General features: G+C 44.1%; 3 protein-coding genes and 1 pseudogene across 10 annotated transcripts; 2 read left to right on the top strand and 2 right to left on the bottom strand.

Moving 5' to 3' along the window:
- Positions 1-5,317: 5,317 nt before the first annotated feature.
- Positions 5,318-252,988, bottom strand: LOC137095714 (protein argonaute-1-like). 6 transcript variants are annotated; one of them, XM_067462512.1, is made up of 19 exons: positions 252,831-252,918; positions 181,756-181,945; positions 159,994-160,114; positions 158,263-158,444; positions 157,658-157,794; positions 153,815-153,949; positions 144,801-144,888; positions 116,409-116,556; positions 104,678-104,797; positions 97,267-97,389; positions 90,998-91,131; positions 82,092-82,276; positions 71,716-71,875; positions 63,266-63,356; positions 23,920-24,114; positions 18,014-18,148; positions 17,144-17,245; positions 14,082-14,281; positions 5,318-5,740 (listed from the first exon to the last, which is right to left on the bottom strand). In XM_067462512.1, the coding sequence occupies exons 1-19, from the start codon at positions 252,853-252,855 to the stop codon at positions 5,632-5,634; spliced, it is 2,580 nt and encodes an 859-aa protein (XP_067318613.1). In that variant the 5' UTR covers positions 252,856-252,918; the 3' UTR covers positions 5,318-5,631. The 6 variants fall into 6 exon arrangements, with proteins under 6 accessions (XP_067318613.1, XP_067318614.1, XP_067318618.1 ...); XM_067462513.1 differs by having other exon boundaries at positions 181,756-181,942; XM_067462517.1 differs by lacking the exon at positions 181,756-181,945 and having other exon boundaries at positions 252,831-252,988.
- A 37,592-nt stretch (positions 252,989-290,580) lies between these two features.
- LOC137095149 (WD and tetratricopeptide repeats protein 1-like) lies at positions 290,581-385,208 on the bottom strand. Of its 3 annotated transcripts, XM_067461458.1 has the most exons (17): positions 384,900-385,207; positions 378,073-378,208; positions 375,554-375,702; positions 373,580-373,663; positions 372,918-372,964; positions 371,160-371,271; positions 352,381-352,568; positions 339,072-339,254; positions 336,854-336,948; positions 336,196-336,311; positions 331,949-332,024; positions 302,828-302,924; positions 300,438-300,611; positions 299,201-299,436; positions 295,582-295,750; positions 292,433-292,625; positions 290,581-291,564 (listed from the first exon to the last, which is right to left on the bottom strand). In XM_067461458.1, exons 3-17 carry the CDS (start codon positions 375,674-375,676, stop codon positions 291,364-291,366), a joined length of 2,094 nt encoding a protein of 697 aa, XP_067317559.1. In that variant the 5' UTR covers positions 375,677-375,702; positions 378,073-378,208; positions 384,900-385,207; the 3' UTR covers positions 290,581-291,363. The 3 variants fall into 3 exon arrangements, with proteins under 3 accessions (XP_067317559.1, XP_067317560.1, XP_067317558.1); XM_067461459.1 differs by lacking the exon at positions 378,073-378,208 and having other exon boundaries at positions 295,582-295,747; positions 384,900-385,208; XM_067461457.1 differs by lacking the exon at positions 378,073-378,208.
- Positions 385,209-391,294: 6,086 nt separating this feature from the next.
- LOC137095484 (small ribosomal subunit protein uS19 pseudogene) lies at positions 391,295-391,923 on the top strand (annotated as a pseudogene).
- Positions 391,924-441,423: 49,500 nt separating this feature from the next.
- Positions 441,424-484,043, top strand: LOC137095377 (terminal nucleotidyltransferase 5B-like). The gene is made up of 2 exons (XM_067461979.1): positions 441,424-441,925; positions 482,917-484,043. Exons 1-2 carry the CDS (start codon positions 441,707-441,709, stop codon positions 483,934-483,936), a joined length of 1,239 nt encoding a protein of 412 aa, XP_067318080.1. The 5' UTR covers positions 441,424-441,706; the 3' UTR covers positions 483,937-484,043.
- The last annotated feature ends 3,544 nt before the right edge of the window (positions 484,044-487,587 follow it).

The following is a 487,587-nucleotide window of genomic DNA, read 5'->3' as shown; positions in this document are numbered from 1 at the left end:
ACGGGGAACATTTAAATGCAAGACCTTTGGCAAAGCTGATGAACTTCTTCTTATCCAGGTTTTACATTTGTATTGCCCTCAATATTGCTCAAGAAGCATGACCTAGCATTCATAGACCCCCTCCACATCTCTTTCAAGCCTTCTCCAACCTGTATTGTCGAAGACTTTCATGGCTGGAATCACTGGGTTGTTGTGAGTTTTCCAGACTGTATGGCCATGTTACAGAAGCATTCTCTCCTGAAGTTTCACCTGCATCTATGGCAGGCATCCTCAGAGGTTGTGAGGTTTGTTGGAAACCTAGGAAAATTGGGTTTATATATCTGTGGAATGTCAAGGGTGGGAGAAAAAACTCTTTGTCTGTTTGAGGTAGGTTAATGTTTCACTTGACCACCTTGGTTAGCATTTAATGGCATAGCATTTTCAAGGTGTGCCTTCTCACTGCCTAGGGGAATCCTTTGTTGGGAGATGACTAGCTGGCCCTGAATGCTTCTTGTCTGGAATTCTCCTGCTTTTGAGTGTTATTCTTTATTTACTGTTATCATTTTAAGAGCTTTTTAATACTGGTAGTCACATTTTGTTCATTTTCATGGTTTCTTCCTTTCTGTTGAAATTGTCCACATACTTGTGGATTTCAATGACTTCTCTGTGTAGTCTGCAATGGTGGTTGTGAGAGTGGTCCAGCATTTCTGTGTTCTCAAATAATATGCTGTGTCCAGGTTGGTTCATCAGGTGCTCTGCTATGGCTGACTTCTCTGGTTGAAGTAGTCTGCAGTGCCTTTCATGTTCCTTGATTAGTGTTTGGGCTATGCTGCATTTGGTGGTCCCTATGTGGACTTGCCCACAGTCGCATGGTAATATGCAGGACACAGCATATTATTTAAGAACACAGAAATGTGAGCCACTCTAACTATCATGCCAGACTACACAGACAAGAAACATTCAGGGCCAGATAATCAAGTCCCAACAAAGAATTCCCCCAGGCAGTGAGAAGCCACACCTTGAAAATGCTACGCCATTATATACTAATCAAGGTGGCCAAGTGGAATATTCATACCTACCTCAAACAGACAAGAATTCTTTCTCCCACCCTGGACATTACACAGTTATATAAATCCATTTTTTCTAGTTTCCAACAGACCTCACAACCTCTGAGGATAACTGCCATAGATGCAGGAGAGAAACATCAGGAGAGAATGCTTCTGGAACATGGCCAACCAGACCGGAAAACTCACAACAACCCACTTTTCCAACCCGGTTTCCTCCAGGTGCATTGGACTACAATGCCTATCGCCCCATCCAGAAATAGCCTGGACTACATTTCCAAATCCTCCCAGTCAGTATGTTCGCCAGCTCTGTAGCCTGGAGGTGATGTGGTTTGGGTATTCCAACACATCCGGAGGGAAAGTAGGTTGGGAAAGATTCTTTTTCTTTGTTCAAACCCAAGCATTAAATTGGAACTAGCAGCAGTGCAGGTAAAACATATTATTAATAAGCCAACAACAGCTACATCATTTTGCTGCCTCCCATCTCAACCGCTCGCACACACGCAGGCACACACAAACATACTCATACACTCTTTGGGAATTTGGCAACGTTTCAGCTGCGGAAGGAAAGAGAGGCACGGTGACAAAATACAGACTAAGGTGCAAGGTGGAAGGTCTCGTACAGAGCCTTGCAGCAGCCAGAAGCACAAAAGAAAACAAAGGAAAGGACGGCTCCTCTCTTATGTGCTCTCTCTAACTATCAAGAAAACAGGACACACAGTTTTGCCAAAGCTAAACAGGGAAAACTGGGAAGCCTCCATTATACAGAACATGCAGGTAGGTCTAGCCCATTTATTAGAACATCTAAACAAAAAACAAAAAACAAACAAAAAAGGAGAAATACCCCAAAGCCCAGAAACTTTGTTCCATAGAGAGTGCAGCAATGACATCATTTACGGCACTTCATGAAGACTCTGCATGCACCAGGTGGGAGGGAGGGAAGGAGGGGGAAGACGGGGGCCCAGAAAGCACTTTAAAAGGTATGCATGTCCCCTAGCTGCTCATGTCATGCCAAGCACCTCCTCTGCTCAAAGCAACAATCTAATGACCAGAGTGCAAAAGTCTGGGGAAAAAATAGAGTGCACTGGTAACAGTTCAAATCCTAGAGGTTTGCATTTGTTTTAAAGCAATTTGTACAAAGCTGCCAGCTTCATCTAGATGCAGTGGTATATTTTGCTTCCCCCTCGCCTTTTCCTTGTTCTACAAATGCTTCAGAAGCCACTCGTTTTGGCTCAAAGCGCTTCAGAATGCGAGAGCAAATGTGTCGATTGACATGCTGATGGAACTAAGAATCCCACTCCGAGAAGAAAAGAAGAAAAGAAAGAGGCAATCAATGTGAAGAAATGCCCCAAAAATATATTATCTCAAAATGTCATTTTGACAACAAGAATAATATGAATTTATTCTTGCTCAATAGTTTCCTTTTGGTGGGGGCAGTGATTATAAATTGGATTCTTGCTGTGGAAGATGTTGGATGTGTTACCCAGGCAGGCACTTGGTTAAGCAACTGTGGCTCTTCTGCATTGATGCTATTGCCCAGTAAACTGTGCCGAGTGAAAACTAAAAAGATATGTTTGTATTTTTTTTTGGGGGGGGGGGGGGGGGGGCTAAGGAGAAAAAAAAGGCAAAGATCGAAAGAACTACATAACACACAATATAGCCGACAGTACCTTGGACCTGTGTTTCACAAAGCAGGCAAATGCAGCATGCCTCCCTCACCTTCAAGTGCTGCCGAGGAAGCCTTAAAAGTTTTTTGGAATTTGAAATGGGACTTAGAAGCTCCAAGCCAGGAATCCTACCAGCTGTGCGCAAGATATTGGTGCCTGTTTTGGATCTTGGCTATAAAGAAACCTAATGCCCAGGCTGTGCCAAAGACTATAATGCTCCATTCGGAGTGGTAATATTTTCTTTGCATAGCATTGTGATGGGTTAACATTCTGTATCAAAGTGGCATTTGGGAGGACATGTCAACATGAGGGGGAAGGATTTATAGAAAAGGAGATCTTTGACTTGATCTTGGTAGTTATAAGAGCTGCTCAGCATTTCCTTTTGGAATAGTTAGTTTTGCAAGATGTGCTTACAAAAAGTAGTCACAACTAGTCATGGGTCTGAAATTTGTCTCATCTGTTTGAGTCGTATTTCCATTTTGTTCCGTCCATTGGGATGGCATGAAATGGACTTGAAATGAAAGGAAGGCGGGAGCGGGTATCGGCTCCAAGCCTGCTTTTCAGATCGATTGCCGTGCGCATAGGCCCAAAGCGCCGGGGCCTGGCAGGGCTTGCAGCCGAGTGGCAAGTAAGGAGTGCACCTTACTCAGAACTCAGCTGCAGGCTCCCCACAGCTTTGGACCTACAGCCGAGTGGCGAGTAAGGACCACTCTTTGGGCTGAATGAAAATGGTTCGGCCCAAAAAACAAAAAATGAAAATCTGACCTCCCAATTTCGGGAGGCTCAGACAAAATAGATCGGGTTCCCCACCAAAAGCTGGAAAAATGCATGTGGTCTGAGTACACAAGGCATTTTCTTCTCTTGCAATGTCTGCTTTTGTACTAAAACAGAAAAAAACTTTCCTGTTTTTCCACTCTGAGATGCTTACTGCTCAAGAGAGAACTTGAAAATCAATGTTACAGAAGAAAATATATCTTTTGACAACACAAAATCAAACCTAATTTCTATATTGTTGTAAAGTGCATTTTCATATTCTGATATAAAAATGAAGCTGCTGGGTTTATAGAGCAGAGTATAAAGCAGGCATGGGCAAACTTCAGCCCTCCAGATGTTTTGGACTTCAATTCTTACAATTCCTAACAACCTCAGGCCCCTTCCTTTTCCCCCTCTGGCGCTAAAGCTCAGATCTGTTTCTGACCTTGCTTCCCTAGCAAACCGCCTTCAGACACAGACTGCTCATTTTCAGGGCTTAAAATATCTTGCTGGCTCTCCTGCTTAAGCAGCTGAGAGGGAAAAGGAAACTGGCTGGGGCTGTTAGGAATTGTGGGAATTGAAGTCCAAACCACCTGGAGAGTTCAAGTTTGCCCATGCCTGGTATAAAGGGACAATTCCAAGATCACACATAATGCTATATCTGTATGTAGTGCAAAAAGAACCATAGAATATGAAGATGCCAATCTGTGGGTTGGTAAACTAATACTCTAAGACATATAATAAGAATTCGGTGGGCTGCTGTGACTTTTGGACAAGCCAACTAATCATTATGACAAAAAAAAAAATATTTCATTCCAACGTTTGTCTATGTGTCAACCAAAAAAGCACCAAAAATGTACCTCATGTGCTTTACAAACAGGCCAAAGGCAAGCTCGGGACAGCAGGGAGACACAATGAAAGAAATACGACGAGTATGATTTGAGAGGTTTTGGCAACAAACTTGGTCATTGTACAAAAATAACACTTGATAATAAAAAAAATCATCAGTAGATATTAAAAAATCAGGACCTCTGATGGGGTTCTCTTTTTTGTGCTTACACGGCAGGCAAACGTTCGTTCTCTGACATACTCTATTTTGTCAGAAGTGTAAAAAATTATAGAGGGGAAGTAATAAGAAAAAAAAGCCTTCGGGTGATAGCAGCTCTCCAATGTCTTAATGTCTAGCTAAAAGGGCACAGAATTTTAACCCATCATGAGGCTATGAGCGAATATGAGGTGGGTAAGTGTTGTGAACCTTCCAAAGGCCTCCTGACACCAGATTGAGGCCACCATTGAGACAGCTTGCTTTGTTTTGGCTTCATTCGTAAGGTGAACAGATATCAAGGTTTTGCAGCATTGCAGTAAGGCACTTGCCCACAGTTAAGTATGCGACTGACCGTTGCATCGAAAGGGCAGCAGCTAACCCACTTTCAAAACAGATGGAAGACAAATTATTCTTCTCAGCTTCATGGTAAGTGCTGGGGGTGCCTTACATTATTTATATTATATATTTAATGGGGAGAAAATTATTATTTTTCTTTAATGGGGAGGAGTAAACAGTGTTAAAATTAATCTATATACTACTGGTTTATTTTCTTTTTTTCTCTTCACCAATTAAAGTATTTTGTATCCTAAAATATTAGTTTTTATAAATCTAGTCATCTGTTTTAAGGCTCTACAAGTCCCATTGTCCCATAATCCCACCCACCCGCCCCCAAATAACAAGGAAACAAAACCTGACCATCATTTGATTTGGCATCAGAGGACCCAAGCGTTCCACAGTCCAATGTCTACTATTGCGTTTCCACTCTCCCTCCCCCCAGTCCCGTCCCCCCCCCCGCCCCGCCCCCAAAAACCTGTTCCGTTTGGAATTGGAAGTTGGATCCCTTCTGTGGCCATGTTTGGTCAGGGAATTGGAACGCCCAAAAAACAAAGTCTCTTTTGCGATACTGAAGAAGGTGTGTCCATCCGGTCGGGCGAGCAACTCTCTTGCATTTGCCCCGGAGGGTGCTGGTTTCCTGCCTCCAACGCTGTTGGCGCCCTGCAGTGATTTCTCATGGGATGCCCCAAGGTGCTTCCAATTCTTCCTTTATTTTATTTTTAAAAATATTTTGTATGGCTCCTACAAATCTGAAAGCTTTCTGGAGTGAGGTAAACAATTTCAGCTTTCAAGCAAAGTACATAGTACGTAAAGTGTCCTGATGAACCTGCACGGCCTTGGCAAGAGCCTGAGGGTCTCGGCCATTGCTTTGGCCAGATATGTGACTGCCTTCTCCGCTGGAAGGGGAAAGGGAAGGGACGAGGGACAAAACAGCGCATTGAGTTGGTAATGCTTCCTGTGTTGCAACAATATGGGTACAAGTTCCAGTATTTCTATATTACATAGGAAAAATGGAGCATCATTACCTTCCTGAAGAAGCAATACGTATTGATCTTCTCACATTTGCATGTTTTTGAACTGCTAGGTTGGCGGAATCTGGGGCTAACGGAGGGAGGTCACCCGCTCCCCAGATTCAAACTACCAAGCTTTCTGTCAGCAAGTTCAGCAGCTCAGCAGTTTAACCCGCTGCGCCACCAGGGAGGGGGGCTTTAGAAAATGCCTGGAGGGGACATTTTTAAACACCAAATGCAGGTTAATGAAACAATTTCCATGTTAGTAGAAGTAAAGGTAAAGTTTTCCACTTGACATTATGTCTAGTCGTTTCCGACTCTGGGGGGTGATGCTCATTTCTATTTCTAAGACGAAGAGCCGGTGTTGTCCATAGACGCCTCCAAGGTCATGTGGTCAGCATGACAGCATGACCTTATCGCTGAAGCAATCCCTATTGATCTACTCACATTTGCATGTTTTTGAACTGCTAGGCTCACAGAAGCTGGGGCTAACAGCAGGAGCTCACCCTGCTCTCTGGATTCGAACTGCCAACCTTTCTGTCAGCAAGTTCAGCAGCTCAGTGGTTTAAACCACTGTGCTACCAGGGGCTCCAGCACATAACATATTACTCATGTTATCAGATTTTTGTTTACCAAAATACAGACATCTTTAGTAGAGCTCCCTTGAAGTGTACTTCCTCCACCAAACCACTATTTGCCTTATTATCCATGACTATTCTCATGTGGTTCCAGTCTCCTATTTCTCCTCGCTTCCTCCAACATAATTTCGAAATTCCATTGATAATTTTGTGTAATTTCAGTAGATAATGGTACCATGTGTGCCTAATTTTCAAAGTATTTTCTCCAAGTTGTGCTGATTTGGTAAACAAAGATTTTATGTGCCTTATATACTCGAGTACAAGCCAAGTTTTATAGCCCCTTTTTAAGGCTGGAAAAGCCCCCCCCCCCCCAGCTTATACTCAAATCAAGATTATTTATCATTTTACTCGTTGTTGTTGTTGTTGTTGTTATTATTATTATTATTATTATTATTATTATTATTACATTTTAACTTTATTATTATATTAATTATTTTACACCATTATTGTTATTACATTGAGATTATTCTACTCTATTATTATTATTATTACATTTATTATTTTACTCTATTATTATTATTATTATTATTGCATTTAATATTTTACTCTCTTTATTATTATTGGAAGGATATGTAAGCACATTTACATTGAAGAAGGTTAGAATAATGATTTAATCAGAGTTGTTACAAATCATAATGCAAATATCTGACGTGCAAGATGCATTTCATGCACTGGAGAAAATATGGCACAAATATCCGATACATCCGAATTTGCGTAATGGAGGGGTTAGGGGGGAATTGATTTTGTCATTTGGGAGTTCTGGTTTCTGGGATTTATAGTTCACCTACAATCAACAAGCATTCTGAACTCCACCAACTTGGCACACAGAACTCGCACGACTAACAGAAAATAATGGAAGAGTTTGGTGGGCACTAAGCTTGCGTTTTGAAGTTGTAGTTCACCTACCGAGGGCACTGTGGACTCAAGCTATGATGGATCTGGACCAAACTTGGCACGAATATTCAATGTGCCCAGATGTGAACACTGGTGGAGTTTGGGGAAAATAGACCTTGACATTTGGGAGTGGTAGTTGCTGGGATTTATAGTTCACCTACAATCAAAGAGCATTTTGAACCCCACCAACAATAGAATTGGGCCAAACTTCCCACACAGAACCCCCATGACCAACAGAAAATACATACTGTTTTCTGATAGTCTTTGGCAACTCCTCTGACACCCCTTACAACCCCCGCCCCCAGGGGTCCAAGTTGAGAAACTATGCTCTATTTGTTATTATTATTTCATTTATTATTTTATTCTATTATCACTGTTATTATTACATTTCCATTATTTTACTCCATTATTATTATTTTATTACATTTCTTATTTTACTCTATTATTATTGGAAGGATACGTAAGCACATTTACATAGAAGAAGGTGAGAATAATAAATTAATCAGAGTTTGACAGTCTTAAATCAGACATTTATGTAATAATAATAATAATAATAATAATAATAATAATAATTTGATCAGTCATATGGCCATTTCAAAACAGAACATGAGTAAAAAACAAGGCAAAAAGGTGAGGACAGCAGCTGACCTTCTATTTATAGTCAGAATCTTGTTTTCCTGGTTCTTCTTTCAGGAAATCTGCTCTTTTCTTAATAGCTTTCAGAATAAAAAGGCTTACTCTGATTATGCTGGATCTTTCCTGCCCTTGCAAGAGGGATGTCAGAATATCATTTCTGTTGGGGGACCTGCAGTTGGATAATATTGGATGTAAATATCTGCCTCACAGTTCAGTATATACTGGACAGTCAATTAAGAAATGTTCAATGCCTTCCACTGTTTGTTCTCCCCAGACGCAGAATCTCTCATTTCTTGGGATGTTACAATAGCGCCCGGTTTGCTCCATAGTACCGAGTTGTTCAAACCTAGCCCTAGTATATATTCTTCTTAAGGGTAGTGGAAGTGGAATAGTTAGGTAGTGCTCTAAATGAGTATTCCTTTTGTGGGAAGCTAAAAACCTTGTGGCTGAAGACCTACCTAAGCTCTCTAGGTCCAGATGTGCATAGACATCCCGAATGCACCGCTTGAGCACTTGCCTTGCCCCCGGACCCAAAACATCCAGAAATTGCAAAGGCAAACCGAATCCAGCCAACTCATTATTCAGAGCTGCCATCCACGATGACTTCTGGTCATGCTGGACTTGATCCTCTAGACATAGGCGAGGAAGTCTACTGGGATCCATAGAGTTTACTTTTGACCAGTAATTAAACTGTCTCATTAAGATTTGAGCTTTTACTGGGAGTATTCCTAGCTTAGCCCTTACTGCCACCGTCAGCGTTGTTCTGGAGAGGCCTAGGAAGGTGCGAAGGTGCTTAACTTGGAAGGCTTCGATCTTGGCCAAATTGATGTGCTCCCAAATTTCAGCCCCAAATATAACTGCTGGCATTATTTTTGTTTTAAAGACTTCCAAGGCAGGTCTGATTGTGCCTGGGTATCTATGATGGTACAACTTATAAATGGAACCGGCTGCTTTCATTGCTCTTTGTATACTATGAGTAATGTGGTTAGCCCAAGCACCAGATGAAGAGAACATAATGCCTAGATATTTGTAGCAATTAATTTGTTCCAAATGTACGCCTTTCAGGGACCACGTGTACCGTTTCCTGATTTTTCCAAAGACTATAATTTTGGATTTATCCTTATTCATAATGAGTGAATTTAGCTCACAGTACAAATTGAATTTTGCCAGGGATCTTCTTAGTCCCACTGGAGATGTTACCATAATCACCATGTCATCAGTGTAAAGGAGGATGTTAACAGTTCTGGACAAAACTTTAGGACCATGTAGACTGTCAGAGGATAATGTATTTACGATGTCACTTATATAGAAGTTAAAGAGAAAAGGGGCTAAAATGCACCCTTGTCTCACCCCAGTTGATGTCTTGATTTCATTGCTCAGGGCTCCACTGGGTCCAAGTCTAACTTTCAATACGGTGTCAGAGTACAGCATAATAATTAAAGTAAGTGATCTTTTGTCAATGTTTGTGGCAGCCAGCTTTTCCCATAGTATGTTACAGCAAATTGTGTCGAACGCTGAAGACAAGCCTATAAATGCTGAATACAGACACATCCACCTTGAATTATACTTTTGAGTTATGTGCTGCAGGACAAAGCAATTATCTATGGTTGAACGTCCCTGTCGGAAGCCTGATTGTTCTTCACAGAGAATATTGTTTTCATTGGACCATTGCTCAATTTTGATCCAAAGATATTTTGCATAGATTTTTGCTGTGATATCAATCAGGCTTATAGGCCAATAGTTCTTTGGATTGTTTCTTTCTCCATTCTTATGAATGGGGACGATAATACTAATCTGCCAGCCTCTAGGTATGCTGCATGAATTGTTAATGTGAGAGAAGAGCCCTGCTAAAAGTTGAGCCCACCAATCACTGTTGTTCTTGAAAAGTTCAGCCGGCAAAAAATCCTCCCCTGGTGCTTTGTTGTTTTGAAGTACGTTGATAATAGGTATTACTTCATGTGGCTTGACTGGTGGCCAGGCCGGGAGGGTGGCAGGACTGCAATAAGTTGTTACATGTTTTACATTGTTTGAATTGCCTGCCTTATTAAAGAGATCACCATAAAAGGTTTCCCAATGAGATGCAGGGATTGGAGAGTCTATTGAGAATCTGATTTGTCTCCGTTTTGAAGAAACTAATTGCCAGAAGACTGCTGAATTCTTCAAATGTAAGGCAGAGTCCAGTTCATGCCAAATTTTTGTGTTATATTGGGACTTCTTATGGGACATCAGTTTTTTGTATGTCCTTCTCAGGGTTAACATTATTATGCAGATCTTTATTAGGGTAACATATAGCTCTTCTCATACTCTTTCTTAGTGACTTCCTCAGTTTTTTACAGTCCTGGTCAATAGAGCCTTTTCTTGTATTGCTTGGTGAATATGTAAGCAGGCTTTTGTTCTGTCAATAGAGCCTTTTCTTGTATTGCTTGGTGAATATGTAAGCAGGCTTTTGAGGTTAGAGCACAGAACGGTGAAAGTTTGAAGAACCTGGTTAGGGTTGGATGAAGAGGCTTTTATCACTTCACTACATGTGACAGCTTGCGGGTTACGTAGATATTCATCAATGGCTGTTAAATTGACTGCCTGTCATTTTAATCTCTTACATTGAAGATTAGACATGGAGGGTATAAATTTCACATCTGTGGGATTTGTTGAACGTATATCAGAGTGACTGAAAATAACTGTTGACAAGGGTTGGTAGTCACTGTCTTCTCTTGGTTTGTCTGTAACCTCAGAGAAGAACTCACTGAATTCCTTAGAGACACATATATAGTCCAGGGTGCTACTGGCTCTTGCTGAATGGTAGGTAAAGGGGTAACAGTATTTCTTACTTTCCCCACTTAGTATGTAAAGATTGAACTTGTATAGAACAGAAAACAGCTCAATCCCTGCTTTATTTCTAATCATGTCTCTAGAGTTCCAATCAGCATTGAAGGGTGGGTCTCCCTTGGGGATGCTGAATAGCTCTGTCAGTTTATTTGCTGAGCTTCCCAGTCTCGCGTTGAAATCCCCAAGTAAAATTATTAATGCTGATGGTTATTCAAAAATAACTTCTTCTAGAGCTCTTTCAAGAGATGCCCATGTAGAGTATTGAGCAAATCTAGATGGCACAGGAGGCATGTATATGTTTATAATGACCACGATAGAAGGAATGGTTTTTCTCTTTTGGGGTAGCCTCATAGTTGAAAATTTTACTTCAAGAACATTTGTTTGCTCCGGGAGATCTTTAAAAATAATTTCTTCTCCTGCCCAGCCTAGTTCACCCTTCACCAAAGTGCTAGGCCTCCACTTGGTCTACCGTATTTTGCAATTTTAATTGCAGGCTTTGTCCATCCTACAAAATCCAGAATTTGGATTGGTTGGTCTGAAGCAAGTAGCCAAGTTTCCTGCAGGGCAACAATTGAGTTTTCAGTCAAAAAATCTTGAAGTTGTGGACAGTTAGCTTTTCCTGCCCACCCTGCTAAGTTCCATGTAAGCAAATTGGGGAATAGATTATTATTGCATTTTAGTTAGTCTTCCAGCGTAGTTATTTTATCAGGTTCCCAGCGGATGCTACCATTGTTGTTGTGCTTAAGAGAGAGGCTAGGCTTGATGTCAGATATGCGTAGGGTAGTATCATTTTGGCCAAATTCATCAGATTGTAAGTATCGAAAGTTCAAATATTCTTATCCGGACTAGTTTTTTTATTTTTAATTCTCTGGCTGTTAATTTATTTTTTGATTTATTGTCTTCATTGTGAGATTGTGTGCAGGGCTCACTTGGTTTACTGATCAATTTTCCCACCATTCTTTGAAGCGGTGTTTGTTCACTTGGGGTTATTGTGTTTGGATTACTGGGGCCAGTCTGTTTTTCTGGGTTGAAGAAAGAATCTATTTTCCTCTGCTGCATCTTTTGGAATTTAAGGCAGTTTTCACTAGGACCGTTGGCAGATTTGGTTACTCTTGATATTTCCTGGCTGGGTGTTGGGATTTGTACTGCAGGTGCTGGGGATGTTGGTAAATTCAAGGGATTGTTTAGTGTATTAAGTAAGTCACCTAAGCATTCAGTTATTATTGTTTGCTCTTCCTTGTTTAGTTTTTGGAATGTTTTAAAAAGGGCAAGTTCATCTTCATCCCAGATTTTTTTAGTTCTGGTAACAGGTGGTACAGCTCTCTCAGAATTTGATTCAGATATTCTGGTTTTAATGTTGTAGGTCTGTTTCTTCCAATTAAAGTGTTTAGGAGAATATGACTGATGTATTTTCTCTGAGGAATTTATCTGAGACTTAGAGGGGCAGTTTGTAATGATGGGAATTGGCCCACTTTTTGGTATTTGATTTCCGATAAGAGGCATTGTTCCATTCTCCTCGAACACTCTGTTTATGAAAATTCCAAATTTATGATGTAAATGTGAATGCATAGAGAGTAACAACTGTGAAATTGAAGAACTGCTAAAATCTAAAATAAATCTTTTATGGAACTGTCTTTTTGGGAGCCAAATCAATGAATGGAGATTTATCTGTCTTATTGGAACATTTAACAGAAGACTTAGAGAGAAGAGTACATGATTTTTGTTACCCCATCTATTTCAGTTTATGGAGTTCGGTGAAATACAAAATTCCAATTGGCAAGGATTGAATTTAAGATGCTTTGTTTCAGAATGGCAAGATTCTGTTATCCTTGTGTTACTTCTTTTGTTTACAATTGGGTGTCGCATGAATAATTGGTCTTGCCTAATTACAGGCTGTGTCTTATCTATTTCTTCGTGATTCTGTTTTGGCATTATTTCAATTGTGGGATTCAGAGACTCAACAGAATTAAAATTAGTACATTCTAGTTTCTTCTGGATATATTCTAGCTCGGAGCATATCAAGTTTAGAGTATCCAGAGTTAAGAATATTTGTTTAGCAAACAATTCATAAACAGAAATAGAATCCTTATGTTCTGTGGGCTTAATCACACTGCTGCTTTCAGGATCTATTTTCCCCTTGTCTTCAGTTATCACCTCAAGGCAGCTATCAGTTGAGTTGTTTTGAAGTAACTCATACTTATTTCTGCAAAAAAGGTCATATATAGAATCCTCCTTTGGAGAAGCCTTTCCATTCTTTAGCAGTTTGCTTGCTTTACCATTCTGTTTGTCTGGAAGAGTTCGTTCTCTCTTCCTTTTCCCCATTACAAATTAAAAGAGAGAGAACCAATAAGCCTTGTCAGTGATTAAAAACTGCAATCAAAATAATAATAGAATATGGGTAAAAATATAAATGCGTAAAATATTCTTGTCTCTGTGTTTCTTGTTTGTAGAAGGAAAGGACCATCCAGTAAAGAAGGGGGGGGGGGGGAGGCTTTACCTTGCAATAGATATCCGTAGAAAAACAACTCAAGAGAAACACCGAGTCTTCTGATAAAAGAGTTCTTCAGGGTTTTAAATTAGTTTAGATAAATTGTCACTCCCTTTTTGTAGAAGTCAGCAAATTATCTTGTTAGCATGCCAGGCCTTCAGTCTGTTTAGGTTTCTTAACTTTAGTTTTAGTTTTTAGAAGTTCTTAGTAAGAAACCCACAGAGCGACGTTATCAGGGTGTTTCAGTCTCCACCAAGTTTGCATTTTATTTATCGACTTTTATGTAAATATTCAAAAATATTTAACCTACAGATGCCTCAATAAATGGAATTTTATTCGTATCTATTTTTATTTTGAACTTTACCAGTAGCTGAGGCATTTCCCATCCTTGGCTTATACTCAAGTCAATACATTACCCCGTGTTTTTTGTGGTAAATTTGGGTGCCTTGGCTTATATTCGGGTCAGCTTATAACTGAGTATATATGGTAATCTCCAAAATCTTTTACTATATCCTGGTTTTGACCTAGAAAGCCCTATACAGTTCAGGCCTGGCCTAATTGAAGAATCATACTGGCAAGTTTCTTCTTTCTGTGTCATCAACTTTTCAGGTACATTCCCCACTAAGAATGCACTACAAAGTGACTGTGACAAAGCAGGCAGTGGATGAAAACTTACCTCTGGGGGTGGAGGAATGTTCAAAAGAGAAGACAAGCATTATTGCGTGATTATCAACCAGTTGCTCACCTGTCATGCTCTTTGTCTACAAGGTGATATCGTGCCCGAAAGGCCACCAAGCGGGCATAATATGCTGGTGCTGGGATAGAGACAGAGCGGGTGCAGCGGACGTACGTGTGGCAAAGCTGGTAGGTGAGAATTTGGAGCTCGTCTGCTGTAAACCGGTTGTCATCCCACAGAACGTAGTAATGAGACGGTCTGCTCGTACCCTGGTGAGAAGAGGAAAAAATTATTGTGTATATTGTGGTGACGGTTTCATCGAGATGCTGTTCTCCTGGAAGAGCTCTAGGGGAAATATAGAAAGCAGTCCATGAAATAAAAGATATCTCAAATATTGTTACACATTTGATAATGTCCTTAAGAAAAATCCTCATTATAAAGCAGCCCAGAACCAGAAAAGGCCAAGATTTTTTTTCCTATCATATAACTCAACTTGGACATTGCTATTTATTTATTTATTTATTTATTTAGAACATTTTTACCCCGCCCTTCTCAACCCCTGGGGTGGACTCAGGGCAGCTTACAATTGGCAAGGGTTCAATGCTGCATCATAAAATACAGAATAACAAATATAACAATTAAACATGAACATTAATAAATAAAGATTAAAACAGTATACTTACACTCTGATTAGCTATTGCCCGTCTGGTGACTGTTTAGCTAGCCATCTACTAATGATTACTCTGCTTAAGTTATCCAAATACTCTTCCATGCCATAGGTAAACATTATCAATTGTCCTTTAACCTGATGCCTGAAGGCGAACAAATTGAAACTGAATCCAGACAAGACAGAGGTACTCCTGGTTAGTCGTAAGGCTGAACAGGGTATAGGGTTACAGCCTGTGTTGGATGGGGTCGCACTCCTCCTGAAGACGCAGGTTCGCAGTTTGAGTATGATCCTGGACTCATCGCTGAGCCTGGAACCTCACATTTCAGCGGTGACCAGGGGAGCATTCACACAGTTAAAACTCGTACGCCAACTGCGCCCATACCTTGGGAAGTCTGACTAGGCCACAGTAGTCCACGCTCTGGTTACATCCCGTTTAGACTACTGCAATGCTCTCTACGTGGGGTTGCCTTTGAAGACGGCTCGGAAGCTCCAACTAGTCCAACGCTCGGCAGCCATGATACTAACAGAAGCGGAGCGCAGGGAGCATACAACTCCTCTGCTGCACCAGCTCCACTGGCTGCTGATTTGCTACCGGGCTCAATTCAAAGTGCTGGCGCTGGCCTATAAAGCCCTAAACGGTTCTGGCCCAAGCTACCTATCCGAACGTATCTCTGCCTAGCAGCCCACCAGGACCCTAAGATCTTCTGGGGAGGCCCTGCTCGCTATCCCACCTGCTTCACAGGTGCGGCTGGCGGGAACGAGAGACAGGGCCTTTTCTGTGGTGGCCCCTTGGCTGTGGAAACCTTTACCCACTCTGCCAAACCCCCTTTGGCTTCTTTTATCAACCAGGATGGGCAGGGGTCTAGGATGCATCTCACCTCTCCAAGGATCCTGTCCACATCCTCACCCTGAACCAATTGAAATGAATCCAATAAAACCGGTCAAGCAGGTGCTCTCGTCACATCCTCAGAGATTGCTGTTAATGTGGAATCGAACTTGGAACGAATCAGCGCAACTTTATCCGCAAAGAGCTGAGCAAATGCTTCACAGCGAGACACCGAGTCGTCAGGGATCTCACTTTTTGGCGGATTTAACAGCCCTCTGACAACTTGGCCTTAAGAAATTACTTCTGTGCCACCTTTATTGCTGCCTCATAGGACCTTAAGAAGGTGTCTAGACGTGTTTGCACTGATTTGGACTTTTTCCGACGCCACAACCACTCTAGCCACCTCTTCTTTCACTTCATCGCTGCCAGCTCCTCAGTAAACCAAGGGGCTGGTTTAGCTTGGTTGCTTGAGAGGGGCGTTCTGGGGCGATTGTGTCAGTTGCCCTCATTGTGTCCGTTGCCCTAGTCATCTCACTATTCCAGCAGAAGACCAAGGTATTGACAGAGTCACCTGCCAAGGAGGCGGGAAAATCCCCAAGAGACGTCAGGAATCCATTCGGATCCATAAGTCTCCTGGGGCGGACCATTTTAATAGGTCCACCACCCCTGCGGAGGTTAAGAGACCCCTCACTTACCAAAGAGATAAGAGAATAATGTTGGTGACACATATTTTAGACATATAATTTTCATGATATCTGCCACTACAGATAAGTAAAACAAGCAAAACATCTTTACTGTAAGCTGTTTTGAGAGAAAAAGTGGAGTATAAATAACAACAGTAAGGTAAAGGTAAAGGTAGTCCCCTGACATTAAGTCCAGTCATGTCTGACTCTGGGGTGTGGTAACATAATCAATACATACAAAGAGAACAGCATGAACATAAAATTAACAAGACAAAATAAGCATTAAAAACCGCTATAGCACATATATTTAAATAATCCTGCCTGTTCAAGGCAGTTTAAAAGGCCGGACCGGACTAGTGCAATTTTAGAGGGCCCAGGAAATTAGGTAGAGTCTATGGCTGTACATTTCCAGGGCCCAATAGAAGAACGTTACCTGGATAATTGGTAGGAAAAGCTATGGCAAATTTCTACAGTATCTGGGGCAGAGCTAGAACTAGTCGTTCTCAAAGGTTTGTTTAAACCACCAGGCCTTCAGGCTCTTACGAAAAGAAAGGAGGGATGGGGCCTGAGAAGGCCCTCTCTCTCGTCCCCACCAACTGTGCTTGTAACGGTGGTGGGAGCGAAAGGAGGGCCTCCCCAGAAGATCTTAAAGTTCGCGGCAGTTCATAGAGGGAGATGCAATCGCGAAGATAGTCTGCCCTAGGCCCTGAAGGGTTAATACTGGCCATTATGCCATGTTCTGGGGTCTCCCTCATTTTTTGTAGATCTTCATTCAAGCTGTGCAACACACAAGAATTGACCAGCGCAGAATCTCCTATCACTTTTGAGCAGGTCAGGAAGATGGCTATTCCTGAGCTATTGGAGGGACTGGCAAAACCAAAATATGTTCTGTTCCTCTCTAAGAAACACACACACATTCCTTTTTCATGAAAGGCTATTCAAAACATAGTACCTGAATGCCAGCGTGACTGCACAGGTAGAAATCAAACTCAAAGGGATGAGTGATGTTTGTGTCCACAGTTGTTCCCGCAGGGATGTTTCCACTTTTGCCAATCTGCAGAGTTTGTTATGAAAAAAAGAAGAGAAAGGGTTGCAGGGAAAGCAGTTTCTTAGACTGATGGATAAGGTGCAGCTTCTTTCTGTTTCCCCCCGGTAAAGCTATATTTAGGGGATCTGAAAATAAGCCGCTTCACAAAGACCATTTACAAATTCAGTATTGAAGTTTTATGAGCACAACCAATTGTCCATCTGTTTGTGGGTCAAATTGTCCTTTGCTGTATAAACAGACAGCATTGGAGGATAGGTGAAGATTCAGGTGGGATCTCAAAGTTTTGACTTACCTATGTGACACCATCAATTTAATGATCACATATTCACAAGGTATTCTGGAATTAACCCATCTATTTTAAGAAATCTGCATATTTAATAATAATAATAATAATAATAATAATAATAATAATAATAACAATAACTATTATTATTTATATTCCACCCTATCTCCCCGAGGGGACTCAGGGCGGATGTCCATATTGTCCCCCAACCACAACTTCTAAGTGCTATTTGTGGTGCCATCATGGTTTGACCATCAATTCACAAGCTTCTCCACTCTTTTCGTAAGAACTAAAAACTTTGGCAGGCACATGCTGGTATCCCGTTTCCTGCTCATATAAGGGTGTATCTTCCTTGTAGTATTAATGCAGTTTGACACCACTTTAGCTTTATAAGTTAAGACACAACCCATTTTAGTAATCAGGGCAAGAACATTGAACTGTCTATATGCAAGAGAGATATCAAAATACAGTACCCCATCTTTGAGCCTCACCCTTTCATTCTTGTCAGCACAGAAAAGGCGGGTGTGATGACGTTTCTGTACAACAATGTAGGTGATGCCTGGCTGGTAGTCCTTCTCCAGTTTGATGCAGGCATCACGGATGGCCAGAAGCTCGTAGTGAAGGATCTAGAAGGAAAAAGCAGCCAAAATGCTTTGAAGAGGAGGAGGCTATGAGGAAGCAATGTCAAATCCTTTTCTGTACCAAGAAAGAGAACAGGGACAGTGCAACTCTAAATCCAGCTCAATCCAGGATATTCTCATTTGCTCTATGTGAATATGCTTTCCTCTTTCTCCCTCCCAATACCATATCTGTATTGTTCCAACTGTTCACCTGAGGCCCTGGACTATCTCAGTGTCATTCTATTCTGGTAGCCTTTTTGAAATGGAATTACAAATAAAATTTCCAATAAATAAATGAAATTAATAAGGATAACTTTTAGTGCAGCCTTTAAATGGCTTTGTAGAAATCTCGTTTATCAGAGGGGTTTTTTTGGTGGGGGATGATGACAACTAAAGATGAATAATAATTATAGTATTGGTTTAGAGCAGGGGTCCTCAAACTTTTTAAACAGAGGGCCAGGTCACAGTCCCTTAACCTGTTGGAGGGCTGAATTATAATTTGAAAAAAAACATGAACTCCTATGCACACTGCACATATCTTATTTGTAGTGTAAAAAACACTTTAAAACAATAGAATAATTAAAATGAAGGACAATTTTAACAAATATGAACTTGTTAGTATTTTAATGGGAAGTGTGGGCCTGTTTTTGGCTGATGAGATAGGATTGTTGTTGTTGTTGTTGAGTGATTTCAAATCAGTTCAGACTTAGGTTGACCCTGAGCAAGGGCTGGGTAAATGAACTTGGAGGGCTGTATCCGGCCCCTGGGCCTTAGTTTGATGATGACCCCTGGTTTAGAGAGACCCATGACTATATTCCCATCTGAATCTTAAAGCTTCTTGGGTGACCATGGCCCACTCACATACACTCTTCTCAAGTTCACCACTAGAAATGTTGTAAGGCAGTGTTTCTCAACATGGAGGTCAAGGCCCCGGGGGGGGGGGGGGGCGCAAGGGGTGTGTCAGATAGTTCAGCAAAGACCACCAGAAAACACATATTTCTGATAGTCATAGAATCATAGAATCATAGAATCAAAGAGTTGGAAGAGACTTCATGGGCCATCCAGTCCAACCCCCTGCCAAGAAGCAGAAATATTGCATTCAAATCACCCCTGACAGATGGCCATCCAGCCTCTGTTTAAAAGCTTCCAAAGAAGGAGCCTCCACCACACTCCGGGGCAGAGAGTTCCACTGCTGAACGGCTCTCACAGTCAGGAAGTTCTTCCTCATGTTCAAATGGAATCTCCTCTCTTGTAGTTTGAAGCTATTGTTCCGCGTCCTAGTCTCCAGGGAAGCAGAAAACAAGCTTGCTCCCTCCTCTCTGTGGCTTCCTCTCACATATTTATACATGGCTATCATATCCCTCTCAGCCTTCTCTTCTTCAGGCTAAACATGTCCAGCTCCTTTTGCCGCTCCTCATAGGGCTTGTTCTCCAGACCTTTTATCATTTTAGTCGCTCTCCTCTGGACACATTCCAGCTTGTCAATATCTCTCTTGAATTGTGGTGCCCAGAATTGGACACAATATTCCAGGTGTGGTCTAACCAAAGCAGAATAGAGGGGTAGCATGACTTTCCTAGATCTAGACACTATGCTCCTATTGATGCAGGCCAAAATCCTACTGGCTTTTTTTTGCCACCTCATCACATTGTTGGCTCATGTTTAACTTGTTGTCCACGAGGACTCCAAGATCTTTTTCACACATACTGCTCTCGAGCCAGACATCCCCCATTCTGTATCTATGCATTTCGTTTTTCCTGCCAAAGTGGAGTATCTTGCATTTGTCACTGTTGAACTTCATTTTGTTAATTTTGGCCCATCTCTCTAATCTGTCAAGATCGTTTTGAATCCTGCTCTTGTCCTCTGGAGTATTGGCTATCCCTCCCAATTTTGTGTCGTCTGCAAACTTGATGATCCTGCCTTCTAACCCTTCATCTAAGTCATTAATAAAGATGTTGAACAGGACCGGGCCCAGGACGGAACCCTGCGGCACTCCGCTCGTCACTTCTTTCCAGGATGAAGAGGAAGCATTGGTGAGCACCCTCTGGGTTCGTCCATTTAACCAATTACAGATCCACCTCACCGTAGTTTTGCCTATCCCACATTGGACTAGTTTCCTTGCCAGAAGGTCATGGGGGACCTTGTCGAAAGCCTTATTTATTTATTTATTTATTTGCTTTACTTCTATACCACCTTTCTCAGCCGAAATGGTGACTCAAGGCGGTTTACACAGTAAAGGTTATCACAACAGTATCAAAAAGACAATTAAAAACACATTATACAAAATATACCAAATCAAAACAATCATTATCATAAGCCTCAGCAAACAAATCAGAATCCAGAATCAGAATCAGAATCAGCAAACAAATCAGAATCCAGAATCAGAATCAGAATCCAGGTACGCTACATCCACGGCATTCCCCGCATCTACCCAGCTTGTAACTCTATCAAAAAAAGAGATCAGATTAGTCTGGCATGACTTGTTTTTGATAAATCCATGTTGACTATTAGCAATGACCGCATTTGTTTCTAAGTGTTTGCAGACCACTTCCTTAACAATCTTTTCCAGAATCTTGCCTGGTATCGACATGAGGCTGACCGGACGGTAGTTGTTTGGGTCGTCCTTTTTTCCCTTCTTGAAGATTGGGACCACATTGGCCCTCCTCCAATCTGCTGGAACTTCTGTTCTCCAAGAACTCTCAAAGATGGTTGCCAATGGTTCCGAAATGACTTCCGCTAGTTCCTTCAATACTCTTGGGTGTAGTTGATCTGGCCCTGGGGACTTGAACTCATTTAGAGCGGCCAGGTATTCCTGTATGACTTGTTTCCCAATTTGGAGTTGGATGTCCTCAAATCCCTCATCCACTCCGTCCTGAGAGGTTGAAGATGACTTTCTTTTTGTGAGAAGACCGAGGCAAAGAAGGTATTTAGTAGTTCTGCCTTTTCCCTATCCACTGTCAGCATTGCCCCATCTTCTCTTCGAAGAGGCCCTATCGCCTCCTTGTTTTTCCTTTTTCTACTGACATAAGAAAAGAATCCCTTTTTATTGTTTTTAATGTCCCTGGCAAGCCTGAGCTCGTTTTGTGCTTTACCCTTGTGAACCTTTTCCCTACAGGTGTTGGCTATTTGTTTGAATTCTTCTTTGGTGATTTCTCCCTTTTTCCAGTTCTTGTGCATGTCTCCTTTGTGTCTCAGCACAGTTAGAAGTTCTTTGGACATCCATTCTGGCTTCTTTGCACTTGTCCAATTGTTTTTTTGTTGGCACAGTTTGCAACTGCGCCTTGAGTATTTCACTATTGAGAAACTCCTATCCATCCGTAACTCCCTTGTCTTTTAGTATCTGTGTCCATGGAATGGTGCTCAGTGTTTCCTACATTTTTTGGAAATCAGCTCTCCTAAAGTCCAAAATGCGGGTTTGACTTGTCTTCGTTTCGGTCTTCTTTTGTACCTCAAATTGCAGGAGCACATGGTCACTTGCCCCTAAGGATCCTACCACTTCAACCGCATCGATCAGGTCCTCCGCATTTGTTAGGATGAGATCAAGAGTAGTCAATCCCCTTGTTGCCTCTTCTACTTTCTGGACCATGAAATTGTCTGCAAGGCAAGCGAGGAATTTGTTGGACTTTGTACTCTTGGCCGAGTTTGTTTTCCAGCAAATATCAGGATAGTTGAAATCGCCCATGACTACTACATCTCTTCTCTGTGTCTGTTTGGTCAACTGTTGGCAGAAGACTTCATCAAGTTCTTCCTCCTGGCTTGGAGGTCTGTAGTAGACTCCTACAACAAGATCTTTTTGAGTTCCAGTTCCCTTGATTCTTATCCAGATGCTTTCAAGCTGGTTTCCCGGATTGCTATCATGCATTTCTTCTGCAGCATAAGAGTTTTTGACATATAAGGCTACTCCGCCTCCTCTCCCCTTTGTTCGGTTTCTGTGAAAGAGTTTATAGCCCTCGATGTCTACATTCCAGCGATAGGAGTCATCCCACCAGGTTTCAGTGATGCCTATGATATCATATTTGTGGTGTTGTGCTAAAAGCTGGAGTTCGTCATGTTTATTTCCCATGCTCTGTGCATTAGTGTAAAGACATGTGAGCCCCTGAGATCTTCCCCTGAGCTGTTTAATTGGGATTATTGTGCTTTTGGTACTTGGTCCTTTTTGTGTTTGTGCAGCCCTCCGTTTAGCCTTCTGGCGGTTCCCTGACATTGTGGGTAAAGTAGTGTTCGCAAGGCTGTTGTCCCCCTCCCCCAGTGGGCCTAGTTTAAAGTGCGCCTAATGAGGTTTGCGAGTTTGTGAGCAAAAAGGTGTTTTCCTACTTGTGTGAGATGTGCCCCATCCCTTGCCGGTAGGCCATCCTCCTGGAAAAGCAGGCCATGGTCAAGGAAGCCAAAGTGTTCCTCCTGACACCATTTTCTAAGCCAGTTATTGACCTGTACTATTTTTCTGGCCCTTGTAGGACCGTGTTTTATGACTGGGAGGAGGGATGAAAAGACCACCTGTACATTACATTGCTTTAGCTTTGTTCCTAAAGCTCGAAAATCATTTGTGATCTTTTGAAAAGTATGCCTAGCAGTATCATTGGTTCCTACATGAATCAATATGAGGGGAGGACGGTGATGGGGCTTGAGGAGCTTGGTGAGCCTCTGAGTGATATGGTGTATTTTTGCCCCCGGTAGGCAGCATATTTCTCGAGCTCAGCCCCTTTGGCAGAGAAGGCTGAAGATCTCTCTGCATGTCATTCTTTTCCTTTTTGGAAACAGATGGCAAACCCTCCCACTAAAAGCCCTCCTCTTGCTGTGATTGACCGGCCTCTCGGCCAAGGGGAGGGCCGTTTCTGAAACTCCAAGTGGGAAGGGGAGTGGCAGTGTGGTTCGTAAGTGTGAGCAAGGGAGACTGTGCGAGGCTGGACGGAGGCTCATACCTTTTGTTTTTTATTAATATTCCCATTAGGAAATGCATAAGGATATGGGTGAACTACAACTCCCAAAATCGTGGGTCAATCCTCCCCAAATCCCACCAATTTTCACAGTTGGCCATGTTGGGCCTGTGTGCCCAGTTTGGTCTAGTTTGGTCCAGATCCATCATTGTTTGAGTCTACAGTGCTCTCTGGAATAAGGGGAACTACAACTCCCAAACTCAAGATCAATGCCAACCAAACCCTTTCAGTATTTTCTATTGGTAATGGGAGTTCTGTGTGCCAAGTTTGGTTCAATTCCATCATTGCTGGAGTTCAGAATGCTCTTTGATTTTAGGTTAACTATAAATCCTAGCAACTACAACTCCCAAATGACAAAACAAATCCCTCCCCAACCACACCAATATTCAAATTTTGGAATTATCTGGTATTTGTGCCAAATTTAGTTTAATGAATGAAAATACACCCTGCATATGAGATATTTACATTATGATTCATAATAGTAGCAAAATTACAGTGATGAAATAGCAACGGAAATAATTTTATGGTTGGGGGTCATCATAGCATGAAGAACTGTATTAAGGGGTCGCAGCATAAGAAAGGTTGAGAACCACGATTGTAAGGGAACATTCAGATCCCATTTATCTCTGAAAACCCATAGTTGATAGAAGAGCATGGAGGGCTGGCATCACAAGGCCCTGCCCCAAGGCTTCCCCAAAACAACAAAATGGGATTGGAATATTATTTTAATCTTTGTTTGAATTGATCTAAGGTGGAATAAAGGTAGGCATAAATATAGCTAACAAGAGATTCCCTTTTTGGCAGCTAACATCCTGCAAGCTGCTCTTAGGAAGCTGGGGCCCTCACCTGAGGGAGCTGTCCTTCTGGAACTCCGTCGCGGTAGAATATGATGCGGGTAGGCTTGAATCGGGTGGACTTGTAAAACTGGATGAGGAGTTCCCTGACCATGTATGAAAGGTCCTCAATGATTTCTTGCCGGGGGCGCTGGACCCGCACCGTCGCACAGTAACGACTCGGATGGGCATCCATGCTTCCCACCACCTGCAATCAATAAAGAGCAAAAGTGTGGATTCACCATTCTTCCCAAGAGGAATGGATATGACTTTGATTCTCTTTTCCTTTACTTCAGTCCCCCCGTCACTTTCGTCATGTTTGGAGGAGCAATGGTGACAGAAATGGAAAGCTGTCTACTGGTGAGGAGTAAAACTAGCTGAGAGGAACATTGCTTTTGATTTTAGAGACAGTCCCTGGCCCCCTGGGGTGCTGCTGCTCCTGCTGATGTTCAGGCCATGACCATCAAAATTGCAGAAGACACAAAAGCATCGGAAACTGGGGCAAGCTCCACAAGAATAGCTGCTGTGCAGATCCTTCCTGGATACTCTTTATATTCCCCAAGACAAAAGAGATGACAGCTATGGGCCAAGGATCAGTGGTGTGGTGAGACGAGACAAGGCACAGCAATGGATAGAGAGAAAAAGAGCAAATGAATGCCAGGAAAGCAACAGCAAACAAAAACCTAGCTATGGGAAATGCATAACAGTCACAGTGTGGGAACATTTATTTGGACAACAACTTCAAGAATCCCAGAACAAGCCTGGGATCATCCCCCAAACTAACTTTTTTTATACATGTTGTTATATGTTATTATACATGTTGGGTATCCCTTCTCCCAAATGCCTGGTTGGGATTTTGGGAGGGAGTGGGATTTTGGAATATCTGTATTTGCATACACAACATTTCTTTATGCTTCTTATACACATTGCCTGGATTCAATATCACGTGCATTCAGGCCCGTAGTGATTCGGGGGGGGGGGGGGGGTTGAGGATCTTTTGTTTCATTATCCCAATTCCCCCATGCATATGGGATATATTGAGCATGGTGATCAGATCATGATATGAATAAACACAACAGTTTAAATAATGTACCAGTAAGCCCTTCTCATGGACCACCCTGAGAATTCCGGGGGGGGGGGGGGGTTAAGCCCCTTAAGCCCCCCCCCTCCGCTACATGCCTGCATGCATTAAACAAAGTTTGTTGGGGAAGTGGCCTGATTAACAAAAGATTCTACTCATAAATTCACAGCAGAGTAACTTATCAGCAGCAGCGTGGCCCAGCATCAGTAGCCCAAAGTGATAAAATTATAGGTTGCTTACGTGTAACCATAGTTCCCTGAGTAGTCACCTGTGAATTTGCATATATGGTAATTACTGTGCCTGCGCAGAACAGCTTTCGGAACCTTTCGGAACCTTCAGAAAAAGGAGGGCAGAGAATTATTAAACATTTTTGGCGGTAGCCTCGCCCACTCTCTCCCGTGAGCATAAATAGCCAGTAGGGGGGCTACAGCCTCCAGTTCTCTTCCGCCGCAAAATGCAGCCAGAAGGAGGAGGTATGACAAGCGGGGAGGATGGGCGGGGATGTGCAAATTCACAGTTCAGGGAACTATGGTTACAGATAAGCAACCTATAATTCCCTGTCGTAGTCCCTGTGAATCGCACATATGGTAGATTAGCGAGCTACTATACTTGGATGGCGGGCGTCATGCCACCGCATATAAAAGGATTGCTTTTCCGAATTCAGCATCCCTCCTGGAGACCACGTCCAGTTTGTAGTGGGACACAAAGGTAAATGGAGTAGACTAGGTAGTGGTACGGCACACAGTGTCAGTGGAATGCCCCTCATGAAGGCCACAGATGTAGACACCGATCTCGTGGAATGGCCTCATAGCTGTTGAGGTGGATCTCTTCCAGCCAGGTGATATGACAAGCAGATTGCCAACACAATCCAAAAGACAAATAATGAGAAGGCCACTGGCATCCTTCCCGTGCTTGACAAAAAAACTTTGGGGAATTCCCTCAAACCCCGCAGTCCTAACAATATAAAAAGTTAAAGCCCTAAAATCGTCTAGGAGGTGCAAACTCTGTTCTAGTGGTGTGGTCGGGTTGTGGGAAAAAACTGGCAAAACCAACTATTGCAACATGTGAAAAATGAGTTGACGCCTTCGGTAAAAAGAAAATATCTGCATGTAACAAACTGAATCCATCTGAGGATTTATAAATTGCTTACCTGTAACTGTAGTTTCCTGAGTAGTCACCTGTGAATCGTACATTTGGTATCTCTGCACCTGTGCAGTACAGCTTTCGGAACCTTCTAGAAATAAAATAGACACTTTTAGACCCGGCTAACCCCCCCCCCCCCGTCGAGTATAAGTAGCCCGTGGGAGGAGCTAGCCAGCAGTTCTCTTCCGCCGCAAAGCAGCCAGAAGGCGTGGCATGACTCAAGGGGAGGACGGGCAGGTATGTATGAATTCACAGGTGACTCAGAAAACTACAGTTACAGGTAAGCAACTTATAATTTCCTGTCGTAGTCACTGTGAATCGTACATTTGGTAGATTAGCAAACTGCTGACCTTGGATGGCGGGCATCATGCCACTGCCGAGAATAGCACAGCTCTACCAAACTGAGCATCCCTCCTCGAAGTGATGTCTAGTTTATAATGAGAGACGAAGGAAAGGGGTGAAGCCCAAGTGGCCGCTCGACAAATGACATCCAGTGGGACACCCTTCCCAAAGCCGATCGACGTGGAGACCGATCTCGTCGAGTGTCCCCTGACAGGAAGTGGAAGTTCCTTGCCAGCCATACAGTAAGAAAGATATATCGTTGACACGATCCAGGAGGATAGCCTCTGTGAGGAAACAGGTAAGCCTAACACATCAGAACGATATTTAACAAACAATTTGGGAGATCTCTGAGAGGAGAGGTCCTATCCAGCCAGAGCTCTTCTGACATCGAGCAAATGCAAATTCTTCTCCAAGGGGGTAGTAGGGTTCTGGAAAAAGGAGGGCAAAATTATATCTTGAGAAATATGGAAGCGTGTGGCGACCTTTGGCAAAAAGGCTATGTCAGTCCTCAACACAGCTTTGTCTCTGTGAAATTTAAGGTATGGAGGGTCTGCCCTAAGGGCGCAAAGTTCACTAGCCCGTCTGGCCAATGTAATGGCCACTAAGAAGACGGTCTTCCAGGAAAGGTGTGTAAGACTAACGGTTGCTAATGGCTCAAATGGCGGTTTCATTAAGGAATTCAGTACAATTTCCAAGCTCCATGATGGAGTAACAGGGGTCCCGGGGGCCTAACGTTCATGATTCCCTTCAGAAAGGTCTTAACCAGGGGATCAGCAAAACAGGAAGACCGACCCGCTTTCCTCCTGAACCAGGAGATGGCCGCCAAATAACATTTCAAAGAGGCATAGACCAGTCCCGAATCTGACAAGGACACCAAAAAGTCTAAGATAAGGGAAATCGGGGCAGCTTCTGGATTCACTCCTCGGGACCTTGACAAGGAGGAAAAATGGGGCCACTTGTAGAGGTAGGAGCGTCTAGTGGATGTCCTGTGAGCCACCTCAATAATTCTCAGCACCGGAGGAGATAAGTCTGAGAAGGGGATTAAGCGGTGGGTAGGATCTGCCAGGCAGTTAATCTCAGTTTGTGTACCTCTGGGTACAACACTAGACCTTGTTGTGAGGTCAGTAGGTCTGTCCTGGGCAGAAAGCGAAAGAAGATCCCCTGTGCCAGTTGGTTGAGGAGGGAGAACCACAGAAAGATTTCTGGGTTCAGTGGTATATTTATTTTAAGTATTTTCTGTAATTTTTGCTGTATCTTTTTCCAGTATGTTCTGGCTTTACTACACTGCCACCACATGTGGCAGTATGACCCTTCTACTTCTCCACATTTCCAGCATTTGTTGTTAAGATTTTTATAATATATTCCTAATTTCTTCGGCATCATGTGCCATCTATATAGCATTTTTAGCCTGTTTTCTTTCAGGTTGTATGCCTTTGTGTATTTCAATTTTCTAGTCCATATATTCTCCCATTCTGATAGAGATATTGATCTTCCAATATCTCTTGCTCATCTTATCATTCCTTCTTTGATCCTTTCTTCTTCAGTGCTCCACTCTAAAAGTTTTTTGTATAATGCTGATATTGTTTTCTTTTGTGACCTAATTATTTTGTTTCAGGTGTTTTCTTCCATCCTAAATCCTAACATTTTGTCTTTTTTATAGTATTCTTGTATTTGCCTGTATTGAAGCCAGGTCAAGTTCGTATAGTCTTGTTTTATCTTCTCTTGTGACTTTAGTTGGTATTCTCGTCCTATCTTTTCTAGTATTTCCTTGTAGTTAGGCGATTTCCTCCATCCTGCTTCTCTCCTTTGGCAGGCTTCCATAGGTAAGACCCATAACGGGGTCCGAGTATAAATTCTGTCTTTATATTTTTTCCACGGTTTTATGATGGCCGCCCTAATGAAATGATTGCCGAAAATTTTCTCTATCTTTTTTTCATACCAAATGTAGGCGTGCCATCCCCTTCTCAAATTGAAACCCTCGAGTTCTAATAATTTTTTGTTTTTTAGTTTAATCCAATCAAAAAACCAGGTTAGTGCACAAGCCTCCGCATATAAACCTAAGTTTGGCATGGCCAAGCCTCCTCTTTTTTTTTTTTTTTCATCTGTCATGTTTTTAAATTTTATTCTGGGTTTTTTGTTTTGCCAAATGAATTTTCTAATGTCTTTGTTCTATTCCCTAATTCCTTTTTGATTTCTTATTATTGGAAGGTTTTGAAATAAGAACAGCATCTTAGGAAGAATGTTCATTTTGACACATGCTATTCTGCCCAATAGCGATAATTCCAGGTGTTTCCACTTCTCTAAGTCTTTCTTTATCTCCTTCCACTTCGTTATGTAATTGTTTTGTAGAAGTTGCGCATTCTTCGATGTTATAATAATTCCTAAGTACTTTAGTTTTGATGCAATCTTTATATTCCATTTTTCTTTCATCTTTTCTATGTTTTTCTTTGATATATTTTTTGTTATTGCCTCTGTTTTATCCAAATTTATTTTGAAGCCTGCCAGTCTGCCAAATTCGTTGATTTTCTCCAGCAATTTTCCTAAATTCTTATTCGGCTCTTCTATAATACAAATAATGTAGTCAGCAAATGCTCGACATTTGTATGTGTTGTTTCTAATTTTTGCTCCTTTTAATTCATCCGTTTCTTGAATTGTTTCTAATAGTACTCCAGTGTTAATATAAATATTAATGGGGAAAGGGGGCATCCTTGCCTTGTCCCTTTTTTATTTCAATTGTTTTACTTTCATTTCCATTGATTACGATCTTTGCTTCTTGTAGATTGCTTCGATTGAATTTTGGAAGTAGAAGCCCATGTGCATTTCTTTGATTAATAATTTGAAAAAATTCCAATTGATGTTGTTGAATGCCTTTTCGGCATCTAGAGCCAGGAACATGACTTCTTTTTGTATATTTCTTTCTTCTTTTTTTTCAAATATATTTATTGCAATTTTCATATATATACAAACAGTAGAGATATTGGGGGGGGGGGGGTTCAGAGGTAAAAGGGAAAGGAAAGAAGAAGAGATAGGGGAAGGGTGTGAGGACGTGTAGGTAGGGTAGAAAGGGATAAGGAAAGAGGGTGTATGAGTGCAATAAAAGTGACAGTTAAAAGAAAAGATCCAAGATATTTCATTCTTCAATCCGCTTGACTTCCAGGATTCTTCCAGGGAGGTCTTTTCTTTTCTTTCCTTTCCTCTTCCCTCATCTCTCTAATTCTCCACCTCCTTTGTCGACTAGTTTATGGTTTCTGTCCTTCTCCTTGTCCGTCCTTTTCTTTTAATTTTTTTCCTTCCTTTTCTTCATTCTCTCCTCTATCTGGCTTCTATCTTTTTATTGTGCACTCATAGTTTTAGTTATGTAAATTTAAATATTCTTTAAACTTTGTCCAATCTGTTTCAGTTTCCATTATTCCTTTGCTTCTTTGCATAATAAAACTCAGGCTGTCCATATTTCTAACTTCCATCATTTTTCTTCTCCAATCCTCTAACCTAGGTATTTCTTTCTTTCTCCATAGTTTAGCAAAACACATCCTAGCCGCTGTTGTTGCTAGGAATAATAATTTCTCCTTGTCTTTGTCCATCTTTAAGTTTGTTGTGATGCCTAATAGAAATATTTCCGCTTTTTTAAAAATGTTTATTGTGCAGTTTTTTCTGTGATACATAATTTAAAAAAAGAGAGAGAGAAAAAAAGAAACTGCCTAAAAGATCCCCGTGCCGCCCCCATCTGTCTCCTCCCTCCTCCTCCCCCCCCCCCCCCCCCCCATGTGAAGGACTTCCCAAAGTCTTCAAAGAGAACCTTCCCCTTCTGGTATGGTTCTCATCCAAATTTCTTTCATTTTTCCGGCGTTGTCTCCATCTGTTAATTTCCTTCAGAGACTGGAAATGTCTATTATCATAGTCAGTTTTTCCCTTTTAATGAAGTCTTCAAGACCTCCCCAATTTGTCCTCTTCGTAATGTTGTTAAGACGCTGAGATAAACAGTCAATTTGTACTATGTCCAGTATTTTTATAAACCAGTCTTCTAATGTTGGGGTTTCCTTCTGTTTCCACATTTTGGCAAGTTGAATTCCGGCTGCTGTGCTCATCAGGAAGAAGACTTTGTCTTGATTTTTATTGAATTTGGGATAGGATATACCTAATAAATACATTTCTGGGAGTTGTGGAAAATTTGTTTTTAGAATTTTTTGTGTTGCTAAATGTATTTCTCTCCAGTACTTCCTGATTCTTTTACATCCCCACCATTGATGGTAGTATGTCCCTATTTCTTTTTGGCACTTCCAGCATTTGTTTGATATTGATTTACTAAACTTTGCAATTTTCTCTGGGGAATAGTGCCACCTGAAAAACATCTTGTGCCAATTTTCTTTTAGGTCCGTAGCTACCGTTTATTTTAACTTTGTGTTCCAAATTTCCTCCCATTGTTTTGTAAGTATGTTGTGACCCAAGTCTTTTGCCCATTTTACCTGACAGTCCTTAATTTGCTCTTCTTCGGTTGCCCACCCCAGTAACTGCTTATATATTATTCTGATTAATTTCTTCTCCTTCTGCATTACTATGTCCCAGATATTTTGTTCCTGGCAGAATCCTTGCTTCTCATCATCTTTAAAACTTCGGTATAGTTGGTGATATTGCATCCATGTAAAATTGGTGTGTTGTTGTTTAATCTCCTCTATCGTTTTTATGGTTAAGTGTTTCTCAGCTGTGGTTTTTAAAATTTGTTTGTATGTCAACCAATTATCTCTCCCTAGTTCTCTTTTATGTTTCGCTTCTATTGGCGAGATCCATAGTGGTACTTTAGTAAATAGTCTTGACTTATACTTATCCCAAGTTTTGATTATGGCCGCCCTTATGTAGTGATTGTTGAAATTTTTTTCTACTTTTCTCTTATCGTACCACAAGTACCCATGCCAGCCAAATCTTAGGTCGAAGCCCTCTAAGGTTAGTAATTTTTCATTTTTTAATGTTGACCACTCTTTTATTGCCAGTAAATTACAGGCTTCGTAATATAATTTGAGATCCGGGAGGCCTAATCCTCCCCGCTTTCTTTCATCTGTGAGTATTTTAAAGTTAATGCGTGCTTTTTTGTTTTTCCATATAAATTTAATTAAATCTGTGTTCCATTTTTTGAACATGTAATCATTCCTTATAATTGGCAAGGTTTGAAAAAGAAAAAGGAGCTTAGGTAAAATATCCATCTTAATTGTTGCTATTCTGCCTAGCAAGGAGAGGTTTTGGTGTTTCCACCTGTCCAAATCTTTTTGTACGCCTTTCCAGAGTGTCTCGTAATTGTTTTTTAAGAGATTTATGTTGTTTGAGGTTATGATCACCCCCAAATATTTTACTTTATTTTCTATTTTTAGGCCTGGTTTTTCCTGGAGTAGTTCTTTAGATTCCTTATTCATGTTTTTAACTAGCATCTTGGTCTTTTGCTTGTTAAGTTTGAAACCGGCTAATTTCCCAAAAGTTTGAATTTTTTCTAACCAACCGTTTATGTTTGTTAAGGGGTCTTCTACAATGCATACCACGTCATCCGCGTATACTTTAAGTTTGTATTGTTGATTCCGAATTTTTAATCCTTGTAATTTCTGGTCGTCGTTTATGTTCTTTATCAGCGTTTCCATTACTAATATAAATAATAGTGGGGAAAGGGGGCAACCTTGATGAGTTCCTTGACTTATTTGTATTGGTGTTTTAGATTCCTGCCCATTAATGATTAGTGTAGCTTCCTGTCTGGTGTAAATGGCTTCTACTGCGTTACGCTTTCTCCGCGTCGATAAATAATAAAGCCAATTGTTTTTCATTATGTCTTTCGTAGTATTCGATGGTGTCTATGATTGTCCTTGTATTATCCTTTAACTGTCTATTTGGTAGAAAACCTGTTTGTTCTTGCGAAATCCAATTCTTTAGAAAAGTTTTTAATCTTTCGGCCATTATACTTGTAAATATTTTATAATCATTGTTTAGTAATGATATAGGGCGGAAATTTTTGATATCTGTTTGGTCTGTACCTTCTTTATGTATCAGGCTTATATTTGCTTTTTCCCAAGATTTAGGGATTATTTTGTTTTCTAATATATTATTTAATATCTGTAATAGTAGTGGGCCTAATTCATTTCTGAATTTTTTGTAGAAAATAGCAGTGAAGCCACCTGGGCCTGGGGCTTTATTATTTTTCATTTTTTGTATTGCTGCATCTATTTCTGCTGTTGTGATAGGTCCGTTTATTAAGTCTCTTTGTTCATCTGATAGCCTGGGAAGTTTTGAATGACATATGTATTTGGTGACCTCTTCTTTAGAGATATTACTTGCTTTATACAGTTCTTTATAAAATTTAGTAAACTTATTTATAATCTCATTGCCCTCAGTGTAGATCTTCCCTTCCGATTGTATCTTAGTTATGAGCTGTTTTTGTTTGCGTTCTTTTAATTTTTTCGCCAACCACTTGCCCACTTTGTTAGCATTTTGGAAGTAGTTTACTTTCATATATTTCATTTGTGTGTCCAGTTTTTCAGTTTCTAGTAATGCTAGTTGTTTTTTTAGTATCTCTAAATTTAGTTTTGTTTTTTTATCATTGGGTTTAGATTTTAGAATTTGCTCCCCCTTCTCTAATTCCTCCCAAATTTTTTTGATTTCTTTATTTTTAAGTGACTTTTTAATAGATTCTTGTTGTATTAGATAACCCCTCATTACGGCCTTCATAGCCTCCCATTGTGTAGTTTTCGAAGTTTCATCGCCTTTGTTTAGTTGTAAGTATTCCACTAGTAATTTCCTGTTTTTTTCTACGTCTTTTTCTGCTGTCAGTAGGTGGTCTTTAAGTCTCCATCTGAAAGAGGTTTCTCTTCCTCTGATTGTTATCTCTAAAGCACAGTGATCAGAGTGGACTCTGGCTATCGTTTTTATGTCTTTTATTCTTAAGCCTAGGGATTTTGTGGCCCACGCCATATCTATACGGGACCACGTTTGGTGTCTTCCCGAATAGTAGGTGTAGTCTATCTCAGGGCCTTTAATGTGTCTCCACACATCTATCAGATTTAAGTCCTCTAAATGCTTCAAGAATTTTTTTGGTAGTTGGCTAGATTGTTTAGATTGACTAGATTTATTCCTATCTTGGTTTTTTTTCTTTTTGGATTTTGATTTATCTAGGTCCAAATTCACTACGCCGTTAAAGTCTCCTAGCAGCAGGAGCTCATCATATTCATGATTGTCTATCGTTCTTTTTAGTTCTTTCATATATTTTAATTTGGGACCATTGGGGAAATAACTATTACAAACAAGAATGCTTTGATTATTTATTTCGATTTTTATTCCCACGAATCTGCCTTCAATGTCTTTTAGAATTAATTTTGGATTCAACCACTCTTTGGCGTAAATTACCACCCCCCTTTTCTTCTCATTTCCCGAAGAATAGAAGTATTTGCCTAATTTCTTGTTTTCAAGGTGCTTCACATGTTTTCCTGCTATATGCGTTTCCTGTAATGCTATGACGTCGTAGTTCTTTTGTTTTAAATTGTTGAAAACTTTTTTTCTCTTGCTTTGGGAGTTCAAGCCATTGGAGTTATTCGAGTATATTTTAATGTTTTTATTCATTATTGTTTTCTTGCATCTCCCATTGTGTAATCTCCTGCGGAAGCAACAATTTATAATTCTCAGGAGAGAATTCTCTTAGCCTTTTATTTTCTCTTTCTTTATGTTCCATCTTGGCTTTGTCATCTATGTTGAATTCTTCCTCATCCTCTCCTTCGGGTCCTTTTCCTTTCTTAGATATAGTTGTATTCTCTTTGGCTTGTTCCTCGGTTTTGTTACCTTGAAATTTTCTTTGTGCATATTCTTCTTTCGGGTTTTTTATATGGTCATTGTAGAAGGCTCTGGCTTTATCTTCAGAATTTAGCCAGAACCTTGTGTCATTTAATGTCACTGTTATTCCCTCTATTTTCCCCCATCTGAATTTTATTTTTTTTTATAAGTTCTTCTGTCAGAAAGGCGTATTTCCTACGTTTGGTTAGAGTTTGTTGTGTGACTTCCTTCATTATTATTATTCTTTTATCCTTGTAGAAAATCGGTTTTCTGGCATTTTCTTTCAGAATTTCATCCCGAGTACTTTTTCTACAGAAGCTTACCACTATGTCTCTGGGAGTCTTGTTTTTTTTTGCGTATCCAGAGGGTACCCGGTATGTTCTATCTACGTCTTGTCCGATGATTTTGTCACTTACATTGAGGAGCTCCGCCAATAAATTAATTATTGTCCCTTTTAGATTTTCTCCTTTTTCTTCCTCTAAATTTCTTATTCTTAATTGATATTCAAGCTCTCTATTTTCCAGAAGATCGATTCGCTGTTGAAATTTTTGGTTCATATCTTCCAGTTTGTTTATTTTGTATTCCCATTTTCCTTGTGATTTAATTATTTTTTGGTTTTCTTTCTTCACATTATCTACATCCATTCGCAGTTTGCTTATATCTTCTTTTAAGTCTGTCTTTATTTTTTGGATTTCTTTTTGTAATTCTTGATGCTGTGTGTCTTGTTTAGTGGATAAGCTTTTAATTTCTGCAAGGATTACTTTAAGTATCGATTCCTCTGAAATTGAGTCTTTTTTTGTTTGTGTTGGAGTTTGTGGTTGCGCCTTAGCGGCTTGCGTTGCCTTTCCTTTTGGGTTTGTTGTTGCCATATCTCTCACTCCTTGTATCTTTGCTTACTGTCCTTCCTCTCAAAATCTGTTGTCCTTTTTTGTTTCCTGTTCTTTTGTCCCTTTGCTTGTGCTCTGCAGCTCCTTCTTCTTTCCTATTGCCTTTTGTCCTTGTTCTCTCTGTATTCTGTCGTTGATCTCTCTTCTTCTTCTTATTCTGTGTAGTCTTCCTCTTCCTTACTAATTTGTTAATTTATTTGTTTCTATATTTGTGTGTATGTGTGTGTGTGTTTTTGATTAATTAATTTTTAATATTTATTATTTTATTTTTATTATTATTATTTTTATTGTTATTGTTGTTTTATTTTCTTATTACTAATTGCTGTTAATATTTCGATTTATTTTTATTTGTTTTAGGAGTCTTTATTTGTTCAGTTCCCCTCTCTCGCTATTTTCTATATGTTTTTAGCTCTATGGTCTTCTTCTTCCTTCTCTGAGTTTGCTACTCACGTTTGACTTCTCGCGAGATTTGCTTCTTCTCCCTCTTCTCACGATGAGTCTACAGGCACTCTTTCTGCGTGCGCATGCGCGTCTGCGTGCGCATGCGCGTCTGCGTGCGCATGCGCGCCGCTGCTCCACGAGGCGTCCTTCTCCTCCTCTTCTTCTCCCCACCCTTGTCGCCTGCTTTTGTGTTTGTTTTGATTGTCGCTTGGCCTTGATCACAAGGCCAGACTCCTTGAAATATTGAAATATTGAAATATTTCCGCTTTTAGGGGGATTTTAATTTTCAATAGTTTTTGCAGTATTTTTTGTATTTCCAACCAATATCCTCTCGTTTTTTTTGCACTGCCACCACATATGATACATCGTTCCCTCTACTGTTCCACATTTCCAACATTTTAAATTTGCCTTTTTGTAGTATTTATTTATTTTAGCAGGTGTCATATACCATCTGAAGAAAATTTTAAACCAATTTTCTCTCATATCGTATGCCTTTAAATACTTTAGTTTTTTCTTCCAAATTGTCTCCCATTCCTCTGTTCCAATTGTTCTTCCTATATTTCTCGCCCATTTCACCATACAATCCTTGACTTCTTCTTCGGTATTCCAACGGAGTAGTCCTTTGTATATTTTGGCTACTTTTTTCTTCTCTGATTCCCAAATTCTATCCCATTTGTTCCCTTTTTTTTCAAATCCTACTTTCTTATCCTTTCCAAAGAATTCTTGTATTTTTCTATATTGGAGCCAGGTCGTGTTGGGATAAGCTATTTTTATTTCTGATAGTGGCTTTAAGACTATTTCCTTTTTTTCATCTCTTATTAATTCTTTATAACAGGGCCATTTAATCCAGCCTAGTTCTTTTCTCTGGCATTATTCTAATGGGGAGAGCCAGGTCGGTGTTTTGCTATACATCCGATTTTTATATTTGTTCCAGGTTCTTATGATTGCTGCTCTTATATAATGGTTTCCGATTTTTTTTTCTATTTTTACTTTCTCATATCCCAAGTAGGCATGCCACCCCCTACGGAGGTCGAAACTTTCCAGGTTTAAGATTTTTTCTTTCTTTAATCTTATCCAATCTGCTGCCCAGGCCAATGCACAAGCTTCTAGATATAACCCCAGGCTTCTAGATATAACCCCCATTTTTTGTTATTGCTTCTGTTTTTTCTAAATTTAGCTTAAAACCAGCTACTTTTCCGAATTCTTCAATTGTTTCCAGCCATTTATTTAGATTTTTATTGGGTTCTTCAATAATACAGATTAGATCATCCGCGAACGCCCTACATTTGTATGAGTATCCATTTATCCTTGCCCCCCTTAGCTCTGTATTTTCTCTTATACTATTTAGTAGTACTTCTAGGGTTATTATAAATATCAAAGTCGATAGCGGGCAGCCTTGTCTTGTTCCTTTTCTTATTTCAATTTCCTTACTTCCTTGACCGTTTATTATTATTTTTGCAAATTGTGTTTTATAGATTCCCTCAATTGAATTTGTTACATAAAATCTTAGATCCATTTCCCTAAAAAGTAATTTGAAAAAGTTCCAATTTATTTTATCGAACGCCTTTTCTGCGTCGATTGCAAGAAACATCACCTCCTTTTGTATATTTTTCTCGTAATACTCGATAAGATCTAATATTGCTCTCACATGTTTATTTTGATTTCTGCCTGGTAAGAAACCTGTTTGTTCCTCCTTAATCCAATTTACCAGAAATTTTTAAAATCTATCTGCTAATATGTAACTGAACAATGTATAATCTAGATTTAACAGCGAGATTGGCCTGTAGTTTTCTATTTTCTTGGGGTCTTTATTTTCCTTCGGTATCACGCATATATTGGCTTGTTTCCAGGTGGATGGTATTTCTTTGGTTTCTCTTATTTCGTTCATTACTTTTTTAAAGAATGGTATTATTTCTTTTTGCATTTTCTTATAATATATTGCTGTATACCCATCTGGTCCGGGTGCCTTATTTGTTCTTAAATTCCTTATGGCTGTTTGTATTTCCATCTCTGATATCTCTCTATTTAATGCCTCTTTCTTTTTCTGAGATCTTTTGAATTTTTCTCTTGGCTATATAGTTCATGATCTTTTCATTTTTTATTTGCTCGTCTTGATATAACGTCTTATAATAGTTTTCAAATTGCCTTCTTACTTCCCCTTCTTCGGTTATTGTCTTTTCTTTTGTTCTTATTCTTGTTATGATTCTTGATTCTCTCTTCTTTCTTAATCTTCTTGCAAGCCAGATCCCTGGCTTGTTGGCATTTTGGAAATAATCAGCCTTTATGTATCTCAGGTTTTTTGCCCTCTCCTCTAGCTCTAGGTATTCTTTCTCTTTCTTCAATTTTATGATATTTTCTAGTGTCTTCTTGTTTTTCGGTTTCTTTTTCAGCTTCTTTTCTTCCATCTCTATTTTATCTACTATCTCCTCCTGTTTTTGTAGTTTTTCCCTCTTTTTCCTTGCTTTTTGTTGTATAAAAAATCCACGCATAACAGCTTTACTCGCTTCCCATAGAGTAAATATTCTTGTATCTTCTGTATCGTTTTTTTTCAAAATATTCCCTCAGTTTTTCTTTGCATTTCTCGGTATCTTCTTCCTTTAATAATAGATTATCTTCTAATTTCCATCTCCACTCCTTTCTTCCTTCTCTAATTATCATCTCTAATGGGCAATGATCCGATTCTGTCCTAGCTAGAATTTTATACTTTTTATCTTGGGAAGAAGAGAAGCCGAAGCCCATATCATATCTATTCTCGACCAGGACTTATGTCTGGCCGAGAAATACGTATAGTCTCCTCCTCATTGTTGTGTCTCCAGACATCTTTCATGTTCATGTCTTGTAATAGATTTAGTAAAGTCTTTGGGATGTTTCCCGTTGTTTTCTTCTCTTTTTCAGATTTTTTTGTATCCTGAGTTCCAGTTGTTTTATCTCTTTTCCCGTCCATTACACAATTAAAATCTCCTAGGATTATTATTTTATCAAATTCTTGCTTTATTATATTTGCTTCTAAGACTTTAAGAAATTTTGATTTTGCCTCATTGGGCATATACACGTTACAGACCAATATTTTAGAATTTTGCCAATTAATAAGGACCCCCAGCATTCTTCCCTCCAGGTCTTTGAAAGCTAGTTCTGAGTTTATTTCCTCTTTTATATATGTTGCTACTCCCCGCTTTTTTTCTGATACCGAAGCATAATATACTTTGCCTAACTTTTTGTTTTCCAAATATGCTACGTGTTTATGGGAAATGTGTGTTTCCTGTAAGGCAATTATCTGGCACTTTCTTTTTCTTAAATTGTCAAAAACTTTATTTCTTTTATTTCCCTAATTCAATCCATTAATATTATTACAGTAAATTTTTAAAATAGCATTCATGTTCAACAGTTACTTTCTTGTTGGTCTTCTGTCTCTCTTTCTTCTTCCTGTTGTTGTCCCACTTCTTCTTCTCCCTCCTCTTCTCCTTTTTCTGTGTTTCCCTGGTCTTCTTCTACAATTGGTTCCTGTTCTTGAGCTGTTTCTGTTGTCCTTCTCAGGTTTAATCTATAATTTTTTTGGGTCCAGTTCTTCCTTTTGTGGTGATATCGTACGTTGCCTCTTTGTCTGTTTTCCTTCTTGTTGTCTTTCTTCTGGTCCTCTCTCTCTCTCTTCCACTATACTGTCATAAAATTGTCTCGCCTTTTCCACCGTTTTGATCCAGTATCTTTGTCCTTTGTAAGTCGTCATCAACCCTTCTTCCTTTTCCCAACGGTATCTCATGTTTTGTCTTTTCAATTCTTCTGTGAGGAAATTGTATTTTCTTCTATTACTTATTACTGGTCCTGGAAATTCCTTTAATATCACCACTCTTCTATCCTTGTAACAAATTACTCTTTTGTTACTCGCCTTCAGTATTTCATCTCTTGTGACTTTCCTTGTGAATTGTACTATTGTGTCTCGGTCAGTCTTGTTTCTTCTTGCAAAGTTTGTATTTACTCGGAAGACTCTGTCCATCTGGTCCTCTATGTATTGTTCTGTACATTGTAGCAATTCTGCTAAGATCTCTGTTACTTTTTCTCTTATGTCCTCTTCCTTTTCTTCTCTTATACTCCTTAGTCTCAGCTGGTACTTTGTCTCCTTCCTCTCTAGAGCCTCTTGTCTAGACGACAATTTCTGGTTCATCAATTCCAGTGTCTTCACTTTATGATGTGTTATATTCTGTTTCTCTTCTTTTTCCTTGTTCTTTATTTGCAAAATCTTTATTTCTTCTTTCATTAAGTTCGCATCCCTCTTCATCGTTCCCAGTTCTTCTTTGATTTCTCTTTACAGTTCTGCCTTCTGTTCTTGGGCTACTTTTTGGTAGGCATCTTGTTTTTCATTCATCTCAGTTAGTTCTTTTCCGATCGCTTTGATTTCCTTCAGAAGTTCTTTTAATCTTAGATCTTCTCCAAATGAAAGTCTTCTTCCTAAATTAGGTATGTTGGAGATGTTACTCATGCTTCCCGTGGTGCTTGTGGTCTCTTTTGAATTCAACTTCTCCTTGTCTTTGTTTGTTTTTTTTTACCTTCCTTCATTTCTTTCCCTGTCTTTAATGCTTGAGGTGTTCCCTCTTTTCCGTTTTTTATCTTCATGGTTGTTGTTGCCATTTGGGTGTGGGTTTCTCTCTGCAAATAGTTTGTAAATAATTTGTACACAGTTTGCATGCATCCTTCCTCTTTCTCTTCCTCAGACACCCCTCTCTTTTGTATCTGTATCTATTTTTTCTTATTTATTTCTTATTTTATTTTAAACTATTTATCTTTATATTTTATTTTTATTTATTTATTTTTATTATTATTACTTGGTTTATTTATTTATTATTCGCTTACTTATTTATTTTTAAAATTTAATGGCTTTACTAAGACTTTGTTCGATTACCTTTCTCTGCACTTCCCTTGTCTTCACTTATTCCTTACCCTCTCTCTCTGTCGTTCCTTGTCTTCCCTCTGTCCGTCACTCTGTCCGCCCTCTTTCTCTTTCTCGCTGCTCCACGCCTCCGCACCGTTCTTCGTTTCCTCTGTCCTGCTTCTTTGCTTTGCCTCTCTGACCGCGCCTCTTACAATTCCCTTCCGGTTCCTTTATGATTTTCCTCGGTCCGCGTGCGTGTTACCTTGTTTATCTTCCCTCTTTCCACTTTCTGTCCTTTGCTTCCTGCTTCCTGTTGTGTCTTCTCGTTTCTTCTTCCTTCTTCTCGTGCACGTTTCTCTTCTCGCGATCTTTTCTTCTTCCGGCGCGAGATCGCGATCCCTTCTCGCGTGGTCTCCTCCTCTCGTCCCTCAACTCTCAACTCTCGCCTCAACTCTTGCCTCTCAACTCTCGCGGTGGTTCCTTCAGCTTCCCCTTATCTTGCCATCAGCTCCGCAGACACAACAATCCCTTCAAGGTCAGTCACTTTGGCTTTGGTGTTGAATATTTAATTATTTAATTCCTTTCTCTATACTTTTCTTTCTCTCTTCAAAATAAACTGTGCGCCCTTTTAGTAAGTTTCCTTACTCTCGGCCGTTTTCACTCTTCTCTTTTTCCCCTCTTAATTCTCGTTACTCTCCCTCCTTCTCCAAGTTGGAGAGTTTCCAAGGGAGATCTTCTTTTGTTCGTCCTTTCTCCTTTTCCTTATTTGTCGTACTCTTTCTGTCTTTCCTTCCTTCCCTTTACCTTGTGGAAGGAGCTCCCCACCTCCCTCTCCAAATCCTTATGTTTCCGTACTCACTTTTCGATTCTGCTCTTGCTTCTTTTCATTAAAATACACGTGGTAGAGGATGAATCGGGCTCGATGCCCTCTCGCCCAGCCGCGACCCACCGTACCTCGGGTGCCTTGCCGGGTTTTTTTGGTGGTCCCCTCTTGAGGAAGGGACCCCCCTTTAGACCATCGGCGGCCACCCCGGTTCTGCTGTTCCCCCCCTGTATCAATCCACGCTGGGGAAGGGAGCTATTGCTCTACCCGATCGCTTGGCCAGGGCTGACACAAGCCGGAGCTCTAATGTGTCTGTCTCCTCTCCATCTTCGTGCACCGGAAGTCTTGTATATTTCTTTCTTAATATTCTATCAGGTTGATGATGGTTCTCACATTTTCTCTTTGGTGTTGGTTGGGTAAAAATCCCGCTTGTTCTTCTTTTATCCTTTTTGTTAGTACAGTTTTAAGTCTCTCCGCTAATATGGTGGTGAATATTTTATAATCGATGTTTAATAACGAAATCGGCCTGTAGTTTTTAATTTATTCTAAATCTTTATTTTCTTTTGGGATCACACAGATTGTAGCTTGTTTCCATGTAATTGGGATCCTCTGATTTACTCTAATTTCGTTCATTACCTTCCACAATATTGATGTTAGCATGTCTTGCAAGGTCTTATAATATATAGCCGTTAGCCCGTCCGGGCCAGGGGCCTTATTTCCTTTCAAATTTTTAATTGCCAGTAATATCTCCTTTTCTGATATTTCTTTGTTTAAAGTTTCTCTATCTTCTTCTGATATTCTTTGTATTTTCTTTTTCCTAAGTATTGTAGAATGTCTTCCTTCTTGATTTGTTCATCTTGGTATAGCTTTTTGTAGAATTTTTCAAATTGGTTCCTAATTTCTGTTTCTTGTGTGTAGACTTTCTCTTTCTCTTTTATTTTCGTTATGAAACTTTTTACTTTTTTCTTAGTTTTAATGCTAGCCACCTCCCTGGCTTATTTGCGTTTTGAAAATGATCTGCTTTGATGAACTTCAATTGCTTTGCTTTTTCTTCTAGTTCTAAGTATTATCTTCTTTTCTGTAATACCTTTATTTTTTTTGCCATTTCCTTATGTTTTGGATCTCTTTTTAGTTCTATTTCTTCTTTCTCTATTTACTCCATAATTTTTTAAATTTTCTTTGTTTTCTCCTTCTTCCTCTGCGATTTCCATTGTATGAAATGTCCTCTCAGGACCGCTTTACTTGCTTCCCACACTGTAAATATATCCATGTCCGGAGTTTCATTAATATTAAAGTACTCTTTCAGTATCTCTTTGTTTCTTTCTATATCTTCCGATTTCCTTAACAAATTCTCGTCTAGTTTCCGTCTCCAATTTTTTCCTTCATTTCTTATTTCCATTTCGATAGGGCAATGGTCGGATACTGTTTTTGCTATTATTTTTATCTTGGTTGTCCATGACGTTAATGATTGTGAGGCCCATATCATGTCAATCCTTGACCAGGTTTGATGCCTGGCCGAGAAGAATGTGTAATCCTTAACATTTTCATTTTTGTTTCTCCATACATCCTCCATTTTTAAATATTTTTATATTTGTTAGGAGTTTTGGGAGTACCCCAGCTGTTTTGTCTTGTTTTTTTCATGTGGTTCTGTCTAAGTCTTTGTCCAGCACCCCATTGAAATCCCCTAATATTATGATCTTATCAAAAGTTTGGTTTAATATGTATGTTTCTAAATTTTTGGCAAATGTTGATTTTGTGTTGTTGGAGGCATATATATTACATATTAATATTTTTGTATTTTTCCAATTTATCAGTACTCCTACCATCCTCCCTTCTTGATTTTAAAGGCTAGTTCAGATTCTATTTCCTCACTGATATAGGTGACTACACCTCTTTTTTTTCTATTGCCAATGAGTAATAGGTTTTACCCAATTTCTTGTTTTCTAAGTGTGCCAACATGTCTGCTGGCTATGTGAGTGTCCTGAAGAGTAATTATTTGAAACTTCTTTTTCTTTAAATCATTGAAAATTTTATTTCTTTTATTAGGTGAATTAAAACCATTAATATTGTTACAGTGTATTCTTAAATTGGTCATGTTTTAATCAGTAATTTCCAAATCTTCATCTTGTCTTTCTTCTTCCTCTTGTCCTTCCTGTGTTTCCTCTTCCCTTTCCTCTCCTTCTTCATCTTCTTCATTTGTTACCATCTCTTCTTGATTTACTTGATTGTCTGCTGCTTTCGCTGCTATTACTTTTGTTATTCTCTGTTCCATATTATATTTGCAACTTTCCAACTCTTCTTTTCTTGGAGATATGAATCTTTGTCTCTTACTCTGTTTTCTCTTAATGTCATAGTCTCGTTCTTCTTCATCTGTATCTTCTGATTTTATTCCTTCATAGTATTGTCTGGCTTTCTCCACCGATTTCACCCAGTCCTTTGTACGTCGTCATCAGTCCTTCATCCTTCTCCCATCTGAACCTCATGTTCTGTCTTTTCAGTTCATCTGTCAAGAATGTATATTTCCTTCGATTTTTTTATGATGGAGGTCGGGCATTCCTTTAGGATCACAATTCTTTTTTCTTTATAAAATGCTGATTTCTTGCTCCCAGTTTTCAATATCTCGTCCCTCATCACTTTCCTTGTAAGTTGTATTATTACGTCTCTGTCTTATGTTTTCTTGCATAATTTGTATTGATTCTGTAGGTCCTGTCAATTTGTTCTTCAATATATTCTTTTGTTCTCTGTAGTAATTCCGCCAAGATCTCTGTTACTTTCTCTCCTATATTTTCCTCTTTCTCTTCGTGGATGTTTCTCAGTCTCAATTGGTATTCTGTCTCTCTTCTTTCTAAGTATTCTTGTCTTTGTGTAACTCTTTGATTAAGTATTTCCAAATTTTTCATTCTTTCTTGTGTCCTATCCTGGGCCTCTTCCTGTTTTTGTTTTACTTTCTTCAGACTTTCTATGTCTTCTTTTATTGCTTAAGTCTCTTTCTTCATTCCCTTTATCTCCTTTTTTAATTCTTCCTTTATTTCTGCCATCTGTTCTTGTGATACCTTTTGGAAGGCTTCTTGTTTTTCATTCATTGATTTCAATTCTTTTCCATTTTTTTATTTCTTTCAGGAGTTCCTTCAATCTTCCATCTTCCCCTATTGAGAATCTACTTCCTGTTTGGATTAATTCTTTATTTATCTCTTTATTTCCTTCTTTATTTGTTTCTTTTGGTGTTTCTTTGGCTTCCTTTATTTCTTCAGTCTCCTTTGTTTCCTTTGTTTCTTTAAATTCTTTTGCATTCTTGCCTCTATTGGAGGCCATCTCTTCTTCCTGGTTATGCTGTCTTTTCTGAAATAAATTCAAATTCTTTAGATCTGCCCACATCTATTTTATTCGCTCTTATTATTTTTACTAATAATATAAAATTTTGAACTTTGTATTACATTCTTTCCTCCTTGCCTAATTCTTGGTAATTCTTTAAATGTTTCTATAATTTTGTCTGTTTTTGTTGATTATTTTTTTTAAAATTTATTTATTTTCTTTATTTACTATTATTATTTTTATTATTATTATTTATTTTAATTTATTTTATTTTATTTATTCTTATCCTTCTGATTCCTCTACTCACATTTTTCTTCTTGATATGGCTTTCCCTCTTTCTCAATGTCCTCTGGTTTCTCTCTTTTTGCGTTTCGTTCTTATTTGCCCGCTTTTGGCTTCATTTGGTCTTTATTTCCTTCTCTTGGCTTTGGGCTCTCTCTTCCTTTATTGCTGTAATTCTCCCCGCTCAGCTTCTGGTGTTTCTATGGCTCTTTCTCTCACTCCTCTGACCGGTTTGCTGCCCTTCCGTATTTGTATTCTTTCTTTCCGCCCTTCTTGAAGCGCTTCCGCCCTTTCTTCACCCCTTTACTTCCGCCTTCTCCCTTTCTACTTCAAATCTTGTTCTTGCTCTCACGTTACTTCATCCTCCCACTCTTTCTCTCTCGCTATTTCGTGCTTTGCAAATCTCGTGCTGCACTTCCGGCTTCTCCGGCCCCTCCCTCCGATGTTAAGCGAGAGCTGGGAGGCTGGCAGTAGGGCAGCGTCTTCTCTCCCTTCCCAGCTAAGAGCCAAAGCCCGCCCTTCTTGCCGCAGACACAACAATGGATCGGCTCAAGGTCAATTCGTGTTCGGTTTTCTTAGAAAGTCTTTGAGTAATTATTTATTTAATTTTTGGTTATCTGCTCCTTGAATATTTAGTATTGGAGTTTAATCGCCAATAAATTTTATCCTCCAAAATGTTCTTTTTATAATTGAAAGGTCTCTGGGTTCCCAATTTGTAACTTTGTCTGTTCTTCCTGCTTCCTTTTAATGTCTTTAATATCTTTTGATGTCTTGTTATTATTATTATTATTATTATTATTATTATTATTCTCTTTCACTCACTTTCTCACTTCTTCTGTCCTTTCCCTTGTGGCCAAATGTCTGACTTTTATTCCTCCTCCCTTCAAGAGAGGGATCTTTTACCTTCTCTCCCAAACATCCTTTTCACTTACTTCTGATTTCTTTGTCTTCTGTTCCCTTAATTAAAATGTGCGTGGTCAGAGATGGTTCAGGAGTGTCCTGAGCACCCTGTCACGACTCGCTGTACCATGGGCCCCTTGCCGGACCTATCTGGCGACACCCTCTTGAGGAGGGAGCCTCCTTTTAGGTCATCGGCGGGACCCTCGGTTCCGCTGTTCCCCCCTCTTCTATCCGTGGGTGGGAAGGGAGCTGTTGCTCTACCCAGTCGTTCGGCAGGGCTGGCACATTCAGCCGAGCTCTAGAGTGCCTGTCTCTCCGCCATTCTCGTGCACCGCAAGTCTCCAAACGGTAATACATTGAAACAGTAAGACTGACCTTTAACTCTAAACGCGAGAAACCTGCGATGGTGTGGGGCAATAGAAATGTGGAAATACGCATGTTTAAGGTTGATTGTAGCAAACCAGGCATCTCCCGATAGGAGGGGGGTTATGGAAGCAAGAGTCACCATATGAAATCTTTTGGGCTTGATATGTTTATTTAGCGCCCTGAGATCTAGGATGGGGCGCAGCCCACCACCTTTCTTAGAAAGTATCGCGAATAGAAACAGAATGGAACAATATTGGGGTCAACAACGGAAACAGCCCTTTTTCAATAGCATGTCAATTTCTTGCATTAGCTCTGGGGAGGTCCGGGTGTCCCTGAAAAGTCCAACCCTTTGGAGATCCTCAAACTCGAGTATCCCCCTGAAATAATGGACAACACCCAAGTGTCTGAAGTGATTTCTTCCCATTCTGGGTAGAAGGGGAAGAGCCTGTCCTTGAAACTGGGCAGAGGCCCTGTGGTGGGGCCCGAGACGGAGTCAACTAGGCAGTGGGGAGACAGGATCCTAAAAGGTGGATCTACTTGGGAAGGGCACTGAACCTGTGGGGGTTGTAGCTCGGGCCTTAAAGGAGGGACGTCAAAGGAGCTTCTTGGAGGCACCTAGAGGTTTTGGTTTTCCTTGGAAGGGTTGTGCCCTTGCTTTCTGAAAGTACGGAGTCCTCCTTCCTCCGGGAAATCTCGATTGGCCGCCCGGGCGATTTCTAAAGGGGCCGGAAAAGGAGCCCCCGAAGGGCTTCTGGTAAGTAGAGGTAGACGATTGCCACCTGCCCTTTTGCTGTTGATATGGTTGCCACGTGAAACCAAATTTGAAAGCAGATTGTCTAACGTCCTGTTTTTGTTTGAGGTGGTCATGAGTATTATGGTTGAATAACCCCTCCCATGAAAGGGGAAGTCCTCGGCGAGGGCGTTCCCTTCCTCAGAGAGATTGGAGGCCTGTAACCATGCATGCCTCCTGATGGACGTGACGGTGGCAAACAGATTACCAGGTGTTTCTGTCATGTGCTTAGTGAAGACCTTTTGAAGCTTGGACAACGCTAGTGCCTCGGTTTGCAACACTCTAGTAAGGCGTTGGTCATCCGCAGGCAGAGACTCGATGTAGTACCCTACATTGAGTTCGGTTCCAGAGGATGCGTATGTTGCATAGTGCGACATACGAGTAAACAGACTAGCAGAAAGGTAAGAGCTGCCGCAAACTAGGCTCCTGTGGGAGCAAACCTTGCCAGCACGTCCCTGACGTCATGAGGCTGCGCCTCTCGCCCCGCCCCTTTCCCAGCCTCTTTCTCCATGCCAGAGTGGTTTTTCCTTTGCTAGGGCAGCATTGCCAGCGTACTCTCTCAGTTGGCAGAATTCAACTGAGAGAGTATGTGGGCAATGCTGCCCTAGCAAAGGAAAAACCACTCTGGCACAGAGAAAGAGGCTAAGAAAGGGGTGGGGTGAGAACCAAGGGGCGTTGAACCAAGAGAGGGCGCTCCGGAGCAATCGTGTCTATTGCCCTAGTCAGCTCCCTATTCCAGTGAGCGACCAGGGCATCAACAGAACCACCATCCAAGGCAGTGGAAACATCCCCAAGAGCCATCAGGAATCCTTCTGGATCCATAAGCCTCCTGGGGCGGACCATCTTAATGGGTCCACCACCCCTGCGGAGGTTAGATGTTGCAATGAGTCTAAACCTGATCAGATGGTGGTCGGTCCATGGCAAAGGAGAAATTGACAACTCCTCCACACCGCCACCTTCTTCCCAGCCCTGACAGAAGACCAGGTCAAGTGTGTGTCCAGCACAGTGGGTGGGGCCAGATACTAGTTGGGACAGCCTCATAGTTGCCATGGTGGCCATGAAGTCCTGAGCCACTCCAGAAAGAATGGACTCCGCATGTACATTGAAGTCCCCCAGCACAACAAGCTGCTGGGACTCCAATGCCAGACCTGAGACCACTAAGACTAAACATCCCAAGAATTCCCTGACACCACCCCCCGATAGAGAAGGTAGAAAACTGGACACACTGGGGAAGAAGGCTTAGACCTGTCGCAAACTAGGCTCCTGCGGGAGATTCGTCAGGGGGTGCCCAGGGGGCACTGTCCACTGTCCTTCTAAGCCACTGTCCTTCTAAGGCACTTAAAGCAACTGGAAGAAGGATAATGGAAGAACATTGAAAAATACAGGTTCCCATTGCTCCCTTCCATAATAAGTCATGGGCCTCCCCGCAATAGGGAGGGAAAGCCGGTGTTTTGCAACGATAGCACACTAATGGGCAACAACAAAATTTGATGGGCTAAAAAGACTCTCAATGACCATGCATCTAGGACAGACCGGTGGTCCAAAACCACCACAGACAACCCAACAACATTCTCCACACAGGAGGTCATTAAGGGGTGCTCAAAAATCCAGCATGAAAAGGAACACACCAAATCCAAGTAGAGGAGAACAGGAATGTTGAGGATATAATCTTGGGCATCCCAGGGTCAAGGTGAAATACCAATTTGTGGGCCATCTGATGCATGTGCTATCAATTTTTCAACAGTAGTATGAACGCCGTAAGACAGGTCAGAAGAACACAGCCAAGCATGTCTGCGAATCGGTGTAGGTGTGGCAATTTCACCAGATTTGGGGCCTCTATCTGAGAGGTCTTAACTAGACGTTGTTCCTCCCTAGGTAGGTGGTCACAATAAGAGGCAGCTGGTGGAGCTAAAGCGAACAAAGAGATGGCTAGAGAGCGTGTGGAGGAAAGAGCCCAGCGAGCCAAACCGAACACGTCTACGCCTTTATCTAAGGGCGTATGGCGCGACAATAGAGGCCGCACAAGATGCTTTCTATTTGGCCAATATTGCGTCCGCAAGGAACCGTCTGGCAGAACCGTTTCGAGTAGTCAGAGGGTTGTTGAATCCCACCTCGAGTGGGTCCCCTGATGACTCGGCAGCGCGCTGTGAAGCATTTGCTCAGTACTTTGCGGACAAAGTCGCTTTGATCCGCGCGGGCTTTGACACCACATTAACTGTGGTCTCTGAGGATGTAACTCAAGCATCTGCTTGTTTCAATCTGTTCAACTCGACGAGGTCATCAGGGTTCTAGGAGAGGTGAGACCTACCACATGCATCCTAGGCCCCTGCCCTTCCTGGCTGGTAAAAGAAGCCAGGGTGGGTTTGGCAGAGTGGGTAAAGGTGGTGGTTAATGCCTCCCTTCGGGAAGGCAAGATTCCAGCCAGCCTAAAACAAGCTGTAATTAAACCGCTGTTGAAAAAACCATCACTAGACCCCACTCAATTCGTCAACTTTTGGCCAGTTTCCAATCTCCCCTATTTGGGCAAAGTCTTGGAACGTGTGGTGGCCTCGCAACTCCGGGAATTCCTGGTGGACACGGACTATCTAGATCCGGCACAGTCGGGCTTTAGGCCGGGACATGGTACTGAGACAGCCTTGGTCGCCTTTGTTGATGATCTGCGCCGGGAACTGGACAGGGGGAGTGTGTCCCTGTTGGTTCTACTGGACCTCTCTTTGGCCTTCGATACCATCGACCACAGTATCCTTCTGGGACGCCTCGCGGTAATGGGTCTTGGGGGTACTGCCTTGCAGTGGCTCCGGTCCTTTCTCGAGGGTCGCTCCCAGAAGGTGTCACTAGGGGACTCCTGCTCGACTCCTCGGCCGTTGCACTGTGGAGTCCCGCAGGGCTCAATACTGTCCCCTATGTTGTTTAACATTTACATGAAGCCGCTAGGAGAGATCATCCGGAGTTTTGGGGTGCGATGTCATCTGTACGCAGATGATGTCCAACTCTATCACTCTTTTCCACCTACCACTAAGGAGGCTGTTCAGGTCATGAACCGGTGCTTGGCCGCTGTCTCGGACTGGATGAGGGACAACAGATTGAAACTAAATCCAGACAAGACAGAGGTACTCCTGGTCAGTCGTAAGACCGAACAGGGTACGGGGTTACAGCCTGTGCTGGACGGGGTCACACTCCCCCTAAAAGCTCAGGTACGCAGTCTGGGAGTTCTCCTGGATTCATCGCTGAGCCTGGAACCGCAGGTCTCAGCGGTAGTCAGGGGAGCTTTCGCACAATTAAAACGTGTGCGCCAGCTGCGTCCGTACCTTGGGAGGGCTGACTTGGCCACGGTAGTACACGCTTTGGTTACATCCCGCTTAGATTACTGCAATGCTCTCTACGTGGGGTTGCCTTTGAAGACTGCCCGGAAGCTGCAGCAAGTCCAACGCGCGGCAGCCAGATTACTAACGGGGGCTGGATACAGGGAGCACACCACTCCGCTGTTACGCCAGCTTCACTGGCTGCCAATTAGCTTCCGAGCACAATTCAAAGTGCTGGTGTTGACCTATAAAGCCCTAAACGACTCTGGCCCTGTTTACCTCTCCGAACGTATTCTCACCTATGAACCATCAAGATTATTAAGACCATCTGGAGAGGCCCTGCTCTAGGTCCCACCAGACTCGCAAGCGCGGCTGGTGGGGACGAGGGTCAGGGCCTTCTCGGTGGTGGCCCCACGACTCTGGAACTCTCTCCCTCTGGAGGCCAGAACCGCCCCATCCATCCTAACATTTAGGAAACGGGTGAAGACGTGGCTGTGGAGTCAGGCCTTCGAGGAATGAGACAACACCATAGGACTCTGGATGGAAGTGGATATAGATCCATCTTAATAGGACAACTGACCACTGTAGTTTTATATTTAGTGTTTTTAAAGTTGTTTTGTAATTTGTGATATATGATATTTTAATGAATGTATATGTTTTTATGGCTGTAAACCAGGCTGAGTCCCTCATCGAGGTTGAGAAGCTCGGTATACAAAACGGTTAAATAAATAAATAAATAAGGTTTTCTCACTGCTGCTTCAACGGCAGATGAAGAGAACTGGAGGCTGTAGCCCCCCCCCCCTCCGTCTATTTATACTCACGGGAGAGATTGGGCGGGGCTACCGCCAAAAATGTTTAATAATTCTCTAGAACGTTCCGAAAGCTGTCTGCACAGGCGCAGGAATTACCATATATGCATTACAGAAACCTGGATATGAGAAGGAGATAATATTCCCTCATATGAACTAACACCTTCAAGTTTCCAGATACTTCAAAGATCTCGAAAGGGGGGGTCGAGGAGGGGGGTGGAAATAGTAGCCCATGATCATTTCCCCATCAGAACTATCCCTACCCCAGATATTATGGGTATCGAATGTATAGGCTTTCGTTCAGGTCATGGGACAGAGACTGTCTTGGTAGCTATTACTGACGAAATTCGTCGTCAGTTAGACCGAGGCAGATCAGTACTCTTGGACCTCACAGCTGCATTTGACAGTGTGGACCATGACTTGCTGATTCATCGATTGGCTTTGGCTGGTGTACGAGGTTTAGCCCTCAAATGGTTCAATTCATTCCTCCGGGACCGGAGACAGAGGGTGGAGTGGTCAGGCCAAAGCTCTGAGAGCTCCTATCTTTGCTGTGGAGCTCCCCAGGGTGCTATCCTCTCGCCCCTGTTATTTAACATCTACGTCCGACCACTTGCTGGACTGGTGCAGAGCTTTGGCATAGAGTGCTACCAGTATGCAGATGACATCCAGCTACTCTTGCATCTCAAACCTGGGACAACCGTGATTCCTGAGAACTTTAAGCTGTGTTTGGAAGCAGTGATGAGTTGGCTACGAGCAAGCAGACTAAAAGTCAATCCTGCAAAAACTGAGATACTTGGCCCGGCCAGCCGCCAGAATTAACCCAGTCTCTGCCTGATTTCAATGGGGAAGCTCTGGTTCCGTCTGCCACTGTTAAAAGCCTTGGGTTTGTGTTGGACTCATCGCTGACAATGGAGGCCCAGATCACTGTCATAAGTAAGCAGGCCTTTTTTAATCTTCGCCAGGCAAGGAAATTGGCATCCTACCTTTCGGTAAAAGCATTGTGTGACGATGTGTAACTTTTATTCTTATGGTTATGGGGTGTTTAAACAGTAGTTAATAAATGGTAAGTATGTAGGATTATATTTTGTTAGAGATGGTGGCTGGTGGCTTGAGCTGAGTTGCCATAGCAATGGGGGCAGAGCCAACTATCACTTCACGGCGCAGCTCTTTGAAAGTGGCAGTCTGTAAGCCGGTGAGCTACAGGGAAACACTTGTATACCGCTAATATCTCAGCCTAAAACGGCGACTCATCGCGGTTTACAACACTTAAAAACAACAATATTCAGCTTAAAAACATAAAACAGATATACAATACACAGTATTGGGCCACCAATACAGACCAATGCATCTCTTAACTAAAAATCATAATCCAATTTCATCGTCTGTGATTACCAGTCCTTGATCATCAACTTCATCGCACCGGATTAGCCGAATGCTTGTTCAAACATCCATGTCTTCAGACTTTTTCTAAATACCATCAGCGAGGAGGCTGATCTTATCTCTATAGGGAGGGCATTCCAAAGCCAAGGGGCCACCACAGAAAAGGCTCTGTCTCTCATTCCCACCAGCCGCACCTGTGAAGCAGGTGGGATGGAGAGCAGGGCCTCCCCCGAAGATCTTAGGGTCCTGGTGGGCTGATAGGCCGAGATACGTTCGGATAGATATGCTGGGCCAGAACCGTTTAGGGCTTTAAAGGCCAACGCCAGCACTTTGAATTGGGCCTGGTAGCAGATCGGCAGCCAGTGGATCTGTTAGGCTGGTTCAACGGGACAGCAAAACTCTAAAAAAACCCCAACGAAACTGCACCAAAATTGCTATGCCCATGACACAACTCACAAGGTACAAACGTATCTACTCAAAATGAAAAACAACACAACAACACATACACAAAACGGCAAAACAAAACTCTAAAAACCCCAATGTAACTTAACCAAAATTCCCATGCCCATAACACAACCCACAAGGTACAAACATATCTACTCAAAATAAAAAAGAACACGACAACACACAAAACGGCAAAACAACAAAACTCAAAAACCCCCAATGAAACTTAACTAAAATCCCCATGCCCATAACACAACCCACAAGGTACAAACATATCTACTCAAAATGAAAAACAACACACTCACAAAATGGCAAAACAACAAAACTAAAAAAAAAACCCAATGAAACTTAACCAAAATTCCCTTGCCCATAATACAACCCACAAGGTACAAACATATCTACTGAAAATGAAAAACAACACAACAATACACTCACAAAATGACAAAACAACTGAGCATGTGCATTGGCGCCCAGCTGCAAGTTCCCTGGTGCGCGAACACAGCCTCCCGGCCAACATTCCCTCTGCGGAAGCCATGCCCACTCCAAGCCCCACCGCGCTGCTTCCCGCACACACACACCCCCAGCCACACGCACACACACAACCCCACGCTCCATCACTCCCCCCGCCGCCACACACACACACGCAACCCCACACTCCATCACTCCCCGCCGCTGCACAAACACACGCAACCCCACGGACCATCACTTCCCCACCATCGCACACACACGCAACCCCACGCTCCATCACTCCCCCACCGCCGCACACACACACGCAACCCAACTCCCGCCGCCGCCGCACACACACATGCAACCCCAGGCTGCATCACTCCCCCCGCCGCCGCACACACACACGCAACCCCACGCTCCATCACTCCCCCCGCTGCCGCACACACACGCAACCCCACACTCCATCACTCCCCCGCCGCCGCACAAACACACACAACCCCACTCGCCCCACCGCCGCACACACACACGCAGCCCCACGCTCCATCACTCCCCCCCGCCACCACACACACATGCAACCCCACGCAACCCCACTCCCCCTGCCGCCGCACACACACACACGCAGCCCCACGCTTCATCACTCCCCCCACCACCGCACACACGCACGCAACCCCACGCTCCATCACTCCCCCGCCACCGCACACACACAAGCAACCCCACTCCCCCTGCCGCCGCACACACACATGCAACCCTACGCTCCATCACTCCCCCCACCGCCACACACACACGCAACCCCACGCTTCATCACTCCCCCTGCCGCCGCACACACAAACGCAGCCCCACGCTCCAATCACTCCCCCGCTGCCGCACACACACACACAATCCCACACTCCATCGCTCCCCCGCCGCCGCACACACATGCAACCCCACTCCCCCTGCCGCCGCACACACACATGCAACCTCACGCTCCATCACTCTCCCCGCCGCCGCACAAACACGCAGCCCCACGCTCCATCACTCCCCCCGCCGCCGCACACACACGCAACCCCACGCAACCCCGCCACCGCACACACACACGCAGCCCCACGCTCCATCACTCCCCCCGCTGCCGCACACTCACACGCAACCCCACGCTCCATCACTCCCCCCGCTGCGGCACACACACACGCAACCCCACGCTCCATCACTCCCCCCACCGCCGCACACACACACACAACCACACGCTCCTTCACTCCCGTGCCCCAATCTTACCTCCTTTTACTTCACGCCACCTCCAAACCCCACCCCGCCCCTTCCCGCCCTGTCAAAATCCAGGAAAGACAGGAAGGAAGGAAAGAAGGAAGAAAGAGAAAGAGAAAGAGACGTAAAGAAAAAGGGGGAAAGAAGGAAAGTTAGAGAAAGTAGGAAGAAGAAAAGGAAAGAAAAGGAAAGATGGAAGGAAAGAAAAGAGAGACAACAGAAGAGAAAGAAAAAGTGGGAAGGAAGGAAAGAGGTAGAGAAGGAAGAAATGAGAGACAGAGGGAGGGAAAGAAAAAGGGGGAAGGAAGGAAGGAGAGAAGGAAAGAAAAAAGAGAATGAAGGAAGGAAAGAGGGAGTGAAGGAAGGGCGAAGATGTAGAGAAAGAGGGAGGGAAGGAAAGAAGGAAAGAGAGAAGGAAGAAAAGAGACCAGAAGAGAAAGAAAAAGGGGGAAGGAAGGAGATAGAGAAGGAAGAGGAGAAGGAAAGATGGGTGGGAAGGAAGGAAGGAAGGAGGGAAAGAAGGAGAGAAAGAGGGAAGGTTGGCCTCAGCAACACGTGGCGGGTAAAGGTTGTTATTTCTATTATTATTATGCTATTATTCCTATTAGACCCTGGGGGAATGGGAGAGGTGTCAGGTCCCAGAGGCAATGCATTGCATTATTGTTATTGTTATGATGGTGGTGAAATAAAAGGAAATAAAAAGAGAAAGAAGGGAGCAAACAGGGAGGGAAGAAAGGCAAAGGAAGAAAGGGGGAGGGAATGAAGAAAGAGAGAAGGATGAAACCAAGTAGTGAAAGAAGGAAAGAAAGAGGTAGAGAAGGAAGAAAGGGGGAGGAAAAGGGGGAAGGAATAGGTAGGTACCTCTCCTTCATAATAGTCCAGATATCTACCTCAACTTTGATAAGTTTTACTATAGGCCACAGCAACGCGTGGCAGGGCACAGCTAGTTTGTTTTATTGGGGCAATTGTCCAGAAGAGATACATCTGCTTATAGAAACCTCTTGGAAGTCTGTGCCTGAGGTTACTCATGAAACCTTACTAATGTAACCAACCAAGATTCGTGCCTCTTGTGAAGAAACAATTAAACATGTTATACTCCTGTTAAAATAAAATTGTTACTGTTTTCCTCAAGCCTTGCCTGATACAGTTTCTCTTAAGTCAAACAGCCTGCATAAGAAGTAAAGTAAAGCCAGGGACAGTAAATGCTACGCTATCAATATTTCTGTAAATAATATTCCCTTTATAAACCAGCTCATAAGCTGATATTGATCATTGCCCGGCTTTCCTCACAGATTAGGTGGCAGTAGTTTTACCCTCCTTCACACATTGGCAATGGTAATCCACGCAACAGTCACCACTAGGTTGGACTATTGCAACGCCTTATATGCTGGCCTTCTGAAGTCAACGACCCAGAAGATTCGGATGGTCCAAAATGCGGCAGCCAAGCTGCTAGCGGGATCATCTATAAGATCCCATATTACACCGATTCTGCAACAACTGCATTGGCTACCAATAGAACATCAGATCTCTTACAAGATACTGATCCTGACATTTAGAGCTCAAAATGGCCAAGGACCTTTATATCTTAGGGACCACCTCATTCCTTTTCCCCATCAGTGGTCACCTTGATCCACCCAGGAAAATCTCCTATACATACCAGGTCCTAGGAAGGCACATTTGGAAGCTACAAGGCGTAGAGCTTTTTTTATCTATCCTCCAATTCTGTGGAACTCATTGCCTCCATATATTAGAGCAATGTCGGAGTTGCAACCTTTTACAAAGGCGCTCAAGACTTGGCTGTTTGGTTGTGCATTTAAGTAACCGGATCAAATTTTGCCATAGTCACTGCTGAATGTTTTTATGTTTAATGTTTTGTGCTGAATGTTTTTATATTGAATGTTTTATATTGTGTATAAACTGTTTTAAATCGTGAGTCGCTCGGAGCACCTTGGTGGAGAACGACTAATTAAGAAATAAAGTGATGATGATGATGATATGTGCGATTCACAGGGACTACGACAAGGAACAGTTTAAATAATGTACCAGTAAGGCCTTCTCACAGACTATCCTGAGAATTCCGGGGGGGGGGGGGCTGAAGCCCCTAAAGCCCCCCCCCCCCTCAGCTACGTGTTTGTTGGGGAAGTGGCCTGATTAACAAAAGAATCTCCTCATAAATTCACAGCAGAGTAACTTAGCAGCTGCGTGGCCCCGCACCAGTAGCCCAATGTGATAAAAAGAACAAAAACACACAGACCAATGTTATCTCTTCCATCTCTTTTTCTTTATAGCAAAAATAATATAGCAAAAATAATATGGATGCACTATTTACAAGAACAAGGTTTCCATGATACAAATGAAGTTCAACCTTCACATTGGAGCTTCACACATTAGGCCTTCTCGTACTCTGATGCCTTCCCACAGACCTCAAAAGGAGGCTTCTCTCACAAACTAAGGCCCACTTCACATTGTGAGGCCTTGTTCTGGTTTCAGCTTTCCACTTTCTAGGTATAAGTCATCTATATTGATGATCATGCCATCACCACCCAAGCAGGGAGCTTTGAAGTGGTTGAACAGAAGCTCTCTGAAGCTTTAGGTGATCTTACTGTTTATTACAGGGAAAACCAGCTGATTCCTAATCTAGCTTCTTGGCAGGGGGTTGGACTGGATGGCCCATGAGGTCTCTTCCAACTCTTTCATTCTATGATTCTATCTAAAACAGACATATGCTTTTCATCTCAAGAACAGACAAGCATCTTAAGCTCTGATGATGACCTGGGAAGGAATCCTACTGGGGCATTGCAGCACACCCAAATACCTGTGAGTCACTCTGAACAGTGCTCTGACTTACAAGAAGCTCTGCTTTGATATTAAGCAAAAAATAGATGCTAGAAACAATATCATACGAAAGCTGACTGGCACAACCTGAGGATCGCAATCAGACACAGTGAAGACATCTGCCCTTGTGCTTTGCTACTCTGCTGCTGAATATGCACACCTAGTGTGGAATACATCGCACCATGTTAAAACAGTGGATGTAGTTCTTAATGAGACATGCCACATTATCACAGAATGTCTATGCTCTACATCACTGAAGAAATTATACTGTTTAGCTGGTACTGAACCACCTGACATGTTGGCAAGCAGCAGCCAATAATGAAAGGACCAAGGCAGTGACATCTCCAGCCCATCCTCTGTTCAGATATCAGCCAACATGGCAACACCTTAAATCAAGAAACAGTTTCCTAAGATCATGAGATCTTAGGAAGCGGAGCGGAGCGGAGCGACGAACAGCAACCAGGGACACCCTCCCCGCCGGGAGTGGCGAGGAACGGCGAGCCGCCAGAGCCGAGAAGCCGCGGCTGGAAACATCTTCCCCGCTCGGGGAGCAGGCTGGGCTGCTGCCGCTCGGTTGTAGCCGCGGCCTAGGATGCCCCCCCGCTGCGGCCTGCGGACTGGCTCTCGAGTGGTTCCCAACAAGATCATTGCGAAAGGCCTGGCTGCAACCGGGTGCGGCCTGTGGCAAAACAGCCTCAACTAAGACCTCTGCTGCATGGGCTTCCGAAGCCGCCACCGCCGCCGCCGCGAGCGCCGCCCCAGCCAAGATCTTTGCTGCCTGGGCCTGCCACGTAGGCTGCTGTGCTGTGAGCGTCATCCGGCTGGGCCTACCATCAGACCTTTCCAGCTGGGCCTCTCCATCTGGCCTGCATAAGGCTAGGCCGCTACCACCAAGGCCCCGCGAGTGGGCCGTTGCATCGCAAGGACTACTGGAACGGGGCCCTGGGCTACTTGAGCCGGACCCTAGCCATCTGGCCGTCTACCATCTTCCACCATCTGGGCCCCCACTAGCTGGGCAATCAATGTGTAGATCTCTTTGTGCTGACCTTCTGTGTTGACCGACATTGTGTAGACCTTCTTGTGCTGTCCTTTCTCTGTGTTGATCGATATTGTGATAGACCAATTGTGCTGACCACTACCGTGTCGACCATCTCCGGAAGATTGAAGACTCATCCGCTTTTCTACATCAACCGTCCAGAGATTACACCTGGAATCATAATAACCTTATCTGATTTTTATCACTGACATCCTCTTAATAGTGTGTTTACATATTACTAACATAAATCGTTCCTTGGTTGTCTTTTGCTGCTAATCTGGTATAAGAACACAATATAGCACTCTAAGGCGCCTGCCTATTTGCTGCTAAACTGTACTAGCACTTACGCCCCCTTCCCTATCCCTCTATGCCGCACTTTAGTTAGCGTTGAGAGCCAGATTTGGGTATTGCTGCACTTCAGATCTTTGCACTTTATGAGTTTACCCCAACGGCACGCAGTTGTGTTGTTGACTTGTGTTGTTGACTATGCTGCACTTTAAGACTCTTGCACTTTATGAACTATCTAACTGTCGTGGCTGGAATGCTTATCACCATCTGAATCTATTATTATCCATGTGGTTCCCCATCCCCCTGTTTGTACTGTCCCTGTTATTATTGACCAGTGGAAGGGGCAAGGGAGGAAGTGGGCTGGAGCCTGTGAACAACAATGAGGCGGGGAGGGGGGAGAAAGGGAAGCAAGGGAGTTGGCAAGGGCCAACAAACCAAACAACTAGCGAAACAGAAATTAAGACCTTGGTTTCAGACTGCGGCATGGAGGAGGGGAGGTGTTCCACTAGCCGAGGGGCCCCCATAGAGGTCGTGGTGGGGAGGGGGAGATGCGGAAAAAGGAGACCTCAAATTCGGCCTAATTCGTACCGCTTATCTACATTAATAATCCCAAACCGGTCTCCTAAGGTAAATTGGTGTAACCAGGTGAGCGGGCCCTCTGGATTGAAGGTGGTGCTGTTGAATGCCAGATCTGTCAACGGAAAAACGACCTTTATCCAGGATTTAATCCTGGATGAGCGGGCAGATCTGGCGTGCATCACGGAGACCTGGCTGGATGAAGCTGGAGGCGTAAATCTTACCCAGCTTTGTCCTCCAGGTTTCTCCGTACAGCACCAACCGAGATCCGGAGGACGGAGAGGCGGGGTCGCAGTGGTCTATAGAGATTCCATCCATCTGACCAGGAGTCCCATCCCGCAGACCACAAATTTTGAATGCGTCCACCTGAGGGTGGGTGACCGGGACAGAATAGGGATTCTGCTAATGTACCGTCCACCTCGCTGCATTACAGTCTCCCTACCTGAGCTAGCAGGGGTAGTCTCGAGCCTGGCGTTGGAGTCTCAACGGCTTCTTGTGCTGGGGGACTTCAATATCCATGCCGAGGCGACCCTCACAGGAGTGGCTCAGGACTTCATGTCTGCCATGGCAACCATGGGGCTGTCCCAACAAATATCTGGCCCCACTCACTGTGCTGGACATACATTGGACTTGGTTTTCTGCCAGGGATGGGAGCAGGGTGGCGGTGTGGAGTTGTCCATCTCTCCGTTGCCATGGACCGACCACTTCCTGATCAGATTTAGGCTCACTGCGCCCCCTAACCTCCGCAAAGGTGGAGGACCCATTAAGATGGTCCGCCCCAGGAGGCTTATGGATCCGAATGGATTCCTGATGGCTCTTGGGGACTTTCCCGCCACCTCGGTAGGTGATCACGTCGAGGCCTTGGTCGCTCTCTGGAATGGGGAGATGACCAGGGCAATTGACATGATCGCTCCGGAACGTCCCCTCTCAAGTAGCCGAGCTAAACCAGCTCCTTGGTTTACTGAGGAGCTGGCAGTGATGAAGCGAAGGAAGAGGGAACTAGAGAGCGTGTGGCGCTCAGACCCAAGCGAGTCAAATCGAGCATGGTTTGTGTCCTTTCTAAGGGCATATGCCGCGGCAATAAAAGCCGCAAAGAAAACTTTCTTTGCGGCCACTATTGCGTCTGCAAAAAAACGTCCAGCGTAGTTGTTTCGGATTGTCAGAGGTCTTTTAACTCCCACCACCTCAGGCGGGAGCCCTGACAATTCGGTCACGCGCTGTGAAGCATTTGCTCAGTTCTTCGCAGACAAAGTCGCCTTGATCCGCTCTGGGCTGGACACCATGTTAAATGCAGTCTCTGAGGATGTGACACAAGCACCTGCTTGTCCTATTTTGATGGATTCTTTTCAGTTTGTGAAGCCCGAGGATGTGGACAAGATACTTGGAGGAATGAGGCCCACCACGTCCATCCTAGACCCCTGCCCATCCTGGCTTCTGAAGGAGGCCAGAGGGGGATTGGCTGAGTGGGTAACGGTGGTGGTTAATGCCTCCCTTCGGGAAGGCAAGATTCCAGCGAGCTTAAAACAAGCTATTATAAAACCGCTGTTGAAAAAAACCATCATTGGACCAGACTAAATTCGACAACTTTCGGCCTGTTTCCAATCTCCCCTTCTTGGGCAAAGTCATGGAAAGCGTGGTGGCCTCACAACTCCAGGTATTCTTGAGAGACATGGATTATCTGGATTCAGCACAGTCTGGTTTCAGACCGAGACATGGAACCGAGACGGTCTTGGTCGCCTTAGTGGATGATCTGCGCCGGGAGCTAGACAGGGGGAGTGTGTCCCTGTTGGTGCTCCTGGACCTCTCAGCGGCCTTCGATACCATCAACCACGGTATCCTTCTGGGGCGCCTTGCGGAAATGGGTCTTGGGGGCACTGCTTTGCAGTGGCTCCAGTCATTTCTGGAGGGCCATACCCAGAAGGTGTTATTGGGGGACTCCTGTTCAACACCACAGCCTTTGACTTGTGGGGTTCCACAGGGCTCTATATTGTCCCCCATGTTGTTTAATATCTACATGAAGCCGCTGGGTGAGATCATCCGGAGTTTCGGGGTGCGGTGTCATCTGTACGCAGATGATGTCCAACTCTGTCACTCCTTCCCACCTGCTACTAAGGAGGCTGTCGAGGTCCTGAACAGGTGCCTGGCCGCTGTAATGGTCTGGATGAGGGCGAACAAACTGAAATTAAATCCAGACAAGACAGAGGTACTCCTGGTCAGTCGCAAGGCCGAACAGGGTATAGGGTTACAGCCTGTGCTGGATGGGGTCGCACTCCCCTTGAAGGCGCAGGTTCGCAGCTTGGGTGTGATCCTGGATTCATCGTTGAGCCTGGATCCCCAGGTTTCAGCGGTGATCAGGGGAGCATTTGCACAGCTTAGGCTCGTGCGCCAGCTGCGCCCGTACCTCGGGAAGTCTGACTTGGCCACGGTGGTACACGCTCTGGTCACATCCCGCCTTGACTACTGCAACGCTCTCTATGTGGGGCTGCCTTTGAAGACGGCCCGGAAGCTTCAGCTAGTCCAGCACGCTGCAGCCATGTTACTAACAGGAGCGGGACGCAGGGAGCATACAACGCCCTTGTTGTTCCAGCTCCACTGGCTGCCGATCTGCTACCGGGCCCAATTTAAGGTGCTGGTGTTATCCTACAAAGCCCTAAACGGTTCCGGCCCAAAATACCTTTCGGACCGCATCTCGGCCTATGAGCCTACGAGGGCCTTGAGATCATCTGGGGAGGCCCTTCTCTCGATCCCGCCTGCTTCACAGGCACGTCTGGCCGGGACGAGAGAGAGGGCCTTCTCGGTGGTGGCCCCCCGGCTGTGGAACACCCTCCCTGTTGACATCAGACAGGCGCCCTCCCTTATGTCTTTCCGTAAGAGCCTAAAGACATGGCTATTTGAGAAGGCATTTAACTGAGTGCTACATTAACTGGTAATGACAACTGGAACGGTATATGGATTACGAGATTGGTTATGATTCTACGATAAGACGGAGCGGATTATTTTAGTGTAATTATATTATTGTGTACTAGTGATATGTTGATTTTTCGTTATTGCTTTATTGTAAATTGTCTTTTATATGTTGTACACCGCCGTGAGTCGCCCTAGGGCTGAGAACAGCGGTCAACAAATGCAGCAATAAATAAATGAGAGATACTCGCAGGAACACCTCAGCAAGTGAGAATCCAAAAGTAGCAAGTTGAAACTCAGCACTTTAATTAGTGTCTGAGATTGGATGAGAAATTCTCTCTTGGCACACAGAAGATCAGACGACCTGGAAGGTGCTGAACAGACTACGCTTTGGAACCAGGAGATGCAGAGCCAACCTTAAGAAATGGAACTACAAAATGGAGTCTACAAGATGCGAGTGTGGAGAAGAGCAAACCACAGACCACTTACTACAATGCAAACTGAGTTCCGCCACATGAACAGCAGAGGACTTTCCCACAAAGACACCAAAGGCGCTTCAAGTGGCCAGCTTCTGGTCAAAGGACAAGTTTTTAAAACGTTGTTTGTGTTTTTAAATACATTCTAACTGTACCCTCAACGCTTCTGACATGATAAAAAAATTAATAAGTAGAGATACAAACTACATAGGTGAACACCATTATCAGCAACTTGTACAATAATATAACTATTGTAAAATGTATGAATGAAAGAGGTGTGCTGATGGGTGAATCTTAGGCTCCATCTACACTCCAATATAATCCAGTTTCAGAATGCAGGTTAGCTGTATTGAACTGGATTATATGACAGTGTAGACTCATATAATCCACTTTAAAGTGGTTAAATCTGCATTATATCAGTGACCATCATAATGCAGTTCAAACTGTATGTAGAAGGAGCCTCAGATGCTCACTACGTCCTGGTCTGCAGGTACAAGTTCATGGGACAGACTGGCAATCCGTTTTTCAAGAATCAAGACTAAACCTGCCTCCATCTTTCACAAGACCATCACAACAACAATTTTTGAGAAGTAAAACTTACGGCTGTTATAGAGGGCTTCTTTCCATCTCCTGCCGGCGGATGAGTCACATCAGCTCCCAGAAATATAACTGGCTGTTGAAAGACTGCAGAGCTGGGAAAAAGACAGAAGTGAAGGTGTATGACAAGAAAGATACCACCAGAATCCTGTTTCCCCACAGAGCGCAGCTCTGGAAGGGAAAAAAGCTTTGCCTCCTCCCGCCAGGGAAGATAACCAAGCCCAAAGTAGTTCTAACTGGAACTATTTTGGGGGCGGAGCCTGGAGGGCAATAGCCGCTCTCCAGCTCAGCCTTTGCCTGACGGCGAGGAAGACGGATGCTCGGCTCAGGTCTGTAAGGTGGGCTTGCGGGGGCTGAGAGGTCAACCCGCTACCCAGCCATGATTTTAAGACATCTTTTTGTGCTCCCGCGTTTGGAGCGCGGAAAAACCATTCGGACAGCTGGAAAAACCTTTTTGGCTCCAGGCCCAGTGTCCACGAAAATCAGAAGTCGCATGGCGTAGGGGGGTAAGATGCGAACGTGCGGGGGCAGGCCTTGGCCTCTTCCCCCTGAGGCCCGCTCAACGAACCTATGCCTGGTGTGGCTGAGGGCCCATCGGGCGAGCTCCAGATGGGTCCTCTTTAAGACTTGTTTTTGGGGCTGTTTCCGGCCGAATCCCCTACAGGCCTGCTGGAGCCGTTGCTCCCCAATGCCGTTGGGCGGCGTGGCGTGTTAGCGCGCTGGGCTGCTGCCTATGCAGGGCGCTCTCGACCCTGCATTTTTATGGGTTCACCCTGTTCACGCATCCTCTCAGGGTTGTTGGGGCATGGTTGTGGCTCCATGCCCTTGGTCCAAGGCAGCAGACTTTACCCTGCAGCCTCGTGTGCTACAAAAGGGTTTGGGACAGTTTTACCTGACACTAAACATCAGACTGCTAGTTGTTGCACATAGACGTTGTCAGTCTATTTTTTTTTTTCTTATAGCTAACAACCCAACCCTCCCCGACCACAGGTTGTTATAGGATTGCATAGGTTTAGTTTTAATTTCCTGCTTATGTTTGTTTGGCCCCCCCTTTGAACACTCCCATTGCTTCCAAACAGTCAGGTCTTTTGGGCCCCCATCGGAGCTTCTCTGAGCCTAATTGACTCTCAATATTCATTTGGTTAGGTGGGTCTGTGTGTTTATATATGTATTTGTCTATGGATGTATGATATATATTGTATGAGACTAAAATGAGGGCCTCCCTCATGGTCGGCAGCCATGTTAACTCTACTTCGTGGCCAGCGGCCATTTTGTAATTCACTGATAGCTATGTCACCCCATGAACCGGCAGCCATCTTGGATTATTAAACAGATTGGAGCCGGTTTGCTAATTAAATTACCTTGCCAGAAGATGCTATCAACAGCTTCCTGGATAGCAGAGTTTTGCTGTTCCAGAGGCATTCGGTTTTAACCCCCTCAGGGTACAATAATAATAATAATAAAAACAATAATTCAAAATATTGATAATAGCAATAATAAATGAAAATAATAATATAATAATAATATATTTCGCCCTTTATGAAAAGGTTATTAATCACCACAACTATACCTGTACATGTGTATGCGTGTGGGTGTGTGTGCGTTTGTGTATATATAGATAGATATATTTAACAAATAATTATAAGCATTCACTGATCCTTCACTCCCCCCGCTGCACACACACAAACATCCCAACGCTCCTTCACTCCCCCCACTGCACACACACACAACCCAATGCTCCTTCACACCCCCCTGCTGCACACACACACATAACCCAACGCTCCTTCACTCCCCCCTACTGCACACACACACATAACCCAATGCTCCTTCACTCCCCCCACTGCGCACACACACACAACCCAATGCTCCTTCACTCCCCCCCGCTGCACACACACACACAACCCAATGCTCCTTCACTCCCCCCCGCTGCACACACACACAGCCCAACGCTCCTTCACTCCCCCCCGCTGCACACACACACACACACACACACACAACCCATGTTCCTTCAGCCCCCCGCCGTGCACACACACACACAACCCAACACTCCTTCACTCCCCCCCGCTGCACACACACACAACCGAACACTCCTTCACTCCCCCCTGCTGCACACACACACACACACACAATCCAACGCTCCTTCACTCCCCCCACTGCATACACACACACACAACCCAACGCTCCTTCACTCCCCCCCCGCTGCACACACACACACCACCCAACGCTCCTTCACTCCCTCCCCGCTGCACACACACAACCCAACGCTCCTTCACTCTCCCCTGCCGCCCACTCTAAGCCTCGCCACGCCACTTCCCGTCCTCCCCCTCCTTCATTTTACCCCGCCCACGCCAACTGCACTCCTCCTCCTCCTCCCACCCCCCTCCGCTGACGCCCCGCCCACACCCACCGACACCCGCCCCCACACTCCTCCTCCTCCTCCCACCCCCTCCATTGTAGCTGCTGGGATTTATAGTTTACCTATAATCAAAGGATTCTGAACTCCACCAACGACGGAAATAAACCAAACGTGTCACACAGGACTCCCATGACCCAACAGAAAGTACGAGAAGGGTTTGGTAAGCATTGGGAATGAAGAAAGGAAGGAGGGAAGGCAGGAAAGAAAGAGGTACCAAAGGGAAAAAAAAGAGAAAGTAGAAAGGAAAAAAAAAATAAATGGAAGGAAAGGCAGGAAAGAGGTAAAGAAGGAGAAAAGAAAATAAAAAGTGAAAGAAGGAAGGAAACAGGGAGGGAAGAAAGGAGGCAAAGGAAGAAAGGGGGAGGGAATGAAGGAAAGAGAGAAGGATGAAACCAAGGAGCAAAAGAAGGAAAGAAAGAAAGAAAGAAAGAGGAGAGAAAGGGGGAGAAAAAGGGGGAAGGAATAGGTACCTCTCTATCATAATACTCCAGATATCTACCTCTACTTTGAAAAGATTTACTATAGGCCACAGCAACGCATGGCAGGGTACAGCTAGTTTTATATATATTACAGTAAATAATAACTCTGAAAATACCAAAATAGCATGGAAATAAGCCAAGAGATCAGTTGTTAAGAAATTTTTTCACTTTTATACAATGCATAGATGTTTTCAGATCTCCTCAAGTTCCAGTTTAAATACTCGTTATTTTGGCATCTCACTAATAGATTAGTGATGGATGCTAATAGTATGTGATAAATTCTTACACCTATATCATTATACCAACATAGCCCCCAGATAACTACCTTAACTTTTGGCCAAAGAGTCATCCCATAAATATCAGTGGGCACTTGATGAGGTTTAAGAGTTAATGGTCATTGAACTGACTTTACAAGTTTTTATGGCAAAGCTGTGTTATATTCGACAATTTAGCCTGCCATACTTATAAACCTGGAGAGATACCAGAGATGGTGATGTTGCGCAACTAAAATTATGAAGAGTGCAGGCTGCACTCATTAAACGTGTGATGTTATTTGGCACAACATGCTAGACAACCATATTGTGGCGCGAGTTCCATCTGGCAGCGACTCTCCTGCATCCTGGCTGGGCTTTGCACGTCTTGAGGGTGGTTCTCTGCGCCTCCATTTTGGCGCCTCCATTGCGCTTCCACCTCCAGCGGAGGCCCGGGTGCGACCCAGCTGGGTTCCTCCGCACTCTTGCCCCCCAGCAGAAGCCTATAGGCATAGGCAGACTGCAGCTTGCGGCTTGCTGGCTGTTGGGTTGCCAGTTCGGGCCTTGACACGGCTGTTGCGGTGGCCCCCCTGCGCCCAGGAGGCAGGATTCTCTGTGCCTCCTACTTGGCACCTCCTCAGCGTCTCCCCGCATGGTGGAGGTGGAGGCCCGGGCACGGCCTAGCCTTTTAGCGGAGGCCCGGGCGCAGCCTAGTAGTTCGGTGCGGCTTAGCAGTTGGCACCTCCTCCCCATCTCCACCTCTGGCAGAGGCCCGAGCGCAGCCTGCAGAGACATCGCGGCCGCAGCTGCTGGATCATCAATTGCAGCCACTGACTGTGTTGCCCAATTCTTGTGGGGACTGATTGTGCTGACCAACCACCTGTGCTGACCGACTGTGCTGCCCGATTCTTGTGCCGACTCTTGTGCCGCCCAACCACCTGTGCTGACCGACTGTGCTGCCCAACTCTTGTGTGGACCGACTGTGCTGACCAACCATCTGTGCTGACCGACGCTGGTGCTCGACTCCTTGTGCTGACCGACGATGCTGGCCGACCACCTGTGCTGACCGACGGTGCTGTTCGACTCTTTCTGCTGACCGACTTGCTTTCCGACCACCTGTACCGACTGCACCCTGAGAACAGTGCTGTGTGCTGATTGCTGCCGTGTATGTGACGCCCTCCATCGTGTCCATTATTACTACCCCTGGAAGGACTAACAGCAACCATTCACCGATTTACATCTGTCATCCATTGATTTACATCTGTAAATTACAATCAATCTTTACCAATAACAACTGTGCCTAAGTGGAATTTGGTGAGCTTAGGGAACAATTGCACTACCAATTGCACTGAACTGTCTGCGAATTTGCCTAGCATAGCACCTTATTATACCTTCCCTGTATCAATTTTGCTGCTAATTATCCAACTTGAGCACTTACCAATCCCTCCATGCCGCACTTTAACTAGCACTTTAGTTATATATCTGCTGCACCCTTGCACTTTAAGAACTCGCTTCATCCTGCACGGAATACGACTAGTTATTGCACTTTTTGATTGGTAAAACTCTACACCTATATCATGTCTTAACAGCCACTACCCATGTGGCCCCCTATCCCTGTGTATTTACTATTCTTATTGTTAGTTAATTGTGGGGAAATTAGTTAATTGTTAGTTAATAGTGGGGAAGGGGAGATGCGGGAAAAGGAGACCATTAATTCAGCCTAGGGATCATGTAACAACATTAGTAATTCCAAACCGGTCTCCTGATATGGTAAACTGGTGTAACCAGGATGGCAGTCCCTCTGGATTGAAGGTGGTGCTGTTGAACGCCAGATCTGTCAATGGAAAAACAACTTTCATCCAGGACTTAATCCTGGATGAGCAGGCAGATCTGGCATGCATTACGGATTCCTGGTTGGATGAAGTGGGAGGCGTGAATTAGACCCAGCTTTACCTACCAGGTTTTTCCATGCAGCACCAGCTGAGATCCGGAGGGCGGGGAGGCGGCTTGGCCGCTGTGATGGTCTGGATGAGGGTGAACAAACTGAAATTGAATCCAGACAAGACAGAGGTACTCCTGGTCAGTCACAAGGCCGAACAGGGCATAGGGTTACTGCCTGTGTTGGATGGGGTCGCATTCCCCCTGAAGACGCAGGTTCGCAGCTTGGGTGTGACCCTGGACTCATCGCTAAGCCTGGAACCCCAGGTTTCGGCGGTGACCAGGGGAGCATTTGCACAGCTTAGGCTTGTGCGCCAGCTGCGCCCGTACCTTGGGAAGTCTGACTTGGCCACGGTAGTCCACACTCTGGTTACATCCCATTTAGACTACTGCAACGCTCTCTATGTGGGGTTGCCTTTGAAGACAGCTCGGAAGCTCCAACTACTCCAACGCTTGGCAGCCATGATTTTAAGAGGAACGGAGCGCAGGGAGCCTACAAACCCCCTGTTGCGCCAACTCCACTGGCTACCGATCTGCTACCGGGCTGAATTCAAAGTGCTGCCGTTGGCCTTTAAAGCCCTAAACGGTTCTGGCCCAAGCTACCTATCCGACCGCATCTCTGCCTATGAACCCACCAGGACTTTAAGATCTTCTGGGGAGGCCCTGCTCTCGATCCCGCCTGCTTCTCAAGCACGGCTGGCGGGGACGAGAGATAGGGCCTTCTCGGTGTTGGCTCCTCGGCTGTGGAATGCCCTTCCTACGGACATTAGACTAGCACCATCTCTAATGGTATTCCGCAAAAAAGTGAAGACCTGGCTGTTTGAGAGGCGTTCAAATAATTAGTGGAATGATTGGTTAATGAACACTGGAATGGAACAATGGATGACGAATCTGGAACATGTTTTTGATGATGAGACGACAGTGAATGGGTATTGTAGTAACTGTTTATTAATTGTGTAATGTGTTAGGTTGTTAACTGTTTTTATACTCTAGCACTGAATTTTTGCTGTTCGTATTTGTTGTGAACCGCTGTGAGTCGCCTTCCAGCTGAGAACAGCAGTATATATAAGTAAGGTAAATAAATAATGGATAAGCATCATAAATAATGGTCTGACCCGATGGGTCATGGTGGATGTCGGCTGTGAGACCGATATATCGCAGGTGCAGCCTGTTGATATACAACCTGACTTGGTGGGACAGAGTGGTACAATGCCCTCTATCCCTTTGTTTTGATCTTTGTTTGAGTCTTACAGCCTCAGTTTGGTGACATATGGATGGCTGACCCGATGAACCCCAGGGTCAGGGAGATGGAATCATGTCTCCGACAATTGCTACTATGGCCAACAACGGAGCCCTGCCGACTCTGATACCAGCAATGAAAGGCGGAGGTGGTTCGTTGGGACTATGATCCCCAGTTGATGGGGTTATCCTTGTTATGATTGCTGAAAGCTTTATATTGTAACCCCCAGCCTCAGACGTACAACATCATCATACACGCTGACAATGCCATGATGCAAAAACAATATTGAGATATGGTCTAGGTGGTGACAACGTTAACACAGTCATCATACAAATTGAGGTCACAACATTTAACAACGGTCAACATAAGTGACAAGGTGTTGATCTTTGCTCACGCAGGCATACCGGAGCAGCTTTGTTACAAATTAGGCTAGCAGTTGGTTAAGAGCTGTTTTAAGGGGTGGGGGGATGGAGCTAAGTAGACACTTGCCCTCATTCTGTGGCGGAAAAACAGCTAGAAAAGAAATACATTTGGTGTGCACCCAAAACATCCACTTTTGGAAGAAAGCCATTAACGAAAAACATCACCGGTTGTTACTTTAACCGAGGTGACTACTGGATAAATGCCTTTCAAATGGGGAGGATCTTACCTCAACATCCTTGGGGAAGATTCCTCCAACATTGGCTAATAGGGCTAAATAGGGCGAAGCACCCGGTTTTATGTCACACGGGAACCGGGTGCTTCGCCCTATTTAGCTGAGGGGTAGGCCGAGAAGGGGCACCACCTCGGCTTTAGACATTCCATGTTCATGCTAGTCTGATTATGATATTCAGTTATTGAGTTAATTGTTGTTGTTCATTCGTTCAGTCATCTCCGACTCTTCGTGACCTCATGGACCAGCCCACGCCAGAGCTCCCTGTCAGCCGTCACCACCCCCAGCTCCTTCAAGGTCAGTCCAGTCACTTCAAGGATGCCATCCATCCATCTTAATTAGGTAACTATTAATAAAGTTGCCCAGTTTTAAACCCATAACTGTTGTGTTGTGTCTTCATTTGGTGGGTTGGCAGGCAATGTCTGTCTATGAGTTTTGGGGAAGAAATATTATCTCTTTGTAAAGGCTAACTCCCCAACTTTGTTACAGAATGGGGTCCTGGATCTTGTCTTTTCTTGCTTAAGCTACACAGTCCTCACATTCCGCCTACCCCCATAAGTCCTAAAATTATTTATTTATACCATGCCTTTCTCCCAGGATACAACCCAATTCAAATTCCTCCCCAGAAACTTCAAAATATTTTGTTTAAAATAAATACTGTTAATACCTGCAAGCATAGATATACCGATATAATTTGGTATACAGTACAGCCCCTGCATCCATGGAGGACACATTTCTGAACTTACTGTGGAAACTAATTGCCAGGAATATTAAAAATTAACTAGATATTTTAAATGTGAGTTAAGTACTGAAAGGGTTAAATGGATGTAATGACTCATCAAAAGCTGCGGTTTTATATAAGCAGGTGTGCCTGTAGCTTAGTAGCCCTCTGTGAGAGATTTCTGTGTGAGAGAGGCGTCAGTCTGAGAGAGCCCTCAGTGCTACACTCAAGAATATCAAGCTTATGGATATAACTCTGAAAAGGCTTCTACAGTCTGGTTTTTTATTGTACCTTAGTGATTGCTTAGTCTGCTCATTTTGGAATGACTTTTGGATTACTCTCTACTCAATTTTGAAACTGCTTTTTCTATTATATACTCTTTTTTTAATTAGCTTATTACTTATTGGTGAACTGTGTGGTATTTGGGTGAAAAGTTGTCATGCAGGCAGTTGGGCTGCAACACGTGTTGGGTAAGGTATGACTTCACATCCCTCCATCTCCATCCCTTGATTCAAACCAGAACGTCTCCTTACTATGACTAAAACACCCCCATTCCCCACCATAATAGGTTTAATACCCAAAGAACACCACTTTTTCAAAACCACAAGTAAACCACTGCATTTTAGGTGGTCTGTGCAACTTTCAGAAGCCTCAGGGACAGAAAATTGCCCCCCACACCCTCTACAGTCTGCTTGAATCAGGGCACCAAAGGGATACAAAGGATACCCCTGTCATTCAGTTCCAGCAGCCCACATACCGTTGGTGGGGCACCAAGATGTTGTTGATCCCTCCCAGCTTGACGTTGATCTTGAGGCAGAGGTTGGACAAAGTCTGCGGAGACGTCTTCACGACATTCTTCACCTGCACGCACTGAGTGGCCATACCAAGGAGTGTGTCTCCAACGCGCTTCACCTCCGCTGGAGATGGGATGACAGGATGCTTTTAAGTGCCTTAAAATGACTGGCAGAAAGACTGGGATTCGAAAAGAATTTCCTCTGAGATACAGGGAGAGAAGGCAGTAGTCCCAAGCTGGACTAAGAACTCTAGAGCCAATTCAAATGTGCAAGAGAAATTCTGTATGCATGTTAAATCAGCACCATATCATTTAAAACTGCAATTAGCAGAAGGAGCAACTATCTACCACATCTTTGATTACTGTTTGCATTTAAGTAACTTGCTTCCAAGCTACAGAAATTAACATGCTCTCAGTGGGCCTATCTTTAAAAGCACTTTAGAAATTCAATAACTACAGAGTACTGCTCAATAATTACAGCAATGCCAGATCGCTAACAGGAAACAAGAATTAGAACTGCATCATTCCTGGTCTCAAACAATCTTGCGGATTTCATGTACACTTTTATGCTCAGTTCCAAGAAGTGACATTTAAACAAAAGAGTGGAGATCTGGTTATCTAATGGTATTCCTTAAGATCTCAAATTTCCTTGGTTCCTTCCACAGGTTGAAGTAAGAGCAGGAAAAAGCATGCCTTTGCTGATTCCTATTTTGCTTCCATCTTTTTGCCAAGCAAAGCTGTGTTACATCTCACCAGGCTTTGAACATACTCTAAATATTTTGTGATGTTTGCGTGAAATGTTTTGGCACTTTGCTGCTGTTCTATTCTCCTCATAACTGCTGGCTGATGGTGTGATATTTCCAATTACATATTTCCATGGAATGCTGACTAGTACTAAAGGTGTAGGATATCAATTTTGTCCTAAAATAGGATAAAAAAGAAGAAAAATAAGAAGCCAGGGATAGTCTGTTGAGCAAGCTTTACATGTCAAGCTTGTATATCATCCTCATCATCATTATCATGGATGATACGCCAATGATGAGCCTCTTCCAGAAAGTACAGAGTATCATCTATGCTGATATCAATTTTGTCCTAAAATAGGATAAAAAAGAAAAATAAGAAGCCAGGGATTACGCCATCACCCCCATGCAGGGAGCTTTGAAATTGTTGAACAGAATCTCTCTGAAGCTTTAGGTGCTCTTATTGCCAACTACAGGGAAAACCAGCTGATTCTTTTCACGTTAAGGACAGTTAAGCATCTTGAGCTTTATAAGTTTCTTACCTGTAACTGTAGTTTCCTGAGTAGTCACCTGTGAATCTGCACATATGGTATTTCCTGCGCCTGTGCAGTACAGCTTCGGAACCTTTCAGAATTAAAAGCAGACATTTTATGTCAAGCCTGGCCCCGCCCCCTCCCCCTCCCCTCTCGAGTATATATGGCCCAACGCGGGGCCAGGCCCTCAGTTCTCTTCCACCGCAAAGCAGCCAGAAGGCGGGGCATGACACTCAAGGGGAGGAAGGGTGGGACCGTGCAGATTCACAGGTGACTACTCAGGAAACTACAGTTACAGGTAAGCAACTTATAATTTCCTGTCGTAGTCACTGTGAATCTGCACATATGGTAGACTAGCAAGCTAATAACCCCGGATGGCGGGCGTCATGCCACCGCTGAAAACAGGACTGCTCTTCCAAACTCTGATGCCCTCCTGGACACAACATCCATCTTATAGTGCGACACAAAGGTAAGTGGGGTCGTCCATATGGCAGCTTTACAAATGACGTCCAAAGGAACACCTCGCAAGAACGCGGCAGACGTGGAGAACGATCTGGTTGAGTGGCCTTTAACCTGCAAAGATAAGTCTTTCCCCGACAATTGATAACATAACCGAATAAGAGACACTATCCAAGAGGAAAAATGCTGTGAAGACAGTGGCAACCCCTTCGCATCTTCACGGTATTTAACGAAAAACCGAGGGGTTTTCCTAATCCCAGATGTTCTATCAACATAAAACGCCACAGCTCTATGGACATCCAGTAGATGTAAGCCACGTTCTAACGGGGAAACAGGGTTTTGAAAAAATGCAGGGAGCACTATCTCCTGCGACATATGAAACCTGGTAGTTACTTTGGGTAGAAAAGCAATGTCTGTACGCAGGAAAACTTTATCTTTGTGAAACTTAAGGTAGGGCAAGTCCACCCTAAGTGCACACAGTTCACTGGCTCGCCGCGCTGACGTAATAGCCATTAAAAAGGCCACCTTCCAGGAGAGGTAATTGAAACCCACCGTAGCTAAGGGTTCGAATGGGGGTTTCATTAATGCCAAAAGTACCAGTTCTAAACTCCAGGAAGGGGCAACTGGGGATACACAAGCTCTAGTATTCACCAGACCACGTAGAAAAGCTTTGACTAATGGGTCTAAAAAACAGGATGGGAGGCCAGCCTTTCTCCTGAACCACGAGATGGCGGCTAAATAACATTTTAACAAAGAACTAGAGAGGCCCGCCTCCAACAATGAGACCAAAAAGTCTAAAATCAACGGAATGGGAGCTGCTTCTGGGGCAATGCCTTTTTGCACCATAAACTTAGTGAACCTGACCCATTTGTATAAATAAGACCTCTTGGTCGAAGGTCTGTGCGCGGCCTCAATAATGGAAAGAACCGGCTGAGATAATTCTGATAGAGTAACTACAGCCTCGGTATAATGTGCCACGCCGTGAGCTTGAGATGTTGTACCTCTGGGTACAACACTTGGTCTTGCTGGGACGTCAATAGATCAGGTCTGCATTGAAATTGAAGAAAACCGTCCCCGGTCATTTGAAGGAGGGGGGCAAACCAGGGTTGTCGAGGCCACCAGGGAGCCACCAGAATGCAATGGGCATTATCCTTCTTGATCTTTGCGATCACCCTCACCAGTAGTGGGAACGGAGGGAAGGCGTAGACTAGAGTGTCCTCCCAATTGAGTAGAAATGAATCTCCCAAGCAGCCCATCCTTGGGTCTGGTTGGCAACGGGCACAAAAAAGTCGGCACTTGCTGTTCAAGCGAGTTGCGAACAGGTCTCTCTCTGGGAACCCCCATCGTCTGAACAGGTCTAAGGCTATTTCCTGGTTCAACGACCACTCGTGGTGGGCCATGGGGTTCCTGCTGAGTGTGTTTGCGAGACTGTTGTCCACCCCAGGATGATGCGTGACCAGAAGATGAATGCCTCTGGCAATGCACCAATTCCATATCTGTATGCATAGGGCTAGCAAGGGTCCTGAGTGAGTTCCGCCCTGCTTGTTTCGGTAGTACATCACCGTGGTGTTGTCGGTGAGCACCTGAATGACCTTTCCTGACACCACTCTTTCGAAAGATTTTAGGGCCCTGTCTACTGCTAGGAGCTCGAGCATGTTTATGTGCATGACGGCTTCTTCTTCTGACCACATGCCGTGAATCATCAAGCCTTGGGAGTGAGCACCCCACCCCGTAAGGGACGAGTCTGTAGTTATAGATCTGACCGGGCATGGGGGCTGGAACGGAAGACCCGAGCACACCCATTGCTCGTCCCTCCAACCCAAAAGGGATTGGCGGATATCGTGCGGGATGGTCAATTTGATGGAAGATTTGTCCCTGAGTGGGTTGAACACTGAGAGAAACCAGAACTGCAGGGGCCGCATTCTCAACCGGGAATAAGGGGTAACTGATATGGTGGACGCCATATGCCCCAGCAAAACCTGTATCTGTCTCGCCACGATCCTGGGAGCTATTATAGCCTCCTCGACCAACTCCAACAGCTTGGCAAACCGGTCCAGAGGAAGGTAGACCCTCTGGGAGACTGAGTCCAGCAGTGCCCTGATGAACTGGTTACGCCTGGATGGTGTAAGGGAGGACTTCTCCAAGTTTATGACCAAACCCAAAGACTGGAGCAAAGACAAAATCACAGAGATGTGCCATTTAAGCAGGTCAGGCAAGCTGCCCACAATAAGCCAGTCGTCAATATAGGGGTACACCGTTATTCCCCTGGTGCGGAGGTGTGCCGCCACTACTGGAGGCCGTTGAGAGGCCGAAAGGTAAGGCATTATAACAATAATCCAGGTGCCCCACCATAAAGGTTAGGAACCTACGGTGGTGGGGAACTATAGAAATGTGGAAATAAGCATCTTTTAAATCCACTGTGGCGAACCAGGTGCCCTGAAATGACAGAGGCATAATGGTAGTCAAAGTAACCATGCGAAATCTTTTTGGCAAACTATGTTTATTGAGGGATCTGAGATCCATAATAGCCTGAAAACCTCCACCTCGTTTATTAACAAGAAAATAGCATGAGAAAAAACAGAACAGAAACATCGATGGATCAACAGGGGAAATGGCCCCTTTAGATAACAAACTTTGAACCTCCTGTGACAAGGGTAATGACACAGGTGTGGACACTGCCCAACCCGTAGGAGGGACATCTTCAAACTCAATTCTATAACCATTTTTTATTATAGACAACACCCACTTATCACAAGTGATGCGGCTCCAAGCATCGTAAAACGGTAATAACCTTTCATAAAACAGTGGAGGATAACTGACAGTAGGTGGACCAGTCGACAAACAACAGGAAGCTGGCCCCGAAGAGTCAACAATAACCGGTCGACTACTTAAGAGATCAGTGCAAGTGTCAAACACGCTTCTTAGAGGTGGGCTGGGATCTGGGCTTGTTTTGGAAGGATTGGAATCTAGACTTGGGCATATAAGGGGATTTTCGACCCGTTTGGAATCTAGAAAAAAATTGAATTGCAATTTCTATAAGGTCCCGCAAAGCTGTTGGAGTAATTTTTGCGGAACCCAGAAGAATTCTGCTGCCACCTTGGCTTGGCCTGGTAGTTAGATTGCCAGGTATATCCAAATTTACTTGCCGCATGGTGAACCTCTTGTTTACTTTTTAACTTTTCATCAATATCTGGGTTAAAAAGTCCCTCCACATGAAGTGGAAGGTCTTCCGCCAGGGCTTTTTCCTCATCCGAAAGATTAGCAGCTCTGAGCCACGCATGCCTCCTGATTGAGGTGGCGGCGACGAAGAGGTTGCCGGCTGTTTCTGCCAAGTGCTTGGCGAAATCTTTCTGAAGACATGATAGGGCAATAGCCTCCGCTTGCAGAGCCCTGGGCAAGCGCTGTTCCTCAGCTGGTAACAAATCAAGGTAAGGCAGGATCTTTGACCACAAAAAATTCTGATAGCCGCTCATATAAGTTGCAAAATGAGCCATTCTTGTGACTAATCCTGAAGAGATGTGGGCCTTCCTGCCTAGAGAGTCTATTTTCCTGCCCTCTCTATCAGGGGGTGCCGTCAAAGATCCCTTCTGACGCTTGGTTTTGGCCATTTCGGCCACTACCGTGTTTGGCCTACGAGGGTTGGTCACCCATTTTGCGGAGGACAAATCAATCCTATACATTGCATCGACCTTCCTAGGTATCGCTGCCACCATAGGGGGGGGCAGTGTCGGAGATCCTGGCTAACTTCAACAAGTAAGGCAACGGAGGCACTGAAGTGGACACTACATTCTGTTCGTCTGAAGGGAACATAGGGTCCTCCACATGTTCAGATGGTTTAGGGTCAGGCAAATCCAGAGCCTTGATCATCCTGCTCACAAGAGAGGCAAACTTATTAAATTCAGGGGATCTGTCCATAGTATCGTCTGCAGTCCCTGCTACTCGGGCCGAGTCAGGGGAGTCAGAAGCGGACTCAGAGTCCCCCTTGTCTACCGCTCTATGGTCAGCCATATCCTGTCCCTCTTCACCCATAGGATCAACGATAGTAAGCTGCAACTCCACGCTAGGCCTCACAGGGGCTGTTGGGGTCGCCATGAGAGAAGGTAGAGGTAAAGAGGTACCTCCCATACCTGGCAAGGCAGCAGGTCCTGGAACTAGCTGTTGAGGAGGAACAGGGTTCACCGGATAAGTGTTGAAAGGCCCCTGGGGAGGGGGAGGGGCAACCGGTGGGGCGCTCCCCTGCATCGGGATGTGGATGGCTGGGGTCGACGACAGCTGCAATGAGGTCTGAGAAGACCCAGGAGTGGGCACAAACACATACTGGCCCGCTGGGGAAAGTTGCCAAAAGCCCTGCAAAGGCATAGGAGCAGGAGCTGGAGCAGGCCTGTAGGGACCCCGTCGACAGGAGGATCGGGACCATCTTGACCGGCGTTGTCTCCTTGAGTCCCCCGAAGAGGAAGACGAAGACGAAGAGGAAGAAGATGAAAGGTATCGCCGGTGTCTAGAGGCCCTAGAAGACCGCGACGGAGAGCGTGCACATCTTGCCCTGCCCGAGCCGCGCGGCCGCAGATCCCGGGGTCAGTCCATGCCTCCCTCAGTGCTGTCAAGTCGCCCAGGCGCCGATGATGAGGAAGAAGCGGCCAGCTGGGAAGAAGCCTCTCCAGGAACAGGGGGCGGGGCCTGTTAGCTGAGGGGAAGCTAAGGCCACGCCCCCTACCGGGATCGCGCCCGGCGCCGGCAGGAACAACTGTTCAAGTGGGATGGTGTGACGATGTGTAAGTTTTATTCCTTTGGTTATGTGTAGTTTGGACAATGGTTTAGGGATGGTAAGTATGGGAGATTATGTTTTGTTGGAGAGAGTGGCTTGATGTTAGCTAAGTTGCCATAGCAACAGGGGCGGAGCCAACCGCCTCTTCAGAGGCAGCTGTGTTTTAAAAAGTCAGTCAGTGGCCGGAGAGCTACTGAGAGGACACTGAATCTTTTAGTGGAGATTCAGAGAATGTGTCTGTAGCCAGTGTGCTATAGGGAAAAACTGAATCTCTTGGAGATTCAGGGAAGCAATTGGTGACCAAAGTGGTTGCAGAGAAGGACCCGGTACAGGGGGTTGATTCTAAATTAAGAATCAAGGTTTGGCTGGGTTTAAGCCTGTTGTGCCAGCTGTGAAACCTTATGAAGTGTTTGCCTGAGTTTACTCATGAAACCTTTCCAATGTATCCATCAAGATTTGTACCTCTTTTGAAGAACAGTTATACATTGTTATACTCCTGTTAAAATAAACTTGTTACTTTTTCCTCAAGCCTTGCCTGATACAGTTCCTTATAAGCTGAACAGCCTGGAATAGTAAAGTCAGGCCAGGAAAGTAAATGCTACGCTATCACTGAAACAAAACCTTCTGTAATTAACAGTTCCTTTGTAAAGTAGTTCCTAGGCTAATATTGATCGTTGCCCAGCTTCCCTCGTCGATTAGGTGGCAGTGGGTGTTTTACCACGCGCGCCTTCACATTTGGTGGCATTCGGTGGCATTAATACAGTCTTCTTTACAATTGGTGGCAGCAGTTTAATAACGACTTCCTCACAGATGGTCTCTACGTCCCGAAGGGACGCCTCTTCCGCACAGCCTGCTGTTTCCCCCGGCGTCGGGGGAGTGAGAGCAGGCATCGGGAGCAAAGGTGAGTCGCTCCTTCTTCCCACAGAGGGCTGAGACAGTGTCGAGACCTCGGCCTGCGTCTCCCTGCTGTGCGCCGCCGCCGGCAGGCTTGCACGTGTTGCAGGCTGAGTCGGAGCCGCGGTAACGGGCTGCAGTTGAAGTTCAGGTGCCGCTAGGGGGAGCGCCTGCTCTCCCTGATGCTGCGAGGCTGGGAGGTGTGTGGGACGGGAGAAGAGAGCCGGCAAGCTTCCCGCCCTTTTGGAAGGGCTACTTGGCCATGAAGAGACCCGTCCGCCATCTTGGCGCGCAACCTCCTTTGTCTTTTTCGCCTTTTTCTTTGCGAGACCGCCAGGTTGGGAGGTTTTTGGCCCAGGTAAGTCCAAAGACTTGGCGGGCTGGCTTGCCACGGCTGGAGGAAGAAGGGCCCGTTCGTAGAGGGTCGCCTTCAGTCTAGAAACCCTATTCTTGCGGGTTTGGGGGGTGAAGGCCTGGCAAATCTTGCAGGGTTGCGAGAGATGGGCCTCACCCAAGCACGTTCGACATAATGAATGCCCATCACTGTCTGGGAGTGTATTCGGGCACTGAGTGCACTTCTTAAATGAAGTAGTCGCCATTAGATGATGTGGAGACAATCACCTCCCAGAACACGCTAGCGGAGCAACCGAATACAGAATCAAGTGAGAAGAAGAGTGGTCAAAGGGCAGTCCGGGTCAGGAGTACAGAGTAGAGAAACGTAGTCAGTCCAAAGTCAGAATGAGAAGTCAACCAACGAGATAAAACTCACGAGGAAGGTTCTCTAGCTGAGTCGCAAGGCGGATCAAGAGAACTGAGGGCCTGGCCCCGCGTTGGGCCATATATACTCGAGAGGGGAGGGGGGGGGGGGCGGGGCCAGGCTTGACATAAAATGTCTGTTTTTAATTCTGAAAGGTTCCGAAGCTGTACTGCGCAGGCGCAGGGAATACCATATGTGCAGATTCACAGTGACTACGACAGGAAACTGAGGATTACTTGGGAAAGAATCACACTGGAGCATTGCAGCACACCCAAATACTTACCGTGGACCGTGCTCTGTTACCTTATTTATTTATTTTATTTCACTTACTTATACCCCGCCCTTCTCACCCTGGGGGAGGGGGGACTCAGGGCGGCTTACAGGAGGAGGCACAATTAGATGCCCAAATCAATTGACAAACAATACAAAATACCAAAACAATCAACAGTGCTCTGACTTACAAGAAACACTGGTTGACTATCAAGCAAAAAGTGGGAACTAGAAATAATATCATACGAAGCTGACTGGCACAACTTGGGTTCACAACCAGACAAAGTGAAGACATCTGCCCTTGCGCTTTGCTACTGTGTTGCTGAATATACAGGAACACATCTCACCACATTAAAACAGTGGATGTATTTATGTAGTTATTTATAATGTTTCTACCCTGCCTTCCTCACCCCAGAGGTTACTCAAGGCAGCTTTACATACAGGCAACAATTTTATGCCCTAAAACACAATGCACACTTAAATAAATATTAAAACAGAATTAAAAAGTACATTAAAACAATTAAAACATTTAAAAACAATACATTCAGAGTTAAATATGTAATCCACTAACGTAATCTGGGTTGTTCCAATGGTCACAGCATATTGTTCCAAGTCTATCTATTGAACCAGTTCTCCAAAGGCTTGGTCACTCTCTTGCAGAAGGCCAAGAGGGAGGGGGCTGATCTAACATCGCTGGGGAGGGAGTTCCACAGCCGAGGTGCCAGGACTGAGAAGGTCTCTAGTCTCCAGGGAAGTAGAAAACAAGCTAGCTCCCTCCTCCCTGTGGCTTCCTCTCACATATTTATACATGGCCATTATGTATAAATATGTGAGAGGAAGCTTGTTTTCTGCTTCCCTGGAGACTAGGACGCGAAACAATGGCTTCAAACTACAAGAAAGGAGATTCCATCTGAACATGAGGAAGAACTTCCTGACTGTGAGAGCCATTCAGCAGTGGAACTCTCTGCCCCGGAGTGTGGTGGAGGCTCCTTCTTTGGAAGCTTTTAAACAGAGGCTGGATGGCCATCTGTCAGGGGTGATTTGAATGCAATATTCCTGCTTCTTGACAGGGGGTTGGACTAGATGGCCCATGAGGTCTCTTCCAACTCTATGATTCTATGATTCTCATGTCTGCCAATTGTGCCTGCAAGGGAGGCGGACTGAGAGCAGAGCCTCTCCAGATGATCTTAAACTCTGTGGTGGTTCTTAGAGGTTCATAGGTGTAGATCTTAATGAAACATGTCGCATTAGCACAGGATGTCTACGCCTCACACCACTGAAGAAATTATACTGTTTAGCCTGTGTTGTACCACCTGACATCCACCGAGAAGTAGCAGACAATAATGCAAGGACCATGGCAGTGACTCTCCAGCCCATTCCCTGTTCGGATATCAACCAGTACGCCAATGCCTTAAATCAAGTAATAGTTTTCTAAAATCTACAGAGATGCTCGCATGAACATCTCAGCAAGCGAGAGTAAAAAGGTGACAGGCTAAAACCCAGAATGTCAAGCCATGGCTGAGACCGAATGAGAGACTCCCTCCTGGGCACACAGAAGTCTGGGCAACTTGGAAGACACTGAACAGACTGCACTTTGGGCCGAGATGTAGAACCCACCTTAAGAAATGGGGCCACGAAGTGGAGTCCATGACATACAAGTGCGGAGAAGAGCAAACCACAGAGCACCTATTACAATGCAACCTGAGCACTGCCACATGCACAGCAGAGGACTTTCTCACAAAGACACCAGAGGTACTCCAAGTGGCCAGCTACTGATCAAAGGACATTTAGTATAATACCAAGTTTCAAAACTTTGTTTCTATTTTTAAATACATTATAACTGTACCCTCAGTTCGCTTCTGACATGATAAATAAATCATGAATAATTAAGACATCTCCCAGCACCTTTCCTGTCAACATACCATACACTGGTGTTTTCCCCGGCAGGATGACGATGATGAGCTGGAGTCCTGAGTAGGTGTTCTTAAGATGCCGGAACATGGGCTCCACACTGTCTGCTCCTTGTGCATATTTGCAGAAACAGGGCTGACCCTGGATTGGCATCCCCGCATCCTTGGATATCTTGCGCAATTGGTCTGTGAAGTTTCTGCAACAACGGGAGATAAAAAAGCAACGAATGCAGAAAAGTCTCCCTTGTATTTGACTAAAAACCATTACAAATCCGATAAAATATGAACACTTGATTGCTTTCCTTACCATCAAGCAAAGCAAAAAACCATGTCAGGACTACTCTTGAATCAGAGTCCAACCCAGGGCCTTAAACTTTAATGTCACAGAGCTACTGCTTGTCAGAAATATTAAAATTTAACTGAAGGGGTGAATAGAGCTTATTAGGTGAAGAGATGTTAGAAAATGCTGAAATGCCAACCTAAGAGAGAGGGTTGTCCTTTGGCCTACAAAAAGAGCAAGAGAAAAGAGAGATAAAGTATTTGGAAAACAGGATGCTGAGTGGTTCAAGGATATAGGGCAAGCTGACATCCAAGAATCTGAAGTCATAACATGTATGTTTGTTCTAAGTGTGTAGAAGGTTATCAGTTTTGTCGGCGCTGAAGAAGACGAAGGTGAAAGAACATGTTTTTGAAAGGATGTTTGGAAGAGGGTGGATATGTTTCAGGACACGGCAGGAAGACAATCCAAGGACCAAAGTGAGTTCAACAGACAGGTCTTCCAGGTGCAAGGCTAGGCAAGGCGCACGCCAGCGAGCGGGCGAGGACGCCGGCTGCTATTTTAAATTTTGCAACAGTACAGCTAAACAACAGAATTGGGTTTGAAGAAAAAAGGACAAACCAGGTCAGCACAGAGGACAATGGTCACCAAACCAAACCAAACAAAGGACAGAGAAAACAAAGAAAAAATAAGAAATAAGAGAAGAAAATAGAGAAAATACAAAATAACCCAAACAAAGAGATTTGGAAAAGTCGTGGCAATCCAGTTCAAGGAGGCAAGAAGAACTGAAAGCCAAGAGAGTGTGAGTAAAAAATACCAGGCTCCATTTCTACCCCACAACCTCACTCCAATATCATATAATTTCCTCCCTCACTAACTCCCTTTCCACTGGAACCCCTCTTCCTCTACCAGCCCAAAAGTACTGGGAATTGTTTCCCACTCAAGTAATCCTATCAGCCCCTCCATCCCAACTCCTCAATCCTCCTCTCAACTCAAATTAGTCAAAGCCACTCTACTCCCGAAAAGCCCTCCCCGAAGCCTCAAGCTCCATCCCCGCAACTCCTTACCCTTGAGGAATCCATCCCCCGCCATCCTCCACAAGGACAACAGACCGCAAGGCCACTGCGAGGAATGCGCAAGGGAGCGCGCGGGCAGAGCTACTCCCGCGCGCAACTCTCGCGTGCAACTCGTAGTTCGCGTGCGCAACTCTCGCGAGACAAATAGAATTCTCGCGAGAAGAAAAGAGAAGAAGCGAGGAAAGCCGAGATTTAGAAGGGGGAAGTAAAGAAAGAACGTGGAATAAGGAGCAAAGAATCTAAAAGAAGAGGGAACGAGTCCGCGGGGAGAGAAGAGCGGCAAAGACTAGGAAGACGGGAAGGAACAAAGAAGAGGCGGGCCGAGAGGAGAGTGAAGTGGAGTAGGAAATAAAGAGGGGAGAAGCGGGGTGGAAAGGGAGGAGGAAATAAAAACAGAAGAATAAGTGCAAGAAGGAGAAAAGGAAAGAACTGTCCTATTTAAAAAAGGGGGGGGAGAGAAGGAGTAAAGTGATTGGAACAATAGGAAAAGCGAACAAAAGCTTTGCAGCCAGGAAGGAGAGAAGAGAGAAGAAATAGAGATAAGTAGAGGAAGAATAAAATAAAAGTGTCTGAGTTCAAGTTGAAGCTACCACCACAAGAAGAGATAATGACTACTAAAAACAAAAGGAAAAAGGAAAAAGGAAAAGAAAGGAACAGGAAAAAAGACTATTACTGAGGAACTGGGTTTAAAGACATTATGACAATGCTATTGAACATGCAAGCAGAAATTACAAAGGTACAAGAGAATCAAGACAAACAAAACATTATACTCAAAGAGGAAATGAAGGGAATGAAGAGAGACATGAAAGAAGAATTACAACAAGCTTTAAAGAAAGAATTAACAGAAGAACTGATGTGGACAAATTGAAACAGGAAAATAGTGACTTAATGAAAGAGAACAAAATCTTAAAACAACAACAAGCAGATCTAAAAAAAAAGAATTAACACCTTGGAGGAAACCATAACAATGACAAAACAAACCATAACAATAACAAAAGAAAGACAAGAGACCTACGAAGTAAAAGAAAAAGAGTACCAATTAAGATTTTGCAATATAGAAGAAGAGAACGAAAAAATTAGAGAGGTAATAATAGAACTGGTGACACAGCTATGGAAGAAGCCCAAAGATATAACTGAAGCCAATATAGACCAAGTTTTCAGAATACATTCAAGCTGCGCTAAAAAAAAAAAACAAGGTACCTAGAGATGTGATGGTTACCTTTGGAAGAAAATGTATAAGGGACAAAATTTTAAAAGAAAATGCTACATCACATGTTCATTACAAAGGCAACAAAGTAGTAATCCTAAAGGAAATGCCTATATCTATCCTGGAATGACGTAGAAAATATTTCTTCCTGGTGGACGAAATGAGAAAAAGGAACATACGGTTTAAATGGGAGAAAAAAGAGGGCCTAATGGCCACATGGCGAGACACAAAGTACTGGATAACATCTGAAGCAAAAGCTAAAGTGTTCCTTGGAAAAATACAGGAGAAAAAAAGATGAATGCCACCAAGGCAAAAGTGAAGAAAATAAAAATATGTCAACCCCCCAAATGAATCCTAGCGATGAAGAGGCCAGTGAAGAAGAAGAAAACCAATCAGGTCAAATAGAAGGAAGGAAAAGAAGAAAGAGATGAAGGAAAAAATCTCCAAGGATGTATGCATCATACTCTGACTCGGCCAGAGCAAACTCAGAGACTGAAAAGGATAAAGGAAACACTTATGACTCAGAAAATTAGGATAATATCAAATAATATTAATGGATTAAACACACCGAATAAAAGAAAAAAATTGGCACTATCTCAAAAAAGGGAAGTATGATGTTGTTTCTTTACAGGAGACCCATATCACGCAAAAACATAACATGCTTTTAGAAAATAAGGGCCTAGGGAAACTATATTATTCCTCAAGTACTGACAAAAAACGGGGTGTAGCAACCTATGTAAAGGAAAAATTACCCTCCAAACTAGCCTTCAGGGATCAGGAAGGCAGAATATTGGGCGTATTAGTAGAAATAAAAGAAAGTAAAGTATTGATTTGTAATATCTATGCGCCAAATGGAGGTAAAGGGGGATTTGTAGAAAAATTAAGATAGAAAATTCTAGATCAACAATTTGATGAATTAATAATAATGGGCGATTTTAATGGTGTGATGGACAAAAAGGAGTATAAATCCCCAAAACCGGGGGGAGGACCCCAAAAAGTGGCTGGGGAATTACCAAATAATTTTAAGAAAATGTTAGATGACCTTGACTTACTGGATTTGTGGAGACACCAACATAAAAAGGAAAAGGACTATACCTTCTTTTCCAACCAACACAGTGTCTGGTCACGAATCGATATGATTTGGGGTACAAAGACAATAGCAACGAAAGTACTAAAAACAAAAATTCTCCCAATGGTGACATCAGACCATGCCCCGATAGAAATAATAATAGAAGAGAGGGGAAACCAGGACATTTCAATGGAGACTGAATGACTCCTTAATAAGAGGAGAAAAGGGACAGGAAAAAATACAGTTACTAAAGGAATACTTTCAATTCAATAAAGAAGAAGACTCAGAAATAGAAATAATCTGGGACGCATGTAAAGCTTACATGCGAGGACAATTAACAGAACAAAACTCTCGACTGCTCAAAAAAAGGAAGATAGAAAATAGTAAGTTGGAAAGAAATTTAGAAACATTAGAGAGCCAATCGAAACAGGATCCCACAAACAAAAAGATTCTCCACCAGATTGAAATAATAAAAAAACAAATGCACACAGTCAATTTAGAGGAGATGGAGAAAAAAATTAAATATGCCAAGCAGAACCATTTTGAAAATGCCAATAAGGTAGGGAGGTGGCTAGCAAGGAAAATAGCAGCAAGAAAAGCCTCACGACACATAACAAAAATAGTAGAGGGTGACAAAAGCTACTATAACACAAATGAGATTACGAAAAGGTTTGAAGATTTTTACGGTAAATTATACCAGGCCGACAACATCCCCATAGAAAAGGTAGTACAATACACAGGGAAACAGAAAATAATAAGACTGACAGAGGCCCAAAGAGAAAGATTAAATAAAGAAATAACAAAAGACGAAATAAGGAAGACGATACAAAATCTATCAATAAACAAGGCACCGGGACCGGATGGTTTTTCTCCCTTGTATTACAAGATTTTCCAGGACAATTTAATAACGCCCCCGTATAAAGTAATGAACAAAGCTATGGAGGAGGGTAGAATACCAGAGTCCTGGAGATCTGCGACACTAACAATGTTACATAAAGAAAGTACCAATAGCACACAGGTTAAAAACTACCGACCTATTTCTCTGTTAAATGTCGATTATAAAATCTTTAGTTGCATCTTGGCTAATCGATTAAAAGAGTTACTAAACGAAAGAATCGGGGAGGAGCAAACAGGGTTTTTACCCAGAAGACAAATTAGAGATAACATCAGAACTATTCTGAATGCAATAGAATACTATGATCAAAATATTAAGGAAGAGGCAGCATTTTTGTTTTTAGACGCAGAGAAGGCTTTTTATAAAGTCAACTGGAACCTAATCAAAGCCGTATTAAAAGAGATGGATGCAGGACACAGTTTCACAAAGGCAATAGATTCCATTTATTCTAAACAATATGCAAAAATTAAAATTAATGGCCAATTGTCGAGTAACATAGAAATAAGCAAGGGGACAAGGCAGGGATGTCCGCTCCCCCCCCCCCTTGTTTATCTTAACATTAGAGTTGCTTTTGACAAATATAAGAGAAAATCCAGAACTGAAAGGTATAAGAACTAATAAATTTTCTTACAAAATAAGCGCCTTTGCGGATGATCTGGTGTGCATAATCGAGGAACCATTAGAGAATATGGGAAAATGGTTTAAAGAAATAGAGACCTACGGAGAGGTGGCAGGACTGAAAATAAATAAAGACAAAATGCAAATCCTAACTGTGACGATGTGTAGATTTTATTCCTTTGGTTATGTGTAGTTTAGACAGTGGTTTAGGAATGGTAAGTATGGGAGATTATGTTTTGTAGGAGATGGTGGCTGAGTTGCCATAGCAACAGGGGCGGAGCCAACAGCCTCTTCAGGAGGCAGCTGTTTTAAAAAGCCAGTTGTAAGCCAGTGAGCTACAGGAAGGGACTAATTTCTCTAGTGGGAGAAACAGGGAATTAGTCAGTACGCCAGCGAGCTACTGAGTGGACTGAATCTTTTGGTGGAGATTCAGGGAATGTGTCTGTAGCCACTGTGCTATAGGGAAAGACTGAATCTCTTGGTGGAGATTCAGGGAATCAATTGGTGACCAAGTGGTTGCAGAGAAGGACCCGGTACAGGGTTGTTGATTCTGAATTAAGAATCAAGGTTTGGCTGGGTTTAAGCCTGTTGTGCCAGCTGTGAAACCTTATGAAGTGTTTGCCTGAGTTTACTCATGAAACCTTTCCAATGTATCCATCAAGATTTGTGCCTCTTTTGAAGAACAGTTATACATTGTTATACTCCTGTTAAAATAAGCTTGTTACTGTTTTCCTCAAGCCTTGCCTGATACAGTTTCTCCTAAGTTGAACAGCCTGCAATAGTAAAGTCAAGCCAAGAAAGTAAATGCTACGCTATCAAGTGAATAAAGTCTTCTGTAATTAACAGTCCCTTTATAAAATAGCTCCTAGGTTGATATTGATCGTTGCCCGGCTTCCCTCATAGATTAGGTGGCAGTGGGTGCTTTACCACATGCACCTTCACAATTGGTGGCATTCGGTGGCATTAAAACGGTCATCGTTACAATTGGTGGCAGCAGTTTAACAACGCCTTCACACTAACAAAAAATATAACAATAGAAAGGAAAGAAATATTACAAGAATTAGGAGGAATCAAAATAACCACCAAGGTAAGATACCTGGGAATTATATTAACACCAAACAACATACAATTCCTAAAAAATAATTATGAGAAAGAATGGACGGAAATTAAAGAAAAGATGAAAAAATGGGAAACACAAAATCACTCCCTTTTAGGTAGAATTGCCGTGATAAAAATGAACGTACTACCGGAGGTACTATATCTCGTTCAGACCATACCGATAGTCAAAACAATGTCGATTTTCAAACTCTGGCATAGAGACATAGCAAAATTTATCTGGAAGGGAGGAAAAAATAGGATCAGTTTTACAAACCTTTGTGATGATATGAAAAGAGGAGGCTTAGGCCTCCCAAATCTACAAATTTATTATGAATCAGCAGCCCTATGCTGGATCAAAGATTGGGCGACTCTAGAGAAAAGGAAACTTCTAGCACTTGAAGGATATAATCTGGCTCATGGTTGGCATAAATACATGTGGAGGGAAAAAACTAAGTTGGAGAGGAACTTTAACAACCATTTTATAAGATCTGCACTTTTAAGAATTTGGATAAAATACAAGGTCAACTTTAACCACCACATCCCGCTTTGGTTCTCCCCAATTGAAGCAGACCATAGAAGAGAAATCCCAAGAGATAAATGGATCTCATACAGACAATTAATAATAAGAAGGGGTAGAGAAATTACACTAAAATCACAAGAAGAAATAAAACAAATGGATCCGACAATTTCTTGGTTTCACTTCTTCCAAATCAGAGAGAATTTTGAAAAAGATAAAAAAAATTGGTTTTGAACTAGAAGAAAAATTTTGGGATAAAATAATGAAAACAGAGTCAAAATTAATAAGAAAAATATACCAAAAAGTGCTAGTCTGGTCAATGGAAGACGAACAAGTTAAAGAGACAATGATTAGATGGGCGAAAGACATTGGTCGTTCTATTAATTTCTCCGAATGGGAAGAGATTTGGTTAAAAAAACAAAAATTTACATATTCCACCGAGCTAAAAGAAAACTAGCTAAAACTTTTCCACAGGTGATATATGACACCAGCACAAATAGCAAAGTTCGACAAAGGAAGAAGTACAGGTAACTGTTGGAAGTGTGGTAAAAAGAGAGGAGATTTTATCCACATGTGATTGAAGTAAAGTAAAGTAGTGAAGTCCTTTTGGCACCAGATACATAAAAAAATAGAATCAATCCTACAAATAGAGTTCGATTTAAAACTGGAGTACTTTCTATTGGGTATAACAGATTTTGACACAGACGACAACACAAATAATTTTTTTTTCATTTAGCCACAGCAGCAAGAATCAAGTTGGCACAATTCTGGAAAAATAAAGAAATACCTTCGATAGAACAGTGGCTACTAAAATCCTTAGATGTAATGAACATGGACTTATTAACGCAGAGGATGTCGCAATACAAAATCAAATCGAGGGAAACAAATTGGGACAAATTAATAAAATATATTGAAAGAGAAAACAAGGAAATAAATATTGTAAATGTGAAACAATACGATTAAGTACAATTGAAAATAAGTAAGACCAGCGTCCCTTCTATGGGAAGATAAAAAGACTCATAAAGATAAAAAGACTCATAAAGGAAAGTAAAGAAGGAGGAAGGGAAAAAAATGGGATGAACTCTGATCTGGAATCCTGGAAGTGTTTCCATCGGCACGAGGCCAAACTCATGGCCTCCCACAGATTTTCCCTTGCCCTCTCTGCCCTCCCCCCTTCCATCCCCCCCCCACTCTTCCCCTTTCACCCACTGTCCTATCATATAATTGTTCCCCTACTTTCCATGTCAACGATGCTTATATTTCTTTTTAATGTAAAAAAAATGACTCTAGTCTTTCCTAACACGCTCTACTCTAAGAGCACATATTCTAAATAAAAAGATATACAAAAAAATGGCGGTCCGTCTCACTCAGTACAGTCTACACTGAGCAGCAGTGGCTCTTCAGGATTAAATATAGGAGATTTGTTGCTACTAGGGGTTTGCAATGGGGCTTTTTTAAGTCCTAGAAAGGATCAGGGTTTTTTATGTTGCAGCTGTTACGAGTTAATTCAGTGTGATGTTGTTTCCTGTATATAGTAAGGCACCAAGTGTTTGTAAACTTTGAGCATTGCATTCTAAGCTTTGCTTGAGGGCTCGTTTTGAGCTTGTTTGGTGCCGGGAGCAGTTCTGCGGCGTCCTGAAAATAAAGTTTGTTTACGGTAAGACAAGGTCACTCTACAGACAATTGCGTAAGAGAGACTGTATATTATTCTGTTACATGTCTGCATATCGCCGTTGAATGAAGAGGACTCACCGAAGATATTGTTTTTGTTACGTTTTGGTGAGAGCAATTCTTCTATCTTGTTTTGTATACAGTGAATAGAACTTAATTTTATTTCTACTTAAAGTGAAAGATTCATGTGTTATTTTTAGAGTTAAAAAGGGCTGTCATTATGTGGGCTACTAACGCTAACGCTGACAAGCTTTTCCTCCAGTGTGTTAGGCAAAGTCAATCCAGCCTGGGACCCTCAGTCTCAGTGTGATCATCTCTGCCTCCCATATACACACAAAGCCACATACTAAAATAGACCACTTCAGAGAACAGTCTTTCCCAGAACCACCTGGAAAATCCAGGAATTCAACCTGGGACCCATGTTGTGAACTTCAAGGTAATGCTATGGCTCTGTTGTAGTCTTACATCTCCCAGCAAAGCCCCCACTTACTTCAGAACTTCCTCCCTGCACTGCTTCTGTGGGGCAAAGCAGGCAATGGCCCAGACTTTGATCTCAATGCCATTGTAAAACTGCTTTCCTCTCATGTCCCAGACCCCCTGGTTTGGTGTGGCGATGGCACGGTTCTGTGGAGAAAGCAAGACATTTAATTCCAAAATAAGCTACACCTCTCAGGCCATACTCCAAAAGCATTATGGAATTCAATTCACATGAAGATAATCATTTGAGAAGGATGTCGTCGTTAACTGCCATCAAAATGACTTTGACTAATGAATGAGGAGTCTCCAAGTCATACTGCGGGCAAACTCAGGGCTGCTATGGCTTCCTTGGAATATGGCCTTCCCCTTTTCCTTTTGCCTTCTATCTTACCAAGCATTATTGTTTTTTTCTAGTGAGTTATATCTTCTTATGATATCGACAGAATATGCTAGTTTCAGTTCAGATATTTGGCTTCTAGCCAAATAGTTCAGGATTCGTTCGTCTTTTAAGCCATCTACCATATCCATAAAAGTTCGGCCAGTCAACAATCTGCCATCAATTCTGACATGTAATGCTTAATTTAATTTCTCATGCCACATCAAGAACAGCAACTTCTGCCAAAAAATATTTGGAACTGACCTAGCGAGAACACTTCCCTGAGCACTGCCAGGTCCTCAAGCACTGGTCTACAGTACTCAAATATCCCAGTTCTCTGAGATACTATGGTTGCTTACCTGTAACTGTGGTTCTCTGAATGGTCATCCGTGGAATCCACAAAAGTGGTAGTCTGATGCATGTGTGCAGCAACCCCAGAATCTGTATAAGCAATAACATCAGTTAATAGCCCCTCCCCCTCCCCCGGAGGTACTGAGACCACGTGGTGCTACTGCTCAGTTCCCCACCATCGCAGCAGCAGGAGAAAGGCAGGACCATGCGCGGGGAGGAAGGGTGGGGATGTGTGGATTCCATGGATGACCACTCAGAGAACCACGGTTACAGGTAAGCAACCATAGTTTCCTCTTCAAGTGCTAGAGTCGCAAGCTACTCACAGTAGAGGAGGGCATCATGGGAGTGCTGAAGAGAGGATTGCCCTGCCAAAGGCTGCCTGGCGCCTGGAGAGGAGGTCGACTTTGTAATAGGTAACGAAGGTCTGGGGCGTAGACCAGATGGCCACCTTGCAGATGTCCTCAAGGGGAATGCCCCTGGAGAAGGCAGTTGAAGTGGAGACCGCTCGAGTGGAGTGAGGCTTGATGCCAGGGGGGGCTCCTCACCAGCTAGCTGGTAGGCCAGGCAGATGGTCGAGAGGACCCACTAGGAAAGGCATTGAGAGGAGACCGGAAGGCCCTTGGTGTCCTGGCAATACTGGAGGAAGAGGCGAGGGGATTTCCAGAGAGGTTTGGTGCGGTCGAGATAGTAAAGGAGCGCCCGGCGAACATCAAGGAGGTGTAAGGCACGTTCAAGGGAGGTCAAAGGATTCTGAAAAAATGCAGGTAGGATAATATATTGTGCGGAGTGAAAGAGAGAGGAAATTTTAGGAAGGAAAGAGATGTCGGTGCGGAGCACAACCTTGTCCTTGTGGACTCAGACGTAGGGCTCGTCTGCACGGAGGGCGCAGAGTTCAGATGTGCGGCAAGCTGTTGTCATGGCAACGAGGAAAGAGGTCTTCCACGAGAGATGGGAGAGATCGGCGGTGTGCAGTGGCTTGAATGGCGGCTTGGTGAGGGCAGAAATGACCAGCAGCAGCCGCCACAGTGGAGGAGGAAGGAGGCAGGGTGGGAAGGCGTTCCGGTATCCCTGGAGAAAGAACTGGGCCATGGGGTCTGTAAAACAAGATGGGAGGCCCCGGAGCTTCCTGTACATGGAGATCGCCAACAGGTAGCACTTCACTGAGGAGAAGGAAAGGCCATGGTGAGCTAAAGAGGCAAGGAAGTCCAAAAGAAGAGGTGTGGGAGCGGAGAGTGGATCAGACTCCCGCTCCTCCGTGAAGTGGGAGAACTTGGCCCATTTGTGGTCATAGGAGCGTCTGCTGGACGGGCGGTAGACAGCGGCAAGGATGTCAAGGACAGCCGTGGAGAATGGTTGGGGTGGATTCTCCATGCTGTTAGGTGGAGCCAGGGGACATCCGGATGGCGGAGGGCGCCGCGGTGACAGGTGAGAACGTCCGGGCGGAGAGGCAAGGGAAGGCGGTGAGGGCTCACCACTGCTGTGAGGAGGGCAAACCAGGGCTGTTGGGGCCAATAGGGGGCTACGACGATGGCATTGGAGTTGTCATGGTAGAGCTTGGCTATCACCTTGGGGAGGAGCGGGATGGGTGGGAAGACATAGAGGGGTCCTGTCCACCGAAAGAGGAAAGCATTGCCCAAGCAGCCCGCCAGGGTCGGTTCTGCGCCCCAGGCGCAGAAGTTTGGGCACTTGGTGTTGTCCGGGGCTGCGAAGAGGTCAATCGTCGGAGTGCCCCATTGATGGAAGAGGCTGTTGGTGACCTCGAGATAGGGGGGCCACTCGTGGGCAGGAGTGAGAGACCTGCTGAGGAGCTCAGCTAGCTGGTTGGTCAGCCCCGGGATGCGAGGAGCTGGATGTCATGGTCGATACACCAGTTCCAAAGAGCGATGGTCAGTTGTAGGAGGGTACGGGAGCGGGTGCTGCCCTGCTTGTTGACGTACCAGACTACGGTGGTGTTGTCTATACAGACTTGAACAGTACAATGTTGTCCTGGAAGGCCTGAAGTGCCTTGAAGAGTGCCAGCATCTCGAGGAAGTTGATGTGGTGGAGCCGCTCCACAGGCGACCAGTGGCCCTGGACAGAGTGACGGCCGGAGTGTGCTCCCCAGCCCACCATGGAGGCAACCGTCGTGAGCATGCAGGAGGGGTCAGCGGGGCAGAATGGCATACCCGTACATACGTTCTCCCGTCAAAGCCACCAGCTGAGGGAGGAGCAAACCGCAGTTGGAAGGACGAGCGGAAGAGCCGCCTGGAAGCGGCCCTTGTAGAGTAACGTCTTCTGGGTAACGGAGTTGATGGTTGCACCAATGAACTAGATGTGGGTCGTTGGCTGCAGGTTGGACTTGGAATGGTTGGTCACCAGGCTGAAGTCCTGTATGAGGGAAAGAGTAAATTGGATGTCACGGAGGAGAAGCTGATGGGAGTGTGATAGGAGCAGCCAATCATCAATGTAAGGAAAAACAGTGATGCCCCGAGTGCGAAGGTAGGCCGCAACAGCGGCCATGCATTTTGTAAACACCCTGGGCACGGTCACAATCCCGAAGGGAAGGACCCGAAAACAAAAGGCCTGATCACCAATCAGGAAGGCCAGGAACCTGTGGTGCCCACAGGTGATGGCGATATGAAAACAGGCATTCCGGAGGTCAATGGTTGCAAACCAGGCGCCTGCCGGGATGAGTGGGAGGATGGTTGGAAGCGTTACCATCAGAAAAGTGGGAGACCAAATATGTTCATTAAGGGCCCTTGGGTCCAGTATTGGCTGTAGGCCACCCCCTTTTTTGGAAACTAAAAAATATTGTGAAAAAACGCTTGAGAAAAAAATCAGGGTGCAGGGGAACAATCGCCCTCTTTGACAACAACGATTGGACCCCATCCCACAATGTTTCTGACGGAGGGGTGGTCCTAAGGGAGTCGTTCTGCGGCTGGGTGTGAAAGTATATGGCATAGCCATGGTGGACCACATTCAAAACCCACCTATAGGTGGTTATTGATTGCCAGGTGGAGAGAAACTGCTAAGTGGGAACCAAACTTAAAATGCACCCCGGGGAGAAGTTGTCGCTTCTCAAGTGTAGAAAGGATAACTGAAAACGTTGAGGCAACACCGTGCCCTGAAGGGGAACCACCAGGGGTGGGAGGTGGTAGCGTAGAAACGGAGGCAGGAGAGGCCACACTAAAGCCAGCGCCTAGGCTTGGCCTGGTAGCAGGGCTTATCCTGTTGTCGTGACCTACCCTGTTGTAGTTGTCTGGAGGCTTGGGGTGTAGAGGCCAGAGAGAAAGGCCTGTAGCCCGTTGGGTAGGCCATAGGGTAGGTGCGGCGAGGGTACGTCACAGCTGGAGCGAACCCGCGGTCAGCGGAACGATAGGGCCGTTGCGCTGGGTAGCCAAATTTGTGAGCGGATTGCCGGACCTCCTGCTTGCTTTGGAGCTGTGTATCCGTCTCTGGATTAAAGAGCCCCGTATTGTGGGGAGGGAGATGTTCGACAAGTGCTTTGCCCTCATCTGACAGGGTTGAGGCGAGGAGCCAGGCATGGCGGCGAATGGACGTTGAGACTGCCAGGAGACATCCAGCGGTGTCGGCTGCATGCTTGGCCATGTCCTTCTGATAGCAGGAGAGGAGTGCCTCTTGATGGATGGCCGTGGCAAATGGCCAGTGCTGGTCAGGAAGGTATTGGAGGTAGGTGGCCCTCCTAGTCCATAGGTACGTCTAGTAGGAGGACATGTAGGCCTGAGAATTGGCAAAACGCGTAGCGAAGGAGGCAGAGGCATGGACTTTCTTCCTCATTGTGTCTATCTTCTTGCCCTCTCTATTCGACGAAGCAGTTTGAGGCTTAAACTTATTCCCCAAGGTCATGTTGGCGATGACCATGTTGGGGGTTGGAGGTTTCACGACCCAGGGAGCAGTGGAGAGGTCAATCTTGTAGAGGAGGTCATTGCAGCGGGACACGGGCGATACAAGGGAAGGAGAGGAGTCGGGCAGTTTTGCCAACTGGAGTAAGTATGGAATAGATGGGAGGACCGTGGATGGCATGGGAGCTTGCTGTTGCTCATCTGAGGGGAAGAGGAAATCATCCACCGGTTGCTTCGGGGATGGCATTGGCACCTTCAGTGCTCTAGACAAGCGAATAAGCATGGCAGAGAGCCCCGCTGCGTCAGGCAGGTGGGGGGGGGGGCTTGGGCTTGGTTGTCGTCATCATCCCCAATCACAGAATGGGAAGAGTGGGATCCAAAGTTGAAGGAGTGCTCCGGGTTGGCAGGAGCCGCATAAGATCCCTGTGGAGTCATGGAGGCCTGGGTGTGATGGGGAGAGGGAGGAGGTGGAGACCGAAGTTGGTGTTCAGGAACTAGAACTAGGCCAAAGACATAGGCCCTGCCACCCGGCGAGCAGTGAATGAACTGATCAGCCGGAGGTCCATGGCCTGGTGTGCCTGCCCAGGTAATGAAGTTCCCCGAGACCCTCGCAGAAGGAGGGGGGAGGTAAAGGCAGGGGGCCAATACTGGGACTGGCTGTGGGTCCAAAAACGGGAGAGGAAGGCCAGGTCCACAGGCAGCTCTCGAGACACGCAGCCCTCCAAGGCCATTGGGGATCGAGAACGCTCCGAGTGGCTGTGCGGCCCCACCCCCACAGCATCAGGATGGCGCTGCTCGGGCCCGAGCCTGTGCCTGGCCTCCAGAGAGGCAGACGAAAGTAAGGGCACCAGGCCCGATGGTTGGTCCCGGTGGCGGGTGGATGCCCCTGCATCGGGGGGGGGGGGCAAGCCACTCCCGCGTCGCGGCCTGGAGTTGGCAGCGGCGGGCCCAGCATGCCCAAGGACCTCTGCGCCAGCGTGGGCGAGTCCAAGGATTGGGGAGGCTGGGCCGGCTGCGACGGCCGCGGGGGGGGGGGTGGCCAACGGCCATGCATCCCTCTTCTTTTTCTTCTTTGGTTTCTGAGCTGCAGACTCCTGTTCTTGGGAGCGTGGCCGCTTGGAGGGAGGAGGCCCGGACGAAGTAGGTACCGGAGTGGGCGGGTCTGCATCAAAGGAGGAGCAGACGGAGACGGGGAAGTGGTTGGGGGGAAACGGCTCTCTTGTAGAGAAGAGCCTTTAGGCATGTCTCTCTCCACTTGCGGGCCTGGGGAGTCAGTGACTTACAGGCAGAGCAAGAGTGGACAACGTGCGCTTCCCCCAGGCAAAGAAGGCAGTGGTCATGGCCATCCGTCTCCGGTAGAGTACTCCCGCACACAGAGCACTTCTTAAAGCCCGGAGGCATCAAGAAAGGAAGGTAATGAGTCAGGTCGAGGAAGAGCGAGGTCGGAGAGGTGCTGCTGTGAACGCGGAAAAAAGGAACTGAGCAGTAGCACCACATGATCTCAGTACCTCCAGGGGAGGGGGCAGTGCTACTAATTGATGTTATTATTTATACAGATTCCGGGGTTGCTGCACACATGCATCAGACTACCACTTATGTGCATTCCACGGACATCACGAAGAGGAATTAAGGTCAGTATCACTTCTCTAAATAGTTCCATACTACCAACTGATAAATGAAGAAACAGCGGTCAAGAATCTCTGTGTCACTCACCCGGCCTCCATATTGTAAGATTGGAGCTGGCAAGACACGTCCCATCACCTCTGTCATATCGTCCTTCACTTTAATGCCAAACTCCTGTATGTATGGGTCCAGGTTATAACTGGCATTCTTCATCTGTAAAAGAAAGAGAGAGATGCAGTCCTCCAAACAGACCAGAATTTCAAGCAAGCTTTGCCCCTTTGGCCTGTGGACCTGTATCTGAGGATGCGAATAATAAGGTTTGCCAATAAATTATTACTGTTGTTATATTTATTTATACTCCACTGTATCTCCCCCGAAGGGGAAGGCTTAATATAAAGAGCATTAGCACAAAATTTAAAAATATACAAGTATACAAATGTTAAAACAGAATTAAAAATAAAGTGTTTTTTTAAAAAAAATTAATGACGGAGATATCTGCATAAGTAATAGGAAGAGCCTATCACTTCTTTAATAGTTCCCCAAGAGGATTTTGATGGATTCATGTCAAACATCTAACACATCTGCTGATGTCCAGAGGCAGGCATGTAGCTGGGGGGGGGGGGGGGGAGGCCTTGGGGGGCTTCAGCCCCCCCCCAAATTCTCATGGCGGTCCGCGAGAAGGCCTTACTGGTGCATTATTTAAACTGTTATGTTTATTCATATCATGATCTGATCACCATACTCAATATATCCCATATGCATGCGGGTATAACCCCCCCCGAATCAAACTCAGCTCCCCCCCCCCCCCGAAACAAAATCCTGGCTACGGACCTGTCTAGAGGCATAAGAAAACCCACATGTCCACTCTACAATCCTAGGTTTTCAGTGACAGCCACAGGTAAGATAGATAGATAGATACTGTATATACTCGAGTATATACAGTATATACAGCTGAGTTTTTCAGCACATTTTTAGGCTGAAAAAAACCCGTTCAGCTTATACTCAAGTCAAAATTATTTGTCATTTTACTCTGTTGGAGTAGTAGTAATTTTTATTATTATTACATTTACATTATTTACTCTCTTATGATGATGATTAGATTTATTCTTTTACTCTATTGTTACATTTATTATTTTATTCTATTATTATTATTATTATTATTATTTATTCTTTTATACTATTATTAAAAATATAAATAAATAACTAAATTAAATATTATTTTACTCTATTTAGTACTATTAAATTTCCCTTATTTTACTCTATTATTATTATTTTATTACATTTATTATTTTAATCTATTATTATGAGTACATTTCCATTATTTTACTCTATTTATTGTTATTTTACTGACACAAAACACAGTATATCACAGCAAATAAGACCTACACTTCCCAAGCATCTAGGACTGTGTGATGTATTTTTAAATGATGTGTGCAGATCCAAGTAATGTGGCCTTTATTATTATTATTATTATTATTATTATTATTATTATTATTATATTATTGACACAAAAGTACAGTATGTCACAGCAAAAGAGATCTATATGCTGGATTTCATATCACAAAATCACAAGTTGAACACTTCCCAAGCCTCTAGAACTGTGTGATGTATTTTTGAATGTGTGCAGATCCAAGTAAGGTTGCCTTTTGCAGATCGTGATTTTGTCGATGTTTATTGGTTCCAAATGCCAGCTGAGATCTTTTGGCACGGCACTGTATTGCCTTTGTTTTCTCCATATTAATTTTAAAGCCTGAGACTTTGCCGAATTCTTTTATTGCTTTTATCCATTCCCCTAAATTATTCTTTGGATCTTCGATAACACAAATCACATCATCTGCGTATGCGCGAAATTTATATTCCTGGCCTTGTATCTTCGCTCCTACCAATTTCTTTTCCTCTCTTATTTTATTTAATAATACTTCCAAAGTGAGAATGAAGATTAATGGTGATAAGGGACACCCCTGTCTTGTTCCTTTTCTTATTTCAATACTGTCTGTTTCTTTCCCATTTACCACTATTTTTGCTTCTTGCTTTTCGTAAATCGCCTCAATTGCATTTTGGAAATAAAATCCTAAATCCATCTCCTTCATTATAATTTTAAAGAACTTCCAATTTACATTATCGAACGCTTTCTCCGCGTCTAATGCTAATAACATTATGTTGATGTTTGTTTTCATAGTACTCAATTAAATCTATAATTGTCCTTACATTTTCACTTTGATATCTGTTGGGCAGGAAGCCAGCTTGGTCTTCTTTTATATCTTCATCCAGTACATATTTAAATCTCTCGGCCATTATTAGACTAAAAAATTTATAATCAACATTCAGCAAAGAAATCGGTCTGTAATTTTTAACTTGTTCTTCATCTGAGTTTTCCTTATGTATCAGGCAGATGTTTGCTTGCTTATCCTGTTCATCATTTCTTTTAGATACGGTAAAAGTTCTTGTTGAAAGGTCTTATAGTAAATTGCCGAAATCCCATCCGGACCTGGCGCTTTGTTTGGCTTCAATTTATTTATTGCTGCTTTAATTTCTTTCTCTGATATTTCTTTATTCAGATTTTCTCTCTGCCTCTCTGAAATTTTTCGATCTTATGGTTGGCTAGATATTGATAGATCTTCTCTTCCTCTATATTTTCATCTTGGTATAATTTCTTGTAGAATTTGTAAAACTGTTCCCTGATCTCCTCTTCCTGCGTTATAGTCTTTTCTTTGTCTTTCAATTTTGTAATAAATGTTGCTTCCTTTCTGCTCCTTATTCTATTTGCCAACCAATGCCCAGGTTTATTTGCGTTCATGAAATAATTCTGCTTTATGTATTTTAACTCTTTTCCCCTTTCTTCCGTTTCTAAGAATTCTCTCTGTTTGTGTAGATGTTCTAGCCTTTGCTTTGCTTCCTTGTTTTGTGGATTTGCTTTAAGATTTCCTTCCTCTTCTTCGATTGCTCTGAGTAACTCATTCATTTTATTCCTTTTTTCCTTGTTCTTTCTGCTCTTTTGTTGTATAAAATTTCCTCTCATAACGGCCTTGCTCGCCTCCCATAATGTGAAAACTTGTACCTCTGGTCCATCATTTATTTCAAAATACTCTTTTAATAATTTCCTGTTTCTTTCTATATCTTCTTTCTTTTTCAGTAGATTATCATCCAGCCGCCATCTTCTTGTTTTCTCCGTTGTTTTTATCTCCAATTCCATTGCACAATGATCCAAATTTATTCTGGGCAAGATTAGCACATTTGACACGTTTATTTGTAATGATGATGTTATCCAAATCATGTCTATTCTTGACCAATTTTGGTGTCTCGATGAGTAATATGTGTAATCCCTTTTCCTTTCATTTCTGATTCTCTATATATCCACCAAACATAATTTCTGCATATTTATCATTGATTTTGGTAAATCTCCCTTCTCCTCCTCATTCTGCCCTCCTTTTTTCTTTGTTACACTTCTATCCATCGCTCTCTTTAATACACCATTAAAGTCTCCTAGAATTATCATCTGTTCAAATTCCTGTTCTTCTATGTTCCTCTTCAATCTCTCTACAAATTTCGTCTTGGCATTATTCGGTGCATATATATTGCATATAAGTATTTTTTTATTTTGAAGCCAAATACTCACCCCTAAAAAAGGTTCCCTCTTTGTCTTTGAAAGCCAATTCTGCTGTTATGCTCTTATCTATATATGTTACTAGACCCCTTTTTTTCTCTTGTATCGCCGTATAAAATGCCTGCCCCAATTTTTTATTTTCCAAATGTTTTGTATGCCTGCCCATAATATGTGTTTCCTGCAATGCAATGATATGATAACTCTTTTTCTTTAATCCATTAAATATTTTATTTCTTTTATTTGGAGAATTCAGGCCGTTGACGTTATTCGAGTAGATTCTCAGATCCTTCAGCATGTCACTCTTTCCTCCTCTTTTTCTCTTGTTGTCCATTCCTCCTCTTCTATTTCCTCTTGTCCTTCTTCTTGTCTCTCTTCCTCTCTTATTTCTTCCTCACTTTCTTGTTCCTCCTCTGAGTCACTTAAGTCCAGTATTCCCGCACCTTCCTCCGAGATCCTCCTCATTTTCAGTTTCTTCTTCCTCTAGCGAGTCTGTGCATTTTTCTTCTTTGTTCCTCCCTTTGTATGTTCTCCTTTTTCTCTCTCTCTTTCCATCATAATTCTATTTAAAAACTCTTTCACTCTTTCCTCACTCTTAAGCCAATATCTTTGTTCTTTGTATGTCAACATCAGTCCTCTTTCCCATCTAAACCGTATCTTCTGTCTCTTTAATTCCTCCGTCAACGGAGCATATTTTCTCCTTCTTTTCAGCACTATTCCTGGGAATTCCTTTAAAATAACCACTTTCTTTCCTTTATAATATATCTTTCTTCTGTTATTTAGTCTCAGAACGTCCTCTCGTTGTCTTCTTTACAAAGTTAACGATTACATCTCATGGCGTCTTATTTCTTTTTGCAAAATTTGTGTTAATTCTGTATATTCTATCTGTCCGTTCCTGCATTTCTTGTCCAGAACATTCCAATAACTCTGCCAATATTTCGATTACGTTCTATTATATTCTCATTGACGTCTTCCTGAATGTTCCTTAGTCTCAGCTGAAATTCCATTTCCTTTGCCTCTAATTCTTCCTGTTTAGTCTCCATTCTAATGCTTTTTACTTCTATGTTCTTCATTTTTGTTTGTATTTCCTCTTGTTCTTTCTTCATCCCTTTCTCCTCCTTCTTTAATTCTTTCATTTCCTGTTGTATTGTTGACATCTCCATTTTCAGTTTCCCTAATTCCTCTCTTATGTCCTTTTTCAGGTCTGACATCTGTTCCTGCGCAATTTTTTGATATATGTCTTGCTTTTCTTTTATTATCTGTATCTCCGTCTTCATTGTCTGAATTTCTGTCAATACTTCCATCATCATTTCTTTCATCATTTCCTTTAGATTCAGCTCTTCCGTTACTGACAGTTTCCTTGGTGTCCCTTTTGTTTCCTTCACGTCTTTCTCTCCTTTCAGCTTATTTGCCGCCATTTTGTAATTCCTTATTTTTTCCACCACTTTATGCTAGACAACTCATAATATTTTTTCTATAGTTGTCAGCTTTCTTCCCTCTTTAGTACTTTGGTGTCTTTATCCTTTTGTTTCTTTCTGTTTTGTTCCTTTGTCTCTGTTATTAAAGAATTTGAGTTATGTCACATTCCTTAATTTTTTTTATCACATTCAATATTATTTTCCCTCTTCCAGGTGTCTTCCCGCTTCCCCCCCCCCTTCCTCCAAACCTTTTTTCCTTTTATTTTTTTGTTTTGAATTATTTCATTTATCTCCAGTTATTTTGATTATTTTTTTCCAATTTTTCTTGTCTATTTTTCTTGTTATTATTTGTTTATTTATTTATTTCTTTATTCTTTCTTTATTCTTTATTTCTTTTTCCCTCTCCGTCTTTCCCCTTCCCGCTTCATATAATAAATAATTATTTTATTATTTATTTTCCTTTGTTTTGCTCACCTTCGTTTCGTCTCCTCTTCTTCCTCCGTCTATTTTTTGTTATTATTTATAATTATTTTCTTTCTTTGTCCCCCCCCCCCTCCGTTTGGCTTACCGCGTCTTCTCTCTCCCCTCCCTTTTCTCTTCCGACCTTCTTTCCTCTATTATGACCTTGCTTTGCCCTTCTTCCTGGTTCCCACTTCTACTCTTGCAAGATTACCTTCACGCAATACTATCTCCTTCTTTCCAAATCTCATATTTCCCGCGAGATTTCCCTTCTACTGTGTTCTCTTGAAGTCTCGCATTGTTTCTGGCGTTGTCTGTGCTGGTTTCCTGTTTAGTGTCACTTCCTGTCTTCTTGCCTTCTCTCCTCCACGTGCATCCTCTCCGTCCTCCCTCCTTCACCGCGCCGCCCTCTGCTCCACACTCACCACGCCGTAGACAAAACAATTCAACTCAAGGTCAGTCCACCCCTTCTGTTATCTTATCTTCCCGTCTTCCTCTTTCTTCTCTTATTGAATTTTGATTTATTTATTTATTTATTATTCAACTTTTATTCAACTTTAGCTTGTATTATATTATATTATATATTATATATTGTTAGATCTTGATTATGTTGCTTATGTTAAAATTCCTCCCGACGTTTTCCTTTCCTACCCCTCTGCCTACCCCTTCTGGGGTTCCTTTTACTCTTTATTCTTTTCTATCCTTTTCTGTCCTTCTAGTCATGAATCTTTTTGCCGCTTGCTGCTTGCCTGCTTTCTCTCTTCCCTGCTTCTTTAATTCCCTTGCTTATTTATTCCTCCCTTTATTCCCTCTAAATATTCTTTTCTTTCTTCTTTCTTCTTCTTTCTTGTGCTTTTCTTAATTCTCTATTATTTCCTCCTTCCTGTTGCTGATTGCTGATGGCTAATGGCTAATGAACAAATCGATTTCTCTCCACTTTCCAATCCTTTCTCTCCTCTTTCCTATCACTTCTAGGGATCCTTATCCAAACTTCCTTCCTTCTCTTTTGAGAAGATCTTTAAAGCCTCCTTCCAACCCTCTTTTCTCCCAGTTTTTGTTCTTCTTTGCCTCCTTACCTCCTTACTCTTCAGTTAAAAATGCAGTCGGTCGGAGATTTGCAGGCTTTCGCCTGCCACGATCAGGGTGACCCACCGTACCTTGGGGACCATGTACCGGGTCCTTTCAGGGACCTCCTCTTGAGGAGAAGACCCCCTTTCAGACCATCGGTTGGTCCCCCCTGGTTCCGCAGTTCCCCCTACTTTGATCCACAGGTGGAAGGGAGCTGTTGCTCTACCCGGTCTCCCTGTCGTGCACACACTTTGCGGAGCTCTCAGTGTGTGCTGCTCCCCGCCATATTCCTGCACCAGAAGTCCCCCCGACTGAGATCTTTTAGCACGGCACCCAGTGTGATGATGACCACTGGGATCAACTGTACTGGTTTATGCCAGAGCCTTTGCAGTTTGATTTTGAGGTCCTGATAGCGGCTGAGTTTTCCTGTTGTTTTTCCTCAATGCGACTGCCACCTGGTATTGCGACATCAATAATCCAGACTTTTTTCTTTTCCACAATCGTGATGTCTGGCGTGTTGTGTTCCAAAACCTTTGTCAGTCTGGATTCGAAAGTCCCACAGTATTTTTGCATGTTCATTTTCCATGACCTTTGCAGGTTTATGATCCCACCAATTCATTATTATTATTACATTTATTATTTTACTCTATTATTATTTTTGTCTTATACTCAAGTATATACAGAAGATGATTGAAAGTTTTAAAGTAACAATTATGGTATTTGTAATCCTATCTTTTCCCATCTTCTCATTTATCATACCTTTCACACATGCAGAAACATAAGGACAACAGGCTTACTGGGGGGGGGGGGGGGCGGAAACATTACATTTCAACTTTTCATAGTTCAGCCACTAACCAATGGAGCTATCCCACTGGTTACAGAACCTAAATTATCAGCCGCAAGAACCCAAACCCTGATTCCTTCCCAACAAAGCGAAGGGAGAAGAGGCACCTACCAGCCGGCTGATTTCCTCCTGTCTGTCTGGAGCGGACCTTGCTGTTGCTTTGATCATGGTGGAAGTTTGATTGTCCGTCAACTTTTTGATGCACCGCTGGCCAGCCACAATGTTACATACCTAGCAGGATGGACAGAGATACAAACATTTGCATAGTTTTATTTGGTCCAAAACAGGGTGCCTCAATGGCACTGTGACGCACACACATAGGTCTACACAAATGTATGCTAAGGGCAAATATCTACTTCTTTCAACAACGCGTATGAAGATAATTTTTTGAAGGGGGTTAACTTCCAGTAGGCCCTCTCTGTGAAGTAGGGTCATTTCTTTGTAAAACGGTACTATTGCTATCCAATTTCACAAGGAGTTTAAATAGCCCAGTAGATAGCTAGGCTCAGGTATCAATAAGACTGAAGCTCAGTGGAAAAGCAACAGCCTTGCATATTTTGAAACACCTCTGACTGGCCCCTTATTAAAGAAAGTCATTTCAAATCATAATATTTATTTATTATTTATTTACATCACTTATATCCCGCCCATATCAGCCCGCAGGCGACTCAGGGCGGTCTACATATTGGCACAATTCAATGCCATCAGTACAATACAAAAGCAAAAACAAATAAGTGCATTTAGACAAAAAAGACAGTGCAATAACAATTTAAAAAGAGCTATATCCTCTCATTCCAATCCTCATCCGTTTCATCATCCTGGCCGTTCCTGGGTCATTCTCCATCTCAAACTTGACTATTCCGGGGTTCCGAAGGCCTGCTCGAAGAGCCAGGTTTTCACTCTCTTACAAAAGGTCAGGAGGGAGGGGGCTGATCTAATATCCCTAGGCATGGAGTTCCACAGCCGAGGGGCCACCACAGAGAAGGCCCTGTCTCTCGCCCCCGCCAAGTGTGCTTGCAAAGCAAACGGGATCGAGAGCAGGGCCTCCTCAGATGATCTTAACTTCCTGGAGGGTTCGTAGGAAGAGATGTGTTTGGATAGGTAGGCTGGGCCAGAACCGTTTAGGGCTTTATAGGCTAAAGCCAGCACTTTGAATTGGGCCCGGTAGCAAACTGGCAGCCAGTGCAGCTGATGCAGCAGAGGAGTTGTGTGCTCCCTGAGCCCCGCTCCAGTTAGCAACCTGGCTGCTGCATGATGGACCATTTAAAGCTTCCGGGCCATCTTCAAAGGCAACCCCACGTAGAGCACGTTGCAGTAATCTATGTGGGATGTAATCAGAGCGTGGACTATCATGGCCAAGTCAAACTTCCCAAGGTACGGGCGCAGCTGGCACACAAGTTTTAATTGTGCAAATGCTCCCCTGGTCACCGCCGACACCTGGGGTTCCAGGCTCAGCGATGAATCCAGGATCACACCCAAGCTGCGAACCTGCATCTTCAGGGGGAGTGTAACCCCAACTAACACAGGCTGTAACCCTATGCCCTGTTCACCCTTTCAACTGACCAGGAGTGCCTCTGTCTTCTCTGGATTCAGTTTCAATTTGTTAGCCCTCATCCAGTCTGATACAGCAGCCAAGCACCAGTTCAGGACCTGAGCAGCCTCCTTAGTAGCAGGTGGGAAGGAGTAACAGAGTTGGACATCATCTGCGTACAGATAACACCGCACCCCGAAACTCCGGATGATCTCCCCCATGTAGATGTTAAACAACATGGGGGACAGTATAGAACCCTGCAAGACAATGGTTGAGAGGTCGAGCAGTTGTCCCCCAGCAACACCTTCTGGGTACGATCCTCTAGGAAGGACCTGAGCCACTGCAAAACAGTGCCACCAAGGCCCATTCCCGCGAGGCGTCCCAGAAGGATACCGTGGTCGACGGTATCGAAGGCCGCTGAGAGGTCCAGCAGCACCAACAGGGACACACTCCCCCTGTCTAGCTCCCAGCGAAGATCATCCACTAAGGCGACCAAGGCTGTCTCGGTACCATGTCCCGGCCTAAAGCCAGACTGTGCCGGATCCAGATAATCCGTGTCTACCAAGAATGCCTGGAGTTGTGAGGCCACCACACGTTTCAGGACTTTGCCCAAAAAGGGGAGACTGGAAACAGGCCGATAGTTGACGAATTGAGTGGGGTCCAGTGATGGTTTTTTCAACAGTGGTTTTATTACAGCTTGTTTTAAGCTCGCTGGAATTTTGCCTTCCCGAAGGGAGGCATTAACCACCACCTTCACCCACTCGGCCAATCCCCCTCTGGCCTCCTTTAGAAGCCAGGATGGGCAGGGGTCTAGGATGCATGTATGTCCACACAAATGTATGCTAAGGGCAAATATCTACTTCTTTCAACAACGCGTATGAAGATAACTTTTTGAAGGGAGTTAACTTCCAACTTGCCCTCATTCCTCCAAGCATCTTGTCCACATCCTCGGGTTTCACCAACTGAAATGAATCCATCAAAATCGGACAAGTAGGTGCTAGTGTTACATCCTCAGAGACCGCCGTTAACATGGTATCAAGGCCAGAACGGATCAAAGCGACTTTGTCCGCAAAGAACCGAGCAAATGCTTCACAGCGGTCCATCGAGTTGTCAGGGTTCCCATCCGGAATGGTGGGATTTAATAGACCTCTGACAACTCAAAACAACTCAGCCGGACAGTTCTTTGCGGATGCAATATTGGCCGCAAAGAAAGGTTTCTTTGCCGCCTTTATTGCCGCGGCATATGCCCTTAGAAGGGCAACAAACCGTGTTCGATTTGACTCACTCAGGTCCGAACGCCACACGCGCTCTAGTCTCCTCTTACTTTGCTTTATCGCTGCCAGCTCCTCGTTGAACCAAAGAGCTGGTTTAGCTCGGCTACTTGAGCGGGGACGTTTCGGAGCAATCGTGTCTACTGGCCTAGTCATCTCCTCGTTCCAGAGGGACACTAGGGTATCAACCGGATCACCAACTGAGGTGGCGGGAAAATCCCCAAGAGCCATCAGGAATCCATCCGGATCCATAAGTCTCCTAGGGCGGACCTTCTTAATGGGTCCTCCACCCCTACAGAGGTTATGGGGTGCAGTGAGTCTAAACCTGATCAGGTGATGGTCGGTCCATGGCAACGGAGTAATAGATAACTCCTGAATACCACCACTGTCCTCCCATCCCTGACAGAAATCCAAATCCAAGGTGTGTCCTGCACTGTGAGTAGGGCCAGATACCATTTGGGACAGCCCCATGGTTGCCATGGAAGACATGAAGTCCTGAGCCACTCCTGATAGGGTGGCCTCGGCATGGATGTTGAAGTCCCCCAGCTCAATAAGCCATTGAGACTCCAACACCAGGCTCGAGACCAACCCAGCTAGCTCAGATAAGGAGTCTGTAGAGCAGCGAGGTGGACGGTATGCGAACAGAATCCCTATTCTGTCCTGGTCACCTACTCTCAGGTAGACACATTCAAAAATGGTTGACTGCGGGATGGGGCACCTGGTCAGGGAGATGGAATCCCTATAGACCACTGCAACCCCGCCTCCCCGTCCTCCAGGTCTCGGCTGGTGCTGTACGGAAAAACCTGGTGGGCACAGCTGGGTTAGATTCACTCCTCCAGTCTTATCCAACCAGGTCTCCGTAATGCATGCCAGGTCTTCCCGTTCTTCCAAGATTAAGTCCTGGATGAAAGTTGTTTTACCATTGACAGACCTGGCGTTCAACAGCACCACCTTTTACCCGGAGGAAACGCCATCCTTGGTACCCAAACTTACCTTATCAGGAAACCGCTTCGGTTTTACTAATATATTATCTCGTTCCCTAGGCCGAATTAAATGTCTCCCTTTACGCATCTCCTCCTCCTCCCCCTTATTACTTCAATCCCCCCCCCCCCCCGGCTAGTAGCACTCCCCCTCCCTCCAATCCAACAATTGTTCCTCTTCCTCTTTGTAGCATGGAGGTAGTTAATTGTGGAAGGAGGCTGCTGGCTTGTTGATACCTTGAACTCCCAGCAGGTGGCTACAGGCCTTAGAGGCCAGCTGAACCACCATATGGTGACTCAGCAGAATCGGCAGTGATGGAAACGCTGACAAGCCTCCAAAATGGCGACGATGATTACTTGGGGAAAAACAACCTGGGTCTCGGGGTCCACTGACTCAGCAACAAGAGAGGGGATGCTCACAGCAGCAGCAGCAGGCATAATGGTAGGTTACATACCTGTGACCATCTTTCTTCGAGTGGTGCTCTGTGAATTCACACTTGTGGAGAGACTGCGCCTGCGCGGGCTCCAACGGAAACTTCTCTAGTTTTAAACTTTTAAGTTTTGGCGGTAACCCCGCCCAGCCCCGCCAGGGCATAAAAGGGCGCCCCGCGAGTACCCTTGCAATTCCTACGCCGCAAAGGCATGGAGAAAATTGGAGGTTTGCTTGCGGGGAGGCCGGGTGGGTTAGTGTGAATTCACAGAGCACCACTCAAAGAAAGATGGTCACAGGTATGTAACCTACCATTTTTCTTCGTGGTCTCTGTGAATGCACACTTGTGGAGACTAGCAAGCTGAGGTCCCGGAGGCGGGAAGAAGGCAAACTGACCATCAAATCAAGGAACCAAACAATTTTATTAAGTGCAAATAAGAAAAACAATAAGCCGTATTAAGCACACAAAGTACACGGCAGGTAAACATACGGGAGTACGTGATCCTCCCAGGCCAAACGTGGATGGCCGATTCACAGTAAAAAACACACTCATCAAGATGACGGCACCTTAAACAGTTACATAAACATATGCAAAATGAAACATGGTATAAGGCACGATAGTGAGCCCAGAAAGCAACTCACGTTCAAGTCGAATAGGAAAAACATTCACCTGTCAAACAGGCCATGCAGCCTTCTTGTTAACAAGTGCAAGTACATCTTAATAACTCTAGTGACAAGCTCTATTTGAGCAACCCGTAGGCACAACAGAAAATAATAGTGCAAACAGTACCGATATCCAGAAACATGACACGGTATCGGTAACATAACATGGTATCAAGGAGAATTAAGGCGGACACGATGCCAGAACTGCCCTCCCAAAGGCCATGTCAGGTCTATGCCTGGTTTCTAGTCTGTAATGGGACACAAATGTCTGAGGATTTTTCCAAATTGCAGCTTTACAGATAGCGTCTAGGGAAATCCCCTTTAGAAAAGCAGTTGAGGCTGCTACCGCCCTGGTTGATCAGGCCCGAACAACCGGCAGGGGGTGTTGTCGAGCCAGCTGGTAACACAGCTCGATAGTCGAAGCAATCCAGTGGGAGAGGCGCTGTGCAGAGATTGAAAGGCCCAGTTTATCCTGGGCATAAGACACAAAAAGTCTTTGAGTTTTTCGAGACTGGGAAGTCCTGTCCCTATAGAACAACAACGCTCTCCTCACATCGAGTAGATGAAGTCTCCTTTCTACAGGGGTAGAGGGAGACTGAAAAAAGGGAGAACAATGTCTTCATTAACATGGAAGGGGGAAACAACTTTGGGGAGAAAGGACACATCCGTGCGGAGAACCGCTCTGTCCGCATGAAATATCAAGTAAGGTTCATCAACCCTTAGCGCGGCCAGTTCCGACGGCCTGCGGGCTGAGGTGATCGCTACCAAAAAGGCCACCTTCCAGGAGAGGAGCCGCAGGTCCACTGTCGCTAGGGGTTCGAAGGGAGATCACACAAGTTGTGTGAGCACTAAGTCGAGGTTCCATCCAGGAGTAGGGGGACGAACTGGCGGGTGAAGATTGTTGAACCCTTTCAGGAAAGATCTCACCGAGCTGTCTTTGAAAAGAGAGATACCCCCTCTCTGTTGGGACTGCCATGAGATGGCGGCCAGATGGGATTTCAAGGATGACAAGGACAGTCCCCATTTGGTAAGGGACAACAAAAACAGAAGGACTGACGGTATCGAGGGTTGAGGATCGTCGATTCCCTTCTCGGAAAGGAAAGATTGAAAACGGCTGAGGCAGGCCGAATAACACTTTTTCGTCGCTGGTTTGTGCGCTGCAGCCAAGATGGGAAGGACACCTGGACAGAGTGCCCTTAGAACTGGATCCTCCATACCGAGAGGTGAAGAGATGGGAGGTCGGGGTGGAGCAGCTGGCCATCTTCCCTGGAGAGGAGATCTTGTCGAAGTGGAAGGCGTTGTATGCGATCTCCGGAAAGCTGGAGGAGGACTGGAAACCACGGTTGTCGTGGCCATTCCGGAGCAATCAGGTTACAGTCTGCTTGCGCCACCTGGATCCTCTCGATCACCTTCGATATGAGTGGGAAGGGTGGGAAGAGATAGAGTAGGTGCTTCGACCAATCTAGGAGAAAAGCATCCCCGAGGCATCCCGGTACCATGCCGGGAGCCGGTCGGGCTCCAAACTGTGGCAGTTGAGCATTCAGGGGAGACGCGAAGAGGTCGGCTGCTGGAAGTCCCCAGTTGTTGAAGATCTTGGTCAGCTCTTGGGGGTTCAGCCTCCATTCGTGTGAGGTTGACTTCGTTCTGCTGAGTGCGTCCGCCTCGGTGTTGGCCTCGCCTGGGAGGTGCAGGGCCGTTATCGACACCGACCTGACTACACCCCATTCCCATAGTTCTAGGGATAGCTTGAGCAGCTTCCTCGAACCCGTGCCTCCCTGTTTGTTGACATAAAACATCGCCACCATATTGTCCGTAAGGATTTGGACGGATCTTCCGGCGACGAGCAGGGCAAAGGCTCTCAGGGCTTTGAAAATCGCCAGTAGTTCCAAATAGTTTATATGGCACTGTCTTTCCTCTGGGAACCACAGGTCATGGACCGAGAGTTCTCCTGTATGGCATCCCCATGCGAACATCGACGCATCCGTTGTGATGGTAATGGATGGAGGGTCGGGATGGAAAGGGATGCCTCTGCAGACATGGTGCTCGTCCATCCACCAGCTCAGAGACTGTTTCACCGAGCGCGGGACCAGCAGACGCTTCGAGGCTTTGTCCCTCATGGGGTTGAAGGAATCCAGAAACCATCTTTGAAGGGGACGGAAGCGGAGTCTCGCCAACGGGGTCACCATCACCGTGGAGGCCATATGTCCGAGGAGGACTTGTATCTGTCTTGCCGGGACCATGTGGGACCAAAGAACTCTGAGGGTCTCGGTGCGGAGGGCTTTGAACCTTTCCTCCGGAAGGTAAACAGACTGGGACAGAGAATCGAACATGGCGCCGATAAACTTTATGCGTGTGGTGGGCTCCAAGTGGGATTTTTCCCTGTTCAGCTGGAGACCCAGGTTGTCGAGAAGGGAAAGTGTTCTTGCAACCTGGTATCGTAGCAGGCTCGGGGAATGAGCCAACAACAGCCAGTCGTCTAAGTATCTGGAGAAAAAGGCCTGATCGTTGAGATAGTCCGGGAGGGGAGAAATGGCCCCTTTCAGCAGCAGGGTATCCACCTCCGAGAGAATTGCCGATGATGGTTCGGTATCAACAATTTGTCCTATTGGGGGAAGTTCTTCAAACTCCAATGCATAGCCTTCGTCTACAACTTTTAAGACCCATGCATCTGAGGTGATATCTTGCCATGCAGGGAAGAATCTTGTTAGGCGGTCGCCAAAAGGTGTGAGGCCTGGTAGAGAATCGAGGTCGGAGTTTGATGGGAGGGGAATGGGAACGGCATCGGTACCGGATCTGTAGACGGTATCGTCCATTAGGGCGTCAAACACGGCACCTGGCCTGGTTACCCCCTGACGGTTGGCGAGACCTCGAATGCTGCTGTTGAGGTTGCTGTCTCCGCTGTTGAGACTGTTGAGGGTGGGTTTGCTGGGACGATTGCAGGGGTCGAAAGGACTAGAGGTACTGCGTCGTTTGGTATGGGACTCCGTGCCGACGCTTGTACTGGAACCACCTTGTCCTTTGTGCTTGCGTCTGGTTTTCAATGCTGCACTTGGTAGCCAAAATCTTAAAGTCCTGGTTTGACTTAAGTTTATCATCCGTTCCCGCATTGAAGAGACCAAGGGCATCAAATGGGAGGTCTTCGATGACCTGCCGTGACGATGTCGAAAGGCCTAAGGAACGGAGCCAAGCATGCCTTCTAATGGCAACCGCATGCGCGATCATCTTCCCTGCGGTATCTCCCGTGTGTTTGGCCATTTGCATCTGGTGATGCACTAAAGAGTTCGCTTCTTGGGCCAGAGTGGAGAGGACAGTACGATCTTCCTCCGACATTCTCTGGAAGAAGGGCGTTGCTTTTTCCCAGAGTATTTGCTGATATGCCCCCATGCACGCGCCATAGTTAGCCATCCTGGCCAACAAGAGGGCACCAGAGTAGAGGTTTCTGCCTACGGCGTCGAACCTCTTTCCTTCTCGGTCTGAAGGTGTTGACAATTGTCTTCCAAACGCCTGGGCAGCTTTAACGACTACAGAGTTAGCCATCCTGGCCAACAAGAGGGCACCAGAGTAGAGTTTTCTGCCTACGGCGTCGAACCTCTTTCTCGGTCTGAAGGTGTTGACGATTGTCTTCCAAACGCCTGGGCAGCTTTAACGACTACAGAGTTTGGATCGGGATGGCATTTGATCCACTCCAAACCCTCATCGTCCGTCCTGTACCATACCTCGATCTTCTTAGATGTGGGTGGGATGGAGGAAGGGGTCTTCCAGGAACTCTGAATGACCTCGAGAAGGTAGGGTAGGAAGGGAAGGAAGGGAGCAGGCGGGGGTTTCTGACTGCACCCTTTTGAATACTGGATCCGCTACTGCCTTAGAAGTCTGCTTCACCTCTAGGCCTAGAGTATCTGCCATGCGGGCCATTTGATCTGCAAAGGCGTGCACATTGTCTGTAGGGGATGGCGGTCAACCTCATACGCTTCGTGGGTAGGTGATCTCTCGATCCCGAGAGACAATACTGAGCCCAAGGGGACCGATCCCGGTATCTCGCCATCTTCCTCCTCTTCCTCGGCTGTCACCGACTGAGGGGGAGGGGATGAAGAAACGTCCTGTAACGGTTGCGCCGGCAGGGCGGTCGAAGGACACTTCGATGCTGAAGCCTGTACGGCACGCGCCAGCCTCGTGGTCTGTCTGCCCCTTTCTGGTGTTTCCATCACCGGGAGTATCTCCTGTCGGGCCGTCACAGTGGAAAGGGACTCCTGTCTGGCTGTCACAGTCGGGAAAAGCTCCTGTTTGGCAGTCACAAGACGAACGGGTGCCTCAATCACCGTGTCCACTGAAATCACAGGGGATCCTGGTCGCTCTACGGGTACCTCTGCCGACCGATGTTTCTCCTGAGTAGGTTGAGGAATGAGCTCAGGTTGGGCCGACTGTATCCGCGAAGACCTCGATGACGAGGTGGCTGAGGAGGCTGTAGTTGGCCGTCGAGAAGAAGAAGACGAGGAAGGAGGCAGCATCATCTTCTTCTTTGCCGGAGGCTTTGCTGACTTGGAAAGAGACTTGCCCGGGGTGGGTGGAACGGAGGGAGAGGCCGAGGCACGCAGAGACTCTTCTTGCGCCCGGCGAAAAGCGATACGAACCGCCGTAGAGGATGGCGGGGTCGCCGACGTCGATCTCGTGGATCTAATCGATCTCACTGATGCAATCGAACTGGCCGAAGAGTGTTTGAATGCGTACGGTTTCGGTGGTAACCGTGCATGGTTTTGCGGCCTGTTTTGCCGGCCTCGTGGCTTTGGAAGTTGTCGACATAGCTGCCCTCGGCCTTTTCTGCGCTACCTTCTTCGCCCTTGTCTGGCGAGGTGCGGCCTGGGGTGGGGGATCGACAGATTGTGAGGTCGACGCCCCTGCTGAAGTCGACGGTCGAGATGCCGCAGACCGCGCTGCCCTCGACGTCGATGCCGATGGCCGAGACACCGAAGTTGATGTCGACGCCGGAGTCGATGTCGATGGTACTGGAGCCAATGTTTGTTGGTAAAGTAGGTATAGAAGACGATGGACCTGATTTTTATGGGATTGTGCCGTCAGTGCTTGACAATGGCGGCACGAAGAAGTAATGTGTGCCTCGCCGAGACACAAAGGACAAAGGGAATGTTATCGGAGTCAGGAATCTTCTTCGAACAATTCGTGCATTTTTTAAATCTGGTTGTTGACATCTCAGAAGAGCCGAAGTGAGCCGTGCGGCGGAAAAAAGGAATTGCAAGGGTACTTGCGGGGCGCCCTTTTATGCCCTGGCGGGGCTGGGCGGGGTTACCGCCAAAACTTAAAAGTTTAAAACTAGAGAAGTTTCCATTGGAGCCCGCGCAGGCGCAGTCTCTCCACAAGTGTGCATTCACAGAGACCACGAAGAAAAAAGGAACCACTCCAGCCTCCTCTAAGGAACAGCCTCCAACAGCAACGGCAGGAATTGGCGACACAAATCCACAGACTCACTCACAGCAGTGCTTTCTGGCAGTGGTGTTCCCTCAACAGCGATAACACCTGTTCCCAGCCAGGCGGCATCCTCCGCCAAGCCTCCAGTGATGGAAACAGGGCAACAGCAGCAACAGCAGCAGAACCTTTAGTTGCAGCATTCCCTAGCAGTCCTCCAGCAGCAGCAGCATCCGCCCGCAGCCCGCAGCCGGCAACAGCAACAGCAACAGCAACAGGAGGTTTTTGGGCCTCGAAGGGCCCCACGGAGCCAGAGCAGAGCAAAGCCGGTAGGCACTGCAGATTTTCCTATGTCTGTTGCTGGTCCGGTGAACACTCCAAGGACAAGCCTCTTTCCGGTAGGGCGATGACAAGGCCCGCCGCTTAGAAGGTAAAACATGCCTCAAAAAAGGATGGGTGGATGGAAATAAATAACCCCAGGCAGCAACAGCGGCATCAAAGATCAGTGATGGCGAGGGCAGGACGGTAGTTAGCTCAGTTTTTACCAGGGAAGGGGGAGGGAGTCAGCCACGTTGGAATGGCGGCGCTTCACCTCTCTGTCTTCTGTTCCTCCTCGTTCCTCCTCGTTTATTCTGCTGGAATCGCAGTAATCCTACCTCCCAGAGGCTCCTCCAAGTCCCCAGACGGTCGGATGGTGTTCAAAGTTTCTGAAGGAGATCTCCATCAGAGGATTCAAACGGATTGAGTTTTTTCCCTTCCAAAGCTATCAAAGAGTCCTTATTGCCTCTCCACCATCATACCGGATAATAGAGAATAATGAGCTACACAGGGATCTTGGGAATGCAAAAGTCTACATACATCTCCCAGAATCTGCTGGCAGCATCATCTGAATCAGTGTTTTTCAACCTTCCTAAAGCCACGATTCCTTAATACAGTTCCTCATGTTGTGGTGACCCCCAACCATAACATTATTTTCGTTGCTACTTCCATAACTGTAATTTTGCTACTAATATGAATCATAATGTACATATTATTATGTTCATTCACTGGACCAAATTTGGCATAAATATATACATGGCCAAATTTGAATAGGAGGGGGGGGGGTTGGGGGGCTGATTTTGTCATTTGGGAGATATAGTTGCTGGGATTTATAGTTCACCTACAATCAAAGAGCATTCTGAACACCAACAACAGAATTGAACCAAACTTGACACACAGAACTCTCATGACCAACAGAAAATACTGGAAGGGTTTGGTGGGCATGGACCTTGAACTTTGGAATTGTAGTTCCCCTACATCCAGACAGCACTGTGGACTAACACAATGATAGATCTGGACAAAATTGGCATGAATATTCAATATGCCCAAATATGTCGCTGGTGGAGTTTGGGGAAAATAGATCTTGACATCTGGGAATTATAATTGCTGGGATTTATAGTTCACCTAAATTCAAAAAGCATTCTGAACTCCACCAACAACAGAATCGCGGCATTAGGTTGAAAAAAACTGGTTTACACAATCATGTATCCCATTCCAGAAGACAAGCTTTCACCTCCAGAGGCAGATATGTGTGTTTCTGTTCTTGACCAACTTGCAGACATGGCAAATGAGGGTACTTCAGCTGAAGGTTGTATTTCTGCTTGAAGTATTGTGTGACTGTGCATTCCACCGTCTGACCGCTCTCCAACTGCAGGGGGAACCTACGCAAACAGAAATGAAGTGATTTTAGGGGCTTAGGGGAAAGAACCATTGCCACTTATTCCTGAATGGTGAGTACTCCAACTAGGTGACTATACTGACCAATAATTTTTGCATATTGTTATTTTGCATATTTTATTATTCATAGACTTAATTGAAAAGTTCCCTCTAAGAATCTCTCGGTCCTCTAGGGCAACCCTAAGGTCAACTTCCAGGGGAGATGTTATCTCACATTTTAAAAATAACAATTTTTAATTCATGTTTTTTCACTTTCATGTAGGGGGGTCTTTGTCAGAAATATTAAAAATCAACTATGTATTTTAAATTACAGAAATGTGAGTCGGGCACTGAAAGGGTTGGATGGATGCAGTGACTCAGCAAAAGCTGGAGTTCAGTATGGGCAGGTATGCCTGATGCTTAGTAATGCCTCATTCTGAGGTAAACCTCAGTGGGAGAAAGGTCTCAGTCTGTGAGTAGGCCTCAGTCTGTGAGTAGGCCTCAGTCTGTATAAGACTGTTTTACGTTTATTTTTCCGCCAGAAGACACACTATGGCTTATTTTTAGGGATCTTATTTTTATTAAGTATGGAACAACAATCTGCATTTATGGGATGATCTCTCTGGGCTCAGTAGTAGACTGTTTGCTGAAGCTTTCCCCCTAACCCCTGGTGTTTGTGTGGGTGAGTGAGACCACAGACTGTTACTGGTCAGTGCTGGGGAGCACCAGCTTTACTGGTGTTTGTGGGGGTGAGATTGACCCAGACTATTGCTGGTTGGTGCTGGGGGAAACAAGACCCACAGTTTTGGGTAAAACGGCAACAACAGCTTTACTTTTTTCCCCTGAGGACACACAATACCAAAAGCAGAGCGTCCTGCTCCTCACTGCATTGAGAAGACATTTACTTTCATTTCTATGTCTCCCTCTATGCCTCAGCTTGAAGCATTCACAAAATGACTGGTACCTGACAGGGGGAGCTGACCTTGTACACTGCATAGCCATGCCTATCATTACGTCTTATTTTAGGGGTATATCTTGCGCAAATGCTTAGAAATCCTGCTATGGCTTATTTTATGAGTATCTCTTATTTTTGGGGAAACAGGGTAGGCCTTAGTCTATGAGTGTCGAGTGTGAGAAAGCCTGGTGTGAGAAGCCCCAGGTTGAAGGCCTTGTGTGTAAAATTATTGTGTAAAGCTCTTTTGTAAGTTCAATGTGAGAGGAGGCTCTGTGAGAGCGAAGCTAGAAGCTGTTTATCTGCATAAGAAAGAAGCCCAGTGTGGAAGCAATGAAGGAAGTGTAAAGAATAGGGCTGGGCGGTTTCGTTTCGTTAATTCGTAATTCGTTAAAAATTCGTTATTTTTTTTTGTTAACAAAGCGATAACGAACCATTCTGGAGCAACTTAAAAACGAAATGAATTTTTCAATTCGTTTCGTAAATGCTTCGTATTTTGTTATGTATTCTTTTCGTTATTGGTTTGAGGTCGTTTCGTTATTATTTCCGCATGTCTGGGGCAAGTTTTATAGTTGTTTTTTGTTAATTAGTGAAAAAAAAATATAATATCACACCAACAGTCAACAACAGAGGGAGAGGGAAGCTTCAGAAGTTCCCCCTGTCCCATTTGGAGGTTTTTTAGCGTATTGCGCGGTCGCGTCTGCCATTAACGAATCGATTCGTTATTGTTTCGTTACTGTTTTGTAATTTTTTTACCATTTACTAAATTTCGTAAATATCGAACTTTTTAAAAAAAAAATCGGAATTCTTTTAAATATCGAAATGCAAAAAACCCCAAAAAAATGAATCGATTTTAGAAACAAATTTTTCCGTTGTTACCCAGGCCTAGTAAAGAACTTTATTTGTGTTATGGAAACCTTTAGTATAACCATATTATTTTACTACAAAGAAAAACCTCCTAAGAAAGAGATAACATTGATCTGTGTGGTTTTGTTCTTTTTATTGGTTTGGGCTACTGGTGCTGGGTCATGCTGATGCTAATAAGTTACTCTGCTGTGCGTTTATGAGAAGGATCTTTCGTTGATAAGCCCACTCACCTAACAGTCTTGCATGCCTAATCTCAGCAAATGTGGAAATCAGATTGTTACTAAGATCAGAATGACAATTGCACCCCTTCTTCCCCTTGTTCAAAGCAGGTGGCTAGGTCATCTTCAGCACTGAATGCAACGGAAGCATTCAGATTTCTTCAGAATTAGATGCCAGTCATGCAACAATGTGAGTCACTGCACTGGGCAGACAATGGGTTTTCTGGAAAACTCTGAAGTAGAAGAGCTCCCTGCCCATATCAATGGAGATATTACTTAACATATATTTAGTAATGACGGTCTTAGATCATCCATTATTATTATTATCATCTTTAATTATATCCCATTTTTGTCCAAGACTGAGACTTGTGGCAGCTTATGTGTTTAAAGTGATTATAATATAATTTTAAAAATCCACATTAAAATACAGTAGTTCTATGGGTAGTTCTATGCACAATAGCTCTATGCACATGGGTAAACATCATTGGAAATTGTAAAGGGAACACTACACTGCTCCCACAATCTCTTTGTGAGGAAGTTAACAATGGTGCCTGTGCTGAAACTGCACAAGTCTCAGTTCCTTTTGTCAGGCTGCCTCACCCCCAGTTTTAGAATAATCACTTTTCTGTTAGTTTTATAAGGATGGAATTTAAGAAAACTCTTCCTGGTTTTATTAAGTTTGCCCACCCCTTTGCCTGAGGAAAAGGAACCATTTTAGATTAGTATTATATTAGATTTTAGATTAGGGCCAGGCTTTAACACAGCGAGTAAATCAGCAGCAATGATAAGATCTATCAACCGAAAAGTTGCAAGTTCAAAGCCCCGGGTCAGCATGAGCCCCTGACTGTCAGCCCAGCTCACTGTTTACCTAAGAAGTTCAAAAACAGCTTAGAGCTGTAAGTAGAGAAATTAGGTACTGCTAAAAGTGGGGGAGGTATTTTACGACACCATAAAGAAGTTCAGAAAATGCCCAGTGACCAAAAGGGAGGAGGAAGTCCTGATGACTCTTTGTCATAGAGGATGGAGCGATAGCACCTGCTGTGGCTAAATTTGAACACAACCTACAAGGCGCCAAAAAGCTGGACATCAACACAACTCCTTTTTGTTCTGTCTGTCCATGTCCTGTGTGTCCAAAATGGCACTGAATGTTTGCTATGTATGCGTACTGTGATCCACTCTGAGTTCCCTTGGGGAGATAGGGCAAAATATAAATAAAGTATTATTATTATTATTATTATTATTATTATTATTATTATTAACATTATTATTACCACCACCACCATCACCACCACCAGGGAATCTTGGATGTAAGATATGTCTGCAGAATCAGACTTGGACAAGCCATCTCAAGTAAAGTTGAAAGCTCCCCCATTTCCCCCAGCACCAACTTCCGTGCTGGGGCCAGAATAAAGAAGGGGAGCCAGGAAGACAGTTCCAACATGTCTCCTGGGTCATCAAAGCTCCTCCGCCAGCAACAATATAGTAATATATAATACCAATATTGTACTGTGTTTATAATGTATTATATATACATATAATACATATTATGTTGATAATATAATAATGTAATACAATATAATACTACTAATAATATGATATAACAACTATACATGTTATATTATATGTTCTATTACTAATAATATTACAGTATAATCGTACTGTACACTATGGTAATATAATACTATTATTGTACTATTCTAATAATATAATATATTGTATGTACATATAACTTGTAAGCTGCTGAATCCCCTTCAGGCACAGAAGGGTGGCATATAAATGATGTAAATCCCTATCTATCTCTCTATCTCTATCTCTATCATCTCTATCTCTATCTCTATCTCTATCTTATCTCTATCTATATCTCTATCTATATCTATCTATCTGTATCTCTATCTAGAGATAATATAATATATTGTATGTACATATAACTTGTAAGCTGCTGAATCCCCCTCAGGCACAGAAGGGTGGCATATAAATGATGTAAATCCCTATCTATCTCTCTATCTCTATCTCTATCTCTATCTCTATCTTATCTCTATCTATATCTCTATCTATATCTATCTATCTGTATCTATTAGGGCTCGGCGGTTTCATTCGTTAATTTCGTAATTTGTTATTAATTCGTATTTAAATTAGCGTACGATCCGATATTGAGCCATGCAGGAATAGTGTAAGGAGTAATTAAAAATCGAAACAATTTTTCCAATTTATTTTGTATTGTTTCGTAATTGGTTCAAAATTGTTTCAAAACTGTTTCGTAATTGTTTTGTAATTATTTCTGTATGTCTGGTGCAAGTTTTATAGTTGTTGTTTGTTTTATCAGTGATAAAAAATAAATTATCACACCAACAGTCAACAACAGAGAGAGAGGGAAGCTTCAGAAGTTCCCCCTATCCCATTTGGAGGGTTTTTTTTAACATACTGCGCAATCGCGTCCGCCATTAACGAATCGATTTGAAATTAACGAAATTTCGTAAATAATGAAATTTTGAAATCTCAACATTTCGGAAGTATTTAGAATTTGGAAACGCTAGCGCCCCCTGGAAATCAATCGAGTTTAGAAACTAATTTTTCCGTGGTTACCCAGCGCTAATATCTATCTATATATATAAATCTGTTAGGCGAGTCCAACGGGACAGCAAAACTCTAAAAAACCCCAACGAAACTTAACCAAAATTCCAATGCCCATAACACAACCCACAAGGTACAAACATATCTACTCAAAATGAAAAACAACACAACAACACACTCACAAAACGGCAAAACAAAACTCAAAAAAACCCCAACGAAACTTAACCAAAATTCCCATGCCCACAACACAACCCACAAGGTACAAACATATCTACTCAAAATGAAAAACAACACAACAACACACTCACAAAATGGCAAAACAACAAAACTCAACCACCACCCCCCCACAAAACTTAACCAAAATTCCCATGCCCATAACACAACCCACAAGGTACAAACATATCTACTCCAAAAGAAAAACAACAAAACAAACTCACAAAACGGCAAAACAACAAAACTCAAAAAAACCCAATGAAACTTAACCAAAATTCCCATGCCCATAACACAATCCACAAGGTACAAACATATCTACTCAAAATGAAAAACAACACAACAACACACTCACAAAACGGCAAAACAAAACTCAAAAAAACCAGAACAAACTTAACCAAAATTCCCATGCCCATAACACAACCCACAAGGTACAAACATATCTACTCAAAATGAAAAACAACACAACAACACAATCACAAAACGGCAAAACAACTGAGCATGCGCATTGGCGCCCAGCTGCAAGTTTCCTGGCGTGTGCACACAGCCTTCCGGCGAAAGTTTCCTCTGCAGAAGCTATGCCCACTCCAAGCCCCGCCTCGCCGCTTCCCGCACACACACACACCCTGCCACACGCACACACACAACCCCACGCTCCATCACTCCCCCCACTGCCACACACACACACACAACCCCATGCTGCATCACTCCCCCCGCCGCCGCACACACACACGCAACCCCACACTCCATCACTCCCCCCGCCGCCGCACACACACGCAATCCCACGCTCCATCACTCCCCGCCGCCGCACACACACGCAACCCCACGCTCCATCACTCCCCCGCCGCCGCACACACACACAACCCCACTCCCCCCGCCACCGCACACACACATGCAACCCCACTCTCCATCACTCCCCCCCCGCCACCACACACACACACACAACCCCACACTCCATCAGTCCCCCCGCCGCCACACACACACATGCAACCCCACGCTCCATCACTCCCCCCACTGCAGCACACACATACACAACCCCATGCTCCATCACTCCCCCCACCGCCGCACACACACACACAATCCCACTCCCCCGCCGCCGCAAACACACACGCAACCCCACGCTCCATCATTCCCCCCGCCTCCGCACACACACACACAACCCCACGCTCCATCACTCCCCTTCCCCAATCTTACCTCCTTTTACTTCACGCCACACCCCGCCCCTTCCCACCCTGTCAAAATACAGGAAAGATAGGAAGGAAGGAAAGAAGGAAGAAAGAGAAAGGAAGGTAAAGAAAAAGGGGGAAGGAAGGAAAGTTAGAGAAAGAAGGAAGATGAAAAGGAAAGGAAAGATGGAAGGGAAGAAAAGAGAGACAGCAGAAGGGAAAGAAAAAGGGGGAAGGAAGGAAAGAGGTAGAGAAGGAAGAAATGAGAGACAGAGGGAGGGAAAGAAAAAGGGGGAAGGAAGGAAGGGGAGAAGGAAAGAAAAAAGGGAATGAAGGAAGGAAAGAGGGAGTGAAGGAAGGGCGAAGATGTAGAGAAAGAGGGAGGGAAGGAAAGAAGGAAAGAGAGAAGGAAGAAAAGAGACCAGAAGAGAAAGAAAAAGGGGGAAGGAAGGAAAGAGATAGAGAAGGAAGAGGAGAAGGAAAGATGGGAGGGAAGGAAGGAGGGAGAGAAGGAGAGAAAGAGGGAAGGTGGGCCACAGCAACACGTGGTGGGTAAAGGATGTTATTTCTATTATTATTATGCTATTATTCCTATTTGACCCTGGGGGAATGGGAGAGTTGTCAGGTCCCAGAGGCAATGCATTGCATTATTGTTATTGTTATGATGGTGGTGAAATAAAAGGAAATAAAAAGTGAAAGAAGGAAGCAAACAGGGAGGGAAGAAAGGCAAAAGAAGAAAGGGGGAGGGAATGAAGGAAAGAGAGAAGGATGAAACCAAGTAGTGAAAGAAGGAAAGAAAGAAAGAGGTAGAGAAGGAAGAAAGGAAAGAAAGGGGGAGGAAAAGGGGGAAGGAATAGGTAGGTACCTCTCTTTCATAATAGTCCAGATATCTACCTCAACTTTGATAAGTTTTACTATAGGGCACAGCAACGCGTGGCAGGGCACAGCTAGTGTATATAATAAAAGTCAAAGTTTGTATGCGGAGGACAAAAGTGTGGCGGTGTGGCGGTGTATGTGCCAGCATTCTGATTGGCCAGCCTGAAAGTTCCAAGATTCTGATTGGCTGCCGCGGTAGTGTTATTTGCATATGGTCTCTGATTGGCCAGCTTTACAGAAGCCCCTGGTGGAGAAAAGGGTTCATGACAGAAACGGAGACATGAGAGAAAGAGATTTGCATATGGTCTCTGATTGGCCAGCCTCAATTCCAAGATTCCGAGATGACAAAGAGAGGAAAGGAAAAGGCAGGGGCTCTGTCAGAAAATTACCAATACAGAACAAACTTGGCACACAAAGCCCCATGACCCACTCTACATCCTACTACAGTTTGGAGGAGGATGAACCATGGATGATGGGACTTGCGGTACCATCACTCACATTCTGAGACCGCTGTTAACTTCATCCAATGACTGATCAGAACCAAATTTGGCACATAGACCTCTCATGACCCACTTTACGTCCTGGTGTGGTTTGGCTGGGCATGGATTATGGGACTTGCAGTACCTTTGCTCAATTCCTGAGACCACTGCAACCCTCATCCAATTACCGAAAAAGACCAAACTTAGCACACGGAGTCTCCATAATGCACCCTACATCCTGGTGCTGCTTGGAGGAGGATGGAACATGGATGACGGGACTTGCAGTACATTCACTCAAGTTCTGAGACCTCTGCAAACCTCATCCAATGACTGATGAACACCAAACTTGGAATATAGACCTCTCATGACCTACTTTACGTCTTGGTGTCATTTGGAAAAATTTGGAGATGGATGATGGGACTTGCAGTAACTTCACTCACTTTCTGAGACCCCTGAGACCCTCGCCAATGAATAAACAAGACCAAATTTGGCACACGGAGCCCCAATGACCCATTCTACATCCTGGTGCACTTTCGAGGAGGACAGACCATGGATGATGGGACTTCAAGTACCTCCACTCCCATCCCAAGACTGCTGCAACCCTCATCTAATGACCAATCAAGATCAAACTTGGCACACAGAGCCCAAATGACCCACCCTACATCCCGGTGCTGTTTGGAGGAGGATGGACCACAGATGATAGGGACTCGCAGTACCTTCACTAACTTCCTGAGACCACTGCAAGCCATATAAATAACTGATAAAGACCAACCTTGATACAAAACTCCTTTCTCCAATAACCCGGGCAGCGCCGGGTCCCTAAGCTAGTATGTAATAAAAGTCAAAGTTTGTATGCGGAGGACAAAGTTGTGGCGGTGTGGCGGTGTATGTGCCAGCATTCTGATTGGACAGCCTGAAAGTTCCAAGATTCTGATTGGCTGCCGCTGTGGTGCTATTTGCATATGGTCTCTGATTGGCCAGCTTTACAGGAGCTGCTGGTGGAGAAAAGGGTTCATGACAGAAATGGAGACATGAAAGAAGGAAATTTGCATATGGTCTCTAAGACCTTCCTAAGACCATTACAACTGCCAACAATGATGGATCAGGACCACAATTTACACTGATAGCCCGCATGACCCACTCTACATCCTGTTGCAGTTTGGAAGAATTTGGCAATGGATGATGGGACTTGCAATCATTTCACTCACTTCCAGAGATCACTGCGACCCTCACCAATGACTGATCAAGACCAAACTTGGCACACAGAGTCCCCATGACCCACTCTACATCCTGGTGCACTTTCAAGGAGGACAGACCATGGATGATGGGACTTGAAGTACCTCCACTCCCTTCCCAAGACTGCTGCAACCCTCATCTAATGACCAATCAAGATCAAACTTGGCACACAGAACCCCAATGACCCACCCTACATCCCGGTGCTCTTTGGAGGAGGATGGACCACAGATGATGGGACTCGCAGTACCTTCACTAACTTCCTGAGACCACTGCAAGCCATATAAATAACTGATAAAGACCAACCTTGATACACAACTCCTTTCTCCAATAACCCTCATCTAATGTTCGATCAAATCCAAACATGGCACACAGAGCCCCCATGACTCAACATCACCAAACGTGGCACATAGACCTCTCATGGCCCACTTTATGTCCTGGTGTGGTTTGACTGTGGATCGAGCATGGATTATGGAACTTGCAGTACCTTCACTCAATTCCTGAGACCCCTGCAACCATCATCCAATTTCCGATAAGGACCAAACATGGCACACCGGGTCTCCATGATGCACTCTACATCGTGGTGCAGTTTGGAGGATGATGCACCATGGACAATGGGACTTGCAGTACGTTCACTCACTCAGTGAAACCAGTGAGACCCTCATCCAATGACTGATGAAGACCAAACTTGGCACACAGAGCCCCCATGGCCAACTCAACATTCTGGTGAGGTTTGGGGGAGAACAGACTTTGGATGATGGGACTTTAAGTACCTCCGCTCACTTCCCAAGACTGCTGCAACCCTCATCTAATGACCAATGAAGACCAAACTTGGCACACAGAGCCCCCATGAATGACTCTACATTCTGGTGCTGTTTGGAGGAGGATGGACAATGAATGATGGGACTTGCAGTACCTTCACTCACTTTCCAAGACTGCTGCAACACTTACCTAATGACTAATCAAGACCAAACTTGGCACTCAGAGCCCCCTTGACCCACTCTACATCCCGATGCTCTTTGGAGACGGAGGGACGATGGATGATGGGACTTCCAGTGCAGTTCAGGGTAGGATGGGCCACTAATGATGGGATTTGTAGTACCTTCACCCAACTCACTTCCCACAGAACATTGTAGCCCCTACAAATAACAGACAAGGCCCAAACTTGGCACAAAGAGTACTCATGGCCCACTCTACATCCTGATGCAGGTCTAAGGGGGGATGGACTATGGAAGATGGGACTTGCGGTATCTTTACTCACTTACTGAAACCACTGCGACCCTCATCCAATGACCAATCAAGGCCAAATTGCCACACAGAGCCCCCATAACCCACTCTACATCCTGGTGCACTTTCGAGGACAGACCATGGATGATTGGACTTCAAGTACCTCCACTCCCTTCCCAAGATAGCTACAACCCTCATCTAATGACCAATCAAGACCAAACCTGCTGCACAGAGCCCCCATGACCCACTATACATTCTGCTGCAGCTTGGAGGAGGGTTGACCATGGATGATGGGACTTGCAGTACCTTCGCTCACTTACTGAAACCACTGCGACCATGAACCAATGACTGATCACTACCAAACTTGGCACACAGAGCCCCCATGACCCACACTATATCCTACTGCTGTTTGGAGGAGGGTGGACGATGGATGATGGGACTTGCAGTACCTTCACTAATTTCCTGAAAACAATGCAGCCGTTATCCAATGAACAATAAAGACCAAACTTGGCATACAGAACCGGCATTACCCACTTTCTCAACCCGGGCAGCGCCGGGTCCCCAAGCTAGTCTATATATCTATATCTATATACATATAATAAAAGTAAAAGTTTGTATGTGGCGAACATGTGGCGGTGCAACCGGGTATGTGCCAGCTTTCTGATTGGCTGCCGCTGTGGTGCTATTTGCATATGATCTCTGATTGGCCAGCTTTAAGAGGAGCCCCTGGTGGAGAAAAGGGTTCATGACAGAAACAGAGACATGAGAGAAGGAAATTTGCATATGGTCTCTGCTTGGCCAGCCACAATTCCAAGATTCCGAGATGACAAAGAGAGGAAAGGTAAAGGCCAGGGGCATATTCTGAAAATTACCAATACAGACCAAACTTGGAACACAGAGCCTGCAAGACCCACTTGACATCCTACTGGAGTTTGGAGGAGGATGAACCATGGATGATGGGACTTGCAATACCTGCATTCCCTTCCTAAGACCATTACAAGGGTCAACAATGTGTTCAGTAATCTTCTTCTCTGAATCTACAATTTGATGATGGATCTGGCCATTTTAGGTTTTTACCCTGTTTCCCCTTCCCTTCTGCTCTCTCACCCATATTGTGTTTCAGTCATTATATTTATATTTTTAATGTAGCAAACATACCAAGTTTGTATGAAAATGTGACTATTTTCTGTGCTGGTCAATGACCGAAATAAATGATTTGATTTGATTTGAATACAGACCAAACTTGGCACACAGAGCCTGCAAGACCCACTTGACATCCTACTGCAGTTTGGAGGAGGATGAACCATGGATGATGGGACTTGCAGTACCATCACTCACATTCTGAGACCACTGTTAACCTCATCCAATGACTGATCAGAACAAAACTTGGCACATATACCTCTCATGACCCACTTTACATCCTGGTGTGGTTTGGCCAGGGATGAACCATGGATTATGGTTTGCTCAATTCTTGAGACCACTGTAACCCTCATCCAATTAGCAATAAAGACCAAACTTGGCACACTGAGTCTCCATGATGCACTCTACATCCTGCTATGGTTTGGAGGAGGATGCACCACAGATGATGGGACTCGCAGTACCTTCACAAACTTTCTGAGACCACTGCGACCCATATAAATAACTGATAAAGACCAACCTTGATATACAATTCCTTTCTCTAATAACCCGGGCAGCGCCAGGTCCCCAAGCTAGGGGACAGAACATGGATGATGGGACTTCAAGTACCTCCACTCCCTTCCCAAGATTTCTGCAACTTTCATCTAATGACCAATCAAGACCAAACTTGGCACACAGAACCCCCATGACCCAATCTACATCCTGCTGCAGTTTTGGAGGAGGGTTGACCATGGATGATGGGACTTGCAGTACATTTACTCACTTACTGAAACCACTGCAACCCTGAACCAATGACTGATTGAGACCAAACTTAGCACACAGAGCCCCATGATCCACTTTACATCCTGCTGCAGTTTGAAGGATGGACTTTGGATGATGGGACTTGCAGTACCTTCACTCACTGAAACCACTGCCACCTCATCCAATTACTGATAAAAGACCAAATTTGGCACACAGAGCCCCATGACCCACTCTATATCCTACTGCTGTTTGGAGGAGAGTGGACCATGGATGATGGGGCTTCAAGTACCTTCACTCAATTCCTGTAAAAAATGCAGCTGTTATCAAATGATCAATAAAGACCAAACTTGGCATACAGAACCAACATTATCCACTTTCTCTAATAACCCCGGCAGCGCTGGATCACCATGCTAGTCTATAACTATATCTATATCTATATCTATCTATACATATAATAAAAGTCAAAGTTTGTATGCGGAGGAAAAAAGTGTGGCGGTGCGACGGGAAAAGTATGTGCCAGCGTTCTGATTGGCTGCCGCTGTGGTGCTATTTGCATATGGTCTCTGATTGGCCAGCTTCAATGGGAGCCCCTGGTGGAGAAAAGAGTTCATGACAGAAACGGGGACATGAGAAGGAAATTTGCATATGGTCTCTGATTGGCCAGCCTCAATTCCAAGATTCCGAGATGACAAAAAGAGAAAGGAAAAGGCCAGAGGGGCTGGGTCAGACAATTACCAATACAGACCACACTTGGCACACAGAGCCCCCATGACCCACTCTACATCCTACTGTGGTTTAGAGTAGGGCCTACCAAGGATTATGGGACTTGAAGTACCTCTACTTGCTTTCTGAGACTGCTGCGACCCTCAACAATGACTGAACAACACCAAACGTGGCACATAGACCGCTCATGACCCACTTTACGCCCTGGTGTGGTTTGACTGTGGATCAAGCATGGATTATAGGACTTGGAGTACCTTCGCTCAATTCCTGAGACCACTGCAACCGTCATCCAATTTCTGATAAGGACCAAACTTGGCACACCGGGTCTCCATGATTCACTCTACATCCTGGTGTGGTTTGGAGGATGATGCACCATGGATGATGGGACTTGCAGTAACTTCACTCACTTAGTGAAACCACTGAGACACTCATCCAATGACTGATGAAGACCAAACTTGGCACACAGAGCCCCCATGGCGAACTCAACGTTCTGGTGAGGTTTGGGGGAGAACAGACTATGGATGATGGGACTTCAAGTACCTCCACTCACTTCCCAAGACTGCTGCAACCCACATCTTATGACCCCCATGACCCACTCCTACTGCGGTTTGGAGTAGGGCATACCAAACTTGGCACACAGAGCCCCCATGACCCACTCTACATCCTGGTGCTGTTTGGAGGAGGACAGACAATGGATGATGGGACCTGCAGTACCTTCACTCACTTCCTGAAACCACAGCGATACTCATCCAAATACCAATAAAGACCAAACTTGGCACAGAGAGCCCCCATGGCCAACACAACATTCTGGTGATGTTTGAGGGAGACTATCGATGATGGGACTTGCAGTAACTTAAGCTAGTCTATACATATAATAAAAGTCAAAGTTTGTATGTGGAGGACAAAAGTGTGGCGGTGCGATGGGAGGAGTATGTGCCAGCGTTCTGATTGGCTGCCGCTGTGGTGCTATTTGCATATGGTCTCTGATTGGCCAGCTTCAATAGGAGCCCCTGGTGGAGAAGAGGGTTCATGACAGAAACAGGGACATGAAAAGGAAATTTGCATATGGTCTTTGATTGGCCAGCCTCAATTCCAAGATTCCGAGATGACAAAGAGAGGAAAGGAAAAGGCCAGAGGGGGCGGAGTCCGAAAATTACCAATACAGACCAAACTTGGCACACAGAGCCTGCAAGACCCAATCTACATCCTACTGCAGTTTGGAGGAAGATGAACCATGGATGATGGGACTTGCAGTAACATCACTTACATTCTGAGACCGCTGTGAACGTCATCCAATGACAGATTAGGAGCAAACTTGGCACATAAACCTCTCATGACCCACTTTACATCCTGGAGAGGTTTGGCTGGGGATGGACAATGGATTATGGGACTTGCGGTACCTTTGCTCAATTCTTGAGACCACTGCAACCCTCATTCAATTATCGATAAAGACCAAACTTGGCACACTGAGTCTCCATGATGCACTCTACATCCTGGTGCAATTTGGTGGAGGATGCACCATGAACGATGGGACTTGCAATACCTGCACTCCCTTCCTAAGAACATTACAACTGCCAACAATGATGGATCAGGACCACAATTTACATAGAAAGCCCGCATGACCCACTCTACATCCTGGTGCAGTTTGGAAGACTTTGGCAATGGATGATGGGACTTGCAGTCACTTCACTCACTTCCTGAGACCACTGAGACCCTCGCCAATGGCTGATCAAGACCAAACTTGGCACACAGAGTCCCCCTACATCCTGGTACACTTTTGAGGAGGTCAGACCATCGATGATGGCAATTCAAGTACCTCCACTCCCTTCCAAGAAAGACCAAACTTGGCACAAGGAGGCCCCTTGGCAATCTCAACATTCTGGTGTGGTTTGGGGGAGAACAGACTATGGATGATGGGACTTGACTACCTAACTCATTTTTGAGACCACTGTGACCCTCATAGAATGACTGATCAAGATCGAACTTGGCACACAGAGCCCCCATGACCCACTCTCCATCCTGGTGCAGTTTGGAGGAGGATGGACCACAGATGATGGGACTCGCAGTACCTTCACTAACTTCCTGAGACCACTGCGAGCCATATAAATAAGTGATAAAGTCCAAGCTTGATATACAATTCCTTTCTCAAATAAGACAGGCAGCACCAGGTCCCAAAACTACTATATAATAAAAATGAATGTTTGTTTTTATGCATGCGGAGGGCGGACGGGCAGAAATGTATGTGGCAGCTTTCTGACTGGCTGCCACTTTCACAGGCCTCTGTGAGCAACACGGTGATGCACCTAAACCAAACTTGGCACACATAACACCCATGAACCCCTTTAGATCCTGGTACGGTTTGGGTGAGGTAGACCACAGATTATGGGATTTGTAGTACTTTCAAACGGTTTGGTTCCCAGGGAGCAGTGTGACCCTAGCAAAGATAAATAAAGACCAAACTTGGCACACCGAGCCCCCATTACCCACTCTACATCCTTCTGTGCTTTGGAACAGGGTGGACCATGGATGATGAGACTTGAAGTACCTCCACTTGCTTTCCGAGAGAGCTGTGATACTCATCCAATGATTGAACAGGACCAAACTTGGCACACATAACCCCAATGGCCCCTTTTACATCCTGGTGAGGTTTGGGGGAGGATGGAAAATTGATGATGGGATTTGTAGTACTTTCCAACACTTCGGTCCCCACAGAGCACTGTGGCCCCTAACAATGACACATAAAGACCAAACTTGGCACAAAGAGCACCCATGACCCATTCTACATCCTACTGCAATTTGGAGGAGGATGGACCATGAATGATGGGACTTGGAGTACCTACACTCATTTCCCAAGACCGCTATGACTCTCATCCAATGACTGATCAAGATCAAACTTGGCACACAGAGCCCCCATGACCCCTTTTACATCCTGGTGAGGTTTGGGGGAGGGTGGACAATGGATGATGGGATTTATAGTATATTCCAACACTTCGGTTCCCACAGAACACTGCGGCCCCTAACAATGACCAATAAAGACCAAACTTGGTACACAGAGCCTCCATGACCCACTCTACATCCTGCTGCAGTTTGAAGGAGGATGGACCATCGAAGATGGAACTTTCAGTACCTTCCCTAACTTACTGACACCACTGCGACCCTCATCCAATGACCGATAAAGACCAAACTTGCCATACAGAACCGCCATTACCCACTATCTCAAATAACCCGAGCACCACCGGGACCCCAAGCTAGTATATAATAAAAGAGAGTGTTTGTATGTATGGGGCGGAAGTGTATGCGGCAGCTTTTTAATTGACTGCCACTGCGGTGCTATTTGCATATGGTCTCTGATTGGCCAGCCTCAACAGGACCCCCTGGTGGAAAAAAAAAGGGTTAATGAGAAAAGCAGGGACATGAGAGAAAGAAATTTGCATATGTTCTCTTGATTGGCCAGCCTGAAAGTTCCAAGATTCTTTTTTTTTAATTTTTACTGAGTTTTTTTACAGTCATGTAATTAAAACTAAGAGGTTTGGGGTCGGGAAGGGGGGGTCGGGAAGTGAGGGTGCGGGGACGGTCCTAGCTTAGTGTTGGCTGTGGAGGGGTTTGCATGTGTTAGGGGAAGAAGAAAGGTATTTGGGGAGGGAAGGGGGGAGGGGGCGAAGATTGTGAAAGAGGTTTTTTGGCCTCCTCAATCTTTTCTCTGGATCCATGTTTTTTACATCTGTCTTCTAGAATTGCTTCTTCCTCTTCTTTTGTGTCGTGTCTAGTTTTGTATGCTAGTAGGCATTCTTCAAAGAATTTCCAGTCTGTTTTTTTCATTGGTCTTCCATATGAGTCCTTTAATGTAAAGGTCAGTTTGTCCATATTTTTAATTTCAATGATTTTATTTATCCATTCTTCCCTGGAGGCTACTTCTCTCTGTTTCCATTTTTTTACCAAAAGTATTCTTGCTGTGGTAATACAATAATTGAACAGGATATCATTATTCTGGTTTAATTCCATTTCTTCATCTATTATTCCCAGTAAAAAAATACTCTGGTTTCATCTGAATTTTTATTTCTAACATCTTTTCACATTCTTGTAGTATCATTTTCCAAAATGCACTGACCACTGGGCAGGTCCACCAGGCATGGTAAAAAGTTCCTATTTGTAATTCACATTTGTTTCTAACATTGCCATATATTATACCTAATTTTTGTGGCATCATATACTACCTATAAAATATTTTAAGCCAATTTTCTTGTAGGTCCGTCGAATAAGTGTATTTGATCTTTTTTGTCCAAATTTGTTCCCGTTCTTTATATTGTATTGGTCTGCCAATATTTTTTGCTCATTTAATCATGCACTCTTTTATTACTTCTGTTTCAGTAGCCCACTCTAGTAACTTATTATAAATTATTGTTATATTTTTTTCTTTTTCCCCAGAATTTGATCCCATATATCTTCTTTTCCCATGAAGCCTAATTTTTTGTCCAAATTATAGTATTCTTTGAGCTGTAAATATTGAAACCATGATACATTTACGAATTGAATGTTTATCTCTTGTCTTCAGTTGTAGGTCATTACCTTTCTTCAATAATACCTCTTTATATGTCGACCATTTGGACCATCCTAATAATCTTCTTTGCCTTGCTTCCAATGGTGATGCCCATAATGGTGTCTTTGGATACATTTTTATTCTATATTTATTCCAAATTTTTATCAATGCTGCCCTAATAGAATGATTGTTGATTTTTTTTTCTTTTGAAATTTGATTGTACCAAAGGTACGAGTGCCAGCCGAATCTTAAATCAAAACCTTCTAATGTTAATATTATTTCTTTCTTAAGTGAAATCCATTCTTTTACCCAGGAAAGTCCACTTGCCTCATAATAGAGTTTTAAATCTGGGAGTCCCAATCCCCCTCTATTTCTTTGGTCTATCATATTTGTATATTTAATCCTTGGTTTTTTACCGTTCCAGATAAATTTTGAGATTTCTTTATTCCAGATATTGAATAATTTGTTATTTCTGATTATAGGTATATTCTGGAACAAATATATCAATTTCGGCAAGACATTCATTTTAATTGTGGCAATTCTTCCTAGGATTGACAAATTTAGGTGTTTCCAATTGATTTTTTTTTTAATCTCTGTCCATTTTGCTTCATAATTATTCTTTAATAATTGAGCGTTTTTTGCAGTCAGCCATACTCCTAAGTATTTTATCTTTGTACAAGTTTGTATTCCCATCATCTCTTCCAGGATCTTTTGATTTTTCTTTGACATATTCTTTGTTAAGATCTTCGTCTTCAACTTGGTCATTTTAAAGCCTGCCAACTTTCCATATTCTTGGATCACATTTAATGAACTTAGACTGTTTTCCCTGGGATCTTCCATTATACATATTAGATCGTCTGCGTACGCCCTGTACTTGTATTTCTGTTTTCCAACATTCAATCCTAATAGCTGCTTATTTTCTTTAATATTCCTCAGTAGTATTTCTAATGTCATAATAAATATGAGAGGTGACAATGGAAAATGTCTCTCTTAATAAAAATTTCTTTTGATGGAATACCATTTACCCAAATTGTCGCACTTTGTTCATTGTAGATTGCTTCAATTGCATTTGGGAAATTGTAGCCAATATCTAATTCTTTAAATAATATTTGGAAAGTGAGTGATAGGACTGCAAGTCCCATAATCCATGGTTCATCCTCCTCCAAACTGCAGTAGGATGCAGAGTGGGCCATGGGGCTCTGTGTGCCAAGTTTGGTCTTTATTGGTAATTGGATAAATGTTTCTGTCATCTCAGGAAGTGAGTGATGGTACTGCAAGTCCCATCATCCATGGTCCATTTGCCTCCAAACAGCACTAGGATGTAGAGTAGGTCTTGTGGGCTCTGTGTGCCAGGTTTGGTCTTGATCAGTCAAAGGATGAGGTTCGCATGGGTCTCAGAAAGTAAGTGATGGTACTGCTAGTCCCATCATCCATGGTCCATCCTTCTGCAGTAGGATGTAGAGTGGGTCATGGGGGCTCTGAGGGCAAAGTTTGGTCTGTATTGGTAATTTTCTAATACAGCCTAAGGCCTTTTTCTCTCCTCTCTTGTCACCTCAGACCCTCGCCAATGACTGATCAAGACCAAACAATGGCACACAGAGCCCCCATGACCCACTCTACATCCTGGTGCACTTTCGAGGAGGACAGACCATGGATGATGTGACTTCAAGTACCTCCACTCACTTCCAAAGACTGCTGCAACCCTCATCTAATAACCAATCAAGACCAAACTTGGCACACGGAGACCCCATGACCCATCCTACATGCTGGTGCCTTCTGAAGGAGGACGGACAATGGATGATGGGACTTGCAATACCTTCACTCCCTGAAACCACAGTGACACTCATCCAAATAACAATAAAGACCAAACTTGGCACAAAGAGTCCCATGGCCAACTCAATATTCTGGTGAGGTTTGGGGAGAACAGAGTATGGATGATGGGACTACAAGTACCACTCACTTCTCAAGATTTCTGCAACACTCATCTAATGGCAAATCAAGACCAAACTTGGCACACAGAGCCCCCATGACCCACTCTCCATCCTGGAGCAGTTTGGAGGAGGATAGACCACAGATGATGGGACTCACAGTATATCTATATCTATATCTATATCTATATCTATATCTATATCTGTATATATAAGAAAGAAGAGTGTTTGTTTGTATAGGACAGAGGGAGGGCGGAGGGAGGGCGGAAGTGTATGTGGCAGCGTTCTGATTGGCTGCCGCTGTGGTGCTATTTGCATATGGTCTTTGATTGGCCAGCTTCAATAGGAGCCCCTGGTGGAGAAGAGGGTTCATGGCAGAAATGGGGCATGACAGAAGGAAATTTGCATATGGTCTCTGATTGGCCAGCCTCAAATCCAACATTCCGAGATGAGAAAGAGAGGAAACGAAAGGCCAAACGGGGCTGGGTCAGAACACTCCCAATACAGACCGAAATAGGCACACAGAGCCCCCATCACCCACTCGACATCCTACTGCAGTTTGGAGGAGGATGAACCATGGATGATGGGACTTGCAGTACCACCACTCACATTCTGAGACTGCTGTTAACCTCATCCAATGACTGATCAGGACCAAACTTGGCACATAGACCTCTCATGCCCCACTTTACGTCCTGGTGTGGTTTGGCTGGGGATGGACCGTGGATTATGGGACTTGCAGTACCATTGCTCAATTCTTCAGACCACTGCAACCCTCATCCAATTACCGATAAAGACCAAACTTGGCACACTGAGTCTCCATGATGCACTCTACATCCAGGTGCAGTTTGAAGGAGGATGCACCATGGACGATGGGACTTACAATACCTGCACTCCCTTCCTAAGACCATTACAACTGCCAACAATTATGGACCAGGACCACAATTTACACTGAGAGCCTGCATGACCCACTCTACATCCTGGTGCGGTTTGGAAGAATTTGGCAATGGATGATGGGACTTGCAATCATTTCACTCACTTCCTGAGATCACTGCGACCCTCACCAATGACTGATCAAGACCAAACTTGGCAAACAGAGTCCCCATGACCCACTCTACATCCTGGTGCACTTTCGAGGAGGACAGACCATGGATGATGGGACTTGAAGTACCTCCACTCCCTTCCCAAGACTGCTGCAACCCTCATCTAATGTCCAAACAAAACCAAACTTGGCACACAGAGCGCCCATGACCCACTCTACATCCTAATATGGTTTGGAGTAGGGCATGCCATGGATGATGGGACTTGAAGTACCTCTACTTGCTTTCCGAGACTGCTGCGACCCTCAACAATGACTGAACAACACCAAACTTGGCACATAGACCTCTCATGACCCACTTTATGCCCTGGTGAGGTTTGACTGTGGATCGTGCATGGATTTTGGGACTTGCAGTACCTTCGCTCAATTCCTGAGACCACTGCAAAACATCATCCAATTTCCGATAAGGACCAAACTTGGCACACCGGGTCTCCATGATGCACCCTACATCCTGGTACGGTTTGGAGGATGATGCACCATGGACGATGGGACTTAGAGTACCTTCACTCAGTGAAACCACTGAGACCCTCATCCAATGACTGATGAAGACCAAACTTGGCACACAGAGCCCCCATGGCCAACTCAACATTCTGGTGAGGTTTGGGGGAGAACAGACTATGGATGATGAGACTTCAAGTACCTCCACTCACTTCCCAAGTCTGGTGCAACCCTCATCTAATGACCAATCAAGACCAAACTTGGCACACAGAGCCCCCATGAGCGACTCTACATCCTGGTGCTGTTTGGAGGAGGACGGACAATGGATGATGGGACTTGCAGTACCTTCACTCACTTCCTGAAACCACAGTGACACTCATCCAAATACCAAGAAAGACCAAACTTGGCACAGAGAGCCCCCATGGCCAACTCAACATTCTGGTGATGTTTGAGGGAGACTATGGATTATGGGACTTGCAGTACCATAACTCATGTTCTGAGACTGCTGTGATCCTCATCCAATGACTGATCAAGACCAAACTTAGCACACAGAGCCCCCATGACCCACTTTATGTCCTGCTGCAGTTTGAAAGGGGATGCACTTTGGGTGATGGGACTTGCAGTACCTTCACTCACTTACTGACACCACTGCCATCCTCATCTAATGACTGATAAAGACCAAACTTGGCACACAGAGCCCCCATGACCCACTCTATATCCTGCTGCTGTTTGTAGGAGGATGGCCCATGGATGATGGGACTTCAAGTAACTTCACTCACTTCCTGAAAATAATGCAGCCGTTATCCAAAGACCAATAAAGACCAAACTTGGCATACAGAACCGCCATTACCCACTTTCTCTAATAACCCGGGCAACGCCGGGTCCCCAAGCTAGTATATAATAAAGAAGAGTGTTTGTTTGTATCGGACAGAGGAAGGGCGGAGGGCGGAAGGGCGGAAGGGGTATGTGGCAGCGTTCTGATTGGCCAGCCTGAAAGTTCCAACATTCGGATTGGCTGCCGCTGTGGTGCTATTTGCATATGGTCTCTGATTGGCCAGCTTCAATAGGAGCCCCTGGTGGAGAAGAGGGTTCATGGCAGAAACGGGGCATGACAGAAGGAAATTTGCATATGGTCTCTGATTGGCCAGCCTCATTTCCAACATTCCGAGATGACAAAGAGAGGAAAGGAAAGGCCGGGGGCTGGGTCAGAACACTCCCAATATAGACCGAAATAGGCACACAGAGCCCCCATCACCCACTCTACATCCTACTGCAGTTTGGAGGAGTATTAACCATGGATGATGGGACTTGCAGTACCACTACTCACATTCTGAGACCGCTGTTAACCTCATCCAATGACTGATCAGGACCAAACTTCGCACAGAGACCTCTCATGACCCACTGTACGTCCTGGTGTGGTTTGGCCGGGGATGGATCGTGGATTATGGGACTTGCAGTACCATTGCTCAATTCTTCAGACCACTGCAACCCTCATCCAATTACCGATAAATACCAAACTTGGCACACTGAGTCTCCATGACGCACTCTACATCCAGGTGCAGTTTGAAGGAGGATGCACCATGGACGATGGGGCTTGCAATACCTGCACTCCCTTCCTAAGACCATTACAGCTGCCAACGATGATGGATCAGGACCACAATTTACACAGAGACCCAGCATGACCCACTCTACATCCTGGTGCAGTTTGGAAGGATTTAACAATGGATGATGGGACTTGCAGTACCTCTGCTCACTTCCTCAGACCACTGAGACCCTCGCCAATGACTAATCAAGACTACACTTGGCACATGGAGCTCCAATGACCCACTCTACATCCTGGTGCAGTTTGGAGGAGGACAGACCATGGATGATGAGACTTCAAGTACCTCAAGTACCTCATTCCGAAGATTGCTGCAACCCTCTTCTAATGACCAATCAAGACCACACTTGGCACACAGAGCCCCCATGATCCACTCTACATCCTGCTGCAGTTTGAAAGGGGATGGACTTTGGATGATGGGACTTGCACTACCTTCACTCACTTACTGACACCACTGCCACCCTCATCTAATGACCGATAAAGACCAAACTTGGCACACAGAGCCCCCATGACCCACTCTATATCCTGCTGCTGTTTGTAGGAGGATGGCCCATGGATGATGGGACTTCAAGTACCTTCACTCACTTCCTGAAAATAATGCAGCCGTTATCCAAAGACCAATAAAGACCAAACTTGGCATACAGAATCGCCATTACCCACTTTCTCTAATAACCCGGGCAACGCCGGGCCCCCAAGCTAGTATATAATAAAGAAGAGTGTTTGTATGGGAAGGACAGAGGAAGTGTGGAGGGCGGAAGTGTATGTGGCAGCTTTCTGATTGGCTGCCACTGTGGTGCTATTTGCATATGGTCTCTGATTGGGCAGCTTCAACAGGAGCCCCTGGTGGAGAAGAGGGTTCATGACAGAAACAGGGACATGACAGAAGGAAATTTGCATATGGTCTCTGATTGGCCAGCCTCAAATCCAAGATTCCGAGATGACAGAAAAGGAAAAGGCCAAAAAAGGGCTGGGTCAGAACATTACCAATACAGACCAAAACTGGCACACAAAGCCCCCATCACCCACTCTACAACCTACTGCAGTTTGGAGGACGATGAACCATGGACGATGGGACTTGCAGTACCACCACTCACATTCTGAGACCGCTGTTAACGTCATCCAATGACTGATCAGGACCAAACTTCGCACATAGACCTCTCATGACCCACTTTACGTCCTGGTGTGGTTTGGTCAAGAATGGACCGTGGATTATGGGACTTGCAGTACCTTTGCTCAATTCTTGAGACCACTGCAACCCTCATCCAATTACCGATAAAGACCAAACTTGGCACACTGAGTCTCCATGACGCACTCTACATCCTGGTGCGGCTTGGAGGACAATGCACTTCCTGAGACCACAGCAACCATCATCCAATTTCCGATAAGGACCAAACTTGGCACACTGGGTCTCCATGATGCACTCTACATCCTGGTGCGGTTTAGAGGATGATGCACCATGGACGATAGGACTTGCAGTTCCTTCACTCACTTAGTGAAACTACTGAGACCCTCATCCAATGACTGATGAAGACCAAACTTGGCACACAGGACCCCCATTACCCACTTTCTCTAATAACCCGGGCAGCGTCGGGTCCCCAAGCTAGTACATATAATAAAAGTCAAAACTTGTATGTGGCGGATGTGTGGCGGTGTGGTGGGAGGAGTATGTGCCAGCGTTTTGATTGGCCAGCCTGAAAGTTCCAACATTCGGATTGGCTCCGCAGTGGTGCTATTTGCATATGGTCTCTGATTGGCCAGCTTCAAGAGGAGCCCCTGGTGGAGAAAAGAGTTCATGGAAGAAACGGGGACATGAGAAGGAAATTTGCATATGGTCTCTGATTGGCCAGCCTCAAACCCAACATTCCGAGATGACAAAGAGAGGAAAGGAAAGGCCAAAGGGGCTGAGTCAGAACACTCCCAATACAGACCGAAATAGGCACACAGAGCCCCCATCACCCACTCGACATCCTACTGCAGTTTGGAGGAGGATGAACCATGGATGATGGGACTTGCGGTACCATCACTCACATTCTGAGACCGCTGTTAACCTCATCCAATGACTGATCAGGACCAAACTTGGCACATAGACCTCTCATGCCCCACTTTATGTCCTGGTGTGGTTTGGTCAGGGATAGACCTTGGATTATGGGACTTGCAGTACCTTTGCTCAATTCTCGAGACCACTGCAACCCTCATGCAATTACCGATAAAGACCAAACTTTGCACACTGAGTCTCAATGACACACTCTACATCCTGGTGCGGTTTGGGGGAGGATGCACCATGGACGATGGGACTTGCAATACCTGCGCTCCCTTCCTGAGACCATTACAACTGCCAACAGTGATGGATCAGGATCACAATTCGCACAGAGAGCCCACATGACCCACTCTACATCCTGGTGCAGTTTGGAAAAATATGGAAATGGATGATGGGACTTGAAGTCACTTCACTCACTTCCTGAGACCACTGAGACCCTCGCCAATGACGGATCAAGACCAAACTTGGCACACAGAGTCCCCATGACCCACTCTACATCCTGGTGCACGTTTGAGGAGGACAGACCATGGATGATGGGACTTGAAGTACCTCCACTCCCTTCCCAAGACTGCTGCAACCCTCATCTAATGTCCGAACAAAACCAAACTTGGCACACAGAGCGCCCATGACCCACTCTACATGCTACTGCGGTTTGGAGTAGGGCATACCATGGATGCTGGAACTTGAAGTACCTCTACTCGCTTTCCAAGACTGCTGCGACCCTCAACAATGACTGAACAACACCAAACTTGGCACATAGACCTCTCATGACCCACTTTATGCCATGGTGTGGTTTGACTGTGGATCGAGCATGGATTATGGGACTTGCAGTATCTTTGCTCAATTCCTGAGACCACTGCAACCATCATCCAATTTCCGATAAGGACCAAACTTGGCACACCGGGTCTCCATGATGCACTCTACATCCTGGTGCGGTTTGGAGGATGATGCACCATGGACGATGGGACTTGCAGTTCCTTCACTCACTTAGTGAAACTACTGAGACCCTCATCCAATGACTGATGAAGACCAAACTTGGCACACAGAACCCCCATGGCCAACTCAACATTCTGGTGAGGTTTGGGGGAGAACAGACTATGAATTATGGGATTTCAAGGACCTCCACTCACTTCCCAAGACTGCTGCAAACCTCATCTAATGACCAATCAAGACCAAACTTGGCACACAGAGCCCCCATGAGAGACTCAACATCCTGGTGCTGTTTGGAGGAGGACGGACAATGGATGATGGGACTTGCAGTACCTTCACTTACTTCCTGAAACCAGTGACATTCATCCAAATACCAATAAAGACCAAACTTGGCACAGAGAGCCCCCATGGCCAACTCAACATTCTGGTGATGTTTGAGGGAGACTATGGATGATGGGACTTGCAGTACCTTAACTCACTTTCTGAGACTGCTGTGACCCTCATCCAATGACTGATCAAGACCAAACTTCTCCATCCTGGTGCAGTTTGGAGGACGATGGGACTCACAGTACCTTCACTAACTTCCTGAGACCACTGCGAGCCATATAAATAACTGATAAACACCAGACTTGATATACAATTCCTTTCTCTCATAACCCGGGCAGCGCCGGGTCCCCAAGCTAGTATATAATAAAAGTTAAAGTTAGTATGCGGCGGACAGAAGTGTGGCAATGTATGTGCCAGCTTTCTGATTGGCTGCCACTGTGGTGCTATTTGCATATGGTCTCTGATTGGCCAGCGGGTCCCCAAGCTAGTATATAATAAAAGTCAAATTTTGTATGCGGAGGACGGGACGTTTATGTGGCAGCGTTCTGATTAGCTGCCACTGTGGTTCAATTTGCATATGGTCTCTGATTGGCCAGCCTGAAAACCAATATCCTCAAGTGGCTGAGAGGGGAAAAGAAATGTGCATATGGTTTCTGATTGGCCAGCCTCAACAGGAGCCCGTGGTGGTGAAGAGGGTTAATGAGAGAAGCGGGGACATGAGAGAAGGAAATTTGCATACGGCTGCCACTGTGGTGCTATTTGCATATTGTTTCTGATTGGCCAGCCTCAATTTCAATATTCCAAGATGACAAAGAGAGGAAAGGAAAAGGCCAGAGACTGTGTCAGAAAATTACCAATACAGACCAAACTTGGCACACAGAGTCCGCAAGACCCACTCTACATCCTACTGCAGTTTGGAGGAGGATGTACCATGGATGATGGGACTTGCAGTACCATCACTCACTTTCAGAGACCGCTTTGACCTTCATCCAATGTTTCATCTAGACCAAACTTGGCACATAGACCTCTAATGATCCACTTTATGCCCTGGTGTGGTTTGGCTGGGGAGGGACCATGGGTTATGGGACTTGCAGTACCTTCGCTCAGTTCCTGACACCACTGCAACCCTCATCCAATTACAGAAAAAGACAAACTTGGCACACTGAGTGTCCATGATGCACTCTACATCCTGCTGCGGTTTGGAGGAGGATGCACCATGGACGATGGGACTTGCAATACCTGCACTCCCTTCCTGAGACTATTAGAACTGCCAACAATGATGAATAAGGATCACAATTCAAAAAGGGAGCCCGCATGACCCACTCTACATCCTGCTGTGGTTTGGAGATGGATTATGGGACATGCAGTATCTTCACTCACTTCCTGAGACCATTGAGACTCTCGCCAATGACTGATCAATGGATGTTAAAAGTGTATGATGTCATGAATATGGACCTATTGACAGAAAGATTAACAGCTAATAGTGACAAGAGGAAAAACACAGACTGGAGTAACTTTATAGACTATATAGAGAAGAAGAATTTAGACCTAAAGAAGCTGTAACACACCTCGATTTTTGTTATGCTAAACAAAAAATGATGTTGTATAATAGAAGTAACACCTCTCTGTTCTAAAAAAAAAAAAAAAGATCAAACTTGGCACACAGTAGACCCATGACCCACTCTACATCCTGATACACTTTTGAGGAGGATAGACCGTGGAAGATAGGACTTCAAGTATCTCCATTCCCTTCCCAAAACTGCTGCAACCCTCATCTAATGACCAATCAAGATAAAACTTGGCACACAGAGCCCCCATGACCCACCCTACATGCCGGTGCTGTTCTGAGGAGGACGGACAATGGATGATGGGACTTGCAGTACCTTCATTCACTTCCTGAAACCACAGTGATACTCATCCAAATACCAATAAAGACCAAACATGGCACAGAGAGCCCCCTTGGCCAACTCAACATTCTGGTGATGTTTGAGGGAGAACCTTAACTGCAGTATCTTAACTCACTTTCTGAGACCACTGCAACCCTCATCCAATGACTGATCAAGACCAAACTTGGCACACAGAGCCCCCATGAGCCACTCTACATCCTGGAGCAGTTTGGAGGAGGATGGACCACAGATGATGGGACTTGCAGTACCTTCACTAACTTTCTCAGACCACTGTGGGCCATATAAATAACTGATAAAGACCAGCCTTGATACACAATTCCTTTCTCAAATAACCCGGGCAGCGCCGGGTCCCCAAGCTAGTAAGAAAATAAATAACAAACCAATAATTAGCTAACCAATAACAAATTAACACCTTGGGCATTGGGTGCCCCAGAGGCCGCTATACCAGAGACAGTGAGCAAGGAAAACTTTCATTGTGTTGTCGAAGGTTTTCATGGCTGAAATCACTGGGTTTCTGTGAGTTTTCCAGGCTGTATGACCATGTTCCAGAAGATTTCTCTCCTGGCATTTCGCCCACATCTATGGCAGGCATCCTCACATACCTCACAACCTCTGAGGATGCCTCAGGAATTTTCTCAGGAATCTTCAATGACCGGCAGTTTCAAGAGCAATCAGTTACCTTCAAATTATAGGTATGGACTTTTTTGTGAGGAAATCTGGTTAGCATCTGGGTGGAGATAGACCCAGTCAATACATCGTTACAATTTCATGAAAGCAATATCATGGACATTGATTCTGTGGGGTTCACTGCTCAAACACAAAGGCAATCTGGCATCCTCCAAGCTGATAGAACGTTAGGATATGTTAAAGCTAAAGACACTTAAAGCAGCTTGAGTGCGATATCACAGTGCCCCTTATCTATTCCCTTGTATAAATTCTTCATGATCACAGCAGTGATGCAGGACTTTTGGGTCCATGCCATCAGGACCCCTCCTCCCCAAATTCTAAGCCCCAATACTACTCTCCCCTTCTTTCACTCCTGCCTTACGTTTGGTGGCTAGCTGGCCGCCGGGTAACGTTACACACACGGTATTTCCTCTTCATCTGCCCACAGTGTGTCACTTCCACTTTCAAACCTAATGAGGGGAAAGAGAGAAAGTGGCTTAACACTGAACTACACGAAAGAAGCACATGCACTCATGAAGGTTATGCAGATTGCCATCAGAATTTCCTACAAAAAACGCGATTAGGATTATATGAGAACAACATCTGAAGTTCACAGTGTAGTGGTCAGCGTAAGAAAATGATTATAAAAATGTATTGAAAATGAATATAGGAAAACTTACCTTCTAATGTTGAACGAGGCAAAGGGAAATTCAATAGAGAAGTGAAGTGTTCAAAAGATGAAAGTAAATGATTGACTGAACGGGCTTCATGGAGTCAAGGAAGTTAAATATTAACTGGGACATGACATTTGGGAAACAATAGTAAGTGATATGTTTGTCGTCAAAGGGAATTTTCTTGGCAGCTAGACAAGAACACCTGCGTAAGTAATTGATCTAAGATCGGAACACCTAAAAGGTAAGATAGCGCCATCTTGCGCTGCGTTGATGTAAATAAGCAGGCAAGATCAGATGCATTTTCTAAAGGAATCAATTCTAGTGAATTACGAGTATGGGAATAATTAAGATTTGAAACAATTAGAAGTACGTCAATATAACACGTCATCTTGGTGTACGTAAAGGCCTCTGTTAATGATTACAACTGTGTAAATGTCAAGACAGTTCTACGCATGTCTAGACCAGTGGACTTCTGCTATAAATATTGTACTTCCAGTACGCTTCAGATCTTGTTTCTGAGCGTCCTATCAACTTGATAGTAAATTTGCCTGGAATCAAAATTGCTGTCTCCGTCTCTTCCCTGCTTGATTGTGCTCTAAATGATCTCGGGTAAAGTATGTGCCGCAACAAATGGGGGCTCGTTCCGGGACCTGAGCCAACAAGGAGAGGAACAGAGATGAAGCCTCTTGAGGGCTTGATTGCCTCCACTCAGCAGGTCAGGTAAGACGATGATCAGAAGGGGCGATACGGGTACCCACTGAGAGAAACGACCCGGCTGATCCTCGCCTTCCCTGCCTCCAGACTGGGGTACATTGAGAATTAACAGCTTTTATTCCATGGCACAGGTAAGGGGAAAGGCCTTAAAGGGAAAAGGTACATGGGAAGTACCTGGGGAATATTTCACTGTAAGATTACTGCAGAAATCAAGTGGAAACCCTCCGAGTGATTGTTTTCGCTACAGAAATCACACTCACACGTTGGAGGAATACCCTTTCAGGGGGAAAGTGATAAGTCTGTTTTGTGTTTTGTGGTTGTCTTGGCTGATGTTGTTTGTGTCCATATGCTTTACCCCTTCTTGCTGCTTTGCAACCCTATGCACACATTTGTGTATCAATGCCTGTTTTTGTTGTGAATGTGTATAATGAAAAGTATGGTTTCAGGCTTCTGGGAAAAAGCCAAGATGGAAAAGGAAAAGAAAAATGAAAAATGAGAAAAATGAGGGGGGGGGGGGAAGGAAACATTATGTGTAATGTGGTGAAATGGTGCCTGTCTTTTGGGACAAGGAGAAAATGTTCGTTTACATTTTCTGGACAACTTGAATGTATGTGGATGGCTAGCCAAAAAAGGAATGTGTGGAAACTGTTTGTGTTGGGAAAAAATAATCTTTACAGGTTTCAAATAAAAAGGAAAAAGAGGATAAATTCAGGAAAAACCTGGAAAAATACACATGACGATGGGAAATGCCAAGTTTATATGTTTTCATGTGGGTAAGCAAAACCAAGAAGAAAGTTAAAGGTATGTTAAAGTTAAAGGAAAGTTAAAAGTCAGAATAAGAGAATAGGGTCAATCACAGGAGAAAAACTAATATGTGTAATTGCCTAGGACAGGGTAGAATTGAAATGAGAATATAGAGAAAGTGATACAGTGGTGATGGAATGACAGGAAGAGAAATGTTTAGCATTTGCTTAATAATAGAAACCTGAAATGTTGAGATGTGAATGAATAGATTCCCTTTTTGAAAGTTTAGATAAATGTGTGGCAATGTTGCAGTTTAGAATAAGTGAATGCATGTATGAAAACAGATTTGGATGCATCAAGACTGTTATGTGAGGTTAATTATGTTTAATTATTATATGTTTAAACATTTGATGGGTTAAAAAGAGAAATTAATTATTATGTGTTGAGAATATTCAAGAATGGCCACTTGAATGCTCTCACCAAGGGAAAGGAAAAATTGGAAACTTTTTGAAAAAGAAAAATTGGAAACTAGTTTTGAAACTGTACCATACAGGAGAAAAGTGGTGACAATTTGAGATACATTTAAATTTAGAAGATTTTGTGGGAAGAGCAGTGACAAATTGAATGTTATGAAGATATTTGCTAATATATTTTATTAATTGACATGTACACCCCCTCTTAAAAGTCCAAAAATGTCGGCAACTGAATTGATAGGTGAATGAAGATAGAAGAGGGTAATCTGATGTGGAAGTGAAGGGGAATTAAGCATTAAGAAGTACAAATTTTGGAAATGTTAATGATTCTACATTGGCCTGTTATAGTACCCCCTGTTGTGTCAGAAGACCCAGAGTGGCTGGAAAATTTTTGGAACTGTGATCCCTGTGATTAAAAAAAAGTGGAAAGGGTCTACTGCTTGATGAATTTCCTACTGCTACGAGGAAGTGCCAAACTGCGGATGAATTAAGCCTGCTTAAAAAGGAGACCATACAGTGACGGGCTCTGACTTACAATTTAGGAGTTGATCAACTGTATAAAGAACTAATTACATCGTACATCAATAAGAAGATATTTCAAGGACTTAAAATATAAGAGGATAAAAGTTGCTCTGAATAAGAGAGAAAGCCAACATCTGAAAGCTGTAAGAAGAAAGAAGAAAGAAGTTTGGACTTTCAGGGTTAGGAGTGTGTTATTGTGGGACTCCTTATTATCTCGGGGTTGGTGTGGTTGTGTTACAATTATAGGCATGTTTTTGGGGAAAAGCGTATTCACGTAGGCATGTGGTATATTTATTACCTGATTAAGTTGAGTGTACTCATCCCAAAGGTAGTACAGGGGGGATGGGAACAAAACATATTCCATCAGATGATTCAGGATATAGCAAAGGAGACAGAAGTTACTGAGTGTTGGATTTGTAGTCATGGGCCTACTTCCCAGCGTGAGGGATGGCCTCTAATGGTGGGAACATTATTAAGTCAAAAAGGATGGAGCACCTTACAACCTCAAAATTATGAGATGATTGAAATCTTACTTGATCCAGAACAAGTTATAGTGACACATAAAGGGATCTCACCGGAGGCCCCAGCATGTATCACTTGGGAAAGAGATGAGAGGTGGACAAGATCAGGAAAACCCTCTCCATACTCACCAAATAGAACTTGGTCATTATCCCAATTGCAATCTCCTTCTCCAGGTATTTAAAACAGAGGCTTCCGAGGACATTAGCCTCTTAGCCCGTTTAGAACATTCTAAAAGGGTAAAAAGATTTGATGGTGTTGTTTTACTGGAACTGGGTACCCACATTAAACAGGCCCAAGCAAAAGCTGCCAGCGAAAGCCATGACCAACCAAGGACCCCCAGCAGGGAGGTACCGCAGGGTCAAGGGGAACCCCCCTTTAAGAGACCACCAAATGAAAGATCACAGCAGAGTCGAGGGGAACCAAATCCTGCCAGAGTGGTAAAGGAGGTGGAAACCCGTCAGGCTGTGCTAAAATCTCTGGTAACAAAGGGAAGGTTACCCCCCCCCCCCCCCCCGGGCTGTATCGGATTTGCGGGCAGTGGGCAGGAAAGATTTTGCCACCTTTTTGGGTTGGAACATGCACGATAGGTACCCTAATGCTAGCAGATGTGACAATATATAGAACAACCATCCTAAATGACTTGGAAAAGAGAACAACGTTTAGAAAGAGCTTATGATGAAGAGGTTGGATATGATCCAGACAGAACTTATTTAAATGAAGGAGAAAGGTTGGGAGCCATCTTGTTCCCTGCTATGGGCTTAGCTTCGAATATAAGACAGATTTGGAAAACTCTCAGCTCAAGTTGGAAGGTTGGGGAAAAAACTGTGGCTGGAATAAGGGCTTTGCAGCTATAATGATAAGACCTCGTTATGAAGTTACAAAGGGGGGTGAAAGGGAACCATTTAATTGGACCCCCAAATGTGCCCAAACATTTGCATAGTTAAAAGCAAGCTTTGATGCAAGCATCGGCTTTGGGCTTGTTTGAATTGAAGATGCCATTCATACTTTATGTTGGTGAACGAGATGGAATAGCAGGAGGGGTGCATACCCAGCTATTAGGAACATGGCCGAGACCAGTAGCTTACTTGTCTAAGCAAATTGACTATGTAGCAAAAGGATGGCCAACTTGTCTATGTGCTGTAGCTGCTACGGCCCTGCTGACTCAAGAAACTGATAAATTGACTTTAGGACAAGAGTTGATAGTTAGAACCCCTCATTCAGTAACGGCTATCATGGACTATAGAGGATATCATTGGTTCACAAATAGCCGTATGCAAAAAAACCAGATTTTATTATGTGAAAACTCTTAAATCAAGTTACAGATTTGCAGTACATTAAATCCTGCTTCACTCCTGCCTGTTGAAGGGGAAATGCTTCAACATGATTGTTTAGAAACTATGGATGAAATATATTCCAGTAGGCCTGATATAAAAGATTAACCATGGCCTGAGGTGGATGCCACTCTTTTTTACAGATGGAAGCAGTTTAGTTGAAAAAGGGAAAAAGATATGCTGGATATGCAATAATAACTGCAACTACTGTGTGGGAAGCAGAACCACTTCCTCTAAATACCTCAGCTCAAAAGGCAGAACCGATAGCACTAATTAGAGCTCTGGAGTTATCAGAAGGAAAAGTAGTCAACATGTATACAGATTCTTAATATGCGTTCACTACCTTATATGCATATGGAGCATTATATAAAGAAAAGGGACTACTAAATTCTGCTGGGAGATAAATATAACATAGTGAGACTATTCTGAGATTGTTAGATGCTGTCTGGGTTCCTGCATTAGTAGCAGTAATGCATTGCAAAGGACATTAATGTGAAGAGGAACGTGTGACCTATGGAAACTGGTATGTTGACACCACAGCAAAGGCTGCGACCCGAAAGGGACGAGGAAAGAGCTGGTCATGACTCCTTTGCAGGTAAGAGACTGGATACATTATACTAGAATAAAGAAGGCATCACCTGAATGGACTGCGACTCTTGATCCAAAAGAATCCCCTTGAGACTTCGTATCATCAAACCAACAGTGCCATGAGACTCAGAAAGAGGACTACGGCTCTGGTTTTGACCACATACCTGAAAGCTGGTTAAATACATCAGACAGAAGATTGAGGAGCACTGTGAAAATGCCAACGTGTATGGAACATTCTTCAATAACTGTGATAAATGATTGTGTAAAATGTTATTTTTTCTAAGAATGTAATTGCGTGAGTTTGCGAGGCTACTGTAGAACATTCGCTCACAAAAAGGGGGGAATGTAGTGGTCAGCGGAAGAAAATGATTATAAAAATGTATTGAAAATGAATATAGGAAAACTTACCTTCTAATGCTGAACGAGGCAAAGGGAAATTCAATAGAGAAGTGAAGTGTTCAAAAGATGAAAGTAAATGATTGACTGAACGGGCTTCATGGAGTCAAGGAAGTTAAATATTAACTGGGACATGACATTTGGGAAACAATAGTAAGTGATATGTTTGTCGTCAAAGGGAATTTTCTTGGCAGTTAGACAAGAACACCTGCGTAAGTAATTGATCTAAGATCGGAACACCTAAAAGGTAAGATAGCGCCATCTTGCGCTGCGTTGATGTAAATAAGCAGGCAAGATCAGATGCATTTTCTAAAGGAATCAATTCTAGTGAATTACGAGTATGGGAATAATTAAGATTTGAAACAATTAGAAGTACGTCAATATAACACGTCATCTTGGTGTACGTAAAGGCTTCTGTTAATGATTACAACTGTGTAAATGTCAAGACAGTTCTACGCATGTCTAGACCAGTGGACTTCTGCTATAAATATTGTAACCTGACTGACTTCCAGTACGCTTCAGATCTTGTTTCTGAGCGTCCTATCAACTTGATAGTAAATTTGCCTGGAATCAAAATTGCTGTCTCCGTCTCTTCCCTGCTTGATTGTGCTCTAAATGATCTCGGGTAAAGTATGTGCCGCAACAACAGGTTGTCTAATATACACTACCTTTCTGTCTCTTTCACATATAAGGTCTTTCTTTTCCTCTTTCTCTCATCCTCCTGTACTTCTTTATTCCAATCAGTTTAAAGAGGCTTAGACTGAAGATGGGTTTTTGATCACGACTAAGGAGCCTCTGGTGGCGTAGTGAGTTAAACCACTGAGCTGCTGAACTTGCTGACTGGAAGGTTGGCAGTTCAGATCCATGGAGCAGGGTGAGCTTCCGCTGTTAGGCCCAGCTCCTGCCAACCTAGCAGTTCAAAAACATGCAAATGTGAGATCTATAGGTACCGCTCCGGCGGGAAGGTAACGGTGCTCCACGCAGTCATGCCGGCCAGATGACCTTGGAGGTGTCTATGGACAATGCCAATTCTTCGGCTTAGAAATGGAGATGAGCACCACTTCCCAGAGTCGGACATGACTGGACTTAATGTCAGGGAAAAACCTTTACCTACCTAACTGCAGCATATAAATTGATAAGAAAAGGAACATCTGTTTAAGTTTTAAAGAGAATAAATAACAATGAATGAATAAATAACACGCTCCAACTTTCTTTTGGAAGTGGGGGATTCACTCTTTGTGGGATTTATGAGCTAGTAGTATGTTATTAAATGTACAAGTGTGACTATATAATATTTCTTAAAGGGAGTAGATTTGCAGTTAGAACTAAAAAAAACAGCAGACAGAAAGTGAGAGGTCTGTAAACTAGTCTTTATTTTGTTAGTTTGTTTTAGTATATATGTCAACTACCATATATACTCAAAGATAAGCCAGATTTTTCAGACATTTTTATGGGCCTCAAAGGCCTCCCTTGGCTTATAAATAGGGTCAAGCCGACCAGCGGAGTCTGGGGGCCATTACTTGCAATATATGATGTATTTCTCTCTCATTTTCCCCTCCCTAAACAGTGTTTTTTTTCTTTTCTGCTTCTGCTCTGCTTCTCCTCCCAGGCTGGAATGTTTTGAAAAGGAAAAAGAGGGGGAGAGAAGCCCTTGCAAGTAAGGAATGTCCATTAGACTTATTAAAGCATGTTCCCCCGAAATATTTATTAATCTCTCCCACAGATATATAGGCATTTCCCCCTGAAAGCCTTTGCAATCCCTATGTACTTATATATCTATATGTATACATTGTTTTATATGTGATTTTCCCCTCACATGTTTGTAAGTTTCTACAAATCCTATATAGATATTGATAAATATATAGAGGTACCTATATATCTGTATATCTCTGTGTGTGCATGTATATGTGTACATATATAAATAATTTTATATATGAAAAGAGGATAAATAAATGTTTCAGGGGGAAATTCATATGTGAAATTAGTATATATAATGCACAATGGAAGACCTTCTTGCAGCAACACCAGAGGCACTCCAAGTGGCCAGATACTGGTCAAAGGACATTTAATCAACTACCAAGTTTGCAAAATTTGTGTTTTTTTATGTGTTTGTTTGTTTTGTTCTGTTAGAAATGTAATACAATGGTCTGGTTGCTGATGACACGATAAATAAAAATAAATAAGTATATATAATTATAGATCTTTATCTAGCTCTGCACTGTTTATATAGGCATTGAATGTTTCCCTGTTACTATGTTGGAAGTCTGTCTGAGTTGCCATGGGGAGATAGGGCATGATACCAATGAAGTTTATTATTATTATTATTATTATTATTATTATTATTAAGTTATGGTTGATTTAATATTGTTTTTTTGACCCTCCTTTCCCACTTGAAGCACTAGTTTACTGTTTTTCTTTGAAATACGGTAAATATTCAAAAACATTTAACCTCCTGAAGTCTCAATTAATATAATTTTATTAGTATCTATTTTTATTTTGAAATTTACCAGCAGCTGCTGTATTTCCTCCCTCAGCTTATGCTCAAGTCAATAAATTTTCCTAGTTTTTTGTGGTAAAATTATACACCTTAGCTTATTTTCAGGTAGGCTTATACTCACGTATATACAGTATGTATATGTATTTATGTGTTCTACTTTTTGTGTTTATACGTTCTTTGTGTTGTCATGTGCAGGTCTTTTTTTGTACTGGTAGATTACAATGTAATGTGTTCTCTCACTTTCTTACAAATCTATCTATCTATAGATATCCAGTTATCTTTTTACTGGCTTAGAAAAAAAGCTAGCATTGCTATCAGTTCCCAGGTATAGTTTGCTTGACAAGATTTGGTCCAAGGGAGGTTGCCATTGCTTTCTTCTAGGCTCCAAGTTTGTAACTTTTCCAGGCTCTCCAGTAAGGATTAGCAGCTCCTTATTTTTCCTTCTGTCTTATTTATTATTTATTTATTTACAGTATTTATATTCTGCCCTTCTCATCCTGCAGGGAACTCAGGGTGGATTACAATGTACATATACATGGCAAACATTCAATGCCATACACAACATATATAGACAGACACAGAGGCAATTTAACATTTCCAGCTTTTTTCTTGAGGGTATTGTGGCCACCAGGGGAGCTGTCCTTTCACCGACCATTTGTGACACTGATGAAGTACTTCCTCATTCTTTGCATACTTCCTGGAGATTTTTATGGCCTCGTAAATTAGTTAAATTAGCTTCCCCGCATAAGTGGTACCTAAATTTCTTACTTGACAGATGCAACTGTCTTTCAGGCTGCAAAGGTCGACAGCAAGATACACAAAATTGTTCGGAAGCTCACTCCGACCCGGGCTAGCTTCGAGCTCATGACCTTTCGGTCAGTAGTGATCATAATGCAGCTGATTCTCAGCCAGCTGTACCACAGTCCGGGTCTTACCTTTGATCTCCTTAGTGAAGCGAACTCTCTGAGAGTCAGTCAGGGGCTTTGGCTGTTCATCAATGTTCCGGATATCGAGGACTTCACACATGAACTCTATGACAGGCTGGGCCTTATAAAAGGCTGTTGCTGACACTGTAAGAGCAGATACAGAGTTCAAGTCAGTCAGTATGACTTGATGATGTCAAAATTTCCTACCTTTCTCTAGATAACTTACTTACTTAGGCAATCCCTCATTGGACGATTAGGATAGTCTTCCATGATCAGTATTCTTGTGGATCCATAGATGGCTGTGGAGCCCTATTCTTGATCTGCATCTTCTCCCGCAGTGAGGGCATTGGTTTCCAGGTGGAAGGCAGTGCCGGTCAGGGCTGGCTTGATGCACCTTCCTCCTGGCACATTTCTCTCTTTTGCCCTCCATTTGTGCCTCTTCAAACTCCACAGCACTGCTGGTCACAGCTGACCTCCAGCTGGAGCGCTCAAGGGCCAGGGCTTCCCAGTTTTCAGCATCTATGCCAGAGGTTTTTAAGATTGGCTTTGAGCCCATCTTTAAATCTCTTTTCCTGTCCACCAACATTCCGTTTTCCGTTCTTGAGTTTGGAGTAGAGCAACTGCTTTGGGAGATGGTGGTCGGGCATCTGGACAACGTGGCCGGTTCAGTGGAGTTGATGGCGGAGGACCATCGCTTCAATGCTGGTGGTCTTTGCTTCTTCCAGCACGCTAATGTTTGTCCGCTTGTCTACCCAAGGGATTTGCAGGATTTTCTGGAGGCAGCGCAGGGAACAAAATCAACCTTGCTTAACTTATTGCTTGCTTAACTTATTGATTTGCTATGTTTTCTACTGTTGTGTTTGTTTTACTGTATTGTGTTTTGAGGCTTCGGCCTGTGTAAGCCGCATCGAGTCCTCCGGGAGATGCTAGCGGGGTACAAATAAAGTTAATAAATAAATAATAAATAATAACCTCTGTACATGGCATTCATTGACCTTGCAAAGGCATTTGACACAGTGAATCGCAGCACCCTCTGGACCATCCTCCAAAAAATCGGGTGCCCTAAAAAAATTGTGAACATCCTGCGGCTCCTCCATGATGACAACAGTCTTGGAAAGCAATGGCTCCCAAAGTGACCCATTTAAGGTGGAATCAGGCGTCAAACAGGGATGTGTTATTGCCCCAACTTTATTCTTCATCTTCATCGCTATGATACTTCACCTTGTCGATGGGAAGCTTCCCACCGGAGTGGAAATCATTTATCGGACAGATGGCAAGCTGTTTAACCTCAGCAGACTGAAAGCCAAAACCAAGGTTACAACAACATCTGTTATAGAACTCCAGTATGCTGATGACAACATCATCAGTGTGCATTCAGAAGAAGATCTACAAGCCACTCTAAATACCTTCGAAGAAGCATACGAGAAGCTCGGCCTGTCATTGAACATTGAGAAAACCAAACTGCTGTTCCAGCAGTCACCAGCCAACCCCTCTCCAATGCCAGAGATACAGCTTAATGGTGTAACATTAGAAAATGTTGACGACTTCCACTACCTTGGCAGCCACCTCTCCACAAAAGTCTACATTGACACTGAAATACAACACCGCCTGAGCTCTGTGAGTGCAGCATTTTCCCAAATGAAGCAGAGAGTGTTTGAGGACCGGGACATCCGTAGGGATACCAAGGTGCTTGTCTATAAAGCTATTGTCCTCCCAACCCTGCTATATGCCTGCAAAACATGGACTGTCTACAGGCGTCACGTGCAACTCCTGGAATGATTCCATCTAGATAACAGCACTCCAGAGTTAACACAGTACATAGGACACAAATCCTTTCTGTTTACGACCAAATGGAACCCAAATCCTATAACCCAGGATCCTAAATTTCGGATCTTTTTGTCAGCTACACCTTTTGACAGGGGATCATAGAATCATGGAATTGGAAGAAACCTCGTGGGCCATCCAGTCCAACCCCCTGCCAAGATGGCCATCCTTCTTCTGTTTAAAAGTCTCCAAATGATACCTCAAATATGTCTAGTGATACAGCAATACCTTTATGTGCCTTAAACTGATCTAGACCACTGATTCATCTAGCCTTGTATTATCAACTATGTGGTAGCTACTTTTCTACATCACCATATCCCTTAGAAGTGTCCCATCCAAGTATTAAATAGGTCCAACCTTCATTAGCTTCCAAAATCACACAAGGATATATGCGTTGAGAATTATGTGGCAAAACATGAGACTAGCCCAACCCAGTTGTAAAAAAACCATTTAAAGTAAAGGAGAGGGGGATAGATTGACAACTCCAGATATGATGGGAATGAAGTACTATTTAATTGTCTTTTAACCTTTATTGTGCTTTTTAAACTTGATTAAAGTGTGGGATTGTTGGCCACCTTGATTCCCCACAGGGAGAAAGGTGGGGTATAACTAAAGCTTATTATTATTTCTATTATTATTATTATTATTATGAAAACCAGGAAATGAAATTATGTGGTGCACCAGAGGCTGAAGTGCAACTTTAAGCATTCTTCATCGCTGTTAAGGTTAGAAAGAGATGCCACAGTTGCAGCCTATCCATTTCTGGAGGTCTATACCCTTCTGGATGTCTATTGCCCTTCTTAATTTTTAACTATTTCCTGGCAGATTCCTAAAAGACAGTGGAAAGAGTGGTGATGCTGTGAAGGAGTGAATCACATTTCCAAGAACTGGAAGAGGTGTCTATTCTAAATGGGGTGTGACTCTTGTGAAGGAGCAGATATAATGGATATCTGCTCCTGAAATGGATATTTCTTGATTCAGCTTTAACTCTGGTAGCAAAAATAGTACGAGTAACTCGGGAGTGCCTTTTCCTGGCTATGGCTGATCTTGGATAGGGATAACTTGACCACAGCAATTCATGAACTTACAACTGCTTGTTTATATTACTGTTATGCACTCCACATGGGTCTGTCCTTCAAATAATTGGATAGCTGCTGTTTGTACCAAATATGGTACATACATTCATGTACTGACTGGTTTGATTGCAGTGTCTACACTGCAGAATTAATGTAGTTTGACATCACTTTAACTGCCATGGCTCAGTCCAGTGGAATAATGAAATCTGTACTTTGGTGAAGCATCAGCACTCTTTGGCATAGACTAAAAAGCAAAAGATTGGCAGAGATTCAAAAGATGGATTAGATATTTAAAAGGGACTAAAATTATTGCCTGTACTTTCCTAAGGAAAGTTACACAGTAACTTCACGCACTAGCCTTTTACACACAGCAGCCTTCATACTTGAGCTTTATACACTAGGCCCGCAACCTGGGTCTTCTCTCACCGAGCCTTCTGACACCAGGCCTTCTCATACTGAGGCCTACCTCACACTGAAGCCTTTCTCCCATTGAGGCAAACTAACATTGAGCCCTTTCCTCACAAAGACCTCTCATAGACTGAGGGATACCTCAGATTGGCACCTCTCATATATTGAGGCCTACTAACACACTGAGGCCCTTCTTCCACAGAGACCTCTCACAGACTGCTAACACTGAGGGCTCCCTCAGACTAAGCTACTAAGTTACAGGCACACTTGCTTATATTGAACTACAGCTTTTGCTGAATCATTGCATCCATTTAACCCTTTCAGTGCTTGACTCACATTTTTGCAATTAAGAATACCTAGTCAATTTTTTATTTTTCTGACAATAATAAATGTCAAACTGCATTAATTCTACAGTGTACATGCACTCCAGGTTATAACCTCAGCAATCCATTTAACAGTTACAAACTCCTGAGTTTGTTTCCAGCCCAGTTTATTTTATTAAAATAAAAACAAAGAGGTGGGTGTATGTGAAGCATTAGGTTACCATCAATATTGAGCATCATCTTCCACATAGCAGGCCTGACAGACTGGTGAAAGCCAAACCAGACCTCCCGACCTCCTCCCAGTGGATGATAGTATCCTTCCGGAGGCGAGAAGAAAGAACGGCCCACTGGGGTGTACCTGAGGAGGACAAAGACAATTTAGAAGCATTACTCCAAGTGACACCCATAAAGGAGAACAAATGTCTGACATGTAAAAATCTAGATTAAGACACAAAGCACACTAGAGTTTCCCTGAACCGCAGATCTCCTCCTATCAATTTCATTTCTGGTATGAGAGGTCCGATTCACTCTTATCTGCATATAGTTTAAAACACATATACGGTATAGCTTTCATTATATTTGGAGTTTATATAGAGAACTTTCACTTCTTCTACCTTCAGGAAAATGAAATTTTGTTAAGAACAGTTATTGACAGACAACTTGCCCTCCCTATTATTACAACTTTCAAAACTTCTTTAGAGGAAGCTAAGTAAACAGATCTCAAGTCCATCAGATATGGCCCAGAGCTATATTCTGGATATTTCTTTTAGGACCACTCAGTTCAATCAATCAATCACCACAATACTCAACTGAGAAATACTCTCACCTCATGGATGCTAGGTGCCTCATGGCAATGTCAAGGGCCTGGACAGATTCCAGAGGAACGGGGATCTGTCCACTCACCAAGGCCTCATGAAGCATTCTCCAACTCACGATGGCCATCCACTTGATAGAAACCTTGAATATCCTGTCTTTGCCTTCACCTGGAATTGTCACCTCAAAGTCAACCTACAGCAGTGAAGAGAAAGAAGAACAGAGAGCTGCTAGATGAGTTGGGTTCAACTATTTATATGTATAAAGTCAGCTCTCCAGATTTGGTTACTAACTTTTGAGGATCTTATTATTGACTGATTTGATAAATATGGTCTCTCTAAGAATCCCTAAGTCCCCCACCATCAAAATTTGGCCACAGAGTTGTGCTGGAGTATCTAGAGATTCCTAGCAAGAATACCCATCATATTGAATGACCTAGACATTCATAGGAAGAGCACTTATTTAGACATTTGTAGATCCTCCAGCATGATTCCATGGTGAACATTAATCACAAGTTGATCCGTGTAATACTGGAATACCTAGTACAGCGTTTCTCAACCTTGGGAGGTTGTGAGGAGGTATCAGAGGGATCAACAAAGGCCGTCAGAAAACATGGAATTTTCTGTTGGTCATGGAGATTCTATGTGGAAAGTTTAGCCCACTTCTATCATTGGTGGAGTTCAGAATGCTCTTTGATTGTAGGTAAATCATAAATCCCAACAGTTACAACTCCCAAATGTCAAGGTCTATTTTCCCCAAACTCCACCAGTGTTCACATTTGGGCATATTGAGGATTCATGCCAGGTTTCATCCAGATCCATCATTGTTTTGAGTCCACGGTGTTCTCAGGTTGTAGGTGAACCACAACTCCAAAACTCAAGGTCAATACCCACCAAAGCATTCCAGTACTTTCTGTTGGTCATGGGAGTTCTGTGTGCCAAGTTTTGCTCGATTCCGATTTATGCTCTCTGATTGTAGGTGAACTATAAATCCCAGCATCTGCAACTCCCAAATGACAAAATCAAAACACCAGTATTCAAATTTGGGAGTATCAGGTCTTTGTACCAAATTTGGTCCAATGAATGAAAATACATCCTGTATATCAGATATTAACACGACGATTCATAACAGTAACAAAATTACAGGTATGAAGTAGCAATGAAAATAATGTTATGGTTGGTGGTCACCACAACATAAGGAACTGTATTAATGGGTCACGGCATTAGGAAGGTTGAGAAACACTGACCTAGAGATTCCTAGAAGGACATTCTTTCAGTAAAAAAAACAAAAAACCAGCGTTTTAAAATGTTTGCAGTTTTCCCACTTTTACAGGAGTTCTGTACCCCAAACCCCATCAAGTTGGGCCTACTATATTATCCATTCAGAATTGTATAGCCCTTACCACAAAACATTTTACCAAAAGCTTGGGTAAATTGGGTAGAATTCATTTGTCAACATGTATGGAAACCACAATAGCTCAGTGATGCTTTTCAGGCTCAAGATATATCAACACAAACACAGATATGCGGACATTCATCTGCTATTATAATGTTCATAATGTTCCTGGAACAGCTCAGAGACCACTGACACAGAAGATCCAGTTTCAAGAAAGGAAATCACTGCCATGTAACAGAGGACTAAAAAGATGCATTCACATAACTCCTCCTTTGAAAATAGTTCTAGCCTTAGACAAAAAATAAATACAGAAACTATCCACCCACCCAAAGGACCACTGCCCTCTTACCCTCTCATTCCCAATCGGCAGGGCAGTGACAGTGTAGATGTTCTTCTTGCCATCATATACTGGCTTCCGGTCTCCAAAGATCTGAGGTTTGAAGTGTTGGACCATATATTCCACAACCTCCCTGGAAAAATAAAGAATTTGGGTAAGGGGACTGAGAACAGAATCTAGAAAAATAGGTAGATATTGATGTTACAATCCCTGGACTGTTCACTCCTTGGCTAGCCTTCAAGGAAGAATCCATGTTAAACCAGTATTCTGCTAAATTTTTATTTGGTTTGAGATTTTCTAAAATAAGAATTTAGACACAGATGTGAGTGTCTTCCTAATGGGAAAAAAGAATTTGAAATTAAAGTATCTGAATGAGACAGAAAGTGGAACATGCCTTGAGTGCTTAGCTCTTAGAAACATAAGCAGATGTTTCTGGGTCAAAAATAACAGATGCAACTAAAAATGACTTTTTATATCTAAATGAGACTGAAATAAAGGCTGGGGTGACTTGTAAGAGAAAGGGCTGCAAGCTCTTTTTCCTTCTCACATGAAGAAGAAATTTGTTTGCACATAGTGTGCTCAACCCTTCAATTGTACCTTATTTATTGATTTAAATGTGCAAACTGTTTGGAAGACCCTGAAAATCCAACAAACCTAAAATCAACCCACTCTTTCTTAAATAATTTTTATTTCAAAGATATTGGGGTTAGGGATGGGGATGGGGATAATAGTGAGGGAATGCAGCATTTATTTCGATAGAGAAGTATAAAAAAATTAAAATCGAGAGAAAAGTGATCAAAAGAAAAAAAAGAAAAAGAAAAAACTTTGAGGAAAAGATTATTTGACTCCTAATTTTTCTATCTATTTTAGTATATCTGCCCACTGTGATTTTATTTTCTGTATTTAATTGTGATTTTATATTGTTTGATGTACTTTTATATTTTTTTGTATTTTATCTTTTATTTTATTGTCGTTGTATGTTGTTATAAGAATTGCTGTACTGTATTGTAGGGCTTGGCCTCATGTAAGCTGCCCTGAGTCCCCTTGGGGAGATGGTGGCAGGGTATAAATAAAAATAATAATAATAATAATAATAATTATTATTATTATTATTATTTTATATCATATTGTCCACTTTGTCTTTATATATTTATATTAATTTTTTCTCATTTCAGAATTTTTTTCAATAAAGTCCAGTTTGTTGCTATCTTGGTGAGTCTTTAGATAGAATGTTAACAAATCTATATTTATTACATCCAATAGGAGCATCCAGTGGCGCAATGGGTTAAACCCTTGTGCCAGCAGGACTGAAAACCAAACGTCAGCAGTTCGAATCCGGGGAGAGCACGGTGAGCTCCCTCTGTCAGCTCCAGTTACCCATGCAGGGACACGAGAGAAGCATCCCACAAGGATGGTAAAACATCAAAACATCCGGGTGTACTCTGGGCAACGTCCTTGCAGACGGCCAATTCTCTCACACTAGAAGCGACTTGCAGTTTCCCAAGTCGCTCCTAACATGAATATCTATAATATAAATCTGTAAGGGGCGTCGTACGGAGCCGTATAACTCCACAACCCCCCAACGAAACTGAACCAGAATTGCCATGCCCCTAGGACAACCCACTCGGTACAAACTAATGTACTCCAAATTAAAAAAAAAACACCACAACAACGACAAAAACACCGCAAAACAACTGAACATGCGCACTGGCGCAAACTCCCCGGCACGCGCGCACGCACGGCCCCTCCCCCCGCGCGGCACACACACACGTGCGCGGTGCAAACTCCCCGCCACGCGCGCACGCGCCGCCCCTCACCCCCCCCCGCGTGGCACACACAAAGGGGTGGGGTGAAGGGAGGGGGCGTGTCTAACCGGAGAGGGAGGGAGGAGAGAAGGAGTGAGTCACGGAGGAAAGGGGTGGGGCGAAGGGAGGAGGCGTGTCTTCCAAGTCGCCCCCTCCCTTCTCCCCACCCCTTCCCTCCCTGAGTCACTCCTTCCCTCCTCCCCCCCCTCCGGAAAGACACGCCCCCTCCCTTCGCCCCACCCCTTCCCTCCCTGAGTCACTCCTTCCCTCCTCCCATCCCCTCCGGAAAGACACGCCCCCTCCCTTCGCCCCACCCCTTTCCTTCCAGGAGTCAATCAGGAAGAGAAGAGGTGGGGCGAAGGGAGGGGGCGTGTCTTTCCGGAGGGGGGGGAGGAGGGAAGGAGTGACTCAGGGAGGGAAGGGGTGGGGAGAAGGGAGGGGACGACTTGGAAGACAACAATGATGGATCCGGACCAAAGCATTCAATACGCCCTAATATCCACACAGATGGAGTTTGAGGGAAATAGACCTTGACATTTGGGAGTTGTAGTCACTGGGATTCAGAGTTTACCAAGACTCAAAGAGCATCCTGAACCCCACCAACGACAGAATTGGGGCAAACATGCCACACTGAACCCCCATGACCAACAGAAGATACTCAAGTTTACACACAAGCATAAAGAAGGGGGAGGACGGAGGGATGCCAGAGAGAGAGAGAGAGGGAGAGAGAGGGAGAGAGAGAAAGAGGGGAAAGGAAGGAGTGTGAGAGAGAGAAAGAGGGAAAGAGGGCGAGTGAAGGAAGGAAGAGAGGCCAGGCACAGACTTCAAAACTCTTACTAAAAGCCACAGCAACGCGTGGCAGGGCACAGCTAGTATATATATATATATGTGTGTGTGTGTGTGTGTGTGTGTTTGTGTGTGTCCAATATTTTCAGTATCCATTCTTCTCTAGTTGGATAATCCTTAACATTCCACTTCCTTGCGTTAGTGATTCTCGCTGTTGTAGTCAGATAGTTCAATAAAAGATCTTGAGTTTTGTCAAGTTTCATATCTATCATTCTTAATAGATAGTATCCTAGTTTCATCTGGAATTTCATTTTCAGTATTTCCTGAATGGTTTCATATCTCACTCAAAGATATAAAAGAAAATGGATCTACTGTCCTCAGAAAACTCAGAGGTCCTAACTATAGAGTGAATGGATCCTTCAAAAACTGAATTGGAATTTCTTGGCTCTGTCACGGTTCAGAATGCTAGAACTGTAATACTGTACCTTCACATGTGTGGCTTTGACTTTTGAGGATTTGAATACAAATGTAAGAATCTCCAGTGTGACTCTATGGCAGTGTTTCTCAACCTGGGGGTCAGGACCGCTGGTGGGGGGAGTTACCAAAGACCATCTAAAAACACATATTTCTAATAGTCTTAAGTACCCCTTTGGCAGAGACGGCTGAAGATCTCTCTGCCTATCCTTCTCTTCCTTTTTGGAAACAGGCAGCGAATGCTCCCACCAAAAGCCCTCTTCTGCTGTGACTGGCTGGTCTCTCAGTCAAGGGGAGAGCTATTTCTGTGACTCTAAATGAGGAGGGAAGAGCAGTGTCAATTCCTTCCAAATCCCACCAGTATTTTCTGGTGGTCATGGGGGTTCTGTGTGGGTAGTTTAGCCCAATTCTATCATTGGTAAGGTTCAAAGGGCTCTTTGATTGTAGGTGACCTATAATCCCACCAACAACCCCCAAATGTCAAGGTCTATTTTCGCCAAACTCTACTAGTGTTCACATTTGGGCATATTGAGTATTTCTGCCAAATTTGGTCCAAATCTCTCATTGTTTGAATCCACAGGGCTCTCTGGATGTAGCTAAACTACAACTCCAAAACTCAAGGTCAGTGGGTGTTCTGTGTGCCAAGTTTGGTTCAATTCCATCGTTGGTGGAATTCAGAATGCTCTTTGATTGTAGGTAATGAAGAGAGACTATTACCAGACTTCTCACTGGAAAGTATAAATGCATTTGGACCTTGTTAGACACATTAGCCCCTTAAACATCAATGAACATTCGTGTTGCTTTTGTAAATTAATTTGGCTGTTTTATTTTCACATTTTATATTAGTTAAAATTTTTGATAGATTGCGTTTTATTTTAGTTATAGTTGTTACATCTTTTAAGTGGGGTTATTCTGGGTTATTATATTATTTATTTATTTATTTATTTTGGGTACTTTTACCCCGCCCTTCTCAACCCCCGAGGGGGGACTCAGGGCGGCTTACAAAAAGGCACAATTTGATGCCTACATAGAATACATATACATATAAAAATAGCAATCAAACAATTATCACAGTTAACAGTCAGTATATAGCACCATCAATAAAAATAAAAAATAAAAATAAAAACACAATCAATAAAAAAGTAATCTCAAGCTCAGCGTTCGTCTTTCAGAGTTCCATAATTCCATTCCACTTTGTCAATTCCTGTCCATTGTCGAAATCCTTCTTTATCTGCCCGATTGTCCAAATGCCTGGTCCCAAATCAATGTTTTCAGTTTTTTCCTGAAGAAAAGGAGAGATGTCGCTGTTCTAATTTCCCCGGGGAGTGAATTCCACAGGTGAGGGGCCACCACCGAGAAGGCCCTGTTCCTCGTCTCCGCCAATCTCACTTGTGATAGAGGCGGGGTCGAGAACAGGGCCTCCCCAGAAGATCTTAGACTTCGAGGTGGGACGTAGAGGGAGATCCGTTCGGACAGATACACTGGGCCGGAACCGTATTTGTACTTCTTGACATTGAGGCATGGAATGTTTTCAGTTTTGTTTGTTGGAATCTGCCCTGAGTCCCCCAGGGGAGATAGGGCAGAATATAAATAAAAATTGATTGATTTATGATGATGATGATGAACTATAAATCCCAACAACTCCCAAATGAAAAAATCAACCCCCCCCAACCCCACCAGTATTCAAATTTGGTGTACTGGGTATTTGTGCCAAATTTGGTCCAGTGAATGAAAAATACATCCTGCATATAATATAGTTACATTACAATTCATAATACCAGCAAAATAACAGTATGAAATAGCAATGAAAATAATTGTATGGTTGGGGGTCACCCTAACATGAGGAACTGTATTAACTGTATTATTAAATCCCCTCCGGGGAGAGAAAGGTGGGGTAGAAATGTCGTAAATCTATCTATCTATCTATCTATCTATCTATCTATCTGTATCTATCTATCTAAATGCTCTGTGCATAATTAGTACCTTAAAAACAAAAGAACCAATGAACGAAATCACACCAAATTTGGCAACAAAACGTCACACAACACAAGGAGTGACCATCACTCAAAAAATTATGATTTTGTCATTTGGGAGTTGTAGTTGCTGGGATTTATAGTTCACCTACAATCAAAGAGCATTCTGAACTCCACCAATGATGGAATTGAATCAAACTTGGCACACGGAACTCCCACGACCATCCAGTCCAACTCCATTCACCAGGGCAAGAAAACGTAATCAAAGTCCTCCTGACAAAAAGCCATCCAGCCATAGATATAGATAGATAAATAGATAGATAGATAGATAGATAGACATACAGACAGACGGATGGATGGATGGATGTGATTCACACACACAGAGATATAGTATCATAGATTTGAAAGGCACACTTAAAGAAGGACAAAGATATGTTGCATGTTCCAGGGTGGGCAAACCAGACACTCTCCACATCAAGCATAAAGAAATTACCTATGTTAGAAACCTACACTTTCTCGTTACTTTATTTTCCAAATCAACAGGTTGGGCCACAGCAACGCGTGGCAGGGAACAGCTAGTAAATTAATAAATATTAAGGGGTTGCAGCATTAGGAACAGACAAGTGCGTAAGAAGCTGCAAAGTCTTCATGCTGAATGCTCTCACCCTTTCCTGGCAAGTTCAGAATGAAAAAAGAACAGAGTTTAAAAGACAGTACAATTGCCCAAAGTCTAAGGACAGCTATTTTAAAAGTCTGGGAGCACAGCCAACATGGCACAGCTGATGTAAGAGCCCAAAGCCCTGTTAGCTCCTGAGCCGCAAAGGCATGGCCGGGGGCAGGAAATGAGGTGTGAAGGGATACCAAAGACCTAGTGTGGGTGTGACGGAAGTAAGAGAGGAAGACGCTACAACAGCTATTTCCCTTCTTGTCTGACTGCCAGCTTGCAGGGTCAGCTCCCACCACAAGCAATGCCTCTGCTCTTAACAAAGCAAAACAGGTAATAATAGCTGTAACAGGTGTGCTCTCCCATTTTGGGGGGCTGTTTGTTTTTGTTGGATGTCTTCTAGTCCTGAGGTATCAAACCTGTTTCCATCACATCAGCCTCATGCTTGCCTTCAGAGGGCCGGAAATTCCATGGGCAGAGAATGAATGGAAATGGAGAGCCAACTACATTTTTTTTACATAGTGGTCGTTGCTCTTTGGTTTGCACCCAATTTAGATCTTATAGAATCATAGTTGGAAAAGACCTCATGGGCCATCCAGTCCAACCCCTTTCTGCCAAGAAGCAAGAAAATCAAATTCAAAGCACCCCCAACAGATGGCCATCCAGCCTCTGTTTAAAAGCTTCCAAAGATGGAGCCTCCACCACATTCCAGGGGCAGAGAGTTCCACTGCTGCTCTCAAAGTCAGGAAGTTCTTCCTAATGTTCAGATGGAATTTCCTTTCTTGTAGTTTGAAGCCATTGCTCCAGATGGCTTCAAACTGGATGGTCCCCAGATGGTATTGGACAACAACTCCCATCACTTTGTATTATCCACCATGCAGATTGGCGAGAATAGGAATTGCACCCCAAGAGTCCTTGTGACTTAGGTGGGGGAAAGGTTAAAGGATATTTAAAGACATAAGACATCCTAGCCACAAGCCATGCCAAACTAATATGATTTTTATTTTTTTATTTATTTATTTACCTTACTTATATACCGCTGTTCTCAGCCTGAAGGCGACTCACAGCGGTTCGCAACAAATACGAATAGCAAAAATTCAGTGCTACAGTATAGAAACAGTTAACAGTTAACAGTATAGACGGACTTCCGGTAGGGGAATCATGGCGGACGCCACGGCTGGCTGAGCTCCTGCTGAATAGCTTGGCCAACCGACCTTGTCAGACGCTAAGGAAGGACATAAGCCCTTCCCCACGAAGACTGGAGGTCAACGTGGTGCCAACCAAAGGGGGAAACCTCGCCAACGGGACATCCCCTGTTTTCAGGGGGTGCAGCCCAAGCTGGGGGAAAGACCCGGAGGACGCGAGCGTGGCAAAGGTGCACCTGGAAGGGAAGGTGAGAACGCCAGCCCCTATTTTAACCTGTAAAGAAACCAGAAAAGAAAGCAACTCAGAAGTTAAGGGGTGTCAAGTGACACAAAAAGACAAATATAACAGAGGCCGGGAAAGAACAAGAGAGAGAAGAGGTCGGGCCCCTTTAAGAGAAAAAAGGTGATAGATGACGACAAAGAAGCCACGTAGGAGGCGGGGAAACTGACCCTGAGCGTGGCCGAGACTCAGCACCTGCCAAGGACCAAAGAAGATCCTTTTAGTCATGTATATTTACCTTAAACATACGCAAACCTCGTAAAGAAAAGATTGATCGCGCCAGAGACACAGCAGAGGAAAACAACGGCCGACGAGTAAGTGCTGGGCGACGCGATCGGAAGAACGCCGGTTGTGGGCGGGGCCAGACCAGAGCAGAGGAGGCGGAAGGCCCGCGCATCCGAGCACTTCCGCGGAGGAGAAGGGCCCCGGACGGGCCCGAAGAAGACCGGAGGGTGAGGGAGAAGGAGTCGAAGAGACAAGGGTGCGGTGCAGAGTGGAACGGGAGAAGGACGAAGGAAGGAGGGAGGGAAGCTGGAGATTGGAGAAGGAGAAGGGAGGAGACGTGTGCACCTAGCAACGGAGGCGGAGTGGCGGAGCAAGAAGCAAAGACTCCAAAACGCGCAGCGATAGAAAGGGGAGAGGCAAGAGACAGAAAACTCGACAGAACAGGAAAGAGGGGGCCAACAAAACGAAACTGGACACCACAGGCGAAAGCAAGGTAAAGGAAACATCGACTGACCCCAACATACAAGTCAGTTTAGTATTCCAGCCAGAGATATAAAACGGCTGGAAGAGACTTTTACTACCCCTCCCCTCACTACCCCTTGTGAAGCCTTGTACCCGCCCCCAGTTAATCTTTCCTTCCCCCCCCCCTCCACCATATCAGGATTATACAGAAGTGTAATGTTCATCAGCTAAACTCTCCCATTCCCCCCTACTGCACTGAGAGGCCGTGAACTGAATCCAGGGACAGGAAAAGGGAACCACAGCTGAGGAAAGACAGGATAGAGAATTGAAGAAGGACTCTGTGCAAAGGCTTATTAATCCAAAGGAGGAAACCTTTCCTTGCAGCACCAATAAGGACCTTTTCCCTCGCGCCCCCCCTTCTTTTTTTCTTTTTTTTTCTTCTTTTCTTTTTTTTCTTCTTCTATCTCTTCTCTTTCTTTCTCTTTTCTTTTTCTTTTCCCTCCTTTTCCCCCTTCTTTTCTTCTATCCATCTTTCTCTTCTCTCTCTCTTCTCTTCCTACGGGGGGTGGGGGGGGGGGGAAGTGCCAAGGACATACATGTACTAAAACCCACTAGAATAGAACAATACCTACAACTACAAAGTGGGACTGTCCATGTCTACTTCTAAGGCATAGAGGCATAGAGAAATTTCTAGAAAAAAAAAAAAGAATAAATAAATAAATTAAAAATAATAATAATAATAAAGTAGACAGAAAACAGAGGAAATACTTTGAAAAAGAGACTACAGGCGACATGGCCACACCAAAATTAAAAATAGATAAAGAAAAGGACAAGGAAAGAAAACTGCAAACTAGAAAGGACTCGTTAACAAAGGATGTGACGATAAAAGACACGATGGCAAAAGAACCCACCATGGAAGAAAACACAGACAAAAAAGAAGAGTTCACTATGAAAGACCTAATGAGAGAAATCTTGAAAATACAGACGGACATGCAAAGACTAGAAGGAAAGCAAGATAGACAATATAACAACATCAAGAAAGAAATGGAGGACATGAGAAAGGAGATCAAAGAAGAACTGCAAGTGGCAATGAAGGAAGAAGTAAAAACTATATATAAAGAAATAGAAGACATGAAACAAGGAAGAAAAGAAGACTCAAAAGAAAACAAAGAACTTAAACACCATCAAAAAGAACTGGAAAAAGCGATGCACACAATGGAAAGGAAAATGGAATCACTGCAAACGCAACAAGAAAACTTGGAGGCAAAGGAAAAAGAGTTTCAGCTAAGATTTAGAAACATACAAGAAGAAGAAAAAGAAAACATCAAAGAAGTAATCGCAAAAATAGTGGCACAGATTCTCCAATTAGACCAGGAAGATATCAAAGACAACATAGATAGGGTCTTCAGAATCCAATCAGACTATGCAAAAAAACACAACGTTCCTAGAGACGTGATAGTTTGTTTTGGAAAGAAATCCATGCGAGACGAAATACTGAAGGAAAACGCCACGAAACCCACATACCATAATGGCAGCAAGGTCGCAATCTTAAAAGAACACCCAAGAGCAGTACTAGAGAGAAGGCGAAAATATTTTTTCCTTACCGACGAACTGAAAAGAAGAAGCGTAAGATTCAAATGGGAAAGGAGAGAGGGAATAATGGTAACTTGGGAAGGCAACAAACACTGGCTAACATCAGAAACAAAAGCTAAAATGTTCTATGATAAATTTTTGAGCAAGGAAGATAATGAAAAGAAGAACGATAAGAATGAAGAGGACAACGAAGAAGAGGAAACCCAGGAGACCATCCAGGAAAGACTAAGGAAGAGACCAAGAGAATTTTCCCCCAAAGGATACAAAAGCTTGGTGGAACTGACAGCTGCGAATGGGAAAAGTGACGCAGGAGTACGGAACATAAATGACTCAAAATATTAAGATATATTCAAATAATGTAAATGGTCTAAACAATCCCAATAAAAGGGCAAAAATTTGGTACCAACTCAATAAAGAACATTATGATATAATGCTATTGCAAGAAACCCACATATGTCAGCGACATGTATCGTATCTAAACCAAAAAAAATTGGGGAAAGTGTATTATGCGGCGGGTAGGGAAAAGAAAAGAGGGGTAGTAATGTATGTTAAGGAAATGATCCAATCAAAACAGGTGTTCAAAGACCAAGAGGGAAGAATGTTGGGTGTGGTTATAGAATTTGATGGAAAAAAAGTACTGATATGCAATATTTATGCCCCCAACGGTGCAAAAACAAAATTCATAGACTCCCTACATAAAAAAATACTCGATCAAGAATATGATGACCTAATCATCATGGGAGACTTTAATGGGGTCATAGATAGCAATCTAGATAGGAAGACAGAAAAGAGAACAAAAGCCAAAAAACATCAGATGGGAGAACTCCCTAGGGAATGCAGCAAACTAAGAGAGAATTTAGGCCTTCAAGACATATGGAGATTTCTCCATAAGGACGAAAAGGACTTCACATTTTACTCGGATTGCCACAGCTCGTGGTCTCGTATTGACATGGTGTGGGGAACAGAGAGAATAATAGCCAAAACTGTTAAGGTCAGGATACTTCCAAGAACGACCTCAGACCACGCCCCCCTTGAACTAATTATTGAAAAGCCAGGGAACAAAATAAGAAATAGGACATGGAGATTAGACGACCAACTAATAAGAGACCATAAAGACCAGGATACAAACAGAAAAATACTAGAGGAGTTTTTCAACATTAACACAGAAAAGGACACAACAATAGATATTATCTGGGACACATCTAAGGCATACATTAGAGGCCATTTCATGCAACAAAAAGCAAGAAAAAACAGAATAAGAAATAGAGAAAAAAGGGAGATAGAAGAAAACATAAAAAAAAGGGAAGAAGAACTTAAAAAACAACCGAATAAGAAATCAGCAAAATTACAATTAGAAATATTAAAGAAAAGATGGGACACATTACAACTAGAGGAAATAAGCAAAAAATTAAAATTTATAAGACAAAACCAATTCGAAAATGCTAATAAAATAGGAAAATATTTAGCATGGAAGGTAAGAAGGAAAAAAGATAAACAACAAATAAATAAAATAGAGGATGGTGAGAGGACTTACACGAAACAATTAGACATAGAAGAGCAATTTAGAAAATTCTACAGAAAACTATACATGGACGACAATATACCCAAAGAAAAAGTAATAAACTATCTAGGGAAACAAAAAATAAAGAAACTCACCGAGGAGGAAAGAGAAATATTAAATAAAACAATAACAGAAGAAGAGATAAAGGAAATAATATCTAAACTTCCAGCGAATAAGTCCCCGGGCCCTGACGGATTAACGGAAAAATATTACAAAACATTTAGCGAGTTATTAACACCACAACTAGCAAAGGTAATGAACAAAATCCTAGAAAATAAGACACCCCCAGAGACATGGAAAACAGCACACATAACGGTAATACCGAAGGAAGGCCAGGACACAACAAAAGTCTCAAATTACCGCCCAATAGCATTACTTAACGTTGACTACAAAATATTCGCGGGCGTGATGGCAGCAAGATTAAAAAAGGTGCTGGAAAAAAGAATCAATGCAGATCAGACGGGTTTTTTACCAGGTCGGCAAATAAACAGAAACATGAGGCTGATACTAGATACAATAGAATACTATAACAACCACAGACAAAATGAAGCAGGACTCCTATTTTTAGACTCGGAGAAGGCCTTCGACAGGGTCAACTGGGGATTCATAACAGAGTTAATAAAAGAAATGGATGCTGGGCACCAATTCATCAATGCGATCAAAGCAATATACTCGCAACAATCAGCGAGAATTATAGTAAACGGTCAAATATCAGAACCAATTAAAATAACAAGAGGCACGAGACAGGGATGCCCAATATCCCCACTGATTTACATCATGACCCTGGAGGTACTGTTAGACAGTATCAGGACCAATAAAGAAATCAAAGGCCTAAAAATAAGATCACATAGTTATAAAGTGGCAGCTTTTGCGGACGACCTAGTAGGAGTAATAGAAGACCCGATAAGACAATGGGAGAGATGGTGGTCAGAAATCACAGCCTTTGGCGAGGTCGCAGGGCTAAAAATAAATAAAAATAAGACAAAATTCCTAGTTAAAAACATGTCAAAGGAAAAAAAAGACGAACTGCAAAGATTATCAGGAGTAGAAGTAACATCAAAGGTAAAATATTTGGGAATTACCATAACATCCAGCAACGCACAGTTAATAAAAAATAATTACGATACCAGATGGAATCAGATAAAGGAAAAGATGAAAAGATGGCAGAGATTAGAACTATCCCTTCTGGGGAGAGTCGCGTTAGCGAAAATGAACATCTTAGCGGAGGTACTTTACCTCTTTCGAATGATTCCTGTAGTAAGAACAAAAAGCACGATAGCTAAATGGCAGAAAGAACTAAATAAATTTATATGGCAAAACAAGAGGGCCAGGATAAAATTCAGGAACATGAGCGACGATCCGAAGAGGGGAGGGCTCGGACTACCGGACCTCCAACTCTATTACGACGCTGCAGCACTAGCGTGGGTAAAGGAATGGGCAACGCTAAAAGACGAAAGACTGCTGCTGTTAGAAGGGGAAGACCTAAATAAAGGATGGCACAGCTATATGTGGAAAGGGAAGGCCACCAAAGAAAAGAACTTCCATAACCATCCTATTAGGGCGTCAATAATAAAAGTATGGAACAAATATAAGGGGAGATGGTACCAAAAAACACCAACATGGTTCTCCCCAAACGAGGCCGACCAAAGGAGGGAAACAGCTAGGGGTAAATGGTTGAGATACAAACAACTCCTGAAGATAACAAACCAGGAGACAAAATTAAAAACATTAGAGGAAATAAAAACACTGGATCCAGATTTCTCCTGGTTCCAATATTGGCAGGTATATGAGAATTTTAAAGAGGACAAAAAAATAGGATTCGAAACCAAAGAGAAAGCATGGGATAAGATCCTAAACATAGAGAGAAAAGTGATCAAAGTTTTATACCAACAGTTGTTATTATGGGCATCAGAAGAGGAGCAAGTGAAGGAAGTTATGATTAAATGGGCTAGAATGATAGACCGCACGATAACAATGTCAGAGTGGGAGGGGATTTGGAAAAGAAAACTAAAGTATGCATATGCCGCAGAAATAAAGGAAAACTGGCTCAAAATGTTTTACCTATGGTATCAGACACCGGAAAAAATAGCGAAATATAGTAAGGGAAGGTTGGATAGGAAGTGCTGGCGATGCGAAAAGAAATTGGGAACCTTCAAACATATGTGGTGGGATTGTAAGATTGTTAAAAAATTTTGGAAAGAGATACACCACAAGATAAAGAACATACTACAAATTAACCTAGAATTTACACCAGAACACTTCCTATTGGGAATGAACAACCCCACCATAGACAAAAACGATGAGAAAATCATGTTTTACCTCACCACGGCAGCCCGAATGTGTGTAGCCCGAAGATGGAAAAACAAAGAAACAGCAGACTTCAATCAGTGGATGACTAAATCCATGGATATTATGAACATGGACTTACTAACAGAGAGACTCAGGAAAAATGTACAACCGAAAGAAAATACTGATTGGAGCAAATTCATAACTTTCATAAAAGAAAACAATGAGAACAATGGATAGATCACGAAGGGAGAGTGACACCAAAGAATAAGTCTCTAGAGAAGAAGGCCACCGACCAAGAAGAGGCAAATTAAACAATAAAGGCACTCAGAATTTTACGCTTAAACACCCTGGAAGTCAACAAGTATGTTGAGATGTGATTTATGTAAGTTATGCATGTAAGTGATAGATGTATGTATGTAGCTTTTATATGTTTCTGTGCACATGGGGGGGGGGATGTTAACAGAGTGGGAGGGGGAGGGGAGGGTAGGAGGAGGGGTAGGCAAGGGGGAGGAAAGGGAAACCTAATAATTTAAAGATAAGGTAACACCAGCCCCCAGCAACAACGGAAACAGTGAGAATCAAAAGGAGAAATAAAAGCAGACTAGAAAACTAAGGGGCTGGAAAAGGGAGAGATAGGTTAAACTGTATAGAACAAGAGGATATTTATTATGTGATATGTCATTGTATAGGATGTGTTTTGCATGTATATGTGTCTGTCGGGGCATCGCCCCTGTCTTTTTTTTAAATATATTGCAATAAAAATTATTTTTAAAAAAAACAAAAAACAGTTAACAGTATAGAAACAGTTAACACATTACACAATTAATAAACAGTTACTACAATACCCATTCACTGTCGTCTCGTCATCAAAAACATGTTCCAGATTCGTCATCCATTGTTCCATTCCAGTGTTCATTAACCAATCATTGCATTAATTATTCGAACGCCTGCTCAAACAGCCAGGTCTTCACTTTTTTGCAGAATACCCTTATTTATTTATTTATTTATTTATTTATTATTTGCTTTACTTCTATACTGCCTTTCTCAGCCGGAATGGTGACTCAAGGCGGTTTACATAGTAAAGGTTATCATAACAATATCAAAGAAGACAATTAAAAACACATTATACAAGATATACAGATTAAAAACAATCATTATCATAAGCCTCAGCAAGCAAATCAGAATCCGTAATCATAATCCTATACCAATTCCTATGTTCGGTTGTACCATCTTCATGAATTCATTGCACTATTTAGCCAAACGCTTGTTCGTAAAGCCAAGTCTTAACCTTCCTCCAGAATGCCAGCAGTGAAGGGGCCTGTCTGATGTCCACAGGTAGGGCATTCCCCAGCCGAGGGGCCATCACCAAGAAGGCCCTGTCCCTCGTCCCCGCCAAACGCACCTGCGATGCAGTTGGGACCGAGAGCAGGGCCTCCCCAGACGATCTTAATGTCCTAGTCGGTTCATAGGTGGAGATGCGTTCGGAGAGGTAAGTAGGGCCAGAACCGTTTAGGGCTTTATAGGCTAAAGCCAGCACCTTGAATTGTGCCCGGTAGCAGATTGGCAGCCAGTGGAACTGGCGCAACAGAGGAGTGGTGTGCTCCCTGAGTGCCGCTCCTGTTAGCAACCTGGCTGCCGAGCGTTGGACCATTTGAAGCTTCCGAGCAGTCTTCAAGGGCAACCCCACATAGAGAGCGTTGCAGTAGTCTAAGCAGAATGTAACCAGAGCGTGGACTACCGTGGCCAAGTCAGACTTCCCAAGGTACGGGCGCAGCTGGCGCACGAGTTTTAACTGTGCGAATGCTCCCCTGGTCACTACCGAAACCTGGGGTTCCAGGCTCAGTGATGAGTCCAGGGTCACACCCAAACTGCGAACCTGTGTCTTCAAGGGGAGTGCGACCCCATCCAACACAGGCTGAAACCCTATACCCTGTTTGGCCTTGCGACTGACCAGGAGTACCTCTGTCTTGTCTGGATTCAATTTCAATTTGTTCACCCTCATCCAGACCGTCACAGCAGCGAAGCACTGGTTCAGGACCTGAGCAGCCTCCTTAGTAGCAGGTGGAAAGGAGTGACAGAGTTGGACATCATCCACGTACAGATGACACCGTGCCCCGAAACTCCGGATGATCTCCCCCAGCGGCTTCATGTAGATGTTGAACAACATGGGAGACAGTATTGAGCCCTGAGGAACCCCACAAGACAAAGGTTGTGGCGTTGAGCAGGTGTCTCCCAGTAACACCTTCTGAGATCGACCCTCTAGGAATGACCGGAGCCACTGCAAAACAGTACCTCCAAGACCCATCCCCGCGAGGCGTCCCCGTAGGATACCATGGTTGACGGTATCGAAGGCCGCTGAGAGGTCCAACAGCACCAACAGGGACACACTCCCCTTGTCGAGCTCCCGGCGCAGATCATCCACTAAGGCGACCAAGACTGTCTCGGTACCATGTCCCGGCCTAAAGCCAGACTGTGCCGGATCAAGATAATCCATGTCTACCAAGAATACCTGGAGTTGTGAGGCCACCACACGTTAGACTTTGCCCAAAAAGGGGAGATTGGAAACTGGCCGATAGTTGACGAATTGAGTGGGGTCCAGTGATGGTTTTTTCAACAGCAGTTTTATTATAGCTTGTTTTAAGCTCTCTGGAATGATGCCTTCCTGAAGGGAGGCATTAACCACCTCCTTTACCCACTCAGCCAATCCCCCTCTGGCTTCCTTCAAGAGCCAGGATGGACAGGGGTCTAGGATGCATGTGGTAGGCCTCATTCCTCCAAGTATCTTGTCCATATCTTCGGGTTTCACCAATTGAAATGAATCCAATAAAACCGGACAAGCAGATGCTCCAGCTACATCCTCAACTGTTGCCATTAATATGGTGTCCAGACCAGAACGGATCAAAGCGACTTTGTCCGCAAAGAACTGAGCAAAAGCATCACAGCGGGCTGCCGGGTTGTCAGGGCTCCCGTCCTGAGCGACGGGATTTAAAAGGCCTCTGACAACTCGAAACAGCTCCGCCGGTCGGTTCTTTGCAGACGCAATAGTAGCCGCAAAGAAAGATTTCTTTGCGGCCTTTATTGCCACGACATATGCCCTTAAGAAGGACACAAACCGTGTTTGGTTTGGCTCGCTCGGATCCGAACGCCACACGCTCTCTATTTCCCTCTTCTTTCGCTTCATCACTGCCAACTCCTCGTTGAACCAAGGAGTTGGTTTAGCTCGGCTACTTGAGAGGGGACGTTCCGGAGCAATCGTGACTATTGCCCTGGTCATCTCCCTATTCCAGAGAGAGACCAGGGCATCAACAGAATCACCAACCGAGGAGGCGGGAAATTCTCCAAGAGCCGTCAGGAATCCATCCGGATCCATAAGCCTCTCAGCTTAATGGTCCCCCACCTCTGCAGAGGTTAGGAGGTACAGTAAGTCTAAATCTGACCAGATGGTGGTCGGTCCATGGCAACTGAGAGATGGAGAACTCCTCGACACCGCCACCATGCTCCCATCCCTGAGAAAAGACCAAATCCAATGTGTGTCCAGCACAGTGGGTGGGGCCAGATACCCATTGTGACAGCCCCATGGTTGCCATGGAAGACATGAAGTCCTGAGCCGCTCCTACTAGGGTAGCCTCGGCGTGTACATTGAAGTCCCCCAGCACAAGAAGCCGTTGGGACTCCAATGCCAAGCTCGAGACCACCCCTGCTAGCTCAGGTAGGGAAACCGTAGTGCAGCGAGGTGGGCAGTACACTAACAGAAGCCCTATTCTGTCCCGGTCACCCACCCTCAGGTGGACACATTCAAAATTAGTTGACTGTGGGATGGGGCCTCTGGTCAGAGGGATTGTATTTCTATAGAGCACTGCAACTCCGCCTCCCCGCCCTCCGGGTCTCGATTGGTGCTGCACGGAGAAGCCTGGTGGACAAAGCTGGGTCAAATTTACCCCTCCAGCTTCATCCAGCCAGGTCTCCGTGATGCACGCCAGATCTGCCCGTTCCTCCAAAATTATGTCTTGGATGAAAGATGTTTTACCGTTGACAGATCTGGCGTTCAACAGCACCATCTTCAACCCAGAGGGACCGCCATCCTGGGTACACCAACTTACCTTGTCAGGAGACCGATTACAAATTGTTAAATTTCTTCTTCTTCTATCTCTAGATTGAATTTGAGTTGTCAAATTTCCTCTATCTCTAGGCCGAATTGGCGGTCTCCCTTTCCTGCATCTCCCCCTCCCCGTTATAGTTTCTATGGGGACCCCTCGGCTGTCGGAACACCCCACTTCTACCATATTGCATTTCACCTTCATAGCTTCTTCCCATGGTTCATTCCAAGTTAATTGCTCTGTTAATTTTCCCTCTTTCCACCCTACTCCCTTCCAATCCTTTCCCACCCCTGCATTGTTATTTTTGGGATCTTCCCACCCGCTCCACCCCGTCTCCCTCCCAATCCACCAACAAAAGTGTTAGTAGGTACCAAGGGATAAAAATCGACCTGAGTGGCAGCGTTGGTACTACGTTGGTGCTAGTCCCTATAACTTAAATGCCAGCAGGTATTAAAGTGCTAGATGCTGAGGCTATTAAAGTGCACTGGAAATTATCACATAGTTATGGGCTAAACTGTTGTGGTAGAGGGTTAAGGGATTAAAGTGCAAGGAGTTTAAAGTGCAAGGAATTTAAAGTGCAGATGGTAACCAATGGTTAAAGTGTCGGCAGTTAGGGGACTTAGCAGCGTTAGCCAAACAGATGTACTAACAGTGCAAAACAGTTCAATTTGTTCGTTCAGTCCACAGTCTTATCTTGATTCACAATTAATCCCCCTCCCCCCAAAGTAATTAGTTCCAGGGCAGGAGGATATAGATCTTATGGGAATCCACAGATTGCAAAGACTATGGGACTTTTAGGGAATGTTGGTAGGATTGCTACAATGGGTACAGAGTCTGATAATGAGTTAGTTGATGTTTCTCTCCGGATTAGCGGCGATAGTATGGTAGGTGACAATTCAATACAATACAATGATGGCGGCCGGTGGCAAATCTCGTAACAGCAGCTATGTAAAGATTCCTGCTGACCAGCTATGGCCAAGTAGCCCTGAGGTGGCAATATCACTGATGATGAACCACAGCCGAAGTGAGGAGTCGCGAGGGGAACCGCTGGGCTCCAGATGAACAGGCCTTTAAAGACAGTCGGCTCTCCTAAGCCAGGCTCACTCAACACAGTCAGACAGCACAATGGATTGGGCAACACAGTCGGTCGGCACAAGTGACTGGTTAATACAGTCGGTCAACACAGGCGTTAGACAACGCACTCGGGCAGCACAGGAAGCTACAGATGGAGTTGCAGGCCAGTTGTCAATACATAAGGTCGCAATCGGGCCTCTGCCTGCCAAGCTAGGCTCCGATGAAGAGCTGGTCCTTCCTGAGCCGAGGGGCAATAAGGGACGCCGAGAGGACGCCGAGGGAGATGACAAGGCAAGCCGACCCAGACCGGAGAGAACAGGCGAGGGGCTGGCCGAGCGGCAGGAGGCTGGCGCGATGGATGGCCAGCCTTCCCTGAGCCAGTAGGCACCAAGGGACCACGAAGAACGCCAGAGGCCGGAGCCGCAAGCAGCGGGCCGCCAGCTGGAGCCAGGCCGAGGAGCAGCAGCGCGCCAGGCCCCCCAGCTGCAATGGCGGCCGCGGTGATGATGATGGCGGAGATCGCGGCCCACCTCCTCCCGATGGACCAGGGCGCGATGGAACCGGCCAACGGAGCAGCCCCACCGCCGAGCAGCAGGAGTACCGAACCCACAAGGCGGCCGAGGCGGTAGAGCGAAGCGTCGGCAGCAGAGCGCCAAACCAAGCGCCAAGGCGGCAGAGCACCGGCCGCGGAGCACCAAGCCAAATGTCGGGCCGAACCGCCAGAGCAGCAATGGTGTCCACAGCACTGGTGCAGGTCTGAACTTGCTTCCCCCGGGTGACGTGAGGGGACGGGCAGTGGTCAGGAGCCAACACACCCCCGGGCCGTGAATCGTGGGTCGGTTGGGGGGAGTTAGGCGGTCTGGCAGCCACAGTTAAGCAGTTGGGAGGGAACGCTATGCTAGGCCCTAAGATGGCGAGGGCCTCAGCATTCTACCTCTCCTCCCTCTTCCTTCCTTTTAACTCCCCTTCTTTTGATGGAACTTGCCAAAAAGACCTCCAGAGGGTTCCTTCAAACCCCCGGGTGCCAAAGGTGGCGGCTGGTGGTTGTGGGAGGGTTGGATGGGGGGATTAGGCTTCGATTAGATAATCTCACCGGACCACTCTGCAAGCCAGCTGTTTAGCTCTCCTTTAGAGATGGTGCTAGTCTAATGTCCGTAGGAAGGGCGTTCTACAGCCGAGGAGCCACCACCGAGAAGGCCCTATCTCTTGTCCCCGCCAGCCGAGCTTGAGAAGCAGGCGGGATCGAGAGCAGGGTCTCCCCGGAAGATCTCAAAGTCCTGGTGGGTTCAAAGGCAGAGATGCGGTCGGATAGGTAGCTTGGGCCAGAACCGTTTAGGGCTTTAAAGGCCAAAGCCAGCACTTTGAATTCAGCCCGGTAGCAGATCGGTAGCCAGTGGAGTTGGCGCAACAGGTGGGTTGTATGCTCCCTGCGCTCCGGTCCTGTTAAAATCATGGCTGCCGAGCGTTGGACTAGTTGGAGCTTCCGAGCTGTCTTCAAAGGCAGCCCCACATAGAGAGCATTGCAGTAGTCTAAACGGGATGTAACCAGAGCGTGGACTACCGTGGCTAAGTCAGACTTCCCAAGGTACGGGCGCAGCTGGCGCACAAGCTTTAGCTGTGCAAATGCTCCCCTGGTCACCGCCGAAACCTGGGGTTCCAGGCTTAGCGATGAGTCCAGGGTCACACCCAAGCTGCGAACCTGCGTCTTCAGGGGGAGTGCGGCCCCATCCAACACAGGCTGTAACCCTATGCTCTGTTTGACTAGGAGTACCTCTGTCTTGTCTGAATTCAATTTCAATTTGTTCGCCCTCATCCAGATCGTCACAGCGGCCAAGCACCGGCTCAGGACCTGGACAGGCTCCTTAGTTAGATAGAGTTGCAAGCTGGGTAGATGCAGGGAATGTAGTGGATGGAGCATATCTGGATTTCAGTCAAGTCTTCCTTCGACAAGGTCCACCATGCCTTTTGGCAAGAAAACTAGTCAAATCTGGGCTAGGCAAAACTACGAAAAGGTGGATCTGTAATTGGTTAAGCGAACAAACCCAATGCTTCCTTTTCACCCTGGAAAGAAGTGACGAGTGGAGTGCCAGAAGCAGGGTTGCGTCCCGGGCCCAGTTCTGTCCAATATTTTTTTTTTAATACCCCAAAAGACAGGAGCAGAATTCAAAATGATCTTAACAGATGAAAGAGATGGGCCAAAACTAACAAAACGAAGTTCAACAGTGACAAATGCAAGATACTCCACTTAGAAAAAATGAAATGCAAAGATACAGAATGGGGAATGATGCCTGGCTCAACAGCAGTACGTGCGAAAAACATCTTGGAGTTCTTGTGGACAGGAAGGTGAACATAAGCCAACAATGTCATGCGGTGGCCAAAAAAAGTCAATGGGATTTTGGCCTGCATCATTAGGAGTCTAGTGTCTAGATCCAGGGAAGTCATGCTCTCTCTCCCTCTCCCCCCCCCCTCCCCCAATCTGCCTTAGTCAGACCACACCTGGAATCACAATGTGTCCAATTCCGGGCACTGCAGCTGAAGGGAGATGTTGACAAGTTTGAATGTGTCCAGAGGAGGGCGACTAAAATGATCAAGGCTCTGGTGAACAAGCCTTATGAGGAATGGCTTAAATAGCTGGGTATGTTTAGCCTGCAAAAGAGAAGGATGAGAAGAGACAGGATAAGGAGTATATATAAATGTGTGAAGGGAAGTCATAGGGAGGAGGGAGCAAGCTTGTTTTCTGCTGGCCTGGAAACTAGGACATGGAACAATGGCTTCAAAGTACAGGAAAGGAGATTCTACCTGACCATCAGGAAGAACTTCCTCACTGTAAGGAGAGATGTTGAGCAGTGGAACTCTCTGCCCCAGAGTGTGGTGGAGGCTCCTTCTTTGGAGGCTTTTAAGCAGAGGCTGGATGGACATCTGTCAGGGGTGCTTTGAATGCGATTTTCCTGCTCCTTGGCAGGGGGTTGGACTGGATGGGCCACAAAGTATCTTCCAATGCTATGATTTTGTAAGCCTTATATCCAAAATCAAACCCCACTCTCCTGACTAAACAGAATAAACTGCAGCCTTCCTATGTCACAGCTTCCATCTGCCCTAGTCATGATGGTACAACTACAGAAGTTGTAGTCCAGAATCTGGAGGACCACATAAAATGACATGTATTCTAGCAGTTTTCAATTCATGAGAGTGTGTGATTTGGCCAAGCCTATCTCCATGGCTGAGCAAAGCATCTAATCCTGGTCTCCAAAGTTATACTCCAATGATCAAACAATTACACTGCGCTACCTGTACAAGGAGGGGAAGAACAAGGAGTAAAATGGCTAAGCACTAATACTTGCCTTACCTGTTGACTCTGCGTGGGCACTTGTCGGGCTTGATATCAACTTCATAGTGGTAGACATCGATCTTGGGGATGTCCACTTCAAAGTAATTGGCTAAGAGTTTGATGGGCTTCCCAACGGTTCCTATCCCGGGCCGGCGGGGAGCTTGAAACACCTGCTGCAGAGGAGGCAGGTAAGCACCGGCAGCGGCTGCTGGACAAAACAAAAGAGCATGGAAAGAAAAGATAGACGCACAATGCTACTCATAGCATTTCACATATTATGCAGTTATCTCTCCACATTTGAGGTTTTGACTTTTGCAGAGTTGATGATTCACATATTTAATTCAAAACATTCTCTAGGTTCTCCAGTTTGACTCTATGGTGAACTTCCTTCAGACACCTCTCTAAAAATGCCTAGGTCCTCCAATGCAATTCTTTAGTCAACTTCCAGCAGATGTTGACACGAAAGAGCTCTTGTCTGGCAGTAAGTCCAGCTGGCTGGTTAGGCACCTCTATCACGGTATCCACCGATATGACTGGTGATTCCGGACACTCTACCAGCACTTCAGACAGTATCTGGACCTCCTGTGTCAGCTGCGGGAAGAGCTCTGGCTGAGCCGACTGAATCGGCAAAGACCTCGCTGACGAGGTGGCCGATGAGGCGGTTGTTACTCTCCTCAAAGAAGAGGAGGAAGAAGGTCAGGGCACAGTCTTTTTCTTTTTGGCCAGCGGCTGAGTCGCAGCAGCCTTCAACATCAATTTCCAGGAGTGGGAGGGACCGACGAGGAGGAGGTTGCAGCCCGACGGGACTCTTCCTGTGCCTTCCTAAACGCAATGCACATTGTGGTCAAAGATGGCGGTGCTGCAGTTGTCGACCTTGTGGAACGGGCTGACCGCACCGATGCCACAGAGCTTGTCGAAGAATGGCACACCCATACGGTTTCTGTTGTTACCGTACATAGCCTTTCAACTGGCAAGTTCTCTATCTTCCTCTTCTTCCACCTCGGATGGAGGGGGTGAGGATGAGGAAGGATTGTGTGGCGGTGGAGGAGGTGGTGGAAGCTAGGGTGAGGATGGGGGAGGATGTTGCTTGGAGGCCGAGGACTGAGCGGCATGTGCCAGACTGGCGGTTTGTCTCCCCCTCTCCAGCGTCGCCGTGGGTGGAAAGAGCTCTTGTCTGGCAGTAAGTCCAGCTGGCTGGTAAGGCACCTCTATCACGGTATCCACCGATATGACTGGTGATTCCGGACACTCTACCAGCACTTCAGACAGTATCTGGACCTCCTGTGTCAGCTGCGGGAAGAGCTCTGGCTGAGCCGACTGAATCGGCAAAGACCTCGCTGACGAGGTGGCCGATGAGGCGGTTGTTACTCTCCTCAAAGAAGGGGAGGAAGAAGGTCAGGGCACAGTCTTTTTCTTTTTGGCCAGCGGCTGAGTCGCAGCAGCCTTCAACATCAATTTCCAGGAGTGGGAGGGACCGACGAGGAGGAGGTTGCAGCCCGACGGGACTCTTCCTGTGCCTTCCTAAACGCAATGCACATTGTGGTCAAAGATGGCGGTGCTGCAGTTGTCGACCTTGTGGAACGGGCTGACCGCACCGATGCCACAGAGCTTGTCGAAGAATGGCACACCCATACGGTTTCTGTTGTTACCGTACATAGCCTTTCAACTGGCAAGTTCTCTATCTTCCTCTTCTTCCACCTCGGATGGAGGGGGTGAGGATGAGGAAGGATTGTGTGGCGGTGGAGGAGGTGGTGGAAGCTAGGGTGAGGATGGGGGAGGATGTTGCTTGGAGGCCGAGGACTGAGCGGCATGTGCCAGACTGGCGGTTTGTCTCCCCCTCTCCAGCGTCGCCGTGGGTGGAAAGAGCTCTTGTCTGGCAGTAAGTCCAGCTGGCTGGTAAGGCACCTCTATCACGGTATCCACCGATATGACTGGTGATTCCGGACACTCTACCAGCACTTCAGACAGTATCTGGACCTCCTGTGTCAGCTGCGGGAAGAGCTCTGGCTGAGCCGACTGAATCGGCAAAGACCTCGCTGACGAGGTGGCCGATGAGGCGGTTGTTACTCTCCTCAAAGAAGGGGAGGAAGAAGGTCAGGGCACAGTCTTTTTCTTTTTGGCCAGCGGCTGAGTCGCAGCAGCCTTCAACATCAATTTCCAGGAGTGGGAGGGACCGACGAGGAGGAGGTTGCAGCCCGACGGGACTCTTCCTGTGCCTTCCTAAACGCAATGCACATTGTGGTCAAAGATGGCGGTGCTGCAGTTGTCGACCTTGTGGAACGGGCTGACCGCACCGATGCCACAGAGCTTGTCGAAGAATGGCACACCCATACGGTTTCTGTTGTTACCGTACATAGCCTTTTAACTTGCTTGGTCAGCCTGGAGGTTTCGACGTGGTAGATATCGTCGACCGAGGCCTTTTCTGTGAGTCCTTAGCCGCCTTTGTCTGAAGAGTAGAGGGCTGAACCGGTGGAGGTGGGTCCACCGATGCCGACATCGGTACCGCTGTCAAAGTCGATGCTCCTGCAGTCGACGTCGAAGGTGTCGGTGCCAAAGACTGCTGGTACAGCAAGTACTGCAAACTATGAACTCGATTCTTTCGAGCTTGGTAGTGATGGCAAGAATTGGCGATATGAGCCTCGCCGAGGCAGAGAAGGCACAAAGAATGAACACTGCGTACAGTGTTTAAAACGAGTCGTGGACATCACTAGAAGTTCCAAAGTGAGCATTGAGGAGGAAAAACAGGAACTGCAGAACGTGCGTGCAGGGCGCTTTTTATGCCCTGCCGGGGACTGGGCGGGGTTACCGCCAAAACTTGAAAGTTTAAACTAATTTATGGGACATCATTTCCATCTCCCTTAAAAAGCTTTTTTGTGGCTTGAAACAACGTGAACCCTTGTCCCTCACCCTCCCCTACCCTTCCCCACCCTACCCCCCTACCCCTTACTCCCCCCCCCCCTCATTCCCACCTTCCTCCCCTTCCATTCTTTGGGACTTCTTGTCCCAATCATGGCCCCCGGCCTTCCCAATTGGGGAGGGGGGGTGAAGTCATCCTGTGGCCGAGTCTCCCTCCCCCGAGTGCTCATTTTAAATCAATTAAAAATACTTGATTGCAGTGTTTAATTTCTTCTTACATCTCGATTCCTCCAACGGCACCGATTAATTCCTCCAGTTCTCCTCCATCTGGACCCTTCTCCTCCTCTTCCTTCCAATCTCTCTCTTGTCTTCTCACTATTCCAAGCTCCTCCAGTAGTTGATAACCTTGTTCCAGTGAGTCTATTCTGTATCTCTTGCCTTTCCATTGGAATTTGAGAAAGATAGGATATCCCCACATATACAAAATTCCAGCCTTCATTAACTGAATCGTGATAGGCTTCATTGCATATCTCCAGTTCTTGGTTTCTGGAAAGTAGTCGTTAAATATCTCCAATTTTGAATCACCCATCTTTAAGTAGTCAGGATTCTTCTTTAGTATTTTCATCAGGTCTTCCTTCTTTGCAAAGTTATGGAATCGAATTATTATATTCCTGGGTATTCTTCCAGCCGGAAGGCGATGGACTCTCTCTATATCCAATTCTGACCAGTTCAATACCGGCGTAATCTTTTGCAACCAAGATTTCGGCTTTCAGATCTTTTTTATTCCCTTCTGGATAATTTTTGTTACGTTATTCCTTCTATGATTGTCTTGCATATAGATAAACTTTCTTTCCATATCTGAGAGCCTATTTTCATTTTGTTGTGTTTGCCGTTTGAGTACAAGTTGTTCCTGTTTATTTTTTTCAATTTCTGCTTTATTTGTTTGTATTTCTTCGTGTGCTGTTTTCAAAGCTTCTTTTATTGTCTGAAAGTTTAAACTAGAAAAGTTTCCGTTGGGGCCTGTGCAGGCGCAGACACTCCACGTGTGCATTCACGTGAGTGCATTATTGTAAATGGCCACAGTGCTACTGAGAATTAGAGCTTTTAGATTTCCATATTCAAAAACAGACTTGCTGAGACCTCCAGACTGCTTAGAAGTTATACTATGTGGTCTCAAACTACCTTTTGACAGGATTCTCATCTGGCTATATATTCTGCATCACAAAAACTGTGGCCCAAGCAAGTGAGTGAAACTATATGGTAAAAGGAAGGCAACAAATAAGAGCAAGAGATGGGCCAATGGATCAACATATGTGTACAAAGCTGTATATAGTCGCTATGTCACTTCAGGAAAAAATTGACTACATATACAGTCCAAGCCAATATGTATTAGGAGAAAGAGAAAAGGCGCCATTTTTATGTATCTACTTAAATAATGTGATTTATATCTAGGTAAATGGGAGACCAAAATACTCAATATGTACCAGATCATGACTGAACTTGGATTCTGAGCAGTGTCAGCCCTGCCTAGTACTTGGATGGGAGATCATCAACAAATCCCAGGCCATGTTTCAGAGGCAATGGGCCATGTTTCAGAGACAGAAACCGACAAAACCACGTTTCAGGATTCCTCGCTTTATGGGGTCACCATAAGTCAAAAGGCACAAATGTAAACACAAATGGGAAGAGATGGCAGCCTACATTTTAAATACAGCTGCTACCTCCAACTGCAGATGTAGTTCAGCTTGCGATTGTGTCTGATGTCAATGGGGATGATGATTTTCCTGCACCTGTATCTGATGTCAATAGGGATTAGTGTTTTTCTGGGCCTGAGTCAAGCCCAGGCCTTGCTGAGAGGCCCGAGATCTCTCATGAATGGAGTGCTTCTCCTGTACAGTCCCAAGGTCAAATTCCTGGGACAGGCCAACAGCAGGATTTCTCTGAGAAACTATCTTCTGAGGATGATTTGTCAGGTGCAGAATTTAATGAGTTTGAGGATAGAAAGCAAGACTTTTGTAAACTAAGACAAAGTTTTGTCGAAGGCTTTCATAGCCGGAATCACTGGGTTGTTGTAGGTTTTTTCGGGCTATATGGCCATGTTCTAGAGGCATTCTCTCCTGACATTTTGCCTGCATTCATGGCAAGCATCCTCAGAGGTAGTGAGGTCTGTTGAAACTAGAGAAAAGGTTTATATATCTGTGGAACTACCAGGGTGGGTCAAAGGACTCTTGTCTGCTGGAGCTAGGTGTGCATGTTTCACCTGACCACCTTGATTTGGCCTGGAAGTGCCTGGAGCAATCTTTTGTTGAGAGGTGATTAGATGTCCCTGATTGCTTTCCCTCTGTTGTTTTGCTGTTGTAATTTTAGATTTTTTTAATACTGGTAGCCAGATTTTGTTCATTTTCATGGTTTCCTCCTTTCTGTTGAAATTGTCCACATTCTTATGGATTTCAATGGCTTCTCTGTGTAGTCTGACATGGTGGTTGTGGTCCAGCATTTCTGTGTTCTCAGAAAATATGCTGTGTCCAGGTTGGTTCATCAGGTGCTCTGTTATGGCTGACTTCTCTGGTTGAAGTAGTCTGCAGTGCCTTTCATGTTCCTTGATTCGTGTTTGGGCGCTGTGTTTGATGGTCCCTATTTAGACTTGTCCACGGTAGACTCCTGCAGAAGTGAGAGGATCCCTCTTTTCCTTTGCTGAACGTAGCATTTGTTGGATTTTCTTGGTGGATCTGTAGATAGTTTGTATCTTGTGTTTTCCCATCAGCTTCCCTATGCGGTCAGTGCTTCCCTTGATGTATGACAAGAACACTTTTCCTCTGGGTGGATCTTTGTCCTGACTCTCGTGGCTTGTTCTCGGTCTTGCAGCTCTTCTGATGTCTGAGGCCAATGGATATTCCACCTCAGGCGAAATGTCAGGAAAGAATGCCTCTAGAACATGGCTATATAGCCCGAAAAAAATCTAAGACAAAATTCTCAAGATTTGCGAAGGTTAGTCCATCTGCTAGAAAAGAGAAATAAGAAATCCTTATCTGGCTTTAAGGGCAAACTGAATGCTTTCCTTTCGGTTTATTACAGCGTTTCTCAACCTAGGGATCGTGACCCCTACAGGGGTCATTAGGCATTTCTGAGAGGTTGCCTCCTCCTCCTTTGCCCCCCCCCCCCCGCAACGGATGACTGGCTTATCTGAAGCCTCCGGTCAAAAAGAGCCACACAAAACGATTAATGTAATTCTTCTTCTTCTTCCTCCTCTCAGCCCTTCCGTACGTGAAAAGCATATCCCTAGAACCCCGCCCCCTCGCAGGATCTCCCTGCCTCTTCCTTCCTTCTTTTCCCTCCCCTCCTCTCCCTCCCTTCCTTACTTTCCTCCCCCCTCAGGGCCTGTGCACCTGGCCGTCCCAGCCCTCTCCTCGATCGCCCTCTTCACCCACGAGTGAGAGAGCAGCAGCAACACATGCCTCTTCCCTCTGTGTCCAAGCAGCTCCTAACCCCACCAGTTCTCAAATTTCGGGGCATTTGGTATTTATAACAAATTTGGTCCAGATCCCTCATTGTTTGAGTCCACAGTTCTCTCTGGATATAAGTGAACTACACCTCTAAAACTCATGGTCAATGCCCACCACGTCCATCCAGTGAATCCAGGAGACTACTACTATTACTTTTAGTAGAATTAGTATTATTATTTAGAGCAGAAAAGATGGGAGAGCCTGTCATAAGCTTTACTGTTATTATCATTATCATTATTGTTGTTGCTCCTGCAGTAATTCTATCTCCCTGTCTGGCAGAAAGAAGGGGGCTGGGCTGGATGTCCTTTGGGGTTCACTTCCAACTATCTGAGTCTTAAAATAATAATAATAATAACAATAACAATAGCAATAATAATGTATAATAATATAATAGTAATTCTATCTTCCTGCCTGGCAGAAAGAAGGGGGGTGGACTAGATGGCCTTTGGGGTTCCCTTCCAAATGCCTTAGTCTAATAATAATAATAATAATAATAATAATAATAATAATAATAATAAAATGAAGGAACCTCAGGACCCTTCCAAACAGGTCCTATATCCCAAGATCTGATCCCAGGTTTTCTGTTTATCCCAGATTATTTGGCAATGCAGACTCATATAATCCAGTTCAAAGCAGATAACCTGGGATCAGATCTTGGGATATAAGGACAGTTTAGAAGGGGTCTAGGGGCCCTTCCAGACAGGCCCTATATCCCAAGATCTGATCCCAGGTTTTTTGTTTATCCCAGATTATAGGGCAGTGCAGACGCATATAATCCAGTTCAAATCAGATAACCTTGGATCAGATCTTGGGATATAAGGACAGTGTAGAAAGGGTCTAGGGGCCCTTCCAGACAGGCCCTATATCCTAAGATCTGATCCCAGGTTTTTCTAATTATTCCGGATTATCTGGCAGTGCAGACTCATATAATCCAATTCAGAGCAGATAACCTGGGATCAGATCTTGGGATATACGGACAGTGTAGAAGGGGTCTAGGGGCCCTTCCAGACAGGCCCTATACTCCAAGATCTGATCCCAGGTTTTCTGTTTATCCCAGATTATCGGGCAGTGCGGACTCATATAATCTAGGTCAAAGCAGATAGCCTGGGATCATATCCTGGGATATGAGGACAGTGTAGATGGGGCCTAGGGGTCCTTCCAGACAGGCCCTATTTCCCAAGTTCTGATCCCAGGTTTCCTGTTTATCCCATATTATCTGGCAGTGCAGACTCATATAATCCAGTTCAAAGCAGATAATCTGGGGTCATATTGTCATCGAGGATCACAAATGATTTTCGAGCTCTAGGAGCAAAGCTAAAAGAATGTAATGTACAGGTGGTCTTTTCATCCCTCCTCCCTGTTGTAAGACACGGACCCACAAGAGCCAGAAAAATAGTACAGGTCAATGACTGGCTTAGAAAATGGTGTCAGGAGGAACGCTTTGGCTTCCTCGACCATGGCCTGCTTTTCCAGGAGGATGGCCTACTGGCAAGGGATGGGGTGCATCTCACACAAGTAGGAAAACACCTTTTTGCTCACAGACTCGCAAACCTCATTAGACGCACTTTAAACTAGGTCCACCGGGGGAGGGGGACAACAGCCTTGCGAACACTACTGCACAAACACAACAAGGACCAAGTACCAAAAGCACAATAATCCCAATTAAACAGCTCAAGGTAAGATCCCAGGGGCTCACATGTCTTTACACTAATGCACAGAGCATGGGAAATAAACAAGACGAACTCCAACTTTTAGCACAACACCACAAATATGATATCATAGGGATCACTGAAACCTGGTGGGATTACTCCTATCGCTGGAATGTAGATATCGAGGGGTATAACCTCTTTCACAGAAACCGAACAAAGGGGAGAGGAGGCGGAGTAGCCTTATATGTCAAAAACTCTTATGCTGCAGAAGAGATTCAAGACAGCAATCTGGGAAACCAGCTTGAAATCATCTGGATAAGAATCAAGGGAACTGGGACTCAAAAAGATGTCGTTGTAGGCGTCTACTACAGACCCCCAAGCCAGGAGGAAGAACTTGATGAAGTCTTCTGCCAACAGTTGACCAAACAGGCACAGAGAAGAGACGTAGTAGTCATGGGCGATTTCAACTATCCCGATATTTGCTGGAAAACAAACTCGGCCAAGAGTACAAGGTTCAACAAATTCCTCGCTTGCCTTGCAGACAATTTCATGGTCCAGAAGGTAGAAGAGGCAACAAGGGGATTGGCTACTCTTGATCTCATCCTAACAAATGCGGAGGACCTGATCGATGCGGTCGAAGTGGTAGGATCCTTAGGGGCAAGTGACCATGTGCTCCTGCAATTTGAGGTACAAAGGAAGGCCGAAACTAAGACAAGTCAAACCCGCATTTTGGACTTTAGGAGAGCTGATTTCCAAAAAATGAAGGAAACGCTGAGCAGCATTCCGTGGACACAGATACTAAAAGACAAGGGAGTTACGGATGGATGGGAATTTCTCAAGAGTGAAATACTCAAGGCGCAATTGCAAACAGTGCCAACAAAAAGAAAAAATAGGACAAGTGCAAAGAAGCCAGAATGGATGTCCAAAGAACTTCTAACTGTGCTAAGGCACAAAAGAGACATGCACAAGAAGTGGAAAAAGGGAGAAATCACCAAAGAAGAATTCAAACAAATAGCCAACACCTGTAGGGAAAAGGTCCGCAAGGCTAAAGCACAAAACGAGCTCAGGCTTGCCAGGGACATTAAAAACAATAAAAAGGGCTTCTATCCTTATGTCAGTAGAAAAAGGAAAAACAAGGAGGCGATAGGACCTCTTCGCGTAGAAGATGGGGCAATGCTGAAGGGGATAGGGAAAAGGCAGAACTACTTAATGCCTTCTTTGCCTCGGTCTTCTCACAAAAAGAGAGTCTTCAACCTCAGCAAGATGGAGTGGATGAAGGATTGGAGGACATCCAACCCCAAATTGGGAAAGAAGTCGTCCAGGAATACCTGGCCACTCTTAATGAGTTCAAGTCCCCAGGGCCAGATCAACTACACCCCAGAGTATTGAAGGAACTAGCGGAAGTCATTTCGGAACCATTGGCAACCATCTTTGAGAGTTCTTGGAGAACGGGAGAAGTTCCAGCAGATTGGAGGAGGGCCAATGTGGTCCCAATCTTCAAGAAGGGAAAAAAGGATGACCCAAACAACTACCGTCCGGTCAGCCTCACGTCGATAACGGGCAAGATTCTGGAAAAGATTGTTAAGGAAGCGGTCTGCAAACACTTAGAAACAAATGCAGTCATCGCTAATAGTCAACATGGATTTATCAAAAACAAGTCATGCCAGACTAATCTGATCTCTTTCTTCGATAGAGCTACAAGCTGGGTAGATGCGGGGAATGCCGTGGATGTAGCGTACCTGGATTTCAGTAAGGCCTTCGACAAGGTCCCCCATGACCTTCTGGCAAGGAAACTAGTCCAATGTGGGCTAGGCAAAACTATGGTGAGGTAGATCTGTAATTGGTTAAGTGGACGAACACAGAGAGTGCTCACTAATGCTTCCTCTTCATCTTGGAAAGAAGTGACAAGTGGAGTGCTGCAGGGTTCCGTCCTGGGCCCGGTCCTGTTCAACATCTTTATTAATGACTTAGATGAAGGGCTAGAAGGCATGATCATCAAGTTTGCAGACGACACCAAATTGGGAGGGATAGCCAATAGTCCAGAGGACAGGAGCAGAATTCAAAACGATCTTGACAGATTAGAGAGATGGGCCAAAACTAACAAAATGAAGTTCAACAGTGACAAATGCAAGATACTCCACTTTGGCAGAAAAAATGAAATGCAAAGATACAGAATGGGTGACGCCTGGCTCGAGAGCAGTACGTGTGAAAAACATCTTGGAGTCCTCGTGGACAACAAGTTAAACATGAGCCAACAATGTGATGTGGCGGCAAAAAAAGCCAATGGGATTTTGGCCTGCATCAATAGGAGCATAGTGTCTAGATCTAAGGAAGTAATGCTACCCCTCTATTCTGCTTTGGTTAGACCACATCTGGAATATTGTGTCCAATTCTGGGCACCACAATTCAAGAGAGATATTGACAAGCTGGAATGTGTCCAGAGGAGGGCGACTCAAATGATCAAGGGTCTGGAGAACAAGCCCTATGAGGAACGGCTTAGGGAACTGGGCATGTTTAGCCTGAAGAAGAGAAGGCTGAGAGGAGATATGATAGCCATGTATAAATATGTGAGAGGAAGCCACAGGGAGGAGGGAGCAAGCTTGTTTTCTGCTTCCTTGGAGACTAGGACGCGGAACAATGGCTTCAAACTACAAGAGAGGAGATTCCATCTGAACATTAGGAAGAACTTCCTGACTGTGAGAGCCGTTCAGCAGTGGAACTCTCTGCCCCGGAGTGTGGTGGAGGCTCCTTCTTTGGAAGCTTTTAAGCAGAGGCTGGATGGCCATCTGTCAGGGGTGATTTGAATGCAATATTCCTGCTTCTTGGCAGGGGGTTGGACTGGATGGCCCATGAGGTCTCTTCCAACTCTTTGATTCTATGATTCTATGATTCTATGAGGGCAGCGGAGGCCCCCACCTTCAAGTTGATCTGACCCGCAGCGGAGAGTTCCGCAGCTCCTGGAAGCCCTAATTGGGACAAACTGATGAAATGTGCCCCACAGACAGCTCAAACAGGGAATGCACAAAGCCTCTATGCCTTTCTCTCACTTTCCCCCAAGCCCTAACTTTGTAACTATTCCCTTAATAAAGATACTTGAAATTGCAACTTTTAAACTTTCTAGCCTGATACTTTATGTCACTTCTTGCCTGAAACAACTAAATGCATGAATTCAGGCCGCGGGAGACTGCGAGCCTGCCTGGAACGCTTCCCTGGCGTTCCAGGGATGCCAGATCCGCGCCACTTGAAACCGCAGATACAGAGTTTTTCCTTTCAGATCTCTGTATCCACAAAATGGCGGATCGGCTCCATTTTAATGTCTTATTTTTCTGTACTAAATTCTAACCCTATCTGCCATCTCGCTTTTCTTATTTTGGACCCCTACACTCGGGAAATAACCTCTGAAGTTTTGAGAATATATTTTGTTAGAAACAGCTGGTTGTCAAATATGCTGGTTCCATTGCTGCTGCTTCATTGCTGCCTCTCACCTCTGCCAAGCTCTGGACCCGGGGACTTGATGCAGTTCCCCCATGGGACTTTGGGCAAGAGCCTGGTCAAGGGACCCCAGACCTTGGGAGGAGATTCTAGTTCCCCAAGGACCAAAGACTGAATCGATTGCAGCACAGCTGGGGCTTATCTGCCAGCCTTCCCAAGGATCATGGGCTCTCTATCTGCATGTCTTGGACTTCAGAAAATACATTTTCCCCCATGAGCTTTCTTCAAAGACTCCTTTTAAAACACTGGACTTAAAGTTTCCAAAAGAAATTAAATCTTTTATTACATGTACTTGGAATATGGGACAAGGATGGGGTTTATTACTATGAAATGTTCATGATTTGAATGTATGTATATCTTTTTATGAATTATCCTTTGCCCTTTTGCTTTGCCCGACTCTTGGCCCCTTACCCAACCCTAGAGCGACGACCAGGAAGCAACCAGCTGCCCGAGGGAGCTGTTGCCCTCACAAAAACAAACATTACACAAACTCTTGCATGGACAATAGCAAAGGAAGTTCCTATTGATTTTCAAAGTTAGGCTGATTGATAGGCATCTCCTTCGGTCAAGTTTTGATTAATAGAAACAATACAGGCCAGACTGCACACAGGGGGTCTTCTGCCCAGCTCCGTTTTTGCCTCACCCAAGACACATCACAAACACGTCTTATCAGATCAGGGACAGGAAAACTCTTCTTAAATCAATCAACTACTCATTATCAACCCAATCCCCCAGCTGGCCGATTTCCCAGATGCAGGGACACGTAGGTTTCAAGAATGTCATAATCCTATCATCCCCCATTATCCCTGATCGTCCCGCTTCCTCTTCCCTGATTCGTCAATTCCCCGAAGCGGGGAAAGCGCTCTGATAGGCTCCCCTGAAGCGGGGAAGCCTCGTGATGGGCCCAGGCTGAGGGCGGGCTGGCAAGCCTCCTCCCAGCTGTTCGGCCACCAGCCAATCACCGTCAAGCCGGGCAGGGAAGGGAGGGCGGGAATTTTGAAATCTCTGTACATGTTTTGGCTATAAAAATGCTTGCAAACGTTGTAACGGCATGCTTGTATGTGAGCTATCACTACAATTGCATCCGCTTCAGCTGAATCGCTCCAATAAAAGCCTCGGTTGACGCTTTTTCCATTTTGGTGAGATAATTATTATTTTTATTATTTTAATATTGCTGAAATTCATCTTCTCTGTCCTCGCCAAAGTTGCGGACCCTCTTTGGTGCAGTCCTAGGGGTCTCTCTTACCAGGGAGACCCTCCTAAAGTCTAGTCTGACTTCAATATCATGGGATATAGGGCCCATCTGGAAGGGCCCCAGGATGAACCAAGCACTGGATTTTCTTGGCAAGATCTCTTCAGAAGGAGCCTGCCTTTGCCTTCTTTGAGGTTGAGAAAGTGTGTCTTTCTCAAGGTCATCCAGTGGCACTCTATTGCTATTTATTAGAATCCAAGACTCCAGACGCCTAGTCCAAAACACATGACCATAATTTATTTATTTCACATATTTGTATTCTGTGTATTGTACAATAATGATGAAGAAGATGATGATGGATATGTATAATAGTAATTCTATCTTCCTGCCTGGCAGAGAGATGGGGAGTAGATTTGGGGTTTCCTTCCAACTGATTTGGGGTTTCCTTCTAGCTTGGGGACCCGGCGCTGCCCGGGTTATTTGAGAAAGGAATTGTGTATCAAGGTTGGTCATTATCAGTTATGTTTATGGCTCGCAGTGGTCTCAGGAAGTTAGTGAAGGTACTGCGAGGCCCATCATCTGTGGTCCATCCACCTCCAAATTGCACCAGAATGGAGAGTGGGTCTTAGGGGCTCTTTGTGCCAAGTTTTGTTCTTGATCAATCATTGGATGAAGGTCACAGTGGTCTCAGAAAGTGAGTTTAGGTACTGCAAGTCCCATCATCCATAGTCTGTTCTCCCCCAAACCTCACCAGAATGTTGAGTTGAGTTGAGTTGGCCTCTCTGTGCCAAGTTTGGTCTTTCTTGGTATTGTCGCTGTGGTTTCAGGAAGTGAGTGAAGGTACTGGAAGTCCCATCATCCATCATCCATCCTCTTCCAAATAGCATCGGGATATAGAGTGGGTCATGCGGGCTCTCTGTGCCAAGTTTGGTCTTGATTGGACATTAGATGAGGGTTGCAACAGTCTTGGGATGGGAGTGGAGGTACTTGAAGTCCCATCATCCATGGTCTGTCCTCCTCGAAAGTGCACCAGGATGTAGGGTGGCCATGGGGACTCTATGTGCCAAGTTTGATCTTGATCAGTCATTGGCGAGGGTCTCAGTGGTCTCAGGATGTGAATGAAGTGATTGCAAGTCCTATCATCCATTGCCAAATTCTTCCAAACTGCACCGCGATGTAGAGTGGGTCATGCGGGCTCTCAGTGTGAATTGTGGTCCTGATCCATCATTGTTGGCTGTTGTAATGGTCTTAGGAAGGGAGTGCAGGTATTGCAAGTCCCATCGTCCATGGTGCATCCTCCTCCAAACTGCACCAGGATGTAGAGTGTGTCATGGTGACTCAGTGTGCCAAGTTTGGTCTTTGTCGGTAATTGGATGGGGGTTACAGTGGTCTCAGGAATTGAGCAAAGGTACTGCAAGTCCCATAATCCATGGTCCATCCCTGGCCAAACCACACCAGGGCGTAAAGTGGGTCATGAGAGGTCTATGTGCCAAGTTTGATGTTGTTCAGTCATTGGATGAGGTCAACAGCGATCTCAGAAAGTGAGTGATGGTACTGCAAGTCCCATCATCCATGGTTCATCCTCCACCAAACTGCAGTAGGATGTAGAGTGGGTCATGGGAGCTCTGTGTGTCAAGTTTGGTCTGTATTGGTAATTTTCTGAAAAAGCCCCTGGCCTTTTCTTTTCTTCTCTTTTTCATCTCGGAATCTTGGAATTGAGGCTGGCCAATTAGAGACCATATGCAAACTTCCCTCTCTCATGTCTCCGTTTCTGTCATGAACCCTTTTCTCCACCAGGGGCTCCTATTGAAGCTGGTCAATCAGAGACCATATGTAAATAGCACCACAGCTGCAGCTAATCAGAAAGCTGGCACATACATTTCTGCCACACGTCCGCCGCATACAAACTTTGACTTTTATTATATGTATAGATAGATAGATATAGATAATCATCATCATCATCATCATCATCACCATCATCATCTCCTGGAGTGGCTGCAGGAGCAAAAAACAAAAACAAAAAACCCTTCCAATATTTTCTGTTGGTCATGGGAGTTCTGTGTGCCACGTTTGGTTCAATTCAATTATTGGTGGAGATCAGAATGCTCTGATTGTAGGTGAACTATAAATCCAAGCACTACAACTCCCAAATGTCAAGGTCTGTTTTCCCAAAGCTCCGCAAGTGTTCACATTGGGCCATATTGAGTATTCTTGCCAAGTCTGGTCCAGATCCATCACTGTTTGAGTCCACAGTGCTTTCTGGATGTAGGTGAACTACAATTCCAAAACCTAAGGTATATGTGCCAAGTTTGGTCAAGATCCATAGTGGTTTGGGTTCACAGTGCTCTCTGGGATGTAGGTGAACTACATCTTCCCTAAATCCCTGTGAATTCCTCCCAAACCCCTCCAATATTTTCTGTCATGGCCAATCTGTGTACCAAGTTTCGTGGGGGTCTTACATTACAATTCATAACAGTATTTATTTATTTATTTATTTAGGGCATTTATATCCCGTTCTTCTCGTCCGGGGGGGGGGGGGACGGGACTCAGGGAGGCTGATAACTGGTAACCATTAGATGCCAACAACAATAATAAAAAAGTTAGATAAACATTAACTAAAACATCGTCATAAGTTAAAAGACCATTTAAATGAGACAGTAACAAAATGATAGTTATGAATTAGCAACAAAAATAATTTTTTGGTTGGGGGTCACCACGACGAGGAACTGTATTTAGGGGTCATGGCATTAGGAAGGTTGAGAACCACTGGTTTATTGGATCATGACAGTCTTGTTTCCAAGTGGATTTCTAATTTCATGTTTCAAGTTTTGCCAGGTTCCTCTTCAGGGCATTGGATCTCTATGCTGTCTGTTTTGGCCATGACAGAAAATATTGGAGGGGTTTGGGAGGATCTTTGGATCTTGTGTTTTTTCTTTTGTACCCTGAAGTTCATGGACTATCTGTACTGTTTGGAAAATACTGTTTTGGAATTTACTGTCTCTATCATTTTTTTTGCTTTGCTAGCCTATAACATGGTGCCACATAAGGAAATGCTGCAGAAAGTCTACCTATTACCCTAGATTATGATTTTACAAAAACTATCCAGACTCTCCTAGAAAACCCATAGCTTCTATGTGGAGTTTCAAGGCAGGAAAAAGTAGATGGAGGAGGCAAAAGAATGGTTTACCCCAAGGCAGCGTTCTTGCACCGACATTGTTTAATATCTTTACTAACTATCAGCCACAACCACCACTCAAAAAGAGTTTTATATATGCTGATGACTTTGCCCTAACAACACAAGCAAAAGACTTTGAAACAGTTGAAATTCAACTTACTACTGCCTTGAAATATCTCTTCAGCTACTTCAAAGATAACCACCTGAAGCCTGACCTTGCCAAGACAGAAGTGTGTGCTTTCCTCCTATTCAACCGTGAAGGCAACAGGAAATTGAAAGTCACTTGGGAAGATCAAGAGCTTGAACATTGTTTCCATCCTAAATATCTTGGTGTCACCTTAGATTGAAAACTAGCATATAGGAAACACTGCTTGAACACCAAGCACAAAGTAGCTGCACACAAGAACATCCTGCGGAAACTTACTGGCAGCACATGGGGTGCAGACCCAAAATTAGTAAGAACATCAGCCCTAGCCTTGTTTTACTCAACCGCCGAGTATGCCTGCCCTGTTTGGCATAGGTCTGCCCATGCAAAGCAGATAAACATAGCATTGAATGAAACATGAAGAATAATCACAGGATGTCTTAAACCTACACCTGTTGATAAACTCTACAAGCTAGCTGGCATTGCCCTCCCCGCCCCATGTGTGATGGGAAGTTGCTGCTAAATGTGAGAGAATGGAAGGTTGCTTACCTGTAACCGTGGTTTCCTGAGTAGTCACCTATGAATTCGCACATTGTGGTATTCTTGCGCCTGCGCAGGCCAACTTCGGAACCTTCTAGAAAGCCTAAAGAATTGTATCCCCCTCCTGGCCCCGCCCCACCCTCTCTCGAGTATATAAGACCCCTGGGAGGGGCCAGCCCGCAGTCCTCTTCTGCTGCACAGCAGCCAGAAGGTGTGGCATGACACTCGAGGGGAGGAGGGCGGGTATGTGTGAATTCACAGGTGACTACTCAAGAAACCATGGTTACAGGTAAGCAACCTTCCATTTCCTGTCGTAGTCAACTGAATCGCACATTGTGGTAGACTAGCGAGCTATTATTCTGGCTGGTGGGGTCATGCCACTGCCGAAAACAGCACTGATCTACCAAATTCAGCCTCTCTCCTAGATACCCTGTCAATCTTATAGTGAGAGACAAAGTGGGAGAGGCCCAAGTAGCTGCCCTACAGATTGCCTCTAAGGGAACACCCCTCATGAACACTGTAGAGGTAGCCATTACTCTAGTCAAATGCCCTCGAACCTGTTGAGGCACATCCTTCCCAGCTAATCTGTAGCAGTAGCGGATTGCTGACACAATCCAAGCAGAGAAATGCTGCAAAGATACTGGGAGGCCCCTAGTATCTCTATGGTACTTTAAAAATAGTCTAGGTGAATTTCTAAACTCAGCCGTTCACTGCACATAATAGGCTAACGTCCTTCTGACATCTAAGTAAACCCCTTTCCAAAGGAGTTTCTGGGTTTTGAAAGAAAGCTGGCAAGACTAGCTCTTGAGAAATATGGAACCTGGTGGCCACCTTTGGTAGAAATGACACATCCATACGCAACACTACCTTGTCACTATGGAATTTCAAATACGGAGAATCAACTCTTAAGGCACAGAGCTCACTAGCCCTCCTAGCTGACGTTATAGCCACCAGGAACGCCACCTTCCAGGTCAAGAAGCCCAACTCTGCTGTAGCCATGGGCTCGAAAGGGGGCTTCATCAATCTCAAAAGCACTAGTTACAGGCTCCAGGAAGGGGCAACAGGAGCTACCTCTGGTCTAATATTCTTCAGACCTCTCAGGAAACACTTCACCAGGGGATCTGTAAAGCAAGATCCCAGGCCCTTCTTCCTCCTAAACCATGAAATGGCCACTAGGTAGCATTTCAGGGAAGAATTAGAAAGACCCGATTCATATAATTCATATAGAAAATCCAGAACAATTGAGATAGGGGCTGAATCTGGCTCCTGGCCCTTTAGTCTCGCAAACTCACTAAACCGCTTCCATTTGAATATATATGAGCCTGTGAGCTACCTCTATAATAGACAGAATTGTTTGCAGAAGACACCTGTCCGGCCCCGTCACAGCGGCAGAACCAACCACGCCGTTAGTTTGAGCAGGTGGACATCTGGATAAAGAACCCGACCCCGTTGCGATGTCAGCAGGTCGACCTTGCTCCTGAGTCTCCTGAAGTTCCCCCTGGACATTTGCAGGAAAGGAGCAAACCACAGCTGACGGGGCCACCAAGGGGTCACTAGTATGCAATGAGCTCTCTCTCTTTGAATTTTCGCACCACTCTTGTCAGTAAGGGAAATGGGGGAAAGGCATACATTAGTGCGCCCCTCCATTCTAGGAGAAACGCGTCCCCCAGCCATCCCTGTATTGTTGGAGATCTCAGTCGCGAGCAAAACCTGTCACACTTTGTGTTCTCCGTGGTGGCAAAAAGGACGATCTCCAGGAACCCCCATAGTTGGAATATCTGAAGGACTTCTACCTGATCGAGGGACCAGTCGTGGTGCCCCAGGGGGTTCCTGCTCAGCGCATCCGCCAGGGAATTCTCTTGTCCCGGGAGGTGGACGGCCTGAAGATACACTCCCCTCTGAATGCACCAGTTCCAGATCTGTAAGGTGAGATTCAGTACTTGTCTTGAATGAGTGCCCCCCTGTTTGTTCAGATAATACATGACCGTTGTATTGTCTGTCAATATCTAAACAACCTCGTTGTGGACCAGTCCTTCGAATGATTTTAATGCTTTTTCTACGGTTAGGAGCTCCAATACGTTTATGTGAAGCTCGGCCTTGTTTGGGGACCACCTTCCATGGGCCACCAGACCCTGGGAGTGAGTCCCCCATCCCGTCAAGGATAAGTCTGTTGTTATCGATCTGGAAGGGCATGGGGGTTAGAAGGGAAGCCCCAGGCAAACAAACTCCTGTTGGGTCCACCATTGTAGGGACGGGCGGACCTCCTGTGGATGGGAAAAAGTAGACTGAGGGGAATCCCTGAGAGGGTTGAACACCGAACCCAACCACCACTGGAGGGGGCGCATACGTAAGCGTGAAAACGGGGTTACCGAGGTGGTAGAAGCCATGTAACCCAGAAGAGTCTGGATTTGCTTGGCCGATACCGTACTGGCCGCCATAGTCATCCGAACCTGCGTGTGGAGGTTGATGAGTCTGGTGGCAGATATGCCCTCTGCGAGACTGCATTCAGGAGTGCTCCAATAAAAAAGATAGAACGGGATGGTCGTAGGGAGGATTTCTCTATGTTGACCACCAGGCCCAATGACTGCAGGAGAGATAACACAATGGAAACATGTTCTTGAAGCTGAATGGCTGACCGCGTGATCAAAAGCCAGTCGTCTATATACGGATAAACTACGATCCCGTGGGTACGTAAGTGAGCAACCGCCACCGCCATGCACTTAGTGAACACGCGTGGGGCTGTACTTAGGCCGAACGGGAGCACATTGTAACAGAATGCTCTATGGCCTACCAAGAATGAGAGGAACCTGCGATGATGTGGCACTATAGACAAATGAAAGTAAGTGTCTCGTATATCTATGGTAGCAAACCATGCATCATCAGGTATGAGAGGCATTATTGACAAGTGAGTAATCATGCGAAATTTCTTGGGCGAAATTGATTTATTTAGTTCTCTGAGATCGAGGATGGCTCTGAAGCCACCTCCACGTTTCGATACAACAAAATAACGTGAGAAAAAACAGTAAGCAAACATCGCAGTATGAACTGATGAAATAGCGCCCTTACCAAAGAGTGTTTCGATTTCCTGAGACAACACTTGGGAAGGGGGAGTAACCTTGACTGTTCCTACTAAGGGCGTTTCGTCAAATTTGATAGCATACCCCTGGCTGATTATTGATAGTACCCATTTATCAGAGGTAATTGCAGCCCAATTATCCTGAAAGGCTTGTAACCTATTGCCAAATACACTTGGCAATGATGGAGGATAAGGCAGGGGTTGAACATTAACCATGGACAAAACCATGTATAACACAGGGTCCCTCAACTGGAGGGTCGATTTCGCCCGGAAACACATCATTACTCTCAGCAGAAGCATCAAAGGCGCTTCCTGGAGGTGCCTTGAATCCTCGGCTTTCCCTAGTAGGGTTGATATCTAGTCTTTGGTGGGTAATTATTCTTCCTGTTCCCCTGATACCTGGGGGATGAGGAACCCCTCCCTTTGAATGACCCTGAGTAGGAGATAGTAAAATTCTTCTGGTAGGTATTTGGCGCTGATTGCCACTTGGTTCAATGTTGGTAGGGCTGCCAAGTATATCTAAATTTGTTGGCCGCTTGGCGCACCTCCTGTTTTTCTTTGATGGTCACGTCTGTCTCTGGGTTAAAGAGGCCTTCCTCATGCAGAGGGAGGTCCTCCGCCAAAGCTTTGCCCTCCTCTGAGAGGTTGGCTGCTTTCAGCCAGGCATGCCTATGTATTGATGTTGCTGTCGCAAATAGATGGCCCGCGGATTCCGCTAGGTGCTTGGTGAAATCCTTTTGGATTTTGGAAAGCAAGAGGGCCTCAGACTGCGGAGGGAGCTTCTCCAAGTACGGGAGCATCTTGGACCAGAGGAATGTCTGATAGCCACTCATGTATGTCGCATAATGTGCCATACAGGTGACAAGGCCGGCTGCCAGGTGTGCCTTTTTCCCTAGCAGGTCTATCTTTTTTCCTTCCTTGTCTGGTGGGGCAGAGAGCATTCCCTTTGGCTTCTTTGCCTTTACCACTTCAGCCACAACGGTGTTGGGCTTTGGGGGGTTGGAAACCCATTTGGCTGCCACAAGTTCAATCCTAAAGAGAGAATCCACCCTCCTGGGAGTAGCGGTCACGCTGGCCCTTCGTGGGGATGGGGCCTCCTGCAGGGGAAAAGCCACGCCCCCTGCCGAGGTCGATCCCTCGTTGTCGAGTGGCTCAAGGTCGGCTGCAGTCAGGAGAGGCATGGGAGTCGACGCTGTCTCCCAGGAGCGTGCATCGGCGGCGAGGCTGCCCGGGCTTGGGTAGAAGAGGATGCCGCCGTGGTCGGTGATGCCTGTGCCGTGGCCTGCGGGGTCGCATGCTCTTCATGCGCCGGATGGTCTCCCGAAGGTAAGGGCAGCGATGGGTCCCTTTGTTGGTGGGAAGCAGGCTGAGCGGCGATCTTGATAGTGGCAGCTGCTGGGTTTCCCGCTTTTTTGCTTGGCCCCTTCACGGGAGCTGTTGCCGCGCGGCCATTTTGTTGGGCCTTGTTCCTCTGCTTTTTTGCCTTTTTCTTCAAGGCCAAGGGATTTTGCGCGGCCTGGTGTGGGGTCTCCCCGGTCGTTGGAGGCCTAACAGCGGGGGGGGGGGGGAGGCATTAGGGCCCTTTCGTAAAGGGCCGTCTTCAGCCACGATTCCCTGTTTTTTTGCGTCTGCGGAGTGAAAGCGGCACATGACACAAGGCTGGGAGAGTTGCGCTTCTCCCAAACAGGCCAGGCAAAGCTCATGGCCATCCGTGTCCGGGAGGACATTAGGGCACAAAGAGCACTTTTAAAAGAAATCGTCGCCATGCCAGTCCAAGGTCAGGAGGATAGAGAGATAGCAGAGTAGTCGAAGTCCAGTCCGGGTCGAAGGGGGATCAGAGTACCTTGTCGTCAAGTCAGTCCATTAAATCAAAGCCGTTAGATCAAAGAGCCGAAAGGTTCACGAGTTGATAGCCTACTGATGGCGGAAAAAAGAGGACTGGTGGCTGGCCCCTCCCAGGGGTCTTATATACTCGAGAGAGGGTGGGGTGGGGCCAGGAGGGGGATACAATTCTTTAGGCTTTCTAGAAGGTTCCGAAGTTGGCCTGCGCAGGTGCAGGAATACCACAATGTGCGATTCACAGTTGACTACAACAGGAAAATAAGGTTGAACACTGTGAAAGCCACTCACTAATGGCTACCAGCCTCCTCCCAGCAGACTGAAATCAAGGAAAAGCTTTATGACAACTACTACTCCTCTTGGTGACCCCCCCCCCCCAGCAACAGCAAGGGTATCCCTCTGGGCAGCTAAATCAGGAAATCTCAACTGGATGGTCCCCCCGCGAGGGTCTTCCTCCAGGGGCAAACCAAGAATGGGCAACTTGGAAGTCCCTGAACAGACTCAGAAGTGGAGTGGGCAGAACAAAAGACAACCTGGCAAAATGGCACTACCTAAAAGGATCCCACACCTTATGTGACTGTGGAACAGAACAGACAACTCCACATCTGTATGCTTGTCCACTATGCCCTGCCACAAGTACAGAGGAAGAATTGTTGGAGGCTATAGACAATGCCATTGCTGTTGCCCGTTTTTGGTCAAAAGATATTTAGCCACCTGCACTCCTTCTATTTTTATCAGTTTTATACTAATTTATGCAATGCTTTTGACATGAAATAAATAAAATTGCTTTGCTTACATACAGCTTTCAATAAACAGATTACTAATTTAACCATGCTGGTATGGTGTTTAAGGACAGAGGTGTTCCTGGTCTGGTAAACTGATGGAATTAACAGTATTTATGAAAGTACTAATTCACCATTCATTAACTGATATCATGCATGTATTCTAGGTGTGACTAGCTAATAGATTTAGGTCAGTGTTAGGAAAGTTAGTTAAAAGGAAGTCCTGGTAAAGCTACAGCTCTCTGAAGGGCAGATTGGTGAACAGAATGATGCCAGGAGTTCAAACTGGCACTCTGTCCTCAAAACTGCCTCCAAGCCGTCCACTTCCAGCTAAATCCAGCAGGCTGCACTGTGACTGCAAAGTTCCCACTGGGTGTCTCCAGAGACACTTTTAATCAAAATTTATTCCACAGTTCTAAATCTTTGGGGGAAGAAATACTTTTTTGGTCTATAATTACAAAGTCAGGTAAGGTGAGGGAGTCTGGGAACAGCCGTGAAGGTGGGTGGAGTTGTAGCCCAATGAAAAAGGAACCTTCTCAAGTTCTGCCTTGCCTCTAGTCTTCCTCCCAGAGTCTAGCTATTCTGCAGAATAACGGTGATTAAAAAAATTATTTGCATTGAGAAATAACAACCAGAAAGTTTAATTTCAATGACAGGCCTCTCTGGGGTTATTTTTGGAGCTGTCAAATCTACAGGTTGCAGTAAGGCAGATGGAACGCACACATTTTGACAATTCGAAAAACTTGGAGGCATATGGTCTGGAAGGCCAGGAAGGTATTGTTCAAGTACATCAGAGAAGGCAAAAGCTCAAAACAAAGATGCACAATGGACAGACCCTGAGAATTATGAGCACCAAAAGGCCTGGTCTCTAGAGAAACAAGACGTAAAGGGAGTCCCGTCCTTCCTATTCCAGGCATTTGCACTTCTGTTTGACATCTACTGTGATAAAATATCTTGAATTCAATCCAAAATCTCAAATGGTTTCTGGATTAAATGTGGGCAAAAGGGATGTGGGCAAGTGTAGAATTCCTAAATGTTTGGTCTAGACTAGTGGTTCTCAACCCTCCTAATGCCATGACCCCTTAATACAGGTCCTCATGTTGTGGTGACTCTCAACATTATTTTCATTGCTACTTCATAACTGTAACTTTGTTACTGTTAGGAATTGTCATGTAAATATGTGATATGCAGGATGTATTTTCATTCACTGGACCAAATTTGGCACAAATGCCTGACATTCCCAAATCTGAATACTGGTGGGGTTGGAGGGGGTTGATTTTGTCATTTGGGATTTGCAGTTGCTGGGAGTTATAGTTCACCTACAATCAAAGATCATTCTGAACTCCACCAATGATGGAATTGAACCAAACTTGGCACACGGAACTCCCACGACCAACGGACAATACTGGAAGGGTTTGGTGGGCACTGAACTTGAGTTTTAGAGTTGGAGTTCGCCTACATCCAGAGAGCACTGTGGACTCAAACAATGATGGATCTGGACCAAACTTGGCACGAATGCCCAAATGTGAACATTGGTGGATTTGGGGGGAAATAGACCTTCAAATTTGTGAGTTGTAGTTGCTGGGATTTATAGTTCATCTACAATCAAAAAGCATTCTGAACCCCACTGTACAGAAGTGTTTATAATAATATGCTTATAACTGTATTTATGTTTGAATTGGTTGCCCTAAGGCTAGAGCGGCCTAGCTGTGAGAAATGTGTTACCATGGAAACGAGGTAGAAGAGGAGGTGGGAGGAGCTTAGAGAGTGAAGGTTTAAAAAAGTGACAGTTAGATTCAGTCAGGGAGAAAGACTCTGAGAGAGCAGCAGAGTCAGTTTTAGACTCTGAGGAGTGAAGAAGTGAAGAGCCAGGTTTTAGTGTTCGTGAATAGTAGAGATTTCTTCAGCTAGGAAGCTGAAGGGGAAAACCTTGTTAGTTGCTTTAGTTAGAAAGAACTAACAGAGGCTTGCTAGGATCGCTAGTCGGAGGAAGACTGGAGATCTGTGATTTGATCAAGTATAGATCAAACAGAAAGACTATTCATTGCAGGGAACACTGGTTAATAAAGTGCTTCACCACAGCAAGAGTTCATAAGTTGTAACATCGAAAGTCTGAATTGTATCGCAACCAAGTTACATGTAACCATCAAGTATTTGCCAAGCTTAACATCTTCATACTGCAACCATACGCTTTGTTTAAAAATAAACTTGTTCTCTTTGGTTTTTAAAACTGCCTCATCTCCATTAATTTTACGTTCTGTGCACCCACTCTACCAAAGTTACCTCACAACACAAACAGAGCCTTTAATTCCAGAGCCTTTTAGAAATCAGTGGCTCCTCTCTCCTAAACCTAGGCGCTTCCTCACGAGTTGGTAGCGTCTCTCTACAATTGGGTGGCAGCTTCATTACCAGTGGCGGAGATTCTTTACAGTTTTGGTGGCAGACGACGGGATACGTTTAACAACTGATCAAGTGCCTTAAGACTATTTTAAGAATAAGTTGTGAGGTAAAAGTTATTGGAATATGGCTACCAGGCGACAGAGAAAGCTTGCTGAGGAAACAGAGGGAGACCAAGAAGGAAGTTCGGGCTCTGAGGCGGAAACGGAGCCAGTGCCTGTGTCAGAAATGGCTTATAAGTACAAACTAGAGATGAAACGATTGGAAATAGAGGCAAAACAAAGACAGAGAGAACAGGAGATGGAGAGAGAGGCGAAACAAAGAGAATTTGAAGAAAGACAGAGAGAACAGGAGATGGAGAGAGAGGCGAAACAAAGAGAATTTGAAGAAAGACAGAAAGAGAGAGAACAGGAGATAGAATTGAAGAGAATGGAATTTGAGCTGCAGAAGCAAAGATTGGCTTTGTCTCAAACATCCAGTGACATCCAGGAAGGGAGATCTGGAGTGGATACCCCAGATTTGATAAAGAGATTCCCTAAATTTACCAAGGATGACGATCCAGAGAAATTTTTGATCTCTTTTAAGAGATGTTGTAGAGATTTTGGGGTTGCTAAGGAAAAATGGATGATATATCTAAGGCCACAGATAACTGGAAGACTTTTACAGATTTATGGAGATTTGCCTGAGGAGTCTTATGGAGATTATGATTTATTTAAGAAACAAATTCTACAAGAGTATCGATTAACTCCTGAATTCTACAGATTTAAGTTCAGGACCCTAAAGAGAGATAAAACCCAAAGTTTTGCTCAGGTGGCCTCTAAATTGTCTCAACTGTTTGATAGTTGGCTAAGGACGTCTGAGGTGGAAGATTACCAACAGCTGAGAGAACTTTTAAAGTTGGAACAATTTTTCCAATTAGTGCCTTATGATATTCGCTGGGTGATTCAGGATCGCAAACCATCCACTATAGTAGAGGCAGCGGTTATGGTAGATCAAATAATAACCCTAAAAGAAGGATTCAAAAGGGAAGATCTGCCAAGTGATAAAAGAACAAACAGGCAGCCATTTTACCAACAACAAACGCGCCCACAGCAAGAAAAAGGTTCTGACATAGAAAACACCACCTGGAGGAGGCAGGGTGTAATAAGACAAACTGCTCCTGAGGGGAAAAGAAGGTGCTTTCAGTGTGGAAAGTGGGACCATATAAAGTATCAATGTCCCCTGTTAAGAAAAGAGAAAACAACCCTCTTTGTGAATAAAGTAAAAAAAACACAAAAGGCAGAACCAGATACTTTGTCAAAGGAGAGTTCAGAATCAGAGCCTCAAGAGAAACAGTGTTTGTTCATCTTGTCAAACACCCCATCTAAAGATTACTTAGAATCCATTTCCATTGACAACAAAGACGTAAAAGGACTTCGAGATACAGGCTCCGAAGTATGTATAGTACATCCAGAAATAATACCTCAGAAATTTCAGCGGCCTACCTCTGAAATAAGATTAAAAGGTTTGGGTCCTGCGATACCAACAGCAGTGGTGACTTTGCCAATAGAATATGGAGGATGGAAGGGTATGTGGGATTTTGCAGTCAGTCCTGACATACCATACAGATGTTTAATTGGAAATGATCTGGCTAAGAAGATTGAAAGCTGGAGGATGACGTGTGAGGAGGAAGAATATAATAACAAAAGCCCTGATCAAAAAGCCATGTGTTTTGCCATACAACAGGATGGGGATGAGAGTCCGGAATCCAGCGCTACGGTGGCTGAGCTTGTTAAGAAGACGGGAGGAGTTGGAGAAATTCGGCAGGAACAAGGAGCCGATGAATCTCTTAAACCTCTGTTCGCTTTGGCTCAAAACCCCACAGTATCGGCAAAAGAACAGCCCTCCGAGTTTGTGTTAAAGAATGGTGTCTTATATAGAGAAACCAGAAATGTGAAGTCAACAGAAGGATCAGTGACATGTAATCAAATTGTAGTGCCTTAAAGTTTTAGAGAACAGCTGATGAGGGTGGCACACGAGAACCCTCAAGGTGGACATTTGGGTGTGAGGAAAACCACAAAGAGAATCACTAAGAACTTTTATTGGCCTGGCATGTTCCAGAAGATCAAAGAGTTTTGCCAGTTTTGTGATATCTGCCAAAGATTGAGTATTGGAAGGGATAAAATTAAAGCTCCTATGATCCCTATGCCGATAATTGGAGAACCATTTTACAGAGTGGGCATTGACATAGTGGGTCCTCTTTGTAAGCCAAGCAGACGTGGTTACAGATACATTTTAACCATGATTGACTACGCCACAAGATATCCAGAGGCTGTAGCTCTAACTAACATCGAGACAACAACGATTGCAAATGCACTGTTATCTATTTGGGGAAGAACTGGTTATCCTAGAGAATTGGTTTCGGATTTGGGAACTCAATTTACTTCCAGACTTATGTCGAAATTGCTTGAGTTATGTGGAATCAGACACCTGACTTCAACAGCTTATCACCCACAGACAAATGGACTAGTTGAAAATCTGAACAAGACTTTAGTCAAAATGATAAAGTCTTACAGTCAAAAGAAGCCATACGACTGGGACGTCAAATTGCAACAACTGTTATTCGCCTACAGGACCGTCCCTCATGACAGTACTGGCTACAGTCCATTTGAATTGCTATATGGAAGGAAAGCTCGTGGTCCATTAGACCTGATAAAGGAATATTGGGAGGAAAGTCCGGCAACAGATCCAGTTCCAGTGTCGGAGTATTTAAAGGATCTTCAATCAACAATGCAACTGGCTAGGGACATTGCACAAGAACATTTGCTTGCGGCTCAGCAGAGACAAAAAGACTATTATGATTCTACTGCTAAACCAAAGATCTTCAACATCGGAGATGAAGTTTTATTTTTATCTCCCAACAAAACCAACAAACTTCAATTGGATTGGTCGGGACCCTGGAAGATCACCAGGAAGCACAACCAAATAAACTATGATATTTATGATGAACATTCCAATGTAGAAAGAAGAGTTCATGTAAACATGTTAAAGGCTTATGTTGGAAGGTCTGCTAATGTATATTTTGTTGTTTCGGAAGAAGAATCCGGTCCTTTCTCTTTTTGGGAGGGTGATCGTAAACAGTACAAAAATTTGGATCGAGTAGAAATGAACATAGAATTGTCCCAACCACAGCGAAGAGAGGTTGTGAAAGTTTTGAGTAAATATAAAGACATATTTTCAGATTTGCCAGGAAAGGTCCAGGGAGTCCAGCATCAAATAAACACCGGTGATGCAACTCCTATAGTATCTCCACCCTACAGGGTCACGGGGAGAATTAATGAGTGTATTGAAAAGGAGATTAAAGAAATGTTGGACCTAGGTATCATTGTTCCATCAATTAGCTCTTGGGCTTCACCCATAGTGTTAATACAGAAGCCAGACAAGACAATTAGATTTTGCGTGGATTATAGGCGGTTAAATAAAGTAACCCAGACAGATACTTATCCTATGCCATGTTTAGATGGAGTTTATGTTTACAGGATTTTACATTTGAAATTAAACATGTTTCAGGTAAACGGAACATAGTTGCAGACGCCTTATCTAGAATTTCGTAAGGTTAAAGGTTTGTATGTATGTATAAATTGTAATGTATTTAACCATAATATGTTTGCCTTTCAGAAATGTTGTGTATGTATATATTGTTGGATAATATGTGGAATTATTTTTGCCATTCTGGGATTGAGAAATAGTTTTTCTGGGGGGGGGAAGGTGTACAGAAGTGTTTATAATAATATGCTTATAACTGTATTTATGTTTGAATTGGTTGCCCTAAGGCTGGAGCGGCCTAGCTGTGAGAAATGTGTTACCATGGAAACGAGGTAGAAGAGGAGGTGGGAGGAGCTTAGAGAGTGAAGGTTTAAAAAAGTGACAGTTAGATTCAGTCAGGGAGAAAGACTCTGAGAGAGCAGCAGAGTCAGTTTTAGACTCTGAGGAGTGAAGAAGTGAAGAGCCAGGTTTTAGTGTTCGTGAATAGTAGAGATTTCTTCAGCTAGGAAGCTGAAGGGGAAAACCTTGTTAGTTGCTTTAGTTAGAAAGAACTAACAGAGGCTTGCTAGGATCGCTAGTCGGAGGAAGACTGGAGATCTGTGATTTGATCAAGTATAGATCAAACAGAAAGACTATTCATTGCAGGGAACACTGGTTAATAAAGTGCTTCACCACAGCAAGAGTTCATAAGTTGTAACATCGAAAGTCTGAATTGTATCGCAACCAAGTTACATGTAACCATCAAGTATTTGCCAAGCTTAACATCTTCATACTGCAACCATACGCTTTGTTTAAAAATAAACTTGTTCTCTTTGGTTTTTAAAACTGCCTCATCTCCATTAATTTTACATTCTGTGCACCCACTCTACCAAAGTTACCTCACAACACAAACAGAGCCTTTAATTCCAGAGCCTTTTAGAAATCAGTGGCTCCTCTCTCCTAAACCTAGGCGCTTCCTCACAAGTTGGTAGCGTCTCTCTACAATTGGGTGGCAGCTTCATTACCAGTGGCGGACACAAATGACAGAATTGGGCCAAACTTCCCACACAGACCCACCCCCCCCCCCCATAACCAACAGAGAATACCGAGTTTTCTGATGGTTTTAAGTGGCTCCTCTGACACCCCCCTGGCAACCCCCCCCCCCCACCCAGTGGTCCTGACCCTGTGTTGAGAAACTCTAGTCTAGCCAATTTTATGGGAACATACAAGAGGCCCTGGGATCTAAATCCTGCAAAAGTGGAGTGCCTATTGTAATACAAAGGGGCCTGTACCACTTCCAATTACAATGGAGCATTTTTGTTCTCTATGATTTCTTGCTTAAATGCCTTGCAAGAAGAGATCTTGTTCCTCTGGGAGAACTTTGCTATTATCCTCAGATGGAAGGACATTCTTTTCTTTTTTTTAATTTGGGGGGATTTTTAGGAGAACCAAAACAAGAAACGGGACCACCACTGCTCTGAAGTGATAAAGACCATGCATTCTGTAATTTCATTCTGCTTTTATTTTGAAAGACAGGTGAAATGATGGCAGAGGATTACTCAGAGAAGGGAGGGACATTTCATAGAAAAAAAATGCTTTTCTCTTATCTTTCTTTTTTCCAGAATTGAGAAGATTTGGAGGGAGCAATTCATACTCTTTCTCTCAAATGACTTCCAACCCTTCAAGTGACTCACAGACAACTTCAAACAGTAAAAAAGGCTGCCTCCAGGCAAAAACCCCTAAAATGCATTTAAAAACACGAATATTAAAAATACTTGGTATTATGCTAAATTTCCTTTGACCAGAAGCTGGTCACTTGGAGTGCCACTGGTGTTGCTATAAAAAAGTCCTATATTGTGCATGTGGCAGGAGTCAGATTGCATTGTAGTAGGTGGTCTGTGGTTTACTCTTCCCTGCACTAGCATGTTGTGGACTCCACTTTGTGGCCCCATTTCTTAAGGTTGGCTCTGCATATTGTGGTGCCAGAGATCAGCCTGTTCAGTGCCTTTCCAGGTCACCCAATCTTCTGTATGAGCAGGGGGGAGTTTCTCATCTGAAAATAACCACCGATTAAAGTGTTGGGTTTTAACCTGCCACTTTTGGACTCTTGCTTGCTGAGGTATTCCTGTCAGTATCTCTCTTGATCTTAGGAAACTGCTTCTTAATTTAAGGCATTGACATGCTGTCTAATATCTGAACAGAGGATGGGCTGGAGATGTCACTGCCTTGGTCCTTTCATTATAGGCTGCTACTTCCTGACAGATGTCAGGTGGTGCAATACTAGCTAAACAGTGTAATTTCTCCAGCGGTGTAGGACGTAGACATCTTGTGATAATGCAGCATGTCTCATTAAGAGCCACATCTACCGTTTTGGCATGGTGCGATTCCACACTGGGCATTTGTATTCAGCAGCAGAGTAGCAAAGTGCAACGGCAGATGTCTTTACTGTGTCTGGTTGTGATCCCCAGGTTGTACCAGTCAGCTTTCATACGATATTATTACTAGCGCCCACTTTTTGACTGATAATCAAGCAGTGCTTCAGAGCACAGTCAAGGGTAACTCCCATATATTTGGATGTGCTGCAGTGCTCCAGTGGGATTCCTTCCAAGGTCATCCTCAGAGCTCGAAATGCTTGTCTGTTCTTAAGATGAAAAGCACACGTCTGCATTTTAGATGGATTAGGAATCAACTGGTTTTCCCTGTAATAGGCAGTAAGAGTACCCAAAGCTTCAAAGAGCTTCTGTTCAACAATTTCAAAGCTCCCTGCTTGAGTGGTGATGGCATGATCAACAACATAGAAACTATCTGTCCCTTCTGGCAGTGGCCGGTCATTTGTCTAAATGTTAAACACTGATTGAGCAAGCACACTCCCCTGAGGCACACCGTTCTTCTGTTTACACCATCTGCTTCTCTAGCCCTGGAACTCAACAAAAAAGCTCCTGTGTTGTAGCAGATTTCCTCTGAAGCGGGAGTTGGCAGATCACTGATGGATACTATGGTACTGCAAGCAATATTCCAGAGGAAGGAATTGACAAAACCACCTCTTAGCATTCCTTGCTGAAGAAAACCAATGAAATTAATGGGGTCATTGTAAGTCAACAGCAGGTTGAAGGCACATACACATACAAACACAAATCAATCCCACCTACTTCCTCCCCTGGCCTTTAACCCACCAGTTTCCCCAGTGAACTGAATTTGAAATCAGTTCCCTCCCAAGGTCATGCAGGGGCCAGTGTTTCCACACAGACCCCTTCCAAAATTGCTCTCCGAGGATGAAGCATGATTTACAAGCTCTGAGGAGGGAGGTTCAGAGCTGGGGGGGGGGGGGGGAGTGTAGAGGGAGAAGAAAAGATAACCAAACAAAGACATGTTCTGCAGCAACTCTCAGAACATGTCTTTGTTTTTTCTAATTATATCATATCACAAAAATTCAAATAAAATCTAGAAGACTTCAGCACTCATAATTTATTATTTCTTTAGAGCTTTTATAACCCGGTCTTCTCAACCTCCGGAGAGGGACTTAGGCCGGCTAACAACAGGAAATTCATACACAAATAGGATAAAACATAATAACACCATAATACATTAATACATTAAAATAAATTAAAATACAGATCAAATAATTACATAAAGCCAAGTCGTCAAGGTAAAATCACAAATTCATCACCATCCGCCAGTGCGGTCAGCAGTTATTGACTCTATCATCATTCTGCAAATGCTATATTCCAGAGTCAAGATTTTACCATAATGCTAAGGAGCAGTCCCCTGAAAATCATCTCCCTCCTTTGAAAAATGTTTAGAAGAAAACTAAAACAACCTCCATCATATCGACATCCATACCTACTTCTTGGTAGAAAGATACACTGACCAACACACATTTTGTTCCATCAAATGTTAGCCCTGTTTCTGGGTATATTTGGCCTGCTGATTCAAAAAATGGCACCAGTTTTCCCCTATTAGATACAAAACATCTACCAGTCTTCATTTCCTCACCTATAAAAAAAACCAAGAAACTATGAACCATATCTAAGAAAGTAGAGGTGATGCTATTTTCTGAACCAGGGCCCCAAAATAACCCCAGGAACTGACCTAAAAACCAAGACACCAAGATTTATTTATTTATTGGGCTGTGTAATTGAAAATGGTATTGTTGTTAAAGATTAGGGTTATGGAAGCTTGCTTACGGCATCACATCTCCATTGGCAAATCATGGTTTCTGACTGGCCAGCCAGCCTGAAAACAGAAACACTGGCTTAAAGAAGATTTACTAATAAACATTAGTGGGATGTTTGGACAGGAAAGGCACACATATGTGTTTCAGTCCTGAACTGCAGCCCTCAATCTGTCTATGTTCTGTGGAGAAGGCTTTTTCTGAGTCAACATGCTTGGCCTTGAGGCAGATAACCTTGGCCAAGCCAGTGTTTCAACCAGAACCCTGAACAGATAGCTCAGTTCTTTCATACAGAAAAAGAAAAGGTGATCTAAAGAAACATTTCAGAATCCCTTATACAGAAATACTCTGAAATCAAAATTGTCCACATGGATGGCTATGATAGTGATTCCTTCACTTTCTGATGGTTCGGTGTACACAAACTTTGCTTAGCACAACAGGCTAAACTGGGCTTAGCATAGCCGGGCTTAGCATAGCAGGCTAAACTGCTGTGCTGCAGAAAAATCCTGTCAAGCAGAAGCTTGGCAGTTCGAGCCTGGGTCGGGGTGAGCACCCGCTGTTAACCCCAGCTCACCTGCCCACCTTTCAGGTCAAAAGCAGAAATCCGAATAGATACTGAATAGGAATTGCTTTTAGTGGGGAGGTAATAAAAGTGTCCTTAAGGACACTGATCAGAGGAAAGCTCAGCATGGAAAATGGAGTGACAGCACTAGAAAATGGAGTGACAGCACAGCCTCCAAGATGCTGGAAATAAGATTGGGGAATCTACCTTTACTTGTGTTTGTGTAGTCTGTCCCTTGTTAATTTTTGTAATCGGCACTGAATGTTTGCCATGTTCTGTAAGCTGCTCTGAGTCCCCTTCGGGGTGAGAAAGGTGGAGTATAAATACTGTAAATTAATAAATAAATTCATGCACAAAATTATTTAAAATACTGGAACAAGTGTATATTAAATATTAATGAATACTGTATTCAGACATTGGTCGTATCATTAATATAAGTCATGTGCTGGTGATATGGTATACACTTATTTGTATATAAGTCGAGAGCAGGTTTGGAGGTCAAAATCATAGATTTTGGCACGGCCTGTGGATAAGTCGAGGATTGTGTCGCAGAGGGGGGAAAGAGCCAGTACAACCTCAGGGGGCAAAATCTGTTCCCTGGCCATTGCCTTTTTCCCACCCAGAAGTGACAGCATAGCAGAGATAGTAAAGGGAGTCAGTACTTCTTTTAGGTTCTCCTAGGACAAAGTAAGTGCTCGCCTTTCACCACTCTTCTTACAGATGGTTCCTAGTTAAGGTACAGTATGGCCATACAAACATAGCTATTTCAAAATTTTAAAAAATCTGAAATTAAAAACACTTTGGTTCACCCTGTACTGACTTTGCATACAGACCAGCATCCCTAGCTGTAGCCTTTTAATTCTGACTGCAGCTAGCTTTCCTGTGCTTCTTACCAACTGGAAATGGGCCACAACAACCAAAAGTGAATGAACAATAATGTGAACAAAGGTCCCAGGGAAAACCAAGCATTCGAGCCCTGCATCTCACCTTAAATGCCCTCTGACCGCATTGCCCGAGAGCAACGCTTAAGGGAAAGTAGAGGAATCCTCTCAAGCCATGCTGCACTATGTGGCTCCTGGATTAAAAAATACTGCTATGCTTCTCTGTAACAAATGCCATTCCCTGGAAAAGGAACAGGCTCAAACACCTCTTTCAAACAGCTATGGGTCCATCGTAAGAGGCCCCAAGCATTTAATTAACCATCCCCTAGTGGGCACAGAAGAGAAGGGGATGATGGGAACTGGCACTCAGTACCAGATTGGAGCAAGATGGTTTCATGAATGCAAATGCTTGCAGCTCATCAGAATTAATCAACCAGAACTAGACATTGGTGTTGACTTTACAGGCCCTAGATGTTTCTTACAGAATCACAGCTGCATCTCATGAAGCCCACTGAATTTTACAAAAGTTTATACTTCCTCCTTCCTTCCCTTAGTTAGTCTCAGAGGTGCTACAAGATCCCCTTGCAGACCAAAGATGCAAATAAGAAGTTGTACATTTGAATCCAGAAGCACCCCCAGCTTTCAATTTATTTGTCCAGATCAGTTTTAAAGCCTGGACATCTCCCTTATTCCAGCCTTGACATGGGTGTTGTTGTTCATTCATTCAGTTACTTCCAACTTGTGACTCCCTGGACCAGCCCACAACAGAGCTCCCTGTTGTCTGCAACCACCCACAGCTCCTTCAAAATCAAGACAGTCACTTCAAGGATATCATCCATCCATCTTGCCCTTGGTGAGGCCCTCTTCATTTTTCCTTCCATTTTCCCCAGCATCATTGTCTTCTCCAAACTATCACATCTTCTCATTATGTGGCCGAAGTATTTCATCTTTGCCTCTAATATCCTTCCTTCCAGTGAGCAGTTGGGCTTTATTTCCTGGAGTATAGACTGGTTGGATCTTCTTGTGGTCCAAGGCACTCTCAGAATTTTCCTCAGACACCACAGTTCAAAAGTGTTGATCTTCATTCGCTCAGCCTTTCTTATTGTCCAGCTCTTGCATCCATAGGTTACTATGGGGGAAACCATATGCGGATCTTTGTTGCCAGTATGCTATCTCTACTCTTCATTATTTTATCGAGATTGGTCATTGCTCTCCTCCCAAGAAATAAACGTTTTCTGAGTTGCAATCTGCATCTACAATCATCTTCACACCCAGAAATACAAAGTCTGTCACTGCCTCCACGTTTTCTCCCTCTATTTGTCAGTTATCAATCAGTCTGGTTGCCATCATCTTGTTTTGTTTTGGGGTTTTTTTATGTTTAACTGCAATCCAGTTTTTGGACTTTCTTCTTTCACCTTGGTTAGAAGGCTCCTCAGCTCCTCCTCTCTTTCAGCCATCAGTTGTATCATCTGCATATTTAAGGCTGTTAATGTTTCATCCAGCAATTTTAACTCCAGCCTTGAATTCATCGAATAAGCCCCACACGCCGCATGATGTGTTCTGCATACAAGCTGGATAGGGAGGGTGAAAGTAGACAGCTCTGCCGTACTCCTTTCCCAATCTTGAACAAGTCTGTTGTTCTGTGGTCTGTTCTTACTGTTGCTCCTTAGTTGTTATTCAGATTCATCAGGAGACAGACAAGGTGACTTGTAAAATCATTCCTATTAATGACCAATAGGAATGGGTATTCATTCTTATTTGTCATCTGGTTATAAAAAGTATTCAGGCATAGTTTATGATTTGGAAATCAGTGGTGCACAGATCCATTATATCTAGTCTTTCTTACTTGCTTCAAATATCTAAATCTACCATAACTGAGAGAACTAAGTTGGTAGCAGAAGCTTTTGTAGCAAGCAGAATCGGTTCACCAAAGCTTATGTTACCAACTTCATTCTCTTGATATATAAGGTGCTTCTAGCTAATCATTAAGCATTAATGGCATCAGTTCTGTCAGCCTTCCAGCCAAATGATGTGGCTCATCTGTACTTTTGTAGATTGCTAGGAGGATGAAATATCCTGTGTGCTATAACACACTAAGGAGCAGGAATTGGAAGAAAAGGGACCACAGGAAGAAAGGAATGGAAAGGGGTTTTGTGAATAGATGGAGCCAGAATTGGGGATATGGCAACTGAGGTGCAGAGGGAAAACCCTGGCACAGAGGGAGAAAAGTGGGATGGAAAGGCTTAGTGGGTAGTGAATAAGTCTAAGGAGGCAAAGAGAAGCTTTGGAAAGATGGGGGGGCAGGGGCGGGTCCCCAAAACCCTTCAACATTGTGGGCCATATTCAACATATCCCCCCAAAATGAAATAACTGACACATACTGTAGGACTACTTAAGTACATTGTTGTTCATTCGTTCAGTCGTCTCCGACTCTTCATGACCTCATGGACCAGCCCACGCCAGAGCTCCCAGTCGGCCGTCACCACCCCCAGCTCCTTCAAGGTCAGTCCAGTCACTGCAAGGACATCATCCATCCATCTTGCCCTTGGTCGGCCCCTCTTCCTTTTGCCTTCCACTTTCCCCAGCATAATTGTCTTCTCTAGGTTTTGCTGTCTCCTCATGATGTGGCCAAAGTACTTCAACTTTGTCTCTAGTATCCTTCCCTCCAATGAGCAGTTGGGCTTTATTTCCTGGAGGATGGACTGGTTGGATCTTCTCGCAGTCCAAGGCACTCTCAGGACTTTCCTCCAGCACTACAGTCCAAAAGCATCTATCTTCCTTCGCTCAGCCTTCCCTAAGGTCCAGCTCTCACATCCGTGGTTACTACAGGGAATACCATGGCTTTGACTAGGCGGATCTTTGTTGCCAGTCTGATGTCTCTGCTCTTTACTATTTTATCGAGATTGGACATTGTTCTCCTCCCAAGAAGTAAGCGTCTTCTGATTTCCTGGCCACAGTCTGCATCTGCAGTAATCTTTGCACCTAGAAATACAAAGTCTGTCACGGCCTCCACATTTTCTCCCTCTATTTTCCAGCTGTCAATCATTCTTGTTGCCATAATCTTGGGGTTTTTTTATGTTTAGCTGAAACCCAGCTTTTGCGCTTTCTTCTTTCACCTTGATTAGAAGGCTCCTCAGCTCCTCCTCACTTTTGGCCATCAGAGTGGTGTCATCTGCATATCTGAGGTTGTTAATGTTTCTTCCAGCAATTTTAACCCTAGCTTTGCATTTATCAAGCCCTGCACATCGCATGATGTGTTCTGCATACAAGTTTAAAAGGTTGGGTGAGAGTTATGCAGGCTTGCCGTACACCTTTCCCAATCTTGAACCAGTCTGTTGTTCCGTGGTCAGTTCTTACTGTTGCTACTTGGTCCTTGTACAGATTCCTCAGGAGAGAGACAAGGTGGCTTGGTATGCCCATCCCACCAAGAACTTGCCACCATTTGTTATGATCCACACAGTCAAAGGCTTTAGAATAGTCAATGAAGCAGAAATAGATGTTTTTCTGAAACTCCCTGCCTTTCTCCATTATCCAGCGGATATTGGCAATCTGGTCACTGCCTTTTCTAAACCCAGCTTGAACATCTGGCAACTCTCGCTCCATGTATTGGTGGAGTCTTCCTTGAGGGATCTTGAGCATTACCTTGAGCATTAACTGACTCTAAAAGGAGGAAGATTATATTTAAAAGTCTACCAAATTTTATCTTATAGACCTCCCCACAAATCAACTTGTCCATCACTATGACGCCAGTACATTTTGGGGTTGCATTTGTGGCAATGCCAGCTGGAAATTCTCACAGGATGGAAAACAGCCCTTTCACTCTGAACACAGGCCATCTTCCCTTTGCTCCCCCCTCTCTTGTCGCCTCCTCCCTGCATCCAGATCAAGTTGGGGATAAGTGGTTGCTTCTCTGCAGAAAAAAAAAATCCTGGCTAGAGACAGTTTGGAAAATTCAAAAGGTCTGAAGAAACGCAAAGGAGGGGGTGCTGTTTGAATTGCCAAGAGGCTATGGAGTTTCACACAGAGGCAGATTTACTCAATGCTTCGGAAAGTGGCCAAGCTCTCTCTGGAGTCTAGAAAACCTTGTAGATTAATTAATGAAGTCAAGGAATCAATGCACGGATGAAAAGCGGTTACCCATGAGCGATGCAAGGGGCCCGGCTGGAGAATTACAGCTGAACCACAGGGCAAGGAGAGAGTGACCACAGTGCATAAATTACACCCCCCCCCCCCCAGCATCCCAGCTGGCAAAGCGGTACTCCAGGCATCACAACACAAGCAGAGATCCTCCTTCCGGCTCCTGCTGTGTTTCCACGCTCTCTGGGTTTCTTGACCTTTGCTTATATCCACATGCACACACTTACACTAATTCCAAAATGCCTGCATGTGGCACACTATTTGAAATTGTTGGATGAGTGGGCTTATTAACAAAAGGCCCTACTCATAAATGCACAGCAGAGTAACTTATCAGCAGCAGCATGACCCAGCGCCGGTAGCCCAAAGTGATAAAAAGAACAAAAACACAGAGACCAATGTTATCTCTTCCATAGAAGGCTTTTCTTTATAGTAAAATGATATAGTTGCACTAATGATATGGTATGCACTATTTCCATAACACAAATAAACAAATATACAGCAGCTTTTCACACAGGAGCCTTCACATTGGAGCTTTTTCATATGAGGCTTCTCTCATACAGAGGTTTACCTCACACTCCTCAAGACAACACTAGCTTTGGTCCACTATCTCTAACAGGCTTCAGTCTACTCACTCTTCTCAGGATGACACTAGCTTTGGCCCACTATCTCTAACAGGCTTTGGCCTACTCAGTCTTCTCAGGACGACACTAGCTTTGGCCCACTGACTCTAACAGGCTTTGGCCAACTAACTCTAACAGGCTTTGGCCCACTAACTCTATCAGTGCTTTATAACAAAATAATATGGCTGCACTAGTTACAAGAACAAGGCTTCCATGAAACAAAGTTCAACCTTCACACTGGAGCTTCACACATGAGGCCTTCTCATATTGAAGCTTATCTCACATTGCGAGGCCTTCTCTCACAGACTATGGTTTCCGTGGCACAAATAAAGTTCAAACTTCACACTGGAGCTTCACACATGAGGCCTTCTCATATTGAGGCTTACCTCACACTGTGAAGTCTTCTCTCAGACTGAGATCTTTCTCCCACTGAGATTTACCTCAGACTGACTGCTACTAAGCTACAGGCACACCTGCTTACAGAGAACTGCAGATTTTGCTGTGTCATCCATTCAACCCTTTCAGTGTTTGACTCACATTTTTGTAATTAAAAATACCTAGGTAATTTTTAAGATTTCTGACAAACATAACTGTCTTTCTTAAGACCCACTTAAGTCAAAACTCAACTAAGCCCAGCAGCCATGCTGCAATGAGGAATGGGTTTATATGTTTCCCCACAGTCGCCTCCAAGACCACCCAAATTCTGAATCAGATAAGTCCAGTGAATGAAAATACATCCTGCATATCAGATATTTATATTACGATTCATAACAGTAGCAAAATTACAGTTATGAAGTAGCAACGAAAATTATTTTATGGTTGGGGATCTCCACAAGATGAAGAGCTGTATTAAGGGATCGCTGCATTAGGAAGGCTGAGAAACACTGCCTTAGGTTTCATGAGGTCCTACTAATGAATTTTGGGTGTTGTGCCTCTTAATGTAAATTTATTCAAGTATAAGATCTTGCTTATCCAACCTTCACTCATCCAATGTTCTGTGTTATCCAATGCAGTCTGGCATAATGTCCAGGGTCAGAGAAAGAAAAAAACCCTGTCTGTTTTGGTGCTAAATTTGTAAATATAGTAATTACTACAGAACGTTACTGTAATGTTATGATACTGAACGTTTATTGATATGGGGGGGGGGGGGGGGGATTATAGACATCTTTTTTCCTCTGCTTGCAGACAGTGTTCCAACAATCCATCATCTATATTGAAAAGAAGTAGTCTCTTTTCATCAATGGTGCTTGAAAGGATAAACGGCCTTCTCACCCACACACTCTCCTGCTGCTCCCATAAATTAATGTGGGGGGAAGGCAGAGTGACGACATCCCCAAGGGGTGGGGGAAGAGGGACTGAAACACACACATGCTTTACCAAAGATCATGAGCAACTCATGCTATTAATCACTGCTCTTCACTCTACTGGACCAAAGGCACACAAAGCAGAGGGGAGGGGGTTGTACAGAGTTTGAGTCTCAAAGTACGCTTATATTTATTTATCGTACCAGAAGCAAACCAAGGGTATAGTTGTAATGTATTTTTTTTAAAAAAAATACAAAATTTAAAAAACTTTGCATTCTACTAAATGTCTTTTGACTACTGCAACTCGATCTACGTGGGGTTGCCTTTGAAGACTGACCAGAAGCTTCAAATGGTCCAAGGGACTGCAGCCAGATTAATAACAGGAGCGATGCTCAGGGAGCACACAACTCAGCATACAACTAGTACCCAGTTGGGACTGTAAAGAAACATTATAAAATTGTTTGGGAATTATCTATTTGTATTAATACCATTTTCGTTATATCACAATGTAGATATCTGTGCCTAATTGAGGAACTCCTCTGTTGCACCAGCTCCACTGTTTGCTAGTCTGCTACCGGGCACAATTCAAAGTGCTGGCCTTAGCCTATAAAGCCCTAAACGGTTCTGGCCCAACTTACCTGTCTGAATGCATCTAGCATTATGAACCTGCTGGGACTTTAAGATCATCCGGGGAGGCCCTGCTCTTGATCCTGCTTGCGTCACAAACACATTTGGTGGGGACAAGAGACAGGGCCTTCTCAGTGATGGCCACTTGGCTATGAAATGCCATTCCTGGGGACATTAGATCACCCCCCTCCCACTTAACATTTCAAAAAAGAGTCAAGACTTGGTTGTTTGAGCAAGCGGTTGAAAATGCAAGGTAAAAGACATAGGAGTTGGAAAGACTGGACGACGAGATGGGACAATGTTTTTTATTAAGAGACACAAATGATCTATGTTTTAATATTCTTGTTATGGTTTTATATTATGTGTAAATGTTTTTAAATGTTTGTGGTGTTTTTGAATCGTTGCCTTATATAAATAAAAATGTAATGTTCGTTTGTGGAATTAACAGAACTCAAAAACCACTGGACAAATTGACACCAAATTTGGACCCAAGACACCTAGCAACCCAATGTATGTTCTTCACTCAAAAAATTTGATTTTGTCATTTGTAGTAGTTGCTGGAATTTATAGTTCACCTACAATCAAAGAGCATTCTGAACCCCACCAACGATGGAATTGAACCAAACTTGGCACACAGTTCTCCCATGACCAACAGAAAATACTGGAAGGGTTTAGTGGGCAGTGCCCTTTGGTTTTGGAGTTGTAGTTCACCTACATCCAGAGATCACTGTGAACTCAAACAATGATGGATCTGGATCAAACTCTACACGAATACTCAATATGCCTAAATATGAACACTGGTGGAGTTTGGAGAAAATAGAATTTTGACATTTGGGAGTTGTAATTGCTGGGATTTATAGTTCACCTACAATCACAGAGTATTCTGAACCCCTCCAATGATAGAATTGGGGCAAACCTCCCACACAGAACCCCATGTGGGCCACAGCAATGCATGGCAGGGGATGGCTAGTACAGTAAATAAATGAATAAATAAATAGTTTTTGACCAATAGCTGATCACTTGGGAGTGCCTCTGGTGTTGCTATAAGAACAAGTGGCAGGGCTCAGGTTGCATTGTAACAGGTGGTCTGTGATTTGCTCTTCTTCACACTAACATATCGTGGACTCCATATTGTGGCCCCATTTCTTAAGGTTGGCTCTGTACCTCATGGCACCAGAGTGCATTCTGTTCAGCACCTTCCAAGTCACCCAGCCTTCTGTGTACTCAGGGGGGAGTCTCACATTAAGTATCAACCATGGCTTGAGATTCTGGGTTTTAGCCTGCCACATTTGGACTCTCACTTGCTGAGGTGTTCCTGCGAGTATCTCTATAGATCTATTTAAGGCATTGGCGTGCTTGCTGATATCCAAACAGAGGATGGGCCAGAGATGTCACTGCCTTGGCCCTTTCATTATTGGCTGCTACTTCCTAGCAGATGTCAGGTGGTGCAATACTGGGTAAAAATAATATTTCTCCAGTGGTGTCAGGCATAGACATCCTGTGATAATGTGGCATGCCTCATAAAGAGCCACATCCATTGTTTTAATGTGGGCATGTGTACTCAGCAGCAGGGTAGCAAGGAGCAAGGGCAGATGTTTTCATTGTGTCTGGTTGTGATTCCTAGGTTGTGCCAGTCAGCTTTGGTATGGTATTATTTCTAGCACCCACTTTTTGTCTGATATTCAAGCAGTGCTTCTTGTAGGTCAGAGCACGGTCCAGGGTAACTTCCAAATATTTGGGTGTGCTGCAACGCTCAGTGGCCATCCTTCCCAGGTAATCCTCAGACCTCGAGATGATTGTCCGTTCTTAAGATGGAAAGTGCACATCTGTGTTTTAGACGGATTAGGAATCCAGCTGGTTTTCCCTGTAATAGGCAGGAAGAATACCTAACCCTAACACTAACACTAACCCTAACCATAAAGCTTTGGAGAGTTCCTGTTCAATCATTTCACAGCTCTCTGCTTGGATGGTGATGGAACAACCATCAGCATAGATGAAATTCTCTGTCCCTTTTGGATTCTGGAAGCTGTAACACCATTTTTTGAATTACCGGGCATCCATTTTCGGAATGGTTAAGGTCTTTGTATATTTTTAACCAAATGCATTTCAATTGTAATTAGAGTGGAACCCTTGGCATCTGCTGGGGTTTGGTTCCAAGATCCCCCTGAGTGTCTCAAGGCATCTCTACTGTACAGTTCCATCGGGGGGGGGGGGGGGGAGGAAATATATATATATAACTGTAGCCCTGTAAAAGGAAATCTCAAAGAGTTAAGCCCCAACCTAACAGATTTTTCTACTCTTTGAGAAGTGAACACTGAAAATGAAGCCATCAGCAAAGGCTTTGAGATGACTTTTAAGTCAAGCTCTCAGGAGACAAAGACATCTACACAAATGGATCAAAGCCAGGTTCTTTTCTCATCTAGGTCCTGCCAAGCCACACGTTGGCACCCTCTGGGTGAAATACTACATAGAGTAGAAGACTCTCACCAGCAGACTTACAATAGATGACAGAAGCATTTCTTTCTCCCCGGCTGCCGTCCCAAATGCAAAAATAGCTGGAGGGCTGCCAAGGGCATTCAATCTCACTAGCCACTGACTGGCTGCAGGGATGCCCTTTGCATTATGGATACCCTTTGGCTAATTTGAGTTGCTCTTGAGCGTGGAGGAAACAGTGTCCTTCTTCCCAGCCTAGGGCTACTCTGTCCTTCTACATAGATCAAAGGCAGCTGGAGAGGGTTTGCACACATGATAGGTGTCTGCTTTTGTCACCAAGAGGATGCTGACACCTATCATGTGTGCAATCAAATCTAATCAAATCTACAAAACAGCAACTGCGAAGGAACAATTATACATTTTTGCCAATAATGACAGAGAATGGTGGAGCAAAGGCAAACAAAAACAAAATACACAGAAGAGTGATGCTTTTATTGGTCAACAAAAATGCAGAAAACATGCAGGCTTTTGAAGCTCTACTGGTTTCTTCATTAGGCAAATAATTTCTTCAAAACAATGCAAGAAAAGTACTAGAGTCATAGGCCAACATTTTGTACCAGGTAATTTTTCTGCTGTCGTTCATTGAGATCCCTCCAGGCTAAAGGAACAACAGAAACAACATTGGATACAAAACAGCTCTCTTGACTCCAACATTATCACTTTTCTTTTCTTCTCCTGTATACTTTTAAAATATCTTTTGCCTGATGACAATGGAGCTTGCGTGGAGTGTTTTGTGCTTTTTGGTTGACCAATAAAGGTATCATTATCTTGTGGATGTTGTTTTCTATATATAAATTTTTATTGATTTTGTGTTAATATATAACATATAACATATAACAAAATACATGTGAAGACATGAGACAAGACAGACAAAGTAACAAAAGACATAGCAGGATTTCTGAACAAGACATCATGTTGACGAGTATGTATGCCTCCCCTGCACTTGGTTGTCCCTTCCCTGTTTCCCTCCCCCCGTCTAGACCAGCTTCTCTTCGTTTTTGCTCGATTTCCGAGTATGCTTTTCTTACATTGTTGTTATTGTGATTTTCATCTCGCCATTCTTATATGGAATGTCTTTTTTCTTAGTACATGTCATGTACTGCCTCTATCTTTTCCCCTCTCTCTTCCTCTGCCTCTCTCTCACCCCGTCCCCACCCGCCCCCCTCCTGGCGAAAGAGGGAATGGTGGGGGGTGAGGGAAAGGGGGAAGAGGGGCCGGGTATACAAAGAGGGAAGGGTTGAGACCAATGATTATTGGTGAGATTGCAATGTGTTGCTTTGGTACCCGGGGTTACTCTGCGGGGGGAGGGGGGGGGAGTAATTTGTGAATCTAAACTCTATCAATACCCACCACCCTGTATACAACCCCAAGTGACATTAATAGCACTTCCAGGATGTTCTGGACAGTTGATTTAATAGTGGGCAATGCCTTGTCCTTTATTCTGTTTGTTTATCATATGTCGGTTAGTAACGATATTCCCTTGAGATCTTTTATTATTCAGTACTGGTTTCAATTTCGTTGTTTAATCTTTTTGTGTATTCTATGTGTATTCAATTAGTTTTAGGCGGTTTTGGTATATTCTGGGATATTTTATAAGTTAATATATTCATATTCATTATATCCCATACTTTTAACAGCCACTGGTCCACTGTGGGGGTTTCTGTAGATTTCCAGACCCTAGCTAACACTGATCTGGCAGCTGTGGCAAAGTAAAAAAACAGTTTATCCGAATTTTTATTTTGGAAGGGATCTATGATTCCCAGTAGCATTGCTTCTGGTTTAAGTTTTATTTTCTCTCCTAATATTTCCTCTATTGCTTTATTAACCTCATACCAGAAAGTTTTTATCTTTCTACATTTCCACCATGTATGAATATAGTTTCCTTTATGTTTCCCACATTTCCAGCATGTATCTTTGATTTTTCCTTTGCTGAACTTAGATATTTTGTCAGGTGTATAGTACCATCTGTAAAAAGATTTATACCAGTTTTCTTTCATCTCAGTTGAGTATGTGTATTTGATTTTTTGGCGCCAGACCTCCTCCCATTCTGTCATATTTATCGGTCTTCCTATATCTCTAGACCATTGGATCATATTCTGCTTGACCTGTTCTGTTTCTGTTGCCCATGTCAATAGTTGTTGGTATATTCTTTTAATCAGCTTGGTTTCGTTCTTTGTTATTTTATCCCAGAAGTTTTCTTGTATCTGGAATCCCATTTTAGCATCTATTTTGAAATTCTCTAATATTTGTTGATATTGAAACCAAGAGATGGATTTGTCCAGTTGTTTAAGTTCTTCCTGGGATTTTAATTTCATCTCTCAGGGGCTTTTTTTCAGGAGTTGGGCATACGTAAGCCATTTTTCTCTAGGTAGGTCTCTCAAATGCTGCGCTTCGTTGGGAGAAAACCAGAGGGGAGTCTTCCTATAGAATCTTTCTTTATACCTGTCCCAAACTTTGAGAAGTGCAGCTCTTGTTGGATGGTTTCTGAAACCCTTCTCATTTTCCGCTTTGCCCCTCCATAGGTAACTGTGCCAGCCTTGGGATAGGTCAAAACCCTCTAGGGCTAGTATTTTCCGTTTATTCAGAGTCGCCCAGTCTCTTATCCACCGCAGTGTCGCTGCTTCATAGTATAGTTGTATGTCGGGGAGGGATAGCCCCCCCCCCCACTTTCTTACCATCAATCATGTTTCTATGGCTTATTCTTTGTTTTTTACCCTTCCAAATAAATTTAGAGATTTAACCCTGTTAAGCAGGGTTTTTGATTTTAGGACCGGTAACGCTTGGAACAAAAACAAGGCATCGGGTAGGATGTGATTCCATGACTTTATTCGTGACTTTCTGCAGTTGGGGAGCTAGTATGTCCTGAAAAGTTTTGTAATATCTGGTTGTAAGGCCGTCCGGTCCTGGAGCTTTGTCTAATGGTAATTTATTGATGATTCTTAAGATTTCTTCTTGAGAAATTGGGTTGTTCAGCTTCTCTCTTTGGTCATCGGAAATTCTTTGTATATTTTGTTTCGCTAGGTACTGCATTATTTTTTCTTTGGGGATTTTTTCGTCTTTATAGGTTTTTGTAATATTTTGTGAATTGATCTATGATTTCCTTTGTCTTATAGAAACATTTATCTCCCTCCATTATCTTTGTTATTTGTCTACTCTGTTTTTTGACTGCAATTTTTCTTGCGAGTGCTTTCCCTATTTTATTTGCGTTTTCGAAGTAATATTGTTTGGTATATTTCAACTTCTTTTCTATCTCTTCTAACTGAAGTGTATTCATCTTCTTTCTTAATATATTCATGGACTTCCGGTAGCGGCAAGATGGCGGGCGCCACGGTTTGTTGAGGCTCCTCAGCAACCCGACCTGTCGCGACCCTAGGTAGAGCATTTGCTCCCTCAACCCAACAGCGAGAGGCGGGTTGGCGCGTTCAGCTGGTGGGTACTGCATGGTCGCGATATTCGTAAGCCTGACCAGAGTGCCACACCAACCAGCTGCGCAGGGACGACAAGGATACCCGACGTGCACAAGCCCGTATGGGTGAACGCCAGCCGCTATTTTATGCTTAAGAAGCCATTGATAAAATTAACAGGAAGAAAAAAGGAATCTGGACAGCCACAAGCATCGTTGGGCTAGACAAGAATCACCTATACCTGAGAGAAGCCACTCCTGAGTCGTGCTCCGTTCCAACCTGGTGTAGACAAGGCCTCCTCCCGGGAAGAGGAGAAGAGTAGAGGAGTGGAGGAGTGGAGGAGCAACGCGTTACGGTGGTGAAAAGTGAAAAGCGAAAGCGAAAGCAAAGAGGCAAAGAGGCGGCACGATAAACACAGCAAGCTGCAAAGCAAAGCAACACAGCATAGTAAAGCAAAGCAAAGCAAAGCAAAGCAAAGCACAGCAAAGCACAGCAATGAAACAGTAAAACAACCAGGTGCTGCAAAGTGCTGCAAAATTGTCGCAAAATTTGAAGTCGCAAAACAAGCCTCGAACTAAGCCATAACTACAACCCAAGCAACCCAAGCTACAGCTACAGCCTTTGGCTTTGGACACGCTGCGGTTACGTTGTGGAGAAGCGGAGGAGGAGACGCGAAGGCGTAAATGGTGTGTAGAGGGGAGAATACCAATTGAGCAACACCAAACACCAAACACAACTAGAAGGACGAAGCAACCTCAGAACGATCCGGAGGGAGTAGGGAGTAAGAAACGAAGGTATCGCTTCCCTATACACCCCCACCACACCACACCATACTTTGTTCCGCTACCTCAACCTACTAAGAGGAAGATTGGGCCTTGGAAAGTCACTTGAAAGATCCCTGCAGCGAAGAACCGGATCGCCCAGACTGGCGGTGCAAGTAACGTGAGTGGGGAGTAGGGAGTAGCGAGTACTTTACATTCGGTACTCCTGTTTGCCCCGGCCCCTCCGACCTCAAAGTTCTTTTTTCCTTGTTGAACAGTTCTGCCCTGCCTGAACATTGATCATAGTACTCACCAATCTCGGGTTTTGTTTACTGATCCACCCCTGTTTGTTGCTGGGCTGATATTGAATGAAATAAATTGGATTGGTTTGAAGCTGATCTGTACTGATACTGACTACTAGAAAGTGAGGAACCAACTAGTGTCTGATTTGGGATTATCTCAACCCAGACCTGACCTTGACGATCACGGACTAATATTATTTGGACTTGATTTGTAACTTTATTCGACCTGGCTTGATATAGAAATATATAGATATTTATTATAGCTACATTCACAATAGTCAAAGTATTGACCTTATAGACTAAAAATGCAAATATGTTACTAAGGCCATGACTGAATTAATGTACCATCTCTTGTAAATACAGTAACACCTTCTGTTGCTTTCACAGAGCTAAACAGCATTGGATTTTTAGTAGATATGCACTAGATATACGCTAGGTTTATAAACTGTTGGTACTATCCTTTATACTCTGTATGTTGTACTTTGTAGATACTGTGTCGATTTGCCTCCTCTGTACCTCCCTTGTGCCCCGCCCTAACAAATCTCTATCTCACATGTTGTAGTAGGTTGATACTGTGCCAATTTGCCTCCTTTGTACCTCCTTTGTACCCTCCCCCAACAACTCTTTACTTTGCATGCTGTATCGGGTTGATACTGTGCTGATTGGCCTCCTCTGTACCTCCCTTGTACCCCTCCCTAACAACTTAACAAAAGAACCCAACACTAATCAACCAAATCATTACCAAAAATTAGTGAGAGAACAAATTAAAACTGTGTAAATATGGCAACGCTGCAAAAAGGCAAGACAGAAAAAGAAAAGGAGAGGAAAAAGAAAAAGATCTAGAGAAAAGGACCCCACTTAATGCTAGAAAAGGTTCCCTACCCGAGGAACCCACAATTAAGGATCTTATGAAAGAACTACTAAAAATACAAGCAGAAACAAAGACAATTCAGAACAACCAGGAGGCACAAAGCAAAGCTAGCAAGAATGAGACAGAAGCAATAAAAAAAGATATGAAAGATATGAAAGAAGAGCTGCAATCACTGCAATTGTTAGTTAAAGAAGAATTGACCACTGTAAAAAACGATGTAGGAAAAATAAAACAGGAAAATATAGATCTAATCAAAGACAATATCACAATTAAGAATCACCAGGAAATAGTGAAGAAAAAAGTAAAAAAGTCTTGAGGAAGTGATAGATAGAGTCCAGAACCAGCAAGAAATGGTGGAAATTAGGGAGAAAGAGGCTCAACTCAGATTCAGGAATGTAATAGAGGAAGAAGAAGTTAATATAAGAGAAGTAATTGTAAATATGATCGCACAATCAAAAAAAGTAGATCAGATGTCGAAACAGAAGTAGACAGAGTCTTCAGAATACAAACAACCCACTCCAGGAAATTCAAAACCCCGAAAGATATCATTGTCCAACTGACAAAAAAAAAAAACACTCGGGATGAAATACTCCGAGAACACTCAAAATCACCAATATAATATAAAGGAAACAAAATTGTAATTCTAAAGGAGATCCCAGCATCGATACTTGAAAGAAGACGCAAATACTACTTCCTGACCGACGAATTGAAAAGAAGAAATGTGAGATTTAAATGGGAAAAGAGGGAAGGCTTAGTAACAACCTGGAATGAAAATAAGTATTGGTTAACATCCGAAGCTAAAGCTAAGGCATTCTGGGACAAGTACCTGAAAAAGAAAAATGAGAATAAACAAGGACATGAAGAGGAAGGAGGAGGGAAGTATACACCCCACCACAACGACCATACTGATAATGTAATAAAGAGACTCAATCTCAATCTTATGGATGAAGAAGACAACGAAAAGGGAAGAAAAAGACCAAGAGAAATATCCCCAGGGAATTACACCTCCCAGAAAGAATCCACTAAGACAGGTATAGAACACCTAGATAAGAAAAGTGATACTGATGATAGGAAAAATTAGGATTTATTCGAATAATGTTAACGGGCTGAATGGCCCATGTAAGAGAAGAAAAATATGGCATTATTTAAAGAAATGCGATTATGACTTAATTCTTTTACAGGAAACACACATCTCTAATAAACATATATCACATCTGGAGAATAAAATGCTGGGAAAATGTTATTACGCGTCGGGACGAGATAAGAAAAGAGGTTTAGTAATGTATATTAAAGAAAATATCCCTTCAAATCTAGCATTTAGAGACTCAGAAGGCAGAATTTTAGGAGTTTTGATAAAGATTGAGGACAAAAACATTTTAGTCTGTAACATATACGCACCTAACGATACAAAAAGTAACTTCATAAAAACATTTAAAAAATACATATTAGAAACAGACTATGATGACTTACTACTCATAGGGGATTACAATGGGGTGGTGGACATAAACAAAGATAAATCAACTCGAACATCAAAAGCAAACCAAAGACAATCAGGGGCCCTCCCAAAAGCATTTATGGAACTAAAAGAAGAATTAGGGCTAACGGATATATGGAGATATCACCATGAAAAAGAGACTGACTACACGTTTTTCTCTAATCGACACTCAACATGGTCGCGTATCGACATGGCCTGGGTAACGAGCACTATCTTACCGGAGATAACTAAGAGTGCAATACTACCTATGGTAAATTCTGACCATGCACCCATAGAGTTACAAATCCAAAATCAACAAGAAAAAAGGACCACCTTTAGGTGGCGACTGAATGATAAAATACTTTCATCACCCAAAGAAGTGGAAAAAAATAAAGAGCTACTAAAGGAATACTTTAGTTTAAATACAGAAAAGGACACATCTACCAAGATTATATGGGATGCCCACAAAGCATTCATGAGGCCATCTAATTGAGCAAGCTACAAAGATAAAAAAAGCAAGAAATAAAGAACATCAAAAACTAGAAAGTGAACTTATTAGAATGGAGGAACAACTTAAGGCAAACCCCAAAGACACCAAAATATGTTACCAATTGGATGTTGTTTTCTGTCATTGTTTTTTGGAAGTTAACTTTAAAAATCTCACAAAATGCTGGAAAGCATGTCAAAGCAAACACTGAGCAAAGCTGCCAGTTGCAATGTGCCTGCTTTAATCTCTTTCTACAAGAGCTGAACTGAAAACATGCTAATTACCTATCTTCATTTACTTATTTATTGAGGGCTTGAGACAGACAGATCAAGGCCTCTATCTACCAGGCTAGGAAGATGACAGATGTGGTAAGCTAAGAACATAAAAACTGGCTACCATTTGGGCACTTATTTTGCAAGCCAGAGAGATTAACTACTGAGACAAGGAACCCTAAGACTGGCCAATTTAAAGATTAGCTGCCATCTGCAGGCCCAGAGCAGCTACTGGGAAAAATTATGAGCTGCTTTTGTGCATTTAAAAGGACCTGATTCAATCTAACACAAGAAACATAACTTATGAACTTGAGCAGCAAGAAAATACTGATAAAAACAGTTAAAAAATGATGTCTTCCAACTTCTGTGATAGTTCCAAGAATCTCTATGTGGTTTCATAAAGCCCTGTTAAATGATCAACATATGCTTAGTGATAAGGTAATATGTGGCGGGAGAATGAGCAAGTTAGAAAGGGAAGAAGGAGACAATGTTTATCAGAAGTTCAAGGGCTGCTGTCTAGGCTCCGAGAAGCAACTAATATAAGCAGAATGAATAACTAAGAAGATTGTGTAAGAAGCGAATTGAGGGTACAGCTAAAATGTGTTTAAAAACGCAAACAAGGTTAAAAACTTGGCATTATGCTAAATGTCCTTTGACCAGGAATGTCTGTGGTGTTGCTATAAGAAGGTCCTACACTGTGCATGGGGCAGGACTCAGGTTGCATTGTAGTAGGTGGTCTGTGGTTTGCTCTTCTCCACACACGCATGTCGTGGACTCCACTTTGTAGCCCCATTTCTTAAGGTTAACTCTGCATCTCGTGGTGTCAGAGCGCAATCTGTTCAGCACCTTCCAGGTCACCCAACCTTCTGTGTGACCAGGAGGGAATTTCTCATCCGGCCTCAGCCACTGATTGAGGTTCTTGGTTTTAGCCTGCTATTTTTGGACTCTTGCTTGCTGAGGTGTTCCTGCAAGTATCTCTGTCGATTTTAAGAAGTTGTTTCTTGATTTAAGGTGTTGGCATGTGGCTAATATCTGAACATAGGCTGGGCCAGAGATGTCACTGCCTTGGTCTTTTAATTATTGACCGCTACTTCCCAATGGATGTCAGGTCCTGCAATACCAGCTAGATCACTGATTCTTAGACTGTGGTCCCAACCCCAAATGAGGGTCCCTTTGTCTCAATGACGGGGTCACTAAAATTTTATCAATAGTAGAAAGTTTCTGCAACATCAGAGCCCTTCTGCCAACACCAACGGCCACTCTGGGGAGAGAGTAAAGGGAGCCAAGAAGACAGTTCCATCTTGTCTCCTGCGACATCAGAGCCCCTCCCCCAGCAACAATATAATATTATATAATACTAATATTATGAATGTTGTGTTAGTACTATACTAATAATATAGTATGTTTTATGTACATATGACTTGTAAGCCACTCTGAGTCCCCTTTGGGGTGAGAAGGGTGGCATATAAATGTCGTAGATCAGGGGTCCTCAAACTAAGGCCCGGGGGCTGGATATGGCTCTTCAAGGTCATTTACCCGGCCCTCGCTCAGGGTCGACCTAAGTCTGAAATGACTTGAAAGCACACAACAACAACAATCTTATCTCATCAGCCATAAACAGGCCCACACTTCCCATTGAAATACTAATAAGTTTATATTTGTTAAAATTGATCTTAATTTTAATTATTGTATTGTTTTAAAGTGGTTTTTTTGCACTACAAATAAGATATGTACAGTGTGCATAGGAATTCATCCATGGGTTTTTTTTTCAAATTATAATCCGGCCCTCCAACAGTTTGAGAGACTGTTACCTGGCCCTCTGCTTAAAAAGTTTGTGAACCCCTGTCGTAGATAAATAAATAAATAACCACCTATTTACACAAATCTGTTAGCAACAAAATACAGTGTTTACAATGGACTCTGCAGAAAATGCTTCAGCTGTTCTTTGCAAAAAGGAAAATCAGCATGTAGCAAAATTACAGTTATGAAGTAGCAATGAAAATATAGGTTGCTTACCTATAAACGTAATTCTTCGAGTGTCAGTCTGTGAAATTCGCACTAAATGGGTTTCTCTGCGCATGTGCAGTGCTTTTTGGAATATTCTAGCTAAAAAGAGCTTTGATGACGCCCCGCCCATCCTCCCAAGAGTATATAAGGCAGGAGGCAGAGCTCCACCTCAGTTCCTTGCCGCTAGACAACAGCCAGGAAAGAGGCATGACATAAGAGGGGAGGACGGGCGGGACGGGCGAATTTCACAGACTGACACTCAAAGAAATACGTTTATAGGTAAGCAAACTATATTTCGTCTTCGTGTAGTCTGTGAAATACGAATTAAATGGGTGACTGTACAGTTACCAACCTGGAGGCAGGTCATGCCACACAAGATAAGAGAACCGCTCTGCCAAAGGCTGCATCTCTCTTGGCGAGAATGTCGAGCTTATAGTGAATAGCAAAAGTGAAGGGTGTTGTCCACGTTGCTGCCTTACAAATGTCCTGGATGGGAACACCCATCCAGAAGTTTCTCAGAAGTTGAGAGAGACTTGTAGAGTGAGCATGGAGGGTAGATGGTGGATCTTTACCTGCTAATTGATAAGCCAGGCGGATTGTGGATATTATCCAGGGGGAAAGCCTCTGGGATGAAACATGGAGGCCAAGGGTGTCCTTTCTGTACTTAAGGAAGAGTCTAGGTGACTTCCTGTAGGAGGCTATCCTGGATATGTAAAAGGAGAGTGCCCTTTTGACATCTAGAGAGTGTAGTGTGAGTTCAAGGGGCGAGGAAGGTTTGGGGAAGAAGGCAGGTAGGGTGATGTCTTGAAACATGTGAAAATTGGAGACTACTTTAGGTAGGAAGGTGCCATCAGTACCGAGGACAACTTTGTCCTCGTGAAACCTGATGAAGGGGGGATCTGCATGGAGTGCGGTAAGTTCGCTTGCCCTTCTCACTGAAGTGACAGCTACAAGAAATGCTGTTTTCCAGGAGAGGTGGGAAATGTCGCAGGAAGACATGGGTTCAAAGAAGGGGTTTTGAGAGCTGAGACAAGACAAGCTCAAGGCTCCATGATGGGGGAGGTGGGGAAACTGGAGGGTAGACATTTTTATAAACTTTAAGAAATAGTTGTATGAAAGGGTCTAGAAAAAGGGATGAGAGGCCAGATTTTTTCCTATACCATGAGAGCGCTGCCAGGTAGCACTTAATGGAAGATAGGGAGAAGTTTAGTGAGGAAAGGTGGACTAAAAAGTCTAAAATCATGAAAACTGGAGTGAGAGGGGATCGCAGCTCAGGGATTTGGTGAAGTTTTGAAATTTAGACCATTTATAGGTATAGGATCTTTTTGTAGAAGTTTTCTGGGCTGCTAGGATTATTAAGCGTGCAACTTCAGAAAGGTGAGCTATGGTTTGATCCTCCATGCCATGAGGCGGAGGGTTTAGATGTTGGATCAGGCCGTTTTGGAGGGTTAGGAGGTCCAGGCTAGACCGAAGATGGAGGAACGTGTTCGCTGCTACTCGAAAGAGAGGTGCAAACCAAGGTTGTCTGGGCCACCATGGGGCTATTAGGATGCAATCAGCCTTGTCAGAGATGACCTTCGCTACTACTCTGGAGAGTAGGGGAAGGGGTGGAAAGATATATAGGAGGCCGGGAGTCCACTGAAAAAGAAAGGCATCTCCGAGACAGCCTTGGGATGCGCAAGGGTGGAGCCTTGCGCAGAAGTGGGGTTAGTGGGTGTTTTCTGGGGACGTAAATAAGTCCACTTGTGGACTGCCCCAGTGGCGGGATAGAAGGTTGAATTCTCTGGGGTATAGGCGCCACTCGTGGCTGGTGATTGGCGAGCTGCTCTATTCTTTCTTGATTGTGCCATGAGGGCCTGGCAGTGTCGACAAGTCGAGGTCTTATGGCCCTCACCGAGGCACCGGAGGCACTTTGAGTGCTTGTCTGAATCAGGAATTTTCTTCAAGCATTGTACACAATGCTTAAATCTAGTCGTTGACATAATAGGAATTTCTGAGCAGGACGTGCGGCGGAAAAAACAGGAATGGCGGAGCGCACGCACGGGGTGCCTTTTATGCCCTGTGGGTGGCTGGGTAGGGTTACCACCAAAACTTAAAAGTTTCAACTTGGAAAGTTTTCCGTTGGGATCTGCGCAGGCGCAGATTCTCCATAAGTGTGCATTCACAGAGGCCACGAAGAAAATGCAAGGCAGAAAAGTTTTTGAACTCTTCTGCTTGCAGAGGGTCGGGATTAGTATCAGGTTGAGGCTGAGGAGTGGAAGGGGAATCAGTTGAGGATTCAAGGTCAACAGTTTCAGCATCAGGCTGAATATCTTGCTGGGGAGTAGAAGGAGTTGGGTGTGGTGCCTCCTGGTGGAGAGAAGGGGAAGGTTCAGGTGGAGGAACAGAGACTTTAGCTGTAAGGAGGGACCGCCCGTGACCGGGAAGGTTAGTGGGAGGTTCCTGCGGCCTGAAGAAGTCTCCTTGGTGGTAGAAGGGAGGGTAAACAGGGAAGGGAGGAGGAAGATAGAGTGGAAAAGGATAGTCATAGGGGTAGAAAAAACGAGGATTGGATCTGCGAGGGCGCTTGGAGGAAGAGGAAGGACCGAGAGCGGGACCAGGAACTTGAAGAGGAGCGGCTGCAGCAGCGCGAGGATTGCCTCGGCCGTGCCTGAGCACGATCATCTTGCAAGGATGGAGGTGGCTGTAAGTTGGGGGGTGTTGGTACTGGGGAGGGGAGTTGTTCTCTGGGGAGTTGGGCTGATTGAAGGAAAGGAGGAGAGTCAGGGAGGTTGGTTTCCAGATGAGGGTTGAGAAGCTCCAACGGAAGGAGTTGAGAAAGCTCCTGCATTTCTAAAAAGGAAGCCTGTGGGAGGCGCTCTGTTTGAGAGTGCTCCAACAGTTGAACAGGGGTACCGGAGGGGCTGGTTGCCAGAGAATTGCCGTCTCTTCTTTTTATTTTCTTTGTCTCTCGCCTTGCTTTTATGAGTAGGCTGCTTGGACTGTTTTGATTTTTTTTGAGGAGGTTTGTCAGAGGAAGGAGGAGGCGCTGCCGCTGGGTTTTCCTCCATAGTTAGGGAGGAGGGCCCTGGATGCTCTCCGGAAGGAGAAGATGGAAGTTGGGAGAGGGAGTGTGCGGTTTGGCATGGGTCCTCGGGCGCCAGAGCTTGTTCATATAAAAGTGCTTTAAGGCGGGAATCCCTGCTCTTTTGGGCTCTATAGGTAAAAGCCCTACAGATTTCACAGGCTGAGTGATTGTGGGATTTGCCAAGGCATAGCAGGCATTTAGCATGCCTATCGGATTCTGGGAGGTTAGCTCCATAAGCCGCACAGTTTTTATAAGATAAAGTAGCCATATCAAGCCTGGTCGATGTCCAGTCCGTGGTCAAGGGTTGGAGAAGTAGGCAAGTCGGTAAACAGTCCATGTCGAAGTTAAAAGGAAGGATAGAGAATAAACCGAATGCTGCTGCTGTCGCGCGCAAAGAAGAACTGAGGTGGAGCTCCACCTCCTGCCTTATATACTCTTGGAAGGATGGATGGGGCATCGCCAAAGCTCTTTTTAATTAGAATATTCAGAAAAGCATTGCGCATGCACAGAGAAACCCATTTAGTGCGTATTTCACAGACTACATGAGGAAGAAATAGTGTTATGGTTAGGGTCGCCACAACATGAGGAACTGTATTAAGAGGTCACAGCATTAGGAAAGTTGAAAATCAATTTGTAAAATGAGGAAAATTATGTAAATATATAGCTATTTTTAGAACACTCCAAACTCACATATTTTCACACTGGAGAAAAAGACAGGAGCTACCATGTGGTGTGATTGATCCTGTTCCATTCAAACATTCAGTAAAAATGTACTGGGATCCAAGAATCTTCTTTTTCTTGGGTGGTTTTTAATCTAAATCTGATACCACAGAGTCTGCTCAGTTGCTGCATACAGCACGCCTCTCTCCCACCATTGGTTCCAGTGAGTCTATAAAAGTGTCAAAAGAACGTTGTTTTTAATTAGGATTTGAAGAAGGCATCGCGCATCTCCAGTGCCTGTAAAACAGCTCTGAAAAATAGAGATAATGGGCACATGCATGCATTTCAAAATGGTACCATGCTTTTAAAGATTTCATGGCAATTCAAAAATGACAACTTCTAACTGTGCATGAACTTTTTACCAGCTTTTCAACTTCATCTTATTATAACTTTTGTTGCAAACTACTGGGAATAGGACAGGATAGTAATTATTAGCTTGGCCTGAAAGCCTTCCCTCCTTCCAGAGCAGTGACTTGTACAGAAATGTTCCGTCTGTGTTTTGCTTGCTGTGATTTCTGTACCTGCCACTCTTGGCTTGTTTTTTCTGCAAGCCAGAGAAATAACTCATGAATTGTTTTTGTATTTATTTTTCTGACATATTGGGGTAGAAATAAGCAAGCCATATACTGAAATCATGGAGTTTGCTTACCTGCTTCCACCTGCATTTGTGCAATGTATACTGTATATACTTGAGTACAAGCCGATCCGAATATAAGCCGAGGCACCTAATTTTACCAAAAAAACTGAGAAAACTTATTGACTCAAGTATAAGCCAAGGGTGGGAAATGCAGAAGTTACTGGTAAATTTGAAACTAAAATTAGATACTGATAAAATCACATTAATTAGGCATTATTAGGTTAAACGTTTTTGAATATTTACATAAAACTGTAATTTAAGATAAGACTCCCCAACTCTGATTAAACCATTAATCTAATCTTTTTCAATGTAAATGTGCTTATATATCCTTCCAATAATACTAAAGACAGTAAAATGATAAATGTAATAACAATAAAAAATAATAGAGCAAAATAATGGAAATGTAATATAATAGCAATGATATGGTAAAATAATAAATGTAATAGAGTAAAATAATAAATGTGTTATTATTAATAATAATAATAATAAATAGAGTAAAATAATAAATTTAATAAAAATAATAATAACAGAGTACAATAATAAATAACCTTGAGTATAAGCCGAGGGGGCTTTTTTAGCCCCCAAAAAGAACTGAAAGCCTTCCCTCCTTCCAGAGCTTATTCTCCAGTATATATGGTACTTCAAGTAGGATTGAGAATTTGTCTCAAGAATTCTAGCCTTTCGTTGCTTGCGAATGCGGTCACTTTCTACCAGCTGGGGATCCTCATCTACAGGACTGTTAACAGCAGTGATTCCCCCTCACAGGGCTACTTAGAGGAGGATGACATTGAAGACCACAAACGATTTTGCAAGATTTCAATAAGTACTAAGCAAACAACCTTTCCGCAGGAAGTTAAACCAACAGGGAAACTTTGCATTATGTACCATTAAAAAACCCACATCTAAAAAGACTTCAGAAAACTTGAGTATACATCTCTTTCCCATCAAATTGGAAACATGAAGACAGAGGAGAAAAGAGTCATTTTAAAGAAAATCTAAAGGAAAGATGTTCCTTATTCGGAATTGAGGCAGAGGAGAGAAGAGTGGTGTTGATTAATTGTAAACTATAACAAAGAAGTGTGTGGCCCTTTATAATAAGTTTTTATTACATATAAGTTTTTGTGGATTTCACCACCCTTGAGATAGAGGTATAGGTGAAGGAAGATCCTGTTACCTTTTTTTTTTTTTAAGTCTACTATAAAGAGGGGGGAATGACACAATATAGATGTGTCTTAATATTTATCTAATGGTGCCAGGGTCTAAATCATGTATGGGCAAATCCAGGCCCAGAAGCTGGATGCAGCCCCTTGGGCTCTTTTCTCAGGCCCTCCTCTCTCTCACCATCCCATCCTTCCTTCCTTCCCTCTTTCCTTCCTCCTTCCAGCCTTCCCTTCCTTCCTTCCTTCCTTCCTTCCTTCCTTCCTTCCTTCCTTCCTTCCTTCCTTCCTTCCCTCTCCTTTTCTCCTTCTCTCCCTTCATCCTTCCCTTCCACCCTTTGGTCCTTCCTTTCTTCTTTTCCCTCTCCTTCCCTCTTTCCTTCCCTTTTGTCTTTCCTTCTCCCTTCCTTCCCTTAATTCTCTTCCACCCTTCCTTCCTTTTATCCTTCTCTTCCTCCTCTTTCCTTCCTTCTCTCTCTCTTTCTTTCTTTCCTCCTTCCTTCTATCTTTCTCCCTCCCTCCTTTCTTCTCTTTCATCCTTCTCTTCCTCCTGTCTTTCTTTCTTTTCTCCTTCCATCCTTCCCTTCCTTCCTTCCCACACTTTCGTCCTTCCTTCCCTCTTTCCTCTTTTCTCCCTCCTTCCCTCTCTCCTTCCTTCCTTCTCCCTGTCCTCCCTCACTTGCTCCATTCTCTTTCACCCTTATATCTCCTTTTCCTTCCTTCTTTCTTCATGGGGGATGTTTAGCTGGGAGAAGAGAAAGTAGAGCGAGAATATAAAAACCATATTTCAAGATTTCAAAGGGTGTCCCATTGAGGAAGAGGGAGGGGGGAAACTGATTTTTTGTTGCTCTAGAGATCAGGGCACGTGGGAGTAATGGGTTCAAATGGAAGGAAAAGTGACTCAACTGAAAAGATTAGGAAGAACTTCCTGGAGAATGGCATAGCATGCCTATCAGGAGTGCTTTGATTGTCCCTTCTTGCATGGCAGGGGATTGAACTGGCTGGTCCTTGGGGGTCTCTTTCCAGCTCTAGGATTCTATATCAGGAGTAAGCAATATCAGGTCTAATGGATGCACTTTTTCTCTCCCGTCCACCATCTCATCCTGACCAAACCCAACCCTTTTGAGATCCAGTCTTTCCTTCACTTGCAGTCTCCAAAAGTGAAGAGGAAAGGGCATGGAGAGGGCTTAGGGGGAACCCCCTCCCTCCCTACCTACCCTATTCCGTACCGCCATTTGGTCCCCACATTTAAAAGTTTGCCTATGTCTGGTCTAAATACTCAAAAGGTGCCAGAAATTATATGACCTTGGAGGTTAAGCAAGGTCAGCCCTGGTTAGTATTTAGATGGGAGATCGCCAATGAATACCAAGTGCTATAGGATACATTTCAGAGGAAAGAAGTGCCAAAACCACCTATGTGAGTGCATCTACATTGTAGAATTAATGCAATTTTACACCACTTCAATGCTATAGGCACGAATACTTTTTTGCAGAAAAAGCGACCAAGTTTCTATAGCACTTAGCCAGGGCAATTCAAGTGGGGACAAACTGCATTAAATGTAGACATATCATTAGTCTTGCTTGTCTAAGACAGCGTTTCTCAACCTGGGGGTCGAGATTCCTGAGGGGTTCACGAAGGGGTGTTAGAGAGGTTGCCAAAGATCATCAGAAAACCTAGTATTTTCTATTGGCCATGGGGGTTCTGTGTGGGAAGTCTGGCCTAATTCTATCACTGGAGGGGTTCAGAATGCTCTTTGATTGTAAGTGAACTATAAATCCCAGCAGCTACAACTCCCAAATATCAAGCGCTATTTCCCCCTAACACCATCAGTGTTCATATTTGGGCATATTGAGTATTTGTGCCAAGTTTGGTCCTGATCCATCATTGTTTGAGTCCACAGTAATATCTGGATACAGGTAAACTACAACTCCAAAACTCAAGGTCACTGCCCACCAAGCCCTTCCAGTATTTTCTGTTGGTCATGGTTGGGGGTTCTGTGTGGAACGTTTGACCCAATTTTATTGTTGGTGGAGTTCAGAATGCTCTTTGTAGGTGAACTATAAATTCCAGCAACTAAAACTCCCAAATAACAAAATCAATCCCCCCACAACCCCACCAGTATTCAAATTTGGACATATCGGGTATTTGTGCCAAATCTGATCTAGCGAATGGAAAGTATATCCTGCATATCAGATATTTACATTACAACTAATACAGTAGCAAAATTACAGTTATGAAGTAGCAACAAAAATAATTTTATAGTAGGGTGTCACCACAACATGAGGAAATGTATTAGGGGGGCGCAGCATTAGGAAGGGTTAGGGTTACTCATAGACATTGGGATTGTATGATTTTGGATGTTAAACAAGGTCAACCCTGGTTAGTACTTAGATGTGAGATCGCCAAAGGATACCAAGTGCAATAGGTTACATTTCAGAGGAAGGAAGTGGCAAAAATACCCCGGCCATCCTCCACCAATGTAGTGCATCTACTTTGTAGAATTAATGCAGTTTTATACCACTTCAATGCTAGAGACTCAGGGGAATTGTTGTTTGGTGAGGCACCAATACTCTTTGGCAGAGATGGCACCCAGGATTCTACAGCACTGAGCCATGGCAGTTCAAATGGGGACAAACTGCATTCAATGTAGACAGCACTATGAGTCTTGCTTGCCTAAGAAAACCCAGTGAAATCAATGGGGTCGCCCTAAGCGGACAGGGGATTTGAGGGCACACACATAAGCCACAGGGAACTACTGAGCTGTGCACCCCCGGCCATCCTCCACCTCCCCCCCCCCCCCCCCACTAAACCATAAATGCAAACCACTCCACTTTGCCTGGAGAAAGAAAGGAAAGAGGGAGGACAGCACCCAGCTGCTGCTGGCTCCCCTTGTCTTAACAAGGGACCATTCTCCTTCTCCTCCCTCCCCCTTCAGCCACGCTTCACAGCACAGATCTCAAATCTTAGCTTCCTTCTGATTGGGGGTGTGTATGTGTGTGCCAAGAATGAATGTATTGCCTGTGTTTCCTTACCACCAACACCTCAAACCCTCAACCTGATCTCTAGCAAACTATAAGGTGCATCCTTACACCCAAGCAAAAATCCTGCAGCCCCTCAAAGGGCACTTGTCAGTCATCTCCCAAAACCCAATCTGTAGAACCCAGTAAGCCCTATGTGCATCTATGATCCATTTTGTCCCCTAATCTAGCAGGCTTTGTACCCAAGACATTTCCCTCAAGGGTCCTACAAATCTGAATCCAGGAATAAAGGCAACGGGCTAGCTCCTATTCCAGGCACATCCAAGTTTGCCATTGCTAAGAGCTGTTTCTGGTTTTCTCTGGGCCCCTTTCCATTCACATATCCTCCATCTGTCCAGCTTTTCCTTGTGCCCGGTGCGCCAATTCATCCCTCGTTTCTCTCTCTCTCTTGACAGATGGATCCCCCTCCGTCTGCCTGAACATCCCTGAGTCTCTTAACCATGTTCTCCCCTTTGGATCCATCTCACGGATGGCCTTTCCATGTAGCAAAGAGTGACCCCTCTCCAGCACAACAGAACGAAAGATATGAAGGGGGGGGGGTTGTTCTATGGGATTCTGTATTCGCCCTATGCCTTTTTTTGCTTTGGGAGGGGGCTAGAACTATGCCAACTTGATAATAATCATAATAATAATAATCTTTATTTATACACCGCCACCATCTCCCCAAGGGGACTCAGGGCAGCTTACATGGGGCCAAGCTCTGCAATACAGTAAACAATATACAACAGAACACAGCAAATTAAAATAAAATACAAACCCATTTTAGACGCATCAGCAATATGAAATCACACATTTAAAACATAGAAATTGATCACATTGGGCAGGCCGATTTGAATGGATTAAAAAAAAATTAAAACACTGGTGGAACAGCAATGTAATGTCTCTAGAAAGGGGATCCGAGAGGTAGAGTAGGATGTGATTGCACTAGCAGGAGAATAAAGTGCTACCGAGGGCCATTTTACAGAGGTAGGTCATGTCAGGGTATTATTGATCATTCATCAATTGAAGGCACATTGGAACAGCCAGGTTTTCAAGCTCTTCCTGAAGATTGCCAGAGTGGGGGCTTGTCTAATATCTTTGGGGAGCAAGTTCCAGAGTGGGGGGGGGGGCACCACAGAAAAGGTCCTCTCCTGTTCCCCCTTTCATTCCTCTAAAATAGAGGCTCATAAGTATATTTGAACACTCCACTTCCTAGTTTTGTTCCTGGATTGTCCCTTCCTTCCTCTTAATTACCCCTCTTCTGTCCTTCTTTCCTGCATCCTTCCTTCCAAAGGGAGCACAACTCTATGATCACTGCCCTTTTATCAATCGCTTGAGGCTGCCAAAACTCTCTTGTGCCCCCACTCCAATTCCGATGAAAGCAGACATTTCCACCCACTCAAATACACCAGTATCCCCACCAACTTCTCCATCCACATTCCACATCTCCAGTCTTCCCAAAATAATGTGAAGCTCTCTTTGCCTGTCCCTGTGTTTATTTTCAATCTCTTTGTCCTTCTGAGTTCCACAATCTATTGAACCCAAGCTCTCACATGGAGGCAAAGCAATATCCCATTGCTCTGCAGAAGATGGAAAAGATGGCAGATTTGACTGTCAGACTGCTTGGAACTGTAAGTATCCCAGGCACAGGCCAAGTTTGGCTCTCCCTACCTCCAGGAGGACCAAAGTTGAGCCTTGCCAGCTGTTAAGAATTGTGGGAGTTGAAATCCAAAACACCTGACAGGAGGGTCGAAATTAACCCATGACTTCTTTCCCCTTCACCCCCAATGCATTCCCAACACAGCTCCTTTTGGACAGGCAAGAAGGTGCTCCAAAGGGCCACCATTTTTGCACAGTGAATTATTGGTGGCCCTCTTTCTTCCCTCTTTGGAAGAACTTTATAATTCTCTTAAGAAAGCTAAGAGCATTATTGAGGATCCATGTCAGCTGACATATCCTTTTTTCAAATTATTACCATCTGGCAGATGGTCCTGGGTGACCAAGACAAGGACAAATAGACTGAATGATAGTTTTTATCCTAGAGCTGTGGCTATGTTGGACTCTGTGGTTTCGCACTGATGTGGCATTGGGGGCTGTGCGGTGGTGGGGGTGTGGAGGGATGAGTGTGTTGGGTTTTGTGGTGTGTGCATGGGAAGGCATGCAATTTAATTGTGCAAGAGCACAACGACAAATACTGCTATTATATTCTCTCCACAACACCTCTTCCCAGAATCCCCAAAACATGTGTCTTTGGGGCCCAATCACACAGAGAGTAGTAGCAACACCAGAGGCATGATGGTCATCTGTCAAGGGTATTTAGGCTGGGTTTTTTCTCACAGCATGGGGTCTCTCTCCCATCTCCTGGTTGCTTGGCTAACCTTTCTCTCCTCTCAGCTTCCCCACTTCCTGTCCTTTTAATTATTGTTGTTATTATTATTATTATATTTTTATTTCTTAACCACCTTTCCCCATGGCTCGAGGAGAGTAATAGCACAGTTAAAAACATACAAATATTATATAAAAATTCTACAAACACACATTAGAGCTCAGTTAATAAAAGATACTGATAAAAACATTTCTGTAAAATATACATTAATTACACAGGACTGAGACCAAAACACATGACACAGGTTTTAGAATCAAGCTTTCAACGGACTGGGTAGACCTGCCAGAAGACATAGGTTTTTAGATGGTTTTAAAATTCTGACAGCTGATCTAACCATCTGAGCTTTTCAGCAGGTCATTCCACAGTTATAGGACAGCCGACGAAAAGATCCGCTGGGTGATGGTGGCCAATCAAGTTCTGGCTGGTTGGGGCAGACCTCCCCCCCCCCCCGCCCCCCAAGACCTAAGTGTGTGGGGTGGATTGTATGGCAGAAGGCAATCAGCTGGATCAGCTGGAATTAAATCCAGACAAGACAAAGATACTCCTGGTCAGTCGTAAGGCAGAACAGGATATAGGGTTACAACCTTTGTTGGATGTGGTTACACTCCCCTGAAGACGCAGGTTCACAGTCTGGGGGTGTTCCTAGATTCATCGCTGACTCTGGAGCCTCAAGTGTTGGCTGTGGCCAGGAGTGTCTACGAACAGATAAAACTTGTGTGCCAGCTCCACCCATACTTTGAAACACCTGACCTGGCCACTGTATATAAATGTATATAAATAAATAGAGCGGTATATAAATAATCATATTCACTGTATATAAATGTATATAAATAAATAGGGCGGTATATAAATAAAGTTTTGTTGTTGTTATTGTCCATATCTTAGTCACATTCCATTTGGACTACTGTGACATTCTCTACAAGGGGCTGCCTTTGCAGACAGTTCAGAAGCTTCAATTAGTACAGAGATCAGCAGCCAGACTACTAACCAGAGCTCCACACAGGGAGAGATCCACTCCCATGTTGTGGTAGCTGGTCTCCTTCTGGGCTAGATATGAAGTGCTGGTTATTATTTTTAAAGCCCTAAACAATTCGGCTCCAGGCTATTTGAAAAACCACATCTCATCTTATAAACCAACTCAACCCTGTGGAGGCCCTGGTCTAAGTCCCACCCCCAACTCAAGAATTTCTGGTGGGAAAGAGAGAGGGGGGCTTCTCCGTGATTGCCCCCACCTCTGGAACACCCTCCCTAGGTAGATAAGGATGGCCTCCCTCCTCTCCTTAAAAAAAACTATTGCAAACTCACTAGTGCTCTTTAGCACATGGAGAGGAGGACTAGATAATCACAGCTGATACACCTCTGGATATCAGCATTGTACTCTGGCCTTGTCGGCTCGGTTGGTGCTGTGAAATCAAATTAATTTTAAAAATTTTAATGAACCTTTAGTGGCTTTATAAATTGAGGCTCATGTTCCTTATGTTGAGATAAAATCTGTTGTTTAATTGATTATGTAATGTTAGGTCTCATGTATATAATGTGTTGTTTGATGTTGGATTATTTTGGGATTTGGAGTAGGCCATTGAATGTAATGATGGACATGGCTGTCTTAAGATACTGAATGTTTGCCTTTGTGTTTGTTGGAATTCGCATTGGGGAGACAGGGCGGAATACAAATAAAGTTTGTATTCACACTTGCCTCCAGCAGACAAGAGTTCTTTATTCCATCCTGGACTTTCAACAGATATACAAACTGATCTCTACAGGTCAATGGATACGCCAACATAGACATCAGAAGAGCTGCAAGACCGAGAACAAGCCACGAGAGTAAAGACATAGATCCACCCAGAGGAAAAGTGTTCTTACAATACATCAAGGAAACCACTGACCGTATAGGGAAGCTGATGAAGAAAAACAACCTACAAACTATCTACAGACCAACTAAGAAAATTCAACAAATGCTACGTTCAGCAAAGGACAAGAGGGATCCTCTCACCTCTGCAGGAGTCTACCATATACTATGCAGCTGTGGACAAGTCTACAGAGGGACCAACAAATTCAGCATTTATTTATTATTTATTTTACTACATTTATATACCGTACCTCTCAGCCTGAGGGCGACTCAGAGTGGTTTAAAATTGGCAATAATTCAATACCACATAATTATTACAATTAAAACCACCATAAAATACTGTTAAAAACATTAACATACAATACACAATGTAAAATCCACAGAGAACCATAAAACATTGCCCAAACATGAATCAAGGAACATGAAAGACACTGCAGACTAACTCAACCAGAGCAGAGCACCCGATGAACCAACCTGGACACATTTGAGAACATAAAAATACTGGGCTACTCTAACCACCACCATGTCAAACGACATAAAGAAGCCATTGAAATCCACAAGCATGTGGACAATTTCAACAGAAAGGAGGAAACCATGAAAATGAACAAAATCTGGCTAGCAGTATTTTTTTAAAAAAAAACCCTCTAAAATCAGGACAGAAATGAAAGAACAACACTCTGAAAACAAAGTATAATGCCTAGATCCAGGGAAGTCATGCTTCCCTTCTATTCTTCCTTGGTCAGACCACTTTACCTGGAATCAAACTGTGTCCAATTCTGGGCACCGCAATTGAAGGGGGTTGTTGACAAGCTGGAATGTGCCCAGAGGAGGGTGACTAAAAGGATCAAGAGTCTGGAGAACAAGCCCTATGAGGAGTGGCTTAAAGAGCTGGGCATGTTTAGCCTGCAGAAGAGAAGGCTGAGAGGAGACATGAGGGCCATGCATAAATATGTGAGGGGAAGTCATATGGAGGAGGAGGCTTGTTTTCTGCTGCCCTGGACACTAGGACAAGGAACAATGGCTTCAAATGACAGGAAGGGAGATTACACCAGAACATTAGAAAGAACTTCCTGACTGTAAGAGCTGTTCGGCAGTGGTACTCTCTGCCCCGGAGTGTGGTGGAGGCTCCTTCTTTTGAGGCTTTTAAGCAGAAGCTGGATGTTGGGTGTGCTTTGAATGCAATTTTCCCGCTTCTTGGCAGAATGAGGTTGGACGGGATGGCCCATGAGATCCATTACAACTCAATGATTCTACGATTCTATGGCAGGTATGGGCAATCTTCATCCCTCCAGGTGGCGCAATGGGTTAAACCAGAGGTTCTCAAACTAGAGCCCGGGGGCCGGATACGGCCCTCCAAGGTCATTTATCCGGCCCTCACTCATGGTCAACGTAAGTCTAAAATGACTTGAAAGCACAAAACAACAACAATATATCTCATCAGCCCAAAGCAGGTGCACACTTCCCATTGAAATACTAATATGCTTATATTTGTTAAAATTGTTCTTCGTTTTAATTACTGTATTATTTTAAAGTGGGGGGGTTTTTTGCACTACAAATAAGATATGTGCAATGGGCATAGGAATTCATTCATGGCTTTTTCAAATTATAATCCGGCCCTCCAACAGTTTGAGGGATTGTGACCTGGCCCTCTGTTTAAAAGGTTTGAGGACCCCTGGGTTAAACCCTTGTGCCGGTAGGTCTGAAGACCGACAGGTTAGAGCAGGGGTCCTCAAAGTACGGCACGGGGGCCAGAAGCAGCCCGCCAAGGGCATTTATCCGGCCCGCCGAGAAGGAGGCCTCTGTCTTAATGGAATCAGTCTTGACTCTGCTAACGCAGAGCTCCTTTCGTTCTTTCTGTCTCCCCCTCAAGCTCTCTCTCTTTCTCCCCGTTTCAGTCTCTCCCCCTTTCCCCTCTCTTTTTCTTTCTCTTTCTCCTTCCTTTCTCTCTTTCTCCCTCTTTTTTTCCTCTCTCTTTCTCCTCTTCTTCCCTTTCTTCCCCGAAGGAGGTGAAGGCGGCGGTGGGTGTGGAGCACTGCGGCTGCTGCTTGGAAGAGCGGAGGCAAGAGAATTTGTTGCCTCCACTCTTCCAGAAAAGACACAGAGCTGCCAATAGGCAGCCCCGAAGCTTCCCCTCACCATCCAGCCCTCCCTCCTTCCTTCCACCTCTACCTGAATGCTGGGCTCAAGGAGCCCCTGCAAAGCACCCCCCCCCCCAGTTAAACAGGAAGGGGGGAGAGTGGGGCAGCAGAAACGCCAGCCTCCTGGAGGAAAGACGTCTCCTCAAAACCTGGGGTAACTTTTCTTCCCTTCTTTGTCCTCTGCTTCTCTTTGGCAAATCCAAGCTCCTGCTGTGAAAACAGCCGGTAGGTAGGCTGTTGGGAATTGTGGGAATTGAATTCCCAAACACAAGGAGGACCCAAGTTGACCCATGCCTGCTTTCAAAAATACCAATGATATTTAATTCTGTTGTAATGTTTCATATATTTGTAGATTTTAAATAGTATTGAAATGTAAACTGCTTTGGCCCCTTCCACACAGCTGTATAAAATCCACACTGAACTGGTTTATATGGCAGTGTGGACTCTTGATAATGCAGTTCAAAGCAGATACTGTGGATTATCTGCCTTGATATTCTGGGTTATATGGCTGTTTGGAAGAGCCCTTTGAGGGCCCTTCAAGACAGGTCCTATATCCCAGGATCTGATCCTAGGTTTTCTCTTTATACCAGGTTATCTGGCAGTGAAGACTTATATAATCCAGTTTAAAAAAGAAAACCTGGGATCAGATCCTGGGATCAGATCCTGGGATATAGGGCCTGTCTGATAGGGCCCACAGTCTCCTTGTGGAGACAAGAAGTGGTGTATAAATAAACATAATAAACATAATAAACATAATAATAATAATAATAATAATAATAATAGCCCTCCTCTTCTGATCTCCTGCTTTGGTCAGAGCTTCCCCCCTGGAATAACACTCTGAAACCAAATTGGAGAACAAAAATCTGTTCCTGGCTTGAAAGTGTTATTTCCTGTTTAATTGTGTGGCTCTTACTTTGAAAGTAGTTGTTCTCCAGAAACTGTGTGGCTGCCACAAACTATGATGAATCTTTTGGTCATGGGTGTTCTGTATGCCAAGTTTGGTTGAATTTCATTGCTGGGGAATTCAGAATGCTCTTTGATTGCAGGATTTACTGCAACTTCCACATGTTTGAGTGTATTTTAACCAAACCTCTCCAGTATTTTCTGTTGGTCATGGGAGTTCGACTGATAGGTTGATCAGTAAACATATTAATGGGTTCCTTGCTGTTATATTAAGACTGTTACTCTTGCTACGACAATCTTGAAGCCAAAACTTCATTTGTTTGTAATTAGAAATAAATATTTAACAATATATAATTACATATTGTTTTTGTGATTAATCACTATGCTTTATGTTCAGTTTGTAACAATGAAACTACATCCTGCATATCAAATATTTACATTATGATTCATAACAGTAGCAAAATAAGGTATGTGCTTTGTGCATAGGAATTTGATCATAGTTTTTTTTAAAAAAAAGAAACCTATAGTCTGGCCCTCCAACAGTCTGAGGGACAGTGAACTGGCCCCCTGTTTAAAAAGTTTGAGGACCCCTGGGTTAGAGGTTCGAATCTGGGGAGTTCTAGCTCCCCATATGGGGACATGAGAGAACCCTTCCACAAGGATAGTAAAACATCAAAACATCTGGGTGTCCACTGGGCAATGTCCTTGCAGACAGCCAATTCTCTCACACCAGAAGCAACCTGCTGTTTCTCAAGTTGCTCCTGACAAGAGAAAAAAGCCTTCCAGGTGTTCTGGACTTCAACTCCCAAAATGCTTAACAGCCCCAGCCCTTTCCTTCTCTTTTCCTGCCTGTTCTAGGGGAATTCCAGACATGAAACAATAAAGGCCAGCTAACACCTACCAACAAAGGATTTATTAAATGGATGAACCCAGAGGGTGCTCAACAATGCTTCCTCTTCATCCAGGAAAGAAGTGACAAGTGGAGTGTCGCAGGGTTCTGTCCTGGGCCCGGTCCTGTTCAACATCTTTATTAATGACTTAGATGAAGGGCTAGAAGGCATGATCATCAAGTTTGCAGACGACACCAAATTGGGAGGGATAGCCAATACTCCAGAGGACAGGAGCAGGATTCAAAACCATCTTGACAGATTGGAGAGATGGGCCAAAACTAACAAAATGAAGTTCAACAGTGACAAATGCAAGATACTCCACTTTGGCAGGAAAAGCGAAATGCAAAGATACAGAATGGGGGACGCCTGGCTCGAGAGCAGTACTTGTGAAAAAGATCTTGGAATCCTTGTGGACAACAAGTTAAACATGAGCCAACAATGTGATGTGGCGGCAAAAAAAGCCAATGGGATTTTGTCCTGCATCAATAGGAGCATAGTGTCTAGATCTAAGGAAGTAATGCTACCCCTTTATTCTGCCTTGGTTAGACCACACCTGGAATATTGTGTCCAATTCTGGGCACCACAATTCAAGAGAGATATTGACAAGCTGGAATGTGTCCAGAGGAGGCCGACTAAAATGGTCAAGGGTCTGGAGAACAAGCCCTATGAGGAGTGGCTTAAGGAGCTGGGCATGTTTAGCCTGGAGAAGGCTGAGACATGATAGCCATGTATAAATATGTGAGAGGAAGCCACAGGGAGGAGGGAGCAAGCTTGTTTTCTGCTTCCCTGGAGACTAGGACACGAATCAATGGCTTCAAACTACAAGAAAGGAGATTCCATCTGAACACGAGGAAGAACTTCCTGACTGTGAGAGCTGTTCAGCAGTGGAGCTCTCTGCCCCGAAGTGTGGCGGAGGCTCCTTCTTTGGAAGCTTTTAAACAGAGGCTGGATGGCCATCTGTCGGAGGTGATTTGAATGCAATATTCCTGCTTCTTGGCAGGGAGTTGGACTGGATGGCCCATGAGGTCTCTTCCAACTCTTTGATTCTATGATTCTATTGTCGAAGGCTTTCATGGCGGAATCACTGGGTTGTAGGTTTTTTCGGGCTATACGGCCATGTTCTAGAGCAGTGGTTTTCAACCTGTGGGTCCCCAGATGTTTTGGCCTTCAACTCCCAGAAATCCTAACAGCTGGTAAAGTGGCTGGGTTGTAGGTCAAAAACACCTGGAGACCCATAGGTTGAGAACCACTGTAGAGGCATTTTCTTCTGACGTTTCGCCTGCATCTACAGCAAGCATCCTCAGAGGTTGCGAGGTCCCCCAGGAAGGAAGCAGCCAGGCATTGAATGTTAATCAAGGTAGCTAATTGCACCATTCACACTTGCCTCTAACAGACAAAGAGTTTTTTCTCCCACCCTGGACATTTCAGATATATAAACTCTACTTCCCTAGTTTCCTACAGACCTCACAATCACTGAGGATGCCTGCCACAGATGTGGGCGAAACGTCAGGAGGGCATGTTACTGGAACATGGCTGGGCAGCCCGGACAACCCAAAGTTGTGATGATGATGGGCTATCTGTGTAGGATGCTTGGCTTGGGCCTTTCCTATATGGCATGCGGTCGGCCTGGATGGCCTCAGGGGTCTCCACCTATTAATGTGCTAATAGCCATTGAAAGTGTGTCCTCTCAGCCGAAGCAGAGGGCCGGAAGCAGAACTTCACCCGCCCGTGGCCCTCCTCTGCAGGTCTCACTCCTCCTCGGAGTCCTTTCCGCCCTCTCAAGGGCCCTCTTGGACCCCTCCGTACCTGCTCCCGAGGGTCCAGCTTCCATCCCATCCACGCGGGCGCCGCCCAAGCCTCGCCGGTAAGGAGAGCGGTGCTATCGGCGGCCGAAGAGGCCGGACACGGGTGCCACTCCCGCCGCGGCCTCCCTCACTCTGCTGTGGCCGACGCGGGACGAACTGCGCCCGCGCGGCGGCGCCAGCCAATCCGCGTTTCCCACCACGCGTCACCGGAAGCCCCGCCCCCCGGCTCGCCTCCCCGCCCCTTCGCTTCTTCAAAGAAGTACACAAATAAGGAGGCCGCCCTCAGGCAATCACTTCCGCGTGCTGTTGGAACGCCTCCGTGTAGCCAAAGGGAAGAAGCACACCTTCTGCATCCTCCCTAATGCTGTTAGGGAACTCTCCAAAATAGCAGAGTCTTTATATATTTTGGGAGATATGGGGTAAATTTATTTATTTATTTATTTATTTATTTACTGTATTTGTTTACCCCCTTTCCCAGTTGGCGACTCAAGGCGGTTTCCAACAAATAAGTATACATAAAACATAATACAGATAAAACATTAAACAATATAAAACATCACAAAAGCAATAAAAACAACATCATCAGCGACTCATTATTCTCAAGCATTGTCCAATTCCATTGTCAGGTCATTCGATTTTCTATATTAGCTACTCTGTATTTGTAAACGCTTGCACGAATAGCCACGTTTTAACTTGCCTCCAAAACGTCAAGAGGGAGGGAGCAGATCTGATTTCCTAGGGAGGGTGTTCCATAGCCGATTGAGTTAAATTGATTGAGTTTCTATCAGGCCTGGGCAAACTTGGGCCCTCCCTCCAGGTGTTTTGGACTTCAACTCCCACAATTCCTAACAGCCAGAATTGTAGGAGTTGAAGTCCAAAACACCTGGAGGGAGGGCCCAAGTTTGCTCAGGCCTGGTTTATATTGATTGAAGGAAAAGAAAGCAAACCTGCAACAGAAACAATGAAATAAGACAATGGAATAAGGGTCAAACAAAAGGGAAAATAATAATAATAATAATAATAATAATAATAATAATAAATAATGCACTTGCAACCATTGAGATAGCAATAATGGAAGAAGCCATTCAGCTTGCATACAGCACAGTAGTAATTGTAACACAAAAACTGGGAATACAACAACTGAAACCCGTAAGACAAATGATTTGAGAACCAAATAGAAAATAAAGCTGGAGTTAAAAATTAAGAGCTTATGATCAGATGCAAGCAATCTAAAGGACCAAAAACTGAAGAATGTTAAAATAAAGAAAAAAACGATTAAAAAATATTGACTGAACACAAGAAAAATTGAAGAAGCTCTTGAAATTGTGAAACAACAAATCACGGCAACAGCCAGAAAAATTGAGCGATATGAAGCTAGAGTCATCCAATGCAAACAAAATCAACTCTTCCAATTTGATCAGAGGTGGTTCTAAGAAAGTCTGAATCAGCAGGTGGCTGTGAAAAATGAAAAACCAAAAATACAAATGCATTCTGGAAAGATCTGTGGGAAACAGAGAAAGGTTACAACAACAAAAAAACTGCGTGGATAAAAGACTTTGAAAATAATTTTTCAGAGAACAAAATGAGAACCTTGGAAATAAGAACAGAAATGATCACTGAAAGAATGAAGAAAGTCAAGAACTGGACATCACCTGGCAATAATCAACTGCACGGACTTTGGCTTAAATATCTGATTAGCCTGCAATCAAAAATGGCCAAACAATTCAATGAGATACTGCAAACTGGAAACATCAGGAAATGGATAACAACTGGGAAGACATATTTGATACAGAAAGATCCAGCAAAAGGGATAATAGCAGGAAACATGTCTGCCTAAAATGTTCAAACTGCTGACAGGATTACTGACAGGATTAATCCAGTATTACTTGGAGGAAAATAACATCTAGCCAGTAGAACAAAAAGGCAATAAAAGAAGATGTAGGGGCACGAAAGATCAGCTTCTAATTGACAAAATGATACTGGAGAATTGCAAAAGCCGCAAAACAAACCTCTATACAACTTGGATTGATTACAAAAAAGCATTTGACTCGCTGCCACATTGTTGGATTATCAAATGTCTAGATGTCATCGGGGCTTGTGAAAATATTAGAAAGTTCACTGAAAATGCAATGAAACAATAGAAAACTGAGTTGTTCGTGGGCAATGAAAGCTATGGAACTGTTAACATCAAGAGAGGAATTTTTCAAGGTGACTCAATGTCACCACTGCTGTTCATCATTGCAATGATCCCACTGTCAGTAATTCTACAGAAAACAAACCTAGGCTACCAAACAGCAAGAAACTCACCAAAAAAATTCCCACTTACTGTACGTGGATGATCTAAAGCTTTATGGAAAATCAGAAACTGAAATCGAGTCACTGACCAACACAGTCAGAATCTTCAGCACTAACATCAGTATGGAGTTTGCCTAGACAAATGTGCCACAGTGGCATTAAAGAAAGGGAAAATTACACACAGCGAGGGCATGGAGATGCCAAATGGACAAACCATAAAGTGCAATCAGCCTGAAGCCTATAAATATCTGGGCATACTACAGTTGGACAATATCAAGCATGGGCAAGTGAAAAATGTGCTATAATATAGATGGGTTCCTGAATGAAATGCATACAACAAAAATACCACTTGTATAACATAAACAATGATATAATTGAACAACAGTATATAAACATGCTGCACTGTTCACCTCACAGCGACAACAAACAATATGGTGCAAATTTTTAGTGCAGTCGTATCTTCTTATAAGTAGCTTGTGGATCAGATGTTCTATATGTATGCTACTGGAGTAAAACATTGATTTGTACATTAATTTCAGTCCACCAGAGGAAGGCCTGAGGTAGGCCGAAACTGGTCGTGGTCGGCTGATCCACAAGCTACTTATAAGAAGATACGACTGTACTAAAAATTTGCACCATATTGTTTGTTGTCACTGTGAGGTTAACAGTGCAGCATGTTTATATATTGTTGTTGAATTATATCATACTTTATGTTATACAAGTGGTATTTTTGTTGTATGCAAGTGAAAAATGTGGTCAGCAAAGAATATATCCAAAGTGTCAGAAAGGTTTTGAAGAGCAAACTAAATGGCGGAAATATGACAAAGGCTTTCAACACCTGGGCCATCCCCATCATTAGATACACTGCTGGGATTGTGAACTGGACACAAGCAGAACTGGATGATCTGGACAGAAAAACAAGAAAACTGATGACAATCCACTACTCATTACACCTACATAGTGATGTCGACAGACTTTACCTGCCCAGAAAATCAGAATGCAGAGAGAGGGCTTCTGCAAGTGAAACAAACGGTAGAAGAAGAGAAACATGCAGTGACAGATTATGTGAAAGGCAGTCAAGAGCCAACATTGAGGGAAGTCAATAGTAGTAAACTGCTTAAAGTGCAAAAGACAAAGAGCGAATACCGTAAAAACACAATCCAGAGCAGAAGAAAATTGAGAGCCAAATTGACAAAGAAAAAACATGGCTGTGGTTCACAAATGGAACTCTTTAAAAGGAGATGGAGGGCCTGATTCTGGCAGTTCAAGAACAAGCCATTTGAACCAATGCCATCAAAGCCAGAATTTAAATGTCGACGGCAGATCCAAATGTAGACTCTGCAAGGAAGCAGATGAAACAGTAGATCACATCCTCAGCTGCTGCAAGAAGATCATGCAGAAAGACTACAAGCAGAGGCATAACACCGTTGCTCAGATGATTAATTGGAACTTGTGCCACAAATAACATCTGCCTGTGATAAAGAACTGGTGGAATCACAAGATTGAAAAAGTTACAGAGAATGAACACACCAAGCTATTCTGGGAGTTCCAGATTCAGACAGGCAGAATTCTGGAGCATAATAGTCCTGACCTCATAATCGCATTAAAAAACAAAGTATGGATCGTCGATGTCGCAATCCCAGGTGACAGCAGGATTGCAGAGAAACAACAGGAAAAGCTGACACGATATGAGGATTTAAAAATCAAACTGCAAAGACTTTGGCACAAGCCAGTAAAGGTGGTCCCAGTGGTGATTGGCACACTGGGTGCAGTGCCTAAAGACCTTGGCCTGCACTTAAACACAAGCAGCGCTGACAAAATGACCGTTTGGCAGCTGCAGAAGGCCACCTTACTGGTATCTGCACGCATTATTCGCCGATACATCGCACAGTCTTAGACACTTGGGAAGTGTCTGATGTGTGATCCAATACAACAGGCAGCAGGTTCAGGCATGTAGCCAGGGGAGGGGGGGCTGGAGGGGCTTCAGCCCCCCCCCCCCCCCGGAAATTCTTAGAGTAGTCCGAGAGAAGGCCTTACTGGTACGTGGCACAGTGGTGTCCTTGTCCGCACCTGGGCCCAGGGCATACTCTCTTTCCTTTTCAGTGCCCCTGTTTCAGCCTTTGGTGCTGGAGAGGAAGGGGAGTGCACCGACAGCCCAGGCGCCAAAGAGGATGCCACCTCACCACAGACCATTCAGAGGCCACAAGCCCATGCACTCGGCAGGCCTCTGCGCCTGTGCATTGAAGTCTTGCTGGGAGTGGAGTGCATGGAGCCCCTCTGTTGCCTTCTGGACTCTCTGGATCCAGGTAAACAACAACTCCCATTTGAAAAGGGGCAATAATTCCCCAATCCCTGCCACTATGCACAATTGGGCACATTGGCTCTATGATCCAGTGTTGGCTTGGTTCAATACCCCCTGCAACTCCCAGATCCAAGGTCAATCACCCCCAATACCCGCCTGTCCTGTATGCACAGTTGGCCATGTTTGATCCAGATATGATGTTGGCTGCTTTCAGTGCTTTCTGGATCCAGGTAAATTACAACTACCATTTGAAAAGGGCAATAATTCCACAATCCCTGCCTGTATGCACTGTTGGGAACATTAGCTCTATGTGCCAAGTTTGGTCCAGATTCAGTGTTGGCTTGGTTCAATAACCTGTTTATTATTATTATTATTATTATTATTATTATTATTACACAATTCTTCTACGTTAAAATGAAGTTAGTTATGCTACCAATATCCTGCCTCCAAATTCCAAAGGCAGAATATGTAATTTAGAGCCTATATCTTTAAGAGTAGGAGAGGGATAAGGAGTCCTAGCTTTAGAACTCTGGGATTTGGTTGTTTGGGGATTTCTGTTTAAGATTAGAATTGAAAGGAAGACAACAACTAACATAAAACGAAGCCAAAAGAGCATAACTTCATTCTTTAAAATGCCCAAAGAGGAAGACATTTCATCTAAAGTTAAAGGTAAGTTAAGTTTTATTCAGAATAACACTAAATTAACTATATGTCATACATTGCTTGCTCAATCCTTTTTCTTTTAAAACTTGCACGTATCCTGATTTTGATCCATCTTTTTAAATATTATAATAGCATTTAGATCTTTTAGGCTAGTACAAGACAATGAACTTCAATAGGCCTAGTAGGCCTCAAATTTTCGCTTGCCTATTGAAGTTCATTGTTTTGCCACAAGAGCAGCACTGACTAGTGTGGTGTGTTCAAAGAACAACTTGCATGATATGACTAGATACAGTACGTTTCACTAGCTTCTTTTGTACCGTTAAGTTGAAAATATTGTAGAACAATTTTGGATATATAAAACATATAATTTGTTGTTGAAGGCTTTCATGTCCAGAATCACTGGGTTGCTGTGAGACTACACAGAGAAGTTATTGAAATCCACAAGCATGTGGACAATTTCAACAGAAAGGAGGAAACCATGAGAACGAACAAAATCTGACTACCAGTATTTAAAAAAACTCTAAATTCAGGACGGTAAATGAAGAACAACAGTTGGGAATTGCAGACATGAAGCAATCAAGGCCTGCTAACACCTCTTAACAAAAAAATTTCAGATGTGGATGATATTGTTCCTTCTTCGAGCAGTACCATATCAGCTGCCTATTGCTCAAGCCAACAAAGTGGTCATACTCCTGAAGCTGACAAAATATCAGAACTTTCAAAAACATGTTTTTATAACTGGCATACAAAGTCTTTTGACATTGGAGACATTCAACAAGAGAAGATCGATGACAACACAAAGAAAAACATTCTTCAGTCAGTTCTCCTCCCAAAACAGCCTTATACTTTTCCTTTAACCAAAAGTAAAAAATCAAAAGAAAAATTTCAAGAAAAATGGATTACAGACCCCACCTCAGGATTTCCTTTCTTGGCCTATTCTTTAAAAAAAAAGATGCAGTTTATTGCAAACCATGTTGTTTGTTTTATCATGAGGGTATAGGAAAAGGAAGTCACGAGGCTCCTGAAAAGTTGGTTACGCATGGTTTTAGAGACTGGAAGAAAGCCAAAGAGATATTTACCAAACACTCTGCTACAGAATATCACAAGGCTTGTGCTGTACATTCAGACAATTTCACCAAGATAATGTCATGAAAACAAAAAGATATTTGCTCTCAAATAGACACACAACTTGCAAGGGACAGGGAGGAAAACAGAGCTGCTCTAATCCTTATTATTGAAACAATTCTCTTTTGTGCAGAGGAAGAGTTGTCTCTTAGAGGAGATGGAGATAGTGGTCCCCTCTCCTTGGAAAAACCTTCCCAAAAAGATGGGAAATTTCGAGCCTTACTATGATTTAGAGCATGCTCTGGAGATGAAAATCTAAGAAGACATGTTATTAACTGCAGCAAAAATGCTACATACATAAGTCCCGAAATACAGAATGAGATAATTTCAATCAGTTCCAGTTTAGTGACCGAAGAGATTGTTGCTAGAGTCAACAATTCCTATTGCTTCTCCATTCTGGCTGATGAAACTTTGGATGTATCGGCAACAGAGCAGCTTTCGTTATGTCTTCACTATGTAGATTTAAATGAAAACTTACCAGTCATCCGAGAAGATTTTGTAGGATTTATACCCATATATGACCAATCGGCAGAAAATGTCACTAAAGTTATCCTAGAAACATGCAACATGTTGAAATTGGACATGATTAAGTGTGTAGGGCAGGGCTACGATGGAGTTGCCACCATGGCTGGCCATCTAAGTGAAGTTCAAACAAGAATTCAAGAAACATACCCCAAAGCAAGATATTTTCATTACGCAAGTCATCGACTGAACCTTGCATTGAGTGATACATGGAATAATAAAAGAAATAACACATTTCTTCAGAAACAGTTCAAGTGCTAATATTTTGCAGATTAATATTAGCGTTCATGTGCCAGAAACAAAGAAAAAAAGACTGACACGTTTATGTGAAACTCGTTTCATTGAGAGGCATGATAGTGTATTGACATTCGTTGAACTATTTAAGCCGATTGTAGTTGCCTTAGAAGAAATCTCAGAGAAACCATGGAAAATCTCTTCTTCAGCTTCAAACTTTTTGACTGCAATTGAAAAAAGTGATTTCATTTTTAGCCTGTTTGTTTGTGAACAACTCTTCAGCCTTACTTTGCCCCTATCAATTTTTCTTCAGAAAAAAAGTCTTGATATGGCATCTGCTATAAACTACACTAAGTCACTGTTAAAGTCTTTAGAAGTTTTGAGAGCAGATGCAAGATATAATTTTGTAAAACTCTTTGACTTAGCAAGAACAACATCTGAAAAAAATATTTCAAAGCTACTTGACTATTCCAAGGCAAAGTTCAAGACAGATGCATCGGGCAAATCCAGGGACTAATTCTGTAGAAGAGTATTTCAGAATTGCAGTGTTCATACCATGTATCGATTCACTCATACAGAACATTACTGAAAGGTTCATGCCAAATGAATATATCTTAACCAGTTTTCAGGTTCTCCTCCCTGGGTTTTCAGGTCTAGACAAAGTTCACCATATGGAACAACTGTCAGAATACAGGGTTAGTCAAAATGCATAGGCCAATAAGCCATTCAATTGAATGGCTTATTGGCCTATGCATTTTGACTAACCCTGTACTTTGAAAATGACGCAGCACTTGCTTCCGTCAAGGCTGAGTACATAATGTGGTGTAATATTACACTATCAATTAAGAAAGATATTGAGGCACTTAAAGTGTTGGAACTGTGTAAAAACCTGACAAAACCTACTATCGGTCAATAAATTTCCTTTTGACTGTGTTAGCTACTCTACCAGTAACAACATGCAGTGTGGAAAGATCATTTTCAACCATGAAGAGAGTGAAAAGTGTATCTAGAAGTTTAATGACAGACCAGAGACTTAGTAGACTAGCAATGATTTCTATCCATCGGGACATTACTATCACACCAGAAAAAGTAATTGACAAAATGGCCAGGGAGAAGAAAAGAAAACTGTTGCTGTAAAGTAAAAAATAAGTCAAAAAGTATTCTAAAATTTTTGTTAATGAAAGTTAATAAATAACATTTAATATTTAAACTGTTATGTTTATTGATATCATGATCTGATCACCATGCTCAATATATCCCATATGCATGGGGGTATTGGGATAACGATACAAAAGGTTTGCTAGGGTAGATCCTCTCTCACTCAGACTCACCCCCCCCCCCCCAAACGAAATCCTGGCTACGGGCCTGAGCAGAGTGATCTTGTCTGCTGTGGACTCATCTTGTTGTGTTTCAAATAATAATAATAATCATCATCATCATCATCATCATCATCATCTCACAATCGTGTTAAAAATACAAAGTATAGATCATTGATGTTGCAATCCCAGGCGACAGCAGGATTGAAGAGAAACAACTGGAAAAGCTGACACAATATGAGGATTTAAAGAACTGCAAAGACCCTGGCACAAGTCAGTGGTCCCAGTGGTGATCAACACACTGGATGTAGTGCCTAACGACCCTGGCCTGCACTTAAACACCATCAGCACTGACAAAATTACCATCTGTCAGGTACAAAAGGCCACCCTACTCGGTTCTGCACGCATTACATCATACAGTCCTACACTTGGGAAGTGTCCAACGTGTGATCCAATAGAATAGCGAACATAGTGACCTTTATTGCTGTGCACTAATTTTGTTGTCTTTCTAATTATAATTATAATTATAATTATAATTATTTATTTCTATGTTGCCCTCTCTCCCCGAGGGAATCAGGGCAGTTTATACATAAGAAGGCAGACGTTCAATACCTAAGTAAGTACAAAACATATCAAAATACACAATAGAGCACAATAATAACAGTGAGTTTACCACGAAGGATTAAGCATTGTGATAAAAAAATATATAACAGAATAGCCAGGAAGACATAATTAACAAAACATAAATAAACATTACAACAAATGCCCTTGAACTAGTTTAAAATAAAAAAAATTAAAATGGTTGGCACCGGTCTCCCTGTAAGATTTTTAGTTTTATGTTTCAAGTTTTGTCTATATCTTTCTCTTTCCCTCTGTCTGTCTGTCTATCTGTCTATCATCAGTTTTCTATATATACTTTTCACTGTCTATCCATCTATCATGTTCTGATATTGTTGAAGACTTTCATGGCTGGAATTGAAGTCGAGCATGACCCCCCCCCCCATAAGTGAGACACTTGGTGGGGTCTTAGGGTCCTTCCTCCTGGGGAAGACCCTCCTAAAGCTCCTATCGGCTTCAATTGGCTTATACCACGAAGGGACCCGGCTTGGAGGTCCAGAAGAAATTCTAGAGCAAATTTCCAAGCTGCTACTTGGTCCAGAATTTTCAGGACAGCTCGGCAGGAGGAACAGATGTGGGAGAGGTGCCTCCACCAAATTTTTACTCGTAAAACAAAAATTTCTCACAGCATTTTCCTCTTCGTTGATTTGTCCTGGATTTTCAGCATCAAAGGAGTGACAGGGAAGTTCTCAAAGACTCCCTGGAAGAAGGGCCACTGACACGATCCAGAAGACATCATTTGGTAAGAAAGCAACCAGGGCACCTCAAGACCCTAGGTGGGAGGGATCTTGGATTTTCTGTCCAGTTTCTGAGTTGGACCGCTGCGCAGGGGGTGACAGGATTCGGGAACAAATTCCTAGGTGAGGGGTGAAAGATCTGGTGGTTTAGGTTTGTAAAGAGCAGTCTAGCTTTGTGTTTTGCAGATTTGGGGATTGTGTGGGGAGGGGGAGCGTTCTCTTCCTTGCCCAAGTGCTAGCCATTTATTTTTCTGTGTAGGAAACTTTTGGTTGGGAAGGCTTGCGTTCTGGTTGGCGAAGCGGGTCCCCCATTAGCTGTAATTGAGACAGGGGCTGAGCAGAAAAATGGGTGTTTGTTCCAGCAAATCTAAACATCCTGTCCCAAAAGAAACACCACTTAATAAGCTCCTAGCAGATTGGGATGGGCTTGCACCAAGGTCGTTGGTGCCCGCTAGGATGGTCAAATATAGTGTGCATGAGTGGCCCCTAAGGCCGTTGGAGGGTGGTGCCACCTGGCCTCCCCATCGCAGTTTAGATCGGGAGCTCATTTTGAAACTCCAGGCATACTGCCATGCTGCGGCCAGATGGAAGTCACTTATATTTCATGTTTTTTGACCTTATGCTGGAAGGAAGCTTCCCAGGGGGCTGGTGCCCATCTCTTACCATGCAAAGAGGTGAACACCAAACCCCCTCCCCCTAGGGGCTCCTCTCCAGACCCTTTGCCTCCTCCTGAGAAGGATTTCCTTGAGACACTTGCTTGTCCCCCTCCTTACCATCCCAGACCTCCCCCTTCCTCCCCACCTCCATCTTCTCCTTCCCCTGCCTCAATCCCATACCCTCCCCTGTCCCAGGAATCCAATCTCCTGCTGGGGGAGCCTCCTCTTCCCAGACTCCTAGCTCATCACTCCTCAAAGGAGCTCAAAGCTCCTCCACCCCCTGTAGCTCCCCTCTCACCCCCCTCTTGCCCTTCCCATGAGCCCCATCCCTTTCCCCTTGTCTCAGTCCCCCTTCTTTCTCCCTCAGGACTCTTCCCTGACCCCTTCCTTGGCTTTCAGCCCCTCCACCCCCTTGCTTTCTCTTAAGGCCCCCTCACCCTACAGCCCTTTTGATCTCTTGATCCCTTTCCCTTTGGCCATTTCTTCTCAGACCTTCTCTGGCCCCATGCCAGACCCTTTTGCTCTTTCGGTGCCAGACCCTTTCGCTCTTTCTGTGCCAGACCCTTTTGCTCTTTCTGTGCCAAACCCTTTTGCAGATCCCTCTAGAGTCCCACAGGGGGCTCTAAACCATTACTGACAATTTCTTACACTCAGGGTGTGCCTCACCTTACAACCCTCCTGTTTTGCCCAGGATCTTAGAACCAAAAAATGCCATACCAGTGAACTTATATCCCGTGGTGCCAAACTGTACACTCTTCTTTCTACTATTCTTCCTTACTGAACATGCTTTACGGTTCTGGACTTAGAAGGATGCCTCTCTTGCAGTCTCCCCTTTGGGAAGCATTTGAGAAAGGGGGGGGGGGATGATCTATGTCCCCAAGTTCGTTTTTTTGCCTTTCTCTCCCTCTAAGTTAATGGCTCTGAAACTCATCCCTGTCTTCTCTCCCCCCCCCCCCCCCATCGTCTTAGTCTTCTGTGGTCTTAATTTCCTCTTATCTCCTTCTTCTCAAACCTAAAGAGGTGAGGGTGGGAGAAGAAGTGCATTTCTCTCTTTTCCCTCTCCTCCCCATGCCAAGGGTGACATTCACACTTGCCTCAAGCAAGCGGGAGTGCTTCCTTCCACCCTGGGCATCACTCCCCAGGGAAGTTCCAGAAGCATTCTCTCCTGATGTTTCACCCACATCTATGGTTAAGGCTCTCTCTATCTCTCCCTCTCACTTTCCACAGCCCCTCAAATGCCTTTTTTCCTTCCTGGCCCTTCCTCCCTCCCTTTTCCCTGAGCGCATGTGTGTGAATGTTTAAATTATCCCATTAACTGCCTTAAATATGAGGGGGATGTCGAGGTCCAGAGATCTCCTCAGCACAGTGAAGAGAACCAGAAGACCACCAAAACATCAAAACGAACTGTGGGACCCATAATCCACTCCTGTCACTAAGGACAACTACCTGGGTGAGGTGAAAATGGGAGGTCTATGGACTTTCCTGTGTGGCAGCTGGAACCCAGATGGCACAGGAAAATCCTAAAAGAGCAGGACCAGACCTCCATGCCACCCAGAAGAGACAGCCTCCCCCTTGAGGCTGATCTGATCTCCCACGGGGGTGCCATCGCAGGAGGTGACCCAGGAGGATCACCCAGGGTCCTACAGTGACTGCCATGAAGGAAGGATGCCCTGCCTGTTCCAGAACTGTGCAAAATGATGACCCTAAAGAGACCACTGAAGTCCTCACAAGGTATGGATGTTTTCCCTTTGTTTCCCTGTTAACTGCCCTAGGGCCGGGAAGAGGGGTGGGGGAGGGCTGTAAACCTTCTTTCTAACTATCCTAGACTTTACCCCTGATCCCCTGTGATGATGGAGAGCCAGACCTGTCTGCGGTCACCAGGAGGCACCATGCCAGAAGGGGTGGCAAAGCTGTGCCTGGTCTTCTCCTGCCCCCAAGTGCCAAGGGAGGAGCCACAGCCAGGAGGAGCCAGCACCCCCAGGAGGCCTGAGGACCACTGCCTGCGGCCAGATAGGAGAATTCTCCAATTCACCATCTTCTCCATTGGGGATTAGCTCAGGACCTCTGCGCACTCCATGCTGGCCACTTTCACAGCCTCCATCATCCCCTGCCTTCTCCATCTCCATCATCATACTCCCTTTTTCATCACCAAGGGACGCTTCTTCAACATCATGTGATCAACCACCGTGGGTTGGACATCATCTTTCACCTCTTCAAGTTCCTGCCACTCTCTCACGCCTTGCTGGATCCTGCTGTTGCAAGCTTATGTCGCTTAGGTTGGGCCCCATAAATAGCCACCAGAATACAATCTGATCTGTCTAGACTGAAGCACTGGGTGCTAAAAATTTTTTCGAGGCTTTGGGAAATGTACATGGCCATTTCCAGCCTTGAAGGGAGAAATGAAGTCGAGCATGCCCCCCCCCCCCCAATAAGGGATGGTAACTTATAGTTCTTCAAAGGGCAAGGGTACAGACTGCACAAAGGGGTTAAGTTTTGGTCAAGACACTAGCAACAACAAGGACCCCATGAGGCTTTCAGGGAGGAGCCTTGCCTGGATACCCCAGTCCTTGGAAGGAGTTATAGTTTCCCAAGGACCAAAAACCAACTCGATCTTGGTGATGCAGGAATCCATCCTTTGGCTCAGTGGAAATAATCAAACACCATTTTGTGACTGTTGGACTTTCTTCAAATTTCCTTTTGGCTCCAATGAACTCCTTTGCATGCCTGAGCTTTCCCAATATGAACTATGGACTCATGCTTAAATAAAATAAATATTTTAATCAATTTCTCTGGCGGGTGGAAGGAGGGAAGGGAGGCTTGATATGAATTTCCTTTTCAGGAGGATGGGAATTTCAAACTTTCAAACCTGGAAACTCTTATAAAAATGCCTCTGGTCTCTGTACTGGTATGCTTTGTAGGTGAATTATTACTACATAGCATCCTTTTCAGCTGAATCGCTAATAAAAACACCTCGGTGCCACTTCTTCAAGTTTGGTGAGCTTTTTTCTGAATTTTTAATCTAAATAAAATGGTTGAAATCAGGCTTCTCTGGCTCGCCAAAGTAGCGAACCCTCTTTGGTGGGATCTTAGGGTCCCTCCTCCTGGGGAAAACCCTCCTAAAGCTCCTATCGGCTTCAGAATCACTGGGTTGCTGTAGGTTTTTCAGGCTGTATGGCCATGTTCCAGAAGCATTCTCTTCTGATGTTTCACCTACATCTGTGGCAAGCATCCTCACAACTTCTGAGGATGCTTGCCACAGATGCAGGCAAAACGTCAGGAGAGAATGCTTCTGGAACATTGTCATACAGCCCCAAAAACCTACAACAACCCTGTTTTGATATTGCTTGGTATAATAACTCCTTTATGGCTGTCTGGGCAGGGGGTCAAACAATCCCACCAACTGCCCTTCCTTTAAAATAAAGAATTCACTGGCACCTATATAACGTATTGAGGGGATGTCCCTCTATTTAAACTTTCGCTGCCACCATAAACTAAACGAACAGGAACCCTCTAGCTGGTTAAACTAAGAAAAGGCTTTTTAGACCACCAAGTACTGTGTCTTTTAAAAGGCTTCTTTGAAGGAAAACAGGTGAGGTTGATTTAAAAGGAAAATGGACTAAATCCACAAATGTACACTTGATTCAGGCTTAAGTTTCAAAAATAACAAGGAACGTTTATTGATAGAGGTACAGAATGAAGAGAATGCAGTTTAATAAGCTTGGCTGTTACAGATAAAATTGTTTTAGTTCTTGTAAGCGTAACGGTTGCATGAAAATGGTTCTTTCTTTGTTACAAATTACAAAACCCAGCTATTTCTTCCCTAAATAGCTGTACCCAGTTTGCCACAGCTCACTTGGCTGGCAAACTTCAGGCAAACTGCCTATTCTAATCACGAACTCCTAATTCTGTAATCCTGCTCTAACTCTAACATCCACCAACTGAACACTAAAACAGCTTCTTTCTTTCCCTCCAAACAGTCCAACTCCGCCCCCCTTTAACTAACCAATCCTGGCTGCTCCAAGGCTGGCTCAGGCCTAGGCCACTCCCCCTCTCTGAACTGGAGCTTTTCCCTTAACTAAGATGGCTCCTGCTGCCCTCTGCCAGGCCTTCTAAGCTGAAACTAACCAGCCTGTCTCTCCTAGGCCCTGCCACCCAGGCTGGCAAGGTAAGGAATCTTCACATTCCCTCCCCACCTCAAGATGGTTTGCGGAGTGAAAAGGTTTGCAGACCTTTTCCGAAGCAAAGCCTAACAATATCCTGGACCTAACTAACCCCTCTAACTAATCTATCTATCTAATCCATCTATCTATATACATACCCACATCTAAATACATTTTGCAATATTCACATCTGCAATAAACACATTTTGCATTAACACATATGCAATTCAATATATTTTGCAATTCAATATATACCATATGAAATCAATGCATTATACACAATAAATACATTCCTGTAGGGAAAAAAACATGTTAAATACATAGCAACAATGCATATAAACAATCTAACATAGTAAATACAATACCTTTTTCATGGAATGCCTCCTGACATTCTATGTACATATAATCTCTATACTCTTACCTATATATATCACTCTTTTACTATCGTCAAGTCTCCTAAACTGATGAACAAGTTTAAATAATCTGGAGAGATTTAAGTCTCTGTATCTAAACACAACTTATTTCATTAATAAGAGACTTTCTGTCTTCTATAAGGTTATAACACAGTAGAAGGAATTTCTCTTCTATTCTAATAAACAGTCTATTCAAACATCTCTATATTTACATAGTGACTTTTTAAAATACTCTTTGTCTCTTAGCATAACCTATCTACATAACTAACACACTTTACAAGAATATATTTATACATCATACCTATTGTATGAAATATATACAGTTCACCATTGTGATAACACCATATACTTTGCAAGACTGCAATTGACCAGATTAACCAATTCTTAAACAATATACTATCCTATAACTACATTATCTTTCTATATTAACACTTTCATTATTCAATGAGTTATGTGGTCTGGCCCTTGTAGATAATAAAGTTATTTGTTCCTTTTTTTTCCCCACCCAATTCCAATTCTCCTCCCCCTACTACTCAGTCTCAAATGACAACCGGCCAGTCCACTTTTTACAGTATTACAATCTTTTGCAGTCTTTGACCCCATTACATAAGGTCCCTCCCAAGAAACTTCCAGTTTCTTTTTAGATCTTGGTTTTAAAACCAGGACCTTATCTCCCACATCAAAACATCGATGTCTTGCGTGAAGATCTGCCTGTTCTTTCTGCTTCAGCTGGGCAGTTGACAACTCTCGGCTGCACAGTCTCTCATGGTTGTTAAATGTCCTCGTAAGTCCTCGATGTAGCTGTTGATATCACTCTCTGGAATGTCCTCTGCTCCTGTCCATGCTTCCTTCAAAATGTCCATAGGTCCTCTTGGTGTTCTCCCATATAACAGTTCAAATGGGCTGAACTTGGTGCTGGCTTGTGGAACCTCCCAATAAGCAAACAAGAAGTGTTGAAGTTTCTTGTCCCAATCATTAGGGTTCTTGTGGACATACGCCACAAGCGTACGTGGTTGAGGGTACCGTTGAATCTCTCCATCAAGCCGTTGGTTTGAGGATGGTATGGAGTAGAAGTAAGATGCTTTATCTTGCAGGTCCGGAACAGTTCTTGCATCATCTGCGACATGAATGTAGCTCCAAGATCTGTAATGATAGATCTAGGGAAACCCACGCGCGCGAATATATTGAGCAGCGCGTCTGCCACTGTTTTGGTGTCAGTTTCCTTCAATGGAATTGCCTCTGGGTATCGTGTCGCAAAGTCCACGGCAGTCAAGATGAATCTATGTCCATCAAGTGTCTTGTGGGACATAGGGCCAATGATGTCCACCCCGACCTTGTCAAAGGGAACAGTGACAACTGGAATGGATTGTAACAGTCCTTTTGTCTTATCTTTGGCTTTTCCCACCATTTGAAGTCTCACAGGACTTACAATAGGCTGTCACATCACCCCCCATTCCTGGCCAAAAAAACCTTGACTGAATGCGATCTTTGGTCTTCTTGATACCTAGGTGTCCACTGAAGGTGGTATCATGGGCTAACTTGAGGATTTTAGCCCTATACTTTTGTGGTACTACCAGTTGTGTTCTTTCCTCAAAGAATTTGGGACCCTTTCGTCTCCTCACAACTCGGTACAATTTATTCTCCACAACTTTAAACAAAACTGGCTTTTCACTTGTGGGTGCGTGGTTTTCTGGGACCACTTCATCCCATAAAGGTTTTAAGCTTTCATCATGTTGCTGGGCTGCTTCAAACTGTCTCATATGGCTTTGGTTTAAACTGAAGGGAATTTCTTGGCTGACATTTTCTGTTTGTGAGGTAGATGGTTGTTCATCAGCAACACTGTATTCAGCCTCCCCTTCTAGTTCAGCTTGGCTTCTGGTAATCATATTAACATGTCTACAGCGCTCAGCCAAATCATTGCCCAACAATACTGGAACTTCTAGATCATTAAAAAGTCCCATTCTCCATTTTCCAGAGAAGTTCTTGTATTCTATTGGGATTTCAGCCACTGACACTTCGAAAACAGGGCCATAAATTCCTCTCAGCTTGTACTTTTGGCCTGGAAGTATCTGGTCTTCCTTGACAAACTCCGGCCTAATGAGTGATACCTCAGACCCAGTGTCTCTGAACCCCATTAGTTCTTGACCCTTTACTTTTATCACCCTCAAATAATCTCCATTTGTCTCTTTCTCAGTACTCCATACTCGCATTATCTTTACAGGCTCTTCCTGTGCGTGTGGAGACTGACTTTCTTCGTGTGGAGATATTTGTTTAACCACCTTAACAGGCTTTGGTGGTGTAATTGGCCTTTTCTGGGTGTTTAATTTAGGGTAAGCCGTTTTCTTATGACCCTCTTCATGGCAGAAGTAACAGACAAGTTTTCCTGTGGCAATCTCTGGAATGCGGTCCCTCCTGACAGGATTTTGGTTTCCCACGTCAGTTTTCTCTTTTGGAACCCATTCCCTCGGTCTCTTGGTGGCTCCTGAGCTATGACTCACATTCCAGTCATGCTCCATCTCATCCAACCAAGCCACGAGATCTGACACTTGTTTAATCTTCTTGTCTTTAACGAACCACCTCATTTGTATGGGGATCAGTCGATAAAACTGTTCCACACAAACTAAATGCTTTAATTCCTCAAACGTGGTCATTTTACTTCCTTCAAGCCATCTCTCTAAGGCTTTTTCCACTCGGTTTCCCAATTGTGAAAAGGTTTCTCCTGGCTTTCTTTTGATCTCCCTGAACATTTTTCTACTTTGTTCAGGAGTAAGCCAAACCTCAGCTTCACCCTTTCTTTAAATATGAGGTAACTCGCGCTCTCTGTCTCTCGCAGATCAGCGTAAACCTCACTAAGTTCCCCACAAAGTAGTGGTCTCAGGTACACCATCATTTTGGCTTCAGGTACCTCGAAATCGTGGCAAGCCCGTTCAAAGCTAGCCAGAAAGGACTCCACGCAGTCCCCTTTTACATAACGAGGAAAGTTCTTTAACACCCTTTGCATGTTAGAGTCCTGCTGTTGGCTTAAGTTAGGAGTTCTCTCATGTTCTCTCAATTGTAGTTCTGCCATTCTCTCCACATATTTTAACCATTCTCTTTCTCTTTCTATCTCCGCTTGTATTCTTTCCCTCTCCATCTCAGCCATTCTTTCTCTCTGCCTCTCTTCAGCTTGCCTTTCTCTCTGCCTCTCTTCAGCTTGCATTCTTTCCTTCTCCATCAGCATCTTTTCTCTTTCCCTTTCAGCCTGAAACTCAAGTTCTTTCAACCTCATTTCTAGCCTAAGCTTTTCAATTGCCAAAGAGGTAGCTATCTGTTCTTGTCTACCCTCTTGTACTTGGGTCTCAGTTTCCTCAACTACAGAAGCAGTTGTCTCCCCTTCACTTTCTGGTTCTTCAGCAGTACCCTTCTTTGTTTTTGGTGGTGCCATGGTGCCTAATGTGTTAAAATGGCGCTAGAGGTATCCTGTCTCTGAGGTAATTCTTAAGTATCACGTTTTGACAAAAAACAAACAGGAACCCTCTAGCTGGTTAAACTAAGAAAAGGCTTTTTAGACCACCAAGTACTGTGTCTTTTAAAAGGCTTCTTTGAAGGAAAACAGGTGAGGTTGATTTAAAAGGAAAATGGACTAAATCCACAAATGTACACTTGACTCAGGCTTAAGTTTCAAAAATAACAAGGAACGTTTATTGATAGAGGTACAGAATGAAGAGAATGCAGTTTAATAAGCTTGGCTGTTACAGATAAAATTGTTTTAGTTCTTGTAAGCGTAACGGTTGCATGAAAATGGTTCTTTCTTTGTTACAAATTACAAAACCCAGCTATTTATTTATTTATTTATTTATTTATTTAGTACACTTGTATACCGCTAATATCTCAGCCTAAAACGGCGACTCATTGCGGTTTACAACATTTAAAAACAACAATAATTCCGATTAAAAATATAAAACACATACATATACAATACACAGTATTGGGCCACCAATACAGACCAATGCATCTCTTAATTAAAATCATAATCCAATTTCGTTGTCTATGATTGCCAGTCCTTGATCAAAAACTTCATCGCATCGGATTAGCCGAATGCTTGCTCAAACATCCATGTTTTCAGTTTTTCCCGAAATGCCATCAGCGAGGTGGCTGATCTTATCTCTATAGGGAGGGCATTCCAAAGCCGCGGGGCCACCACAGAAAAGGCCCTGTCTCTCGTTCCCGCGAGCCGCACCTGTGAAGCAGGCGGGATGGAGAGAAGGGCCTCTCCCGAAGATCTTAGGGTCCCGGTGGGCTGATAGGCCGAGATAAGTTCGGATAGATATGTAGGGCCAGAACCGTTTAGGGCTTTAAAGGCCAAAGCCAGCACTTTGAATTGGGCCCGGTAGCTAATCGGTAGCCAGTGGAGCTGGTACAGCAGAGGAGTTGTATGCTCCCTGCGCCCTGCTCCTGTTAATACCATGGCTGCCGCCCGTTGGACTAGTTGGAGCTTCCGGGCCGTCTTCAAAGGCAACCCCACGTAGAGAGCGTTGCAGTAGTCAAGGCGGGATGTAACCAGAGCGTGGACTACCGTGGCCAAGTCAGACTTCCCAAGGTACGGTCGCAGTTGGCGCACGAGTCTTAACTGTGCGAATGCTCCCCTGGTCACCGCTGAAACCTGGGGATCCAGGCTCAGCGATGAGTCCAGGATCACACCCAAACTGCGAACCTGTGTCTTCAGGGGGAGTGCGATCCCGTCTAACACAGGCTGTAACCCTATACCCTGTTCGGCCCTGCGACTGACCAGGAGTACCTCTGTCTTGTCTGGATTCAATTTCAATTTGTTCGCCCCCATCCAGACCATCACAGAGGCCAAGCACCGGTTCAGGACCTCGACAGCCTCCTTAGTAGCAGGTGGGAAGGAGTGACAGAGTTGGACATCATCTGCGTACAGATGACACCGCACCCCGAAACTCCGGATGATCTCGCCCAGCGGTTTCATGTAGATGTTAAACAACATGGGGGATAGTATTGAACCCTGAGGAACCCCACAAAACAATGGTTGTGGGGTAGAACAGGAGTCCCCCAGTAACACCTTCTGAGACCGACCCTCGAGGAATGACCGGAGCCACTGCAAAGCAGTACCTCCGAGACCCATTCCCGCGAGGCGTCCCAGAAGGATACCGTGGTCGACGGTATCGAAGGCCGCTGAGAGGTCCAGCAGCACCAACAGGGACACACTCCCCCTGTCGAGCTCCCGACGCAGATCATCCACTAAGGCGACCAAGGCTGTCTCGGTACCATGCCCCGGCCTAAAGCCAGACTGTGCCGGATCCAGATAATCCGTGTCTACCAAGAATGCCTGGAGTTGTGAGGCCACCACACGTTCCATGACTTTGCCCAAAAAGGGAAGATTGGAAACAGGCTGATAGTTGACGAATTGAGTGGGGTCCAGTGATGGTTTCTTCAACAGCGGTTTTATCACAGCTTGCTTTAAGCTGGCTGGAAATATGCCTTCCCGGAGGGAGGCATTAACCACCACCTTAACCCACTCGGCCAATCCCCCTCTGGCCTCCTTTAGAAGCCAGGATGGGCAAGGGTCTAGGATGCATGTGGTAGGTCTCATTCCTCCAAGCACCTTGTCCACATCCTCGGTTTGAACTAATTGAAATGAATCCATCAAAATTGGACAAGCAGATGCTCGTGTTACATCCTCAGAGACTGCCGTTAATATGGTGTCCAGTCCAGAGCGGATCAAAGTGACTTTGTCTGCAAAGAACTGAGCAAAGGCTTCACAGCGAGCTGCCGAGTCATCAGGGCACCCATCCTGAGTGGTGGGTTTTAACAGGCCTCTGACAACTCGGAACAGTTCTTTGCAGACGCAATAGTGGCCGGACGGTTCTTTGCAGACGCAATAGTGGCCGCAAAGAAAGTTTTCTTTGCGGCTCTTATTGCCGCGGCGTATGACCTTAAAAAGGACACAAACCGTGTTCGATTTGGCTCGCTCGGATCCGAACGCCACACGCCCTCTAGTTCCCTCTTCTTTCGCTTCAACGCCGCCAGCTCCTCAGTAAACCAAGGGGCTGGTTTAGTTCGGCTACTTGAGAGGGGACGTTCTGGAGCGATCGTGTCTATTGCCCTAGTCATCTCCCCATTCCAGAGAGCGACCAGGGCATCAACAGGTTCACCAACCGAGGTGGCGGGAAATTCCCCAAGAGCCATCAGGAATCCCTCCGGATCCATAAGCCTCCTGGGGCGGACCAATTTAATAGGTCCTCCACCTCTGCGGAGGTTAGGGGGTGCAGTAAGTCTAAAGCTGACCAGGTGGTGGTCGGTCCATGGCAACGGAGAGATGGATAACTCCTCAACACCGCTGCCTTCCTCCCATCCCTGACAGAAAACCAAGTCCAATGTATGTCCAGCACTGTGGGTGGGGCCAGATACTTGTTGGGACAGCCCCATAGTCGCCATGGTAGACATGAAGTCCTGAGCCGCTCCCGTTAGGGCAGCCTCGGCGTGGACATTGAACTCCCCCAGCACAAGCAGCCGTTGGGACTCCAATGCCAGGTCCGAGACCACCCCCGCTAGCTCAGGTAGGGAGACTGTAGTGCAGCGAGGTGGACGGTACACTAGCAGAATCCCTAATCTGTCCTGGTCACCCACCCTCAGGTGGACGCATTCAAAATTTGTTGACTGCGGGATGGGGGTCCTGGTCAGAAGAATGGAATCTCTGTAGACTACTGCAACCCCGCCTCCCCGCCCTCCGGATCTCGGTTGGTGCTGCACAGAGAACCCGGGTGGACAAAGCTGGGTCAAATTTACACCTCCCGCTTCGTCCAGCCAGGTCTCTGTGATGCACGCCAGATCTGCCCGTTCATCCAGGATTAAATCTTGGATGAAAGTTGTTTTGCCATTGACAGATCTGGCGTTCAACAGCACCACTTTCAATCCTGAGGGACCGCCAACCTGGTTACACCTACTTACTGTATCAGGAGACCGATTTGGAATTACTCATGTTGTTCCACGTTCCCTAGGCTGAATTAAAGGTCTCCCTTTCCCGTATCTCCCCTTCCCCACCACGACTTCTATGGGGGCTCCTCGGTTAACGGAAGCCTCTCCCTCCTCCATGACACATTCAACACCTATAATAACAACCCAAGGATCATTGTAGATTGTTTGACATATTACAGTTCCAGTTTGCCATGGCTTTGCCTTCCAAGCGTTTCCCGTTCCTATTATATTATATTCGGGTCCCCCTGAGCTACTCCATTCCCTCTGACCCACATATACAATTAGCAACCAAATTAACAGGTGCCAAGGAGTGGATAATGACATGAGTAACAGTTGTTAAGCACAGTCAAGGGTTGGTTAAGGCTCTTGGAGTACAGATGGAGACTTATGTCAACACACACGATAGAATAACAATTAAAATGCGGTGGCTTGACAATTAACCCTGAAGTGTTTAAATAAAGTGCGTCATGGAGGCCTAATTCAACGCTAGATGTATCGAATCAGTTAAAGTGCTAGAGTTGGTTAAAGTGCCACAGAAAAAGTAATTTAAAGTGCTAATGGCATAAAGTGCTAAGATCACGCAATTAATGGAATGCTCCGCATACCCAACTGAACTGAGACAGCACAGTTGAGAAGGTGGTCATACAATCAGGGTTAGTTAGCACCATCAAAAGAGGTCAGCACAATTAAGATGATCAACACAGTTTACGATAGTGGTCAATACAATTTCTTCCCTAAATAGCTGTACCCAGTTTGCCACAGCTCACTTGGCTGGCAAACTTCAGGCAAACTGCCTATTCTAATCACGAACTCCTAATTCTGTAATCCTGCTCTAACTCTAACATCCACCAACTGAACACTAAAACAGCTTCTTTCTTTCCCTCCAAACAGTCCAACTCCGCCCCCCTTTAACTAACCAATCCTGGCTGCTCCAATTAGGCCTAGGCCACTCCCCCTCTCTGAACTGGAGCTTTTCCCTTAACTAAGATGGCTCCTGCTGCCCTCTGCCAGGCCTTCTAAGCTGAAACTAACCAGCCTGTCTCTCCTAGGCCCTGCCACCCAGGCTGGCAAGGTAAGGGATCTTCACATTCCCTCCCCACCTCAAGATGGTTTGCGGAGTGAAAAGGTTTGCAGACCTTTTCCGAAGCAAAACCTAACAATATCCTGGGCCTAACTAACCCCTCTAACTAATCTATCTATCTAATCCATCTATCTATATACATACCCACATCTAAATACATTTTGCAATATTCACATCTGCAATAAACACATTTTGCATTAACATATGCAATTCAATATATTTTGCAATTCAATATATACCATATGAAATCAATGCATTATACACAATAAATACATTCCTGTAGGGAAAAAAACATGTTAAATACATAGCAACAATGCATATAAACAATCTAACATAGTAAATACAATACCTTTTTCATGGAATGCCTCCTGACATTCTATGTACATATAATCTCTATACTCTCTATACTCTTACCTATATATATCACTCTTTTACTGCCACCCAGGCTGGCAAGGTAAGGGATCTTCACACTTGGCTTGGTCTGGATGGTCTCCTGTGGCTCCTTTTGGGAGTACATGACTCCCATGGTTACGCCAGCAGGTTCATTGGAACACAGAAGCCCCCTCACCATGACAAGGTGACAATCCATCAAGGGAGAAAACCAGCAGGTACCAGTCAGTTCCTCTACAATGCCAAGCTTAATTCTGTAACATTTGAAAATGCTGAGCATTTCTGCTCCCTTGGCAGCCACCTCTCCACAAAAATCAACACTGACACTGTAATACAGTGTCAATGCAGACTGTGGCCAGGAAATCAGAAGACACTTACTTCTTGGGAGGAGAGCAATGTCCAATCTCGATAAAATAGTAAAGAGTAGAGACATCACACTGACAACAAAGGTCCGCATAGTCAAAGCCATGGTATTCCCTGTAGTAACCTACGGATGTGAGAGCTGGACCTTAGGGAAGGCTGAGCGAAGGAAGATAGATGCTTTTGAACTGTGGTGTTGGAGGAAAATTCTGAGAGTGCCTTGGACTGCGAGAAGATCCAACAAGTCCATCCTCCAGGAAATAAAGCCCGACTGCTCATTGGAGGGAAGGATACTAGAGACAAAGTTGAAGTACTTTTGCCACATCATGAGGAGACAGCAAAGCCTAGAGAAGACAATTATGCTGGGGAAAGTGGAAGGTAAAAGGAAGAGGGGCCGACCAAGGCAAAGATGGATGGATGGCATTCTTGAAGTGACTGGACTGACCTTGAAGGAGCTGGGGGTGGTGACGGCCGACAGGGAGCTCTGACGTGGGCTGGTCCATGAGGTCACGAAGAGTCGGAGACGACTGAATGAATGAACAACAAACTGTAATACAAGACTGCCTGAGCTCTGCGAGTGCAGCGTTCTTCTGAATGAAGCATAAAGTATTTGAAGATCAGGACATCGGTAGAAATACCATGATGCTTGTTTACAAAGCTATTGTCCTTCCAACCCTGTTATACGCCTCACTCAATGTCACACTCAACTCCTGAGATGATTCCCTCAGCGATGACTCCGAAAAATCCTGCAAATCTCTTGGGAAGAAGAAGACAGGCAGACATATTATTATTATTATTATTATTATTATTATTATTATTATTATTAAACTTTATTTGTACCCCGCTAGCATCTCCCGAAGGATTCGATGTGGCTTACACAGGCCGAGGCCTCAACACACAACATCACAATACAATCTAAGCAAATCAAACAATTAAAACAGAATAAAGCAAAGTGAACAACAGGCACAATACACTAAAACACAATAAAACTGGGCCGGGCCAGAGTAAAGGGTACAAGAATTAAAAGTGCTGATGTGACAGGAGGTGTATATAAGACTTCTAGGGCAAGTGCAATGTGCGATGTGCAGCAATCATTGGTTCTGGTAAAGTGCTTATGGGACTTGGTAGTGGAGATTTCCTAATCTGGGAAAGTGCATCGGAAAAGCCAGGTCTTCAGGTTCTTTCTGAAGACAGCCAATGTAGGGGCCTGTCTAAGGTCTTTGGGGAGGGTGTTCCAGAGTCAGGGGGCCACCACGGAAAAGGCCCTGCCTCGCGTCCTCACCAAGTGCACTTGCGACACAGGTGGGATCACGGGCAGGGCCTCTCCAAATGACCGAAGTGAATATGTGGGTTCGTAGATGGAAATGCGGTCACGCAGGTAGGCTGGTCCCAAACCGTTCAGGGCTTTGTAGGTAAGCACCTGCACCTTAAATTGGGCTCGAAATATAAACGGCAGCCAGTGGAGCTCCTTAAACAGGAGGGTTGACCTCTCTCTGTAAGGGGCCCCAGTTAGCATCCTGGCTGCTGATCGTTGGACCAGTTGGAACTTCCGAGCCGTCTTCAAGGGCAGCCCTACATAGAGCGCATTGCAGTAATTCAATTTGGAAGTGACCAAGACATGGACCACTCCGGCCAGATCCGCCTTCGCAAGGTACGGTCGCAGTTGGTGCATGAGTCTCAGTTGTGCGAAAGCCCTCCTAGACACCGCCGACGCCTGAACCTCAAGCATAACCGATGAATCCAAGAGGACTCCCAAACTGCGGACATGTGACTTCAGGGGGAGTGTAACCCTGTCCAGCACAGGTTGCCACCCTATACCCCGGTCAGGTTTACGATCGACCAGAGGGACCTCTGTCTTGTCGGGATTGATCTTCAGCTTGTTCCTCCTCATCCAGATAGACACAGCGGCCAGGCACTCGTCCATCACCCGAGAGGCCTCCTTGGAATTAGGTGGAAAGGAGTAGTAGAGCTGTGTGTCATCTGCACCTAGCTCCAAAACTTCGGATGACCTCTCCCAGCGGTTTCATGTAGATGTTAAAAAGCATGGGTGACAGAATAGAGCCTTGCTGGACCCCACAGGTCAACAGCCAGGGGTCTGAGCAGGCGTCTCCCAGCTTCACCATCTGGGATCGACCCTCCAGGAAGGATCGGAGCCTTGACATAACCGTGCCCCCGAGACCCATCCCAGAGAATCGTCCCAGAAGGATACCATGATCGATGGTATTGAAAGCCGCTGAGATGTCCAAGAGAACCAACAGAGTCACACTCCCCTGTCCAGCTCTCTACGGAGGTCATCCACCAAGGCGTCCAAGGCTGTCTCGGTACCGTGACCAGGCCTGAAACCGGACTGTGACTGATCTAGGTAGTTGATGTCATCTAAAAAGCCCTGGAGCTGGGAGACAACCAACCGCTCCAACACCTTACCCAAAAAAGGAAGGTTGGAGATCGGTCTGAAATTGTTCAGCACCGGGGAGTCAAGGGACACCTTTTTAAGGAGTGGACAAACCACAGCTTGTTTCAGGAGAGATGGAAAAAACCCCTGCTTCAATGATGCATTGATGATCGACCCAAACCAGTCAACCAACCCCTCCCTGGCCGATTTAATTAACCAGGACGGGTAAGAGTCCTGAGCCAAAGTGATTGCCCTCACAGCCCCAAGGGCCTCCTCCATGGTCTCAGGAGGAACAAGCCTAAAAGAATCCCACAAAATTGGACAAGCAGATGCCTCAATCACCTCCTCTGGTACTGCAATGAAATTGGAGTCGAGCTCAAGGCGTATCTGAGCGACTTTGTCTGCAAAATGGTGTGCGAAATCGCAACACCGAGTTTCCAGGTCAAGAACCTCCTCCACCACAGGTGTCTGAAGGAGCTCCCCAATGATCCGGAACAACTCCGATGATCTATTTGCTGCAGACGCTATACGGGTAGTCGTATAGTACTCTTTGGCTACCCGTATAGCCACGGTATACGCCCTAAGAGAGGCTGTAGCCCGTGCTCGATCAGTCACGTCCCCGAGAACTCCTCCATGTGCGCTCTAGCCCCCTCCTTGGATGCTTCATCACAATCAGTTCCCCGGTGAACCAGGGAGACGGCTTGTCATGACGCAATGTGATGTGGCGTTCAGGAGCGATCGTATCTATCGCTCTAGTCATTTCCCTATTGTAGAGATCGACCAAGGCGTCGACAGGATCGCCAGGCTCCATGGCAGGAAAAACCCCAAGATTCTTCAGGAATCCCTCCGGATCCATCAGTCTCCTGGGGCGAACCATCTTAATTTGTCCTCCACCCCTGCGGAGGTTTAGGGTCGCAGAGAGCCTAAAAATGACCAGATAGTGATCAGACCATGACACAGGAAGGATGTTTTGTTCTTCCACTCTGATCATTCCAATGTCCGCCACAAAAACTATGTTGAGTGTGTGTCCAGCCTGATGGCTAGGGCCAGATATAATTTGTGATAGCCCCCATGGTCGTCATGGCGGCCATGAAATCCTGAGCTGCACCAGTCAAGGGGTTTTCAGCATGAATGTTGAAGTCTCCCAGCACAATCAGGTGCTGGGAGACCAAGGCCGAATTGGAGACCACCTCTGCTAGCTCAGTCAGGGAAACTACTGGGTTGCGGGGTGGGCGGTACACCAGCAGAAACCCCACGCTATCACGGTTCCCCACCCTCAGGTGGACACACTCAAACCCAGATGCTTGCGGAACAGAGCATCTGACCACGACGATGGAATGCCGATAGACAACTGCAACCCCTCCTCCCCGCCCCCCCAGCCTGGCTTGCTGATGCACTCCGAAGCCCGGTGGGCACAGCTGAGTGAGATTTACTCCCCCCAGCTCGTCCAACCAGATCTCGGTAATGCAAGCCAGATCCGCACCCCCCCCCTTCTAGGACCAGGTCCTGAATGGCAGCGGTCTTACCATTGACGGATCTGGCGTTAATCAGCAAGACCTTAAGGCTGAGGGGACTGCCATGGGGCCTACCAATTCCTACCTTCTCCAGGGTCACAAATACTCTGTTGCACTTCTCCCTGGGGCGTCGGTGACCTGCAAATCTCCTCCCCCACACGACCTGGATGGCGCCCCCCTCCTCCGGTCCCCCCTCCCCCCCTACATGGTTGGAATCTGTGGCTAGTCAACTTTCAAAAAAAGTAAGGCTGGAGTATAGTCTCCCTTGGGCTTCGGGCAGGGATGTTTCCAATGTTAAACTAGAAAGAGAGCCATCGAGGGAACTGAGTGGACTAAACAGGGGAAGTGTTCTTGGGCAGGAAAGTGTGGCTGATTGTGTGGCTGATTGTGTGGGGACAACTGGAACAGATGGGGTTTCAAATTGGTACAAACCAGGAGGGGGGGCCCTAACCGGGGAGCTATCTGTGGATTTTTCACAGGGACCTGATGGAACAAGGCGAGAAGGTACCACTATGTCGATTAGGGGGTGGATATGAGGGTCCACAGCTACCCTTCTGATGGTAATACCCCATTTCTTTAGGCAGGATAGCATTGCCAGTAGCTCGCCAAGCCATAAATTGTCTTCTGGTGTAATTAGAAGACAAGTGGAGCGGTCAAGTGACTGGTAGTCCCTCCGCAGCCAAGTTATGGCTTTCAACCTTATTTCCCATGGTTTTTTCGATAGGATTTGGGCCAAGGAATCACAAACCGCCCTCCTAGAGGTCCATCTGCCTCTATTGATCATAAGGTCGGCAATGTCCACCGCAAAATTGTCTGTCATTAGGAGATGTCGGTCCTGAGCAGAAACTGCGGTTGGCTGAACCCTAGGTTCTGGTGTTAAATTGGCAGTTGTCCCCTGAATGTCCATAGAAGTCCTCCGCCAGTCGAAGATGTTATCATTTCCATGCATACCCAACAACCCTCCCCTTCCCTCAGTCATATCATCCATCCCTCCTTCCATCCCAAAATCCGATGAGCCTTTCTCTCCATTTAAACACAAGTCCTTGGCCAAGTCTGCACATAAGGAGTTTTCTGCCCTTGGGAAATCAGATTGCACTGAAGTTCTAGTGATATAGGCAAGTCATCTAAAGATATGATCCATTTTATCGTTCAAAATCTTAACAACAAAAGATTAAATGATTCTCCCAGGAGGTCGTAAAAGTGATAGATCATTCTTCACACGAGACTCTTGTTTCGGCCATTCCTATGTCTATAATAAGTAGGTACCACTCACACCACTAACACCCGTCCACTCTTACCAACCCTCACTCAATGGCAACCTACATCACAATCAATCACTCCTTCAACCATATCACAACATCTCACACTCTCCTCATTCTTCCACAATTTCCCTCGCCAATCAACACTAACCTTCACACTCTCTCTACACTCGCCAATCAACACTAACCTTCACACATCCATATACCATCCACACCTTCCTATGTCTTCACTTTCCTATCAACAGTCAGTCTCATGTGCTCTCCTAGGTTCACTTCAAACAGATCGCCTATCTAGCCCTGTCCTATGCTATCAATCTCCTATGTATAATCCTATTCCTTCTCTCATCCTCCTGTCACAATCAACAGCCAACACATACAACCACGTACAACATACAACATACAGCCAGCTATACCTACCACAAACGCTAATCAGAAAAGAGGGAAAGTAGAGAGCAAAATAAAATAAAGATAAAGAAGCAAGAAGGCGACATGGAATCCTGATGGTGAGGCCCAAAGGTCTCACTTTCTAGCCCCTTCCCGAAGAAGCAGGCCTGAAGTTAAGTGAAGCCCCGCTGTATCTTCACCCCCTCCCCACCCAGTGAGGGGGGGGGGCAGCGATGAATGATTGCAGCCTGGAGCTCTTCGGCCCTTCCCAGATGGCAAAGTGGGGCCCGATGGATAATCCCGGTCGAATTACTCACTCTTCCAATCTGGCAGGGGAGAAATGGCGGCTTGGGCGCAGCCCAGTCGACAGGCCGCAAGTAGCTGACACTCTTCTTGCTTTCTCCTGAGCTAGCAAGAGGGAGACCGCAGCAGTGCGGCCAGGCAGCTCTCTGGCCCCTTTCGTAAGGTGACAAAGGAGGGGGCCTGTTAGTTCACAGCCAGATTAACTCACCCCTCCCGGACCGGCGAGGGGGAGTAATCGGCTTGGCGGCGATACATATAAAAGACATATGGGAACATCTGGAAAGACCACAATCACTGAAGCAATACTCCTCCACCATCAACTCCACTGGACTGCAGGTCACGTGGTTCGAATGCCCAGAGATCACTATCTCCCAAAGCAGTTACTCTCCTCCCAACTGAAGAACAGAAAACAGAAGGTTGGTGGGCAGGAAAAGAGACTGAAAGATGAGATTAAAGCTAACCTTAAAAACTGTGGCATAGACCAAGAACTCAAAAGCCCTGGCCCTTGAGTGTCAGAACTGGAGGCCAGCTGTGACCAGCAATTCTGTGGAATTCAAAGAGGCTTGTATGGAGGGAGAAATGTGTCAAGAAGAAGGCATGTCAAGCATACTCTTGATGGGACCACCTTCCATCTGGAAACTGATGTGAAAGAATGTGCGGATCAAGAATAGGTCTCCACAGTCACCTATGGATCCACCACCAAGACCCTATATTTGGAAGGCCATCCTACTTGGACACAAGTGATCGCCGATGATGAGCATTAATGCAGTTTGACACCACTTCAACAACCATGGGCTTCATGCTCTGTAATCTTGGGAGATACAGTTTGGTAAGCAGAGAAAACTAATGAGCTTGACAAACTACAACTTCCATGATTGCACTGTATGGAGCCACGTCTGCTAAAGTGGGATCAAGATACATAGTCGTTATTAATTTTTTTGGTTTTATTTATTTTGTATCAAAAGCATTGCATAAATTAGTATAAAACTGATAAAAATAGAAGGAGCGCAGGCGGCTAAATATCTTTTGACCAAAAACGGGCAACAGCAATGGCATTGTCTGTAGCCTCCAACAATTCTTCCTCTGTACATGAGGGATGGCATAGTGGGCAAGCATACAGATGCGGAGTTGTCTGTTCTGCTCCACAGTCACACAAGCTGTGGGATTCTTTTAGGTAGCGCCATTTTGCCAGGTTGTCTTTTCATCTGCCCACTCCGCTTCTGAGTCTGTTCAGGGACTTCTAAGTTGCCTTTTGGGGTAAAAATTAGTGACACACATATCTCCCCCTCCAAAGTCCTTTGCTAACTCTTGTGATGTACTATTTCTGTGGTTTTGGCTCCAATATGCCCCCATCCCAAAGGGCGACTGGTAATCGGAAGTCTCAATAGGAGCCCCCTGAAAATTTGACTTCTCCCCTTTGGTTTTCCTTTTGGCTTCTGTTGCCAACAAAGGGGAAGGGACTATAAGAGAGGAAGGGAAGGAGCGCCCTCTGCTGGAGAAGCGGGCAATTGCAAACACAACTTTAAGCAGCTGAGCATCACTGCAAAAAAAATTTAGGACAGTGGTCCTCAACCTTCCTAATGCTGCAGCCTCCTAGGTTGTGAACAGGATCCAGAATTAGACTAAGGAAGACACATCCCAACAGAGTTCAGTAGAGGAGGGATGCTGGGTGCCGAAAGCAGTCTCCATCCATCCTGTTAAATCAGTGTTTCTCAACCTGGAGGTCGGGGCCCCTAGGGGGATCACGAGGGAGTGTCTGAGGGGTTGTCAAAGACCATCAGAAAACACAGTATTTTCTGTTGGTCATGGGGGTTCTGTGTGAGAAGTTTGGCTCAATTCTATCATTTATGGGGTTCAGAATGCTCTTTGATTGTAGGTGAACTATAAATCCTAGCAAAGTCTATTTTCTCCAAACTCCACCAATGTTCACATATTTATTTATTTATTTATTTACTTTGCTTGTATACCGCTCTTCTCAGCCCTTAGGCGACTCAGAGCGGTTAACAACAATTTCAATATATACAGTACAAAATCATTGGATATTTAAAAGCATAGCGATTAAACATCAAACATCAATACATAAATACATCACATATGGGCATAATGAGTGTTTGTGCGAAGTTTGGCCCAGATCCATCATTGTTTGAGTCCACTGTGCTCTCTGGATGTAGGTGAACTTCAAGTCCAGAACTCAAGATTTGTTGGGTTTCATCCCTGAACTGCATAAGTCTCCAGTCCTCAATGAGTAGCTAGACTTAGATATAGGACTAGAGTGGGGGATTCCTTTCCCCACATTCCTATGCATGATTTTCCCATAAGGGGCTTTATCTTTACTCTTCTTGCTTGCCATTACCTCCCCCCACCCCCACCCCCCTTGAAGATGTAGCAATGAAATCTCAGTGGGGATGAGGTACTTTCCTCTTTAAAGGTATTTTTATTGCCCTGGGTTTGGCCATGTGGTCATTCTCCATTTCACCCTTTCTGCTGCCTTTGTCTTCCTTCCAGTGAGGATGTATTTTGCCATTCTCCAGGCAAAATGTAGCTGCATGGATACTTTTGATATTTTATCTTTTTTTTACCTTCCTAAGAATATTAGCTTAGTAAGCTAATTAGCTACAAGATCTTTTCTATCTGGGTTGTATTTCTGGAATGTATTTCTTTTGTTGAATAAATATTTTGAACCTAAAGATTTGTCTCTGCAATCCTGTACCATCCTGTTCAATGGAAGCTAATCCTGATTCACCACACGTAAGTTTCTGCTGGTTATGAAGTCTGCTTCTAGCACTCTGCTATATTTTTAGTGGAATCACTCCAAGTTAGGGTTATTTTTTGAGCCTGACAGCTCCAATTTGTAACAAGTTCAATATCCACCAAACCTTCCCATTATTTCTGTTGGCGATAGGAGTTCTGTGTTCCAGGAACTCCCATCGTTGGTGGAGTTCATGCTCTTTGATTGTAGGTGAACTATAAATCCCCGCACCTACAACTCCCAAATGACAAAATCAATCCCCTCCCCCAATCTCACCAGTATTCATATTTGGGTGTATTAGGTATTTGTGCCAAATTTGGTCCAGTGAATGAAAATGCATCCTAAATATCCGATATTTACATTACGATTCATAACAATAGCAAAATTAGAATTATGAAGTATCAAAATAATTTTATGGTAGGGGTCACAACATGAGAAACTGAATAAAGGGGTTGTGACATGAGGAAAGTTGAAAATCACTGTGTTAAATGCCTTGGAAGGAACTGACCCTGGGGTTTATAAATAGTCTCTGTGTGTGGGTGCCAAGGCCAGCCATCCGGCTACTGGATGCCAGGCTTAGCTTGAGGATGGACAGATGCCAAGATGTAAATAGACCATACCTCGCTTCCGAGGAGTAAGGCAGCCATTGGATGGCTTCCAAAGCAGAGCCAGCTGTTTCAAGCAGCTCAGTCCGATGAGCATCCAAGCAATTCCAGCTCATGCTTTTCTGGCTGGGATCTTACGCACGCTTCATGTGAGATGATAGTACAACCCCTGGTGGCGCAGTGGGTTGGAGCGCTGAGCTAATGAAGTTGCTGACCGAAGGGTTGTATGTTCGAATCTGGGGAGCGGCGTAAGCTCCTGTTAGCCCCACCTTCTGTGAACCTAGCAATTTGAAAACATGCAAATGTGAGTAGATCAATAGGTACCGCTCTGGCAGGAAGGTAAGGGCACTCCATGCAGTCATGCTGGCCACATGACCTTGGAGATGTCTATTGACAATGCCAACCAGCTTAGAAATGGGGATGAGCACCCCCCCCCCCCCCCGAGTCAAATACTACTGGACTTAAAGTCAGGGGAAAATCTTTACCTTTAAAGAGAACAGCAAGCCCTATTGCAATGAATGGCTTTTGCTGGAAGCTTACCATGGATTTTTTTTCATGTCAGGAGCAACTTGAGAAATTGCAAGTCAATTCTGGTGTGGGAGAATTGGCTGTCTGCAAGGACGTTACCCAGTCGATGCCTGGATGTTTTTGATGTTTTACCGTTCAGTGGGAGGTTTCTCTCATGTCCCTGCATGGAGAGCTGAAGCTATCCGAGGGAGCTCATCCGCGCTCTCCCCAGATTCGAACCTCCAAACCATAGAATAGAAATAATAAAGTTTGATATGCAATGACTCAATGTTATGGGACTCACATTTTCATATTTTTCAAACTGCTAGGTTAGCAGAAGCTGGGTATAACAGCAGGAGCTCACCCCACTCCCCGGATTCGAACCACCAAACCTTCGGTCATGTAAGGACCTGGAAAACATGATCAAACTCCTGGCTGCGGAGAAAGTCATGCAGCAACGAATTGTTGGAAGATACTGCCTCTCAAAAGTAGAAGAGAACAAGGCTCTAGGATATGAAAATGCTACAAGCTTTACATATACTAAAGGTCTGCAAATCCCCTTAGCAAGGATGGGGGTGTAACCGGGGTCACTGTCTCTGGGATGCCACTATCTTGGCCCAGACAGACATGGAACCAGAGACACAGAACTGCCTACTAGATAATAATAGTCTCATCCAACCTTCGCTCATCCAACATTCTGTATTATCTAACACAATCTGCCTCCCACCCGTATTCACTACTGCTTCAATACATTGCAATGTTTTGGTGCTAAATTCTTATTGAATGGCTTTTTCTGTCTATTTGTTGTAAAACATGATGTTTTGTTGTTTGATTTGTAAAATCATAACATAATTTGACATTTAATAGGCTTTTCCTTAATCCCTCATTATCCAACATTTTCGCTATCCAACATTCTGCTGGACTATTTATTGGATAAGTGAGACTCTACTGTAATAACATTTTATGTCCTGCCCCTCTCTTCCTGAAGGGACTCAGGGTGGCTCACAATACTACGAGGGTTGAATGAAAAGTAATGCCTCCACCTTCATAACTCAACAGATAGCAGTACTGGTATGTGGCAGTACTGATATGTGGCAGGTACTGGCTTGTTCAGTAGTCTCTCCTCTACAGTTCCATTTTGGCAGGAAGCCTTAGCATTGAACGGTTGTTTTGTTAAAGTGCGAAGTATGGAACTCTGTGCAGATGGTCGATCAATGCGACTTAAGCAACGTGCAGTCATTGAATTCTTGACAGCAGGTGTCACTCCAAAGGAGATTCATCAGAGAATGCAAGCTGTTTATGGCGATTGTGTTGATGTTTTGTGCTTCACTGGGTAAGTTTAAAGATGTTGAGGTGGGAATATCTGACTTGCATGACAAACAAAGAGTTGGACGTTCTGTGACAGCAACCATTGAGTTTCACAAGCTAAAGGTTGACAGATGGATTCAGGATGCCGTCGTATCACTCAGAGAGGAATTTCAAGCATAATCCTCATTTTACAAGAATGTTGGGTCACATTATTAATTTGCTTGGCTATCGGAAGATCTGTGTATGATGGGTTGCGGAAACAGTTTCAACTTCTTCCGTGATGGCTTCAGAAACCTTGTTCATCGTAGGTAGAAATGTATCCAATTGTCTGGTGATTATGTGAAAAAGTGAATAGTGGTAGTTAAAGAGCACATTCTAAGGATTATTTCTGTGTTTGATTTATTAAAATATTCACATCCAAACCCAAGTAACTAAGGTGGAGGCATTGCTTTTCATTCAACCCTCGTAGATCCACCATGGCGGAAAAGGAAGCACTGCATGATTTAAGCTGACAACAAGGCAGACAAGCTGGTGCTCTCTGGGACTAAATGCTCAAAATCCCAACCCAACATTATAGTCAGCGCAGTTTAGAACAGAGGGCACTACACACAGCAAGTTCCTTGTCTCTTAAAGATAACTTTAGACTGTACCAAAGCTTTCTATGAGTATACTTATGTGGGGGAAGGAGCAAATATGTCTTAAATGGTGTAGCCAATTCTTCCTCATGTTGGGATTTATCCCCACACTACCCAAGTCTCAAGTCCTCAATGTGGAGCAGTTATTTAGTATAGACTAAGGTTTTCCCTTCCTCCATGTCTCCTGTATGACAGTTGGAAATGTATATTTGTCTTCTATTCCTGCTCTAACTATGATTGGTTGTGTAGATTGGATACTTTTCTACTGCAAGCTTTCTGAATCTGATTTCTGCCTTCGTGCATTTTAATATGGAGAGCATGTGCTGTGTGCTTTGAGATCTCTCTCTGCTTGTGTGTCAGAAAGATGTAGTGATTTGTGTTTCTCCCTCTCTTTCAAACCTTAGAAGAGATGGGTGTTAGAGTAGCTCAGACCCAGTTCTTAACTATTAAGAAATGCAGTTATTTATTATTGTAAATAAACCTTTTGTGATTTTTTAAAGACTGGACTCTGCATGTTTGCCTCAGGCTCTGAATTCTTTACAACCACATTACCTAGCACTTCACGCTCTGCGTGCTGTGAGCTGATGCTCAACTTTAGTATCCTGTTTATTTTTGGAGGCTCTGCTGTAGGGGTTTTCCCTAACTGCTGTTCTGACCAGAGTGAAGAGAGAGGGGGGCGGAAGACAGTTCCATCTTGTCTCCTGCCTATATCATCAGTGGGGAGGCCTCCCCCGCCCAGAACTAACTGCTGCTCAGGCCAGACTGAAGAGAGAGGGGGCTACTGTTGAAGACAGTTCCATCTTGTCTCCTGTGCTTTACTAATAATATCTTGTATATACATATAATACTTATATTATAATATAATACAATATAATAACAAAGTATAATTATATATTTTATATTACATGTAATATTACTAATAACATTACAATATAATGGTGCAGTACAATATAGTAATATATAATACTGATATTGTACTATGCTAATAATTTAATATATTGTATGTATATATATCCTGTAAGCCGCTCTGAGTCCCCTTCAGGAGGAAAAGGGTGGCATATAAATGTCATAAATAAATAAATAAATAAAAACAAAAACTCAAGAGTTGCCTGGCTTGTTCTGAATGTCATTGAAATTATCTCAGAGAGGACATTTGGGAGAGAAATTATAAGGCACTTCAGGACAACCTTATGTTTTCATGATCATGCCTCACCACACCAATATTGTGTAGATAGCAGGTCTAATGCCAATTCTGCGACTGTTTGAGCCAGAGAAGTGGAATGTGACTAAAGAAATAAGGCCGTGTGTCACCCTAAGCAAACGTTTTCACCAAGATATCTTGCTTGGTTTATACTACATTGTGTTCTCATTCCTAAAAATCACAACATTTGTCCCACTCATGCCTCCCCCCCCCCCATTCTTCATTTCTTGTACTTTTAAGGACCAAAGTGGGAAATGTAGTTTAAAGCAAGAGAGAAGGAAGGTTAACGAGGTTTCCAGAGATATTCTGGGATGGGGCATGGCAGTCTTTGAAGGAAAAATAAAGGGAAGTGGATCAGCTTTGGAGAATCCATCTGTGGGGAATTAGTTTAGTAAGAACACAGCTAAATGAGATAATTCACCAACAGAAAAAAGAGTGTCAATAGGAGCCCCTGGTGGTGCTGTGGGTTAACCCACTGAGCTGCTGTACTCGCTGACTGAAAGGTTGGCGGTTCAAATCCAGTGAGCAGGGTGAGCTCCCAATGTTAGCCCCAGCTTCTGTCAGCCTAGCAGTTTGAAAACATGCAAATGTGAGTAGGTACTACTTCTGTGGGAATGTAATGACGCTCCATGCAGTCATGCCATCTACATGACCTTGGAGGTGTCTATGGACAACGCCGGCTCTTTGGCTTAGAAATGGAGATAAGCACCAACCAGAGTCGGACATGACTAGACTTAACGTCAAGGGAAAACCTATGCAGCATTGCTTTTTTAGAAATGGCACCTGTCACAAGCCAGATATGGGAAAGGACGGGTTTCTGAACAGGCCGCTAACCAAGGGAGGTTCCTGTCCATACAGCACACAAATGGATGAGATGGGAAGGGGATGACACTGACCAAGTCTGGCAAATGTTTGTTCTCACACACAATTCTTTCAGGGTTCTCGGCCTAAACCTGGGCATTACAAGGCATGTCAACATAGAAGTGCAACCCCGGACTTCCCCTTTGCCATGGGAAATTTTCAGAGAAGTGTGAGAATAAAACCAGGTTTCCAAAGAGCAGCAACATCAGGTCTTTTTACTAGTTCGAGTCCATGAAACCATCAAGCCCTGCGTCGGGGCAGTCTCCATTGTTACAGCCATTTCTGTCTTTCACTGCATGTGGAAGAAATAAAGTATTAGATTTCAGAGCCAGGAAAGTTAAATCTCTGCCTCTCCATAGCCATGTTAACTAAGCCACCCAGGTTTATCTGGCCAGCTCTTCACAATCAGGTTTTAGATGCAAATGCTCATCATCATCAGTCTTTTGGGATGAAAGAGATATTGAAAGAGGAATGCCCATGGGGGGCAGCTAGGAGCAGAGCAGAGCAGGCAAAGCCAAGCTTTGGATACAGACCACTGCAGACTCCATTCCATAACCCTACCCTAGTTTACATTTCTTTCTTTATTGAGTATTTAACACCCTGTCTGCAATCTTTGTTTGCATAGGCAAGGCCTCCTACCATCCTGGCTAGGCAGCAGCACTGGAGAGAGGGGGTGGCAACCAGTTTTTACACTTTGCTCACTGACAATGTGGAAAAAACAAATCCCAGCACAGACTAGGTGCTGCTAGGAGGCAAAACGCAACAGGATGCGCAAAAGAGGGACAAGGCAAAGGTGGAGAAACAGCAGCAGCAGTTTAAGAAAAGCCACTCCTGCCCCTGCGGCGTGTCCTACGCTGTGCATAGTGGAGACGGTGCAGTCGCTCATCAGAGTCCAAACGGGGCAAACTAGATTTCCCTTCAAACCAATGAACAAAAAACAAAATTGAGGGGAGGAGGGGCGATTCGGGTTTAGCTGGTCCGGCAGTGGACCTGCCTCTCAGAGCTGTCTTCGTCATCTGAGCCTCCTCCGGCTCTACTGCCAGTCAGTCCTGTGATCCGGTAGCCCATGTTCAGCAACATCATCTCCAAGGGGTCAGCATTCATTCGTCTCTGGTTGGCCTGAGAAGCTCCTTCCATGTCTTCCACCACCCGTCCATTCAAGGCCTCACTCTGCAAAAGAGGAGAAAGAGTGACAGATATGGTCAGCTGCCGGGAACTGACTAGACATGGCTGCTTTTACTGATCTCATTAAGCATTTTGGAATTACATCTTCTAGAGCAGAGGCATCACACTTGGGGTCCTCCAGATGTTTCCCCAAAAGTCCCATTCAGCTTGTCCAATGGCCATTAATTCCAGGATTTGAAGTCCAAAACACCTAGAAGTCCATTCATTTGACAACACTAATCTAGAGCAGTGTTGCTCAGCCTGGGGGTTGGGACCTCAGGCGGGCGGGGGGAGGGGATCATGAGGGGTTTCAGAGGGGTTGCCAAAGGCCATCAGAAAACAAATAAAATCTAGGATGGAATTGTCTCCGTATGAAAGCCTTTGTGAAGGACATTGGCAGGGCTCTTGTATGTGTTCATAGCACTCACTATAACCTGTGATGTCATTGGAGGGAGGGCCATTGGTATCTCCTGAGTAGTGGGAGCTATAGCTATTTGTGGAAGTGGGAGTTGTCTGTGGAAAGTGGACACTTCAGCCACACACACATACATATTTTCACTTTTATTTTTCACTTTATTATGTGTATAGATTACTGTTGTTGTCATTACTCTAAAACGGAGACTCAAATGTTGGGGTAACTATAGGTTGAGCATCCCTTATCTAGAATTCTCCAAAACTGTCCACATGGCATAGTTGAGATAGTGACACTTTTGCTTCTGATAGTTCAATATACACACACTTTGTTTCATGCATAACATTACTAAAACAATACATAAACCACCCCCAGATTCCCCCCTCTGGAAATGGCATTCTAAAACTCTTCCTGGCTTTACTCTGCCCTACTGCCCTACTCAAGTTCTGCCTATATTCTCACCTCTGGCCGGGGATTCCACAGACGGACAACAGGGTCAATGCCGCTGGTGGCCAGAAAGCAGTAGCTAGGATGAGGCTGCAGGCAATTGACTATAGACTCGTCGCCTTGCAGAACCCGCACCAAGTTGGTCGTTTCTTTCTCCCAAATGAAGAAAGAGCCATCATCAGAGCCACTGACAATGTACTGCGCATTGCTAGGAGGAAGGACAGCAGGCAATTAATGAAGTGGCAAGCAGAAGCATCACACGCCAGGGCTAGGGATCATAGAATGGTAGAGTTGGAAGAGACTCATGGGCCATCCAGCCCAACTCCCAAGAAGCAGGATGTGAAGTAGTGAGGGAAGGAGGGTATTTCTTTATTTAAGAAAAACCTCTTTACTCTTATTAGGATTCAGTTTCTTCTTTTATATTTGCTGGGACTTTCTGTGTGCAGTTTAACCTTTGTACAGGCACTGCGACACACTTCTGTATAACAAAGTAACACAGTTTATTTATAACTTCAGGCTCCAAACGCTTGTGGTTACATTTGTGTTTTGTTGCAATCTTAAGACTTACAGTCTCTCACAAACAGGAATCCCTAACTCTCTAACTCTACCTCACAAACAGCAAATCCTAACTAACACTTTTGACTCTCTAACTGCCTATTTTTAAACTTTGGCTCCTCCCCTTCGGAATGTTTAGCTCGGCTCTCCCCAACTGTCATTTTGGCCTAGCAACCTTTTCAAATCCTGGGCCTACGCTAATCTGCATATGACCAATCGGCTTCCATATGTAAATGAATCCTATCTCTGCTGTTGCTACCCTGTCTGTGTCTATTCTTCCCTATCTACCATATGTAAATATAGAGCTATACACCAAAAATTTAACATAGAGTAGCAATTTCGCTACACAGGGAAATTGCATTCAAAGCACCCCTGACAGATGGCCATCCAGCATCTGTTTAAAAGCCTCCAAAGAAGGAGTCTCCATCACATCCTGGGGCAGAGAGTTCTACTGCTGAACAGCTCTCACAGTCAGGGATTTCTTCCTAACGTTCAGATGGAATCTCCTTTTTTATAGTTTGAAGCCATTGTTCCATTGCGTCCTAGTCTCCAGGGCAGCAGAAAACAAGCTTGCTCCCTCCTCCCTATGATTTCTTCTCACATATTTATACATGGCTATCATGTCTCTTCTCAGCCTTCTCAATCAAGTGTGTTTGGATTACAGTTCCTCTTGTCCCTGGGCATCCACATTAGAGGACTTGTACCTCAAATCAAAAAATCCATAATTGAAAAAATTGCATGGTTCAAATAAGGGCTCTAAAATAATAGTGTGAGAATCAGAGCTGGTAATCAGGATTAAGGGGATTTTTGTATTTAAAATTAAAAAACCAAATGCACACTAGCAGTTTGAACCTAAGAACAAAAACTGACAACTAGTAAATAAATAGCAGTGAATAGCCTATAGTTGGAAGTCACCCATACCCTGCACAAGTTTATAGTCCTCATCAAGAAAATAGGTACATGAGTTAGCTGGAGGGGAAAGCACTTGTCCCACTGCCCTCTATGTCTGCACGTGCCTCTCTCTCCTCTCATTCCTTGGTGATGTTAGACTGATATCTCAGGGACACACCTATTTTTATTCAAAGTATCTGAACACATGGCAAGCCCACAAGTCCCCATTCTTATAGAATCACAGAATCAGAGTTGGAAGAGACTTTGTGGGCCATCCAGTCCAACCTCCTGCCAAGAAGCAGGAAAATCACATTCAAAGCACCCCCAACATTCAGCCTCTGCTTAAAAGCCTCCAAAGAAAGAGACTCCATCACATTCCAGGGCAGAGAGTTCCACTGCCAAACAGTTCTCAAGGTTATGTTCAGGTGGATTCTCTTTTCCTGTAGCCATTGTTCCGCGTCCTAGTCTCCAGGGCAGCAGAAAACAAGCTTGCTCCCTCCTCCCTATGACTTCCCCTCACTTACATGGCCATCATGTCTCCTCAATATTCCAGGTGTGGTCTATCCAAGGCAGAATAGAGGGATAGCATGACTTCCCTGGATCTGGACACTAGACTCCTAACAATGCAGGCCAAAATCCCATTGGCTTTTTTTGCTGTTGCATCACATTGTTGTCTCGTGTTTAACTTGTTCCCCATGAGGACTCCAAGATCTTTTTCACACATACTGCTGTTGAGCCAGGCATCATCCCTCATTCTGTATCTTTGCATTTCATTTTTTTCTGCCTAAGTGGAGTATCTTGCATTTGTCACTGTTGAACTTCATTTTGTTAGTTTTGGCCCATCATCTCTCTAATCTGTTAAGATCGTTTTGAATTCTGCTCCTGTCTTCTGGAGTATTGCCTCTCCCTCCCCATTTGGTCCCAACTTGATGATCATGCCTTCTAACCCTTCATCTAAATCATTAATGAAGATGTTGAACAGAACTAGACCCAGAACAAAACTCTGCTTATGGCTTTGGGGAGAATCACCCTCTGGGTTCATTCATGTCACCAATTACAGATCTACCTAACCATCATTTTGCCTAGCCCACATTGAACTAGTTTGTTTGCCAGATGGGGAACCTTATCAAAAGAAGGCCTTCCTGAAATCCAGATATGCTACATCCATGGCATTCCCTATGTCTACCCAGCTTGTAACTCTATCAAAAAACACATAGCAAGCCCCTGACTCTGCCATCTTGTTCTTGTTTTGTGAGCATACAGAGAGTTTATGCCCTAACTTTCAATAAAGACTTTTATATCTTTTAAAGCTTGTTTCTGCTCCTGTAATAGCTGAAGCTTATTGTCTACTGTTGGCTCAAGATGCTTCTGCTAAAACTGCTGTTGTTGTTGCTTTACTTTTTAAATGCTTTTTTCGTTTTTGAAATTACCCAACATTATCATCGGAAAATGTTATTATTTTCCCAGAAAACAAAGCCGGTCAAGGCCAAAACTGTACCTGCTATATATTCTCTGCAAAACAGGTGTGTCTGTACAGGTATAAGCATAAAAACTATTGCTTACACCTGAAAAGAGGATGATTTGGGTTTTCTCTGTTGTTGAAAAGGGAGCCTTCTGCAAAGCAGGGAGCACAGGTGGATGGACACAAAACAATGCATGATGGCATTATAAATACACACAGTGGTAACAACTCTGTAGCTTGAGATAGTTCCCCATACCTGCCAAAAAAGTTTGCCTCCTTGATGTCCGTGGTAGTGTTGCAATGGCCGCAGTATCTGAACTTGTAGTCATAGCTGCGCTCTCTCAGCACCATCTCGTCGTCAGAGATGGAGTCCTTGCGCCCAGTAGCTCGCAACCAGATGGGGCCACTCCCTTTCTTGTCTTCTGCTGAACAAAGCAAAAGGCCATGTTTCACAAGGGCAGAAATCCTTTCTCTCTGCCTCTACTCTTTTGCAGGAAAACCCACTTGCATACTCCTCACCCTTCCTATTCTGGTTTTAGAGATTTAAAAAGAGTTTGAGGTACTGCTATTTCACCAAATCCATTCTGCTAAGTTGGGGTCTGCACTGAGGCCCGCCAGGTCCAAACCACCCTCATCCTCTCAGTGAATGATTTGTGAAGGGTCTAATTTCCTTTCCTGGAACAAATGACTCTTTATGATTGCAGATGTAACTTTTGAAGATTTGACTATTTTTCAGATTTGATAAATATGGTCTCTTTTTGGAACTTCTAAGCCCTTCAGTGTGACTTTATTGGCATTTGACACAGTGGTACATCATTAAATGTAGAAATGTGATTATACAATATTTCTTAAAGGGAGTTGACTAGAGAGAAATGAAAAACCATCAAACAGAGAATTAAATGTCTGTAGAGTTATTACTGCATTTCTCAACCTGGGGGTCAGGAGGTTTCAGAGGGGTCATCAAAGAACATCAGAAAAAAAATATTTCTGATGTTCTTAGGAAGCCATTTGTCAGAGAAGGATGAAGATCTATCTGCCTGCCCCCTCTTCCTTTTTAGAAATAGACTAGCTGTGCCCTGCCACGCGTTGCTGTGGCCTATAGTAAAACTTATCAAAGTTGAGGTAGATATCTGGACTATTATGAAAGAGAGGTACCTACCTATTCCTTCCCCCTTTTCCTCCCCCTTTCTCTACTTTCTTCCTTCTCTCCCTCTTTCTTTCTTTCCTTCTTTCACTACTTGGTTTCATCCTTCTCTATTTCCTTCATTCCCTCCCCCTTTCTTCCTTTGCCTTTCTTCCCTCCCTGTTTGCTTCCTTCTTTCACTTTTTATTTCCTTCTATTTCACCACCATCATAACAATAACAATAATGCAATGCATTGCCTCTGGGACCTGACACCTCTCCCATTCCCCCTAAAAGGGTCTCAGAGGAACAATAGCATAATAATAATAATAATAGAAATAACAACCTTTACCCGCCACGTGTTGCTGTGGCCAATCTTCCCTCTTTCTCTCCTTCTTTCCCTCCCTCCCTCCCTCCCTCCCTCCCTCCCTCCCTCCTTCCTTCCTTCCTTCCTTCCTTCCTTCCTTCCTTCCTTCCTTCCCATCTTTCCATCTCCACTTCTTTCTCTATCTCTTTCCTTCCTTCCCCCTTTTTCTTTCTCTTCTGCTGTCTCTCTTTTCTTTCCTTCCATCTTTCCTTTTCTTTCCTTTTCTTCTTCCTCTAACTTTCCTTCCTTCCCCCTTTTTCTTTACCTCCCTTTCTCTTTCTTCCTTCTTTCCTTCCTTCCTGTCTTTCCTAGATTTTGACAGGGCGGGAAGGGGCGGGGTTTGGAGGTGGCCTGAAATAAAAGGAGGTAAGATTGGGGCAGGGGAGTGATGGAGCGTGGGGTTGCGTGTGTGTGTGCGGCGGCAGGGGGAGTGATGGAGCCTGGGGTTGCGTGTGTGTGTGCGGCGGCGGGGAGAGTGGGGTTGCGTGTGTGTGCGGCGGTGGGGGGAGTGATGGAGCGTGGGGTTGCGTGTGTGTGTGCGGCGGCGGGGGGAGTGATGGAGCGTGGGGTTGCGTGTGTGTGTGCGGCAGGGTGTGTGTGTGTGTGGGAAGCAGCGCGGCGGGGCTTGGAGTGGGCATGGTTTCCGCAGAGGGAACGTTGGCCGGAAGGCCATGTGCGCGCGCGATGGAACTTGCGGCTGGGCGCCAATGCGCATGCTCAGTTGTTTTGCCGTTTTGTGAGTGTGTTGTGTTGTTTTTCATTTTGAGTAGATATGTTTGTACCTTGTGGGTTGTGTTATGGGCATGGGAATTTTGGTTAAGTTTCGTTGGGTTTTTTTGAGTTTTCTTCTTTTGCCGTTTTGTGAGTGTGTTGCTGTGTTGTTTTTCATTTTGAGTAGATATGTTTGTACCTTGTGGGTTGTGTTATGGGCACGGGGATTTTAGTTAAGTTTCGTTGGGGGATTTTTGAGTTTTGTTGTTTTGCCGTTTTGTGAGTGTGTTGTTGTGTTGTTTTTCATTTTGAGTAGATATGTTTGTACCTTGTGGGTTGTGTTATGGGCACAGGGATTTTACTTAAGTTTCGTTGGGGGATTTTTGAGTTTTGTTGTTTTGCCGTTTTGTGAGTGTGTTGTTGTGTTGTTTTTCATTTTGAGTAGATATGTTTGTACCTTGTGGGTTGTGTTATGGGCACAGGGATTTTGGTTAAGTTTCTTTGGGGGATTTTTGAGTTTTGTTGTTTTGCCGTTTTGTGAGTGTGTTGTTGTGTTGTTTTTCATTTTGAGTAGATATGTTTGTACCTTGTGGGTTGTGTTATGGGCATGGGAATTTTGGTTAAGTTTCGTTGGGGGGTTTTTGAGTTTTGTTTCCTCATTGGATGCCCCTAACAAATTTATATATATAGATGGCAAATCCTCCCACCCAAAGCTCTCCTCTGCTGTGATTGGCTGGCTTCTCAGCCAAGGGGAGGGCTGTTTCTGAGACTCCAAGCAGGGAGGGGAGAGTAAGCATGCTCGGGACATGGCAGAGTGATCTGCATGTGTGGGTGAGAGGGAGCATGCAAGGCTGGAGGGAGGCTTGCTCTAGCAAGTCCCTTCAAGGCATGGGGGTTATGTGTGGGAAGGTTGGCCCAATTCTCTCATTGGTGGGGTTTAGAATGCTCTTTGATTGCAGGTGAACTACAAGTCCCAAAGGTCAAGGTCTATTTTCCCCAAACTCCACCAATGTTCACATTTGGGCATATTGAAGATTTGTGCCAAGTTTGGTCCAGATCTATCATTGTTTGAGTCCACAATGTTCTCTGGATGTAGCTGAACTACAATTCCAAAACTCAAGGTCAATTCCCATCAAACACACCCAGTATTTTCTGTTGGTCATGGGAGTTCTGTGTGCCAAGTTTGGTTCACTTCCATCGCTGGTGGAGTTCAGAATGCTCTTTGATTGTAGGTGAACTATAAATCCCAGCAACTAGAACTCCCAAATGATAAAACCACCACCCCAAACCCCACCAGTATTCAAATTTTACATATTGGGTATTTGTGCCAAATTTGGTCCAGTGAATGAAAATACATCTTGCATATCAGATATTTACATTATGATTCAGTAGCAAAATGACAGATATGAAGTAGCAACGAAAATAATTTTATGGTTGGGGTCACCACAACATGAGGAACTGTATTAAGGGGTTGTGTCAATAGGAAGGTTGAGAAACACTGACCTAAATAGTACTAAACATGAAGAATTAATACACAGGTACAAAGACAACACCCTCAACTGACAATTTGTTCTGGATATTCTTGAAAATATATAATTCACAGAGATCTGTGCATTAAAAAAAGGAATACAACATTCCCTGATGTTCAGGGCAGCATAAGGTCAGTGGTCCTCACCATTATCACTTTTCGAAAATAGGGCTGCATTGATGTCCCGATCCAGTGCATCGCAGGCGCTGCTGTGGGCTTGCTCAGGGAATTTTCCTTTGAAATCATCCAGACACTCCAGGGCTTCTGCCACATACTTCAGCTCAAAAAGACATCGGGCCAAGCGGAAGTGAGCCTTCAGGTGGCACGGGTTCAGGGAGATGGCCCTCAAGCAGTCCCTCAAAGCATCGTAGTGATCCCCATCCCTGTAAGAGGGACAAGCATCAGATGTCTACTATGTGAGCAAGGTCTTCCTTCATCACAGCATTCATCACAGTATTTTGCTGTTGAAGTCAATCAACACATGATGCCACCTTGCTTGGTCAGACAATGGCCTATACCAGAGCTTCTTAAACCTTTTCCACTCATGACACCTTTTGGTCTGAGAAATTTTTACATGACCCAAAATATACAGGTATATTAAAACAGGTATCAAAATCAAACATCTACTGATAACAAGTCTCTATTTGCGTGGCTTGTTAACAGGCTATTTTCCCTTTTTATGATGTAGAGCTGAAGCATCTTCTGCAGAGTCCATTGCAAACACGATACAACAGTGTAAACCTCTCAACTAGTGGAATTCAGAAACCTTTTACAGTTCTATTTCTTTCAGGGGCAAAATACTGGGTTAAGGGGACCCCATGTGGGATTGGGTCCCACAGTTTAAGAAGCAATGGTCTACACTAGTGACCATTCTCATCCTACAAATATTTTGAACTTCAGCTACCAGAAGACCTAAAAACTGGCTACGCTAACTGGGGTTTCAAACTACTTGGGAACAGAAACATATGAAGAGTCAAAGGATGAAATACAGTGGATGACACTGCATGTTTTTAACTTTTCCTCTTGAATTCTATCTAGTTCTGGAGAAAATGCATAAATAAAATAAGAATGTAAGTAACTGTGAGGCCTAAGTTATGGTTGGCACTGATACATATGCTCCTCTGCAGACTGAGCATTTTTCTGTTGACAAGATAGAATTGTTGGAGGAAAATGAAAACTAACTCAGATAGCCAGAAAACATTTCTTGTAGTCTCAGATGACAAAAGTGAATCCAGCAGCTTTAGGAACTACTCTTCAGCCAGGTATGGGGATGATGCTTATACTCCTTGGGATCTGGGAAAAGACAACAGCAACTCCCTTCTGCTAGAAAGCAATGGAAATTCCTTTCATTAACTCCCCTGTGAAACATCCCTCCTTCACGCACCACTTGCGTTTCATGTAGGCAGCAGCTCTGTTTCCATAGAGCATGGCATTGTTGGGGGCTTTCTGCACAGCTTTGCTGTAGAGCTGGATGGCTTGAGTCCACTGCTGACAAGCAAATGCCTCGTTGGCTTGCAACTTAATTTTCTCCAGGTAAGGAGGGAGCTCCGCTTGTGGGCTAAAGAAACAAGGAAAGCTGAAATGAAGTAAAACTGGCCTCAGCTACAGAACTCTGCTTTCCTCCTACTCCTTGTAGCACATTTATTACATTTTTATTTTGCTTTTCAGGTAGATTTGCCAAATTAAAATCCACATACACCAAAAGGCATGATACAAATAGGATATTTTGTTGAAAGCATCATCTGCTACCACAGTATAAAAATATGTAGAAGGTATCAGGTTATAAAAAGTTACAGGAGAAAGGGGAGGCTTTTATGATGCCCAGTAGAAGAAGAACTTTATTTTTTTACCTCACCTCCATCTCCCCGAAGGGACTTGAGGTGGCTTACATGGGGCCAAGTCCAAAGCAAAATACAATTAAAACAAACAATAACAATTAAAAACAGCATAACAGCGTAACAAGAATAATAACAGCATCAAAAGCAACAACAGACTAGTGGACCACTATGCGAAACTGATTAAAGAATGAGATGGTTCAATAAGGTGGATAGAAAACGTATAATAGCATAGGAAATAGCATGGAAACAGAGCAATTTAACAGGATTGATTCAACTTAACTTAAAGATAAATATAGTAATGTAATATAGGAATTCAGAACCAGATCATGATTCAGGTCATGATATAAGCCATTTGTCATAGGAGTCGTTGGTCATAAAGGAAAAAGTAGGAGTCAGAAATGGATTGGATGATAAATATTCCACCCAATGATCACTTATAATAGAGCAGTGGTTCTCAAAATGTGAGTCCCCAGGTGTTTTGGTTTACAACTCCCAGAAATCCCAGCCAGTTTACCAGCTGTTACAATTTCTGGGAGTTGAACGCCAAAGCGTCTGGGGACCCACAGGTTAAGAATCACTATAATAAGAGAAAGGAAGGAGAAAAATCATGTGTGTCACCTGTTTTCTCAAGAGATGTGGGGACAAAATATTAATTTCTCAAGAACCTGAACATAGACCTCAACCGCCCCAAAGCCCCATCCCAGTATCACTTTTTTTCTTTGGTTTCATCAAAGTTTTTTGGCCTCTTAAATGTTGAAAGATATTCCCATTTTGAGGTTAATTCAGGGCTTTAACACAACAGGTTGACCACCAGCTGCAATAAATCTAGCCAATCGAAAGTTTGGCAGTTTGAAGCCTGGGTCGGGGGTGAGTGCCCGATCTTCAGCCCAGCTTATTGCCCACCTTGCAAATCGTGAGTAGATAAATAGGTACCATTTAGTGGGGAGATATTTTAATGGCATCATAAGGAAATATGAGAAAAATGCCGGCAATTTGACCAAAGGGAGAAAGTCTGTGAACAGGGCTCTTCGGCATGGTGGATGGAGCAACAGCACCCTACCCCGGGTGGCCAGAATCAAGCAAAACCTCCAAGACACTGGAGGGGATGGGAAAAGCCTAAATACCTCTAACTATGTACTATGTACTGTGTCTATCCTGTGAGTGTATAACGGCATTGAATGTTTCCTGTATATGTGTTCTATGATCCGCCCGGAGACCCCTTCAGGTGAGGAGGACAAAATATAAATACTGTAAATAATCTTTCTATAGCAATGGTTCCAAACCTTTTTTTGGCCAGGGTCCACTCTCCAACATTAATACCAAAAAGGTTACAAATCAGTTTTTGGTCAACTTTAGATTCTGCTTGGTTATTTGGGGTACTGATTCAGAAAATTGCATTGGATAGACCTGAACCAGAACATATGCCATCCAGTAGTCTCCATCTGCTTGGGAACGGAAAACCATATTTAATAATCTAGAGCAAATGTGGTCGTAGTAATCTTTGGTGGGTAGTCAGCCTCTCCCCTCCCAACATCCTTGTTGCCTTGGCTATAAGAGGATTTTGTGAGATGAGTCGTTCTCATTGCCACATGGTTTTGAGGCAACAGTGTAGTAATGGTGAGGCCATGGACCATATTCTTCCAGACCACTGGTGATCCACGGATTACAGGTTGGGAACCACATGTTCTATAGCTTACAGCCATCTTTTATCATATTTGTCATTGTAAAGATATAACTGGCAGATGCCACTTGGAAACAGAGTGGATGTAGTCTCACAAAATGGCATCCACTCATCGAAGAAGCCTAGAAAGAGACTGGTTCCTGGGTGCTGTGCAAACATCCCTTTGAAAATACAGAACACAGGATCCCACATGCTTAAACTACTTTATAGAACCACACAGCATAAACATTTAGCAAGGCAAAGGTGCCCTCTTACCTCACATGCACTTGCCCCTCAGACAGCCTGAACCCATTGCTGTGGAGATGAATACCATTTGACACACCATTCATCGATGTTTTTCCATTCTGCATCTCTGAGGGTCATAAAAGACAATCAAGTTCAAGCCAGAAACGGATTCACAGACACCGTGCACACCCTTAACTTCTTGCCTTCCTGAATTTACAAAACAAGGAGGCAGTAAAAAAAAACCAAAACAGCATCAAATACTGATCTATCTCATTCACACTATCCATCCATCCATCCATCCATCCATCCATCCATCCATCCATCTATCTATCTATCTATCTATCTATATCTATCCATATAATAAAAGTCAAAGTTTGTATGCGGCGGACGTGTGGCAGTGTGGAGGAGTATGTGCCAGCGTTCTGATTGGCTGCCACTGTGGTGCTACTTGCATATGGTCTCTGATTGGCAAGCTTCAACAGGAGCCCCTGGTGGAGAAAAGGGTTCATGACAGAAACGGAGACATGAGAGAAGGAAATTTGCATATGGTCTCTGATTGGCCAGCCACAATTCCAAGATTCCGAGATGACAAAGAGAGGAAAGGATAAGGCCAGGGGCTCTGTCTAAACAACACATAAATATGAGAATAAAAGTTACACATCGTCACACCTGGCACTGCCCGGGTTATTAAAGAAAAGAATTGTATATTAACGTTGGTCTTTATCAGTTATTTATATGGCTCGCAGTGGTCTCAGGAAGTTAGTGAAGGTACTGCGAGTCCCATCATCTGTGGTCCATCCTCCTCCAAATTGCACCAGAATGGAGAGTGGGTCGTGGGGGCTCTGTGCACCAAGTTTTGTTCTTGATTAATCATTGGATGAGGGTCACAGTGGTCTCAGAAAGTGAGTTTAGGAACTGCAAGTCCCATCTTCCATAGTCTGTTTCCCCCCAAACCTCACCAGAATGTTGAGTTGGCCAAGGGGGCTCTCTATGCCAAGTTTGGTCTTTCTTGGTATTTGGAGAGGTGTTGCTGTGGTTTTGGAGGAGGGTTGACCATGGATGATGGAACTTCCAGTACCTTCACTCACATTCTGAGACCTCTGCAAACCTCATCCAATGACCAATCAAGACCAAACTTGGCACACAGAGCCCCAATGACCCACCCTACATCCCAGTGCTGTTTGGAGGAGGATGGACCACAGATGATGGGACTCGCAGTACTTTCACTAACTTCCTAACACCACTGCAAGCCATATAAATAAAGACCAACCTTGATACACAATTCCTTTCTCAAATAACCCGGGCAGCGACGGGTCCCCAAGCTAGTCTATATCTATATCTATATCTATATCTATCTATATCTATGTATATAATAAAAGTCAAAACTTGTATGCGGAGGACAAAAGTGTGGCGGGAGGAGTATGTGCCAGCGTTCTGATTGGCTGCCGCTGTGGTGCTATTTGCATATGGTCTCTGATTGGCCAGCCTCAATTCCAAGATTCCGAGATGGCAAAGAGAGGAAAGGAAAAGGCCAGAGGGGGCTGGGTCAGAAAATTACCAATACAGACCACACTTGGCACACAGAGTCCCCATGACCCACTCTACATCCTACTGCAGTTTGGAGGAGGATGAACCATGGATGATGGGACTTGCAATACCTGCACTCCATTCCTAAGACCATTACAACTGACAACAATGATGGATCAGAACCACAATTTACATAGAGAGCCCGCATGACCCACTCTACATCCTGGTGTGGTTTGGAAGAATTTGACAATGGATGATGGGACTTGCAGTCACTTCACTCACTTCCTGAGACCACTGAAACCCTCGCCAATGACTGATCAAGACCAAATACGGCACACAGAGTCCCCATGACCCACTCTACATCCTGGTGCACTTTCAAGGAAGACAGACCATGGATGATGGGACTTCAAGTACCTCCACTCCCTTCCCAAGACTGCTGCAACCCTCATCTAATGACCGATCAAGACCAAACTTGGCACACAGAGCCCCCTTGACCCACTCTACATCCTGATGCTGTTTGGAGAAGGAGGGACGATGGATGATGGGACTTCCAGTGCGGTTCAGGGCAGGATGGGCCACTAATGATGGGATTTGCAGTATCTTCACCCAATTCACTTCCCACAGAACATTGTAACCCCTACAAATCAGAGACCAGGCCCAAACTTGGCACACAGAGTACTCATGGCCCACTCTACATCCTGATGCAGTTCTAAGGGGGATGGGCCATGGACGATGGGACTTGCAGTATCTTTACTCACTTACTGAAACCACTGCAACCCTCATCCAATGACCAATCAAGGCCAAGTTGACACACAGAGTCCCCATAACCCACTCTACATCCTGGTGCACTTTTGAGGAGGACAGACCATGGATGATGGGACTTCAAGTACCTCCACTCCCTTCCCAAGATTGCTGCAACCCTCATCTAATGACCAATAAAGACCAAACTTGGCACACAGAGACCCCATGACCCACTCTAGGTCCTGCTGCAGCTTGGAGGAGGGTTGACCATGGATGATGGGACTTGCAGTACCTTAACTCACTTACTGAAACCACTGCGACCCTGAACCAATGACTGATCAAGACAAAACTTGGCACACAGAGCCCCCATCTTGCTGTAGAGTGGGTCATGGAGGATGGACTTTGGATGATGGGACTTGCAGTACCTTCACTAACTTACTGAAACCACTGCCACCCTCATCCAATGACTGATCAGGACCAAACTTGGCACATAGACCTCTCATGACCCACTTTACGTCCTGGTGTGGTTTGGCTGGGGATGGACCATGGATTATGGGACTTGCTGTACCTTTGCTCAATGCTTGCTCAATTCTGGTGCTGTTTGGAGGAGGATGCACCATGGACGATGGGGCTTGCAATACCTGCACTCCCTTCCTATGACCATTACAACTGCCAACAATGATGGGTCAGGACCACAATTTACACAGAGAGCCTGCATGACCCATTCTACATCCTGGTGCGCTTTGGAAAAATTTGTCAATGGATGATAGGACTTGCACTCACTGCACTCACTTCCTGAGACACTGAGACCCTCGCCAATGACTGATCAAGACCAAACTTGGCACACAGAGTCTCCATGACCTACTCTACATCCTGGTGCACTTTCGAGGAGGGTTGGCCATGGATTATGGGACTTGCAGTACGTTTACTCACTTACTGAAACCACTGCGACCCTAATCCAATGACTGATCAAGACCAAACTTAGCACACAGAGCCCCCATGACCCACTCTACATCTTGGTGCAGTTTGGAGGAGGACAGACAGTGGATGATGGGACTTCAAGTACCTCCACTCCCTTCCCAAGATTGCTGCAACCCTCATCCAATGACCAATCTAGACCAAACTTAGCACACAGAGCCCCCATGACCCACTCTACATCATGCTGCAGTTTGGAGGAGGGTGGACCATGGATGATGAGACTTCAAGTACCTTCACTCACTTCCTGAAAACAATGCAGTCGTTATTCAATGACCAATAAAGACCAAACTTGGCATACAGAACCGCCATTACCCACTTTCTCTAATAACCCGGGCAGCGCCGGATCCCCAAGCTAGTATATAATAAAAGTCAAAACTTGTATGCGGCGGATGTGTGGCGGTGTATGTGCCGGCTTTCTGATTGGCCAGCCTGAAAGTTCCAAGATTCTGACTGGCTGCTGCTGTGGGGCTATTTGCATATGATCCCTGATTGGCCTGCTTCAACAGGAGCCCCTGGTGGAGAAAAGGGTTCATGACAGAAACAGGGACCCTCACTCACTTACTGAAACCACTACCACCCTCATCCAATGGCTGATAAAGACCAAACTTGGCACACAGAGCCCCCATGACCCACTCTATATCCTGCTGCTGTTTGGAGAAGGGTGGACCATGGATGATGGCACTTCAAGTACCTTCACTCACTTCCTGAAAACAATGCAACCATCATCCAATGACCAATAAAGACCAAACTTGGCATAGAGAACCACCATTACCCACTTTCTCTAATAACCCGGGCAGCGCCGGGTCCCCAAGCAAGTATATAATAAAGAAGAGTGTTTGTTTGTATAGGACAGAGGAATTGTGGAGGGAGGGCGGAAATGTATGTGGCAGCTTTCTGATTGGCTGCCGCTGTGGTGCTATTTGCATATGGTCTCTGATTGGCCAGCTTCAATAGGAGCCCCTGGTGGAGAAGAGGGTTCATGGCAGAAACGGGGCATGACAGAATGAAATTTGCATATGGTATCTTATTGGCCAGCCTCAAATCCAACATTCCGAGATGAGAAAGAGAGGAAAGGAAAGGCCAAAGGGGGCTGGGTCAGAACACTACCAATACAGAGCAGACTTGGCACACAGAGCCCCCATCACCCACTCTACATCCTACTGCAGTTTGGAGGAGTATGAACCATGGATGATGGGACTTGCAGTACCACCACTCACATTCTGAGACCGCTGTTAACCTTATCCAATGACTGATCAGGACCAAACTTCGCACATAGACCTCTCATGACCCACTTTACATCCTGGTGTGGTTTGGCTGGGGATGGACCGTGGATTATGGGACTTGCAGTACCATTGCTCAATTCTTCATACCACTGCAACCCTCATCCAATTACCAATAAATACCAAACTTGGCACGTCTCCATGACGCACTCTACATCCAGGTGCAGTTTGAAGGAGGATGCACCATGGACGATGGGACTTCCAATACCTGCACTCCCTTCCTAAGACCATTACAACTGCCAACGATGATGGATCAGGAACACAATTTACACAGAGAGCCTGTATAACTCACTCTACATCCTGGTGCGGTTTGGAAGAATTTGACAATGGATGACGGGACTTGCAGTCACTTCACTCACTTCCTGAGACCATTGAGACCCTCGCCAATGACTCATCAAGACTAAACTTGGAACATGCAGCTTCAATGACCCACTCTACATCCTGGAGCAGTTTGGAGGACGACAGACCATGGATGATGGGACTTCAAGTACCTACACTACCCAAGACTGCTGCAAAACTCATCTTATGACCAATCAAGACCAAAGTTGGCACACAGAGCCCCCATGACCCACTCTACATCCTGCTGCCGTTTTGGAGAAGGGTGGACCATGGATGACGGAACTTCCAGTACCTTCACTCACATTCTGAGACCTCTGCAAACCTCATCCAATGATGGATCAAGACCAAACTTGGCACATACACCACTCATGACCCACGTTACGTCCTGGTGTTGTTTGGAAAACTTTAGAGATGGATGATGGGACTTGCAGTACCTTTGCTCACTTCCTGAGACCACTGAGACCCTCGTCAATGACTAATCAAGACTACACTTGGCACATGGAGCTCCAATGACCCACTCTACATCCTGGTGCAGTTTGGAGGAGGACAGACCATGGATGATGGGGCTTCAAGTACCTCCACTTCCTTCTAAAGATTGCTGCAACCCTCTTCTAATGACCAATCAAGACCACACTTGGCACACAGAGCCCCCATGATCCACTCTACATCCTGCTGCAGTTCGAAAGGGGATGGACTTTGGATGATGGGACTTGCACTACCTTCACTCACTTACTGACACCACTGCCACCCTCATCTAATGACTGATAAAGACCAAACTTGGCACACAGAGCCCTCATGACCCACTCTATATCCTGCTGCTGTTTCTAGGAGGATGGCCCATGGATGATGGAACTTCAAGTACCTTCACTCACTTCCTGAAAATAATGCAGCCATTATCCAAAGACCAATAAAGACCAAACTTGGCATACAGAACCACCATTACCCACTTTCTCTAATAACCCGGGCAACGCCGGGTCCCCAAGCTAGTATATAATAAAGGTGAAAGTTTGTATGTGGAGGACAAAAGTGCGGCGGTGCGGAAGTGTATGTGCCAGCATTCTGATTGGTCAGCCTGAAAGTTCCAACATTCGGACTGGCTGCCACAGTGGTGCTATTTGCATATGGTCTCTGATTGGCCAGCTTCTTTTTTTATTATTTTTTTTATTAAGTTTTTATAGTATAAAAAGGGCCAGTGGCTGCCCAAACAAACATACATACAAATATACAAACAAGGATACAAAACATTACATCAACACTCTATGCAATAAATATCAACAATAATCTGTAATATATCCATCGTTCTTCATTTTACATTACCCCTGCTATGATACCTGGTTCTTTCTTTCCCTCTTCGTTCTTATGATCTATTTTGTTTTAACCAGACCAAGTTTTCCTTAGAGCCTATTCTCATCTGATCGACCTCTCCCTCCCCCCCCCCCCCCTCAGGTACCCAGGGTTGCTGCCTGAGCCCTACTAGAAACATACATTGACTACATACATGCATCTACCACAGTTACACTCATCTTGACTTCCAGGGTGTTTAAGCGTATACTTTTTATATTCTTTTTTTCCCCCCTCTTTGTTGGTTTATGTCTTATGGGTCGGGCACGCTCTTATTAAGCTTTGGTTCATCGGATTATTTATTTATTTATTTGTTTGTTTGTTTGTTTCTTTTTTTTCCCTTTTTCTTTCTTTCATGTTTTCTTCTTTAGGAATGTTATGAGTTTGCTCCAGTCCGTGGCTTCTTTTGTATGCTCGCTTTTTCTTAGTCTCTGTGTTAGTAAATCCATGTTCATGATGTCCATGGATTTACTCATCCACAGATTGTAGTCCGCTGTTTTCTTGTTTTTCCATAGTCGGGCCACGCTTATACGTGCTGCTGTGGTGAGATAAAATATTATTTTTTCGTCGTTTTTATTCATGGTGGGGTTGTTCATTCCCAGCAGGAAGTGTTCCGGTCTGAATTCCAGCTTGATTTGAAGTATCTCTTTTATCTTGTGGTGCACCTCTTTCCAAAACTTCTTCACGATCTTACAATCCCACCACATGTGTATGAAAGTTCCCAGTTTCTTTCCGCACCGCCAACACTTCCTGTCTGCTCTTCCCTTACTGTACTTTGCTATTCTTTCAGGTGTCTGGTACCACAAATAAAACATTTTGACCCAATTTTCTTTTATCTCTGAGGCGTACGCGTATTTTAGTTTTTTTCTCCATATCTCCTCCCATTCTGACATTTGTTATTGTACGTCCAGTCATTCTGGCCCATTTAACCATAACTTCCTTAACTTGTTCCTCTTCCGATGCCCATAGTAGTAATTGTTGGTATAGTCCTTTGATCAGTTTTTTTTCTTTGTTTAACATCTTATCCCATAATTTCTCCTTTGTTTCAAACCCAATTTTTTTGTCTTCCTTATAGTTCTCATTAACTTGCCAATATTGGAACCACGTGAACTCCGGTTCTATTTGCCTTACTTCCTCCAGTGTTTTTAATCTTATCTCTTGGCTTGTTATCTTCAAGAGCTGTTTGTACCTCAACCATTTACCTTTTGCTGTTTCCCTCCTCTGATCCGCCTCGTTGGGGGAGACCCATATTGGTGTTTTTGTGTACCATCTCCCTTTGTACTTGTTCCATGCCTTTATTAATGACGCTCTGATGGGGTGGTTATTGAAGTTTTTTTCTATTACAGCTTTCCCTTTCCACAGATAGCTGTGCCACCCCCTATTTAAGTCCTCCCCTTCTAGCGTCAGCAATCTATCATTTTTTAATGTAGCCCACTCCCTAACCCAGGTCAGCGCCGCAGCATCGTGGTACAGCTGGAGATCTGGCAGTCCTAGCCCTCCCCTCTTCGGATCGTCACTCATGTTCCTGAATTTTATTCTGGCCCGTTTGTTTTGCCATACAAATTTGTTTAACTGCCTTTGCCAGTTGGCTATTATATTTTTGGTTCTTATTATAGGAATCATGCGGAAGAGATACAGTATTTCCGCTAGAATGTTCATTTTAGTTAGTGCGATCCTACCCAGGAGGGATAATTCAAGTCTCTGCCATCTTCCCATCTTTTCTGTTATTTGTTTCCATTTGGAGTCGTAATTATTTTTGATTAGCTGGGCATTGCTAGATGTTAAATATATTCCCAGGTATTTAACCTTTGTTGCAATTTCTATACCTGATGTTCTCTGAAGTTCTTCTTTTTTCTCTTTTGACATGTTCTTTACCAAAAATTTCGTTTTGTTTTTATTGATTTTTAATCCCGCCACCTCCCCAAAGGTAGTGATTTCTGTCCACCATTTCTCCCATTGTTTTATTGGGTCTTCTATAATCCCCACCATATCATCAGCGAATGCAGCCACTTTATAATTGTAAGATCTAACTCTTAGTCCTTTAATTTCTTTGTTGTTTCTGATGCTGTCCAATAGCACTTCCAGGGTCATGATATAGATTAGTGGGGATATCGGGCATCCCTGCCTTGTGCCTCTAGTTATTTTAATAGGATCCGATGTTTGTCCATTGACAATTATCCTCGCTGTTTGTTGCGAATATATCGCTTTGATCGCATTTATGAAGTAGTACCCCGCATCTACTTCTTTTAATAGCTCTATTATAAACCCCCAATTGACCCTGTCGAATGCCTTCTCCGCATCTAAAAATAGGAGTCCTGCTTCTTTTTGTGTGTGTTTATTATAATATTCTACTGTGTTAAGGATCAATCTCAAGTTATTACTTATTTGTCGACCTGGTAGGAAGCCTGTTTGATCTTCGTTTATTCTTGTGCCTAATACCTTTTTTAGTCTCGCCGCTATCACACCCGAGAATATCTTATAATCAACATTAAGTAAAGATATTGGGCGATAGTTGGTAGTTTTTGTGGCGTCCTGTTCTTCCTTTGGTATTACGGTTATATGTGCTGTTTTCCATGTCTCAGGTAGCTTCTTTTCTTCCAGGGCCTTATTTATTACCTTTACTAAGTGTGGTGTGAGCACCTCGCTGAAGATTTTATAGTACTTTTCCGTTAGTCCATCTGGACCTGGGGATTTATTCGGTGGTAGTTTTGTTATTATTTCCTTTATTTCTTCTTCCGTTACTTTTTTGTTTAGCATTTCTCTTTCTGCCTCGGATAGTTTTTTAGTTTTTGTTTCTCTAGGTAGTTTATTACTTTCTCTTTGGGGATATTGTTGTCCGTGTAGAGTTTCTTATAGAATTTGCGAAACTGCTCCTCTATGTCTTCCTGTTTTACATAGCTCCTCCCACCATCCTCTATTTTGCTTATATGTTGCTTGTGCTTTTTCCTTCTTACTTTCCAAGCTAAGTATTTCCCTATTTTGTTTGCGTTTTCAAAATGGTTTTGTCTTATATATCTCAATTTTTTTGCTAATTTTGTCTAGGTGTAATGAATCCCATCTTTTCTTTAGTATTTATTTATTTATTTATTTATTATTTGCATTTGTTGACCGCCACTCTCAGCCCGAAGGCGACTCGTGGCGGTGTACAAAACACAGAACATACAGACAACAGTTACAATAAATCAGAGTCATAACACACAACTTACTAACAACAAATAATTAAGCTAAAAATCCGCTTCGTCTTGTTTGGGTCATAATCCGTCTCGTCGTCTTAGTCCATTCCGGTGGTCATTCCAAAAACACAGCACTTAATTGAAGGCCTTTTCAAAGAGCCAGGTTTTCAGGCCCTTACGGAAGGCCATGAGGGAGGGCGCCTGTCTAATTTCCGCAGGGAGGGAGTTCCACAGCCGGGGGGCCACCACCGAGAAGGCCCGTTCTCTAGTCCCCGCCAAGCGTGCCTGTGAGGCAGGCGGGACCGAGAGAAAGGCCTCCCCGGATGATCTCAAGGTCCTCGTGGGCTGATAGGCCGAGATGCGGTACTCAAGGTATTTTGGGCCGGAACCGTTTAGGGCTTTGTAGGTAAGCACCAGCACCTTGAATTGGGCCCGGTAGCTGATCGGCAGCCAGTGGAGCTGGGACAGCAAGGGCGTTGTGTGCTCCCTGCGTCCCGCTCCGGTTAACAACATGGCTGCCGCGCGCTGGACTAGCTGAAGCTTCCGGGCCGTCTTCAAGGGCAGCCCCACGTAGAGAGCGTTGCAGTAGTCGAGGCGGGATGTGACCAAAGCGTGTACCACCGTGGCCAAGTCAGACTTCCCAAGATACGGGCGCAGCTGGCGCACGAGCCGAAGCTGTGCAAATGCTCCCCTGGTCACCGCCGAAACCTGGGGATCCAGGCTCAGCGATGAGTCCAGGGTCACACCCAAGCTGCGAACCTGCGCCTTCAAGGGGAGTGCGACCCCGTCCAGCACAGGCTGTAACCCTATACCCTGTTCGGCCTTGCGACTGACCAGGAGTACCTCTGTCTTGTCTGGATTTAATTTCAGCTTGTTCGCCCTCATCCAGACCGTCACAGCGGCCAGGCACCGGTTCAGGACTTCGACAGCCTCCTTAGTAGCAGGTGGGAAGGAGTGACAGAGTTGGACGTCATCTGCGTACAGGTGACACCGCACCCCGAAACTCCGGATGATCTCACCCAGCGGCTTCATGTAGATGTTAAACAGCATGGGGGACAGTATGGAGCCCTGAGGAACACCACAGGTCAAAGGCTGTGGTGCTGAACAGGAGTCCCCCAATAACACCTTCTGGGTACGACCCTCCAGAAATGACTGGAGCCACCGCAAAGCGATGCCCCCAAGGCCCATCTCTGCAAGGCGTCCCAGAAGAATACCGTGGTCGACGGTATCGAAGGCCGCTGAGAGGTCCAGGAGCACCAACAGGGACACACTCCCCCTGTCTAGCTCCCGGCGGAGATCATCCACTAAGGCGACCAAGACCGTCTCGGTACCATGTCCCGGTCTGAAACCAGACTGTGCCGGATCTAGATAATCCGTGTCTCTCAAGAATACCTGGAGTTGTGAGGCCACCACGCTTTCCATGACTTTGCCCAAGAAGGGAAGATTGGAAACAGGCCGAAAGTTGTCAAATTTAGTGGGGTCCAGTGATGGTTTCTTCAACAGCGGCTTTATAATAGCCTGTTTTAGGCTCGCTGGAATCGTGCCTTCCCGAAGGGAGGCATTAACCACCACCGTTACCCACTCAGCCAATCCCCCTCTGGCCTCTTTCAGAAGCCAGGATGGGCAGGGGTCTAGGATGGACGTGGTGGGTCTCATTCCTCCAAGTATCTTGTCCACATCCTCGGGTTTCACAAGCTGAAAAGAATCCATCAAAATAGGACAAGCAGGTGCTTGTGTCACATCCACAGAGACTGCATTTAATGTGGCGTCCAGCCCAGAACGGATCAAAGCGACTTTGTCTGCGAAGAACCGAGCAAATGCTTCACAGCGCGTGCCCGAGTTGTCAGGGCTCCCACCTGAGGTAGGGGGAGTTAAAAGGCCTCTGACGATCCGGAACAACTCCGCCGGACGGTTTTTTGCAGACGCAATAGTAGCCGCAAAGAAAGTTTTCTTTGCGGCTTTTATTGCCGCGGCATATGCCCTTAGGAAGGACACAAACCGTGCTCGATTTGGCTCGCTTGGATCCGAGCGCCACACGCTCTCTAGTTCCCTCTTCCTTCGCTTCATCGCTGCCAGCTCCTCAGTGAACCAAGGAGCTGGTTTAGCTCGGTTACTTGAGAGGGGACGTTCCGGAGCGATCCTGTCAATTGCCCTGGTCATCTCCCCATTCCAGAGAGCGACCAAGGCCTCGACATGGTCACCTACCGAGGTGGCGGGAAAATCCCCAAGAGCCGTCAGGAATCCGTTCGGATCCATAAGCCTCCTGGGGCGGACCATCTTAATGGGTCCTCCACCTTTGCGGAGGTTAGGGGGCGCAGTGAGCCTAAATCTGATCAGGAAGTGGTCGGTCCATGGCAACGGAGAGATGGACAACTCCTCTACACCGCCACCTTGCTCCCATCCCTGGCAGAAAACCAAGTCCAATGTGTGTCCAGCACAGTGGGTGGGGCCAGTTATTTGTTGGGACAGCCCCATGGTTGCCATGGCAGACATGAAGTCCTGAGCCGCTCCTGAGAGGGCCGTCTCGGCATGGATGTTGAAGTCCCCCAGCACAAGGAGCCGTTGGGACTCCACCACCAGGCTCGAGACCACCCCCGCTAGCTCAGGCAGGGAGACTGTAGTGCAGCGAGGTGTACTTCTAATTGTAGTACTTCTAATTGTAGTTTCAGAGACTTATTGTCCGGTCGGTTTTTGAGTTTTCCTTCTATTTTTTCCACATCCTCCTCTATCTCTCTTATTTCCCTGTTTCTTGCTCTATTCCTATTTGCTTTTTGTTGAATGAAATGGCCTCTGATATATGCTTTAGATGTGTCCCAAATGGTGTCTATAGTTGTGTCTTTTTCTGTGTTGAACTTAAAGAACTCTTCCAGAATTTTCTTATTAATTTCCTGGTCTTTATGGTCTCTTATTAGCTGATCGTCTAGCCTCCATATCCTTGTTTTTATCTTGTTGTCTGCTTTCTCCATTATGAGTTCCAGAGGGGAGTGGTCTGAGTTCATTTTTGCTAAGGTTCTAATTTTTGTAGTTTTAGTTAGTATTATCTCTGATCCCCAGATCATATCTATTCGTGACCACGTGTTATGGCGGTCCGAATAAATGTAAAATCCTGTTCGTCTTTATGGAGAAATCTCCAGATGTCATGTAATCCTAGATTTTCTCTTAGTCTTCTGAATTCTCTGGGGAGTTCCCCCGTTTTGTGTGTATTTTTTGTTTTCTTCCCCGTACGTTTGTCCAGTTTGCTATCCATGACCCCATTGAAAACTCCCATAATAATTAAGTCATCATATTCTTGCTCTAAGATTTTTTTGTTTAGGGAGTCTATAAATTTTGTTTTTGCTCCGTTTGGGGCGTAGATATTACATAGCAACACTTTTCTTCCATCAAATTCTATTATTATACCCAGCATCCTCCCCTCCTGGTCCTTAAACACCTGTTTGGATGGGATCCTTTCCTTCACATAAGTTGTCACCCCTCTTTTCTTTTCTCCTCCCGATGCGTAGTACATTTTCCCCAGTTTCTTTTGATTTAAGTGAGACACATGTTTATGGCATATATGAGTTTCTTGCAATGATATTATGTCATATTGTTCTTTATTGAGTTGGTGCCAGATTTTAGCTCTTTTATTAGGATTGTTTAAGCCGTTTACATTGCATGAGTATATTTTAATGTTCTGTGCCATCTATTTTTCTTGTTTCTGTGTCGCTTTTCCCATTCGCCAATGCCAAATCCGCAAAATTCTTGTATCCCTTGGGGGATAGTTCTCTTGGTCTTTTCCTTAGTCTTTCCTGGTCCATCTTTTGGGATTCCTCTTCGTCCTTGTCTTCCTTCTCCTTATCTTTCCCTTGCTCTTCTCCTTTCTTACTCAAGTATTTGTCGTAGAACCACCTGGCTTTTGCTTCTGTCGTTAACCAGTGCTTGTTACCTTCCCAGGTTACCATTATCCCCTCTCTTCTCTCCCATTTGAATCTTACATTTTTTCTTTTGAGCTCCTCCGTGAGGAAGAGATATTTTCGTCTTCTTTCTAGGATTGTTTTTGGATGTTCTTTTAGGATTGCGACCTTGTTACCGTTGTAGTAGGTGGGTTTCCTGGCATTTTCTTTCAGTGTCTCATCTCTCATAGATTTTTTGCCAAAATGCAAAATGATCAAGACCAAATATGGCACACAGTTCCCATAACCCACTCTACATCCTGGTGCACTTTTGAGGAGAACAAACCATGGATGATGGGACTTCAAGTACCTCCACTTCCTTCCCAAGACTGCTGCAACCCTAATCTAATGTCCGATCAAGACCAAACTTGGCACACAGAGCTCCCTTGTCCCACTCTACATCCCGATGCTGTTTGGAGAAGGAGGGACGATGGACGATGGGACTTCCAGTGCAGTTCAGGGCAGGATGGGCCACTAATGATGAGATTAGCAGTACTTTCACCCGATTCACTTCCCACAGAACATTGTAGCCCCTACAAATCAGAGACCAGGCCCCAACTTGCCACACAGAGTACTCATGGCCCACTCTACATCCTGATGCAGTTCTAAGGGGGATGGGCCATGGATGATGGGACTTGCAGTATCTTTACTCACTTACTGAAACCACTGCGACCCTCATTCAATGACCGATCAAGGCCAAATTGGCACACAGAGCCCCCATAACCCACTCTACATCCTGGTGCACTTTCGAGGAGGACAGACCATGAATGATGGGACTTCAAGTACCTCCATTCCCCAAGACTGCTGCAATCCACATCTAATGACCAATCAAGACCAAACATGGCACACAGAGCCCCTATGACCAACTCTACATATTGCTCCAGTTTTGGAGGAGGGATGACCATGGATGATGGGACTGTCAGTACCTTCACTCACATTCTGGGACCGCTGTTAACCTCATCCAATGACTGATCAAGACCAAACTTGGAACACAGACCTCTCATGACCCACTTAACGTCCTGGTTTGGTTTGGACATGGATGATGGGACTTGCAGTAACTTCACTCATTTTCTGAGACCACTGAGACCATCGCCAGTGAGTGATGAAGACCAAACTTGGCGCACGGAGCCCCAATGATCCACTCTACAAAATGGTGCAGAATGGAGGACAGACCATGGATAATGGGAGTATCTCCACTCCCTTCCCAAGATTGCTGCAACTCTTATCTAATGACCAATAAAGACCAAATTTGGCACACAGCGCCCCCATGACCCACTGTACATCCTGCTGCAGCTTGGAGGAGGGTTGACCATGGATGATGTGACTTGCAGTACCTTCACTCACTTACAGAAACCACTGCGACCCTGAACCAATGACTGATCAATACCAAACTTGGCACACAGAGCCCCCATGACCCTATCTATTTATTTTATTTATTTATTTGGACGTATTCTATACCGGTCTTTTCTACATCCTGCTTCAGTTTGGAGGAGGGTGGACCTCTCATGACCCACTTTACGTCCTGGTGTGTGTTTGGCTGGGGATAGACTATGGATTATGGGACTTGCAGTACTTTTGCGCAATTCCTGAGACCACTGCAACGCTCATGGTGCGGTTTGGAAGATTTTGACAATGGATGATGGGACTTGCAGTCACTTCACTCACTTCCTGAGACCACTGAGACCCTCGCCAATGACTAATCAAGACTAAACTTGGCAGATGGAGCTCCAATGACCCACTCTACATCCTGGTGCAGTTTGGAGGAGGACAGACCATGGATGATGGGACTTCAAGTACCTCCACTCCACAAGACTGCTGCAAAACTCATCTAATGACCAATCAAGACCAAACTTGGCACACAGAGCCCCCATGAGAGACTCTACATCTTGGTGCTGTTTGGAGGAGGACGGACAATGGATGATGGGACTTGCAGTACCTTCACTCACTTCCTGAAACCATAGTGACATTCATCCAAATACCAATAAAGACCAAACTTGGCACAGAGAGCCCCCATGGCCAACTCAACATTCTGGTGATGTTTGAGGGAGACTATGGATGATGGGACTTGCAGTACCTTAACTCACTTTCTGAGACTGCTGTGACCCTCATCCAATGACTGTTCAAGACCAAACTTAGCACACCAAGCCCCCATGACCCTCTCTCCATCCTGGTGCAGTTTGGAGGACGATGGGCCACAGATTATGGGACTCACAGTACCTTCACTAACTTACTGAAACCACTGCCACCCTCATCCAATGACTGATAAAGACCAAATTTGAGACCACTGCGAGCCATATAAATAACTGATAAACACCAACCTTGATATACAATTCCTTTCTCTAATAACCCAGGCAGCGCCGGGTCCCCAAACTAGTATATAACAAAAGTCAAAGTTTGTATGCGGAGGAAAAAAGTGTGGTGGTGTGGCGGTGTATGTGCCAGCATTTTGATTGGCCAGCCTGAAAGTTCCAAGATTCAGATTGGCTGCCGCTGTGGTGCTATTTGCATATGGTCTCTGATTGGCCAGCTTCAATTCCAAGATTCCGAGATGGAGCTGGTGGAGAAAAGAGTTCATGTCAGAAACGGGGACATGAGAAGAAAATTTGCCTATGGTCTCTGTTTGGCCAGCCTCAATTCCAAGATTCCGAGATGACAAAGAGAGGAAAGGAAAAGGCCAAAGGGGGCGGAGTCAGAAAATTACCAATACAGACCAAACTTTGCACACAAAGCCTGCAAGGCCGACTCAACATCCTACTGCAACCATGGATGATGGGACTTGCAGTACCGTCACTCACATTCTGAGACCGCTGTTAACCTCATCCAATGACTGATCAGGACCAAACTTGGCACATAGACCTCTCAAGACCCACCTTATGTCCTGGTGTGGTTTGGCCGTGGATGGACCATGGATTATGGGACTTGCAATACCTTTGATCAATTCCTGAGACCACTGCAACCCTCATCCAATTACCGATAAAGACCAAACTTGGCACACTGGGTCTCCATGACGCACTCTACATCCTGGTGCAGTTTGGAGGAGGATGCACCATGGACAATCGGACTTGCAATACCTGCACTCCCTTCCTAAGACCATTACAACTGCCAACAATGATGGATCAGGACTACAATTTACACAGAGAGTCTGCATGACCCACTCTACATACTGGTGCGGTTTGGAAGAATTTGTCAATGGATGATGGGACTTGCAGTCACTTCACTCACTTCCTGAGACCACCGACTGACCAAGACCAAATTTGGCACACACACTTCCCATGACCTACTCTACATCCTGGTGCACTTTCGAGGAGGACAGACCATGGATGATGGGACTTCAAGTACCTCCACTCCCTAATACTGCTGCAACCTTCATCTAATGTCCGATCAAGAACAAACTTGGCACACAGAGCCCCCATGACCCACTCTACATCCTGCTGCAGTTTTGGAGGAGGACGGACAATGGATGATGTGACTTCCAGTACTTTCACTCAATTCCTGAAACCACAGCGACACATATCCCAATACCAAAAAAGACCAAACTTGGCACAGAGAGGCCCCTTGGCCAACTCAACTTTCTGGTGAGGTTTGGGGGAGAACATACTATGGATGATGGTACTTGCAGTACCTAAATTCCCTTTCTGAGATCACTGTGACCCTCAGCAAATGATTGATCAAGAACAATATTTGGCACACAGAGCCCCCACGACCCACTCTCCATTCTGGTGCAATTTGGAGGAGGATGGACCACAGATGATGGGATTCGCAGTACCTTCACTAACTTCCTGAGACCACTGCGAGCCATATAAATAACTGTTAAAGACCCACCTTGGTACACAATTCCTTTCTCAAATAACCCGGGCAGCGCCGGGTGCCCAAGCTAGTTAATATAATAAAAGGCAATGTTTGTACGTGGCGGACAGAAGTGCAGCAAAAGTGTGGCGGGAGGAGTATGTGCCAGCGTTCTGATTGGCTACCACTAGTGAAACCACTGAGATCCTCATGCAATGACTGATGCCCAAGACCAAACTTGGCACACAGAGCCCCCATGGCCAACTCAACATTCTGGTGAGGTTTGGGGGAGACTATGGATGATTGGACTTCAAGTACACTCACTTCCCAAGACTGCTGCAGCCCTCATCTAATGACCAATCAAGACCAAACTTGGCACACAGAGCCCCCATGAGCGACTCTACATCCTGGTGCTGTTTAGAGGAGGATGGACAATGGATGATGGGACTTGCAGTATCTTCACTGACTTCCTGAAACCACAATGACACTCATCCAAATACCGATAAAGACCAAACTTGGCACAGAGGGCACCCATGGCCAACTCAACATTCTGGTGATGTTTGAGGGAGACTATGGATGATGGGACTTGCAGTACCTTAACTCACTTTCTGAGCCTGCTGTGACCCTCATCCAATGACTGATCAAGACCAAACTTAGAACACAGAGCCCCCATGACCCACTCTCCATCCTGGTGCAATTTGGAGGAGGATGGACTTTGGATGATGGGACTCGCAGTACCTTCACTAACTTCCTGAGACCACTGCGAGCCATATAAATAACTGATAAAGACCAATGTTAATATACAATTCTTTTCTTTAATAACCCGGGCAGTGCCAGGTGTGACGATGTGTAACTTTTATTCTCATGTTTATGTGTTGTTTAGACAGTGGTTGATAAATGGTAAGTATGAAGGAATATATTTTGTTGGGAGATAGTGGCTTGGCATTAGCTGAGTTGCCATAGCAACAGGGGCGGAGCCAACTGCCTCTTCACGGGGCAGCAGTTTTGAAAGTCAGACAGTAAGCCGGTGAGCTACTGGGAAGACTGAGTCTCTGGGTGGAGATTCAGGGAATGTGTCTGTAGCCGGTGTGCTATAGGGAAGACTGAATCTCTGGGTGGAGATTCAGGGAATTAATTGGTGACCAAAGGGGTTACAGAAAAGGACCCTAGTGATAAAACTACAGGGGGTTATTGATTCTGAGTTAAGAATCAAGGTTTGGCTGGGAGCCAAGTCTGTTAATAAGCCTTTTAGCTTATTTGTTTTATTAGGACAGTTGTCCAGAAGAGTTACATCTGCTTATAGAAACCTCTTGAAGTCTGGGCCTGAGATTACTCATGAAACCTTACTAATGTAACCAATCAAGATTTGTGCGTCTTGTGAAGAAACAGTTAAACATGTTATACTCCTGTTAAAATAAACTTGTTACTGTTTTCCTTAAGCCTTGCCTGATACAGTTTCTCTTAAGACAAACAGCCTGCATAAGAAGTAAAGTCAGCCAGGGACAATAAACGCTACGCTATCAAATGAATAAAGCCTTCTGTAATTAATAGTCCCTTTATAAAATAGCTCCTAAGCTGATATTGATCGTTGCCCAGCTTTCCTCACACATTAGGTGGCAGTAAGCTTTAACCACACTCCTTCACACCGGGTACCCAAGCTAGTAATATAATACAAGTCAAAGTTTGTATGTGGTGGACAGAAGTGCGAGTGGAGGAGTATGTGCCAGCTTTCTGATTGGCTGCCACTGTGGTGCTATTTGCATATCGTCTCTGATTGGCCAGCCTGAAAATTCCAAGATTCCGATGGCTGCCACTGTGGTACAATCTGCATATGGTCTCTGATTGGCCAACTTCAACATTCCGAGGTACAATTTGCATATGGTTTCTGATTGGCCAACTTCAACATTCCGAGGTACAATCTGCATATGGTCTCTGATTGGCCAACTGCAACATTCCGAGGAAGCAGAGGGAATAGGAAAGGGACCTGAAGCTGTCAGGAATTATTGAAGTCCAAAACACCTTGTGGCCCCCAACAATGACAGAACAAGACTAAACCTGGCACACAGCCCCCCCCCCCCAGACCCACACAACATCCTGGTGCAGTTTGAGTGAGGATGGGCTATGGATGACGGAACTTAGAGCACAGTTGCCCACACTAATGACGGATCAGGACCAAACTTGGCACACAGAGACCCCATGGCCCACTTTAAACTTGGTGCGGTTTAGGGCAGGTGGGCCACGAATGATGCGATCTGTAGTACCTTCACCCGATTCACATCCCACAGAACATTGTAGCCCCTACAAATCACAGAAGAGGCCCAAACTTGGCACTCAGTGTACTCATGGCCCACCCTACATCCTGATGCAGTTCTAAGGGGGATGAACCATGGATGATGGGACTTGCAGTACCTTTACTCACTTACTGAAAGCACTGTGACCCTCATCCAATGACTGATCAAAACCAAATTGGCACACAGAGCCCTCATGACCCACTCTATATCCTGCCGCAGTTTGGAGGACAGTGGACCATGGATGATGGGACTTCTAGTACTTTCACTCACTTCCTGAAAACAATGCAACTGTCATCCAAGGACAAAAAAAGACCAAACTTGGTATACAGAACTGCCATTACCCACTTTCTCTAATAACCTGGGCAGCGCCGGGTCCCCAAGCTAGTATAACATAAAATTGCATTACACCATACTGGAAGAGTATAGCTCTTCTGGAATACCTAGGCACATGCCATGCTATAAGCAAAGACAAGCAGTGGCAAATCTGACTGAGCATTAGTTATTCATTAGTCCAGTGTTCCTCAACCTTCCTAATGCTGTGACTACTTAATACAGTTCCTCATGTTGTGGTGACTCCCAACCATAAAATTATTTTTGTTGCTACTTCATAACTGTAATCTTGCTACTGTTATGAATCATAATGTAAATATCTCATATGCAGGATGTATTTTCATGCACTGGACCAAATTTGGCACAAATACCCAATACGCCCAAGTTTGAATACTGGTGGGTTTGGGGAGACTGATTTTGACATTTGGGAGTTGTAGTTTCTGGGATTTATAGTTCACCTACAATCAAAGAGCATTCTGAACTCCACCAATGATGAAATTGAACCAAACTTGGTACACAGGACTCCTATGACCAAGAGAAAATACTGGACGTGTTTGGTGGGCATTGACCTTAAGTTTTGGAGTTGTAGTTCATCTACATCCAGTGAGCACTGTGACCTCAAACAATGATGGATCTGGACCAAACTTGGCACAAATCCTCAATATGCCGAAATGTGTACACTGGTGGAATTTGGGGGAAAATAGACCTTGCCGTTTGGGAGTTGTAGTTGCTGGGATTTATAGGTCACCTACAAACAAAGAGCATTCTGAACCCCACCAACGACAGAATTGGATCAAACTTCTCACATAGAACCGCTATGCCTTGAAGGGACTCGCTGGCACGGGCCTCCCTCCCACCTTGCATGCTCTTCCTTGTCTGCACCATGCTGCCATGCTCCAAGCATGCCTGCTCTCCCCCCCCCCCCCACTTGGAGTCTCAGAAATAGCCTTTCCCTTCGTTGAGAGGCCTATCAATCACCACAGAGGAGGGCTTTTGGTGGGAGGATTCGCTGTCTGTTTCCAAAAAGGAAGAGAAGGACAGGTGGAGAGATATTCAGCCTTCTCTGCCAAAGGGTTTCCTAAGACTAACAGAAATATGTTTTATGATGGTCTTTGGTGACCTCCCTGAAACCCTCTCGTCCCCCCCCCCCCAGGGGTCCTGACCCCCCAGGTTGAGAAACACTATTCAGTTTGGACTATATGACTTCCGGAATCACCACATCTGCTTTGGATGAAGCAATCAGAGGTTAGCAACTTTTGAAAGAGGACTGTACCAAGGAGGCAATCCAAAGGCACTTTTTTACCCTGCCTGTACTCCACATATATCAGTGCACTCTACCTATGCAGCAACTATGGGGTGTATGCATGTGTGAGTATAGATTAAGTTGTAGAGGCCTGACAAATAGTCAGATGGGCATCACACCTGGGCATTTTCACCAAGACTATGCAGGCCAAAAAGAGACCATGAATATAAAAATCCATTTTCATGAGTGTTCCTGCTTTGTGTACAGAGTTGCTTTGACAATGTGTTCCTGCCAAACAGAAGGGGGTGGACTGGATGGCCCTTGGGGTCTCTTTCAATTATATGGTTCTATCATAATGAACTGCTCAATCACTCAATGGAAATCAAACATGTCCCCCCCAACTTGCTGCAAATCAACCCCATGTGGAATGGTTGAAATTTATAAGAGAGAGGCATCAATGTCAGATTTTGCATATCTTTGAAAGCCTACTAAACATTAACCAGAAGAGCATACAACACAATCCAGTTTGTGCATAAAAAACATCTCGATCAAATGGCAATGGAAAGCACTGCAGCATAATCTGGCCAGTAGGTGTTAGTGTGGTGTTTTGTTAGTATGTTGAAACAGGGTTTGCGAGACACAAATTCCTGGTCTTCACTGAGCCATGAAATCTTGGGTGAGTCACTTTCTTATAGCCCGACCAAGATCATCATGAGGACAAAAACCATGAGATGAGTTGAGGGGAACACATATTGCCATACGCTTACAGGAGGAAAAGGTGAGATACACACAAACCCACTAGCTTGGGTACCCAGTGTTACCTGGGTTATTTGAAGAAATAAATTTTAATTGTACAAAATGCATAAGATTGTGAGATAGATACGTTTTATTGATTGGCTTATTGGCCGTATCAAAACATTTAACACATAACACAATTAACACATAGTCATACATAGTCATACATACAACATACAACCCTCGGTATAAAAGAAGTTAAAATAAAGAAGCTGTTAACAAGATCTCATTCAGGTCAAATGTCTGCGTCACCTCCACATTGTTTACTCCAATTGATTCTAAATGTGCAATTCTCAGCTGTGTTGCTTTGAATAGAAAAAGGGCTGTTTTGTGTGTTATTTTAGGGTTCTGGCCGGCCAACAAAAATGAGGTTTTAATATATGGGTCCCAGTGTGTTTTTTGAGTAATGTATGGTCCAAGGCAATGGTCTCTCTCTCTCTTATACAGCTTACAGTTGAACAATACATGTGTGATATCCTCCACCTCTGGTGCTCCACAAATACAAAATCGTTCGTTGTATGGGACTTGATTAAACCTTCCATGCTTGTCCATTGTATCCAGCTGTTCAAAACGAGCTCTGGTAAATACCCTCCTAAGGTGTTTAGGCATTTCTGTTTTTAGATATCGAACTGTTTGGAAGGTATGTTTAAAGCGGCCTAACCATTTCAGTGAGCCAGCTTTACTGAGGGTAGCGATGTCTTTTTGGCCTTCTATATCCAATACTCGTTGAGCAACTATTTTTGGGTCTAACTCTTCTAAGAGATTCGGATACCGAGTCGGAAGTCCACAGCTCCTAATGTATTTTGTCAGGAGAACTAACCAAGAAGTCTGATGTTGATTTTCTATCTGCTCTAACAGGCACAGTTTTGGGAGTCTATCATTTTCCATGGCCCTCAGTTTTGCCCAGTAGTTGTAGGCCCTGATTTTGGATAAGCCATCCACTGTGTGTACTCCCAGTTCCGCTCTTACTGCGGCAGCTGGGGTCGTCCTGTCCACTCCTAGGAAACTTCGCAGGTGCTGTGATTGTGATTGCTCTAATAATGGTACCTGGTTTAGACCCCAAACTTCAGCTCCGTACAAGAGCATGGGAGTAACCTTTGCTTTATATACTTTGAGAAGTGGGTCTAAGGATCCTGGTTGGTTGTGATTTGTCAGTTTAAGTAGTTGATTTGCACGTACTCTTGCCCTAACTGAGCTTTTTTGATGGTGTGGTAGCCAAGAGCCGGTCTCAGAAAAATCAATTCCCAGATATGTGAAAGTGCAAACTTGCTCTATTGGTTCATCATCCAGGAACCATCTGTGTCTGTTACGTCGTTTGCCAAATACCATTGTTTTTTTACTTTGATTTATTAATAGTTAGAGCGTTGTTATGACAATAGGAATTAAACCTTCTCAGCAGTCTACGTAGCCCAACTTGCGAATATGATAGTAAAATCATATCGTTGGCATATAGAAGGATGTTGAAATGTGTATTGCACAGCTTAGGCATGTGTACCTCTGGGTCCTTCAACTGTTCGGGGAGATCATTTACGTATAAGCTGAATAACAGTGGTGCTAATATACACCCTTGTCTGACCCCTTTGTATGTTTCTATACTGTTTGTCATGGCTCCTTGCATCCCAAGTCGCACTTTCAGGTAGGTGCTTGTGTAAAGTGCCTTGATTAGTGCCAGCAGTCTGGGTTCCATATTGAGATCCGTTAGTTTCTGCCATAACGTCTCTCTATTTACAGTATCAAATGCTGCACCAAGATCTATAAAGACGGCAAACAGTTGTTTCCCTCTGCTGACATATTTTGCAATTGTATGATTTAAAACAAAGCAATTGTCAATAGTTGATCTACTCTGTCTAAAGCCAGCCTGTTCTTCGGTGAGGATATGTTTTTCTTTTTCCCAACATTCAACTCTGTTCAGGAGATATCTGGCATATATCTTGGCCACAATATCAATTAGGCTAATTGGCCTGTAGGAACCAGGGTCTTTTTTGTTCCCTTTTTTGTAAACAGGGACAACTATTGCCATCTTCCATCCAACTGGAACCTGACAGATATTATTTATGTGTGTAAATAAGCCTGCTAACAGGGGGGGGGGGGGGGGAGGCACCAGTCTAGATGTGTTTTAAATAGCTCAGCTGGTAAGTAATCTTCTCCTGGGGCTTTATTGGTCTTCAGGTTGTTTATAATACCTCTGATCTCACCTTCTGTTACTGATGGCCAGAGGGGAAGGGCTTTTATTGATAAATCATTACCTGGTGTCCGTGTCTCTGTAAGTTCTGTGGGAGCAAACAAGTGTGAGTAGTAATTTTCCCAGTTTTCTGCAGGAATAGGTATATCAAGTGTAAATTTCCTTTCCTTCAAAATTCCGGCTACTGTGTGCCAAAAGAGAGCCGAATTATGACTTAGCTGAACACTCAAGCCCTGTCCAGATCGATATTGTATGATTTTTCTTTTTTGTTTTTATAAGTTTCTTATATTCTCGTCTCAGGGTTAACATTTCGACTTGGGGATGTACAAGATGTTGTCCCTGCGCACGTCTCATTGCCGACCTCAGCTTTGTTCTATGAAGTTGGCATTCTTTGTCGAACCAGGGCGCTCTGATCAAGTAAGGACCTTTAGGAGAGGATTTTGTGACAAGATGTTCCTTTAGACTACCACAGATGTTTGTAAATGCATTAGAGACTGCCTGCCAATCTGCTGAGTGCGATTGAATTATTGAGGCCCAGTTTGCAATATGGTCTGTTTTGAGGCTATTTGCTATTGCTGTCGTGTCTACTTTAGTCCAGGCAAGTCTTTTGTTTTGTATCACCTCAGTGTTGGCCAGACTCCAGTCATCATTCCTATTGGTTGGTCTTAAATCTGAGGGGCCCAGAAATTTCACACACACTGGTTGGTGGTCACTTTCTTCCCTCAAAAGTACTTTGATCTGTGAAAAAAAGATTGGCCTTGCCTGTTGACACACATATAAAATCTAAGGCACTACTAGTATGGCTAGAATGGAATGTACAAAGGTATACATAATTATAATTGTTGTTGTTCTTACCTCCTAGGATTTGTAAATTACACTTCGCAATCAATGATGCCAAACTTATTCCAGCCCTATTGATCTTTTTGTCTCTGGAGTGCCATTTTGGGTGGTTTTTAATAAAATCAAGTGGAAGTCCACCATATTGGGCTAGTTCATGTATAGATGGGCCCAATTTAGCATTAAAATCTCCAAGTAAAATGATTATTGCTTGGGTATACACTACTGTCAGGTTTTCCACCATTATCTCTAGCTGTACCCAAGCATCCGGACTGTAATAGGAGGATGTGGGTGGTGGGATATAGACATTTATCAATATAAGCTCCATTTCTTTATAATTAAACTTAATGGCCAATATATTGTGGATATCATCCCCCTTGTACAATCTCTCCCCTTGCCACTGAAGTTCCTCCTTAATACCTATACATAGTCCCCCTGAGGCACGCCCTTTATTCACTCTTTTCTGAGCAGGTGTGTGCCAACACTGAAATCCAGGTAGTTGTATTGAGTCGTCCCCTCCTACCAGCCAAGTCTCTTGAAGCGCTATTATCTCAAAGTCAGATAAGAATCTCACCAATTCGCAATCAATGATCTCTTTCCAGACGGTTACATTCCAGGTTACAATCTGGATGGGTCTTACTGTCTCTAAGTGATCTGGTTGGCCAAATTGTATACATATTGACGATTCTGGTAGTCAATTCGTATCTGAGGCTGGTACAATGCCACCAATATCCCCATTGAAAACACAGTTATTGAGGGGATCTCTTTTCTCCTGTCTGATTTGCCGCAGATGTTGCTGTTGATGTTGTTGTTGCATTTCTTTGGCAGTAGTATTATTCTGTAATGGTGTAGGGGGTACACTCTTTCCTTCCCTGGGGAATACATCATGATTAGGGGGTCTGCTGCCATCCTTCTGTGGACCAGGACCTGAATTGGAGACAGGGTGCGGGTCACGTCCTTCTCGTTCGGCTCCAGCTCCAGTAGGTCATTTATAGGGGCCACTTCTAAGTCCATTTCATCCTGTGGGGACTCGGCAGTAGACATTGAGCCCATCCTTGGCTCACCCGGGATCCCTGTGGAAGTCGCTACAGTCTTGAGATGACCCAATCCAAGATCGGTGTCTCTCTGATCGCCGCAGGCTGCATTGCTCAGGCTCAAAGGGTGCTTCTGTGTTGGTTTGCTATCAGCCTTAGCTGGACTGGGCTGTGGCTTATTTTTTCCAGAAGCCTCCCTGGAGGCTGGTAGGCTGGGTTTGCCCACTTTTGCAGGCATGTCATCACCATGCATGGGAGTTATCGGTGGGCTAATGACCAGGTCACGGAAAACCCTCATTGGGACTATTTGGAATTTGAGCAAGAAGAGCTTCATCTTCATCAGCATAGATGGTAGTATTGATTGCTCAAAAGTAATTTCGGTGTTCTTGTGTGCAGAGACTTGGGGTAGCCATTTCACTTTAATCAGGTCCACACTTTGGGGGAGGGGGGGGGGTATGTGTAATAACTGGCCCAACGATGTTCTGATAATTCTGTATGACCTCCATCTGCCCTTGTTTATGTTGTTGTGGGCAATTCGCAGCCTTATCTGGTTTGCTTGCAGAATTCTATTACACTTAGTAGAAGTAAATGAGTAGCCTCTATCTACTTTTGTGTAGGGCTTTTTGTTTTTTGTATTTGCCTCCCTTCTGGGCCCCATACCGTCCATTTGAGCTGATTGAACTGTGCTTCCCTTCGGGGCCTCATTCTTCTGAGCAAGAGTCAAAAGAGAGCTTTAAGTGCTCAATTTGCTTTGTTATATTTTTAAATCTTTCAAAGATATATGCTACTGTTTTGGCAGTCAGTAGATAAGCACTGGTGGGGTTTGTTTGTTTTACTAGCTCAGATTGTTTGAACTCAGCAGTTAATGAGCTTGTTCCAGGAATGTCTCCTCCACACAGCCCTAAGGACACTTCTTCCTGGGATATTATTGAGTTGTTACTGGAGTTTATATTTTCTTTATCCAAGGGTAAGCAACTGTTATCGGTAAGTAATGAATACAGTTCTGGCGTACTCACTTTTCCCACAAGATCATCTATCTTTAGTTGCTTGGAAGGTTTATGCTGTTTAAGTGTCTCTGGGATGGACCTTGTTCGTTTCTTTTTGTTCCTTTTATTTCCCATTGTAGAGGCAGAGATAAGTTGGGAGGTTGTAGTAAAATGGATAAAATAAGAACTTTAAAACTTTAAAGCATAAAAACAACAAGGATACCGGAGCTTAGCTGAACACGTCTGATTACACCGGCACCATCTTGCAAACCCACTAGCTTGGGTACCCAGTGTTACCTGGGTTATTTGAAGAAATAAATTTTAATTGTACAAAATGCATAAGGTTGTGAGTGAACTACACCTCACATCATGCCAGGTTAAATTCCTGAAATTCCATCAATACTTAAAGTTTGTAATGTTGGGCAAGTTTGCTCTAGATGCATCATCAGTGGAGTTCAGTATGTTCAGCTGCAGGGTGAATTACAACTCCCACCATGATGGGTTAGTCCTGTCAAATCTCTCCAGTACATTCAACTGGTCATGAGGGTTCTATATGCCAAGTTAGGAATATACCATATGTGCAAATCACAGCTGACCACAAAGGGAAACCAATGGAGGGAGTCAAAAACACTGGGGTTACTGTGGTGGAGAAAACACATAAAATCTAGGATGAAACTGTCTCCGAATGAAAGCATTCCTTGGGTGGTAGGCAGTATGGTGTTTGGGGCGAACATTGGCAGAGGTTGGGCTACATGTTCATGGCACTTGCTATAACATGAAAATGTCATTAGATGGAGGATTTTTGGTGTATCCTCAGCATTGTGGATTAAAGCTGTCTGTGAAAGCGGGAGCCTGTCTTGTTCAAGTGGGCATCTCAGCCATACACATATATACATATTTTAACATTTATTATGTATACAGTTATGGATATACATATACATAAAATACATAAATAACTAACGAAGAGCATTCTTCTGAGTGGATAATTTTCAGAAGGTAATCACAGACTTGAACCTGGCTGGAAATGAAAGTACCAGAACTGTAGGGAGAGAACCCTAAAACACACTATGATTGGCTTAGATATGATCTAATGCAGTGGTTCTCAAACTGTGGGTCCCCAGGTGTTTTGGCCTACAACTCCCAGAAATTCAAGCCAGTTAACTAGCTGTTAGGATTTCTGGGAGTTGAAGGCCAAAACATCTGGGGACCCACAGGTTGAGAACCACTGATCTAATAGGAATCACAATACAGATTTCATAGTTTAGCTAATCCGAGGGGCATTATATTAAAGAAGGCGGGTTCACAAATGCATCCCCCATTAACCGACCTATTGCTAACTTCCTGCAGCAATGCAGGTGACATAGCCTCTCCCGCATAAATCTAAGAATTACAGTTCGGGAAGTGTTCTGAAAAGTCTGTTACAATTCCCTGACAATGCCTCACAGGATAAATAAAATTACCACTGAATTAGTTTAGGTTTGTTTAGTCACAACGCACCTCAGCACTATACTTCAGGATTCCATTCTCCCATCGAATACAGAAAATTACACTACAAGTCAAAAGCAGTGTGGAGAAAGAAATATTGCTGGCAAACAGAGAAAGCAATACAGGAAGAAGAGGCCTTGCAGCAATAGTTTACGGTCTTTATTGACTGTTCAGAACCACAAGGTTTTGTCTCACATAGTCCTCTCAGTCCTTCCCCCTTTGAAGCAGTTATATTCAGGTCCTTTATAAGCACCTGTCTTTATTGCTCTGCAAACAGACTTTGGACATTGTATACTTTTATGACCAAATCCAAAGTGTCCTTCTTTCTGTTGCATGATCCTTTGCCATTTTGGACCAAGTTACCGCATACAATATATTTACCCTCATTTATTTAACACTTTATTTACTTTGTTGTCAACAAAATGCATTTATCATCTCAAATGTGGCTGAAGCATGTGTGTGCGTGCGCATCAGGAGCAACTTGAGAAACTGCAAGTCGCTTCTGATGTGAGAGAATTGGTCATCTGCAAGGACATTGCCTAGGGGGCGCCAGGATGTTTTGATGTTTTACCATCCCTGTGTGACTCATTTATTCAAGGAGTTTTTGAAAAATCACTGGATGAATATGGAGTAGAATGTACCAGGTTTATAGGGAATCAGCAAAAATACAGAAGCAAGAACCATGCACATCGGCTAGAACTGGGCTGCCTCTTTCTACTTTTTTGAGCAACGGTCACACTGGTCAGCAAGAAATAACCGTAACTCTGTGAAATCTGGAAGCTATCATGAGGGCTATAAAATCTGACAATTCAAAAATAACCAGGAGGCTTCACATTGTTATGTCATGAAGGTCAAATATAATGCAGGCACCTACCTCCTGAAGAGTGGCATTTCTTTGGCAGAAGAAAAGTGTAAGGCCGCTGCTTATAAGTCAGGTCAAACAAGTAAACCTAGGAACCAGATGAAGACAAACAATGAAGCTACAGGTTATATAGGTAGAAATAAGGAAAAAGCGTCATCACAGAAGCATCTGTTAGTGTAAATTGGGGTTGGGGTTCCCCGTTCTCCAAGTCAGTGTTTCTCAACCTGAGGGTCTGGACCCCTGGGGGGTTGAAAGGGGTATCAGAGGGGTTGCTGAAAATTGTAGGTCAACTACAAATCCCAGCAACTACCAACTCCCAAATTACAAAATCAATTGCTCCCCCCCCCCCCCTTCCAACCCCACCAGTATTCAGATTTAGGTGTTTTTGGGTATTTGTGCCAAATTTGGTCCAGTGAATGAAAATACATCTTGCAAATCAGATATTTACATTACGATTCATAACAATAGCAAAATTACAGTTATGAAATAGCAACGAAAATAATTTTATGGTTGCTGATCACCACAACATGAGGAAGTACATTACCGAGTCATAGCATTAGGAAGGTTTTGTCATTTGGGAGTTTTAGTTTCTGGGATTTATAGTTCACCTACAATCAAAGAGCATTCTGAACTCTATCAATGATGGAAATGAGCCACATTTGGCACACAGAACTCCAATGACCAACAGAAAATTATGGAAGGGTTTGGTGGGCATTGACCTTGGGTTTTGGAGTTGTAGTTCACCTACATCCAGAGAGCACTGTGAACTCAATGATGGATCTGGACTAAACTTGTTGACGAATACTCAAAATGCCGAAATGTGAACACTGGTGGAGTTTGGGGAAAATAGACCTTGCTATTTGGGAGTTGTAGTTGCTGGGATGTATAGTTCACCTACAATCAAAGAGCGTTCTGAATCCCACTAACAATAGAATTGGGCTAAACTTCCTACACAGAACCTCCCTGCCATGAAGGAACCCGCTGGCACGGGCCTCTCTCCAGCCTTGCATGCTCTCCCTCGCCTGCACATTCGCACCACGCTGTCATGTGCTAAGCACGCCTGCTCTCCCCTCCCTGCTTGGAGTTTCAGAAATAGCTCTTCCCTTGACTGAGAGGCTGGCCAATCACAGCAGAGCAGGGCTTTTGGTGGGGGGATTCACTATCTGTTTCCAAAAAGGAAGAGAAGGACAGGCAGAGGGATCTTCAGCCTTCTCTGCCAAAGGAATTCCTAAGACCATCAGAAATATATGTTTTCTGGTGTTCTTTGGCACCCCCCTCATGATCCTCATGTTGAGAAACGCTGCTCTAGGTCCTCCAGTTAGACGTCAGGCTACAGAATCGCATTGGAGAACCAAGAAATCCTAAAAAGACCTTATGAATCAAATTCACAAATAATCTCTGCAAAATGTGGAAGAATGACTATGCTTCTAAGGTAAGCCCTTTGAAAACTGCCTGCTGTTAAAACTCCCTACCAAATATATACGCAAGGAATACACCAATAGCCCCATGTCAATTCTTAGTTTTATTGCTCATGCCACTTTCATACACTTGCACCTTTCTCACACTAAAATACATTTATCTAAGCTCAGAGGATGCTGGGAAAAAACAGGGATTCAGCAACAGCTTCTGGGCCTGGGGTTTCAGTCAAGAGGTTGAAAATCTTCACATCAGGTTCCCACAACTATTAGGGTCGAGCCCAAAGAGATCTGGAAACAAAACTGCTAAATTACACCTGTAGTGCTTCTTCTCTTCAGACAGCCCTGTGGGGACTGGCTGAGGGACTGTCCTTAACATCAGGAAATTAAAGATAGCCTCATCAAATATCATGGGCCTATGTGAAACTGACTCCTATGAGATTAGTCACCAGGCATAGCCTCAGTTACAACGTTTTTCAATAAAAACTTGCACATTCAATTGAAAATCCTTACAGCAATGATGTCCAGCCTTTAGTAATCCAGGTGTTTGGGACACCAACGCCCGGAAGGCCTGGCCAGCCTGTCCAATGTCAAGGATTCTGGGAGTTGAAGTCCAAAACACCTGGAGGTCCAAAGTTTGGTCACAACTGCTTTACAGGGAAAAAGACAGTCCCGTTAAGTTAGTGACAGTAAACATCAAATCGTGGCCTCTAGGAAGGAAGTACCAAAAGCAAGGAAAGAAGGAAAACGTTCAAATTTTATTTATTTGTTTATTTATTTATTTATTATTTAAACTTATATGCCGCCACTCCCCTGGGGTTCAGAGCGGCTTACAAGAATAGTTAAATCTAACAAAATTTAAAAGCAGTTTAAAACAATTTAAAAACAAGAAAATCAAACATTAAAAGCCTGTCAAAACAGGTATGTCTTACATGCCCTGTGGAAAACTGGTAAGTCCCGCAAGGCACGGACTTCAGGTGGCAGAGTATTCCAGAGTGATGGTGCCACTGCTGTGAAGGCTCTGCATCTGGTTGCTGTTAGACGCAAGGTCTTGACACTGGGGACTTCCAATAGATCTTGGTCCTCAGAACGGAGGGATCTCTGGGGTTGGTAGGGGGTGAGGCGGTCCCTCAGATACATCGGCCCCAGACCATGCAAGGCCTTAAAGGTGAGTACCATCACTTTGAAATTGATCCGGTCCTCAATTGGTAACCAATGCAGCTGTAGCAAGATTGGTGTTATGTGGCATCTCATCGGAATTCCCTCAAGAAGCCGAGCAGCTGCATTTTGTACCAACTTGAGCTTCCGGATCACCAACAGAGGAAGGCCAATGTAGAGGGCGTTACGGTAGTCCAGTCTTGAGATGACCGTGGCCTGGATCACCATAGTAGGTCATCCCTGGACAGGTAGGGGGCCAGCCGTCTGGCCTGCTGCAGATGAAAGAAGGCGGTTCTGCTAACGGCGGAGACCTGGGCCTCCATCGTCAGCAGAGGGTCCAAAAGGACTCCCAGACTCTTTACCAATGATGACGGGCGTAGCGCCTCGCCATCCAGGGTAGGCAGCTAGATGTCCCCACTGCCCGGTCGACCCAGCCATAGGATCTCCGTCTTTGCTGGATTCACCTTCAACCTGCTGGCACTCAGCCATCCAGTAACGGCCTCAAGGCACTGATGGAAGCAATCGGGTACAGAGTCCGGTCGGCTTTCCATCTTCAGCACCAGCTAGTGTCATCGGCTTACTGATAACACTCAAGCCCAAAACCTCGAAGCAGCTGAGCAAGTGGTCGCATATAGATGTTAAATAACAAAAGGGAGAGAATGGCCCCCTGAGGAACCCCACAAGATAGAGGGGACCTCTCAGAGACCAGGCCTCCCCTCTCCACTCGCTGTCCATGGTTGTGAAGAAAGGAGGACAGCCAGTTTAAAGCTGTCCCCCTGACTCCAGCAACAGCAAGGTGGTGGGTCAAAAGATTGTGGTTGACTGTGTCAAATGCTGCTGTGAGATCCAATAACACAAGCAGCGCTGACCCGCCCTGGTCAAGCTGGCATCGAAGGTCATCCGTGATGGAGATCAGCACAGTCTCTGTCCCGTGCCCCGCCCGGAAGCCGGACTGGAGGGGATCTAGTCCGGCTGTGTCGTCTAGGAATTGCTGCAACTGCTCCACTGCTGCCCTCTCAATCACCTTGCCCAGGAACGAGAGATTCGAAACTGGGCGGTAACTGGAGGGAACTGAACAATCTAAGTCTGGTTTCTTCAGCAGGGGAGAGACCACCACCTCTTTTAAACCCTCTGGAAAAACTCCTTGCTCAAGGGAGCTGCTTATAATCTTCAACAGGGGGTCGCGTAATCCCTCCAAGCAGGATTTCACCAACCAAGAGGGACACGGATCAAGGGAGCAAGTGGTCGGTACTATGTTTGATATGAGCTCTTTGTTTCAAGCTGAACTCTTTCCTCTCGGGCATGCAAACTTTGCTACAAATAATTTCACATAAAGTATTATAGTTTGCATTCTGACTTGATCCACTAGGTTTTTGGAAAAGTTGTAGAGTTCTGAGTTTATGGTACTCGCCAAAAGAATTCTGGTTCTTGGAACAAAATTTGGGGTCTAGTTATGAAAAGGATGAAATTCACATTACCCAGTATTTTGGTATGTTCTTCACTTTGTAGAGGGAGTTAGGGCCGTTCCAGTGAAGATGGCATTGATCCCTCTGAAATTTTATTTCTTTGATATTTCAGTGATATCTCAAGCCCAGTTTAGGATGCTCAAAGCAATGAAAGACTACAGGGAGAAGAAGAAACCCTTTATTATTTCACAGTGACTAATTTCAAAAGCCTCTTTCTTACCTGCTCTCCTCCCATGTTCACTAAGAGCTCTGTGCCATCAGGGCTGAAGGTGACATACGTTGCGACCAGGACTCTCAACCGGTTGTTGTAGTCTGGTAATTTCACCGGAAGATGTCCTACAAGAAGAGGAAGGAAACTTTCACTTGTACAGCTTGGGAACTATCGCAGCCAACCACTGACAACAACATACAATGCTCTTTTAAAACAGTCTCTATGGCTTCCATTGTGCGTATGCTTTTTGTTGATTTATGATGGTACCACAGATTTCCTAGGATTTTCTTAGGCCAGGAATACTGGATTTTCCTACTTTTTTTTTTTTTGAGATATAGTCTTCACCACCTGAGAATCATTGATGGCCTACCATCCTAGTACTAACCAGAGCTGACCCTGCTTAGATTCCAAAATGATAAGGGATCTGGGACTGTTAGGGTGCAGTATTTATTTTACATATTTCCATTAGCTGTGAGAAAAAAAGGTTCATCAATATAAACTCCACATACAACCTATAATTGATAAGGCATATCATCTGAACACCCGGTCCGAGTTACTTATATGGACAGGCCTCCCCCATATTAATGTCCCATCCAATACATAAATCCTTCCGAAAAGGTATGAAGGAAGCTTCCAAAATTCTCCTCACCATCACAGCCGGCCATACCTGCTACATAGTACTGAGCTGCACCATCAGGGAGAGGCTTCTGACGATCACAGAACGTACGGACTCCAGCTGTAGGATTCTGCTTCATTGTTTTCCTAGCAAAAAGAAAGAGTGGGTTGTTGTAGGTTTTTCCGGGCTATACGGCCATGTTCTGGAGGCAATTTTTCTCCTGACGTTTTGCCTGCATCTATGGCAAGCATCCTCAGAGGTAGTGAGGTCTGTTGGAAGTAGGAAAAATGGGTTTATATGGCTGGCTACCAGTATTAAAAAACTCAAAAATTACAACAGCAAAACAACAGAGGGGAAACAAACAGGCACATAAAATCACTCTCAAAAAGAGATTCCCCCCAGGCGCTTCCAGGCCATTGACTGCAAATCAAGGTGATGAGCTGAAACATTCACAGCTAGCCCCAGCAGACAAAAGTCCTTTGTCTCACCCTGGTCATTCCACAGATATATAAACCCATTTTTCCTACTTCCAACAGACCTCACTACCACTGAGGATGCTTCCATAGATGCAGGCGAAACGTCAGGAGAAAAATTGCCTCCAGAACATGGCCATATAGCCCGGAAAAACCTACAACAACCCAGTGATCCCGGCCATGAAAGCCTTCGACAATACAAAAAGAAAGAGGATTTAATGTGTATGTTTCATATTTTGGTGGAGTACATTAGACACTTTTTTAAAGAAAAAAGAACAGCTGGATTCATATCGAATTTAAAAAGAAATACACCAAAACCACTTTAGGAACATGCCAATTTATGGAATATTCCTTGAGCCAGAGACATAAATTATGGATTTGTTATTGTATTATGATTCTGGCTTACCTGGAAGAAAAGTATACCAGAGTTCCCATTTCTCACATGATGACTATGATTTTGGGGCCTCAAAACAGTGAATGTGGCTCTTAATAAGACATGCCGCACCATCACAGGATGTTTACACCCCAAATCACTGGAGAAATTATACTGTTTAGTTGGTATTGCACCACCTGACATCCGCCGGGAAGTAGTAGCCAGTAATGAAAGAACAAAGGCATATCCAGCCCATCCCCTATTCGGATATCAGCCAGTACACCAACACGGTAAGTCAGGAAATAGTTTTCTAAAATCTACAGAGATACTTGCAGGAACACCTCAGCAAGCGAGAGTCCAAAACATGGCAGGCCAAAACCCAGAACCTCAATCCATGGCTGAAAACGAATGAGAGACTCCCTGGCACCATGAGATGCAGAGCAAAGCTTAAGAAATGGAGTCCACAGCATGTGAGTGTGAAGAAAAGCAAACCACAGACCATTTAGTACAATGCAACCCGAGTCCTGCCACTTGCACAGTGGAGGACCTTCTCACAGCAACACCAGTGGACACTCCAAGTGGACTCCAAGTGGACAGCTACTGTTCAAAGAACACTTAGCATAATGCCAAATTTTGTTGCCACAATCACATTGCAGGCCTCTCTGTGACATTCTCCATAGATTTCATGAAGATGTTAAGAAACACAGGGAATGAGATCAGTGTTTTGTTATGTTTTATTTAATATTTAAAATAAATATGAATTTCCATCAAATTATGTGGCACTTTATAAAAAAGAAAAAAAAACTTCTGCCCTGCCAAAGGCATGAAATCCCATTTATGATAAAGGTCAACATGCGGAATAACAGCCACCCACACCAATAACACTGCCAACTGGCATTGCTGTTTTGGGAAGGGCAGAGCCATTACAATACTGTGCCTCCTCATGTTTAATAGCAAGCAAGAGTCCAGGAGAAATAAGAAGGCTTCAGTCTGGCCATGCATTCTCTAGTATAAAGGTCCAACTGTCACAATAACCAATAGCAAATTATCTATTCTCCCAAATTTGGATTTGAGATCCCACCCAAGCCTTCTACTCAAAAATGGATGTTTGGACACCAAGTGGCAGTTGTCTTTGGTAAACAGATCAGACCTTGGTTTCTTCATTGCCTCCTTTAAAAGGGCAGGAACCATAGAATCATAGAATATCGAGTTGGAAGAAACCATCCAGCCCAACCCCCTGCCATGTAGGGAAAGCACATTCAAAGTACCCCCATCAGATGGCCATCCAGCTTCTGTTTAAAAGAAGAAACTTCTACAACACTCTTTCTTTGGAGACTGGATATCCATTTCCATGAGAGAAGGGAACAAGGATAGTCAGTGAGGAAAAATAGAGATATTAGGTACCAGCACAAGACCTTATTACCTGTGGTTGTGAATCATGCGTATATCATAGATTCGTACAAATGGCCCACTGGCTCCCACAGCAAGGTAGTTGTTGTCCTGGGGGTTGACAGTGAGGCATTTTGCCTCCACAAGCTGACCACAGTATTCGGTCAGATCAATAAGAACCTCTGAATGTTTGCTGTTCTCTCGCAGGTCATACTGTCTGAAAGGGGGGGGGGGAGGAATTAAAAGTGTCAGCAAGCATCCATAGGACAGAAGAAACTAACAGTTCAGAGTGCTGGTTATGACCTTTAAAGCCCTAGATCAGTGGTTCTTAACTAACCTAATGCCGCAACTGCTTAATACAGTTTATCATTTTGTGGTGACCCCTAACATTAAATTATTTTCGTTGCTACTTCATAACTGTAATTTTTCTAATGTCAAGTCTATTTTCAGCAAAATCAATCAGTGTTCAAATTTGGGCATACTGAGTATTTATGCCAAGTTTAGACCAGATCCATTATTGTTTGAGGCCACAGTGCTCTCTGGATGTAGATGAACAACAACTCCAAAACTCAAGGTCAATGCCTACCAAACCCTTCCAATATTTTCTGTTGGTCATGGACATTCTGTGTGCCAAGTTTGGTTCAATTTCATCATTGGTGGAGTTCAGTTTTGGACTTCCAATAGTGGTCAAGATGGCGAACGCAGCAGAACTCTGAGGCTCCTCAGTCTTCCAACCCTGTCACTAGGCCAGATAGGAGAGAAAACTCGCTGCCCTGCAGACAAGAAGCGGTGCAGCCCACCAGAGGGAAAGACCGAGCCCGGGTCTCGCCAGGGACTGTCATGGACCCAGGTTTCCCCGGGTATCTCCCTGGGGCAAGGCCAACAAGGGTGCCCGTTTAAAACGGGAGAGGATGCCGACCACTAATTTAAAGCTCAAGAATACTCGAGAGTAAGTAGAATTAACTAAAACAAGGAAAATAAAGGGTAATCCAGGCCATACAGAGGGCTTCGGTCGATAGAAGTGATACAGAAATCCAGAAACTTAGAAATACAGAACATGAAAACTGGGAAGATGCAAGAGTAAGGACACAGTAAAAGAACCGGTAAATTTTCAAAAAGTTGGTATCTTCACAGAAAATCCCTGTGAAAAGGGTCACAACAACAAACAGTAAGCAAGCAACAAGTAACTCCATCTCCTATAAAGAAAGAAAAGACAGTAACCCCAAGGACAAGGACAAAGACAATAAAGCAACCTGAAAACTCTGAGAAACAAGGAACGGACCCACACCAGGACGCAACGACCCCCAACGAAACAGAGGAGACACGAGTAGAACCTACTTCCTGACTTCCTCTACTCCCCCTACTTCTTCCAGCAACCCTCAGCAACCTCCTACAGGCCCCTTCCCACTCCCGCAACCTCGCCGCCAACCCACTCACATCAAATTGCACGAACAGAGAGTAATCCCATACCCATTCCTGGGTCACCTCCCTCCCACCTCCCTTCACAAATCTCTTACCTCTGAGGAGACTCTCTTCTGCCATCCCCCGCCATTGCCAAGAGCAAACGTGCATCCCCGCGCTCTCAGCGTGCAAGCTAGCGCACGCACAAGCCAGCGCGCGTCCAAGTCAGCGCGTGACCAAGCCAGCGTGCGCACAAGCGCCAGCGAGAGCATGCAAACTCTCGCGCAGCCTCTCGAAGTCGCATGAGAAGCAACGAGAAGCGACAGGAAGAGACAAACTCTCGCGCGAATAGCAAAATACCACGCGAACTCGCGCGCGGGCGGAAAGTCGCGCGTGAAGCAAAATAAAGAAAGAAAAAGAATTAATAGAAAGGACAAGATCGCGGAGAAGGGGAAGAAGAAAATTGCAAAACAAAAAGTAAGAAGAGGAAAAAGAGGGGAAGGTGGGAAAGATGGGAGAGAAGGAGACAAATCAAGAACATACAAAAGAAGAACTAAAGAAAGAAGATTAAGCAAAAGGAAAATCTCCAGAAAAAGAAGAAGGCACACAGAAGGAGAGGTGAGTGGGTGAACGGGATGGAGGCGGGGGGGGGGGGAGAAGAAGATAGTGTGGAAGGAGAGGAGGAAAGATAAAATAATAAATAAGATCGAAAGCATATCGTAAAGCAAAATACAAACAAAGGAAGAAACAAGAAGAAAGAAGAGGAGAAGGGGGAAGAGGACAGTCTTTTCTTCTTTATAGGAGAAGCAAGGGAAGTAAGAAGAAGAAGGCGAAATGAAGGGGGGGGGGGGGGGGGAAGACCCTGTCAACTATAGGCAAATATCCCAAAAGAAGGGGTAAAATAAAAATAACAACCGAAATAACAGCAGGAAAAAACAACAAAAAAGGAAAAGAAGAATAACTATACAACATAAATAAGAACAACGATATATAACAAGAAAAATGACAACCCCCAAGAACAAAATAGATAGAGAGAAAGAAAAGGACAAGGGAAAAAAGGGACAGGAAGAAAAGACTCACTGCCTGAAGAATTGGGTGCCAAAGAACATAGCACTAAAGATTTAATGAAAGAAATACTAAAGCTGCAAGCAGTTGTTACAAAAATACAAGAAAACCCAGATAAACAAAACAATACATTTAAAGAAGAATGGAACGAAATGAAGATCTTCAAAGTGCTTGGAAAAAAGATATAACAGAAGTAGGAGCAGACATGGACAATCTAAAACAGGAAAACAAGGATTTAGCGAAAGAGAACAGAAATTTAAAGGACCAACAAATAGATCTAACAAGGAAAATCAATACCCTGGAAGAAACAGTATCCACTTTAAAACAAAAACAGGAGACACAAGAAAGCAAGGAAAAAGAATACCAACTAAGATTCCAGAATCTAGAGGAAAAAGAGAACGAAAACATCAGAGAAGTGATTATAGAATTGGTGTCGCAGATATGGAAAAAGCCAAAAGACACGACAGAAGCTAATATAGACCGAGTCTTTAGAATCCATTCTAACTATGCTAAAAAGTACAAAGCTCCAAGAGACATGGTGGTAAGTTTCAGAAGGAAGAACGTCAGGGATGAAATATTGAAAGAAAACTCACTGAGCTCAATACACTATAAAGGAAAGAGAATAGTGGTCCTGAAGGAAATACCTCTATCCATTCTGGAACGTCGACGCAAATATTCCCTATACCTTGGTACTTGTTAAGTGTATTATTAATTGATTGGGGAAGATATAAGGGGTGGAGTGGACCAGAGAAAGGCATATACAATAGAGCAGGGGTGGGAAATGACTGGGGGGGGGGGGGTGGATTACGGCAAGTGGAAATTCTAACCATCTATGCTATTGGACACACATCATGGGTTAAAAATCTAATTGTTGAGTGCAACATGGAGGAGGGAGGGCATCCCGACAGCCGAGGGGCCCCCATAGTCACCATAATGGCGAGGGTAAGATGCAGGAAAGGGAAACCACTAATTCGGCCTAGGGATTCTGGTAATTTAGTAACCATAAATCAGTCTCCTGACGTGGTAGGTCGGTGTACCCAGGATGGCGGTCCCTCCGGTCTGAAGGTGGTGCTGTTGAACGCCAGATCTGTCAAAGGAAAAACAACTTTTATCCAAGATCTGATCCTGGATGAGCGGGCAGATCTGGCATGCATCATGGAGACCTGGTTGGATGAAGCGGGAGGTGTTAATTTAACCCAACTCTGTCCACCAGGGTTCTCCGTGCAGCACCAACCAAGATCCAGAGGGCAGGGAGGCGGTGGTCTATAGAAATACCATCCCTCTGACCAGGAGCCCCATCCCGCAGTCAACCAATTTTGAATGTGTCCACCTGAGGGTGGGTGACCGGGACAGAATAGGGATTCTGTTAGTGTACCGCCCACCTCACTGCACTACGGTCTCCCTACCGGAGCTAGCGGGGGTGGTCTCGAGCTTGGCGTTGGAGTCCCAACGGCTCCTTGTGCTGGGGGACTTCAATGTCCACGCCGAGGCTACCCTAGTAGGAACGGCTCAGGACTTCATGTCTTCCATGGCAACCATGGGGCTGTCCCAATGGGTATCTGGCCCCACTCACAGTGTTGGACACACGTTGGATTTGGTTTTCTGCCAGGGATGGGAGCATGGTGGCGGTATTGAGTTGTCCATCTCTCTGTTGCCATGGACCGACCACCACCTGGTCAGATTTAGACTCACTGCACCCCCTAACCTCTGCAGGGGTGGGGGACCCATTAAGTTGGAACGCCCCAGGAGGCTTATGGATCCGGATGGATTCCTGATGGCTCTTGGGGAGTTTCCCGCCACCTCGGTTGGTGATCCTGTTGATGCCCTGGTCACTCTCTGGAATGGGGAGATGACTAGGGCAATAGACACGATTGCTCCAGAACGTCCCCTCTCAAGTAGCCGAGCTAAACCAGCTCCTTGGTTCAACAAGGAGTTGGCAGCGATGAAGCGAAAGAAGAGGGAACTAGAGAGCGTGTGGCGTTCGGATCCGAGCGAGCCAAATCGAACACGATTTGTGTCCTTTTTAAGGGCATATGCCGTGCCAATAAAGGCCGCAAAGAAATCTTTCTTTGTGGCCACTATTGCGTCTGCGAAGAACCGTCCGGCAGAGCTGTTCCGAGTTGTCAGAGGCCTTTTAAATCCCACCACTCAGGATGGGAGCCCTGACAACTCGGTAGCTCGCTGTGAAGCTTTTGCTCGGTTCTTCGTGGACAAAGTCGCTTTGATTCATTCTGGGCTGGATGCCATATCAATGGCAGTCTCTGAGGATGTAGCTGGAGCATCTGCTTGCTTTTTGATGGATTCATTTCAATTGGTGAAACCTGAGGATATGGACAAGATACTTGGAGGAATGAGACCTACCACATGCATCCTAGACCCCTGTCCATCCTGGCTTTTGAAGCAAGCCAGAGGGGGATTGGCCGAGTGGGTAACAGTGGTGGTTAATGCCTCCCTTCAGGAAGGCAACATTCCAGCGAGCTTAAAACAAGCTATAATAAAACTGCTGTTGAAAAAACCATCACTGGACCCCACTCAATTCGACAACTATCGGCCTGTTTCCAATCTTCCCTTCTTGGGCAAAGTCCTGGAACGTGTGGTAGCCTCACAACTCCAGGTATTCTTGGATGACACGGATTATCTGGATTCGGCGCAGTCTGGCTTTAGACCGGGACATGGAACCAAGACAGTCTTGGTCGCCTTAGTGGATGATCTATGCCGGGAGCTCGACAGGGGGAGTGTGTCCCTGTTGGTTCTGCTGGACCTCTCAGCGGCCTTCGATACCGTCGGCCACGATATCCTTCTGGGACGCCTCACGGGAATGGGCCTTGGAGGAACTGTTCTGCAGTGGATCCGGTCCTTCCTAGAGGGTCGATCTCAGAAGGTGTTATTGGGAGACACCTGCTCTACCCCACAACCATTGTCTTGTGGGGTTCCTCAGGGTTCAATCTTGTCTCCTATGTTGTTTAACATCTACATGAAGCTGCTGGGTGAGATCATCCGGAGTTTCGGGGTACGGTGTCATCTGTACGCAGATGATGTCCAACTCTGTCACTCCTTCCCACCTGCTACTAAGGAGGCTGTTCAGGTCCTGAACCGGTGCTTGGCTGCTGTAACGGTCTGGATGAGGGCGAACAAATTGAAATTGAATCCAGGCAAGACAAAAGTACTCCTGGTCAGTCGTAAGGCCGAACAGGGCATAGGGTTACAGCCTGTGTTGGATGGGGTTACACTCCCCCTGAAGATGCAGGTTCGCAGCTTGGGTGTGATCCTGGACTCATTGCTGAGCCTGGAACCCCAGGTTTCAGCGGTGACCAGGGGAGCATTCGCACAATTAAAACTTGTGCGCCAGCTGTGCCCGTACCTTGGGAAGTCTGACTTGGCCACGGTAGTCCACGCTCTGGTTACATCCTGTATAGACTACTGCAATGCTCTCTACGGGGGGTTGCCTATGAAGACTGCTCGGAAGCTACAAATGGTCCAACGATCGGCAGCCAGTCAGGGAGCACACTACTCCTCTGTTGCACCAGCTCCACTGGCTGCCAGTCTGCTACCGGGCACAATTCAAAGTGCTGGCTTTAGCCTTTAAAGCCCTAAACGGTTCTGGCCCGACCTATCTGTCCGAACGCATCGCCCCCTATGAACCAGTTAGGACATTAAGATCGTCCGGGGTGGCCCTGCTCTCGATCCCGCCAGCCTCACAAGCACGGCTGGTGGGGATGAGAGACAGGGCCTTCTCAGTGGTGGCCCCTCGTCTGTGGAATGCCCTTCCCGCAGACATTAGATCGGCCCCCTCCCTACTGGCATTCAGGAGAAGAGTGAAGACATGGCTCCTTGAACAGGCGTTTAATTAAGCAGTGCAATTAATTGATTGATAATTGGAACATGGAATAATGGACAAGGAGATCGGATTATGATTTTGCTGATGACGTGATGGATTAGTTATATGGATGTATTGATGTTATATTGATGTATTGATGTTTTGTTATATTGATGTAGTTGCCATGGTTACTGTTTTAAATGCTAGTGTTGTGCACTTTGTATTGATTTCGTTGTAAACCACTCTGAGTCGCCTACGGGCTGAGAGAGAGCGGTATACAAATGAAGTAAATAAATAATAAATAAATATTCCTTCCTGACAGAAGAACTTATACGAAAGAACATTAGATTCAAATGGGACAAAAAGGATGGACTGCTGGTAACCTGGAATGGTACAAAATATAGGCTCACTTCCGAATCCAAAGCCAGAGCTTTTTGGGATAGAATGCAGAAAAAAGAAGATGCAAACTACCAAGGCAACAGTAACATAGGCAACAAAATAGACACCCCGCAAAAAGATTACAGTGACGATGAATGTAGCGATGAAGAAACTCAACCTGGACAAGACATAGGAAGAAAAAGGAGGAAAAGACAAAGAAAGAAGTCACCAAAAACCCAAGCATCATACTCTGACTCGGCAAGAGTAAGTTCCAAAACGGAAAAAAGTACAGGAAAAACGAAAAAAGGTACAGGAAAATTAAAATCGTCAGCCACAACGTTAACGGTTTAAACTCACCGAATAAAAGAAAGAAAATTTTGCACCACCTCAAAAAAGGTAAATATGACATTATTTCTTTACAAGAAACGCATATCATACAGAAGCACAGTACACTACTAGAACATAAAAAGCTAGGGAAATTGTACCAAACAGCTGGTACAGAAATAAAAAGAGGACTAGCAACTTGACCTCTGAGCTAGCTTTTAAGGATCAGGATGGCAGGATGTTAGGAATAATAGTGGAAATGAAAGACAAGAAGGTCCTAGTTTGTAATATATATGCACCCAATGGGGGCAAGAGCAAATTTGCTGAAAAATTAAAATCTGAAATAATAGATCAGGAATTTGATGAGTTGTTAATAATGGGTGACTTCAAAGGCATTTTAGACAAGAACCAAGATAAATCTACTAGACCGCGGAAAGCAGCAGGGGAGCTACCCATTAGCTTTAAAAAGATTATGTAGGAATTTGAACTAGCAGACATCTGGAGACATCAGCACAAAAACGAAAGGGACTATACTTTCTTTTCTAACCGACATCAAGTATGGTCACGAATTGATATGGTCTGGGGTTCCAAAGTGATGCTACCAAAAATAACCAAAACAAAAATACTCCCAATACTGAACTCTGACCATGCTCCGGTAGAGATAACTATGGAGGAAACAGAAAGCAGGACATTCACCTGGAGATTAAATGAATGTCTAATAAAAGGAGAGAAAGATGAAAAGAAAAACAGAGAAACATTGGAAGAATTTTTTCGATTCAACATAGAAAAAGACACAAAAATTGAAATAATTTGGGGTGCTTGTAAAGCATACATGTGAGGACATCTGATTGAGTAAAACGCAAGAATAAATAAAAAGAAAAAATTAGAAATAGAAAAATTGGAAAAAAAAATCTAGAAACAATAGAAAAGCAGTTAAAAGAAAACCCCACTAACAAAAAGCTACATCACCAGGCAGAGATAATAAGGAACTAAATGCAAACTATAAACCTAGAAGAATTAGAAAAGAAGTTAAAATACGTGAAACAAGATTATTTTGAAAATGCTAATAAAGAGGGAAGGTGGTTATCGAGAAAGCTAGCAACAAAAAAAAGCATCCCAACATATAACAAAAATAGATGAAGGGGGAAAAAGTTACTATAGCACAAAAAAAAATACTAGGCAAATTTGAACATTTTTACAGTAAACTATACGCGACAGATAACATATCGGAAGAAAATGTAATGGAATATACGAGGAGACAAAAAATAATAAGATTGACAGAAACCCAGAGAGAAAAACTAAACAAGAAAATTTCTATAGAAGAAATAAAAAGAACAATTAAAAATTTGCCAGCAATAAAGCCCCAGGACCGGATGGCTTCATGCCTCTATACTATAAGGTATTTCAAGATAGTCTGACAACCCCCCTCCAGAGGGTGATGAATAGAGTAATGGATGAGGGAACAAAACCAGAGACGTGGAGAACAGCCACTATAACATTAATTCATAAAAATAAAACGGACAACACACTGATGAAGAACTACAGGCCGATCTCACTCTTAAATGTTGATTATAAGATCTTTAGCAGCATCCTGGCATCAAGACTAAAAGACCTACTAAATGAGAGGATTGGAGAAGAGCAGACGGGGTTCTTACCAAAAAGGCAAATCAAAGACAATATAAGAACTATAATGAACGCAATAGAATACTACAAAAAAAACATTCAAAAGGAGGTAGCATTCCTGTTCTTAGATGTCGAAAAGGCATTCGACAACGTCAACTGAAGTCTAATAAAGGCAGTATTGAAAGAAATGGATGCAGGATATGGCTTCAATACGGCTATTGAAACAATATATTCAAAACAAAGTGTCAAAGTAAGGGTCAATGGCCAGACATCAGCCAATATAAAGATAAATAAAGGAACAAGACAGGAATGCCCCCTTTCCCCGCTACTGTTTATTCTAACGCTGGAACTTCTCCTCACAAATATTAGAAATAATAAAGAATTGAAAAGCCTAAAAGCAAATAAACATTCTTACAAGATCAGGGTCTTTGCTGATGATCTAGTTTGTATAGTGGAAGAACCATTGGAAAACAGATAAATGGTGGAAAGAAATAGAACCCTATGGGGGAAATAGCTGGTTTAAAAATAAACAAAGAAAAAACACAAATCCTAACTAAAAATATAACAAAAGAGAGAAAAGAAATGCTACAAAAATGAGAGGGGTGGAAATAGCAACAAAAATAAGGTACTTAGGAATAACGATAACACCTAACAATATACAACTCCTCAAAAATAACTACCAGAAAAAATGGATGGAAATAAAAGAGAAACTAAAAAGATGGAAACGCCTAAACCTTTCCCTACAGGGAAGAATAGCGGCGGTGAAAATGAACGTTCTGCCTGAAGTACTATACATTTTCCAAACGCTGCCGATCCTAAGATCTATGTCAATTTTTAAAATATGTCACAGAGACATCCTGAAATTCATTTGGAGAGGAGGCAAGCACAGGATAAATTTTAAAAACCTCACTGATGACAAGAGAAGAGGTGGTTTGGGCCTCCCAAACCTGCAGCTGTACTATGAGGCAGCAGCCCTCAGTTGGGTAAGGGATTGGGCGACTCTAGAAAAAAGGAAGTTGCTTGCATTAGAAGGAAACAAACTGACAAAAGGCTGGCACCAATACCTATGGAGAGGGAAAGCTAGGACGGAGAGAAATTTCAAGGACCACTTTATAAGATCTGCCCTCCTCAAAATATGGAATAAGTACAAGGATAGGTTTCACAACAAAACTCCCCTCTGGTTTTCACCTAGCGAGGCTGACCATAGAAGAGAGATCCCCAGAGAGAACTGGCTCACATACAGACAAGTAATAAAAAGAAAAGGACAGCAAATTATACTAAAATCCCAGGAGGAAATAAACCAAACAGACTCGACAATCTCATGGTTTCATTATTATCAAATAAGGGAAAACTTCGAAAAAGATAAAAAACTGGGTTTTGAATCGGAAGAAGTCTTCTGGGACAGGATAATAAAAACAGAATCAAGATTAATCAAAAAAAACTATACCAACAGCTGCTAAAGTGGTCAACCGAAGAGGAACAGATAAAGGAATCGATGATAAAATGGGCCAAAGATCTAGGTCGCACAATAAGCTTCTCAGAGTGGGAAGAAATATGGTTAAGAAAATTGAGCTTTACTTATTCTACGGACCTTAAAGAAAACTGGCTAAAGCTCTTTCATAGATGGTATCTGACACCAGCACAAATGGCAAAGTTCAATAAAGGAAAGAAAGATGAAAAATGCTGGAAATGCAACAAACGGAAAGGAGACTTTTTCCACATGTGGTGGAAGTGTAGAGGAGTAAAAGCATTCTGGCATAAGATCTATAAAAAAATGTAATTAATTTTACAAATCAAATTCGATTTTAAGCCAGAGTACATTTTACTGGGCTTAACTGATTTTGATATGGACAGTAATACAAGTAAAATATTTTTTTTATATGGTTACAGCAGCAAGAATAAAATTGGCACAATTCTGGAAAGATAAAGAAACTCCTACGATAGAGCAGTGGACAGTCAAAATCTTAGAGATAATGAATATTAATTTATTAACCCAAAAGTTGTCACAAAATAGGTCTAAAACAAAAGAGACCAATTGGGATAAATTCTTAAACTTTCTGGAACAGGAGAACAAGGAGATAAATATCGAGTGACATAGAACAAGTAAGAAACAAACACCAACAATAATAATATTAATAACAGAAAGAGACAACAATAATAATCATAAATATAGATACAATGGGAAGTACAAATACATAAACAAAACATAACAAGAATATAAAAACAGACAAAAGAACAGCAATAACAACAAAAATAAGAAATAAAAATAAATAAAAATAAATTAATTTTAAAAAACAAAATAACAATATAAAACAAAACAAATGAAAACAAAATAAATCATAAAAGAAGAAAAAAGAAGACCGTCGCCCCTATAATGGAGAGAGCAGAGAGACACAGAGTCTTGGATATGAAGAGGAAGCCTGGACCTGGAGACACTGGAAGCACACATTTGCAGTAGTGACCAGCCCTCGGGTCACCTACGTGTTCTTTTTTACTACCCACCCCTTTACCCCCCCATTCCTATCTTTTTCCGCTCTTCCCTTCTTAATGTTTGTATCTTTTCTTTTCTCCTCTCAACCTTCTTCCTTCCCCTGTGTTCTCTCCCCATCTGTACTGTCAACACGTTATCTTATTCACATTGTTCCCCCACTCTCGATGTGTATTGACTCATTTTATTAAAACTGTAACCTTAACTTTTTCTACTTCTTTCCTATCCAGCTCCGCTCTTGGGAGCACAATATTCTAAATAAAAATATATATTTTTTAAAAATCCATCAGTGTTCAAATTTGGGCATACTGAGTATTTATGCCAAGTTTAGATCAGATCCATTATTGTTTGAGACCACAGTGCTTTCTGGAGGTAGCTGAACAACAACTCCAAAACTCAAGGTCAATGCCTACCAAACCCTTCCAGTATTTTGTTGGTCATGGACATTCTGTGTGCCAAGTTTGGTTCAATTTCATCATTGGTGGAGTTCAGAATGCCCTTTGATTGTAGGTGAACTATAAATCCCAGCAATTCCCAAATGACAAAATCAACCCCCCTCCAAACCCTCACCAGTATTCAAATTTGGGTGTATTGGTATTTCTGCCAAATTGGTCCAGTGAATGAAAATTCATCCTGCATACCAGATATTTACATTACGATTCATAGCAGTAGCAAAATTACAGTTATGAAGTAGCAATGAAAATAACTTTATGGTTGAGGATCATCACAACATGAGGAACTGTATTAAGAGGTCACGGCCTTATAGAGGTTGAGAACCACTGCCTTAAGGTCCAGTGGAACATTGTTTGAGAACCACTTCTATAGACCATCACAGAAAATACTGAAGCCAAGATACCATACTTCATTGACCTCTTTCTTTCAAATGTAATGTTTGGTTCACAGATTAATTTTGGTAAGAAGTTTGAATACAAAGCTCTATGGCAGAGTATATGCTTTGTATGCACAAAATAAGTGATTTAGTTTTTTGGCATCTCTAGATAAAAGGAATGTGGATTGTCCACAAGGCCTTGGCAAAATTTCTGCCTAAAACCTTGGGAGAGTTGATGCCAGTCACAGCAGGCAATTGGGTTTAGTGGATCTGACAACTGGTTTAATAGTTTTGGTCTTCAATAAAAAACTGTGAAGAACCCACAAAACCAACTGCTGTAAGAGATTATCTGCAGAAAGACATACAATAAGATTTGCATGCCCGTGAAACTTAAACCTGCAGTCTCATGGAGCAGGGAGAAAATGTTCTCCCTATGAAATTGCTAGGTCCTCTTTGTGATTCTGATATAACTCCTTGGAAGTAACTATAAAGTTGTGCTGGAGTACTGAAAAAATTTCTAGAGAAGATACCCCTCTAGGAACTGCTAAGGTTCTCCAACATTTCTATGGTATGATGGGACTAGAAATAATGTGATATGATGTGAACACAACTAAACATTTTGGCTGGGAACATATCCCCCATGGATACTGGAGGACCTACTCTCTAGAGCAGTGGTTCTCACCCTGGAGGATGTTGAAATGCCATTGCCATATTTCTTCAGCCTCACAATGGTCTGTACTGGGCTATACTGGTTATACTTCATTGGGTGAGTGGGCTTAACAAAAGACCCTCCCATAAATGTACAGCAGAATAACTTATTAGCAGCAGTGTGACCCAGCACCAGTATCCCAAAGTGATAAAAAGAACAAAAACACACAGACCAATGTCTCTCTTCCATAGGTTTTTCTTTGTAGTAAAATGATATGGTTGCACTATTTACAACAACCAGGTTTCCATAACACAAATAAACAAATACACAGTAGCTTTACACACAGCAACGTTCACACTGGAGCTTTCTCACATGAAGCTTCTCTCATATAAAGGTTTACCTCACACTCCCCAGGACACTAGCTTTGGTCCACTGACTCAAACAGGTTTCGGCCTTCTAACTCTTTCAATGCTTGACTCACACTTTTGTAATCAAAAATACCCACTTAATTGTTAATATTTCTGACAGATAGAACTAAACATTTTGGCTGGGAACATATTCCCCGTAGATACTGGAGGACTTACTATATAGAACAATGGTTCTCAACCTGTGGGTCCCCAGGTGTTTTGGCCTACAACTCCCAGAAATCCCAGCCAGTTTACCAGCTGTTAGGATTTCTGGGAGTTGAAGGCCAAACATCTGGGGGCCACAGGTTGAGAACCACTGGTATAGAGGTTATTCAATCAGAAGACACTCATAATCTTCCTACCTGATGAGCCCATCCTCCGCTGCACTCCAGAAGGTGTTAGGCCACATCGGGGCCGTGGCAATGCGTTTGACCCTGTTCTTGTGATCACCAAACATATGTATGGTTTCTTTCACAGTCAAGTCGTGGACATGCACCTTGAAATCAGCTGCCCCAGTAATGAGTATCCGATCCTCTGCATATGGCAAGAACTACGGAAACCAAGCAAGGTATTCAGTGTAGTGATCTCCTAACAGTGAGAACCTATTTCCTCAAGATAAAACAATTAAATCTCCCCCAACAGATCCCTCAATTGAAGGATGGTGTCAATAAGTAGCTCATTTGGCTGGTTTTGTAGCCAAGTCCCCATCTACCACTTTCAACATCCTGAATGTTGAGATGTTTTCTGGGACCAAAACAGTCACAAGAGGAAGATAAATGTTTGCAATGGGCAGTCAGAGCACCTTGGTTGGGGGTTAGTCTATTGATCTGACTACTCACCTTGTGCAAATCCCAAGCTGGGCAGACACATCAAAGGACATAATCTCCTTAACCTATGACCCAAACATACGCTGAGATGTCCTGAGCATATCCAGGCAATTCAAAACTACATTTCTAGATTACAAAATTATTTTGGGAAGAAAAACTTATGGGAGGAATTCACCATACTTTTATCCCACTCTTTTCAATACGAAGGCAATTCAGGGCGGTATACAGACTGGATGTTAGATGCCAAACACATATTTACCCATAGTGACCCATCAAGGGAGATACACACATAAAACACTGTAAAAGTATGTAAAGGTTTTTTTCTGCTTTTAATCATAGACCACACACATATTTCCATGTTAAATTTGCAGAGAACCGTTTCATTGGTTGCCCCTACTGTGGAATGACCCAATGGAAGAGATTAGATAGCTGAAAGAGCTGTAAAAATGTAAAACAAAATGGAAGAGTTACTCTTTTGGTAGGCTTACCCAGTCAATTTTGAACTATGAATTTTAAATTTAGATTTTACTGGTAATGTAAAAGAAAAGGTTTCCCCTGATATTAAGTCTAGTTGTGTCCGACTCTGTGGGTCATCTCCATTTCTAAGCCGAAGAGCCAGCATTGTCCGTAGACAGCTGCATGGAGCACTGTTACCTTCCCGCAGAAGGGATGCCCATTGACCTACTCACATTTCCATGTTTTTGAGCTGCTAGATTGGCAGAAGCTGGGCCTAACGGTGGGAGCTCGCCCCACTCCCCAGATCTGAACTGCCAACTTTTTGGTCAGAAGTTCAGCAGCTCAGCGGTTTAACCTGCTGCGCCACCAGAGGGCCCTATTTTATTGGTATCAGCATTTTAATCTTTGTTTAGTATTGGAGTTTGAACCACTGTTCTATGTCTTTAACATTTGCATTTTAAGAGTCTAATGTTGTATTTATGTATTTTGATAGTACTGAATCCTGATTTGAGCTGCAAGGAGAAACGGGTAACAAATAAAATGAATGATTATTATATTATATTATTTATTTATTTATTATTTGGACTTATATGCCGCCACTCCCCTGGGGCTCGGAGCGGCTTACAAGAATAGCTAAAATCTAACAAAATTTTAAAAAAAATTTAAAACAATTTAAAAACAGCAGTATCAAAAATTAAAAGCCTGTCAAAACAGGTATGTCTTACATGCCCTGCGGAAAGCTGGTAAGTCCCGCAAGGCACGGACTTCAAGTGGCAGAGTGTTCCAGAGTGATGGTGCCACTGCTGTGAAGGCTCTGCGTCTGGTTGCTGTTAGACGCAAGGTCTTGACACTGGGGACTTCCAATAGATCTTGGTCCTCAGAACGGAGGGATCTCTGGGGTTGGTAGGGGGTGAGGCGGTCCCCCAGATACATCGGCCCCAGACAATGCAAGGCCTTAAAGGTGAGTACCATCACTTTGAAAGTGATCCGGTCCTCATTTGGTAACCAATGCAGTTGTAGTAAGATTGGTGTTATGTGGCATCTCATCGGAATTCCCGCAAGAAGCCGAGCAGCTGCATTCTGTACCAACTTGAACTTCCGGATCACCAACAGAGGAAGGCCAATGTAGAGGCCGTTACGGTAGTCCAGTCTTGAGATGACCGTGGCCTGGATCACCATAGTAGGTTGTCCCTGGACAGGTAGGGGGCCAGCCGTCTAGCCTGCTGCAGATGAAAGAAGGTGGTTCTGCTAACGGCAGAGACCTGGGCTTCCATCGTCAGCAGAGGGTCCAAAAGGACTCCCAGACTCTTTACCAATGATGACGGGCGTAGCGCCTTGCCATCCAGGGTAGGCAGCTGGATGTCCCCACTGCTCGGCCGACCCAACCATAGGATCTGTCTTTGCTGGATTCACCCTCAACCTGCTGGCACGCAGCCATCCAGTAACGGCCTCGAGGCACTGATGGAAACAACTGGGTACAGAGTCCGGTCGGCCTTCCATCTTCAGCACCAGCTGAGTGTCATCGGCATACTGATAACACTCAAGCCCAAAACCTCGAACCAGCTGAGCAAGTAGTTGCATATAGATGTTAATGTTATTTAACATCTATATGCAACTACTTGCTCACATTATTATAATGTGGACCCCAATGGATGCATTTGATAACACCCAGGGGATGTTATCTAATGAAGGGTTTCTTAAACTTTTCCACTTGGAGTCCCTTTTGACGCAAAAGATGTTTATATGACTTCGGTTATATAGGTATAAAAAACAGATATAAAATCTAATATTTATTTATTTTTATATTTTTTAATTTTATTGGTATAATATAGGATTACATAGAAAGTGGGAAAATATTTCAGAGAGAATAGAAAAGTAGGAAAGGAGAAACAGAGGAGGGAAAAAATAATGGGAAAATTAAAAAGTAAGAAAAAAGATCCATCCCATGTCCTCCTTGGGGTTAAAAGAAAAAAAAAGGGACTACCCTCTATTTCTTTGAAGATCTTTTGTCTATTTGTATAGGAACATATTTTAATAATAGCTTCCTTGTTTTGTTTCTTCTTTCATCCTTTTACTCAGATAATCTCTATTTTTTGTTGTTTCTTACCATGTCCCAGTTTGTATGCTTCTTTGGAATTCCTTCATTTGGTGATAGCCAATTAGTTAGTTCATCCATGTTTATTATCTCCAAAATTTTATTTTGCCAGTCTTCCCTTTTTGGTATTTCCCTCTGTCTCCATTTTTGAGCATATACAATTCTGGCTGCGGTTTTCAAATAATTGAAAATTATATCCATATTTTTGTCAGTGTCAAGATCGAGCATTCCAAGCAGGAATGGTTCCTTTTTAAACTGTATTTTCAAGATTTTTTGTATGTTCTTTATATAACATGTTCCAAAATTCTTTTGCCTTTGGACAGGACCACCAAATACGAAAAAAGATCCTATCTGTTGTTTGCATTTCCAACACATATTTGATGCATTTTTGTAGAATTTGGAGATTTTTTGGGGTGTAATATACCATCTATGAACCATTTTGATTATATTTTCTTTTAAATTATAAGAATAGGTATATTTAATTTTTTGGGTCCAGACTTTCTCCCATTGATTCAGGTTTATTGGATGACCCACATTTTGTGCCCATTTGATCATGGATTCTTTTATCTGTTCTGTTTCTGTAGTCCATTCTAAAAGTTTTTTGTAAATTTTCATGATTAATTTATTATTTGTTTTCATAAATATTTTTTTCCTTATCAGTTTTGTAGCAATCTAATAATTGTCTGTAATCTAATAATTGTCTGGAGCGTCATACAGGGAGCATACCACCCCCCCTGTTGTGTCAGCTCCACTGGCTGCCGTTCCAATTCCGAGCACAATTCAAAGTGCTGGTTTTGATCTACAAAACCCTATACTGTTCCGGCCCAGTGTATCTGTCCGAACGGATCTCCCTCTATGTCCCACCTCGGAGTTTAAGATCTTCCAGGGAGGCCCTGCTCTCGACCCAGCCTCTAACACAAGTGAGATTGGCGGGGACAAGGAGCAGGGCCTTCTCAGTGGTGGCCCCTCACCTGTGGAATTCACTCCCCGGTCAAATTAGATCAGTGACATCCCTCCTTTCCTTTAGGAAAAAATTGAAAACTTGGATTTGGCACAAGGCATTTGGACATTCTGGCAGTAAAGAAAGGACTTGACGATGGACATGAATTGACTAAACAGAATGGAATTATGGAACTCTGAACACTGAACATATTAGTTTTATTGATTGTGTTATGTACTGATTGTTTTAACTTGCTAATTGTTTTAACTGCTGTTTTGTATGTATGTATATCTTGTGTAGGCATCAAATCGTGCCTTTTTGTAAGCCACCCTGAGTCCCCCTCCCCCCCGGGGGTTGAGAAGGGCGGGGTAGAAGTACCAGAAATAATAAATAAATAAATAATTTAACCATGATAGATTGGCAAAGATTTCTTTCACCTCTTTTTCTTCTTTTAATAAATCTAATATTTATATATATCAAATCAGCAATCGGCACCATTTGCTAAATAGGCTGATCTTCCTTTTGATGAAGTACAGTTGATGCACCTTTTGCAGAGTCCACTGCAAACACTGCACAACAGATTTGCGTAAATACTAGATGGCACTCAGGAAAAATGTTAAGGACCCAGCATTGAGTGAAAGGGACCCCATTTGGAGTTGGGCCCATAGTTTAAGAAGCACATAAGGATGAATGTGAATTGGACCATACTCCAATATGTCTATGACCTTTTTAGGCTGTGCACTGCCACCTACGGAGTGGCTAATGTTCAAATGTAAAGAAAACATTACAAGCAGATGTGAGATCAATACAGTGGCAGACGCAGCCTACAGAAAACCCACCACTGTGTCATACACTGAGCATGAGAACTCTTCACCTCACAAAAATTGTAAGAGTATTTGAGCAAAACTTGACAATTGCAACTCATTCACACAGAGACATGTAGCTGTTCCACAATACATTCCATACCTTAGAAGAATTTACACAGGAGCTTCACACAGTAGCTTTACACACAGCTTTACACATGAGGCCGTTAACCTGGGGTTTCTTTCACAGAAGCTTCCCACAAACAAAGGTTTACCTCACACTCCTCAGGACACTAGCTTAGGTCCACTAACTCCAACAAGCTTCGGCCTACTAACTGTTTCAGTGCTTGATGTACACTTTTGTAATAAAAAATACCCAGTTACTATTTAATATTACTGATAAACACTGCCTACAGAAAATCCATCACTGAGACCGTAGTACTTGAAGAGCACCTGGCACCATGTTATAAGCATGAGAAGCTTTCTTTCTGCACCTCACAAAAGTGGCATTTTACCAAAACTTGACAACTGCAACTCATTCACACAGAAATATGCTGACATTAGTAGGAAAATTATACCACTGCACACTTAAATTTTTTTATCTGTGCAGCTCTTCTGTCTCTCCCTTTTAGTTCCTGGCTGCGCTTGACAAAACATGTCATGTGAACTGGCTGCCACAAAGGCAATGGTTGGGAAGCACGCAATGAGCGATGTGAGAAAATGCGTGCAGACCATTGTGTGCTGCCAGAAGTTTGTGTCATCACAGCCAACACACCACGATCACATACTTGAATGCAAAATGAGGGAAGTTTAACACAGAGCAAGTAAAAAAGAAATCCAGTTTTCAGTTCTGTGAAACTCTTTGAGTAGTGACAGCCTTATCAAAGATATGGTGAAAAGCTGTCTCAGGTGGTGGATAATGGATGTTATTTAGATCAGCAGGGTGGAAGAGACAGAATATTTGCCCCATTGGACACAATCCACAAGGATGTTTTTTCTGCACAGCCCTCAGTGAAATGTATACAAACTGTGCAAGAATACACTCAGTTAGTTGGCAAGCCTGTCATTTTACAGATCAGACAGCTAAATGAACGGTCAGAATTGAAGACCCATCCCTTCTGGCAGATCAAGCCAATCAACTCTGAACCATTCTATTGTTGATCTTTGTACCATGTGTTTTGGGGTATGTATTTTAAGTTGATATGTTTTGATTGTGTTATACCCCACCTGGAACCATGAGCAAAGGTAGATAACAAATGCAATTATTTTTATTTTTTACTAGCTTGGGGACCCGGCGCTACCCGGGTTATTTGAGAAAGGAATTGTATATCAAGGTTGGTCTTTATTAGATATTTATATGGGTTGCAGTGGTCTCAGGAAGCCAGTGAAGGTACTGCGAGTCCCATCATCCATCATCTGTCCTCCTCCAAACCTCACCAGAATGTTGAGTTGGCCATGGGGACCAAGTTTGGTCTTTATTGGTATTTGGATAAGTGTCGCTGTGGTTCCAGGGTGAGTGAAGGAATTGCAAGTCCCATCATCCATCGTCCGATCTCCTCCGAACAGCACCAGGATGTAGAGTGGCTAATGGGGTCTTTGTGTGTCAAGTTTGGTCTTGATCGGTTATTAGATGAGGGTTGCAACAGTCTTGGGAAGTGAGTGGAGGTACTTGAAGTCCCATCATCAATCGTCCTTCCTCCAAACAGCACCGGGAGTGGCCCATGAGGGCTCTGTGTGCGAACTTTGGTCTTGATCGGTCATTAGATGAGGGTTGCTGCAGCCTTGGGAAGTGGGTGGAGGTACTTCAAGTCCCTTCATCCATGGTCCAACGTGCTTGAAACAACATCAGGATGTAGAATGGGTCATGGGGACTCTCGTGTGCCAACTTTGGTCTTGATCAGTCATTGGATGAGGTTTGTAGAGGTCTCAGAATGTGAGTGAAGGTACTGGAAGTCCCATGATCCATGGTCAACCGTCCTCCAAAACTGCAGCAGGATGTAGAGTGGGTCATGGGGGCTTTGTGTGCCAAGTTTGGTCTTGATTGGTCATTAGAGGAGTTTTGCAGCATTCTTGGGGAGTGGAGGTACTTAAGTCCAGTTGTAATGGACTTAGGAAGGAAGTGCAGGTATTGCAAGTCCAATCGTCCATGGTGCATCCTACTCCAAACCGCACCAGGATGTAGAGTGCGTCATGGAGACTCAGTGTGCTAAGTTTGGTCTTTATCGGTAATTGGATGAGGGTTGCAGTGGTCTCAAGAATTGAGCAAAGGTACTGCAAGTCCCATAATCCATGGTCCATCCCCGGCCAAACCACACCAGGACATAAGGTGGGTCTTGAGAGGTCTATGTGCCAAGTTTGGTCCTGATCAGTCATTGGATGAGGTTAACAGTGGTGTCAGAATGTGAGTGATGGTACTGCAAGTCCCATCATCCATGGTTGCAGTAGGATGTCGAGTCGGTCTTGCAGGCTCTGTGTGCCAAGTTTGGTCTGTATTGGTAATTTTCTGACCCAGCCCCTGGCCTTTTCCTTTCCTCTCTTTGTCATCTCGGAATCTTGGAATTGAGGCTGGCCAATCAGAGACCATATGCAAATTTCCTTCTTATGTCCCCGTTTCTGTCATGAACTCTTTTCTCCACCAGGGGCTCCTCTTGAAGCTGGCCAATCAGAGACCATATGCAAATAGCACCACAGCGGCAGCCAATCAGAATCTTGGAACTTTCAGGCTGGCCAATCAAAATGCTGGCACATACACCGCCACACTTTTGTCCTCCACATACAAACTTTGACTTTTTTTATATATAGAGTAGCTTGGGGACCCGGTGCTGCCCACGTTATTAGAGAAAGTGGGTAATGGCGGTTCTGTATGCCAAGTTTGGTCATTATTGGTCATTGGATGATGGTTACATTGTTTTCAGGAAGTGAGTGATGGTACTTGAAGTCCCATCATGCATGGCCAATTCTCCTTCAAACTGCAGCAGGATGTAGAGTGGGGTATGGGGGCTCTGTGTGCGAACTTTGGATTTTATTGGTCATTGGATGAGGGTCACAGTGGTTTCAGTAAGTGAGTGAAGGTACTGCAAGTCCCATCGTCCAAAATCCATCCTCCTTCAAACTGCAGCAGGATGTAGAGTGGGTCATGGGGGCTCTGTGTGCTAAGTTTGGTCTTGATCAGTCATTTGATGAGGGTCGCAGTGATTTCAGTAAGTGAGTGAAGTTACTGGAAGTCCCATCATGCATGGCCCATCCTCCTTCAAACTGCACCAGGTTGTAGAGTGGGGCATGGGGGCTCTGTGTACAAACTTTGGATTTTATTGGTCATTGGATGAGGGTCGCAGTGGTTTCAGTAAGTGAGTGAAGGTACTGCAAATCCCATCATGCATTGTCCATCCTCCAAACTGCAGGATGTAGTGTGGGTCATCGGGGCTCTGTGTGCCGGGTTTGGTCTTGATTGGTCATTAGATGAGTGTTGCAGCAATCTTGGGATGGGAGTGGAGGTACATAAAGTCCCATCATCCATGGTCTGTGATCTTCCAACCAGCACCAGGATGTAGAGTGGGTCATTGGGGCTACGTGTCCCAAGTTTGGTCTTGATTAGTCATTGGCGAGGGTCTCAGTGGTCTTAGAAAGTGAGTGAAGTTACTGCAAGTCCCATCATCCATCTCCAATTTTTTCCAAACGACACTGGGACATAAAGTGGGTCATGAGAGGTCTATGTGCCAAGTTTGGTCTTGATCAGTCATTGGATGAGGTTTGCAGAGGTCTCAGAATGTGAGTGAAGGTACTGGAAGTCACATCATCCATGGTCAACACTCCTCCAAAACTGTAGCAGCATGTAGAGTGAGTCATGGGGGCTTTGTGAGCCAAGTTTGGTCTTGATTAGTCATTAGATGAGTTTTAATACTTTCTTTTGTTTGTTTATTATCGTTGTATTTGTTCTTAAACTTATTCACTATTTTGTCCTCCTGTTTATTGATGCTTTGGAGTAAGTTCTTCCGTAATGTATTCGTCTACTATTTTCCAATTTGTCTTTAGGATCGGTCTACCGTAAGAATCCTTTAAGGCAAAGGTCAATTTATCCGCTTCTTTTATTTCTTGGATTTTTGTTAACCATTCATCTTTCGTCGCTATTTCTCTTTGTTTCCATTTCTTTGCTATAACCATTCTGGCAGCAGTGGAGAGGTATGTGAAAAGGGTATCCTTGTTTCGGTCTTTTTCAAATTCTTCATCTGTCAGGCCCAGCAGAAAATATTCTGGCTTCAGTTGTATTTTTGATTTGAAAATTTTTTCACATGATTCTTGTATCATTTTCCAGAAGGCTTTCATTTTAGGGCATGTCCACCAAGTGTGGAAGAATGTTCCCACCTGTGTTTCGCATTTCCAGCATTTATTTTGGGTGTTTTTGTACATTATGCTCAGTTTTTGGGGTGTCATGTACCACCTAAAGAACATCTTCGTCCAGTTCTCTTTTATGTCCGTTGAATAGGTATATCTGCTCTTTCTTGTCCACAGTTTTTCCCATTCTCTCAATTTTATCTCTCTCCCTATATTTTGCGCCCATTTAATCTTACATTCTCTAATCAGTTCTGTCTCCGTGGCCCAGTCCAACAGTTTGTTGTATATCTTAGTGATGGTATTCTTATCTTTCATTAATATCTTCTCTTGGAAGTCATCCTTCTCCATAAAGACTGTTTCTTTATCTTTTTTATGATGTTCCTTTAGTTGTAAATACTGGTACCAGGAGACATTGCTGAATTTCTGGGCGATTTCCTCTCTGGTTTTTAATTGTGTGGAACTGTCTTTTCTGATAAGGATGTCCTTGTAGGTGGGCTATGTTGACCACCCCAACAATCTTCTTTGTCCCGCCTCCAGGGGGGATATCCATGTAGGGATCTTTGGATACAGTTTCGCCTTGTGTTTGGTCCAGATTTTCAGCAGCGCAGATCTAATAAAATGATTGTTGAAGCTTTTTTCTTTTTTCGTTTGATCGTACCACAGGTACGCATGCACGCATACATGGGGAGTGGAGGTACTTGAAGTCCCATTACCATCCATGGTCTATCCTCCTCAAAAGTGCACCAGGATGTAGAGTGGGTCATGGGGACTCTGTGTGCCAAGTTTGGTCTTGATCAGTCATTGGTGAGGGTCTCAGTGGTCTCAGGAAGTGAGTGAAGTGACTGCAAGTCCCATCATCCATTGCCAAATTCTTCCAAACCGCACCAGGATGTAGAGTGGGTCATGCGGGCTCTCTGTGTGAATTGTGGTTCTGATCCATCATTGTTGGCAGTTGTAATGGTCTTAGGAAAGGAGTGCAGGTATTGCAAGTCCCAATGTCCATAGTGCATCCTCCTCCAAACAGCACCAGGATGTAGAGTGTGTCACAGAGACTCACTGTGCCAAGTTTGGTCTTTATCAGTAATTGGATGAGGGTTGCAGTGGTCTCAAGAATTGAGCAAAGGTACTGCAAGTCCCATAATCCATGGTCCATCCCCAGTCAAACCACACCAGGACGTAAAGTGGGTCATGAGAGGTCTATGTGCCAAGTTTGGTCCTGATCAGTCATTGGATGAGGTTAACCGCGGTCTCAGAATGTGAGTGATGGTACTGCAAGTCCCAACATCCATGGTTCATCCCGCTCCAAACTGCAATAGGATGTCGAGTGGGTCATGGGGGCTTTGTGTGCCAGGTTTGGTCTGTATTGGTAATTTTCTGACAGAGCCCCTGGCCTTATCCTTTCCTCTCATTGTCATCTTGGAATCTTGGAATTGAGGCTGGCCAATCAGAAACCACATGCAAATTTCCTTTTCATGTCCCCATTTCTGTCATGAACTCTTTTCTCCACCAGGGCTCCTATTGAAGCTGGCCAATCAGAGACCATATGAAAATAGCACCACAGCGGCAGCCAATCAGAACGCTGGCACATACTCCTCCCGCCACACTTTTGTCCTCCACATACAAACTTTGACTTTTATTATATGTATAGACTAGCTTGGGGACCCGGCGCTGCCCCAGTTATTAGAGAAAGGAATTGTATATCAAGGTTGGTATTTATTTATTTGTCGTGTCAGGACAAGCAGTCAAATTATATTTCCTTTCTAACAGAACAAAGCAAACAAACAATTTGTGAGTTTGGTAGTTGATTAAATGTCCTTTGACCAGTATCTGGCCACTTGGAGTGCTTCTGGTGTTGCTGCAAGAAGGTCCTCCATTGTGCATGTGGCAGGGCTCAGACTGCATTGCAGCAGCTGGTCTGTCGTTTGCTCTTCTGCACACTTGCATGTTGAGGATTCCACTTTGTAGCCCCATTTCTGAAGGTCGGCTCTGCATTTCGTGGTGCCAGAGTGCAGTCTGTTCAGTGCCTTCCAAGTCGCCCAGTCCTCTGTGTGCCCAGGGGGGAGTCTCTCATTTGGTATCAGCCATTGGTTGAGGTTCTGAGTTTGAGCCTGCCATTTTTGGACTCTCGCTTGCTGAGGTGTTCCAGCAAGTGTCTCTGTAGAATCAAGGTTGGTGTTTATCAGTTATTTCTATGGCTCGCAGTGGTCTCAGGAAGTTAGTGAAGGTACTGCGAGTCCCATCATCTGGGGTCCATCCTCCTCTAAACAGCACCAGGATGTCAAGTGGGCCAGGGGGGCTCTGTGTGCTATGTTTGGTCTTGATCAGTCATTGGATGATGGTCACAGCAGTCTCAGAAAGTGAGTTAAGGTACTGCAAGTCCCATCATCCATAGTCTCCCTCAAATATCACCAGAATGTTGAGTTGACCATGGGGGCTCTCTGTGCCAAGTTTGGTCTTTATTGGTATTTGGATGAGTGTCACTGTGGTTTCAGGAAGTGAGTGCAGGTACTGCAAGTCCCATCATCCATTGTCCATCCTCCTCCAAACAGCACCAGGATGTAGAGTTGGTCATGGGGGCTCGGTGTGCCAAGTTTGGTCTTGATTGGTCATTAGAGGAGGGTTGCAGCAGTCTTGGGAAGTGAATGGAGGTACTTGAAGTCCCATCATCCATAGTCTGTTCTTCCCCAAACCTCACCAGAATGTTGAGTTGGCCATGGGGGCTCTGTGTGCCAAGTTTGATCTTCATCAGTCATTGGATGAGGGTCTCAGTGGTTTCACTAAGTGAGTGAAGGTACTGCAAGTCCCATCGTCCATGGTGCATCATCCTCCAAACTGTACCAGGATGTAGAGTGCATCATGGAGATCTGGTGTGCCAAGTTTGGTCCTTATTGGAAATTGAATGATGGTTGCAGTGGTCTTAGGAATTGTGCGAAGGTACTGCAAGTCCCATGACCCATGCTCGATCCACAGTCAAACCACACCAGGGCGTAAAGTGGGTCATGAGAGGTCTATGTGCCAAGTTTGGTGTTTTTCAGCCATTGTTGAGGGTCGCAGGAGTCTCGGAAAGCGAGTAGTGGTACTTCAAGTCCCATCATCCATGGTATGCCCTACTCCAAACCACCGTTGGATGTAGAGTGGGTCATGGGGGCTCTGTGTGCCAAGTTTGGTTTTGATCGGACATTAGATGAGGGTTGCAGCAGCCTTGGGAAGGAAGTGGAGGAACTTGAAGTCCTATCATCCATGGTCTGTCCTCCTCGAAAGTGCAACAGGATGTAGAGTGGGTCATGGGGACACTGCGTGCCAAGTTTGGTCTTGATCAGTCATTGGCGAGGGTCTCAGTGGTCTCAGTAAGTGAGTGAAGTGACTGCAAGTCCCATCATCCATTGTCAAATGTTTCCAAACCACACCAGGATGTAGAGAGGGTCATGCGGACTCTCTGTGTAAATTGTGGTCCTGATCCATCATTGTTGGCAGTTGTAATGGTCTTAGGAAGGGAGTGCAGGTATTGCAAGTCCCATCGTCCATGGTGCATCCTCCTCCAAACCGCACCAGCATGTACAGTGCGTCATGGAGACTCAGTGTGCCAAGTTTGGTCTTTATCGGTAATTGGATGAGGGTTGCAGTGGTCTCAAGAATTGAGCAAAGGTACTGCAAGTCCCATAATTCATGGTCCATCCCCGGCCAAACCACACCAGGACGTAAAGTGGGTCATGAGAGGTCTATGTGCATACAAACTTTGACTTTTATTATATACACTAGCTTGAGGACCCGGCGCTGCCCGGGTTATTAGAGAAAGTGGGTAATGGTGGTTCTGTATGCCAAGTTTGGTCTTTATTGATCATTGGATAACGGCTGCATTGTTTACAGGAAGTGAGTGAAGGAACTTGAAGTCCCATCATCCATGGTCCACCCTCCTCCAAACAGTAGCAGGATATAGAGTGGATCATGAGGGCTCTGTGTGCCAAATATGGTCTTTATCAGTCATTGGATGAGGCTGGCAGTGGTTTCAGTAAGTGAGTGAAGGTACAGCAATTCCCATCATCCAAAGTCCACCCTCCTACAAACTGAAACAGGATGTAGATAGGGTCATGGGGGCTCTGTGTGCCAAGTTTGGTATTTATCAGTCATTGGTTCAGGGTTGCAGTGGTTTCAGTAAGTGAGTGAAGGTACTGCAAGTCCCATCATCCATGGTCAACCCTCCTCCAAGCTGCAGCAGGATGTACATTGGGTCATGGGGGCTCTGTGTGCCAAGTTTGGTCTTGATTGGTCATTAGATGAGGGTTGCAACAATCTTGGGAAGGGAGTGGAGGTACTTGAAGTCTCATCATCCATGGTCTGTCCTCCTCCAATCTGAACCAGGATGTATTTGAGAAAGGAATTGTGTATCAAGGTTGGTCTTTATCAGTTATTTATATGGCTCGCAGTGGTCTCAGGAAATTAGTGAAGGTACTGCGAGTCCCATCATCTGTGGTCCATCCTCCTCCAAATTGCACCAGAATGGAGAGTGGGTCGTGGGGGCTCTGTGCACCAAGTTTTGTTCTTGATTAATCATTGGATGAGGGTCACAGTGGTCTCAGAAAGTGAGTTTAGGAACTGCAAGCCCCATCCTCCATAGTCTGTTCCCTCCCCCCCCCCCCAAACCTCACCAGAATGTTGAGTTGGCCAAGGGGGCTCTCTATGCCAAGTTTGGTCTTTCTTGGTATTTGGATAGGTGTCGCTGTGGTTTCAGGAAGTGAGTGAAGGTACTGGAAGTCCCATCATCCATCGTCCGTCCTCCTCCAAACAGCATCGGGATGTAAAGTGGGTCATGGGGGCTCTGTGTGCCAAGTCTGATCTTGGACATTAGATGAGGGTTGCAGCAGTTTTGGGAAGGGAGTGGAGGTACTGGAAGTCCCATCATCCATGGTCTGTCCCCCTCAAAAGTGCACCAGGATGTAGAGTGGGTCATGGGGACTCTATGTGCCAAGTTTGCTCTTGATCAGTCATTGGTGAGGGTCTCAGTGGTCTCAGGAAGTGAGTGAAGTGACTTTGCCAAATTCTTCCAAACCGCACCAGGATGTAGATTAGGTCATGCCGGCTCTCTGTGTAAATTGTGGTCCTGATCCATCATTGTTGGCAGTTGTAATGGTCTTAAGAATGGAGTGCAGGTATTTTAAGTCCCATCATCCATGGTGCATCCTCCTCCAAACTGCACCAGGATGTAGAAAAAACCCTGTACGGTTCCGGTCCAGTGTATCTGTCCGAACGTATCTCCCCTTACGTCCCACCCCGGAGTTTGAGATCAGCTGGGGAGGCACTGCTCTCGACCCCACCACTGTCACAAGGGAGGCTGGTGGGGAAGAGGAGCAGGGCTTTCTCAGTGGTGGCCCCTCACCTGTGGAACTCACTCCCGGGGGAAATCAGGACATCATCATCCCTCCTCTCCTTTAGGAGGAGGGTGAAGACGTGGCTTTGGGACCAGGCCTTCGGGCAATCTGGCAATTAAATCAGATGAATACGACCAGCAGGATTGAAGAAGTGGAATTGAGAATGAGATCTATGAGTTAGTGAACGCTGACCATGTGGGGGGGATGATTTGGGTTGTATGGGGCTTTTACTGATTTTATTGGTATTATGTATGAATTGTTGTTAACTATTAATTGTAATAATTTTGTATTGATGTTTTGTGACGTGGGCATCAAATGGTGCCTTGCTTTTGTAAGCTGCCCTGAGTCCCCCCTGGGGTGAGAAGGGCGGGGTATAAGAACCTGTAATAATAATAATAATAATAGAGTGCGTCATGGAGACTCAGTGTGCCAAGTTTGGTCTTTATCGGTAATTGGATGAGGGTTGCAGTGGTCTCAAGAATTGAGCAAAGGTACTGCAAGTCCCATAATCCATGGACCATCCCCAGCCAAACCACACCAGGACGTAAAGTGGATAATAAGAAGTCTATGTGCCAAGTTTGGAACTGATCAGTCATTGGATGAGGTTAACAGCGGTCTCAGAATGTGAGTGATGGTACTGCAAGTCCCATCATCCATGGTTCATCCTTCTCCAAACTGCAGTAGGATGGAGTGGGTCATGGGGGCTCTGTGTGCCAAGTTTGGTCTGTATTGGTTATTTTCTGACAGAGCCCCTGGCCTTATCCTTTCCTCCCTTTGTCATCTCGGAATCTTGGAATTGTGGCTGGCCAATCAGAGACCATATGCAAATTTCCTTCTCTCATGTCTCCGTTTCTGTCATGAACCCTTTTCTCCACCAGGGGCTCCTCTTGAAGCTGGCCAATCAGAGACCATATGCAAATAGCACCGCAGCGGCAGCCAATCAGAAAGCTGGCACATACTCCTCCACACCGCCACACGTCCGCCGCATACAAACTTTGACTGTTATTATATGTATAGATAGATAGATAGAGAGAGAGAGAGAGAGAGAGATTATTATTTGGACTATTTAATTCAAAATGCATTGGTACTAGGGATAGGGAATATGGAGACCTTAAGGAAAAATTTGAATGCAGTTCCCAGAAGCCCCAACAAACATAGATTAGAGATTGTGGGAGTTGTCATTCAAAACATTTGAAGGGCATCTTGTTGCCTACTTGTACCTGTACATATCTGCCCTTGTAATTGTATATACCGTATATTCCGGGGTGCAAGACGACTTTCTAAGCCAGGAAAATCATCTCAAAAGTGGGGAGTCGTCTTGCACCCCGGTATAAAAATCCGGATCATTTTTCCCTCACCCTTGGCATCCCCGCGTGGTGGAGCCTGAGGAAGAGGAGGGTGGACGGAGGGAGGGTGGGGCGGGGAGGAGGAATGGCAGGCTTTACTACCAAGCCGGCAGCGTGGTAGCCTCCTAGGCTGTCTTCACCCGTGCCGGCATGGAGTTGGCTCCGCCTCCACCCTCCATCCCAGCTGCCGCAGGAGCCAAAGCCAGAGCAGCAGGGGCGGGGACGGGAGAACTCGCCTCTGGCTGCTGAGGCCCCGCCCCCCGCAGAGGGCCCCGCCCCTCCCGCCCCCGCCCCCGCTCCGGCTTCAACTCCTGCCGTGTTACCAGGCCGGCTGGGGACGTTTGCGTGCTGTGCTGTCCCTGGTCTGCTGCTAGCTCCGCCTCTGGTCTCAAGGCCGCCAAGGGAGCCAAAACCGGAGCATGGGACGTAGCCGTGAGGGGCGGGGTTCTCTTCTCCCACTGCCTCCCCGCTCCGGTTTTGGCTCCCTCGGCAGCCTTGAAACCAGAGGCGGAGTTAGCAGCAGACCAGGGACAGCACAGCACGCAAACGTCCCCAGCTGGCTTGGTAACACGGCAGGAGTCGAAACCAAAGCGGGGGGCGGGGACGGGAGAGCTCGCTCTGGTGCTGAGGCCGCGCCCCCCCCCGTCCCCGCCCCCGGCTCTGGTTTTGACTCCTGCCGCATTACCAGGCCAGCTAGGGATGTTTGTGTGCTGTGCTGTCCCTGGTCTGCTGCTAGCTCCGCCTCTGGTTTCAAGGCCGCCAAGGGAGTCAAAACCGGAGCGGGGAGGCAGTGGGAGAAGAGAACCCTGCCCCTCGCGGCTCCGTCCCATGCTCCGGTTTTGGCTCCCTTGGCGGCCTTGAGACCAGAGGCGGAGCTAGCAGCAGACCAGGGACAGCACAGCACGCAAACGTCCCCAGCCGGCCTGGTAACACGGCAGGAGTTAAGTTTGCAAGCTTGGTAATTGATTAAATGTCCTTTGTCCACTATCTGGCCACTTGGAGTTCCTCTGGTGTTGCTGCAAGGAGCTCCTCCATTGTGCATCATGTGGCAGGGCTCAGGGTGCATTGCAGCAGCTGGTCTGTGGTTTGCTCTTCTCCACACTTGCATGTCATGGATTCCACTTTGTAGCCCCATTTCTGAAGGTTGGCTCTGCATCTCCTGGTGCCAGAGCGCAGTCTGTTCAGCGCCTTCCAAGTTGCCCAGTCTTCCTTGTGCCCTGGGGGGGGGGGGGGGTTCTCATCTGGTATCAGCCATGGATCGAGGCTCTGCGTTTTAGCCTGCCACTTTTTGACTCTTGCTTGCTGAGGTATCCCTGTGAGTATCTCTGTAGATCTTAGTAAGCTATTTCTTGATTTAAGACATTTCTTTGCTGGCTGATATCCAAACAGAGGATGGGCCAGAGATGTCCCTGCTTTGAATCATAGAGTTGGAAGAGACCTCATGGGCCATCCAGTCCAACCCCATTCTGCCAGGAAGCAGGAATATTGCATTCAAATCACCCCCGACAGATGGCTATCCAACCTCTGTTTAAAAGCTTCCAAAGAAGGAGCCTCCACCACACTCCGGGGCAGAGAGTTCCACTGCTGAATGGCTCTCACAGTCAGGAAGTTCTTCCTCATGTTCAGATGGAATCTCCTTTCTTGTAGTTTGAAGCCATTGTTCCATTGCATCCTAGTCTCCAGGGCAGCAAAAAAAAGCTTGCTCCCTCCTCCCTGTGGCTTCCTCTCACATATTTATACATGGACGTCATCATGTCTCCTCTCATCCTTCTCTTCTTCAAGCCAAACATGCACAGCTCTTTAAGCTGTTCCTCATAGGGCTTGTTCTCCAGACCCTTGATCATTTTAGTCACCCTCCTCTGGACACATTCCAGCTTGTCAATATCTCTCTTCAACTGTGGTGCCCAGAAATGGACCAATTGGTCTAACCAAGGCAGAACAGAGCATGGGGAGCAGGACTTCCCTTGATCTAGACACTAGACTCCTATTGATGCAGGCCAACATCCCATTGGCTTTTTTTTCCCACTGTATCACATTGCTGGCTCATGTTTAACTTGTTGTCCACAAGGACCCCAAGATCTTTTTTACATGTACTGCTATCGAGCCACACGTCCCCCATCCTGTATCTTTGAATTTATTTTTGACAGAAGTCAAACTTGAAAGCTCTTATTGTCCCAGGGTCCCCCTTCTTCTTTTCTGATCTCTTTTCCCCTTCTAACAATTAAAAATCACCTGGCTATGTTCTTGAGAAACTCTAAAACAATTCAAGCTGTCACGGTGATTTAAGGATGAAGACATGTCAAGATGTGACCCAGTAAACATGTGCCATGCCAAATGCTACATTTCTGAAGGATGAGGGCCCAATCTGCCCTTCTCTTCTGATAGGAGGTCCTGATTTATAAAGACTGCATATAGATAAAAATTTTACAAATGCTTTGCCTTCACCTCAGTACTTGTAGTACAAAGCTTGACTTCTATTTGCATGCAAGCTTCTATGCCAACATAAATGTAATCTGAACCATTTAAAGTCTGCTTTTATACTTGCCAGCATGATGTAAAGGACCCAGAGTGTAAATGAAATTCAAGGGAGAAAGAGCAACTATAATGCCCAATGTAAGGTACAGTGTCCCTCTCACATGAACCTGCATGTCATAAACATTTGAATTAAAATTACCATATTGAATTCAAATCTGATTTTTTAAAAATTTTATTTGGTGTGCATTGGAAGAGGGGTGGTCTTATACGGCGAGTATATCCCAAACTCTATATTTTAACTGGAAAATTTGGGGGTCGTCTTATACTCCCAGTCGTCTTATATGTCGGAATATACGGTACTCCTACTTGTACATATAACTAAACAGTACCAGATTTGCTACCCAAATTCTATAACTAAATCCCCCAGCTGCCCCTAAATATCTAACCTTAAAACAAGAGCATTTCATGTCCTTCTGCAAACTTACTCCAAATCCGACTCACCTTGACAGAGAATATGTTTGCCGTGTGGCCCGTGTGCATGGAAAGGAGCTTCTTGTGATTCAGGGGATCCCACACAATTGTGTGCTGGTCATCAGAGCCTGAGGCCAGCAAGCTGACAAGCAAAAGGAGGCAGAACATTACATGTTAAGCTACATAAGCAATTTCAAAATGATTGCTGCTATTCCACATCCATTTTCAGTTGACACTCAAATGCAAGTGCCATTCTGGCAGACTGAAATTGCAGAATTATAGACAACAATGAGGAAATAGAGGGAAGCTCCATTATTTGCTGGGCAGATTAAGAGAAATGGGTCCAGACAATAGCAGATCACCCACAGACAAATGACAATTCTTTATAGAAATGGTCGTCTTTGGGTTGCTGTGAGTTTTCTGGGCGGTATGGTCATGTTCCAGAAGCATTTTCTCCTGATGTTTCACCCACATCTATGGCAGATGAGAACCTCACAACTTCTGAGGATGCCTGCAATAGATGTGGGCAAAACATCAGGAGAAAATGCTTCTGGAACATGGCCATACAGCCTGGAAAATTCACAGCAACCCAGTGATTCCAGCCATGAAAGCCTCCAACAACACATTGCCCTCTCTGTTCAGTGAGTATTCTACAAATTGGTGGAGGTACCTATTCTGCTACACAAACACTTGAATCATGAATAAGCAATGTATTCTAACCTTGAAGCCAAGGTTGTAAAATACACATATTACTTTTTCATGCCAGAGGTGAAGGACAAGATTGTCCATCCCTCCACTGTGTGTGCAGAATAGCTGGATTAAACTTCAATAATGAACAGGGGCTCCTATTGCAGTGCTACTCAGAATGGTGGTCTAAGGACAGATGCCAGTCACCAGATCACCTGTTTCAGTTACTGCATAGCTTCCAAGAAAGGATACTCTCCAGTGACAAATGGGTACAAATTGACAGCCTTCAGCAGGCTTCTAAATTGTTCTCTACAGACCTCAAGGAACGTGGCCTTAAGAACAATATATCCAGTATATTCTATCCTCACTACCATAACTTATGCTAAAACAGCATTCAATTAAGACAAATGTGAGAATCTTGCCAAAGACTTCTAGAAGTTCACAAGCAGGTGGTTCCTTCTAAACTAGTGGGTCCCAACTTTTGGTCCTGCAGGTTCTCGGGACATCAACTCTTAGAAGCCCCAATCAGCTTGGCCAACTGTCAGGAATTCTGAGAGCTGAAATCCAAAACATATGCCAGTCCGAAGGTTGCGAATCACTGCTGTAAACCAATGCCTAGTATTCATCATTAAACAATTCTATGGATGATGTTTGGTCAACAGCTTTCATGGCCAAAATCACTGGGTTGTTGTGTGTTTTCCAGGCTGTATGACCATGTTCCAGAAGCATTCTCTCCTGATGTTTCGCTTGCATAGTGATGCAGGCGAAACGTCAGAAGAGAATGCTTCTGGAACATGGCTATACAGCCCAGAAAACACACAAAAACCCAATTCTATGGACTGTAGTCTCATTTTGCCACTATAGTTAACAGCTACAACATGAACACACCAGATCTTTGGGGTTTTTAAGCGATTTATCAAATGTTATCCCTAAAAACTGAAAGACTACTGTAGAGGCACAATTTGACTGAGCTGCACAAAAGGAAAAATGCAAATCCGTTCACTATAAAATCAGTTACAAATATAAGATCCCTCCATCCAACTTAGAATACATGCTGCAATAGGCATTTGTCCATCCTTTGTATTTTGAAGTCATACTTACTTTCCCTTTTCATTCCATTCAAGACAGTTGACACAGCCTGTGTGGCCCTAAACGAAGAAGTCAGAAAGTGATACCTAAATATTACATTTAAGACTGTCCAAAGAAAAAATATGTAATTCCTTCCATTAGTTAGGACATGCCTAGTTTTTTAAGTAATTTGAAAACAGATAGCTGAATAGCTGAGTCATAAACCTCTGCCTGGCTTGCACTACAATAGGCTGAAACTGGAAATTCCCTTGATGGATGAAAAATAAATATCCACATTAAAAAAACCAAATATGTTAGGGAGAAGTATTTGAGCTGTGTTCTACTCGCAAAAGAAAAAAGAAAAAAAAAAGATTTTTCTCTTTTTCTAAAGCAGGGATTCTCAAACGTTTTCAGCCACAGAGCCCTTTTTAAAGCAAAAGTGTCTTGTGGAGCCCCAAGAAGACCTCGTATTGGATAGGACGAACCAATGCTTTTATTTTCCATTTCTATTCAGCTATAAATGGAAAATAAAAGCACAAGATTATATTCCTCAGGGAATGTTTCTAAAAGGCATGCCAAAAAAGGGAATATTCACTCTTGAAGAGAAAAAAAACTGCACTTGCATTATTAGCAGTCATGTGTTCAGTGGCGATTATCTTAGGACAGGTATGCATTTCAATTTTTCCAGTGCTTACCTGCAGCTCAGCCTCCAAGCCCAGGCGTTGGATGAATGGGTCTGTAACATGATAATGGCGTTCGAAGCTGAGGGCACCCTTCTCCTGTGAAGAGCAAATGAACACCATACTTTTTGCACTATGCAAGCATGGCCCTTCTTGATCAATCAACAAGAGAGTAGTGAATCTAATGTTGGGTTGCTGTGAATTTCCCAGGCTATATAGCCATGTTCCAAAAGCATTCTCTCCTGACCTTTTACCCACATCTATGGCAGGCATTATCAGAGACTGGGGTGGAAACTAGACAAGTGGGGTTTATATATCTGTGGAATTGCAACATTCACACTTGTCTCAAGCAGATAAGAGTTCTTTCTCCCACCCTGGACATTCCACAGATATATAAACCTCGCTTGCATAGTTTTGAACCGACCCTTCAACCTCTGAGGATGCCTGCCATAGATGTGGGTGAAACATCTGGAGAGAATGCTTCTGAAAATGGCCATACAGCCCAGAAAACTCACAGCAACCCAGTGATTCCAGCCATGAAAACCTTCAACAATAAATCCAATGTTGTTTCACTTAAGCACAAAATGCACTGCATATGACATTCTCCAATTCTGATATTTCAAGTTTTTGGAAACAATGAACAGATTGTCATGCAATGGCAAGACAGTCTGTGGTTTACTGACTTCTGGATTTTCTTCTTTCTGAACTTATCCAGAAAAAGAAGAAACAATTGTCAGCTTGCCACAAAATCATAGTTTGAAGCTACAGCTTGTAGCTGGTTTACAAACTCTGGCTCACCATTATGACTGAACTCCAGAACAATGGCTTCTCACTAATTTGTTGGCCAAGTTACAAAACCTGAGATAGGAATAGCAAAAAAAAAGGGGGGGGGGCAGGACAGAAACACCAGCAATAACCATTTGAATGGTCTTCGGGACAATTCATGACTTGAGCAACAAATCCCAATGAACGTAAAACATGGGTTAGGCATGATTGCCACTGTCAGTATTTCCTGCCTGCAATTTCTTTCTGATCCAACTGCCTACTATCCAACTTCCTATAATCCACATTGTTATATACCCCTCAATTTTGGATAATAGTTAAACTAGACAAAATAGTTCACTTCCTAGTCTGAAGAAATTCTTTGTTTTTACTATAGCATATCAATGCAGCTGAGAATTTTTTAAAAAATGTTCCACAACATTTCCCACAGCCATTCCTACATTATATGATGCAGTGTAATGAAAGCCTTCTTCAGCCAGATGCCCGCCAGATGTGTTTGGACTATAATGTTCATCAGACTACCATTTGATCCTACTAGCCATGCCAGAACTGATTGACAGGAGTAGCATTCACAAACATGGACGACACTGGGTTAAGGAACAGTATAATATGTTATGGTCTTTTTTCAGTTTCAAACGGGGCAAACAATAGTGAAAGGGCAAAGCAGTATCTTTCATTTGCCTTTCTCAGATCAACTTTAAGAGCCTCTTGCCATAATGTCAAAGAACAGTCTGACAGTAACATCTAAATCAAATGTATGAACAAAACAGAAAGCTTTTAAATGTGACACTTGGGATGCATCTAAACTGTTGAATGACTGTAGTGTGACACTACTTGCATTGGAATGGCTCAATGATATAGAATTATAGAATTTGTGGTTTTATAAGGTCTTTGGCATGGTTTGCCAAAGAGTTGCAGGTGTTCACCAAACATAGGATTCCATAGTAGTGAGCCTTGGCAGTGAAAGTGGTGTGAAACTACAGCAGATGCACCCTAACACAATCCATGTTTTCATCTGCCACTATTCTCTTTTACCCCAATCCCAGAAAAACAAGCAAAAGACTGGGAGGGTGGGGTTGTCTCACAATCTCTGAAGATGTCATAGATGTGAAAAAACGACAGGAGAAAATGCTTATGGAACATGGCCACACGGGCCAGGAAAACCCACAGCAACCCAAGCAAAATATTCTTTAAAACAAGACACACCTTGAGCTGTCTGTGGATGAGATCCCTAGTAATGTTCGCTTTTGCCATCTTCTCGCAACAGGGCTGACGAAAGCAAGTTAATGGAGGCACTGCTGTAAATCCAAGCATTCCAGTAGCGTTCATGTCCACAGAGAAGGCATTGAAATTACCTGTGGTCAAACAAAGTTGAGGAAGAAAACTGCACTTATTTATACAGGATATTAAAAAGTGTTTCTAACCAGAGGAAAGGATTCCCTGTCCTAGAAATCTAAGATGTTTAGATACTTCCTCCAATCTGACTTGCAAAGTAAAATCTTACATAAACCTGAATATTCCCTGTTCTAGAATTAGGATAGATAACCATAACTCTCCAGTTGTTGAATGACTACAGTTCCATCCTCCCTGATGTTGGTTAGGGTTGCAGTTGACTAGTATGAGATGAGATATTTTAATACGATATAGTTTTAAGGTCTAGGTCAGGGGTCCTCAAACTAAGGCTCAAGGGCCAGATACGGTCCTCCAAGGTCATTTACCTGGCCCTCACTCAGGGTCAGCCTAAGTTTTTTTTTAAATTCTTTATAAGAGTTTTACAAAAATGGATATGCAGTAAGGGGGGGGGGATATGTGTGTTGGTTTGGGTGGGATGGGGGTGGCGTTTTGGGAGAAAAAAAAGGGGGGTGAAGGGAACAGGATGTAGGGATATAAAGCAGGGGAGTGTGGTGGAGGGGTTGGCTTCCCAATCTTCCTTCCGACGTTCATATTTTCTTTCTCTCTGAAATGACTTGAAAATACACAACAACAACTACAATCCTATCTCATCAGCCAAAAGTAGGTCTTATATTTATTAAAATTGTAAGTTTATATTTGCTAAAATTATTTTTCATTTTAATTATTGTATTGTTTTAAAGTGTTTTTTGCACTACAAAAAACCGCTTTGAGTCCCCCAGGGGTAAAAAAAATCAGTATATAAATACTGTAAATAAATAAATAAGATATGTGCAGTGTGTATAGGAATTCGTTCATTTTTTTTTCAAATTATAATCCGGCCCTCCAAGTTTGAAGGACTGCGACCTGGCCCTTTGTTTAAAAGGTTTGAGGACCCCTGGTCAAGGTTATCTTTTCAAAACCTATAGACAAATTAGGGTTTTATAAGTATCTTTAAATGGTGGTAAATCTTAATTTATATCCTAACCTAATGTAAATACTGTACTGATGTAAATGTAAGATGAAATTCTACACTGGTCACTGACTGTAAATAAAGGTTTGACTTGACTTTGATTAGCGCTGTAGAGAAAAGCAACTAGAGGGCAACACTTGCCAATCTCTTATTCTAGAATGATGTCCAGGTGCCTCTTAAATTCAGTTTAAATATCAAGCACAAGCTCAAGTGTTCCCATAAGTTTAGTGTGTTAATTCTGGTTCAACTACCTAAACTCATACTTTCCTGTTACAATTCCTAAGACATAATGGGTTTAAGGAAACCTTAATTCTGAACCACTTTAAATTGGTCAGAGCTGCCTTGTTGCATTTCAAAGCTTCCCTTCAAAAATCACGGTAACACATGTGATTGTACACCACAACTTTAAATAAAAGCTTGGGTTTCATAGGCCCCTTCCACACAGCTGAATTAAACCCCACATTATCTGCTTTGAACTGGAATATATGGCAGTGTGGACAGGTGACCCAGTTCAAAGAAGATATGGTGGGATTTTCTACCTTGATATTCTGGAATATAGGGCACATAGTGGAGGATATTTTAGTATTTCCTTGATAAAATTTGTCAGAGAAAGGTAGGATACAAATCTACTATCATCGTATTTAAGATCATCTTGGGAGGCTCTGCTCTTGATCTCGCCTCCCTCGCAGGTTCAATTGGCAGAGATGAGAGACAGGGCCTTTTCCGTGGTGCCCTCTCAGCTGTGGAACTCCTTCCCCAGGGATATTAGCTCAAGTCCCTCCCTCCCTCCCGAACTTTCACAAGAGAATAAAAATGTGGCTTTGTGACCAAGCCTTTAGAGAACTTGCGCAATAGATAGACTTGGAACAATGTGCAATGACCAGATTATGTTCGTGGATTACGTGTTTAACTCTGAATGCATTGTTTTTAAATGTTTTGATTGTTTTTAATGTACTTTTTAATTGTATTTTAATATTTATTTAAGTGTACATTGTGTTCTAAGGCATCAAATAGTTGTCTGTATGTAAAGCCGTCTTGAATCCCCTCCGGGATGAGAAAGGCGCGGTAGAAATGCCATAAATAAATACATACATAATACAATGTATGTTGGGATGTTCACATTTCAACAAGAAACAACTGAAAACTTTGGCATTTTTTGGATTGTGCTTTAGCTGGCATTGCAATGTGTGCAACGAGTGCTAAAATAGAGAGAGATGCAATGGTGGGACTGGTGCTGCAAGAAATAATTTCACAGGCATACAAATACCCAGTTTTGTGGTGCTCTTTAGTTTCTCCAGCAAGAGAGACAAGCAAAGAAAATAGTAAGTATTTTTAAAGCCCAATAAACTTTAGGAGCTCTTACTTTTCTTAGTGGGAAGAACCCAGATGGTTGAGAAACAGCGCTAAAGCTCTGCTCCCACTGTAAACAGACCATGGCCCTCTCACAATAAAGGGGACAATGTAGCTGGGGCTCCTCTGTAATTTCTGCATTGACTCAGCTGTGGAAAAGGGAGGAAAAGATAACAAGAGATGCGACTTAAGGCCCTTCCACACAGCTTTATATCCCAGGCAGAAAATCCCACATTATCTGAATGTGGACTCAGATAACCCAGTTCAAAACAGATATTGTGGGATTTTCTGCCTTGATATTCCGGATATAGGGCTGTGTAGAAGGGCCTTGAGGCCCCTTCCACGCAGCTGAATAAAATCCCATATTATCTGCTTTGAACTAGAATATATAGAAGTATAAACTCAGATAACCCAGTTCAAAGCAGATATTATGGGATCTTCTGTCTTGATATTCTGGATTATATGGCTGTGTGGAAGGGCCCTAAGTAAAACAGACAAAGCAAATTCACACAAAATTAGTTTAATGTGCTTTGAAATACCTAGCAAGGAAAATCAGTAGCTATTTGAGAAATCAAAAATCAGCAGTTAATGCAGAGCCTTTCATCAAGACAAAAATGCCAGGTGAACCTCACTTTCCCTTCAATAAAAATGGAACAACAGCAGCAGCAGCAGCCGTTCGAGTCCATGGATGTCTTGGGGCCCATTCCACACAGCCATTTAACCCAGAATATCAAGATATTCCAGTTCAAAACAGCTATTGTAGATTATCTACCTTGATATTCTGGGATATATGGCTTCGTGGCAAAGGACCCTTCCACACAGCCCTATATCCCAGAATATAAGGGCAGAAAATCCCACATTATCTGAGTGTGGACTCAAATAACCCAGTTCAAAGCAGATAATGTGGGATTTCCTGCCCTGATATTCTAGGATATAGGGCTGTGTGGAAGGGCCCACAGACAGCAAAGCAAATACCACCGGGGTGTTAAGCCTTCCGTGTGTTATCCAAAGCTTATATATGGCTGGAGTTACACTTATAATGGACCTGTTCCAACTTACATACAAATTCAATTTAAGAACAAACCTACAGAACTTGGGGACTGTTTCTATGTACATAATGAGATATCCTGGAGATATGTGAGTGTGTATGTGTCCATCACATCACTCAATTTATGGCAACTCAATTAATGTCATAAGTTTTTCCTAATCTTCAGAGCCGATTTCATCTGAAATATAACTTACAGTCTCTCTTCCAAATGCCAACCAGGAATGACCCTACTTAGCTTCCAGGATTATAAGAAATCTGGTGTACTTTATTTAGATGATCCCTCATTGTCCAAGTAAGATTGTCCTGCAAGTGCGGTATCTTGGCAGTGGGTACATAGGTGACTGATGCCCTATTCTTGATCTGCATGTTCTCCTGCTGTGAGGACATCCGTTTCCAGGTGGAAGACTGGTTTGATGCGCCTTCCTCTTGGCACGTTTCTCCCTTTGGCACGTTTCTCCCTTTTGCCCTCCATTCGTGCCTCTTCAAATTCACTAGCACTGCTGGTCACAGCTGACTTCCAGCTGGAGTGCTCAAGGGCCAGGGCTTCCCAGTTCTCTGTGTCTATACCACAGTTTTTAAGGCTTTGAGCCCATCTTAAAATATTTTTTCTTGTCTACCAACATTCCATTTTCCACTCTTGAGTTGAGAGTAGATGATGATTGGGAGATGACGATTGGTCATTTCGACAATGTGGCCAGTCCAGCGGAGTTGATGGCATAGGAGCATCGCTTCAATGCTAGTGGTCTTTGTTCCTTCCAGCACACTGACATTTGTCCGTCTGTCTTCCTAAGATCTGGTGCATTTAGGGTATATATAGATCCTCTCATGTGTGTGTCTGTGCCTTTGGTTGCTGTCAATTTTACACACTTTACACATTAAAAGTCTAGATCAAACATATGTAAATTCCTACCAGCTGTTAGGAATTGTGGGAGTTGAGCTCCAAAACACCTGGATGACCAAAGTTTGCATATGCCTGGCCTAGATGCTAAATTCATTCATGTTGCGTGTACTTTATATACACAGACTGATTATCGCATTATATAATACTTCCAATTATTTTGTGCCAGAAACGAAATCTAGTATTCACCCAACCACCAGAAACCTCCCAGAGACTCTTGTGGATTCAGGGGCGAAGGGAGACTCAAGTTTGTATCAAAGGACTTTGCTGCTAAACAAATAAAGAAAGCAAAGAAAACCAGGTAATGCTGGGAAGGGGTGGAAGAGAAAGAAAACAAGGGCCCTTTCTACACTGCCATATAAAATCCTGATTATCGGCTTTGAATTGGATTATAAAGGCAGTGTAGACTTAGGGTCCTTTCAGACAGGTCCTGTATCCCAGGATCTGATCCCAGGTTTTCTGTTTATCCAGATTATCTGACAGTGGGGACTGTTATAATCCAGGATAAAGTAGAAAACCTGGGATCAGATCCTGGGATTTAGGGCCTGTCTAGAAGGGTCCTCATATAATACAGTTCAAAGCAGATAATGTGGATTATCTAATTTGATAATGTGGATTATATGGCAGTGTAGAAAGGGCCAAGGAGGGAATCTGGCAAGCATGGCAAAACTTAAGCCCTAAGTGTTTTGGACTTCAACTCCCAGAGTGGGGAATCTGGGGGTGCTTTTATGTAGAATTTTAGTAATGTTGAGCATGAAACAAAGTGTGCATATGTTGAACCATCAGAAGGAAAAGTGTCACTATCTCAACTATACCATGTGGACAATTCTGGAATATTCTAGGTAAGGGATGCTCAACCCATAGGTAAAGGTTTTCCCTGACATTAAGTCTAGTCATGTCCAGCTGGGGGGTTGTGCTCATCTCCATTTCTAAGCCAAAGAGCTAGCATTGTCCAGGACATCTCCAAGGTCATGTGGTCGGCATGACTGCATGGATTGCTGTTGCCTTCCTGCTGGAGCAGTAACTATTGATCTACTCACGTTTGCATGTTTTCAAACTGCTAGGTTGGCAGAAGCTGGGCCTAACAGCGGGAGCTCACTCTGCTCCCCAGATTCGAACCACCAACCTTTTGGTCAGCAAGTTCAGCAGCTCAGCAAGTTAACCTGCTGCGTCACCGGCAGGATATAAATACAGTAGACTTGCTTACCTAATATAAACAGGCTGGCAGAACATTGGATAATAAGGTGAGATTCAGGAAAAGTACATATATTAAATGTCAAATTACATTATGATTTTACAAATCAAGCAACAAAACATCATGTTTTACAACAAATCGACAAAAAAGCAGTTCAATACATGGTAATGTTATGTAGTAATTACTGTATTTATGAATTTAGCACCAAACATCAAAATGTATTAAACAAAGTGGATCCGGGCAGGAGGCAGACTGCGTTGGATAATACAGAATGTTGGATAACTGAAGGTTGAATAAGCGAGACTCTACAGTAAATCTATATAAATAAAAATGTAATGTTCGTTTGTGGTATTCACAGAACTCAAAAACGCTGGGAAAATTGACACCAAATTTGGACACAAGGCAGCATTCAGAGCAATCTATGTCCTGCACTCAAAAAAATTCCTCCCAAGAAACAATAAGACCTTTAAATTTTAAAAAGGAAAAAGAGAACACTGCGCATGCGTGCAAACCCATTCTCTTCCCCCCATCCCCGTTGCGTGGGCACAGCCAGCGCGAGAGGCACCAACAGCCATCCTCCCTCACTGCTGGATCAGGGCAAGAGGCAAGGGAGGCTGGGAGCACCGAGGAGGCCACCTTACCTCACCTTTCCCTTCTGTTCAATTCTCTCAGTGGTGGAGTTTAGCATGCTCATTGATTGAAGGTGAATTAAAAAGCCTAACCAGCAGATGTGGAAGCAGAGAGGGCTTGCATCCTCCTCCTCCCTGCTCAAGACCCAGCAATTTATTTATTTATTTATTTATTTACTTTACTTGTATACCGCAGTTTCTCAGCCTAACGGCGACTCAACGTGGTTTACAACAAAGGTACAACAATCAACAATATACAATTTAAAACCACAAAAACATAATACACAATATTGACACAGCAATAACAACCCAATGCATCTCATAACTAAAATCATGATCCAGTTTCGTCGTCCTTATTACCATTCCTGTAATCATCACATTCATTGCACCGATTAACCAAATGCCTGTTCGAACATCCAGGTTTTTAATCTTCTTCTGAACACCATCAGCGAGGGGGCTGGTTCTTGAGCCAGGGAGCTCCGCCCCGCCCCCTTCCTCGCAGGTCGCAGGACATGAACAGCACTGAATATGGTGCAAAAAGGCAGGGTGTGAGGAGGGAGAACAAAGACCCCCCTCCCCCCGCAGCTGAATCCTAATTGCTGTTTGATTGAAGGTGAACTAGAAATCCAAAGAAATCCCACATGTCTCTTCCTCTTCTTCTTCTTCTTCTTAATCAGAGGCTAAATGGCCATCTATCAGAAGTGCCTTGATTATGTTTGTCCTTTATAGCAGAAAGGGCTGTACTGGATGGCCCTTGGAGGTCCCTTCCTACCCTAGAATTCTATTATTATTATTATTATTATTATTATTATTAAGCAGAGAGTGAATGTCCATCTGTCAGGTGTGCTTTGATTGTGGGGCAGGACTGGATGGTCCTTGGTGGTCCTTTCCTACCTTAGAATTCTATTACTATTATTTATTTATTTATTATTAAGCAGAGAGTGTATGTCCATCTCTCAGGAGTGCTTTGATTGTGGGGCAGGATTGGATGGCCCTTGGAGGTCTCTTCTTACCCTAGGATTCTATTATTACTAATACTATTGTTGTTGTTATTATTATTAAGCAGACTTTCTCCTTTCTTAATTTTCCATAACACCAAAATGTGCCACCTCTCAGGCCAACAAATGACCATCACTCATAAAAACACTGAAAAACACAGCAGAAGAGACTTAAAAAGCCAAAATTCATTTTAAAAATCCATTACAGCGCATGCAAATATACACAAATATACACATATACACACACAATACACATATACACAGACTGGGCCACAGCAGCGCATGGCAGGGGCAGCTAGTAAATAGATAAGTTTCTCTCCCGTTGTTTTCTCAGACCTGTTCTTAACTGTAAGTCATTTGTAAGTCAGATGTAATTGTGGGAGTCCAAAACACCTGGAGGGACCAAGCCTATATACTCTGGCATTGACTGCCAGGCCTTAATGCGAAACAATCCTGGGAATAATAGTTCTGCAAGGGAGCAGCATTCTTTGGGCAAAGAAACCTGAAGACGTTATAAAACAGGATGTTAGGGATTGTGGGAGTTGGAATCCAAAACATCTGGATGGAAGGCTGAAGTTTGCCGAGGTTAGGGCAGTTTCAAATGCCTCAAGTTGTCATAGATTGGGGCCTGGAGGGAGGGCCGAAGTGTCCCAAGATCTGTTATAAAACTACAGCTCCCACCATTCCACAGTTTGAGCTGGTCAAAGGATATCAAGCTGCATCAATGCTACAGTGTACAAGCACCCAAGGGGAAGGAAGGGCGCTATGGAATCCCAAAAGTTGTAGTTCAACAAGCTCTTTCACCTTCTCTGCCAAGGCCTCACCAAACTACAATTCCCAGGAGGCCAAAGAGTGGGGTTAAGGTGGTTTCAAATGTCTCAAGTCCTCACAGATTGGGGCCTGCAGGCCAAACCACCTGCAGGGAGGGCCAAAGTATGCCCAGGCCTGTTATAAAACTACAGCTGCCACCATTCCATAGTATGAGCTGTACTGTATGAGCCCAAGGAGAAGGGGTGCTATAGAACCCCAGTAGTTGTGTTTTGACCAGGTCTTTCGCGTTCTCTGCCAAGGCCTCATCAAACTACAACTCCCAGGAGGCCACAGCACGAGGTGATGGCCGTTTCAAATTCTTCAAGTTGTCTTAGAATGGGACCTGGAGTCCAAAACAATTGGAGGAAGGGCCGAAGCTTGTCCATGCCTGTTATAAAACTACAGATCCCACCATTCCATAGTATGAGCAGTTCAAAGGATGTCAAGCTGCCTCAATGCTACTGTGTACATGCACCCAAGGGGAAGGAAGGGTGCTATGGAATCCCAAAAGTTGTAGTTTGACCAGGTCTTTCTCCTTCTCTGCCAAGGCCTCACCAAACTACAACTCCCAGGAGGCCACAGCGCGGGGTGACGGCCGTTTCAAATTCTTCAAGTCATCTTAGAATGGGACCTGGAGTCCAAAACACCTGGAGGAAGGGCCGAAGCTTGCCCAGGCCTGTTATAAAACTACAGCTTCCACCATTCCACAGTATGAGCAGTTCAAAGGATGTCAAGCTGCATTAATGCTACAGTGTACTCGCACCCAAGGGGAAGGAGGGGCGCTATAGAAACTCAAAAGTTGTGTTTTGACCAGGTCTTTCGCCTTCTCTGCCAAGGCCTCACCAAACTACAACTCACAGGAGACCACAGAGCAGGGTTAGTACAATTTCATATGCCTCAGTTCGTCTTAGATTGGGACCTGGAGTTCAAAACACCTGGAGGAAGGACAGAAGCTTGTCCAGGCCTGTTATAAAACTACAGCTCCCACCATTCCACAGTATAAGCAGTTCGAAGGATGTCAAGCTGCATCAATGCTACAGTGTTCACGAACCCAAGGGGAAGGAGGGGTGCTATGGAACCCCAAAAGTTGTAGTTTGACCAGGTCTTTCGCCTTCTTTGCCAAGACCTCACCAAACTACAACTCCCAGGAGGCCACAGAGCAGGGTTAGGACAATTTCATATGCCTTAGGTCGTCCTGAATTGAGGCCTGTAATTCCCCCGGCCTGGGAAGCCGTTGGGAGCCGAAGAAGGGGTAGAGTTACCTGCCAGGCCTGCGTAGAGGGCGAGGGGCCCCTTGGACGTCCATGCAGCCCCAGGGCCAGGGCCAAGGCAGGGACCCTTCCCGGAGACGCCAACTCCTCAGGCCCCGGCCTGGCTGGGAGCGGAGCTTCCACAAGCCCCGTCCTCCCTCAACCGCCTCTTCCTGCTGTCGAAGCCTCTCTCCTGAGGCAACAGCCCTCACCCCAACGCCGTCTCGTTTCCGCGCCACACACGCGCCGCACTGCGCTTGCGCGACGCTAATTGCGCCACCGAGCCCCTATCCGAACGCCGGCCTGGAAGCTCCGCGAGTGGCGCAAGCGCGCTCCGAGAATAAAGTACCCTGCTTTTCCCCTCTTTTGACGTTCCAACGCTCCCATTGGTCGGGAGGTAGTGAAAGGCGTTCCGCCCAATGGGGAATCGAAAGGGGACGGGATGTCTGTGGCCGAGCTGCGCACTTAAAGAGTAACGGAAGAGAGAGGCAGTACCGAAAAGGCTGCTGGGAATTGAAGTGGGCTTTAATGTATAAACCAGACATAGGCAAACTTGGGCCCTTCAGGTGCTTTGGACTTCAACTCCCACAATTCCTAACAGCCTCAGGCCCTTTCCTTTTCCCCCTCAGTCGCTTGAGGCTGTTAGGAATTGTGGGAGTTGAAGTCCAAAACACCTGAAGGGCCCAAGTTTGCCTATGCCTGGTTTGTACATTAAAGCCCACTTCAATTCCCAGCAGCCTGAGGGGGGGAAAGGAAAGGGCCTGAGGCTGTTAGGAATTGTGGGAGTTGAAGTCCAAAATACCTGAAGGGCCCAAGTTTGCCTATGCCTGCTGTAAATCATCACCTCCTGAGAAAAATGTATAATATCACAAAGGATAACCACCTTACATGCTTCATAGGAAATCTGCTACAAAACAGGAGCTTTTTTGTTGAGTTCCAGTACCAGAGAAGCAGATGGCGGAAACAGAGCGGCCTACCTCAGGGGAGCGTGCTTGCTCCATCAGTGTTTAACTTTTACGTCATGGCTCTTGTGAGAAGCACGTCACATCCTGCAGCTCCTCCATGATGACATCATGGCAGCAGTCTTGGACAGCAATGGGTCCTAAAGTGATCCATTTAAGGAGGAATCAGGTGTCAAATAGGGCTGTGTGATTGCCCCAACTTTATTCTCCATCTTCATCACTATGATACTTCATCTTGTTGACGGGAAGCTTCCCACTGGAGTGGAAATTATCTATTGGACACATCGCAAGTGCTGCACATCGCAAGTGCTGAACCTGACCCAGCACATAGAAGATGGCTTTGAAAGGCAGCAGATCACAGGAGCTGTCTTCATAGACCTGTCAGCAGCCTATGATACTGTGAACCACCGCCTCCTCCTGAGAAAAATGTATAATATCACAAAGGACGACCACCTCACCCGCCTCATAGGAAACCTGCTACAAAACAGGAGCTTTTTTGTTGAGTTCCAGGGCCAGAGAAGCAGATGGCGGAAACAGAAGAACGGCCTGCCTCAGGGGAGCGTGCTTGCTCCATCCATGTTCAACATCTACACAAATGACCAGCCACTGCCAGAAGGGACAGAGAGTTTCATCTATGCTGACGATCGTGCCATTACTGCTCAAGCAGGGAGCTTTGAGATGGCAGAACAGAAGCTCTCCGAAGCTCTAGGTGCTCTTACTGCCTATTACAGGGAAAACCATCTGATCCCTAATCCATCTAAAACACAGACATGCGCCTTTCACCTTAAGAACAGACAAGCATCCCGAGCTCTGAGGATTACCTGGGAAGGAATCCCACTGGAGCATTGCAGCGCACCCAAATACCTGGGAGTCACTTTGGACCGTGCTCTGACCTACAAGAAGCACTGCCTGAACATCAAACAAAAAGTGGGCGCTAGAAACAACATCATACGAAAGCTGACTGGCACAACTTGGGGATCACAACCAGACACAGTGAAGACATCTGCCCTTGCGCTATGCTACTCTGCTGCTGAGTATGCATGCCCAGTGTGGAACACATCTCATCACACTAAAACAGTGGATGTGGCTCTTAATGAGACATGCCGCATTATCACGGGGTGTCTGCGACCCACACCACTGGAGAAATTACACTGCTTAGCCGGTATTGCACCACCTGACATCCGCCGGGAAGTAGCAGCCAATAGTGAAAGGACCAAGGCAGAGACATCTGCAGCTCATCCCCTGTTTGGGTATCAGCCAGCACGTCAACGACTTAAATCAAGACATAGTTTTCTTAGAACTACAGAGACACTCGCTGGAACACCCCAGCAAGCGAGAGTCCAAAAGTGGCAGGCCCAAACCCAGCACCTCAATTCATGGGTGATACCAGATGAGAGACTCCCCCCTGGGCACACAGAAGACTGGGCGACTTGGAAGGCGCTGAACAGATTGCGCTCTGGCACCACGAGATGCAGAGCCAATCTTAAGAAATGGGGCTACAGGGTGGAATCCTCGGCATGCGAGTGCGGAGAAGAACAAACCACTGACCACCTGCTGCAATGCACCCTGAGCCCTGCCACATGCACGATGGAGGACCTTCTTGCGGCAACCCCAGAGGCACTCCAAGTGGCCAGATACTGGTCAAAGGACATTTAACCAAATACCAAATTTACAAAATCTGTGTGGTTTTTTCTTTTTCTTTTTCTTTTTAATCTCTGTGTTTGTTTTGCTCTGTTAGAATTGTAACACAATGGTTGCTGATGACACGATAAATAATAATAATATCTATTGGACAGATGGCAAGCTATTTAACCTCAGCAGACTGAAAGGCAAAACCAAGGTTACAACAACATCTGTTATAGTATTTTAGTATGCTGATGACAATGTTGTCTGTGCGCATTCAGAAGAAGACCTACAAGCCACTCTAAAGACCTTCGCAGAAGCATACGAGAAGCTCGGCCTGTCATTGAACATTGAGAAAACTAAAATGCTCTTCCAGCAGTCACCAGCCAATCCCTCTCCAATGCCAGAGATACAGCTTAATGGTGTAACATTAGAAAATGTTGACCATTTCTGCTACCTTGGCAGCCACCTCTCCACAAAAGTCAACCTTGACACCGAAATACAACACCGCCTGAGCTCTGTGAATGCAGCATTTTCCCAAATGAAGCAGAGAGTGTTTGGGGACCGGCACATCTGTAGGGATACCAAGGTGCTTGTTTATAAAGCTATTGTCCTCCCAACTCTGCTTTACACCTGCAAGACGTGGACTGTCTACAAACATCACATGCAACTCCTGGAACGATTCCATCAGCTCTGCCTCTGGAAAATCCTGCAAATCTCTTGGGAAGACAAGCGGACAAATATCAGTGTGCCGAAAAAGCAAAGACCACCAGCACTGAAGCGATGGGCCTCCAGTATCAACACTACTGGACCGGCCACGTTGTCCGGATGCCTGACCACCATCTCCCAAAGCAGTTGCTCTACTCCAAATTCAAGAATGGAAAACGGAATGTTGGTGGGCAGGAAAAGAGATTTAAAGATGGGCTCAAAGCCAACCTTAAAAACTCTGGCATGGACACTGAGAACTGGGAAGCCCTGGCCCTTGAGCCCTCCAACTGGAAGTCAGCTGTGACCAGCAGTGCTGTCAAATTTGAAGAGGCATGAATGGAGGGCAAAAGAGAAAAGCGTGCCAAGAGGAAGGCGCATCAAGCCAGCCCTGACTGGGACTGCTTTCCACCTGGAAACCAATGCCCTCACTGTGGGAGAAGATTCAGATCAAGAATAGGGCTCCACAGTCATCTGCGAACCCACTGCCAATACACTGATCCTGGAAGACTATCCTACTCGGACAAGTAAGTAAGTTAACTTTTACACAAATAACCAATCACTGCCAGAAGAGACAAAGAGTTTCATCTATGCTGATGATCATGCCATCACCGCCCAAGCAGGAAACTTTGAAATAGTTGAACAGAAGCTCTCCGAAGCTTTAGGTGTGCTCATTGCCTATTACAGGGAAAACTAGCTGATTCCTAATCCATCTAAAATGCAGACATGTGTTTTTCATCTTAAGAACAGACACATGTCTTGAGCTCCGAGTATTACCTGGGAAGGAATCCCACTGGAGCATTGCAGCACACCAAAATACCTGGGAGTCACTCTGGACCGTGCTCTGACTTACAAAAAATGACTTACAATTTTTTTTAAAAATAAACAAACAAATAAACAAATAAAATAAAATAACAATAAACTAGAAATAAATAGCAAAGGATCACCGCCGTGTTGCGGCGCTGGAGCTTGAGCACCTCAATGATGTCATGAGCGAAACCGTGAAGGGCCACCCAAGACGGGACGGTCGTGGCAGAGAGGTCAGACCAAGCGTGATCCCTGGGGAAGGCAATGGCAAACCACCCCAGTATCCTTGCCAAGAAAACTAAATGGACCAGTACAACCAGAGATATGTCAGTATGCCATTGGAAGATGGGACTCCCAGGTCGGAAGATGGCCAAAATGCTACTGGGGAGGAACAGAGGATAAGTTCAACTAGCCCCAGATGTGATGACGCAGCTAGCTCAAAGCCGAAAGGAAGGGTAGCGGCCGACGGTACTGGAGGCGAGCGATGAATCCGATGCTCTAAAGATCAACACACCATAGGAACCTGGAATGTAAGACCTATGAGCCAGGGCAAATTGGATGTTGTTATTGGTGAGATGTCAAGACTAAAGATATATATTCTGGGGGTCAGCGAACTGAAATGGACTGGAATGGGCCACTTCACATCAGATGACCACCAGATCTACTACTGCGGACAAGAGGAACATCGAAGAAATGGAGTAGCCTTCATAATTAATAAGAAATTCGCTAAAGCAGCACTTGGATACAACCCAAAAAATGACAGAATGATCTCAATTTGAGTGCAAGGAAAGCTTTTTAACATTACAGTGATCCAAATATACGCCCCAACCACAGCTGCTGAAGAAGCAGAAGCAGATCAGTTCTATGAGGATCTGCAGGACCTACTGGATAATACACCAAAAAGAGACATTATTTTCATTACAGGAGACTGGAATGCCAAGGTGGGAAGTCAAATGACAACTGGGATCACAGGCAAGCATGGTCTGGGAGAACAAAATGAAGCGGGACGCAGGCTGATAGAATTTTGCCAGGAAAACTCGCTGTGTATAACGAATACTCTCTTCCAACAACCTCAAAGACGGCTTTATACATGGATCTCACCAGATGGTCAGCACCGAAATCAGATTGACTACATCCTTTGCAGCCAAAGGTGGCGGACATCCATCCAGTCGGTGAAACAAGACCTGGGGCTGACTGTAGCTCAGATCACGAACTTCTTATTGCTCAGTTTAGAATAAAACTAAAGAGATCAGGGAAAATACACAGACCAGTTAGATATGATCTCACTAACATTCCTAGTGAATATGCAGTGGAAGTGAAGAACAGATTTGAAGGACTAGATTTAGTAAACAGAGTCCCAAAAGAACTATGGACAGAAGTCCGCGACATTGTTCAGGAGGCGGCAACAAAGTACGTCCCAAAGAAAAAGAAAACCAAGAAGGCAAAATGGTTGTCTGCTGAGACACTGGAAGTAGCCCAAGAAAGGAGGAAAGCAAAAGGAAACAGTGATAAGGGGAGATATGCCGTTAAATGCGCAATTCCAGAGGTTAGCCAGAAGAGATAAGGAACTATTTTTAAAAAAAGCAATGCATGGAAGTGGAAGAAGACAACAGAATAGGAAGAGACCTCTTCCAGAAAATTAGAAACATTGGAGGTATATTTCAGGCAAAAATTGGTACGATAAGAAACAAAGATGGCAGGGACCTAACAGAAGCTGAAGAGATCAAGAGAAGGTGACGAGACTATACAGAAGATCTGTATAGGAAGGATAATAATATCGAGGATAGTTTTGACGGTGTGGTGAATGAATTAGAACCAGACATCCTGAGGAGTGAGGTTGAATGGGCCTTAAGAAGCATTGCTATCCCATACCAAAAAAGGGAAATGCGAAAGACTGCCCAAACTTCCGTACAGGGCCCTTATTTCTCATGCAAGTAAGGTAATGCTCAAGATCCTGCAAGGAAGACTCCAGCAATACATGGAGTGAGAGTTGCCAGATGTTCAAGCTGGGTTTAGAAAAGGCAGAGGAACCAGAGACCAGATTGCCAATATCCGCTGGATAATGGAGAAAGGCAGGGAGTTTCAGAAAAACATCTATTTATGCTTCATTGACTATTCTAAAGACTTTGACTATGTGGATCATAATAAATTGTGGCAAGTTCTTGGTGGAGTGGGCATACCAAGCCACCTTGTCTCTCTCCTGAGGAATCTGTACAAGGACCAAGTAGCAACAGTAAGAACTGACCATGGAACAACAGATTGGTTCAAGATTGGGAAAGGCGTACGGCAAGGCTGCATACTCTCACCCAACCTTTTTAACTTGTATGCTTTTCTCTGAGAAGACTGAAGCCAAGATGGCGGAAGTGGAGCAGAAGAAGAAGCGGACCTTCCGGAAGTTCACATACCGGGGCGTTGATCTGGATCAGCTCCTCGACATGTCCTATGAACAGCTAATGCAGCTTTACAGTGCCCGCCAGTGCCGACGGCTGAACCGGGGCCTGCGCCGCAAGCAGCACTCCCTTCTGAAGCGCCTGCGTAAGGCCAAGAAGGAGGCCCCGCCGATGGAGAAGCCCGAGGTGGTCAAGACCCACCTGCGAGACATGATCATCCTCCCCGAGATGGTGGGCAGCATGGTGGGCGTTTACAACGGGAAGACCTTCAACCAGGTGGAAATCAAGCCTGAGATGATTGGCCACTACCTGGTGGAGTTCTCCATCACCTACAAGCCATGGAAGCACGGCCAGCCAGGAATTGGGGCCACCCACTCGTCTTGCTTCATCCCTCTCAAGTAACGGGCCTTTGGGAAGAACTTGAGTGTTCTTCGTGCTCTCTTTGAGTGTTGCAAAAGTACCGTTCCTCTAGGAAGACAAGAGGGCTCAGACCCAATGTTATTACTATTCTGTCCTAATGTCACACTGCGCAAATAAATCGAATATTTTGTATGCAGAACACATCATGCGATGTGCGGGGCTTGATGAATGCAAAGCTGGAGTGAAAATTGCTGGAAGAAACATTAACAACCTCAGATATGCAGATGACATCACTCTGATGGCCAAAAGCGAGGAGGAACTGAGGAGCCTTCTAATCAAGGTGAAAGAAGAAAGCGCAAAAGCTGGGTTGCACTTAAACGTCAAAAAAACCAAGATTATGGCAACAAGAATGATGGACAACTGGGAAATAGAGGTAGAAAATGTGGAGGCTGTGACAGACTTTGTATTTCTAGGTGCAAAGATTACTGCAGATGCAGACTTTGGCCAGGAAATCAGAAGACGCTTACTTCTTGGGAGGAGAACAATGTCCAATCTCGACAAAATAGTAAAGAGTAGAGACATCACACCGGCAACAAAGATCCGCCTAGTCAAAGCCTTGGTATTCCCTGTAGTAACCTACGGATGTGAGAGCTGGACCTTAGGGAAGGCTGAGCGAAGGAAGATAGATGCTTTTGAACTGTGGTGTTGGAGGAAAGTTCTGAGAGTGCCTTGGACTGCGAGAAGATCCAACCAGTCCATCCTCCAGGAAATAAAGCCCAACTGCTCATTGGAGGGAAGGATACTAGAGACAAAGTTGAAGTACTTTGGCCACATCATGAGGAGACAGCAAAGCTTAGAGAAGACTATTATGCTGGGGAAAATGGAAGGCAAAAGGAAGAGGGGCCGACCAAGGGCAAGATGGATGGATGACGTCCTTGAAGTGACTGGACTGACCTTGAAGGAGCTAGGGGTGGTGACGGCCGACAGGGAGCTCTGGCGTGGGCTGGTCCATGAAGTCACAAAGAGTCGGAGATGACTGAATGAAAGAACAACAAACAGGATACTTATGACTAATTCACTGATTAAAACATGTCTTTTTATTAAACCCTTTGAAGTCTCAATTGATTTATCCCCCAAGGCACATGGTTTAAACATAACCATCCATACCTGTTTGAATCCTGCAAATTGCTCAATGGGCTTTTGGTCGGTTTACATTTATTACATCTATTTCTGTTTCATTGACTATTCTAAAGCCTTTCACTATGTGGATCATAATAAATTGTGGCAAGTTCTTGGTGGGGTGGGCATACCAAGCCACCTTGTCTCTCTCCTGAGGAATCTGTATAAGGACCAAGTAGCAACAGTAAGAACTGACCACGGAACAACAGACTGGTTCAAGATTGGGAAAGGCGTACGGCAAGGTTGCATACTCTCACCCAACCTTTTTAACTTGTATGCAGAACACATCATGAGATGTGTGGGGCTTGATGAATGCAAAGCTGAGGTGAAAATTGCTGGAAGAAACATTAACAACCTCAGATATGCAGATGACACCACTCTGATGGCCGAAAGTGAGGAGGAGCTGAGGAGCCTACTAATCAATGTGAAAGAAAAAAGTGCAAAAGCTGGGCTGCAGCTAAACATAAAAAAAACCAAGATTATGGCAACAAGAAAGATTGACAACTGGGAAATAGAAGGAGAAAATGTGGAGGCTGTGACAGACTTTGTATTTCTAGGCGCAAAGATTACTGCAGATGCAGACTGTGGCCAGGAAATCAGAAGACGCTTACTTCTTGGGAGGAGAGCAATGTCCAGTCTCGACAAAATAGTAAAGAGTAGAGACATCACACTGGCAACAAAGATCCGCATAGTCAAAGCAATGGTATTCCCTGTAGTAACCTACGGATGTGAGAGCTGGATCTTAGGGAAGGCTGAGCAAAGGAAGATAGATGCTTTTGAACTGTGGTGCTGGAGGAAAGTTCTGAGAGTGCCTTGGACTGCGAGAAAATCCAACCAGTCCATTCTCCAGGAAATAAAGCCCAGCTGCTCATTGGAGGGAAGGATACTAGAGACAAAGTTGAAGTACTTTGGCCACATCATGAGGTAAAAAGTGGAAGGTAAAAGGAAGAGGGGCCGACCAAGGGCAAGATGGATGGATGGCATCCTTGAAGTAACTGGACTGACCTTGAAGGAGCTGGGGGTGGTGACGGCCGACAGGGAGCTCTGGCGTGGGCTGGTCCATGAGGTCACGAAGAGTCGGAGACGACTGAACGAATGAACAACAACAATAATAATAATTTAAAATAATTTAAAATAATAATAATAATAAAGAACAATAACAACAGAATCAAACTGCTGCAGAGCACGACTTCTGAGTTCTTATCCACTGTCCCATTGTATAAAACACCTGAGGAGGGATTACTATTGTGAAGAACTTGATGTCTCATATATCGACCTGAGGAAGCCTCTAGTCGAAACCGGTCGTGTATGTGGATATCCAAAAATATTCTAAAGCAAGGGATCCTATGCCCTGAAGAGAAGTTGGTTTTACACCAAGAAAGACTGTTTACATTACGCTTACTCTAAAGCAAGGGATCTTATGCCCTGAAGACAAGTTGTCTTTACACCAAAAGACTCTTTATGTTATGTATGTGTAATCTTTGTAAACAACTGGTTGTTGTTCATTATATACTGGGTTATGCCTATACCATTTAATTTTGCCGTTTGTTGAATATTGTAATATACAGACTGTTAGGCAATATCGACCATTGTCATTTATGTACCACAACTTTTAGTGGATTTGTGTTTTTTGTATAACATTACCATCTGTCAGCTGCAAAAGGCCACCCTACTCGAATCTGCACGCATTTTTCACCAATACATCACACAGTCCTAGACACCTGGGAAGTGTCCAACGTGTGATGCCATACAACAGCCAGCATAGTGATCTTGTTTACTGTGTACTAATCTTATTGTGAATCAAATAATAATATTCAATAATAATAATAATAATAATAATGATAATAATTTATTTGTAGACCGCCCTATCTCCCCGAAGGGAATCAGGGTAGTTTCCAGCACACATGGCAAACATTCAATGCCAACAAAAAACACATAAACAAATTACATCAAACAATATAAAACAACTTAACTATAAACGTAATACCAAATAAAAATTATTTCAAAAAGAAATCTTTAATAACTCAACATCTGGAAGTTTGTTCAATTCCTGCCACTTCTTTATAGATAAGCATTATCAGATTGCAGCCTTAAGAGGGGAGAAACATTATCTCAAATATCCAAACTCCATGGCAGGGTGCGGGGAATGTGTGGCCACTTAGATATTGCTGGATCCTGACTCTTGCAGCTCCAGCCATCAAGATCAATGGTGGGGGGCGTTGGAAGCTGCAATCCAATAGCAGCTGAAAGGCATACATTTCCTTCTTACTCTGGAAATTTGGGTCCCTTCTACACTGCCATATAATTCAGATTATCAATGCAGATAGTCCACATTATCTGCCTTCATGCTGGGAGTTAACTAGATGTGGTTAACTCCCAGTATGCCTTATCATGTACTGGCTAGGGTTACTGGACATCTGATATATTGCATTTTTCTCACTCCAGCTTTAAATATGAATAGCAGAACTTTATGTAGGTTTACTCAGAAATCCAGTTAAGTTCAGAGGACAAGGGTAGTTATTGGAACAATTACGTCTTTGGATTACAATAAGCATCTCACTAGCATGGGATGTTTTTGGAGAAAGTTGGCAAAGGTAGTTTAGGGGTCTAGAAGCGAAGGTGTAAGAGATTTCGGTATATTTAGATTGGAGAAGAGATGATGAAGAAGCATGACAGTAATAATACACTTTATTTATATTCCCCTCTCTTTCCCTAAGGGGTCTCAGAGTGGATTACAGTATACACATATATACTGATCGTGAGGTCAGGAGTATTATGCTCCAAAACTCTGTCAGTCTGAATTCGGAAGTCCTAGAGTAGTTTGACGTGTTCATTTTCTGTAACTTTTTCAGCCTTGTAATCCCACCAGTTCTTTGTCACAGGTAGATGGTATTTGTGGCACAAGTTTCAATTAATCATCTGAGCAACGGTGTTGTGCCTCTGCTTATAGTCTGTCTGCGCTTTATTATTTATTGTTTTTATTTAAAATTATTATTATTATTATTATTATTATTATTATTTATCCTATGAAATTCTGAGATTTGTAGTTTGTTGCGGCATCAGAGCTCTCTGTAAATATCCAACAAAAGGACAGATCTCAGAATTCCACAGTATTGATCCATGGCAGTTCATGCGGTGCTGAACTGCTATAACTCTGCAGTGTGGATACAGATGCACAAAGAATTATGACCATGGAAGTGACCCCTTGAGAGTTCTGTTCAGGAACTGCCTTTATCTTCAGTGTGAGCAACATAGGATATATTAAGCCTTTAAACAGGAAGAGGCCAGAGTAGTGAAGGGACTATGTGGCTAATCTATTATTTAAAGGGTATGAACTGAGTGTGCAGAGGCTTGCTAATTCTGTGGAAAAACTTGTGTAGGCAAGTCTTGGTAGTGAGGCATTCAGAAGGGAATGCAGCGGAACCTTGCTCATGTGTCCCTTGTATGTAAACAATTAGGCTTGGGTGATCAAGGAAAAATTTGGTTCTAAACTTGTTTCGTTTCTAGGGGGCGCTGGCGTTTAGATTTTTATAGGACTTCCGAATTTCCCAATTTCAAAATTTCGAAATTTATGAAATTTCGTTAATTACGAATCGATTCGTTAATGGCGGATGCGATTGCACAATGCGCAAAAAGCACCTCCAATGGGACAGGGGGAACTTCTGAAGCTTCCCACTCCCTCTGTGGTTGACTCTTAGTGATAAAACTTTCAATTAACCAAAACCAAATATTAAAAAATCAGGATGACATTAAAATACATTAAGTAATTAAAAATACAAATTAAAATAAATTAAAATTAACTTATTTATTCAATAAAATAATAAAATAAATAATAAAATAATAAAATAAAATAATGAAATAAGTAGTAAGATAATAAAATAAAATGTAATAAATTTCGTAAATATCAAACTTTTTAAAAGGAAAATTTTGTAATTATTTTAAATATCGGAACAAAACCCCCCCCCCAAATACAAATCGATTTTAGAAACAAATTTTTCCGTTGTTACCCAGGCCTAGTAAACATCCAACCATCCAGGAAGTGTCTTTTTCCCATTACTATCTTAATGATAGCTTGTGTTCCAGTGGAATGCTCTGCATACATTGTTGTTTGTTGTTTACTTATGTGGAGAGTAACTTGGAAGCCCATCATGTTGCCACCATGTTTCTCCCTTATCTATCACTCCCAGGAGGAACCCCAGCCCTCCAATTGTCCCCATCTGGCAGTTCCAGTCCTGCTTAATCCTCTGTTGTGTTTCTTTTTCTTCCTTTATCCTCAGCATACTTCTGTTGCTACAAACTGAGTTCAGCATAGAAGTAACTTGAACTCAGGGTGCATCTACGCCAGTATTTCTGAACCTTCCTTAATGCCGCAACCCCTTAATACAGTTCCTCCTGTTGTGGTGACCCCTAACCATAAAATTATTTTTGTTGCTACTTCACAACTGTAATTTTGCTACTGTTACGAATCGTAATATAAATATCCGATATGAGTACTAGTGGAGTGGGGGGGGGGGGGGTTGATTTTGTCATTTGGGAGATGTAGTTGCTGAGACTGATAGTTCACCTACAATCAAAGAGCATTTCTTAGGTTGTGGTGACCCCCAAGCATAAAATTATTTTCGTTGCTACTTCATAACTATCATTTTGCTACTGTTATTTTCATTCACTGGATCAAATTTGGCACAAATACCCTATATGCTCAAATTTAAATACTGGCAGGGTGTGTGTGTGTGTGGGGGGGGGGGGTTGATGTTGTTATTTGGAAGTTGTAGTTGCTGGGATTTATAGTTCACCAACAATCAAAGAGCATTATGAAATCTGCCAATGATGGAATTGAACCAAACTTGTAATACAGAACTCCTATGACCAACCAAACATAATGGAAGCGTTTGGCAAGCATTGATCTTGACTTTTGGAGTTGTAGTTTACCTATATTCCGAGAGCACTGTGGAATCAAACAATACTCAATATACTCAAATGTGAACACTGGTGAAGTTTGGGGGAAATAGACCTTAACATTTGGGAGTTGTACTTGCTGGGATTTATAGTTCACCTACAATCAAAGAGCATTCTGAAATCCACCAATGATATATTGGAACCAAACTTGGCACACAGAACTCCCATGACCAACCAAACATAATGGAAGGGTTTGGGTTTGACCTTCAGTTTTGGAGTTGTAGTTTACCTATATCCAGAGAGCACTGTGGACTCAAACAATAATGAATCTGGACCAAACTTGGCACAGATACTCAATATGCCCAAATGTGAACACTGGTGGAGTTTGGGAAAAATAGACCTTGACATTTAGGAGTTGTAGTTACTGGGATTTATAGTTCACCTACAATCAAAGAGCATTCTGAACCCCACCAACGATGGAATTGAATCAAACTTGGCACACAGAACTCCGACCAACAGAAAATATTGTGTTCCCTGATGGTCTTTGGAGATCCCTCTGACACCCCCTCGTGATCCCCCAGCAGTCCCGATCCCCAGGTTTAATATGCTGATCTGTAGGATCACATGACTCCTTCTGTATTTGTACTAGGCTCATTTTCTGCCCATCAGAAAATGTAATATTATCGGCAACTCAAAAGTCACAACCAACAAGAGGAGTTTCTTCCTCTAAGAGCTGGAATTTTGGGATTTGTCATTCTTAATGATGATTAAAGTTTGCATTTACCTATTAATAAGGGCAAGATTTCAGCCCTCTCCTCCTGCTGAGTGACTTGAGAACTGATTACTTTTGCACTCAATTTGGAGCAATTGGTGTAAGCTGAGGATGAAGATGGAAAGTTGAGAGGAGAGCAAAATGAGGATATTTAAAATGCAGCTGCAAAATCAGGACAATGGAGGTTTATTGACAGTTGAAGAGTTTGAAAAAGTAAGAACACAATACTGTCTGCACAATATTGATTGACGGGAAACGATGGAGAAAATGGAGTAGATAGAGAAAATTAAAGTGACGTTGCAGTTTCCATTTCTTATCAATGCTTTTACAGAAAAGTAATGTCAAGATAACCAAGCCATCTAGATACAGTGAAGTCAATGAAAACAGATAAGACCACTAAAATAAAAGACTACAGGATACTTCCCAGGTGAACTGTTTAAAATCTTGAAAGATGATGCTGTCAAGGTGACGCATGCCATATGCCAGCAAATATGGAAAACACAAGAATGGCCATCAGACTGGAAAAAATCAACTTATATCCCCATACCAAAAAGGGAAATGCGAAAGACTGCTCAAACTTCCGTACAGTGGCCCTTATGTCTCATGCAAGTAAGGTAATGCTCAAGATCCTGCAAGGAAGACTCCAGCAATACATGGAGCGAGAGTTGCCAGATGGTCAAGCTGGGTTTAGAAAAGGCAGAGGAACCAGAGACCAGATTGCCAATATCCGCTGGATAATGGAGAAAGGCAGGGAAGTTTCAGAAAAACATCTATTTCTGTTTCATTGACTATTCTAAAGCCTTTCACTATGTGGATCATAATAAATTGTGGCAAGTTCTTGGTGGGGTGGGCATACCAAGCCACCTTGTCTCTCTCCTGAGGAATCTGTATAAGGACCAAGTAGCAACAGTAAGAACTGACCACGGAACAACAGACTGGTTCAAGATTGGGAAAGGCGTACGGCAAGGTTGCATACTCTCACCCAACCTTTTTAACTTGTATGCAGAACACATCATGAGATGTGTGGGGCTTGATGAATGCAAAGCTGGGGTGAAAATTGCTGGAAGAAACATTAACAACCTCAGATATGCAGATGACACCACTCTGATAGCCGAAAGTGAGGAGGAGCTGAGGAGCCTACTAATCAATGTGAAAGAAAAAAGTGCAAAAGCTGGGCTGCAGCTAAACATAAAAAAAACCAAGATTATGGCAACAAGAAAGATTGACAACTGGGAAATAGAAGGAGAAAATGTGGAGGCTGTGACAGACTTTGTATTTCTAGGAGCAAAGATTACTGCAGATGCAGACTGTGGCCAGGAAATCAGAAGACGCTTACTTCTTGGGAGGAGAGCAATGTCCAGTCTCGACAAAATAGTAAAGAGTAGAGACATCACACTGGCAACAAAGATCCGCATAGTCAAAGCAATGGTATTCCCTGTAGTAACCTATGGATGTGAGAGCTGGATCTTAGGGAAGGCTGAGCAAAGGAAGATAGATGCTTTTGAACTGTGGTGCTGGAGGAAAGTTCTGAGAGTGCCTTGGACTGCGAGAAGATCCAACCAGTCCATTCTCCAGGAAATAAAGCCCAGCTGCTCATTGGAGGGAAGGATACTAGAGACAAAGTTGAAGTACTTTGGCCACATCATGAGGAGACAGCAAAGCTTAGAGAAGACTATTATGCTGGGGAAAATGGAAGGCAAAAGGAAGAGGGGCCGACCAAGGGCAAGATGGATGGATGACGTCCTTGAAGTGACTGGACTGACCTTGAAGGAGCTAGGGGTGGTGACGGCCGACAGGGAGCTCTGGCGTGAGCTGGTCCATGAAGTCACAAAGAGTCGGAGATGACTGAATGAATGAACAACAAACAGGATACTTATGACTAATTCACTGATTAAAACATGTCTTTTTATTAAACCCTTTGAAGTCTCAATTGATTTATCCCCCAAGGCACATGGTTTAAACATAACCATCCATACCTGTTTGAATCCTGCAAATTGCTCAATGGGCTTTTGGTCGGTTTACATTTATTTTATCATTGTAACTCATTTCAGACTGTTGAGTGAATTTTACTTTCAGGCTGAAATCCTGGGACAGATGACAACAAGAGGCCTTTCGGTTCTAAATTTTTATTGCATTATTATAAACTACAACAAAAGAGGGAGAATAATATAAAGAAGATAGAAAAGTGGGGAAAAAAGATAATAGATAAACATCACAACAACAATCTCCAAAAAAAAAGAGAAGAAAAAAATCATTACAAAAAATTACGAAAAAAACCATACAATAAAAATAGAAAAAAAAGAGAAAAAGAAAAAAAGTCCACACAAAATTTAGACCTCCTTCTGGCTCTGCCCATATATAGTCTTTTTGTCAATCCTTTTCGATGCATTCTACCTTCTGAGGTTTTATTACCTTTCTCTTTGATTACTTGTCCTTGGACCTATTTTCGATATAATCTTCTATTATTGTCCAATCTGTTTGTTTTATTGGATTGCCTATATTCTTTTTTAATAAAAAAGTTAACTTGTCCATGTCTTTAATTTCGTTTATTTTCTTTACCCACTTAATTTTTTCCGGTACTTCTGTCTGTTTCCATAGTTGCACAAAAACAATTCTAGCAGCCGTCGTCAAATAAATGAATAAAATGTCTTCATTTGAGTCTAAACATATATCTCCATCTGTAATTTCCAGCAAATAATATTCAGCTTTCCTAGGGATTTTTTTTTTAATATTCTCTGCATTTCTTTGTGTATCCCTTTCCAATATTTTTGAGACTTTTCACAACTCCACCAGAGGTGGAAAAAACTTCCATCGTGTTCATTACATTTCCAACAGATCTTTGATACTTCTTTATACATCTGATTTAGTTTCACTGGTGTCATGTACCATCTGTGGAACATTTTCATCCAATTCTCTTTTAAATCGGTGGCATAAGTATACTTTAGTTTTTTGTTCCACATTATTTCCCAGTCCGCCATTGCTATTGGTTTTTTAAAGTTCCCCGCCCATTTTACCATACAACTTTTTATCAGTTCAGTTTCAGTGGACCATTCTAACAGCTTATCATATAATTTTGTAATACATTTTGTCTCGGTTTTTAGGATTTTATCCCAAAATTCTTCTTTAAGTTGAAAGCCTAACCTTTTGTCTTGATTATACTGTTCTTTTATTTGTAAATAGTTCAGCCACATAGTCCTTGGATAGTTTTGTTTTATTTCTTCATAAGTTTTTAACTCCGTTGAGCCTTGTCTTAAAAGTTCTTTATAAGTGGGCCAGTTTGTCCAGCCCAATAACCTTCTCTGTTTCGCTTCCACTGGGGAGGTCCAAAGAGGGGTTTTTGAATAAAAATACTTTTTATATCTATCCCAGATTCTAAGTATTCAGGAACGGATAAAATGGTTACCAAAATTTCTTTCATTTTTTTCTTTTCCATACCATACGTAGGCATGCCAGCCAACCCGAAGATCATGACCTTCTAATGTTAGAAGATTTTCACTCTTCAATTTTATCCATTCTTTAATCCAAATCAAGGCACATGCTTCGTGGTATAGCTTAAAGTTAGGTAACCCAAATCCTCCTCTCTTCTTCTTATCTGTCAGCACTTGATATTTTATTCTTGCCTTTCTCCCTTTCCAAATGAATTTCGAAAGATCCTTTGTCCATTCATTGAATTTCTTAACATTCCTTATTATTGGAATGTTTTGAAATAAGTAAAGCAATTTTGGAAGGACTGACATCTTAATTAATGCAATTCTTCCTAACAGGGAAAGGTTTAGATATTTCCACTTCTCCAAATCTTTTCAGATTTCACCCCAAAGTTTTTCGTAGTTGTTAGAAAGGAGCTGAGCATTTTTGGCTGTAAGCCAAATGCCTAAGTACTTAATCTTGTTTACAATTTGAAGGCCCGAAATTCTCATTAGTTCTTCTTGTTTGTCCTTTGCCATGTTCTTCGTTAAAATGATGGTTTTATTTTTATTTAGTTTAAATCCAGCCAGCTTTCCAAACTCCTCAATTGTTTCTAACCAATTTTTAATGTTCTCCCGTGGATTTTCTACTATACCAATTATGTCATCTGCGTAGGCTCTGGCCTTATATTCTTGTTTCCCGATTTTAACCTCCTTGATCTTTTCCTCTTCTTTTATCTTTTTCATCAAAATTTCTAGTGACATTATAAAGATCAAGGGAGATATAGGGCAGCCTTGTCTTGAGCCCTTTCCTATTTTAAATTCCTCAGATATTAATCCATTTACTTGAATTCTGGCCCTTGGATTCTTATACATTTCTTCTATGGCAGTTATAAATTGGAAACCCAAATCCAGTTCTTTCATTAGGGTCTTGAAGAAGTCCCAGTTCAAATTGTCGAATGCCTTCTCCGCATCGACCGCGAGGAAGGCCACTTCCTTTTGGGGGTTGGCTTCGAAGTATTCAATCATATCTACCACTATTATCATATTGTCCTTTATATTTCTTTTAGGCAAGAAGCCAACCTGTTCTTCCCCTATCCAGTTGCTCAGAAAATCTTTTAATCTTTGGGCCAGAATGTTTGTGAAAATTTTGTAATCCACGTTTAGAAGCGAAATTGGTCTATAGTTCCGCACATCTGATTGGTCTGATTGTTCTTTATGGATAACTATTATTTCCGCTAAGTTCCATGTTTCTGGAATACCCTGGTTCTGAAATACTCCATTCATTACTTTTTTTAACATTGGCATGAGCTCTTTCTTAAATGTTTTATAATACCCAGCCATAAAGCCATCTGGGCCTGGCGCTTTATTCGCATCCATTTTCCTTATTGCAGCCTCAATCTCCTCCTCTGTAATTTCTTTATTCAATTCTTCTCTTTGGGTATCTGTGATTTTAGATATATTGAATTTATTTAAGTATTCAACTATGTTGGGCAGTGGAATACCATCATTCGCATAGAGCTTGTCATAGTATTCTTTAAATTCTTCCAATATCCCTTTGTCTGATGTAACCTCTTCCTTTCCTTTCTTTATCTTTACTTTTCGTTGTGCTTGTCTCTTTTTTCGAACTAATTTAGCTAACCATTTTCCAGATTTATTTGCGTTTTCAAAATGATATTGATTTAGGAATTTTAGCTGTTTGGCTTGGTCCTCTATTTCTATGTTGAATCTTTTCTGGTGTAATAATTCAATTTCTTTAATTATCTCTTTATTTCCTGGCTTAGTCTTCAATTCGTTTTCTTTTACGTTTATTTGACTTGTGATATCTTTTAAATCTTTTTGTCTATATCTGTTATTCCTAGCACTGTGCTGGATAAAGTGACCTCTTAAGACAGCCTTAGAGGCATCCCATATCACATTTTGATGCATTCCTGGGGTGTTATTTGTCTCTGCATATTTGTTAATCAAATTTCTGTATCTAATTATGTCCTCTTCCCTTTTTATTAAATTCTCATTTAATCTCCATCTTCCTTTTAATTTTTTTTGATTAAGGATAATTTCTATAGGAGCATGGTCTGAGAGATCTCTTGACAATATGTTTTTATCCCAGATTTTTGTAATAATATTATTTGATGCCCAGCACATGCCAATTCTCAACCACGTATGGTGTCTGTGGGAATAAAATGTATAGTCTTTTTTTGTGGGATTTTTATATCTCCAGACGTCTTTCAGATCCTGTTCCTCTTTAAGATCCAGAAATATTTTAGGTAGAGGCCTTTCCACACAGCCCTATATCTCAGAATATCATGGCAGAAACCCCCACATTATCTGTGCAGGTACAGCTGTACCAGGAGCTCCAATTTTGTTTGCTTTGCATTGAATGTTTGTTGTAGTCTCAAGTTTCAGGGACTCTGCAGATAGGTGACTCCTTTTGGCTGCAATCATAAGGCAAGCCACCTGTCAATTATAGTTAGGTTCCCTGGTCCCTCCCCCTTTTTGGGTTTTTTGGAGGGAATAGGAGGTTTTTTTGGGTCCAGTCCACACAGAGAAGCCTTTCGCACAGGACATAATACCAAGAGCTCCTGTAGAAAGCTTCGTCTTCTACGGCTTGGCCGGGGAGATACAGCCCCACAGCTTGGCCGGAAGATATACAGCCTTGCAGGTCCTTCACTGAGGACTTCAGTCAGCCATCACGAAAACCTGAACTCCTTTTTCCCTGGAAGTCTACAAAGCTCTGCTTGGTAAGGGTCGCTCGCGGAAGCCAGATGCAGTTGGTACCGGGTGCAGGGGCTCCACGCCAACAGAGGCAAAGACAGACTGCCCAGATTAGAAGTTAAGGATTTCCCCATTAGTTACAGTTATGAAGATAGTGCCTGTTCCCTGTGGACAAGATTGAGAGAGAGCCAATAGACTGATAATAAAGCCTTAAAGTATCTGTTTGTTTTCATTAATAAAGAACATTGTTGAACCTTTAAGCAATCTAAAGACTCTGTTTTAAGGAAATCCAAAAGCCTTTAATCTGAGGCAGTCCCAGCGTCCCGTTGGGCACACAGAATTTATGTCCTGTCTACACACAGGCCCAGCGTGCGACAGCACAGTAGAAGACGAAGCTGGTGGCTTCTGCCCCAGTAGAAGACGGAAGCTGGTGCCTTCTGCCACCCGGGAGTAGAGAATTTTGGAGCTACAGAACAGTGTTTAAGGGAGCCTGTACAAGCCATTTCAAGTCTTCTTTACCAGTATCCATCTGTTCATGTCTGGGGAGTTTCAACCATCTTGGAGAAAAGCCCATCTGTTCGTGTCTCTTCATTTTTGGCCTTTTTGAAGACACCCCATGTGACCAGAAGGGAGGGGCTGGCAGCCTCCTTTGTTGCTTCAAGCTCCACCTTCCTTGCAAGCCTGAAAGTCTGCATCAGCTCTCTTCCCGCCCCTTTTGAAGATCTACTCAGCTAGCTTTGCAAGTTTGCTGCAATCCTCAGCCAGTCTTTGCACAGTAGGTCCTGCACAGCATTGTTACAGTTTGTTCCAGCCACAGAAGCAAGCTTTTCCCGCTCTTTTGTAGCAAGCCCTGCTACAGCCTTGTGCAACCTTGTCTTTTCAAATTTCTGGGAAGGAGCCTTTGCAATCGCTTTTGGTTTTGCAGCCTGTCAATAAGAGTTTAATGTGCATTTGAATTATTGTGTCTGCTGTATTTTACTCTCTCCCTTAAAGTGATAAGCCATTTGTGTGTGCCAATTGCACTGTTATATTGCTTGCCCTATTTGTAATATTTGCATTGATACACTGACTGCTTTATTACTGCATTGCTATATCGCCTGCTCTTTGTGCTTAAGATTGCATTTTCATATTGTGTGTTCTATTGACAGTTGGTTATTGATATACTGATTACTTTACTTGCCAGTTTACCTGCATTGCTGTACTGTTTGGGCAATTTGCTGTCATGGCTCATACCTTAAGTTCACTAAAATCTCAGAGCAGACCTTATGACCTAAGATCCCACAGTTCTTTGCACCCCACCAAAAGGCATTAGATTCACTTTTGGAGGAGGAAGTTCAGCTCACAGATAAGGCTGAAAGCATCTGGCTTTCTATTATTGGCCTGGATAACCAGCTACAGAGTTCTGGTGATGTAAAGCAGTCAAAAGAGATCAAAGCAGACCTTAAAGCTTTGATTAATAAGTGGAGAGGTTTAGTTGATGCCATTGCCCAAGTGTTTGTCAAAATAAACAGTCAAGAAGCAAACCTCAGGGCAGTTCAGTTTTTAAACAGGGTTAAGCACAGGTAAACTAGTTATGCGCACCTGTTTCATGTAGCTGATTTTAGCCCCTCCCCCAGAAAGGAAAGGGATGGTTGAGCTTCGCTCACTCATAGTGTGATTTCGGATCTCCTTAAACATTCCCCAAAGGCCTTGAGTGCAAAGAGCAGTCAGGGAGGTGCTTCTGGCCAAAGCAAGCACAGCCACACCAGCAGGAAGCATAGCAGCAGACATGACTCCGCGTCAGGGTCTTCCGTCAGCAGGAGCAGCTCCTCATCGATGGTGGCCCTTTACAACAAAGAAGCCAAGCGGATGGAGCTGCAGGAAAAATTCCTTGAAGCCGAAGCTGAGGCAGCAGCAGCTGATCTAGGCCTGGACTTCGAGCGGGCCTAGCCAAACAAGCTAACTTGGAGATAAAGCAGAAGTTGTCGCAAACTGAGTTAGAGGCAAAGCAGAAGTTGTCGCAAACCGAGTTAGAGACAAAGTTAAAGTTGATGCGCATCCAACAGGAGGCAGCTCAAAAAAGGGTCTGTGCAAACATCCTGGCAAGGGTGCTGCAGGAAGAGCTGTCTCAGGAAAATGTCAACCGTTTGCCATCACCACCTACCACGCCTTTTCTGCCAGCCCACGTTGACTTCCAATACAGCAAGTTGGTGCATGTGGACAGCGACATCGTGCCACCCAGGCAAGATACAGAAACTAGGGCCAGGAGCCCACAGCCACCAACTCAGGCAGCGAGACCTATTATGGAAACCAGGGTTTCACCCATACCTGAGGCTACAGGTGTTCCTGGGAAAGGACCTTCTAGATTTCAGAAGAACTTCACCTTTACCCCTGACCAAACACCTCTTCCGTTTCTTCAAACTCCTCAGCCTCAGCTTGAATCTTTGTTTAGAAACCCAAAGAAGGATTTCCGGGACAAAGGCATGGAGAATTCTCTGACTGGCCAGAAGTTCTACTTTGGAAGAAGACCTTTCAGCGCGCCATACAGAATTTAAGACTCATCTCTGAGGAACAACTGACTCTTATGGTTGCCTGGCTTGGTCCAGTATCAGCTCAGTGGGTGAGAAGGATTTTCTCAGCTCTCATTGACCAACCAGATAGAGCTTTGGACACTGCGTGGACGAGGATTGATCAGTGCTACGGGTGCAGCACCCAAATTGAAGCCTCGCGGATGGACAGACTTCATAAGTTCCCAGTGCTTAAACCTAAGGACTTTAAGCAGCTTTGGGACCTGTCAGACTTATTGATTGAGCTCCAGTCAGTCAAGGGGAACCCACAGCTTCCAGGGTTTGCCTGCCTGGACCAACACTTGTCCCAAACTGCCATCACTCAGAAACTGCCGTTCTCCTTGCAAGAAGAGTGGGGCAGAGAAGTCTTCAGATTCAAGCAGGCCAACCATCAGGTCTACCCACCATTCACCCATCTTGTGGATTTTGTTACAAATGCCGCCATGCAACTCAACAACCCACAGATGGGATTTCCAACTCTTTATGGGACTCCAAGGACTGACAGGCCCATCAAATACCCTAAGAAACCTGCAAAAGACAGTGGCACGAAGAGAAACATCACCGTCAAGTCCACGGAGACCAACTCATCTCCAGCTGACGCCAAGATGACGCCTAAGGATGTTTTGTGTCCACTGCATGTGAAACCCCACAGTTTGGCTGACTGCAGAGAGTTTGCCAAGAAGCCTCATGGAGACAAGGTCGAGATCTTCAAGAAGTCCAGGATCTGCTTCAGGTGCTGCAGTGCAACTCCCCACCAGTCAAAGTCATGCAAAGAAAAGATAAAGTGTGAGGTGTGCCAATCCAAAAAGCATTGCTCAGCTATGCATGACAAGGATTTCATGCCCTCCAAGGTCAAGAGCGGAGCCATCAATCAATGCTCCCCAGAAGTTTCGGCTAGACCTTCTTCAGGCGCAGAGGCACCCTCTGTGGCCTGCACACAGTTGTGCGGCAGCCCAAAGAAGACTAGGATTTACCGCCCCATCTGTTTGGCAAAAGTCTATCCTGCTATCAAGCCTTGGATGAAGAAGAAAATGTATGTGGCCCTCGACAACCAAAGCGACGGTTCCCTGGCCACCCCTGACTTCTTCAGAATCTTTAAGGGGCAGGCAAAGACTATTGACTATTGTATTTCTGCTTGTACAGGCAAACAAAGAAGACAGGGCCGTGTTGCATCTGGATTTATCATTTCACCATGTGGCAAAGACATTCGCTTTGAGTTACCTGACCTTATTGAGTGTGCGTCGATCCCACACAATAAGGACCAGATTGCTACCAGAGAGATGATGCAGGCACATCCTCACCTGAAAGGACTACAGGACCTCATTCCACCCTTTGAGCCGGGCATTGACATAGTCCTGCTCATCGGATCCAACTGCCCCAGGTTGATGAGCATCCGAGCTGAAAAGAGAGGTCCTCCTGGTGCACCTTTGGCACAGAAGACTCCTTCAGGATAGACCATACAGGGACCCTGTAGGTGTCGACAGAATGCATCCACCATCTTCTCTGTGTCCACATCAACCAAACACCCTCGGTTGTGGCAGAGTCACCCTCAAGCAAAGTTGCCTCAGCCACATTTCTGTTTTCTGCCAAGGAGTTTCATTTGAGTTCTCATATATCTTTGACATGTCCTGGGACGACGAGAACACAGCGCTCTCCCGAGATGTGCAAGCGTTCCTAAACACCATGAACTCCAAGGACACTCTCAGTGAGGAAGGGAATTGGATCGCCCCTTTGCCCTTCAAAGCAGACTGACCTACCCTGCCTCCCAACAGAAAGGTAGCAGAGAAGAGTCTGCAGTCTTTGAGATGCAAGATGCAGCGTGATCCCAAGACCAAACAGCAAATCGTTCAGTTTATGGGCGACATGTTTTCTGAAAGGTATGCTGAGCCATCCAGCCCTGGCTCAGACAAGGAAGAGTCTTGGTTCCTTCCCTTCCATAAGGTCACTCACCCGCAGAAGCCGGAAAAGGTGCGCATTATGTTTGATGCCAGCGCCAAATGCAAAGACATTTCACTGAATGTCGTGCTCCTGAAGAGACCAGACCTTCTGAACAGCCTTATTGGAGTCATCCTTAGGTTCAGGGAATCCAAGTATGCTGTCATCGCTGACATCTTCAAAATGTTTTATGTGTTCCTGGTCACACCGAAGCATAGAAAGTATTTAAAGTTTTTATGGTTTGAATACACCCAGGCTCTGATGGATTTGAAAGCTTTCCAGATGCAGGTCCATGAGTTTGGAAACACACCATCTCCTGCAGTGGCCAACTATTGCCTGCAAAAGATTGCGGAAAGATTTGGACATTTCTTTGACCCTCGGGTCGCCCAAGTTATTAATCAGAATTTTTATGTAGATGACTTGCTTGTGTCGTTTGACACCACACAGTCTGCAGTTAGTACAGTGAAGGATGTCCAATCCTTGTTAAAAAGAAAGGCCAACGTCAGGCTGCACAAGATCAATTCTAACAGCACCGACATTTTAAGGGCCTTCCCGACTGAAGACCTGATACAAGACAATGTATTGGAGTTGTTCCAGGATGCGAGTGCCCAGTCCAGCTTAGACTTGCTTTGGGACACCCGTCTGGACCTCTTGTTAATCAGGGCCACAAGGTTCATTGGTGTGAACACCAAGAGACAGATGTTATCGGCAGTTAATGGTGTTTTCGACCCATTGGGAATGGCCGCCCCTGTCATGATAACAGCCAAGCTCCTCTTTCAAGAAATCATTGAAAGCAGACTGGACTGAAGTTCCTCAGTCCATCAAGACCTCTTGGACCACTCGGCCGCCCAGGCTCAAGATTTACACCAGTTGAGCATCCCGCACCAATTCACGGCCAGGAGCCCATTTTTACTCAAAAGACTTCTGAATGGCAGGAAATTATGTCCCCTGTCCCCGAAGGATCTTACAAAGTGCTCTGGAAACAAATTCATACCCTTGCCAACCAGTTTTGGAGACTGGAAGGCGGAGTACCTGGCTCAACTCCAGAGTCACAGGAAGTGGCAAGACTCTAAAACCAACCTCCAAATTGGGGATATTGTGTTACTTAAAGACAAATCCTCATTTCAAGTGGCCTTTGGCCAAAGTTACAGAGACCTTGCCAAGTCCGGATGGATTGGTAAGGAAGGTAAAACTAAGAGTGTGCCAAAATGGCAATGTTTCTGTGTTACACAGACCAATTTGTGTTATTGTGTTGTTATTGAATGGGTTATGGTTATTGTCAAATTAGATTTGCCAATGTTATAGTGTAGATTTCTCATCATTGACAAATCTAGACCAAGAGTGTGCAGGTACAGCTGTACCAATTTTGTTTGCTTTGCATTGAATGTTTGTTGTAGTCCTAAGTTTCAGGGACTCTGCAGATAGGTGGCTCCTTTTGGCTGCAATCATAGGGCAAGCCACCTGTCAATTATAGTTAGGTTCCCTTGTCCCACCCCCTTTTTGAGTTTTTGGAGGTAATAGGAGCCTTTTTGGGTCCAGTCCATTCAGAGAAGCCTTTCGCACAGGACATAATACCAAGAGATCCTGTAGAAAGCTTCATCTTCTATGGCTTGGCCAGGGAGATACAGCCCCACGGCTTTGCTGAAAGATATATTGCCTTACAGCTCCTTCGCTGAGGGACTTCAGTCAGCCATCACCGAAACCTGAGGTTTTTTCCCCTGGAAGTCCACAAAGCTCTGCTTGGTAAGGGTCACTCGCGGAAGCCAGACGTAGTTGGTACCGGGTGCAGGGCTTCCACGCCAACAGAGGCAAAGACAAACTGCCCAGATTAGAAGTTAAGGATTTCCCCATTAGTTACAGTTATGAAGATAGTGCCTGTTCCCTGTGGACAAGATTGAGAGAGAGCCAATAGACTGTTAAGAAAGCCTTAAAGTACCTGTTTGTTTTCATTAATAAAAAACATTGTTGAACCTTTAAGCAATCTAAAGACTCTGTTTTAAGGAAATCCAAGGGCCTTTAATCTGAGGCAGCCCCGGCGTCCCGTTGGGCACACAGAATTTACGTCCTGTCTACAGTCTTATGCACAGGCCCAGAGTGCGACAGCACATTATCTGAGTATGGACTCAGATAATCCAGTTCAAAGTAGATATTCTACTTTAATATTCTGGGATACAGGGCTATGTGGAAGAACCCATGGTCCCCTTCCCCACAGCTGTTTAAAATCCCACATTATCTGCTTTGAACTGGACTATATGACAGTGGGCCCTTCTACACAGCTCTATATTCCAGAATATCAAAGCAGAAAATCCCACATTATCTGAGTGTAGACTCAGATCCTTTCCACATAACTGAATAAAATCCCCCATCATCTGCTTTGAAGTAGATTATATGACAGTGTGGATTCAGATAACCCAGTTCAAAGCAGATATTATGAATTATCTGCCTTGATATTCTGGGTTCTATGGCTGTGTGGAAGGGTCCATAAAAGTCTCTTAAGAAAGAACTATGATCTCTTCTACATTGCCATATAAAATCCAGATTATTTGCTTTGAACTAGATTTTATGGCAGTGTAGACTCATATCATCCAAAGGATGATATGAATTATCTGCTTTGATAATCTGGATTACCATATATACTTGAGTATAAACAGACCTGATAAAAACGATGACATCTAATTTTACCAAAAAAAACTGGTAAAATTATGGTCCAGTTCTCACATCCATAGGTTGCTATGGGGAATACCATTGCTTTAAATAAGCATATCTTCATTGCCAGTGTGATGTAAACGTGTAATTTAAGATAAGACTGCTCAACTCTGATTAAACCATTATTCTAACCTTCTTCAATGTAAATGTGCTTCTATATCCTTCCAATAATAATAGAGTAAAATAATAAATGTAATAATAATAATAATAATAATAATAATAGAGTAAAATAATAAATGTAATAATAAAAATAATAATAAATTTATTATTATTAATAAAACAAATATAATAAGAATAGAGTAAAATAATAAATAACCTTGACTTGAGTATAAGCCGAGGGGAGCCTTTTCAGCTGCCAAAAAGGACTGAAAAACCAGGCTTATACTTGAGTATACAGTGTTACCTTACCTATTGCGGGGGTTGTATTCCAGGAACCCCCACGATAAGTGAGAAACCAAGATGTAGAGACACTATACTGTATATGTACAGTATAGCTCCGCCCCCTCCTCTCTCCACCTACCCCCCTCTCTCTTCCTCTCCTTTCCCCCTCCCTTCCTCCCTCCACACCCCTCCCCTTGCTTGAGCCACACTTCTCCCTCCCTCCCTACTTCGCCACTGGCACGGGACTCTCAAGTCTATTATATACAGTGCTCCCTCAGTAATTGTATTTTAATTTTTTTTAAAAATGTTGCGAAACAGCAAATCCGCAGTTAGCGAACTGCAAAGCGGCAAGGGAACACTGTATACAGTTTATGGCAGTGTAGAAGGGGCCTAAGAAAATCCCATTCATTGCAATAGCTCTTCTCCAAGTGTGACTAACACACGATTGAAACTTCTTCCAACTGTAAGTTTTGAGCAACAGGAGGCCCCCAAAGCAATGGTTTATGAGGTGCTACACCATCATAGAAACTTGTGTTTGGGTTTTGCAGCATAAACAATGAGTACAGTTGAAATGTGTTGCTATAAAACTTAGTTCACATAATACTTTGCTTGCTTGGTATGTGCAGAGACCTGAGAGCATACAGCATGAAGACCCTTAAGAATAGAAAATGAGACTCCGGAACACAGTTTTCACATCATGGTTTCATTGTCATGCAGGTGTTTCTCGGTATTGAGTGACTGCATTTAGCTCCAGCAATCAGACCAACCTTGACTGATTGTATTTTGCTATTTTAATGTTTTAGTGTGATTTAGAATATGATGTTTTAATGACTGTCTGTAATATTGATGTTGGAAACCGGCCTGAGTCCCTCGAACGGAGGTGAGAAGACCGGTATACAAAACTGCTAAACAAACAAACAAACAAACAAATAAATAAATAAATAGTTTGGCCATATTTATGGTTTCTAGAACCCAACTTCAAATTTGGCCTGAACAATGGCAAATCAGAAACATGGATATTTTACTATGTGCCTTCAAAACATTTCAGAAGTTATAACGACTTTAAAGCAACCATATCATGGGCTTTTCTGGAGCTTAGAGTGCATGACTTGGCCAGGGTCCCCCTGCATAGGGCTTTGAACCCGATGCTCAAAGCCCTACACCACAAAAACATAAAATTAAAACAAACCACGGGCCAGCTCTGTACAAATCAGTGGGCTGGATATCTGTGCACTGTGTTTGAATCAGGGTGTCAATCTTCGAGGGAAAGCCTATCTTCTAAAGAATTATAGTTTTGAAAAGCAATGCAACAGCATAAGCTAATGCGCGCTCACAGGTAATGCTGCGCAGTTACCTTTCACTGCATATCAGCCGTCCCCCAGTGAGACAGCCTCCCGGGGGGGGGGGGTTACATTGGCCACCCCGGGAATGGCTGCCTGATGCTTGATTGCTGGGTAAAGGCCAATACCCTTCCCGGCATTCTCCATGCCCTCCCGGGGGGGGGGGGGCGGGCATTGGGCAGTGACCATAGATGCATCCTCTGCATCTATGGTATCTGGTTTCTTCCTCTTTCCTTTGACAACCAATGCTGTCTTGGAAGAAAAGGGATCCGTTGCACACCCAGTGACACCGAGGGAAAGTTCAATATGCTCAAAGAAAGGAACAGCTGCAGGCAATGCCAAATTTAAGGTGATCCACCATGCAGTAGGGCGGCAATACTCAGTAGTGAATCAGACACCCCAGAGAATCTCAGGGTCTAGAGAAGGTCAGGGTATGAATACTCAAAGTAAAATTCACTTTCTAGAAAATTTAAATTAACAAACGTTTCAATTTTTTATGTCATATGATGAAATTAATGACACTAAAAGATTACATTGGGAGATCGATTACAATTATTTATCTATGTAATGAAAGAGAGGTATGGGGGAGGAAGAGAGAGGTATGGGGGAGGAAGTGTATGTGGTAGCTTTCTAATTGGCTATCACTTTCACAGGCGACAGAGACTTGCACGAGCGACAGACCTGGACCAAACTAGGCACACATAACCCCCATGACCCCCTGTACGTCCTGCCGAGGTATGGGGGAGGAGAGGCAAGGGAGGATGGATTTGTAGTACTTTCAACCCCTTCAGATTCAAGACACCACTGTGGCTCCCTACAAAGAGAGATAAAGGCCAAACTTGGCACACATAACCCCCATGACCCTCTTTAGTTCCTGGTGAGATTTGGGGGAGGACAGACAATGGATTATGTGAAGTGTACAACTTTCTAACGTGTCGGTTACCACAGAACACTGCGGCCCCCAACAAAGATTGATAAAAACCAAACTTGGCACATAGTGCCACCATGATACACTCTACATCCAGGGGCTGTTTGGAGGAGGATGAACCGTGCACAATGGCCTCTCTTCCAGGCACCTCAGAGACATTGCCTGCCAGGCTGAAAAGTGGACTTTCCGCCACTACCCAATCGTGGGTAAGAGGATTAAAAATTAAATATAATAAAATTATCAAATTGTCAAAATACTTCCAAATTTGTAGGGAAGTGAAGACTCATGTAATCCAGTTCAAAGCAGATAATATGACTGTGATGGAAACAGAAAGCAAACTAAAATTGATTTTCAATAAGTGCTGGACCCCAAAGGGCCAATGTTCCCGCAGTCAGCAGGCGTGTAACTCATTTGAGGAAACGGAAAGCAAACTAAAATTAATTTTCAATAAGTGCTGGACCCCAAAGGGCCAATGTTCCCGCAGTCAGCAGGCGTGTAACTCATTTGAGGAAATGGAAAGCAAACTAAAATTGATTTTCAATAAGTGCTGGACCCCAAAGTGCCAATGTTCAACCGCAGTCAGCAGGCGTGTAACTCATTTGAGGAAACGGAAAGCAAACTAAAATTAATTTTCAATAAGTGCTGGACCCCAAAGGGCCAATGTTCCCGCAGTCAGCAGGCGTGTAACTCATTTGAGGAAATGGAAAGCAAACTAAAATTGATTTTCAATAAGTGCTGGACCCCAAAGTGCCAATGTTCAACCGCAGTCAGCAGGCGTGTAACTCATTTGAGGAAACAGAAAGCTAACTAAAATTGATTTTCGATAAGTGCTGGACCCCAAAGGGCCAATGTTCAACCGCAGTCAGCAGGCGTGTAACTCATTTGAGGAAACAGAAAGCTAACTAAAATTGATTTTCAATAAGTGCTGGAAAGGGTTGGGGTGAGTAGGTTGGCAGGTAAAGTGTTTTTTGATTAAAGATGAGAGCCGGAGGAAAAAAAAGGAAAAAGTGCAGAAACACTGTAGCAGCTGTTCTCTGATAAATTCAATTCTGCCCAAGTTTTTAGTATTTTTTGGGGGGGGATTTCTTTAATTTGATTTTTAATGAGGTAGTTTTGGCAAAGCTTTCTGCATACCAGAAGGGCGGCCGGGAATGACTAAGGAAAGTGTGCATAAAAGGGTGTTGATTGAAGCAGATAGAAGTACTTTGGCCACATTATGAGGAAAGGGGAAGTCAAGCTGGGTTTTGACAGAGAGTGCCCGCCCTCGATGGAGGGGGATGGCAGAGATGCAGTGAAAGGTAAGTGCACACATGACAACCGGAAAGGGGCCCAGGGAATGGCAGAGGAAATGGTGCATAAAAGGGGCGTTGGGGGAAGCAGACAGTAGTTCTTTGCCCACATATTGAGGAAAGGGGAACTCAAGCTGGCATTCAAAAAAACTGCCTGCCCTTGATGGAGGGGGACGGCAGAGATGCAGTGAAAGGTAAATGCACACATGACAACCGGAAGAAAAAAAAATGAAAAAAACCAGGGGCACAGGGAGATTGAAGCCAAGAATACAGTGGCCATGCTCTAGGTATGCTGCAGCGTTCAATCAGAGGAGAAAACCAACACTGTTTTGGATGTCAAAGGGAAGAGGAAGAAACCAGGTGCCAGCTATGCATAGGAAATGTCATCCAAAGACTAAGGAAATGTCAGAGCACATCACTGTGATCATAATTGCTAGGGACCCCGGGAAAGATGGCTCCCCTCTTATGAAACCCCGACGCAAATGGCCTCTCTCTTCCGGGCACCTCAGAGACGTTGCCTGCCAGGCTGAAAAGTGGACTTGGGACTCCACCCAAACATATAGGGAGCAAGGCTTAAAAAGCAACCTCCACACCAACGAACCCCTACTGGTTCACGGGAGGTTGGAGGGGGACGGCACACATGCAGTGAAAGCTAAATGCACACATGACAACCGCAAGGGCGGACGGGAAATGACAGAGGAAAGGGTGCATAAAAGGGGTGTTGGGGGAAGCAGACAGTAGTACTTTGGCCACATCATGAGGAAAGGAGAAGTCAAGCTGGACTTCAACAGAGAATACCTGCCCTCGATGGAGGGGGATGGCAGAGATGCTGTGAAAGCTAAATGCATACATGACAACGGCAAGGGGCCTCGGGCATGGCGGCTGCCCTGTTATGAAAACCCTCCCGGGCACCTCATAGACGTTGCCTGCCGGGCTTAAAAGTGGACTTCCCACTACCCAAACATGGGTAAGAGGATTAAAAATTAAAGATAATAGAATTATAATTAATATATATGTATTGTAATATAATATTATAATCGAATTATGAAAATACTTCAAAATTTGTAGGGAAGTGAAGACTCATGTAATCCAGTTCAAAACAGATAATATGACTGTGACGGAAACGGAAAGCAAACTAAAATTGATTTTCAATAAGTGCTGTACCACAAAGGGCCAATGTTCCCGCAGTCAGCAGGCGTGTAACTCATTTGAGGAAACGGAAAGCAAACTAAAATTGATTTTCAATAAGTGCTGTACCCCAAAGGGCCAATGTTCCCACAGTCAGCAGGCGTGTAACTCATTTGAGGAAACAGAAGGCAAACTAAAATTGATTTTCAACTGGTTCACGGGGTTGCTGGGGGAATACTATGGGTTCATTCCTCTAGTGAAACAGCCTCTAAGCTACCCCGGGTGATATCGAGCCATTAACCACCCATGAGTTTATGTCTGAAAAGAGAAACAGGGGCACAGGGAGATTGACGCCAAGGATTCAGTGGCCATGCTCTAGGTATGCTGCAGCGATCGATCAGAAGAGGAAACTACAAAACAACAGTGTTCTGGAATGAAGTCAAAAAGAAGAGGAAGAAACCAGGTGCCAACCATGCATAGAAAATGACATCCAAAGACAAAGGAAACGTTGGAACACATAACTGTGATCATAACTGCAAGAGGCCCCCAAAATGATGGCTATCCTGTTATGGAAGCCCAACGCATGCTTCCTCTTTTCCGGACACCCCAGAGAGACGTTGCCAGCCAGGCTGAGAAATGCCCCTCTGACTCTACCCAAAGATACAGGGAGCAATGATTACAAACTAATTTGAGGTACTAATTTGTGGTACTAATTAGAGGTAACCAATTTGAGGTAACAGAAAGTAAAGTAAAAATGACGGCCCAGGTAAGAACGAAGAAAGCAGGTGAAATACTCCGTTCCTCACAGATTCATTCGAGAAACGAGATGGTACGTCCTCTGCTGATAGATCCAACCGATCCATACTCACAGAGTAATCAAGCAGTAGCTGCCCGGAGACAAAGGAGACTAAGAAGGAAGTTTGTTATGGATGGTCAGCAGACAGATTGGAGTTCCAGGAGCAGGGAGGGGGGGAAGGGTGCCAGAGTTATTGCAGTGTCTGCTCTTGGGATGGCAATTTGCATTGCTACACGGTGTAAAGGGTTGGGGTGAGTAAGTAGGCAGGTAAAGTGTTTGGAATAAAGATGACAGCAGGAGAATAACACTGTAAAGAGTGCAGAAGAAATGCTGCAGCTGCTCCCTGCTAAATGCACCCCCCCCCCCCCCCCAGTTTTTAAAAGGTTTTCTTAAAGGTTATTTTTTAAAATAATTTTTATGAGGTAGTTGTTTTATGAGGTAGTTTTCTTATGAGGTAGTTTTTTATGAGGTAGTTTTATTATGAGATTATTTTTCATGAGATAGCTGTATCCTCCCTTCTGCCCTCCCATTCCCTAAGTCTGTACGGTTGCTACCCACGTTAACGGTAGCAGTGGGTTACCAGGTGAAAGCAAGGGCAAGTTAGAAATACCTCAAGGACAGAACTGCTTCCATCGCAAACTGAAGGAACACGAGCAATGAAGCATACAATGAGTCCTTCGCACTAAAACTAGAGACCTGAATGGCCCACCAACACTCAGCAGACAACCAGGTAGTAGACAACCAGGTATACAAACAGAAAAGTAAAAGACAGGTGGGAAAGGGCACCTCACATGTGGAAGAACAGAAGGTTTCAAAATCACCTTTACAAGGATGCAGGTGCACGCATTGAGCAGAGAGCCGTGGTTATTCCCGAGGGTAGTCTGGGACGAAGTACTGGCCTACACTCAGCAGCCAGGCAGACAGTTCCCACAGTTCCCACCCTCAGAAAAGGAAAGAAAAGAGCCACAGAACTGCCCTGCAAGAAATCGTGAATGAGAATAACAAACAACTATGTATGCCAATATTACAGCTAACCTGAATCTTTCTAAATCTCTTCCTCTATGAACGATAGATGTCCTCCACAGAGCAGACAAACGGACACTCCCACATTATTAAAATTCTGGACTGATACTATAGAAAAAGGGTTAGGAGGTTGAGATGACTCCAAACTACCCGCCCCATAACACGCAGAACCCTTGTAGTCACAAAAAGCTTCCCAAATACACCTAGAAGCTACAGAGGGAAGAGAGTATGCAATGTAAACAGTCTCTTTAAAAATCTTTGCAGACTCAGAACAAGCAGGAAGCAATAGCACCCATTGAGCAGAGGGTACTGTAACGGTTTATTCCAGATGAAACTCTGTGAAAAAAGAACTGGCCTACACAAAGCAGCCAGGCAGACATAAGCCTCAGGAGATAACATGTTACTAATGCGTGCCAGAGTAATTGCAGTGTTTGCTCTTGGGATGGAGATTTGCATTGCAGCCCGGTGGAAAGGGCTGGGGTGAGTAAGTTGGCAGGTAAAGTGTTTTGATTAAAGACGAGAGTGCAGAAAAAGGGTGCAGAAAAGGGAGTTGAGGGAAGCAGACAGTAGTACTTTGGCCACATCATGAGGAAAGGGGAAGTCAAGCTGGGCTTCGACAAAGAATGTCCGCCCTTGATGGAGGGGGATGGTGGAGATGCAGTGAAAGATAAATGCACACATGACAACTGCTAGGGCGGCCGGGAATGACCAAGGAAAGGGTGCAGAAAAGGGTGTTGAGGGAAGCAGACAGTTGTACTTTGACCATATCATGAGAAAAGGGGAAGTCAAGCTGGCCTTTGAGAAAGGATGCCCGCCCTCGATGGAGGGGGACGGCAGAGATGCAGTGAAAGATAAATGCACACATGACAACTGCAAGGGCGGCTGGGGAATGACAAAGGAAAGCAGCTATAACTAAATTGAGTTAACACAAAAGCAAACCACACTGTTTTCTGCAGAACGGCTCGACCCCAAAGGGCCAATTAGCGCGCCGGGAATGCCTGCTTGCCTGCTGTGAAAGCTAAATGCACACATGACAACGGCAAGGGGCCTCGGGCATGACGGCTCCCCTGTTATTTATTTATTTATTTTATTTATTTCATTTACTTATACCCCGCCCTTCTCACCCCGAGGGGGACTCAGGGCGGCTTACAGTGGGGGCACAATTAGATGCCCAAGACAATTCACAAACAATACAAATACAACAATTCAACAATTAATTAAAACATCAGTACATAATAAAACAATAAAACAGTCTCATGCTCAGGGTACAGAGTCCATATATCCATTCCATTCCACTTGTCTGTCATCAGATCCTTCAGTTAACTGTCAGAATGACCAAAGGCTTGATCCCAGATCCAGGTCTTCAGTTTTTTCCTAAATGCCAGAGGGAAGATGACGATCTAATCTCCCCGGGGAGTGAGTTTCACAGGTGGGGGGCCACCACTGAGAAGGCCCTGCTCTTCGTCCCCGCCAGCCTCACTTGTGACAGTGGCGGGGTTGAGAGCAGGGCCTCCCCAGAAGATCTTAAGCTTCGAGGTGGGATGTAGAGGGACATCCGTTCGGACAAATACACTGGGCCGGAACCGTATAGGGTTTTGTAGGTCAAAACCAGCACTTTGAATTGTGCTTGGAATTGGATCGGCAGCCAGTGGAGCTGACGCAACAGGGGGGTTGTATGCTCCCTGTACGTCACTCCGGTGAGCAATCTGGCTGCTTCTCGCTGGACTAATTGTAGTTTCAGAGCAGTCTTCAAAGGCAACCCCATGTAGAGTGCGTTGCAGTAATCCAGCCGGGATGTGACAAGAGCGTGGACCACCGTGGCCAGATCTGGCTTCTCAAGGTACAGGTGCAGCTGGCGCACAAGTTTTAATTGTGCAAAAGCTCTCCCGGCCACCGCTGAGACCTGGGGTTCCAGGCTCAGCAATGAGTCCGGGATCACTCCCAAGCTGTGAACCTGCGTCTTCAGGGGGAATGTAACCCCGTCTAACACAGGCTGTAACCCTATACCCTGTTCGGCCTTACGACTGACCAGTAGGACCTCTGTCTTGTCTGTATTCAATTTCAATTTGTTAGCTCTTATCCAGTCCGATACAGTGGCTAAACATCGGTTCAAGGTCTGGACAGCCTCCTTGGTGACAGGTGGGAAGGAGTGACAGATTTGGACATCATCTGCATAGAGATAACATCTCATTCCGAAACTCCGAATGATCTCTCCCAACGGCTTCATGTAGATGTTAAATAACATCTGGGACAAAATTGAACCCTGTGGGACTCCACACAACAACGGTTGTGGGGCCGAACAGGTGTCACCCAATAACACCTTCTGGGTCCGTCCCTCAAGGAAGGATCGGAGCCACTGCAAAGCAGTGCCCCCGAGCCCCATATCCATGAGGCAATCCAGAAGGATACCGTGATCGACGGTATCGAAGGCCGCTGAGAGGTCCAGCAGAACTAACAGGGACACACTCCCCCTGTCCAGTTCCCTGCGAAGATCATCTACCAAGGCGACCAAGGCTGTCTCAGTTCCATGTCCCGGCCTAAAGCCAGACTGTGCCGGATCCAGATAATCAGTGTCTACCAGAAACCCCTGGAGTTGTGTTGCCACCACACGTTCCATGACTTTGCCCAAGTAGGGAAGATTGGAAACTGGCCGATAGTTGTCGAATTGAGTGGGATCCAGTGATGGTTTCTTCAACAGCGGTTTTATAATAGCTTGTTTTAAGCTCGCTGGAAATTTTCCTTCCTGTAAGGAGGCATTAACCATCACCTTCACCCACTCCGCCAAACCCCCTCTGGCTTCCTTGATCAGCCAGGATGGGCAGGGGTCTAGGATGCATGTGGTGGGTCACACCTCTCCAAGGATCCTGTCCACATCCTCAAGCTGAACCAATTGAAAAGAATCCAATAAAACTGGACAAGCAGATGTTCTCGTTACATCCCCAGAGACTGCCGTTAACATGACGTCAAAACCTGACCGAATCCGCTCAATTTTATCCGTGAAGGATCGAGCAAATGCTTCACAGCGAGCCACCGAGTTGTCCGAGGCCTCGCTTTTAGGTGGATTTAACAGGCCCCTGACAACTCGGAAAAGCTCCGCTAGACGATTCTTCACTGATGCAATATTGGCTGTGATGAATATTTTCTGAGCTGCCGTTATTGCCACACCGTAGGACCTTAGAAAGGCATTCAGGTGTGTTTGGGCTGGATTGGTGGGGTTCTGGCGCCACACGCACTCTAACCTCCTCTTCTTTATGTTATGAAAGTCCAATGGATGCACCCTCTCTTCCGGGCACCTCAGAGGCGTTGCCCGCCAGGCTGAAAAGTGGCATACATGACAACCGTAAGGAAAGGGTGCTTAAAAGGGCTGTTGGGGGAAGCAGACAGTATTTCTTTGGCCACCTCATGAGGAAAGGGGAAGTCAAGCTTGCCCCAGAGGCGATGCCCAACAGGCTGAAAGGGAACCGGCCGTGAATGACTGGGGAAATGGTGTATGAAAGGGAGTTGGGGGGAAGCGTACACAGGAGTAGAGGAGTGCCTCTTTTCCGGGCACTTCAGAGGCGATGCCCAACAGGCTGAAAGTAGTCTGCAGTGCCTTTCATGTTACTTGATTCGTGTTTGGGCGCTGCGTTTGGTGGTCCCTATGTAGAGTTGTCCACAGGTGCATGGTATACGATAGACTCCTGCAGAGGTGAGAGGATCCCTCTCGTAGCATTTGTTGGATATTCTTGGTGTAAGAAATTTGTGGAAACACAACGCAAAGAAAAATTGATTTTCAATAAGGGCTGGTCCCCAAAGGGCCACAGAGGCCGGAGTCAGTGGTTGTAACAACATTGAGTGAACACAAAAGCAAAGAACACTGTATTTTCAATAAGGGCAGGACCCCAGTGGGGCAATGTTCCTGCAGACAGCAGGCAATAGTTATTTTTTGGCAACCCAAAGCAAAGCAAACTTGATTTTCAATAAGGGCAGGAAAGCAGTGGGGCAATGTTCCCGCATACAGCAGGCAATAGTTATTTTAGCGTACACAGGAGTAGAGGAGTGCCTCTTTTCCGGGCACCTCAGAGGCAATGCCCAACAGGCTGAAAGGGGACCGGTCGGGAATGACTGGGGAAATGGTGTATGAAAGGGAGTTGGGGGGAAGTGTACACAGGAGTAGAGGAGTGCCTCTTTTCTGGGCACCCCAGAGGCGATGCCCAACAGGCTGAAAGGGGACTGGCCGGGAATGACTGGGGAAAGGGTGTATGAAAGGGACTTGGGAGTTGGGAGGAAGCGTACACACAGGAGTAGAGGAGTGCCTCTTTTCCGGGCACTCCAGAGGCAATGCCCAACAGGCTGAAAGGTGACCGGCAGGGAATGACTGGGGAAAGGGTGTATGAAAGGGAGTTGGGGGGGGGGGAAGCGTACACGGGAGTAGAGGAGTGCCTCTTTTCCGGGCACTCCAGAGGCGATGCCCAACAGGCTGAAAGGGGACTGACCGGGAACGACTGGGGAAAGGGTGTATGAAAGGGAGTTGGGGGAAGCAGACAGGAGTACTTTGGCCACATCATGAGAAAAGGGGAAGTCAAGCTGGGCTTTGACAAGGAATGCCTGCCCTTGATGGGATGGCAGAGATGCTGTGAAAGGTAAATGCACACATGACAAACAGAAAGGGGCCCTGGGAATGATGACAGAGGAAAGGGTCCAAAAAAAGTGTGTTGGTGGAAGCGGACAGGGAGAAATGTCAACCGCAAGGTGTCGGGGGAATGACGGCTCCCCTGTTACAGAAGCCCTACGCCTGCGTCCACTTTTCCGGGCACCTCAGAGGCGATGCCCAACAGGCTGAAAGGGGACCGGCTGGGTTCGACTGGGGAAAGGGTGTACACACCTTCCCGTTTCACCATACGGAAGGGCTGGTGGTCTAGAGTCATCATCTCTCCCAGGCGATGTGTTATTTCCTTCAATGATGGCGGCTATGGCAAACATCCTCAGAGGTAGTGTAGTGAGGTCTGTTGGAATTAGGACAATGGGTTTATATATCAGTGGAATGGCTGGGGTGGGGCAAGGAGCTCTTCCCTCCAGCTAGGTGTGAATGCTTCAACTGATCAAAGTAAACATGATTTTCAATAAGGGCAGGCCCCCAGTGGGGCAATGTTCCCGCATTCAGCAGGCAGTAGTAATTTTAGGCAACACAAAGCAAAGTACACATGGTTTTCAATAAGGGCAGGTCCCCAGTGGGGCAATGTTCCCGCATTCAGCAGGCAGTAGTAATTTTAGGCAACACAAAGCAAAGTACACATGGTTTTCAATAAGGGCAGGTCCCCAGTGGGGCAATGTTCCCGCATTCAGCAGGCAGTAGTAATTTTAAGCAACACAAAGTAAAGTAAACATGGTTTTCAATAAGGGCTGGTCCCCAGTGCGGCAATGTTCCCACATTCAGCAGGCAGTAGTAATTTTAGGCAACACAAAGCAAAGTACACATGATTTTCAATAAGGGCAGGTCTCCAGTGCGGCAATGTTCCCGCATTGAGCAGGCAGTAGTAATTTTAGGCAACACAAAGCAAAGTAAACATGGTTTTCAATAAAGGCAGGTCCCCAGTGCGGCAATGTTCCCGCATTCAGCAGGCAGTAGTAATTTTAGGCAACACAAAGCAAAGTAAACATGGTTTTCAATAAGGGCTGGTCCCCAGTGGGGCAATGTTCCCGCATTCAGCAGGCAGTAGTAATTTTAGGCAACACAAAGCAAAGTACGCATGATTTTCAATAAGGGCAGTTCCCCAGTGGGTCAATGTTCCCGCATTCAGCAGGCAGTAGTAATTTTAGGCAACACAAAGCAAAGTACACATGATTTTCAATAAGGGCAGGTTCCCCAGTGGGGCAATGTTCCCTCAGGCAGCAGGCAATACTTATGTTTTGGCAACACAAAGCAAAATAAACTTGTTTTTCAATGTTCCAATGTTCCCGCATACAGCAGGCAATACACCGATCTACGGGATGGAGCTAGGGTTAGGGTAAGGGTATTCAAAGTAATTCAATTCTGATTTTTGAAAACAGGAGGCTACAGTGATCTACGGCACGGAGCTAGGGTTGCTGTCGAAATCATTCTCTGGGTAGCCCAAAAGCGGCAAGTCAGCCTTCAAGAAGACCAGCTTTTTCACCGCAAGGGGGTCGAGTGAGGTACGTTGGAGGGTGATGACATCTCCTGCCAGGCTGAAGACCCTCTCACTCTGCACGCTAGTTGGTGGACAGCTGAGATACTTGCGTGTGACCGTTGAGAGGTCAGGACATGTATTGCTTTGGGAGGACCAGTACGCCAATGGATCACTGGATAAACTCTCCTGAGGCTCCTCAAAGTAACGATTGACAGAGAACTCGACCGAGTCTATCTTTGCCGCCTGGGCCGACAAAGATGTTACTTGCCCTGCAAGCAAAGCGATACTGTCGTTTATGAAATTCTCCTCGTTCCTCTTTTTCAGCCGCACTTCTCTTCCGTCGTCCCTTGTAGGTGGCAAGGTGGGACTACTGGTATCGGTGCTGCCGTAACCGCTGGTGTTTCGGGGAGTAACGGCAGCAGGAATTTGCTCTGAGTGTTCCCCCACCCTCCGAGAGTATTCTTCTCTCACAAGCGAGAGAAGTTCGGCCTTACACTTTGGCAGTTCTTTGGGGCAGACAGAGTCCTTGATGCAAGGGTCGCAGTGCTGCCAAAACCTGAGTCTTACTCTCCGTCAATGGTAGAAGATGTTTACGGAGGGCGAAATTCAACCTCTTCCTGGGCCTGTGAAATTCAACCACCTCCTGGGCCTGTGGAGTCAGGGGCCCAGCCATAGACTGCAATGTACTGTGTCCACCCAGCGACTCTTCAAACGCTCTTCAAACGCAAGATGACATGGACCACATGGCTGAGTAGTGCTTTCTGTGTTGAAAGTTTTTCGGTGGCTATTTTGAATGGTTCTAGGATCTCGACCAGCTGAGTGATGGTCATCCACTCCTGGTTGTTGGGGACCAGCTGGTTTATCGGAGCCGCAATTGATAGTGAGACAGCGTGGACTGCCCCTCTGTTGCTCCACCATGCGCTCCTACATGATGTAGGTGGAGTTCCAGCAGGTGGGGACATCCTGCAGTAACCGGTGTTGTGGGAGGCACTCCAGGGTCTGCCTGTCACACAGCAGTTTTGCGGACTTAGAGCTACGGTCGAAGAAGCCCGCAATTCTGCGGCAGCGGTCAATGAGTTGAGTGACGGCGGTGGCACTGTTCTCATCGGGCCCCTTGAAGCCATCTTTTACACAATTATGCAGCAAGTGCGCCATGCATGTTACGTTTGAGAAGCCGGCAGTTTCGACCGCCCGGATCATGTTCCTTCCTGCGTCTGTGACCATGAATCCCGAGTTACCACTGGAATGAGTATGCCGCATCCACTCTCTCATCATTTCTCGCAAGTACTCAGAAATGGTGCCGGCCCTGTGATCCGTATCTATCACCTCCAGGGACAGGAGTGCCCAACGATGACCCGAGTCTAGGCAACCCTCCATCTCCCACCAGTGAGCGGTCAGGGACAAATTAGAATGCCCTCCTCCTGTGCTGGTCCAAATGTCTGAGGTGAAATGTACATGGACACGTTGTGATTTGTTCAACAGGGTTCTGAGACATTGCTTGCATCCCTCGAACAAAGCTGGAATGACTGTTCAAGAGAAAGTTCTGCTATTCAGGATATTGTACCATGGTACCAGGAGGTGAACAAATCGGCGGAAACCTTCCCGTTCCACCATACGGAAGGGCTGGTGGTCCAGAGCCATCATCTCTCCCAGGCGACGTGTTATTTCCTTCACTGATGGCGGCTTAAATCCAGATCTCACCCTTGTAACTTGCACGCCCTAAGCATTGATGGTTTTCTGCATGGGGCCTGTTGGTGTGGTTGGAGTGCTCTGTGTACTGCTGCATGTGCTGCCGACTTCAACTGCGTCCAACTTTACATTTGGGTGGTGTCTCTTCATGTGCATCCTTAGCCCTGTTGTGGCAAGATGCTTCATATCTTTTCCTCTGCTGACGCTCACACCGCAATGCCTGCAAACTGCCAAAGTGGCCCTCTGATTATGGACGTCGTAATGATCCCATAGGAGCGATCTCGGCCTACCCCTACTACGCACTTCAGATGTAATCATGCTTGTGTTTGGAATGTCGGTGTTTGTGGAAGGGAGTGTAATTGTTGGTCATTTCTGTAGCTTGCCCTCCAGCAGCATGCAGTCCTCTTGATCACTAATTCCTGTGGTGGAAGCAGATTCCATATTGTCTTCCTCCCATCCCTCAGACACGTCCGCCTCCTCACCCTCCTCTTCATAACAAGTAGTATCTGAGGTACTTGGAAGGACATCAGGAGCTGAACATTGAGTCTTTCGAAATGATGAAGAAGGTTCTGCCATCTCACAGCTGGTTGAAGCATCTGTGTGTGTTTCAGTAACCATCTCGTTGGTTGAATGTTCCCTTCTTGTCGATGTGTTCATCTTCAGTCCCCTGCCTTTCTTAGATATTTGTGATAACACTGGGCCCTTGCGTCTTGAAAAGCCGGGAAGGAAACGTTTCATCACACTGGTTGAAACTACTTTTGTTTCACCGAACACAAAAGAGCACTGTATTTTTGAACTTTGTGGTGGCAAAAGGGCCGCACTGGTTGAAACTACACAAAAGAACACTGTATTTTCGAACTTTGTGGTGGCAAAAGGGCCTCACTGGTTGAAACTACACAAATGAGCATTGTATTTTCGAACTTTGTGGTGGCAAAAGGGCCGCACTGGTTGAAACTACACAAATGAGCACTGTATTTTCGAACTTTGTGGTGGCAAAGGGGCAACACTGGTTGAAACTACACAAATGAGCACTGTATTTTCGAACTTAGTGGTGGCAAAAGGGCCGCACTGGCTGAAACTACACAAAAGAGCACTGTATTTTCGAACTTTGTGGTGGCAAAAGGGCTGCACTAGTTGAAACTACACAAATGAGCACTGTATTTTCGAACTTTGTGGTGACATAAGGGCCGCACTGGTTGAAACTACACAAAAGAGCACTGTATTTTCGAACTTTGTGGTGGCAAAAGGGCCGCACTGGTTGAACTACACAAAAGAGCACTGTATTTTCAAACTTTGTGGTGGCAAAAGGGCCGCACTGGTTGAACTACACAAAAGAGCACTGTATTTTCAAACTTTGTGGTGGCAAAAGGGCCGCACTGGTTGAAACTACACGAAAGAGCACCATATTTTCGAACTTAGTGGTGGCAAAAGGGCCGCACTGGTTGAAACTACACAAAAGAGCACTGTATTTTCGAACTTTGTGGTGGCAAAAGGGCCACACTGGTTGAAACTACACAAATGAGCACTGTATTTTCGAACTTTGTGGTGGCAAAGGGGCAACACTGGTTGAAACTACACAAATGAGCACTGTATTTTCGAACTTAGTGGTGGCAAAAGGGCCGCACTGGTTGAAACTACACAAATGAGCATTGTATTTTCGAACTTAGTGGTGGCAATTTTTTAAAAGTATTTTTAAAAATATTTTATTTATTTTTTAAAATATTTTTTATTTTTTTAAATATTTTTTTATTTTTTTAAATATATTTTTAATTTTTTTAATATATTTTTTAAATAAAAATTAAATAAAAAAACTAAATGCTTACCCTCCCAAGATTCAGGAAGGCAAGCCAAGCAGCACCAACACCCACAGCCAGGAACTGGGACTTCTCCCCAGCCCCAAGCAACCAAAAGGCAAAAAGGCAAAAAGGCCACAGGCCACACAAACACTGGTTGAAACAATAACAAAGGAACAGCAGCACTACTACTAATTTTTTAAATATTTTTTATTGTTTTAATATATTTAAAAAAATAATAAAATAAAATAAAATAAAAAGACTAAATGCTTGCCCTCCCAAGATTCAGGAAGGCAAGCCAAGCAAAGCAACACCAACACCCACAGCCAGGGACTGGGACTTCTCCCCAGCCCCAAGCAACCAAAAGGCAAAAGGAAAGGCAAAAATCCACCAATTTGAAGCAAAGGCAAGCAACCTTTAAGCTAAAAAAGAGATTTCCCTGCAAAACGCAGCTTCGTCCGTCCACCCTCCCCGCAGCTCCGTCCCCTCGCAATGTGGCCACGCAGAGCGTGCAGCCGCTTTTAAAGGGCAGCCCGCCCAATCAGAACAAGGCACGGGGCAATCAGCCCCGTGTCTTCTTCTGATTGGCTGGCTCCCGACGCTCCCAGCATCCTTCCATCATTTCACGTCATTTCCGAAACGGGCGGAAGTCCGTAAAAAAGATGGAGGATGCTGCATCGTTATTTAAAAACACTTCTGAGTTTGAAATAAAATATCAATATTGTTCCGTTAACAAAAAAAATAATGAATAATTAACGATATACAAGATTAACGAACGAAATCGCCCAGCCCTAGTAAATATCTGTCTCACAGTTCAGTATATGCTGGACAGTCAATTAAGAAATGTTCAATGTCTTCCACTGTTTGTTCTCCCCAGACGCAGAATCTCTCACTTCTTGGGATGTTACTGTAGCACCCGGTTTGCACCATAGAACCAAGTTGTTCAAATCTAGCCCTAGTATATATTCTTCTTAAGGGTAGAGGAAGTGGAATAGTTAGGTAGTGCTCTAAATGAATATTCCTTTTGTGGGAAGCTAAAAACCTTGTGGCTGAAGACCTACCTATGCTCTCTAGGTCCAGCTGTGCATAGACATCCCTAATGCGTCGCTTGACCAAGTGGAGTCTTAGCACTTCTGGTGAAGGGTGAACTAGGCTGGGCAGGAGAAGAAATTATTTTTAAAGATCTCCCGGAGCAAACAAATATTATTGCAGTAAAATTTTCAACTATGAGGCTACCCCAAAAGAGAAAAAGCATCCCTTCTATCATGGCCATTATATGCCTCCTATGCCATCTAGATTTGCTCAATACCCTACATGGGCATCTCTTGAAAGAGCTCTAGAAGAAGTTATTTTTGGATAGCCAGAATAGAAAGCTTAGATATTACAAAGGTGCCATCCATTTTAAAGTCAGGCCTGGAAAAAACCTTTGGTCTTTGGAAAGGGTTGGTCACAAAGACAAAGGTAGTCCAAGTGGTTGAGTGTATAAATGCAGAAGACTCAGAGGTTGAAATAGTGGGTCTCTTAGCCGACACTGGGGAGAAAGAAGATAGGGTGAGGGCAACTCTAGATGCCCTAGAATTCAGTTCCCCATCTGTTGAGCCAAGGCCTGTGCCTAAAGAAAGACAGTCTCCCGCATGTAGCCTTAAGTCCAGCTGTCCTAGCCAGGCATCCAGGTTAAGAGAGCGGGCATTGTCTAAGCACAGCCACAAGTCTCCCACTGCTGGAAGCGCTATCTCATCAATATTAAAAAGGCTATTAAATGCATATTAATGCATATTAAAAAGGCTGCTCATCTCGAGTTACAAAGTAAGAACATGGAGGCAGAAGCGGACACAAAGGTAGCTGACCGCACCCTCCACTTTAAAGAGGAAGAACAGCAAAGACAAAGTGAACTAGAAATACTTAGAATTAGGATGCCAAAAAGGTGAAGGCTGAGAATTTGGCCAAGGCCTTAAGTGGGCAGCTTACAGAAGGAAATGTAAGTCAGTTGCCAACACAGGACACTTCTTCCAAGGTGCTTGCGCACCTCAACAGCATGAACAGCCAGCTTTCGGATGAGGAAGAGGAAGACTTCTCTCCTCGGCCAGAGCAGCCCCCTAAAGTTGCCTTCGAGTTCCCTGAAGAGCAGAGCATCATAGTGGGGAGCTCTTCCTTGTTCGTGATGCCTGTGCCTCCCACTAAGATCCCAGGACAGCCAATCAGGGCACCAAGGCCGAGCACCAATTGGGCCCTACAGACAACTTCACAGGAAGCCATCGGTCCATCTGCAGGCGATGGCAAACTCATTGGCAAAAAAGCCAATGGTATTTTGGCCTGCATCAATAGGAGCATAGTGTCTAGATCTAGGGAAGTAATGCTACCCCTCTATTATACTTTGGTTAGACCACACCTGGAATATTGTGTCCAATTCTGGGCACCACAATTCAAGAGAGATATTGACAAGCTGGAATGTGTCCAGAGGAGGGCGACTAAAATGATCAAGGGTCTGGAGAACAAGCCCTATGAGGAGTGGCTTAAGGAACTGGGCATGTTTAGCCTGAAGAAGAGAAGGCTGAGAGGAGATATGATAGCCATGTATAAATATGTGAGAGGAAGCCACAGGGAGGAGGGAGCAAGCTTGTTTTCTGCTTCCTTGGAGACTAGGATGCAGAACAATGGCTTCAAACTACAAGAAAGGATATTCCATCTGAACATGAGTAAGAACTTCCTGACTGTGAGAGCCGTTCAGCAGTGGAACTCTTTGCCCCGGAGTATGGTGGAGGCTCCTTCTTTGGAAGCTTTTAAACAGAAACTGGATGGCTATCTGTCAGCGGTGATTTGAATGCAAGATTCCTGCTTCTTGGCGGGGGGGTTGGACTGGATGGCCCATGAGGTCTCTTCCAACTCTTTGATTCTATGATTCTATGATGTCATCCCCCCAAAGGGCCAAAGGTCTACACAAGGAGCACTGTGAAATTTCACCCCACAACAGTCAACGCCTCACTTGTTCCCATCGACACCTGAATCCCAGCTTGTTTCCATCCTCAGGAGCCCCAAAAGGGACCTCAAAGACAAAAGAGTAGAAAGGTTTTCAGACAAGCCCGAGGAATTTCTTCTCTGGAAGGTCACCTTCCAGAGAGCAATCAGAGACTTAAAGCTGCTGCCTGAAGAGGAGCTGACTCTTCTAAGCGCTTGGTTGGGTCCAGCTTCATCTTCACAAGTTAAGAAGATATACATGGCCCACATAGCTGATCCCGACAAAGCCTTGGAAAAGGCCGGGGCCAGGTTGGAGGAGTGGTACGGAGCCAGTACGGAGATTGAAGCATCTCTTATGGACAAGCTCCAAAGGTTCCCAACTTTAAAGCTTAAAGACTTCAAGCTCTTGTGGGACTTCAGCGATCTCCTTGCAGAGCTAGAGTTGGCTAAGGAGAATCCAGAGCTGCCTGGTCTCAAGTGCCTCGACCAACACCTGTCTCAGTGGCAGATCCTGAGCAAGCTTCCCTTCACCCTCCAAGAATCCTGGGGGAAGGAAGTTTTCAATTACAAAGAAGCCCACGCTCAAGCTTACCCTCCATTCTCCCATTTGGTCCAGTTCATCACCAGAGCAGCCAGAGAAAGGAATGACCCACAGACGGGTCTTCCCTCCTTGTACCAAGGGATCCGGCTGGAGAAGGCATCTAAAGTGGACAAGAAACCACCTAGAGAGGCCAAAAGACCGGTCAGTGTAAAGGCTGTTGAAACTCAGCACAACGAACCCAGGCCAGAGGTGAAAGAGGTGCTCTGTCCCATTCATCAGAAGCCCCACAGTTTGGTCAACTGCCGGGAATTTTGCAAGAAGCCATACAAAGAAAGACAACAGTTAGTCCAGAAGCAGGGCATCTGTTTTAGGTGCTGTAGAGCAACTCCACACTTTGCATCCAAGTGCAAAGAAAGCATCAAGTGCAGAAAGTGCAACAGTCTCAAGCATTTCACTGCAATGCACAACTCCAACACTGTCTCCCACACTAAAGGGTACACCTCTTCAAAGGAAAAGTCACCTATCGAAGCTACCAACAAACAGGCTGCACCACAGATGCAGGAAGATGTTCTACAGTCGCCTGCATTGAGCTGTGCCTGGTGGACGTATATCCAGCCAAGACCCCTTGGCTTAAAAAGAGACTTTATGTGGCTTTGGACTCACAGTGATGCTTCCCTGGCTACTCCAGAGTTCTTCCAAATGTTTGACCTAAAAACCAAGACGGTCGACTACACTATGTCAACATGTGTAGGAAGGAAGAAGTTGCAGGGTCGCATAGCTTCTGGTTTTGTTGTTTCCTCTTGTGACCAAAAGAGACAGTTCAAGCTGCCAGACCTCACTGAGTGTTCCTCCATCCCTCGGAACAAAAGGCAGATTGCTACCAGAGATGTTGTGGAGGCCCATCCTCATCTGCGAAGGCTGTAGAATGCTATACCAGCTTTTCTGCCAGATGTGGACATTACCCTTTTGCTTGGTTCGGACTGCCCAAGCTTGTCCTGTGTGAACGACAAAGTTAAGGGACCTCCAGGTGGACCCATCGCACAACAACTACCTTTGGGCTGGACAGTTATAGGCCCAGTGTGCATAAACAAGAAGCACCCTCCATCGTCGTTGGACTCCAAGCAAGCACACGTGCTTAAAGGTGGACGTCCTATGCTTATGCACAGCTGCCTGAGCCACATCTCAGTTTACTGTCAAGGAATAACTCCAGAGTATTCCTCCATCTTTGAAGTCTCTGAGAGGGACGAAGCCACAGCGCTTTCCAAAGACAAACAGGGGTTCTTGGATATCAAGAACCTCTTACCCTTTAAGTCAGAAAGGCCCACTTTGCCAAACAACAGGCACGTGGTAGAGAAGAGACTTTGGTCCCTAAAGAATAAAATGCAAAAGGACCCCAAAGTTAAAGAACAAGTCACCATCAGTGACAACCCATCACTTCCAGAGGAGCTTCAGCTCAACGAGTTTTAAGTTCCAGTTGGCTTACAGGTCCCAGATGTTTGACTGATGTCAACTTTCCATTGGTCTTTTCTCCCTCAGAAAGTGTAGAATTGCCAGAGTCTGTTCCAGAGATAAAAGCATGCAAAACGACCACAGAGATCCAGTTGGGCCAAAGATCTTGCCTGGAACCACACCGTTTCAAACGTTTTTCAGAGTGGCATAGTCTTCAGAGAGCAGTTGCTAGACACATACACCGTTTAGCCTGCAAAGATAGTGAGCCTTTACAGGTTCAGGACATGATAAAGGCTAAGAGAATCATACTCGTCAGTTCAGAGACGTGAGTTCAAACTGGAAATAGCTAGGTTAGAGCAAGGGCTCAACACCCTTAGCCAGAGTTCCCTACATGAGTTGAATCCATTTTTGGACAAAGAGGGTATTTTGAGAGTGGGAGGGAGGTTAGCTAAGGCTAAACTCAAAGTGTGTATAAAAAACTCCATCATCATACCCCCTAATAGCCACATCGCACTGTTGCTCATTTGCCATTGTCATGAGAAAATCCATCACCAGCGTAGAACCCTAACTGAGGCAGCCCTTAGAAATGAAGGTTTATGGGTTGTTAGCACCAAAAGTTTGGTCAACAGTGTAATTTTCAAATGTGTCAAATGCAGGTGCCTTAGACGTAGCTGCCAAAGCCAGTTAATGGCAGATCTACCCCAAGATAGGACTTTGACAGACCCCCCCCCCCCCCCCCCGCCCTTTTCCCATGTGGGAATTGACGTATTTGGTCCTTGGGAAATTGTCGCCAGGAAAACCAGGGGTGGTGTTGTAAATAACAAAAGATGAGCAGTTTTATTTACTTGTTTGGCAATACGAGCTGTCCATATCGAGGTTATAGAGGGTATGGACATTTCATCATTTTTAAATTCATTGAAAAGTTTCATAGCCCTCCGAGGGCCAATAAAATCCCTCCGGTCAGACTGTGCCACCAATTTTGTAGGTGCAACCAAAGAACTTAACTGTGTGGTTAAGTTTGGGAGAGACAGTAAGGTTCAGGACTTCACTAACAGTGAACAAATTTTTTGGACATTCAATGTTCCCCATGCTTCCCACATGGGTGGTGTTTGGGAGAGGATGATTGGCATTAGTTGCAAGATCCTTAATGCCATGCTTCTGAACCATAGGTCTTTGACTCATGACGTTTTAGTGACACTTATGGCAGAAGTTACCGCAATCATCAACAACCGGTCACTGGTTACCCTTACCAGTGACCCTGAGAACTTACAACCATTGACTCCTGCACTTATTCTGACACAGAAAGTGCCAGGATGGAAGGACATTATGCATCCAGTTCGGGATGGAATTCACCGTGCCCTGTGGAAACAGGTGCAGCCAACCACTTCTGGAAGAGGTGGAAGGCTGAGTACTTATGCCAGCTTCAAACCAGGAGAATCTGGAAAAACCCACAGGACAATATTGAGGTGGGCAACATTGTGTTACTACAGGACAGAGACTTGCCCCGCCATGCTTGGCCCATGGGTGTCATACTAAAGATTTTTCATTGCCCTGATAGTAAGGTCAGGAAAGTTCATTTAAAGACTCATATCAGAGACAAAATGTCTGTTTTGGACAGACGGATCAGCGAGCTTGTATTGCTTGTTGAAAATGTTTAAGGTTTATATTGTTATAGTGTTATATATTAGGACTGTCCAAATATGGAAAAATTTGTTTCTAAACTCGATTCGTTTTTTGGGGTTTTTTGCGTTTTGTTATTTAAAAGAATTCCGAAATTTTCCTTAAAAAAAGTTCGATATTTATGAAATTTCGGAAATCATAAAACAATTACGAAACAATTACGAATTGATTACGAATCGATTTGTTAATGGCGGCTGCGATCGCGCAATACGCTAAAAAAACTTCTGAAGCTTCCCTCTCCCTCTGTTGTTGACTGTTGGTGTGATAATTTTTTTTCACTGAGAAAACAAACAGCAACCCTAAAACTTGCACCAGACATGCGGAAATAATAACGAAACATTTACAAATCAATAACGAATCAATAACGAAACAATTACGAAACAATTACGAAACGAATTGGAAAAATTCGTTTCGTTTTTTAGTTGCTCCTGAATGGTTCAATATCGCTTCAATAACGAATTTTTAACGAATTACGAAATTACGAAACGAAGCCGCCCAGCCCTATTATATATACAAAGGTATTTGTATATGTTTGGGTGGTAAATTTCCATATCCTGGGAAATTTAAGCGGGGAGTGTTCCGTCTCCCAGGAGCCTGGTTTGCCTTACCTTTCAGCTGTTTGAGGCTGCTTTCTTTTGCATTCTGTCCCAGGGCTGCTGCAGTTTGCAAGGCCTGGAGGTTAACAGAGTTTGCAAAGCTAGTCCACAGGTCTTCTTTGCAATGATTGGTCTAGGGAGAAGCCCTTTGAGCCCACCCCTGCACCCAGGGAAGAACCTCCATTTTGAAATCCTCCCTGCCCTATTCAGTTTGAGGAAGGACTTCAGGCGTGCAGACAGCTATGCAGCTAGCTCTGGGAGAACCATTGCAAAAACTACTTTAACCTAGACTACTTTATAGATAAGTATTAATCTATACTGAGCTAGTATAGATAGTGTATTGTGTATTGAGTATATAGTTATAGAGAGTTGGCACTCCTTAGTCCCCTGAACTAACTTTAAGTTATAGATAGGGAAAGAACCTGCTTCTTTCTAAACCATAACAGTTTAAAATTAGGGTGTTAAGATTCCAGAATCTTATCTGCCATCTGGAGAAAGGGGTTGCCTCTGTAACTAAAGAAAGGAAAGAATATTTCTAAAGTTCAATTTATTGTCCATTTATTGACTATTTGATTGCAATTTAATGATCTGTGCCAAGTCTTCCAGGACTTCGTGTAAATAAATATTCTTTTTGATATTTAAAACCAGTACTAGTCTCAGTTGCTTAATATTTTAAATTTTCAAGATAGACAACTGCAGTTTGCGCAGCAATAAAGGAAGCACATTGAAGTTTTATTTTTTATAGTGTCTGGGCAGATGATACATGAAGCATTGCACACAGATATGTATATATGAACACATATATAATGTACACACATGTGTATATTTGTGTGTACCATGTATATGTATATATATATGCATACATACATACATACATACATACATACATTTCAGGCATTTTTACTCCGCCTTTCTCCAGTTGGACCCAAGGCGAGTTACAACATTGTTAAAACATCATCCTAACATAAATCATTCATAAAACAGGACATAAAAATAGTAAAAACCATAAAAAGTAATTAAAGCTATAAAAGGTGGTAAAATTTGATTCAATAAAATACATCTAAAATTCACAAATAACTGTAGAAGCAAGGACTCAATAAAATCAATTAAAAGCTTTGATTTGATATATCGATAAATAGATAGAGATAATATGCATTTATATAAATGTCTACAGGTGTCTCCTACTTTACATACAAACGTACTTATATCTCCTCACCTCCAACTCAATATAATACTGGGTTGCTTTGAGTTTTCCATGCTGTTTAGCCATGTTCCGGAAGCATTATCTCCTGAAGTTTCAACCATATCTATGGCAGGCATCCTCAGAAGTTGTGAGGTCTGTTGGAAACTAGGCAAGGCGGATTATATATCTGTGGAATAGTGTCCAGGGTGGGAGAAAGAACTCTTGTCTGTTTGAGGCAAGTTTGCAATTGATCACCTTGATTAGCACTGAATAGCTATGCAGCTTCAAGGTTTGGCTGCTTCAATATATTACTGTTTTGCCTTGCCTTTCTCCTCCTGATGGGCTTTGACAACCTCATAGAATCATTTATTTATTTATTTATTTATTTATTGCACTTCTACCCTGCCCTTCTCAACCCCCGAGGGGGGGGGGGGGACTCAGGGCAGCTTACAAGAGGCACAATTCGATGCCGGCACAACAACAAGGTAAAAATAAACATATGTAAACAGTAATTAAAACAATTAAAACAATCCATTATACATCACACATCAAAATCTATAAAACCAATCTAATGCTCAGAGTTCATAAATACAATTCCACACTGTCAATCTAATGCTCAGAGTTCATAAATACAATTCCACACTGTCTGCCTATATCATCACTTGAGAGGCCTCTCCCCCTTCTGGCACCAAGGGCTGCTCTAGCCAGAGCGAAGACAGAAGGGAACAGAAGACACTTCCATCTTGTTTTCTGCCTATATCATCACTTGAGAGGCCCCTCCCCCTTCTGGCACCAAGGGCTGCTTTGGCCAGAGCAAAGACAGAAGGGAACAGAAGACACTTCCATCTTGTCTTAGAATTTACTATTCTTATTGTTAGTTAATTGTGAAAGGGGCAAGGGACAAAGTGAGCTGGAGATCTTGGGAAATGATAGAACAGGGGTGGGGGAGATAAAGGGAACAGAAGACCATGGCAAGTTGAGATCCCAACAAAGCAAATAGCCAACAATGAAATACATATTGAGATTCTGGATATGGAATGCGGCACGGAGGAGGGGGGGGTGTTGCGCCAGCCGAGGGGCCCTCATAGAAGTGGTGGTGGGGAAGGGGAGATGCGGGAAAAGGAGACCATTCATTCGGCCTAGGGATCATGTAACAACATTAGTAATTCCAAATCGGTCTCCTGATATGGTAAACTGGTGTAACCAGGATGGCGGTCTCTCTGGATTGAAGGTGGTGCTGTTGAACGCCAGATCTGTCAATGGAAAAACAACTTCCATTCAAGACTTAATCCTGGATGAGCGGGCAGATCTGGCGTGCATTACGGAGACCTGGTTGGACGAAGCAGGAGGTGTGAATTTGACCCAGCTTTGCCCACCAGGTTTTTCCGTGCAGCACCAGCCAAGATCCGGAGGGCGGGGAGGCGGGGTCGCAGTGGTCTATAGAGATTCCATCCCTCTGACCAGGGGCCCCATCCCGCAGTCAACAAATTTTGAATGCATCCACTTGAGGTTGGGTGACCGGGACAGAATAGGGATTCTGTTAGTGTACCGCCCACCTCGCTGCACTACAGTCTCCTTACCTGAGCTAGCAGGGGTGGTCTCAAGCCTGGCATTGGAATCCCAGTGGCTCCTTGTGCTGGGGGACTTCAATGTCCATGCCGAGGTGGCCCTTTTAGGAGCGGCTCAGGACTTCATGTCTGCCATGGTAACCATGGGGCTGTCCCAGCAAGTATCTGGCCCCACTCATAGTGCAGGACATAATTTGGACTTGGTTTTCTGCCAGGGATGGGAGGAAGGTGGCGGGGTCGAGGAGCTGGCCATCTCTCCGTTGCCATGGACCAACCACTTCCTGGTCAGATTTAGGCTCACTGCTCCCCCTAACCTCTGCAGAGGTGGAGGACCCATTAAGTTGGTCCACCCCAGGAGGCTTATGGATCCAGATGGATTCCTGATGGCTCTTGGGGAGTTTCCCGCCGCCTTGGTAGGTGATCCTGTCGAGGCCCTGGTCACTCTCTGGAATGGGGAGATGACTAGGGCAATTGACACGATAGCTCCGGAACGTCCCCTCTCAAGTAGCCGAGCTAAACCAGCTCCCTGGTTCACTGAGGAGCTGGCAGCGATGAAGTGAAGGAAGAGGGAACTAGAGAGTGTGTGGCGTTTGGATCCGAGTGAGCCAAATCGAACACGGTTTGTGTCCTTTTTAAGGGCATATGCCACGGCAATAAAAGCCGCAAAGAAGGCCTTCTTTGCGGCCACTATTGCGTCTGCAAAGAACCGTCAGGCTGAGCTGTTCCGAATTGTCAGAGGCCTTTTAAATCCCACCGCTCAAAGAGGGAACCCTGACAATTCAACTTCTCGCTGTGAAGCTTTTGCTCAGTTCTTTGCAAAGTCGCTTTGATCCGTTCTGGTCTGGATACCATGTTAATGGCAGTCTCTGAGGATGTAACACGAGCACCTGCTTGTCCAGTTTTGATGGATTCATTTCAATTGGTGAAACCCGAGGATGTGGACAAGATACTTGGAGGAATGAGGCCAACCACATGCATCCTGGACCCCTGCCCATCCTGGCTTCTAAAGGAGGCCAGAGGGGGATTGGCTAAGTGGGCTAAGGTGGTGGTTAATATTTCCCTTCGGGAAGGCAGGATTCCAGCGATCTTAAAACAAGCTATAATAAAACTGCTGTTGAAGAAACCATCACTGGACCCCACTAAATTCGACAACTATTGGCCAGTTTCCAATCTCCCCTTCTTGGGCAAAGTCTTGGAACGTGTGGTGGCCTCACAACTCCAGGTATTCTTGGTAGACACGGATTATCTAGACCCAGTACAGTCTGGCTTTAGGCCAGGACATGGTACCGAGACAGCCTTGGTCGGCTTAGTTGATGATCTGCACCGGGAGCTCGACAGGGGGAGTGTGTCCCTGTTGGTGCTACTGGACCTCTCAGTGGCCTTCAATACCGTCGACCACGGTACCCTTCTGGGACGCCTCGCGGGGATGGGTCTCGGAGGTAGTTTTGCAGTGGCTCCGGCCATTCCTAGAGGGTCGATCTCAGAAGGTGTTGTTGAGGGACACCTGTTCAACCCCACAACCATTGTCTTGTGGGGTTCCTCAGGGCTCAATATTGTCTCCCATGTTCCTTCATCTACATGAAGCCGCTGGGGGAGATCATCCGGAGTTTCGGGGTACGGTGTCATCTGTACGCGGATGATGTCCAACTCTCACTCCCTTCCACCTGCTACTAAGGAAGCTGTCCAGGTCCTGAACCAGTGCTTGGCCGCTGTGACGGTCTGGATGAGGGCGAACAAATTGAAATTGAATCCAAACAAGGCAGAGGTACTCCTGGTCAGTCGCAAGGCCGAACAGGGTATAGGGTTACAGCCTGTGTTGGATGGGGCCGCACTCCTCCTGAAGACGCAGGTTCGCAGCTTGGGTGTGACCCTGGACTCATCGCTGAGCCTGGAACCCCAGGTTTCGGCGGTGACCAGGGGAGCATTTGCACAGATAAAGCTTGTGCGCCAGCTGCGCCCGTACCTTGGGAAGTCTGACTTGGCCACGGTAGTCCACGCTCTGGTTACATCCCGTTTAGACTACTGCAATGCTCTCTACGTGGGGTTGCCTTTGAAGACAGCTCGGAAGCTCCAACTAGTCCAACGCTTGATAGCCATGATTTTAACAGGAGCGGAGCGCAGGGAGCATACAACCCCCCTGTTGCGCCAACTCCACTGGCTACCGATCTGCTACCGGGCTGAATTCAAAGTGCTGGCGTTGGCCTTTAAAGCCCTAAATGGTTCTGGCCCAAGCTACCTATCCGACCGCATCTCTGCCTATGAACCCACCAGGACTTTGAGATCTTCCGGGGAGACCCTGCTCTCGATCCCGCCTGCTTCTCAAGCTCGGCTGGCGGGGACGAGGGATAGGGCCTTCTCAGTGGTGGCTCCTCGGCTGTGGAACGCCCTTCCTATGGACATTAGACTGGCACCATTTCTAATGGTATTCTGCAAAAAGGTGAAGACCTGGCTGTTTGAGCAGGCGTTCGAATAATTAGTGCAATGATTGGTTAATGAACACTGGAATGGAACAATGGATGAAGAATCTGGAACATGTTTTTGATGACGAGACGACAGTGAATGGGTATTGTTGTAACTGTTTATTAATTGTGTAATGTGTTAGGTTGTTAACTGTTTCTATACAGTAGCACTGAATTTTTGCTGTTCGTATTTGTAGTGAACCGCTGTGAGTCTCCTTCGTGCTGAGAACAGCGGTATATAAGTAAGGTAAATAAATAAATAAATAAGTCCATCAGTTGTCCATTGAGTTGGAAAAGACCCCGTGGCCCAGCCAGTCCACCCCCCTGCCAAGAAGCAGGAAAAAATCGCATTCAAACCACCCCCGACAGATGGCCACCTAGCCTCTGTTTAAAAGCCTCCAAAGAAGGAGCCTCCTGTCTCTTTAAATCAAGCCTCCTCCTCGGTGGCCAATCACAGGCAGGATTCCCTGTGACGCGCGAGACAACCTGTCATCCAGGCTGTCGCTCCGTCCTCCCTTCCCTCCCCCCAAAAGAAGATGCCCCCCCCCCGTTCCAATGAAAACGTCCCGGCCTGGCAAGGTTCGCTTCGGATTGGTTTATCCGAGCGGACCAATGGCGGCGCGGCGCTTTTGGGATATATAAGGGGCCGCGCGAGGGGCGCAGTCTGCAGTTCTGAGGCACAAGTGGGAGCGAGAGGGGACGTGTTGGGTTCAAGAAAGAAGGAAAAAAGACGGGAGCAAGCCAAGCAGAGCCGGGCTTCGGGCTTCCATTTCCCCGCCCCCTCCGTTCCCTTCAGATATTCCTTGAGGTGGCCGCCGGTTTGGTGTTTCTTCTGGAACCTTGCTCGGACTCTTTGCCCAACTCGGCTGCCTCTTTCCCCCTCATTTCTCGGGATGCGGGCCACGGGCGACGGGCCGTCGAGGGCTTCCGAAGCGGGGAAGAAGAAGCAGCCCCAAGCGCAGCCGCCCGGTGAAGGCGAAGGCGGTGCCCGCTTCAGCGTCCTAAGCTGGGAGCAGGTGCAGCGCCTGGACCACATCCTCGAGGAGGCCGTGCCCGTCCATGGCCGGGGGAACTTCCCCACGCTCTCCGTCCCGCCCAGGAGGGTCGTCCAGGTGCGTGCCGAGGCCGAGCTGGGCCTTTGAAGGGTTTATAAGGCTTTCCGACGCACAGCAGGCCCCAAGTTGGGTGTGTAATAGAATAAAGGAAGTAAACATTGCATTTAACTCACTAGAAGTATCTAGGTTTAGGCCTGACAGGAATAGATGTGCCTTCAAGTCAATTGAAGGGTTTGTTAGGGCTTTCCAAGGCAAACCAGGCCCCAAATTGGGTGTGCAATAGAGCCTAAAGGAGGAAAACATTTAATTTACCTCACTGGGAGTATCCAGGGTTAGTCCTGACAGGGATAGATATCCCTTCAAGTCCATTTAAAGGTTTTTTAAGGCTTTCCAAGGCAAACCAGGTCCTAAATTGGGTGTGTAATAAGAGCCTAAGGAGGAAAACATTGCATTCAATACACTGGAAGTATCCAGACTTAGACCTGACAGGGATAGATGTGCCTTTGAATCAATTGAAGGGTTTATTAAGGCTCTCTGAGGCAAGGAAGGTCCCAAACTGGGCGTGAAAGGGCCTGGTGTGCTTTGGTAGCCCTTTAGGGAGAAAAAATATATGGCCTTTAACTCGCAAAGTATCTAGGCTTAGGCCTGACAGGGATAGATGTGCCTTCGAGTCCATTGAATGATTTATTAAGGCTTTCCAAGGCAAACCAGGCTTCAGATTGGGTGTGTAATAGAGCCTCATGTTTCTTGGCAGCTCTTAAAGGAAAAAAAAAAACCCATCACATTTAACTCACAAAGAATCCAAGCTTAGGCCTGACAGGGATATATATGTCTTACGGACTTCTTAGGGTTTTCTTAAGCAAGGAATATCCAAAATGGAGTGTATTAGGGTTTTCTTAAGCAAGGAATATCCAAAATGGAGAATAGAGCCTAGTATGCCTTATCTGCCCTTAAACAAGAACAGTATTGCCTTTAACTCATAAAAAGTATCCAGGCTTAGGCCTGTCAGGGATAGATATGCCTTTGAGACCAATGAAGGGTTTATTTGGGCTTTCTGAGTCAAACCAGGCCCCAAATTGGATGCAAAGCAAGGTGTTCCTTCCCAGTCCTTTGGGTGTGTGGGTGGGTGGGGAATAATGTCATGTTTAACTTCAGGCATAGTCCTGACAGCTATAGGTCCATTTGTAGATTTGTTGGGGCTTTTTAAGGCAAAAGATACTTCCAAATTGGATGTGAAAGAGAGCCTGCTGTGACTTTGCAGCCCTTAAAGGAAAAAAAAAAACATTGCATTTAACTCACTGGAAATATCAGGCCTCGTCCTGACCAGGATAGATGTCCCTTCGAGTCCATTGAAGGATTTATTAGGGCTTTCCAAGGCAAACCACTCCCTAAATTGGGTGTGTAATAGAGCCTAGTGTTTCTAAAGGCAAAAAGCATTGCATTTAACCCACTGGAAGTATCCAAGCTTAGTCCTGACAGGGAAAAGAGTACCTTCAAGTCCAGTTGTGGATTTATTGGGGCTTTTTAAGGTAAAGGATACTTCCCAATTGGGTGTGTGAGAGAGAGTCTGGTGTTCTTTGACAGCCCTAGAGGAAGAGAAAAACATTTAATTCAGTGGGAGGGTATTCAGGCCCTCCCACTCACAGGAAAATGTATGACAGGGATATGTATGTCTTAAGCATTTATTAGGGTTTTTTAGTCAAGGAGTATCCAAAATTGCGAGTGAAAGAGTCCTAGTGATTGTTGGCAGCCCCTGAGAAAGAAGAAATATCACATTTAACTCACTGGAAGTATCCAGGCTTTGTCCTGACAGGGAAAAGTGTGCCTTCAAGTCCATTTATGTCAACACTGCGGATTTGTTAGGGTTTTCTTAAAGAAAGGAAAGCCAAAATTGAGGGGGGGGGGGGGTTGCCTGTTCCTTGCTCAGAAATAGAAGTATCCAGGTTTCATCCTGATAGGAATAGGTCAATTTATGGTGACCTCATGGATTTCTTAGGTTAGGCAAATATAGGTCTTGTCAAAAGACCTATATGTGCCTTAGAGACTTCTTGGGGCTTTTCTTAATCAAGAAATATCTAAAATTGGGTATGAAAAAGAATTTGATGTTCCTTCGCAGCCCTTGAGAGAGAAGAAATATCACTTTTAACTCTCCGGAAGTATTCAGGCTTGATTTTGATAGGGATAGGCCTGGGTAACAACGGAAAAATTTGTTTCTAAAATCGATTCGTTTTTCGGGGTTTTTTGCGTTTTGATATTTAAAAGAATTCCAATTTTTTTTAAAAAAAAGTTCGATATTTACGAAATTTCATAAATGGTAAAAAAATTACAAAACAATAACGAAACAATAACGAAACAATAACGAATCGATTCGTTAATGGCGGACGCGACCGCGCAATACGCTAAAAAACCTCCAAATGGGACAGGGGGAACTTCTGAAGCTTCCCTCTCCCTCTGTTGTTGACTGTTGGTGTGATATTATAATTTTTTTCACTAATTAAACAAAAAACAACTATAAAACTTGCCCCAGACATGCGGAAATAATAACAAAACGACCTCAAACCAATAACGAAATGAATACATAATGAAATACGAAGCATTTACGAAACGAATTGAAAAATTCGTTTCGTTTTTAAGTTGCTCCAGAATGGTTCGTTATCGCTTCGTTAACAAAAAAAATAACGAATTTTTAACGAATTACGAATTAACGAAACGAAACCGCCCAGCCCTAAGATATATGTATCTTCAAGTCCTCCGTAGTAGTACTTCTAATCTTATGATGAAAAGTACAGGAGATAAGGAACAACCCTGCCTGGTGCCCTTCTGGATTGATATGTTTTCTGATTGCTGTCCATTTATTATTATTCTAGCCTGTTGTTGTGTGTAAATAGAGCTGGTTGCATTTAAGTATTGGTGACCTATGTCCATTTCTTCTAATAGACCTATGATGAAATTCCAGTTGACATTGTCGAATGCCTTCTCAGCATCCAAAAACATCAGAGCAGCTTCTTTCTGGTTATTTTTTTCATAATAGTCGATCACATTTATTACAGTTCTTATATTATCACTCAGTTGTCTCCATGGGAGGAATCCCACCTGATCTTCTTCTATACTTGTTACAGAGAGTTCTGTTAATCTTGAAGCTAGTATTGCTGTGAATATCTTATAATCTGTGTTGAGTAATGATATAGGACGGTAATTTTTAACTGATGTACTATCTGTTTTGTTTTTATGAATCATTGAAATCGTAGCAGATTTCCATGTCTCTGGTAGTTCTCCCTCTTCCATGACTCTATTCATAACTTTTTGAAGTTGGGGGATTAATATGTCCTGAAATATTTTGTAATATCTGGTTGTGAGGCCATCCGGGCCCGGGGCTTTATCTACCGGGAGATTTTTGATGATTTTACTAATTTCTTTTTGGGAGATTGGCTTGTTCAATTTCTCTCTTTGGTCATCTGACAGTCTCTGTATATTTTGTTTCCCTAAGTAGTGCATTATTTTTTCTCTGGGGATCTTTTCATCTTCGTACAATTATTTGTAGTAATTTACAAACTGGTCTATAATTTCATTTGTTTTGTAGAAACATTTTTCTCTATCCACTATTTTTGTTATCTGTTTTGCTTTTTGGCTGCAATTTTCCTTGCTAGTCCTTTTCCTATTTTATTCGCGTTTTTGAAGTAATATTGCTTAGCGTACTTTAGCTTTTTTCCCTTCTCTTCTAGTTGCAATGTGTTCATGTTCTTTCTTAATATGTCGAATTGGTGTAGTGCTTTTTATCTTTGGGATTTAACTTGATTTGGTTTTCTAGTTTGGTAATTTCGCTTCCTAACTTTGTATATTCTTCATTCCTATGTTTCTTTATCCTTGCTGCTTGTTCGATTAGGTGGCCTTTTATGAAGGCCTTATGGGCGTCCCAGATAGTTTTGACTGGTGTGTCTTTTTCTGTGTTTAGGTTAAAGTATTCTTTTAGTAACTTGTTGTTTCTTTCTACCCCTTCTGGTGCCGACAGTAAGTTATCATTTAATCACCACCTGAAACTCTTCCCTTTTACTTGTTGGTTTTGAATTGTTATCTCCATGGGGGCATGGTCCGAGTTTAACATGGGGACTATTTTACTTTTAATCACTTTCGGTAAGATTGTTTTTGTCACCCAGACCATGTCGATGCGTGACCATGTCAAATGTCTATTAGAGAAAAATGTGAAGGCAGTTTGTGGTGGTATCTTCATATATCTATTAGCCCTAATTCTTCTTTTAAGTCTGTAAATGATTTTGGGAGGGCCCCCACTTTATTTTGTTTTGCTTTCGGTGATTGGATTGATTTATCTTTGGATATATCCATTACCCCATTGAAGTTTCCTATGAGTAATAGATCATCATAGTCTATATTTTTTTCATTTTCTTAATAAAGTTGCTTTTTGATTCATTAGGTGCATATATGTTGCACACTAGGATGCTCTTGTCCTCAACATTTATCATCACTCCTAACATTCTACTGTCCAGGTCCTTAAATACTAAATTTGAGGGGATATTTTCCTTGACATAGGTTGCTAGACCTCTTTTTTTCTCCAGACCCGACGCATAATAACATTTCCCCAACACTTTTTGCTCTAAATGTGCTATATGTTTATTCATAATGTGTGTTTCTTGGAATAAAATTAAGTCATAGTTACACTTCTTTAAATGATGCCATATTTTTTCCTCTTACAGGGGGAGTTTAACCCATTTACATTATTTGAATATATTCTAATTTTTCCCGTCATCATTGCCATTTTTTTTGTCTGGGTAGTCCCAATCTGTCTTTGTCTTTTCCTTTTGGAAGATGTAGTCCTTCGGGGATATTTCTCTCAATCTCTTCCTTTTTTCCCATTATCTTCTTTGTCTGGAAGGGAAAGTCTTCTCACTGTACTGTCATCTTTCCCGTTGTTATAAGGTGTAGACCTTTCCCTTTCTTCTTCCTCTCTCGATTCTCGTTTTTCTTCGTTTCTCTTCTTCAAGTATTTATCCCAAAAGGCTCTGGCTTTTGCTTCGGATGTCAGACAGTATTTATTTTCGTTCCAAGTCACCACTAGACCTTCCCTCTTCTCCCATTTGAATCTGACATTTCTCTTTTTTAGCTCATCAGTCAAAAAGTAATATTTGTGCCTTCTCCCCAGTACAGACATTGGGATTTCTTTCATGATTACAATTTTACTTCCTTTGTACTGTATGGGAGACTTTGAATGTTCTTTGAGAATGTCGTCACGGGTATTTTTCCTTGTTAATTGGGCAATTACATATCTTGGTGTTTTAAATTTTTTGGAATGGGTCATTTGTATTCTAAAAGTCCTGTCGACTTCTGATTCAGTGTCCGTTCTGCTTTTATTTGTGAGTTGCGCTATCATGTCTATTATAACCTCTATTATATTTTCTTCTTCCTCCTCTTTTATATTTCTAAATCTTAATTGAAATTCTTTTTCTCTGATCTCTGATGTCTCTTGTTGGCTCTGAACTAAGTCCACCATCTCTTCTAAACTCCTTATTTTTTCTTCATTAGTTCCTGGTGGTTCTTGATTGTAGTGTTCTCTTTTATTAGTTCTGTGTTTTCTTGTTTTAATTTCTCTACTTCACTTCTTACTGTGTTCATTTCTTCCTTGAATATCGATTGTAGTTCTTCTTTCATATCCTTCTTCATTACTTCCATTTCATTTTTGATAACTTTATTTTGTGCATCCTGATTATTTTGTATTGTCTTTATCTCTGTTTGTATTTTCAGTATCTCTCTCATGAGATCTTTGATTGTGGGTTCTTCAGGTAGAGAGCCTTTCCTGGCACTAAGTTGGCCCTTTTTCTCAAGTTCTTTATCCTTATCTTTGTCCTTTTCTAACTTCCCTTTTTGTGAGGTGGCCATACTTATATGTCCTTGGATTGCGCTTAATGATGGTATCTTGATTTGTAGTTTGGATTTGTAAACTTTCTTTCTGCGTCGTTGAATAGCTTATATCACAATCTTCTCTGTTTGCTTCCTTCTCACTTCCTGACTCACACTCACACACTCACACACATTCACTCATCTCTACTTTCATTCTCTTTCCAACTTTGCATTCACTATCTCTCACTCGCCACGCACTCTTCTGTTCTCACTTCTTTCTATTCACTCTTCTCACATTCTTAGACTTTCATATTCATTTTTATAGGTGTTTATCTGACTTGTTTTCTCACTATCTATCTCTCCCTCTCTTCCTTCCCTTTACCTTCTTCGCTATCTTCTCTGGGAGGAATTAGTCCTGACAAGGATAAGTATGCCTTGAAATCCATTTATGGTGACCCCATGGATTTCTTTGGAATTTTTAAAGCCAAAATTGGATGTAAAATAGAGCTTGTGTGTGTGCCTTCAAGTCACATGTCAGCACATAGTGACCCCATAAATTTCACATTTCACTCACTGGAGGTACCCAAGCGTAGTCCTGAGAGGAATATATGTGCCTTCAGGTCAGTTTATGGTGTCTGGGTGAATTTAATAGGCTTTTTATAGGCAAGGAATGCCCCCAGATTGAGTGTTTTCACTCTTTCCTTCCTCTGAAACAGAGGAAGGACACCTGCTATTCTCAGCAGTCCTGCTGTTCCTCAACAGTTTTTAGGGGGGCTTTTCTTTTTGGACTGCTGCTCCCAGAATCCCTCAGCTAGCAGGCAGACACCATACATTTTACACTTAATTTCCTAGAGGTGTCCAGACATTGTCCTTACATCCCCCAGTCAGCATATTCCAGGTCCTTCCTCTGAAATAAACGGACATTCCTTGGCAGTTATCTGGGGCTCTTCCTTTTGGGCTGCTACTCCAGAATCCCCCCCCCCCCCCAGCCAGCTCTTGACAGTTCCTTTATTTGAAATAGAGCCTATAGTATCTGGAATTCCTTTGTAGGACTTTTAGGCTCTTTTTAGACTTCTTCTCACCTTTCCCCGTGCACTAGTATTAGGTGTTTCTTTTTTTGAGGGAGGAGAGGCCCAAGATCAGACCTTGTATGCATTGTCACCTTATATCATATAGTAACCTCATAAATTGTGCGTGGTTTTCTTAAGCAAGGAATGCTCAGAGCTGGGTGGTTTTGCCAGTTGCTACCTATGAAAAAGAGCCTACAGCTCCTGGTATTTGTTGGCAGAACCTTTGGGTTATGCTTTTGGGAGCTTTGTTGATTAGGGGATTGTGGAAGTGATAGTCGAGAAAAGTATCTTTTCCCCATGCTGTGGAAGTTCATGTGTGTAGTGTTTCAGGATTAAGGGACCAAGGTCAGAGCTTCTGTGTACACCTTCAAATCACATTGTCATATATGGTGACCTCATACATTTCATATTTAACTCACTGAAGATGTCTATTTGGAGGCAGTTTGACAAGTTTCTTCCTCTGATATTTAGCCTAGTCTTAGGAAAGGTTTTGTTTGGGCTGCCATTTTCAGAACCCTCTTTAATGGGGGATTCTGGGAGTAACAGTCCCATGTTTGCCCCATGTTCTGGGAATTCTGGCCAGTAGTGTTTAGAAGCAAGGGACCAAGGTCAGTCCCCGTATGTGTGCACCTTCAAGTTGCTATTGGGTTATGGCTGTCCCATAAATTTCATAGGGTTTTCTTAGGCAAGAAATACTCAGAGGGTGTTTGGCCAGTTCCTTCCTCTGCAGTAGCACTTACACCACCTGGGATTTGTTGTCAGTCCTTCTGGGTTTGGGGTAAGTTTTTTGGACTGTGGCCGTGCTGCTTGGGGGTTCTGGGAGTTGACAGTCCAAGGCAGTGGCTCTCAACCTGTGGATCCCCAGATGTTTTGGCTTTCAACTCCCAGAAATCCTAACAGCTGGTAACTGGCTGGGATTTCTGGGAGTTGTAGGCCAAAACACCTGGGAACCCACAGGTTGAGAACCATTGGTTTAAGGCCCCTTCCATACTACCCCTATATCCCAGGATCTGATCCCAGGCTATCTTCTTATCCCAGATTATCTGGCAATGGAGATTCATATAATCCAGTTTAAAGCAGATAATCTGGGATCAGATCCTGGGATATAGGGCAGTGTAGAAGGGGCTTAGGAGGAAACCTTTTTACCTTGCTCTGAAGTTTGGAGGAAAGGCACCAGTGTTCGTCCTTGTGTGTATGTCTTCAGTTTGCCCTCAGCTTATAGCAGCTTTATGAATTTCATAAGGTTTTCTTAGGCAACAACTACTTGAAGGTGGTTCGACCAGTTCCTTCCTCTAAAATGCATCTTATAATATTTGGTATTTATTTGATGGTCAGAATTATAGAGTTAGAAGAGACCACAAGGACCATCCATTCCAATTATTAAACCAGGCTGATCCTGCTTAGTTTTCAAGATCAGATGGGATGTAGTGCCTTTAGGGTATTTAAGCCACAGCCCCTAAGAGGGATAACTCTGTCAAAATCTCTGTAATTGAAGTTAGAGATTTGTTTAACATTTGATTAGTTTGGTGGGGTGGGGGTGGAATAGTTTGCTATGAGTCCTCCAAAATCCTCCAAAATCTTAAACTATCCACCATTACTTTCTGATGGTTCAGTGAATGCAAAGTTTGTTTCATACACACAATTACTTTTAAAATAGTGTATAAAATTATATAAACCATTCATAATGCTGTGATCAAAATCTATATTTTGGAAAGGCAGGAATATAATTTTATTAACTTAGTTTATCCTTTGTTTTTCTCCTGCTGTGAAATAAGTAGCTAATAACATATTTTCACAGTTCTGTTAAGATATAGAATCATAGAATCAAAGAGTTGGAAGAGACCTCATGGGCTATTCAGTCCAACCCTCTGCCAAGAAGCAGGAATATTGCATTCAAATCACCCCTGACAGATGGCCATCCAGTCTCTGTTTAAAAGCTTCCAAAGAAGGAGCCTCCACCACAATCCGGGGCAGAGAGTTCCACTGCTGAACAGCTCTCACAGTCAGGAAGTTCTTCCTCATGTACTTTGATTAATTATTTTTTGTGTTTGTATCCCACTTTATCTCTCTAAAAAAGAGACTCAAAGTGGCTCACAATAAAACCAATACAATGTAAAGTAGAGTCCTGCTTATCCGACATTTCATTTTATCTAATGCTCTTATCTGATGCCCGTCTTTTCCTCCAGCATTTCCCCTTCAATTCCAGGAGCTCTCCCCAACTCTCTCTCCATTCCCAATAAGTGAAAAGGGCAAGAGGAGGAGGAGGGAATAGAGGGGGGAAAGAGACAAGACTGGAAGTGTCCTCTCTCATTCCCTCTATGATTTCCACGCTCCTCTTCTGTATTCGGGCACTTCTTGCTGGGCTGTTTTAGCCCTGAGGTATTGCCGTGCCTTAACCCTTTGAATCCCTGTTAGTATTCTAGGTGTCTAGCATCGCATTGGACAGGTAATAGTAGGAGACTCTGTATTATCCGACATTTTTGTTGTCTGATGTTCTGCCGGTCTGTTTATGTTGGATAAGCGAGACTCTACTGTAATTTATAACTTAAATTAAGTCGGTTAACATACGTACCGCAATTGAGAATTACATTCTGTTTGGCTTTCCTCAAAGTAAAGGTATTTAGGATCGAGCATTGGTTTAAGATACTTCCTCTAATTAATAAATACTATGGTGTTATTTATAATACTTGCTAGCCAAAGCAAGAAGTAGTTTGAATGTTGGACTAGGACACTGGTGGACCAGAGTTCAAATCCCTTCTGAGCCATGAAGTCCTACTAGGTGGCCTTGGGCAAATCACAGTCCCCCAGTTTCAGGGGAAGGAAAAGCAAAAACTCCTTTGACTGAGGGTCACCAGAAATAACTTGAAGACACAACAAACAAATTATGACAGTGGTCAGGAATGTACAAGTTTACCACACTGGTTTTCTCCCTGTGGCAGAAATACAGTAACCAAAAGCAGCTTACAATAGTATATGCAGCTAAATATGTAATAGGACACATCCTTGAAAAGAACAGTAATAAAATATCACTAACGTTTGAGTAAACTTGTGTAAAAATCAGTGTTTAATTCTCTAAACTTGTTACATGTCAGCATTTCCCCTTTCCCTTATGTCGGCATAAGGGAGGAAGAAGCCTTCAAAATGACTTGATCCTACTGATATCTATTGTTTTGTAAGCCCCTTTCAGTTCAGTGGGTCAACCTCCCAAATAAGTGTGTCACAGGATGTATCAATCTGTTTAGCTGTCAACTATCATTAGACTTCAGATAGATTTTATAAGATGTTAACAAGCATGGCTCATTCTGAGCTAGAAAACATGGTATAATGCACATGTGTGTGTTGGCGTCTTAGTATCTTTTGTGAGTAATCATATTGATGTATTAAAGAATTCTCCCTAGTCTAACCTATATACTTACTCAAAATGAATTGGTAGCTGACACACCAAGTTACGATCTACCTGTCATAACCCCCCCCCCCCCACCCGCTGCCCAAAGTCTTGAAACATATACTACTAATAGGCAGTTAAGTTTATGGGTGATATATTTGAAGGGTGGCCAGTGCTTCTGATATGCCACACTATATCAGTGACCTTGTTTCTGAACTAGAGCTTGCATTTGTGATTAGATTTGGACAGAGGAAAAAGTTTCCCAACCAGTTTAACAGTCTCTGTGTGCATGTGCCTTCAAGTTACTTGTTGACTTATAGTGACCTCCTGGATTTTATAGGGTTTTCTTAGGCAAGGAATACTTAGAGGTGGTTTTGCCAGTTCCTTCATCTGAAATATAGACTACAGAGGATATTATATGGTGGAGGCAATCTTTATTTTCAGGTGTCCCTTCTGCTGGGTTCTTGGCTAGAAATGACTGCATCCCAGAAAGAAGGTATACAGAGGTGTCAGAAAGCAAGTAATAATGCTACTGTTGCAGCAAATATTAGAGAGACTGGTGCCACCATATCTTTTGTGTCCTCTTTGAAACAGACAAAGAAGCCTAGCCAGTAATACATCTGTACTAAGGATTCTGTGGTTGTAAGGAAGAGACTTTTGCCTGGTGCTGACATTTGGTTTTCAGCTGCAGATGTGGCATTGATCTTACATGTGGTCCCTGGGTTGTCATCCTCCTTGAAGTTGGAAGATGGATGGCCGCACAGGTGAAGTTTCTGGATTATGTTACCAGAACTGCATCAGTAAAAGTTGCATGGCTGTAAATAGTTGCTGGGAGGAGGGAGTCAAGGGGGGGGGGGGGGGGAGACAAACTGGATTGGAAGAGATTTCTGCATACAGCTCTTGCGGTACATATGAGTTGGAGCATCAGTGGGAAACTGCAGCCTGGAAAATGTGTTTGTCTTAGTCAGCACAATCGGGGGTGAAGGATTATGGGAGCTGCAGTACCAGAGCATTTAGCCAGCTGTAGTTGTCCAACATGCTATTGAAACTGATGGTCTGTGAACTGATGCTGGGCCATATTCCATCAGCTGCCAGTCCTCTGAGTTTCCAGGAAGAAAGAAACAATTGTACTAGACACAAATATGGTACTGGTCCCTGGCCCATTCAGCGGGGGAAATATTGGTCTGCACATCAGATAGTATGAGAAGCACTAGATTAGAGAAAGCAGTGGATTCAAAGTAACTATGCCTCCACTGATCCTAATAAAGAAAAAGGTTTCAAACTTCTTGGCCAAACATTGTCTTCAGGTCTTCTGTTCACTTGAAAGGTGACAGTGGTTTGTCATATACTATGTTTAAATGGCCTACTTAGGAGACAGCCCTGACCTAGAAAGAGCAGCATTTAGAATAATAAGATTCAAATGCATGAAAGTTTCTTGATGGGATTTTGAAGAAGAAACTTTTGGTTGTGAACAAGAACATTTACTGTAAGCAGGTTGATCAGATAGAGCTTGCTTCCCAGCCACTTCTGTATATTTCACCATGCCATGTGTTTGAGAACAGTCTAGACTGGGTTGTGGTAAGAGGGGACTTTCAAGCTATAAAGGGAACATGCTAAAATGAATTGCATTAGAAACTATCTGGGTAATAATGTTGAAAAAGGAATTGTTCCTTGAGAACAGCTGCAGGACAGTCCAGCAGAAGATAATGTTCTAATCCAAATCCATCAGACTGGTATAAAGGTGAGAAATCTATCCCTCTATATCAGGCATCTTCAAACTGCAGCCCTCAAGCTGTTTGGGCCTCCCAACTCCCAGAAGCCCGAGCCAGAATGTTCAATGGCCAGGAATTCTGCGAGCTGGAGGCCTAAACTGCTGGAGGGCCACAGTTTGAGGAATCCTGCTCTATATGTTGTTGGACTCTTATTTTATCCTGCCCAGAGAACATGGTTAATGGTCGCGGGAGTGAGAATAGTATTTTGTCAGCATCTGGAAGGCTGTTCCTTCTCTACCCCTGAAGAATACTGATAGTAGGACCATTGTAAGTAAGGTTGGTGGAGATGATATATAAGGATGTGGCATTGGAAATGGCAAACAGCAAATGGCTGTCTTCCTCACAGGGCTGATGTGTGTGTGTGCACTTCCTGTTAGGTACAAGACTGGCAATATTTGCTGTATTGGGAAGGATCTTGAGTTTATGGGTGAGCTGCTATCCCATGCATGGGGCATATTATGTATGTTTACTAGTGTGAGTACATCAAAAGGCAATCTTATTTTGTCAGTGCTTTCAGTAAGAATGTTTGGCATGATGGATTGAAACTCTAGTTTTCTTATACCAAGCTACACCCCAAATAACATGACAAGGCTTCCAAGGGTTTGAACTGTAGGGTCATAAACTGGTAGAGTTGTCTTTTAAACCAAACTCTTTGAATAGTGATGATCTTTAAGGTAGAAAAGAAACCAAAAATGTTCAAGGTAGTTGTCATCTAACAAAGGTGTTTCCCTTTCCTAGAGCAGACTTGCATTCAACCACCCAGAAAGCATGATTCATGCTGAGGCACGAATGCTACACATCAGTGCTCCCATATGTAGCACATGACTGCAATATGCCGTGCCCTTTGACATGGATCATTAGCTGTCTTTTCTAGAGGTGAGGGCTCCTTCATAACTTCTCTTCAGCATACTTTATGTATATTTCCCTCCCAGGACCATGAGTTTTGTATGTCATTGAAAATTTCACTCAATTTTCTGTAAGTTCTGCAGTGAATGTACAAGTGACAGTGTCAGCCATAACTATCTTGAGTTAAAAGTTTGCAGTCGGCCCACCTCTGACATAGTTTTTAAAAAGTCAGATTCCAGTTGTTGCAAAATAATGAGAGAGTACAGCAGTTCAAGTTGGTTAAAACCTGTTAGTGGTTGCTTCCCCATAGAAAGGCTTGGGCCAGCCATAAGGCTCCCTGGTTTCTCCTGTATGTCAGTTGCCTGGGAATGTCTTTAAGAGTGGAATAAAGCAAGACAAGTGGTTCTGTATCAGTTTTTAGTTTATGAGGTCACTGAAGTACTGCTGTGTTGATCCACACATGAAGGTTAGTGCTATAGGCAAAAGACGGTAGTCATCACAAACCCTGTAAAGGTAACACTGGAAAAAAAATATTAAAATGCAATAGTAGCAGTGACGCAGTTTGCATTGTCTGAATGTAATATCACTAGGGTCAGCTTCTTTGTACAAAAGCCAGCCACCTTGAGAAGCCATTGTGGACTACATCGACCAAAGCAGGTCAAGTCGGACTCTGCTCTGATGATTTTGCATGGTGCATGGCACTCTGTTGTCAGCTTATATGGAGCTTGGAATCTTCTAGTAAAAAATAAATCTACGGTAATGGTATCTGGTCTATTATGTTGGTTGTGTGCCATTGGGGCTCAGGGTTCTCTAGCTGAACTTGGAAATGACAAAGACTGTTTGGTAGCTATAGCTGTTGAACAGGAATGGAGAAGTTCCAGCAAGGCTCCTGGTCACTGCCACAAGTATGTGAATGGACACGAGATGTATAATAATTCTTTATCAAAGTCCTTTTTACTCTGGACTCTAAATATCAGTATATTCCCTGTGTAAGAAAATTGGGGAGAAATGAAGACCTGGACAAAGATAGGACTGCAGAATCAAAACCTATTCTGAGGCTTTCATATGGGATTCAACTTCAGAAAGGCAGATTGGACTAAATTCTCAGACATGTTAGATGACATAATCACATCGGTCACGCCAACCCCTGAGAAATACGAGCATTTTATTGAAATAGTGAAAACCTGCTCACAGGCCTCTATACTGAGAGGCTGAAGAACCAACTACCTTCAGGTCATTACTCCTGAAACAGCTGCCTTGTTGGAAAACTATTACAGGCTCCACAATGAAGACCCATTTAGTGAGCAGACCCTTCAGGCATTGCAGCGCATTGTGTCCTCCATCTCTGAAGCCAAGAAAGAACAGTGGATAAAGCTGATAACAGAGGTCGACATGGGCAGGAGCAGCCAGAAGGCGTGGAGGCTGCTAAGACGGTTGAGCAATGACCCCTCACAAAGTAATACCCATGCCAACATAAAGGCAGATCAGATAGCACACCAACTCTTGAAGAATGGGAAACACAACCTTGCCACCAAAGTAGGAAAGAAACCAATAGCCAGACAACAAGAGATTGAGAACAACAACCTTCATGAACCCTTTACATCTACTGAATTGGACATGGCTCTTAATAAATGTAAGAATGGCAAAGCAGCTGGCTTGGATGATCTACGGATGGAAAAAATCAAGAACAGGGCAAGTGGGAGATGTACATAAGCTGTTGAATTGTGTGACGTTCTTTTCATTATTTTCTGAATTGCAGACTTGGCAGTTTTCAGACAAACCCTGTACAGGCCAGGAAAGAAATATAACAACCCCAAACGAAGGGATGCTTGAGTTTGTTTTGAGGAAATAAAGTGCATGAAATCTATGATTACGCAGACAAGGAAAACCAATTTTGAAATTGTTATTTGTGAGGAATTATAGTGACCACCACTTCTGTTGTGTATTTGAACGACAGCAGATGAGGCAAGATTTTCTTTTTGAAAGACTGTATGTTTACAACTCGTGTAATAACTGCCTGTAGTGCTTCTGCGGAATCTTACCTAGAATTTGGTCCAAAAGCAAGGCGCTGCCTGCTGCAGCTGATGAACAATCGCACTGCATCCTGTCAGATCCCCAAAATCTGGAGGAAAGCAAGAGCCATCACCATCTTGAAGCCAGGCAAAGACCGTAATGATCCAAAAAGCTACTGACCAATCTCCCTGTTGTGCCACCTCTACAAAGTTCTGGAGAGACTTATTTTGCAAAGAATTATGGAAAAAATAGACCCCTGTCTTGATTCCACAGCAAGCTGGCTTCAGAAAAGGCAAAAGCTGCACATCGCAAGTGCTGAACCTGACTCAGCACATAGAAGATGGCTTTGAAAGACAGCACATCACAGCTGTCTTCATAGACCTGTCAACGGCTTATGATTCTGTGAACCACCGCCTCCTCCTGAGAAAAATGTATAATATCACAAAGGACTACCACCTCACCCGCCTCATAGGAAACCTGCTACAAAACAGGAGCTTTTTCATTGAGTTCCAGGGCCAGAGAAGCAGAAGGTGGAAAGAGAAGAATGGCCTGCCTCGGGAGCATGCTCGCTCCATCAATGTTCAACATTTACACAAATGACCAGCCACTGCCAGAACGGACAGAGAGTTTCATCTATGCTGATGATTGTTCCTGACCGCTCAAGCAGGGAGCTTTGAGGTGGTTGAACAGAAGCTCTCCGAAGCTCTAGGTGCTCTTACTGCCTAAAACACAGACATGTGTCTTTCACCATAAGAACAGAGAAGCATCCCGAGCTCTGAGGATTACCTGGGAAGGAATCCCACTGGAGCATTGCAGCACACCCAAATACCTGAGAGTCACTCTGGACCGTGCTCTGACCTACAAGAAGCACTTCCTGAACATCAAGCAAAAAGTGGGAGCTAGAAACAATATCATACAAAAGCTGACTGGCACAACCTGGGGATCACAACCAGACACAGTGAAGACATCTGCCCTTGCGCTATGCTACTCTGCTGCTGAGTACGCATGCCCAGTGTGGAACACATCTCGCCACACTAAAACAGTGGATGTGGCTTTTAATGAGACATGCCACATTATCACAGGGTGTCGGTGCCCTACACCACTGGAGAAATTACACTGCTTAGCCGGTATTGCACCACCTTACATCCGCCGGGAAGTAGCAGCCAATAGTGAAAGGACCAAGGCAGTGACATCTCCAGCTCATCCCTTGTTTGGGTATCAACCAGCACGTCAACGATTTAAATCAAGAAATAGTTTTCTTAGATCTACAGAGACACTCGCTGGAACACCTCAGCAAGCGAGAGTCCAAAAGTGGCAGGCTCAAACCCAGCACCTCAATCCGTGGGAGATACCAGATGAGAGACTCCCTCTTGGGCACACAGAAGACTGGGTGATTTGGAAGGCGCTGAACAGACTGCGCTCTGGCACCACGAGATGCAGAGCCAATCTTAAGAAATGGGGCTACAAAGTTGAATCCATGACATGCGAGTGTGGAGAAGAGCAAACCACAGACCACCTGCTGCAATGCAACCTGAGCCCTGCCACATGCACAGAGGACCTCCTTGCGGCAACACCAGAGGCACTCCAAGTGGCCAGATACTGGTCAAAGGACATTTAATCAACTACCAAGTTTGCAAAATTTGTGGGTTTTTAAAAAAAATCTGTTTGTTTGTTTTGTTCTGTTAGAAATGTAATACAATGGTATGGTTGCTGATGACACAATAAATAAATAAATATGGGATTATTACACCAGACTTATGAGGCATATTATGCTTAAATAATGTTGACTTGCTCAAGGCTGGATCTGTATTTATTTAAGCCACTATAGCCTACCTCATTTAAAGATGTTAGAGCTGTTGCAGAATTGACCTACAGACTAAGGGGAGCACCCAAACTGTCAAATGAATGCAAATTGACGCCACTTTAACTGCCATGCTGCAATGCTATGGAATCTTGGGAGTTGTAGTTTGGCAAGGCACTCTGGCAGAGAAGGTTAAAGACCTTATAAAACTGATTCCAAGAATTCCATATCATTGAGCCATGGCAATGAAAAGTAACTAGATTAATTCTTCAGTGTAGATAGGTGGAACACATCAAATAGGCAGAGTCTTGTCACTCTTAAAATCACAAGGGTGTCATTACTGGCTGTTAGCTTGGTACAGCATTGGAGACATATAGAGTTAAATGCAGCAGGCTAAGATCTTTCAACTTTTGCTACTGTCTCCAACATGGGTATCACTTTATGGATTCCTTTTACTTCTTTTCTATTTCTCCTTCATCATTAAAAGATTGACCCAACAGGTTCAAAACAACTTGTGCCAAACCTCTCCTATTATCCTGGACTTCTGGTAAAGGTAGTCGTAAATAAACTCTTGATTGTCAAGATAGATTTCTACTGGAACATGGCGGTCCTGATGTATGCTTTCAAGGGCAATGTAGTAGACTGAGCTCCAGCTTAGGTGAGGACAACATGAAATGTTTAATTGTGTGGCTTCTATTCAAATGAACCCTTAACACTGACTTTTGAAGCTACATATAATATAAATAGAGTAAATAAAAATAAATAAGTGCTTCTAATAAACAGTTTCAGCATATTGCTTGTAGATGGTTTTCAGCACAGCAGATCAAGCAAAAGACTTGTTGAAATCCAACTTACTAATGCCTTGAAAGATCTCTCCAGCTACTACAAAGATAACCAGCTGAAGCCTAACCCTGCCAAGACACAAGTGGGTGCTTTCAACCTATGCAACCATGAAGGCAACAGGAATTTATTTATTTATTTATTATTTAGAACTTTTATATACTGCCCTACTCACCTCCAACGAGGAACTCAGGCCGGTTTACAACAAGGGGGTTCATACACAATAGTTTAAAAACATCACATCAATAATACACTAATATAAACACATTTAAGTACTATCATATAATTATATAAAGCCAAGTAGTTAGCATAAAAATCACTATTCATCTCCATCTGTCCGTGTGGTCAAAAGCCATTGCCTCACTCATCAAATACCAGATTCCAAAGCCAGGTTTTCACCAACTTTCTAAAGGTCAGGAGGGAAGGGGCAGTTCTAATCTCCAATGGGAGAGAGTTCTAGAGCTGAGGGGCCACACCGAGAAGGCCCGGTCCCTCGTCCCCACCAGACACGATTGCGAAGATGGTGGGACCGAGAGCAGGGCCCCTACAGAAGATCTTAACAACCTTGATGGTTCATAGGGGAGAATCCGTTCGGACAGGTAAACTGGGCCGGAGTCGTTTAGGGATTTATAGGTCAACACCAGCACTTTGAATTGTGCTTGGAAGCTAATTGGCAGGCAGTGGAGCTGGTGCAATAGAGGAGTAGCATGCTCCCTGTACCCCGCTCCTGTTAGTAATCTGGTTAGTAATCGGGCAGTCTTCAGAGGCAACCCCATGTAGAGAGCGTTGCAGTAGTCTATACGGGATGTAATCAGAGTGTGGACTACCGTGGCCAAGTCAGACTTCCCAAGGTACGGGCGCAGCTGGTGCACAAGCTTTAGCTGTGCAAATGCTCCCCTGGTCACCGCCGAAACCTGGGGTTCCAGGCTCAGCGATGAGTCCAGGGTCACACCCAAGCTGCGAACCTGTGTCTTCAGGGGGAGTGTGGCCCCATCCAACACAGGCTGTAACCCTATGCCCTGTTCGGCCTTGCAACTGACCAGGAGTACCTCTGTCTTGTCTGGATTCAATTTCAATTTGTTCGCCCTCATCCAGACCGTCACAGCGGCCAAGCACCGGTTCAGGACCTGGACAGCCTCCTTAGTAGCAGGTGGAAAGGAGTGACAGAGTTGGACATCATCCGCGTACAGATGACCGCACCCCGAAACTCTGGATGATCTCCCCCAGCGGCTTCATGTAGATGTTAAACAACATGGGAGACAATATTGAGCCCTGAGGAACCCCACAAGACAATGGTTGTGGGGTTGAACAGATGTTCCCCAACAACACCTGGTTATGGGATATAACCAGAGCGTGGACTACCGTGGCCAAGTCAGACTTCCCAAGGTACGGGCGCAGCTGGTGCACAAGTTTTAATTATGCAAAAGCTCCCCTGACCACCGCCGAGACCTGGGGTTCCAGGCTCAGCGATGAGTCCAGGATCACTCCCAAGCTGCGAACCTATGCCTTCAGGGGGAGTGTAACCCCGTCAAGCACAGGCTGTAACCCTATGCCCTGTTCGACCTTTTCACTGACCAGGAGTACCTCTGTCTTGTCTGGATTTAGTTTCAATCTGTTGGCCCTCTTCCAGTCCGTTACAGCGGCCAAGCACCGGTTCAGGACTTGAACATCCTCCTTAGTAGCAGGTGGAAAGGAGTAACAGAGTTGGACATTGTGAAGGAGTCGTTATTAAACTGCTGCCACCAATTGTAACGATGACCGTATTAATGCCATCGAATGCCACCAAATGTGAAGGCGCGCGTGGTAAAACACCCACTGCCACCTAATCTATGAGGGAAGCTGGGCGACGATCAATATCAGCCTAGGAACTACTTTATAAAGGGACTGTTTCTGGCTGACTTTATTATTGAGGCTGTTCGACTTAGAAGAAACTGTATCAGGCAAGGCTTGAGGAGAACAGTAACAATTTTATTAGAACAAACAAGGTATATCAGATTTGATTGTTTCTTCAAAAGAGGCACGAATCTTGACTGGTTACATTAGTAAGGTTTCATGAGTAACCTCAGGCACAGACTTCAAGAGGTTTCTATACGCAGAAGTATTTTTCCTGGACAACTGTCCCAACAAAACAAATAAGCCAAAAGGCCTATTCAACAGAATTGGCTCCCAGCCAAACTTTGATTCTTAACCCAGAATCAATAACCCCCTGTAGTTTTATCACTACCGGGTCCTTTCCTGTAACCCCTTTGGTCACAAATTAATTCCCTGGTTCTCCCACTAGAGAAACCAGTCTTTCACTGTAGCTCACCGGCTTACAACTGCCACTTTCAAAAAGCTGCGCCGTGAAGTGATAGTTGGCTCCGCCCCCGTTGCTATGGCAACTCAGCTCAAGCCACTATCTCCCACAAAACATAATCTCCCATACTTACCATCCCTAAACCACTATCCAAACTATACATAACCAAAGAAATAAAACTTACACATCGTCACACCTCCCAACCCATAGGGATTATTTTTGACTTTTCTACCAACCAGAATGGTCAAAAATAATTTGGATAATATCAACATCATATAACTATATACAAACCATATATTGATCAGCTATTCAGTATCATCCATGTATGCAATATTAAAGTCTCGCATCTCTAACATTTTTCTTATAACCAATCTACCTAAACATTTCTATATTCATACTGTGACTTTGTAAATATTCATTGCCTATTGCAAAACTTACATACCTAACACACTTCAATATAATATATTTATACCTTATATCTGTTGTATGAAACATATATAGTTTGTAATGACACCATACATTTTACAAGTCTGCAATAAAACAGGTTAACCATTTTTAAAATATTACACTACATTACACATACATTACCTTTCTACATTAACACTTTTATTATGCAATGTGTTATTTGGTCTGGCCCTTGTAGAGAATAAGGTTTTTGCTTTCTCTTTTACCCAATTCCAGTTCTCCTTTCCCTGATACCCAGTCTCAAATTACAACAGGCCAATACACCCCACAGAGTTCCACATTCTTCTCTTGGCATAAGTGTTCTTTTGGGCAATGTCCAATCGTTTAAACACAATGTCTCACAGTTTAAACTCAGTCTGGCTTGTATTGAACCAAATGTCCAGACCACTGTCCATTTTTGATGGTGCAAGGAATTCTTCTCCTTTTCCCCTCTCTGCTTCTTCTCCACTGTCCTCCAATCTTGATAGATGACCTGCTGGCATCTTCGAGGGACGACCTCCCTCCTCACGAAATGGCCACGAGTCTTCTCCACCTTTCTCTCTTCCTCCTGCAGTTTTTCTTTTTTGAACGCTGATGTGTTTTCAGTCCTCTTCAGGCTGCTGACCACTGCCTTTCTCTTTCCCGCTCTCTCCTGCACTTTCTTCTGCGATGCTGAGGTGATTTTAGACCTCTTTGCATTTCTGGCCGCTGCATTCCTGGCTCCTCTGGAACACACAACCGGCTTTCTGGAGACTTTCTTAACGATCTTTTTGGTCACTGGTTCTTTGGCTTCTCTGGCAACCATGACGGGTCCCTTGGTAACCTCCTGTACCACTCCTTTAGCCACGCCACCCAGCCCAGAGGCAGCTCCGCCATCTTTGTCTTTCTCATCCTTGTGAGCCACGTTTCTAGCAACCTCAGCTAGCACCTTGGCTCTCTTGATGAGGGATAAATGGCCTGGAGTCCCTGGCTGAAATTCCTGGTGCCATTCCAGAGCTTGTGCCACGACTTCTATGGCACTGTTTAAATCTCCTCTGCGCCTCAAACATGCCGCCATTATCAAAACTAAGTCTGAGCTACGCATCAGCCCTTTTGTACTCCTTACAATCATACATGATTCAAGGAAATGGCCTTGGTCCATCTTTTGTATTGCCATAGTCAACTTTTCATGTTCGTTCTTTAATTCACCCATGCTTTCTTTCTCAGCCTCCTTTTGTTCTACCTCAGCTGTTTTCATAACTTCTTCCCTTTCTACTTTTGGCTGTGACTCTCTAACTGTCACTACAGCTGTCTCTTCAGCTTTGGTATCTGCCATATTGCCTGCTTCTGAGGTAATCTTCTTTTGTTGTCTGGTAGCCATTTTTTTAAATTTTACCTCACGATTTTTCCTTTAAGCGATCTTAGGCACTAAATCAGATGTTAAACGTATCCCGCCGCTTGCCGCCAATTGTGAAGGAGTCGTTATTAAACTGCTGCCACCAATTGTAACGATGACCGTATTAATGCCATCGAATGCCACCAAATGTGAAGGCGCGCGTGGTAAAACACCCACTGCCACCTAATCTATGAGGGAAGCTGGGCGACGATCAATATCAGCCTAGGAACTACTTTATAAAGGGACTGTTTCTGGCTGACTTTATTATTGAGGCTGTTCGACTTAGAAGAAACTGTATCAGGCAAGGCTTGAGGAGAACAGTAACAATTTTATTAGAACAAACAAGGTATATCAGATTTGATTGTTTCTTCAAAAGAGGCACGAATCTTGACTGGTTACATTAGTAAGGTTTCATGAGTAACCTCAGGCACAGACTTCAAGAGGTTTCTATACGCAGAAGTATTTTTCCTGGACAACTGTCCCAACAAAACAAATAAGCCAAAAGGCCTATTCAACAGAATTGGCTCCCAGCCAAACTTTGATTCTTAACCCAGAATCAATAACCCCCTGTAGTTTTATCACTACCGGGTCCTTTCCTGTAACCCCTTTGGTCACAAATTAATTCCCTGGTTCTCCCACTAGAGAAACCAGTCTTTCACTGTAGCTCACCGGCTTACAACTGCCACTTTCAAAAAGCTGCGCCGTGAAGTGATAGTTGGCTCCGCCCCCGTTGCTATGGCAACTCAGCTCAAGCCACTATCTCCCACAAAACATAATCTCCCATACTTACCATCCCTAAACCACTATCCAAACTATACATAACCAAAGAAATAAAACTTACACATCGTCACAGACATCATCTGTGTACAGATGGCACCGAACCCCGAAACTCCGGATGATCTCTCTCAATGGCTTCATGTATATGTTAAACAACACAGGGGACAGTACTGAACCCTGCGGGACTCCACAGTACAATGGCTGTGGGGTTGAGCAGGATTTCCCTAGCAAAACCTTCTGTGAACGGCCCTCGAGGAAGGACTGGAGCCACTGCAAAGCAGTACCCCCAAGGCCCATTCCCAAGAGGCATCCCAGAAGGATACCATGGTTGATGATATTGAAGGCCGATGAGAGGTCCAGCAGAACCAACAGGGACAAACTCCCCCTGTCCAGTTCCCGGCAAAGATCATCCACTAAGGCGACCAAGGCTGTCTCAGTACGCCGGATCCAGATAATCCGTGTCTACCAAGAAATCCTGGAGTTGCGAGGCCACCACATGTTCCAGGACTTTGCCCAAATAGGGAAGATTGGAAACTGATCGATAGTTGACGAATTGAGTGGGGTCCAGTGATGGCTTTTTCAACAGCGGTTTTATAACAGCTTGTTTTAAGCTGGCTGGAATATTGCCTTCCTGAAGGGAGGCATTATCCACCACCCTGCCAAACACCCTCTGGCTTCCTTTTCCCGCCAGGATGGGCAGTGGTCTAGGATGCATGTGGTAGGCCTTGCTTCCCCAAGAATCCTGTCGACATCTTCGAGTTCAACAGATTGAAACGAATCCATCAAAACTGGACAAGCAGGTGCTCGTGTTACATCTTCAGAGACTGCCATTAACATGGTGTCAAAGCCTGCACGGATCAAAGCGATTTTGTCCGCAAAGTACTGAGCAAAGGCTTCGCAGCGGCTGCCGAGTCGTCAGGGGACTCATCCTGGAAGGTGGGTTTCAACAACCCTCTGACTACCCGAAACATCTCCGCCGGACGGTTCCTTGCAGACGCAATATTAGCCGAATAGCAGGAATTTTATGCGGCCCTTATTGCCGCGCCATACACCCTTGAGTAAAGGCATAGGCGTGTTCGGTTTGACTCGCTAGGCTTTTTCCGCCACATGCTCTCTAGCCACCTCTTTGTTCGCTTCATCGCTGCCAACACCTCGTTGAACCAAGGAGATGGTTTAGCTCGGCTACTTAAGAGGGGGCGCTCCGGAGCGACCGTGTCTATTGCCCTAGTCAACTCATTATTCCAACAGGAGACCAGAGCATCGACAGAATCACCTACTGAGGTGACGGGACATTCCCCAAGAGCCGCCAGGAATCCCTCTGGATCCATAAGCCTCCTGGGGTGGACCATCTTAATGGGTCCACCACCCCTGCGAAGGTTAAGAGTTGCAGAGAGTCTAAACCTGATCAGGTGATGGTCGGTCCATGGCAATGGAGCGATCAACAGCTCCTCCACACCGCCACCCTTTTCCTACCCCTGACAGAAAACCAAGACAACTGTGTGTCCAGTATAGTGGGTAGGGCCAGATACTAGTTGGGACTGCCCCATAGTTGCCATGGTGGCCATGAAGTCCTGAGCCGCCCCTGAAAGGGTGGCCTCTGCATGGACATTGAAGTCCCCCAGCACTATAAGCCGCTGAGACTCCAATGCCAGGCCCGAGACCAACCCTGCTAGCTCAGGTAGGGAGGCTGTGGTGCAGCAGGGTGGTCGGTACACCAACAGCATCCCTATTCTGTCCCGGTCTCCTAGCCTCAGGTGGACACATTTGAACAAGGTTGACTGAGGGGTAGGGCACCTGATCAAGGAGATGGAATTATACACTATTGCAACTCCACCTCCCCGCCCCCCAGATCTCACCTGGTGCTGCATAGAGTACCCTGGTGGGCAAAGCTGAGTGAGATTACCCCCCCCCCCCAGCCTCGTCCAACCAGGTGTCTGTAATGCACACCAGGTCTGCCTTTTCATCAAGGATTAAATCCTGAATGGTTGATGTTTTACCGTTGACAGACCTGGCATTCAACAGCACCACCTTTAATCTGGGAGGACTGTCTATCTTGGTACTCAGATTTACCATGTTGGGAGAACATTTTGGAATTTTTTCTCAAAGTTTTCTCATGAATTGACTGAATTGGTTTATTAACTCTCCCTTTCCCGTATCTCCCCCTCCCTATCACCACCTCTATGGAGGCCCCCTGGGCAATTGAACTCTCCCCTCCCTCCTCTCCCTTCCATTCTCCACATCCTGTTGATCTGATATTGCACTGTTATGTGATATTTCAAGATCCAAATCAGTTGATATTCCATAATTTTTACCATTCATATAATTCACTTCCTCAACTTCATAGAGCCATTTCCAATTCTCTCCAGCCATTCGACCATTATTAAAAGCAATTATAAAGTGCAAGATGAAAAGTGCAATTGCAGATTTAAAGTGGCAGGTTGAGAGCAGCATTGGAATTAATAACTAACGGAATATTATCCGTTAATTAAAGTGCTAATGGGACATCTATCACAGTAATATGGCGAGGAATTAAGTTACAATGGTATTCATTCACAGAACAGAAGATGTTGGCAAGAACTTGGCAATTGGCAGTACTATTAGTGACTGAACTTAATAACTTTTAAAGTTAAAATTTCAATTTAAACAAAAGTCATAAGAGCAGGGATAAGGACAAAGGTAAAAGTGTAAGTGCAAAGTTACAATAACTTGGGAGGTACTAGCAGCTTGATCTTGGATTCCAGGAGGGAACTGCAGAATTTCTCTACTAATGACCTTCAGTCAGTCTGCAGCTGTTGGCAGTTTTCTCCCTGGATGGATCAACAACACCATACAACACCTAACTTTCCCTGCCAAATCCTTTGCCCAAGATAAGATACAACAATAGTACTGCTGTATTAATCAATCCACACACACGAAAGAAAAAAGAAAACTCTGATGGGTTGAATGAATCCAAAGTTCCCAGTCAGAGCAGATTTTCTCCAACACACACGTGACCAGGGCCCATTGGGTTACGGATGGGAAAGGATGGAAAAGGATGACTGGTGCTTGGCAAGCCGAGGACACTTAGGATGTTCAATGATGACTGGGTGAGGTTGTTAGAAGAAGCAGCCAAAAAGTTAGCAAAACTGGTATTGTTGTTCATTCGTTCAGTCGTCTCCGACTCTTCGTGACCTCATGGACCAGCCCACGCCAGAGCTCCCTGTCAGCCGTCACCACCCCCAGCTCCTTCAAGGTCAGACCGACATATCTCTGGTTGTACTGGTCCATTTAGTTTTCTTGGCAAGGATACTGGGGTGGTTTGACATTGCCTTCCCCAGAGATCACGCTTGGTCTGACCTCTCTGCCACGACCGTCCCGTCTTGGGTGGCCCTTGGGTTTCGCTCATGACATCATTGAGGTGCTCAAGCTCCAGCGCCACAACAAGGCGGTGATCCTTTGCTGGAGTAGCCCAAGCTAAACCAAGCAGCCAGCCACAGAGATGGCGGCCAAACCCGCACACTGTAGGCCAAGAGTAACCCGCTGTGAGCTGGAATAAGCAGCGGTGGCCAGCACAGCAGGCTGCAACCGGCTGGGAGGACTGGGGGCTATGGAGGGCAAATGAGAAGGGTAGGGAAAAAATAAAAATGTCTAGGGCAGTTTTTCCTCCCTTGGCAGGGAGGGGGTCTGGAGAGGAACTTCTAAGGGAGCGGGATTTTCGGCCCACTTCATGCAATGGCAAAAGTTGAGCACCACTCTCCTTTTCATTCCTTCTCCAGCATCGTCATGAAGCATGAGGCTTGGGCCAGCCCTCCTGGCCTTCCCCTGACAATGGGCTTGGAGCCATGCTGCCATGGGAAGGCCAGGTGGCCCCTAAGGGGTTGGGTGGCCATTTCCCCACACTGTGCCAAGACCGTTGCTTGGCTGGCAAGGAAAATTCCCTGCACGCCTATCCCAATCAGCCAAGACTTCTTACTTAAAGGTGTTCCTTTGGGATGGGACATTTAGATTTGCTGGAACAAACACCCATTTTGCTCAGCCCCTGTCTCAAATTACAGCTAATGGGGGGATCCGCTTCTGCCAACCAGAATGCAAAGCCGTTCCAACCAAAAGTTCCCTACACAAAAATGAATGGCTAGCACTTGGGCCGACCTGTCAGCAAGGAAGAGGACGCTCCCCCTCCTCACATGATCCCCGAGTCTGCAAAACTCAAAGCTAGACAGCTCTCCACAAATCTAAAACGCCAGATCTTCAGGCCCCTCGCCTAGGAATTTGTTCTAGCTATCCCCTGCCCAGCAGTCCAACTCCAAAACTGAACAGAAAATCCAAGATCCTGCCCACCTAGGGTCTTGAAGCCCCTTTCCCTGGTTGCTTTCTTACCTAGGATTGTTGTAGTTACCTGGAAGTCCTGAATGCTTCCCTTTGCTCCTTTGTGCCAAAGTCAGTCCAGCCGCGAGGGAGATGCCTGGGTGGGCAACAATGGTGCCCAGTTTATTTTATAGAGCTCTTAGGCAAGAATCACTCATGGAGGACTGTCCCCAAACCTTAGGACCAGGGAGCGGCTTGTAATTTAGTCTAAAAATTTAGTGTGGACCCAAGCCAGTCCCTTTGTGATGCGCCAATGGATCTAGAACTAAAATTTAGGGGTCTTTGCCAGGAGGCAGAGACCAATTAGACTCATCAAAGAGTTCTTTTTCCCTCGCGAGAAGAGAAGCACTCAATAATTTCCCCTGATTTCCCAATGAAAGGTCTCACCAAGTTGAAGAAAAGCCATCGAGGTTTTATTTGCGATTCAGCTGAAAAGGATGCAGAGCTAAAATCATTCACCAGCAGAGCATGAGGAGAATGCACCAATACTGTCATTTTTATAGTAAATTCAAAGTTTCAGAGTTCAAACTTCCCGCCCCAGCTTCCCTGACGTTCCCCGCCGTGATTGGGCGATGGGCGATCAGCTGGGAGGCGGCCCTCCTGCTTCTGGCGCCTCTGGACCAATCAGCAAGCTCCAGTGGTCCATAGGATCCAATGGGGAGACCTCTGCCACCTGGCGGTGACAACAAATCAGGAGAGAGGGAGGCGGGATGATAGAACACAAAGGAATCTGGGAAGGAGTCTTTAAACAAAGGAAATGCCATGTGGCCTGCAAGACAAAAAGCTCAAGCAGGGCTGATCTATAGTGTTCATGAGTGTTGCAAATCAACATGTGTAAAAATATCCAGATCCTTCCTGGCTGTGAGGCAGGAGAACAATGAGGGTAGCCTGGGGTTAATGCTATCAATGGGAAATAAACAAAAAGCAGAGGGGAAGATTTCCCCTTATCTTACTTGAAGAGTGATAGAAACTTTGCCAAACAATTCTTTACTCTAGTGGGCCATCTCTGATACTAGAGATAAGAATCTCCTCCTATTATCCATGCAAGTGTGTCTTTGGCTGGAGGTTTCGGTAATCGCTAATGACTTTTGTTTCTGAAGGCCAGGTGGTTCCCTTACATACTTCTTTGGAGGGAGAAGGGGGCAAAGGGTCAGGAATACAAGGAAACATGAGGGGAAATATAGAAATACAGGAGAAAATATGCAAATATAGAAATCATAATACAGAGAATAAACCCAACAACCTTCCCCCAGTGTCCATAAAGGGGAAATATCCATGAGGGGGAAAGAGAGTCCCTTGTTTGTGAGATGGGGGACCATCAGGAGCCCAGGTGTGCCTCAGATGGGAAAATTCAAATACTTTTGTGGCATGTTTTTCAGCAATAAATGGGTTACTTCCTGCTGTAAACATATGAGAATAGAGCATAAAGCCTTGATTAATGATACCCACCAAACTGACCAAGGCGTAGCCCTTGTTATCCAGCCTGGTGTCCTTGCCCTTAGTAAAATTATAAGTTACTATCTCTGGGAGGAGGGGGGTCATGTTCGACTTCAGGGTCACTTCAGTAATTGGTGACAGTTTGAATCACCAAATTTTTGTGAATTGTTGTTCATTCGTTCAGTCGTCTCCTACTCTTCGTGACCTCATGGACCAGCACACGCCAGAGCTCCCTGTCGGCCGTCACCACCCCCAGCTCCTTCAAGGTCAGTCCAGTCACTTCAAGGATGCCATCCATCCATCTTGCCCTTGGTTGGCCCCTCTTCCTTTTACCTGTCTCCTCATGATGTGGCCAAAGTACTTCAACTTTGTCTCTAGTACCATCCCCTCTAATGAGCAGCTGGGCTTTATTTCCTGGAGGATGGACTGGTTGGATCTTCTCGCAGTCCAAGGCACTCTCAGAACTTTCCTCCAGCACCACAGTTCAAAAGCATCTATCTTCCTTCGCTCAGCCTTTCCTAAGGTCCAGCTCTCACATCCATAGGTTACTACAGGGAATACCGTTGCTTTGATTTTGCGGATCTTTGTTGCCAGTGTGATGTCTCTACTCTACTATTTTATCGAGATTGGACATTGCTCTCCTCCCAAGAAGTAAGCGTCTTCTGATTTCCAGGCCACAGTCTGCATCTGCAGTAATCTTTGCACCTAGAAATACAAAGTCTGTCACGGCCTCCACATTTTCTCCCTCTATTTTCCAGTTGTCAATCATTCTTGTTGCCATAATCTTGGGGTTTTTTTATGTTTAGCTGCTACTGAGCTGTTGCACTTTCTTCTTTCACCTTGATTAGAAGGTTCCTCAGCTCCTTCTCGATTTTGGCCATCAGAGTCGTGTCATCTGCATATCTGAGGTTGTTAATGTTTCTTCCAGCAATTTTCACCCCAGCTTTGCATTCATCAAGCCCCGCACATCACATGATGTGTTCTGCATACAACTTAAAAAGGTTGGGTGAGAGTATGCAGCCTTGCCGTACGCCTTTCCCAATCTTGAACCAGTCTGTTGTTCCGTGGTCAGTTCTTACTGTTGCTACTTGGTCCTTGTACAGATTCCTCAGGAGAGAGACAAGGTGGCTTGGTATGCCCATCCCGCCAAGAACTTGCCACAATTTATTATGATCCACACAGTCAAAGGCTTTAGAATAGTCAATGAAGCAGAAATAGATGTTTTTCTGAAACTCCCTGCCTTTCTCCATTATCCAGCGGATATTGGCAATCTGGTCTCTTGTTCCTCTGCCTTTTTTAAACCCAGTTTGAACATCTGGCAACTCTCGCTCCATGTATTGCTGGAGTCTTCCTTGCAGGATCTTGAGCATTACCTTGCTGGCATGAGAAATAAGGGCCACTTATCAGAAGTTTGAGCAGTCTTTCGCATTTTCCTTTTTTGGTATGGGGATATAAGTTGATTTTTTCCAGTCTGATGGCCATTCTTGTTTTTCCATATTTGCTGGCATATGGCATGCGTCACCTTGACAACATCATCTTTTAAGATTTTAAACAGTTCAGCTGGGATCCCGTCGTCTCCTGCTGCCTTGTTGTTAGCAATGCTTCTTAAGGCCCATTCAACCTCACTCCTCAGGATGTCTGGTTCTAATTCATTCACCACACCATCAAAACTATCCTCGATATTATTATCCTTCCTATATAGATCTTCTGTATATTCTCGTCATCTTCTCTTGATCTTTTCAGCTTCTGTTAGGTCCCTGCCATCTTTGTTTCTTATCATACCAATTTTTGCCTGAAATTTACCTCCAATGTTTCTAATTTTCTGGAAGAGGTCTCTTGTCCTTCCTATTCTGTTGTCTTCTTCCACTTCCATGCATTGCTTATTTAAAAATAGTTCCTTATCTCTTCTGGCTAACCTCTGGAATTGCGCATTTAACTGGGTATATCTCCCCTTATCACTGTTTCCTTTTGCTTTCCTCCTTTCTTGGGCTACTTCCAGTGTCTCAGCAGACAACCATGTTGCCTTCTTGGTTTTCTTTTTCTTTGGGACGTACTTTGTTGCCGCCTCCTGAACAATGTTGCAGACTTCTGTCCATAGTTCTTCTGGGACTCTGTTTACTAAATCTAGTCCTTCAAATCTGTTCTTCACTTCCACTGTATATTCGCCAGGAATGTTAGTGAGATCATATCTAACTGGTCTGTGTATTTTCCCTGATCTCTTTAGTTTTTTTTGTGCAATAAGAAGTTCGTGATCTGAGCTACAGTCAGCCCCAGGTCTTGTTTTCACCGACTGGATGGATGTCTGCCACCTTTGGCTGCAAAGGATGTAGTCAATCTGATTTCGGTGTTGACTATCTGGTGAGGTCCATGTATAAAGCCGTCTTTTAGGTTGTTGGAAGAGAGTATTCATTATACACAGTGAGTTTTCCTGGCAAAATTTTATCAGCCTGCGTCCCGCTTCATTTTGTTCTCTCGACCATGCTTGCCTGTGATCCCAGTTGTCATTTGACTTCCCACCTTGGCATTCCAGTCTCCTGTATTTTTGTGAATAGTGAACACTAAATATTATGCTTGCTACCTATTTAGTGTCAATTGCAACTTGACATATTTCTGCAGTAATATTTAGGCCAGCATGTAGGTTTGGGCACTCAAATGAAAGTAGAGAGCACTGGGACAGGGTGGAACATTGAACTACCACAGTGGAGTCTGTATTTAGTATAGAGAAATGCACCAGTATATCACATTGCAATGGCTCCAGGGGACTAGTTTTTACCTTGGTCTCTTTAGGAGCTTCATGTTCTATGAAAAGTTCCCTCTTCCCAAATTCAACAGACATTTGGGGGAGGGGTTTTCAATTTTTCCTTGCTGCTGGTGAAGCCAATATTGTGAAAGCTAGCAGCAGAGGTGGAAGGTTCTTAGGATTTCATCACCATTTGGTCTCTGTTTTAGGACATTTATTTGCAACTCACAAAGAAACATGCAAATTGCCCAGGATACATATTCAGCCCTAACATGGGAAACCCATGTCTTTGTACATATAAGATTCCACAGTGCCAAGGATAGAGGGATATAAAAAGGTTCCAATACCTGTTCCATAATCAGGCTGTCCAATTACAAAAATGTCTGCTTGGGCTTGGGCCTGTGGTCATGCTAATGTAGCATTCTAATGTAGCCTTAAAGGGCAGCTAATACTGCTCTTCCTATACTTCAAAAAATCCATAGTTGCATGCTTTGAGTGGCTCACAGCAGTTTTCTCGTATAAACAATGGTACATGTCTCTGAACAGATAAATATGAGTCATTCCTAAATGCAGAGGTGTCAGTCTTATGTAACCTAAAAAGGTAGTCACTTTTTTGTGTGTTCCCCCAAGCCAAATGAGGTAAAAAATATAAGATGTTCAGGCAGTTGAGCTACTGTGGTGGACCTCTTGGGTGTGAAGATCACGCTGCTGCAATTAAGCTAAGTTCTCAAAAAAGAAGATATCTAACTCTTTTTTTTAATAATAATTTTTATTGGTTTTGCGCTTACAATAAATAGAGGAGAACAGTGAAACAATGACGTGACAAAGACGAAACAGAACTACGAATACAACCTAGTAATAAGTACGCCTAGAGGTACAGCGAGTTACTCCTAGGTGTGAAACACATACATATCTAACCAGCAAACGTACATACGGTGCCCCTTGGATCCCCCCTCCCCCCCCCTATAAAACCGACTTCCCCTCACCAATCATTTACAATGGTTAGTTCTCCCGCATGGGAGACAATTTATACAATAAATAAAGTTATTACAGCCTTTCTCTCCTCATTTCTTAAAATGGTTTTATACTAACTTTTTTGTAACAATACATATTATTTCTTAAAACCTTATTTCCTTTTCTTAGTATTCTAAATTTGCATTCCTTAAAGTGCGATTCCTATTTTTAATATTACATTTGTTTTAAACATTAGTACATTTGCTACATCCTCTCATAGAGTGGCCTTAGTCCGACCCGGTATTCCCATATCTTTCATTTTCGATGTAATTTTTAAGCAAACTCCAGTCTGTCATTTCAAAGCCTTTTCCAGTGTTTTGTCTTAACCAAAAGGTCAGTTCATCCATCTCTTGAATTTCTATCAGCTTTCCTAGCCACTGGATCATAGTTGGTGTCAATTCTTGCTTCCACATTTTAGCATATATCATTCTAGCGGCTGTAGTAAAGAAAATAAATAGTTTTTCCATGTTGTTATTGGGGAACAGCTTTTTATCAAACATTCCTAATAAATATAGTTCTGGGAGCATTGGAATTTCTAATTTTAGGATTTTCCTACACTCGTTATGGATAGACCTCCAATATTCTTTCGCTTTTGGGCATAGCCACCAAAGATGGTAAAAGGATCCCTCCCTCACTTTACATTTCCAACATCTGTTGTCCGTATTCCTATACATTTTAGCTATCATCTGAGGTGAGAGATACCAGCGATGCAGCATTTTTAGCCAGTTCTCTTTCATATCCGATGAATAGGTATACTTTAATCGTTTCATCCAAATTATTTCCCATTCCTTTAAGGGGAGAGGTTTTCCTATATTTTTGGCCCACAAAATCATAGAACGTTTAACTGCCTCAGTTTCAGTAGCCCATCCCAATAAGTTCTGGTATATAGATGTTACTACTTTCCTGTCCTTCTTCAGAATCCTTCCCCATAGGTCATTTTCATCACCAAAACCTATTTTCTTGTCTTCTTTGTAACTTTCTTTAATTTGGGCATACTGGTACCACAAAACGTTGCTAAAGTCCTTAGCTATGTCTTCCTGTGACCTTAATTCAATGACACCATTATTTTTATGCAAGATATCTTTGTAGGACGGCCAATAGGTCCACCCTAACAGTCTGCGTTGCTTAGCCTCCAGGGGGGAGATCCATAGCGGTGTTTTGTGGAAATAATGTCCCTTGTATTTATTCCACACCTTCAGGAGCGCCGATCTAACGAAGTGGTTCCCGAAGTTACTTTCGGTTTTCCCTCCCCCATACCAAAGATACGAGTGCCACCCTTTGCGAAGATCGAAGCCCTCTATGGTCAGGGTTTTAATGTTGGAAAATCTTGACCAATCCCGTACCCAGGACAGGGCGCACGCATCATGGTATAGACTTAGATTCGGTAGACCAAAGCCTCCTTTGTTGATTTGCATAGTCATAAGTGTATATTTTATTCTTGGCCTTTTGTGTTTCCAGATGAATTTCGAAATATCTCTGTCCCATTCTTTGAATACCTTATTATTTTGGATGATTGGTAGGTTCTGGAAAAGATATAGCAATTTCGGAAGGACATTCATTTTAATGGCCGCTATTCTGCCCAAGAGCGATAAGTTTAATTTACTCCATTTCTCCAATTCCTTCTTAATTTCTCGCCACTTTACTGTATAGTTATTTTTAAGTAGATGTAGATTCCTTTGGGCTACCCATATTTCCAGATATTTGATCAATATTGTTTTTTCCTTGTTCAGACTAAACCCCGCCACCTTTCCGTATTTCTCGATTTTCTCCAACCATTTGGTTATATTTGTCCTTGGGTTTTCCACTACGCAAATGATGTCATCTGCGAAGGCTCTTACCTTGAGCTCTTGTTTATCAATTCTTAATCCACATAGGTTTTTGTCTGCCCTTATTTCCCTCAATAAAATCTCCAGGGCGAAGATGAAAATTAGGGGGGAGAGGGGGCATCCCTGTCTAGTGCCCTTCTCAATTTGGAGTTCATCCGAGTATAGACCATTAATTATTAGTTTGGCTCTCTGTTCTTTGTAAATGGCATCTATCGTGTTTCTAAATTGGAAGCCAAGGTCCATTTCCTGGAAAAGCGTCTTGAAGAAGCACCAATTGATGTTATCGAACGCTTTCTCAGCGTCTATGGCAAGCAATGTCATTTCCTTCTGATGATTGGTTTCATAGTATTCTAGTGTGTCCAGGATGATTCTGACATTGTCCTTGATGTTTCTATTAGGCAGGAAGCCATTTTGGTCTTCCCCTATCCATTTCATAAGGAAGGTTTTAAGTCTGTTTGCTAATATATTGGCAAATATTTTGTAATCATTATTTAACAAAGAAATTGGTCGATAGTTCTTTATATCCTCTTTGTTCGTCCCTTCCTTATGAATTAAGGTGATTTCCGCCGATTTCCAGGACTCTGGGATTATGCCTTTTTGTAATGCTTCATTCATCACTTTTCCTAAGATGTCCACGATGTCGTCTTCCATTGCTTTATAGAAACACGCCGTATATCCATCCGGACCAGGGGCTCTGTTATTTCAAAGGTCTTTAATTGATTTTTTAATTTCTTCCTTAGTTATTTCTTTATTTAGCTCATATCTTTGCTCTTCTGATATCTTCTCTAGTTTTTGATTACTTATATAATTAACTATCTCTTCTTCGTTTACTTCATTCCTCTTATATATATCTTGGAAGAAGGCTTGGAATGTTTCTACTATTTCGGCATCTTTTATCAATATTTTATTTTTTATTTTGATCTTGGATATTCGTTGCTGTTGTATCTTTTTCCTAATTTTCCAGGCCAGGAGTTTCCCTATTTTGTTGCCATTTTTGAACTCTCGTTGCCTTATAAACTTTAATTGTTTCGCCGTCCTTTCCGAGTCCAATCGATGTTTTTCTTTTTTCAGTAGTTCCAGTTTTTCTTTCATTATCTGGTTGCCTGCATTATCTTTAAGATCTTTTTCTGCTTTGCATATCCGTTTTTCTATCTGGATTTTTTGAAGCCTTTTGAGTTTATTACGAATTGATTTTTGTTGAATTAGGTGACCTCGCAGGACCGCTTTGTATGCATCCCACACCGTCTGAGTCTTTATATCTTCTTTGTTGTTGATATGGAAGTATTCCTTCGTTTTCTCCTTGTTTCTTTTAATATCTTCTTCCATCTTGAGTAGATTGTCGTCTAGGCGCCATTTTCTGGGACCCTGTCTATGATTAATTGTCATCGTTATTGGACCATGGTCAGTGTAGTCCCTCGGGAGTATTTTTATTTCTGTTACCTTGGATGTGATTGACCGGGTGGTCCAGATCATGTCTATCCTGGACCACACACGATGTCGGTTAGAGTAGTATGTGTAGTCTTTTACATCTTCATTAAGAGTCCTCCAGACGTCCTCAAGATCATATTCTTCCAGGCAGGAGAGGAAGCATCTTGGTAAAGTATTTGTATTTTGTGTTTTTTTCTTATTTGAGGGAGTGGTCTTGTCTAATTTATAATTGATAATACCATTAAAGTCTCCCAGTATAACCAAATGGTTATACGATTCAGATGCTATCTTCTCCTTCAAGGTTTTCACGAATTTCCTTTTAGAGCCGTTGGGGGCATATATATTACATATAAGAATGCTTTCAGATCCTATAAGTATTTTAACTCCCAACATTCTGCCCTCCTGATCTTTGAAAATACATTCTGAGGGGATGTTTTCATCAATATATAACACTACACCTTTCTTTTTCTCGGGGGCTGAGGAATAAAACATTCTACCCAACTTTTTGTAGATTAAGTGTGCAGTATGGCGCTGAGCTATATGTGTCTCCTGTAGGGCTACTATATTATACTTTCCTTTTATTATTTGGTTAAAGATGGATTTCCTTTTACTAGGAGAATTTAAACCATTTACATTGTTAGAGTAGAATTTTACCTCTTGTGTAAAGTCATCCATCTCTTTCTTTTATATCATCCAGGTCCGTATCGCCATCTTCCTCATCATCATCCAGATCTTCTTGTGTTAGTTTAGGATCCTTAGTCGTTCTTCCGGTATCAGGGGATGTGCTTCTTTTCCTCTTAGATTTTTTCCTTTTTTCCTCTGGCCTCAAAGTCGTTCTGATTTTAAACTCTTTTTCCAGTCTTTTATAGAATTCTTTGGCTTTCTACTCAGAGGTAAGCCACTGTCTATCCCCTTTGTAGGTAACCATAATTCCTTCCTGTTTTTCCCAGCGATATCTGATGTTTAGCTTTTTTAGTTCATCCATCAAGAAGAAATATTTTCTTCTTTTAGTCAGGGTGTTAGGTGGAAATTCTTTTAGTATTGTCACTTTAGCCTCTTTATACTGGACAGACTTTTGGTGGCTTATTTTCAGTATCTCATCCCTGGTCTTTTTTCTGACGAAGTTCACCACAATGTCTCTAGGGGTTTTGTTCCTTTTGGTGTAGCTCGTTTGAATCCTATAGACTCTATCTATTCCATTTTCAATTTCCTGTCTCGGAGTTTCCATTAGTTTGTTTAATAGGTCTACAATAATTTCCCTAATATTTTCATTTTCAGCCTCTATAACATGCCTAAAACGGAGTTGGTAATCATTTTCATTTTGTTCCAATTTTTCTTGTACTTTTTCTAATCTCTGGCTTTGTTTTTCTACCCTGGTCATTCTTTTTTCTGTTTTTATCTGTGCTTTTTCTATCTTCATATTGTTGGTTTTGACTACCTTTATTTCATGCAGTGCCTCAGTTATTTCTCCTTTCATTGTTTGCATCTCTTCTTTGAATTCTCTTCTAATTTCTACGATCTCTGATTGAATGACTTTTTGTTGTGCCTCTTGTTTTTCTGCCCTAGCCTGAAATTCTATTTGAAGTTTATCTTGTTTAGAGGATATGTTTTGTATCTCAGATTGTATTTCCCTTAGTAGATCTTTTAGCCCTGGTTCTTTTGGCCCTATTTCTTTTGTATTTGGTTCTTCTAAGGTAGGTGGTCCTGCGACTGAGTGTCTTCTGGTGGTACCCTTTGGGTCTTTCAGTTCTTTTAGGTCTTTGGGGTCCAGCTTTCCTTTAAGGTTTGACATGTTTCCAAAAAAAGGGGGGGGGAGGGAGGGAGGGGTAGCGGGGGAGGAGAGAGGAAAAAAAGAAAAGAAAAGAAAAAAAAGAAAAAAAAAGAAATAAAAGGGGGGGAAGGAGGGAGGGAGGGGCAGCGGGGGAGGAGGTAGGAAAGAAAAAAAGGGGGGAGGGAGGGGCAGCGGGGGAGGAGGGAGAAAAAAAGAAAAAAAAAGAAAAAAAAGAAAAAAAAGGGGGGGAAGGAGGGAGGGAGGGGCAGCGGGGGAGGAGGTAGGAAAGAAAAAAAAGGGGGGGAGGGAGGGGCAGCGGGGGAGGAGGGAGAAAAGAAAAGAAAAAAAGGGGGGAGGGAGGGGCAGCGGGGGGGGAGGGAGAAAAAAAAGGAACTGGGGGGGAAGGAGAGGAGGGGGATGGAGGGGGCACAATTCCAATTCAGCCTTTCCTATTTTGTGTTTCTTATATTTTCCTTCTTCCTCCCCTCTTCCCTCTCCTTCCTCTTTCTCTCCCTCTCCCCTTCTGTCCTCTTCGTCAGTCCTTAGGCTCTTTCCAACTTCTCTTGTCTCCCCAACAGTCCTACCGCAATCCGCTGGGGCCTTCTTTGCTCTCCCGCCTTGCCTCCAGGAGATCGTGGAGTTGCAGTATCACTGACTCGCCATCTTCTCCCCTGAGTTCCTCCTCTTAGGTCAGGTGGGGCCTCTCTACCTATCGGCGCGCAGATCCTATCTGTTTCGCCCGGGTTGTTGATTTTCCTCAGTTGCCTGATGGTGGATCCTATCCGTCGATCCGCCGCAGCCTTGCTCTTCCCTCTTTCCTGATCAAACTTCTGGGGCGTTGCCGCTCCGCCACTCCGCTGTTGGTTAGCTAATTGGCTGTCAGCTCCCAGCTGCCGGTAGGTCCCAATCCAAGGCAATCCAAGCCCCGCTGTGCTGCCGCGCCGCCTTTCACTCAAGTAGACCCATGTAGACCAACTCTGTATAGTGTATAGTCCACTTTATATATTCCCTTCCAGCTCTCAGATCTCCTAGGGTAGGGATTGAAGACTGTCTGTTAGAATATAGTTCAGCAGCTATTTATTATTTGTTGTTTGTTGTTCGCGGTTGATCGGCGGCTCTGCAGCCTCATTTCTTCCTCCCTTCACTGTGGATTAGAGTCTGGAGTCTGGAGTTCGGAGTTTAGAGTTGCTTTATTGCTTTATTGCTTGCTGTTATTGCTTTATTGCTTTATTGCTTGCTGTTATTGCTTTATTGCTTTATTGCTTGCTGTTACTTTGTAGCAACTATCAGTTATCTTCTCTATAACATGCTGTCTTCCCTATAGCCCGGTATCTTTGTCCTTCTCTTTCTATAAAATAGATTACAAAGATTACAAAGATTACTTAGCTAGTAGTTAGGCATTAGGAATTTGCCTATTTGTACAATCAGTCCATACTCATAGTTTCGAAGAGAAACCTTGAAGAGAGATATGGCAAATGACTGGGTGAGTTCTTCTTTTCCTTTTTACTCACGCTTCCCTTCGCGCAGCATATTTCTTTATATTTATGTCTTTTGAGATGGCCACGAAGGCAGTAAGTGCAGAGTATCCCTGCTTCCCGGTACTGGGTTCGCTTGCCGTCGCTGAGCTGTGGACCCTCTCAGACCCTCTTATTGGGGAGAGGAGTCCAGAACACGGAGTGCAGCATAGTGAAATCCTTTGTCCCCTCGCTCCAGGGGGGATTGAATACCCCCCCAAATCCCCAGAAAATCGGGTGGTTTGACGAGAGCTCGTCAAACCCGACCTGCCTCCGCGCAAGTCCACCGGAAGTCTCCCAGTCTCTCTTATAAGCTTTGTTCTATCCATAAGTTGTTACCTTATATCCTTGATTTATCTTGCTTGTGTGGGAGGTACAACATTGATAGCTTTTTAAATCGCCATGTTGAATTGTAGTGGAATTTCTGCTTGTATAGCTAGCTATTAAAGGCCTATCATAGTTTTCAATAGTAAAGGGGTGGGTGGATAGCTGGTGTAATTCATCCAAACTCCTAATTTGGATTAGTTGCTACTATGAAAAGGATACGTTTTTACCAAGGTATTAAAAACTTGGCAAAATGAAGTCTATCCATTTGCCGCCACCCATGCCAATACTATATATAGGAGGCATGACATGACTATAAACATAGGCTATTTGTGGTTTTTGTTGATATTGATAAACATGTATCTTTTGTTATCATTGCCTCTCTCTTGATCATTCATCTCTACCTTGAGTCCAGTGATTTTCAGCCAGGGCTGTGCTTCAGATGCATTAGGTTTCAACTCCCACAAGCTCTGATCAGCATGACCAGTAGTTTGGGTATTATAGGAGCTGAAATCCAAAATGAGAACCATTTTTTTTAGCCTTACTTAGTCGCCGATAGGCTGAGTTGCCGGTAGGCTGAGAAAGTATACAAGTGTCATAAATAAATAAACTTAGTCAGAAGACAGCTAACATGTAGCTTGTGTGTGTGTGTGTGTGCAAGTCACCTGTCAACTTATGGCAACCTCATAAATTTCATAGAATTTTCTTAGTCAAAGCATACACAGAAGTGGTTTTTCAAGTTCCTTCTTCCGAAATAGAACCTACAGCATCTAATATGTGTTGATGGTCTCCCATCCAAATACTAACCAAGGTTAACAGTTTAGTTTACTAGATCAGACATAATTTGGTGCCTTTATTTAGGCTTTGTTGATGTGTCTAAGTTAACTATAATTCAGTCTTCTGCCTAATTGTATTCAAACTGAAGTTGAGAACTGCATCTGTTTTCCCAGATTCCTACTGAAGTTATAGTAAGAGTTCTAGAAAGTGTCACTAGCAGCCTGAGGGTTGCCCATATGGCATATTATGACCTTAATTCCTACAAGTAACTTCTTAAGGCATAGCTAATCCTGTAGATGCCCCAGCAAGTCTGTCCAATGCAGATGAAAAACTTGAATTTTAGTAAGCGCACCACACAGAGATTACCTTTTGTTATCTAAATCTTGTATCAGGCATGTTTATTTTTGCAAGTTCCTCCCTTGACTCTTCCTGCCATTTTGTATTTCAAGGAAAATTCTCATAAAATCCTGGCCAAAGGATAAAATATGTAGGAGCGAGTAGTTGTATGTGTTGCTTTAGGGTGCAAATAGAAGCAGCTTTCCCAGCTCACACTGTGAAAGATTTGAAGTCCCATTAGTAAGCATGCAGCTGTTAGAGCCAGAATATGAAGTGTATTTAAAGTCAAACTAGGTGCAATGTTAGATGATCAGTGACTGGATTTTCTGTATTGTTATTTTTTAATAGCAAAAAGCAGTTGGTCATATTTGTCAGTCAATTCTTTGAGCTAAATGTAATTGCTGGTTCCAGCTGTGGTAAAGCTGGTGATTCAGTGGGTGTTCATAAGAGACAAGTTATTCAGCGGTTCATTTACTTTATCTGGCTTTACTTGGGATTGAATCTCCATGTCAGTTTCCAATTAATTTTTCTCCTCAGCTTGCCAATGGCTCCTCAGAGAAAATGTATGTAGGTTTCTGTATAAGGCAGCTGTGAGGCGATAATGATGTATCTGATGAGGTTATCCTCCTGTGCTGCTTCTAAATGGGTTCTAAATTAAATATAGACAGTTACTGTGCTCAGGGATCCTCACTACAGCAGGGGACATAGAGTGAATGGATACATTGCTGGTGATCATCACCATATTTGATACTACAATTACAGGAGGATACTGAAGAGTTTTGCTGCATCATAGAGCTGTGTGAGAACACTGCAACAGAGCATCTGCTTTACTTTCTGACGCAACAGAAAAGAAGGAAGGTGCTATGATCTTGGTGGTGCAGATAATGGTCTCAAGTGCTGCCACTTTTTTTCTATAATGGAGTCTTTGTGATCCACCTCATGCTTTAAATAACACAAAACACCCATTCAAACTCCCCAGCCAGATGCTTGTTGAAGGTTCTTGGGTATTTGTCTTCTGTTTTCCTAGCTCTCAATGCTAACAGCAGTCTCTCTCTTCTTTTTTTGCAGGTGGTCCGTAGCCGTCTGGAAAAACATGGCATCACAGTCCACAATGTGAGATTGAATGGCTCAGCAGCAAGCTATGTTTTGTATCAGGACAGTGGTCTGGGCTATAAAGACCTGGATCTCATCTTTGGAATTGAGCTAAAAAGTGAGGATGTCTTCCAACTGGTGAAAGATGTTGTGATGGACTGTCTTTTGGACTTCCTCCCAGAAGGGGTAAACAAAGATAAGATCACTCTTATGACTCTGAAGGAGGCCTATGTACAGAAACTAGTGAAAGTGTGCAATGAAACAGATCGCTGGAGCCTTATATCACTGTCAAACAACAGTGGGAAGAATGTGGAACTCAAATTTGTAGACTCTCTCCGACGTCAGTTTGAATTCAGCGTGGATTCCTTCCAGATAATATTGGACTCACTTTTGCTTTTTGGGGAGTGTTCTGAAAACCCAATGTCTGCAAACTTCCACCCAACTGTCACTGGGGAGAGCATGTATGGGGACTTTGAGGAGGCGATGGACCATCTGAGGAAGCAGATCATTGCCACTAGGAATCCAGAGGAAATCAGAGGCGGTGGACTTCTGAAGTACTGCAACCTTCTCGGGAGAGGATTTAAGCCCAAATCTGAAGTTGACATGAAGGCACTACAGAGATACATGTGTTCCAGGTTTTTTATTGACTTTCCTGACATAGTGGAGCAGCAGAGGAAGCTAGAGTCTTACCTCCAGAGCCACTTTGTTGGAATGGAGAGTAAAAGGTATGATTGCCTGATGACCCTTCACAGAGTGGTGAATGAAAGTACAGTGTGCCTGATGGGACATGAAAGGAGGCAGACGTTAAACCTCATTGCCATGTTGGCTGTGAGGGTCCTGGCTGAGGAGAACATAATCCCAATGGTCACAAATGTCCCGTGCTATTATCAGCCAGCACCATATGTCAGTGAAATCAATGTCAATTACTATGTCACCCACATGCAGCCTCTCCTGCCTTGCAGTCACTCCTACCCAACCTGGCTCCCCTGCAACTGAGCACTGAAGTGGTGCCAGTCTTTGTCACATGGGGAGCAGAGGTTGCGTGCTCTGAAGAAAAAAATGGTCCTCTTGCTCCTGCATTGGAATTAAGTCTGCTGTATATTGGGGGGGGGGGGGGGGGGGGGTTGTGCAGTGTTATGAGTAGCTATCAGAAATGTTTACAATAAAAAAAATGCTTGAGTTATGTATGGGGTGGGTGGATAGGATTAGACTTAAAGGTAGAGCTGCACTACCTGAAATGTAAGCTGATTTCTCTCTCTCCTTTTAGTACAAGAAGCATTAATGCTTGTGTAGACTCAGTTTCAGAAGATACGCCAAAGTGGCTTATTCCTTTTAAGGGACCAAAGAAATCCTATTCAAGTGCCTGTTTACTTTTGATTTTTTTTCTGTAGGGAAGAGAGTTCCCTATTAGTGGTTCAATTGGAGATGTCTTCAATTAATTTTGGGGGATAGGGTCACTGAATCATTTCTCAAAAACAAAAAGGGCATGGGCAAGGGTTTGCAAGAGCAGCCATTGCACAATGATTTTCTATCTGATGGACCAGCAGTATTGAGTAATAGTTATAGCAGAGTCAAGAATAAAGGGGTCTGGGTTCATACTATCATTTGGAGAAATTATGTTTTCGGACTATAACTCCCAGACAACCCCCCACCCCAGGCCAGCATGGCTATTGGCCCTGTTTACTTTGGGAACCTGGAAGTTGTAGTCAAACAATAACTTTTCTAAGCTGTGGTTCATAATAGTGATATTTTAACAGGATGGATGCTGCACCTTATTGTGAGTAAGAAAAGGAACCGGGACTTGTCCCCAGAATACTACTCAAATAAATGTGCAGTGCCAGAAACCTTTTTTGATTGGGAGAGCACAGTAAGGAGAGTGATGTAATGTGAAATAAAGTGTCGACCAACTAGCAGCAGGCTAAAATGAACTGGACCTGAAACATGGCCAGATGTGGGCAGTCCAGTGCATTCTTAGTCACAGCCATAGAGCTGTGATTGCAAGAATCACGGGCCTCTTAATGGAAACCATTGCAGCCTCTCTAGAATGCTCTTCAGTCTTGAGAGCTGTTCATCTGTTCTTATCAGTGGCTTGTGCCCACCTGCTCCTCTCCATGTCAGAGTTAAAAATTGATATTATTGCCTAACTTTAGGCCTTTTGTTAAATTTGATCTTTCCTGCAGTGAGAGAGAGAGCGAGAGCTGATTAAAGCCAGTTAAGACTATTAGTGTCTTGTACAAACACATATGCTTTTGAAGTAATTATACAGCACAATACTCCCTTTTTTCTTTTCCTGATGTTTTGGATTGCATCGCAATTCTTTATACAGTGTGTCAGTTCAGGTTAGTTCTTTATGCTTTTTTTTTAGAAAGCTGAGGCAATGAACACTAGCTTTTGGGCAGGCCTGCTCTTGAAAGGGCTATATGAAGAATGGCTTCATGGTTGTATCCTTGAAGGTCAATGTACTTATCTTGTTCCTTTGTAATAAAACTGTACCGTATTGGGGAAGGTTAAAAAAAACTGAAATAAAATATCATACTTAGATTGTGTCTAGGTAAAATTCTGCCTCTTCCTGGGAAATGTGAGCTGGATTGGCAAGGCCAAACCCATATTACATCTTCTGCCATTCTGACAAATATCTGCTCCTCCTTTTGCCCATTTTCACAACTCCTACAAGCTACAAAGGGGCAGCTATCCACTTTTAAAGAAGTCTCATACTATGTAAGCAGGGAGTTCTCTTGGTTGTTTAGATCCTTCCTTTGTATGTCACTGAATTCTTCCATGTCCCAAGAGAAATGTGGCGGTGTTGCCTGATGCAGAGGAACTTATGATTCCCTTTTTCACACACTGAAAGGGTTTCTTTTACACTTATCTTCTTAGGCAGCCTCTCAATGTTTCCCTGCTGAACTGGGTTTTCACTAAAGTAATAAAACTGATTAGCAGTATTTTTGGCTGAATTATGGCCAGGATAAATAATAGAACTGCCTCTTTAAAATGATAGATACTGTGTGGTTTTTTTTTTTAAAAAGCTTCCTCTATAACTAAGGGCTTGCTGGAGGAATTTTTAAAAAAATGCATTTTTGTGGCATGGGAAGGATGTGTATATGTGTGTTAGTTAAACTCTTACAAATGGAGGCTGCATCAGATATATGCTGTGATTATATGTGTGTGGATACCCTGAGGTTTAGGAAAGTATGACACTTTGAATAGGACTTCCCAACTTATGTTTGAACGTGTTCTGCAGCTGTCAAAACTTGTCATGCACTAGGCTTGACATGAGACTTGCTAGATTCTTTAGAATCTGTCACCATAAATAAATACAATGTATTGATCTCTGTTGGATTATTCTTGCTTGACCACACAAAAGATGTCATTGTTCTGTTCTGTTGCTCACCCACTAAGCCAACCTTCTGCCCCACTGGCCTGAGCAAAACTGGGGCCAAGCACAATAAATGGCTTCCAAATGAGTCCTCGTTCCTCTCTGCTGCAAAACAATCTTCCGATGGTACTTCAGTGCCAATAGAAAGCACACATTTTTCTGTGGCCCTCTTCAAAATGATTGACCTCTAAATGTTTTGGAGTAAAACTCCAGCCTCGTGGACCATTGGTCATGTTGGTGAGAGTTCAGGAATATCCGGTGGGTGCTCTGTTCATATGGGAGTGTGGCATAGCTTCAGTAAAGGAATTCACGCTTGCGTCTCCTTTCTATGTATTTATGCAGCTTGCATTTAGATCAGACATGGACAAATTTCGGCCCTCCAGATGTTTTGGATTTCAACTCACAATTCCTGGCCTCAGGCCCTTTCCCTTTTCCCCTGAGCCGCTTAAGATCCTTTAAAATTAATGACTGAGACGCTTATAGCACAGGCATTTTAGGATAGTAACGGGCTACTGAGTGTTAATACTCCTCTTTTTCACTGCTGATATCCAAGGCTGCTCTAGCCTAGTGGTCTAAAATAATTTGAAACGTTCTACCCACTGGCAGTGCTTGAGCTGACATGAAGCATTGATCTAAGGATTTGGTAGGTCACGAATACCTACTTTTGAGCTAGCTGTTTTGGGGAGTAGCATGTCTCTTTCCAGATGCCATTCTATTATAGCTTCCAGCATTTAATATCTTTGGCTGAACGATTTAAAAGTTGCAGTCCAGCAGCTGGTCTTGAGATAATACTAGGTAGGTCAGGTTACTACTTAAATGTGCATGTTGGAGGAGGGTAGGAAATGTTTGCTCTTGGATAACTCCAGGCTTGCTACCCTCATCGTGGCTGAGCCTGACAAAGCTAATTCCATCTGGTCCTGTCTTACTTGTCCACCAAATAATTATCAGTTGTCACATTTGCCCAGCCTGCAAGGCTTAAAGCAGTCCTGAAAATAACTGCCTGCTGTGAACATTAATTTGTCTTTTCTACATAGTATGCCTTAGCCCTACCAAGTTTTCTCTCATGCCATTCCAGCAGCATGATCTCTCCAATCCCAGTCTATTGTGTTTGGCAGTTGTCTCTTTGAATCTGCCCACAGCAGCACAAAACACCTGATGTGGTTGGCCTTTTCCATTGTTGGAGCAGATCAAGCTAAACAAAAGGATGCTAGTGGAAAACACTAGTTGTGATCTGAAAGGGGTTTTCAATGTTTTGATTGTTTAATCCCTTT

This window comes from Anolis sagrei, chromosome Y (genome assembly GCF_037176765.1).
Source record: "Anolis sagrei isolate rAnoSag1 chromosome Y, rAnoSag1.mat, whole genome shotgun sequence".
Taxonomy (NCBI): domain Eukaryota; kingdom Metazoa; phylum Chordata; class Lepidosauria; order Squamata; family Dactyloidae; genus Anolis; species Anolis sagrei.
This window is presented reverse-complemented; position numbering and strand designations above follow the sequence as displayed.

Coding starts and splice junctions, on each gene's coding strand:
- LOC137095377 (XM_067461979.1), top strand. CDS start 441,707: ATGCGGGCCACGGGCGACGGGCCGTCGAGGGCTTCCGAAGCGGGGAAG. Junction 441,926..482,916: donor CGCCCAGGAGGGTCGTCCAG/GTGCGTGCCGAG, acceptor CTTTTTTTGCAG/GTGGTCCGTAGCCGTCTGGA.
- LOC137095149 (XM_067461458.1), bottom strand. CDS start 375,676: ATGAACGCTACTGGAATGCTTGGATTTACAGCAGTGCCTCCATTAACT. Junction 336,949..339,071: donor CGCATGATTCACAACCACAG/GTAATAAGGTCT, acceptor TCTTTTTGCTAG/GAAAACAATGAAGCAGAATC. Junction 291,565..292,432: donor TGTGGAATCCCCGGCCAGAG/GTGAGAATATAG, acceptor CCTCTTTTGCAG/AGTGAGGCCTTGAATGGACG.
- LOC137095714 (XM_067462512.1), bottom strand. CDS start 252,855: ATGGAAGCTGGACCCTCGGGAGCAG. Junction 153,950..157,657: donor GATGATGCTCAATATTGATG/GTAACCTAATGC, acceptor CTGCTCTTACAG/TGTCAGCAACAGCCTTTTAT. Junction 82,277..90,997: donor TGCAGGGAGGAAGTTCTGAA/GTAAGTGGGGGC, acceptor CCGTTGTTGCAG/AAACTTCACAGACCAATTGC.